This window comes from Chionomys nivalis, chromosome 14 (assembly GCF_950005125.1).
Source record: "Chionomys nivalis chromosome 14, mChiNiv1.1, whole genome shotgun sequence".
In the NCBI taxonomy this organism is placed as follows: domain Eukaryota; kingdom Metazoa; phylum Chordata; class Mammalia; order Rodentia; family Cricetidae; genus Chionomys; species Chionomys nivalis.
Window position 1 is genome coordinate 55,475,677 of NC_080099.1, and position 487,587 is coordinate 55,963,263.

The 487,587-nt window shown below is 46.5% G+C and overlaps 1 protein-coding gene across 43 annotated transcripts; it reads left to right on the forward strand.

Annotated features, from left to right (window-relative positions):
* Positions 1-199,150: 199,150 nt before the first annotated feature.
* Positions 199,151-487,150, forward strand: Celf4 (CUGBP Elav-like family member 4). Of its 43 annotated transcripts, none has more exons than XM_057788378.1 (15): positions 199,151-199,900; positions 272,129-272,211; positions 418,630-418,708; positions 460,500-460,628; positions 460,922-461,001; positions 461,392-461,535; positions 462,582-462,729; positions 464,330-464,479; positions 468,831-468,896; positions 470,581-470,664; positions 473,596-473,739; positions 477,480-477,558; positions 477,833-478,004; positions 482,949-483,033; positions 485,036-487,150. In XM_057788378.1, exons 1-14 carry the CDS (start codon positions 199,615-199,617, stop codon positions 483,000-483,002), a joined length of 1,698 nt encoding a protein of 565 aa, XP_057644361.1. In that variant the 5' UTR covers positions 199,151-199,614; the 3' UTR covers positions 483,003-483,033; positions 485,036-487,150. The 43 variants fall into 43 exon arrangements, with proteins under 43 accessions (XP_057644361.1, XP_057644384.1, XP_057644351.1 ...); XM_057788368.1 differs by having other exon boundaries at positions 199,450-199,900; positions 473,596-473,679; XM_057788357.1 differs by having other exon boundaries at positions 199,450-199,900; positions 470,584-470,664.
* The last annotated feature ends 437 nt before the right edge of the window (positions 487,151-487,587 follow it).

A 487,587-nucleotide genomic window follows, 5' to 3' on the forward strand; every position in this document is an offset into this window, starting at 1 on the left:
CTACCCCTGGACCCAGCAATACCACTCTTGGGAATATACCCAAGAGATGCCCTATCATATGACAAAAGCATTTGTCCAACTATGTTCATAGCAGCATTATTTGTAATAGCCAGAACCTGGAAGCAACCTAGATGCCCTTCAATGGAAGAATGGATGAAGAAAGTGTGGAATATATACACATTAGAGTACTACTCTGCGGTAAAAAACAATGACTTCTCGAATTTTGCATGCAAATGGATGGAAATAGAAAATACGATCCTTAGTGAGGTAACCCAGACCCAAAAAGAAGAACATGGGATGTACTCAGACTATTCTTCATTGGAGATTTTATGCCCATTCTTGTCATTGATCAACCAAACTCAACGAGAATGAGCTTTTCTGCCTCCTGTACCAAATCCCCTCCCAGAGTATCTGTCTCATGCAACTAGGCCAGTGTGATTCCAGGAGCTGTTCCCTCAATAAGCCACAGCTTCACTAAGATAATGAAAATGGAACAGTATGGAAGGCAAAGCATCTCAGCCAGAAAGCAAACACTGAGCACTTACTGGGTGTCAGGGTATACTATAAGCAGTTTACACTTTCATCAAAGAGATGAAAGTCTAATAAGTGTATAGAATATCTATGAAATTACACTGAAAATTAATCAGGATATTTTTTGTCCTCCAATATATAATCACTGTGTACAGTTAGATCCTATACCATCTCTAGAAGTTTATGTCTCTTGTTTCTAGGATTAGATTCTCTTGGCCTGTTGAGACAGGATGTACTGACTAGTTGTATGCCAACTTAACACACACTAGAATTCTCTGGCGAGATATCTCAATTAAGAATATGTCTCCAGAAGATCTGACTGTAAGTAGACAGGCCTGTAGGACATTTTATTTTTAGTGATTGATGGGGGAGGGTCCAGACCATGGTGTGTGTAGCACTCCTCCATGGCCTCTACCTCAGCTCCTGCTTCCAGGTTCCTACCCAGTTTGAGCTCCTGCCTTGATTCCCCTCAGTGGACTGTGACTTAGGATATGTGAGACAAACAAACTTTTTCCTCTCCAGGTTGCTTCTGGTCATGATGTTTTTATCGCAGTGATAAGAACCCTAACTAACACATGGGGTAATTAGATTGCCTTTCCATAATCTTCCTAGTCAGCATTGTCAGGGTTGAGGGGCAAAGGAGTGTCCAGGGAAGTGTCCTGAGGGTGAGGCTCTTTGGTAGTAAATGGTATCTGGGATGCTGAATCTGTTACAAATGTAGAAACTATCCCATGTAGTGATCCCTAGTGGCTGGGGAGATGTCTCACTTGGTAAGAGCATTTCTATGCAAATATGAGGACCCGAGTTCAAATCTCCAGTTGTCACGTAATTTAAAAAGCCTCTAAATTCCAGTCTGTCTGTGCATGATTCTGTAACCTCAGCGGTATCAGGGACAAAGACAAGAGAATTACCGGTGTCTTCTGGCTTCCCACCAAGTTCCAGTTTTATTGAGAGATCTTCTCACAAAGGAGTAAGGTAGGGAATGACAGAGCAGGGCACTCAACACCTTCTTCTGGCATCTCCTTATGCATGAGCGTGCATACCACACACTCAATATTCAACACACATGCGCACACATACACACACACAGGCGCGAGCGTGCACACACACACATAGAAAGAGAGAGAGAGAGAGAGAGAGAGAGAGTAATACCTGTCTCTTTTCCAGTTTATCCTATGATGCCTCAGTTCTTCTAATCTTCACCTGTCCAGTATGTCCACATGTGTTTATGTTTGCTGCCATTCTTCCTATCAGGAATAAAAGGTATTGCCATGAGCTTGGTCACTCCGTGGAGATAGCTTAGAATAGCTTCCTGTTCTGACCGACATAAGCTGTCAACTACTTGGGGTCCTGTTGTGTGCCATCCTACATACAGTAAAGGCGGGTCGAGCATGTGTAGTTGATGCTGTGAAGGGGAGTAATAACAAGAGAGAGGAAGAGCAGAGGCTGCCCCACCTCTGCCCGTAGATCTTAGAGGTCTGCCTGTTTGATGCATTCATCATGCTTCCCATGAGGAGCCTTGACTACCCTGAGGCAGGGCAAGAAGAAGCTCTTGAGAACTTTGTGCATAAACACAAATGTATAAATTAAACTCAAAGAGGATCCCAAAGAGGGAGATGTTTAACCCAAATGATATAATGTTAAGCCAAGCAAAAAAAGAACCTCAGGCAGACTCGGAGGCAGCCAAGCTAAAATGATGGGGAGGGATGTGGAGCAGGGAGACTTTGCTGGTAGCCATAAGCCTTACCATGAAAAAGCTGCCCTCCAAAGATACTTCAGACAGCCCTGGGAACCAGTTATGTCACTAAATGAGAAATCAGAGCCCTGGATGCAGGAGCTTTATAAAACTGGATTCCCAGTCGCAGCCTCCAGTATTCCCTGTGGGTCACTGCAGAGATGCTTATGTGATCGGTAGGCCTAAGTCATCAGTGTGCTCTCTTCCTCCTGCCTCCTCGCAGCTACTCTCACCCTCAGTCCCGGAGTGGGGGTGTCACCAGGTGGATTCTCACAGGGGGCTTCTGTAGAGAAGATTGACCTTAAAAACTGAGGATTTAAAGTTGCATCTTCTCCAGGCCCCTCTTTATCTGTTAACATTGCTTTAAAATTTGCCTGTCCCAGGAAGCCTGTTTACGAAGCATAAACATCAGAAAGCCATTTTCCAGCATCCCTAATGCTTTTCCAGAGACACACAGTAACTCACAGGGATGGGAACTGAAGCTCTTCCTGAGATTTTTACATACTTACGTATGTATCAGCATCAGCACACAAGAACTCACACCCAAGTCCCCAGGCTGCCCCACCCCCACACACATACACATAGTAGGCTTTCCTGCTGGTCTCAGACCCACCCTTCCTGCCCTTTGCACCGACAGAATCTAGAATCACGTAGCATACAACTCTCTGGATGTGTTGGAGGAGTTTCTAGATTAGGTGACTGATGTTCGATGACCCCTTGTATAATTGGACAATACTGTTACCTAGGTCAAGATTCAATCCAGCTGATGAAATAGAGAAAGCAACCTAAACACCAGCATTTCCATCTCTGCTTCCTGACTGTAGGTGCAATGTGACCAGCTGCTTCACACTCCCGCTGCTACGCCTTCCCCACCAGGGTGGTCTTTTAACTATGAATCACAATAAACCTATCTTTCCATAAGCTGCTTTTGTCCAGCATTTTTGCCAGAGCAAAAATGAAAAAAAGTAACTAGTGCATCTTCCCTTCACTCCTTTTTCTTTCTGGACATCCTTATTGGACTATCATTTTCAGCACAGTATATCACAAGAATCCCTTTACATGGGAGGCTGCTCTGCTATTCCAAACCTGCAAACTATACGCAGAAGCAGGAGTATAAACGCTGGGTAAGTGTTCTTTGATTCTTTCTTCCATTCTGACTTTTAAACCAGTAGCCCATGTGCTAATCATTTGACAGTCAATCTGGGGCACTATAGGGTAGTAAAAGAATCTTCAGAAAGTAGGTCTTCATTGGAGGAAGATGGTCATTGTAATTGTGACCTTAAAAAGGGGTGTACTGGAATTCTCTCCTATCTTTCCCTTTTTTCTCTCTGTACCACTCCCTTTCTCTTTGCTTTTAGAAGGTCCTGGGGTAGCATATGTGTCCCTAAAGCCTACCTTGATGGCTTCTTCCAAGCCCACAACAAGGGGATGGAGTACATAAACAGATAGGAACCTCTGAAACTAGAAACAAAATCTTTCTTCCTTTGAGTTTCGCACATATCCTTCAGTAATGGAGAGCTAAACAAGTCGCCATGCTGTCTAACTCTGTAGAATAATATATCTCTAACACTTAGCACAGATCCAGCAGTGCACAGTAAGAATGCAGTATCTGTGGGATGAACGGGAGGATGGATGGAGGGATGGATGGATGATGGATGGATGGATGGATGGATGGATGGATGGATGGATGGATGGATGGATAAGCTTCCCATAGCAGGTCCCAAATGAGTATGGGCACCATTCACCTTGACCTTGACCTGCCTCCAGCCAGCACTCCTTCCAGAATTCTGCACATAGATATGCACTACACTTGTCAGTTGGTAGCTCTTGAAAATTTATTTGAATGCTTTTCTTTAAAGGATGTCTGAGGTTTTTTGGCCCAATTTTATCAAATTTCATCAGTGAATGTCCTTGTCCGCACCAGGTGCCATGTCTTTCTTCTCTTGCATTCTCTGTTATCCCATAGCACTGCCTGGAAGGTAAGCAGCTATTCCCTTCTACAACAATTATTAAAGCTCGGGGCTTTTGATAAAAGTTCAGGTTGTTTCCCTTTCACAGATGGAGCCCCCTGGGAAGAGGGAGTAACTCAAGTCCTCATCTGACTCCCAGGGTGTACTGGGCTCATCATGAACTCTGAGAGTTCTAGTTGGTCTCTCTTGAATCATGCCTATAACTCACTTCACAGCTACCCTATCAAGAGTGCCACTCTTGAAATTTGAAAGCTGTATCCTTGACTCTTAACCATCACAGTCCCTCTGTCAGCAAAGGACTCATCACAAAGAAAGCTAACTGAAGAAGTCAGCTGGACTCTTCTCAGTCCCAGGATTCTTCTGACCAGAAGCCATCAATAAAGAAGACTTTCTAAATGAACCATCCTGTAAGGCCTTCAGTAGTACTCTCATCCCTGCAGTCAGAGCTTCAAGTTCCTAGTCCCACCTGGGGATTTATGTGGCACTAGGGCATGATGGGTTCATTTCCCTACCTCCCATCTTTTGCTCATCCTTTGCCTTGATGCCTTCCAGGGACAAGCACACTCTGGAAGCAAATTCTGAATCAATCTTCCCAAATCCCAGAAGTCCTCCTTGATTCTATAAGCACAATTTGCCTTTCCTTTTTTAATCCAAAACTACTTTGTAGAACACATTTTCTCATTTGGTAATTGATATGGGTTCAGAGGATGAAAGAAATCTAATTGAAAGTTGACTTCTGCCTTAAGTAATCCTATGGAGAACTAATATAGAAACCACCCTCTTCCTTCTGACATAAATCACATGGCCATGGGTAGCAAAGATGGGGATTCTCACCACAGTGAACAGGGGGAAACTATCACTTAGACATCAGCACCCACTGAGGCAGTTGGCTATCAACACACTCACTGTAAATACTTTGTTCCGCCCAACTTAGCCTAAGCAAATGGTACCCTAATTCTGTCCAGACTAGAACTTAACCCAACTTGGGATAACAGAAGCGAAGGTAATTAAGCAGAGAGATTGTATATTGTGTGATCTGACTAATAGGGATGGTAAGTCCGTAGACGGAAGCCAGGAGAGTCCAGGGTTGAGGGTCACCTCTAACTCTGATACAGAGGTTAATGCAGCAAGTGTACTGAGATGAATATTCCATGGGCAAGAGATCAAAACTCCTATGTACTTCAAAGGAGTGACTTCTCCACATGAAACGTTTGTGTCCTGCAAAGGACATCCAGTGTATATCTTGTTCTGTGACTTCAAGGAACTTTCAGGTATAATAACTAACAATCCCAACAGTATTTAAGGCAATGGCACTGTCATTGAGAGTGGTAAGGTGGTGTGATATTAGAATCTTTTCTTAATTCAATAATTTCTGAAAATGGAAATATTACTTTTCTACCACTATTCTTCTAAGAAATGGCTACTTGATATTGAATCTAGGAGGACAAACTTTATTATTTCAACCCATTTGGGAAAAGAAGCTGAAGGCTTGAATAGGGCCTTCCCACCATAAATAGATGACACCAACAGAATTCATTAATAAGGCTGGTTAACTGAGGATATGATATGCTGACATCATATTGACCTCCTCCCAGCAGTATTGTTATGGGTTAGAGGTCATCTGGAAGATGTCCTTGCTGATACTGATGGAATCTGGTCTAAGAATGGAACATAGAAACAGCTGATCTGGACCACAGACCAGCTAGGGAACCATCCCTCACAACTAGAAAACTTTGAACTCAACAGGGGAGAGCTATGAAAAACACATAGGAAGGGACAACTCTCTCTCTCCCTTTCTGCCTTTCAGCAGGATGAAATGAACACATCAAGACAGCTTGATCACATGCCAATCAAACATGGAAGACTGAACATGTCAGGCAGGAAGGAGTATGAGAACAATGATCCAGAGTGGGAACTATTACCTAGGTTCTGGAGAAAAGAAAGAAATTAGCTAATTCAGAGGAAAAACTTTATCAGAAGAAAAGTATTTTTTTCTTAACCTTTCTTTTTTTTTTTTTTAATAAGACTCGGTTTAATATTTTTTAACAATCAGGGCCAAACCCTCCCACCATCACTAAGAGAATGACTAAGAGCATAGTATATATCATGACTCACACTGAAATGCACCTCCCCCGTGTGCCCAGCATGAATAAGGCCATCCCATCATGGCCAAGCAACATAACTAAACTGGCCAGTAGGTGCTATTCTCAACTTTCCAAGAAACACACCTTGACAAAGACGAGCAGATCAACTACAAAATTTAGGATGCTGGGGCCACAAGATGACTCAGCAGGTTAAGGAACCTACTGCTAAGCCTTATCAATTCCTAAAGGTCAATTCCTAAAACCCATACAGTAGATGTGTGATACTTACATATATACATGTACTCACACCTAGGCACACAAGACACATAAAAGATTGTATTTTCTAAAAGATTTAACATGCCCCTCTGTACCCTTCTAATTTCTTTTTTCCCTTTTTTATTTACTTATTTATTATTTATTATAGATTTCTGCCTCCTCCCCGCCATCGCCTCCCATTTCCCTCCCCCTCCCCCGATCAAGTCCCCTTCCCTCATCAGCCCTAAGAGCAATCAGGGTTCCCTGCCCTGTGGGAAGTCTAAGGACCACCCACCTCCATCCAAGTCTAGTAAGGTGAACATCCAAACTGCCTAGGCTCCCACAAAGCCAGCACGTGCAGTAGGATCAAAAACCCATTGCCGTTGTTCTTGAGTTCTTAACCTTTTTAAAGAAATTTTTTAAAAAAAAAAATTTACTGATCTCCCACTAAGAAGGCCAATCTTCCACCTGAGAATATTAAAAATCTACTAAAAGGTGAAAGATAACATTGCCAGTCATGGGGACAGGCTTGGGGTACAGGTTCAAAGGAGATCATAAAAACAGCATTAAGATTAGGATCATGTCAGAAGCTCTTTCTGAAGACTTGAGGACGCTGTCCCAGGAACAGATCCTCATTTGTGGCACACCAAGCCCCTATGTCCTCTGGAGAAAGCAAGGAATGCTTTCTCAGGAAAAATGTACAGGTAAGAGACTGCTTCTGTGTTGTTGTGGATAAAGAAATTCATTTTCCTATCTTGGTGATATATAACAGATGCTTGGGGGTCATAAGCATGGCTCAGCATCTCCAAGTACATGGCTTATGGTGAGAATAGGAGTAGAAGAGCCAAGATTACCACTCATACTGTAGAGTGGGTGGTGGGCCAATAAGATGCACAGGATGAGACCAAAAAGTGCTCTTCCTTCAGATTCCCTTCAGCTTCTTCCTTTGGTCACCCCACTAAAGACCCCAAAGCTCATTCTTAGCCTACCTAGTCAAAATCATAGTGCAAGTAAGTAAGAAATGAGAGGTATACACAAGTTCCCAATGGCTTACTTTGTAAAGTAAAGAGAAAAAGGTTTGGGCTTGTATCCTTATAAGTGAGGGGTGAAACCTGACTGAGTTGAATACCCATCATCCCTTCCAACCCTCAAGTAAAGCAGCTACCTAAACTGAATCCTATGACCTAGTGGGATTACTGAGATTGTAGGATTCCTTGTCTTCTTCAAAAGTTATATGCCCACTGGAATATATGTCTTCCTGGTATTTAGAGATGTCTGGTATCTTCAGCTCCTATATGGTAGTGCCTCTTCTGCACATTGTCTAATTCCTCTTCATAGTGTAATCAGTCAGTACTTAAGTCCTGGGCTCAAGATTCATAAGATACAGTGCATGAAGACAAGGTATGACAGCACTCATGGCATCAGGAACTGGTGACTGGGACTCCTCACATCCGGGCACACCAGGAAGCAGAGAATGACCTTCCTCTATTTCCCATTTTATTCAGTCTGTGACTCTAGCCTAGGAGATGGTTCTACCCAGTCAAAATCAATCCTCTTTCCTTCATTAAACCTCTCTAGATATACCTCAGATCCATACAGATATGTGTCTTCAAGGTGGTCCGAAGCCCAGCCAAGTTGACCATTGAGACCATGGTCTCCCAGTTCATTTCCCCACAGGAAGATGAGTGTTAGACTGCCCCAAATTCCAAATGAATTAAGTGACCAGCATCTTGTATGTAAATTTCTTTGCTCAATAACTAACAAAAATATTAGATCTTATTTTGAATCATTTACCAAAATAAAGCTGAGATAAATGACAGGCTTTATGCGTTTAAAAATAGAAAAAGAAAAAACTCCTGCAAAATGTATTTATGCTGCAAGTAAGCAGAGTCTATTTATGGGTAGAATGCAAAAACAAAAGTTATCAAAAAACAAGGTGATGTAATTCAAATGAACCAAATAAATGAAGCACATGTATATGACAAAAAGCAAGTGATGAATAGGGAAAGAGCCCTGACACCAAACATAATGCATAAAGGGACATTATCCAAATAACATTATTTGAAACTCCAAAAAATAATTAGGAAAAAGAAACATGACTCAACAAAAGCAATAGGCAATGAATACAGCTAATTCACCGAAGATGAAAGACTGATGAACATAGCTGCAGACAAAGACTTGGATTTACTATGAGTGAGGAAAATTCAAATTAAAAAGCAACCAAATTTTACATTTTTATACTACTTTAGATAGTCAAAACTAGAGTTTTGTAATCTGAAAGAATGGCGTACTTGTGATGAGCATGATCTGCACACAGTTGAGAAAAGTACAAGATTGCACAATCATTTCATGACTAGATAACCCTCATGAGACTTTTAAGACATATCCATACATGGAGACAGCCACAGGGGCATTCAGAAGCATACTTTGGGTCGGGGGAAATATTAACAATAAGGTTAAAAATGATAATTTATGACTCCAAAGAATAATAGTATGGTGTCATAAAAATTATGATACCAAGCATGAGTGATAACATCCCACATGCTAGGCTCCAGGATTGAATAAAAAAAAAAAAAAACTGTTGGAAAGAGAAAGCTACACTTGTTTTTGAGTAGAAGGACAAACGTTTAAAATGGAGTTAGAGATTATACTGATTTAGTAAGTTGTCAGTGTGGTTCTCCTCCAAGATCCACAGTTTCACTAACCCTGGGTTTTGGCTAAGTTTCTAATTGGATGACTGTCCCCTGGTTGATCGGGTCTTAAGTCTAGATAGAAAGCTATTGGTTACTGAAAAGTATCCATGCCACTACTACACCCTTCTAGAAAACCATAACCAACAAAAATGAGGAATGTGATACCCAATTCCAAAAGATACATCAATAATACAACCCCTACACCTAAGATAGAGAGAAAAAATGCACAAGAATAAGTGGAACTATTGTAAGAACCAGCGGATTGGGGAGTTTGCTGTATCTCCTAGGAACATCAGGATTTACACTCATAAAGTTTCACCAACCTCACTGTCTAAACATGAGCTGAACAAGGACAACAGTAAGCATGTTAACATGGATAGGGGAAAACTCAAAGAGCCTCAACCCTACACAAAGAATTGTAGGTAACTAATGAAAGCTGAGAGTGGGAGAAATAGTCCCGGCCAAGAAAGAGCACACCAATTAACTAATAATCCAATACCTAATGATGAGTCCTAAAAACAAACATATAAAACACATAGTCTGAGAAGGTTCTTCTTGTGTGTGTGTGTGTATCCTATTATTCACATATATTCCATATATGTGTAATTTTAAAGAGAGCAAGAAGGAATATATGGGAAGATTTAGAGAAAAGAAAGGAAAGGGGGACTGATGAAATTACGTTGTCTCAAAATATAAAAGAAATAATTTTAAAGGTAGAAACCGGAGCAAATGGAGCGCCAGCATTCATTTGTCTCTGCTTCCTAGCTGAGGATGCAGTACGAACCTTTTGCTTCTGCTGTCACAGCTAAAGATCCTTTCGACTTGATGTCTTCCCTATGAGGTGAACTATGTCCTTAAACTCAGAACCAGAACAAAGCCTTCCTTCACTAAGTTGCTCCTGTATTTTGTTTCAGCAAAGGGGAAAGTAACTAATACAGATAACGCAAATACTTCATAGTTAGATGTATAAGCAGAGATGTATTTTCCTATACTCTTATCTTCAACATGCACATATATGAACATACATCTACTGCTTAAAAATCTTTAGAAAAATGTGTGTAGCAAACTAAAAAAAACAAAACAACTGGTAAGTGCTCCAGAAAGTTTAGAAAGGTGAGTAGCCAAGACAGAATTTACTTTCCATTGTCACATTTTGATTTTTATAAGAATTCATGCATCAATTCCTTTTATAATTAAAATCAATTCTAATTGAACAAACAAAATGCAATAAAAACCTATGTCTCACCATAAACCTCAAATTCTGATCTAAGGGATTCATAATTGTTCATGTTAGTGGAGATGCTATCAAATGCCAGACAGGTCCTGCTCTATGTGGTTTCCATTTTTTTATATTAATGTGTTTCTGTATTTTTATCTTTATTTTCAGAATAGCACTATGAGGAAAAGCTGTTCTCATGCATCCCCTAAGTTGAAGATGCTAAAACAAAAGTAAGATGAGGTTGGGGTCTAAGCTCACCACCCCCAAGCGGCTAGAGAAGTAGAGATTGATCACAGGTGTTCATGGTCTTCACATCCTTCCAACCTCTGAGCCAAGGTGTGGGAGGCCATTTCAGCTTTAATCCCACCTCTCTTTGAAAAACCATCACCTTCTCTCACCTTGGTACCCCACGCTGGGAGATTGGCATGGAGAGGGAACCACATAGGACAGTGGCAAGAAGAACCTCCATCCCCTGGACTCAAGAACTGGAGAAGCAGGCAAAGTAGGTTCTTCCAACCAGACTGCCTATGGAGATCAACTACAGATATGGAAATGAAGGCAACCCAAAATACCTGAGTCAAGCCTCTACAACAACACAGAAAGGTTAGGAATGGGAAGCCTCCCAATAGCCTCTGCTTTCTCCAAATAGCCAAACATTATACCATGTTTAGAGCTTCTAAATAGGACACAATTTATTCAAAGAAATTAAAACAGGTGATAAAAAGCCTTTTGTACTGAAAACATAGCTCTTAGGGTCTCTAATACCCAGTGACTAAGGAAGGCCAAAATGAGGCACTTAGCACAGGATAAGGGCAGTAAGTAAAACACAAATCCAGTCCTGCCTGGGGACCCAGGCCTGACTGTTGTCTATCTGCCAGCCTGAGATGATCCCAAATGAAGTTTACGATGAATGTCTCTTCCTGGAGATAAACCCTTATAGCAATGAGCAGAAGTTGGAAACACATTTGTGACTGATGGGTCAGCACAACGCACAAGGCAACCCCAAATAGGTCCACTACACTCAACACTTCTGCCGTTAGGAACCCCCAGGTTGACTGCACAAGGTTGAGGCCATTTGTTTAAGAAAAACTGGAAGCCAGACAGTGGTGGCACATGCCTTTAATCCCAGCACTCAAGAGGCAGAGACAGGCGAATCTCTGTGAGTTCGAGGCCAGCCTGGTCTACAAGAGCTACTTCCAGGATAGACTCCAAAGCTATAGAGAAACCCTGTCTCGAAAAAAAAAAAAAAAAAAAGAGGAAGGAGAAGCACTATAAAAGAGTGCCCACTGCAGTATCAGAGAAATTGGCTATGCAGAGCCAGAGCAACCCTTAGAGATGTCTGTGTCTCTGGAGTCAGGGTTCAAAGAACTCCTCTGTCAGAGTGCTGATGAGTAGCACTTCCTGAATGCCTGAATGTCTCAACTCGTTTAATCCTCATCACATTATAGAAAACATCTCTGTCTATTAGCCCCAACTCTCAGATGAAGACACTAAGGCTCAGAGGTGTTAGGAAACAGGTCTAAGCTTGTGCCATTACTTTATAGAACCCAGAAGAGGGGAAACTTGCTGGAATCTGCTATGCCTGGCTGCCTCTAAGCTGTCCAGGGTACTATTAAAGCAGAAATTGTTTGGGGAATATGCATTGTGCTAAGTTCCTTGGGTGAATCTCATAGGCTCAGAGTAGGGGCTTTGGAATATAGTGTACATTAGAGAAGCAGGAGATTTCTTTAACAACAATGCTGCTACCTAGCTCATCTCATTAAGTAGACTCTGCATCTCTTGAACAAGCAGTAGTTTCCTGCTTGAACCCTTCCCCCAACCCCTATGCCCAGGACTATTCCAAGCATGAAAATTAGTCACTATGAGCCCAGTGGGAAGGCTATGGTTCCAAGGTACGGAAGCCATTGTGCCTGGTTATCATCAAAGTAGCATAGGTGGGTGGGTCTCTGCAGCAAATTTGGTCACCCTTGGCCCTCTTATCTGTTTGATGGAGATAATGTCAAAAAAGGAATTTTAAAATAATAATGTCATTTAAATAAACTCTATTTCCTGAAGTTATTCTGTGATGAGTATTCTGCTGTGCCTGGACTGCTGGTATACAGTGACTTGGGTCCTCAAGGCATCTTCTAGGTAGATATTGTCACTGCCTTGTCACAGATGAACAGATTGCCAGGGAGATAAGCTGCTTGGGTGAGCAACGATAAGGAAAAGTTTTATAGCCTAGGCACCTTAGAGTCCTTGTCACTTGCTCTCTACCAGACACCTGCCCAATGTGATCACCCTTTGCTTTATTCTACGGATATAATGAGTCAAATGAAATCACAGATCTACTCTACTAGTAGGTACAGGCTGGGTTAGATTGTGATTAAACACAGCTCTAAAGATCAGTGTCTATAAACAGCAATCCTTTTTCCCTTGCTCTCTCTGCATATCCCTTAGGAGTCAGCTGCATGGTCCTATGTAGAATGATCACCTAGGGGCCTGAACGGAGCATCCAGTACCCTGAGTGACACAAGAGAATCAGAGCCAAACCGTGCAGGTCCAGTGATAGCTTCTGCTTGGTTAAAAGTGATGTTTGTCACATTGACTAATGTTCCAGGGACCAAGGCAAGCCTGGGCCAAGCTTAGAGGCCATGCATAGGAAAGCATTCCAGAGCAGAGAGAAAGCACTAGTTGTGAACAAATAATTAATCTGCATAGGATTCATGGATTCAGAGAATGCTTTGGACAGTGCTCAACGGAAACAGCATGAAGAATGCTTCTCCCTGTGGAGACATGGTGGCAGCTCGTGCTCCAAGCTGAGCCTCCACATGCCGCAAATCCACCAGCATCTCCTCTGCTATCAGGAATCTAATTATTACTCTGCTCTCTGCTCAATTATTAAAGACAAGGCAGTGAAGAGCCACGGAAGAGGGGAAGTCTGTTTTGTAGCAGCGACAAACCGTATTTCATATGCATAAAAGACCGTTGCTTTTACTCTTATAATTGCAATTTCCTGCTCGTTTCCTTTTCAAATTAGTGGATGTAATTGTTTGGTAATAAAATATCAGCATAATATATTAGAGGCAGAGAACAGACGGGCTTAAGGGACAGTTGCCAAGAACAGGAGGGAGAGAAAAGACGGACTAGAATGAGAGAGCACAGACCTTACAGGCTTTTTTCAGAGTTTGGTTAGATTATTTCCTAGAACCCTCCCTGCTGTCCCTTCTAGACTCTTCTGGAACCAATGGGTGATACACACAAATCATTATTCTCATGCTATCTTAAAATTCACATCTATGCAAGTCAAACCAGAGAGAGAGAGAGAGAGTATATGAGCTTACAGGATGTCTGTAGGGCAGAACAGCTTTGCAATCACTATGAATTTAATACCATATTCACACTAAATGGTCACGTCATCCTAGGAAGATCATGAACTCTGAGTCTTCAGTCATTCACTACAAAATAAGAATAAAAATTACTCTTGATGTCGTCAGTTTTCTTCAGGGATGTGACTCCTGGTAGGCTGTGCTTGTTCTAACAAATGACCCTATACCCAGGCACATACCAGCAAAAGTAACTGGACTCAATGAGTTAATAAAAGAATATATAAGGTGAGGAAAGGATGTGGTAGGGATCTAAAAGAAGTTGAAGTTATGTAAAATATGATAAATATGATCAAAATGCGTTATATACATTCATGAATTTGTCAAAGAATAAATAAAATAAGTTTTTTTAATTATTCCTGTGTCAAGAGGCTCTACTTCATAAATAATAGCTGTCCTTGTTATTAGGATGATGATTTATACCCCACAGAGGGCAACAGTGATGAGCCACTGGGATCACTCTTGGCAAAATGTCCAAAGTAGGAATGATTTTCTTTATTGACTTCATATCTAACTTCATTTTCCCTTGGTCATCTGCTGGAGTTCTATTCTAAATGTCCCATTTATTCAAGCCTACCCCATATAGGCTCTCAAGCCCATGTGACATATTGTTTTGCACAGCAATAACAAGGAAGGTGCTTCTTGGCAAAGTCCTGGAGGAGGACTATGGGGAAGGGAAGGCTGCTGGGAACATACTGCTGCCTCCCCCAATACACGGAAAAAGAAACCATGATCTTTAATGCCTGCACTAATTGACTGGATGGACCCCATAGGTGAGCCCCAAATTGGGAACCATGGGAGGTTAGAAATTAAACAGCAGCTTCAGTCTGCAAACTCAGGAACCTTGCAGACTGGTGGGAGGACGAGAAGCCAAAACTGGTTCTGTGTTCTGATGCTCTCTGGTGTGGACACACTGGAATAGTCACCTGGCAGTGAATTTTCAGAGGCATGGGTTCCTCCACCTTAAGAGAGAGCCACTCAGGTACTCCCAATACTTCATATACTAAACCATCTACTTACACGGACAGTCATGATGCTGATGTACTGGGGAAGGCATCTTCCATTTACACTGAAATTATGCCTACTTATTCCAAGGTATAGAAGGACCACCAGGCCCCGTGAAGTGGGTCAGAATGAGGAGAAGCCTAGCAAAGTTCTGAAAAGGAGCCTGGTTTGACTCTGAAAGTGTTCCTTGGGGAGCGAAGCCTCGCCAGAAATTATCCATGTGAAACCGACCCAGGAACAGAGAAAATGACTTCCAGTGCCAGAAAGAGAAACCACGTAGGCACTTAAACCAGAATCTTCTGGCAATAAAAAATAGGAAATATGAAAAGCTAAAAGTTTTCTCTTACTCTTTTCCCACCCAAGTATATGTCGCTCCTGATAACAGCTTCGCGGGAGTTTTTAAGCAAAGATTGTCATTTGCTTTGAGAAAGAGACAGAGAGTATAGCATAATCCCCATACCAAAGGAGAAAATTAAACCAATAACTTAAAAGGTAGGAAAAAATACCCATAAGGCCAAGATCTTTGAGGGACATTTATGTCTTGTCAGGACCCACCCTTCTGGTTTGGTATTGTCCTCCCTAACATGGCCTATTTGGCTCTATCCTAGTCAATTTTAAAGTTATAGGAACATTGCTTGAAAATGACCCTCAAAACTGTCTTTCAATTCCTCATTCAACAAACCCACCAATCATTGAGAAAGAGCTGCTCTGTACCAGGAGAAATCCTAAGCAGAACATGAAAATTCTGAACGCGCTAAACTGCCGGAGTACTGGGAGTGGTCAGCCAGAGGCCACATCAACATGTTGGGAAGCACAGCATAAGCGCAGTAGTTATGCATTCAGAGAGCCCCAGGACCTGGTTAGCACAACCAGGAAGTCATTACTTGGTGAGACAATGAATTTCAGAAGGAGACTCAGCTCCATTTTCTCCTTCCAATAAAGCATCCTTGTACTAAAGCAGCAGAAAGGTATCTTTATTATGCTTACCTGGAAAGTATTCTCATTCCCCACATTCAAATATAGTGATTCACTGTCTCATGCAGTAAGTCCACATCCTGGCTGTGTATTTCTCATCTCTAGAGCTACCTGAGAAATGTTACCATCTCTCACATCTCCTGGAACACAGTCTTGGATAATACGAGGCATGGTATGTGTATTTACATATTGAATACGTGTATATATTAAAGGAAGAGATGATCAATTGGATGCCTGAATGTGCCTGCAAAGTGAATAGATCCAAGCTTACCTCTTCTCCCATTAGTGAGTATCTCAGGAGTCTTCTAGAATTGGCCCAAAACACATGTTAGGCTAATGGGACAAGGTTCACATGCATATGGTGCTTAGTGTAAGTGCTGTATTTTATCATCTCAGCTCCCCCATGGAGGAGCTGCCTGGACCCTGGATGCATTTTCTCAGCCAGTCATTTCCAGCCAGAAGAATCCTTGAAGCTTGGCTCATCACCTCAATATTTGAATCTTGAATTTCAAGTAGAAAAGCAATAGGCTGAAGCTGAGAGCTGTGAACCTACGGGTTTAAGACTCCACCCCACTATCTAAAACCATCATCCCAAACCAACCTGAAGCATCGCGATAATTGTCTATGCTATTGAAACTTGCTGACACTTGACTGCTAATATATCTTTTATTACTTTTTAACCTCTTCTTTATTAGATCTAATCACCCCCTGTAAACTATGAGGTCCTTTTAAGAAAGAAGCATGAGCCACAAGGCACAGGGGGACACATTAGACTTGAGTTATCAGACCCGTCCTTTCGATAAGCTTTACAAAGGAAAGGAAATAGAGTAGTTTTTACAATTTTTAGATCTCTCCACTCAAGTAAATACTGGGGGAGAGTGTAAAAGAGCCATCTATTCATACCCCTAAAAAGGAATTCCCCCAATGGAACCACTTGTGGAAATCTGAAATGTATTTCTGTACTTCAAAGACACAGAATATTGCCATGTGACTCACTCCTGGGAAGATGAAGGGCATTAGGACCCAGCATCTGAACCCCTCTTAGAACTCCACAGAGACTCAAGGGAAGAGCACTGAGTGCTGCTCTACCAAGCCTAGGCTTTCCTCCTGAAATAGAACAGGAGTGTGTAAGCATTTCTCAGGGACTAGATGTGGATCAAGAGGAAAGAAGCAGCCAGTGCTACCCTGAGTCCCAAGTGAAGGAACTATCTGCAGAAAGAGGCTAGACCACAGCAGTCTCCCTGAAAGTGCAGATGTGGCTATGAACACAGCTGTCCACTCAGTAGACTGATGAACAGAGCACCTTCCTAGTCCACAAGAGTCACTGTGCTCAGACCCCAGATCATCCTGAGTTGTCCTATCTGCACCTCAGTTTTGCATCCCTAGGGTCTTAGCTTGCTTGAAGATGAAAGGCTTAAGGAAGGAAGATACTTTCAGATAAACACTCCTACACTGCCTAAACTAGGGGGAGAAAATCTTCAAAGACAAGACCAAACAGCCAACTTAAACAGGAACATGTCACACCTGTCTATCAACTGGTCTTCTGTGACAGGGATACTACCAACACCAACAAAGCAAATTGGTTTTAATTATTCTTGAGGGTTTTTAAAATCATTTCAACATTGAAGAGGACCCAAACTGAATTCATAATTAATAGAGTATACTCTTCCTGCTCTTAGAATCAGCTGGACTCTTAGAACCAGGAGTCTGGAGATAAAGGTTCAGTGGGTAAGGAAACTTGATGCTCTTCTAAAGGACTCACATTTGGCTCCCACCAGCACCCACGTCAGGAAGTGTGTAATCCATAACTTCAGCTCCATGAGAACTGATGCCCTTTTTGGGACTCTACAGTTCCTTCTACGCATGTACACACACACACACACACACACACACACACACACGCTGGAGCAGATAGTAAATAATTAACTCAAAGGGACAGCCCCTTGTAATCCTTCCTCAGACACAAAATCTTTCTCACCACCCACTCAAGTTTAACAATACACACAGGAAGCCATGATTGACAAGTACAGGGGATTTGTGGAATAAGTCACTGCAGTTCAATGTCTTTCATACTTACATGAGAGAAAAAAAGAAAATGGAAATGATGCAAAGAAGAAAACAAAAGACTACTGAAGCCAGTCACCCACAAGAGAAGTGAAGTAACTGGCTCAGAGGTTGAGGGAACCTGCGACTCTGTAACTGAATGCAGATAAACCCTCAGTAGAAAAACTTGTAGGAAACAGCGAAGGGGTGGGGAGAGGAAGAAAAGCCGCGGTTTCTGTGGCACTTACCTGTATGGCATTGACTTCAAGTAGTCTCTAAGTAGAACTGACGGCATTGCAAACACAATAAGCAGCTCTAGACAAACTGGAATAGCAATCAGTTCGGGAGCCGAGAAGCATTCGCACTTTTGCTGTTGTCAACGCTTTCAGGGGCTTTAATTTCCAATGGTAAGCACAACTTCTATATAGTGTTGTCAAACTGCAATGAAGTTATGTCATTGAATATTAAAGGCCCAACCCGTGGAGTGCCAACACACAGATTTGAATTTCATGCTCGCTCCTAAACATCAAGACAAATATGTCTAATTTCATAAAAACCTGGCCAGCTCTGGGGAGGCTGACGATTATACCTATTGTTACCCAAGTATGCTGGAATAAAACCTGGCTCTGATCAATGTATAAGACCAAAAAGAAGGAGGGAGGGGAAAGGGGGGAAATACAAGAGTCATCAGAGGCAGTTCAAATTGGCTGACTGCATTTGTGAGGTGCTTGTCAAATATGCATATTAATGGGGCATTTGATTCCAGCAGGATGGGGCCTTTATTTAATGAGCTATTTGGCTAGGTTATAAGATAGATGTTGGGAAACTTGGAGGAGGTAGGACTACCTGGAAGGGATAAAGAAACAGACCTACAAGGGCCTCCTATTACACGCCAGGGCATTTGGGCTCCTTCCTGAAGGCAGTAGCAGCCCCAGCAGGATTCTAAGCACGAGTGAGGTCATACTTGTTTCTTAGAAAAATTACTTTGGCTTCAGAGTAAAAATTGGATCAAGGCAGTAAAGCTGGAAATACATAGAACAGTAAAGGATCAAATGTCTCATGAGTCCCTGAACTGGGGCAACTATTAAGAAAACAAAACATGCCCAGCTCTGAGAGGCAAGAGATCAGTAGGCCTGGCACTGGATTGAATGATGGGGTGAAGAAAACGGAGCAGTAAGGACAAACTATGAGATTTCTCGGCGTGACAGTGGGATAGTCAGTAGTGATTCTGAAGCATTAATGTATGCCATATTAATGCCAGGCTCCATTCCCATGTACGGACACAATAAGGCCTGCTAAGTCACCTAAGTGTGACATGGTGAATCCAAGATTCAGAAGCTCAGCCAGAGTCAACTGAGCAGAGAGTCCACTCATCTAATCAGTATCATTGTGGGAATCAGAAGCCCTGAGTGTATGTGTACGGAGCAAATGAAGTCCTGATTTAATGTGTATTTTTGACACAATGTCAAGGATCCCAATGCACCAGACCCAGGGAGACAGCAAAACCTCCCCCAAGTGAGGCTCTGGGAAAACAGCAAAGCATTCTCCTGGTCCAATGATGAATACTGAGAGTGTGTGCAGAAAACACCGACCACTAATAAATGTGCTGAGTTTCTGGTTGTGTAGTCAGTGCCCTTCATTAGTGCAAGCACAGTCCCCATGAGCCTATCTTCTCTATATGTGTATCTGTCATTTCTTCAGTGTGTCATGTCCTCATTCCTAGGTCGCCCAAGTCAAGTTTCCAGAGCCACACTGTGCAGGACACAGCACATCATGCGATGGAAGAGGTTGATAGAGAAAGATAATGTGTTCAAATTTAGGAAAAAAAATTTAGGAGAGGGGCAGAGAGAAAACAGAAAGATGAGGAGGGTAGTTTGAGAGAAAGAAGAAGACAGTCGAGGAAATGTAACCCTGGGGATCACAAGGACAAAGATATCAAGCAGATCCTGAAGGAAAAAGGAAGTCAAGGTCACATGCTACAGGGAAAGACCTGAAAAAGTCCTGTTGATTCAGCCATCTGGGGGAAGTAAAGACTGTGGCACCTGTATCCATAAACTGGTAGGAAGACTGCAATGGGTTCGGTGAATGGAACGTGGTGAGAGGAATGACAACCCTTGGCATACACAACAATGTGGAGGGGGGGGCACACGAAGGTACAGGGGCAACAGAGTGCTTAAGCAATCAGTTGGGGATGAATGGAGAAGGTTATAAAGATAGCTGGGAAGTGTGAGGGAGATGAGTGAGTCAAAAGTAGAAAGTCTGTGGGCAGTAGATATCTAAAGAAAGGTGACCAGAGTCTAGTAGGACTACCTGTAGGGACAAGAGCATCATAAACATAGAGAGAAGTGGGTAGGGATTTGTGAAAAGATGGTGGCTTCTCATCAACATGGGAGGATTACCCACCATCATAAAAATATGTTACTTATTGAGCACCTCATATGTGTCAGGCATAGGAGCACACAGTAATTGACTATAGGTATATCCAACTATGATTGTCCCCTAACAGTGTTGGTATAGTGACCTTCATCTTATGCACAAGTAGCTTGAGTACAGGACTGTGATGTGCCTGAGTCCACAGCCCAGGATTTGAAGAAAGATTTGAGTGCAGACATATGCTTAGAATGAACAAGCGAACACGGATGAGTGCAAGATCTAAGTAAGTAAATGAATGGAGACGTGGGTGATGAGGTAGATAGAAGAGTTCTCAAGTGTGGCCCCAAAGCAAGGAACAAGGCAAAGCAGAAGTTGGAGCCCCTATTCTGACAGGGAGTCGAATGGGAGGTATCTCAGGTTTTAAAAACTCTTTAGGAAAGCTAAAATGTAGAGCCACACCCAAAACCCTAACCCAGGGCAATCCTGTGGTTCCGGGAAGATAGACATGGTGTGAGCAGCCTCTTCCTGAGGCTGGAGTAATTAGCTCTGGATTGAGCACTAGTATTTATGACCTCATCCCTCCTTTCCCCTTTCTCCACATTTCCTCATTTTCTCTTTCAAGATGCAAGCTAAATATTGCCTCCTTGATGAAACATGTATTATCCTACGTTGTTTTTCCTAAATCTAACCTTCTACCACACAGAATTGAGTCATATCCCATCTAAGTCCTGAATCACATGCATTACTTGTCTGTTTTTTGTTGTTGTTCATGAGTCCATGTGACATAGATCAAAGAACTGATCTGGTTTGGAGCCAAACAGGACCTGATTAGCACCATCTGACATATCTTATTGCCAAGCTACTTGTGTATAAGATGAAGGCCATTATATCAACATTGTCAGGGACAATTGGAATTGGAGGTACCCATATACAGTGCTCTAACATCTAACATATATGATATTCTCAATAAATAAGGATATACTTTTATGATCATCAGTAATTATTTTGTTCTCTTTAATTTTATTGCATTTATTTATTTACTTATTTCTGTGTCTCTATGTCTGTTTCTATCTCCTCTCTCTCTCTTTCTCTGCCTCTGTGTGTGTGTGTGTGTACACATATGTGCCATGGACCACATATAGAAATCAGAGGACAGCTTGAAAAAGTCAGTTCTCTCCTTCTATCTGGTGGATCCTTCCATCAGATTCAGGTCTCCATTCCTGATGAAAAGCATCTTTACCTGATGTGCCATCTCACTAGCCCCATAAGCAGTATTTTGATGATATGATACCATATATCTACAGAGAGTCTGTGGACTACCTGAAGTAGTAAAAGGGCCTTTACATTTCAACTCAGTACCTTCTCCCTTTGTTTCAAACCCACCCACATTGGTGTATCCTGATTGGCAGATAGTTTATGCCTATCCCTGAGTGTGACTATAAAGTTCCTTAACCAGATTATACGACTAGAAAAGGTGAGCATGGAAATAGAAGCTACCAAAAGTGAGTTTTGAAAATAATTTAGGGACAAAACTACTGCAGGTTTAAGTAAGCCAACAGGAGACATCAAAGTACCCAGAGGCTAGTTTAACACTGGGGCATTGACACCCTAGAATACCAGAAGCAAGCAGAGGTGGGAAATGATGTTGCCAGAACCAAGAGCTAGAACCCTGATAGGGGACCATGCTGTCAAACAGGACTATTTGTCCAAAGAATGAGAGAGCAGGGAAGAAATACTGTGACTCCCCCTCCCCCAACTCAGTATATTGCCTCTCATTGGCTGACCCCCAGTATATAGAGGGCTGCAAAGAAACTTGGTGGATGTAGAAGATTCAACATACTGGGGCAGAAATATAGATCTCTGAGGGTAGAATAGGACAGGTATAAGCATAGCTGATGGAACAGTATGGTAGAATTAGCAAACACAGCAACTGGGAGAATGTTCGCTACATGTTCATCCATCAAAGAGTTAACACTCTCCAGGTTGCACATCTAATTTTATTGCTGATTGTTTGCACAGTAGTTCTTTTTTTTGGGGGGGGGTGGAAACCAAGAAGAGCCCATTTTGGCAGAGTGAGAACAATACCAGCAAGGTGTGATGGTCTCTTGACTCTTCCTTCAATAATACATTAAGGGACCATTGTGCATCCTTCTGCATAGCTGTACTTGGTCTGATGGCTATGACTATCACAGGGCAATACCATGAATATCTAAGCTGAGGTACAGCCCGGTGAAGGGATGTGACCCACACTTTGACCGCCTGGGACAGGAAAAAAGTGGGTGCTAGCCAGCTAAAACGAGCTTTTCCAGAAGTATGTATGGAAAGTGCTCATCTACTCACACGCATGCTGGTGGCATTAGAAAGAGACTCCATTTAACTCACACACCAGTGGTTATTTTCTTCCTGGAAGGGAAAGCAGCCTAGGAAGTAAGCAATGGTGCTCAGGGGATTAACAGTGCAGCCCCTGCCGGGAGCAGGTGGTGGCTCAGCGGGCTGAAGAGACTGGAGCCCTATATCCCTTCCCTAAAACAACTGTGAGTTTTATTAAGAGGCGCTTAGACTCAATGAGAGTGGGGATTACACAGAACGCCATCTCACTACCATTTGACTCTCTTGACTAAGTTGTTTTTTCCCCAAGACCTTATGATGTGAGTGCTGTAGGGAGGCTGGTAAGAGAGAACTAATTCCTATAAGCCGTGATTCTCAACCTCCCTAATACTGCAACCATTTAATACAGTTCTTCATGTTATGATGACCCCAATCATAAAATTATTTATATCGCTACTTCATAACTGTCATTTTGCTACTGTTATGGATCATAATGTAAATATCTGATATATAGGCTATCTGATATGTGACCCCTATGAAAAGGTAATTTGACCCCTAAGGGTTTGCAAACTGCTTATAGTATAATCCCTATTCTCAAGCACCAGGATCATAAGGATCCAGGAACTTTGCATGTAGGCTTGTGTCATTGATGGTCTCCATAAAGACAGCATGTAGGAAGGGGATGTTAATAATACCAACCCCTCTATCTTTATCATTTTGGTTTTTCAATATAATACATGAAAAAATTCTCTGAAAAGACAAATGTTAAGTATCATAAAATGGACCCAAAATGTATCTTCAAATACTAGCAAACCATAAAGTTACATTTTTCTCTTTGGATTAAAATTTAAATACTTATAGCACATGAAGGTACGGCATATGTGTACAACATATAATACATCAATTAGCATACATATATTTAAAAGTACAGGTATTTTGGATTTATATGCATATAAAATGTATATGTTTGTTTATTCAAAAATATCTTTTTTATTGGTGTCCTCCTATTCTGAACACCATCATCTCTTTCTTGGATTCTTGTTTTTATTTCTGAGCTGATTTCCCAGATTATATTCTTGTTCCCTTCAGTTGGTATTCAACGTGATCATGATGCCTGTCTATGCATGAACCTTCAATGGTTTTCCATTTTATCTACAGAAAATATAGTCTTCTATTATCCTCAGTCTCTCATCATTCTAAACATCTCAATCCTGTCTCACTCCAGCCATACTATAGCGACTTCAGCATTTGAACACACCTCACCTTAAGATCAATTAAACAATAAAGCAGAAGGAATACATGTCACATCTTGGAAGAGGCAGGAAAAGGCATAATCAAACTCTTGTGCATGGGTCTATGATGTTCTGTGCTCCAGGCTGTAGATTCCAGAAAGAAGAAGCCCCCTTTAGTCTATATCCCTAAGTCCCTACATGAAGTCTAGTTACTTGGGAAATTACCTGGATCTGCAATTGATACTAAGCACACAAAAACTAAAGTTAAATAATGTTGAAGCACTGACATTTGGAAATAATTTGTTCCTACATCACCTACTCATTTCTGATGAACATAGAGGCCAGAGGACTAGAAGACTAAAGAACAATGGAAATATAGAAATGGTTTTTATGAAGTTGAGTAGAAAAAGTAGCCAGTAAGAGAATCAGACCATCGTAAAGTATTCTTTAAGGAGTGGAAGTTTGACTGAAGAGATAGATGGCTTAGCTCGTAAAGGTTAGGCTCACAACCAAAACAATAAGAAATGGAAGTGTAGGAGTGTAAAAGGAGACTGCTTTTCTGTTTCCTAGCTGCCCTGACCCACATAATCACACAGAAATTATATTAATTACAACACTGTTTGGCCAATGACACAGGTGTACTCCTAGTTAGATCTTGCATCTTAAATTAACACATTTCTATTCATCTGCACATCACCATGAGGCTATGACCTACAGGTGAAGTTCCAGCTTCCTTTTCCTTTGGCAGGTGCACGGCAACTCCTTAACTCTGCCTACTGTCTCTCTATCTCTGTTCAGATTTCCTGCCTGGCTTTACTCTGCTAAGCCATTAGCTGAAACAGCTTGATTCATTATCCAATAAAAGCAACACATGCACAGAAGGACATCCCACATCACTGGAGGATTATTTTGGTAGACTAAATGAAAGAACAAAGGGTATGATAGGGATGAGGAGGATTTAGACAATCGGAGGGGGGGGAGAATCTCTTAGTTAGACCCATGGCTATAAAAAAAAAGCATTATAATGATCATGATGATGGTTACAGTTGTGCAGGTGGTGATGGTGATGATGATGACAACATCAACATCAACGATGATGATGATTGTAATGGTCACAGAGGTGATAATAGTGATGATGATCTTAATGGTAGTGATGGGGCTAATGATAGTGATGGAAGTGTTGATAATTCTACTGACAAAGACAATCATGGGGACACATCATGAAGGGCAGGGCTCAGTCAGAACTGAAACCAGCTAAGATTATAGGAAAAGCCTGATTGAGTCACCAATCAGAAAAGCCAGCTTACAGAAATATCAGTATTACATGAGTCCTAAGTACATTAAGTACAATTCACAAGAGCAAGTATTACTTAAAATTCTATTTGCCCTCTTTTTATTGATTTAGGGTGGCTGTTTAATTGGTTTTTAGCATTGTGTATGGTTTATGGCCATCATTTCAACAGAAGTTAAAAGTAAAAAAGTTTACTACTCTTGATTTGTAGACAAAATATCTAACTACTCCAGCTCTCTCTGCTTCCCCCTTGCCATACTCTGATTTAGCAGTGTCTCTGACCTGGTGGATTGCTTCTAAATCATATCACTGGCTTCCTTGAACTTGTGCTGTGCAGAACTTCTCCCAGAAGACAACCTCACTAAAGCTGAGAAAACACATCTTCTCTCAGAGTTTCAAGTGATAGATTGCCTGATAACAAATGAAAGAGAAAAAAGAACAATTTGTTTCCTGGAAATGACTTCATCCTCAATATTCAAAACCACACAAAAATGGAAGCTAAGAAGCTCAGTTTTTTCTCCACCATGGTGTCCATGGCCAAGACTGCAAGCTGAGTGTGAGCCAAACTACACTTAGGAAGGACAGCACTTCTTAAGCATTGGGTCTCTACTTCATAAACAATGTTGATCAACAAGACTCTGTGCTGTCGGCACTTCCTCACAACTCTCTTTAAACAGTTAATTCTCATGAAGAAGAAGCTGACGGTAGTCCAGCTGCACGTCATCCTTTCCTTCTCTCACTAGTATCATACACTTGGCATCAGCTACATTGAAAAGGACAAATTCGGAGATTGTTTTCTGAGAGACTTCATAATGTAGACAACTAATGGAAAGCAAATATTACCTAAAGTTCTAAAAATGTGATGGGACTGAAGTGGTTACAAACATGGCATATGAAGAAATGCTCTATTTTAAGGATGTTTCTATTTGTGGGAATTGCAATAGATTTGCAGAGGGTGTGTCCTTTCTCAAAACCCATCAATGCTTCATTTCTGTCTTCTCCTCCTGTTCAAATGTGAAGTGTATACCATGCCAAGTCTGTGTCACACACACACACACACACACACACACACACACATGTACACATACCAGAGGGGGAAAACAGGTAAAGACATGCAGGCAGGCAGGTACACAGACACGCAAGCAGATAGAAAGGGAAGAGATAAATACAGACAAAGGGAAGAGAAAGGAGAAACAAAAATAAGAGAGACAGAAAGGAGAGAGAAGAAGGTAGATAGAGACTAAGAAAGAGAGAAAGAGACAGAGAAAGAGACAAAGAGGAAAGAGGAGAGGAGAGAGAGAGATAAGAACTTGAGGCTGGAGAAAGAGCTCAGTGGTTAAGAGCACTGGGTTAAGAGCACTAGGTACTCCTCTGGAAGACTCGGGTTCATTTCCTAGCATCTGCATGGCAGCTCACAACTGTCCTGTGACTCCAGTTCCAGGGTATCTATGGCACCAGACATGCACGTGCGACACATATATGTGCATGCAGACAAAATACTTATACTCATAAATTAAAATAAATAATTCTTTTAAATACAAGTTGAGAGCTTATTTGGGTGTACAGATACTGCAGACTCAGCTTTATTATTTTGTAGATATGTGACTTGAACCACAAAATTACTCAACTTTCCTAGGATTCTGTAAGTATCCACTGGAGTGCTATGTGTCATATAGAGCAGGATGTGATGCATTATTGATCTACAGTGTTCATTTTACTTCAGTAAGTAAATAGAGGAGTTGTTGGTATTCTAGGCCTATAAACTCTAAGATAGCATTTTTTTCCATTTGTAAGATACTAAGTCTTTGAGAATATTCTTCTTGGAAAATGTAGACATATACTTGGAACACATGGGGCTATGAGATAGGTCCTCAGTAGTTGGATGCTGGGTCTATGCACAGCTCTCAACATCTATACTAAGGTCTTGCTTCTTCCTCTTCTGAATGTATTGGTCAAACACAGAAGTGAATATATACCAAAACCACACAATGCCCTTGGAAGCATGATCTCAGCAAGTTTTACACTCTGACCACTTGGTCCTGCACACTGAGGCTTCCTATAGTCACTGTGATCTCAGTACAATAAACAGTGTTTTCCAAGAGGTTTTCTTGCTCTCTGAGCTATTTCAGAATGGTTTGAACTGTATGAGCCTCAGGTTTCCAAACTATAGGTGATTGTCTTTAACGGAATAACAGAAACCTACATAGTGGGTGATTTTCCTCGCCCCTACACAGGGCAGAAGTGGAAAACATTGACAGTCATTTTGTCTAATGCCACTTATTAGAATAATAAAGAACTGTGGAAATATAGTCACTCCTAATCACTTCAAGAACACAGTTCCATCTGTGCTTGTGTTTAAAATAATCCACATTCAGGGCGGGATGGGAATGGGGAGGAGGGAGCCATTCTCTTTCTTTAAAGAAAGGAGCCCAGTGTGTCTGAGAAATCCTGAACTGTCTCCTGATGGCCAGCTGAGTTTGGCAGAGGCTGGAGAAATGGTTCAGATTAATACACAGGATGTTCAGAAATTGAAAAGTTGATCAGATACAGATGCCAGCAAAGACAAAGATGCCAGGGCAGTGGATGATGGACCTGTGGAAGACATTCCAGCTACAAAATATATGTCACTATCTCATTGGATAGATTGGGCATATGATTCTTCATGCCCATAGGAAAGGGAGAAAAACAACTTGCTTAATTTTTTAAATTATTAAATATAGAAGTCGGATCCAAATGTGAATCTACTCTAGGTTCCAGGCATTTTCCCAGATTCCTTCTGTCTGTCCACTTTCCCCCATCTCCATTTCTTCTGCTTTCCCTCCCCTCAACCTCTTAATTCTTTTTATTTTTCTGTCCTCTATCTTCTCCTGAGTGTTGGAGAAAAACAGATAGGTCTAGAATGGGAGTCTAGAGGTTCAGCTAGGCTTAATCCTGCCTTTGCTCTCTCTGAGGAGGAGGAGCCTTTGCACACATGCCATCTGCTTCCTGCCCTGGGACTGGAGTGTTTCTTAGGAAATCCATCTGCTGGGTCATTGCCGCACCAAGAACATGAAATCTGAATGCAAAAACAGAAAAAGGAGAGAAAGGAGCCCGGGGAAACGGCAGAACTGAGATTAAGAAGACCCCAATATGGGTGGGTTGCTTGAATTCGGGGATCTAAGTGCACACAGAGTGCTATGACATTAAATAAAAACAAATAAAAAAGAATGGAATCGCTGAGGAGGAAAATGTCAGACTGTGTATGTAAATATCACCATCAGATAGTCATTCCTGGCTGCTCCATCCTGGCTGGCCCAGCAGTGCTCATAACACCAAGATTTGCAGATACACAGAAAGTCAGAATCTGGCTGTCCTCTCTTCCAGGTATCTCTAGAACCTTATCAGTTCAAGTATAGGAATCCTGCAGGAATCCTAGATGCCACTGTAAGAACATGTCTGTGACCTCTTAGACATGCATATGTAGACATCATGAATCCACACAAATCTTCACTTTCCAAGAGGATTCTTGGCCAATAACCTCTCTTTTATTGTTTATTTGTTACAATAAATTTTACTTCTTTATTATTTAGAGGTTTTATTGATTTTTAAATTAGCATGACAAGGTAATGGTTTTTATTGTGTCATTTGTGTGTGCGCATATACATGAGGCTATACTTTGTTCTTATACATGCCCTCCCTTCCCTACTGTTCTCCACAGCCCTCCCCCTCCTTCTTACTGTCCCATTTTCTCCAAATCACATTTTGCCTTCATGTTATTTTGTGTAATCCTGTATTGTTTTCTCTCTGCATGCCCTTTAGAACTCTTCATTCTATTCCTCTCCCTCCCTGTCCCCTTTTTACCTTCATGTTCTATAAATCTGTGTATATGTATATGATGTGTATCATGTATACATCTATGTGAATTTAAGCTACACTCTTCATGAGAGAAAACATTCAGTGTTTGTCTGACTTTTGCCTATTTGTTTAACATAATGATCTTCAGTTCTATCCATTTACCTGGAAATGTCATGATGTCATTCTTTACAGGATGTAGAACTCTGTTGTAAATTTTCACTCCTCCAAATGCAAAGACTCTGAAAATCTTATGACAAGGTAAACTGTGTTCGTTAGTTTTGTAATCAACTTCACACAAGTTAGGGTCATCTAAGAAGAGGGAACCTCCATCAGGTTAGACTGTAGGCAAGTCTGTGGGGACATTTTCTGAATTAATGATTCACATGGGAGAGACAATGTTACACCTGGGCAAGTAGTCTTGGGTTGCATGAAAAGGCAGGATGAGCAAGCTATGGGAAACATGATCTCTGCTTCAGTTTCCACCGCCAGGTTCCTGCCCTATCTAGGTTCCTGCCTTGGTTTCCCTCAAAGATGGACTGTGAAAAGGATGTATAAGCCTTCCTCCCTGAGTTGTTTTGGTTCGTGTTAATCACAGCAACAGAAAAGCAAACTAAGACATAGTGGCAGTTCCAGAGAAAGAGGCATTCAAGTCTCTATCCAGACCTTAGAATTGCAGATGCAGACTCACTGAGCTCAGCAGAATGCCAACATCACACATGCATCCGTTCCTTCTAACACCCAACAAAGAGTTCCTGAAAGTTAATGAGAAGTTCTTTCCACAGGTCAACCCTTCATTGGGAGTGCTGGAGACACAGATGGGGATCGTGGCTCCCTAGATCTTACCACATGACATAGAGGTGAGGGTCTAGAGTCATCACAAGAAGACCACCTCCAGGCCAAATAGAACAACAGCAGACCAGGTGCATCCCTCCCCCTATCTGCTTCTTCTGCACTTCAGATGCTGGTTTCCAGCATCCATGTCCTGGGGCAGATGCCCTTGAGCTTTCTGACTTGCCTGCTCCCTAACACTCTCAGCAGTCTCTAACTCCAGCATCCTTTGGAGTCCTTTAAGGAACCATCAGAGGCTTTGAGATGGTCTCTGTTTCATCCTTACAGAAACCAGTCACTCCTCTGTACTTCTAACTGATGTGGTTTCTTACCTTTCAACTGTCTAGAAACACCCGCATCTAGCTTTGAGAAATAATTCATATTTCTTCCTAATTCCTGCCCTAATCTCAAGTCAAGACTTCCTGGGCTTTCATTTGGTTTGGTCTAATTTTTGTTTTGTTTCCTACCCTCCAACCTAAACTGGAAGATTTTCAGGGATTTACTCCTCTGTTTGGGGAGGATTTTAGCACATTGAGGCAGAGAGCTTTCTCAGGACAGTAAAACTGGAATCTCTCTGGAATAAGGAGTGAGGTTTATCAAATTAAAAAGGAATCAGGACTAAAACAAGCAAAGGCACAGGTGGCAGAAATGGCTGTATTATGAGAAGGGACTAGGGGCCCTGGCCTTCCTCAAGCCAAAGGGTTTGGGAGGTCAGAAGGAGCGAGGTCAGTGAACAAATATTCTTGAACCCACCAATTGAGTAACAACTATATAGACATAAACTCACCCTACAAATTCTACCTTAGGGCCCCTGCTCCATCAAGGCATATTTCATGGGATGAACTCAATGGTTAAAGACTGGTAGTTGGAACCCCAACACCTGAACCTCATTAAACACTGTTTTGAGCCCTAACCAGTGTGACTGTAGCTTCTACACCTTCGTTCACAGGAAGCCATCTTTCTTCTTCTTTCCATGAGCCTAACTTCTCTGGGTCCAGAACTTTGAATCTCTCTTAGTTCTTCCCATTTGCCAACATCCTCTCCTCTAACACAGGGCTGAGTGACAGAAAGGAGATCATTGCCAGGAGGAAAAGCCACATCTGGATGCAGAAGACCAAGCCTTCAACTTCAGGCCTGTCTAATTATCTAATGACTTCAGAAATTTCATCTAGAATCTTTACACTATGACTTTCACATATATAAATCAGAGCTAATAGTGCATTTGGGCTATTTTGCTTTTTGAACAGAAAAAAATCATATTAAAAGTGTCCTAAACTCATTCGTTTTTAATATTTCATGCTAGAGATCCTATCATTCACAGATTCTGTGGTTTTAGTCTTTGTTTGCAAGTGACTCCCAAATCCTATGATATGACAGTGAGTCACCATTTTGCTGGAATCTGATTTTCAATTCCGTGTTGAAAAGTGAAGTCCGATGAGTGAGCTTAGCTGGCATCCCAGCACCCATCAACCCTCAGGGGTGAGATCCCATATAAAGGCACTATGCATTCTCCCAAGGGACCTGAAGATGTGATGTCCACTCCTACTTCTATCTCAAAGGCATCATGACACAGCTTGAGGCCACCCATTATCCGTGACTGTCCTCTCTACTCTCTCATCTTCCTCGGGCTGTTGCAGCATCCCATAACTAGTTAGGATACTTCAGTTGCATGCCCCATGAACGGTCTTTAGGACCATACTCATAAGATCTCTGAAAAATCACAGGCGTAACCCATCATTGTCTCATCTAGATTCTCCTGTCTCTCCAGCAACCCTAGAAGACCCAGGACTCCCTGAAGACACAGTCCTATGTCCAGCCCATGAAGAGTATTGTGTAAACATTTGTAGACTGAGTGAGTGATCACTAGCCTGTGTTTATGGAGAGAGGGAATTACACATGACTGTGGCTTTTTCCCCATGGGTTGAGATTCGCAAAGGCCTTAGGATATAATCTCACAGATGTCAAAACTCTCCCACACTACAATAGTAAATAATCCACACATATTTAATTGTACATGGAAGAGAACTGAACAACACCTAAATCCACATTTCCAGACAATGCCCAGAATGTATGTGCAGATATATTCATGACTGTGTACTGAAGCAAGAGGGTAGCACACATAAGCCCCAAGAGGGTCAGTGAGGAGGGAGGGTGAGACAGACAGAGAGATTGCATGGGCTGGTCAGGGAAGGGCACTTATTTCCACCCACGTGGGAGGGGAGCTGCACCCCACAACTGCCTGAGAGAGTATGTTAATTTCTGTGGGACTTCAGAGGCCCCATAACTCTTGGAGATTAATAAGAATCTGGGAAGTATCTGTCTTTGCCGGCTGCTTTCATTTGCGCAGTAATAAAGCTCGCCTTTCTTGTTTAATAAAAACAATGTGGAAACAAATGGTTCTGTGCACAGAGGAACTTTAGAGAAATGAATTCAGCAGCACGGAAGGAAGTGCTCCATCACACTGCCAGCTCCCAAACCTTCAAGGGAAGCCATGCTGCCTCTTCCTCCTGCCCCACGTTCACTAATGCCACCCCACATTTTAGTGGGGCATCTATTCTAGACTCTATCCTGGTGCGTGGAATAGAAAAGGGAAGAACTAGTCCCCTGCCTCCTCTGACTGGTACTTGTAATATAAAGCAGAAAGCCGAAGCTAGGCTCCTGGGGCTCCTGTAGTCAGGAAGTTGGTGGAGGTCCAGCCTCTGGCTAACCACAAATACACTATGGAGTAACTAGTTTTTCTAGAAAGTATAACCTGCTGAGAGGAAAAACAGGCTTTGAAGAGGGTTCCCAGGTACCACCAAGACATGGATCCCTATATGCTCCAAAGAAAAACTGAAGCCCCAGCACTCATTCACTTATTCATTCATCCTCTTAAGACAGAGTCCAGAGGATCAGGCATCCCCACCCTACTGCCTCAGTCCTTGAGCCCAAGCACCCACTAAACAAGCTTCCATGAACTCAAACAGGTCTTCAAAGTCCCAACTCTTCATTTCTCAATTGAGGATACTGAGGTCCTACACACATCTACGACAGAAACAAGAGGCTTGTAAGAAAGTTTTATTTCCTCTTTGAGGTCCTATGTGACCACCTGAGGAATGGCATGGCACCAAGGCTAATGAAGACCTGCATGGCACTTAGAATGGGGAGAAAGAGTACTTGAACAACCCCTCCGACTGTGGGCAAGCCCAGGAAATACAGGATTTATTAACTGCCTACTGTGTGCCCTGCCCTGTTGGCCACCATCCCCAGGGGGACACATGAATCACAGTAATGAATTAGAACCTCATTAAATTAGACAAGTCGGGGGTCTGGCCTATCTGCATTAATGAAGATCTGATTTATTAACTATCTTTAAAGAAATGCAGTTTTATTACTTTCAAGTATAAGCATTGATTCATATCAACTGCCAACAAGCATTGCCAAGTGGAGGTCCTGATGGCCCTGCCTTAACGAAAAGATAAGATTAATTTGTAATTAACAGCATCCATTTGCATGGAAACAATTAATGGGCTAAAGCCCTCATAAAAACAGTGCAATCTATTAACTAGATTAATAATGCCCCCCTTAGAATCTAGGATAACTTATTAGTTTTTTCCAAAGAAGGCAAAGGTCAGCTTTCCAGTGCCTTGAACGCAGTGCTGAGCCCAAAGAAAATTATAAAGATGTCCGAGCTTGTTCCCAGGGTCCTTAGTTCCTCTATCTCTCCTTCCCTCTCAATTCTTCAGCTTGTGCTTATCAGGGGAATGACACATCTAAAAAGAGACATATAGGGTGCCCCTTGACCTCCAGGAGCTTCCAGGGAGGTTGGGAAAACAAGACACTCACACATTAAAGTATCAGGGAAAAATAACTGGAGGAAGGGCCACCTAGTTATGCTGGACACTGTGCAGAATCTTCTCTCACTTATGTTAAAATGTAAGCAGCCCCACAAAATATAAATTTCAAGTGTCCCACCCACAAACTAAAAGACTGAGACATTAAATCCTTCTTGCTTTGTCTTCATGTACACAGCTGATAAGTGAGCTTCAAAAATGGCCCTACAGTGAACCTGCTGCAGGGCCATCCCCAAGGCTCATTCTACAGCTCACACTTGATCATCAAGGGGGGCTATGTGACTTTAGACGATCGTAAGAAACATCTGCTGAGATTTCTTAATGTGCATGCTCTTCATGAAGTAATTTGCTGTGAGAAGTGCAAGTGCACGGAGACTACAGGTCTGCCCCACAGAAGTATGTGAAGAAAGAAAGACGCCTGGACTGGGATCAGCAATTTTAGTGACCTTTTGAACACAGTGGGTATTTTCAAAGACTATGTGTGGGCGTGAGCCCCATTGAGTCCAGTTTCAGTAGACACTGGTCATTACATAACCATAAATGTAAGACAATTCCCCCAAACAAGGCTCTCAACCATCATCTGCTCCTAAACAAACCGAACAACATGAGTTTCCTGTGGTTCTCTCCATAGACAGCTAGAACCATCTCATTCTCTAATGCTGAACTCAAAAGCTGAGCCATCACATCCTGCCAACAGCTGCTGCTAACAACCACTGTGGTGAGTTCAAGCAACATCACATGTTTTCCTTCACTAAGCTGGACAGCCCCTAGCAGGCCTGTCTCTTCATCCTGATTTCTAGCCTCTAACAGGGGAATTTAGTCTGTAAGGAGCTTCTAATTCCTATGATCCTGTCCAGCATCAGTGAATCAGAATCCACGAGGCAGGTGCTAAGCCACTGGTGAAAGAGAACAAAGAGAAAACTCAATGTCCCGAAGACCCGAATCCATGTTCTGCTTGTGGCTGTTGTGATGCTGAGTCCTGGGTGCCTTATTCAGACTTCTGTCTTTATGATGTGAGTCCTAGACAGCACTGCCTACTCTCCAAGCTCACCTGGTGTCCTTTCTCTGGTCTCCTGCTGAACTTTGGATGCATGAAATTTGAACTGCTGAGCTATGCTGGTGCTAAGTTTTACTTGGTACTTAGGCAGGTGTCATGAACTCAGAGTCTGAAAGATCCCTGGGCCTTTGGTTGACACTGGTCAGCCTCCCAACAGTGAGTTCCGGATTCAGAAAACCACTGTTTGGAGACCTAGTCAAGATTTAGAGTCATCTGGTTCAGCCAGATTAGCAGCCAAAAAAAGCTGATGACATAAAGGTGGACCAAAAGTGACAAGTCTTCACAATGTCGTACCTCTACAGCTGCCGCCAAGGGATTTGATTTTTGTCAAAATCTATCACTAATGAAATGAAGCATTTATTTAAAAATACTTGACTTCCTTGCACTGCAAAATAAATAAATTTATTTAGTGAGCTTCCTTTCAAAATCCCTGACCTCTCGATGAATTGCATGATCACTTTTCCCTCACACATATATACACACACAAACACACACACACACACATACACAATGGGAATGCTGACATCCTTGAGAGTTTTTTTCCCTAGCTTGGTAGCTCAGTTGGGGAAGAAGCTATAAGAAAAAGAACCTTCCTTGCTCTTACTCTCAGCTGTCTATACTGAGGGCTCTAAAGAAGCTACAGATAAGAAAATTACCTATTTTAGACAGCAAGGTACAAACCAGTCCATATCCCACATAGAAGACATTTGTCTGGGCACAACCCTGAGTGTGATGAAATAAACCACAGGACCAGTGGTCAGGATCCCAAGCCTGAATGTATACCCTGTGTGTAAGTTTGGATTTTCTTGTGTTACTTAGTGAGATGAAAAATGTTCTTTAACCCCTAAGGCTAAATTAGGAGCTAATAAGAACATTGTGTATACATACATACATATATATATATATATATATATATATATATATACATTGTGTATATATATGGTGTGTGTGTGTGCCTGTGTCTATGTGTCTCTGTGTTAATGTCTGCATATGGGGGCATGTACACACCCACAAGTGCAGGTGCCCACAGAGGCAAGAACAAGGTGTTGTATGTCTAGATCTGGGATTGCTCATGATTGTGAACTGTCTGATGTAGGTGCAGAATTCAGGTCATGTACAAGAGCAGCTAGCACTCTTAACTTCAGAGCCATCTCTACAGCCCCAATGACTTGTGTTTTCATCCCAGATTGGCAAGTTTAGACTCTTAGGTTCAGAAATAGCAATACTTTGACCAAGGTGCCAGAGGCCTTGAAAAATGTCGGGTTTAAATTCTTTAATTGAACTTCAAATTGGAATCTAAGCCAATATCCCTCATCCATAAGACTGTTAATGTAAAAATTTATCTGTCTATACTCTGACACTTGTTTGGAGACCTTTCAAGGAAGAGACGTGAGATACGAAGGGAACAAGAGTACCCAACCTTCATCTGAAGAAGAAGCTGTGACCAAGCAGGAGACATGAAGAAACAAGAGCATTTACATCTTTAAAGAATAATAGCACCATGAGATTGTGTGCCATTTAAAGATGTAAACAATGTACCATTTAAAAGAAGCAAAACAAAAAGAAAAATAACAACACTTGCAAGATAGACACGCGGGACACATTTCAGGATCCCCCCAAAAGAGCTTGGAACATTGGCTTTTGAAGAAATGTACCTGCCTAGCCATTAAATGAATGGTTATGTGGATCTAGGCTACTAGGAAAAAAAGTCCTCTCTGGATCCTACACACAGATATGAGCTGTTGTAGAGGAACTGGAAGGATGTGTTTGGCATCTTCCGCGCATTGGTGTCTGCCTGGTCTTTATTTTGGGAATCATTATCCCACTCTGCAGATGTATCCTACAGAAGCCAGAGGAACCTTCCACAGTTCCCTCAGGAGACTTGGATCACAGGCATCGCTCCCTGTTTTTATCTTCAGCACTAACCCAAGACTTTATATTGGGATTCCTTGAAGCCTCTGGGTGGTGGAAGTGCAGATGGGTAGGAAAGAGACAGGAAGGAGATAAGAAAAGAAGCACAGGATCTCCCCCAGAACTGAGGCTAAGGGAAATGCAGCCCTGCTCAATACCTCAGATCTCAAGGCTTCTCTTTGCAAAGCCCACATAAACATTTACCTAGAATGGAGGGCATCGTCCACCAACGGTAAAATGCCTCAGAGCAATCCTATCATGTTCATGTTTGAGACACACTGGGGCTTGGTCTAGTGTGTCTATTAAATACTCATAGAAGAAAATGGGGTTAGTATGGAGAGTAGCTAGAAGAATTCTCAAATGATTAACCTCATCAAACTCTACAGGGATGTCCTTATGGACCAACAGTGTCTCTCTAGTATAATGTGGGCTTGTTAAAAAAACAGAAAGAAGATAACACCCAGCTGTGGACAAGACTGGATCAAAAGCAGCCACCAAGTAAACCATTAAAGATCAGAAATGATACAAAGTTCATCCAAAATGTGATGTAACGCACAGGGGCCACTCTACTCCCGGGAAGATATGCATTGATGGTCTCTGTTCACTCACATCCCAGGTTCAGACTACCACTCACTTCCAGAATCTTGGCTTCTCCACTTTGGCCATAAAGGAAAACATCTGAAACTCCAATATAGCCCCACATCACTGGGGTATTGAAAGCCAAATTAAGTGCAAAAAGGGCTCCTACCCACAACTGCTCCCTTTCCCTCCCTGTTGACACAATGCTTTGAAAGCTGTGGGAAGTAGGAAATTACTCACATCCTTTTAATCAAGGATACTCTTTAAGATGCTTAAACACAATGCTATTTAAAAATGGGCACTTTTATATAAAGGGAAGAAGAAAAAGTACAGCGAGAATGTACTGTATATCAGATTGAATTAGTTTTTCATGCCGCAACATGTAAACAAATCTGTTTAATTAGAACACCTTGTTTTTATTGCATTCGGAGCAATTTTTCAATGATAAGAAGAAAACAAGACAGTGGGGAAAGGATTCAAGCATTTTTCAGGCACCTCCTGAGATCATTTCTACCTCCTCTGATGACCCCAGCTCACGGGGTGTTCCCTTATTTTTTCTGCAAGTGCCCCTGGAGGGCTCTGGTGATCCTTCTCTGATTTATCTTACCCCCTGGCTGCCTTCAAAGCAGTCTCTATTTGCAACCATTTCAGAATATATTAAACACAGAAAGAAAATGAGATGTTCCTTAGCACAGCGAAAACCTAGGACTCCAAAACTGAATGAAAAGAACCCTGCAAAGCCCACAAGGCCTCCAGTAGAACCCCTGGATGGGGCGAGCCAGGACTCAGTCCCACATCTGGCACTGAAAGTGGGTTGTCAACTCCATGCCCTGCTCAGGCCTCTGAGTCCTCATAAAACATATCCTTCATTTAAAAGTGATTATCTCCACAACAGGTGACGACAAACCCACAACAGATGTCCTGGCCTGTATTCTAAGCCACCACTATACCATACAGACTCAACTGCACACAAAAACCTACATCAAGAAGGATTTATAGAAAGTTTCAGATTTCCCAGAACCCTATTCAGAACACAAGGGATGCACTGGTCTCCCACACACTCCTACTGTGGCTCTCACCTCCCTGGAGTAAACATTCTAGGGTCCTTCTATCCACCCCCAGCATGGCACACACACCTACAGGAGTGTATGTGTTTGTATTTTTGGTTTCTGGTTGGTTTCCTAACAAGCAGAAGATTTAGCTTTTAATCCATCTGCTGGGTGCAAAGCATAATATATTCTGGGAGTGGATTAGGGGACTAAATTTGGGAAACGTGTTGTCAAAATGTGGGCTTGCAATGCAAGCTTGTTGATGAGAGTGTCATTTGGTGTCTGAAGGCCTTTTTGGAGTTGCTGTGTGAGGAGGTCTGAAGACTAGGAGCGCAACAGGTGTGGGGAACTCCCGCTCTTCAGGATAGTGACGACAAAAACATTTCTTTGGGAGATGCCTCTCTCTCTCTCTCTCTCTCTCTCTCTCTCTCTCTCTCTCTCTCTCTCCCTGTCCCCTACAGTAGGATCTTCAACAGATATCACCCTCATGACATGACTTGTCTTTTTAGTCACATACAGAAGTGGCATCTGCTACTAAAATATTCCTTGATATCTTTCTGCTGTGTGCGTTTTTTTTTTTTTTTCTTTTAGAGATGAACAACGTTTAAGGTCTCACGAGACAGAACTATGGGTGTCAACCAACAGATGGGGAAGACAAAAGCTCTATCTTTCAGAAGTAAGCACTCACTGAATCTCTCACTCATGCTTCCTGAAGACAAACATAATGACCAGGAATCAGGAAGGCTCACCAGTGTCTGAGCCCGGTTCCGGTTCTTTCTGACATAGTCAGGTGCATCCCTCTCTGGAATCCTGAGCCAAAATGAGACCAGGGAAATGTGTCATCCTGGAGCTAGCTGCAGACTTGGGAGAGTAAAGCATCAGTAGAGAGATTACATAGTAAGAGGTAGGGGTGTCAGGAGATAGGGGACTGACAATGTAATAGGCACTATGGACCATCACCCATTCCTTGATATGGGCTGTCACAGCATGTAAAATTAACAGAGACCTAAAAGAACATCGATGGTCATAACTAGGTCTAATCACAGCAGCTCTTGACCAGTCACTGCAGCCTCACCACCTTCCAGAGAGCCCGACAGCTATGAACTGAGTGAGCACAGAGGACAGATGTCAGCAGATGAGGAAGGCCAGGCTGCCTCCTCCGCAGGATGCACTTGATGTAGAAGGTTGGCATGAATCACTCCATATGACGTCTCTGCTCTTCTCCTAATTGTCTTGAAGATGAGGCTGAAAACTTAAACCTCTTCCAATTGGTTGGTTTTGCTCCTCGATGACCCACATCAGGAAACTGTCAAGTACTAACCTACCTGCTATTTTGCTATAGATCAGTGTCAATACACTGAAACATATGAGACTCACCATCCTTGGCTTCAGAAAGTTCAAAGCCATGCATAACAGGATCAAAAAATGATCTCAGACAGAGTGCAGATCCTGATAGTGGGGAACAGTTGGAAGGCTGTAGATGGGACTCAGTACCAGTTTAAAAAGAAGAAGAAGAAGAGCCTATAGCAGGAAGCTGAAGACAGTAGTGGCACTAATCCCTCCCAACACACTCTCCAGGTACACCTTGCTTCTGAGATGACGCCCCTCCTCTGACCCACTTCTCACTCAAACCTGCATCATGATTCACTGTACTTAACCCCTTCTTCCACAGTCAATCCCAATGTAACTCAGTAGGACCACCTCATAGACTAGCATCAGGGAGCCTAATTTTGCTTGTTGTGGTCTTCTCTGGGTAGCAAAGGAAAGCACAGAAAATGACTAAAGGTTTCGTGTTTATGAAATAAAAAAAAAAAAATCTCCTGGTGCTATCAGTCCTGAGTAGAGGGATGATAGATGACAACAGAGAAAACGCTAATGCTAATGGTGGGGCTGAAATGACTGTGGGATGCAATGCAATCACTACACAGGAGAGAGCACGATAATGGAGCGAAAATCCCTATTAGGGAAAGGAATCTCAGGACTAAGAGCCGGAAAAAGATCATTCCTGCTTCCTTTGCTGGCTGCCATATTACTTCCATATCATTCTCTTCTCCTCCTCTGCATCATCAGTTTTCACTCATGGGTTCTTCCATCAGTACATAACCATGATTTATGTCTCACAGCAAATGAAACTTTCTTGACATTGCTTCTGTTTCTTTTAATCTTTTTTCTGTATTCACTTTTGTACAGACTGCCTCAGAGTTACCTACACATTATAGATTTGCCTCAGTTTGCTTTAACCACTCTGACTTTACAACCAGAACTACTCTCGAGTCCTGGAGAGCTGCCTATTATTGTACCCATCTGTCAATTCCTATTCTTCTTCTTGACCTCGCAGCAGTATTTAACACTGGTCACCTTCCATCTTCCCTCATGCCCATCAAACAGCCTCTGTGGTTCTCTTCCTACCAAAGCTTATCTCCTTGATGATATGACCAGAAAACACACTTTAAATACTGATGTGGGTCAATGGATCCCAAATTCATCTGTCTAGCATGGATTGGATTTAACCTGTGAACTTGAAATATGTATCTACAGCTACCCGTGTGACAATCTTCATTTGAATATCTAAGAGCCCTCTCAAGCACATGTCCAAAACTCAACAGCTGTTTGCTTCCCTCTCCAATATGATTTCACCAAAAACATCTTGGTCACTTGGACTAGAAAACTTGAAGTCATTCATGACATATTTCATTCCATCAGACACCTATATATAATCTTCCAGTAGATTCTACTGGCTCTACCATAAAAGTATACCCAAATTTTCTATGCTCCAGACATCTGCAATCAGCTCCCAAGTCCAACTGATACATGCTCCTTTCTGAATTTCATTCACAGCCTTCTTTGCCTCCTTAGAGGTATTCTTAACATGGGCAGCAGAGATGCTTTGAAACATCCTTCTTTTTCTTCAGTATAAAATCACATCATGTACATGTTTGAAACTTTCCAGCAGCTTTCCCTTTCACTAAAATTAAACACAAACCCTTTGTTTTACTGTTCTATTTCTTTGATGAAACACCATGGCCAAAGCAACTTATAAAAGGAAGCATTTAATTGCTTACAGTTTCAGAGGGTTGTTCTATTATCATCATGGCAAAGAGCATGACAACAGGCAGGCAGGTGTGGGGTTAGAGAGGTAGCTGAGAGCTTACATCTGATCCACAAGCTGCAGGCAGAGAAAGAGACTGGGCCTGCCATGAACTTCTTAAACCTCAAAACCTAAATCCAATGACAAGATCATACCTATTTTAACAAGACCATGTCACCTAATTCTTCCTAAACAGTTTCACCAGCTGGGGACAAAGCACTCAACTATAAAGTTCTAATGAGGTCATTGTCATCCAAATCATCACTATACTCTTCCAGTGCCCTACATGGAAAGCTATCCATTGCATACCCTCTTTCATCTCAACTCATTGATAATCCCCTGCTCCTAAACTACACTCCATGAGACTTTATGAGGGTCTTCGTTCTGAGTTCTCCCTGGACTAGGATGTTTCCTCTTACCCAGTGTCTGCTTGGTACATTCTGTTACTCCTTTCAAAATTACTCTTACTTCATGAAGGAGGCCACTGGCCACCTATTTAACCCTGCTACTCAACTGCCCCACAATGTATCAATGCCCTCTACAAACTTAACAAGGAATACATCTTTGCCTGTTTCAGATACTTTAGTAAGGGATGTGTTAGGATGCATAACTACAGCTAATTTTCTCCTCCATCTCTTCTGCAGCAGCTACATCTTTGAGGTGTCCCAAAGTGAGTAGGGGTGGCCTTATGGTAAATGGGGGTACTGCATGGTGAGTGATACAGGACAGTGAGTGGGAGTCCCCCCCAGTGAGTGCAGGTACCTTATGGTGAGCAATGAGTATGAGCAGCCCATAGTGAGTGAGGCTTCCCTATGGTGAGTTAGACTGCATCTTTGTTGAATGGAGGTAGTTTGTAAGGATGCCCCACAGTGAGTGCTATGTCATGGTGAGTGAAAGCATCTTATAGTGAGAGAGGGTGCCCTTTGGTAAATGACAGCACCCCATGGTGAATGAGAGTATCCTATGGTGAGCGAGGGTGTTCCCAGTCAGAGTGTCCCCCATCAAGAGTGAGGGTGCTCTGTGGCGAGTGAAAGTGTTCCGTGGTCAGTGGAAATGCCCCGTGGTGAGTGAAAGTACTGCTTCTCACCTCTTTCTTTTGAGTGCGGTCAATGTTATATCAGTGGCATGCTAAGTACCAAGTTTGCACCTGTGTACTAGGAGGACCTGTGTATTTCTCCTTTTGGCTTAACCTTTGTCATCCTCATGAGAAGAATGTGTCAAGGCTGACTCACTGGTCCTGGAGAAAAAAACCACATGAGATATCAGCATTCATCCTAGATCAGATACATTCATGGGCAGCCTCAAGAGCAGTCAAAATAGCAGGTGTTTTCTATGAATGAGTTTGTGACATAGCCATAGCTAGATGACAAAAGTGTGGTATCACCATGGCAACCACATCAAAGACTCAAGAACAGTCACTATGGTGGCCATTTTCTGCCACTGGGTATTGAGATGGTTTGTTATATAGTCATGGGCAAGTGATGGAAATAGTATCATCATGGCTATCATTTAAGACAAAGAAAGATAAGGCTGAGCAAAGGTCACCCAGCATCTCACAGCTGGTGAGCAGTGAGACCAAGTGGTCTAGCTCAGGTTCCCAAGCTCAGACACATGTGCTAACGATCAGGCAATACCCCCAGCTGCCTTCTTTCCTTCCTTGGTCCCTTGTACATACTTGAGTGAATTTTAAATATCCCTCCAAAGTCACATGTTTTCTCATTCATTAATTTATTCATTTATATTTTAAGAATGACTTTATTTTATATGTATGTGTGAATGCTTGCAAGCATGTATGTGCACCATTTACATATATCCATTTGTATTTTTTCAAAAAGTAAAAGACTGAGTATCATATTGTAATAATAACTTGTGAATTTCTGGAAAGGTTGAGATAGAATCTGAGCTGTTTCAGAGGGGGACTACTTCGGTACAAATGGTACCCGGGGTGGGGATGAGAGTATGGGAGAAAGGGGGAAGCATTAACAAAAACAAGTTATCTTTGAAAATGTCTTATGCAACCTAATATTATATATGCTAATTACTTTTTTAGAAAACAATAGAAATGCAGCAGGAAGAAGAAAACATGGAGTTTACCTGGAGAAGGAGCTACACTCAAAAGAAATTGGGAACAATTATAAAATAGACAGAGCTGAGGGCAATTGCTGACAAGGCTCCTAGCAGACAACGCTGTTGTGACTTAAACATCCAACTTTGGAGCAAGGAACATGAGGTGACTGGCCAGTGTCTATCCTGGTTCTGCCAGGGCACCACCTTCCCACTACAGATACTCCTCAACCCATGTGACCTGCAGAACATTTCTCTCTTCTGAGCAGAAAAGAACACCTGATATTATTAGTTACCATCGTTCGGTGATAAAAATAGATAAGCCATTTTCAGCCTTCATCAAAACAATACCACCATGAGTCACTTACTTTTGTAGGATTGTGAATATTCAGAAAATATTAATACATTCTAAAGGCAACCCAGCATTCTCTCACTGCAAGTGGAGCATGATTCTTTTAAAGTATCTGGTTTGTCCTGTGTCCTATCGACAATAAATGGTATAGTCAAAACAAGATCCAGGCTATTGAAGAGCAAATGCAGGTGGGAGTGGAGAAGAGAAATGGCTACTTCTTTGACTTTGGTGAGGTGGTTAACCTTTCTAAATCTCTGTTTAAAAACCTGAAGTAAGAGATTCCAATTTAGGATATTTTGAGTAAGTTAAAAAAAAAAAAAAAGAGTTCCATCCAATACATTTGCCATCAATCTCTGGGTAGGAATAAACTATAATACTGTCCATTCAATAAGATGTTTACCCTTATTATAATTACCTTAGTTTTTGAGGCAAAGTCTCACATCAGTGCAGGCTGACAACTCTGCCACTCAGTTTGGCCTCTCCTTGCAGGATATCTTGCTAACTCAGCCTCCAGAATGCTGGGATAACAGGCATAAGCCACCATGCCAGGTTTCCATTTGATAAACATTCTACAAATGTTTACCATGCACCAGGTTCTATGTCCAATTCCTATGGAAATGTAGAAGTCCGTGCACTAGGCAGGACCGTGCCCATCTCATGAAGCTCACAGTCTGAGAATGGAAACAGGCAAGTCAAGCTAGCATGTGGTCCACGGGTTGCGTGTAGGTGGATGAGAAAAAAAAATTGCCACTTTGCAGCATTTCAGATTTACAGTCTTCAAGCCTGAGACGCTTGTCAAACTCAGAGAGGGGGATTCAGATGCTAGTGTAGAAGGCATATTCATCAGAATCCAGTCATCCTGTAACAAGATGGGAAAGACCCTTTCCAGGCACTCCCCTGGAATAGTAATGGAGCAAATGAAGAGAATGAATGACTTCCAACCTGAAGGGAAATAGTCCTGCACTATTAAAACTCAGTGAGATAAGCTGAACTTCACCCAGCCAAGACTTATAGCTGCCCTCATTCTGCATAAATCCCACTCATACACAGCCTCGTGGAAGCTTTCATATCTTCACTGGTAACTACTATTACCCATCCCCCTTTCACAGGCTAATGAACAAGTACTTAGACAAATTCAGGAACTTCTCCAAGTTCACACAGCCTGGAGTTGACAAGTAGGCATCAAGGGGGCTTGGATTAAAACCCAGGAGTTCTCAAGCAATTAGGGTCTCTTCCTCTCTATGTGTCTGTCTGATAAAGCAGAGAAATTCTTCACAGACATTTTTCTGGGTGTTCTTGATGGAACTCAGCCCACTTTTGATTGTCCAGTGACCAAGTATCATGAGTCCAGATCAGGGTTATAAACGTAAGGGCTAGAGATGGGATGTGAGGCATGGGGTATTGGAGAGGACCATGAAATAGAGGTAGAATTTCAGATCATCCTGGGTGGAGAATGAAAGCCTTATCCTCTCTCTAATTCTTTTGATAAAAATGCATGTTCTGTGTGGCGAGCTGGAGTTTCTTTCTTGTATGCTTTTGTTCTCTTTCTTAGAACATCTTAGATGCATGAAGAAGGAAAACAACAGAGCTTGCTCTATGACTGTAATCACAGCTAGATAGGGTTTTAGGGGGAAACTGCCTCAGGGGATGAGGAAAGGAGGGCCAAATGGCAAAGAATTCAGACAGGCCTAGGATAGGGCAGGCTGTGAACTGCAACCAAGAGGTAAAGTTCTCCTGCTGGGATTCTTATCTATTACTGCTAGAAAATCCAGTGTTGCCCTTACAAGCTGCTTATAAAGACTTCATGACTGTATGTCCTACCCCGCCCTACCAGGGATCACCCTCCCTACCCTAAACTCCCCATAACTCACGCCTGGGCCTCTTTTCCATTCTGTGTATGTAGGTACATGTTGTTGCTTCATTCACCCTCAGTTTCTGTGAGGGAAGGGCTCTCTTTTGATGTGTCTTCAGGCCCCTCAGAGTTGGGACTTAATTCATATATACCCATGAATCCACACATTTTCATCCCTCACAGAAAGGTCTTAATCATGCTGGCTTCCTTCAAGGATCTAGAATATTGATCCTATTCTCAATTTCTTTCTTAGAATGTCTGGCCCTTGGGAAATTGGATTTTTCCAGGATCAGCTGACACTGTTCTGATGAAGACCAAAAGTGAGATCTGAGAGAATCAGCTGCTCTTTAGAGCTAGACAGAAGACAAAGGCACATGAGACTCAAGTGACTTCCCCTCTGCCACATGTGTCCCAAGTCTCTCCCGCCAGCATCTCGTGGCCTGTTTCCCAACCATCACTTCAGTCCAAGCCCTCATCTCTTACCTCCCAGTTCTTGAGAAATGTCAGGCCCCAATCTCTTCCTTTCCTTCACACCTATTCAATGTTTTTAGATTAACTTACTAAAATTATTACTGTAATCATAGTAAGAGATGAATATGAATCATGGTTGAAAACAGAGCCCTGGAAATAGCCAGATTTGGACTCAATCCCAGCCCTACCACTTACTCAGCCTCGGCCACCTCATCTATAAAATAAAAATGACTTTAGTATATCCCTCATAGACAGTGATGAAAATTAAATGATCTATCAGGTCCTTCTCCAGGACTGCTTGACTCCTAACGAGCCATCAAGAGATACTAAAGAATAGAAAAGACAATTTTCCCACTGCCAGACCTGAAAGTGTGCCTCCCTTCTCTTGGCCTTCAGGGTTTCCAGGCAACCAGAATGCCAGGGATTCATCTTGGAGTTTTGCCACCTCCAACCAGCACAAGGAGATCTCAGTCTTCACCAAATTACTCTCATGTTAGACATATGTACAGGTAACATTCAGCAGGCCAAACCTGCCATCCACCAAACTAAATCCTCACTTACTATCAAGGCAAATACCTGGAAAACAATCTTTATGAGATTTGAATTCAAGGTATACCTTAAGACCCAGTACAGTTTTTTTTTAATATTTATTTATTTATTATGTATACAGTATTCTTCCTATGTGTATGCCTGAAGACCAGAAGAGGCCACCAGACCTCACTACAGATGGTTGTGAGCCACCATGTGGTTGCTGGGAATTGAACTCAGGACCTTTGGAAGAGCAGGCAATGCTCTTAACCGCTGAGCCATCTCTCCAGCCCCCCCAGTACAGGTTTAATGCAAGAATCAAATGTTTTATATTTATATACATATGTGTGAGCATTATGTGTGTAGAAACACAAAAAAAAATCACAACGTAAAATTATGCATTACCATTATGTCTGAGGCCTCTCAGGCACAAAAGAAAAACAAAATGCATAATTTAAAAATATTAATGCATTTGACTAATAAATGCAAAAAAATCCCTGCATCTATAAATATAACATAAAGTAAAACACACCAAACAAACACCCCCCCCCCAAAAAAAAAAAAACAAATGGGTGGGACTTTGGAACCATATACTCTAAACAAAAGGTCAATAATTTGCTAAAAACTCTTACTAATTGATAAGAGAAAGATATCGATAGAAGAAAATAAACAATGGGTTTAAAGTAATAAACCACGGGGGATGAGGAGATTCACAAATCTGAGAGAAATATTTAGGGAAAAACCACCTTTCAAATTATTGTGTCAAACCAGAGCAAAGCCCTCCTTTGTTCTATCAAAGAGGAACCCTTCTTTTGTGCAAACAATCAATACTGTCAATCATGCAAATAAACAAGAGTCCCTCACCCCAGCAGGAACCAATTAGCATACGAACTCTGGAAGCCTCAATGCGAAGGTGCATAAAGAGCTCTGAAAACGTAGGCACCAGCTAACTGATGGTCTAACTTCACAAATTCATATTAGGAGAAGAATAGCCATCCATGAGAGTCGTGATCTTTTCATCGTGGTGTTTTCCCAACAGAAGAACCGTGAACCACCATAAGCTCCCAACGATACAGTTGAAAACAAATGATAGTGTATTTACACAACATGGTGCTATGTGCAGTAATTCAACTATATTGAAAGGAATAGTTCATCATTAAGGAAAATATTTCCATGATATTATAAATAAAATAGAGAGATTCTGAATTTATAATTTCTGAGAGGAAGAAACCAGGGAGAGAATATATACTCTACACTGGAATGTTAAGTATAAGTTTTATTATTTTTTCTAGGGGTAGAGATTAATATAAGTTAAACATAACTGAATGGACCCTAGCCAGACTTCATAAATCAATTCAAGGTCCTAGTTCTCCCACAAAGTGTTCTTTGACTAGTCCAGACCTCATTAAACAGCTCATTCTTCACACCCGTCTCCATTTATATCCTTGTTGTAGTCACCCATTTGCTCAGTGGCTTCCTTGTATTGCTACATAATTACCTCGGGTCTAGAAGCATTCATTCCTCAGGAAAATTTCATTCAAGGCTCGGTAATGGCTAGATTTGATTTACCTCACTTGTAGCGTATTATATTTCTCCAATGATTGCAACAAGTTACTGCATCCCACACCCTATTCCTAACATTAGCATTTCTGCTATAAAAGGGCAGGACATATATTCTCTGGGCTTGAAACAGAAGAAATGATTCTATTATTAATATGGGACTTTGGCGGCTGGTACCTGAAAGCAGGTGGAACATTCCTCCAGCTCCCCTAGGATACTCTTTCTTGGACCCTAGCTGCCTTCGTGTAAGAAAGCCAAGCTATGTGAGCTGCCCATAGGTGGATGTTCTATCTAGGATTCTGTACTGAAATTCTTGTCAAGAGCAAGAAACTAACAGGCAGTATGTAAATAGCAAAGCCATTGAGAGTCAGGCATAGTGGGTCACAGGTACAAACCCAGTAGTCAGGAAGCCATAGTCAGGAGGCTGAAGTGGGGGAAATAACATGAGTTTGAGACAAACTGTGCTGCTTAGTGAGTTCTGGGCTAAGTCATCCCTGGCTTTGCGCAAAATGAGATATAGGAGAGAAATAATGGGAAGGAGAGAAAAAAGAAAGCGGGGAAGGGAGAGGAGTAGAGAAAAGGAAAGGAGAACAGGAGGGGAGAAAAGAGAAGCAGAGGGGAGGGGAAGGGAAGAAAAAAAGGAAAGGGGGGAGAGGGGAGAAAAAGGGAAGGGAGGGGAAAGGAGGGGAGATACTTTTGTGAGATATTGTGAGACACCTGAACAAGAACTATCTCATTGAACCTAGTCTTTCAAATATTATAATAAATAATTGCTTAATTTTAAGACTTTAAGTTCTAAAGTGACTTAATACACAGCCATTGACAAATGAGAATTATCCTTTCATTTTTGTTTATCTCTCTTATAGCTTTCTTATTTGGAATACTTTCAGTCCTCAATCTCTTCTACAAAACTAATCCATGTACACTTGTTGTATAGATGACTAGACCAGTGGGGGGCATTAATCTTCCTTCATTTCTTAGTTCAAACTTATGCACACTGCTGAGTCTTTGTCAATAACTTCTTGATGAAGAGAATCAGCAAAGCAAATCCTTTTTATGCTTCTTCTGAATTTTGTGTTTCCTTCCACACAATTCTTTTCCAATGCACCTCTTGTTTGAGAGCATGAAATTTTTATTCACTATAAAAAGAAGGCTGATAAATCAAGAGGACCTAGGCTGGCTGTATTTTTTTGTAAGAAGTAGCCACCACTGCTGTCTTCAGGCCCTCAATAAATGAGGATCGGCAGAACTTTGACCTGCAAAAGCAAACAGCCTAGTTCAGATACAATTCTTGTGGCCCTAGCATAGGTGACACCTACGTGGTGACTTGAAGAGAGAAGATCCTGCTATATGCTAACCATCATTTCAGATGTCTTTGTGTACTGAACGGAGTCCTCTTGAGGCTCTTTCTTTAAAAAGAAAATCCCCTGGAGAGGATGCATGGGCTTACTGTGTGGCAGAATCAATACCAACATGGCACTATTTGCAGGGTGGGAGGTTCAGGGTCATGATCAAGAATCCTCTAGATTGCAAGATCTCTTTAGCTTAGTCCTTTGACCTTCAGCTAGACCCAGTGACCAGAGGAGGCAAGACTGGCTCTGGGAAAGAAGTAGGGTAGAAGGCAGACCTATGCTAGGCATTGATTTTCTTGAATGTTCTTCTGGGCAGTAAGGTTGTCTCTGATCCTGAAGAAGACTTTGACGATTGCCTTTCCCATCCATCTTCTAAACACTGCTCCAGTCAAAGATGATGATCAGCTCCTTTGCTTGTCTATCCATCATTACAGACCATTCACCTGTGGATCACATGAGAATATATGTTGGGATATCCTCACGCACTGGTTTGAGCTCCCATTATAACCCATCAAAAGTCAGAGACACCATGATTGGTATGCTTCATACCAAGCATTTTGCTTGGCAAGCACTAACCACAGGCAAAAGTTTTGGGGTTTTTTTCCCTTTTTCTCATAGGTAAATTTGTTTCAATTTTTATTTTTGGTGATGTTTGCTATATAAGACAATGGATCAGGGTTACTTAACTCCCTAGATCTCTAAAATCAAGCTGTCTGCCGCTGTCTTTACGATGAGCCTATATACCCCACCTTTCAGCACCTAATCAGATTGGTCTATTTCCTTTCACTGTCTCCATCACTGGTTATAATTAATCATCACCATTAACATCATCAGGATAATGACCTTGGCAAGCCCCAACTGGGAGAGACTTGTTCCCATCACTGCGGGAATTTTCATATTAAGACTTTCAAGCTCCAAAGCTCTGGAATACACTAATGGGTAGGAACCATGCTGGAAAAGGCCCCTGGGAGAAGCAGAGAGGGGAAATATGCCCTAGTCGCCTCTCAAAATATCCAGCAAGCAGCCATCAGGGAACACGTGCCCGTAGTTTGAACTCCCTCAAAGTACCTTTCTTCTGTTCTAAATCCAGAATCATCTTTGTACAGGGCTTGCTGTCTCTGGATAAATCTTTGGCCTTTGTTCAAGGTCTGGATTGTGTCAGGAGGTTCACAGACCCCAATAGGTAAGCATTGCTAAATGAGGCTTTTCAAGGGGACCTTTGTCTGTGACACTTATCCTGAGTCCCTGCCCAGAGCCTCTGGATTCATTTATGCTATGACTTGTGATGTCCCACGCCCTTCAGTTCCCGTCATCCTGGAGTAGGTCCGCACACTGCCACAACATAGTCTGGTAGGTTCTTCTCTGAACCACTCTATTTTCAGCTTCATATCATCTCACGGACTCTCCTCCCCTATGGAGCAAGCTGGCAAAACATTTTTTTCCTTGCCTAAGCATTTGCTTCATCTCTGACTCAAATCTCGAAGCTGGCAACCAGGGCTAGAACAAGCCAAGAAGGCTCAGGAAGCAAGTCTCTTGCTCAGCCAGCAGACTGAACGTCTGTCCCCTAACTTGCCATGTGGGGCTAAGTGGATAGTTCCTCTTTCTGAGCCCCCACTTCCTTCCTGTCGTTGGGGCAAGTACTTTGCAGCATCTGTTCCCCTGGGTGTGGCAGCAGACTAACACTCTCTTGCTGAGTGCATTTGCAAAATTAAACACTTTTCTCCTGGTAGATTTTTTTTTTTCTGGTTGTCAAATGAACCTTGATGAAGATACTTTTGTTAGTCACTCTAATCCACTGGGCATGCCTTCATATCAGTTTGTATCAGCTATGATGCAGTGGATGCGGGGGTCACTAACATTGCATCCAAAGAGAGCATTCTACATGAAAATTGCAGCTCCGTCTGTTAGATGTTGTTGACTCAGAAAATGCAATGCTTCCTCTGTGCCTGATGTTTAGCCTAGGTCTTTTTATCTCTGGCTAGCTTCTTAACAAGATGTAGTGATTGCGCAGAGAGAAAAGGTTACAAGGTGATGTCAACACCAACCTGTATTGGTGCAGACCTAGGGAGCCTAAGGCATTTGTGCCACCGTCTTTCCTGTGGTGCACCCCAGATATGAAACTGAATCTTATTGGGTTCAAATTGAGGTGGCATTGTAAATGTCACTGGTGTCAAATGATCATGAATTATGGGAAATCCAAAGAAAGCTACAGTATGACCTCCATCAAGCCGAAGCAGAAAATACCTCTGACATTTTCCTAGCATGCACTGTGAAAAGCATCACATTCCCCCAGTTCACTGTCACCCCCACAGCAGGGAAGACCTGAGATCACTCAGAATCAGACACTCACTCACAGTGCTGTGGGGGAGGGGGAGAGAAGGAGGGGGCAGGCACTAGCAGATCAGCTCAGGAGGCATCTCTATTTTGCAAATGAGAAGAGAGAAGTTCTAGAAGGTGCCTCTGGAGTCAAGGACATGGCAGGATGCAGTGGTCCATCTGATGCTCTCCTATCAGAACCTTTCCCTACCTTCTGTGGGAAGGATATGACCTCTTTCCAGTGGTAGAGGCCCAGAGCTTCACTATGAGCCAAGAGAGCTGGCCCTTGGCCATGGACACAGACAGAGTGACTGAACACACAGCCAAGAAATCTTGGTGACTAGAAGGAGAGTCTTGACGTCATTCATCTCTTCAACAACCAGCTGCAGTGCCTAAGTTTCCTCCACTGGGTTCCTGGGAAGATGGACGGTAGTGAAGGTCTGAAGTCCAAATGTGCAGGTATCACACAGCATTGTTGATGTCCAGGGCAATTTTTAGCCATCAGTGCCCTGATGTAACTTAACCAAATGGCTGCTGGCAGAGGGCAGAGCCCAGAAAAGACAAACTGAGAGGCAAATCTGTTTTGACAAGAAGAAAGGGAAGAGGGTGACTCCCTGCCTGCAACATGGAGATCTGACTAACAAGAGCTTAGTCAAAGCACTGAGTCCTCCATCTGGAGGTCAGCCATGAGCACTAGGAATCTGGAGGAGGAGAAAGTGACAGAGACATTCTAGCCTAAGTAGAAAAAGCCCATGTAAAATGGCTGTCTCATAGCATTCTTGCTGCTATAACAGGACACCTGAGACCAGGTCATTATTTTTAAAAAAAATAGACATGAAAAGTCGATGGTGAGGGCCTCTCTTGCTGCATCATCCCATGAAGAAGGGAAAGAGCCAAATTCCCTCACTTGTTTGTATGTGATAGGGGGAAAAAGAGCTGAAGTCATCCCCTTACCAGGATCCCCTACCACCCGCTTCTGGGATAAAGGATCCACTCCCCCAAAAGCAGCTTTAAGCACTGCTTAAAGGTCCTACATAAGAACTTTGTCACAGGAGGAATTACATTTCCTGCATGATAATTTCAGGAAACATACACAGACCATGTAGAACTGGCTTAAGTATTCAAAGTACATAAATATCAATAAATGAATAAAAATATATAAAGCAAGGATATATTGACTTACGAAATCTAAACGTGGAAAGGCATTCTGGCCCAGGCCCAGCAGGATTCTTTCTCTGCCTGGCTCTGACTTCTTCAGGCTCCCTGCACACTTCTCAAGGACAGCACAGAATGCCCAGGCAGTACCGGGCACCCAGGCCAGCAGCTAGGCTCATGCAGCATCATAAAGATGCCCCCGGCACAAAGTTAATGTCTGATTGGCCATGCTGAGGTTCTGGGTTTCTCCTTAGCTCATCATTGAGATCTGATTGGTCAGCTTTAAGTCCCTGTGCTCCCCAGAATGCCTGTCAGGTTTATTCAGGACAGTTCCAGTAGCCACACCTTCCAATTGTTTAGGGTGATGCATAATGGGGTCCTTGGAGTCTTCAAAAGCTTAAAGTCTCATACCATAGAAATTCCTAAAGGAGAATACAGGATCTTCCATCTCTGAGCAGAACTGCTCCTCGGTTTGAATCTGAAATGCTCCCGTACAGTTGCGTATTCTGACTGTTCAGTCATCAGCATGTGACACTATTTTAAGGTCACGGAACCTATAAGTCAATGGAGCCCAGCTGGTGGAAGTAGGTCACTAGAAGCAGACCTTTGAAGATGATAGTTGCTTCTGGTCCCCACTTGTTCTTCTTACTTCCTGCCCACCAAGATGTGAACAAGCGGCTCTCTTACACTGCTGCAGCCACAGATCTGCCTTTCCTTCCCTGCTGTCGTCTATTGTTTCTAAACTCTGAATCACAAGCAGAAATAAACCTCTCCTCTCAGTTGCTACTATCAGCTGTTTTGTCCACAGTGATGAGAAAAGAAACCTATACAGAAAAGTCATCAAAGCCAGATGTGGTAGCTCACACCTCTAATCTTAACTCCTAGAAGTCTGAGGCAGGGGGGATTGCCATGGGATCAAGGCCAGATCATGCTATGTAGTAAATATGAACCCAGTCTGGGCCACAGAGTAAGGCCCTGTCTCAATGATGATGATGATGATGACAATGATGATAATGGTGATGATGATGACATGACAATGATGATAATAGTGATGATGATGACAATGATGATGGTGACAGAACAACTTCTGTGGTGAAGTGAAGTTGTATCGTCTGTTCATTATCACCTAACTCTTCTCTAGTGAGGCCATAAGCTCTGGGAAGCTGGAGACTCTGAGTAACTTCCTTGTCTACTGCTCTCCAGCTCCACACATAGGCTGTAGCTGGTACAGAAGAAGTTCATGTATTTGAAGCCCAAGGTGTCCCTCAGGTTATCTTCTGTGGGTCCCCTCTGGACAATTCTTGTATGGCCCCTATCCTTCCAGCTGTAAGTCCTATATCACTTCTTCCTAGAGGGTCTACGAACACTTTGCTCAAGTTAAGTCATAGATACATGTCCAAATTAGCTGTCCCTAACAAGATGGCGGCTGGAGCAACGGCAAGGGAGGTAATAAGGAACTGGATGATCCATGTCAGAGGGCACTCAATGAGGCAGCAGGAGCCGTCACACCAGGAAGATGTGATTTCTAGATTCAAGGAAGTTGTAATGGTAGGGGGAGGGACTGAAAGAAATAATGGGGAAACAGCAAACCACCCAAGCATGGCTCTGCCTCCCTTGTCCAGAACTCCAGCTTCCTCTCCCCCAGGAGGTGGGGAGGAGTGAAAGGAGGTAGCTGCTGTTGTCTTCCTTTCTGCACAGACACCTGTAATCACAGGCTCCATCAGACTCCCTTTCCCCGCATGGAAGCTGCTCACCACAGTGAGAACTTCAGCTCCAAACTGGAGTTGCCTAGCAACTCAGAGTCCTGAAAAGAAAGCAAGAAAGCCGAAGAGCCAGACAGAAAACAGCAGAGGGAGTAGGCCTGGCAGAGAAATAATCAGGGACAAAGAGTTTCAAGGAGAAGCTCAAAACACTGGGCAGTGTTTCCGGTCCTCAGGACTCCTCCACCCTGGGATCTTGTCCTGTTAGGTAACCTGATATCCCAACACTGGAGATTCTTCCCCCTTCAACTCATTAACTTCAAATTCCAAATCCTTAGGCAGGACCTAACCTACTGGGCCATCCCACCACAGAGCCTTTGAGGTCAGAGGAAAGAGGTAATGGGAGTGACTTCTAATCACGTGTTGTGTTATCCTGTGAGTTCCACTCCTGTCTGTATCAGTTCAGCTCATCCCATGCTTCCCCAACCAAATCTGCCCACTGACAGGACAGAGGTGTCAATTTTGGAAGTTTCATAACCGTTATGTATAGCAGCTAAAGACTGTTCATTTCCAGAATCCTTAATCTTGTCTAGAATAATTGTCTAGTTATGAAAGTTAAGTAAAATAGTATAGTAAAGAAACATGAAATGATATGGGCCATGTCAAGATCACACAGTATATCTGACTTCCCTTCCTAAAGGTAGAAGTTATATGCCACAGTCACCAGGATGGTGAGGCCTGCCTGATCCTTCCACTTTGATGCAAACTGAACAGATTCTGATGTGGGAGGTGAGACTCAGTTCCAAATCACAAAACACCTTGAAGCTAAGACTGTCTTCCCTGTTCTCAGAGAATTCATTGTCCAGTTCATAACACAGCATTCCAACTGCCGGAGGGGGAATACATGGAACTGACACGGTACGATGTTTCTGTATTCATCAAGTGCCTGTTCCATTGTCTCTTTCCCATCACCATTGTGGTTTTTCTCTCTTTTTCTCTCTCTCCCCCCCCATGCATGTGTATGTATGAGTCTGTGTGTATGTGTGAGTCTGTGTGTATGTGTGAATCTCTGTGTGTGTGTATGTGTGTGTAGTGAGAGAGACTGTGTGTGTGTGTGTGTGTGTGTGAGAGAGAGAGAGAGAGAGAGAGAGAGAGAGAGAGAGAGAGAGAGAGAGAGAGGAGGAGGGGAATATGTGTCCTTGTGTGAGTACACCTATAGAGAGGCTGAAGAACTGTTTCTAATGTTCCTCAAGTGTTAACCACCATGTTTTTGTGACCATGTCTTTCCCTGGCCTGGAACTTGCCAAATAGGCTAGGCTGGCTAACCAAAGCACTCCAGAGATCCGCCTGCCTCTGTCTCTCCAGCAATAAGATTGTAAGCACACTAATATACCAGCTTTTATAACATAGCATCTAGGGACTGAACTCATGTCCTCATTCTCACAAGGTAAGCATAGCTCACCAGCTCAGCTATGTCCAAAGCCTCAGCCTGACTGCTTTTAAAGAGTCTTTGAGCCAGTCTGGAGTGTGCTGGCAAAGAAGTCTATCATCATGACAGTGGGAACCTAAGAGCTCATTCTATGACCAGTGTCGGAACTCTTGACAAATACCTCACAGTATTCCAAATTTAGATGCAAAATGTCTCATGTGGGCTCATGTTTGTCAATATTTGGTTCCTAGGTAATGACACTGTTTTTCCCCTAGGGGATGTTATGAAATCTTTAGCTGGAAGAAGTGGTATCTTTGGTGGATGAAACAGGAAGATTACAGGTTGGCCTTGCTCCTAATGCAGTTCGCCTTGCTTCTGATTCAGCTTGCATGGGAGGAGATGAAGAGTCCCAGTCTCTGATTATCAGTGCTATGGAGCTACCTCCTGCTGTGTATTCCCCTCTGTGACAGGGTGTGAGCCCTCCAGATGTCAGCCCTCCAGATATCAGCCCTCCTGATGTCAGCCCTCTAGACGTGAGCCCTCCAGATGTTAGCCCTCAAGACATGAGCCTTCCAGATGTCAGCCCTCCAGATGTCAGTCCTCCAGATATGAGTCCTCCATGATGTCAACCCTCCAGACATGAGCCCTCCAGATGTCAGCCCTCCAGATGTCAGCCCTCCAGATGTGAACCCGCCAGATGTCAGCCCTCCAGATGCCAATCCTCCAGATGTGACCCTTCCAAATGTCAGCCCTTCAGATGGGAGCCCTCCAAATGTCAGCCCTCCAGATGGGAGCTAAAACCAATTCCTCCTCCCTCAGGATACTTTTGCAACAATAAGACAGTAGCTAACATACACAGAGATCAAAAACTGACTGGCAAATAGAATGAATTTGTAAATTAACAATCCATTTACCTATCTGCCCTATACTTACTGAGTGGGGCCATTAAGAATTTGTAGAAAGAGAGGAAAGTAGCTTCTGCCTGCATTTTCTCAGAAGAAGAAGGTAGTTCAAAGAAGATCTTGGAGGTATGTGAGGGAAGAAGGCTCCTAGGGAAGAGGTGTATTTCAAATCCCCACCCAAATTAGTGAAAAACACTTAACTAACAACATTTTGCCTTTACCAAATTTCACATTCTTAGACTCATCTGAACCCTGAAAAAAAATGTACATCCAAGGATAGAGAGAAAATGACAGGCAGGTAAGAACCCCAAAGTTTGACATATATTAGAGCTGACAGAAAATTGACAGGAGAGGAAGGAAGAGGGGACAAATAGACCCTGGGGTCATTTTTTCAACTACCTGTTTAGGCATCTGGTTAGCAATTTCATCCATCACCTTGGCCTTGAATCTCCATTCATCCATTGCTTTCAAATGTTTTTTTTTTCCTGTGTTGTGAAGGCATATGTGGTTTTGAATTGTCAAGTGTGTGTGTGTGTGTCTGTGTGTGGTGTGTTTGAGAGAGAGAGTGTGTGTGTGCTGGTAGGATTTCTATGTGTGCTACTAGGAAGATCAGGGAACACCCACACTCATGCAGGTGGAGTCCTATGTGCTCATGTGTGTGTGTGTGTAGAGTGCCCACCCCACTTGCAGGAGGAGCCCAATGGGTACATATGTAAGATTTATAGGTTCATATAGCAATCATGTTGAGTTTAAAACAAAACAAGTTTGAAAGTCTGAAACTGCTTTGAAAATAATTTGGTAATTTTATTCCTCTCAGGTTCTCAATCCTTCTTTATTCCTAGGACAAAGCTCCACAATCGACAGATGACCTAAAGTTCTCTATTGTCCTGAGTTTCCCAGAGTTGTCATGTGATTGTCAAGCATCCCCAGTCTGTCTGTGGTCCTTTTTCATACCCTTTACTTCTTTTGAGTGAGCTGGTCTCTCTGTGGAGCGTGACTCCATTTTGGGGGTATTGGGAGTTTGGTCTGTGTCTGATAGGAAGGTACTGTCATGGAAAGGACCCAGAGGCCATTTCACCATGCTCTTCTCTTCTGTCTGACCTTAGAGGATCCCTAATACCACAGTGTGTGGCCTTCATTCCCTAGGACCACACACTCTGCTCTACATCCTCCTGAATTTCTGATATTTAATGTAAACCATAAGCACATCAACTCTCTGCTCTGAAGTTCTGTAACTAGTCCCAGCCATAATTTGCTTTAAGTACAAATACACATAGAGTTTCTAGAAAGTGGTATAAAACATCTTGCCAATAATGTTATAAGGGTGGAATGTTAAGGTAGAATGTTTTAGATACATGGCATCACACTTAGAAGTCTAATAACATTAGCTTTACCTGGTTCTTTTCACATTTTTAATGTTTTCACTAGGAAGCGTCAGATTTCACTAAGGTCTTCCTTGTACTCTGTATTATATATTTCTACCGATCATTGCTCATATGAACAGTGAGCCTTTCCTAGTACTGCAGGTATCTGCATATAAGAAGTTGTAGGCTCAAGTGTTGCTTGGCATCCTGTTGTCTGCAGAAATAGAACTCAGAACTTAGTCACATTGGAAGAGTGCTGCTGTCTCCTCACAGTAATGTCCCAAGATGTCACCTTCCAAACTATACAGTGTTGATGTCACTAGCAGAAACAGCTAGTGACCCAGCTAAGCCCAAAATGAACTTTCCCGGTCATATTTAGACAAGGGTTTTAGTCTCTTGAATAACTCTATCTTCCAGCACACTTTAGTATGGCTCCCAAAGAAGGACCCTGATTAGCCATCATACCCTTAAACTGCCCAAGTTGCCGTAGGTCCCAAGATATTGTCCTCTCTGGATTCTCCATTGTCTTCTGAGAGGTCACTGGCTCCAATTAACTGAAGGTATCAGAATTACAGACTGTTTAAATCAAGGTTAACGTCATTTGTTTAAAGTAGGACCTACAGCACTGATTGGTCCCTTTCACTGAACTGAAATGCCGTCTCCCTTAAACAGTATAATACAAACTTTTCAAGTTGTCACAAGAAAAAGAGAGTCTATAAAAGGCTACTTCTACCTAGAGTCTCAAGCATGGCTCCCAAATTTATCTTTGCCAAGGTCTGGAGAGGTGAGTCACTTGGTACAGTGTAAGCATGATGGCTTAAAGCCTGGTGTGATGGCATGGCCTTCAAATCACAGTGCTGGCGAGGTGGAGACGGCTGATTCCAGTGTAGGGTTGTCCTACCCTGATAGTGAGATCTGGCCCAGGGAGGGATTCTTTCTTAAAGTAGATAGCATCTGCAGAACAACACTGGGGGAGATTGACTGCTGACCTACACATGTCGACACACATGGGCATGCATATGCAAGCATATGTACACACACACACAGAAACACACATGAGCACACAGGAGTGGACACTCATTGTCACACATACATACATATATATATATATACACACACACACACACACACACAGAGACATATGTTTCATCTCTTCCTTAAAGGTCTAAACATCACTAGTTGTTGACTGCAATAAGCCATTACTTTCTCTTCAGTGCTTGGAGAGTATTCTGGAAAACTCAGAGTGACTTTGGGGATGCAGAGGAAAGCCAATATCAGTGGTCTAGAATGGACAAAAGTAACCCAGCCACCTCCCTGTTCAGGCTCCATCATTCATGGGATGGCTCGTGTTGGTTTCTGTTCTTATGTCTTTTTGTCTCTCAAATGGTGAGACAGTCCCCTGAATTACAGCCTCCAAATTTTCCACATAAGCCAAAGGAAGCTACCCCCAGAGACCACTATTGGCTGAGTCCTAAGATATCTCTAGCTATTCTCTGGTAGAGCATACCTCCAGCCTCCTACGGCATGAACCTACCAGACTAATACAGTCTGGGGACCCCAGGCTGTCTTTCAGTCCAAACAGGAGGTAAGAAGCCCATAACAATTACATTTCATGTGATTAAAAACATATTGCATAAATGGGGCCAAGAAAATAGAATAAAATATAAACTAAAAATAAATGGTTAAGTCAACTCATCTTTAATGCTTTTCTGTGTAACATTTATTTCGTGTAATGGAATACGACTTCCATACTCTGTCTGCAAATTTAACCTTGGCCACAAGTTATGATGTACATTACAATACACTTTTATTATGTTGCACAGTATTGTGGTGTTTTTTAATCTATTGCTAAGCCCCTAACAGTATGTCTGCGTCAGTGAAACCCATCTGTCACAACCACAGTGGAAGCATTATTATGTAAATAGTTCTGGGGCCTCCTTTTGGGGGAATTTAATATACTGTCCTAATATTCCAGCCAAGAAAAAAAATGTTTATGGGGGGGAAGAAACTTTTTTTGTTTAGTTTGTTTCATTTATAGAAAAGAACAGGTCTAGTTGCTAAGGGTTTTGCTTTGTGTTTTTTTTTTTAATAGTCCAAATCTCTTTTCTTCATTCTCGCACAATGTCTTTAAAAGCTAATGTTATGGCTTCTAATAAAATAAAATAAAATACATGAGAGACTTCTTTTAAACACACCAGCTGAAGAATAGGGCATTAATATCTTGCAGCCCGGTACATTAGCCATCTTTTTCTATATTACAGTCATATTTCAATAAACTAAGTTTTCTTAGCAGGTGCCATCTTAGATTATTTCTTTATTAGATAGAGTTATAAAATATGCAGAACGGTACGCTGAATTTTTTTGTTATTTATTGCCAGCTTTAAAGCTTTGCCAAAATCCACACATCTTCCATAAGGGTTCAGAGAAACACCCGGAAGGAAGGCCATGCCTGTGTTTGCAGAGCTGGGGAGCTGTGGTAAAGGCCAGGATAGGACGTGTTTGGGAACAGAAGCCAGTTCCTTAGACTTCCTGCAGAAAGTTAATGAACCAAGGTGGAATTTAGGCTCACAACAGAAAGGGGTTGATCCCTGATGGGGGCTAGATAACTGCACCCCCAAAGCCACCCAGAGATCAAAAGTTTACTGGGCATAGGCCACGCAGTGAGTATTTTGGGAGAAAGAAGAGATACTCATACAGTGAAGGGCATCCTGAGAGCAGGCAGAGTTTTCCTGGGAGATGACATGGTTCTATGATTCTCTGGGTGGTTTGCACCAGAGATCCTAGGCATTAATCTGTGCAGACTAAATTATCAAGGAACACTTCCTGAAACAGTGAAGGATCCAATGGACCCTCAAAAGTGGAATAGGGTTTTTTGGTGGTTGCAGCAGTAAGAAAGTACACACTTTTCCCCCGCCCCAGGCAGAAAAAAAGGACTCGATTCAAGCCTGGAGACAAGGAGAACAGAAGGACTGAGAGGCGAGAGGGCCAGTGTGGGGGCTTCTACACTTTAGCCACCTGGACTTAAGACAATTCTGGAAACCAAGTGGAATGAAAGTGGGATGGTCCAGTTGGACATCTGTCTCATGAGGATGGAGCAGATTCCCAAATAACCATCTGAAAATAGAGCCAGTCATCCAGACTGGTCCAGAGGGAAGCAGGAGAAGTCCATTTAAGATGGCCACTCTGAGGCCAACAGGATAGTTGCCAGTACTATGGCTCCCAGTTCAGCCGTGAATCAAGTCTAACTTCTTGTCATCACATAGAAGCCAACATTTGCAGGAAATCTTCGTTATTTGGCTTAGTCCGTATGAAGACAAAAAAAGAAGTCTATCCCACCTCAACACTTGCCCTTCAGAGAAGTTCTTGGTAGATCAGGTAGAAGCAGGGAGCCTATGAGAGTGTGTTTTAGGATTTCTACCACTGTATTGAAACACCATGTCCAAAAGCAACTTGGGAAAGAAAGGGTTTATTACATTTGCATTTCTCTATCACAGTTCATCATCAAAGGTAGTCAGGGTAAGGACTCAAACAGGGCAGGAATCTGGAGATAGGAACTGATGCACAGGCCATGGATGAGTACTGCTTACTGGATTGTTCCTTATGCCTTGCTCAGCCTGCTTTCTTAAAGCACTCAGGATCACCAGCCCAGGGGTGGTACCACCCACACAGGCCTGGGTGCTCCCATATTAATCAGTGGTTTAGAAAATGCCCTCATGCTTGCCTATAGCCAAATCTTTTGTTGTTATTATTTTTGTAGGTTTTTTTGAGACGGGGTTTCTCTGTGTCTGGGTGACCTTGCCTATCCTGGAACTCTCTCTGTAGATGAGGCAGACCTAGATAGAACTCAGAGATATCTGCCTGCCTCTGTCTCCCAAGTGCTGGGATTAAAGGCATGCACCTGGCTCCTATAGCCTAACCTTATGGAGACATTTTCTCAATCGAGGATCTCTCCTCTTAAATGACTCTAGCTTGTGTCACGTTGACATATAACTAGCCAGAACCTTGCAGGACAGTACCTTCTGAAAAGGCTAGGTGGATCTACATGGTGTACCTGTGTTGTGTAGAACTCCAAAACATTCCATTCTTGAGGGTGGAAAGAAACTTATAAGACCCTGAAGTACATAAAATTTACAAGGCTCAATATGCTTCTGGGGGCCCTTCCCAAGGTTATATAAGTGATGACAATTGCTGTGGGAAAAAGGCTCTTCCTGTATCTGAGCTGGTTGTGCAGCGAGCTGCAGTGGTGCAGCTTATCCTGAGTCATCACCCATGCTGGGGAGGGTCTTTCGGTTGGTACAGCTGCCCACAAGTCACTCATGCTTCTGTAGATGACCCCTGTAAAACATCTTTATTACTAAGTCAGACATGCATGGACTCATTTCTTTCACCCGCCGTCGATACCCTACCTGGAATGAACAAATATTGGCTCTTTCTCCACAGAAAAACACGCACCATCTAGCAGTCTGGATCTGGCAATCCGTAGAAAGTAAATTGCAGGAGCTCCTCTATAGCTGGGCCCGACAACAGGCAATGAGGTCTCTTCTGACAAACTGAGTCTTCATTTCTGGCATATGCTCTCTGCCTCAGTCTCGAGTGCCTCCCTGAGTGCTTCTGTGTATTCATCTCCCATCTCGTCGGGCGGGGGGGGGGGATGTGAGGTGGTCGACCTTGACCCCTCTGCCAAGGACCTTCATCTCAACATCCTCCAGCATATTGGACAAATCGAAAGAGCAAGAGGGGTGATAAAAAGAACAGGTCATCAGCCATCTGCAGAAGGGACAGGGAGGCCTTTCCAGGCTAATGACTCAGAGAAGAGCCGAACAAGAACCTTTCTCCATCTGACTGGCAGTTAGATTAGCAGAGGTTAATTGCACTCTACACTTGTTGAAAAGCCGTGGGGTGTTGGCTGAGGGTGATACCCAAAGGCAGTAAATCCTAGGAGGGGCAAGAGGACATTACGGAAGCTAGGCTGATTGGGACAGCAAGTGCTTCCTCCTTCTCCTGTTGGAAGTCACACCTAGAATCTCCACTCCCATTCCAAAATAGACTAAAGGGTGAGAATATCTCCATAACACAACTCAAGCCTAAAATGCTGAGAGATGATATTCATCTGAATTCTCTCTCCCTAAATCCAGAAGTCAGAAGAAATAAGAAAAATAAAATCATTTTCTGCCCAAATCGCCAGTGAGAGACTCCTAGTCCCTATCACACAGATGATAGGATTGGGTGCAATTCAGTGACTGTCCCCAAAACTCTGACTCCTTCTTCCGTGCTCTGTCCATTAATCCACAATCACTCAAGTGAAGGTCACAGGAGCAAGGTGAAGGTGGTCATTTGCTCCTGAGCCTGAGCTGGAACGCCCAGCATGAATGCATTTTCTCCTGGTGGCTCCTGAGGTTGGCCGCATCCAGAGCTGATTCAGTTATCTGTGCACCAGCGGCTGGTGAGTAAGAGCAGGAGTAAGTGCAGTGGGAGGGTGTAGGTGGGCAGGCACGCTGTGGGTGGAGAGGTTCAAGGAAGAGGCATCCTCATTTGGAGACACCCCGCCAGGATGCAGATGTTGCAGCAGTCGGCCAGACAGCAGGTCTGGGAAGTTGCTCTGGCTTGGACCCCAAATTTTAGTTTCCCCAGCTCTCTTACTGCCCTTTCACTCTGTTCTTCTCCCTCCCTTCAATGCCTGCTGCCTTCTCCTCCTGCCTCCCGAACCCTGTTTTCCTTCTTTGATGCATTTCCCAACCCTCTACCATCAAACTTTTGTTCTTTGCTCTTCCTGGCACCCTACATGCCCCCCCGCGCCTCCTCTCTCCTCTTAGTCGTTGTTTTTTTTTTTTTTTTTTTTTTTTTTTTTTTTTTTTTTTTTTTCTCCTTCTCTTCTCTCCTCTCTTGATCTCTCTCCACTGTAGTACTGAGTAGCTCATCTGGAAAGAATAGCCAATCTGGCAGCCGGTGCCTTCATCTCTCTTGGCCAAAGCCAGGGAATGCAAACACAAGCAAAATGTGCTCAAGAGGAGAGGAGAAAGAGAAGCTTGTCTAAGTACATGTTCCATTTTCATATTCCCCTCTGATAATAGGAGAATGGAAAGCAGAGGAAGATAACTAACCCAATAAACAGATGGAATTCAAGTGACTCCCTTTTACGCCGACCCATTTCCAAAAAGACCCAGTCAAATTGCCTCTCTTCTGCTGAAGAACAACCCGAGTATACCTCATTGCTACTTCACCACTTCTGACTATTGAAAAGTACAAATGAGTTGCACTTTGTTTCCAGCATAGGGGCTCCCAAGTTCCTTTTTGGCATCTGGTTCTGTGGAGAGTGTGCACATTTCCCAATGGAGCATTAGCTATGTCTGTGTGGGTTTGGGCACAGATCTCCTTCAGTGCCTACTCAAAAGCATGTATCAGATGAAAGGCCTGGGAGGATCTGCTATCATATCAGAAACCTAGTCCATTTGTGGATCAGCCATGATCACTCAGAACTTGAGCTACAAACTCGAGCTGTACTGAGACTCTTTGCTGAGTCTGGAAAAGAATGAGAATAGACAATTTGGGACTTGTCCATGTTCAGTGCTGGAGTTAGTGTATCCAGTGTGTACACCAAAAAAAAAAAAATCAAGACTACCATTTGGATATCTAGAAAACAATAATATCTTACTATTGTGCATGTGTGTGCATCCATGCCTGTGAGTGTACATGTGTGTGCATGCACACACGTGTGCATGTGTGTGTGCACGTGCATGTGCGTGTTTGTGTGTGTGTGTGTGTGTGTGAAGGTACACATGCATGCAGAAGCTGTAAAAATCAGGTGTCTTCCTCAGTTAGTCTCCAACATATTTTTGGGACATGCTCTCTCACTGAACCGAGGGCTTGCCATTTTCACTGAGCAGGATGGACCATGAGTCCCAGGCATCCTCCTGTCATCATTTCCCCATCACTGAGATTACAGGTGCATATTGCCACACCCACGTTGTTTCCCATGGGTTCTGGGGGCTCGAACCCAGACTCTCAGGCTTGTATAACAATGACTTTACCCACTGGGCCATCTCCTCAGCTTTCTTTGCTGTGGTGATTTTGTTTCCTAAAGTCACAAACCACATTTCAACCACATGAGCCATTTCCAGGAGATGAATCAAACCCTGCGATGTCACTCTCCTACCACATGTTGGGGGAATTGGAGAGCAGAAAAGGAATTGCTTTTGCTCAAGGTCACACGAAGTCTGGAATCAAAACTTTCTTTGTCCCATAATTAGTCTACTGACCAAATTGCCTCGGAAGCACTTTCTCCCTCTCCTGGGCCATCTCTCAAGCTCTGCCAGACACAAGGACAAGGGATCTGAGACCTTGGGGAAGCCTTTACTCTGTTCTCTTTCCAAAATGGTCAGACTCTGTGAGCCACCAAGAATCCTCAAGAGATGGGTGGAGGGAGCGTAGTGGCAGGGGCCCTGAGCAGTGCCCACTCTTCTTGGGTTCTCCATAAAAACAAAAGTCGAGAACCCCAGGATACTAAAAAAAAAAAAAAATTCAACAGTATATTAATATTTCCTGTAAAATCATGGAAAATATAGTCATGCAAAGGCCACTTTGACGGATTCAATGTAAATGAGTGAGAAACAGATGGATCGAATTTCCCTTCAACTCACACGTGCTAGCAAGTTGCAGCTGAGAAAATGCTTAGATCCATGCATTTCCAGGCCCTGGCCAACTCCAAGCAGAGTGGGGTGTTTTGCTGAGTCCCAAACACTGGCTTCTCCTGTCCCTAAAAATAACTGAGCTGTCCAGCTGTTGGGTGGAGATTTTTCTCTTTCATTTTTGTTTCATTTGATTTTTCTCACAAAGCACCAAGGTGATAAATGACTTCAAAACCTGCTAGATGTTCTAGGGGGATCGGCAGGCAGAAAAGTAAAAAGTTGGAAAAGGAACTGTCACAATATCCTATCATTGCCCTCACCAGCCGTTCTGTCCCTTGAACAATTCTTGTCATTACTTACTCATCCGTCAATGTCAACCCCAGGATCTATTTCCTCTGAGAACACTTTGGGATTATTTTGGTCCTCGTAGATATATAAATCAATCACAGAAACAATTTTTTTGTGTACCTGTTATGAACCTGCAATGTTCTGAGCATCCAGTGAGTTCCTCAGACAAGGCCCAGGTCCACAGTGAGTTTATGTTCAAATTAAGAAGCGTCTACAAACGTGTGAAGCAATTAAGAAACAATGGCAGAAGGTGCAGTAGGTCAAAATGAAGGATACACGAATTAGCCGGCTTTCAGGATTCCGAGAATTTGGAAGGCACTGCGTACATCAAAGAGGTCAGAATTCATAATAACCACCATTGCTGAATTTTAAAGACTTCCTTTGGATCAACATGGACAGGACTGATTTTGCAGATGAGAGACAGGGATTGGGGAAGATGAAGTGTCTTTGCTGTTCAGTATCCCATCCCTAACAAGTGGAGCAGCCATCCCAGACTAAGGCCTTCGATTCCAAGCTTATCTGCCTTAGGGTACGCTGCTTCTAGGAAAGGTATGTTAAAGTCAAGTAGGTGAGGAACTATGCCTCCCAGTGCAGACAGCTAAACCCCTAGGGCATCTCTAACCATATCAGAGGTTGTCTTTCACACTGTCTTGGCAGCATCTTGTCAGTGAAGTACACTTGTTTGGGATTTTCTCTTTTCCCCTGTTTTTAAAGATCTTGGCAAAAGTTTAGGTTTCCCAGCCTAACATGGTTTCTCCTTCTTTGAAAGACATGGAACTTACAATGTCTGTCACTGATCATGTACAACACATCTCTTTCAACATTCTGCCTAAATAGTGTCAGGTCATTGTTTAACGCCTCAGTACCTCAATATTTCATTCTCTGGAGAGATTAGCTATTCTCTGAAGAGAGCTCTTATGCCCAATACATGATCCCAACAGTTCTGAGAGTGGCCCAGTGCTATGGTTAATAACTATGTGTTGCATTCTGGGATAATGGGCCAGTGCTATGGTTAATAACTGTGTGTTGCATCCTGGGATAATGGGCCAGTGCTGTGGTTAATAACTGTGTGTTGCATCCTGGGATAATGGGCCAGTGCTGTGGTTAATAACTGCGTGTTGCATCCTGGGATGATGATTCCCACATCTGCAGGACCAGATCTTGTGCTGTTCAAGAATACCCCACCTGAATCCTTGAGGTCCTTGGACTGAAAATGCTTCATCTTCTCCTGAAATCAGATTCTCCTCTAAGGGTCTCTTCTGCTGCCAGGTGCAATATAGTTCTCCCAGTCTGGCTAAAGTTGACCACCAGTTTTGACATTGAATCCCTGGAGCTTTGATGGTTTGTTTAGAGGTTATTATGCTCTGTGTTCTGGGAAATCTGGAAGGAAAGAGAGAGAGAGAGAATATTTCTCGAAGAGTCCCTTGTGGAATAAAGGACAAGACCCACTGGGAGAGAGTTCAACAATGCAGTCTTCACCCTCACCCTGCACTTGTTTTGTCAGTTCACACTACCAACACCGCACTTCGATGTGTGATGTCTCATCAAGGCAGGACACTGGCCATGGTGCATGCTGTGGTGTGTCTACCCTGGGCACTGCGAGGAATTAACAGTACACTTCATGGTCCCCAGACTGCCATGAAGGTCTCCGCATTCCCCCAGAGCCTGGCTCCAGGGGTGACTTAGGGTGTCCTCATAAGCAGGAACCTTGGGACAGACAGCCTTAAGGACACAGAAAGGTCTGAGCAGCCGGGGTTCTATCCTTTGGGTTTAGGAACTAGGTTATCTTCATATCTCAAGGTGACTTTCAAAGACATAGGAAAAAGCCAAGCAGCAATTAAGTTCCTCACCCAAGGGAGGCATTGGGAACTGTGCTCAGAATCCCACCGCTCCTCTCTTCCCTCACTATGGCAACCATGAAACTACTGCCATTGCCATAGCAGGAGAGAGACTCGCAGGGAGCATAGATGGCTGCAGGCCCAACTCTTAAGGTTTTGCATCCATCCTGGTTCTCACACTGAGTCGACAGCTCCCACGCACTGCTCCTCGCCAGGGAGTGAGCATGGCAGGGACACAAGGCAGACATGCTCCTGGGAAATAAACAACTCCTGTGCCAATAGAGTTTGAGTCAGTGACTTTCTGGGTGTTGTCAACCCTTCTTTGGGCTCATTTAGGACACTCTCACCCCACCATCCCACGGTCTTCTCAGTCAGTCTGATGTGTGTCACTGCCAGATGATTTGTCAGCCCTTCTAGGTCTCTCATTTGCTGTCACAGAGGTGATTCCCTCCTTCAGCTTCTCTAGGCAGAAGGCAGGAGGAGAATGCCAATGAACTCAGATCTTAGAACTGCCAGGCACTGAGCATGTTCCCAACAGGCTCCTCCCATAAGAGTCTTGCTTTTAAAAAAAATTAAAAAAGAAGGGGGAGGGACAAAAGCCATTAGTCTTTATGGGTTTGCTGGCATGGGTGGAGAACTCCGGTCCTCTGAGAGTTTTATCTCCATGACTAGAGATGCCTTCTTGGAATGAAGAATCACAAGATGCAGGTAGATAATAGTGCCCACTCCAGGAAATCTGTGAGGCATGGGGCATGGTTATCATCATTAGCAAGCACATTCTTTAAACCACAGCCCAAGTTTATTCATGGACTTTGGAGCTTCTTACCCAGTGTTCTACCCCCACAGCTGCCAAAACAAACAGAATATGTAATCTACTACAGAAAAGCCCTGGGGTAACTAACGATTCCAGTCAGTTCTTCTTCCTAACACCTGTCTTGCAGAATATTTTTCTGTGGAGATAAAAGGAGACTTTTAGAAAAGAAAAAGAAAGAAAGAAATCTTAGGGAAAGGTGTTTCTTTTGCTTTTACATAAACTAATTCTAGGAAATATTGATTTAGATGATACTTAGATTGAAAATAGAAGGGAAAAGAGTAGGAGCCAGGAAAGGAGAATGCGGTAGAGGTGAGCTTCCTTGTCCCTGAACTTGGCTTCGCCTCTTTTGTGCTGCAAAATTGGGTCACATGGACCGAAAAGGGCTGGAAGTACAGTGTACACTTCAATACATATTACAACATGAGTCAGGCATGGTGGCACATTCCTGTAATCCCAGCTATTACAGAGCTAAGGCGGGAGGATTGAAAGCTAGAGGCCAGACTAGGCTACACCGTGAGACCCTGTGTCAAAAATCAAAAGTAGAAAATTGAGATGCAGGTCAGTGGCACAGCACTTGGTTAGCAGCTCAAGCACTGGCTTTAATCCCAAGCAGCCCAGAAAATAGCAATGATAATACTCATGAAATGAGCCCTTGTGTAACTAAACCCAGGTCAAGGCAAGCATTCCCCAGAACCCACAGCCTCCAACAGTTCTTCCCTCCCAGCCTGCAGAGGAAACCACGGGCACAGTTTTAAGCAATGGTAATTGGGCTGGCTAGCTTTATGCCACCTTGACACAAGGTAGAGTCGTTTGGGAAAAGGGAACCTCAACTGAGAAAATGTCCCCACCAGATTGATCTGTAGGACATTTTCTTGATGATTGATGTGGGAGGGCCCAGCTCAGTGTGGGCAACCCTTCCCGTAAGCAGATAGATAGGAGGTCTAGGGTGGTTTAAGAAAGCAGGCTGAGCCAGCCATGAGGAGAAAGCCAGTAAGCAGCATAGCTCCATGGCCTCTGCTCCAGTTTCTGCTTCCAAATTCCTGCCCTGTGTTTCCTCAGTGGTGGACTTGTAAGTTATAAGAAGAAACTCCCCAAGAGACTTTTGGCCATGTTGCTTGACGATAGCAGTTCTTTGTAGATATGTCACCTAGTCTGAATTTCTAAGCACTATAGCTTAACTCTGCCTGCTTTGGAACCTTCCATTAAGTGAATCACACATGGAGTCTTGTGCTTGCATCCATTTGCTTAACGTCAGGCTTTGAAGAGTCTTCTACACGCTGCGTAGAGCAGTCATGTGTTCATTCTCATTCCCATATCATATAGCTCCATGTGAACATAACAAATTTCATCTCAAACATTATGAAAATTCATTATTAACAGATTTGAACATTACTGAATCTATCATTTTATAGTGTTATCTCATTATGGTTTTGATTTGCATTTTTCTCATAATTGTTCATTGCCAATAAAGATGGATGTGTCATCTTTGGGTAAAATTCCTATTCATCTTTTCTCCACTTTTCCCTTGGACTATCTTTTTTATTGATCTGAAGAAGTTCATTATTCTGGAAGCTGGAATTTGTTACATATATTGCAAACACCTCTCACCATTTGGATTATATCTTTGCTCCCTTGATGGTTTGTGATAAAACCAGATGTTCTATCAAATTGAGGACAGATAAAGTGCCAATCTTCTTCTTTGTGATTAGTGTTGTTTCTTGTCTAAAACTTTTTCCCTCTTCTGAGATTGGAACAGTACTATCTAGCTTATTTTCCATAAGGTTTGTTATTTTGATTGTTATCATTTTATTACATCTGTGATTGATTTTTTTAATGAAGTTAGATAGGGGGTCAAGGTCGGTTTTTAAAACATATGGGAATCTATTTTGTTTTCCATGAATTTAAGAAATGCTTGCTCACCACAAGATAGCACCATGACTGTCCTAACTCAAGGCCTGTGTTTGTGTAGTTCTGCGTCTCTTAGTCTATTACTATAAGAATGCCATTCCATCATAACTGTTGTCGCTGTAGAGGGAAAATCATAATATTCAATGGAATCGATCTTTTCCTTGCTCCAAAAATGTCATAGCTATTCTTATCATAGTTTACATCATTCACATTTTTGATTTATTCATGGAATTTCATATTTTATTTTTGATGCTATAATAAGTGATACATTTTAAATTTTCATTTTCCTGTTGTATGTGGTTGTACATGTTGTTCTGAAATTTGTCTAATGTGGAGCTTTGCTCAAAACCTGCTAACCTCATTTGTAAATGCTGATAAGTTGCAGATTTGTTTAGATATTTTTACATAAAAAGCAGTATAAACTATGAATAAATACTATGATTTTATTTATTGATTTCCAACTCAAATAATAGATTCTTCCCTATTTCCCTTACTTAATTGTCTAGGGCATCTAGTACAATGCTGAGTAGAAGACAGTAGTTAGTCACTCGACATTGGTAATGGTTCCAAAGAATCTGTCCACATAAGTAACAGTAAAGGCACAATTTCCATAGATTGACTTTCCAGAAAGATGACCCTTTGAACAGGAAACTTAGATCGATGCTTAGTTTGCTGATTTTTTTGTCAGAAATTTCATTAAACACGTTTCCTGCATTTCTTAACACAAAGTTTTTCCAGTGCCTTCTACTAACATGATGAAATCCATTCACCAATTTTTAACTTTTAAAACATTCTGTGATTGCAGGGAAATCCCATGTCAGATTTCCAAACAGTATATAAGGTCCAATTTTCTCTGCAACCTCACTAACATGCTTCATTTTTTTCCTTGAAGGAAGCCATTCTTAGTTGGTCAAAAATCTGACCTCAGTGGAATTTTAATCTGCATTGCCATAATGACTAAAGGAATTGAATAATTTTTCATATGTTTATTGGACATTTGTTTTTATTCATTTGGGAACTATGCGTTTGGGTCATTTGTTGATTTACTGATGAACTGTTTGTTTATTATTGTTTAATTTTTATGTATTTTATATGTGAATATTAATATTCAAAATGCATGATTAGAAAGTATTTTCTCCAGTTTTAAAGAATTTTTTTCCTTTTTACTCTAGTAATTGTATCTTTGACTATTCAGAATTAGTTGATATAATCCATTTGTCAATCTTGCTATTTCCTGACCAATAGAATTTTATCAGAAAGTCCTTGACTATTCAAATATCTTTAAGTATTTCTCAAAACTCAGATGTAAATACTGAGTCCCCAACCAGTCAAAACAATCTTGGAGAAAATGCAATACAGGATGCATCATAATGTCTGATCTTATATTATACTATACATCAGCAGTAACAAAACCATTATACATTGGCATGTAACAATAGAGTAAACTATATGCACGAAATGAATACATACATTTATGGCTATGAATTTCAGTAAAGATCCCAAAGGGTAGTGTTTTTACTAAGTAGTGCTAGGAAAACTGAAGATTCTGTATAAGAGAATGAACAACGACCCCAAAGTTTCAGTCAATACAAAAATCAACTCAGGGGCTGGCAAGATGACTTAGTATGTAAAGGTACTTTCCATGGAAGCCTGAAGATCAGAATTCAGTCCCCAAGTGGAGAGAAAAAATCATTCCACAAAGTTGTTTCCTGCCTCCATAGGCATGTGTTCTCTCCCCTACTTGCCAAACACACACACACACACACCGAACTATTAACAACTATTAACAGTATCATTCCACACACTACTTTAAATAGTAATAACAATATCGTTTCAAATGGATCAAATACTTTAACATAAGAGTTGAAACAGAAACCATGAGAAGTACATGCTACTCAAGCACTGTACTAAATAAGAACAGTGATCCTGAACAGTCTTCTGAAGTTTTTTTTTTTTTTTTTTTTTAATTTTAGAGACAATTCTTAGAATTTTCCCACATACAGGATAATGTTGGCTATAGGAATGTGTCATATATAACTCTTGCTATGTTGTGATAAAATCTTTCTGTTCAGTTCCTGTGTAGGTGCCGAGAAGTTTCATCGGGACGGGTGAGTGTGTGCTATCCTGGGGCGGACTGTCCCGGTAGAGAGCACAAACGCCCCTCCCCCAGCACCTGCTGTAGGGCTTTCTCTCCTACACACCCGCCCCCCACCCCCACCCCCAAGCCTGCCTTGTCTGCAAGGTCCTTAGCTGTGGAACAGTTTCCTGCCATTTCACTAAGGCTACCAACCCAGAGCAGTGAGTCCCTGACTAGAGGGCAGGCCTCAAGGTCCCCGCCAGGGAAAGCGGGCCCCCGCTGCTGGGGCTGCAGTCTCTGCTGTGATCTGCTGGACCTAATCTGCCTGCGCCCTACTTCCCTTAGTCCCTGGCTCATTGGGGCATCCAGGAGTTCCTGTGTAGGTGCCGAGAAGTTTCATCGGGACGGGTGAGTGTGTGCTATCCTGGGGCGGACTGTCCCGGTAGAGAGCACAAACGCCCCTACACTAAGGCTACCCAACCAGAGCAGTGAGTGCCTGCCTAGCGGGCAGGCCTCAGCAACCCCCGAAAGGGAGCACAGGCACCTCCAGCTTGTACTGCAGTGTCGCCTGTGTTCTACTGGACCCCGCCCGACCCCTTGCATCCGGCCTTCTTTACGCGGGTCATTGGAATACCACGCATCCATGTTTTGGTGTTGAGGAGTTCATCTGGAAGGGAACGGTTCCTGCCCCTACACTGAGGAGATACACCTAGAGAGTTAGTCACAGCAAAGACTGGTCCAAGACATCAGGCCTCTCCTGCCTCCATTTGAAGGAAAAGATGGGCAGGCGCCAATGCAAGAATTCCCCCAACAGGTGCACCCACATACTGAGGCAATGGGGATGTTCTATCGGGAACTCACCAAGGCCAGCTGGCCGGGGACTGAAAAAGCATGGGACAAAACCGGTCTCGCTGAACATAATGGACAATGAGGACTACTGAGAACTGAAGAACAATGGCAATGGGTTCTTGATCCTATTGCATGTAATGGCTTTGTGGGAGCCCAGGTAGTTTGGATGCTCACCTTAATAGACCTGGATGGAGGTGGGTGGTCCTTGGACCTCCCACAGGGCAGAGAAACCTGCTTGCTCTTTGGGCTGAGGAGGAAGGAAGACTTGATTGGGGGAGGGGGAGGGAATGGGAGGTGGTGGCGGGGAAGAGGCAGAAATCTTTAATAATTAAATTAATTAATTAATAAAAAAATCAGCAAGAAAAAAAAATAAAGTTTTCACCTAAAAAAAAAAAAAAAAAAAAAAAAAAAAAAGAATTCCCCCAACAACTTGAAAGGCAACGTGACATCACCAGGATCCAGGAATCCCGAAATGAGAAGTCTACACCCTAATTCAGAAGAATTAGAAGAATTCGACTCAAAAGTGAATTTTATGAAAATAATAGAGGACCTTAAACAGGAGGTGAAAAACTGCCACAACCAATTAGAGATTACAAACAAAAAGGTAGAGGAAAGGAATAAATATCTCAAAGATACCCAAGAAAACCAAGAGAAACAAGAAAAAGTAATCAAACAGGTAAGGGAAACGGTTCAAGACTTGAAGAATGAAGTGGAAGTAATAAAGAAAACACAAACCGAGGGAAGGATGGAGATGGAAAATTTGAATAAACGAACAGGAACTACAGAGACAAGTACCACCAACAGATTACAAGAGATAGAAGAAAGAATCTCAGACACTGAAGATACCATAGAGAAAATAAACACTCTCATCAAAGAAAACAGCATAACCAACAAATTCTCATCACAAAACATTCAGGAAATCTGGGACACAATAAAAAGACCAAACCTAAGAATAATAGGGATAGAAGAAGGAGAAGAAGTACAACTCAATGGTCCAGAAAATATATTTAATAAAATTATAGAAGAAAACTTTCCCAACCTTAAGAAAGATATTCCTTTGAAGGTCCAAGAAGCATACAGAACACCAAATCGACTGGATCAAAAAAAAAACATCTCCTCGTCATATAATAATCAAAACACAAAACATACAGAATAAAGAAAGAATATTAAGAGCCGCAAAGGAAAAAGGTCAAGTTACCTATAAAGGTAAACCTATCAGACTTACACCTGATTTCTCTATGGAAACCATGAAAGCCAGAAGGTCCTGGATAGATATACTGCAGAAACTACGAGACCATGGATGCAAGCCCAGACTACTATACCCAGCCAAGCTTTCGTTCACTATAAATGGAGAAAACAAAGTTTTCCAGGATAAAAACAAATTTAAACAATACGTAGCTACAAATCCAGCCCTTCAGAAAGTAATTGAAGGAAAATCACAAACCAAGGAATCCAACAATGCCCACAATAACTCAGACATCTAATGACCCTTCACCAGCACAACTTGAAGAAGGGAAACACACAAACTCTACTACCGAAGGAAAGAAAGAAAGAAAGGAAAAATGACCGGAGTTAACAACCACTGGTCATTAATATCACTTAACATCAATGGACTCAACTCACCTATAAAGAGGCACAGGCTAAGAGATTGGATACGAAAACAGGATCCAACATTCTGCTGCTTACAAGAAACACACCTCAACCACAAAGACAGACATCTACTCAGAGTAAAGGGCTGGGAAAAGGTTTATCAAGCAAACGGACCTAAGAAACAAGCAGGTGTGGCCATACTAATTTCTAAGAAAGTTGACTTCAAACTAAAATCAATCAAAAGAGATGGAGATGGACATTTTTTACTCATAACAGGAACAATTCACCAGGATGAAATCTCAATCCTGAATATATATGCCCCTAATATAAAAGCACCCACTTATGTAAAAGAAACGTTACTAAAACTCAAGGCAGTCATCAAACCACACACACTAATAGTAGGAGATTTCAACACTCCTCTCTCACCAATGGACAGGTCAATCAGACAGAAACCTAACAGAGAAATAAGAGGATTAAGGGAGGTAATGAATCAAATGGACTTAACAGACATCTATAGAACATTCCACCCAAATAGGAAAGAATATACCTTCTTCTCTGCAGCTCATGGAACCTTCTCGAAAATAGACCACATACTCGGTAACAAAGCAAACTTACACAGTTACAAAAAAATATCGGTAACCACCTGTGTCTTATCAGATCACCATGGATTAAAGTTAGAATTCAACAACAATGCTATCCCCAGAAAGCCTATGAACTCATGGAAACTGGACAGTCAACTACTGAACCACACCTGGATCAAGGAAGAAATAAAGAAAGAAATTAAAGTCTTTCTTGAATTCAATGAAAACGAAGACTCAACATACTCAAACCTATGGGACACTATGAAAGCAGTGCTAAGAGGAAAGTTCATAGCATTAAGTGCCCACTTAAAGAAAACGGAGAAAGCACACATTGGAGACTTAATAGCCCACCTGAAAGCTTTAGAAAAAAAAAGAAGCAGACTCACCTAGGAGAAGTAGAAGACTGGAAATAATCAAATTGAGGGCTGAAATCAACAAAATAGAAACACAGAAACCAATCCAAAGAATCAATGAAACAAAAAGCTGGTTCATGGAGAAAATCAATAAGATTGATAAACCCCTATCCAAACTAATCAAACGGCGGAGAGAGAATACGCAAATTAACAAAATTAGAAATGAAAAGGGAGACATAACCACAGACTCAGAGGAAATTCAGAGAATCATTAGATCTTACTACAAAAACCTGTATGCCACAAAATTGGAAAATGTTATAGAAATGGACACTTTTTTAGATAAGTACCATATACCAAAGTTAAACCAGGACCAGGTGAACAATCTAAATAGACCTGTTAGTCGTGAAGAATTAGAAGTTGTTATAAAAAACCTCCCCACCAAAAAAAGCCCAGGTCCAGACGGCTTCAATGCAGAATTCTACCAGAACTTCCAAGAAGACCTAATACCTATACTCCTTAATGTATTTCACAATATTGAAACAGAGAAGTCATTGCCAAATTCCTTTTATGAAGCTGAAGTTACTCTGATACCAAAACCACACAAAGACACAACCAAGAAAGAGAACTACAGGCCAATCTCACTCATGAACATCGACGCAAAAATACTCAATAAAATACTGGCAAACCGAATCCAAGAACACATTAGAAAAATTATCCATTATGATCAAGTAGGCTTCATCCCAGAGATGCAGGGCTGGTTCAACATACGAAAATCTATCAATGTAATCCATCATATAAATAAACTGAAAGTAAAAAACCATATGATCATTTCATTAGATGCTGAAAAAGCATTTGACAAAATTCAACATCCCTTTATGATAAAGGTCTTAGAGAGATTAGGAATACAAGGGTCGTTCCTAACTATAATAAAAGCTATTTATAGCAAGCCGTCAGCTAACATCAAATTAAATGGAGAGAAACTCAAAGCTATTCCACTAAAATCAGGAACACGACAAGGTTGTCCACTCTCTCCATACCTCTTTAATATAGTGCTTGAAATTCTAGCAATAGCAATAAGACAACATAAGGGGATCAAAGGGATTCAAATCGGAAAGGAAGAAGTTAAACTTTCATTATTTGCAGACGATATGATAGTGTACATAAGCGACCCCAAAAACTCCAGCAAAGAACTCCTTCAGCTGATAAACACCTTTAGTAGCGTTGCAGGATACAAGATCAATTCCAAAAAATCAGTTGCCCTCCTATACACAAAGGATAAGGAAGCAGAGATGGAAATCAGAGAAGCATCACCATTCACGATAGCCACAAATAGCATAAAATATCTTGGGGTAACCCTAACCAAGGAAGTAAAGGATCTATTTGACAAGAACTTTAAGTCAATGAAGAAAGAAATTGAGGAGGATACCAGAAAATGGAAGGATCTCCCTTGCTCTTGGATAGGGAGGATCAACATAGTAAAAATGGCAATTCTACCAAGGGCAATTTATAGATTCAATGCAATCCCCATTAAAATCCCATCAAAATTCTTCACAGATCTTGAGAGAACAATAATCAACTTTATATGGAGAAACAAAAAACCCAGGATAGCCAAAACAATCTTATATAATAAAGGATCGTCTGGAGGCATTACCATCCCTGACCTCAAACTCTATTACAGAGCCTCAGTATTGAAAACAGCTTGGTATTGGCATAAAAACAGAGAAGTCGATCAATGGAACCTAGTAGAAGACCCTGATTTTAACCCACAAACTTATGAACACCTAATTTTTGATAAAGGAGCTAAAAGTATTCAATGGAAAAAAGAGAGCATCTTCAACAAATGGTGCTGGCAGAACTGGTTGTCAACGTGTAGAAGAATGAAAATAGATCCATATCTATCACCATGCACAAAACTCAAGTCCAAATGGATTAAAGACCTCAATATTAGTCTGAACACACTGAACCTGATAGAAGAAAAAGTTGGAAGTACTCTACAACATATGGGTACAGGAGATCACTTCCTACGTTTATCCCCAGCAGCACAGACATTAAGGACAACATTGAATAAATGGGACCTCCTGAAACTGAGTAGTTTCTGTAAAGCAAAGGACACTGTCACTAAGACAAAAAGGCAACCCACTGACTGGGAGAAGATCTTCACCAACCCTGCAACAGACAAAGGTCTGATCACCAAAATATATAAAGAACTCAAGAAACTAAACTTTAAAATGCTAATGAACCCAATAAAAAAATGGGGCACTGATCTGAACAGAGAATTCTCAACAGAAGAAATTCAAATGGCCAAAAGACACTTAAGGTCATGATCAACCTCCTTAGCGATAAGGGCAATGCAAATTAAAACAACTTTGAGATACCATCTTACACCTGTCAGAATGGCTAAAATCAAAAACACCAATGATAGCCTTTGCTGGCGAGGTTGTGGAGAAAGAGGCACACTCATTCATTGCTGGTGGGAATGCAAACTTGTGCAACCACTCTGGAAATCAGTGTGGCGATTTCTCAGGAAATTTGGGATCAACCTACCCCAAGATCCAGTAATACCACTATTGGGAATATACCCAAGAGATGCCCCATCAAATGATAAAAGTATCTGTTCAACTATGTTCATAGCAGCATTGTTTGTAATAGCCAAAACCTGGAAACAACCTAGATGCCCTTCAATGGAGGAATGGATGAAGAAAGTGTGGAATATATACATATTAGAGTACTACTCAGCAGTAAAAAACAATGACTTCTCGAATTTTGCGTGCAAATGGATGGAAATAGAAAACACTATCCTGAGTGAGGTATCCCAGACCCAAAAAGAGGAACATGGGATGTACTCACTCATAATCGGTTTCTAGCCATAAATAAAAGACATTAAGCATATAATTTGTGATCCTATAGAAGTTAAATAAGAAAGTGAACCCAAAGAAAATCATATAGTCATCCGCATGGAGAGGGGGAAGTAGACAAGATTGCAGGGCAAAAACTGGGAACTTGCGGGTGAGGTGGCATGGGGCAAAGGGGAAATGGGATGAGAAACATGAGAAGGGGAGGATGGGAGGAGCTCGGGGGATTGGGATGGTTGGGATATAGGAAGGATTGATACGGGAGCAGCGAAGTATATACCCTATCTAAGGGAGCCACCTTAGGGTTGGCAAGTGACTTGACTCTTGAGGGGTTCGCAGGTGTCCAGGAATATGTCCCCAGCTGGTACCTTGGGCAACTAAGGAGAGGGAACCTGAAATGACCCTATCCTATACTGATGAATATCTTGCATATCTCCTTAGAACCTTCATCTGGCGATGGATCGAGGTAGAGACAGAGTCTCAATTTGGAGCAACGGTCTGAGCTCTTAAGGTCCAAATGAGGAGCAGAAGGAGGGAGAACATGAGCAAAAAATCAGGACCACGAGGGATGCACCCACCCACTGTGACAGTGGAACTGATTTATTGGGAGCCCACCAAGGCCAGCTGGTCTGGGACTGAATAAGCATGGGTTGATTCCGGACTCTCTGAGCATGGCGGACAATGAAGGCAGATGAGAAGCCAAGGACAATGGCACTAGGTTTCGATCCTAATACATGAACCGGCTTTGTGGGAGCTTAGCCTGTTTAGATGCTCACCTTCCTGGAAGTAGACAGAAGACCTTCGTCTTCCCGCAGGGCAGAGAATTTGGACTGCTCTTCAGTATCAAGAGGGAGGGGGAATGGTGTGGGGGGAGGAGAAGAGGAGTGGGGATAGGGGGAGGGAAGTGGGGGGAGGGGGCAATATTTGGGAGGAGGGGAGGGAAATGGGAAACGGGGAGCAGGTGGAAATTTTAATTAAAAAAAAAAAAATCTTTCTGTTCCTGGTTAGTCCAGAGCTTTTATCATGAATGGACTTAATTTAAAAGTTTTTTTAGATGTATTGATATGGGTTTGTCATTCTGTTTATGTACTGTACTGGGTGTGTTGGCCTGTATATGTTGAACCATCCATGCATTCCTGGTATGAATCCAACTTTATCATGGTGTATGATTTTTTTTCTCAAAGTGTGCCTTCTCTGTGTAATAGTCCTGGCTGTCCTGGAACTAGCTCTATAGATAAGGCTGGCCTTGAACTCACAGAGTTCAACCTGTCTCTGCCTCCTGAGTGCTGGGAGTAAAGGTGTGTGCCAACACTGCCGTTCCATGGTGTATGATCTCAATGCTTTGTTAAATTTCATAGACAAGCATTTTATTCAAGAATTCTTCACCTGTGCACACCAATAAAATGGATTAATCCATACTGGCTTGGAATTCATTGTAGCCCAAGATGGCCTCAAATTTCTAACAGTCCTTTTGCCTCAGCCTGCTGAATGTTGGTATTTCAGCATGAACTAACATCGCTGGTTTGGGATTCTCTCCTTCTAAAATTAGTTTGATTGCCAGGCAGTAATGGCACACACCTCTAATTCCAACACTGGGGAGGCAGAGGCAAGAGGATTTCTGTGAGTTCAAGGCCAGCCTGGTCTACAAGAGCTAGTTTCAGGACAGGCACCAAAGCTACAGAGAAACCTTATCTCAAAAAATAAAAAAGTTTGACTAAGTGTTTCTCTGTTCTTTTATCTTTTCAGAAGGTTATATTTTCTGTTTGTTTCATTGATCTTTTGTGTTGTTCTTTAGTTTCTACTTCATTAATTTTGGCTCTAACCTTTTTAATTTCTTTCTACTAATTTTAACATTGACTTGTTTTCATTTTTCTAAGAATTTAAGGTCCGTGATTAGGTTATTTATTTGAGATCTCTCCAACTTTTTTTAAACACATCTTTTATTGTTTCTTTGGGAATTTCACATCATGCACCCCAATCACACTTATTTCCCAGTCCCTCCATATTCACCCTTCAGACCTTTGTAGAGTCCCCTACCAAGAAAAACTCAAAAAGAAATAATAAAAATAAAATAAAAATATTAATTAAAAAGCAAACAAAATAAAAAAAGCAAGCCAAGAACACACAGAGAGAAAACCACTTCACTCCCCCTCTCCATCCTCTTTTTATTCCTCTTCAAGGCATGGGGAGCTGAGCTTTATCATGCCATATACTCTTTCCAAGCAACTTTCCTCTTCTTTGTGTGTTGTGTTACTGGTCAGGTTCAAGGGCTGTTGCACCACCAATGCTGCATCCATACTGAATCTCCTCTTGGATATCCTGCTGCTGCCCCAATTCATGGAAATCCTGTGACTATAGTTCCCCAGGCCAGCCCTTTTACTCTCCATGCACTCCAGCAGGTCAAAGATGGGATAGATGTGGGGGATTGACAACCCAAAGCCAAGTATATGTGCCTGAGTAATAGCTGAGTTGATTAGTTCAGGCTGATGGAACCATGCCCTTTGGGTGAGAGGTAGATGAGGGGCTATCCTATGAGGGGCAAGACCAGCATGGTGGGTTTGGGGACTAGACAGGCTCAGCTCTCCAGTGAGGAAGGAGCAGCTCTCCTGGGGTCAGTAATGGGCAGGTGGTGTGGGACAATTGTCTATATTTTGACAATTGTGTTTTAAATAAACGCTGATTGGCCAGTAGCCAGGCAGGAAGTATAGGCGGGACAACTAGACAGGAAGTAGAGATGGGTCAATGAGAACAGGAGAATTCTGGGAAGGAGGAAGCCCATTCCTCTCCAGTCCTGCCCAGACACCAAAGAAGGAAGATGTGACCTACCCTGCTGAAAAAAGGTACCAAGTCATGTGGTAAGAACAATGGGTTAATATAAGTTATAAAAGTTAATAAGAAGCCTGAGCTAATGGACCTATCAGTTCATAACTAATGTAAACTCTCTGTGTGATTTCTTTGGGTCTAGATGGCTGTGGGACCTGGTGGGAGGACAAAAACTAGGCAGGACAGAAAACTTCAACAAGCAGGCCCTCATGTTACAGACAGGGCTAGTTCAGATTGGCCCTCATACTTCAGCACATGGTTCAACACATGGTTCAATAGATGGTTCCCATGGGCCCTGTGGTAGCATGGACAATGGACATAACACAAATCCCAGCTGCATCAGGACTACAGACGCAGTCATGGCCAAGAGCAGCAGTTTGGGCCCAGTTGTCACCATGACTCCAGGTGTCAGGGCAAGCCTCTCAGATCATTCTGTGCCCAGCAATAACACGGTTCCTGAACTCCAAAATGGCCCCAGGTGGCCACCCAGATCCTGGGCAGCTATACAGCCTTCAACAGTGACAGGAGCCACAGACATCAACACATACCCTGGCTCCTATAGGACCACAGACCCAGATACAGCCCTCAGCATCAGCTTGGGCCCTGATGGCACCTTTGGCCCTGGGTGGCAGATAGGCACCCAACACTGACACATCCCTTAGACTCCAATATGACCATAGATGGTGGTCCAGAACCCGGACTTTCTTGTGGCCTTTGATGACAACACAACCATAAACGTCAACACAGACCCATCCTCGGTAAGACCAGGGACCCAGAAATGGTCCTAAGCTGTGGCTCAGACCCAGAGGACACTGTGACCCTGGTTAGCAGGGTCACTTAGATCTGTATGGCCCTAGCAGCAGCATGACCCTCAGATAACCAACATGGCTCCAGGTGTTGTCCCAGACCTCTGTCAGTTGTTTGCCCTTTGGTGGTAACAGGAGAGATCTCTCCAATTTTTAATGTAAGTTTTTATAGCTGTGTTTCCTTCTCAGAACTCATTTTATGATTGTATCTTACCTTTCTGTATTTACTGTTTTTTATTTTTATTTGATCATAGGAATTTTACCCCTGAAGCACAATTAATAAAAACTCAGCATCAGAAAGTGGGGTTCAACCTGAAGATCCAAAGAGCAAAACAACCAGCCACTGGCTCTTACCTTGACCTCAGTCTGAAATGGCGATCCTACTTCCTGGACTCTCAGAAGGAGACGGTATATCGGACATCTGTTTCCTCCCATTTTATAATCCTTTCTAGGGCTGGGATAAAAGGTGTGCACTACCATCATTAAAGGCATGCAACGCCCAGGTTCTATGTAACTAGTGTGGCTACTGGGATAAAGGTGTGTGTTACTATCACCTGGTCTGCAAGGCTGACAAGTGGGATTGTTTTACTCTCAGATCTTCAGTCTTTATTTATTAAAATACAATTGAAATGCCACTACATCCCCCTTAATTTCTTCAATAATCTACTAGCAATTTAAGTGTGTGTTATTCAATTCCTATGTTTGTTTATTCTCTGCAGTTTCTCTTGCTTAGTTTATTCCATTATGATATAATAAAACAACTTATTTCACTTTTCTTGTATTTTAAGACTTACTTTATGTGCTAAAATGGGATATGCTTTAGACAAATCCCCATGAATCTTTGAGAGGAATGTAAGTTTACAGATGGTGGATAAACTATTGTGTAAATGTCTTTCAATAATGCATTACATTTGGTCTTACTGTAAATTGGTTCTTATGTTTATTTGTTGATCCAACCCCCCTTCACTCCAATTGTTTATTAGTGACAAAGAAGAACTAAAGTCACAATTATTTTGTTGAAGTTGAGCAGATCCTCTGTATCTGGTTTACAAAGTTTGGTGCACTGAAATGCCATGCTATGTGTTTACAATTGCACAACCTTATGAGGGAGTTTTTCCTTTATCAGTATGATGTGACCTTCTTCATCCCTTCTGTCTGATTTTGTTGTGAAGTGTATTTAGTCGCACATGAATACAGAAGAAGAATCCTACTTCCTCTGCAGTTCTGTTTGCCTGCATTAAGTATTTCTATCTTTTCACTTTCTGGCCATGTGTAACTTTGCTATTGGGTTGCATTTCTTCCATTCAACAAAAAACTAGGTCTTTTTTTTAAAAAATGCAGTCTGTCAGTCTGTCTTCTTTTTAATATTCATTTATTTTATATCCTAACCAGTTTCCCCTCCCTCCTTTCCTCCAAGTCATCCCCAATCTCCTCTCTGCCCCTCCATGTACTCCTCCTCAATTTCTCATCAGAAAAGGGTAGACCTCCTATGAATATCAACAAAATATGGTTTATCAAGTTGAAGTAAGACTAAGCACCTTCCCTTGTATTAAGCCTGGTGAAGACAACCAGTATGAGGCATAGGATCCCAAAAGCCAGAAAAGGAATCAAAGGCAATCTCTGCTCTCACTGTTAGTAGTCCCACAAGAGGACCAAGCTATACAGCTGTAACATATATGCAGAGAGCCTAGGTCAGTCCAATGCAGGATCCATGGTTGTTGGTTCAGTCTCTGTGAGCACGTGTGAGCCCAGGTTAGTCGATTCTGTGTAGTTTCTTGTGATGTCCTTGATACCTCTGGCTCCTACAATTTCCAGTAGGATTCCCCAAGCTAATATTAGGCTGTGGGTCTGTGCATCTGTTTCCATCAGTTGCTAGATGAGGCCTCTCTGGTGACTATAGGGCTAGACACTGATCTATAAGTATAGTAGAATATCATTAGGCATCATTACATTGGCTGTTTTTCCTCCAGTCATGTTTGGTTCTATCCTAGGTCTCGGGTTCATCCTGCCTCTGAGTCCTGGTGCTCCAAGTAATGTCAGGGATCAGTGCATACTCTTAGAGCACGTGTTTCATGCTAGACCAGGAATTGGTTGGCCATTTCCCCAATCTCTATGCCACCCTTACCCCAGAACTTACCATAGAAAGGACAGACTGTAGGTCTAAGTTTATGTGGTTGGACTGGTGTTCCAACTCCTACACTGACAGTCTTACCACAGAAGATGGCCAGTTTAGGTTACATATCCTCTACTGTGAGGAATCTTAGCTGGGATTATCTTTGTAGATTCCTGGGAGTTTCCTTTGCTGCAGGTTTCTACCTGACCCTGGAATGGCCACCTTTTAGTACTTTCTTCCTCCACACCTGATTCCTCATTCTTCCAACCATACTCTGCCTATGAAATCTTTTTTATTTCCCCTTTCCTGGGGATCTGAGCATACCCTCCTTGAGCCCTCCTTGTTACCTAGCCTCTCCATGGTTATCTCTTACTTTACAGCTAATACATACCCGTTACAGTACCATGTATGAGTACATACCATGTTTGTCTTTCTGGGTCTATGTTACCTCACTCAGGATGATTTTTTTTTTTAGTTCCATTTATTTGCATGTGATTTTCATGATGCTATTGTTTTTAACAGCTGAGTAATGTTCCATTGTATAAATGTACCACATTTTCTTTATCCATTTTTTTGGTTGGGGGACATCTGGGATGTTTCCAGGTTCTGACTATTATGAATAAAACTGCTATTAATATTGTTAAGCAAGTGTCCTTATGATATGGTTGAGCACACTCTAGATATATACTGGGTCTTAAGTTAAATTGATTCCCAATTTCCAGAGGAACCATCATATTGATTTCCAAAACAGTTGTACAATTTTGCAACCCCACCCAAAATGGAAGAGTGTTGCCCTTGCTGGACATCCTCTTCAGCATGAGCTTGTGGGTTTGATCTTAACCATTCTGACAGTTGTAAGATTGAATCTCAAAGTCATTTTGATTTGCATTTCCTTGATGGCCAAGGAGGTTGAACATTTCTTTAAGTGTTTCTCTGTCATTGGAGATCCTTGAGAATTCTGTTTAGATCAGTACCCTACTTATTAATTGGATGATTTAGTTTGCTGGTGTCTAATTTCTTGAGTTCTTTATTTGTTTTGAATATTAACCATCTGTCAACATGGGGTTGGTGAAAATCTTTTCCCATTGTATAGACTTGCCTGTTTGTCCTATTGTCAGTGTCTTTTGCCCTACAGAAGCTTTTCAGTTTTATGAGGTCCCATTTATTAATACTTGATCTTAGTGCCTGCACCTTTGGTATTCTGTTCAAGAAGCTTGTCTCCGGTGCCAATGCATTCAAGACTAGTCCCCACTTTCTATTTTATCAAGTTCAGGGTATCTTGGTATATGATGAGGTCTTTGATCCACTTGGATTTGAGTTTAGTGTGGGGTGATAGATATGGATCTATTTTCATTCTTCCTCATACTGACATCCAGTTAGACCACCACCATTTGCTGAATATACCTTCTTTTTTTCATTCTATAATCTTGGCTATTTTTTGTCAAAAATCAAGTGTCGATATGTGTGTGAATTTACTTCTGGGTCTTTGGTTCAATTTCATTGGTCCACCTGTCTGTTTTTATGCCAATATCATATGGTTTTTATTACTGGAGCTCTGTAGTAGAGCTTGGAATCAGGGATGGTAATGCCACTGGTAGTTTTTTTATTGTACAGGGTTGTTTTGGCTATCCTTGGTTTTTCATTTTCCCATTTAAAGCTGAGTGCTGTTATTTCAAGTCTGTAAAGAATTGTGTTTAAATACTGATGTGAACTGCATTGAATCTGTATGTTGCTTTTGGTAGGATGGATTTTTTACTTTGTAATTTTTAGAAAGTATTTGTAATATTTAATCCTACTGATCCATGAGCATGAGAGATCTTTCCATATTCTGATATCTTTGATTTCTTTCTACAGGTACCTGAAGTTCTTATCATATGGGTTGTTCACTTGCCTGGTTAGAGTTACACCAAGATATTTTGTATTATTTATGAATATTGTAAAGGATATTGTTTCCCTTATTTCTTTCTCGGCCTGTTTATCATTTGTATATAAGAGGACTACTGATTTTGGAGGTTTTTTGAGTTAATCTTGTGTCCAGCAACTTCACTAAAGGTGTTTATCAGTGTAGGAGTTCCCTGGTAGAATTTTGGGGGTCACTTATGTATACTATTATATCATCTGCAAATAATACTTCAACTCTCTCCTTTCTAACCTGTATCCCCTTGATCACTTGAGTTGTCTTTTTGCTCTAGCTAGAACTTCAAGTACTTTATTGAATAGGTATGGAGAGAATGGAAAGTCTTGTCTTGTTATTGATTTTAATGGAATTGATATGAGGTTTTCTCTACATTTACCTTGATGTTGTGTTGTGCATCCTACTTTGAGGGGTGTCTGTCAGGGCCCCATATTCAGGCACCATATGTCATAAACCACATATTAGGGTAACATCTCTTAGGGTGCATCCTTAATAGGTTCATACATTCCAGGGTAGGGACATGTGGATTGAATTATTAAGAAAAAGGAACAGAGATATGAGAGAAATAAAAGACGGAAACACAGAACAGCACTGGGAAAAAAAATCAGTGAATACTGAGATTGCCCACATTTATTTTCCACATGCTTATATACTTCACTCCAAAAGGGAAGGGGGTGGGTTAGAGTTTTCATTAGCATTATATAAGGAACAGACCAAGCACCCTGCAGACAACCATTCTCCTGGAACCTCCTGCCAATCTCCTTGAAGGATCAGGACTAGACTTAAATTCTCTGACCTTTGGTCAAGATGGAATGGATCCACGTCTATACTCAAAACACTAATTAACCACACCCTAAGTCAGAATCTCTTGTTTGTAGCTAGACCTGTAGTCAACAACTTTGAGAGAGCAAGAATAAGCTCAAACTCTCTGACCTTTAGTCAAGGTGGAACAGGACTCACATCTGTGGGCCCTGGCAATGTTGGCTATCAACTTGCCGAATATTGCTCTCTAAGACTTTTTACCAAGTCTTAGAGGGGTGTTAGATTTTGTCTTTGTGTTGTTCTCTTTGTTTCTATTTTATTGATTTCAGCACTTAGTTTTTGTAATTTCCTGACACCTACTCCTCTTGGGTGCATTTGTTTCTTTTTGTTCTAGAGCTTTTAGGTGTGCTGTTAAGCTGCTAGTAAGGATCTCTCCAAATTCTTCATGAAGGCACTTAGTGTTCTGAACTTTCTTCTTAGCACTGTTCTCGTTGTGTCCCATAAGTTTGGTTATGTTCTGCATTCATTTTCATTGAATTCTGGGAAATCTTTAACTACTTTCTTTCTTTCTGGACTTGGTGGTAATTAAGTAGAGAGCTGTTCAATTTCCATGAGTTTGTAGGCTTTCTGTTGTTTCTATTGTTGTTGAAATATATCTTTAATCCATGATGGTCTGATAGGATGTAGGGGTTATTTTAATTTTTCTGTATCTATCAAGACTTGCTTTGTGACCAAGTATGTGGAGAATTTTGGAAAATGTTCCATGAGGTACTAAGAAGAAAGTGTATTCTTTTGTGTTTGGGTGAAATGTTATATATATTAGATCCATTTGGTTCATAATGTCTATTAGCTCCAGTATCTCTGTTTAGTTTTTGTCTGGATGACCTGTCTATTGGTGAGAGTAGGTTATTGAAATCTCCCACTATCAATGTGTGAGGGTCAATGTGTGACTTAAGCTTATTAGTGCTTCTTTACAAATGTGGGTGCCTTTGTGTTTGAGACATAGATGTTGAAAATTGAGACATTAGCTTGGTGGATTTTTCCTTTGATGAATATGAAGTGTCCTTCTTCACAAGAGAAGTGTCCTTCTTTTGATTCATTTTAGTTTAAAGTCTATTTTGTTAGGTATTAGAATAACTACACCAGCTTTCTTCTTACAGCCATTTGCTTAGAAAACCTTTTTCCAACCCTTTACTCTGAGGTGACGTTTAGCCCTGATGTTGAGATATGTTTCTTGTATGCAGCAGAAGGATGGATCTTGTTTTTGTTCGCATCCATTCTGATAGTCTGTGTCTTTTTTCCCCATTTGTATTGATTCTTTGGAAGTTTTACTTCATTCTCCCCAATCCCACTCATCTCCCTCTCCCTCCATATCTGCCCTTCCCTCTTGTAGTGCCCCTTAAGTTAAAAAAGAATAGAAAGATAAAAATAATAACAATAATAATAATAATTTTTTAAAAAAGAAAAGAGAACACTTCACTTCTCTGCTTTTCCCACTTCTCCATTGCCTTTTCATTCATCTTAGTGGCATTGGAAGTTACTGTGAATTATGCATGGCTACAGTGGTCATATGATCATTGAACACCAACATAGTCTCAGATTTCTGTCAAGACCCTGGGTTTCTGCACTGCCTTTGATGGTAGCAGGAACCATGGACATCAATATAGTCCCCCACTGCAGTAGGGACTTGAGCCCTGACACAGCCCTCAGCGGCAGCCTGAGCCCAGACATCTTCATTACTCTGAGTGGCAGCATACATAGTCCACCTTGATGTGTATGGCTGGCTGAACCTCGGGAACTAACATGGTCTCAGGTGACAGCCCATATCATAGGCATCTACACAGCCTTCAATGGTAATAGGAGACCCTGACATTGACAAAGACCCTGACTACAGTAGGGTCACAAACCCAGACATGCCCCCTAGCAGCAGCTCAAGCCTGGTTGACATCATGGTCACTGGTGGCAGTATGGGCCACCTATATCGTCTTGTCCCCAGAACCCAAGCATCTATCTGTGTTGCCTTCAGTGGTAATACGGGCAATGTACATCATCGTGGATTCTGGCTGATGTAGTACCAAGGCCCATAAATGGTCCTTGAAAGCAGCCAGATGCCAGCATGGCCCTAAATGGCAGTGCAAGCCACTCAGGTCTGTATCACCTCAGCTGCAGGGTAGTCTTGGGCCACAACATGACCCTTAATTTCAGGCATCCACACGGCCCCCGGTAGTAACAGGTGCCATGAACATCAACACAGACTCTGGCTGCAGTAGGGTCACAGACCCAGCCATGGCCCTTGGCAGCTGTCCAGAACTGATAACACCATGTCCCCAGGTGGCAAGCATGCCTCCCACACCAGCCTGTTCTTCATTGCCTCCATCTCTTCAAATATCTCTCTATAAAACATGAACCCCTCTGCCTCTCTCTCCCTCCCATATCCACATATATTTGCTTCCATAACCAGCACCACAAGGCAACAGGAGGGCTAGTAGCTTCTTCCTAGCGACTCAGAATAGCTCTGGGTAGTCATGTGACAGTTTCTTTTTATTGGGGACATGAATCTGATGATATTGAGAGATGTCAATGACCAATGATTGTTAATTCCTGTTATATGTTGTAGTTGTTGTTGGCTGTGTGTGTGTGTGTGTCTGTGTGTGTCTGTGTGTGTCTGTGTGTGTGTTTCTATTTCTTCTTTAGATTATGCTGGTATGAGATTACTTATTGTCTGCAGTTTTGTGTGTATAATTAACCTCCTTGTGTGGGAGTTTTCCTTCTAGTACCTTCTGTAGGCCTGGATTTGTGGACAAATATTGTTTAATTTTGACTTTATCATGGAATGTCTTCTTTAATCCATCTGCGGTTATTGAAAGTTTTGAGGGGTCTAGTAGGCTGGGCTGGTCTCTTGGAGTCTACAGAATGTTCAGGCCCTTCTGGATTTTAGAGTCTCCATTGAGAGGGCAGGTATAATTCTAATAGGTCTGACATCAAATGTTATTTGGTCTGACCTTTTCTCTTGCAGCTTTTAATATTCTTTCTTTGTTCTGTATATCTATTGTTTTGAATATCATATGGCAAGGAGTATTTCTTTTCTGGTTCAATCTATTTGGTGTTTTGTATGCTTCTAGTGCTTTTATATACATGTTCTTCTTTAAGTTAAGGAAATTTTCTTCTAAGATTTTGTTAAAAGTATTTTTGGGGGCCTTTGACCTGGGAATCTTCTCCTTCTATTCCCAGTATTCTTGGATTTGCTCTAAGTTGTTGGAAGAGGCCATTAGGTTGTTTCCCAACTGCTCATCCCTGAAATAAACACACAGAAACTGTATTAATTAAATCACTGCTTTGCCTATTAGCTCTAGCTTCTTATTGGCTAGCTCTTACATATTAATTTAACCCATCTCTGTTAATCTGTGTATCATCACATGGCTGTGGATTACCAGATAAAGTTCCATCCAGTGTCTGTCTCTGATGGGGCTACATGGCTTCTGCCTGGTTCTGCTTCCTTTCTCCCAGCACTCAGTTTTGTTTTCTCCATCTACCTAAGTTCTGCCCTATCAACAGGCCACAGCAGTTTCTTTATTAACCAGTAGTATTCACAGCATACAGAGGGGAATCTCACATCACATAGTGTCCCAGATTTCCTAGGTGTTTTGTGTCAGGAAATTTTTAGATTTAACATTTTGTTTGATTGATGTGTGTATTTCTTCTATTTTGTCTTTGATGCCTGAAATTCTCTCTTCTATCTCCTATTTTTTGCTGCTGATGCTTGCTTACCTAGATTTTTTTGTATTCAGAATTCCCTCAATTTGTGTTTTCTTTGTTGCTTCTAGTTCCATTTTCAGGTCATGTTCCACTTTATTTGTTTCCATCAACTGTTTGTTTTTTTCTTGGTTTTCTTGACATTCTTTAAGAGATGTATTGATTTTCCAATTTTTGGTCGTCTTTTCCTTGATTTCTTTAAGGGATTTATTCATTTATTCTTTAAGGGCCTCTATTATCACTATAAACATGGTTTTAAGGCCATTTTCTTGTGCTTTTGTTGTCTTGGAATATTTGGGCCTTGCTATAGTGGAATGGCTGGACTCTGGTGGTGACATATTAACTTGAATGTTGATTGTGTTCTTACACTGACATTTAGGCATCTCGATTTGGGGTGATTATGGGTCTATTTGCCAATTTCTGAATTTGTCTTTGTTAGATGGTGTAACATGAAAGGCCTGCTTGTTGGGGTTTCCATCCCACCCAGTACTCCACAGCCAACAAGCCCCAAAGAAAATCACACAGAGATCTCCATAAGTTATAAAGCTGATTGGCCCATTAGCTCAGTCTTCTTATTAGCTCTTGTAGCTTATATAAACCCATTATTCTTATCTATGTTAGCCATGTGGCTCAGTACCTTCACAGTGGGGGCAGATCACATGTTACTTCTTCAAAGTCTGGGCAGGAGTGGGAGAAATGGGCTTCCTCCTTCCTAGCATTCTCCTCTACTTACTGTCTGGTTGACCCACCTATACTTCCTGCCTGGCCAATCAGAATTTTATTGAAATACATGATTGACAGAATACAGGCAATTCTCCCGCACCAAGATGAATATTGTCTTCCTTGGTTTCTGTTTCCTGCCTGATCTTCTGTGATTGAGTAGAGGGTCTCTGTCCACATTGGAATCTGGACTTCTGATAACCTGGAAGGTCTCTGGTCTAGCAGGGGGGTTGCTGGCCAAGATTGGGACTGAAGTTCTGGTTGTGTACATGACTTATGATCTTACTGGGGTCCCTCTGGGTTTAAAGATGCTGCCTTGGCTTCTAGTAGGGTAAGAGGTTTCTGCCTGGTTTTCAAGGAGTTGGCCTGGTCTCTCGGGTCCAGGATGCTGGTTTGGCCTCTGAGGTTCAGGATGCTGGCCTGGCCTCTGATGATATGGAAGGCTTCTGCCAAAGGTGTGGACTGGGATATGGTGATGAGAACAGGAGGAGAAGTTAGAGTTATGCTCCACAAGCATAGGTGGGATGGGGGTAGTAGTATCTAGTTTTCAGGATGTTGGCCTGACCTCTGGAGAAAAAGGAGATTTCCATTAGATGTATGCATTTAAATGTGGTAACAAGCAGAAGAGGGGCAATTGGGGTTATGTTGGGCAGGCATAAGAGGGGTGAAGAAGTGATCTTACTTGGGTTTCAGGATGCTGACCAGGTCTCTAGTGGAGTGGAAGGCTTCTGCCAGAGATGTCAGCAGTCAGTCTCTTGACTGGAGAATAAAGACCCTTGATATTTAGGGTTGTCACTAATGGTATGTTTAATTCCTGTCATTTTGTTATTTTGTGTTAATTTAGTCTCTCATAATCTTTATCTGCTTTTGTACTATTCTAGTGAGATTTATTCTTGCTCATATTTTCATGGAGGTCTTTATCTCCTATTGCATATGTAGGATTCTGGTAAGTATCTTTTGCAATGATTTTAGCTATCATGAATTCCTTTAGTATACGTTTAGTGAAGAAGGTCTTTGTTTCTCCCTCAATTTTTAAGGATATTTTTATTCAATAAAAGATTTGTAATGATTTTATTTCAGGACTTGAAGTACATCATTCTATTCTATTCTGGATTTTAGTTTTTGAAGAAAAATCTGCTGTTATTCCAATGACTTTGTTTTTGTAGATGACTTTAATTCTTTCTGGTGATTTCATTGTCAAGTGAAGTTGGGAAGGATAGTGCTTTCTGAGCATATCTCTTTGGGTTTCAATATGCCTTTTTCATCTAGATACTCAATACTCAACTTCTTGCCATGATTTGGGAAATCTGCTGTTATTTTATGAAATACAGTCTCTGTGATTTTTAGCTTGTTTCTTTTTCCTTTCTTCTATGTCCAATGACTTATTAGTTTAGTCCTTTGATGGTGTTCCAAAGATACTATGTATTCTTTTCTATTTTCTGCCTATGCAACAGACCAGAGATCCCCAACCTCTGGGTCTTTTACTTTCTGCAATTTAGCTCCTGCCTATAACTACTAGCTAGTAAGTAGTAATTAGCTAGTGTGACTTCTACCACATCCCCAACTTAAACAGGAAGTACCTGTCACTCCTTCTCAGGACTTTGACTAGTTTACCACATGCACAGTTCCACCTGTCTCTTACCCAAAGCCTTTTCCCAGTAGTGATAATACTACTCTAAACCATTGTATGATAGATGAACAGCTGACCCTTTCTGGGAGTTCCCAGAGACAGAACAATGAAGAAACCTTTGGCTTTTAAAGCTACAGACTCTCCAAATGGCTTCCGGCCACTGCACCAGACCAGATGCCAGGAAGAGAGTATTTCACCAGTGCCAATTTGCTTTGCAGACTCCAGGACTCCTGTCAAATTAAACTCTAATTCTGATGATCAGCACTGAGGCACTGTTGTACTTTCTAAATATCTATCTATCTCTATCTTTATCTCTATCTCTATCTATCTCCCCTCAGTCCTTGGCATCTCATGTTATACACTCTGTTGAAGTGGATTTTTTTCTTCTTCTTTATATTCTAGCGTGTAGAAGAAAGTTGAAGTAATAGTATTGGTATTATAAAGGACTTACTAATATGTTTGCTTAAAAGACATTAAATAATATAATGATAAATTCATGGATAAAATTTAGCTAAAGTAGCACAGGCTTCACAATACCCCAATGATAAGTAGGATTTTGACCCAGTCTGTTAGAGATAAGGGAAATTTAGGATACAATGATGTAACTATTCATTCACCAGGATTGACAAACCAATTAGACTCTATCCCCATAACAACAACAACAAAAAAAAGGCTTACCACCAACTATTAGGTCCAGGTCCTGTAACTAAAACATACCTCTAATGGGCAATACAAGATGGACAGCTTAGGGGTCATAACTGTCATTGAGTCCAAGTCTGTCATTAAATCCCCTGTGCTCTTATCAGAAAGTATATAAAATTCTTCTAGGTGAATAAGATGACCCTAGGTAAGAGCTATTCAAGAAAGAACAACACTGGTGTACTTAAAATAATTCTGGTAATACTTAAAATCTCTGCTGTGTAAATCTCCTATCTTCTTAAGTGACCAGACTTTGTAGTCTTCTGTCTTTTTAAATTGTTCAAAGTGTAACCTTGGGCCGGTCCTGAAAGAGACTTAGTGATGGTAATGCCTATGAAAGGCATAAGCCTAAGCTGAATGTAAGTTAGTGGAATCTTCTGATCATGTGCAGCTCTTATTTGAGCATTAGTCAAGATATGCCATGTGCTACTAAAGACATTCCTGAGTTCATGAAGTCATTTCTCACTGTGAGGTAGGGAGGAGAATATTCTTGCAACAGGAGAAGGGAGAACAGAGGCAGCAAAGAAAGGGCCAGGTTATTTCTTTTTGTCTTTAAAATTTGATAATTTTTATCTCATCTATTTTAGTACAGTATTTTTGGTGGATCCAACTTTAAGATGCTATTTTTTTCCAAAACAAGTTGTCTTTAATGACCAAGAAATTCTGACTCTAATACAATGAATGTACCCAAGTCACTATGTTTTATTATATTTATGTAGTATATCCTTTTCTACTGTTTTATACTCCCTGTTTTTCAGTAGCATCTTTCAAAAATGTAATTGTTTGAATCCAGTCTAACAATCTCAGTCTTTTTAATAGAATGTTTAATCCATTTACATTAGCTACTTGTATAGCTCTTGAATCTTTTTTATATAAATCTGCCACATGACACTTCATGCTTTGTATTTTAGTCCTATTTTTCTTTGTTTAAAGGGAAGTGTTACCTTTGTAAAATCATTTTGAGTTACATATTTACTCATATTACTCTTCATTTTTTTTGTATCTTTCTTTTTTCCTAGCTGAGCCTTGGTGTGAAATGCCCTTTTATACAATGCAACTATGTGTTGCTTTTATTGGCTGATGATTAAAGCTGCTTTGACCTATGGCAGGGCAGAATATAGCTAGGCAGGAAAGCCAAACTGAATACTGAGAAAGAAGGCAGAGTCAAGGGAGATGGCAGCAGTTGTTGGGTGTTGTAGTGAGAGCTGCAGTGGGCTGTGTTCCCGCCCAGTTTTGCACAGCTAGCTTTATACCCAAAATAATTACATGGAAACTGTATTTTTTTATCACTGCCTGACCCATTAGTTCCAGCCTCTTATTGGCTAGCTCTTACATATTGATCTAATCCATTTCTAATATTTTGTGTAGCACCACAAGCTGGCTTACCAGGAAAGATCTTAACTTGCGTCTGTCTGGAGTGGGAGAATTATGGCGACTCACTGACTCAGCTTTTTTCTCCCAGCATTCTGTTCTGTCTACTCCGCCTACCTAATTTTCTATCCTATCAGGGCCAAGCAGTTTTTTTATTAATTAACCAATGAAAGCAACAGATAAATACAAGACCCACCTCCATCAGTTGGGGAATCAAGATGTGAGGTAAGAAGCTAGGAGCCTCATGGTAAAATATAGACTAACAGAACTGTGTTAATTTAAGTTGTAAGAGCTAGTTAATAATAAGCCTGAGCTAATAAGCCAAATAGTTTCTAATTCATATTAAACCTCAGGGTGGTTATTTAGGAACTAGTACACAGGAGAGAAACTTTCACTTACAAGAGTATCTTTTCTTTCTGCTCAAAGAATGCTGGCAGATTTTTATCTTGTGTAAGATTACCAAAAATTTTCATTCTGATTTTGTTAAATTTCTTTATTTTACTTTAACCCTAGAATGATAATTTTTAATATATAAAATTTTACACAGCCAATCATCTTCTTTCAGCATGTTATAATTATCATTGTATTGTTGTCTGACTTTTTTTCTCTTTTCTTCTGTTAATATTTAATCCAATAACCTTTTTCCATATAACATTTTTATTGATTCTCTGGGAGTTTCACATTATGTTCCTCAAACACAATTCCTTCCTGGTCCTTCCATGTCTGCCCCCACCACCTTTGTGACCTCCCCTCCTCAAAAGAAGGTGAAAAAAATAAAATTAAAATAAAAGAATGTCTACTTTGTGTTATCTACATACTTGCTGGAGCATGGTTAAATTCTTAATGATCCACCCCTTAAATATAATGGAGTATTTCCCATCTCACACCTCCACCAGAAGCCATCAGCTGTAGAGAGCTATTCTTCAGTATCTCCAGTACACTTTTTTTTAAGAGTCCTCTTCAGTGGCTTTCTATGGAGGCTGTTACCTTTGTGTGTGGTCGGGGGGAAGAGGTTCACAGAAGCCTTCCATGTATCTTCTCAATTGTGTATCTGCAGTCACCAATATCATGGCAACAGAATCCTCCTTGCTCTTTACAGTGAGTAAGTGCACAGATCATGGGCCTCCACTTGGTTTCTGGCCACAGCACAGAGTAGGAACATGGTCCCCTGCTGCAGTAGATCACAGCCCAAGACAAGGTCCTCAGAGACTGCCCAGACCATACACATCAATATGGCCTCAGAAGGAAGCACAGGCCATCCACATCAATATGGTCCCCGGTACCAGCAGCATGGCTTACAAACTTCAATGTGGTTTCAGGCTGTAGGACAAACTATAGACATCCGCACAGCCATCTGCAGTAACACATGCCACAGATATCATCCTGGCCCCAGCACAGCAAGGCCAAGTGGGACATGGTGAGCACCCTGGCTAGCTCACCTGAGATGCTGCCTCTTCAATGCACATTGCCCTGGAAGCTTAATCCATTAATCTTAATTGTTATACTTTCAAGATAGCCTATTTTTCCCTCAAATAGCTTGCCTTTGATCTTCTATGACTTGGCAATGATGGGATTTATGAGATCTTTCTTTTGCTTTATGATATTTTTCAGTATTTGGTCAATTTCTTTTAGAATTGTTAAAAATAATCACAAATTATTTCTTTAAATAATTCTATTTCTTTCCATACACCTATCCTTCCTCTCTCTCTTTCTTCTTCCTCCTCTTCCTCTTCTATTAAAAATATGGTAGACTATGCCAGTGATTCCTCTATTGATGTTTACCTCTTTTTGCTTTTTGTTTTTTGTTTTCCATCTTTCAATATGGAATATTTTTAACATATATTCCAGTTAACTGATTCTTTGTTCAACTGTGTCTAATCTTAAGGAAAATCATTCAATAAAGATCTTTAGTTAGAATATTATACTTTTAGTTATATAATTTCTATATATTTGCTTTTTCAGGTAGTATTATATCAATTCTATAGTTTTTTATTTGTCTGTTTGTAATGCTCATCTTGAATAAATTCAATATTATGCATATATATAAATCTTTGCCTGGTATTTTTAATGTATATGGAGTCTATGATTCTTTTTCTTTAGCCAAGTTCTTGCCCATGCTAGTTTTGTCTTGTTATACATCTATTTTGATTATATACTAGATACTATATTTGAAAAATTACTTATTTGTAGAACTAATTGAAGACCTAGAATGGTATTATCTTTCCAAACAAATGATTTTTCAATTGCTATTATGAACAATCTGAGAGTAATAATCTAGAATTATTTTTACCAGCTCGCGGTACAAAGACATGGTGATGTACTCAGTGGCACAAATAGACTGAAGTCTTGGGTTTTGTTGTTGTTGCTGTTGTTGGGGCTTTACTTCTAATTTACTCATTTTCCTCCAATACAGACTTATATAGCTCCAATCCAAGTTGGCAGTAATTTACCGGTGCTTATAAGTATAGCTGTTTTGTTGTGGTTTGTTTTTTCATTTCAATTTTCTCTTGAGCACTGAGCCCTAGATTCTCTTTCTGATGCCTTTGGTGGTGGCTTCCTGTTGTTGTTTAACTTTTCTGGTCCTCAGAAGTGTTGGCTTCAAATTAATAGTTATCCCACCAATTCCAATATTAACCCACCCCTAACACATGAATTTTCTTTCAACTTCTAAGCACAGATAGACTGTCCACACCTTTTCCCTAGAACAAATGGCTAGTAGAGGAAATTGAATGAGTTATAAAGTACTTAATATTCTTATATACTCAGTATAAGTATTAATCCTGCATAAGCACTTAGGAGACTCAGCTTCATGCCGTACCTGGCTTTGGTTGCATGCCACAGCCTAACTGGCTACTGCATTGTTTATGCAACTAATTCATGCAGTCTCAGGTGTTGCAAATATATTCTGTCTTTTTCTTTTCACCTACAGACATTCCCTGTTCTTTATGCCTTTTAAGAACGGGGTGACATGACTCCTTTTCATATAATCCCTGTATATAGAGCAAGACTTTTGCATTTACTTGTATTCCTTGGTTCCTACTGGCCAGATTCAATTGACAACAACTGCACTGTATCCTCTTTTTCAAATATTTGCCAGTCCTTCTAATACATGTCTGAAGCTAACCATCTACCAAATATCTAAATATAAATTACGAATATTGTCAGTACACCTTCAAGGAAGCCTCCCACTCACCTTGAGACTCTCTCCTACAAAACTGTGTTTGGTCCTAGCTGCACCTAGATTTGCCCCTGAAAAGCTGTTCCAGCAGAACTCAATTCTAGCCGTGATTATCTTCACCAATTCCTCTCACAGTCTTCATCTCTACACCTAGTCCTGTGAGAAGGAGACCTGACCATGGTACAAAGTGAAAGGCCTGACCACAGCGAGGAGGGACGTTGGAGCATTCACTTACTATTCTTTCACTGAGTCATTTCATGACATGAGACTCCAAAGTGAGAAAAGAAAGCAAGACATAACATTCTAGTACCTAATTATCAGTGAATTAACACTCAAGAAAAACTGGGTTTACTCCTATTCAGTTGGCTTTCCAACATTTACTCTTTAGTAGTAATACAAGATCTAGGAGGATAATTTGTACAGCATTGGGGTACATACATGACACCTTATTCCTAGAATAATCTCTGCAATGAACGCGGTGCTCATTTTTATGTAAGACTGTTTCTGTGGAAGCGCTCCTCTATTTATCCACTGAACAAACATTTATTTAGGCAGGCTATGAGCTGGAGATACAGAGAAAAGGGCCCAGTGGTTTCCCCCTCAAGGGGTTCCCGTCTACTGAAAATTGTTTACTGTCTGCTAAGGGTTATGAGAGAAAGGAGCAGGCATAGAACAGACGCTGACTTTGGACAAGGGTGAGAAGCAGTGACAGAAGCCTTTTCGGGATCAGTACTGGTCAAGATGTGACAGTCAGCCGTCAGCCATGTCCTGCGAACACTGTTCACTGGCTTCATAGAAACATTTTTAAAGAACAAAAGCAAACTTCAGCTCCACAGGTCTGAGTGATTGCTACCTGAATTAGTGGAGCTTGCATTAATGAGATTTAAGATGACCATATTTTTCATTATATTCAAGTGAACTCATGCCTGCTTATGAGGCCTCTAGTATAACAATTTTGTGTTTTATTTATTAGCCCACCTGCCCAGTTTCACATTAAATGTAAATATATAGAGCTAGATATGATATGGACAATAATCATTATTAATATATATCATATGTAATGATATATAATGTTATTAATACTGCAAAATTTGTTCAAAGACTTGCAAAAGTCCCATTAGGAGACTTGTCTAGACATATCCTCTATTTTCTATGACATTTCTCTGTTTACTTACCAGGCAGTAAATCAATGGACATTTAATCATATAAAACCATGTGCCTGATCCTTGGGCATTTTATATTTTTATAGAACATTCCCATTTTAAATATACTTGTAATGTACAAGAGTGGAAAGGGGATGTTTTTATTATAATCTAGGCAGCATGCATTGATTTATTCTACAAAACATCAGTGGATCTTGAGGATGTGCCAAGATTGCAATACATACAAAAACTCCTGAGCCAGCAGGACAGATGGACAAGCCACAGAAAGCTACAGTGTTATATGTGAAGGGGGGGAGCTAAGATTTCCTTGGCAGCAGCAAGTAGATGGCCACAGATTACTACTGTGCTTGGAGCTGCTGCCACTCTGGTCAGGTTGGTGTTTGCTTGCCATGACAGTCACCAATCCAAGGGGTCTTGCTACCTTCTGTCAGCTAACTGGATCAAATCTATGGTTAAGAACTTAGTTCAGAGTAAAAAACAATCTCTGTGTTGAACACCAAACCTTCATAAGGGATGAACGCCCAAACTATGACCAAATTAGGATGATGGTAATTAGCTGGATATATTATATTCTTTAAATTTCATGGGACAAATGAACTATTCAAAAATAAAGTTGAAGAAGGGGGAACTGTGGTTGGCATGGAAAATCAAATATATATATATATATATATATAATTGTGGATATATATATACATATATACATATACATAAATATATATATTTGATTTTCTACAGAAATTATTCCAATGCATCAACTCTGTCTTGGAATGGCTTGAATAAGCGGAAGCTTCAAGTTTTTCGAAGTTCTTAAACCAGACAAAGAAGAAGGAGAGTTTCTCATCAATAGAAGGAACCAGGAGTTCCCAGCAGTCAAGGCCAGACACTAGATTTGTCCTGGATTATGAAAGAACTCCCAAGACTTCTTTCCATCATAGCACATCTACCCCGATCTATTTCTTGTATGCCTGCTCTTGGGAGTCAAAGATGAGGCTGGTCAACTCCCCCAGAATGTTGCTCTAAAAACCCAGAGTGAAGTGGTGGGAAAGGCTGACTTCCAAGGGTTCCAGACTTGGGATTCAGGAATTCAGGGGGCCATTTTCATCAGTAAGTTCCCATCACAGAGCATGCCAATGTGGGCCCCTGAAAGACATGAAGGATTTTGCTGTGGGCAAATTAGTCGTGTTAAAAAGGAAGGTGTGACTAAGAAGCTGTATGGCTGCAGATAAGGATTGTGGTGGCCAAGAAGGCCAAGAAACCTTTCCAGAGGGCAGCAGCATTAGACCTACCTTGGGCCCAGAAAATGAGATTGTCCACAATCCTCCCATGCTCTGGTTCCCTGGATCTGGGTCAAGAAAAGGGGGCAGGTGAGAAGCAAGAGAGGTGCAATGTGAAAAACCTGAGAGGACAAACAGAAAGGGCTACAAGACAGATTGCTCCTCCAGGTGACACTGCAAACTGTGCCCACACGTTCTTCAAAAGGAGTCCACATTGACGCAAACACCCATAAGAGCTTTCTTCCTTGCCAGAGGCAGAAAGGCCAAGTAGACAGTTGAAAGAAGAGGACTGTTCTCTTCCCTCCTCACCTCCGTTTAGATGCTAATTCTTTCTGACATCGCCCCCTCCTCCTTAAGTAAAGGGGTTGGGATCCAAGACTCCAGATGTTGAGACTGTAGAGGGGCCCAAATAAGTTACAAAAAACCCTGACTTTCTTCAAAAGGGCCAGAGCTTCTTGGGGGATAGCCAACCTAACGGCATTTACATACTAAACCCATATACCTTCTGAGTTCTCTGAGCCTTGCTGGATGTCATGTGCATACCTTTCTCTCCCCCTGATCTCTGTCTCCATTTCAGGGCCCAGGGAGTTGAGTAGTATTTACATGATGCATAGTTCATGCTAAGATAACCAAAAGTCATGTACATGTGACCAGACACCATCAATACCTTAATCTAGAGAATTCAATCAAAAGTTTTATTTGAAAGAAAGAAGAAAAGGTATGTTTTGAAAGAGAGGAAGCAGAGGTCCCCCCCCCCACTTCCAGGCTTCCAAAATCAAATGTACAAACTATCCTTCTCTTCTTCTCTCTTGACAGTGACAATTAGGACCTGACCCCATTCTGGGGCCACCGCCCCATGCTGACTCTGCATGTCCTGGGAATCCTTATTTCCACAAGTTACTGTCTCCTTCCCAAATGGCCATGCCCTTTAAGGCAACTCTTTTGAAGGAAAGAAAAAAAAAGGCAGAATTTTTAGGAAGCATTCTCCCTGGAGGCATGACCAGGGTTGGCTCCTGGAATTCGTTTTCCAGCTAAGCACTTTAGTACTCTGTTTCTTGTGGTTATTAGCACAAGTGACAACAGCCTTTTCCTCCCTGAGCCACGCAGATTAAGGAAACCTAAGACTACATTTCTAAAATTGTTTCCATTTCAACCCACAGAGAATCAATACCAGAGAAGAGCATTGCCTTAAACGCTAATGTTATCCAAACTCAAATTCATTTTTGATGGATCGGTGGCTGTGTCTTCTTAAGGCCAGACCAGGATAAATATACACATTTTTTTTAAATTCTCTCCTTACACCCCTCCCCTACAGAGAGTGCAATAGTGAATGATACTCTCATGCCCAGTTGTCCCTGAAGGACACAGTCTGTATGGGGAAACAGGAGACTGTTTCCAGTAAAGAGGCACTAAGACTCTGCCAAGGCTGGAAGTTCACATTGACCATATGACTCGAGTCCCTAGTCTGATGGCAGTCAGAACACATGCTGTGGAAAGCCTCAGACAGAATTCACGTGCAGACTAAATCTACTCGTCCTCCTCCATACAACGTCCTCCTCCCTTAATCCCAACCATAACAGTATGTACAAGTGCAGACTAGACCCCAGTGCTCAAAATCAACCATGGCTTGAAGCAAGAGAGTTGCTCAGAACCCCAGGTTCACCCTTTCAGCTTTGACATCCAATCATTTTTGGCCTTCAGTGACTTTCTACCTCTCCTCTTGTTCACAGAAACCCCCATTCTCATCATGTTCTTCAGGACTCAGCTAAGGCAGCCTTCCTCCAGGAAACCTTCTTTCTGAATTGGTACTTTCTTCCATCTCTGTGTTATGCTCTGGGCATGCCTCCATGCTAATGTTGGTCTCCAGAGCAGATAGTGGCTGACTATTTACTGATACAGCTCAATAACTCAACTGAACCACCAGAGCAAACTCCACATCTGGCACAGCAGCAGTTAAGACTCTGCTGGCCAGGGTTTTCTAGTGGAATGTAATTGGTGGAAAGAGCACATATTAGGAAAGAGACTAATTACATGGGCTTATGATAGGTCCTCAGTAGTCCAACAATGGCCATCTGCAGCTGGAGAAGCTAAGAACCCAACAGCTGTTCAGTCCACAAAAGCTTGAGGCCTCAGTAGTTGTAATGAGGTACTGTAGGTCTAGATGTTGCCTGCAGAGTCACTAGTCTTCAAGCCACCTGGAGGGGCCAAGGAAGGGGGCTGTAATAGCTGTAGAGGGCAGAGGCACTCACAAGCAAGAAGCTACTGCAGACCTGCACCACGGCTTCCCAGTCATAACTCTTCAAGTTTGAGCAGCTGCCAAAGGCTCCACCCACTCTAGAAGAAAATGCTTTCACAACTCCACCAAGGAGTTCACCTCCCAGTTGATACAATGGAGTGGACCATCAAAAGAACCATCACAGACACAGTGCCTACGTCATTTACAGAAGAAGGATAAATGAGGGAACTATAAAGAAATTAATACCTGGTGAAAGCCCCAGCTTGTCCATGGTACCCAATTAGCAAACAGTGCTCAGCTCTCATTTCTGAAATATTAAGAAATGAGATGTTGATTATTTTTTTCTGACCTATTCTTCAGGACTTGGCCACATGATTAGCTTTGTCAGCAGATTTTAGCAACTATAACGTAAACAGATGTCTGGCCACTTCTTTCTCTTCTTAATGATCTTCCTGATGGGGCCCTCTGATCACCGTAGACAAGCTAAAACATCCTTCAGAAGTCTGAGAACAATCTTGGTCACCTTTGCCATCTTACCTTTGATGTGGACTGACATCATTACCTGTCGAGACAGTAGACTTCTTGCCACATGCCTGCCTTTCCTTCTAGCACTCTTTGTGCCTAGACAGTCCTTCCAGGTCTCTGTTGTAAACAGGTCAGGGTTTGGTAATCACATCAGCTAAGTGTTCAGATAGATTAACAGTATAAAACTGATGCAATGAAAATTACAAACATGATACACAGATAAAAACATTTATTTGCTTAGAAGAGTAAAGGCATTATTGGTATCTTGTCACATTGGAGTCTGCACTGGACAACCAGAGACAGCTGAGAAAATCAAGACCCCAGCCATGTTACCATGTAAAACAAGCAAATTTAGACCTAACCCCACCACAAGAGTCCATAGAAATTGGGAGATGGATAAGTAAGGTGGCAAAGGGAAGAGATACAAAATCATCACTCAACAGAGATGGCAGGGTACATCTATTGGATCACCATTAAGATCTCCATCTGAAAAATATAAAAAGTGAGACAAATATCAAAAATCAGAATGAATGATCTATGAAATAATCAGCAGTTAATCTAAGCTCCCTGTGACAGTCTTTGACTGATGAGTGCAAAGAGAATCAGCCAGAGCTTATGTAGATAGAGATACAGTTAAATTTGCATGAAAGGATGCAAGTGCGGTAGCCACTGGGTGATGAACACCCATGTATGCCGGAGCTTGGCCCAGGACAGGAGGCTGGCAAGTTATCATGTGGATAAAAAGAGAGAGCTGTGCTTGAGCAGAGGTGAGGAGCTAGTCCTGGCCCTATGCCCTGTGTCCTAAGTAAACCTGGCTCAACTGTAAATCTCACTCCTTGGGAAAAGATAAAGCAGGGTTCTAACCTAATATGGGGGTATATTACCCAACAGAAAAGATGGGGCCAAATCTATGTTTCTCCTGCACTTTCTCACCTGACACGAGACATAAATACACATACCTTCTTCCCTCCAGCTCTCTTATTGGAATGACACACAATCTTGCCTTGGAAGCTGTCCTATTCACCCTTGGAATCTTCTAGTTCACACTGGTGCTATCTCCTCATCTCCCTGATGGACTCTGACCTGCCATTACTTCTGCAATAGAAGTCCTGCTGCCTCCAGTTCTGGCCTGCTGGTTATTTCTTAGACTGTAAAGTCATACCAAAGTTCAGTGCATTCTGTATTGTCTTCCTTCTAATTGCCAAGCTAGAGCAAATTAATAAATTGTCACAGCAGTCATCATCGTGGAGATCAAGAAGCTCTCATCTAGCCTTTCCATGCACAGTAGCAGGGGTCATTCTAGGCCATTGGCATGACGATATAGTGAGAGAAGACCACAGAAGTAACAGTGCCAATTAGAAGGCCAGCTTCTTTGGAGTTTAGCAGAAGTTTAAATATGAAACCTTTCTAGTTGGAGAGAAACAGGGCTGTAAGTGGAGAGAAGAATGGGATATGAAAGCACCTTGACACTGATGTAAGATCAAGAGTCCTCTTTCGTGCCTACTTGGAGCTGAGCTGAGAAGCGGGACTTTTGATCCTGGACATAGCTGGTCTCCAGAATTCCCCAGTGTCCTCAGAAGGTTCTGGTTCTCCTTTTGGATAAAAATGTAACAGCACATCCAGTCGTACCTTAGAGCTTTAGATGATGGTGGTAAGTTAGGGCCCACAAAATCCTCCTTTGTCACCATGCTCTTGTAAGTGTTCCTGATGCCAGAGTGGTACTGGACAGTCCACCTCCTACCTGAACCCTAGCCATAGTACAGTCGGGAATGTTAGATCTCTTTCACAATTGGTTCATCCATTGGAGGATACAAGTTAGCAAGAGGCTACATCATGGACATTTATTAAAGACAGAATTTTATGCTTTGGGATGACTAATTTTATTATAAGCTAGATCTAACATTTCTTTGTTTTTCCCTGAAGCAGTTCATCACTGCTCATAATAAAAAGTAGCTACTAATTCTATATTATTAAGGGAAAAAAGTGACACCATTTTTTTATTGTTTATTTATTTATTAAAGATTTCTGCCTTCTCCCCGCCACCACCTCCCATTTCCCTCCCCCTCCCCCATCAAGTCCCCCTCCCTCATCATCCCTAAGAGTAATCTGGGTTCCCTGCCCTGTGGGAAGTCCAAGGACCACCCACATCCATCCAGGTCTAGTAAGACGAGCATCCAAACTGCCTAGGCTCCCACAAAGCCAGTATGTGCAGTAGGATCAAAAACCCATTGCCATTGTTCTTGAGTTCTCAGTAGTCCTCATTGTCCATTATATTCAGCAAGTCCGGTTTTATCCCATGCTTTTTCAGACCCAGGCCAGCTGGCCTTGGTGAGTTCCTGATAGAACATCCCCATTGTCTCAGTGTGTGGGTGCACCCCTCGCGGTCCTGAGTTCCTTGCTCGTGCTCTGTCTCCTGCTCATGATTTGGACCTTGAGATTTCAGTCCGGTGCTCCAATGTGGGTCTTTGTCTCTGTCTCCTTTCATCGCCTAAATGTTTTTCTTTGGGTTCACCCTCTTAATTAGCTTCTCTAGGACCACGCATAATAGGCTCAACATCCCCTATTCATGGCTAGAAACCAAATATGAGTGAGTACATCCCATGTTCCTCTTTTTGGGTCTGGCTCACCTCACTCAGGATAGTGTTTTCTATTTCCGTCCATTTGCCTGCAAAATTCAGGAAGTCATTGTTTTTTACTGCTGAGTAGTACTCTAATATGTATATATTCCATACTTTCTTCATCCATTCTTCCATTGAAGGGCATCTAGGTTGTTTCCAGGTTCTGGCTATTACAAACAATGCTGATATGAACATAGTTGAGCATATACTTTTGTTGTATGATAGGGCATTTCTTGGGTATATTCCCAAGAGTGGTATTGCTGGGTCCAGGGGTAGGTGGATCCCGAAATTCCTGAGAAACCGCCACACTGTTTTCGAAAGTGGTTGCACAAGTTTGCATTCCCACCAGCAATGTACCCCTTTCTCCACAACCTCTCCAGCAAAGGCTATCATTGGGTTTTTTATTTTAGCCATTCTGACAGGTGTAAGATGGTATCTTAAAGTTGTCTTGATTTGCATTTCCCTGATCGCTAGGGAAGTTGAGCATGACCTTAAATGTCTTTTGGCCATTCGAACTTCTTCTGTTGAGAATTCTCTGTTCAGCTCAGTGCCCCATTTTTTAATTGGGTTGATTAGCCCTTTACGGTCTAGTTTCTTGAGTTCTCTATATATTTTGGAGATCAGACCTTTGTCTGTTGCGGGGTTGGTGAAGATCTTCTCCCAGTCAGTGGGTTGCCTTTTTGTCTTAGTGACAGAAGTGACACCATTTTTAGATGGACTATTTTAAAGCACCTGACCAAGTAAATGGAAGATGTGAGTGAGGTTATATAAAAGCTTGCAACAAACAAGAACTGTCAAATGGTCAGGTGACTAAAAACCCACACTCACTAAAATACCCTTGGAATAAAACAACTTTAGCCCCCAGAAAAGTTAACACCAAGCTCTTGGAGCATCTCAGCTTAACAGATATACTCAAGAATGGACTATGTGCTCTTGTATTCAATACATTGGTTAAACAGGTGTTATATGTGACAGAGTTCTGTACCTGGCCATAGAGTCAGTGGACAAATTTGAAAAGAGCTAGACAATTTAAGCCATGGGTGGACATCACTAAAGAGAAGGATGCAATCAAACAGTAGAGAGAAAGGACTTTCTTTGCACATCACTGACACAGAGCATGGAGTAAAGTGAGATAACCATCCCCCACACTCACAGTACCACAGCTGTTCAAGATACTAGTAAGTCCCAGCTCCGCTTCACCTCATCACCACCATCCTGTATTGGTTTAATAGTGACATCACAAATAGACAGCCATTTAGTTAGTGATGTGTGAAAAGGCCCAGTACACTCACACAATCTTTGGTTTCACCAGTGGAAATGTCCAATGAGAAAGCAAGTACCACTACTTACACCACCATCTATACATATGCACACACACACACATACATACACAAGTACATAAAAGATGCACACACAGACACATGCACATACACACATGTATACACACAGGCATACAAGCACACACTCATGTGCAGGATCATACATATACATACATGTTCATATCTGCCCATATATACAAAACACACAAGTGCACACATACATGTATACATGCATGTATGAACACACAATACACACATACACACAAGGCTCAGCCACATATACGTATATGAACACATAGTCATTCCTGGAAGCATCACAGTTCTGCAATAGAGCTGCTTCTTTCAGGAGAGAGTGGGTTTGTAAGATAAACTCCTTCAAAGGTTGTGTGCCCGCCAGCCACTAATGCACAGAGCATAATTAAGATGGAAAACAACCAAATCCTGTGAGGAGCAGAAGCAGAACAAGATTGGGCCAACTTGGTGAAAAGGCCTCTCTCCCCTGTGGCTTTGTACTCAAGAGCTCTCCACAAGCAGAGAAATAAGAGAGGGTGGAAAGGAACACATGAATAAAACAAAAGCTGTATTTATAGTGCTTTTTTGCACAGGCCCTATACCACTCCCTGCTGGCTTGACCCCTGGGTCACCTTTCACTCTGGGATGAGATCACCATCTTCCACTATATTCTTTCCCACAGGTTCCAAGTAAGCTTAGGGAACTTGGGTGGGAATCATGTGGAGCACTCGAATGCAGGGCAGATAGAAAAGGGAGCAAGCCCAAAACTATAAATCATGGACTAAAGAGCCCTAGAAAAACTATGCTAACATTAGCCTTGACTCCAATAGATGCTGAGAACCTTAGAACCATAGCTCAGAGGACATGGATGGCGTTGTGATGGCTATACAACAACAGACATGTATCAGGTGTTTCAGATGTGGGTGTCAACAGCACCATAGAGTGTTTGATTCATTCAGAGCTGGGAAGACAGCATCAGCTTGGGAGAAAAGGAGTAGATCCATACTGACGAAGTCCTGATGAAGGATTCAAGACAAGCCCAGTGGTCTTGAATTCAGCATATCATTCTGTCCATTGCAAAGAAACGGATGGTGACACCAGAAAAGATTTAAAAACCCAGATCCAGAGCTGAATCAGTGGACTTGAGGGAAAGAGTTTGAGGGTTAGGCAAGGTATGGCTTATACATCCAGACAGGTTATTTATTTTAAAAGGAGAGCATGCACATTCTTATAAAATTGTAAGAAAGAAGGAACAAGATCATAATAAGTGGTTAGTAGAGAGACTAGCATGTATTTACTTCCTCGTGTATGCTAATGGCTGAGATGGGTGCTGAAGTTGAAGAAAAATACAGTAGTCGCATCTGAGGTTACAACTACACTGTCTGTTTTAGACTCCACAGGCTTATGGAGCTGAGGTGCAGAAAGGTCAACCTTCTGGGCCAAGATCAATGATGAAACTGAGGTGCTTTATGGTCCAACAAGCAACTGAAGCTGCCAGTAACTCCTTTCTACTCCCATGCCAGGCACTGCTGGATAAGTGGCAGGATGACAATTATCTAGCTCATACAAGCTGATCAAATCACTCATGTGTTTTGAGGGTTTATTTTCTTTACTTAAAACTAATTTATTTTTATTTGACATGCATTGGTGTTTTACCTACATGTACGTCTGTATGAGAGTGTCAGATCCCTAAAACTGAAGTTACAGACACCTGTGAACTGCCATATGGGTGCTGAGAATTAAACCTGGGTCCTCTGGAAGAGCTGCCAGTGCTCTTAACTGCTGAGCCATCTCTCAGTCCCTACTCACCTGCTTTGTAACAAAGGGCTATTACCATGCCACCAGAACAATTTGAATGCATGATCATCTCCAAAAAGTATTCAAACCTGACCCTTTCCAGCCTCATGCCCTCACTGGCAGCAGACTTGTCTCTCTGGTAAACAGTCTCATGAGAACTGACGTGTGCCCATGCCGAGCAAACTACACACCAGAAACTGGAGAGATAGTACAGTTAGTTAGTAAAGCATTCACCATATAATCATGAGGATTAATTCCTGGAAGACATATAAAAATCCAGATATGGTGGCAGACATACTTGTAAACTCATAGTTGGTGAGCAGAGACAGGCAGAACCCTGGGGCTTGATGGCCAATCAGACTAGACCAATCAATGAGTCCCAGCTGCTAGTGAAAGACAATCTAAAGAAACAAGTTAAAGGTTCCTAAGGAACAAAACATGGGTTTATCCTCTGTCATCTGCATGTACAACAAATGTACATGTGGGAGGAGGAAGGAATGAAGGAAGGAAAGAAGGGAGGGAGGGAAAGGGGGAAGGAGAGAGAGAGGGTGGGAGAGAAAGAAAAGAAAGAAAGAAAGGAAGGAAGAAGAGAAAGAGAGAGAGAGAAAGAAGGAAGGAAGGAAGGAAGGAAGGAAGGAAGGAAGGAAGGAAAGAAAGAAAGAAAGAAAGAAGAAAGAAAGAAAGAAAGAAAGAAAGAAAGAAAGAAAGAAAGAAAGAAAGAGAAAGAAAGAAAGGGGGATGTGCAATAGTCCGAGCAAGAAATAGTGAAGCACACACTGAGAGCAGATTGCCACACTACAATTAAATCAAACCCATTAGCATCGATAGGAGGAGATGGGCAGGCGCCAAGGCAAGAATTCACCCAACAATCTGAAAAACAACATGAAAACACCAGAACCCAATGATCTTACAACAGAAGGACTTGAACACCCTAACACAGAAAAAGTGGAAAAAATTGACTTTATGAAAGCAATAGAGTCCTTTAAACAACATGTAAAAAACGCCCTTATAGAAATGGATGAGAAGTATAACAAAAGTTTGAAGAAATGAGTAAATATGTAAATGATACCCTGGGAAACCAAGAAAAAACAATCAAACAGGTAATGGAAACAGTTCAAGAATTGAAAACTGAAATGGAAGCAAGGAAGAAAACACAAACTGAGGACCAGCTGGATATGGAAATCTAGGTCAACGAGCAGAGACTACAGAAACAAGCATAATCAATAGAATACAAGAGATAGAAGAAAGAATCTCAGATTCTGAGGACACCATAGAGAAAATAAACACACTGATCAAAGAAAACAGCAAAACCAACAAATTCTCATCAAAAAACATTCAGGAAATCTGGGACACAATAAAAAGACCAAACCTAAGAATAATAGGGATAGAGGAAGGAGAAGAATCACAGCTCAAAGGCCCAGAAAATATTTTTAACAAAATTATGGAAGAAAACTTTCCCAACATAAAGAAAGATATTCCTTTGAATATTCAAGAAGCATACAGAACACCAAACAGACTGGATCAAAAAAAAATCCCCTCGCCATATAATAATCAAACCACAAAATATACAGATTAAAGAAAGAATATTAAGAGCTGCAAAGGAAAAAGGGCAAGTAACTTATAAAGGTAAACCGATCATACTTACACCTGACTTCTCTATGGAAACCATGAAAGCCAGAAGGTCTTGAATAGAGGTACTACAGAAACTAAGAGACCATGGATGCAAGCCCAAGCTACGGTACCCAGCCAAGCTATCGTTCACTATCAATGGAGAAAACAAGACATTCCAGGATAAGAACAAATTTAAACAATACGTAGCCACAAAACCAGCCCTACAGAAAGTAATAGAAGGAAAATCACAACCCAAGGAATCCAACATTGCCAACACTGCCTACAATAACTCAGGCATCTAGCGACCCTTCAACAGCACAACTCAAAGAAGGGAGACACACAAACTCTACTACCAAAAACAATAAGAATAACCAGAGTAAACAACCACTGGTCATTAATATCACTTAATATTAATGGTCTCAATTCACCTATAAAAAGGCACAGGCTAAGAGATTGGATACGAAAACAGGATCCAACATTCTGCTGTTTGCAAGAAACACATCTCAAACACAAAGACAGGCATCTACTCAGAGTAAAGGGTTGGGAAGAGGTTTTTAAAGCAAATGGTCCTAAGAAAAAAAGCAGGTGTGGCCATACTAATTTCTATCAAAACTGACTTCAAACTAAAATCAATCAGAAGAGATCGAGATGGACACTTTATACTCATAACAGGAACAATTCATCAGGATAAAGTCTCAATCCTGAATATCTATACCCCTAATATAAAAGCACCCACTTATGTAAAAGAAATATTACTAGAACTCAAGGCAGACATCAAACCACACACACTAGTAGTAGGAGACTTCAACACACCTCTCTCACCAATGGACAGGTCAATCAGACAGAAACCTAATAGAGAATTAAGAGAATTGTTGGAGGTAATGAAGCAAATGGACTTAACAGACATCTATAGAACATTCCACCCAAATAGAAAAGAATATACCTTCTTCTCTGCAGCTCATGGAACCTTCTCAAAAATTGACCACATAGTCGGTAACAAAGGAAACCTCCACAGATACAAAAACAAATCAGTGTCCACCTGTGTCTTATCAGATCACCACAGATTAAAGTTAGAAGGCAACAACAATGCTAACCCCCAGAAAGCCAACAAACTCATGGAAACTGAACAGTCAACTACTGAACCACAACTGAGTCAAGGAAGAAATTAAGAAAGAAATTAAAGTCTTCCTTGAATTTAATGAAAATAAAGAGACAACATACTCAAACCTATGGGACACGATGAAAGCAGTGCTAAGAGGAAAGTTCATAGCACTAAGTGCCCACTTAAAGAAAACGGAGAAAGCATACATTGGGGACTTAACAGCACAACTGAAAGCTCTAGAAAACAAAGAAGCAGACTCACCTAGGAGGAGTAGAAGACTGGAAATAATCACAGTGAGGGCTGAAATCAACAAAATAGAAACACAGAAAATAGTCCAAAGAATCAATGAAACAAAAAGTTGGTTCTTGGAGAAAATCAACAAGATCGACAAACCCCTATCCAAACTAATTAAATGACAGAGAGAACACACAAATAAATAAGATCAGAAATGAAAAGGGGGACATAACCACAGACACAGAGAAAATTCAGAGAATCATTAGATCTTACTACAAAAGCCTGTATGCCAAAAAACTGGAAAATGCAAAAGAAATGGACATTTTTTTAGATAAGTACCATATACCAAAGCTAAAACAAGACCAGGTGAACGATCTAAATAGACCTGTTAGTCGTGAAGAATTAGAAACTGTTATCAAAAATCTCCCTTCCAAAAAAAGCCCAGGACCAGATGGTTTCAATACAGAATTCTACCAGAACTTCCAAGAAGAGCTAATAACTATACTCCTTAATGTATTTCACAATATAGAAACAGAAGAGTCATTGACAAATTCCTTTTATGAAGCTACAGTTACCCTGATACCAAAACCACACAAAGACCCAACCAAGAAAGAGTATTACAGGCCTATCTCACTCATGAACATGGACACAAAAATACTCAATAAAATACTGGCAAACCAAATCCAAGAACACATTAGAAAAATTATCCATTATGATCAAGTAGGCTTCATCCCAGAGATGCAGGGCTGGTTCAACATACGCAAATCTATCAATGTAATCCACCATATAAATAAACTGAAAGAAAAAAACATATGATCATTTCATTAGATGCTGAAAAAGCATTCGACAAAATTCAACACCCCTTTATGATAAAGGTCTTGGAGAGATTAGGGATACAAGGGTCATACCTAAATATAATAAAAGCTATTCACAGCAAGCCGACAGCTAACATTAAATTAAACGGAGAAAAACTCAAAGCCATCCCACTAAAATCAGGAACACGACAAGGCTTTCCACTCTCTCCATACCTCTTCAATAGAGTGCTTGAAGTTCTAGCAATAGCAATAAGACAACATAAGGGGATCAAGGGGATTCGTATTGGAAAGGAAGAAGTTAAGCTTTCGTTATTTACAGATGATATGATAGTATACATAAGCGACCCCACAAACTTTACCAAAGAACTCCTACAGCTGATAAACACCTTTAGTAATGTGGCAAAATACAAGATCAACTCCAAAAAATCAGTTGCCTTCCTATACACTAAGGATAAGGAAGCAGAGAGGGAAATCAGAGAAGCATCACCTTTCACGATAGCCACAAATAGCATAAAATATCTTGGGGTAACTCTGACCAAGGAAGTGAAGGATCTATTTGACAAGAACTTTAAGTCTTTGAAGAAAGAAATTGAAGAGAATACCAGAAAATGGAAGGATCTCCCTTGCTCTTGGATTGGGAGGATCAACATAGTAAAAATGGCAATTCTACCAAAAGCAATCTATAGATTCAATGCAATCCCCATCAAAATCCCATCAAAATTCTTCACAGATCTGGAGAAGACAATAATCAACTTTATATGGAAAAACAAAAAACCCAGGATAGCCAAAACAATCTTATACAATAAAGGATCGTCTGGAGGCATTACCATCCCTGACTTCAAACTCTATTACAGAGCTACAGTACTGAAAACAGCTTGGTATTGGCATAAAAACAGAGAAGTCAACTAATGGAATCGAATAGCAGACCTGGACTTTAACCCACAAACCTATGAACACCTGATTTTCGATAAAGGAGCTAAAAGTATACAATGGAAAAAAGAGAGCATCTTCAACAAATTGTGCTGGCAAAACTGAATGTCAACCTGTAGAAGAATGAAAATAGATCCATATCTATCACCATGCACAAAACTCAAGTCCAAATGGATTAAAGACATCAATATCAGTGCGAACACACTGAACCTGATAGAAGAGAAAGTGGGAAGTACTTTACAACACATGGGCACAGGAGACCACTTCTTACGTATAACCCCAGCAGCACAGACATTAAGGGCATCATTGAATAAATGGGACCTCCTGAGACTGAGAAGCTTATGTAAAGAAAAGGACACTGTCACTAAGACAAAAAGGCAACCCACTGACTGGGAGAAGATCTTCACCAACCCCGCAACTGACAAAGGTCTGATCTCCAAAATATATGAAGAACTCAAGAAACTAGACCGTAAAAGGCTAATCAACCCAATTATAAAATGGGGCACTGAGCTGAACAGAGAATTCTCAATAGAAGAAGTTCAAATGGTCAAAAGACACTTAAGGTCATGCTCAACTTCTTTAGCGGTCAGGAAAATGCAAATCAAGACAACTTTAAGATACCATCTTACACCTGTCAGAATGACTAAAATCAAAAACACCAATGATAGCCTTTGCTGGTGAGGATCTGGAGAAAGGGGTACACTCATCCATTGCTGGTGGGAATGCAAACTTGTGCAACCACTTTGGAAAACAGTGTGGCGGTTTCTCAGGAAATTCGGGATCCACCTACCCCTGGACCCAGCAATACCACTCTTGGGAATATACCCAAAAGATGCCCTATCATACAACAAAAGTATATGCTCAACTATGTTCATATCAGCATTGTTTGTAATAGCCAGAACCTGGAAACAACCTAGATGCCCTTCAATGGAAGCATGGATGAAGAAAGTATAGAACACATACATATTAGAGTACTACTCAGCAGTAAAAAACAGTGACTTCTTGAATTTTGCATGCAAATGGATGGAAATAGAAAACACTATCCTGAGTGAGGTAAGCTAGACCCAAAAAGAGAAACATGGGATGTACTCACTCATATTTGTTTTCTAACCATAAATAAAGGACATTGAGCCTATAATTTGTGATCCTAGAGAAGCTAAATAAGAAGGTGAACCCAAAGAAAAACATAGGCATCCTTCTGAATATTAACCTTCATCAGGCGAAGAAAGGAGACAGAGACAGAGACCCACATTGGAGTGCAAGACTGAAATCTCAAGGTTCAAATCAGGAGCAGAAGGAGAGAGAGCACGAGCAAGGAACTCAGGACCACGAAGGGTGCACCCACACACTGAGACAATGGGGATGTTCTATCGGGAACTCACCAAGGCCAGCTGGACTGGGTCTGAAAAAGCATGGGATAAAACCGGATTCGCTGAACATAGTGGACAATGAACAATGCTGAGAAGTCAAGAACAATGGCACTGGGTTTTGATCCTACTGCACGTACTGGCTTTGTGGGAGCCTAGGCAGTTTGGATGATGACCTTACTAGACCTGGATTGAGATGGGTGGTCCTTGGACTTCCCACAGGGCAGGGAACCCTGATTGCTCTTAGGGCTGACGAGGGAGGGGGACTTTGATGGGGCAGGGGGAGGGAATTGGTAGGCGGTGGCAGGGAGGAGGCAAAAATCTTTAATAAATAAATAAATTTAAAAAGAAAGAAAGGAAGGAAGGAAGGAAGGAAGGAAGGAAGGAAGGAAGAAAGAAAGAAAGAAAGAAAGAAAGAAAGAAAGAAAGAAAGAAAGAAAGAAAGAAAGAAAGAAGAAAGAAGCTACATGGTGCATGAGCTTTTTGTCCCTCCTAACTGTGGATGGCCTTTTTTTTCTAAGACCTGAGAAGCAGGCATGGATGCCATGTATGGTAGTTTGAAAGAAAATGGTCCCCAAAGGAAGTGCACTAGTAGGAGGTGTGGCCTTGTTGGAGGAAGCATGTCACTGTAGAGGTGGGTTTTGAGGTCTCATATGTTCATTCTACATCCAGTGAGACAGATCACTTCCTGTTACCTGCAAGATGTAGGACTCTCAACTACTTCTCTGGCACCATGCCTGCCTGTGTGCTGCCCATGTCCCACCATGATGATAATGGACTGAACCTCTGAACTATAAAGCCACCCCAATTAAATATTTTCCTTTATAAGAGTTGCTGTGGTCATGGTGTCTCTGCACAGCAGTAGAAACCCTAACTAAGACACCATGAGCACACCCCAGGAGAAGGGGCTGACTTTCTTCAAGAATTCAAGTCCTTCACTCTTTGCCTTCATGTCTTTCTTGTTGTCATGGGATACCAACAAGACTATTCCAAATACAAGACTGAATCTGAACTAAAACTCTTTTAAATTCACAACTGAAAAACAACAGCATTTACATTTGTTATTTTTGTCTAGAATACAAGGGTTGTCTATGAATAAAATACACACAGTTGGAGAGGGGAAGAAAATTCAACTCATAGCTCTCTGCCAGCTCAAAGGCCGGTAGAACAATATTCACAACTTCCCATCGCTAAGCACAAAGTACCAGCCAAAATGAGCTGCTCAGCCCATGCTTGGGATGTTGTATTTAGGTCCCACCTGAGCAGTGTTGGGCTAAAGTCATTAAATTGAAATTAATTAATTTAACCCCACAAATTTCCAGATTGAAATGAGTTGTTTGGAGTAGAATGACATGAAGTGAATCTAGATTGGTTCATGCTTAGATTCAGTAACAGTGAATTTAACACTGTTAAATTTGACTGGTGGTCAGTGGATATGAAATGGACCTTGCAGAACTGAGAACTCAGGGAAGGTGGGACCTGGACACGGTCCTATGCAAAGTCATTTCTGACTCCTGAAGGGTGGGTCCATTTGGAGCACAGGTGTCCCATATGAAGTCAGGATCTGGGGACCCTGCACCTAACATCAGTTGAGATACTATTGGATTTTAAATAAGTTTGTTTTTCATGCTAGATCTCTAGCTGAGGGAAGATGAAGTGACTCCTAGATAGATCACTGGTGAGGTTGCCTAGCCCTGCTCCATACCTCTCTTCTTTCTGCTTCCTGACTGAAGACACATGACTTCAGCTCCTGCCTCTATGTCTCCCATCCCTGATGTATTTATTGTATCCCATCTTAAACTATGTGCCAAAATGAACCTTCTTCCATTAAGTTGTGTTGGTCAGATATTTAGTCATAGCAGTGACAAATTCAGCACCTATGTGTTCATGCTGCAAAGACAGCTGAGATTCCAGGTTCTTAAGCACAAGGTCTTCCCTGTTGCTCCCAACTACAGATTTTAAATTCCAAGCACTTTTTGTTGTTGTTGCTGTTGCTGTCAAGTGTGTTGGTTTGGGTTCTAATAGAGACTTACACATTTTTTATGTTGCTGTTCATTTTCATATCATTCTTGTCTTAGCTATGGTTTCTATTGCTGTGAGAAAGCATGTGACCAAAGGCAACATGGGGAGGTGAGGGTTTATTCAGTTTGCATTTCCAAGCACAGTCTACCACTGAAAGAAGAGCAGGAGCACAAGCAGTGCAGGAACCTGGAGGCAAGAATTAATGCAGAGTCCATGGGGTGTGCTGCCTACTGCCTTGCTCATCTTAGTTTTCCCAGTTTGTTTTCTTAGACATCCCAGACCACCTTCCCAGAGGAGACACATTCCACAATGGGCTGGGCCTTCCCACATCCATCATCAGTCAAGAAAATGCCATATAGACTTGCCTACAAGCCAATACTAGGAAGGCATTTTCTTGATTAAGATTCTTTTTTCCCATGAAGACCATACCTTGCCTCAGTTGGACATGAATACTGGGCATCACAATCCTGAAGTCCACAGACTGAGAGGAAATAGAGGACTTCAAGGCTTGGGCAAATCCTACAATTTAATGCAATCTTCCCTGTCACTATAGAATTCAACTTTTTGTCTCAAAATTAAAAACCATATCCATTTGGAGATACTTAAAAGAAAACCAACATCTCACGGCCTTCATAAACCTAGAGAATATTTTAGGCATTCCTTCTGTGTCTTCCGCCTTCCTTCCATTGAACTGAACATGTTCTATATGGGGAATCTTCGTGTCTTGTCTCCTTCCCAACTGAGCCCATGACTCTACTTCTATCAATTCTTCCTTCCAATTCTCATTGTTATATAAGCTAGATGTCTTAGAAATAGACACACATCTTAAAAATAAACTCCTGTATATAATTCAGCTGTGAATGTGGTATTCAAGCATTCTCCAACTTAGAGCAGGCTTTCTTCCAAACATTTGAGTTTATGTCAGTCTTCTAGTATTCAGAATGCATCTTCCCACAGACACCAGGCTGTCTGTGGTGACTAGGTCCCCAGGAATCCCATTAAAGCCTGCTGAAGCCTGAGCAAATGAGGTGCAATGCTACCATAGACTTTATGGAGAACAAGTACAGAGGTCTAACCTCAGACTGGCAGACCATACACATAGGGGTAACAACCACTCTGCCTGCCTTCCTCAGGAGGCATTTTCCCATAATCCTACCTGAAGATAGAACAAGTTGAGTAAAAATCTTTCTGGTTTCTATTTTGTCCTGATGTATTGTGAGGAAAATATTGCTTGAGTATTAACAAGTCAGATGTAGCAGAAAAGGGAAGATGGATGAGTTTCGATGGAATTGTTTGGAACTTAAGATGCAAGTCCATTCCTCTGAAAGCCTATTGAGAAATTCTGGCCATGTCCACAACCAACAGTAGAAGAGAAATCTTACCAAGCCCTCAGCAACTGTTGGAAAAGAAGAAATAAACTCAACAAGAGTAGATAGATGGAGTGTAAGACTTGTTCACTGTCTTAAAAGCACCATGGATAGCTATAGAGGAGAGAAACACATCTGAAAAGAAACAAACAGGTCAAGGACAAAAGACAAAAAAAATAATGTATATCTTTAAGATGGTAATCACCACCAAGCACTTTGTCAGGAGAAAATAAAGCAAAGGAAGAAAAGCAAGACAGGATAAGAGAAGTCAAATCAAGAGCTGCTATTGTCTAGTTAGTATCAACTGTCTTATGGCTCTAAATCTATAGCTTCTCTGGGTCACCCGCACATCAGAAAACTTAGTGAGACTCTCTCCTAATTGTTCCTAATTAGTCTTTTCTAATTTCAGACTGTAGAGGTGGAGGAGTTAGGTTAACTTAACCTGAAGTTACCTAGTCAATCTTTAAGAAGCTAAATAATGTTTGGAGACACAGAGTCCTTTTGTTCATTATTTATGAACGATGTGGTAGATAATGTAACACTCTTACTAAATTATTTCTACTTCTACCTTCTTTCATAGTTCTGGAAAATAAAAAGTGATTTTATATCTAAAGATTTTGGGCATTCTCAATTACCACAGTTCTAAGAGAAAGTCCAGGGATGCCTGACCATCAAGAAAGGTACAAATGGGTGGCCTGACTTGCCTGTCATTCTACATTATAAAACTTTGGGCCCCATTACATAAAGAAATCTTACACACATCTATAGACAAAATTCAGAATATTTATATGTATGATATTATAAAGCCTTAATGAGGGAAATGCCATAATATGAATAAGCTTTGAAAATACAATAGTAAGATAAGGCAGATATACAGCAGACAAATAGTGACTTAGTATGTTCTATTTATGTGAGTTATCTGGGGTAATCACATTCATAGAGGTAGAGTAGCTGCAGGGGATTGAACAGGGTTTAGAGAACTTATTGTTTAGTTTAAAGAATGATGGAGGAAAGTCATTGGTTAAAAAATAAAGAAACTGCTTGGCCCTCATAGGTTAGAACATAGGTAGGTGGAGTAAACAGAACAGAATGCGGGGAAGAAGAGGAAATAAGCTCAGATGCCATTTCCTCTCCTCTCTGGGGCAGACGCCATGCCGGTGTGCTCCAGAGCAGACGCAATGAAGCTCCAACCCAGGGTGGACATAGGCTAGAATCTTCCTGGTAAGCACACCTCAAGGTGCTAAACACATGAATAGAAATGGGCCAGGCAGTGTTTAAAAGAATACAGCTTGTGTGTTGTTATTTCGGGGCATAAGCTAGCTAGGCTACCAGGAGCTGGGGTGGCAGGAACACAGCCTGCAGCTCCCACTACAGAGTGGGCCCCAACGTGTGGATAACTGAATCCACAGGAAGCCTGAGAAAGCTTGGGAAGTAATTCCAGAACAAAATGAAAGCATTGCACCTGGTTTCTTGGTAGCAGCAATTTCTCGGGTCTGCTCTGCTTGCTAAAGGCAAGCAAGCGCTCTTATCTAAGAGAGGCTTCCTGACTCAGCTTTAGCTGCAAAACTCTGCAGTTCTTAAGAGGTTCTGTCAAGAAACACTTAAATAGTGTTGATAAAAAAGTTGACCGAATGCTTGTTTGTTTTCAGCCATAGCAGGAAAAAAGTTGTGCTGTTTTAAAATGCCGGCTTTCTGGGCCGTCCTGCCAGGGCAAACTCTGATTCTTTGAGGCAGGAGGGCCAGCTACAGAGAGAGGACTTGAGTGTTGTTGCGGCTTATTTGCTGGCAAGGACCTTGAAACGCCACAGAGTTGTGGCCATAAACATGGCTACAGCCACCGGTACCTCCGTCATGAGGCTAGAAAGCTAAGGAATGGGCTAGATCTAGCTGTCAAAGCCACAGCTTTAATCCTACCCATATTGCTCAGTAATTTAAAGGCTCGTGTGGTCAGAAAAAGAGAGATATACAGTAAAGAGAGACTCAAAGACAAAGAAAACTTCTAAATGATTTACAGTGTGTTAAAAATATATGCAGGCTAAAAGTTAAAGTTCTTAAAAGTGAAATAAGGAAGAAAGAAAGTAGTTGGGTGTGGTAATACACACCTTTAATCCCAACACTTTGGAGGCAGAGGGAGATTGACCTCTGTGACTTCAAGGTGTGTAAGCACACGCCTTTAATCCCAATGCCTGGGAGACAGAGACAGACGGATCTCTGGGAGTTCAAGGGCAGCCTGGTCTAAAGAGTTATTCCAGGACGAAGATATACAGAAAATATAAAATAAAAGTAAAAGTAAACGAAATAGAGGTTAAAATAAAGCCACACAAAGATGGAAAATACAATGAGAATCTTGATACTATATGCTATTATGCTCTGTTTGAATTGTTTGAATGCTGAGGAAGGAGCAACAGCTGCTAAAAGATAATTGTTTATAAATGTTGCTGAACTAATCCAAGATAGATATTTTCAAAATACCTTGACTTCAGAATTTGGATCTAAGGATATGATACTTTGGAAAAGAGATTCTTCTTTTGTTTTCACAGAGAATGAGACACTGTAGATTGCTTCTTCGATCCCAATATGGTATGATAGACCACACCCTCCTGAAGGGTTGCTGTGAACACCCTTAAAAAATTGCTTCATGCTAAATAAGAAAGTGAACCCAAAGAAAATCGTATAGTCATCCGCCTGGATAGGGGAAGTAGACAAGATTGCAGGGCAAAAACTGGGAACTAGCAGGTGAGGTGGCTTGGGGCTAAGGGGAAATGGGATGAGAAACGTGAGAAGGGGAGGATGGGAGGAGCTTGAGGGATTGGGATGGTTAGGATATAGGAAGGATGGATACGGGAGCAGCGAAGTATATATCCTAACTAAGGGAGCCATCTTAGGGTTGGCAAGAGACTTGACTCTAGAGGGGCTTGCAGGTGTCCAGGGAGATGTCCCCAGCTGGTATCTTGGGCAACTGAGGAGAGGGAACCTGAAATGATCCTATCCTATACTGATGAATATCTTACATATCACCTTAGAACCTGCATCTGGCGATGGATCGAGATAGAGACAGAGACTCAATTTGGAGCAACGGTCTGAGCTCTTAAGGTCCAAATGAGGAGCAGAAGGAGGGAGAACATGAGCAAGGACGTCAGGACCACGAGGGGTGCTCCCACCCACTGTGACATTGAAACTGATTTATTGGGACCCCACCAAGGCCAGCTGGACTGGGACTGAATAAGCATGGGTTGAAACTGGACTCTCTGAACATGGCGGACAATGAAGGCTGATGAGAAGCCAAGGACAATGGCACTAGGTTTCGATCCTAATACATGAACTGGCTTTGTGGGAGCTTAGCCTGTTTGGATGCTCACCTTCCTGGACCTAGATAGAAGTGGGAGGACCTTGGTCTTCCCGCGGGGCAGGGAATTTGTACTGCTCTTCAGTATCGAGAGGGAGGGGGAATGGAGTGTGGGGAGGAGAAGAGGAGTGGGGATAGGGAAAGGGGAGTGGGGGGAGGGGCAATACTTGGGAGGAGGGGGAGGGAAATGGGGAACGGGGACAGGTGGAAATTTTAATTAAAAAAGAATAAAAATAATTTTAAAAAAAATTGCTTCGCTCAACTGCCAACTGAGATGAACCTAGCAGACAGGTTATCCCATAAAAGACCCAAATAACAGCGCCCCCATTCAGCAGGAAGCAGTTTGGAGAGAAAAAACTGCGCCCATGTTCCCATATATTGTTTATAAATGTTCTTTTACATTTAAAGGGGGAGATGATGTAGATGTGAATAATTTGCATTGATATGAATCTTGGTTTACTGATATTAATTTAAGGTCAATTTTATTATATGTATATGTATTTCTGATATTGATTAAGGTTTTGTGATTGTATAGTTCACTTAAAAATGTAATGTATATAGGTTGTTAATGGATAATTATCAATAATAGTCAAGCTTGTAGTCATGTTAGTTAGATTTTCTAGATGTACATAGATATATTTTAGATAGGCATTCTTCATATCTTTCAAAGATTATAGAATATGGCATTTTAAGTGTTTTAATAACTTAGGACTTTTCATGACAATGAGACACTCTGCTCCTGGCAGCACCAATCTACTTCAAGAGGAAGATGGGCATCGAAGAGGAACCTTATGGAGTTTGATAGCCATTTGGGCAAGAAACTGCTCTTGCCTGGACTATTGCATAAACTGGACACAGAGAACCCACAGAGAGAGGACTACTGAACTTGCCTAAAGGTGAGATGATCTTTCGGGGTTCCTAATTCATGAAAGAGTCTGCGAGACATTCTGCAGGACACAACAGATAGTGACTAAACTGCCTTTAAAATTTCCTGCTTCATGGAAATGTCTGCTGGAAACTATGGGCCTGTAGGCCAAAAATGGATGCCCCAATGGTACAGAGAAACTTTGAGTGACTGTCAAGGCAGCGAGATGTCTCTGTCATTTCTAGAGTTTAAAAGTTGCTTATTTTTTGTTTACTTGGGTAATATTGTATCCTTCTCGAGTCTTTGATGGAGTTAAAGAATAGATAGTTATAGTTATAGTTTTCCTTAGTTATGATAAAGATAAAATAGATGTAAATATTGTAATTTTTACTTGATAACTGTTTTGTTATATGTAATTTTGCTATGTTAAAGTTAAAGCCTTCCTTTTTTTTTTTTTTTTGTTTAAACAGAAAAAGGGGAAGTGATGGAGGAAGGTCATTGGTTAAAAAATAAAGAAACTGCTTGGCCCTCATAGGTTAGAACATAGGTGGGTGGAGTAAACAGAACAGAATGCGGGGAGGAAGTGGAAGTGAGCTCAGATGCCATTTCCTCTCCTCTCTGGGGCAGACGCCATGCCGGTGTGCTCCAGAGCAGACGCGATGAAGCTCCGACCCAGGATGGACGTAGGTTAGAATCTTCCTGGTTAAGCGCACCTCAAGGTGCTACACACATGAATAGAAATGGGCCAGGCAGTGTTTAAAAGAACACAGCTTGTGTGTTGTTATTTCGGGGCATAAGCTAGCTAGGCGACCAGGAGCTGGGGTGGCAGGAACACAGCCCGCAGCTCCCATTACAAAAGAACGTATTGGTTCAGGGTTTAGTTTAGTGATAGTATATTTTTCTAAAAATTGATAGGATGATGATCATATACTTAATGCCACGATGGAATCAGTGGACAGTATTAGACATGTGTTTGACTACAACTAAGAATATGTTCAACACTCAGACACATCTCAAAAGCATGTCCTATGAGATAACTGTGAACCAAGCATTTCTGAGTGTTTGTTTGAGAGAGGTATGCAGTTTTGGATGGCATGATTAAAGGAGAGCATGGAGTCTGAACAAAGAGTGAAAGTGAAAAAGTGAGCCAGACCAATATGTGGAAAAACCACTCTTGGCAGAAGGATAAACAGAACAGAGGCCCTGGAGCACCTGACACTTGGTTACCTGGAAACCAAAAGGATGCTAGTGGAACTTTCATGGGTCTGTAATGTTACAACTTTTGAAATATTAGATATTTCAGGTGGAGGCATTCTTTGAGGAGCTAATTCTTGCCAGGGGGAGATAAACAATTCAGATCTTACTCACTTAATAGCAACAAAGTCATGATATAAACCATGAATCTTTTGCATTGTGTAGGTTCTCTGGCATTGTGAATTGTAGGCTGGTTTTTCTTTGCTTTATGTTTAAAAGCCACTTATGAGTGAGTACATATTATATTTGTCTTTCTGGGTCTGGGTTACCTCACTCAACATGATGTTTTCTAGATCCATCCATTTGCGCACAAATTTCAAGATATCATTATTTTTTGTGCTGTGTAGTACTCCATTGTATAAATGTACTATATTTTCTTTATCCAGTCTTTGGTTGAAGGTCATTTAGATTGTTTCCAGGTTCTGGCTATGACAAATAATGCTGCTATGAACACAGTTGAGCACATGTCCTTGTGATATGATTGACCATCCTTTGGATATATACCCAAAGTGGTATTGCTGGATATTAAGGTAAATTATTTCCAAATTTTCTGTGAAATTGCCATACTGATTTCCATAGTGGTTGTACCAGTCTGCACTCCCAACAGCAATGGAGAAGTGTTCCCTTTACCCCATAAGCTATCATCAGTATTTTTTATCTTGGCCATTATTACAGGTATAAGATTTAATCTCAGAGTTGATTTGATTTACATTTCTCTGATGTAAGGATGTTGATTGAACCTTTCCTTAAGTGTCTTTCAGACATTTTAGATTCCTCTGTTGAGAATTCTCTGTTTAGGTCTTTTTTTTTTTTTTTTTTTTTTTTGGTTTTTCGAGACAGGGTTTCTCTGTGGTTTTGGATCCTGTCCTGGAACTAGCTCTTGTAGACCAAGCTGGTCTCGAACTCACAGAGATCCGCCTGCCTCTGCCTCCCGAGTGCTGGGATTAAAGGCATGCGCCACCACCGCCCGGCTAGGTCCATTTTTTATTGGATTGTTTGTACTTTTGATGACCAATTTCTTGAGTTCTTTTTTTATTTTGAAGATCAGCCCTCTGTCCAATGCGGGGTTAGTAAAAATCTTTTCCCATTCTGTAAGCTGCCATTTTGTCTTGTGACCATATCCTTTGCTTAAAGAAGCTTCTCAGTTTTAGGAGGTCTCATTTATTAATTGTTTCTCTCAGTGTCTATGCTACTGGGGCTATATTTAGAAAGTGGTCTCTTGTGCTAGTGTGTTCAAAATACTTCCTACTTTCTCTGTTGGTTTTATGTTGAGGTCTTTAATCTATTTGGGCTTGAGTTTTCTGCATTTTCATTCTTCTACATGTTGATACCAAAAGTAATCTACAGATTTAATGCAATGCCTATCAAAATTCTTCACAGACCTCTAAAAACCATACTCAAGTTCATATGGAAAGGCAGAGAAACATAGGATAGGCAAAACAATCCTGTACAAAAAAAAAGGAACTTCCAAAGACAACACAATCCCTGACTTTAAACTCTACTACAGAGCTACAGTACTGAAAACTGGTATTGGCATAAAAACAGACAGGAGGAACAATGGAATCGAATTGAAGACCCAGGTATTGATTTACACACTTACAAATACCTCGTTTTTGACAAAGAAGCAAAAAATGTAAAATAGAAAACAGAAAGCATATTCAACAAATGGTACTGGCATAACTGGTTATCAACATGTAGTTTTTACTCTTAATGGTACAATATAGAGTCAATCTCTTAGGAAAGTGGTCTTAGATGAGGGATTGTCTAGACTAGGTTAGCCTGTGGGTATATCTATGAGGAAGAATGTTGATTATGCTCTCTGAGTTATAAAAACTTGCTCACTGTAGATGACATTATTCCCTGGGAAGGAAATTATGAACTACTGAAAGGTAGAGAAACCATGCTGGGTATGCGTGCATCAAATTGCTGCTCTACATGTTGACTCTAGATTCGATGTGGTTCATTCTCAAGTTCTTGACACTGTGAACACCCTGAAATGATATACTGTAACCTGGAACTCTGAGCTAAAAGAAACCCTTTCTTCCATATGTTACTTTAACAAAGTATTTTATCTCAACAGCAGAAATGAAACAAAGGCATGCATCACTGAGTACAGCAAGCGGGAAGATTATAACCTTCCCTCCTTCTTTCCTTGCCCTGCATCCCAGTCCTCCAAGATATAAACAAGCAGCCTCAGTTTTCTACCACCACAACCATGTACCATTTCCTCTGCCATTCCTTCACTGTGAAAGATTTTACCTTCAGAATCTGAACCAGAATAAATCTTTCTTCCCTGACACTGCTTCTTATTAAGTATTTGCTCATAGACAAATAAAATGTTGAATGAGATTTCCTATTGGAATAATGTTCTAAAGATTAATGTTAAGAGTCAATGTCTCTAGTTTAGGATTGTACCCAAATATCTCAAGTTTTTACCCTCTGTCCTTAAACTCATTTTTTTTCTTACTAGAACTGTCACTAGAATAGAGTAAGGAACCCCCAAAAATTCTACAAATGCTCTCTGTTGTGGTGAGAAATTTTGCTACATGCATCTGGGTTCCCAAAATGTTTTGTGAATATTTCAAAACACATAACATAATGTGTTTCATTCTGTTTTCAGACTGTCTCTAAGTGTCCTCTTGAAGACCATGACTTCATCAAGGGAAAGAAATATGTTATATCTGTGTTCACAGATCACATTCCCAACACAGCAGCTAGCCATAACTGATACTCAGTACATACTTGTGGATTTTCTATGTTCATTATTAATACAATCAAAATAAGGTTTCAATATTGAAATACATAATGATATCACCCATCCTTTTCATGCATACTTACGAAAACTGCTGGATATGGTTCCATTTTACTGAACAGAGCCACAGGTGTGTGAGATTTTGCTGTAGGAAAGAATACCACAAAAGTTAACACCTTTTATACCATGTTATTATTTGTTATTATTTTCCACTTTCTATGGGTCAGAATATCAGTCATGATATCACAATAAGCTGGATCCTCTAACTTAGTATCTCTCATAGGCTCCCAACCACATGTACCCTGACACCATTGTCTTTCCAAAGTCCAAATGAGATAAGATCTGCTTCCAAGCTACACAGTGACTGTCATCACAACTTGGTTCTTCATGAGCTGCTGAGTTATTCCTGAGGGTCTCAGTTCATCTCAAGCTAATGACTGGAGGGTACCCTCAGGGTCTTGCTGTGTGATCTCTCCATTATGACTGCTTGCTTCATCAAAGCCAGGGATCCAGGGAAGATGGAGAAAGAATTAGCAAGATAAAAGCCATTCTTTCTTAAATGTTTGAATATGGACCTCTCTGAATGCATATTAGAGTGAAGCTTAAAATTCAGTTTGAGGTACTGAAAAGATAGAAACTTTAGCATACTGTTTAGAAGTAGAAGTAAGGCTTTGGAGTGGTAACTGGAATTAGAGAAAGTCACTGGGGTAAAGTTTCTATGATTCAATCCTGGGGACATTATAAAAACAGAAATCAAAAGATTTATAGGTGCACGGTCCTCCTGTCTCTTTTGTGATGTCCTGAGCTGCCGCAGAACTCTATTGTTCAGACAGAACAAGAAAGCCATCTCCAAATGTAGCCTCTTAAACTTCATCTACAACCATGAGCCCAAGCAAACCTCTTTGCTTTATAGCTCACCTAGGTTGTAGCATTCAGTGACTTGCAATACATACATAAAAACATTATCTCAGAAGTGACAGCTAATGACTCCTGCCATGACATTCATAGATCTAGCCCATGCTGGGCCTGTACTCCAGGAAGCATGGATCACTGGGACTATTTTTGAAGCATCCAACCACAAGGGCACCAGAGATGCCTAACCCCTTCCCGTACAGAGCTGTGTAATCTCACTAATCACCACTACTCTCTTCTCCACGTGCAACATCAGCATGGTGTAGACAAGTGAGTTGGGAGACTCATACCATTTACTCAAATTTATTCTAGAAGAGAATTAAATATTTCAAGTTACTAACAAATGTGAAGTGACTCAGGTAGAGACTACTTCTAATACCAACACTGTTCTAACGCCATAACAGGTTTCTGTGCGACACATCTGTTTGGTTCTTGTTAGTATTCAGACATCTGTATTAGCCTGCCCTTGGGGTCCTAACAGGATACATCCTCAGTTACAGCCACTAAGAGAACCTCCTGTGCACATTCACCACGTTCCCTTTTTAAAAGGTGGGCCTTGCCCACCTCTTCTCTCTCTCTCTCTCTCTCTTTCTCTCTCTCTCTCTCTCTCTCTCTCTCTCTCTCTCTCTCTCTCTCTCTCCCCATCCCTTTCTCTTCTCTTCTCTTCTGTTAGTCCTGCCACCAGAAGCCAGTCTCCCTCATCCCTCCCCCTTTCTCCCATTCCCTTCTCTCAATTTAAAAAAAAAACAAAAAAAAAACACCTGTTGCATGGTGTCTTTCTCTCATAACATTTTTTTAAAATTATAATAGTTCTAGTTTAAAATTGGGGTCTAGAAAGCAAGCAGGACCTTGCCAACAGTTAGTCACCAGGAATTGCATGCCATCTGTGTTTAGGGTTTTCCGGAGCAGAGATGGTTCTGATCCAGAAATCACTGTTGTCAGTATAAGCCCCTGACAAATCCCACAGTGGCCCTCATTCTTGGATGCTGCTCAGTCTCTCTGCACCCTATTTGTGGTGATATGAATGAAAATGGCCCCCATAGGCCCATAAGAAGTAGTACTAATAGGAGGTATGGCCTTGTTGGAGGAAGTGTGTTAGTGGCAGTGGGCTTTGAGGTTTCAGATGCTCAAGTCATGCCCAGTGTCTCTCTCTTCTCCTGCTGCATGCTGATCCACATATAGAACTCAGCTACCTCTCTAGTACCAGGTCCACCTGAATGCTTGCTGCCGTGATGGTAATGAACTAAGCCTCTGAAACTATAAGCCTTCCCCAATTAAATGTTTTCATTTATAAGAGCTTCCATGGTTGTGATATCTCTTCACAGCAATAGAAGCCCTAAGACACTATGGGAGAACAGAAGGAACCTTGGAAACAGCATTCCTGGTTCAGGAATGGGGAGAAAGACAGAGACCTAGGCAGCTAATTCAGATAGTCTTGGACCCAAAGACTTTCTCCCATGATCTACCCCATAATCCCTCTATCTGAGCCATCCCTGTTGTGACTCCTTAAGAAGTTAATTCTTCCCTACTCATAAAACAAGCCTTACCCAAGAAGTCAAAGGATTTTGGTACCATCTCTACATCCTTATCCTTAGCATATGTGTACAACGATGCATGCATGTGAGTATGTGTATTCATGCATCTATGTGAGTGTGTACATATGTGTGCACATGTGTTGGGAGTATCCATGATAGAAAAGGTACTGAAAATGCCAATGTGGGAAGCCCTTTAGTAATGAATGAGACACAGTAAGAACAAAAGCTGTGTGTGGATAGATGATCTAAATGAACCAGGACAGGTATCAGGTAGGAAGGGAAAAGAAAATTATATAGATCATGAACTTTTCTCTTTATATTTTCCCATTTGGGGTAATAAGAAAACCAAGGCTTGAAGAAATAAATAGTTTGTTTCAGGTAATGTTACTAGATTCAAGAACACAACCCAAGAGGTGACCAACCACATATGTGGCATGGGACTGGTCAAATACCCAGTATAGTGGCAGATCATCCAGATGATGGACAAAATAACCCTCCTCATTAACTCCTGCCATTTACACATATACATAAAGTTATGTCCCAGCAGTGCCCTCATAGGCTTGCATGTGTATGTGGTTTACTCTCCAGCCTATAGAATAATTGGGACCATTAGAAGTGGGGTTTATTGGAAGAAAGTTAGGTCATTGGGGTATGTGCTTAAAGAGTTTGCTTCCTGACCACCATGAGGCAAACAAGGTTTTTCTGCCATTATTTATGGAACTGCCACATACCCAAAGCACCAGAATGAAGCAGTCGTGAAGAAACCCTTGGAAACATGGACTAAGATATACCTTACAATTTTAAAAGTTCATGTCTCGGGTATTCTGTCATGATGTTGTAGAGTTTACTAACACATGTGTATGAATATACTTTTGTATCTATTATCTACCCATCTACCTATCTATTTGTTCCTTTTTCAATTTTTCAACTTATTTTCATAGCTAGCTGTCATTCCATGAATACATTCCAGGGAGAATCCTGGCCTGTGACCTCAGATGCACGTCAGCTGAGTGCATCCAGTGAGAGGACTGATTCATCATGGCGCTGGGCCAACCAGCTTTCCAGCACATTGCTCCGTGCTTTGAACAGAGGCTCCTCCAATCAGAATATGGACTGGAAATAGGGCTGGGAAGGAACAGGTCTCTAAAAGATCTATAAAGCCTAGACGAGGTTTCTGGTTCAGAGGGATCATCTGAGAAAATGCCAGAGTTCAGTCACAAAGGGAAGCCTGGTGAGGAAGTCAGCTCTACCTGAAGGGGCTAAGCAATCTTTCTAGATACTTGTTTTGGGACATAAATAACTTTAAGGGTCAGAATTTAATACAAACCTTCATGACTGAAAGAAAAAATGTCCCCAGGCAAAGATTTCTGTTCTAAATCTCAAAAAAATATATATATATAAATAAGTTCCTTGCATGGTAAGGGAAGATTGAAGTTGCTGATACTGCAAATCAGCTGACCAGAAAGTGAGAAAGTCATCCTGAATGTTTCAGGTGAGGCTGACCTAGTCACGGGTATTAGGAAGATTAAAGAAGGATGCCATACTGTGGGCATCAGAGCTGTAGTCTAAGGCATACTCATCCAGGCTGGGATGGCTTTACAAAGGAGAGGAACTATGAGCCAAGAGATAGGGGCTGCCTCCAGATGCTTGAAAAGGCCACCATAGAGAAAGTTCTACCCAAGAACACTTAGAAAAGCATAACCCTTCTATTGTGATTGCAGCCTGCTGGAGCCTGTACTCAGTTTCTCACCATCTACATTGTAAGACAATGAATCCGGGTTGTTAGAAAACACAATGCTTGTGGCAATTTGTGACATCATCTAACAGAAACTATTCAAAAGCAAAGTATGGTTGCCTAAGTGCAGGTGGCAGGGGGGATTCTGTGGGGTACAAAGGAGTGACCTGACTTTTAATCTTGTATATGGGCCAGAGGAGCTGAGGCCATCCATCCCAAGTCCTACAGCACTCTGTAGTCAGGATCCTGGGTGAGAAGCTGAGCATGCTCATTTCATTGCTCAGTAGTCAGGGGCTTTCAGTAAGGCTCAGGCAAGTCGCATACATACAGTCAGAGGCTTCAAGACCTTTTTTGGAGACCACTGGAGTCACAAATTAAGAAAAATGCTATAGCTGCTACCCAGTGACAGACATCCAGAGACATTGTCACTCTGACCAACTCACTCACTGTGCAATGGTGTGTATTTCCCTTGTAGTGAATGGCAGTGGAATCTTTTAAGGATATAGGGCCTTTGATTTGCTTCATGGACAGTAGTGATAAGAGAAAAAAAAGTAAAGAAAGAAAAAAGATAAAAGGAACATTTCCTATTTCCCACTCAGTCAGGGCTGCCAGAAACAGAAGAGAAACAGGTGTTGGCGGCCACAGGAGAAAAGCTAAATCTTGACAGGTTGCTGTGGCAGTCAAGGAGAGAGAAGGGATCTTGGAGGTCATGGGAAGGCTACTTACACAAACATGGGTGAGGATAAACAAGGATGAGGTACTGGGTGTGTTTCCAGGTAGGTCCTTCTGCTGAAGGTGAGGCTGGTCTCATCTTGGAGACAGTACTGTGCACACACACATGTGTGTTTCTTCACATTACTGTACAGTCTTAAGAATGTATCCATGAGGCACATTACCAAACTAACCCTGCATTAACAAGAAAGCTTCTTGGTGCATCCTTTCATTTAGATTATCGTTTCTGATTCTTCTATAACTGTATTGACAAGGTAGGATTTCCCATACCATTTCACAAACCTTCAAACCTCAAAGAAAAGCTTCTTTTCACAGTGATCAGTGGTTACTAAAGAGACTGATACCTGGTCAGAGTGCGTAAAATAAGTGAATGTTGAGTGTTCAACTCTAAGTGGGACATCTCTGTCAACCTCTTGAAGGCATAGCAAACATGGAGGGAGAATGGATGGGAAGAACATAAGAACTAAAGGAAAGAATGAAGTGTTGCATGACACTCTCCTGGGTGTGACATGGCTATTGTTCTCTTGAGCTCTCAGCAGCTGTGATTATCTACACAGAATTGGGACCACCAACCCTCCATCATGGAGGTGAGAAGGATACATAAGGTCCCCATGCCTTGCTGAGAATTTATAAGAAGCTAATGTTTACTGGAGAAGAGAGAAACATTTTCTTCAGTGGTATAACCACTGGTAAGTTGCCCGTGTGTGTGTGTGTGTGTGTGTGTGTGTGTGTGTGTGTGTGTGTGTGTGTGTAAATTACCCCTTGCTCATGCTCCTAAAATGCAACCCTAGTGAAACTCTTTACTATAAATACACACACACACACACACCAACGTGAATCACACTCATAGATGAACTATGAGGAACTCAGTAGGCAGCAAGAGACTCCAGGCTAGAGAAGACTGCACGGCAGGAGGTCATTGATCTTGCTCATCTGGGAGACCCCCCTCTGTGACCTAAGTTGTGGAGACAGAGATCCCCTAAAGGCCAGCACACAGTCTCCAGCCCTCATTACTGGCCAGAGCATATCCCTGCTCCAAGCTATTTGCATAAGCCTGCCACCACCCTGCTCTGAGCTTCCCCAGCTGCCTTGTGCTCAACTGAGTGGGAAGAGACCATAGAGGAAGCCAGCCATTTGGCAGGGCTCCCACACACCAAAGGCTCAGAGCTGCACCCTGGCCAAGCTCTCAGCCATTTCTGTCTTCTTCTACTTCCCCAAGCAAAAAAGATCCTGATTGTAAACATCACTTTAAAAGCATGCCATCCACCAGCCGGCTCAGCTGCAATACATCAGCCTGAATTGTACTCATTTATGGTGAAGCATTGTATATTAATGTTTTCATTGCTTATCACAGACACTGGCTTTAAAGTGCTTAAGCCAGCTGTACTGAGTTATTTATTAGGCTTTCTTTTTTTTCCAAGTTGCCTTTTCCTTAAATAAAGTGTTTGTTTTACTTTCATACATTCATTTAAAAATCTCTTTTGTCTCCTGCCCATCACTTCCCACTATTGCAGTGTAGGCACCCTGTATTATTCCAGAATATATTCGGTATTATTGAAAGCCAGGTGAACTGAGGCCAGGGACACCCAGGGAAGAGCAAGGTTCTGGTGTAGTAAACTGTCTCTCCACAATCAGTTCTCTTCTTTTTCCCCCCATTAGTCCCCAAAACTGGTTCTGTCTCCACTGTAATATTAAAGCCCCTCAATGGTAATCTACAGTCTGTGCTCTGACTTCTCAAGTCAAGCTGTGCTCATCTTCCTCCACGTACCATTTTGACCATTTCTCTAGTCTCATTAATTCCTCTACCACAAATGCGACATTCCTGGCTGTCCTCCTCAGAAGCAGCACCTACTTAAGCATCTGAATGGTGTGATACTTCCCTTCCTTCTCCCTATGACCCCGAGAAGGCCATCAGCAAGACAGAAAGCTGAAATGGTTGTCTATACACATTTGACATTTCCAGACTTGTGACTCTGATGTGGGAAGTCTGCGTTGTGAGTTGACTAACAAAATTTCCAGGATCCAGTAATTCTACAGTGAAGAGCAACAAATAACAAAGTTCAACAATAAACAGAGAACTTTAGTGACAAATGTGGTTCCTCACTCTAAAATATGAACAGGAGTGACAATTTACAAATAGGAACTCCTACAAAAAAATTTAAAAATGGACACAAGAGACTTAGAGAAAGCAAAATAATAAGTTAAAAAATTTTGAAATAAAAATGATAGTCTTCAGGAAAAAAATAGAATATCCATGCAACAAGAACAGAGGGCTATTGCAAAAGAGCAACCAGAAAATTTTAAGAAGATTGTGAGGGTATTAAATACGTAACAACCATATTGAAAATTTGCACAGACTTCCAGAGGAGAAATACAAGTAACATCTAGGAAGTATATAATGGGTAACATGATACAATGTAGGAAATAAATGATAAGAAAATTCAGGCATCAAGGAGACCTAAAAATCCTATAAAGGAAATTTTAATGAGAGTTCAAAGTAAACAAGGAAATTGCAAAGATACAACTCCAAAAGTATTTGCATAACTGAAAGGTGTTTTCACAATAGCCAGGAAGTGGACTCAGCATTGACGTCCATCAACTGATAAATGGACAATAAAAATATGGCACATAGAAACAATGGAACAGTATTCAATAAATTGTTGAATGGAGGAGCTGAAAATAATCTCACTGAGTAAGTGAACTGTAGTAGTCTGAATGTAACTAGGCCCCAGAGTTTTGAATATTTGGCCCCTAGTTTTGGTAGAACTGTTTGGGAGGATTAGGACCTGTCGTCTTGTTGGAGAAGGTGAGTCACAGGGAGTGGACTTTGAGATTTCAAAGGACCATGACAGTGGCCCCCCTCTCAGAACCATGATGAGAAATGGATCTCAGCTCAGCTAATGCCTTCCTTCCTGCCTGTCACCATAATCCCTGCCATGATGACACTAGACTAACCCTCTGAAACTGTAAGCAAGCCCTGAATTAAATTCATAAGCTTTTTGGGCATGGTGCCTCTTTATAACAATAGAACAGTAGCTAAGACAGGAGCCATGTGTTCTTTCTTAAATATGGGTGAAAACTTTGAATCTTTGGGTGTATGTTTATATTGTAATTCTCATAGAGGCCATGAAAATAATAAAGAACACAGATCATATGAAGGGGAGAGTATATAATGGTATATCTGGCTCCTCATTTTGGCCTTAGGGAAACAATGGTCCCCAACACTTGATGATTCCCTATGTGGGGCTGTCCAAAACATCCAATACCAAGAACCAGGAAGGAACTTTTGAGGAGTGTCATAGATAGTATCATTTACACCAAAAACTGGGGTGTTCCCAAATACTTCAAATCCCTCCATCACAACTTCCTTGCCTCACTAAAAATTATATTCTCCACTCAGTGCCCAGATCACAGCTGTATGAAGTGAAGGAGGAGACTGGTTCATCTCCAGCTCCTGGGTAGGTCCAATCTAGTTCAATAGCCAATTAAGAATGTCCAAACTTTTATATTGTTTTCTACAAAGTTGACACACAAGAACCCTACAATCAAATTGACAAAAGAAAAATCCCAGCAACTAGATAACACATTCTAACAAATAAAAGTCCCAGTATCAGAATTGGTGACTAGATAGATAGATAGATAGATAGATGATAGATAGATAGATAGATAGATAGATAGATAGATAGATAGATAGATAGATAGATAGATGATAGAGAATTTCTGATCAATGTGGTTCAATAAACCCACCTCAAACACTATAAGCTATCGCCAGCAGTACTCTTAGTTACAAAAGACTCTATTAGTGAAGACATGACGTATTTGAGTCATATAGCATGGAAAGTTCAATCTGGTACTCACCAATGGAAGTTTTATCCATAATAGCAAACCTTCATGGTGCTGAAAGATTCTATCCATGCTACCCAGGAAGGAAAATAACAGTGATACTCATCTATGAATGCTTTGTGCTACAATAATGATTGAGAAACCCACTGGTGCATTAATGGCATGAACGTTATGGAAGTAACCAACCACTTTCTGCTTGGATTTAGAGCCTACTCCACAAGGTGGAAGCCCTATTTGGTACTGTTAACTAGGGCATGGGGGAATCCACATACATGACTAGATCATAGGCCTTAATGAAGAATCTAATACTATCATTCTGCTAAATGAATTTAGAAATAAACTAACCCCTAAGTTCTTATTTTATCTTATCTAGATCAGTGAATTGTTCAACCCTTTTATGGAAGATGGTTATAAATACAAGAGACACACAACTGGTCAATGTGCAGAGAATAAAAGATTGTGGCAAGCTCAGTTGTAAACAGGTCATCTATATAACACTCCTTCCCATTGCTCAGAGATGACTAAGGGTAGCAAGAAAGATTTTAAGAGCCAGGGGTAGTGTATGTCTACATAACTGGGCATCACAGGGTTGTCCATACATATGTCCATTTATACACATAAACTAATTGTAACTGGGACTGCAAGTGTAAGACTTACACAAGATTAACCAAAATCCAAGCATGGGGTAGGAGCAGAACATCGTGTTCCACCCCTGACTGAGGCTCTATTGCAAGTTGATGGTTGCTAAGAATGAAAGAAAAAGTTTTCTTTTGGGCAGTGACCCCTAACAGGCTATCCATACTTCAGTAGATGATCCTATCCATACACGTATAAGCAGCACTAAATGAATGCAGTGGTTTGGGGGTGGGGGAGAGCATGTAATGTTGGGAGGGGAAAGAGAGGAGGGGATAGAGGATGAAAAAAGGGGTGTGCCTGATTGAAATAAATATATTATATGCATGCATGAAATTATCAAACAATAAGAACATTTTAAATAGAGAATACTTAGTGGAAAAGAGATTATAAAATTTCAAACCACCTGAGATAGTAGAAATAAACACTTTCAAAAAATTAAGGAAATCAGAAAAACAAGAATGAAAACCAGGACAGTACCAGAGTTGCCAGTAGAAAAGCCAGAGTCTGGAGTATGATGTCTAGAGAGCTATGGATGGAAAGCTGTACCGTCAGAACCCTGAAGTGATGCAGGGTTATGGGTGGCATATTCCGTTCTACAGTACCCTATTGTTCTGCTACTCTTCTAGTTGTGACCAAATAGCTAACCAAAAACAACTCAGGAGAAAAAAATAGTGGTTTTTGTCTTACAGATCGAGAGATAAGTCAGTCATGGAGGGGAAGGCATGGCTGGAGGCAGCACCATGGTGACAGAATGTGCAGCTGGGATTCCTCAAATATTGGTGACACAGAAGGCACAGAACAGGGTCAACGAATGAATGGTCAAGTTATCAGACCTGGAGGCCTTCCCTCGGTGAACCGCTTTCTCCTTTGAAGCTCTACCTCCTAAATGTTCTGCTGTATTCCCAATAGTGCCCACAAGTTGGGAATCAAGTGCTCAAATACATTTCACATTCAAACCACAGTACATATCCAGGCAAATGGAAAGTTAAATGTGAAGAATGAGCAAAGACATTTAGGTAAACAAGGGCTCTAAAATGCCATCTTCACACAGTTCCATGAAAAGCCACAGAGAAGGGTCTTCACCAAAGTAGGTGGGTAAAGCAAAAAAGATTTAATTTCTAGGAAGAGGATGGCCATCAAAGGAGTGAGTGAAACTTTGAAGATGAGATGAAGGGAGAAGGCCCAGAGACAGCCAGACCAAATGAAACAGAAAAGTGCTTTAACCTGTGAAGAGAAAGCGACATTGCTCTATCAGCCAATGGTCTTGGTTCAGTGTAGAGGACCTCCATCCCGCTGCCAAAGACTCTGAGGAAGTTTAAGTAGTGAGTACACAGGAAGGTAGGCAAAACTTCAAACTGAACAATTGCTAGCTCTTAGAAAAATATTAAATAAAGTATTCATATTTGTGAATACTTTTATAGTCAGACAGAAGTATGAAAATACCACCTATATATTTAATAAATAATCACACTACATCATGGCAAGAGGATAAATAGAACAGATAATTGATTCATGATAAGGAAACTGGTATCTTAGAAACCAGGTTTTTGGGGGGAATACCTGCAATAAAGCACCAAGCATGCTGAGGTAGAATGGGGACAGATAGTTTGAGACCAGCTTGGGTTGTATATGGTGATGCAGGAATTCTTTGAAACCCCTTCTGGATCCTGTACCATTCAACATAGCCATTTTCTTAATTTACCCCCCATATGTCATTCATAGTCTGAATCTCAAGACTCAGAAGACCTTCTGAAAGACTCGGAAGATCTGAAAGACTCCAAAAACACCACCAACTCCACTACCTTCCCACCAAAAGCATCTTGAGCAATTCAAAGTTAAAATGAGTTTGCCACACATTTCTCCAACCGGGATGGTTGCTGGTCATCTTTATGGAATGAGAAAAGTGTGGGCATAAACAATCATACTGTCCTGAAATATCTCCCACTGGCCTGAAATTTATTCCACTTCATAAACATTCCTAAATTTCCACCAATTAGAAATTCATTTACAAGCCCCTCTTGTAAAATGTGCAAGAGTGATTAGCTTTATTTGCTGCCACTCTAGAATCTAAAATTAGGACCAATGGCTGGGCCTAATAAAGAAAAATTGATGGGATTTCATTTGACTGAAAATGCCTCTTATCGGTTTTTTTTTTTTTTTTTTTTTTTGATTTTCGAGACAGGGTTTCTCTGTGGCTTTAGAGCCTGTCCTGGAACTAGCTCTGTAGACCAGGCTGGTCTCGAACTCACAGAGATCCGCCTGCCTCTGCCTCCCGAGTGCTGGGATTAAAGGCGTGCGCCACCATTGCCCGGCCTCTTGTCGGTTCTTGCTCTTTGTTGTAGTACTGGTAGCTCCCATGAATTGACAAAGTTTCTTCAGGTAGAATCTTCTCATCTGGATAGCCCTAAGGATAGGGAATTCCTCTTCCTAGTGGATCACCAGTCCTCTGGATAGCTCTAAAGACAGGAAGTTCCTCTTCCTGGTAGATCTCCAGTTGTCTGAATATCCCTAAGGACTGGAAGTTCCTCCTGGTGGATCACCAGTCGCTTCCCAGCATTCTCAATGGCATGCCTTCATTCTGGCCTTGACAATACAACATTTAATTTTTGGCACCATGTTAAACATTCTAATTCAGACTTCCTCTTTCCTGAGAGCCCCTGCTGCCTTTCCCCATGTCTCTCAGCTGAGCAGTTTATGCATCTTGAGATGGTTAAAAATACGGCAGTCTTTTCCAATCCCCCAGAAAATGGTCTTTTTTTCTCTCATTTCTTTTTTTATTTAAATTTTTTCATTTTACACACCAACCTCAGTTCCCCCTCCCTCTGCTTCTCCCACCCCCATTCCTCCCCTATTCCACTCCCCATACACCCCTCTGAGGGTATAAGACCTCCCACGGGGAGTCAACAATGTCTGGCATACAAGGTGGAGGTAAAACCAAGCCCCTCCCCACTGTAACAAGGCTGACCAAGGTATTCCATCATAGGAATGGGCTCATTCATGCACCCAGGATCTGCCACTCCCCCCAACAAATCAAGCCACATAACTGTCACCCCATTCAAATGGCCTAGTCAGCTCCCAGGAAGGTTCTCCAGCTATCAGTCCAGAGTCTGTTGACTCCCACTCTGTAGTCTCTGTAGTTTTCCCAATCATGGTCGTTACCCCTCACCACTTGCTCATATGATCCCTCCTCCCTCTCTTCAACTGAACTTCAGGAGCTCAGCCCAGTGCTTGGCTGGGGATCACTGCATCCATTTCCATCAGTTATTGGATGTAGGTTCTATGACAACAATTAGGGTAGTCACTAATCTGGTTATAAGGGAAGGCAAAGGTTATCTTTGACCCAAAATATCCCCTTGTTCTCTGTCTCTCAATGACTATACACCATAGTGTATGTAAAGATTTACATTGCTGGAGGGAACTAACTAACTAACTAACTGGCCATGAAGGGGAAGACATATCAGAGAGTAAGGCTCAAGAAAGTGTACTTGGATTGGTCAGCTCTATTAGACAAGGATCAAGGTATAGGGTACAAGAGGGCTGGATGGAATACTTCACTGACAAGCTAGAGGTTGTTACTCTGCATTTCTCAGTGAAGTTCTTCTCTGGAAGTGTTAAAATCCAGTTCTATTTGTTCCCTAGTTCCTCACTAGTTGTAGAGTCCAGTCTAAGCATACTTTCCAGCACCTGTGGGTTCTCATTCCCAAATGCAAATATGTCTTTCTATCTACCTGATAGTTTTATGAGAAATGCATCCAAGGTGAGTTTGAGAATGCTTGAAAATCAAGGCCTTACAACACTAATGGAGACCATGCAACACTCCACCATGGGGTGGGGACCAAGGTTGACTTCAGGTCTGTGGGAATACCCAGATCCACGTCTGGGAATTGTAGCCATCAGGCACCCCAGTATGCTAAAGGAATCACATTTCTAATTGAGACAGAGCCCAAGGGCCAAGGATTCCAGAATCATGGTCATTGATCTGTTTTCTCGTACCTTTCAGCAACAGAATTTTATCTGGACAGAGATAAGAAAGCAGCATCAGGTGAAACTCCATAAAGTTCCATTTTTCCCCCATATTTACTGAAATCTTACAAATGAAAATTGTAGATACTTTAAGTATGCTATGTAGTGATTTAATATATGCATTAAATAAGTATATAAATGTATATACTCATATGTATATGCATACAAACATCTGTACATCATCCATAGACACACATTATGAACTGATTATCACAACTAATCCAATTAACACATCCACTGTCTCACATATGCATTGTTATATATATATATATATTGTGTATATATATAAATATGTATATATATATTGAGAATAATATCTATTCTCCTAGGACATTCCAGGTGTACAATGCAGTATTATAAAGCACAGTCACCACATAGTTTAGATCCCTAGCTCTTGTTCATACCAATTCCTGTCATCAACATTTCCCCATGTCCCCCATCCAAGCTCCTGTAAACACCACAGTACTCTCTGCCTCCTGTCTGACATTTTAGAGCCCACATGGAAATAAATTTTGGAGCATTTGTTTTTCTATGACTGTCTTACTTCACTCAGTGGTCTTCAAACAGTAACTTTTGACATGACATGCTGCACAAAACACAAATGAAAAGCTTGGTTCCACAAAACAGCCAGTTGCACGAAAGAACATTACCTGCCACATAGGTTGTATTAGTTATCTGAAAAGGGAAACTTAAGGAAGGAAGGGTACAATTGGAGTCACAGTTTGTGAGCTATCCATTATGGTGTGGAAATAATAGAAGCAGGAACATGAAGCAGCTGGTCATGTGGCATCTGCTCTCAGGAAGCAAAGAACAACCATCGCAGGAGCTTACCTTGTTTTTTCCTTTATATTCAATCCAAGATGCCAGCCTCTGAATTCACATTTGAAATAAGTCTCACCAGTTCAATTAGTGCTATGGAGAAATCCCCACACACGTGGGGCCAGAGGTTTTAGATCCCGTCACACTGACAAACAAAGATAAGCCTCACTCAGGAATGTAGAAAATACATAGGGCCACAGTGGAAATATGCTTTGGCTGTTCATCGGTTGATCCCGAAGAAGGCTTATTACATTCATAGACATTGGAGTCAGAGGAGGAGGTGGGAGAAGAGCATCTTGGAAGGAAGGTAGAACCAGAGACAAAAAGAGGGAGCATGCTTACGACTTTAGACATTCCAAGGTGATCTCCCTGAGACTGATCTAGATGATGATCTAGTTTCCCATGGAAATCAAAACAAAGCAGTCAGGATTGTTTCTCATCCTTTACCTAAATGTGAGTGTAATTTGGAAAATCTTGGAGGTCTTACTGTAGCTCAGGAACATTCTGGGTGTTCTTTGGCTTTAACATCCATTTTTACACTATTCTCCCTACCCCCTAAACTAGAGAACTTTCTTCTTTGATTCAGTCTTGGGCTGGGGTTACAGTTCAGTGGAGAGTCCTTACCTAGTACACACAAGACCCTTAGTTCAATTCCCAGTACTACAAGAGAAATCAATCAACAAATAAAATCACTTAACCTGAACTTTAATTACTCTAGGGGACCTTTATATTTTTTCAAAACAAGCCTAAAGTCCCTGCTATAAACTATACAAGTATTTTTACCCCATTTTGAAAGCCCCCCTTGAGTACTGTGTGACTCTTTTTTTATGGACTAATGTGCTTGGTGTAGAGTAGGTATATGCTAAACTAAGAGTTAAAGGAGTGTGAGAGAGAAAAGTGAGGAAGAGAAATCTCTCAAATGTCAATGAAAAAACTAAGACCAAGACTGGTAACAGCAAAGCATCTCCAACCAAATGAGTTAATAGAAACTGGAAGCTCTATGGATACACCCAAGCAGGCCTTGTAACCTCATAGTCAGCATGTCTGAAATTGAGACAGCATTAGGGGTAATCCCAAGCTAGTCTGCAGGAAGTTGGGTCTCCTGAAGAAACACTAAGGTACTCTAGCCAATGACCATTTGCACGTGTTTTCCTCAGGTCAGCAGGCTATCAAAAACTCACGAGTTGATCAAACACCTGAGAGAGCCTGGCAGTGAGCAGCTGAACCAGTCCAAAAGAGAACAACCAGTGAAATAAAATAACCACATACTAAAATAAGTATAGTCATTTTAAGCCACAATATATTTTTATAGCAATTTGTTTTGTAACAAAACCTAACAGATAGAACTTCCCCCTTTGCATCTTTTTAATGTTTCTTTTCTTTTGTATTTTTAAGATTTTTTTCTTGTTTTGTTCAAGACAGGGTTTTTCTGTGAAACAGTTCTAACTGTTCTGGAACTGGCTCTGTAGACCGGGCTGGCCTCAAATTCACAGAGATCTGCCTGTCTCTGCCTCTTGAGTGCTAGGATTAAAGGTGTGCGCCACCATCACCCAGCAAGACTTTAATATAATTATATTTTCCCCTTCCCTTTCCTCCTGCAAAATTCTCCCTTGCATACCTCCTCATTCTCTTTCAAATCCATGATCTCTATTTTTTTAAATTTTTTTATTAATTTATTTATTTATTAAAGATTTCTGTCTCTTCCCCACCACCGCCTCCCATATCCCTCCCCGTCCCCCAATCAACTACCCCTCTCTCATCAGTCCTAAGAGCAGTCAGGGTTCCCTGCCCTGTGGGGAGTCCAAGGACCTCCCACCTCCTTCCAGGTCTATTAAGGTGAACATCCAAACAGCCTAAGCTCCCACAAAGCCAGTATGTGCAGTAGGATCAAAACCCAGCGCCATTGTTCTTTACTTCTCAGCAGTCCTCAATGTCCACTATGTTCAGTGAGTCTGATATTATCCCATGCTTTTTCAGACCCAGTACAGCTGGCCTTGGTGAGTTCCCGAAAGAACATCCCCATTGTCTCAGTATGTGGGTGCACCGCTCGCGGTCCTGAGTTCCTTGCTCGTGCTCTCTCTCCTTCTGCTCCTGGTTTGGACCTTGGGGTTGTAGTCTGGTGCTCCAATGTGGGACTCTGTCTCTGTCTCCTTTCATCGCCTGATGAAGGTTAATATCCAGGAGGATGTCTATATGTTTTTCTTTGTGTTCACCTTCTTATTTAGCTTCTCTAGGATCACAAATTATAGGCTCAATGTCTTTTATTTGTGGCTAGAAACCAAATATGAGTGAGTACATCCCATGTTCCTCTTTTTGGGTCTGGCTTATCTCACTCAGGATAGTGTTATACCATCTTACACCTGTCAGAATGGCTAAAATAAAAATCACCAATGATAGCCTTTGCTGGAGAGGATCTGGAGAAAGGGGTTCACTCATCCATTGCTGGTGGGAATGCAAACTTGTGCAACCACTTTGGAAAGCAGTGTGGCGGTTTCTCAGGAAATTCGGGATCAACCTACCCCTGGACCCAGCAATACCACTCTTGGGAATATACCCAAGAGATGCCCTATCATACAACAAAAGTATATGCTCAACTATGTTGATAGCAGCATTGTTTGTAATAGCCAGAACCTGGAAACAACCTAGATGCCCTTCAATGGAAGAATGGATGAAGAAAGTATGGAATATATACATATTAGAGTACTACTCAGCAGTAAAAAACAATGACTTCTTGGATTTTGCATGCAAATGGACAGAAATAGAAAACATGATCTCTATTCTTTCACTGATATTGTATGCATCTGTGTGTGTGTATGTGTACATTGTGTGTAGGTAGATAGATACACAGATACAGTCTATATAATGTTACTGATACTTATTTTTAGGACTGACAATTTGGTATTAGATAACCAATGAGCGTGCTCTTCCCTTGTTTAATTTGGAAGGCCCAACTTTCTCTCATTGAAAGTCACTGGAGGCAAAAGACACAGCTAAATTATATTTGTTATATTAGGAGCCCAGGGACATTTTTAGGGAGAAACAACCTGAATCCTAATCCCTGAAGTGAAAATCTCAGATTTGAGAACCACATAGATCACAGTAACCATTATCTGCCACCCTTCAATCAAAGTAGGTGACAGCTAGTAACACCTCTGGGGATCAGTCCATGCCACACTCTTCTAAGGAAAGCCTTGCATCTAGTATCTAATCCAAATTTAGCAACAACACTGAGGCTACTTTTCATTTCCACTTAATAATAAAAGAGCATCCAAAGGCACAGAAATGATGTTATTATTCCCAGGACACCCCTAAACCCGCAGGAAAGGACTACTGTCGATCAAAGAGAGATTTCTCCAAGGTGGGGTAGGAACTAGTGACATGGAGTCAGTCATAGAACTTAAGAAATCCCAAGAGGGCATTTTGGAGAAGCAAGAGTCTTGGGAAAGGGTGGCCCAGAGTGTGAGCATGGGTGCAAGAGGACCCAAGCCTAGGAAACCCAGCAACAGTATGGAGGGATATAGACCTATGCATGCAATTTGCATAAGGTCTGGAAGCAAAGGCTCCTGTAAAGCACAGGCTTTGTAAACCAGTTGTAGCAAACATGTGCCCCGAGTGGAGGTTAGTCCCTTGTTTGGAGGAAATGTGTATGGGACAGGAAATGCAGAACTTGACTTTCTGCTAATATAAGCAGTTGAGGTCTTAAGTGGCTGATCAGGAAAGTAAAACAAAGGGGACCATCTGTACATAAATCAATAGGGGTCGCATGACTATTTCTTGACTATGATTGCTCAGTTTATAAACTGTTTAGTTTGCAGGTCACCAGAGTGCAAGGTGTTCGAAATGGGCTCCCTCATCTCTCTTCTTCAGTAGATGGAATTGTATTTCAAGGAAAGGGCCGAAGAACCTTCAGAAAGCAGGGCCAAGATGTTAATACAGAACTTCTCTTTCTGGACTTCCAGTTCCCTTCCTTTCAGTCATGGCTCTTCACCATACTTGTGAAAAATGCTGTAGTAATCAGAGAGAAGTGTACTTCAGACCAGAAAACCAAGCAATAAACACAAGTGACTCACCAAAAGAAGGGCCCCAACTCTTGAGAGGTCAGAGAAGGTCATCTTGTCCCCAGTTTCTCAGTGATGGCTTCAGGGAAGAGGTAGGAACTGCAGCTTGCCTGATTCATTCAAGCAACTCTTGATTTCACAGACAAATGAGTCTGAAAGTTGCTGATGAATTCTATCCTGTCGTTTTTTGACAAGTTGGTTGGGGCTGATCTACAAAACATTCTGTTCCTTGATGCAATCCCTTTTTACCCAAAGTATTTCATGTCCTAAACAAGTCTTGGAGACGCTTTCAGGTTTGCTTGTTTACTAACTTAAAATAGAGACTGCCCTAAGGTAGCAACCTCAGCTCCACCTTCCCTTGTGCCTCACCAATCCCACACACATCCCTGCCCATCTTCTGCCCAGCTCCCACCTGCTGCTGCTACTACTGCTTTGATAAAAACTTGACTTTCTATGAGTGACCAGAAGGATAACCAACCGAAACAAGAACAAGACAACTCCTGGCTTCAGAAGTCAGCTCTGTGGAAATAGTTTTTATCGGAGAGGAGAAGAGAGAAATCATTGAAATGGAAGGAGTTCTCATTTCTGGAGTTGTGTTTGGATAACAAATTGCGGAAGCCTAAATATCCACAGATTATTCTATCTGAGTTTATCTTGTTGCGACAGATCCACACACTGTAATCAATCACACCGTGTATCCATAAAACAGCTTGATAGTACACATGTATTCTCCTCAAAATAAAGTTGTAGCATTTACACATAATAACTTACTGGGCTGCAGGCTCTGCCTGATGTATGCTCAATAGCATCTGACGTTTTATTGGATCCCACACAAACTTTTGCCTAATACAGTCATTCTATAGAGAAAAGTTAATTGAAGCCCCTGACTCCAGGAAGGAAATTTTAAAAGAAAGGGAAGGAACTGTAGCAGCCTGCTCTGGGGTCAGCAGAGAAGGGAGGGTGGGCAGGACATTGAGGGAGATTGGGAGCCTCCATCTGCTGGCCAAGTAGAAGAGAGCAGTTCTCCCTTCCAGACTCAGTTGAGTCATCCACAAACTGTGTGCCATAACCACATGCTAAAGTGGAGAATATACAGAGAGAGAGAGAGGAGTTGGGCAGAGTTGGAAGATCATAGAGGGTAGTTGCTGAGTGATAGGAGGTGTGACTAGCCAGTGTGCCACAGAGAATGGAATGGAGGCCACTTCCAATTCAGGATGGCAGCTGGTGGTGGCAGAGTAGCTCACAGCTTTTCTTGTGACTGTCATTCTCAGCCGAGCCGTGGTCCATTCATGTCTCAACACGTACTAAAATCTGTACAAATATTAGCTATTTGTTGACTTTTGCATTATCTCTCTCTCTCCACCTCACTTATCCCAGTTTCATGAGGCAGAAGACATGACTGTCTCATGCACTGTGTTCCTGCAGAGCCGTGCTCCTACTAGGTGCTATCCAAAAACATAAAAACAAAAAAGACTAATGTATAAACAAATAAATGATTGAAAGAACAAATTAGGTTAGAAAACACCCTTTCTGACCTGCTGCAGGGGTCCTGCACTAGGCAGCCTTCTGACTACAGGACCAGTCTTCTGCCTCTCTCCTTATCTCCTTCTGAAGTCACTGTCTTGGTGCCTAGGCTCTTGATAACATAAATAAACTAAAAATAAGAATCTGTAATCATGGTCCTCTTTGTGAGTGATGTAGGTGTCTTTCTGTTCACTGCTCTTTCAGGGGAAAGTGCATGATACGGAGAATGATCTGGAGTCACCTTAAGAAAACATCAAGACTGGGAAATGTCATGTCAATAACACTTCCTATGCTACAGAAGCATCTGTGCACTAACTGTAATCAGAACACCGATGTCATCCCTAGAGCTTGGTCACCTCTCTACCCTGGGCAGTCTTTTCAACCTTGGAAGTCTTTATTTGGTCTGAGATTTAGAAGAAAAAAGAAAAGTGAACATCCATCACTCCAGAATTTTCACAGATGATTTTGACAGGCCCTAAAGTTTGAACCATTTGACCATGGGTTGTGTCTGTCTCTTTCTGTTTCTAAGTATAGTTTTAAAATGACCTTTGAAAGAGGTCAAAGGCAGGTAGGGAATGAATAAATGAATGAATGAGCAAAGGCTTTCTGAAATGAAATAAATCTTGGACAAAACAGGTAACTCAGACAATGAGAGTTTAACAACTGGCCCTTCCAGTTTAATGAAAATGAATTTAAGCTTTTCCTGCCCCTTTTTGTTCTAGAGAATTTTCTAACCACTAATATTCTGACAGTTACACTCTCCAAATCAAACTTGTCTGTATAGGAAAATAAGAGAGTTGAGCTAACCATGTGGCGCTGACTGACTAACAAAAAGAATCTGTTTGGGTTTTACCTTCCTAAGAGCTTTAAAATTTGCATAGGATAGTTCCCTCATATTCACTCAATGACTGGCCTTATCCATGCAACAAGAACTGTGTTCACTGCTCTATATGGACCAGTGATGAAAGATCATGGCCCTTGCTTCGTGCTAAGTATTATCGCTTAAGAATAATAACAAGTGAATAATTTGGAGTGACTTTAATACAGATAATTTGTCAGAAAATTTATATACCATGTTCTGATGTTTGGTCATGCAGTGGTCCGAGGTTTCAACCTCATACCTTAGTGGAAATTTTAGAGGCTAAAATTTCACCTAAGTCTCGTGGGTGAGTCTCCTTTGCCCCAGAAAAAAATATACACACAATCAGGTTGAATTTAGCTGCAAATTAAGGGACATTTGTCTGGAAATCGGCCTGGTGCCTTGACCTCTCTGCCATGCCAGCTGCCTCGTGCTCAAGCTGGGCTTCACATCTTCAAATACCTATTTGTTAGACTTGTTGCCATGGCTGTGAGGTGGGGAAGGAGATCCAGGGGCGTGCCAGGCACAGGCAGAAGTCAATCAATCTAATGAATCATGCTATGGGGATAATCACTGGTGTTAGGGGTCAGGAATCTTCTCTTCTCATAGCTGCTCTTTATCCATTGTGTAAGGCAACTGGAAATGGCTTGCACTGCCCTGGACCTACACAGATCCTGAGTTAAAAGCACAGACTCAAGAATTCAGTGCAGTTGTTAAGATATTCAACTCATCACCAGCCACATTTTCTCTTTGTCCTCTAAAGAAACCATCCTGTCTCTTAAGAATATTTTGTGCAGTGATAAGGTGACCCCTGAAGCTGGGAAACATCTCATTTAAGAGAAATTTCATATCCGCATGGCAATCAGATGCATTTTCATACCCCAAGTCTTACTGCCAAAAGTCCCTCTCTCCCAGCCAGGATCTTTGCTTGGCTCTGGAATGGAGGCCTCCCAACTTACCCACTGCACACAGACAGCATTTCCCCCTAGCTAATGGAAAGCCTAGCTAGGACTTTCCAAAGCAGCTCTTATTAAAAATCCCTGGGAACACAAGGAAGAGAAATAGATGAGTACAATCATGCTTCTCATTTGAACAGCACGCTGCAGTTTTCCAGGCACTCACACATTCATCACCTTATTTACCCAGCGTGGCTTCCATCCCCCAAGTTAAGCCAGACACTGGCTCTACTAACATTTTCCTCTCTCCCTGCCTCACTACCCTTTCCCAGATCCAACCCAACACCCTACCATACTGGCAGCCTGAGTGGGGCCCTGAGGGGATCCCCACAATCTGACCCACTGTCTTAAGGCTCAGACACCCATGTTCTGGAGATGTGTCCTGGAAGCACGGAATCAGGTCATTGCAATAGTGCTTCTCCATATTGAAGAGAACCATTTCTTACTCATAGGACAGCATCGGGCTTGGTCACTCTCCGCCCCTCGTGGAGAGTAATAACAGCTAAGATCACTGGGCCCTCACTGGGTGCCAGATCCTGCTTTTTCTCTGCATTAATTCATTTTCTCCTTGAAAATCCCATCAGGCAGACAATGAGAGCTCCCCTTACAGGTGGCAGAGGCTTAGGAAACACAAGCCATATTTTGTTTGCTAGAGGTAATCACCGGCTTGGGTGGGAGGCAGAACAGTGAAACTGACCCCATTTCCTCCACAGAGTCATTTTACTGTAAAGAGGCGCACATTCAACATGCATTTCCTAAGTTCCTCCTGAGTGGCTGGACACACAGTCATGGTGCAAGAGTACACTGGTTGAGGCTCTGTCCTGAGGAACCCAGAGGCTGGCTGTCAGTACCAGGCTCAGCCCCTAGTTATAACAACATAATAGGTGCTATCACGGTTGGAGCCTTGTCTAGCCCAGAGAAAATTGCCTAAAGGACCTGACTTCAATAAGGGGGGAAAAAGGTCTTCAAAGCCATTGGGTTTAGAATGAGGGAGCATACACATACGGAAATACCAAAAGCTCGGTGGCACTGGTCCAATAGGGAGCAGTAAGCTGTGTGCTGAGTTAAGGGAATTGGGTTTTACCTGAAATCACTGCAACACTGTGAATGGCTTTTAAGCAGAAGAATGATACGAAAGGGACTTTCCCTCGAGTTATTTTTTCAAATTAGGTCTCTGCTTCTCATCATCTTCTTTTCCTGTGTTTGCCTCTTTCCAATCAAACAGTGTGTTCAAATGTGGACCTTGTTAAGTATGACTCTATGCTTGGGAATTAGCGGCGATTTTGTTGCCCTGGGTGGTGGGAGACAAGATGCTGTCTCTGTCCCTGCTCTCTCTCCCCCTATCATTAAGCAGAGACTCGAGTTGCTGAAATTGGTTGGGCCCAGCTGGCAGAAACCATATGTGTATCTCTACTGTAGCTTCTATTTCCTCTTAAGCTAAGCATTCTAATACCCACCCGCATCCCCACCACAGTGGCAGGTGCCCACTACTTACCAAGTGTGCTGAGTGTAGCTGAAGTTGCTGTTTCAGAGCCTGGGAAACACCCCACAGAAGGTCCAAGGCTGGGCTTGGAGGAACCCAGACACTGGCATTACAGAGAAGCCCTGTGCAGTTTCTATGGGTACTGTGTAGGAAAAGCAGAAGAAGAGAGGTTGTGGCCTGCCAGTCAGACCTACAGAGGCAATTCTGGTAAGTGATATGGCTATGTGTGTCTTGACCAGCTCCCTCTTTTGACTGGGACTGTATGTTATATTGGCACAAAGTGTCCAAAGCCCCCAGTGCAGAGCTTACAAGTGAACTTGTCTTTGGCTGTTCTCCTCTTCAGAATCAAGTCCTGTTTTGTTTGCACAGATCATGTAAGGCTTCAGAAACCGAGCTCCAACCTGACTGTACTATGATCTAACCACAAGATATCAAACTGTGGTCATTGCCTTCCTTAGGGTTGGGACTTAGCCCCTGAACCAAGACAGGCTCTGCTGAGAACTGCACACAATTCAGTTGTACATGGTGTGTCTGCTACACCGCTGCCGTTGGACCTCAAGAGATCCACAGTCCTTCAAAGATTAATAATCAAGTTTGGAAGGTGCTTGCCAATCTACACATATTGACCCTGCCACAAACCTCCAAGCTCAAGGCAAACCCTCCCCCACAGGCAGCCTGCCCAATCACATCCAGTTGACCCAACTAATGCAAACATGGCAATAATTTATTTCAGTTCAAAGAAATGCAAATTGGGTTAATATCCCTTTCTCTGAACCATCGCATATTCAGCGCAAACCAATTCATTTCCACAGCAGCGAATTTTTCTGGAAACAAATGATACTCTGCTCTGCACAATTGAAACTCGCACATTTTTAATGTAACAAACATTTATAAACCACCATCGCTCCCCCATCCCTCCTTCCTAAAAATACCCATTGCAGCACCGACTTGGAGCATAAGCCTGGCATCCCAAAGTGCCGTATTGTATTTATATAATGGGATGTTTCAATCCCAGTCATCAAATTACCCTGTTTATTATTATCCCCATTTTACAGATAAAAGAACTAGGACACAAGGAGGTCAGCTGACCTGACTTCCCCAAGTCCCACATCACGGCTGAAATGGAGAAGTGTTTCCAGGCTTCCAAATCCAGGAAAGAGCAGAGGCAGGACTAAGCTGCTTTTAGAAGAACCAAGCATTTAGGGGTGCCATTGCCTGCTGTCACTTACAGGGTCAATGCACACATGACTATGTTCCAAAATATGGTAAGGGACTTCTTGGCCACCTCATGTAGCACCCCAGTCACACTGAACAGGTTTGTGTGACCACATGTAAAAGTTCTGAGAAGGGAGATCTTGCAGAAGTGTGAACTCTTAGAAGTGGCCTTATGGTCTGGGAACATTGGCCTTAACAGAAACTGACCACTCCCACACACAGGGCTCAACTTCCCCTGCCAGCACCTTCCTGTATCCCTTCCTTCCTCTCACATTCTGGACCAGTTGCTTATAGACCATCAAGCCTCCCTCCCATGGGTTGTGGGTTCTACCAGCCCTAACTGCCAACAATCATGCCAGTGTTGTCCCTCCATGCAGATCATCCCCAGCTTATAACAGTTCAACTTAATAGTGGTTCTACTTTATGTTGGTACAGAAGCAATCTGCATTCATAAGAATTAATTTGGATCTCTTTCCCAGCAGAGAACTTCTTTCTAGCAATGCTGAGCATGAAGACAGGCCACGGGTTCTAGCCAGCCCTATGAACCCAACAAAAAACAACCCATCTCTTGACCTCTGGGACTCCTCTTTCCTTTACCTGTAAAACAGGGATGATAGCCAACAGGAAAACTTGATACCTGAACATCAAACTTTCCCATTGCATAAATACAATGTTGCATCTCAGGATGAGTGGCTGCAGGCTCTATTGCTAAGGCATTTCATGGGTTAAATGTATTAAAGACATTTTCAGCTTATAATGTTTTCAATTTGGATAGTTTGGGGATAAGGAGCCCCAACCTAAGTTACCCACATGCATAGGCAATTTAACCTGAGAATATAGGTTTTAATTTAAAGAACTAAGCCATGAAAGTAAGAACATCATTGGTCATCTTCCAGCCCTAAAGGGAGGAATCTAGAAATTTCTTGGGATCAGCCAAGGTGTCATGTCCAGGCAAGTACCTCCTAAACAAGAGCTGCCCATGATCTGTTAGCTTCAGGTTCATGTTGTCTTTGACGCGCACACGTGCGTGCACATATACACACACCTCTGCACAGAGCATGCCCCTACTGTAGTGCAGCCTGAAGTCTCTGATGCCCTGGGCCTGACTGGGGTCAGCCAGCGGTTGTACGGGATCCACAGCATCAGCACTCTCCCACAGCAGGGAGAGTTATTAATAAACACGCTGCTTCGAGCATTTGCTCACGATTGTTTGATATTTCAGTTTTCAGTAATTTTCTCAGTTAATAATTTATTAAATGGATTATTTGTCATTTCAATTTATTAAAAATTGATAAAGGGCTCATTTCTTTTTTCCCAAGCTAGGACACAGGAGATATATGCAGGCCAGAGCACAAATTAAAGGCACCATAATCTCTTTTCTTCCCCCTTTTCTACATAGACACTGCCCAGTAAGGACCCAAGGGTCCCTTTGATGTATTGATGCTCAGAGTTCCGCTCCTAGTTGAGGGGTAGGACTGAAGAGGCATGCCCCACCACTCCAACCATCTCCACACGCAGGGATTCTTAGCTCAGCGAATTTGTTCCAGTCACAGAGAAAGCAAGACCTCAGCCCCTAGTTTTTGAGCCCAGTAGGAAAAGGCCTAACATATCACTCAGCATGAGAACTTAAGCCATGCTCAACGCGACCATCTGCTGTCCGTTATCCTGGGGAAAAGCCAACTCTGGTAGTGGTCTCTCTGACCATGGGTGCTAGGGGTGAATTTGTACCTTCAGGGTTCTGACTTCCTTGCCTGAGTTAAGGAAATGTGCAGACAAAGACACTTAATGGAGGAAAGCTAGCAAGACAGGTTTCTGGGCATTGCCTCTCCTTCATTCTCCCTGTCCTGCCTCCTTGGCCTCCACTCAACACCTGCTCTCAATCACTCCTCCCCACTCTCTCACCGCCTCCCTTCTGCCTTTCTTTCTCCTGTTCTTGGTTCTTCATTTCTCTTTCCTGACAATCTCATTGTGTTCTTTCTCCCTTCAACTCCTTTCTTTTACTCTCTTAACTCTGTGGCCTCTACGGTTTCACCCATGAAACAGTCCCCTATGCTTCTGTCTGTGGACTTGGTTTCATTGCAATGGCTATGGAGATTTGTCACTGGTGCCCTAGGGTCACCACAGCTTTGAAGTTCTTTCTAGGCTGAGGGTGGAGTCCTGGGGCCAGGACATATGCATAAGTCCTACCCTCTGAGAGCAGAGGGTCCACCCTACCACAGCTAGAAGGAGCAGCAGTGTTCCTGGACCAAAGAAGGAACTATTAAAGGTCCGCTCAGGCCCTAGTAGACACACCACAGGCAGAAAGAAAGGAGAAAACCTTGGGTTGGGCTGCAGCTCTCAAAGTCACTTTAACCAACAGCGTGCGGTCATTTTGTCATCTCTATCTGCCTTTGCCAGCTCCTTAAGATCCCGTGTGTCATTGCTTTCCAGAGCACTCTTCTCCAGGATGAGTTTAATGGCCTTATAAAAGTCACATTGTGCACAAATTGGGAAGTTTCTGAAGCACCAAGCCAGCTCTCATGCATATACACTCGCAAAGTTCCCGCAGCCGAGCGGAGAAGGCAATTCTAGACACAAACACATCCTTGGGTAAATTACTTCCTATTAGTATGTCACATATTTCTTAGATATGACTGTAGTTCCAGGAGGTGACAGCAGCAGTTGACAATAAAACTTTGCACTCTTTTTTATTTATATTTTCCCAGCCTTTCTATTTTGTTTCTTCATTTTTGTTGTGTGGGTTTTTTTTTTCTTTCCTTTCTATAGTACATAAGGGCACATCTGACTTCTCATCTTAGCTTTGGGGAAACAATGACCACACAGCTTGCTGTGTTCCCTCTGTGGGGCTGCCCAAAATATCCAATTCCAAGAACCAAGAAGGAACTTCTGAGGAGTGTCATAGCATCATTTAGACAGAATATTGGGGTGCTCCCACAGTCTCTCAAATTCTTCCCTTAACCACAGCTTTCTTACCTCAGCATCCAGACCACAGCTATAAGGTGGAGGAGGCAAAAGAGGAGATGGGTTGTTATCTAGTTCCTGGGTATACCCCATCAAGTGCAGTAGACTATCAGGCCTGTCCAAATATTAACATTGTCATTTACATTGTTCACACCCAAGAACCCTACAATCAAATTACCAAAAGAAATCTCCTCTTCTAGTCACCACATACTGACAAATAAAATACCATCATCAGGAATTAATTCCCTTTTTTGAGTTGTAGTCAGTAGTGTCCCATTTAGACCCATCTCAGACACTACAGGCTACTGCTAGTTCTCCTGGTTAGCCTCCAGATATTGATGGAAAGGCCCTATTGCTGAAGACACCACATAAATGAAGAAATTAAGCTGGTAATGACTTCATCCTCGCTGGCTCTCTTTCATGGTACTGTAAGGTGCTATGAACACTACTGGAGAAGAAAAGCAGTCATCCTTCTTACCCATCTGTGAGCTGCAGTAATGACTGGCTTAGAAAGACATGCTCACCACTGTGATAGTGGCATAAATGTCATGGAATTAATCAACCAGTTCCCTATTGGATCTAAAATGCACTCATAAGATGGAACTCAGACCAGGTTCCATTATTGAAACCAATACCCGATGGCTACATAGACCCTAGGGTACAGCATATACTACTATGATTTTGATAAAATATCATAGTACTAAAATGTTCCTAAAGACTTTTTGTTATACCTATAGATCAGTGCATTTCTCAACCCTCATAAGAGAGGTGTTTTTTTCATGTATTGGATGACAACACAAAGACACACAACTGGTCAGTAGACAGAGAATAAGAGACTATGGAGTGATCAGCCATAAATAGACCATCTTCTATTTCATGCTCCTCCCATAAAGGTTCAGGGATAACCACAAAAGAGGGTAAGAAAGAGTATAAGTACTAGAGGTGGTGAATGATCACAAGAAAACAGCATTTTCTAGATATAGCAAATATATACTATACTTGCAACTGTGAGAACATGCACAAGATCAGTGGAAGCTTAAGCCAGACTAAATTCAAGGATGGAGAAGGAAAAATGAATATGTATTTTTACCCTTGACTGGGGGAAAATTGGTAACTGATAATTACCAGAGAAGGAGAATCAACTTTCCTTAAGAGTGTGACCCCTTGTTGCATGGAAGCCGCTGGTTTTGTTCCTGGCTGCTCAGCCCCAAAATAGTCACACAGATTCTGCATTAATTAAATGACTGCTTGTCCCATTCACTCTAACTTCTTATTGGCTAACTCTTACATATTAATTTAACCCATTTCTAGTAATTTGTGTATTGACACATGGCCGTGGCTTACTGGTAAAGTTCCTGCCAGCTCCAGTGGGGTTACATGGCCTCTCTCTGACTCCTCCTCCTTTTTCACAGCATTCAGTTTAGTTTTCCCCACCTAGCTCTGTTCCGCTATAGCTCTGCTATAGGCCCAAAGCAGTTCCTTTATTAACCAATGATATTCACAGCATACAGAGGGGAATCCCACATCAACACCTGGTAGGTCAGCAATGCTCCAAGTCAATCCCCACTCCCAAGGATATTTTACAATACAAATTGAGTTTGTGGTTTGAGGGAGAGAGAGAAAGAGAAAGAGAGGACATGAAGTGGGTAGGTAGGGATGAATCTAAGAGGAGTTAGGAGAGGGAATGGATATGATCAAAATATATCATATGAAATTGCCAAATTAACTAAATTATTATTTTAACATCTCATAATTTTTAAAGTAATTTTATGATTTTCTGTTGGGACACATTCATAGCTATCCTCTTGCTGTGAGACAATGGTCTGGACCCTGTCACTTGTATTTTAAATAAACACTGATTGGCCAATAGCCAGGCAAGATGTATAGGTGGGGTGACCAGGCAGGAAGTAGAGGCAGAATAATGAGAATTCTGGGAAGAGGGAAGTTTCAGACTACAGTCATCACCCAGACAGAGAGGAAAACAGACACAGAACAAGCAAGATGTGACTACCGCACCAAAAAAGGTACCAAGCAACGTGGCTAACACAGACAAGTCCACCTAGGCTCTTGATCTCTGACAACATGGGCTTCAACCCTCTGATTCCAGCTCTCTTACATCCAAAAGCATGATCACCAGCATCAACTGTTGAGTTAGTAGTAGCCCTTCTCCTGCTTCTTCCCAACAGAACTCAGCTAATTCTGATTTGCAGGCACACAAGCCTCAACTGTCACCTTGTTTACATTCACAGCAGATAAAGGTCTAGATGTCCTGAAAACATTGATCCACCCCGGAGAAAGAAAAGATAGTAGTTAAGAGCACTGGCTGCTCTTCCAGAGGTCCTGGGTTCAATTCCCAGCAGCCACATGATGGCTCACAGCCATCTATAATGAGATATGGTGCCCTCTTCTGGCATGCAGGCATACATGGAAGCAGAATGCTATATAATACTAGTAAATAAATAAATAAATCTTAAAAGGAAATGGGTCGTGAAAGTGCTTGTTTTGACAGAATGAATACCTGAGTCTGCTATTCAGAACCCACATTAAAAAAAAAAATAATAAAAAAAAAATAAAAGCAGGCATTCTAGTGCACACACTTGTAATCCCAGCACTGGGAGGTAGGAACAAGTGGTTCCCTGGGGCTTGCTCTTCAGCCAATCTAATCAAATTGGTGACTTCCAAGTAAAAGTGAGAGACTGTCCCCAAAATCAAAAAGTGAATAGTGACTAAGGGAACAGCATCCAAGGTTGGCTTCTGGCTTCTGTTCACATACACACACACACGCACGCACGCACACACGCACGCATGCATGCATGCAGGCACCCTAACACGTACACAATACAATTAATTAATTAATTAATTAAGCATCAGAACCATGATTCAGACAGTTTGGTTCACTTTTATGGAAACAGTAAAAATGTGATAGCTTATGGAAAAGAAGCTTGGGGTTTATGAAAAAATGAGATCATATTTTGCAGAAATGAGCAAATAAATGGGTACAGATTATAGAATAAAGGTTAAAAGAGGAAAGAAGTGACATTGCTACCTACAAAGGCTAAACCATGGGGACTGTTATTACTTTTTAATCTCCAAGCTAATCATCCTGTGGTGCTAGGAATTAAACCTAGGACCTTGCACACAATAGGTCAGTCATCCTCAGCTCCCCCACTGAAAGCTTTGAGACAGCCTGCAGAGCCATGAAAACAATCATATGAGAAACCATTTGACTACCAAAAAAGTTTAGAACACTGCCATATGAGCCCCTTGATTGTGAACTGTCCTACCCTGTGTCTCTTTTTTTTTCCTTTTTGGTCAATGTAGATCATCGTGAATATTTTAGGACCCTGTAGACCTCAATTCTCTACCACTTATAATTCAAAATTGTATCTCCCCCTGCCTTCTCCCAGGACTCTTAATTTCTCTTCTCTCTTCACCATTATTTATTTAAGCCTCCTAACTGTATTATTTATTTTCACACCATATCTGTATTATTTATTTTACTGTAGCTCCATAACGATATTATTTAAGTCTATAAAATAAAGCTTTCTCCCGTGAACTCTGTGCAAAATAAAATTGTATTGCACTGAAACACTCTTTGAAATGCCCTTCTTTGCCACTGGGTAATAATAATAACACTTTGCATTTATACAGTACCTTTCATCCTGGGATTATTTAAGTCTGCAAAAGCGGTTTGTCTGAATTCTCTATGCAAAAATCAAGTTGTATGCTAATATTCTTTGAGATGCTCCTTATTTCTCACCACTTGCTCCTTAAAAAAAAAAAATCAAAAAAAAAAGTTTAAAAAAAAACAAATCTGTCATTGTGTTCTATCTTTCTCCATGTACGAAATCCAAAGCAGTTCCCTCACTGATGTTTACCTGTGGAGGCGTGGCAGAGTAGATATGGCCCTCACTCCCTCAGTGGGGGGCAAAAAGACTCTAACAGACAGGAAATGTGGGGAAATCAGAAGACATTGGAGGAAGCGTGTCCATCTGTTTCTTCTCTGCCACCAAACAGCTTCTCACAGCCCACTTCCCCAGCTATTAGCGTGTATCAAGTGGACACTGATGCAGTCCTGGAGCTGGGCCTCCTGATGTAAACTGTCTCACTCCAAGCGCTACATTCAGGACCAGTCCATTACACTCTAGAAGCTTCTTTTGGTTCAGTTACTCCTCATCTTTCCACACTACTACCATTTGCTCAGGCTCTACTCATACCTCAAGCCATCCTTCCCACTCAAAGCCCCTTGTTCTCTTGACTCAAGGTTCATCTTCATAAAAGAATATTTTAGCTTGTTAAAGTTGATACCACAAATAGCATAGATTAATTGTCTAATGAACAACAAGTTTAAAGTTCTGGTGGTTGGAAAGTCTAATTTGCAAATGATGCCATCTCATTATATCTTCACATGGTGAATGGCCTCCCCTGTTTCTTTATTTTGCGTGTATGTGTGCTCAGGACCCATGGAATGGGGCCACTGGAGGTTATCATCTACCCATGTCCAGTAACTCGATCTAGATAAACCCTCCAAAGCATGGCCCGAAGTTGTCTCCTAGTGAGTCCTGGCCTTTTCAAGTTAACAAGCATATTAGCCAACAAAAGGCTCTATTATATAAAATGGCCCCCAAAGGGAGCGGCACTATGAGAGGTGTAGCTTTGTTGGAGTGAGGACAGCCATGTTGGAGGAAGTGTGTCACTGTGGGGGTGGGCTCTGAGATCCCATATATGCTCAAGTCATGCCCAGTGTCGCAGTTCATGTCCTGTTGCCTATGGATCAAAGACATAGAACTCTCAGCTCCTTCTCCATCACCGTGTCTGCCTGCATGCCACCATGTCCCACCATGATGATCATGGACTGAACCTCTGAGCTGCAACCAAGCCACAATTAAAAGTTTCCTTTGTAAGAGTTGCCAAGTTCATGATGTCTCTTCACAGTAATAGAAATCTTAACTAAGACAACACCCATTTTGGTCCTAAGAGCACAGCCATAACCACATGCTCTAGCAATCTCATAGCTAAAATACTTGTGAGGAAATATGTTCACCATCAGTCCATAACACTAAGCTATAGCATGGCTCATATATTCATTTCCCCAAAGCTCTGAACACAACCTGGTATACAAAGCAGGGAAGCAGAAGATGCTTTCTGCCTGATTTAAAACTGTCAATGATAAGGACTAGTAATGCAGCTGAGCTGGCAGACTGTGTTCCTAGCATGCACAAAGCCCTGAGTTCCACCCTCAGCACCACGTAAGCTGTGAATGGTGGAGTATCCCTTATAATCCTAGCACTTGGGAGGCAAAGGCAGGAAGATCATAAATTCAAAAACATCCTTGGCTACATAGCAATTTCTAGGACAGCCTGGGCTACCTGAGGTCCTGTCTTTAAAAGTGTTTGTGTGTGTGTGTGTGTGTGTGTGTGTGAGAGAGAGAGAGAGAGAGAGAGAGAGAGAGAGAGAGAGAGAGAGAGAAAGAGAGAGAAAGAGAGAGAGAAAGAGAGAGAGATGAAAGACTTCAAAAACAATTTTAACATTTTTTTAGTTCACTAAAAGCATTTTTAGAAAGTTGCCTTAATGGGGCTGAAGAGATGGCTCAGTGGTTAAAAGTAAATACTGCCCTTGAAGAGGAATGGAGTCCTATTTCCAAAACCAACGTTGATGGCTCATAATCACCTGTAACTCCAGGTCCAGGAGATCTAAGCTTCTGGCCTCTTCAGGCATTGACACTCTCATACTTACACATACACACATATACGAAACTAAAAGTAAAATAAATATTTTCTAAGATATCTGCCTTTAACGTCTAACTAGTTATCGAGTTCCTAACTGTCCTTAAGTGTTTCATGTAATGGATGTAACTCTTCACAGAAGTACAGCACCAAGAAGGGTGGACGCACTCCGACCCTTCTGGTATCCACTATCGGATGATAGCTATCCACGATCTCACGAGCATCCCAGGTAAGAGCAATGGGACAGTCATTCCAAGTGCCAGCACCATGTCCAGTCAGCAGGAGCAGCTCATTAATCCACGGTGCAGCAGGCTCTCCCATCCTGAAGCTCTGATCTCCACTAAGAGTGATGTCTCTGTAGAGGGCATGTCTGACCACGCCAGGAGCTTCCTTCCTTGAAAAGATTCGGGAGCAGAGGAAAGAGTGCCTTTCTACGGTCGGTGAACCAGTCCCAGACACAGGGCACCTTTCAGCACAGACGCTGAAAACCACTTTCATCTTACTTTCCCCTCACTACCTCTTGCCTGCACCTACTGTGTCCTCTCTGTTGTGCTCTGTATGTCGTGGGTTGCATCCTTTTAGGCCTTCGCTCTTCCCCAGACTGCCCCATTTTAATCAATGTGGAGGCAAACAATGCTTCTTACCTTATCTCAACTCCATCATAGGTGCCAAGAGGAAGGACACAGTTGATTTTCAATAAACATTATTCTGTAGTAACGGAGCTTAGTTGAGTGGAATATATGAAGCTGTTATGATTGTCCTCATTTTAGGAGATGGTAAGGAAGATATGCTCCTCTCTAACTCCTTGATTTCTACCTTCTTTTGTTCCCTTTCCTACAGAAATGCAGTACTTCTCCAACTCTTCATGCCATGTGCCCTTCCTCAGTACCTTCTCAGGGTCCATAATTACATTAAAATTAATAATATATTAAGGGGCAACCCACATTCCCCTTCGTGCAAGAACACAGCCTATTTAGGGAGATGTATAAAAAAAGAAAACTAAAATACTATATGAAATGGCATGGGATAAGTACAGGGTCTTCAAGGACCATAATACTGCAGTCTCCTAAACTAGCCATGCCAAGGTTTTCTGGCAATGTGAGCCCGTGATAGAAGGGGGAGACAGAACACACCAGGCAGGGGAGCAGTCCAAAGTTCCTAAGATGTGCAAATAATGCTCAAAAGCTACAGTAGTTCAGAGTTTCGAGAACTGGGTCAAATCTTGAAGAACTTTCTAAGTTCCGCTAAAGAGTGAGGACATTGCCCTGAGGTTATGAGAAAATATCAGAGCCATTGACAGGAGAGAATGGTGTGAGCGGGCACAAAGAAAGCGCAATGAGCCTGCCACTGAGGGCTGGAAGGAAGCCCAGGGGAACGGAGAGAGGGATAAGAGATAAGAAGACCTGTGAACAAAACGAGGGAGGATTTGTTTACGGAATACTGCTAAAATGTTTCTAAAAATAATTGTGTGTGTAGGAACCACTAGAGATGTCCACAGAAATAACTGCTAGTGCCAATAAACTCAGCAAGTTGGATACAAAATCAACCTATTCTATATACTAAAAAGAAGCAATGTGTTACATTTCTATACTCTAACAATGGCCAACCCAGAATGCAAAAAAAAAAAAAATGAAACCATTTATTGTAAATAAAAAAGAGCCAGGTGGTGGTAGCCCAGGCCTTTATTCCCAGCACTCTGAAGGCAGAGGCAGGCAGATCTCTGTGACCTTGAGGCCAGCCTGGTCTACATAGCAAGTTCTAGGACAGCCAGAACTACATAGTAAGACCCTGCCTTGAAAAAAAGAGAAAGAAGGAGAGAGAGAGAGAGAGAGAGAGAGAGAGAGAGAGAGAGAGAGAGAGAGAGAGAATTGAAAATAAATTTAATCAAGGAAGCACAGAAGACTTACATGCTAAAAAAAAAAAAGCTACCCCAAAAAAAAAAATAAGACAGGTAAAATGAAATGTGTTCCATGTTCATAAAGTAAAAGCCTCAATGTTTATTAACATGTAAACTATTACTCTAAGTGCCTATAGATTTAATGTGGTCACTATCAACATCAGAATCTCAATGGAAAGTTGTATGAAAGCAGAAATTTTCATTTTATATAGAGCGAGAAGAAAATCCAAGCAATCAAAACAATTTTGAGGAAAACTGGGGGCCTTATACTTCCTGATTTCAAAATTCACCGCAGAACTGCAGGAGTCAAACAGTGTGGGACCTGGGCAAAAAATACCAATGGCGTGCATACGGAGCTCATAAGCCCTCCCCCGTGTGGAGTTGCATAGGGAGTTCATAATCCCTACCTCGTGTATGGTTGCATAGGGAGCTCATAAGCCCTCTCGTGTGGGGTTGAAGAGTTTTTGACCCGGATTCCAAGGCTATTCAATGGAGATGTAGAAGACTTCAAAATCCTCCTAAGAATAAGAGACTGTGGGGTGCTGAGCCCTAAACGGGGCGTAACTATCACACTCTTCCTCTTCCCCCTCCCCTACTCCAAGCTCAGAAATCTTCCAGGAAGAGAGGCAGAACTATTACAAGATCCAGAGATGGCTCAAGCACACAATATTTTCCAGACACTGTAGGGCAGTCACACACATAAGCTAACAGTAAATATGACAGTATGCACAGGATCTGCCAAAGCTCAAACCAGAAAGAAAGAAAGAAAGAAAGAAAGAAAGAAAGAAAGAAAGAAAGAAAGAAAGAAAGGAAGGAAGGAAGGAAGGAAGGAAGGAAGGAAGGAAGGAAGGAAGGAAGGAAGGAAGAAAAGAGTCCCAGCATGGAGAGGAGATGTACAGAACACTGCCCCTCGCTGAGGAACTGCTATCAACTGACATCTGTTGGGAAAGGGTGTTTCCTTGAAGTATGCGGCCCCAGGTAGGTTGAGCACACTTGGGGACAGGCCTCCCTCCCTTAAGTAGTTAGGCAACATAAACTGGAGTCTGTGGACTAAAAAAAAAAAAAAAAAAAAAAAAAAAAAAAAAACATGAAAACTAGAAGTTGGGTAGATATTGAGGTGAGTGTGGAGAGTGTGGGTGTGGAAGGACTTGGAGCAGTGGGGGCGGAGAATGTGATCAAAACATACTGCATAAAATTGTCAAAGAATTAATACAAATATATTTTCAAAATTTAATAGTGCTGGGGAAATATCCTCAGAGGGTGAAGTTAGACCTTTACTTTATACTACATATATGAAGATTCTGCCTCAAGTCATACAATCTAGAACTATTCTATTAAAACAGAAGACAACTAGGAAAAGCTTTTTAACATTCGCTCTATCAGTGCTTTCTTGGAGATGATGCCGAGAGTGAAAGCGAGTGTGACAATCTTGTAACATGGTCTCTTAGTAAGGCTTCTCACCGTGAGAACAGGGCCTGTCCCCGGCGCTCAGCTGACTCTTGGGAGCCTGTGCCATGCTTTGTGCAAGCCCATGGGAGGCCTGTCCTTTTCTGAATGGAGATGGGGGAGGATGGATGGGAAGGAGGTTAGACGGAAAAGGGAAGGGGAGGAGAGGAGGGAGAGTAAACTGGTATATAAAATAAATGAAAAAAAATGTTACTTAAATCAAGAAATAAACAAACAAAACAAAGTGAAAACGAAGTCGGGCACTAGTGGTGCACGCCTTTAATTTCAGCACTTGGGAGGCAGAGGTAGGCGGATCTCTGTGAATTTTAGGTCAATCTGGTCTATGAAGTGAGTTCCAGGACAGTTAGAGTTGTTACACAGAGAAATCATGTCTTGAAAAATAAAAAAAAAAAAAACAAGACTTTCCATAACTAAATGTCCCCATGAGTCAGAGAACATAATCAATAAAGTACACTGGCAGTTCATACAATGTGATGAAATATTTGAAAGGAACATATCTGATAAGAGGTTAATATCTGGAATACAAAAAGTATATCTACCACTCAAAACATACTTAACTAAAATAGACAAAGGACCAAAATATTTCTCAAAATCAGGTCTACATACAGCCAAGAAGCTGATGAAGAAAATAGACTACCTCTAATAGTTAGAAAAATGTAAATCTAAACCAGGCGACACATCCTCATTCACTGAACTACAGACTGAGTTCAAGACCAGCCTAAGCAACTTAGTGAGATCCTGTTTCACACAAAGAGGGCAGAAGCTGTAATTCAGTGTTGACTGTTTGTCTAATGTGTGGGGTCCTGGGTTCAGACACTACTGGAAGAAATAAACCTTTGTAAAAAAAAAATGGAGAAATTGGAATTTCTGTGTGTTGGTGGAAGCCCCTGATGGTACAGCCGCTGTGGCAAACCATCTTTCATGTTCTCAGAAATAAGATCACTCTACGGACACTGGGCTTTGAGAGACACACCTGTGCTACCCGGTGCTCTTCTGCTGTGATGCAAAACTGAGCAAAGTCCTGTTCTCGGCTCATAATTTCAGAGTTTTCACTCCATGGCTGCTTGGTCCCATGGACCTGAGGAGAGGCCGTATGCTAAGGTGTGTTAAGGTGGGCAGCATGTGATGAAGAAAACTGGCTCACCTCCAGCCATCCAGGAAACAGACAGAAGAGAAGGTGTCAAGGACAACATATATCCTTCCCGGCTACCCAGTAGCCCCTTCTTCCAACTATAACCCACCTCCTAGCTTCCACTGCCCAAGAACAATGCTATCAAAGCATAAGCCTATCAATGGCTAAACCATTGATTAGGTCAGAGCCCTCATGATGCGACCACTTAGCAAAGCATTGCACTGGGGGTAAAACCTCCAAGAAACACATGGGACTTCTGAGGACATATAGCATCCAAACCACAACCCTCCAATAGAGTTGAAAGCAGGGTCACACACACACACACACAAAAAAAATACCTGCATGGTCATGTTCACTGTCTCGGGGTTCGTGATAACCAAAAGGTGGAGACAAGCCAGCTATCTACAGACAGATGAGTAAATAAACAAATGGGGAAAATATGGAGTATTAAAAATGACAGAAATTCTAACACATCCTGAGGACATTCTGCTCGGTGAAATAGGATAGTCACAAAGATAAACGCTTCCTGGTCCCACATCTGTGGCGTACTAAATATATGAAACAGAAAGCAGAATGGTTGCTAGGCACTGGCATGGAGAGGAAATGTAGCTTAATGGGTACAGTTTCAGTTTCCCAAGATGAAGAGTTCTCGAGATTGGCTGCTGCAAAGCAACGCGAATGTGCTTAGCACTGCCCAACTGTGCACTTAAACATGATTAAGAGGGCAAATTTCATATTGTACGTATTTTACCACAATTTTTAAAAACTGTAATGCCTTTGAGGAAGATTTTATTTCTGGAAAAAAAAAAATGCTGCCGGCGCTCAGTTTTGTGTTCAGATCTCAACACCCGGTCACTTTCTGCTCTTGTGCAATATTGGGCATATTGCTAACACCGTCCACAGACACACACAGAGTACAAAGAGCAATGGGCAAGACTGTCTAATAAAAGAGTAATCTAAGATCTCCATAGCTACAACTAAAGGCCAATCATACAGGGTGGCTTCAGTCTTGCCAACGAGTAAGTCAACATGTCTCCCACTCCAATCTGTGGTCAGACTCAAGCAGGACCCTGGAGGCAGAAACTGAGGTAGAGACCGTGGAGCAAAGCTGCAGTTGTGTATTGACTTGTATGCTTTCACTGACTTGTTCAGACATCTTTCTTAAACAGTCCAGACCCCCCAGCCTAGGGAAAGCACCATCTACAGTAGGCTGGGTCCTCCAACATCACATAGCAATTGAGCAAATGTCTCATTAAAATGATTTCAGGTCCAATCTGACCGGGCAGTTGAGGGGCTCACTATGGGGGTGACTCAAGCTTGTGTGCAAAAACTACCCAGCTCAGTTGCTGTAGGCTAAAGAAGAGGTTTCTTCACTTCCACTTCCACAGAAGGGTAGTCCAAGCTGAACAGTCTCAAGAAGCCACCATGTGCACTCAGAAACTGAGACTAGCAAAGCCTACTGATTCCCCTAGCCAGGGCTCCAGGAAAAGGCTGAGCATTTTATAGTGAGCATAATTTAACACTGCTGATTGAGAACAGTAGAGATTTTTCTCACAACTCTCCAGATGCTACAGAAAAAAAAAAAATATATATATATATATATACATATATATATATATATATATATATATATATATATATATATATATGTCATCTTCTTCCAGGGATTGGCATTCCCACACCCTGCAGCCTAGGCTAAGAATACACGGGCCCCTGTTCTAGCCCTGAAATCTACAGCATAGTCTGAAGATCACACAGGCCGGATTCCACTCATGTTGCAGCCTCCAGCCACCCCAGGCCATGGAGGCTGCTTGAGGACCTTTTAGGAAAGACAGATCTCTTCAATAGGTCAGAATCATTTAACATACTTGCAGAATTGCAATTGGACTCACTTATAGTGAGCATAGTATCCCCCTCTGGAGCCAGGAGGAGAATTGAGAAACATGTCAGGCAAGAGTGTAAAGATACCTGGCTCCTTGGTGTGTCTGTGGGACTTCGGAATGAGGAAGAACTGTAGCCTATGCAGTCAGATTCTAAAGCAAGGACTGCCTGCTAGCATGGGTCACAGGGCCACCGACAAGAGGCTTTCTAGAGAGCTGAGTTAAGAATCGATCAAGCAACAGGGCTATTTATTGACCATTTTAGATTGCATAGAAAGGGAGGAAAAAAATTCACTATGAAAATAAAATTCTGTCAGTAACCCCAATAGGCTTGCCCACCAACTAACGAGAACAAGGTAAATTTGAGCTCAATTTACTCAGATGGATAATAAAACTTTCAATTATGGCTGCATTATTTGTTGCTATATGGTTGAAAGATTAGGTGACAATATGCAAAAAATAGTTTCTTCATATTATAATATTTAGTAATGTCATTTTATTTTTTATATGTTTCATTAAATTGTTTTGTGGCTTTATTATCTACCCAGATGCACAGCCCAGAAATACAATTATTCAGATTTAGAAGCAATAAAATTTGGCATGCATTTTCTCGTATTCAGAATTCCTGCATGTTAAAAAGAAATTATAGCATTCTTCCCACATTGCACCGCTCTGAGGCCCTCACAGACCCATTCATTAACCAGAGGCATTACAGAAAGCACACCATTTAGGTTAAAGGGCCCTTCGGATAACAGATATGCAGGCACAGAGCAAATATTTCACTATAGCCCCGCCTTTTGATTATGACAATAATAGAGGCAAACGGATTCGTGCTCGCTGTAATGTGCAGCTCCGTGATGGATCCATGAAGTGCAAAACAGCACACAGAGAAAGCACGGTGACAACAAACCCAGCTACAACTTCGGGGAAGCAGGAGTCTCACTTCTTGGAGGAAAAGTGATGACTTCCTGGGGACTTGTATGTCACAGTCTTGAGCATACGTCCATGGTACATAGAGCGTTAGGCATGACAGTGGGAGTTCAAGGAGAGTGGCCCCACTGCTCAGACATATTATTCTGCTGGAAAGCCACATGTTTTTAAATGTCTAGTGAAGCATAAAGCAATACCTTAGGGCTCCTCATCTGCTGTTAGTACTCTAATATATGTTGAACATATAATTATTTGATATCATAGAAATCAACTTGCAAACACATTAGGTATTGACACCAGACTATGCTAACTTTCCTATTTTGTTTTGCTTTTATATTGTTTTGAAATAGCAATTGTTACTGCATGGAAAGAGATGTCTAAAAAGAGCGTAAGAAGACATCAAATTATAACCTTACTATAGAAAAATAGAAATTGTAAACCAGAAACACATATTGCATTATATAGAGGTTAAGTATCTTTCATCACAAAATCTAAACTCTAAAATTATCTAAAAGTTGAAATTTTTTGAGCACTGGTATAATACTCAAATTGAAACTCTACATAGAATTTTGAAAATATGGTATTCTTAGACTATGTGTATAAGGTATTATGAAGCTCAATTTTTCTTTAAACTTGGATTCTGCTTCCAATATATCTCAGATTATATATACGCAATTATGCCCCCCAAAAATTTCCAACCCTGAACTCTTCATGTTCTATACTTTTTTAACAATATACCCAAATAGAAAAGGACTAATATAAAAAGTATGAAAAGAATTGCTATACATTCATTAAAAATGAGCAAAAACAATAATACATAGAAAAGACATGGGCAATAATTTTGTAGAAGATTAATAAGAACAGAAAACATTTCAGAGCATATCGAGGAAATGCAAAATGAGCTACCTCTGATAGCCATTTGACTAGCAGAATTAAGAAAGGCAGCATCATGAAATATTAGGGACCACATACACACACTGGAGCATCCAATGATTAAGAAATGTATAAGCTCCATTGGAAAATAATTTAATATTATCTTACAAAGCTAAATAATTGTAAATTCTACAGTTTTGTATTCCACTTACGGATGTGTACTCAAGAAAAAAATCCCAAATGTATAGTCCAAAATGGAAGCACAAAAGTATTTGCAGTACCATTCTCAAGAATAAGAACCTGGAAATACTCCAAAGGAGGAATATAAATTCTAGTGTGCTCCACAGTTCGGTATTGTGAGACACTCAAAACCAATGAAGCCTGGCTACTGCACCAGCGTGGCTGACTCTTACCAGTATAATGACCGAGATTAGAAGCTGCATGGTTTTCTTTATAACTATTCAATATAATGTTATGAATGTGCATATACTGTGAGGCTGTTTTAAGTCTGACGATGGGTACAAGGTGTGAAAAAAACCTGACCAGATCTCCTGGGGGAAGAAAGCAATGAGCCATGGAAGCTGCAGAACAGAAGAGCAGGCAAGCTACTGGCTGGTTCCTGCAGCTTGTGACATCATGAAAACCCATACAGAAGAAAGTGCAGCCCACCTACTGACTGTGATGAGAGGGTATTGTGGAAAGAAGCTTAACGCTAGTGTAAGCCCTGAATATGCTATGGAATAGGAGCACTCAGGTCCCTTTGGGGTGTATGTGTGTGTTTCATCTAAATACATGATATGAGTGCTCTCAGATGGGCAATTGAAAGCCATATTATTGTTAAATGGTAACTAAGACATTTAATGCATCCTATTCTAAAAATCATAATTATCGAAAAGACTGGGTAGTCTAGGGAGATAAGCTGAGAAAGCACTTACCGCACAAAAATGAGGGCCTGAGTGTGCATCTCCAGCATTACATAAAAGTCATCCCTAGAGGTATGAGTCTGCAAATCCCTACTCTGGGAAGGCAGAGACAGGAGCATCCCAAGGACTTGCTAACCTGCTAGTCTAGCCAATCAGAGAGCCCCAAGTTCCAAGATCCAATCTCAATAAGTAAGGTACGCAATGTTGACTTTTAGCCTCCACATACACATACATACATATACACCACACACAAACTGTGATAAATATGTATGTATATATACACATGCATACACACAGAGAGAGAGAAAGAGAGAGAGAGTCACCAAGGCACTATGGACTCAGCTCATGGATCTCACTTGCAGAGTGAGATTTCCTCATAAACGGTGAGCAGAAGCTTGAACAAGAGAGAAAATATGTGCATGGTCTTCTTCAGTCCCCACTACATTTCAGATATACCTGGTGAACACAAAATATTCCTCGTGTGTAAGTAATGAATTACCAAAGCCAAGAACAACTGATCCATTTGGAAATGATAGTATATGAAAGCAGAATGCCTTGCCTCATGTTTTCCATCAGCTAGAATAATGTTAGATCGATCAGCAATTGCATACTGATGGACCTCCCTTTTCTCATCTCTAAAATAGGCTATGTGAGGAGGAAGAAGGAAAGACTGAGAGCCTGACAGACAAACTGCTAGGCTTCTCCTCCTCCTTAGATTCTAGGCAGAACAGGGGTAATCTTACAACGGGACTTCATTTGTGTCATCCAAGGACCAGAACACTGAACAGGACAGCAGTTCCTAGACGGTTGACTATTTGTGGCCTACAGGTTCATGTAGTTCAGTACTTCAAAAGCAGGATGATGAGAAACTTCCAGGTAAAATAGTTTCATGGATTGTCACTTTATTAACCTTCTCTGCTGCTACCAAGAGTTAAAAATATTTAAGTGAGGGAATGGGTTCTCTCTCTCTCTCTCTCTCTCTCTCTCTCTCTCTCTCTCTCTGTGTGTGTGTGTGTGTGTGTGTTTCACTTGCATCACTTGCAAGCAAAAAGATCTGGGTTTGATCCTACAGAGATCACATTTTATAACCAGCCATGTTGGTACCTACTTATAATCCCAGCACTAGGGAGGTGAACAGTGGGATTGGTGGTTCCCTGCAGTCTCTAGCCAGCCTGGCTTACTTGTCAAGATCTAAGATATTAAAAGATCCAATCTAATAAGTCAAGGTGGGTGGTGCCTGAGGATGAGGTGGTGTGTGCCTATAATTCCAGTGAGAAAGGGAGGTACCTAGTACTGGCTGACCAGTTTTGACAAATCAAATCAGTTATTTCTAGATTCAGAGACAAACACCTTTCTTAATGGAGACAGATGAAGGAAGACTCCTGACACCTACCTGTGGCCTCCACATGAACACATATATACATACCTGCACACACATGCACTCATCTATAGCACATACATATACATGCAACATATGCAAATTGAAAAACACTTTGAAAGAAACTTAAACCAACTACCATGCTTAAGGGTGAGGCTTCCAAGGAATGATTAAGATTAAAATCATTACATGAGTAAGAGAGAGTGAAAAGTGAATAGAGGGTGTGTATGCATGTGTGTGTGTGCATGCATGCCTGTAAGTTTACTGTCTCTTGCCATGTGATGCTCTGAGCCATCTTGACACTTTATCAGTCAAGAAGTTCACCATCAATTGGGACAATTATATTTTAAATGAACGCTGCTTGGTCAGTAGCCAGGCAGGGAGTATATGTAGACAACCAGACAGGAAGTAGAAGCAGATCAATGAGAACAGGAGAATTCTGGGGAGAAGGAAGCCCATTTCTCTGCAGTTCTGGCCCAGCCACAGAAGAAGCAAGATGTAACTGCCTCTCTAAATAAGATACCGAGCCACATGGCTAACATAGACAAGAAATGGGTTAATATAAGTTATAAGAGTTAATAAGAAGTCTGAGCTACTAGGCCAATCAGTTTATAACCACTGTAGACTTATGTGTGATTTCTTGGGACTTAATGACTGTGGGAATTGGGCAGGACAGAAAACTTAGACAACAATCAGATGTGGCCCTCGACCTTGGACCAGCATTGTGAGCCTAAGTCAACCTCTTTCACTACAAGTCACTCAGCATTTCATGTGTTATAAACAACAGAAAGTGGATTAAAGCAGCTCCTTCTCAATTCCTTAACCATGTAACTATGGAACACACAGGAATGTGGATCTGTGTGTGTACTTGTCTCATTAATGTACATACATGTCTCTACATGAGAATTAATGATAGAACCCCAAATAGAGCCATCTTCTATTGCTTAACTCATAATATGCAACCAGAATTATAAATAATTATCTTCCTATAATTCATGTGCACAAATTCTCATCAACACCCTTTCATCCAAAAGATCACTTCCCTCATGCTACCAACTCTATGGGTCAGTTAGATTTGTCTGCATGCAAACCACAGTAGCAAGTGATTTGAAACACCAATCACTTATTACAAATCCCTGAACATACAAGTAGACAATCTGGGCAAGACTCAGCAAGGATATGCTTTTGTTGGACTTTCCAAAGTCTCACATATGTATGCCACATAGTACTTAGAGGGGTGGAAATTTAGGGCTATGATAACCTCATTCATATGGATGGGAGTCAGTGGCCTTCAGCTCTACTGACAAAGGTAGCTGGGCCAAGCTAAGACATACCTAATTCAGGTACAATGATGTTGTGGTTGGTCTGAGTCCCTAAAACCCACAGAAAAGGGCCTGGGGTCTGCTATTAAAACCACTTGCTATCTTCCAGAGGACCAAAGTTTGGTTCCTAGCACCCATGTCAGACAGCTCACAACACGTTGTAACTCCAGCTCCAGGGAATCTGATGTCCTCGTTTGGATTCTGCTACTACCTGAGCTCACCCATGCACATACCCACAAATAGAAACATTTATATATATATATATATATATATATATATATATATATATATATATATATTTTTTAAATAAAATATTTTTATAGAATTGAAGACAACCTCAATCTACAATTTCTTATTAGGTCTCTGAGTCTCACTTGGTATAATACACCATTGACCAAAGAAAGGCCCATGACCAACCAAGCACATGATTTGTGTAGTGCTGGTACCCAGGTATAAATGTGGGGAAAAATCATTTCAGCCATTATTTTAGACATTTTTGTGACAGCCTTGAATAGCATTGTTCTTATTTTATGACATAAGAATATTTCCCTATAGGCATAATGATGTGGGATTCCCCTCTGTATGCTATGAATATGTTTTATTACCATTGGTTAATAAAGAACCTGCTTTGGCCTATGGCAGGGCAAAATATAGGTAGGAGGAAAAACTAAACTGAATGCAGGGAGAAAGAAGGCAGAGTCAAGCAAACGCCATGTAGCTGCCAAAGGAGAAAGATGCTGAAACCTACCTGAAGCCACAGCCTTGTGACAATACAAAGATTAACAGAAATGGGTTGATTTAAGATATAAGAGCTAGCTATCTAGGAATATGCCTAAATCATTGGCCAAACAACGTTGCAATTAGTATAGTTTCTGTGTGGTTATTCAGGTCTGGGCAGCTTGGAAATGAAAAGCAGTCTCCATTTACAATTGGTGCACATCATCTGGGGCATGGATCCACATAAGACCTAAAAGTTCTTAAGGAAAAAAAAAGGGGGCTTCTAGACCCATAGAAACGGGAGCCAAGCACAGCTTCTTAGTAGTAGCAATTCTTTTTCAGATAGACTGTTTGCTGGCTACAAGCAGAGACACAGTTCCTTTAAGAAATGGCTTCCTGGTTCATGCTGGCAGTATGGACAACTCAGGATCTTTCAGGAGGTGCTGCTATAGAGAGGTACTGAACCATGTGGCTAACATATACTAGAATAATGAACTAATGTAAGTTATAAGTGCTAATAGGAAGCCTGAGTTAATGGGCCAATCAGTTTATAACTAATGCAGACTCTCTATGTGATTTCTTTGGGACCTAAACAACTGAGAGCATTTAGGGTTTGTGAGCAGAGTACTACAAGTTGCTTGATAGTGACATAGACCCGCTGTGTCCCTGAAGCTTGGGCAGTGAGCATGGCTCACAGAGACAGTGAACATACCTCTGCCATGTTGGATGGGTGAAGCCAACAGGCAAAGCTACAGCATTAGTCCTAGCCATGCCCACTGAGCATTTAAAAAAAAACTCATGGTCAGAAAATGGAAAATAATTACAGATACACAATAAAGACATATTCAGACAAAAAATAAACCTCTAAAGGGTCTCAGAGTATTTTAAAAATTTACATAGGCTTAAGAAAAAAAGAAAAATGGATATAAGCAGTTATAGATATAAATTGTTTTAAAAATAAAACAAAGTCTTTAAAGAGTCAGTAAAAAATAATATAATACAAATAAGCCACGTAAAAATGGAAAATACACAAAGAGTCTGGGTTATGCATACTATTGTGTTTTCTTTTAATTTTTTTGACTGCAGAGAAACATTTGATTCTGGGGACTGCTAAGCTAAACCAACATATATGTTTTAAAGCTATCTTGACTTCAAAATTTGAGTCTAAGGACAAGTTACTTTGGAAAAGAGGTTCTGTTTTTGTTTTCACAGAAGATGAGAACCTGAGGATTCCTTCTAGGCTAATGTGGTTTGATAGAACAAGATCCCCTGAAAGGTCTCCATGAACCCTAAAAATAATTTGCCCAACAAACAGCAAGAAGCAGTTTGGAGAAAACTATGCCCAGATTTCCAAAATGATTGCTTATAATATTTTTTTGTTTTAAAAGGGTTTGTTATAAATGATTAATGGAAATAAGGGGATATATATAGAAATAAATACTTTACATTGGTATGGACCTGGTTTATTGATACAAATTTAAGGTCACTTTTGTTATATGTATATTTCTACTCTAATTTAAGGTATTATGTTTATGCAGTTCATTTAAAATGTAATGTATAGTTAAGAAATACAGATTAATAGATAGTCATCCATAATAATCAAATTTTAATTACATTGTTTAGATTTTCTAGATATATAAAGATATATTTAAGTTAGATAGATAATATTCAACACTTCAAAGACTTACAGAATATGGCATTTAAAGGGTTTTAAGAACTTAGACTTTTCTCGACAGTGAGATAGACATGTCTGCTTCTGGCAGTATCCTTTACTTCAGAGAGATTGATGGGTATTAAACAAACTTGTTATGGAATTTGACTTCAATGTGATAAGGCTAGCATTTTGGGCAAGAAACTGCTCCTACCTGGACTGCTTGATGGTATGCTGTATGAATTGGACATGCAGGACCCTCAGAAAAATGACTGCTGAGCTTTCCAAAGGTGAGATAGTTCTTCAGGGTTTCTGCTACATAAGAGTCTGCTAGACTTTCTGCAGAACACAGAAGAAAGTGACTGACAAATTGCCAATATAGACAAAAAGTCTTTCAAATTTCCTAATTAATAGAAAAGTCTGCTGGATACTATAAACCTATAGGCTGAAGATGGATATCCCAGTGTTACAGAAGAACTTTGGATGACTGTTCAGGCAGCAAGATGTCTATGTCAATTGTAGAGTTCTGGAAGTTGCTTACAATGCACTTCCTGCTTATTTAAGTAATATTACATCCTTCTGGGATCTTTGATAGAGTTGAAGACAGATAGTTATAGCTTTCCTTAGTTTTTTTTTTTTCACATATCAGTTGTTTATCAGTACTGATATCACTTGAAGAAAAGGTAAAACAACATGTTTTACATTGGAATCACATTTGGAAGTCCAGAACGGGATTTCCTGTTTCCCTATTGTGACTAAGGGCATCTGCTGATTGGAGATGGATATTCTCTCTGAATTGTAGAATTATCTGCCAATCCTATTCTGATGGCATCATTTTTCTTTGTAATAATATAGAAACCAATAATATGACTGGCAGTCCCAGTCTTAAATTATTATAGATTCTCATTCAAAGGCAAGTGTGAATTAGGATCTCCCTCCCCAACCTCAATACAGCAAGCAGGAAAAGAAGGGACAGGCCTCGATTGTGTCATGTGCCCATTCTGATAGCTACAGAAGTCAGGCCTTATGAGTAATCACACCAAGACCCCCGAAAGGCAAGTGGGGCAAAGAATATGACTTATGATTAAAGCTAAATTAAATATGAAACTTTAGACTTGGAAAGAAATATTGTAATTATAATCTTGCATAATACCTGTTTTGTTATAGGTAATTTTACTATATTAAAGTTAAAACCTTCCTTTTTATTTAGACAAAAAAGGGGAGACAAAGGGGAGTCCCCTCTTTAAGCTGTGAATACATTTTATTATTATTGGTTAATAAAGAATCTGCTTTGGTCTATGGCAGGGCAGAATATAAGTAGATGGGAAAACTAAACTGAATGCAGGAAGAAAGAAGGCAGAGTCAAGCAGACTCTATGTAACTGCCTAAGGAGAAAGATAGTAGAACCTTACCAGTAAGCTACAGCCTCATGGTGATACACAGATTAATTGAAATGGGTTAATTTAAGATATAGGAGCTAACTACGAATATGCCTAAGCCACTGACCAAACAGTGTTGTAATTAATATAGATTCTGTGTGATTATTTGGTTCTGTGTGGTCAGGAAACAAAAACAGTTTCCATTTTCAACACAATGGGCACACACATCAGTGCATGCACAGAAAGAAGCATTGAATAGTCTCACACAAAAACACATGTACATACATGCCACAGTCACGTATTCACTCAAACATTAGCAGAAAGCCACAGGGAAAGAATTATATGGAGATATGCATAGAATCAGCCATGTATATAGGCACCAAGTCCACTCATGAGGCAAGGATTTGCTGCGCACACTCCGTTTCATTTTAACTCTCCAAAGTTCCTTGATAAAATGTACCATAGAATATTTTAGAATAGGAATCCTCTGCTCCCAGCCATCTTTTGATATGAAGAGTTAAGTGATTAGAGATGACCCAGGCTGCCAGCTGCAGGCTGGTCTCTGTGGTCTGATTTCTCAAGATGATACAGCTCACTTCCCAGCAGTGATTGCAAGATTTAAATCTAAGTCGGGAGAGAGGAAAAATGCAATTCTTAGTATGGTGTTAGTTAGAGCACAGCTAGAAACAGCATAAGCAACGAAGGGATGGATCCCACGGAACTGTTTAACCATTTGGCTAGATTGGAAACATGAAGAAGCATTTCTATGGAGCTTCAGATATCAGCCTTTCATAAGTCTCCTGGTCTGCTTCCCTAGGAATTTAAAATAGATGTCAATTCTGGAAAGGGTGGGCTTCTGTAAAGGAAGCTCTTTCACTTCCTACAAAGGCTCTTGCATCTCTGTGCATATATTATCAACAATTTATGATTAATAAGTATTTATATTCGTCAGTGTTTTAAGTAACAATATTGTTAAAAAACAATGCTAAAAATAAGACTGCGAATTTACATTTCTCGTGCATTCCTGCTGGCTTTGGGGAGAGAAAAAGACCACCACATTTTTTCCTCCTACGAGGTCAAAATTTCTAGAGAATTTATAGATGAATAGACAACACAAATTTTAAGTAAGGATTATTCTTCTAAGCTTACCCTATCTCCCCATAAAGTCTCAGCCAGACAGGTCAGCATTAATCTAGCACCACTGTGTAAGTCACCTGTTAGAGTTGACGCCTTTCCTTGCTTTAGTACTTAATGCTTCCCTGCTACCACCCAAGAATTAGCTCACATATTCTGCTGCCCAAGTTCATTAGCTGCTGATTCACAGGAAATCACTTGGAAATACAGTGGGAAACTGTGAAAGCTCAGAACAGTTGGGACATGACTTCTTTTGTTTCCACAAGTTGGCTGGGACTAGCTGAGACAGTAGGTTGAGGTGCATATAACACCACCAGGAACACACTGAAAGAGCCCAAAAGAGATCTAGGGAGCAGCTTACCAGATTAAGACTGCAAAGTCAAAGACACAAAGGTGCATGTAAGCAGTTACGTAAGACTGTAGACTGTGTGGTGTCCTCTGTTCAACACATAACGCCTGCTCCGACCTTTCAAACCTTCCAATGTAGCTCATATTTTAAATCTTTGCAGCTAATTCAATGAAATATCTGCAGACCAGAGCACTCATCAATCAATTAAACCAGGGGGAAAAAAGTAAAGTTTCCAAAGCATGTCTTCTCATTTGAAGAATGCCATTTAAGAGATGGAAAGACAACTCAGTGGGGAAAGTGTTTACTGTACAAGCATAAGGTCCTAAGTTCAGATCCCCAGCACCTAAATAAATGTCAGTTAAGTGTGGTATCTCCCTATAATCCCAGTCCTCCCGGTGTAGAGACAAGGGATCCCCGAGACCAACCAAGTCAACTAACATTGGTTTTAAGTGAGAAACACTGTCCCAATACATAAGGATATAAGAAGGAAAGAAGTTAAAGAATATGCCCACATCAATTTCTGTTTTCTGCAAGCATGTACACACATATGATTATCACATACAAGCACATGCACACACAGAGAGGGGGGAAGGTACACACACACACAACCCAGTGCATGAAATAACATAAGTGGGAGTCAGCTTCCCCCTTCTTTAGACATTTGATCTGACACCAAAGGAGCTTGATTCTAAAAGTGGTTTCCTGAGCAGGGTCCCTGTCTACCCCTTCCAGTGTTAGGCTCTAAGGCCTATGGGTACTTTCTGTTTCTCAGCTGGAGAAAGCATCCCCATTGGAACACAGTAAAGTATTTAAAAACGCAATGACTTGCCAAATTAAACTTTGTCCTGGTTTAAACTTCTAAGTCTCTCGAGATAGCCAGGTCTAAGTTCTGCCTTATTTATGGCAGATTTCTACAGTGACAGGCTCTAGAGCGGCAAATCTGACTGATGTGTCCCAACACTTCCAGCTTCCTCTTCAGCGGGGACGAATGCCCATGGTGTGACTCTGTACCATTCACACATTCAGTTACTTGCATTCAATATTTGTTTATTTATTTTGCTTTGAAGAGAAGTGTTCAATGTCAGGGATTTCCTGACTCCATGGGCTCATGGTGTTGCCTGTAGTCACCTCTTCCCTGGGCTGAGGATGACGGGAAGTTGTCTGGTAGCTGCACAGAGACAGTCCAGGAAGTCCATTCCCACCACTGTACTTCCCTGGCAGGACTGCTGCTCCCAATGGGCACACACCTGGCCTGGGTACCCCATAGCTTTGTCTCATTGTCCTAGCTCTCCTAATAATGCACTCTACCACCCCTTCCCCAGGGGAATTCCCTGAGGGCAAAGGTTAAGTCTTGGGTTGTCTTTTAGGTCTTTATATGAATTTTCCTCAACTGTGAATGTAGGTACTTGTATCACATACCGATACTCACTAAATCAGCTTGTAAGATGGTCAGGATTTGAGGGGAAGAATACTAGTAACCAGACTAGAAGACACGCCTTGCAAAAATACAGGTGCTCACACACTGGCTGGGCTGACAAGGGCTTAGGAAAGGTAGGAGTCCCACCCTGACCATTAATGCTTGAAAAGCACTGATAACAGTAGTGGTATTGACTGACTGCTTCTGGTGCTCAGGGTACTATACTAAGCACTCAGCAGGTGTGATCTTATTGAACTAGGCAATAAAATCAGGAGAAGGCTATGTTCCTCCCAGCTCCAAAGGTGTGAATTCTGAGGCTCAAGGCAAACAGGAAACTAGCCGTTGGCAGATATCCTACAGGTGAAGGAGTCAGGCTCAAATCAAGGTCATCGATTCTAGAGTCTTTCTTCTTAACACCTGTGAGACTGCAGGTTCGTGGGGTGGGAAAACACACATTTGCGTATAATCACACTGCATAACTCAAATCATTTTGGACCTGTAGGAAGACATCAAATAACAACTTATGAATAAGTAAGGATCTTAACGAATGCATCCACACACTCCAATCTCAAGTCAATCTTGCATCTGAATGAGTGTCCTCTGGGAGGAGGTGTAGGCGGCAGACCCCTTAAGAGGCTGATATGGAACACAGTGCGACAGAAGAGGACAAAGAGAAGCAGAGGCTCCTAGGCAAAAGAAAAAAAATAGCATCATGAAGGGAACCCCCAGAACTGCATGTTCTGTCTTCACAAAGCCCCTCTGCCACTCAGGGCTTCTCTTGAGGTTCATGACTCTGCTATTCACAAGTCAATCATCGGCATTAGCCTCGCGAGGCTTGCTCTGCTCCCAGCCCCTACCACCCCACACAGCCTCTCACCAACATTAGATCGTGCCTTGTCTCCGCTCCAACACATTCAGGGATTTCCATCGCCTTCTGATTAAAGTCTAAAATCCTCAGCTCAATTCAAGGACTTTCGCACTCAGCCACCATCCAGCCAACCAGATTCATCCTCAGATACTGGCTCAGTCACTCCAGGCTTGTGCCGAACTCCCGGAATATGACTCACCACGTCCCAAACGAGCTTGGCCCTCGCGCTTCCCGTGTCTCACTCTTTCCGTCTGTCTGGAACACACGTCTCTTCTTAAGTTGCCAGCAGCATTTGCTGAACACTTTTTAGGTATCAGGCACAATCTTGGCTTGTAAGATCAGCATTCTCCAACACTCAGTCTAAATGCCGCCTTCTGCAGGAGGTGAGCAGGGATCTCTGGGGAGAAGCAATTCATCTGAGAGCAGAGTTCATTCAGGTGTTTGCATTTGGTCTTACACTCACCTCCCTTGTCACTGTGCAGAGTACTGCGCTCATGGAAGACAGCACATCATTGGTTAAGGTAGGCTTCAACCCAGGCAGTTAGGTACCAGTGGGCAGCTTCACAGTTCTGGTTTTTCACTTCCCATTGGCACTTAAGTTGTGGCAAAGAAGTACACCATCTCCTCAGGCATCAAATACCAAAGAATGAATTCTCTCTCTAAAGTAACTAATTGTTACAAAGACATAATAAAAATTGCCCAGTCTCCTTGGTAATTGTGATTTATGTAACATTTTTCTGCTGTGCAATTAAATAAGCTGTATAAATCCATAATATTCTGTGTTGTCAGAAAAGGGCTATAAAAACTTTGATTTTTAAAAAAAGTGTTGGAAATATATTGTTTATTCCTTCTTGGACTTAGATTCTAACCTCTAATATTAAAAATAAAAGCAGTGTCCCACCAAATGGCAGGGCTCATGGGGGCTCACAGATACTGAAGCAGCAATCATGGAGCCTGCATGGGTGTGCATTAGGTCCTCTGCATTCATGTTATGGGTTTTTGTTTGTTTGTTTGGTTGGTTGGTTTTTGGTTTTTTGTTTGTTTTTTATAGCTTGGGTTTCTTGTGGGACTCCTAACAGTGACAGTGGTGGTGTCTCTGACTCTTTCCCTCGCTCTTGGGACCCTTTTCCTATTACTGTGTTGCCTCGTACAGCCTTGATTTGAGGGTTTGTGCCTAGTCTTATTGAATCTTGTTACATTGTTCAGTTGACATCCCTGAGTGGCCTGCTCTTTTCTGAAGGGAAACAGAGTGGATTGGGGGTGGGCGTGCTGGGAGGTGTTGAAGGAGTAGAAGCTGCAGTTGGAGAGAAGACAAAAAATAAAGAGAGAGATAATGCCTGCTGAATGGAGTCTGCACAGTCTGACTGCTAATTAAATGGACACATTTTCTTCCTCCACCTATTTCTATTCTTGTCTGGAATACAAGACTTACTTGGATTAGAGAGCTCATGCTAAAGCAAACAATTCACAAGCGAGGGAGAGGTAATGTGAAGTTATTTTTTTTTGAAGCCTGAGAAGCCAAAGTGAGAGACAGATCCAACAAGTTGGAGATCATCAGAAAAAGATGAATTCGCCTCATTTTACCTTCTCAATAGGGTGTTATTCTGAAGCCCCAGAAAAGCTCCGTCTTGAGCCACCTTCTAGTAGCAAGTCCAGAGAGTTCTTGGGGATGGAAGAGCCCTAACATGCATGCAGTGCATCAAATCCTTTAAGCCTTCTGTTTCACTTATGCACTCAACTCAACTGTAGTTGTCTGTCATGTGCCGTTTGCATCCCCTTGCTAATGGCAATATAGTGGGGAACATTGTCTTTGTGAGCAAATGTGTTTTGGCATGTGCCATGTGATAAGGCCTCTTTTCCACTGAACCTTGTATGTGCAAATGGAGGTTGATAGTCAAGCAAGTTTGTGGGGGGGGGTCGAGGAGGCAGAAAGATGGTAGGAACAAGCCTCACTGAAAATGAACACCAGTTATCATTGCAGATAGGAAGTGACGAGCACAATAGACAGAGGGGAAAGAGAAAGGCCACACAGAGTTCAGTCTCAGAACCAGCCCTGCCTCCACACCCTCAGGCTGAGACTTGGCATTGTTGCTACCAACAGCAGAGCCAAAAGTGAAGAAAAAAAAAAAAAAAAAACAATGAAATGGGCCTGCCATCAATGAGGGAAGCATCGTGCAATGCCAGCTTCTGATTTGGAAAGTGTTCATGAGGCTTTCTTGGCTGGGATATTTAAGACAAAAATAGAAATATTCTCATCAATGATTTATAAGATTTCTTTAGAGAGATGGGGCAGAACCCAGCATAACAAAGAGCAAAACAGCATACCCCTGCTTATCACTGTGCAGGAGAGCATGGGTCAGGCGAGACAGAGCCATGCGAGGGTGCTCTTTGTTCCTAGCCCAGAAATTAGAGTTGAGATAAGCTACCAATTTAGCCAGCATGAACTTTTAAAAACCCAGTCAGGTTTTTCTGGACTCTTCCAGTTGTAATTTTATTCTTCCCAGGGGTCAGAAACCCCAGACAAGTTATCAGAAAGCTGTCCATGTATTTCAGAGAGCAACGGTCATAATAAGGCAGCTTCCAATCAAACAGGAGCATCGTCTCAAACAGAGATCATCCTCTTTTGTTCTCAGTCTTTGTAGGAGGGAGGATGGGAACCAAGAAAAGCAATCAGATTTGGAGAATGGAGTGGACAAGCACCTCCGCGGAGTAGGATGAGATTGTTTCAGTTTCACGACAATTATGCGTGAGTTGCCTCCATCTCCTGGACTCCATGGGAAGCATATGGGATGGGAAAGGAAAAGGCATTTCAACCCTGTACCGCTGCCTGCCTCCCAAGTTCCTGATCAGCCCATGCCTACTCCATTCTGCATGCAGCCCCCTTGTCAACCATCAATCGGGTCACTACTGGGGACAACCTTCAACACTCCATTACTGTCTTGCATAATCAAAATCCCACTCCCCCTGGCATCTGAGCACTCTTCAGTCACTCAGTTAGGCAGTGGGTATTGGCTGAGCCACCAGTGCCGGGTACTAGGTGTTCAGAATTGAATAAGAAAGGAAGCAGAAACCTACCCTTCAAGGACCTTGGGGTCTACTGGGATAGGGAAAGGAATTAGCACCAAGTAACAGCAGGTACAATTAGGTGAATGACTGGTAAGGGCATATTTCCTCGGGGCACCCAAAGGCTGCACATCTCTTGCCAGTAGAGGTCAGGCAAAAGACACTTCCCTGCAGCCTTGACATCAGAAGAAATGTGAGCACTGAGCACACCAATTAACTAGCAAAGAAGTATGAGTGGGTTCCTGGAAGATACATGGGATGGAAGAGGTGGTGAGATCTGTAAGCCAATGGAATCAGAGGAAATTATTGTATAAATGTCTCAAACTTTATCCAGAACACAGAAAAGGAACGGGGAGATGGTGAAGGGTCCAAAAGAAAAGGCAAATGGGGCTCAACTGGTCATAAGGATCATGAAATACAAGTGGGTGAAAGTGAGCTCTATCTCGGAGGCAACAAGGGGCCTCTGAAAGCTGTTGAAGATGGATCTGGAATGCCAGGCTGTTTTAGAAACTCCATTCTGTGCCCAGAACCAAGGGTATGTGGGTCAGAGACAGTAAGGCCAAGGTCAAAGAGACCGTTTAGCAGACTGCCAATCCAGTGAGGCAGAATGCGGGTCAGCAGGAAGAAGGTGAAGGAGGAATGGGGCTCACAGACCTCAGTGAGTATGACCTTCTTTAAGATGAGACAGACGGTGTGGCCAGGGAAGTTCTTATTCTGGCTTAGTTGACAGACCACTCCTCAAAATAGGGAGTTTGGTTATTGGGGACCTGAGTCAGTGGATAAAGTACTTCCAAGCAAGTGTGAGGAGCTAAGTTGGGAGACCCAGAAACCACGTAAATGCCATGTGGATGTGGCGGCCATCTATAATTCCAGCACTCGGGAAGCACGGTCTCTGTCTCTAGGGCAGACTAGCTGGAACTGCTGAGCACCAGATTCATCAAGAGGCCCTGCCACTTTCGACCTCCACACATATACACATATGTGTACAAGTGTACTCACACACATGCACACATGCGTGTGTTCACACACATATGAACACCCATAAACATATGCATGCACCCCTTCCCCTCCTCTCTCTCTCTCTCTCTCTCTCTCTCTCATCTCTCACACACACACACACAATCAGAGAACAGTGGAAGAGATCCTTTCTTTCTTTCACGCAATGAGCCTGAGTTTCTTCTCACGGAGAATTCTAGAAGTTGTGAGACAGGAGAGACTAGACATGCTCATTCAGATCATCAGTGTATAGAGGATTACCATCCTATGTAAGCAGGTAAACCCAAAGAGAAGAAAAGTTCAGGGTCAGAACCAGGGTAGCCACAACATATAAGACCTGTAAAAAAAAAAAAAGAAAAAAAATTGTTTCCAATGAAAAGAGGATGGGAAGCAGAGACCCCTTCAAGGAAGATGTTGTTAATAGCTTCCTTATGAGGACTGAAGGTGGCTACTAGAATTATAAGAAGAAGCCACTATTGACTTTAGTAATAATAACTCTGGTGAAGTGGGTGTGTGAGGGAAAACACACACACACACACACACACCAAATCTAATATAATATAATAGTATTACAAACCAAAGGACCAAAATACAGGAAGCAAGCAGAGGCAGCTGCCTCTTTCCAACCTACAGCAAAACAAAGGAAAGGGGCAAGGGGTTGTCTCTAGGGGTGGAAATTTGGATCTCTTAAAGCAGTTGGCTGTCATGTGGAGAAATGAGCTCCGCTCTGCAGAAGGTAACTAAGTATACCGAAGAAACTTCTGGACAACGGACAACAGTGAATGCAGGAAAAAGAGGAAGATTGCTGAGATCATTTCAAACCCACAGTTCCAGGCCTCCATGGAAAAGAGATCAGTCAGACAGTCGCTTCTGCCCTGTCGCTGAGAACTGAGTGCCAAATTCTAACACTGGCAGAGCAGGATTAGAGCGAGGATTTCTGCTGTGCCTTTGGGGTATGTGACAAATAACATGTATTCCTTCCCTAAAAGGATGTCTGACTCAGAGGCTAAACAACCAGAGCTGGAGAAAAGGATACTGGAAGGAAGATGCACCTCCCTCCTTCTCCCTGAGTTAACCAAGTCAGCTTCTGGCGGGAAGGACCAGGGAAGAAGACCCAGACTGAAAGCAGGTTTCCTAACAATGGAGCCAGTCCCTCCCCTTCCTTCCTCTGGCTCCTCCCAGAGAATGAAGCCTTGCTCCCTTGGTCTCCAGACTTACAGTAAAGACAGACACATGTTAAGCCTCCACCTCAGTGGCCATGAGCAACTTCTAAACAATGTTCCTGAAAACAACATCCCCACTGCCTCTGTCAGCCTCGGCTCTGGCTGAAGACGGAACACAGAGAAGGATGAAAAGGAAAAGACACAGACAGACTGATGAGCAAAAGAGTGCACAGAGGAAGGGGATTGATGATTGATTGATTGATTGATTGATTGATTGATTGACTGACTGACTGACTGATTGATTGACTAATTGATATAACTGACCCTGAGTAAATCACTTCTCCTCTGTGGCCGTTAATTGCCAAAAGTATAGAATGAGAAAAGACTAGAAGATGCCTGGTGTTCCTTTCAGCTTGGCAATCCTGATTCTCGGATTTCCTATCTGTATATATAGAGCACTCCCAGAGGCCAAAGGCATTAACAACACAAAGAAAGAACAATAAGCTCCAGTGGGGATGTGCGAAGACAGATGTACACGCATCCCTGACAAGCAACCGTCAGCACACAGGAGGTCATGAGCGTGGCTTTGCAGCACGTCTCTAGATGCTAGAAGTGCCAGAGCACGCACACAGAGCCCTGCCAGCGAGAACCGTGTTCGGCCTCTTCCTGTGCTGCTAAGAGATGACCATTGAACTGAACACTTAGATGAATCACTTAGGTTGTCAAGCTTTCTTCAAAAGGATGGTCAATCAAGATGATCAAAGTTTGTTAGGAAAGCCACCTTGAAAATTTGTTGTTATAAGTTATTTTTAAAGCAGACTGACACCTCTGATATACTACACAGCTCTGCAAGACACTGGTTTTCAAGTCTTCCAAAACTCTTCTCCACGTCCCCAGCTGAAGCTGCACCACACAGCACAATGGGACCATTCTCCAGTGTCCTCTACCTGGAGGAAAGCTGTTCAGAAGCTGCCCTGACCTAAAGAGAAGGCAGGGAAGGTTAGGTGAGGAGCAACACACCAGGCTACTTCATCCTGCTACTTCAGAATAAACTAGGAAGAGCTATGGGCAGCATGGGAAAAGAAAGGGGCAGGTTCCACAGAACTTTCAAACTGCAGACTGAGCTCTCCCTCCTGTGGGGTGGCAGTGAGCACCCTAGGCTTCATGGAGGTGCCAAAGAACAGTGGGCTTCGGCAGAAAGCTACACATAGGCACCATCCCCGTGTTCTATCCACCCATCCTCTCTGCCTAGGCATGAGGGAATTTCAGAAACTATTGGTTTCCTTTTTGAGTAGGAAAACCAGAAGGCCCAGTCTGCTCCTGGAGAAGGGGAGATGGCCTCTCTGCAGAAATTGTAGGTAGATATCTGTACTGGCTGGTTTTACATGTTAGCTTGACACAAGCTAGAGACATCAACGAGGAAGGAGCCTCAGTAGAGGAAATGTCTTCATGAGATCCAGGCGTAAGACATTATCTCAATCAGCGATCAGTGTGGAAGAGCCCAACCCATCGTGCATGGTGCCATCACCTCCTGGGCTGGTGTTCTTGGGTTCTATAAGAAAGCAGGCTGAGCAAACCAAGAGAAGCAAGCCAGTAAGCAAGACACATCCATGGCTTCTGCATCAGCTCCTGCCTCCAGATTCCTGCCCTGCTTAAATTCCTGTCCTGACTACCTTTGGTGATGATGTGAAAGTTTCAGCCAAATAAACTCTTTCCTCCCCAACTTGTTTTTTGGTCATGGTGTTTTATCACAGCAATAGCAATCCTATCCAATAGCCACTTAGACCCAGAGGCCACCTATGAGCATGGTGGTCACCTGGTACACCAGGACTTTAGGCTGGAATGGAGACCATGGAGAAAATAATTGTTACCTCTCATAAAGCACATCAAGGCTGCAGGATACCCCATGGTCCCTCCCACATGACAAGGAAGCTTCCCACTACCTTAGAGGCCACCTAGGCTATAATGGGGGTGACTACAGATGGCGTTTGTTCACAGCAAGTTGGATAACAGTATAAGAGGAAAGGGTAAGTGTAAGACACTTTCCTCAATGCTATGACAAAATCCCTGGTAGGAAGCAACTTAAGGGAGTAATACTTTTGTTGTTTTGATTGTTGTTCTGTTTTGCACTTTGGGCCTTTCCATCACAGGAAGGAAGGTGGCAGGCAGGGGTGGTGGGCAGCTGTGGGTGCAGTGGCAGAAGCATAGGGCGCATAGGGTTGCTTGCTCCTGTTTGGGCAGAACAGGAAGCAAACAGGACAGAAAGCAGGATTTAAGGCTCCACCAGCTCACTTCCTTCAAGGAGGTTACCTTCTGAAGGTTCCACAGCCTCTCCGAACAGCGCCACCAGCTGGAGATCAAGTGTTCAAACACGTAAGCCTGTAAGCATTTTACACTCAAACCTTTCTAGTTGCCCTAAAGCAAGGTGTGTAGTCTTCTGCCTCGGCATAGGTGGGACGTTGTAAAGAGACAGGAGAATAAAGTTGGAGAAAAGGAAGACCGATGTCTGCCTTCTCTTCTCCCAAGCATTCATTCTGGTCCCTGTCCCTACCAGGGAATCTTTTTCCAGCCCCTTCCTGAAGAGTGTTAGTTCAGTTGTAAAGGTTGAGAGTCACCCAACAGGATGTTTATATAGAGTCTGAAAGCAGAGAAGAGCAGGCAGGGAGCAATGGGGCCGGCACTGTCTCTGGCACCTTAGGACATCAGGCCCCTCTACCTGCCTTATGCTACTCCAGTGATGCAGAAGACAAAAACCTGGGTCCCACCAACTCCTTGACAATTTGCCTTCAAGTCAGCCTTGAACTTAACCTGTAAGATATGATAGGCCAGAAAGGCCTCAAGCTACCCCCAAACTACTTCCTGGGACAGTTTCTTGCTTAGAAGCATTTGCAAAGCAAAGAATTGAAGAGGGGCTGCGATTGGTGATGAGTACCCTAAAAAAAAAAAAAGGGTGAGTGAGCCAGGAGAGTTCCCGGGTCATTGCTGGGGGACTGGCCTGAAGCTGGACATAAGGCGGACTCACTGAAAATGGTCCTTAGGTCCTGTCCTCCCCACTTGGGGACTTCCAGTGAGTTAGGAGCCTAGAGGACCCTCCCCACATACTGTTCTTCAGAGTCCCGCCCTGCTGGCAGCCCCTGGCTTTCCAAGTCCCACAACCATCATCACCCCTGCACTCTGGACTATGCAAGTGTGTGAACATGCACACACATGCACACACCAAAATCAGCACTCCCATCAGGGAGCCCCAGCATCCACTCCATTTTGTTTTTTGTCAGTTTGTTACTAGACATGGAGTTGTATAAAAGAAAACATGGTGCCCTCAGATTCTGCGGTCCCCCAATGGTGGCACAAGACTCATACGTTTTCCTGCATCACAGAAATCTATTTCATTATCACCATCTTTACGCAGACATCATCCACTGGTTGATGACTGACATTCCAGGCAGAGGCAGTGAATGTTGGAGCCCAGTGATGCTCACAATAACACATGCAGGAAAAGTTAGGAAGGAGGAGCCATGAGTTGTGATGGTGGTAGATCGGCGTACACAGATGCTTCAGGAATCAAAGGACAAGACAGCTATCACTGCAGTGGTGGAGACAGACTTCCTGGAGGGAGAAAGCTGGAGCAGAACCACTGATGTGGAGAAGTTGTTGCCACAGGGAAGATTACACAGCAAAGGCTTAAATAGGTGAGTTCTAGTGTACTCTCACTTTCTGTCTGTGTACCCCTGAAAAGACAACTAACCTCTCTACTCTTCCACAGTCCTGCTTATAAATTGCCTTCATTGCAAAGATACAGGGAGGAAGACTATAGCCTAGAAATGTCTGGCATGCGGTGGGTAAGCAAAGGCACAGAGGCTGACATTGAGGCACTGCACATAAAAAATCAGGGACTAGAAGATAAGAAACACTGTGGGTATCCCAGAAGCATGTTGCTCCCAGGCTGGATAAGACTGTGACTGGAAGGAGTCGCTTCTGTGGCCCTGTCTCTAAGGAAGCTTCAGGCACAGTGGTGGTGCCCTGCCAAGCAGGCTGTCAGTTTGGCCCTGTCAGGGACTTTCTTCTCATTGGCTTTGACTCTGACAGGAAAATCAGCAGGCCAGCGGTACGAGCCAGGCAGCACAACAGACAAGGCCCTGGGGACAGTTTAAGTGGACAATAATTGCAGGTTATTATATACCGTGCTGCGGCCAAAAGCCAGGCAGCTGTTAAGTGTGATTGGAAGAACTAATGGGGAGGAAGAGGAAGAATAAACTGGCTGGGTTGGTCTCTGTGTTCTCAGGGCTGCTTTGGGGCCAGGAGCAGGGAAAGACAAGGGACAGATTGGTAACTGAGGAGTGCATTTACTGCACCTAGGGACGAGTGCATTTACTGCACCTAGGGACGAGTTCCTTCTCTACAAACTATAGGTGAAGGATGAAGCATACAAAGTAAACAACTGAGATCCAAGGAGGGGAAGTGCTAACCTAACCCAAGCATCCATTTTGCTCTTGGCTGGTGAGACAAAGAGGCTCCTGAGAGGGAATGAGCAGCTGTGAAGTAGGGCAGGGACCGTCTCAGAACTGGGAGCAGCCATATAGTCTCAGAGGGTAGGACCTCAGCACCCCCGCCAGGTCAGCGCAGTTAGTAAGGGTAGGGATTATAATGGATTATCTCTTGGAACCTTATATTTTCCTTAGACACCTCTCTAGAACAGAGGATTATGTGCCCGTTCAGAGATAAATGTCCATGTATTTGTCACTTTTCTCATCACTGACAGAAGAGCTGGAAGCAGAAGCTCAGGGAAGAAAGGTTGACATAGTCAGAGATCAAAATCCAGAATGGCTACAAGAGTATGATGGGGGAGACTGGAAGACAGCCTTTATCATCCAAGGAGCAGAGATCCCAGGAAGAGCTATGGGCTGGTACCTCCCTCCAAGTCCTGCCCCTGGTGCCCTCCTACCAGCAGCCAACACTGATTTCCTAAAGGCTTCATAGCCTTCAAAATGGTCCCACACGCTGGGGACCAAGTGTTCAGACATGAGTCAGCCAGTATAGGACAGCACGGACTCTATGACAGTACAGAAACAAAAGTAACTTCCTGTTTGGATGCTTGGCAGTGATAATCACATGATCCTTGCTGCTCCGGGGACCTACAGGACCTACTCTTCCCAGATCTGCTGCTGGGAAACCTTCAGAGAAGTGAGCCTTACTGTGCTCTTTACCACCAGACTGAGAGAACTTAGGGCTTAACTTCCAATACCTGGAATTTCCTTAGTACCCATGGGAAAGATGAGAGAGGACCAAATAAACCAAACATCAGGAACTTTCCTTGGAGGATGTGTGGATGACCCTTTACTAGCTCCTCCAAGTCTCATCCCAGAAGCACAAAGACTGAGAACTTCTTTATGGAAATTCCCAGACAAAATGATGCTTTTTTTTAAAGTCACAGAGATATTGATAGGGGCCAATAAGTAAATCTAATATGGACAGTGGGGACGAGACCCACTTTGTTCAAAGAGACTTTCAGGAACATTTCAGGAGCACCTTTTAAAAGGCTCAGAGTCACCCTCCAGTACGACAGTCCCACAGTCTGATCCTCCTTCTAGGATGGAACTCAGCACTACCCTCCAGTATGACAGTCCGACCCTGATTCCAGGATGGACTCGGTCTAGCCAGGTCTCCCCAATCCCAATTTGGATTCGACATGACTCAGTTGTCCTGCTTTGGGACACAGGAGAGCAGCCACCTGACTCAAAGGAATCAATTACACTGTGACTCGGCATGAGTCACATAATTTGCTCACCCTACAGAGTGAGGGAGGGGAGTTGGCCTGGGCAAAAGTCTTACCTCGTATGCAGGTGTCAGATAAGGGACCTCTAAAAGACGGAGGTGCTAAGTGTACGTCCTGGAGTGAACTCTTCTCTGGTCTGATTGCAGGCATGAATCTCTAAGCTATGGTAATACAAATCCCAGGGATGAGGACTTGCCCTGGTTCCCTTCTTTGCATCCCCTTAACAAACTAGAGGCTCCCTCCTCTTACTCCAGGGTGGGAGCAGGGACACCCAAGACCACTGAGAAGACTACTCCAAAGAAATTCTAACTATCCCTTCTTAGGAAATCTCCCATGTGCCCTGCATGATTCTCAGTGGATGCTCTGCACCAGCTCAAGCCTAGAATAGAGACACTTGATTTGGCTGTAAGTATGGGTAATATGTATTAGGCATCTGCTTTGTAGCAGGAACTGAACAATTGTTCCTATAATGTTTCCACAATCATATAATGTTTCCACAATCATAGAAAGCACCCCTATGCTTTAGATGAGGAAACTGGTACTCTGAGAATATATTTGCAAAGCTGTCTGCTCTCTTTCTCTCTTGTTCTCATGTGTGTATGTGTGCACGCATGTGTGTGTGTGTGTGTATGTATACCTGTGTGTGTATGTATGTATGTTTGCCAAGGCCCAAAGAGAGTACTGGATCCCGTGGAACTAGGGTTAGGGAGATTGTAAATCCCCCAACTGGGAGCTCGGAACTGAACTCCCATTCTCTGAACGAGCAGCAAGCAGAACATTTTTGAGGCAGTGTTCTCTCATTAAACATGGAGACCACCAATTCATCAAGACTGACCAACAAATCCAAGGATCCACTGCCTCCACCCGCCAGGGCTGGAATCAGAGGCAAGCACTCCTGCACCAGACTATTAACCTGAGGGTTGGGGACCAGATCGCAGGTCCTCATGTTTGTACTGCAGACATTACCTCCTGAGCCATGTCTCCAACACAAGCCCTCACTCTTCCTAAGCACAAGACATTCACCTATCCAGGTGTGTATTCAGCATACTTCATATATATACCTCATATACAGGTTTTTAAGCAGTAAATGTCCAACTGTATTTATAGAGTGTACTTCTTTTAAATGTGCTCTCTAAGACAAATTTCTGTAACTGTGTTCATTGAACAAGGGACCAGAATTTGTGCACACAACTCTGAGTGAACACTTTAAAGGAAGTGAAGATTATTAAAAGAAGGCTGTAATCAGGTGAGTGTTGGGGGGAATGTGGTTTCCTTGAAACTGGGGTTTCTTCTTTGATACATTCCCAATAGCAGCAGACCTGTATCCTCTGGAAGTGGAAATGATCCGGGAGGACCCTGTAAGTGTGACCCACCCTTCTGCACATTATAAACTACTGACACCTTCTTTGGTCTGGTACCATTGATTATACTTTTCTGCATTTTCCTTAGACAATAAGATCATGGCCGTGGTGTCCGAACACTACTCTTTCCTAAGGGACAGCCTTGCTGTAAATCTTGCATGTTCAACCCCACACACATCATATACACACAACTTGAACCACAAAACACAAGCCTGCCTCTGTCTCTAGCCCCAGACTCTGACTGCCCTTGTATGCATTATCCTCATCTTCAACTCCTGCCACTTCTCCCCAGACCCCATGGCTATAGGCCCTTTGTCTAGGTGTTCAGCCTGTAACCTGCAGACCATATGCAGCTGAGGAGATCTAAAATGTAACCTGACACAAAATCATAAGCTTACTTTTAAAGGAATCGTGCAATCATTTGCAATTTTTAACTCCATTGCATGACTGTTGAGTGTGAACTTTGTAGATGACAATACTGTGTTGTGCTGTTACATCACTGGACGTGTCTGCAGCAGTACCCGTTCCATCAGGAGAATTCTACCAAAGTGGGCAAGTCTGAGGGCCCTTGTAACCACCCTTAGAGGCCTTCCCTGATAACATCTCACTTTTCTGAGCCCCACCCAGTATCCCTCTGGCCTCAGCCACCTACCTCAGTCTTTACTTGCATAGCCTAACAGGGTTGAATTTCTTAACCCCTGTACTAGGTAAAGGACTATACACAACAGAGGCCTTGTGGCTGTGTAAAAAGTTAGGGTGAGAAATCCCAGGTAGGACTTGCTGATTCAAGAGTATCATTGAAGAAACCATGGCCATGCTACAGTAGCATGTATCCACAGCATTTTGTGTGATAAACGCAACCTCCTATTCCAGTTTCCAAGTGAGCTAGTGTCTGCAAACCTCAGGGCTCATGTACTATAAATTAACATAATTAAAAACTAATTAGTAAAACATCACAATTAAAAAGACTTACTTCTGTAACACCTCTCAGGTAAGAAGGGGCCAGAGTGCTAACAGCAAATACATAGGGCAGGACCCCAGAAGACTGAAGCATGGACAAAGTTTTATGTTACCTAAATATTTCCATCCCCAAAGGGGTATCTAGGTAAATCAGAATGCAATGTGTAAGTTTATCGACCTCAAGACTGGGCACCCAATTCTAGGGCCCAACCCAAGGCCTGCAGGACTTGGGCAGAGCTCAAACATTCCCTCAGCCCCCAGTGGCCTGTTAGTGATGCTCCAATAATATCGGCTGTCCAGACATTGATCTGAACACTTTACCTGTGCTTACTCATTTAATCTTCACAACGACTCCACGAGCTCGGCTCTATTTCTCTGCTGATTTCACAACTGTGGAAACTGAGTCACAGAGAAATTAAATAACGTGCCCAAGGTCACACAGTTAATAAGCAGGGGAGGCAGGACTAGCAGGTGAACACATCTGCTTCTGTAGATCTAAGTACAGTCCTCTTTGAAAAGATGCCCTTACCCTAGAGAAAATAGTCAGCTAGTTCCTAGCTCATTTGAGGTGCAAAAGTGGAGAGATCAAGTCTACATTCCTCATCCAAAGGCCTCAGCCCCTACTCTCTCATCTTAATAATAAATTTTTACATAAAATCATTGAGTCAACCTCATAGACACATCACTGTCTCAACCCTTGGAAAGGAAAAGAGGAAGGAAATGAGGTTCGGAGGGGGAAAAAAGGTTCTCGATTCCACTTGCCAAGTAGGAAAGCTGAAGTCCAAGAAAGCAGTGGCCTGGCCCAGACTCCTGCTGCTCAACTCTCTCTGTGGACACACTGCTTAGGATGTCCTCAGCCAAGACAAGAAATACCTTGGTTCACATGCTGGTCTTCCATGCTGACGCCTGTCCTCAACAAAACTGAGGGCTTGGGATAGAAACCTATAACAGTTGTTGACCAAGGAAGGACACAAGGACTCCTAGAGGCATCACTTGTCAGTGGGTGCAGCTAGGGAGCCCCCAATGGACCAGGGAAGTGTGTCCTTGGGGCTCCAATAGCAAGGAAAACAGTATAGAGGAACCTTGTCTACCAGCCATGGTACTACTAGGTAGTGCCCCTGTTGACAGTTCTAGCCTTCTAAGGAGAGTCTGAGTTTCTCAAACACACAATTTCCATCCTCCTATCCATTCCTTCCCTCCAATAGATTTGCTTCCCTAGCTCGATTCACTGGGGCTCAGAACAGGACAAGGAGGTCTTTTACTGATGACAAGATGCTGGTGACAAGATGCTGCTAAAATTAACAGAGGTGGTGAGAGCTGTTTTTTCTTTCTCTTCTTTACTGGGCTTTACATTACAAAGCCTTCCCAAATTATTCAAGGGCACAGAAGCTCTGAGCTTATGGCACAGTTCACAAAAAGCTGAGCCCTCCAAGTCCCATCCTGCTTCCTTGTGCCCTATCAACAGGAGAGCTTCTGGGAGGTTCTCCTTAGCAGGAAATCCACAGCTGACAGTCCGGACCGGACCACGACCGCGGGTGACTCCAAGCACTGCCTCCAGGCCAGGCTGAATTGTTCCTCTCTGGGGTCAGCACCACAGTGCTCTTCTCAGGAGCTCTTCCCCGGATTCCATTGAGAATCCACTGCTTCTTTCCTTCTAACTCTAGGCTACTGGCCAGCTCCCCGCAGTAGAACGCCCTGGCATCCTGCTGTGCAAGCACAGCACCCCTCTCTCCTCCAAGCCACTACCCACCTCACAGTTAGTTCATCCCCACTTCCCACCCTCCACTTGCATTGCTTTCTGTTTTCTATTTCCTCCTTGTGGAAATCCTCAAGCCTGGAAGACATTTAACCATCTGTTGCAGTTTGGAGTTCTGGGGCTTTTCACTTGCTATAACTTTGCTCTCTAACTAGACCGTGAGTTCGTTGCAGGTCTGTCCTTTCTCCAACATTTCCAGTGAGAGAGATGGACCGGGCTGAATGAATGCAAGGATGGCTGAGTGGTGATGCCTCCAAGCTTAGCCAGGCAAATTCAGGAGTCTGGGCTCCTGTGTGTGTTCTTGTATTTGACACTGAATCCTTCTCACAGTGTTGACGTAGGGCTACAGCCCCCTATTCCAAGGGAGCAGAAGGATGAACACAGTTAAGTTCATTACTAAGCACTATCCTGAGAATCTATATGTGAGCATCACAGTGTAAGGGGTGACCGTGATGGAGACGGACCAGATTCCAGCTCTCCGACCAAGAAGAAAGGGAAAACACAGGCAGAACAGTTTCCAAAGCAGGCCTGACAGTGGTTCAGTGGGTTCCAGAGGGAGGGGGTTGGAGGGTGGCTGGGGTGGGGAGTGGTACCTGGAGAGAGTCTCCTCTTCCCTTAAAGACAGAGAAGAGAGCAGAGGGAAGTGACCTCACCTGCCCTCAAATGCCTTCACCACCACAGGGCGACCTGATGCCCCCAGAGGTGAATCAGCAACAAAGCATTCAGGCCAGAACCAGAGAGAAAACAAAAAGCAGATGATCCCAGCCCCGCCTTCCATTTGCTGGTCTCCTCTCTCTTGATGGATGAAAGAGTTGTGGGCATGAAGTGGCACTTGGAGAAAAAGTTTTTTTTAAATCTACTTAATGACACTGGGAATAACACTTTGTCCCTATCTTTCCCTAATTACATTTCTCTTTGATGATCTGAGGAAGAAAGAAAAAAACTTACCTCAAGTTGTCCTAGAATATCAAGGACAAGAGTGCCAAAGAGCCAGCCTAACCACGTGCCGTATGTTTTCCCAGGGGTCTACCTTTGCTCCTCTGTTCATTCTTTTGAGACACCTGTCTGCATTTTTCTACTCTCAACATTCTGCTGAGGCTAAGATGTGGAAGTCCAACAGCAACAGCTTGGCCCCTTTATGACAGGAGGGCCTTGCAGAAGCTGCTTCAACTGCCATCTACACGTGAGGAGCCCTGGTGTCCAGGATGTTTCTGAGGGGACCTCGGGTAGCTCCTCATACATCTGTCAGAGAGATGAAGGATAATAGAGGCCCTCCCCACCAAAGAGCTAAACCTAAACCCAAGGTGAACATCTCTGCGGTGGGCTGCAGAGGAGAGAAGACGTCCACCTAAGAAGGATGGCATTCTCCTCAGCCTTGGGTAAGGGACACAACACAGAGGGGCAGTCCCAAAAGAAATATGAGGAAGCGTGGGAATCGGAAATACCCAGGTGACCCTTTAATTAACACCCCCCCCCCCAATTCTTTCATTTACTCCTGCCAAGACACTACTGCTTTGGTTTGTATAGTAGCTATTACTAAGAATAATAGCACAAATAATTAAACATCTGTGAGTGATTTACTTGGACTTGGGGACAAATGGGATGGTGTCAGGAGAAAGAAGGTGGCGGTTCTGGGGTCTTCATCTGAGCAGCCCCTTCCTTTTCCTGAGCTGGTTCCTTTTACTTCTCAGCTTCATAGCCTCGTGGCTTTGTTTTGAGAGGATGGATGGGAGGCAGGGAGAGAAAAAGGATCCTCAAGTAAAAATTATTTCCATTAACTCTCCTGTTATAGCATATATATGTATATACACACATACATATTCCACTTCACAATGAGATCCTGAGAGCTAACAGCACTATAAGATGCTGTTGGATAGTGAATTTGAATATTTGAATAGTCATTATTTTCTGCTTATGTGTCCTGGGGTGTATAAAGAGAGAACGAGAGAGAGAGAAAGAGAGAGAGAGAGAGAGAGAGAGAGAGAGAGAGAGAGAGAGAGAGCAGTGTGGATATGAACAGCACCCACCACAAAAGTACACAGTACTAACAAGGCATTTGCACACACCTGTCACACACTAACAAACACTCCAGCTTGCTTACCAAGGACATGCCCACCTTATTATAGCTTATCAGAGGTTCACAAAACACACAGCCACAGAGATCTCCTCTTCAGATGAGGCTCTGCTCCATTCCACCAACTTCAGAGATTGTAAGATCAGCATGCATCTAAGATGGGATAATAGAAGCCTAGGAAAACACACACACACGCACACACACACACCTCCAAAAAGAAAAGACAGGAAAATTTAAAATGAACAATGCTCCCCTGATCTCAGATTCGTTCTTGCTCTTTGGTTCGGGATCATGGGCCTAGGGCGGTCAACCTCAGGGCTGAGAGACTCCCTGGGCCCTCTGGCCACATCTGGTTTTGTAACGTAGAACCTTGTGGTTGTGTGGAATGTTTGGCCGGGATTTTCAGCTGTTAGAGTCTCGCTTTTTTAAATTAAAATTTATGTACAAAGTCTAGTAATGTAATTCAGGGTTAAGAACAGAGACCCGTGAAAACCTGAAAGTGGCCAGCAGGGGCCTAGCGGGCTGCCGGGGAGGGGGTGGGGGGAGAAGAGGCCGTGCCCTGAAGCCTGAGGGAGAATGGGCGCGTTGTTTTAATTGACCAGGTTTCTGAAGTCGAGAAAAGCAAACATGGGGTGAGGATGGGGGCGCAGGTAAACACGCTGAGAAAGAAAATCCGCTGCCCCAGCCAAGTTCGCCACCACTATTCGCCCCCAGAGGCGGGACAACTCTTGCGCCGGCCACTCCCTCGCACGCAGCTTAGACTCTAGCCCCACCGGCCCTGCGGGAGTCCCGCTCTGTGCGATCCGGCAGCCAGACCCCGCACTGAAGACTCCCGCTTCCCGCTTCGCACCTCGGAATCTGGGGGTGCAGCGCAGCACAACCTCGCCAGTCTACCTCCCGCTGCAACTAGGATGGTGCGAGCACGGGCGGGCTTCATTTCTTTGACAGTAGACTAAGAAAATAATATTCCAATTTGCTTCAGTAAAACAAGAAAGAGAGCAAAAACCAAGCCTCTCCCCCGAGCTGGCCCTCTGGCTCTGGCCACCGCGCCCAGCGCCTTCCTCGTCCGCGGCGGGCGAGCCTGCCTGGGCCCCCCAGCTCCTACCTCCCTCCCTCCAGCCACCGGCCGTACTGGCTACCGCTGTCCGGACGGGAGAAATCGTCCTGAATTGAAACATTCCCTCCCGCCTTCTAAGAGGGCTGGGGCGGAGAACCGAACGAATTCTACTCCCTGAGCCTCTTGCACGGCACCGGCTGATCGCCTAGCCCCATCCTTCCAGGTGGATCCGGTGTCGGTGGATACAGATAGGAAGGAGAAATTTGGGGGCTATTCAGGCAGCTTGGGAATGAGAGAAGGATAAAAGCAGAGAAAGAAACAGAGAGCGCGCGAGCTACAGCTCCTGTCTACAGATTTATCCACATAATATATATTATTTATGTAGCGCTTTTTCTTTCTTTTTTCTTTCTTTCTTTCTTTCTTTTTTTCTTTTTTCTTTTTTGTCTCTCGACACTGATTAGAGCGCACTCAGGTCTCTGGGCGGACTCCCTCCAAGCCGACTGGCTTTTTCTAGTCTAAATAAATAAATAAGTGGAGCCAGATGGGAGAGAAAAGCGCCCATTCCACCTCCGCCGCCGCCTGCACCGCCGCCCCGCCCGCCGTCCCTGCCTTTGCTTAGCCCGCCTGTCGCCCTAACAGAGCGCAGCTAAGTGGATAACGCCCCCCTACCTACCCACACGAAAATGAAAATCAATGCTTTGAAAATACAAAAGGTTGCACCTGCTGCTATTACAAAAAAAAATAACCTCCAAAAGGCAAAGAGAAGAGACCAGGAGCCCCGGTGGCTAACAGGCACCCGCTGCCCGAGGCTGCGGGACCCGGAATCTCAGCGCCTCCCAAAGAGCCATGCGCCTGGCGCTATTTATAGCCGGGGGACGTCTCGGACTGTACCACCGCCGCTCCGCGGGGCTGCCGACGGGGGAGGCGCGCGAGGCCGGCGCCGCCCCGGCCGCCCTGCCCCCGACCGCCGCCTGCCTCCGTGCGCCCCCCAGCGCGCCCACTCTCGGCCCCCGCTCTCCCCTCCTCCTACCGCGCGCCCTCGCCACCCCCACCCCTGGTCTGGCAGGGAACTTGAACCGGTCCAGCCTGTTTAAACCGAAAGGACAGAGATCCTGTCTGTTCAATGTAAAAAAAAAGAAAAAGAAAAAAAGAAGAAGAAAAAAAAAATCACATCAGACCGAGAGAGAGGAAGAGGGAGAGGGGAAGAGAGAGAGAGAGAGACAGAGAGAGAGAGAGCAAGAGAAGAGAGGAGAGGAGAGAGAGCATAGAACGAGAGCCGAGAGCAGAGCGAGGTGTAGGAAACCGAGGGGGAGAGAACCCGAGTGTGCGTGTGTGTGTGTGTGTGTGTGTGTGTGCGTGTGTGTGTGTGTGCGTGTGTGTGTATGGTGTGTATGTGTGTGTGCGCGCGTGTGTGTGTGTGAGTGTGTGTGCGTGTGTGCGTGTGTGTGTGTGTGCGTGTGCGTGTGTGAGCGCGAGCGAGCTAGTGAGAGAGGAGCGAGAGAGTGCGAGCGAGAAAGAATAAAAGGAAAGATTTTTCTCTATGTATATAAAGATGGCCACGTTAGCAAACGGACAGGCTGACAACGCGAGCCTCAGTACCAACGGGCTCGGCAGCAGCCCGGGCAGCGCCGGGCATATGAACGGATTAAGCCACAGCCCGGGGAACCCGTCGACCATTCCCATGAAGGACCACGATGCCATCAAGCTGTTCATTGGGCAGATCCCCCGAAACCTGGATGAGAAGGACCTCAAGCCCCTCTTCGAGGAGTTCGGCAAGATCTACGAGCTTACGGTTCTGAAGGACAGGTTCACAGGCATGCACAAAGGTGAGAGCACCTTTCCCTCCCAACTTTGCCGGGGAGCAGGAGCGGGCAGGCAGCAAACTGGCCGGCCAGCGACTGGCAAGCGGGAGACTGGGCGAAAGCGAGCCGCGGGCGGGCGCCGAGGAGGGAGGCGCTCCGGCAGCGGAGACCGAGCTGGGGTGTGTGGGGAAATGTTCGCCGGGACAAGGCTGGGTTTGGGGCGAGCAGCCGATGGAAGCGGTGCTTAAGAGAGGGCAGTGGGGACTGGAGATGGGAATAAGAAGGGATGGGGGCAAGTGGGGCTGGGGCTTTTGGATCGAGAGACTTGAAAGATTGGGATAGGGACAGCTGCTCAGGGCAAACCCAGAAAACTGAGCTGACTAGCGGGCGCTCAGCTGGCCCAGGATCTGGGGTGCTGTCCATCGCCGTGGTGCTGAAAACACTACAGGAATTGCCCTCCTCCTCTGTTTGGGCCAGAACAAGAGTGTGGCCGTCTAAAAGGGAGAGAGCTAACAAATTCGCAGAGATATTTTTATTTTGCTATCAATTTAACAGTAAACTCTCCCTAGCGAGATGTGTGCCTCAGTAGTCTGGTTGTAGTGTGACTGGCAAGAAGGAGCTGTTTTGGATATTTGGAAGGAGTAATAAAAAAAAAAAAACCAAGACAAGAATGAGCAAGGAGAGAGCTGTCCCTTGGGTGGAGTGAGGGGTCTAGAAAGCCTGGACAATCCCCTTCCCCAGTGAGGCTGGGATTTGGAGAAGAATATATGCATACAAGAGATGCATATTGAAAGGTAAACCATAATTTATCCCAAACTCACCATACAGGGAGCTTCATAGTGTATTATTTCCCCCTAGAAGCAAACACTGCTAATGAGTGCCTGGGGAAGGTAGGGACAAAATAATCAAAGAATTAAAACCTAACAACTTTTTAGGAAAGTGGTCATGGGATTGTCTGCAGCCTGCCTATTTTCTCCTTGTTTTATTATCTTAAAGGCAGAGCCCCAAACGAGTTCAGTTGTAGAATGTGTGTGGGTGGCTGGTGGGTGACGAAATTAGCCCAGTGCTCCGCTCCCTAACAGTAATGTATAGGATGTGCACCAGGGATTAATCGGTGCTGGAGCTGTGTGGGCAAGTTAAATGCTTTCTGAGAGAGATTGATGGCCAGGCAGGGAAGGAGTACGGGGCTAAGGAAGTTGTAGGGATGTATGGACGTTCGGTTTTAATAAACAGCAGTGTGGAGAGCCACGGAAGATGCTGTGTTAGAGCTGGTGGTTTTGAAGATGAAAACACACACGTACACCCACCCCCACACAGAGAGCAGCCTTGTCTTTGGCCAGAAATGGGCTATGAACAGAGCTGATCCTCCGGCACATTAGGTGCAGAGCGCAGAGCTGAGCGATTCTCTGAGCAGCAGAGGGTTTTCACTACCACGGCCACTCTCATTCCCCAGCCCTCCCTTCATGCGAATACTAAACAGAGCTCCAAAGTCTTCCTAGTTGGAGTCCCAGAGAGCAGTTTTTATTGGCTTTAGCATCTTCCAGCTTGCCTGCTGAGGAGTAAATCTTAAAGTTAATGGCATGTTGAATAGCAGGGGGAAAAAGGCACAGCAGAATGGAAATATACTAGATTTGTTGGGGTGGGGTGAGGGTGGGGGCTGTCATGGAGAGAGAAAACAACCTTTATCCAATATGGAGAAAATGTCTGTTCATAGAAGAGATTGAGGGGAAGAAGGGGGAGGCAGGCTTCAAAATAATATTTTGGAAAATACTTTCTTTTGCCCTCCCTCTGGAAGCAACCACGTCTTTGTACTTTTTTCTCCTTTCCAATCAAGCTCCCTAGAAGCTAATCAAGGTTTGTATAAACCTTTGTCATTCTAATAGGTCCTCAGCTTTAAAAATAGTAATAATAGAATTTTAACAGCATGGAGGAGGGAAGCTGCCCATCTTAACAATCGGTTCCTGTAGTAATTTAAGATTTCAAAGTTTTAAAAGATTAGAACCCACTAGAGGCAAAAGACAGTTGTGGGGAGCTGAATGTTCTGTGGGCTCTGTATTGGATCACCTTATCACTTCTCTATTTCCAGTGCAGATAAACTCTAAGTAATCCCTTGCTGATACCACCACTTTGTTCCTAGTGTAATTTGAACTCTCTCATATTGAAGTAAAGAATTTCTATTATTTTCATCAGGATGCTACAGAAGGTTTGGTACACATGTACACGTGTGAATACACACACACACATACACCACATTCTTCTCTCTCTCTCTCTCTCTCTCTCACACACACACACACACACACACGCTAATGTATAATGTGCATGTTTATCAAGGATTCCTAAGAAAGGCAAAACTTCATTTCCCAAATAATTCTTCTTGTAAACTGGCTCAGTCTGTGACAGGCAGGACTGCTGGCTCTGGCATACTGGGTGCCTCATTGTTGCCCCCTTGTCATTCATAATTTGAGCATATATTTTCCCTTAAGAAAGTTCCTGCTTCTCCATCCTTCTGAATTTTAAGAGTCAGGGCTGGTCCACCACATCCTGGACAGTATTGAGATGCTCTCATAGAGCTGAATAAATTCAAGCATTTCTAAGAGCTGGTTTATTCAGTCCTAGTAGAGTTTGAACTCCTACTTCACTGATGCTGTCTGATTTATTAGCTAACTCTGATAAAAATAAGCCTCTAGCCACCTAAAAAAAAAATTGCTTGCTTGCCATTGGTGATTAATTGCTCCTAACTAAAAAAGCATGATGAGACTTTAAGAATGAAAGCTGCACCTGGCTTCTATATCTTCCTAGTCTCTAAACTGACAGTGTGAGGCTAGGGATGGAACCATGTCTTTGTTAAGCCTGGTTTCAGGGCATCTGAGTGTTTAACTTCTAATCAATTACACTGGGATCTAATTGAGAGACCTAACAAGACACTGGCCCCAGTGTGGGTGGCATGTGTACAATATCGGTTCCTAAAAATTAGTAAAAATCTAAATGATATGCATGAGGTTTCAGGTGGGTATCTATTCCTTGGCCACCTGCCATTTCAGGTGACTATAAAAGGGAGGAGTTCCAAGGGTTAATGGAATACCTGCCATGCGTAGAGTGCACCTTAAAAGGCAATTACTCCAGTCGAATTGGGAGTCTGTGGAGGAGGGAGTGGGTGGGTGGTGTGGATCATTCCAACCCCCCCCCCACATCCAGAAAAGGCTGTTGGACTGGGAAGCAGCAAATAGCAGCTGCGGAGTGGGATAATTACTGTAAAGGTAAATTTACCCCCTAGAGACCAGCAAGCAATTGGTGGGAAGGGGTCTGTGTGCTAGGCAGAGAGAGAAAGAAAACAAAAAGGCCAAATCAAAATCAAAGAAACAATACACACAGAAGAAAACCCACTGTAATGCAAACTCCCACTAACTAAAACCTTCTCTTCTCCCCAATTCGAAGCACTTTTGGAAAGATTGTTTTTTCAGACTCCAAAGAGAAAGACATTGTAGTATTGATCAAACAAGAGAGAAGCCAATTCCCGGGATAGCAGTAGAAATGAGCTGAGGGCCAATTTCACCCTGTTTTGTAGAATTTTTCTTCCCTGGAAAAGGGAATAGGTCACCCACTAGTCTACTTCTTTCCTTTCTCGTTTTTCTTTTACTTCTTTTTGTTTCCTGGAGAACAGAAATGATGATTGAAAGTACATAAATATACATGTATATCCATACCTGTACACACTCGCAAGCACACACACACACAAACACACCACTATTTCACACATGAATACACCAGAAATCCATTCATAACTTTGGTCCTGTCTAGCAAATAGGAGGCAGCCAAGACTGAGTTACTTGGATACATAAAAACTAGTGCTCTCTGGATAGCCATATTGTAATGCATTATCTCTGAAGTTATTTAAGTCCAATTTAAGTGGTATTTAGTATAATATTTATGAATTAATGTCATCTAAACATAGGATTGTCCCCAAAGATTTAAACTGCCTTTACCACTGATGTACGCTTGTTCTGAGAGCCTACAATGCATTTTAGTCTAAACAGCTATGTCTTCATCAGTGTCCTCTTATTATTTGGTCAGAACAGCTCTGTACCTGGGAAACTACTCTGCATGAAGATTTTTAGCTACTGAATGGTCAAAAATCTACTCTAGTAATATCCTGATATTCACTAGAGTAGGGGGCTTCACACTCAGGAGCTATTGCTGCAGGGGCAGCAGCCTCTGGACTATCACATTCCATGCAGAAGAAGGGTGGGGACTGAGTAACAAATCCTCTGTGTATTCGGCTTTGGGGGGAAGCAACATTTTAATATATCCTCACTATCAATTGCACAACCTCTTCTTTCAGCTGCATCCAGGTAGGAAACATCTGAAGCCCCTTGATTTGGTACGGAGGTGGGAGGGAGAAGAGAGATGGAGGTTATGGTTATGTTTTGGCAATCTATGACTACCTTCATAAAATCACATCTCATGTTCTAGTTTGAAGACATAAATGCTTTTCGGAACGTCAAATGTCCACCTCTTGATTTTAACCAAAATGGATTTTTTTTTCCTATTGCTGTGCTTATAAGTGAATTAAATCTGTGAGGCACTATCTGGCTTCCATTTTCAAATGAATCTAAGAGAGCAAAACTGAGTATCAGCATGTGTGTCAACTCAATGAAGATGAACTTTTTAAAAATTACTTTGAAAAATAAAATGTCAGTTTTGTCCAGGAAAAAAAAATAGACTGGCTGAATGACTGGTTACATATTTATAACTGCTAAAAGAAAGGTTTACCTTGTCAGCAATAGGAAAAATTGGATAGCTAGAATAAGAAAACAAGGAAAAAAAACTCTAAAGTCTCACACACACACACACACACACGATCAGTAGAAATTATTTGGAGACTAAAGTATGTCAAAGCAACATTAACAATTTAAAGATCTCCAAATTCCAGATATCAGTTTGTCCTATTTGAAAGCAATAAAATAAATAATGGGATGGATGGTTTGTTTATTTAAGAGATTATTTATTCTTTTGAGCATAATTTTGTTTATCTTTAAAACGGATGTTCTGTGAATCGGCACACATAGACAAATTAGCATGCACATGTGTCCAAATGTTCATCCATGTATAAGAATCGTTAACTACATTTGACATATATGAAAAGCAGGACTGGCCTAGATTTAATTGCAGTTCAGCAGAGAGACACACGTGCCCCCAGCCCAGTCTGGAATGGTAATTCCCGGCTGTATTGAAAGAATCTCTTGAAGTTCCCTCCACTCCCTCCTCCAGGTTCCCTGGGTCTGTGACCTCTCAATCACAAAACAAAGTAAAACCAAAGATTATTTTTAATGAAGTCTTAGCTTGAAAACAATTTTAAAAAATGCATTCTAAGGCTACAACTCCGTGGACAGTCATTGAGAAGTTCTCAGAGTTTATTTTTATAAGAGCTGATTCCAGGGATATTTCTGATATCACATCACCATTACTATTCTTAGTATCGTCACTCTCATCGTTCTAGAAGATAAACCAGGATGGGAGGGAAAACCTAAGAAGACAGTTAAGACCCCACCTCATCAGTTAAGAAAATAACTGGTTCCAACTTTGTCTGAGACAGATTTAGAGGAAACACTTCAAAGCTCACAACTTCCGTGTCCCTAGAAGAGGGTCATTTTCCAGTCTGACCAAGAATGATCTCAGCTGAGAAGGGTTTTGGTAGGATGGCTTTAAAGTAAAGGAGATATAACAGTGACCCAAGATCCAACACTGCAAGCAGAAATTTTCAAAAAGCAGCACTGTAGGGTCAAAATGCAAGGTGGAAGCTGGGTGTACTGTTTGACAGTGGTTGAGATCGAAGTGACTTGTGAGCTTGAAAGGGAATCCCATGTGACATGCAAGAGCCAGGGCATGTGAAAGCCAGTGTGCGTCTGAGTACCAGAGGGTGGGATGCAGGAAGACGTTGTGGCCTATGTGGCTGATTGTGTGTGCACACGTGCTGTACACAGAGAAACATGTATGCTTAGGAAAGAGGGGCAGAGACAAGTTTCATAGAGATGATGTGAAGGGAAATTTCACCACGCAGGGCTATATACAACATCAGGATATGGGCAATGGGGAAAAAGAAGAGAGCTGGAGAGGAGGGCTGCCCTCCTTGTTATACCCATCTTCCCCCTCAGAGTTCACGGCTTGAATTTGTCAGCACTCGGGTTGCAGTGTGGAGGTGTGCTTCTTTTCATCTGATGGTTTTTCCACTCAGAAGTCCAGGTTTGGGAGAGAATCCCATCCTTGTCCCCCACCCATCACTCTTTGAAGTCTGGCCTGCTTCTGATCACTCATTGACTCATTTTAGAAACGACCTTCCATCTGGGATCTGAAAAGCCAGCCACAGAACCCAGCTCTCTGAAGGACTGAGCTCCCACCCACGGCTTCCCTACCCCACACACTACCCCTGACATCCCAGCCTACTTTTTTCATGAGTTACACACACACACACACACACACACACACACCTTGACAAGTTCAGTTGGTCCCAACAGGCCCTCTGAGCTCTGGGATGCATTCTCTCTAAATGCAAGCAGGGCATGGCAGACTCCCAATTGCCCTTCTGAGCTCTTTATAACAAGAAAGCACATCCCCTCTCCCCATTACTTCTTTTTATTTTCAAGTCTTTTAAATGCATGGTCTCTCCAAGAATGGCAGAAAACATTCTGTCCTGTCCAATCACTCCTAAGACTGGACCAGCAACCTCCCTTCCCTCCTGACTCAATGGTAGCATATTCATTGTCCATCACCTTTTTTCTCCCTCATTTTTTCATCCTTGCTGCTAAGGAAGCCTACCCAACCCAAAATGGGACCTGAAGAAGGAACAAATACTCCTATTAACCACACAAAGATGGAGCTAAAAGTTCTAGAACAGAAAGACAATCACAGAGGCAGCCAAAGTTCTCATCTGTTCTTGATTGACTCAGAAACCAGGGTTGTTGCCCATGGAATTCCCACCTGGTGTTCTTGAAGGCAACTATAGCAGGACTGTGGCTATGGCACTGTACCCATCCGGGGCCACTAGGAGCTTGCTGAGTGCAAATAGAGGAGGCTCTTACAGCAAGTCTATCAACTTGGAAATCCCTCTGGTTTCTGAGTCCTTCACGAGTAGATGCTTTCAGGATTATGCATTCACAGGGTTTCTCCCCTCCCACTTGATCTGAATTTGCCTTCTCTTATCCCTGTTGTATCTCCTCTCCAACATGAGCTGATTGAGGCTCTAAAACAGCGATTCCCAGCAGCTCAGGCTCAAGAGAAGATCCTATGTGGCGTCTGCAAGAATAAATAAATGGGTGCTCTCATGAAGAAAGACATAGTCCTAGTTCTGTGAATACCAAAAATAGTGATCAAACTCAGGATGAAAAAAAACTGATAATGAGCTGGCTTGCAACAAGAGTTTAATTGAGAGCGACTTTGGAAGGCTGGTTCTGGACAACCCTGCACAAACCAACTGCGATGTTACTTTATTGCAGTACACCCTGCTTTAATTAATTATCACCTTTGTTAAGAAAGGCCACAGAATCAAAGGTTTCTGCACACTTAACAGATCTCACAACCACCACCCCCATGCATTAGACTGCGCTACCACCTGCTAATGAGGCCAGCAAGCTGCTGCTTCTCCTCCTCTTCCTCCTCCTCCTCCTCCTCCTTCTTCTTCTTCTTCTTCTCTCCCTCCTCTCTCTCTCTCTCTCTCTCTCTCTCTCTCTCTCTCTCTCTCTCTCGCTCTCTCTCTCTCTCTGGTTTCCTCCTTTTTATTAGAAAAAGAAAAAACAAACAGTTCTTCAACACAGTTGTGTGTCCTAGGATAGGAAATACGATTGGTGATGTTGGTTGAGGACTTAGGGTTGTATTTTCACAGTTGTTTCTAAAATTACACAACTAAAATTCATTTCACCTATAAATCTATGTGGAGAGTATGTGGGAGAAAAATAGAAGTGGTGGAAACAGCTATTGGAGGAGGGTGTGTGTGTAAGTACATGTACAGCCATGGTACACCGGCATATAAATATTATGAGATCAATACCTTTCCCATCTTCTGCCCACACCTCTTAACTTCTCCCTCCCATCTCTTGAGCACCTGAGCCTCTGCCATATTTCACATGGAGAAATGTGCACAGCCGAAGCATGCATAGATGATGCTGTATCGAACCGTGTTGTTTGGATCCAGTTGTGGAGGCTGGGTTCCCAGTGAAGGACAGCCCTAACACAGGGTGGAGGGTTCCTGGAGGAACCCCTGCTCAGAACATAACAGAAACTTCACTCTCCAGTATCCCTCAGACCTACTAACTGACAGGTGACTTAGCTGAAATCAGCCCTTGGAGTCGTTCTAGGCAGATTTGAACGCCATACGTGCCTGTTTGTTCATTATTCTAATTTAATGATGCAGTCACACCTAATTAATCCACGTCTGGTTTATTCATATGCTGGATCTGAAGATCCTGAGGATCTCTCGAACTAACCAGCTTCTTTGCACAGGGACAAGTGAGGGGACACCCCTACAAGGGAGCATTTTGGGATGGAAAACTGTAGAGCTAGCTGGCAAAGACATGACCTCTGACATCTCCCTATCAATGCAGGTAGGTGAGAGATACATAAGTGTCAGGTCTGGGCACCTGGGCATACAGGCATGCACACATACCCAAAGCATGCCTGCAACTCCAGCACCCATTCCCTTCCATAAGGCAGAAGGCTGGACCACAGAACATAATCAGCAAGGTCTGCTGGTCTGCCAAGCATTCTTCTGACCGAAGAATCAGTGCAGAGGATTGAGAGCCCGAGCTGAGTCAGCCTCCCTGCTTCTGGCCTTAAGAAAGTAGAGCCAGATGAATTATTGTTGTCTGTTCACAGATAAAGGAACCAAGTCAGGGGCTGGAGAGATGGCTTTACCGTTAAAGGCTAGGCTCACAAACAAAACTACAAGAAACGAAGTCAGGGAGCAAGCATGCTGCTCAAGTCCAGCCTGTAGAATGACCTTTGATGTAACTTTCAGTGGTTGATTCTGGTCATGCAGTCGCAGTGAATACTAGCTCTCACCTGGCAGGTAAATTAAGAGAATGAAGCATCAACCTAGTAATATCCTTATAAAGTCAAACCTTCTCTCGCAAGTCCTAGGAGACAAGAGGCATGCAAGATCAAACACGACATCACAGTGTATTTGTAGGGACTCTCTGATTCTGCTACCTCCCTATAATGTTCTAATTGACTATTTGATCAGCTCTAAAAGGGCTGGTGTTCAACACACACGCACGCATCTCAAGCATATGTACACAGATGTCTTCCTGCAAATTGCATCCATCCTTTCCTCCCCACCTAACCACTGTAGGTGGATTCTCACAGGTGCTTGAAATAGAACGCACACACTGAAGAGTGTATATGCCCTTCCTGTAATGGGCTTATCAATACCTTTTAAAGAAATGTGACAGCCAGCCCAGAGTGATTCAGTTGTGTGGACAAATAATATCAATATCTTGGTTGACCAATATAACCAGAAACAGTATCATGCTGCTGCTGATGGGGGAGGCCAGGAGGGCTCCACAACAATAGCAGGAAATTACTCCCATGTAAAATTAATCATATTGACTGATTCTAAGAATATCCAGGGAGGTGATGATGTTGGGAGTGCTTATGTGGTGGGAGAGGAGACCTTGCTCCCAGGGGCTTCATAAACTCCTGGGATGAGCCCAGAGGGGATGGAGGCATTCCTGTGTAACTGATAAAAACACTCCCTCTTCTGCCCTCTGCTTTCCAGCAGGGCGAGGTGGAGAAGAAGTGTCCTTTGCACAGGAAAAGAAAGAAATTAGATCTCCTAACCTTTATCCATCCAACATATCCATATCTTTATATCAAGTCAATACTTGGCTTGGCTTGGTCTCACCAGATGAGGCAGGAAGAGCACCCTTGATCCTTCTGCATATGTGTGAGAAGAGGTCTATCTCCAAGGAAGAAGAGAGAGTTGGAGCAGTTCCCCTCACTGACAGAGTAGAGAACTGGGTACTGGAGTTGCAAGGGTGCACATCACAGCTTTCCTGGAGGAAAAGCGTTTGTTTAGATCAGTCTCCTAGGTGCATTCTTGGATGCAGAGGCTCAGAGTTTCCTGTATGCATTGATCATGGTGAGATAAGAATGTTGGAATCTGGAAAGCTAGCTCCCACCGAGGCTCACCTCTACTTTCATCAAGAGACGAAAGAAAAGGTCAGGCTTCTTTAACCTTAGTGTTCCTTTGGGGGTGGCCCAAAGTTTTTCTTCTTCTACCCAAAGATGTCCTGGCTCATCCTGGTGGTCCTTGGACGGCCTGGAAGTGTTCACAGGAAAGAGAAGAAAGAACCCCCAGTGTTAGTCCACCAGCCCAAACCCAAAAGACTACGAGAACGCTCAAAGGGAGCCTGCCTTCACACCCAGTCCTGAGGAAGAATAAAGATAACCAAGAGAGGTCCTGGGGGAGGGACAGGGGCCTGCCTTAGGCTGCATAGGAGGGTAAGATATAGCTTTCTCTGGTTGGATGGAGAGAGAGGTGTGTCTGGAGGAAGGCATTTCTGCTAGGGCTCCAGCAGACGGGTCCCATAAGATCCCCAGCGTATTTGCTCCCCACACATAGGAAGCCACCACGTGGCATGTTGTTCTACGTTCCATTCAGCAGTGGGGCTCTGTGCCCTTACTAACCGCTACAGTTCCCTCCACAGCACTGCCAGCCAGCCTTCCAGCTAGGTCACCCTCAGGTTTTACGCTTGAGTCTGCCTCCCAAAGTGGTCTCAAAAGGTGAGAGGGGAAGTTGAGTACTGGTGCCCGAGTTTAGTCCTCCCCAGACATGCCTCTGTCCCCTCCTCAGCCACAAGTCAAAGGTGCGAGCAACTTCAGAGAGAAAAGCAGCGAACATCAAAGCCTGACCTGGGCTTTAGCCCCTTTTCGGGAGAGTGGGGAGGAGTGCCCCAACTGTGAAGGAGGTTATCTCCTCTGACTGTCGTCTGCCCTCTGACGGTGAGAAAAAGAACTCACACACCTCTGATGGCCCCTTACAATTGAGCGACCTTCCACGGTGCCAGCAGTCACCCAGGGCCCACCTAACTCTGTGGGAGTGGATGGATCCAGGGGCATTTTCCTCTCTTGGCAAGTCAGGTCTGGGCCTGAGACACCAACTAAACAAGGACACACAAAATAAACAGAAAGTTCAGAAAGCATTATCATTTCTCAACTTATATGAGCTTTGCTTTGTTTCAAAACTAAACAGTTATAGTCTGATTTGGTACTGCATTGATTCTTTTTTTTTTCTTTATTTTATTCTTTTTTAATTAAAATTTCCGCCTCCTCCCCGCTTCCCATTTCCCTCCCCTTCCTCCCACAGTCTTAATCCCATATGATGAGAAGTTTTTTTTTGTTAGAGGAAGAACCAAAATCTTGTCTGTATTTAGGGCCTGACATGGTATGACTTCAAACTTACGTCACCATCCTGGACTTCTGCAAAGGAAAATCCAAACATCGTAGTAGAGGCTCACATCAGCCCAGCACATCTCGCGGTCAAGTCTGAATCCAGGCAGGATGGGATAGGGACTGATTTACATACCCACCAGCCACCAGATTCCAAGCAGCACCGGAAGTCTGGCTCACTGGAGCTGCAGAGACACAGGGCTAGAGACCTGCCTCTGGCTTGTGGTCAAGGCTTTAGTTTCTTTTCTGATTTAAAAAAAACTAATAACCCTTCTAGTGAAAAAGCAAGAATCGCTCAGTACTGTTGCCCTTGCTGCTGCAAGAAGCTAGCCATTTAATTTACTTTAGAGCCGATTCCACAGAAATCCTATTGGGCAAGCTTGAAAATACGCTGGAATAAGGAATGGGGGGAGGGGTGAACTAGACCAGGGCAACTGAGCTGGCCCCTCAGGGAGGGGAAAGGAGCAGCAGGTGAAGGATTGTGTCTCCATTAGGGAAAGGTGTGTGCTTAGGCTGAGCAGGTAAATACTGGATGGATGGGTAATACTGTACTCTGGGCAGGGACTGTCTTCCAAAGGGCGAACCGGCCCTATACCCTGCCACTCCAGGGACCCTCCTTGGACCAAGCATACAGACTAGACCCACAGGAATGGAGCCTGACTACCTCTCCTCCGGGAGTGACACCCGTCCTCATGCTTCCTCTCTGGCCTTGACTTCTTTCTGTCGTAGTTTCTCAAGTTTCTCTGCCAAAAATTAACTTCTATTGTTCTGACCTTGTCTCAGCTGAGCCAGTGATTTAGGAGGTCTGGTCACCGCAAAGGCCAGATAACCAGGAAGAGAGCGGTCCCTAGGTCAGCAGAGAGCAGGAGTGTCGCAGATGCAACTACAGTGTCCCTCAGGTGTCCTGACCCTCCCCACACACTCACCTCCACAACACCACCACATACACACACAAATGGCTTCTGCAAAAAAGGGGCAGGAGGATGCCTGTGGAGATGCCTGGCACACCACTGGGAAGTCCCTGGGTCTGATGGGATGACAGAACCCATTCTGGGGGAGGCACAGGTCCACATGAAGACAGTTCTCTGAATGTGGTGACCTGATCTCAGAAAGTGGGGACCCATGCTCACCACCATAGTAATAACTATGGTTATAAAAATGGTAACGCCACAAACATAAAGCCTCCCGAAGAAAATGCCTTGGATAAGAAACCCCTCAATATGAAGCCTCGGATAGTGGTATCGGGGTGGTACCAAATCCCCACGTCTAGAGGAAACAGCAAAATTCCCAAAGTAGCTAACGGCAAGAAGGCAGAGCTGGAAGCTGCAAAGCCGACAGCTCAGAGTGTTCTGTCGTGTTCCATTCTGTGTTGTTTTTTTGTCCCACTGCGATGAAGTCTTGTTCTCAGAGTGATGGACAAAGGAATTTCTCGTTGTGGATAAATCTGGACCCGTCATCAGCCTGGCTCAGGAAGAGGGGGCCAAGGACAGGTGGGTGGGGTCCAGGGGCTTCAGGGAAGTCAGGGACACACACAGAGAGCCTGCCGGGATTGTCCGCAGTCTTCACCTGCTCTGGGGCTGCAGCGTCCTTCAGCCGTCCCCACTGCACCCTGCTTGGGCTCAGAAATTACTCATGGAATATTTAAACTGTGTTCATGCTCCCCATAACCGACTCAGGCACCTAGATTGCCCACAAAGGACGACTTTTTCCAGTCACAAACGGAGGGGTTCTGGGATCCTTCTAGAATCTTCCTGCACTCTCCACCCTTCCTCTCTGAGCATTCCCTGATGCTGGAAGAGCTGGACAGCAGCCAGGCAGTGAGAATTAAGCCAGGGGACAGTTTCCCTGGGTGACACTGGTCTTGCAGTTAAAAAGAATCCTCACAGGTGCCAGGGCATGCTGCTCTCAAGGCGAGCAGAATGTTTGTGCAGGGATGCCAGGGCCCCCAGGCAGGGGTGAGGGGCCTTTCCCATATCAGCAAGAGAAAACAGCTCAGAACAGGGAGAGGTGAGATGAGAACCTTCAGATTCGTCTTTTTAGAGGAGAGAAACCCCTTCCTGCAGACCTTGATCCTTGTGTTTAACTCCCAGGACTTTTCAGCAGAGATCAGAGCTGGGCTTCTCCTAAAACTTCTGGCTTAGTCTTAACTCCAAGATCGCAAGTGTACTGGGGGCTTTCAGCTCCTTACAGAGATACAGAAATTACCAATCATGTTTACCCAGCACCTTCCCAGTTCCTGCTCCCTCTGCCCTCTCCACATGGGCCCCACCCATTTTCCAAACCCCAAGCCTTAGGCTCCCACACCAGAAGCTAGGGCCCGCAAGCAATGGGCACCAACCCAAACTGACCTTCTTTTCCTGTCCTTTCCAAGTCCAGCCTCTTGTTGATCTGACAGATCAGTCTGGGCAGAAGTGCCCCTGGCGACTAATGGACATTAATGTGTGACCATCATCATGACATGTACCTCCTAACAGGCCTCTCAGAGCCCGAGCCCTAAGAGAAGAAGGATCTGCATCAATGCAGACCACACCAGAGGGAATCGAGACATTGTCAGGTAGAGAGGGCCCTAAGTAGCGTGGCATACCTGGTTCGGAGCAGGGAGGAACACAAGAGGTCTTACCCGCCATGCTACAGCAACAGAGAGACCCGGGCCCATCATTCTGGTCTCGCAACAGGGCCAGCAGCCATGCCGAAGGTTTACAGAATTATATGCAGATGGCAAATTGAAAGCAGTGTCGTACTTGTAACATGAAATCCCTTCAGAGAAAAAGCTCTGCTGGGGAGGTTTCTGGAACAGATAGCTATCCTGAGTGCCAGGGATGGGCTTTCTTTGTTCATGCCCTCCCCTTCAAGACAGCAAAGAGAGAAAAAAAAAAAAAGGAGACCATGGTGAATAAGACTCGTGACTTTCTCCTCTGTTCTGTTATTCATTTCCTCTGATTTTTATCTAATCTCTCTCTGATTGTCCTGGTGAAACTTAATAGACAAAGTGAATTTTTATTACATCATCAATATAATCGCCAGCTAATCAACAGACACAGGGCCCACCGCAAGCCCTATAGCTCCTCATCTGGCTTCATAAATAGAAGGAGCAATCACTGACAAACCCAGCTTCTCTACCTCCTCCCGAGATGGCCCTCTTTCTGCTGCACCACTTGGTCAGATTATGTCAGGGTATTCTGTCTTTCCCTGGACCTCCCGCCCGCCCGCCCAGTGGGCTACATTGCTGACCAGTGGTGAAATCTTCTCAAGACTTGTGCTTAGAATGCCAAAAATGCCTACTGTAAGAGTGATTTCAATTATACTTTTCCAGTGAATTGGGGAATAGGACATGTCATAAAATATTAGATAATCCTCTGAGTTACAGAACATAGCACAAGCTGCATCAGATGCCACATTGAGTCCTGTGTTCATTGTACACATACAGTCTCTACACAGAAGTCTCCTTGTCACTTAAAGTCACACCATCTTACACACTGTGTCATACATGTCCTTATGTATTTCTCATGCTACCATATGCCTTCTGCTTATATAGCATTTCACCACAACGAACGCCCTCCTGCATCTCGCTTCGTCCTAGCTCTGTTACAGCCAGGTCCAATTGTACCTATTTCATAAAGAAAAATGAAAACTGAATGATGAAGGAAAATTACAGCCTGGTGAAATGTTGCCAGAATGAACAGAGCAGATTGGGCTTGGGATGCTTGCTAGTGAGGCAGGATTGGGGGTCCAGGAAAACCAGGGGAAGAGGCTGGACCAGCGGGCAAACTTCTGGGGTTTAGCCTGCACGGCAGCTCCGGGCGGTAGAGCACCCACCATACTCTAAGGTCTCCCTGACAAAGCTGCTCTGTGTTAAATGTGAAAGCATGTGCACCCTTTTCCAAGGATCTCTGGTTGAAAAAGCTCCTTGTGGAACATAACTGTGATCCCCCTGCCTTCCAGCACACTCCACACTACTGTGCTGTGGTGTGTGTTTGGGGAACTAGCGCACACCATACAGGGTCAGATCCTGTAAATAAGTTAAGAGATGAGGCTCGTGAGCATGTTTTGGTGGCCGCCACCCCAGCTGACTGGGCGAACAGAAGTGTCTTCATGCAGGTGGTTGGAACCATCTCCGAGTTACCCTCTTTTATAAGAGTTGCCCCTCTGATTCCATTCAGAGGGTCAGTGCGCAGTCGGTTGTGTCGGGGATTTGTGTGATCACCCTTCTGGTCAGGCTGTACAACTATAGGCGTCTTTGGCCTCAGGGAGCCTCTGGGAATATAAGATCCCAGTCCCCTCTCCATCCACTCCAGAATTCAGTTTCTCCTCCCTCACATCACTACAGTGAACCTGCTCAGCTCACCTTTTAAGGTCATTGTCGGGATTAGATAAGACAGGCACACATCTTGAGAACATTTAACTGTGTCGGCTCATCCATCCAAATTACAGGTCAGAGTCCCCCCCAGAACACCAAATGGTTCTGGCTGTCCTTCTCAGAGCACAAAATAACAGAGGGATCACTGAGAGTCACAGGTAGACAGGAAATATGATTGATAATGAACCTACTGTGTGACACACACACCCTCTTGCCTATATTATCTCAGCAAATTCTCCTGACAAAGAGGCAAAAATGTCACTGCGTCCCTTTGACTGTGAAGAAAATGAGATCTCTGACAACAGCGGCTCCACCTAGCTTCACACACCCAGTTCTTCTGTGTCCTCAAGCTACCACATCTCCTCTTACAGACTCAGAGTTCAGCGCCATCACCCACATTTGCAGTGTATCAGCTAGTATTTTCTCGTGTCCGTCCCTGCCATCTCGTGCGGAGGATCTGAAGATGCAGGCACAGAGAAAGATTCGTGCACATATCTGGGTGCATGGACATAACACGCAGAGACACAGTTGCCTGTGGATACACCATGCGCAGTGGCACACAATCATACAGGTTAATTCATACACACACATACACATATACACACACATGCACACACAGACACACATGCACACACAGACACACACACATACACACACATGCCACCCATATAGAAACCTTCATTCAAATATCCAAAGATAGGCTCATGTGCATGGTCACACACGCCTAGAGACACTCTGACAGACACACTGACACTTGAAAGAAACACATATAGAGATACACACAGACCTGAATACACACACACACTAAACTGTCTCTAATGACAAAGCTTAATTAATCAAAAGCACAAATGTGTGTGTGTGCGCACACACACACACAATTGAATGACCTAACTTGTTAGGTGTAACAAAATCAGCTCTTTTGTAGGCATGTTGAAAATGGCATAGTATAGAATCAAAACAGGAAAGGGAGGGAAACTTCAGTTTCCTTCTAGATGAGGCTGCAGGCCAAAGGCTCTCCCTGTGTAGCCCAGGAGCACCCCTAAGCCTGAGACCACAACCTCATTAGAAATCAGCACATGCCTTCTGCATCCTTCTGACTGCATCTGTCTTTGGATCTAGGGCAGATTTCTACCTATCTGCCCAACCCCAAAGGAAGGTCCTGCAGGGACTGAGGGTAGACCTCCCAAGGGCCACACAGTCCTATGGGCGGACACTGGCTCTCAGCTCTGTAAAGGACGGCACTCTAGCAGAAGTGGTGGCAGTTGAGAAGACAGGACAAGTGGGTCCCCAGGCATCGGAGACTGTCACCTGCTGTGGCTCAGAGAGTGGACCCTTTGCTCAACCAGGCTGCTGTGACCACCCAAGGGTGCTCTCAGTCTGTGGGACTCCTGCTATTCTATAGGGACATACTTGGTAGATGAAGTGACTCCATTCAGCTTTAATAAGAGAATGCTCACTGGGTTGGTTACACAATGGTGAAGGTGCTTACCTGGAAACACAACTGGTTTAGTTTTCTTTAAATGAATCAATGCCTGAGGATCTTGGAGTGAGTCCACCCGGGTCTCGCCACCGGTTGGCTTCCCAGGCAGTGCACAGCCCACTTGAACGGCACATCCTTGAGCTCTTTGTTGGACCGGATACGCAATGCGTTGTTGCTGGGACAGTGCACATGTGCCATTCTTCTGCGCAGACATACTCTGCAGGGGCTGCAAGAGTAAAGGGTGGTGGACAGCACCTCTGCACTAGGCTGCAGTACACTGTGACATGTCTTCTGGGACATCCTGTGTAGATTCATGTTGTAACCTCAGGTTTTTCACAAACCCTAGAGTACACGCCACATACCCTGGACCAGTGTGAAGAGATGCATTTTCTGTGCTGACTCTGAGAAGAGAAAACAACACATAGAACTCTCACTGTTCCTCCAAGAAAGCAAAACTCCTCCCTCCTGGGAAAGCCCCATCCTCTCTCTCCTAGATCTAGAATTATTCACACCTTATGCCAAGACCACCCCAGTACCCAGCCTGAGAATCTTGGGCAGAGATCCAAGATCTGGAACCCTTCACTGTGCCTGCAGTAAGAAATGAGATTTTGTGTGTGTGTGTGTGTGTGTGTGTACGTGCACACACACAAATGCCTACATGGAGTGTGTAGTGTGAGTGTGTAACAGTGCATGCCTCCTCCATATGTGTACATGCCAGTCTCAGCCTGTGAGACCAGGCAAGGAGATGTGTGGACATGTGCACTCCTACGTGCTGAGTTTATGCAGGCGTGTGTGGGCTGTGACGGCTCAGCTGAGCCAAATTTTAGTGACAGATTGTGTGTACGTCTATGACTACAGTTTCTACCAAGTGCATGGAAAAAACAGAAAAGATGAGTCCAACACCCTGGGTGGGCACTCCTGCAGCTCTGAAAATGTGTGTGAGAATGGGTGTCCCTGGACGAGCATGGGAAGGCGGGGCTACTGAGAAGAAGGGCAGTGGAAAGAGTTAGAAAGTGTCCTCCAGACAGAGAGACCTTACCACTATCCTGAATGCCCAGGTAGCGCGCGCGCGCGTGTGTGTGTGTGTGTGTGTGTGTGTGTGTGTGTGTGAGAGAGAGAGAGAGAGAGAGAGAGAGAGAGAGAGAGAGAGAGAGAGAGAGAGAGAGAGATTGAGAGACAGAGGGCAGTTACAACGAGGAGAGAGTCCCCCACTCCCTCCCCTCTATCTGGGTTGGAACAGATGGAACTCAGACCAGATTAGGGATGCCAGAGGCTGTGCTTGGAAACAGCATATCCCGAAGGACAATGCCGAGAAGGCCAGGGTAGAGCCAAGAGAATACCCTCACACCAAATACATGTCCACTTTGTTAGCTGGGCAACTCTTAAACAAATGCAGCACCCAAGTCAAGCTACAGGTGCCCCTCTGCTTCTCTCCTAAGTCCCTGGAGGCTGACTCCAGCTGCTGGAAACCAACAAATATCTAGCTGCAGACCGCCTCTGGGGCAAGCATGAACTCACTGCTCCCCGGGGTGCTACCTGCCCATAACTCTTGGAATCTCAAACACAGATTGGTGGCTACAACACGCACTCATTTAGAGACCTGACCATTCTAGCCTTAACCCTCTCCTCACATCTAAGCTTCCCAGAAGGCTCCGCAGGTAAGTGGAGCCTATGAACTCCTACGGCTGGAAGGACCCATCCTCTCCAACATCCCTAGGAGCCTGCAACACATTTTCCTAGGAATTTGACAGAAATGAAGGCCCTGACCTCCACACCCGCCTTCTCAATTCCCTGCAGATGGGGATAGAGATCTGCAGTTGGCTAACAACCCCAAGGGATATGCTGTCACTCGATCCATGGAGCTGTGGCTCATCTCCTAGGCTAAGTTGTCAGAATGCTGTGGCTTTCCCCTGCTTGGAACACTCCCAACATCACCCAATTCCTCTTTCTTTCCCAGGGATACAGCCTGCCACATCTCTACTTTCCTGCATACCAGCACTCATTCCTTAGGTCACTGCCACAGCCGTACACCATAGGGACATTGTCAGCTCTCTGTAGAATAGAGTTATGCTCTTATACACAAATACACACACATGCTTACACATGCACAGCTGTACTCTGAGATAAAGAATTCAGTTTAATTTCTTGATTTCAGGGTCAAGCCATGTGCACCAGTCCGGTGGAGTCCCCTCTCTGCTCTGCACCCAGCAGGGCTTTCCAGAGCTTCCTAGACCCAGATGGCAGGGGGAAGAGGGTGGAGGAGTAGCAAGTCAGGCAACATTTACAGTGTCCAAGCCTAGCTGCTGCTGTAGGGACAACTTGTACGACTGCTTGAGCCAGCCTCAGTTTCCCTCTCTAGCCAGTGGGAAATCCATACTGCCTAAAGAAACGTATTATGGGCAGGAAGTGCTGTAATCCAGGTAGCACACCTGGCATAGTGCCTAGGACAAAGCGAGCCTGCATCAGTGTACCGGCAGGACAAATAAAAAAGAGAGGACAATCAAGAGAGCTTCCAGCCAGGCACCCCTGGCCTCCCTGCTTGTTCTCCCCTCACCGGTTCCTTCCTGGGACATTAACTGTTCCCTAGCCAGATTCACTCTCTTCCTTTCCTTTCCCCTCAAACCAAAATCAACTGCTTTGAATAAGGCGCCAAGTCTCCTCTCAGAAATCTCTCACTACTGCAGCCTCCACAACCTCTTTGAGACCCCAGAGTCTGAATCTTACAGCCTGGAGGCCTCAGACCCCTTGCACAGCCCAGCCCAGGCAGGTTCCACTGTGCTTGCAGACTGAGTCTGCCTGAGCCTGGGAACTTTCCACAGCAAGCCAGCGCTTTGGCACCAGGAACCCAACAGAGCTCCCCTGGGCCCTAGCTGGGCCTGTCTCACATGGCAGCTCCTTTGATGATCTGGAAAGCATTAAGTTGATCTGCACGCCATCCTCTGTTGTGAACAGTGCGTGTCACAGAAAGAGTAAAAGACATGGGGCGGTTGGAGGAAGGATATGAGACCAGTGTTCATAATCCCCCCAAAAGATGACCACCGTGAATGTCTGCCGACTTTCTTAGCCTGTCGAGGGCAAAAGCCTCCTCCAGCTTGGGGCGGCATCTTGCTTACCCGCAGCATCTTCAACCTGGGATACACACTTTTGGGGAAGTAGATAGACTAGTAGCAACTCCTGTCTGGAAGGTTCAGGACTCCTGGTGAGTGACAGTCAGAAAATGAGACCTCCCCCAAGCCTGCCCCTCTGCGCTGGGATACACTGGGGACTCTCCCAAGTCTTCTTTGTGGAAGACAAAAGTGAAGATGGTAGCAAGGAGGGAGGTGAGTCAGGTTCCTGGGCTGGGGAATTTGGGGACACTTTGAGTCCATCAGCAGCTTCTCTGGGTCCTGACAGTTTCACCTGGAAATAGAATGCGGGATCCCAGAGGACCCCCTCACCCTCTAACCATGCCAGGTAAGGTTTGTTGCTGGCTTGAAGTCCAGGATGCAGCCATTCAGAACCCTGAAAGATGCAGGTGGAGGTTGACCATGGGCGGGTCTAAGGACTGGCTTGGGACCACAGTCAAACTTGGAACAGGTGGAAAGGCTGAGTCAAAACAGGGACTGTGATCAGAGACTGACTGGAAAGGAAATAAGCCTGATGCTGAGCCCATGGGAGAACCAGGATCCAGCACTCTAGAGGCAGCCATGGCGCACTGCATGAAGACCAAAGTAACTCACAGTTGAGAGCCACAGGGTGGCCGTACGTAATGCTAGTTATTCTACGAGTGCTGAGCTCCTCCTAACCTGTAAGTCAGGAATAACGCCGACTCTGTGAGTTATTTGGCAATTAAATGAGAATATGTAAAAACATCTAGAACACTCTTGCGTAATGGTAATAATCATAGCAATAATAATAAGAGAAAAACTGTTAGCATGTATTTATCAGTTGACAATGCAGGCACAACGCAGGCATTCCAAAACATCCTCTCATTTAATACTTCCTGTTTCTCCTAGGGGAAGTTTCCATTTCTGTTTTATAGGCAGGGAGACAGAGACATGGAGAGTTTGAGCAACTTCTCAGGGTACAGCCAAGATGCGAAGCTGGGCTTCTGAGAGTCATGGGCTTGGCAAAGAGTGCTGGCGCCCGGTGTGGTTAAGTCCCTTCTTCTGTGAATGGAGGGAGGAGTCTTCCAAGCTGGGCTTCGGTCTCCATGCTTCTGACGCTGTGATGGAAGAGCAGAGCAGCGGGCTCCTGAAGTTCAGTGGAGGCACAGTAAGCACTCAATAATGAGTGTTTATTTATTGCTTCTGTTTACAGCTCTATTCCCAAAGTGAATTGTTTGTTTAAGCAAGGAGCATTTACCTTTATTACAGTCATTGGTAAATAAAATTATATTTGCATTTCCACAAATATGAATGAGTTTAATTAGTGCAGTTCGTACACAGGAGCCAGTCCAGGAATCACATTCAGAAGCTCGCACTTCTACCCTAGGCAGGAAGCCTTCTCAGAAGAGCACCATCAGAATTAGCCCATTGGCTCATCCCTTCACAACTATTGATCGCCCGCCTCACACCAGGCATGGCGCTAGCTACTGGAGAAGCAGCAATGACCAAGGAAGATGGATCCCTGGCTCCCACACACCTACACTAGCACGAGGGAAGGCAGATAATAAATTAAGAATAAAAATAAAACACCTGTTCATAAGTGCAGAGCTGAGAACTAAAACCTACAGATGAGGTGCAGCATGGCTGAGGCTGCTATGTTCTGGGTGAAGTCGAGATCAAGACCAGCCTAAAAAGAAAAGCACTGCATGCAGGTGAACAGAAGACGCAAAGGCCCTGAAGTAGTAGCAGTCTTCAGGGACAGTTCCAGGGACAGAGAAGGACCAGGGCGACAGGGGTGTCATGAGGTGGTGAGGAGCCGGAGGTAGGGGATGACGGACAAAGACAGGCTGTGATAGGCCTGGTGGGTTGAGGAAGCTCTAGCCATGAATTGTAGTCTACCAATAAAAGCATGTTCTAAACATGCCCCAGATATCTCCCCAGCTGCTGTATGGAGCCAGAAGACAGCGTTGTCCTGAGCAGCCATAGAGCAATGCTGGAGCTGAGATGAGCATGTGCAAAGAGTGTTGAAGGCATACCTTGGTCAGGATGTGTTGTGAAAGTGGCAGTTCTGATGAAATGGAGGGGCCAAGGACAATCTGATCTGCCGCTCGGTGGCAAATGCTGTTTAAAGAATGAATGTATGGGGGGGTGTCAAAAATCCTGCTTTGGTGGTGTTGAGATGGGGAAGCCTAGGCAAACATAGGTGCAGGCTGGTGAAGGCAGTGGATTCAAAATCCTGAGCACAGCATAAAGACAGCCAAGACACCATGGTTTTAAAGTCATTTAAAACTGAACAAGTTAGATGAGACTCCCTCGCTGCCATTGTTATTCTTACTTGCTACGCACTGAATGTTTGTTAGGTCACAGGCTGTGCAGTGTGCACTAGGAAGTCACACACATGAACGCTGCTGGGGCCTGATTGGCCCACCTCCTGGCAAAGCCCTCCTTGCAGGTGAATTTATGCCCACATTTTGATCCTCGGTCATTAGCAAAGTCTGCACACACCATTGCGTTCTTGCAATGCTCCCCCTAAATCTCTCATTCTGTAACTTCATTCACACCAACTTTTGCTGGGCCTCTGCTATGCTACTGCCCTCTCTTGGGGTGCCAGCTTCCCATAATGCCAGGGCTGAGTTCCACCCAGGAGGTACAGCTACTGTCCAGGGGTGAGTCAGCTGATTCCCAGTGGAGATGTAGGTCGCTCAGCTCCTGCCTCCCTCCCTGCTGCTTTGGCTAGAGCCTTCCACCCTTCCTGTCCAGAGACCCATGTCATCGTCACCCACATCCCCTTGCCCCACCTTTGATGGCCCCTTGGAGTCTGGTCTTAACATAATGTTTGCCTTGGGAGCTTCTGTTTGACCCCAAAGCCACAGCCAAATGTCTAAGGAGAACTGCTGGCTCTTTCTCTTTTAGCATAAAAGGAAAACAATACTAATAAAATCAGTGTGACCAGCGAGGATCTGACGGGTTATATACATGTTAAAAATGCATCTGCCAGAGGCAATGTGTGGCGCAGGCTTTCAGCACTCTGTCAGCCATTTAGGTCCTGCTGACTGCAGGCAAGTGAGAGTCCCCACCATGGACCATACCCCAAACTGCTCTTCCCAGACACAGAATCCAAAGCATCCCTCGGACCACCCTCAGGGATACCTGGATAAGAACCTGGTGTCAAAGGGTGGTCTTCAGAAAGCCAGGTCCTGGGAAGGAAGAACAAAAGACGGCATGGCAAGGGTCGCTCCCATTGATTCAGATAAACTCTCACTTATTGTTTGCATGTAAACATCCCACCCTGTGATTCCCACAAGACCACTCATACTCTGTTCGGGTTTGAGATAGCCCCCAGGACCTGAACAGCGCTATAGCCAGCACTTGTGACTGTTTATATTTGTTTAAATCAAACTTACTTGAACAAAATTAAAAATCCAGTCCCCTCTGCATCTCTCTGGCCATCTTTGCAGTGTCGGAGGGCCCAAAGTATCTAAGAAGGTTTTGTACTTCCTAAGAAGCTGAGTCTCTATAGATCCACTGGTGAGCTGAAGGCCTGAGAGGAAGGTGCACTCAATGTGACCTCTCCTAGCCAGCAACAAGACTCTGGAGAGTGTGGTGACGTTGGCTCAGGACAGTGGACTGACTGGGAGTGCAACTTACAGCTGCCACCTCATCCCAACAGTACTGCGCCTGAGAAAAGGACAACAATGTGTGTTGTCTTTATTGTGTACATTTGTGTGTCGTGTGCACTTGTTCGTGTACAGGCACACCACACATGAGTACACAGAGCCAGAGGTCAATGTTGAGTGTTATTCCTCCACCACTGTTCACTGAGCCTGGAGTTCACCAGTTTAGCTATACTAATAGTCAGCAAGCCCCCCCCAGGGGGGTTCCTCCTGTTTCTGTGTTCCAGGCACACTCTTGTGTGTTCCTGGCTTTTGTGAAGGTTCTGGGATCTAATTCACATCCCCATGCTTGTATAACTGACTGAGTCATCTCCCCAGCCACCTCGAAGGACAATTTCCACTGACCGTGTTTGGCCTTTGCACTACTATATAGTAGAGATACGCTAAGTGGAACGTGTAATGCCTGAAATGCACAGCATTGCCTTTGTGAAGCGGAATAGTTCTAAGACGCGGGAGAAGGGAGAAGTGCTGTGCCTGCACAGACTGATGAGTGCACATGGAAACCAGCATGCAGGGACCTCCCAGGAGGTATTCTGTGCACGCATGTGTTTAGGCTGCTCTGCACGCACGTTTAAGAAGCAGACTCTGCCCTCTATCTCAAACCTCCTATCTCGTTTTATGAACCCAGAATCCAGAATCTAACCAACTGGGTTCAAATGTTCACCCTCCTACTCTCTAGCTGTGTGACTTGAGGCAAGGGCTCAACATCTCTGTGCCTTGGGTTCCTCTTTATAAAGTAAAGATAACGATGGAGCCGCCGGCCAGGTTATTAAGAACAGTACATGAGACGATACGTGCGAAGCTCCCAGCCACGCTGAGCTATTAATAAACGTGAGCTGTTAGCATAGTCTCCAGGAGTGTTTGCTGCACCAGGGCAGCCTTGACGAGCAGGAGGGAGAGGCAGGCATGGAGAGCAGATATAAGACACGGAGGTGGCTTCAGTGAGGACCTTATCAGGCAGGAGCCCGAGACACATGTAACCCTGGAGCTTGGGGCAGAGACCATCACCAGGACATGAGATCAAGGTAGTGCCAGGAAGGAACTCAACCACAGCATCCAAATGACCCTGCCCAAGCAAGGAGAAAAGACTGTGTGTGTAACTCTTCCACGTGTCAAAATTGCTTTCCGTGTTAAACAAAACACTGAACTCCCGCTACCCTACACTGTGCCCTTGAGGATCTAACCCTCTGCCCCCGGGAAATGAGAGTAACCCCAAAGCAACAATTAGAATGCAAAGATCCGGGTCAGCGATATAACTCAGCAGGTGAAACACTTGACCCACAAGCCTGATAGCCTGAGCCATATGAAAATGGAGGAGAGAAGCAGCTCCACTGAGGAGCTGTGGAACACATGCACCCCACACATATCATACACAATAACGACAATAATAATAATTATTATTTGAAAGAAAGAAAAGACCAAGAAAGAAAAAAGGAAGGAAGGAAGGAAGGAAGGAAGGAAGGAAGGAAGGAAGGAAGGAAGGAAAAAAGGAAGGGCAGCGTTCCTGGGGAAACAAAACTCTTATCTGAGGTGTTTGAGTCCTACCAATCTAGTTGAGGATTTAGCTTAATTAAAGCAATTGATTTGCACTCCAGAATATGAAGAAGCATTTGTATTCTGGATATTTTCTGACCTCCCTACTCACAGCCTGTGCTGAGCGTGGCATCCTGAATGTAGAGATCATATGGAATAACATTTGAAATGGGTCTGAAGGATGCATGGATCTGTTTGGCTTTATGGTAGTCTTTTGTTCCATCTTATTTTTATTTTCTGGTTTTTCTGAGACAGGTCTTCATTCTGTAGCCCAAAGTGGCATGGAACACAATATGTCATCCAGAATGATCTTAAATGTGTGGCAATCCCCCTGCCTCATCCCCTAAAGTGCAAGGATCATAGGCATGTACCACATCACTCGATTCTAGGACTAATGATATTTTACAAATAACAAAATGAAGTCCAGTGTGGTTGGACTGCTTGTCCAGGACTATACAACTAGTAACACCCACAGCCATCCCATGCATGAAAAGAAAAAAAACCTAAGAAGACATGCATTCGTATGCAAATGCTCAGTGGCTAGCCTCTGAGGGGGACCTCAGCAACCTGACAAACCCATCCACCTAAGGAGGTCTAGTTGACCTCAGAATGTCCCACTCAACCTGCTACAGGCTGCCTGTGTTTCCAGATGTGACCAGCAGAGGGCACCAGGACTACTGTGCAGCTGGGTCAGAGACTTGGCCACCTAAATTTCCACATGCCCACTGCAAACCTCTGACTCTTGCCTAGTGTGCATGAGGCCTTGAACTCTATACCCAGTTCTGGCAAAGAAAAAAAAATTCTCCGAGAAAAATCTTATGTCTGGCGTGACATAAAATAGCTCTGCTTCCTGTGGACGTCACTCAGAGAAGGAAGAGGGCAGTGCCTGCCTGTGTGGCACCTCTAGGGGGTGTGTTGCGAACCCCTAGGACCCCAGTGGAATAGTGTATGACCTTCCTGCAGTCTGTCCGCTGCAAGCTGGGTGGACAAAACAATCACGAACAATCCTCCAGAAGCCATAGTCCCCAAGCCCCCTCTCAGAGGTGTGACAGATGGGTGTGTCTTTTGATAGAGTTCCCTCTGGGGCCCCATCCCTTGAATAAAAGGCACCATTCCATTGAAGAAGATTAGGCCTTCAGTAACCCAAGGTGAAACTATCCAGACTCCAAAAGATTTGGTCTAAATTTGTTTTTTTTTTTTCCTCCTATGATTCTGAGAACCTGCATTTTTTTTTTCAAGTTGGGTGGAGACAGTTTGGAGGTTAAAATGACAGTAATAATATGATGATGATAATTGAGAAAGAGACTGGGGAGTTGGAAGGTAGATGAGAGGGGTTCCAGAAGGGTGTCCAGGAGTCAAGGCTTAAAGTCGGAGGGTAAGGAACATTATCAAGACCTGTGGAGGGACAGGCCAATGATGGTTCAGCATTGTGTGTGGCCCACCAGGTTCCATCCGTGTTCCTCATACTGTGTGGCCCACCAGGTTCCGTCTGTGCCCAGCGTCCTGTGTGGCCCCACCAGGTTCTGTCCATGTTCCGCATTCTGTGTGGCCCCACAGTTCCATCCATCCTCAGCTTTCTGCATGGGGATCTTGTGAAAGCAGCTGTCATGCACCCAGTCAGGGTGCATTGCCTCCTCTCTTTCTCTGGCACCTGTTGGTGGTGATGGTCACCTGCATCCCTCCCAGGCTGTGTACAAGAATATGTTATGAAGTCACAGTCAGCCCACTGCCTTTGTGACTTTATGGAGAAGAGGTGACTGCCATTGCCATGGATAAGAAGGACCAGCAACAGACAGTGCCAAGACTTGCCTAGGTGGGGTCAGGGCCAGGCTGTCTTTCTGTCTCTACGCTCACTCACAATGCCGTATCTAGTGAGCACCAGCCTCCCAACACCGCCCCTGTGTCTGTGTGCAGTGCAAACCCACAGGCTCTGCCTGGCCCACTTCACATGGGTGTTGTGTTGCTTACATTAGACAAAAACGTGTAGAAAAGGCACAAACAGCACAGGTGCCCCTGGCAGACCTGTAGCTGGAGACACGTACTTAGCCGGGAACTGGGAAAATGGCTGCGGCTCAGCCAGCTGCCTTCGGGAGGGGTGGCAAAAACAGGAAAGCACAAAGCCAGGCTTTAGGGAAGAAAGAGTTCCCGTTTGTCCAGATTCAACCCATCCTCATGTCTGTCCTCAAGAGATCCCCAGAGACTACGGGCCTCCCCACACCACACCAGCCTATACACTACCCAGTTTTCCCCGGGGAAGCCTGTTTGCCGCTCTACCCCTCCCAACACCCCTCCAGGGAACATTCTCCCACCTCCCCCATTGCCACAAACAGCTGCGATTCAGAGAGTTATTTCCAAGGAAACCAAAAAAAAAAAAAAAAAAAAAAAATCCCAGCATCAGGGTAAATTTCAACGGCAAAGCAGTGGCTCCAGAGGCACATGCTCCAGGATGCAGCTCTGGGCTCCATCCTCAAGGGACAGATGCAAGCAGGACCTAAGCTCAGGGGTAAGGATAGGGAGGGGCTCGGGATGATTCCCCTGATTCCCCAAAGTGGAAATTAAAGTTCTTGATCATGTATATTGTTCAGCCACAGGGCCCTTGCAACTACAGGAACAGAAAGGGGGGGCAAAGACAGCAGGAACATTTTTACCACGGGGTGATCCTGTGCATGGCCAGTCTGGATACTGCATGGCAGCATGACTTCAGCAATTACCCTCCTCCTGGGAGCTGCCCCGCCCACCAGAAGTACAAAGGGCTGGTTCCGATTGCACACTCTGGACCTGGTTGCTGTTTCCCTGGAGTTTACGGTGCATAATTCTGCTCTCAGATAACACCCGTGTATATATTATCTCTGGGTGGCCTCACCTGCACACACGGTAGTGTACACCATACCCGGGGATGGGGCCTGCTCCTCACATCCGAACCCTCTCTGTGCATGATTATGACAAGTTGGTTGCAAACCAGACCCAGGACCTCACTTTGTAGGTGTGTCAGCTGAGCTAGAAGTCTGTCCTTGCAGCCCCTGGGGCAGACAGGAAAGACAGACTTCCAAATCTATCCCAGGTGGTTGTGTCAGGCTTATTTTAATTCTGAATTGACTGACAAGGAAAACAGCAAAGAGATGCACGAAAGCCCAACAGGCATGTCCTCTCTCCTTCCTTTATTAATATCAGGAGGCTGCTTCTGCCTGCTCTGCACTCCTCGGGGAGGTTACTTGAATTCCAGAACCATCCCTTTAGAGGCTTCCACTTTGTTCTACCTCATGGGAGGGTCTGACTACCCTCTCCCAGGTCACACGTGAACGCAGCATCCCCAAGATGAGCAGGGCTACCGTGTAGACAGCTCAAGCACCTTGAGTCCCTTGAAACCAGATAGTGCTGCACAGTCCCGCGCCTGCCAGGCTGAAGCCTTGGCATTGTAAAGACCCAGCTTCTTGGCCTCGTGAGGTGCATCACCGTTCTCAAAAGCTGTAAACCGTCTGCCGCATAGGGCAGACTGGGTAGCGGCTCACATGCAGTCCTCTGCCTACCCTTCCATCTCTTCTCCTCTGGCCCTGGAGATATATTTCGCATCCTCTAAATGATCTGTTTATTCTATGTGTTGGAATATAGTTATCTGAATATTAATTACGGCGGCTTTAGCGAAGTTCAATGGTTGAATGCAGAAATGGAGAATTCCTCCTTCGCTTTCAACCACCTGCTTTGATTTCTCTGTTTATCTGCTTGACTGAGCTGAAATCAGTTTCTGTAAGTGAAAGTCGGCTGCTCGAGGCAGATGTTAATACTCAGAAATAGTTTACAGGATGCTATTAGCATAAGTAGTAAGAGGCTAACAAACAGAGGTGTGCAGGGCTTGTGTTGGGATGGTGACCGGGACCAAGCAGCGGCAGCTATCACTTGAGCCCTTCCCAGAGGAAGAAAGGACACCGTGGCCTGAGCGCTGGGCACCTTCTGTAGGAGCCATCCCCGTGCTTCCCATCCCAGCACCCTTGGTATACAGCCGGCTGGGGCTGATGATTAATGACGGCAAGGACTGTAACCAAATTGTAGTGCCATTAGCACCAAGTCACGACTGACAACTAGATACATCATCTCTGAGGTTTCTATCCAGCTAACTAATTTAACTATGTGGATACGGGAAATGTCGCGCTGATGCCATAAGGCAAATATTGCCAATATCCTGGAACTGCTCAGGAGCACAGGAGAGGTGAGGATTCCACTTGGGTCCCGTGGTCAGGGTCGGACACGTCTTCTCCGGAATAATTCTACACATACCCTCAACAAGCCAGGACCCAACAAAAGTCAGTTCCTGGTTCTGGGCCCTCTCGTGTAGATGACAGGTTTCCTTTAGGGCCAAGAAGGACAATGGGGATCAATGCCTTATCCCCACCCTTGCAGCTCCCCACTCTCTCCAGGAGAGGGACTTGCCGGCAGCGAAAGGATGAGATACAGGTGTGCGTGGCTCCTCACAAAGCTGTACCAAAAATAGTGGATGCAAATTGTTATTATCTTCTTTTTGTCATCTCTTTTCTTACAATGGATTCTGTCTGAAATGTGCTGTGTTTGCTCATCAGAGGAGCCTTGCAAAGGGATCCTTTTAGAACTGGCATATCCTTCTGCTGTGTGAATAGTTGCCCTTTAATTCATCCGGTTTATGAGCTGGGGGGGGGTCCCCACAGGGCTATGTTTTTTTTTAAAACCCATACTGTATTATCTGGTGATTTATTCTCCAAGTATGCCAGTCCTCCACTCAGCTCCTCTATTATCTGACTCCTGGGGAGACCCCAACTTGAGGTGGCTAAGGGATGAAGATGCTGACTCCATGGCTGAAGCCCTCAATTCCCAAACTTCTCAGATGCCTTGCTGGGTAGCCTCTGTATGCATCAGCAAATCTGGTCCTTTATCTGGAGTAACCAACTCCCATCCTGGGCACTGAGGACAAGTTCCTGTGATAACTTCTGGAAGCAGACATTTACGAAAACTCAAGGCAAGCCAGTGGTGGAAAAGAGATGATCCTACATTGGTTCCTGCATAAGCAAGCACGTAGATCACTTTGAATGCAGCCCTGCACCTGGCAGAAACGGCAGGGCGTGGCTTCTGGACCCACACAGCCAGCTTGCTGAAAAGTTTTCATTCTAGAAGTATCCACCCACACCAGTAAACTCAGAAGACAGGAATGGCAACAACCCAGATCATTCTGGGAAATTTAACTTCCATGAGTAATGTCCAGATAACAAAGAGGGGAAGAAAGACCTTGGCTCTGAGCAGTTCTGGGCCCTCTTGCCATACTGGCATACAGCATACAGTATGCTGGCACTAAACCATACTGAGTTTGGGAGTAGCCTGGGCTATAATAGATTCTATCTTGAAACAAAAGAGTCTGATTTACAATCAAAATTCAGGCATAAATAGTGGGTACAGTCTCCCCAAAAGATAACACAGATCCCTCTGTACGTTATTCCACGAATCCTGGGCAGGGGTCACAGAGATGGTTATGAGGCTGTCCCTGGCTTCAACATACCAAACACAAAGGTACAGTTTCCAACAGGACCCACATCTAAAGGTGGGCACCCTTGGATATTAGCCTTGACAAATGGATACGATTATGAAATTTAGAGATCAACAGAAGCACGCTACACAAGAAGAGAGGTCAGGTGATGGTAAAAAGGTGCTGAGAAACAATGTAGAAATTCAGTGGGCTAGCATGAAGGGCTAGCACGGCAAGGGAAACACCAGAACAGGCTTTCAAGCTGATGTCACACAACTCCAGGCTGTTTAGCGAGCTGTAGACAAGGAACGCGAGGGGAGGGGAGGGAGGTAAGGAGTGTTGCCTGCAAAGGACCCCGCCTGAGATTTCCCAGGAGCAACCTACCCTACAAAGGAGCTAGGGAGGGGCCTGTCCTGACTGGAGGCTTGGCTCCCTTCACACACAGCTACACCCTACCCCTAAACCCACATGAAATGGCTTATTCACCCTTGGCTCAGGGGATCCCTGTCTCCACGAATGAAGCACTCTACCGGCAAACATCTCACCTCCAAAGATTTCCGGTTCCCACCCAGCCCATTCTGAGTCCTCTCCTTTCTTAAGGGTTTTGCTTAAGACAAACTGCTCTTATTAAATAAATAATTGATTCCCTTCCCCATTTTTTATTAATCAAAGGCTAATCAGAGCTGCAGATCGGCATGCGGCACCCAGTGTTAGCCATACCGACTGGATATAATTTTTGCTAAAAGCAGCGAGGTGCTATTTTTGCTTTTCCCGTGCAGCCTCATCAAGGGGACATGTGCAATTTTCCCTGGGAAATATTGAGAGCGGGCTGGAGTCTGGGGACTCCAAGATGGCAAACTCAGCTGCACAGCCCGTGCTAACCAGGGACCCTGAGATTCTGGTAAAGGGGAGTTTGAGGTCCCAGCTCCTGTATTGGAGATCATCCTAATTGGAATGGACCTGGGAAAGAAAGCTCCCAAACAGAGACCAGGATGTAGCAGAGAGGACTCTGACCTCCCAGAGCATTGCTGGAGCTCTCCCAACTCACCCTGTTCTGCTGCCTCACAAACAACCCCATCCAGGCTCCTCTGCTAGAGACAGGACATCATCCAAGATCTGACCCTGCCCTTACCTATTTCCCTGCATTAAAGACACAGATTACAGCATCAGCAACCTGTTCCTCAACAGATAGCACTGAAGAGGCACTGGCTCTGGCTTGGGCACTCTCACAATCAGAGGTGGCACCTAGGAATGGTCCAGCCCCATGGGAAGCATATTTGTGACTGCTAGCATAACATTCAGCAGGGTTCATTCAATTGTGGTTGTGGTATGCCCCATCAGAGACCGTAGGCAAGTTCCTTCACTCCTCTCTGCCCCAGTTTGCTCCCTGATGACATGGTATAATCATGGTAAAAACCATAGACGGCTGTGTTAACAGTTACACAAGGTCTTCTGTTAAGAAAACCTGAGGATGTGCTAGTCCTGCTATGAACCAACATTAGAATTATACTTTCGCTGGAAGCCACTGCTGAGCCAGGAGACTGCCATGTTGCAGTTTTTGAAATAACACACGCACAAGGTAAAAGTGCCAAAAAGTGTGATTTCCCCTCTCACTGTAGACCCCTTCCCACTCTTCAGAAGGCACAAATGCCTGTGTGTTTTCTCAGGAACCTGTCAAGCACAGATAGGTACAAGGTGAACATGCCCACCTAGCCTTTCCACTGCAGAAGTTGGGATACACAGCTGTGTGCCTTGATGTGAGGCTTTCCAGTGGGTCTTGAATCCTTCCACATTTGTCTACACAGAGAACTATTTCATTACCCTTAGCTGCCTGGCATTGTAGTGGTCACACCTACCACAATTCCCACAGCTAACTCCCACTCCACTGATAGATTTGGGGTTCTAATTTTGTCTTTTGTTTTATTCCAAGCTGCACACAGACAATGCCTCATGCACTTCATTCATACACATGCCCTGTTCCATCTTTTCTTAGGAGTGCAAGCAGTCTGAATTCTTATTGACAGTTGCTCCCTCAAATGACCTACCAACTTAAGCGCCCATTAGGTCCTCTTTTTTCTCCCTTCCCCCAACCCTATCTTTCCCAGGATCCTTAACAACCTTGAGCATGAACAGAGAATACTAGCTATGTAGCTAAGACTTAGGTTCCCTACCTCCAAATTATGAGCTTGATTTGCTTGCTGGGCCTGCGAACTGAGAGCTGGTCAGGTTAACGTATGATTCCTTTCAGTCCCCTGAGTCTGTGACTTCTGAGTTAATCTGGCCTTTGTCTGCTGTCTGTTGGAAGTAGGCTGGGACCCATCAAGTTCCCCATCCTGAGGGAACTGGAATCTGGCTGAGAAGCTGAGATATAGCCAGAGATTTTAAGGATCACCTCAGAGCAGTCTGGAGTCAAGGACAAAGTTGTGTTGTTTAGTCTGTGAAGCTGCGAAAGGTCACAGGACCAGGGCACCTGGAGGAAGTGCCCCCTATGTGAAAGGAAGGTATAGGAACAGGTACGGAAAGGGTGGTGGGAAATACGGCAGGACCCACTCACCCACCTAACTTGCAGCCTAGTGGGAGCCTGGGCATCCAAAGGCCTCCTCTCTCCAGCAGCAGCACCCCACAGAATGCTTGTTTCTCACGGCAGCCTAAACAGAGTGAGACATCGGGTTTGTTTCAGAGCACGGGTTGATGTTCCCGATGTTCCGGTTCAGTGAGGATTCCTTCCCGCCCCAACGGCTTCACTAAGTACTGAGTTCTTTGTGGAAACATCTCTTGGCTTTACTGTTCTGGAGGGAAAACTACTACATATAAACCTTGATTAACCCAAGTTTTCAGAAAACGGCAGGTTCTAATTAACTTAGTTTCCCGGCTAATAGAAGATAAAAGGAGGTGGGAGAATCACTTTGTCCTGAGAATGACTTCAGGAAACGCCAGTTCCTGCCCATGTGAGTTGATTCGGGCTGGTGACCTCTCGTGCTTCCTTTAAACTTGAGATCAGGGCTGCTCAGATCCAGCTGACGGTCAAGTTGGCATCAAGAAGTACAGGCACCATTCTTGGTTCTTAGTGACTCTCAAATCAGGGGTCTTGTTTTATTTTCTTGTTAATGGTACTTACTTGTGGGTGCTTGAGCTCATCTTCCTATGAAAGGGGGTGTGAGCAATGAGAAAATCCCTGCAGGGGCTTAGAAACTCTGATAGCTTGTGGCTATGTTGTTCCAGGTTTACAAGAATTGGTGTTATTAGCTCTGCTTTGTTATGAAGAGTCGCTTCATCAACAAGAAAATTGAGGCCCAGTCACAGAGGGACTTTCCCAAAGACCTCCCACAACTCCTGTGGTTCCATATTCTACAAACCCAGACTAACTATGTGGCTTGTCCAAGACCTCACAACTCTGGGGATAACGCTGAGATTTAAACTAATGCCATACAGTGCCTGAACTTCTGCTAAGGTTTGAGGACCCTGGGTCCCTTTCTCCTGAGCGCTGGAATGTCTCCTTAGGAAGACTCTCAAGATAGGCTTTGAGATTATCCAAGGACTTCCCGGGGAGAGTGTTGGTGTAATAGTTGGCGTCCTCCAATGACCACACACTCTTGCCACATGATTATCTTTTACCCAGATGCCTACACCCCAAATCAGCTACCTCCCTAAGACTGAGTACTTGCTAAGAGAACAGCAAATTTCAAAACCTACCCAGCCCCTAGATGTCACAGGCAAACTCACAGCCTAGCCAGTGCGGTTGTTTTGACAAACACACGTCTCCCTTGAGGTTGATCACCTCAAGGTTGGTGTAAATCACACCCTTCCAGTGCTCTGAAAGGACACCAGGCACTGAGACTAGAAAACAGTCCTCTCCACATCCGGCAACCATCTGGCCATGCAGCGTTTCTTTGCCACCAACTCTCCAATAACGGAAAGAAATGTCCATCTTTTCCACTCTCTCAACTGCAGGGGTCATCTGAGGTTGGTGCTGTTGAAACTTTAGTGGGCCAGAGAATCCCCTGGAGTTCTTGTTAAACTGTACAGATGATTTAGACTTACTTGGAGTTCTGATGCCAAAAGAGGCTAAGGAAGGCCCATGCCTCCATTTGTTAGAGGTTTCCAGGCAGTACCTACAGACTCATCCCGCCTGGAAAGGCCTTACATGGGAAAGAGATGCTCTATGAGATGGTAGGGGTGTGCGTGTGTTCATACAAGTTCAAAGGTGTGTATGCATATGTGTGTGCACATGTGTGAATGTGGAGGCCCGAGGACAGCCCTGGGTATCTTTTCTCAGATGCCGCCCACCTTGTGTTGTAAGACAGGGTCTCTCAGCAGCATGGAACTTACCGATTTGCCTAGGCTTAGTGGCCAGCTCTCATTAGGTGTCCTTCAGTCTTGGCCTTCTCAGCACTGGGATTACAGGGCTTTTTACAGGGGTCTAGGGACGACACTCAGGTCCTCATGTTTGAACAGCAAGGATTTCATTGACCAAGTCATCCCCCTAGCACTAGGCTATTGTATTCTTTTTAAGATTTGTACAGGCCAAGGGGGAGGGCAGAGGGAGAGAGGAAGAGGGAGAGGAAGAAGGTGTCAGATTCCCCTGGACTAGAGAGATTGGAGTTTTTGGTGGCTGTGAGCTGCCTGTCCTGGGGTCTAGGGACAAAACTCACGTGGTCCTCTGGAAGAGCAGCAAGCATGTTTAATCACTAATTCATCTCTCCAGCCCCTGGTTTTTCACCCAAGGGACTTTGGGTATTATTTAACTGTTTGTAAAATGCAAGATCCTTCTTTAAATAGAAAACACACCATTTCCTATAGATCTGATCTGTTTAAATGTTCACAGATCCTATTGGCTTGTCCAAGACCCTATGGAAATGTCAGGATATACAGCTAGTCCATCACCTAATGAGCCTTCCTTCACCTCTCCCAACTCCCCGACCCCCAGGAATGATCGGCTTAGGAAATCAGTCAAGTACCCCCCCAAAAATCAAATGATAAAGTTCTAAGTCAAATCCGCAATCCATTTGCCCTAGGCCCTCACTCCTATTTGCCGAAAATAGTCTGACCCAGACCCACATTCTTGCCTAAAGGCTCCTTCTAGGACACAAACCCCACCCCACCCCGACCCTGGTCCAGGGTCTCAGGCATTTTTAATCTGAGGTAGGGCTCCCCCTCCATCAAAACTATTGTCTGGCCTTAGAAAAAAACAGATTTAAAACGGAAAGGACCACACAAGTCCTTAGCCCCAAGTAAGAAGGGCCTAATGTCAGTTCCAATTGGTGAGGATAGATGTGAACTGGCATGACATCCGAAGTCAGTCGCGCACCACTTAGCAGAGCCTGCTAAGGGTGGGGAGGGCCCAGTAGGGAGCCACCCTGTGGCTAGCTCAGGAGGAAGGGGGCGTTCTGGAAAAGTAAAAGCAGAAGGTGGCCATATAGCCAGAGGCACTTTGGAAAGGGAGCGGTGGTCAATTAAAGAGGAAAACCGAGGCCCGTAGAGGCAGAGAAGGAGAAAAACCGTGCGGGAGGCCGAATTCAAGGAGAGGGACAGGGCAAAGAGCAAGGAAGCTGAGGAATGCGCCCCAAAGACCCCCCAGCTCCTGGTCCAGGCAAGGCACCACGGCTCCAGCCCCCTCCGGACCCCAGGGTCAGAGCTACTCAGATGAGGTCAGGGCAACGCTATGACAGCGAGGTGGTGGCTCTTGACCACAGGGAGCAAAAGCAGAGGAGCTTGGGGAGTAGGGCGTGCAGAGAGAAGTGCGGGACCCAGCGCGGCCTGGAGGTTGGTGACAGGCCAGGCTCCGGGTGACGCCCCACAAGGGAGTTGGGTCTTTTTCCCTTTCTGTCCCCGCTCCCCGCCCTTAATAACTCGTTACTCCTGACTTTGGCCTTCGAAGTCATCTGCAACCATCCATTTCCTCCCCACCCACCTTGCCAGCCGCCTACCCACCCCACCCCCAACACCACTACCAAGGGCACCCCTGCAGAGACCTCTCTCCTCCATTATGTGAACCTGTCTTAAGTGGGCTTTTTCCTCCAACCGGATGTGACTCATTCAAGGCAGAGAGAAAAACTAACATTTATGGGGGTCTGGCTATATGCCAGGCAATGAGCCAGGCAATAATCAAATATTGTCTCGTGTAACCTCTTCAGTCCAGAAGATAAGGTCTGTGCACCGGGTACCCACACCGTTTCTCAAACTCAAGTGCCAGGGCAGAGGCAGAATAGAATGCCCACACGTATGGCAGACTCCAGTGAGCCTGCAAAAGCGGCTGCAGCCTCGTTCTTTCCAACTGTCTCCTCCCTCCTCAGCTCTGATGACTCACTACAGATGAATGGTAGATGGATTGGTCAGCCATTCTTTATTAAAGTGTAGGATTTTACCCCGCAGAATGAAGGAGCAGTACGGGCCGTAGCGTGAAATGTAGGAGACAATAAGACAGTACTCTCTGGCAGCGGATCTCCTGTTGGCAGCCCGTGGGGGTGCAGCCCCTCCCCACAAAGAAACCTCTCCCAGACATCTCACAGCGTGGTCAGAAGGTAGTCTCATGAATCAGCGTTTCTCAGAACTGCAGAACTAAACGCCTTAAGGGCTGCTTGCCCAACAATGGTGCTCCTTTAGCAAGCCTGTGCTCCCGGCCTGGACCACTAGACTTTTCCGGTGAGAACTGCAGGTGTGTATGATTCAAGATCCTGAAATGGAAAACAGTTCATGGCAAAGGACATATGACAGGCCCTTAGCAGTAAACGGATTTTTTTTTTCTCCAGGACTCTAGTCACCCATCCATATAGGGAGGGAGGAGGTGTAGGCAGGTTCTTGATGTCTCAAAAGAACATCTGAGACCTCGCCAAGCCCTGATTCTGGTCACAAAAGACATGGAAAAACATAAGAACAGATCTACACCAACTCTCACCTTGGGACAGATGAAAGATGAACGGACCTCTTAACACTTTCCCAGATCCACGGGGTCCTCTGTCTTTTGGTACACACTAGGATACAGTCGGGATGGATCCACCCAGGCAGCAAGCTTACAGGAAAGTAGGGTCCGTGGCAACGTTTTCTTCCTGGGCTGGTTGTAAGAAAGAAATCCTATTCTCTGGCAAACAGTCGACAAGACTAGGAGGTGTGATAACGTTGTGCTGTATGTGATTCTTCACATGACTTTGTGGAGCCCAGAAACAGGAAGCGCTCATGTGGATGGACCAACATAATATGATCTCATGAAAGAAGATGGGCAGAGGGCAGAAAGGAGCACGAGAAACTGGAGATAGAGCTAACAGAGGGGTCCACCAGGAAGGCTGGATATTGTCCCAAAGAATGGGCTCACAAATTAGGGGAAGTCAGTGATGAAGAGACATTGTCTCTTGTCTCAGAGCCTTGGGTAGGCCTTGCGGACCTGTTATCAGGCTTGAGAGAAGATGGGACCCTCCAAGATGGGCTGGAGCCCATCTGGATAAACAACCTGGCAACCATTAAAAATTACTCTGCACATCCCCTGAAACCCACATCTTCCCTGTTAAGTTCAGGAAGAGGGACTTCACGGGCTCAGAACAACACACACACACACACACCTCACTTGGAAAATGAAAATGATCAAACTTTCTCCTTATGATAAATTCCTTACTCCCAATCTTAGTTTGACCATCTCAGCTTCAACTGAGTCTTCAGCTAAGGCTGGGGACAGAGGGCGTTGAGTTGTTTGGTTCCTGCCATCTAGGTCAGGAGAGGACCTGTATCAGCCACGAGGGTAAGTTATAGGTTCTGTTTGGTGTGGGATGTTGGGGCAAGGAGAAATACAAAAGGGAGAATTGCCTGTGGCTTGGGACAGGAAGTATTAGGGCTCATTTAGAAAATAATTTTCACACTGCCCCTTTGCTGAGGCACTGCCTTGGATGGAGCACCTTATTCAGCCCCTTCTGTGCTAATTGAGGAAGACATAGCCTCTCTTCTTTCACAAGTACAAAACAAGCCAGGGAAGATATGAGGAAAGCCGGGGGAAGTTCCAAACTCTTGCACTCACTGGATATGGAACAGTTACAACCCACTGTGACTAGGCAGGACACAACAGAAGTTCCTTTGATACTCAAGAGAAATAAAGAGGGAAACTGGATTTCCCTGTGTCTGCCCCGAGCGTGTGCCCTGTTCTCTGTGGCTGTCACTTCTCCAGCCCTCCCGCCTGCTCGACAGAATGAAGGACAGGCTTTCTCAAGCAGACAGAAGAGGTCAGGGTCATTTCCAGCAAAGGTTCGCCCCCACACTGCTCCCACCGCCCAGCTCTGATCCTCTGCTGAAAATGTCACATGGGAGACAGGCATGCTGTGATCTTCAGAGAGCCGCCGTGCCTCTGTGATGACATGTGGGCATCAAGATTTGCATATTTATTATAGATAAGCTGTCAAAATGTATGTTGTCAATTTCACCTTATCCTCCAGATTTAATGGTGCACGTAAAGGACAGAAAATCTTTAATATTAATATTAATATGATTTTAGATTATAAGACTGCATTATAGATATCAATCAGCCAACCCTTAAGGACATGTCACTCAAGTTGATATAGTTTATAGAAAATTAATGTAATCTATCCTGTATGATCTATTACAGGGGGGTAGAAGGAGAGAAAAGAGCATGGGGGTGTGTGAGGAGGGGCTAAGGGCCATTATTGCTTGCCGTGTTTCTCCATTTGTACTAATTAGTCTTCGTGCCTGAAACATCAGAAAAGGAAACTGTGTGTTTTATACTTCGCATCAGCCTTAAAAATCAACTGCACTATCAAGTCCTTCTCTTTGCTGTGAAGGCACCAAGGCCCAGGAGAGAGGCATGGCCCCGCCACAGACACTTGATTAGTAGCAGCCCTGTCCCTTCCCGGCACAGATTGCTGCTGCTTCTGTCTTAGAGGATCCCAGGAGACTCCCCTCTGGGACAAGGGGTTCAGAGGGCTCTTGCTGCTTACAGAAGAATCAGGGAAACACAAAGGTCCCACGTAACATTCCCCCTCCACACACAAGAGGCTTCTGACACTCGAAGATACCACACTGACAATAAACATGCAGAAGTCAGATGGCACGTCCACCGTGGACACTGCAGTGTGATGCAGGTTGGGTGACAGTGACCTCGTAGGGTGTTGCCCTCTGGAACACTCATCAGAATGCCTCTGGGCCTGGGTAGAAGCTTTCCTCTGACCCATGGAAGGCAGCAGGCACTTTTAAGGGCACAGCTGGCCTGACAGATAGAAACATCCATGCTCTCCACGGCCCAGCTTGGGCCTGTTATCCCCACCTCTCCTACCCACCTCCAATTTGTTACTCCACCTCCCTAAAGCTACCCCAAATCTGACCCCTCTTCCTGCTAGGTCAACAGATAACCCAGGGGCCTCTCAGCTCTAAAACCTGCTGTCTTAAGCACTTGGCTAGAATACAGTCTAACCAGATAATCTGTCTCTGGCCCTGCCCTTCTATACCTGTAAACAGAATGAAAACATAAACCTATTAACTCACACCTTTCTGCAACTGTGCCCTGGAAGGTACACAAACATGCCTTATACTAGCGTAGCGGCTCTGGACTTGACCATTTGCAATGCCAGCCATGGAACCTGAATTGTAAGCAAGGAGGGAAACTGCCCCAGGGAGCTTGGGCCGGGGGAAGAAACTGCCTAGTCTCTTGAGACTGTCTTGGTCAATTCGGGTGCCAGGCGTAAAAATGTCAACATATAGTTCTGGCAATGTGAGGGATGAGGACCCTGGTTAGAAAATGACTTCCCTTCCAGGAACCTGAAGTTCTCCGGAAGCCCTAGCATTCGTCTGTAATGAAGTATGACATGCTAATGTCTGTGAGACCAAAGGGACCTTCCTCTCTCCCTCCTTCAGGTCTCTCCCTTTATGCTCATGTCCTGTGTCCCCTCCAAAGGACAGGAATCCGAGCAATGGCTGGGACTCTTGACCACTAGAGTTTATGTGTGCCTAACGTGCCTAGCAAGATGGCCTAGCTCCAGCACACTCCACAGATTATAGAGGTGCAGGGGCCAGCAAAGTCCTGAGGCTGTTCTAATTCCCTATGGGCCCAGTCAGTCAGATTTCCTGAGACTCCCATGAACCCCTGCGTCTTATTTGCATATTGTTGCAGGCTAAGAACACTTGAAGCATTTTTTCATCCTGTTCAAATTGCGGATGCCCCTTCCGATACTTTTCTGTTAGCGCTCTCAGACAATGGAACGATGCTGATAGACAAAGGCAGACAAAGAAGAAAGACACAGCATCCTTGACCATGCTGCCTCAGGAACATTCTGTTTGGGGAGGAGGGAAGGCTTTCACCGACTTTATCAATTCAAAAGATGCATAGCCCACCACACCTCTGTGGGAGGCAGTTTCTCCTCCACCAGTGCCCTGGCTCCTGGCTCCTAAAAGGTTAAAGCTGGTAACAAAAGCCAGTGCATCCAGGGAAAATAAAAATAATAATAAAAAAAAAAAAACCAGTAATGGAGCTGGGGAGGCATTGTCAGTGGTTGCCAGACTCCATCCTTGGAGACTGTACTTCTGTCTGTGAGATCATGGGACTCTTCCAGGCAGAAGCAACAGGAGTGCAGGTCTCAGTTCGTTCTGAATTCAAGGATTCTTACCTGACACTTTTAGTCCGTTAAAGGACTAAAGGACCCATGACCCATTGTCAGGGATCTGGTGACCCCAAAACTGGGAAGAAGAATTGAATGCTTACTTGAGAGCATGAGTGGGTACATTTTTCAAGGACTAAAAGCAAGGTCCTCTAGGGACAGTGAGTTGCTCAGTGGGATACATGTATAAACGGGACTCTACACGTAGGAAATCCGACTCCAATCCAAATGAGCTTGCCAAGAACTGGGCAGTGGCCCGAGCAGCCATCATGAGACTCTGGGGATTTTAACCATAGGTGTCCAAGCTCCCTGTGAGCTGCCAACACAGAGGCTCTTGAATCGTTGATCTGTTTGTTCTCTGGTACCTGCCAGGAGCTTGTTTTCTCTCCCGACCCTGTCTATCTCAGGGTCACCGACATTATCTGTTTTTATGTATTCTCGAATCCTCTTTCCTTCATTTCCTCCATTAATACTTCTCGTTCAGGGGAGGATAAACAGGGTCATAATCACGCTATAAAGTGAGCCACGAGCTGCGTGTCGCTTATTGCCCAGGGGTCTGCTAATTGGAATTTATAAAGTTCAATAAAAACTATAATCCAATAAGGGCTAAAGCGCCTCTTCATTTATCTTAGGGGTAATACTGCCTGCTCTCCTGACTGCCAGCCAGCAGTGTGAAGCCACAGAAAGGCCACCAAAAAAAAAAAAAAGTCTTACCCTGAGGACCATATGAATCCCTGAAGGCAGCTAGCACTAACCTGAGGACCCAGCAGCCAGATGAGAGCTGTGAAGGGTCTTGGCAGGATATGGTTGGTTGGGCAGTCAAAATCCCCAATGCTCTACCTCTACCAAACAACCAGGGTGGCCATGCCTTTGGGGTCTTAGGAGGTAGAGAGCTGATAGTCCAAGCATCACCCCCTTGCACACTAACAGACTGGTCCTAAGTTACAGTCCCTATCCCAGTCCTGTGCAAAGGCCTCACATACACCCTTCCCAACACCAGCCCTTAGAACATAAGAGATCTGCTACAGCAATGGACTTCCAAACCCGGAGTAGAATGTTTCCTCCCAGGAATCAGTGAATCCCACAAGGCAAGGGGGAGTCACCTCAGTCATGGATGGAGCCATCTCAGTTAACCAACTATGTTGTGCAGTCATTTATTATATGTGTTTGTTGCTATGACAAAATAAATGGGGGAAAACAAAGGAAGATTTATTTTAGCTCATGGTGTTAAAGGTTTCCTCCGTGGCTGGAGGATGCTTCCAGTACCTTTAGACCCAGAACATCATGGTGGAGCCAAGTAGCTCATCTTACGGTGGCCAGGAACAATCAGAAAGGCAAGATATCTTTCCAAAGCATACCCCAGTAGCCTGTGTCTTTCAGCTAGGCTCCTCCACCATCACCATCTCTATAATGTCATCCAATTGTGTATCCATCAACAGATCAATGCTCTCAATGACTGACTCCATCAGTTGGAGATCAAAATGTCCACACATGAGTCTTTTAGGGAACACTTCATGTCCAAACCCAGATACCACCATGAGTGTACCCCAGATTCTACTATGGGGGAGACTAGGGAAGGAGAGGAAGAGGTGCCCACAATCATACTGTGTCTACGTTGGGTATGTTCTTAAGGTGTTGGATGTGTGGTACCAACATAGCCTAGACATATGATTCTCAGTACTGAAACTTAAGCAGTACAAGAGGGACCTGCCCATGTGATCTGGTGGCACACACCTCAGCAAAGATGCAAGAACATTTCTGAAGGATAGAACACTGGCTCTGCCTGACCGGCACAACTCACACCTGGTAAACAAGCCCCGTTTGACAGCCACATCCCCCAACCTGATGCTACAGCCCCACCATGAAGCCATGTCCTCACCTGACAGCCACTTTGGGACCATGGCAGATAGCTACTTGGAAAAATAAAAATAAGAAAATGTCCATCACTGTCAAGCAGATACCTTCCATTAGTGCTATGAAGCTCAACTGGCAGAAGTTCATTTTCCCATGCTGACTGTAAGTCACCCTGTTTGAGCCCCATGCACAGAGAAGCCAGGACTCTGACATTCTCTTTCTCTGGGAAGTTTGAAGCTCTACTGGCCAAACTTCAGGCTTCAAGGAGAGTCAATGGCAGACCCTGTGGCATCTTTGGGTCACTAGGCTTAAGGGTAAGGCAGTGACCTGCAGAGGAAGCTCCCTCACCAACCTGCCAGCTGGAATCAGGGTATGGATATGTGTGTGCCTGTGTGATGTGAGGTGTCGGAAGCACTTCCTCAACCTCCCAGGACTGTCTAATCCACACAGAATCCAAGTAGGAGTTATGTGTCCCACTGAAGCTTCTGGAGAGGGGGTGTTTAGACAATGTGTGACGTGAGAGGAGACCCCTTGGAGGAAGAAATCCCGGCAGTGAAGTTCTATCACAGCTATGGAAAACTGCTGGCCGAAACCCATTGTCCACCCAACCCCCTTCAAGCCTGGGGCCTCCTGGCCAGTCAATGTCATGGCAATAGGTTTAGGCTGTGGAGCCAGAGCTGCTGGGATTCTAAATCGGCTTCCTGCCACGTCTACGGCATTAGCCTTGGGTAAGCCATCTATCCAAGCCAAGTCTCAGCTTGAGGAATAATGCCGTAACTTATATAAAGTGCTGACCATGCTGCTTGGTCTGAGGGAGTTCATTCTAGCCACCGTTAAGCCGACTCTACATTTTGTGTGAGGTGCCCAAGTGGAGAGAGGGGTTAATCTATTGGCCCAAGCGGAAAGACTCCATCTTCCTCAAGCTCTTTTTGCTGACCAGGAGTCAGGCTGTTAACTCATGGAGATGGAAGAGTGGGTGAGGGCTGAAACCAGAACACCTGACATCCTGGACTTGGGCCTCAGGCAGGAATTTTGAAGGAAACCATCACCTTGAGGTAGTATGCAGGCTGGTTTAAGTGGACGGGGAACCAAGAAAAGACACCTCCAAGTGCTGAGATGGGGTCTGCTCCACCAGTAGTGATGAAGAGACTCCTGGGTTCTATTCCTGGGGTTATTACAAGCCTTAGCAGAAAAGGCACTTTGCCTTTGGATCAAATGCCCTATGTTCTCCAAGTCTGCCTGCAGCTTCTCTGCCCATTTCCCTTCACACCCTGATCATTCTCTCCCTCACTCGCTCCGCAGTGATGTAAGGGCCCTCAGCCTAAGGCTCAGCTTTCGTGACCTTTGCTCTTTACACAGTCTAGTCCGTCAGAGTCTTGTCAAGGACCCTGCAAGTCTCTGACTGCCTTTTCCAGGCACCACTTTCTTGTTCATCTTGGTGGAGAAACCCAAGAAACAGAAACCTAGACTCCTCCTCAGCACTCCCAGTGCCCTAACTGGGGAGCAGCAACTCCCATATTCTTGACATATTGAGGGGCATTGGCTTCATCGTCATCTTTCCTCAGAAGTTATGTAGGTCTCCTGCCAGTCCAAAAGTTCTGTCATCAGCCTCAAGGCCTGTTTCTTCCAACACTGTGTGACCGCCTTCATCAGACAGAATGTACAGTCCTTGCGTTAGGCCTCTACTAAAGGGTAGACCAAGTAACACCTCATCCTGCCAATGCCAGACAGACCTGCCATTCTGTCTGGAAAGCCTTTTCCTGCAAATGATGGGACAAAGGACACAGATCTTGGTAGTGGAGATCCTCCAGTAGTCCACCATCAGAGGCGACCCAAGGTAGAAAGGAATTGGGAGGGTTTAGGGAGCAGCCGGGGGAACAAAACTTGCTGCATGGAGGATCGATGGAAGTGGGGGTACAAATAAGGCAAACCGTGGGGAAAGGCAGGATTCAGTGTGATCCAAGCCACAAATTCCCCTTCTCCTAGCTTTGCCAGGCTTTTACTGTACTATAAAAACCACTGCCTAACAGCAAGCCTGCCTGATGACAAAGAGAGATAATTGGCTCTCGTGCAAATCTAAGCCCAAAGTTATCAAATAATAATAGCACACAGAAAGAGACACAGGCAAATGGGCCTGGAGAACTCATGTCATGCAAAGGATGAGGCTGTGTTCAAAGTAGCTAAATTATGCTCCTGCGATGGAACAGGAAAATGGGACATTTCTTTTTTAAAAAAAAAAAAAAAGATTCTCTGTTAATGCTTGGATACATTTTTTAAAGTTGCTTTATAATTAGGGCTGTAATTTATATAATTTATTTTTTAAATGTCCTCCTTTTAATTTCCACCCGGTCCAGTTAAAGTTGAACTGAAAAGCCCAAAGTAAATGAATTTTTTAATAAAACCGTTTTAAGAAGCCCCAACCTGAAGCCAAACAGATATGTGGATTTTCATGGAAGAGGTAGGGGGAGATTGTATATTGAAAAAATAAATTTCCTAACCCATTTTATATCCCAGGTTTAATTGGCGCTGGAAGAGTTTTAAAATTCCAATTCCCTTTGCTTCCCTCAAGTTGTTTGTTTACCTCTGGGGGCTCCTAGGGTTTGGGTCTAGGAGGTCAATGGGTCATCACTACAGGGAAGGCTAAGATGGTGAGCCTTCTGTCTGACTGCTAGCCTGATCTGTTCAGTGAGCATCTGTCTCTCTCTTCAGGGGGCTGGCAGCTCCCAGGGGTCAGATACTACATTAGTTATTTTTCTTGTTGCTATAACTAAATGCCTGACGAGAAGCAACTTTAGGAAGCAAGGGTTTATTTGTGCTTATGATTTGAGGGTGAACTCCATCACCTTGGGAGGAGGCATAGAGATAGAAGCGTGAGACAGTGGGAGTATAAGGTGGCTGATCCTATTCCATATACAGTCAGTAAGCAGAGAGACAGGAGACCTGCCGTTCAACCCTTTCTCTTTCCTAATTAGTCCAAATCTCAGCCCATAAAATGGTGTCACTGACATGTACGGTGGATCTTCCCTCTTCCATTAAACTTTTCTGGAAGCTGCCTCAAAGGCACTCCCAGAGGTGTGCTTCCATGGCGATTCTAGATCCTGTCAAGTTCTCAAAGAAGACTAACCATTCTAGAACCCATGTCCAAGGAGGAGGACTCTCTCTGCTCTCATGGGCCTTACTGCATTGTGCATGCAAGAGGTGCTCAATAAGTGTTTGCCAGTGGTGGGCCATGCTGTGCCTGAAAGTATTGCTACCCTTCCAGAAAATTTTGACCCTTGCTGAAACACCTTCATCTTAGAGACAGTGGGAAAGAGTCCCCATCTCTGCCTATTAGTCAAGGACCCCTCGGTTGAAAGGATGGGGGAGGAAAAAGCAGATTAACTGTAGCATCTGGATCAGGTAGCTTGAAGGTGGTGTTTAGGGAAACAATCAAGGACTCACTAGACGGTGCTGGAGGCCACGATACCTATGAGTTCACCTGAACTTCTCCAGGGGAACCATTGCACACACACACACACACACACACACTAGAAGGAGGCACAAGCCAGAATCAAGAGCAGGAGGGCAGAGCAGGAAAAAGCATTAGGTTGCCGAAACTGTAACAAGACCAGGAATGGCCAAGTTCATTAACACTTCTCAGAGGCTCCTGCGGGAGAACATCTGAATCTGGCCTGCAGGTCCAAGGTGGAGAAGCAGAAAAGGCCTAGGGAGGGTGTTTGGATAGCTGGAATCAGCAGGGAATGGATGTGTGGTGGGAATTGAGGCTCAGCAGATAGTGAGGAGGTAAGATTGAAGAGAGAAGCTTGACTTGGCTTAAGAAGGGCATGCAGGGGGCTAAGAGTGCAGAAAATCAAGTCTGATCAACAGGACTGCTTTGTGACCCACCCAGTGGCTCTCCCAGTGTCTCTCCTGGAAAGAGGCTCAAACTCCAGGAAGTTCATCAAGAGACAAGATTTGCTCACCATTTTCCACCATTTGTTCACACCCATTCACTTTGACCACCCCACCTCTCATATAACAGACCACTTTGAAGGAGGGGGCCTGACAGGTGGCAGAGAAAGGATGGATCCTTCAATATGGCACAGCCAGAAAAGGTTTTCTGAGGGAGATAGCAGAGTTTGTCCTCGAAGGGTAAAGGGGTCTACACTGAAACAGAAAAGAGATGGACATCATTCAAGCCTTCCCCCCTGGACTACATGTAACTTACTCATCCTTTGGTGAATGCTGGGGAAAGTGTAGGCTTCTCTTACACCTCTTGAGAGCTGCTTGTCTCATTTTAACTGAATCTTCTGTGCCTGGGTGGTCCCACCTTCCCTCTCCCAGCCTCTGGGAGTCCCATATTTCTGAAGTAGTACCAATGCATACCATAGGCACCAAGGACACCTTATTCAGGGATCTTGGGGAGAAGGGAGCTCAGTGTGAAGAGGGAGGAAGAAGAAGAAAGGAGAAGGTGTCATTGCTGTTATCAAATACCTCAAACATGCAACTTAAGGGAAAGAGTGGTATATTTGAGCTCACAGTTCCAGCCGTGGCAGGAAGGCAGAGCTCATGGCTATGGGAATATGGCAGAATTCCTTATACACTCTTGGTGATCCGTTTCTGTCCTGTAGACCAGGTGCCAAAGGTTTCATAACCAAAGCAGTCAGGGAAGAAAGAAAGAGAAAATACGAAGAGGAAAAAAGGGAGACAAAGGCAATAAGAAAGAAAAAACAATAGTGATAGCTTCACAGCCTTCACTAGTGGAAAGAGTTTGGAGGGGCTGTGGTAGGAGGGAGGTCATCTTGGAAGGCTTCCTTGGTACCGCACCACATGTTTTCCAGAGAGATACTGACTCTCCCCGCCTAAGGCATTGCTCAAGACATTGTGACTGCAACCCAGAAACCAAGAGAAAACAAGAAAAGAGACAAGCGGTTGGGGGGAAGGGTAAAATGAAAGGCTTGGACCTCCTCCTACCTCCACCCCACTCCCCCATCGTCCCTGGCCTTCAGAGCCCAGGAGGATCTAGACTGCTGCTCTGTTGCCAAGGAGACAGCAATTACTCTGTGAGTTGTATAGAGGTGTGTGTGTGTGCGCGCGCGCGCTCGCGCTCACACACGCGTGTACGCATGCTTTCTTTTTTCTTTTTTTAAATACTGGGTCTGATGAACTGCAGCCAGCTATGTTGCCCCCTCCAGCACCCCCACCCTCAGCCGTTGACACTGCATGAAAGGTCGGGAGAGCTGCAAACAGTGCCTTCCAAAGTGACAGATGCCCTGCTTAGGGTAAGCAAGGCAGGAGAGAATCCATTTGTCAAAGTACTTATAAAGTGGATGGGAATGCTGAAGCTGTTTTCTCTTCAAGAAAAATGAAGAAAGGGAGGAGGGAGGGAGAGAGGGAGGGAGGGAGGGAGGGAGGGAGGGAGGGAGGGAGGGAGGGAGGGAGGGAAGAAGGGAGGAAGGAAGGAAGGGCAAGGGGAGAGAGCTAATGGAAAGAGCACCCAACACCTCTCCCAGAAGCCAGTTCCTTTCTTATCCTAGGACATTTTCAGAGTGCTGGCTGCTAAGTGGACACAGCACAGAATACACAGTATCTCTGATCTCCTGCCTACCAGGTGCGCACAGTCTGTTAGGGACGCACACCTGAGTGGCAAGTAGCCAGAGGGAGAATGTGTCAGGTGGGTGTGCTGACCAAAAACAGTCATCTTGGGCTTAGAAAAGGGGGAGAGGGCAAGTCAGAGACTCTTTCCCAGTGTCCAGTCTGGAGAGCAGAGCCTGTGTCACACAGTAGTCTTTAAGGTTGACAGTGGCGGGCACACTGAAATGGGGGTACCCAGACCTCACCCCAAGGCACTATTGTGACCAGGGACCCGCAGCTCACACACTCTCCTGAGCAACACACAGTGTGGACCCAGGCTAGTGCTAGGCCTGCTTAAAGGCCACTAACCCTTGCCTTCTGAGAAGAGGCGTGAGTGAGTGACAAGCTGCCTGTTACATAAACATAAAGCATTCTCGGAGAAGGAAGAGCCTGGAGAACTGTTCCAACTGAGGCCCTCTGCTCCTTTTCCTTTGTAAAATTAAACACATATTTACAGAGTGCCCTAAAGTTGGGAGGACAGTACCAGGAATGGGGTGATGACAGATTAAATGGTACCTTGGGCAAAGACCCAGGGGCTCTGCCAGTTTCTCCAAGAGAGATGAAAGGAACCAAAAAACTGAGATTGGCCAAGTCCCACATCATCTCCTGCATGCCACCGCATCTTATTCCTGGGCCCAGTCTCCCCACTGATATGTGCTCTTGAGCATCTTTTTACCAGATTCCACAGGTGGGGGGAAGCATGTGGGTTGTCAAGTAGAAATGTCTGGATGAAGAGAAGGTAATGTTTACACCAGTGGAGCCTAGGAGACAACAGATAGGGAAGAAACCCAGGGAGAAAAACAGTAGTGTGCTAGGCACAGTGGATGGACTTTGGCAATATAATGTGTATCCTTCTGACCACATAGGAAGACCTACCAGGGCCAACAGCAAGTCAAGCCTCATTCTGCAAGCTGGGGCTGGATGTCAGCACCCAGTTCATGAGGGGGTCTCCAGAAGGTTCTGGAGGAGCAGAGATCGGGTGGTTATTCAACAAGACAGATAGCTGTGGTTGTGTAAGACCTGCTGGAGTCACTTAGGGGGCCTGGAGGAACCAGAGAGCTCAGAGCTAAGGTGCTGCAGTGCAATGAGCCCTTTCGGGACAGGGGACCCAAACTATATTCTGAGTAAGAGGGCACTGTCCCTGCAGCAGTCTGATCAACTGGACCCAAGTTATGTCTCTCAGGCTGAGCAAAAGAGGACACCTCCAGCCTGCGAATGAGGCTGGAACATTCCAGGTCACAAGAGGGGTGGGAAATGATGCTTCTGAATTTTAATTGTTCATTTCTCCCCTTCCTTTCTTGTCTTTACCTCGTAACCCATTTTAAAGTATGCAGTACAATGATATGCAGTACTGACTGTCTGGTTTGGACAGCCATCACCTCCATCAAGTTCCAAGACCTTTCCCTTCCTCCATGCAACAACAATTTCCTTTGCATGTTTTTTTCTTAGGGAGAGGTGATCGAATGCCTATTCATCCTGTTAGGGCACCGACTAATGGCAGATCAAAGAAAAGATTCCACCCAAGTCCAGGTTGGTGAGGTTACTTACATTAGCGTGGGTGACTCAAAAGCAGCTGCATCACCGTCATGGGTTGTGACTCATGCAAGCCACATCCCTGGAGCTCCCTGTACCTCCTGCAGGCAGCTCCACTAAAGACTCTCCTCTCCCCCAGCAAATTGTCCATTGTTCATACAACCTCACCACCAACCTTGTAAGCCTAGTAACTTTCTGAGCTCCCCAGTCTTGTGAGTTTCCTTAGCTTTCTTATTAGGTACTGCCTTCAGATGGCAGTGCTTCAGTTCAGAGGAATTAACCACCCAACAGTTTAATCCCCTCTTCGTTCCTAGGAACCATGAGATTCATTTTTGTCTCTAAGGAATTACCTATTCTTGTTGTTTCCTAAAGGTGGGTTCATACTTTGTGAGAACTTTTGCGACTGGCTTCTTTACTGAATGTAGTGTTTCTGAGTTGATCTCTATTAACATAACATACACTAGAATTATCACTCTATTGTGGATGATATTCCTTGTATGGGTACCACATCTGTTTATCCATTCATCAACTGAGAAAAAAAAAAGTAGGTTGTTTCCACTTGTGGGGTCACTACTCACAGCATATTCATGAATATTCATATACAAATATTTGTCTAGAAACATACCTTTAGTTCTTCAGGACATACCTCGAGTGGGATTGTTTGATGGTACCGTATATATCTTCTTACTGTGTGTAAGGTACTAGGCTAACATTTCTATCTCAAGGTCTCCAACTTGAGTCAGGCTGTAACCCCACGCTTACAAAGTGACTGTTGTGCATCAGATGCACTCCCATGAGCCCTAGGAGCCGTGGGCTCTGTAGACTTTATTTCCTTCATACAAGAGGCAAAGATTAGGCCAAAACAGAACTTGTCTTGAGTCAATCAACAGACAGATGCCAAAAACTCAGAGGTCAATTCTTGGGTTTTTCTCCAACACGCATGGTTCCTCCATACATCCAGACAACTACTGCCCAGAGGTCTCCACTTCATGGTGCCTTTTGCAGAATTCAAAACTCTCAATACTCTAACTATATGCACCCATGTGAAAATGGTAGATTTACTTTTGACTGGTATAGATTAGCAGGTGCTAATCAGAACTTATTTAGAGGCAGTGAATATAAAACTGGTAACATTCTGTCATTAATTTTGGCAAGAATGAATTAGGGAAAGGCAAACCGAAAGTTCATTTTGATGGCTGAACCTGCTGTGGGAAGGAGGCTGCTGTCATGCACAGAAGTCAGGGTGGGGTTTCCAGTCTGAAAGACAGAACAGAGCAGGAACCGTGTAAGCAGAAATCCCAGGAGGCAGAGAGATGAGCTGGCCAGAGGGAGGGGACCTCAGGACAGACAAGCTGCAGACAGCAGAGGTAATTTGGTTGTTGCTCTTGTTCACCAGCACAGATGTAAGAGTCTCAGAATTGTGGGCACATGCAGTTAAGCTGGCCTGGCTCAGAGGAATAAGACCCTGCCTAGCTTCCAGCCCATTTCCCCAGCCAGAAAGAGGCAGATAGCTAAGGACACCAACTGATGGCAGCAGAGGGGCTCTCAATCCTCCATCCTCTAGACTGCTGGAACTCACAGCACGGCCTTGAGCTGCATACTCAGAGATCTGATCCGAGCAGCTGGCTCTGTCCCCTGTAGCTGCACCTATGGCATTTGCCCACTGGCTGAGCAGACGAGCACTATCAGGGCCTACCTGGAGTCATCCGTCAGCTCACGGGAGGTGGGAGTGTGCTCCACACTCATCTCCCAAGGATGCCGCTCCACAGAGGACCTCAGATGCCCAGTGTGGGATGAGATCACACCCCAAGAACTGGACACCTGCCCTGGAATGCTGCCAGGCAATTAGCACAACAAATGGCCCATAGGAGCCAATCTCCAGGGAGTCGCCCTCCCTCCAGGCCCTGTTCCCTCATCCCACCTGCCCCCTGCCTTTGTTCACCCAATGTGTTGGTTCCAGACTGATGGTGCAGATGTAACTCTTCCGCCCCTGGTGTTTGCCAGACAGAATCTTCTCTGGTTCTCATGACTTCCCATGTCTAAGGCTGGTCTCAGGATCACAGACCCAGACTTTAGTCAGCTATGGGAGGGAGTAAAGGATGGGTCATCTTCTAAAACTGGAAAGGAAGAGACAGGTTCCCAGAGCTGCAGGAAAGACAGACTCTGGGAGGGAAGGCGAATGCCAAACAAGGACGGGGCAGGAACATGGACGGGGTGGAGCTGAAGAATCCACATTTGTGACAGATGTTCTAGTACAATGGGTAGAAGGAATGTAAAGTGCCCAGGTTTCTGGTCCCCTCGGGGTGGCTGGGCCCAACAGCTTGGATATGTGTGGGCAACACCAAGTGTACTAAACCCCATATGTCACCAGCAACATGCTTGAGAACAAGCTAAGCCATAGTGACTTCAGAGCCTCTTAGGAGCCATGTTGATTCCCAAATCAATCAGCCCACAAGAGGTGGATCATCAGTTCTAACCCCAGAAAGACTCTGGAATAGTTGTCTTGTCCCCAAGGGGGGCACGATTTAAAGTAATCCCTTAACACTGAGATTTGAGTATCGAGGGTGGGGGAGATTCATGTGACACAAGAAACCAGCCCCCCCCCCCGAGAGGTATATGCTGATTTTAGAGAAAATGTAAAGTCACAGAAGGTTTGAAAACAAGGACATGACAGCTCAGAACTTGGCCTCAGCACACTTACAGTAATGGCTTGATATACCGAGGTGCTAGAAACTGGGGGACAAATTCAGAGGTAATTGTAATGGGTCAGACAGGATAATCAAGTAAAGAGCAGACAAATATTTGTCCCCAAAAATCAACTTTATAAACCTGTTATACAAATGTAAATGTCCCATGCATAAAGGAAGGGCACAGAGAGGGAAAAGTGTGGCCAAAGCAGGCAGGCCCCAGATACCATCTCACTACCCTACACCCAGGACTCATTCATATGAGAGTCAGGATCGCAGCCAGGCCAGAGTGGACTATGGTGGTTACTAGGATCAGCGGCAGATGCCTGAAGAAGTCTCCCAGTTGTATAGCAGAGTAAGGAAAGCAAGAAGGGTCAGAGGATAGGGAGCCAACCACCTTCATTGTAACCACAACCCTTGGCCGCTACTCATTTTATCTTTCCAGTCTCACACCTCCACACTGGAAACAGGGGCCTCTGCACCTTCTCACGAGCTGGGAAGAGAAGTGCAAATGTGGTGGAGGATGAGAGGGAAGGAGAAAGAAATCCCAAAGTTAGATGATGCATAAGGTGTGTGAACCTGAGGATGACTCCCCTTTCCCAGGAAGAACTGCGGCTCTGTCTAATGGTACCCAAGCCACGGGACTGATGCTCAGTGGGCGTCTGTTGGGTCTGGCAGTCTGGGTAGTGAAGGCAGGCAGGCAAGAAAGGGAAGAGGAACCTTCCGGGCCCGAGAGGGTGGGAGGCCCGCCAGCTGCCTCCAGCTCAAGTTCAGGGATGAAGCCGGTTCCGAAAAGACCACGTAAGTCTGCTCCAGGTGACCAGACAGACTTCCCTCTCCATCTGCCTTCCTGGATGGTGCAATATGGAGTGTGGAATGCCAAATGTGTTTTTAAGGATGTCACCTCAGGACCCATGAAGTGCATCTGTCCTGACTGTAGCATGAGCAACCTCTCACGGAGAGGCAGAGATGAAGGAGTCCTGGAGGACCTTCTAGCTGGCCACCCCATTTCTGGCCTTGGCCTGCAGGGAGCTGATGAGCCTGTCCTCCTCTCCCCACACAGTGAGATTTTTCTGTTGTTCAGCTATGTTCTCCCCAAATAAGCCTACACAATTAGTTTCTTCTTGTTTGCTGAATTATTTTTGCCACCGTTAATTATTTCACACTCCATATACAAAAGTTATTGGGGTGGGAAATGGGAAGCAAGGGATCACTTCGAGGGAGCATCACGGCCTTCAAGACATGAAGGCAACTTTGATTGGTTTCTCTGTTCTGCCGCCTGCTTGAGAGAAGGATCGAGAATGCCCAGAGAGCAGGGGTATGGTGCTGGGGTGGGGATGGGAGGGTGAGAAATAAATATGGGCTAAAGCCCCGTATAGCCTGCTCACTGATCTGCTGCTCTCCCATCCCCCAGAAAACACTTACCTTGTTGTAGCTCACGGGGTCGAGGGGGGATAAAATCCAGGGGATACCCTTGCTATGCGGTACAGCAAATGGGACACACTTATGCCTTGCCATTGTGCTGGGAGTTTCATATACATCACCGCAGACCTGTGGTAGTAATACCACAAATATTTTTGTCCAATTTGGAAAGCAGAGCTAACTTAACCTGTGGTACTGTCTCCTGCCAGCCAGTGGAGCACAGATGTCCCTTGAGAAAGATGCTTCAAGGATAAGGACTCTTGCCTTAGGAAGGAAAAGCTTGGTCTCTACAGTCTCTGCCCTCAGATCCCTCTGTATACGAACTCCGGTCCAGATAGACATACCCACTGCCAGGCTTCCCTCTAAGAAGCCACTATGTTTGGTGTGATCCTTTCAGAATACCTCTACTGAAGGAAACTGAGAGCCCTTCTTTAAAAAAAAAAAAAAATTCTCAGGAATTTAAGTAGAGAAGAAGAAGCAGACACCATCAAGATTTACTTCAGGAAGTATGTGTGGAGCTCAGACAATGCCCAGGTACTGAGGGTAGACCCAGGTCACCAGGCCTACAGAGCTCAGCCAAGCAAAGTCATGAAGACTTAAGTTAGTTTGCTGGTTAAGTTAGTCTTGCTGCTGCTGTGGCAAAATTTCCAGCAAAAGCAACTCAAGGAAAGAAGGGTTTGTTTTGGCTCATTATTTGAGGGGGCTGCCCATCATGGGGTAACCTATGTTAGCCCTAGCTGTGGTGGCAGAGAGTGAGGCCACCCTGCATCTGCAATAAGGACGCAGAGAAGTGAGCTGGTGCTCTCTTGGATTTCTTGTTTTCCTCTAGTCCAGAGCCCCAACCCCTAGGGTAGTAGTTTTCACTTTCCTCCTCAGTTAAAATTCTGGAAACACCCTCATGGACTCTCCTGGAGGAGTGTTCCTTAAGTCATTCTAAATCAAGCAAAGCCAACACTGAAGACCAACCATCGAAGCTAGTGATGGATCTGACAGAAGCCGTAAGGGGACTTCATTTCATGGGGACAGTTTGCTTCTCGACCATGTCACATCTCCTAGCCCCAAAAGTGTCCCCTCCTGAGTGAGAAGAAGTCCAGCACTCGGCCAGATTATGGGGGTCAGCTCTGTAAATGCGAACTGGTACCCATGACTCCGCCCCAGCAGCACCCTGCTTCCCACCCTCCGTATGATTGTCATGGGTATACAAAGTGAGCACAGAGCTTCTGAACTAGATGAGAAAGTTGTATGCATTGCTCAGCCGTGTCCCAAGCACAAGGCACGTGTTTCTGCATGTGATGGTGACTAGGGCTATCCATACTACCAAAAGCAAACTCTGGTCTAGTGTGTGTATCCAAGGTGGATGTTATCCGGTATCTGCACATGTTCTCAGCCTGCTCTCAGCACCCAAAAAGGAAAACGCTCTCAGGCCCCGTAAACCAAAGTGAGTGTGGCCCTGATCACGTAGCTAAAGGCGACAGAGCCAAGCACTATGTGCCCTATCTTTAACTAATGGCCAAACCAGACCCACAAAAGGGCCCCTTTAGTCAGCTGATCCAACTGCACTCCCCATCATGTAAACACGACCACAGGTGCCTGGGGAAGGAATGGAACATGTCCTTGGACATATGTTTCCAGGATCTCTAACCCAGGCTTCTTCTAATAGAAAGCTTTCCCAGGACTCCTGGTCTCCCCTTGTCCCAGAAAAGATTCTCTGGAGGCTTTCTGCTGGCCCTCTTGGGAGTTTCTCAGCCTGCTTCTTGCTAGGGAGGAAATCTAAGTTCAACTCTTAACCCATGCACCCTGGATGAGAAGAGTTCGTGTTCACAGGAATCAGGGAACCTGCAGGACATCTCCCAACAAGCAGGGAGATTGCAGTGCTTCCAACTACCTTCAACATCCATCCCCGACAGTGAGGCAAAGACAGGAGCTAGTCTGCCCGTTTGCTCTCTGGGGAAACAGATCTAGAGGGAGGAGCTTCAGACTGTCAGGTGGGGTTGGTATGTCACCATTTCCTTGTAAGTAGCTACCTTTTCTAGTTTTCAGAGGAAGAGCCAATGCTCAGATTCTATTTGGAAGCAAAGAGGGCAGAGTTGGCTCTGAGGTTAGGTGTACAGTGCAGACCTCCTGAGGTCAGAATGGATAGTTCAGGGATTGCTGTCCTGCAGAGGGAGGCTGATACCCCCTTTCTAGTTGATGAGAGTGACATCTCCAGACATAGAGAGAGGGAGACAGGAATGGACCACACCTGCAGGGCTATGACAAAGGCTATAAAAGGAAAGAAGAGAAGAAAGCCCAGAGTGAACAAGGGACTGCCTCAGTTTCCAGCAGAACAGAGAAGGGTCTGGCCAAACTCAAGGAATCAGGAGCAGGAAATGGTCTTGTGGGTGCCTGAGCCCCCATCCTCAGCCACCACACTGTCTTATAATCCACTCTGTACCACCTTCCTGGGGAGAGATGATTGCATCCTTTCTGAAAAATAAAGAACAGGAAGGAGAAGGCAAGCCCTCCCTTCGCTCCCTCCCCCACTCCTTCCCTCCCACTCTCCCAGCACCTCCTCCCTCCCCACCTCCCGCCAGCTCTTGCTCTCCGTTGCTAAGTAGATGGTAGGTTTATTTGCGGCTGTCGGTTCCCAGTAGAAAAATTTCGTCTTGGAGAGCCGCCTGGATGGAAATGGCTTCAGCACCGATTTCATGGAGAAGGTCTGTGCGGTAATTAGTGTTCACGAGGGAGGAATTGGACTGGCAGGCTCCCAAGAAAACTACTCCCCAAAAGTTAGCTGGAGTCCAGAGGGCTACATCAAATGCAGTTTCAGAGTGTGCCTCTCCGTCTATATATAGACCTGCAGACAAAAAATGGGCGGCTTGGTGGCGGAAGGTTCATGGGGGGACTGGCCGTGGGAGGCGGAAGCAGCCTGAGCTGCAGAGACCACTGCACAAACATAAGCTGCCCTCCTCTGTGGCTTCTTGCTCAGTCCCTGGTGCCTCTTCCCTTCTTACTGGGGCTCCTTGCCCCAGAACAGAACCTTAATAGGAAAGAACAAGAAGAGAGAGGGGGTTAGAAAAAGGGGAGTAGAGAGGAAGGGTGAGCTAGTCCCATAATGGTCAGCACGGGACTGAATTCCTAAAGTCATTCCTTATACTTACCAGCTGATCTTGTCCTCCTAGGTGTCTAACTGTTCCTCCTCCCTCTCTTTTTTAAGCATTCAGGTAGCACTTCTAACCTCCAGAAGATTCCCTCTGCCCTTTCTTCCCCTGGGCACCTGTAGCTGAGGCTTGCTCTCCCACCATGGGCCATGGCCTCCTTCTATCCACAGCCACTCCCTACAATGCTTGTCTCCAAACTTCTCCTTCTCTTTCCCTTCCCAGGCCAGAGCTGGGCAAACAGTAGCCCCTAAGTCCTTATTGAAGGAACTGACAATAGCAAGACTCAGGGACTGAACGCTCTACCTGGTCTCATGTAGCCTCCAGAAGAAGTAGAATTAAAATCCCAGAATTAAATTCTACCTTTGGTTGCTGGAAAGTCCACAAAAGAATCTGCTTCTTAGGTAGAAATTTGCACACTAACAGGTCAGGGTCCCAGATATCAGGGCCTTGATAGAGACTCAGCCTGGCTCTCACCCCAGTTTCTGTCTTCAACCTTGAATCTGTTCACAACTAGGTGCTACACAGACCATCTTTACCGCCAATTCTCACATACGGCAGCCCTGAACCTTCTGCTCTCCGCTGGCTTCACCTGTCTATCAGACACCACTGAGATCAGTCCCAAACCTCAAGAGTGTGTGAAACTGGAGGTCGAATCCGTGTGGTCAGACCTTGGCCACAGCACAGAGCTGCCCATTAGCAGAAAGTTCAGGGACGAGCAGTCAGCAGACAGGAATCTTCTCCACCCCACCTTTCCTGGCCTCAGCTGTCCAGCTGACTTTTCTGGCCAAGGGGTATGATCGCTCAGCCAAGACAAAGTAAGGTGTGTTAGAGAGCCAAGAGAAAAGATAGATTCAAGGAGAAAAAGACAGGGCAGCTGAGAGAATCAGACCCATTGGGTGGATGGCAAAAACGCAAGGCCCAGGGGTGGTTTTGACTGGCACAACTCACTGGTTCAGGGTACCACAAAAATCTCTTCTCAGCTCTAACCCCTCCCATCCTCTCAATCATCTCAAGAACAGAGCCCTACACACCTCTATGAACACACGAGCATCACTGTCCCTCCAGCCACTGACCGTTATCCACCCAGAAAGGGCAGAAGGCCTGGCTGGATGCAGCCCTATGTCCACATATGCTTTTATTCCCCTGTTGCCTTCCATTTGGTGGCAAACCATGAAAATATTCTCCCATCTGTTGATGCACAGTCTTCTGCCTACACAGTCGGAGACCTCTCGTGCTCATGGTGTGAACCTGCTGCTTCTGCTCAGGGTCCAGGTTGACCTGGGCTGGCCAGTCTCTTGGTACTCTCCATCATCTTGAAGAACAGCATTGGATCTGATCCCTGGTTATCTCATTGTCTTGGAGTGGTTGCTTAACCTTGGCCTACACACATGTCCTTTCCCTCATCTGTAAGATGGTGCATCTGTAAGAGAGGAACATACTTTCTGTTCCTTCCTCATCCCCACTCATTAATTCATTGACTCTGGAGACCTGGACTCCTAAACAGGAATTTATCAAATTCATTTCACTGGAAAGGAAACTAAGGTCTCAAACAATTCCCTGACCTGTTGAGGGCTGCAATTCACCCATCGAGAGCTTTCTTGAGAACTCCATGTATCTTCTTTTGTAGACCATTATCTACCCCTCACCCTGTGCTTCTGTCTCATGCCAAGCCCTATAGCAGAGGCAGGACAGATAAGTGTCCATGGGGCTGGTTTCCTCCATGGAGTTCACAGAGGCCTTTTAAGAACCCAACAGGTGTGTGGATGCAGTGTCCAAACTTCACTGGATTCCTCCCCAGTGGGCATTTGTTCCTCCTGCTCTCCCATAGACACCTCTGGAGCTCCTGACCCTACTCAAGTGTCCTTTACCAACCTGTACCACTCCTGAATTGGAATCCAACTCCTCTAAGCATTGTCTAAAACACCCCCACTTTCCTCTTTCCTCCCCTCCCAGCCCATCTTCCCAGGTCTTGAAAATTCCTCTCACAAAAGAAACAGTCGACACCACAGAGTCTCTCTGGGGAAGCATGAAGCTCTAGCTCTTTGTCACCCTGGTCCCTGCCAGCTCGTTACAGCCTCCTGTCATTAGCATATTAGATACATGAGGTAAACAAAACACGCATGCATCTGAGATTCTCCATTTAAAACAAGATTGCTCTGAGCTGCACACAGGCTGGTTGTGTAGAGAGACGGGCAGGGCCCCTGCTCTGGGGAGCACAGATAGGAGCAGAGTTCAGTCAAGCTACATGTGCAGGTCTGATGCAGGGGAGCGAAAGGTCTAAAGGCCAAAGTTATCGTGCGTACCATGGGGAATGTGTCATATCACAGCCATCGCTACTGACAATAAAAGTAATATCAATACCCTCCTCAATCCATTATGTCCTAGGGACTCCGCTCAGCCAGAACCCCAGTAGGTAAGTATCATCGTTGCCTTCCATACACAGATTACGTAAACTACTCAGAGGCTCCTAAAACAAGCCACTGTCAGAATCTGACCTGTTATGCAAAGCATGCAGCCCTTTCCATGACTCCAGACATCCTAAAGATAGAAACATCTAGGCATTGGGGGTTGGGTGATTTTTCCCAGAATCCTCACATGTCTGTTCACAGGAACCTCAGGGCCTATGCTAAGTCTGGGGTTAGGAGGAAAAAATGCCTGAAGTAGTCAGGAGAACAATAAAGAGTGTATGATAGAGAATATGGGGTTCAAGTTGCAAGACAAAGGGGAAGGGAAAGATGAGGGAGAAGAATAGAAAAGAAATAAACAAGAATGAGCAACAGAGTGAAAAAGAGGAGATAGGGGAAGGGAGGGAAAGGGGGAAGAGAAGAGGAAGAGGTGGAGAACGCAAAGCAAGAAAGCCAAAGGTGTCCTGAGGAAGCATCGCGGAATTCATGTTCCTTCCGGCTCTAGCCCTCCTACACCACCACAGGGGATCCAGATTCAATCACCTGCCCTGCACTGTGCTAATGCACGCTTCCCTCAAGGCCACTGTAACCAGAAATGAAAACCCTACAATGAGATCTGGCCTAGGCAGAGTTGAACAACTGTCTCAGGAAGGCTGCGAGGGCCAGGCAGCATTCAGAATGCACTGACTGCCATGCGCCTGGCCACAAGACCTTTAATCTTCTGCTGCCTCAGTTTTCCTGCCCTGTGAAATCAGATGATAACCCTAATAACTTATGGAGTAATATTGAATGTGTCAGTCCAACACATTCGAAATAACTCCACGAAAACACAAAAACCAACACATACTAAAATGCCAGGGAATGCTCACTGTTGTCCTCACTGTAAAGTCCCTGCGCGAGCCTTGACTCACAGGATGTGCTTGTCATACACCCATCAGCTGACTTGCTCGTGTTTAACTAGGGACTCCAATAAAGGAGTGCGTATGTTTCCACCCTCTGAAAAATTGTGTATGACCAATAAATGGCTGTGAGATGAATGGAGCATTGTGTCACTCCATACAGAAATGTCAGCCCTCCTCCTAGTCACATGCCTTATTAGGTCTTTGATACAGTCAACTGATTTATCGGCTCAGTTTTCTTTCTCCCTCTGTTGGCTATGTGGGCACTGGATGAAGAGAAGAACCAGAGCTGAGTGCTGGACTCTGTTTATCTTCCCCGTTTGTTAGCACACACCCCCTGCACCCTTGTGGGTCAGCAATTTGAGGGTGAACTAGAGATGCTCTACCAAGCCTAAAGCTCACATTCCTCTGAAAATATGACTCGTCCCTCAAGTAGGCTCCGAGGCCATAGGGAGTGACTCTGGGGTCCAGCACTCTTGCCATGTTTACAGACCCCTCTCTTGTCACCCTTGGGTTAAATGTTATCAAATGCTTGAAGTTGAACTTGTCTGACACTGGGTGAAATTCAAACTCAAGTCAAGAGAGCAGCTTAAATAACCGAGAGTAAGGGAGAAAGAGCTCTACGAAGAGCTGGGCTGTTGTCTGCCATCAAGTGTGATGTTTTGTTGTTGCTGTGCAGATGCATCACACACACGGGGGGGGGGGGGTTGCACAGATACACAGACATACAGACAGAGAGGCACACAGGCACACACACACACAAACGGGGCACACAAACACACAGACAGGCATAGACTCACAGACAAACATACAAGAACATACACACTGAGAGAGAGAAAGGCACACAGACACATAGACAGGCATAAGCACACAGATGCACACACACACACACGATATACACACCTTGTTTTGCTCTTGTGACTTATACCCTGTTTTGAAGAAGCCAAAGAAGAGAGTTGAGATTAGTTTCCCTCACCGGGCACTTCCAAAAGTCTTTTAGTCCCAGCTCTACTGCAACTATAGGGTAATAGACACAGCCTCCCCTTCTGATTCTGATCAGTTCAATCCAATTGTCCATCGTAGACTCCAGTACTGGGGCCTGCATGAAGATCCCAGCCCATTAGCTATGGTCTTATCAAAGGGTTGTGATTTCCACAGATGACAACAGAAAAACAAAGACATTCAAACACACAGGTTTTGAGTATTTGAACCTGGAAGGAGAGGCTCATTCAAGGGTGAAGCAGCAGGAGCTAGGAAACAGAGGCGGATTACATGCAGGTACTAAAAGCTTAGCTGGGCTCTTTAGATGGGAAAATCTGGTTAAGAATCCAGGAACAAGAGCTGGGGAGATTGCTCAGAGATAGGTACACTGGCTGTTCTTCAAAAGGGCCTAGGTTCAAGTACTAGCATCCACATGGCAATTCACAACCATTTGTAACTCTAGTCCTAGGGAATCTAGTGTCCTTTTCTGACCTCCACGGGCATCAGGCATATCTGCAGGCAATGCACTCATAGACAAAAGAATAAAATATTTTTTAAATGATTCAGGAACAGAAAAGGCATCCTGGAAGAAGAGTGAGTCAGCCAAGTGCCAAGAGTGACATGAACACATTGTTAGAGGTCTTAGCAGTGTAACCGAGGAAGGGTCTCTGTCCCTCCAGGGACTCAGAACTCCACTGCCTTGCTGCTGTGGCCTGTTCTCCTTTAGTAGTAGAAGTAATACGAACAAACCTGTCCATCTTCTCCTTAACACACACGGCACCTCGAGAGCCAAGATCAGTCTCTGTGGTGCATTCAGAGAGTTTCAGGCTTGCCAACATGGTGACAGCTTCTGGAACAGCTAAAGTGCAAATATCTCCAAGCTTCCTCTGTGTGGGGAAGGGTATTCTGGGGAAATTACCTCACCTCTACTTCTATTAGCCTCCATAGAAGGCTCCAGCAAGAAGATCTCTATGCAAAATAGCAGAGATCTACTGAGTTGCCTCTGCTACCCAAAATGCCCCAGGCCACTACAGGCTCAGATGAGAAACCACATGTTTCCTGTTCACTAAGTTCAGCATGTCAGGCAGGACCTAGACTATGTGTGAAGTTACCATGTTCCACACAGACAGAAGAAGGAGAAGATACCCAAGATGGGTAGGGATATCAAAGGTAGTGTTTTTCTCCAAGTCAGCTAAGATGCACCTTGATTTGGTCAGAGATCTCCTAAAGTCTGGTGATGGTTAAGAGGCCTCTATGAGGCAGTGGTTCATCCCTAAAGGAAGGAGTCTGGCTCCTTACACTGTTCATAGACAATACAAAATGGGATCTAAACTACCCTCCACATTAATTAGAAAAGAACAGGTTTGGTTTTTAGTTTCTAGCAGAGAACTTTTTCAGGCATTGATGTGAACAGATATTCTGAAGGCATTTAGAGTTCAATCTTGGTGTTCTGTGGAAGAGCCCTGGAATTCTGGCCACTGGTGTTTAAGAGGACCCAGGGGTAAGTGAGGCCAGGCACCACCGTAGCTGATGTCAATCTATGTCCCTTCAGGAAGGGATGAGGTCACCCCTGAGCCCCTTACCTCAAGTGAAGGGCATGAGTGGAAAGAAGGAAGAGAGAATATTTTTATGTAGTAACCCGAGTGTCTCTCTATTTACCACACTCATGTTGTTCTTTAGATACTGTCCAAGACCCCTGGGATGGATAATAGAAAGTGAACCTCAAATCAGTCAGTGAGAGATGTTGGGTGTCTGTCCTGCCATAGTCACACTGGATGCCTCTCCCAGACTACTTCTGAAATGTCAAATGCTGATGACAGCCCACATCTTCTCTAAGGTCCAAGAATCATACACATGCACTTTGGCATGTAATAGCCAAAGAAACAGTGCATGATGGCTCATGATAAAGACACCCTTGTGCTCTCCTGGGTACTCTGAGGAGCTGCCAGACTAGAGGAAGGTCACAGAAACAGCCTTGTGGTTACAGGAACAGGGGCCACACTCTGGTCAGATGACCAGACACATTTTGTCACAGGCTAGGATATTCTGCCTTGCTCCCTCCATCTCCTGGGTCATCCACCCTGGCCAGGAACTGGAGAGCTCTTTACCAGGAGGGAGGTGAGGCCATCAATATGTCATGTACACTTTTTGTTCCTTTTCGCAGTGCTGTAGAACACCAGACATGTAATTCTCTGGTGTTTAGGGTGTAAACAAGGGCAACAGGCAGGGACAGGCACTTGGCAAAGACCCATAGACTGGTCCTTTAACCCTCATAGGTTTATAGCTCCTCAGTCAGAGCCGCTGTGGTCTCAGTGCCTTCTGCCCAGCAAAAAGAGTAATGAGAGGTGGGTCCTGCTCCCCTGAGAGTCTCGGTGCAGGTCAAAAAATCTGAGCCAACCAGCACCAGGCTATCTCTGTCTTGAGGACACTCACGGCAGGAAGGGCTAAGAGAAGGGGAAAATAAATTTAGAGTTCTGAGGAAGCTTGTTCTCCTTCTATAATGTGCAATTGAGTTGAATTTTGCAGAAACTCAGCCATAATCTTGCATGACCTTGCTCTCTGGAATTGCTGATATAGAAAGGAGACCCCAGGAGGGCAAGGCTGAGCCTAGGTGAAGTGGCGGCGTATTGCCTGGTCCTCACCCCAAGGCTGCCTCCTCTAAGGAAAATGGGTGGCTCCACCATGGCTGCTCACTCTCTCAGGCTTTATGCTCCACCCCTCAAACCCCTTCTATCCTTCATCCAGTCATTGGCCAAATTCACTGCTCTCTGGTAAAAACCGGAGTTTAAGGATATCCTCAGCATTGTAATCTGACTTGCTGTGAAAGGAGACAGACCCTCCCCCTGTAAGTATCACCTATAACAGAGTCTCTCCATCGTCAGCAGATTGATAAATATGAGGTAGACAAAGATTCACAGTCTAACTGCCAAATGAGGTGGGTGATCCCCGGGGACCAGAAGAGATGTGAGGTTGGTAGAGTCAGGAAAGGTTTTTGGAGGAAGGAGGCTGGTTCATCTCTGGAAAGGTGCAAGACTCCAGAGGAGGGAGTCATGGGGCAGGTAGCAGAGGGAAGAACAGTATTCCAAATCTACCAAGGCAGTGGAGAAACCAGGGGAAACCAGATACCATCTGTGGGGAATGTCTGTCTTTTTACTTGGAGAGGGAATAGTTCCAGGAAATAGGAATGGAACACGGAAACAGAAAGGGGCATGGGAAGATGGTCTACTGCGACCTATCAGAAGGGATCCTGAGAAGGTGGCATGGGGGGCAGGGGGTTGGATGGAAGGACAGGCAGAGAGAGGCTCGGGGCTCAGTTCTGCTCACTACCCCACCTACAGGGCATTCTTGGCTCACTCTTAGTGCAGACCAAAGCTGTGTTCAAAGGTGAGTCCACATAGAAGGCTCCAGCATGTGATAGTCAGGTGGCTCTTGGAGGAGGGACAGTCTTGGGATATGTCCACAGGTGGAGGAAACATGTTTAAGTCCCAGAACAAGGGGAGAGACTAGAAAATGTGGCCTCAGAGAACTAGTAACGTTCTCTCTGGGGACACTTTCTGACTTGTCCTTCTTTCCTCTGTCCACCTAAGATATGGATATCACTTTTTTTTGCAGAAGGCTACATCTCTATGTTACACCCCTTAAGGAGTCTTCAGGGGCATTCTGGAGCCAGGATGCTGGCCTGAGAAGAAATACACTGAGGATAGAGTTTCAGGCCCTATAGCACACCCAGGAGATCCAGATTTGAGACAGGTCCTCTGTCAGCTCACCAGCCCAGGACGATTTAACATGGCCTGATTTACATGGAGACCTTTTATCAATGTGCTCGCAAAGCCAGGTGATGGGTATGCAGACTCAAACCCTTTGCCTCTTCCTGATCGTTCTCCCCGTTCTTCCCCACCTAGCCTCCCTCCCCAGGGTCTGATGGGTGTGTTTTGATCTATCCCACCCCCCAGCTCTCTCCTACTTCCTCCAAGACAGCTGATTCCAGGCCTGAAAGGCCTGATGTTTTATTAAAGTCCAGATCTTCCTATTCTAAGGCCACCTTCCTCTGACTAATTCTGTAATTCAATTAGTAGGAAGCCAAGGCCTGGCTGCGGGGGGAGGAAGGGGAGCCCATCACATCGGGAGCCTTTCCTTCTGTGATGATTACACCCCAGGCTTCAGCCCTGTTCGAGCTGGGGCCGGAAATTGTTCTTTCCTCACTTCACAATGACAAGGGCCTTTTATCCCAGCTCATGGGGGGCTTTGTAAATTGCTGCCCTCATCTCTCGGTACAATTAATTCTGCAACACTGTGTTTTTCCCCCACGTGGGAGAGGGCTCTGCCCACTTCCCTAGGCATCTCCAATGCCCCTTGCCCCGTGGTGGGCAGTAGGTTGCTGTGATAGAGAAAGGTAGACACCCTTGCCCACACCTCTCCTGTCCATGCCTCCACACCACCTATTCTGCTTGTCTCTTCCCAGCTGGATTCTTGTGACCAGGCCATGTTGTTCCATCCCTTCCTGCCTTCCATCCTTTCTCCCTGAGATTATATCCTGAGGTTCCCAGGCCTCAATCACAGGTCTCTTGCTCCTCTTCTGTGTATGTTCTTAGTCTCTCAGCCCTCCACCCAATCCAAGAGATAAAAGGATGGTGTCTCCACTCTCACAGGGTAGCAATCTATTCAAAGACACAAGGCATGAAACTGGTGAATAGAAAAGATGAGTAAATAAAATGGCAAACAGAAAAGGTTAGGTGGCTATATAAAGAAAAGGAAACCAGATCCAGGGCCTTTACCACACTGCAGAGTAGGGAACGCCTGGGGAGGGGCAGATCGGAGTGGGCCAGCCGAGGTGACAAGTAGGTATATGGTCCCCCTCCAACTGTGAGGAAGAGGAGGTGCCCAGTCCATTAGCTGCAGACACAGCACTGTGTGCAATTTCTCTCTAATAATGCTTTCTTCGTCTCCACTCCCATCAAGGTGGTTTCCGAAGTTCCTCCTCTGACAGACCAGGGTTCTGTTCTGCTCAGTTCAGTGCTTTAAGTGGAGATGAGAGAGTGTGTGGACTCTTGAAGGGCAGGAGGTCAGCAATGAGCTCCGGGAAGGGGGCCGGGAGCGCGAGCTTAAGGAGATGTCATGGCTCACCCAGAGGTTCTCTGGGTCACTTGGGTAGTTTCTCACCTCAGGCCACGCACCTGGGAGGATCTCAAGAGACCAAAGTTTGGCAATGCTACCCTGTCATGTATTCCATTCCCCAAACGCCAGCTCCTCTCACTTAGTCTGTGAACCAAACTCACTTACATTTACAGCTTACCGGGCAGAAGCCTGCTTCAAAGATCAGCGCTGTACGGCCCGGTTCCAGCACAGAGGAGAAGCTGAGGCAGCAGGGTATCTGCCGCACCCACAGATGACTGTCTTCAGGGTGGATCTGCGAGACAGCTGATGCCCAGCTCTGTCCTCAGCGCAGGCCATGGGTCCTGCATTCGTCTACTTCCTTTTTACTCCACTCTCCTATTTTTGTACAGATCGGTTTTTTTTTTTCTTGAAAGTTAATTATGCAAGTGATCTGTGAATACAGTCTGAGTCTAACTGTGTCAAACCAAACAAAGAGGGCAAGATCACCTCGGGGATACATCCTGCACCGGGGCCTCATGCTCCGTGTGCAGCTCCTTGTAACTTTGCCTGTAAACGTAGAGAGGAGTTCATACAAAAGAAGTGGGATAGCCCTCCACCGCGTATCCATGGCACCAATTATCATACAGTTTGGTTTTCCTGCCGGACAATGCTGCTTCCTTTGTTGGTACATTAAGGATTATTTCACCCTTTTTATTTATTTTTGTTTTATTTGTTTGTTCTTGTTTTTCATGACAGGGTTTCTCTGTATAACAGTCCTAGATGTCTTGGAACTCACTCTGTAGACCAGGCTGGCCTCAAATTCACAGATTCACAGGCTAGCCTCAAATTCACCTGCCTCTGCCTTTGCCTCCAGAGTGCTGGGATTGAAGCGCCCCCACTTCCCGGCTCATTTCACTTTTTTAACTACTATGGAACACTCACAGGTTTTAAGTAGAAACACTCCTGCCTTGGGTACATTTCTTAGGTTTTAGGCTTTTTTATTTCACTCCTAACAGCTGCAGCTGATTGCTGTTCTATCCCCTGCGAGCATAAAGACCAGATCATACACTTACAGGATGGGAACTTGGAAAGGACGGCTGCACTTAAAAACCAGGAGAAACCTCCGTGTCATTGGCCCCACCCCCGGAAGGACACTCCCCTCTCAGAACTTTCCTGGCCCCCAAGTAGAAGCCCTGTGGCAGGACCTCCCACGGTATCCTGTGCATAGCTACTCCATGACAGAATCCTCAGGCCACCCACACTGTGCATTCTCAGAGGGCCCCTGCAGGGATGGCTTCGAGGACTACGCTATATACCTTAAGACAGTGAGCTTGGCTGCCTTAGGAGCTGCCAGGTTTAGGCTGCATGAACCCCATCCCTTCAAGATACCCCAGCCTCACTGCTCAGAGCCTGTGGAGCCACAATGAACAACGGGAGATAACGGCTGACTGTCCTGGTACGAGCTGTGTCTCCACTCTGTTGCTAGACAGGAGAGTCTTGCTACCATCTGATAAGGGACCCCCACCTTGGCCTCTATCCCAAACCCATGGTTGTGCAGAGTACCCTGTGAGAGCAAGTTCTCCTCCTGTTACCCCCTCCCCGCCAAAGCTGCCATCCCCTGGGGCTCTGCTCTTATCTTGGCCAGGGTGCAAGCTAGTGGTTTCTTGCACTCTGGATTTGGCATAATGAGCAGCTTATCCACACCTGCCTCCCTCCAAAAGCCTTGAGTGAGCAAACTAATCTCTCCCACTGCAAAGTGAAGTGCAAAACCAACTGCAGAGCAACGGTTGGGGAAGTACCAGGTGTCTCTATAAAGGTGGACCTTCCCAACCACAGGGGTAGAAGGACAGAAGGATGGAGGATAAAGAAAGGAGCTCTGCCCTTCCCCACTTCCTACTTCACAAGAGGGAACAAAAACCCACAGCTGATTTCACAAGGCTCGGATTCAGCTGTGGTTAACAGGTCTCTCTACAAGCTTCTAAGAGGGATTACTGTCCCCAGGTTAGATATAGAGGGCAGATAAGGAACCCATAAATCAGAAAAAGGAAGCCCCGAGTGACTGTGGCTGGTACAGGGCTCTTCTGAGCAGAACTGTGTGTCTTGTGAGGAATTCCAAAAGAGGGCTTTGAGTGCACTGTCAGGCATAACCTGGGAGCCTACAGGAAGGAAAAAGGCAAGCTACAGTGACTCGCCTACTGACCCTCAAAAGCAATCTCAGACCCCTACCACAAAGGCAGCCAGTCCAGCAGGCAGCATCATCCAAGGCACTCGGGGCAGCTCTCGGCAGCCTCTGAACACGATTTCTGTAATCCTTCCATCACCTGTGGCCCTCCTACAATGTTAGTCAGTGTGTCAGAGCAGTCAGTGCTCTCAAGGAGTAAGGCATCCTGCCCTTGTTCTGAGCACAGAGAATCAGTCGGCATAAGCAGATGGAGTTCCTGGTCTCAGCTGAGCGTTAGGAGAGTGACAATCAATGAGCAAATAGATATTAATGTCAGGGAGTAGTGGGCGACAAATAGGGAAGGAAGCAGGGCAGAGGGTCAAGGGAGATGTGTGTGCTCAAGGTTGGGATGGTGGTAAGTGGGGGGGTTGAGAGATGCGACGGAGGGGGTCTCGTCTGATGGATACCAGAAGACAGTGAAGGAGGAAGGCAGGCCAGGCTTGGTAGAAGCGGAATGGTAAGGAAGTGGTCACTGCAGAAAAGGGCTCTAAGATAGAATATGCCTCAAAAGGATGAGAAAAAGTAAGAGAACCAGGGAGTGACCGAGGGGAATACAAACTGGCAGGATATTCAGAGGTGAAAGGCAGGGGGGAGGTCACTTGGGTCTGGGACAGGGTTCCTAAAAGGCACGGGTAAAAGGTGGAGCCCTGAGATTTCTAAAAAAAAAAAAAAGAAAGAAATCCCTGGAAGCTGGACAAAAACAACAGATTTCCCTTTCTGGGGTCCCTAGTTTATTTTTCTGAGCTGTGTAAACAATATGGTCACTTCCTTCTTCTCTTACTTCCTCCTCTCCAAACCTGCCCCTGACCTTGTCCCAAGCTGGCTTGCCTGCATGTGGCTGAGACACTGGCTGTCTCTCTGTAGCAAGCAGAAGACAAGGCCAACAAGGGGACGAGGGAACAGGAGGAAAGACACCCCTGGGAAAGGCAGGCGGCAGCATGAGGGACGACGTCACGGGGCCTGTGACCGCTATTCATTTCAGTCGCCTGTGTCTCCATCAATAACCGTCTGCCAGTGACCAGGAGGGAAGAGGAGGGAGAGGAGGGAGGAGGGGCGACGTGGGCCTGGTCCAGGGGAGGGAGGACGGCATGGAGACTTCTTGGCAGGAGGGTAGAGCTACACTGGAACTGGAGCCTCTGTTTCCTTTCCCCATTTCTCTTTCGCTTCCAGACGCGTGTTCCCTTTCGGCCATCTCTCCAGGCAGCAAAGACTAGGGAGCAGGGTCTATTTCTATATCAGAAGGGGAAAAACAGAGGTTGCTAGGTACAAATCTGATGGGAGTAAGGTACTGGAGAGGACATTGTGGGGACTCTGTGCATCAAGTGGCCACAATGACTAGATGTTCTAATGACTAGGACTGAGATGTGTAGCATTCAGTCACCGCCAACTGGAAGGCCGCAGGAGAAAAGAGCCTGAGTCTAGCACAGCGCAGACATTGAAGAAGTAAATGGCCTTCGAAGGGCCAGAAGGTATCTAGGGAGGAAAGGATGTAGCCCATGGAGGGACTGGAGCAGGCAGGAGCTGTGTCACCAGACTCAGGCAAAGGACTGGATTGGGAGCAGAGAAAGTGGAGAGAGACATAGCCTGAACTGACGGTCAGAGAAGATGGGGTGAGAAGTAGAGGGAGCAGGGGAGGCTAGAAAGGACCTTGCAGGCAAGGGTCTACGTGGCTGGGCTTTTCTTTAGGGCAGGGTCATGGATGACTTGACAAACAAGAGTGTTTTAGCCTTAGTAGGCCTTTGCAGTTTTTCCTTGGCTCCCAGCTGGTTTTGCAGGAGAGCCAAGCCACATTCAGTCACACCTGCAGACAGCGGAAGGGGTCCCTGAAGCTGCCCAGTAGAGTTAATGCTCAAAACCAGTATGTCGCCAAATATTCTATTCCTGTGTCTTGGTGCCTGCAGACAGGTGTTAAGACCTCCAGTCTGCACGGAACTCTCCAGAGTCCCCGACACACAGTACAGTGGAGTTGTTACAATGGCTTGGGGGTGGGGGTGGGGGTGGACAGGACGTTGGAGAGCATGCTCAGCTCTCTTAACAGGAGAAGATGCAGGCAGAGTGGTGTGAGGCAGAGCTGTCCTCAAGCAGTAAGAGGCAGAACAAGGGTAGGCCTCAGTGGGTTTGATAGCCCAAAAAACCTTTAGACGGGGGAGGTGTGTCAAGACCCTCACCACAAATTTGACAGCAGGAATCGGGGCAGAGAACACAAAGAACATATGACAGCCGTGTTCGTATGATTACAACTGATCTGAGGGTGGGCTCTCCCTTACAGATTCGGCCTTTATTTGGAAGGTCCTTGACTCTTGGACTGCTGAGGGGCTCAGAGCAAGAAAGGAGGCACCAGCAGTAACAGCTAAAGAAACAGGGAGCTAAAGGGGGAAACTGCCCCTCCTGGGAGGTGTAGGGGGCTAGAGTTGAAATTGATTAAAAACAACACTGACAAGGAGTGAGGAAAAGGCAGAGACGCCTGAAGCATTAGGGCGCAAGGACAGAGAGAGACCCGCGGGCAGAGAGGAGGGGCGTGGGGAGTGGGGAGGACTCCGCGGAGGGAGCAAAACAGAAAAAGCTACGAGAGGAAGCAGAGGCAGACAGACGGAAAACCGAGGGACAGGGAAGCTCCAAAGAGAGCGCCCAGGAGAGCGAGGTAGGGAGAGCAATGACGAACAGGAGGGCGGGAGAGTGGGGCGGGCGGCAGGGCGCGGCGGCGGGCCGGGCCTGGCTGGGGGCGCCCCCACTGACCCTTGTCGCCGCTTGCTTCCCTCGCAGGCTGCGCTTTCCTCACCTACTGCGAGCGTGAGTCAGCGCTGAAGGCCCAGAGCGCGCTGCACGAGCAGAAGACCCTCCCCGGGGTAAGTGGCCCCGGCCGCGAAGCAGCCGGTCGCGCGCCAACAGGGGGCGACTTCGGGAGGTCGGGCCACGACGCGCGGGGCGGGGACAGCAGGGACCCCAACGGGCCGGGCTGTCTCCCGCTGAGCCCCTGAGCTCGAGGTGCGGGAGAGGAGTAGTGGGGGGGAGGTGCTGTGCAAGGGCCGCGGGCACAGAGCTGGGACGCGTCCGCCACCCCGGCTCCCGGCCGTCCAGGCCCGACGGGGGACGAACTTGACTGTGGCCAGGAGCCCAGACGGGGTTAACGTGCGCACGGCCCGGGGCGGGGCGCCCCATGTCCTGGGCCTGAAGCCGCGCACACCGGGCGATGCTCCGCTCGCTCCCGAGCGCATCCGGCTGGGCCCCGCTGGGGTCCAGCACCCGCAGCTCCCGAGTCCCGAGCCGCTGTGGGAGGGGCGCATCCCCGGCGCCGCGAGTGAGATCACCGCGGTTTATTTAAGGAGCCAGCCTTCGTCTTTGATAAAGTATAGCGCTTGGCCCTGGTTTATAGCTTCTGTGAGGGGGAGAAGGGAATTATTTATGGTCCCCCTAACTGGGTGTGATATCAGCCGTGGCTATTATCGAGGCTAGTTCATCACCATAAAATAAGAAGTGTCCCTCGGGTCAAGGGTCTGTGCGGTCTCTCCTGTGGGTTCAGAGAGATTGGGTTGGGGGGTTAGGAAATATACAGCCGCTGGGCATCTAAAGATAAATGGAAAGAGGTGTGTTTGTGGGCATAGTTTAAAGAATAAGCAAATATACAGGTTTTTTTTTTTCGCGTATACAGTGGGCGCTGCTGGGAAGCACGTGTGTTTTCGATGTATGCACGCCTATGCTTAGACACGCGTGTTTACATTCTTACCAAGCAAACCGTATGTAAACACACGTTTCCATTTCTGCCCCCACAGCAGGAAAGGTTAACCAGGTAGACGAGAGCAAATGGCACACCCCAGGGTGAAGCAGCTCCCCACCTCTACCTCCTTAACCCCCTTGCTTCAGAGGTCTTTCATTAAGGCTATGGGTCGAGAATGAGGAATTACACAGGCCCTTCCTTCCATTATGACAGCCTTTGTATTGTATTTTGGTATTTGTGATTGCAAAGCGCGGGGCTGAGTCATCTTAATAGCACAGCCGCGAATGCAAATGTATGGAAATGGAGGCGCGCACAGATTTTGTGTGGAGCGGGGCTTTGGCAGGGTGGCCGTTCCCAGTTGGTTTTTTAGTGGCGCGACTACATGCACATATATTATAGTAATACTTTCTGGGTGCCCTCTGTAGGATGGCAGAAATGTGCTCCACGTTGTGCGTGACGCATAAAGCCATATTGTAAGACAGTCAAAGGTTTCTCGGGAAGGTTTGCTCTGATTAATAAAGTGTTTATGGCACTTTGTTTAGGGGAAGATTGTGATAGATATTTGAGAACCACCCAAATGGAATAGAAAATACCACGTTGTTATTGGAGGCCCTCCATCAGCTTGAGAGAAATTGCTGGAGAGTCTCATAATGGCTAAAAGTCAGAATCAAATGGGGAAACAGAAAGAGAGAAGGTGGGAGGGTTTGGATTTTCGAAAAAGGAAAAGCGACTGTGGATTGTTCCAGACCTAACCTTAACTCGTGGTTGTTTATTTTACATATAATAGAATAGCTAAATGATGGAGTGTATTAGTTCTTTAATAATTTATAGAAATACTTTGATGTTGCAGTAATTACATTAAAGGTCACATATCAAAGGTAATTTGGTTGAGCAGCTGTGATGGTTTCTCAGAAGCAATCAATATCACTGTCCGTGGTGCTGATTTCACCAAGGGGCCTGCCAGATTAAAGAAGGCTTATTACCAGGCAGAAAGGCCCAGGGGAAATCAGGAGCACGGTGGAGCGAGGCGCCAGTCCCCCTTCCACAGATAATTAACACCATTCTCCATAATCTGCGCTAATCCCTCATACTGGGAGATCCAGTGGCATTTTTCTGAAATCACAAACACAAGTTGGGCAAGAGGCGAGAAGAACCATGAATGTATGTTGGCAGAGATGGGGTGGAAATAAATGTCTCTGGTGGGGCTCAGATACAGCTCAGAGTTCCCTGTGCCACCCGGAACACCGACCTTTCTTCAAAGGCTTCCTGAGAAGACTCGCCCTCTCAAGCCTGCTTGCACAATTCTCTGGGCTGGCAGAACTCGCAGGGGGAGACACGGAGAGAAAGATAGGAGTTGCAGCTACAGGTTCTGAGGGCACGTTGTCCCCACGCAAACTCGCATGCAGACAAATGGAAAACAAAATGACCGAGTAAAATTATGCTTTAAAGTGGAGCCATTTTGATCCCAAAAGCAGAACTGCCATTATTATTGTGAGCTGGTTCTCTCCTTGGAGATCAGAGGAAGTGTGCCGCCAGCAAATGCAGGGAGAGGTCCAAGCAAAATGCTCTTCAACCAAATCATACATCTTCCTGCCAGCTGAGGCTGTGCTTACAGATGCCTGTTTGGTTGGAAGTGGGGCACAGGAGAAACCTCTTCTTGTCTGGGGCAGCCATAGTAGGGGTCCCAGTGAGCACCCTCCGCCTCTGACTGAGGAGAATGAAATTGAAATGGGAATCTGGAAAACTGGCAACCTCAGCAATTTAGGCACTTTTCCAGGCTTCAAAATTCATTAAATCAACCCATTGAAATCACCTGTCTACTTTCTTACTGAGGAGGGAAAGGAGGGAAAGCTGGTCCAGACAACACACTCTGCTTCCCAGCGACTTACAGAGCTGGTATCACCTTGCAGCAAGAAAAAACAATCCATTGTTGTGCACAAAGACACATGAGCACACGTGCACACACCACTGAGGCTAACAACACCAGCACAGCAACTGCAGCTAGAACCAGAGGCACTCCTCACCACCTGCATCCAGGAGGACAGGGGAGTAAATATTCCTCATGGAATAAGTAGGATTTTAGGGAGCAGGTCCCCCAAGGACTGTTCTTCTGAATCAGAGGCAGATTTCCTTGGAAATCAGCCTAATTGAAGCTGCTTGGAGGGCTGATGGAGTCACTGCCTGGACCAGTGTCACAGATGGATTATTATTCTTGAATGTGGTGTGGTTTCAGTAGAGTGAGATTACTAGACCATGAAGCCTCATCAGGGTCCTTGGGAATATGGCCTTTTGCCAGAAAGTCAGCATGATGTACTTTTTAAAGACCTCTCTCTCTCTCTCTCTCTCTCTCTCTCTCTCTCTCTCTCTCTCCCTCTCTCTGTCTCTGTCTGTCTCTCTTCATTCTTTCCTAATAGACCAGTCCCTTCCATCATTCATCTTTACAGGGTGCAATCATGTAATGTGACTTCTGAACCCATCAGCAAGCATTTTCCAATATATCTTCTTCCCTCTTGGAGTTGCCCATCAAACTGGGGACAGAAGCCACACACACAAATATAACCAACCATGGAAGACAATAGACATTGCAATAAAATGGCCAGCGTAGTCAACGGCTTAGCATTCACAATGAATACTTGATAAGCACTGTACTAAATGATAGGCTTGGTGCTACTTGTCACATCCCTTGCCTCGGTCTCTTTTTAAGACCACCCTGTGAGGAAGACACCATGATTTTGATCACACAATAGATAAATAGCTCTTGTTCAGTCACTGCCACTCAAATTCCTCACTTGTGTTTTGTGCTGTCAGTTGCTTTAGAACTCTCAAGGGGACAAAGATGGCACTGGGGGTTGGATTTCCTTCAGGACATGAGCCAGTAAGAAGAGAGTTGGGAGTCAGATGACTATGCTAGAATAGCAAGAAACAGCCTTGCACTATGTGTGTACATCAAGGCAGGAGCCTGACCAAAAGGCCCACCTGAAAGAGAGGTGTTTGTGCCTCACACCAGGGCTGAGAGCTCTCCAGAGTCTGGGGAGTGCACAGGAGGCCCAGTGTAAGAACTGTGTGCCTTAAAACACAGTCCCACTGCTGAGTTCCAGATGCTCCAGCCTTTGGGACTTTGCAGAGGATTGTCTTCCAGGGACAGCCCATCTGCTCCCAAAGTTGGAAATATGGGACCTAGGGAACAAAGCTCTGGCTAAGGAAATACAGACAGTGTGATGAGAGGTGGCCAGAATTACTCCTTCAGTAGCAAAAAAGTTCTTGGCCAGAACTGGAAGAAGTGGGGTGCTGGTTTCAGTTAGCAGGAGGCCTGGAGGCAGTGAGGAGGAAGCTGGTGTGGAGAGGAACTGGCATGCTGGAAGGGAGCTGTTTCTTCTTGGTAAATATCGAAGCACCAATCTGCTACTTAAGATGGGCTTCTGTACCCTTAGTGGGCAACCAACACACACTGCTTCTTTTTAACTACCCCTGAAGTCACACAGGAGACATGCAATGTCTCTGCTAACTCTGGTGCTTGCAATGCAGGAACTGTCATTTCCAAGGCAAATCAGGGTGACCTTCTGAGAGCGTGTTAAGAAAGATAGTAAGATAAAAAATTTACCAAACGTAAAATTCGAGTTGAAGCCCTAACATTACTGTCCCTTCTAGCATCTCACTTTCACTTCCCTTTCCCTCAATTTTGTTTTCTCTCTTTGTCTCACTTCTGTTCTGGTCTGTTTTCTCCTGCTCTCCACTCTGGCTGTCTCCTTTTGCCTTTCATTTCCACCTTCCTCTTTTTTCTGCCCTCTCACTGTCTTTTCTCCCTCCTCTCCTTACCCCTTTCTCCTGTTGCTTACCTCACTTTGGCACCTAGAGGATCCTTCGTCAGCATTGAAGGGGCTTCCCCAAAGAGGCCCATCCCCCTTTCAAACTGCTCTGCCACTGAAGGATCCGTCTAATTTTATGTACAACTGTAAAGATGAAGGATAAGTAGAAAGGATAGTAGCAAGAAAGATGAATAAATTATAAAGGGCAAATGATGACAAGCCAGGGGTCCCCAGAGACAGTGATATGATAACAGAAACTAGAGACAAATTTATGAAGGGTGTAGTTAGCATGTTCAGAGGCTGTGAATTCTCCGGGGTAGTTTTACAACTCCTGGTGATAGGCATAATCAAAGCATTTCAGTTTAGAAATGTGATATATTTCTACTTGTCGGTCTTGCAGGAAGTGTCGGATTTGTCTCTGTGTAGTGAATCTGGGTCTTGTCACGACCTGTGTCTTCTCTCCCAATCTCTGCCACCTTCTGTGTCTTTATTTGAGATAGTAGTGTCGCAGGCAGACCCACACACTCCTCCTGCTGTCCTTCTGGCTGAGTGCGTTAGTTTAGGAACGATAATGACAAAATACCACCAACTGGAGGCTTCAGACACAAAAACATCTTGGTTCTCGACTCACAAAACAAGGTTTGTAAGGTTTGTCTCCACTGAGGGCTTAAGAACAGTGTCTCACACTCCACTCTTCTAGCTTCTAGACGTCTAGGGACCCTCTTGTCTACAGGTGCTCTTGCTGGTGCCTTGTGTTATAGTCCCCAGTCCTCTATCTCTGCACCCATGTGCTTCTCTTCGAAAATCATTAGTCACACTGGGTCATGGTCCATCCCAAGGACCTCAGCTTGGTCCTCTGTAAATATCCTATCTCTAACGCATCCTCACTCACAACAGATAAGACTTCATTCTTTTGGGCGCAAAGTACAGTTTAATCTGTAACTTTGAACAACATACTACCTTTGACTATTCTATGGCAGAAGAAAAAGATCTTCAATGGTGCCTGAACCATGGGGATCCCATAAGGCCTTTCTTTGTGATTCCCACCTAACCTCATACTTTTGTTCTTCTGTGGGGAAAACAGGTGGTATCTCTTTTTCTTTCCCATAGTCCCCGAAGAGGAATTGCCTATATGTCCTTTAGGTAGTGGTCCTCAACTGTATAATTTAGTACCCAAAGAACTTGGGCAAGTCTGTAGATGTTCTTAGCATCTGTGAGGAGTAGCCAGAAATAAATATAAAATCCTGAAATACACATAGCTGTCTCCCCAATAATGATCTGTTTTCCCAAATGTCATTTGTGTTTAGGAAGAGAAACTGTCTCAAGGCCAACAGTGGTGTAGAAGGCAGGAAACACAGCAGATTCAGAGACTGAGAATTTCCTCTTAGTGGCTGGTTCTCATTCATTTTGAGGACAAGTCCAAGGGTCCTTGTGGTAGAAGGAGTTGGAGGTTATGTTAAAGAGCATTCATTAAAAGGATATGAACATCCAGAGCATCCAAGTGTGCCTCCCTCCTCTGGGCACAAAACTGGCCATGCCCACTTTATGCTATAGCCTGCAGGGCAGACTCGGCCCAAGACCTGCCAGTTTGGGTACCATTTCCAGTTCTGCTCTCTCTCCTGACTCACATGGAACCAATCATCTGAGTGACCTGAGATGAAGGTTTGCTCATGCCAGAGATGGAATGAGAACCCAGGCCTTCTAAGCTTATCCACTTGTGAGGGCCCCACCTCCCTCCTTCAGAAGACTCTCTCCCGCCCCAGCAGGAAGCCTGTATGCAAGGCTTACGTGCAGCCCAGTATCCCTTTGCTTATGTGGCACCACCCCGAACCCACTATGCAGAAGGCAATACCAAGGTGAAGAGAGTGCTGAGGCCTCAAGAGAAGAGTCAAAGGGATTTTTCCCAGAGACAGAAACAAGGGTTACACCTACAGCCCACACAACTTGCCTGTCTTTCACTCAGCCCACATTGCCAGCCCCAGGTTCCACTGCTCCCATTGCAGAAACAGCCTAAGTCCTCTCTGCCTCATGGTTTTCTCATGCACCTCTTTCCTAGACAGGACACTTTCTTCTTTTTTGCCCTGTCCTCACTGGCCTTAAAAGTCCATACACTTATCATTTAAATGACTGTAGACTATGGGACACCCAGAACCAGAAAGTAACAGTTCCTGTTACCCTGGGTCTGACTTCAAGAAGGCCTGTGAGTAAATGGTTGCCGTCTAGGGACCTAGGTGTAGGTAGAGCTGCCAAAACAATCCATGTGACTCCAGCTTAGCCCAGACCCTCCCCAGAGTCACTTTCTAGGTTGTTTGCCTCCAGAACACCTCCTAATTCTGACATTCTTCATAGTTCTAAGAATAATAGAGCCAGCATTCCCCACATTGCTTAATAAGACAGAATAAAGGGCAACTGGGAAACTCCGCTCTCCCCTTTGACTCACGTGGAATCAGTGATCCGCGTGACACACACTGAGAATTTTCTCCAGACAGAGATGGAACAAGAACCCAAACCTCCAAGGCTCAGCCATGTGGGAGGTCTCCAACCTCTCCCTTTGGGAGACTTTCACGCCTGAAAAGGAAACTAGTATATCGAGTTTATGTGCAGCCCAGACTCCCCCTTGCTAGTGTGATCACATCTTCTGCCACCATTGATGACAACCATAATAAAGCAAGGGTCAGATATGTCCCCCTCTGATGTACTCACCCTGAGCCAAAACATCAAACCCACCCCTTCACTCTGCTCAGTCTGAGGGTTCAGAGAGGCATTTTTCAATTTGCCACAGCACTGACTGACTGTGGTACGGTACAACTTGTCCTGTGTTCAGAACAGAAGAAAATTAACACAGTAGATTGCTGAAGATGTTTATAATGTGGTATTAATGACAGGTGTCTGGGCATTCCAGAAAGATAAATCAAGCTGTCCCAAGGAATTCTAGTCCTAGTGGTGACCACTCAATTCCAGGCCTTTGCCCTGCTGGTACCTTCTTCATTGGATAACCAGTGTTATCCTTGTGAGCTAAAACTCTTATCACCTTTACCCAGAAGATCTAGATCTTCTGTCACCCAGAAGATCCAGCCAATGACCCAATCCTCCTCTGGATTCCTCAGACCCCCAAAGCTCTTGCTCATGTCATCTTCCTCGGAAGCCTCTGTTTTGCTTCAGTCTCCTTTTCTGGGCACTTTCCATTCCCCCTCAAGGCCCAAGTCTGCATGAGTTCCTCTCTTCAGACTCTGCCCAAGGAAGCTTTGCAATCCCCAGAGTCACCCAGCACTGCTTTTTAGTCCCAGAGTCTTCTGTTAACATTGAGAGTCAGTCACCAGTGCTTGCCTTGCTTAGTTCAGAGGAAAGCATGGGGGTAAGTTAAAGGCAACTTCTCTTTCCGCTGAGTATCTCTGCTGACCAGCACACCTCACAAGGGCACACAGACTGGTCCATCCTCACAATTCCATTGCCCATTTCACATACAGCCCCCCAGAGGGTTCCTAGCTTAGCTTTCCCTGTTGGGTAGGTTTGGAAAGAAAACAAATCTGGCTTTGTGGTGTTGGGTGCGTGAGGTGCATAAGGAAGGAGTGTTGGCCCCAGTAATCGCAGCTGGTGAGGATGTGAGTGTGGAGGTGTGTGACGTGAGGTGTGTGTGTTCTCGGGAGAAGGAGCCTGAGGTTGGGTTGCCACAAGGGCTGTGCTGTGTGAGTCATGGTGAGACTATTAAAGGGTTTCTCGACCTTTCCTCAGAAAAGAAGCCTGAAACACAAGATTTCTGTGTGAGCTGCTGCTTCTGGAGGGATGTGCCTTAGGACTGGATGGGTTCCTTTTAGAAAGCATGTGTGTGGGTGAGCTAAGGACCAGATGCCTCTGTGTTTTGGACCAGTGGGGTTCCGGAACTGTGGGCTGCCTTGAACCATCAAAGATGAGCAACCCCAGGTGGTGATGGCAAAAAGTGGTATTGCTCTTTATCAAAGTCCTCAGGAAAATAGTTGTAGCAGAAAAAAAAAATGTCTGCTGTTTAATGGGACGAGGTCTTTCTAGGTCCCCCAAGTCTATTATGGTATAAAAGCACAATAGGATCAAACACACTTGTGGTATGCCCTCAGGAAACCACCAGGGGGTGCCAGAAAGGTAGCATTCTCTTCTGGTTGCCAAGTAGGCACAAGGCAAGAGTTTGACCCAAAGCCTTGTACCTAATTCTGTGTCCAGAAGAGAAGAGGCAAAACAATGCCAAACACTTGATTCCACCCTTAAAACACCAACAGCTGTGGAGAAAGTGTCATCCTTCTGGATGACTTGGGTCTGAGCTTTTTACTTTCCATAATGAAGTCACGTGTATGAGCCCTTTATATGCCAAGAATTGCTATAAATAACTCAAGTGTATTATTAATGACAAAACACTGATGTGAGCATAGATGACCTTCGGGGGCCTTTGCTGCAGTGAAACCCTGTGATTCCTAACTCGAGTATATTTTAAATATAGAATAATAAAAATACAAAATGGTTAAAACATGCAGCTTGGGCTATTTGACCTGTTTGTTTTCAGACAAGAATAATAGTAGTGAGCCATAATGACCAGAAATTGTCCAAGGAGGAGGAAAGCAGAATTTTGCTGGGTGTGTAAGGCAGGAGAATTGGGATGGTGGAATGTTAGTTAGATTTCTACCCTTATAAAGAGAAAAGTTTGTTTGAGCTATTTGGGATGCTCTAGTCCATTGCCAACTGTCTTACAGCAAAGCAACCCATCATAAAGAAACAGAACCTCATATATCAGCACCAGAAAAGGACAAAAAGGAGGAAGTGATCTAAACAACACAATCCCTTAAAGGAGATATTTCCCAGTGCTACCTTGGGGGCCTTTAGAGACATTCAACATTGAAGCCATAGCAGTTGCCAAATTAAATAAGTAAATAAAAGGCTTTGGGGATGGAAATCTGAACTTTCCTACTACTCGGGGCTGAGAATGGAGAATGTTTGGAGAATGAAGGACCTTTCTCACACTCATATTCTTCAGAACCTCCAGCCCCTTACAGCCTGTGATCACTCATCAACTTCAGGTGAGCAAACCGCCCAAAATCCTATACACTCTGTGGCTCCAAGCTCAAAACAAGCTCAGAAGTCCCCCATTTCTCTTCCCCTGGAAAAATTCTGCCACCCCACCTGACTGACTGCCAGAATCCCCCATAGGTCAGAACCTCACTTCAAACTCCTGGTTTCCTTGGTGGCCCACTCCCAGAACATTGTCACCGTTACAGGTCTTCTGTTGTTTGACTCTCCCAGACTAATTATGGACATCAGACCATAGGACCACCGGACTGGCATTGCTAGGGCTTTATGAGAGTCAAGGAGGTAAAATCATGAGTTGCAACTTTACACCATATGACTTATGTCTCTCAAACTGTACTATTTGCATTTGAACAGGATCCCTACAGAATTACTAAACATAAAGAAGTTTGACAGTCACAAGCCTGACCTGACATTCTGGAGGTTGTTGTCAGTGTCTGAGCAACCCCAAAAGCAGATTGAAAAAAGCATTTGAAGGCAAGTGGAGCTTTCTCAAATGAGCTTCAGACAGTGACCCCAGGAAACAAGTCCAATAGTGAGAAACTGTAAAAGGGAAGAGAAGAAATCAAATGAAGGGCATGCTGGCAGGCAGGCCAGCATTCACCGCGAGAGGTACTCAGCCCACCAAAAGATTGAGAAACAATGTCAGATATATTCCCTAGAATCCTCCCACCAGGGGCTAGTGTACACATCAATGCCCACAAAGATTTGACTGAGAATGTATCCATGAATTGTTAACTCCCCAGCTCTTCTGCCTAGCCAGTGGGGTGGCAAACTGATATCCTTGTCCAGACAAGTCTCTTAAGCCAGAAGTGCAAGTGCTGGCAGCTGGGAGTTAAGCCACCATTACTGAGGTGGGGATGATAAAGTTTTAAGGACATGGTTCCATCTGCTTCTGCTGTCTGAAGCCTGGCAGAATGCTCTCAAATGGGAGAGCAGGAATGGGACCCTGCCTTTCGAGCCATGGTGAGAGTCACTATTCACAGAAAACTCCGTATGACCCATGTGCTCTGCAAATACCCTCTCCTGTAAAGAAATCTCACACTGTTCCTAAAAGCTGAGTGCTGGCAGTGCTGTTGTTAATATGAGAAAAAGGAGAAGGGGCTTGCCCAAGGTTCTGCGGCCAGGATGCCAGCACCATGGGCTGCACAAAGCCAAGGACAGTGCCATCATGCAGAGGAATGATCACGCAGGTATCCACAACACAGACTCTGGCGTTGGTTCATCTGAATAGCAATGTCAGGGTCAGTTTCTTCCATTGTAGTTAGAAAGAGGTTTTCCTGCCTCCATGCATCAAATATTCAGCTGAGAAGGGCAGGGTCTGCTGCCTCAGTCCCTTATCAGGAATGCAAAAGCTTCCATGAGGTTCCCTGCTCAGCAAACATCTATGTATGCCTCAATAACCAGAGTCATCTCACAGAGCCATGATAATAAGTGCTTTTGGTTGTGAAGAAAAGAAAGCTGTACACTATGAGGAGGGACCAGTAGACTTTGCCCCCAGACTGGTAGAGATGGGCAGAAGTTACAGAAGAGAAAGCTGGGTGAAGCAATACTGCAGCCCCAACCACAAGCTCCATGAGCAGTCAGTTCAGAGCATCACTGGATAGCTTCAGCCCAGACGGACTGAGGTGAGCCAGGAAGGTTGCCCGGCTCTGCCCTCTGCTCCTTAAGACCCCTCTCGAGACTCAGTCAAAGTCATGTACAAAACCAACCAGGGCCATGCGCTAATATCGGTCAGCACCATGGACAAGACCCACTTATTCGCCTTCTGGAATCTGTCAGCACCATGGACAAGATCCACTCTTTCTCTCTCGGGCGTCGGTCAGCACCATGGACAAGACCCTCTGGCGTCTGTCAGCACCACGGACAAAGATCCACTAGAGTCACACTATGAAGTCAATCAGCAACATGAACAGAAACTCTAAAGCCAGTCAGCACCACACAGAAGTGCCATTCAACCACCCCTTCAGGTGGCCCGACTGACCCAGAAGTGAGACAGGTCACAGCTCTGTCTGATCCGAGATTCAAGGATTCTCCTGACTTTTACTATATTCCCATTGCCAAGCCCCACTGCACCAGAACTGATACAGCCCTCCTCGGCTCCAGCTCTCCGAAGCCCCTTTATAAGAGGACACTCAGATCCTGAAGGTCAACAAAATCCCTGATACTGGATGGGTTCTGGGCCCACATTCACACAATCTGGCTTCCAATCCCAGCTCCCTTCTGAGCTGTGTGACCTGGGGCTAGTTATTTCACTTCTCAAAACCAGTGGTATGTTTGTACAAGGACTGCCTATGGAATTACGACATAGTGTATATAAATCTCTGAGCACCTGTTACAGTAGGGGAGGTTCCCACTGCTCTGTTGCTATTCTGTCTCCTCCACCACTGTCCCCATTTCCCCGAATGACGGACAACTCTAGATGCGTAGCTACAAACATCAAACGTCCAGCCACACAACCCAGCCCAGGACTGGTCACCCGGGAAACCATCCGTTCCCACCCATAGAATGGCAGTAGTGACAAAAGCACCCATGGAGGTGGCTGTACCAATCCCTGCTGAGGCCTGGATATGTTTGCAGAATGCATTTTTAGATCATTCTATTTGTGCTGCAGGAGAGTGATCCTTGTGTGAGAAAGACACTTCTGTCTCCACCTCCCATTCATTCACTGACTTTTCACCATCAGCAGGGAGAAGGGAGCCCAGGGGACTGCAAACCCTAAGCCCACGGGAACAGAAGCAGGAGCATTCCCAGTCCCCTGTGTGATCGGAATGGTCCAGCAGGCCCTTCAAGACAGGGAGACAGAGCATCTGAGATGAATATGCATTCAGCCTCTCCCGGCAGCCCTGACAGCTGGCACCCGACAGCTGGAACCGCTCAGGGCCTGCGAGAAGGTTTTTAATTCAATTCAGTAAGTGTTTCCTGAGCACCCACCAGGAGCGTGGCCCTACACTGGGTGCTGTTTGGCAGATGGAAGCAGGAGAGGGCAAGGACCCTCGCCTCCCTTTGGGGCTTCCCTTCTGCAGAAGAGGAAAGGTGTACATGCCAAGCAATTAGAGGACAATGGATTGAGACTTGGGCTGCAATTCAGAGTCCACATGAATCAGGAGTGCTGAGAGGAAGTGACTATTCATTGAGTCTCCTCAGCAAGTCACTGTGCAAGGAACAGTGGCACAGCCTTTGAGAGATGGGGGGCTTGGAGGTAGCATACCCAAGAGGTGACAGCGTGAACAAAAGCAATAAGGAAGGAGAAGTAGTTGTAGCAAGAAATTTACTCAGAAAGGAGTTGGAGGAGGGGCTTTATAATTTGGGATTGAACTCCCATCCAGTGAGGAACGTGGCCCCTTTTCTTTGGTGCTTGAATACTGCAGAGGCATCCGGAGTAGGAAAGCAACTACCTCATCATTGAGCAGCCTGTGCAGATGGAGACCAGGGAAAGCCTAGTGGAGGAGGGGCACAGAAATGGGAGCAGGGAACTGTGGGTGGCTTTCCTGAGTCTCTCTTCCCAGTGATAGACTCAGTAGGCAGAATTGGCCTTCCTGGAGCATCTAGGGCTTGTGCTGAGTATCTGCCTAGCAGAGATGCCTCCCTTGATTCTCTGAAAATCTTGCTGGTGGGAGATAGAAAGGAAATTTAGTTCTCTCTGGGCCTCTGAAGCTGCTGAATGATGCTGCCCTCCTTCGATCACGTGGAAGACAGTGCCCACCTGCAGAAGAAACTCTGTACGACAGAACTAGCCACACAGACCTGGCCAGGGTCCTGGCTATCTCACCATTATACATGGAGTTTCTTTGGTACTCTAGTTTGTATGAAAAGAGAGAAAAGAGATACTCATACACAGAGGTGCAGAGGATAGCCTGGACTCCTACACTGTGATTCTTCCGTGTGCTCACCTTGGTGCTCCAGCCTTAGAAACCCTGGATGCCCTGCTCGTTATATGATCAACTCATCAGAAAATCTTGATGCATCCTCTTAGGCTAGTAAATCTCAACGTGTGACTAAAATGCTCCCCTGCCATTATTTCTTTCCTAAGAATCATGGAAGCTCTGAGTTGGAAGGGCACCATCCACTTGCCTCCATTTTGAACCCAGCTACGGCAGTCCAGACAGTTGGGCGCAGCTCCCCTGAGTTGCCTAATCTTGGTTTCCTCTGTAGTAAAGCCTTTATTCATGACTGACAGATTAAGGGAACCCACTGTAATTCACGAGATGGGGAGGACACAGGCTCCATTAGCATCCATATTAAGGGGCGTGCTCAGCTCAGTTTTATTACTTTGGAGTAGAGACTCCAACAGTGTTTCCAAGTTAATGTCCTGCCAAGCCTGCTTTAATGAACAGATACAAAGCCTGTGTAATTAGCACAGCGATGCCATGACACAATACTGGTACAGCACTTGCAAGCACTGTTCTCAGCTGGGCATGATGAAGGCAGGCCTCTGCAATTTCAGCTACTTTGGGAAGCTGAGACAGGAGGATCACAAATTCAAAGCCTGCCTGGGATACTAGACAGCTTAGTGAGACCCTATCTCAAAATAAATAAAAATTAAAATCATACAAAAATTCTGGAGACGTGGCTTCATAATACAGTGTTTGTTTAGTGTGTGTGTGAAGCTCAGGGTTAATCTCCAATACCCAAAGAAAGCAAACAAACAAACAAAAAAAAGTCCACTAATTTCTTAGACATATTTTGACAAATGGTCATCTTGACTTTATTCACGTGGTGATCAGCGTTTTGTGTCCTGGAGCTGGGAATGTAGCTCAATTAGTAGAGTGCCTATGTAGCATGCACAGATTCTGTATTTGATCCCCAGAATAACACTGGTGTAGTGTTGCACACCTGTACTCTCGGCACTAAGGAGGTGGAAGCGGATAATCTGGGGTTCAGGGTCATCCTCAACTACATAGTGAGTTCAAAGCCAGCCTGAGCTACATGAGACCCATTCTCAAAGAGGTGTGTGTGTGGGCTGGAGAGATGGCTCAGAGGTTAAGAGCACTGACTGCTCTTCTAGAGGTCCTGAGTTCAATTCCCAGCAACCACATGGTGGCTCTGTCCAGCAAGCATACAGACAGACAGAACACTGTATACATAATAAATAAATAAATAAATAAATAAATAAATAAATAAATAAGTGTGTGTGTGTGTGCATATGGACTTAAAAAGATCAATTTCATCTATATTCCAAATTATCCTCAACCTTGTCTTAGTGAGTGCCAAATTTATAGACTTTAAACAACTCCTTAGTGTTTAGCATCTGTCAAACACAAAGAAAGAACTCAAGGTTTCCACACCCAAGAGATCACAACCTCTCCAGAAAGCTGTCCCTGGTAGGTATGAGCCCCATGTTCTAATGTACACTGCCCTGGACGTCTAAGGGCTCTGACTACATAATGGGGTGCAGTAGATTTCCCTGGATCCACTCCCTACTCTCAGACTCCATAGGTCATTGCTATTGTTATGAGCTCTAGCCTTCTTCTAACTGAGTGTCTCTGAAACTTTTAAGTCACAGGGAAAATATGTTCAATCCACGATGGGTCATTCCATGATGGCAAACCTGCCTGCCACCTATTTAAGTCCCACTTTCTCCTTCCCCCGAGTTTTGAGACAACAGTATGTGCTATCTTCCTCTCTTTATAGTAAGTGATTTATCTGGGGGAACTTCATATTTTCTTTTAGGATAAATTGAGCTAATGTGATGTGCTTGTTTTAATTTGCAAGGTTAACTGATCTAATTATCACCGGCATTTAGTTAAATCCTGTGCCTGGGCCGGCTGCAGGTGTGGGCTTTGAGTCCCGCCAACAGGAAATCTCTAAAAACAAGCCAATCTCTGCTGGTATGAGAGCTTCCCTAATAATTTATTTAATTAATAATAATGTATGAATTTATTAACAGCCAGAGATAAATAGAGGGTGTATTTATATTAAACAACCCTACAAGGAACTACTAGCTGATTCCTGGGCCTCCTTCGCAGAGGGCACATCTTTCCAGCTCCATCCCTGTGGACATGGAAGGAATACAGAAAGGTATCCCTTCAATAACAGTGCCCAGGAGGTGAGCTGGTCCAGAGTGGGTTGCAGATCAGGAGTTTCGAGTTGAGCTCAGACTCCAAAGGAACCAGCAGTGTGGCTTCACTCCTTAAAAGCTGGACTCAGTCTTTAAAAGCACAGGTTCCTAAGAAGAAAAGTGATGGTCCGCTAGTCTTTGAGCTGGGAAGATGGCCTCTGGAATTGGTGTGTGGCACTGAGTGTTACTCCTCTAGGTCCCATGTCCCAGGAATGCGGTAGCAGAAGTAAACCTGAAGGACATTGAATGACCGATGAATATGCTTGACAATTGTAATATGTGGCTAGGTTAGGGTGGCCTAAAAAGAGCCTTGGAAGGAAGGTAGGAGGAAGCAGGCAACACACCATATACACACCACAAGGAATTCCTGGCTTTATGAACCTACCTCTTCCCTAGCACACAAAGAACAGCTTCCAGGCCACCTGGAGCTATAAAACCCCTGCCAGGGCAGCTCAGGGTGCCAACACTGTTCAAGGGAGTGCAATGGAATGACACATGGCCAAAATCCTGTTAGGTTGTATTGTTTTAAGTGTGGATCAGGTCCAACAAGCAGCTGCCCTGGAAGTACATTTCCTATAACCTGAGGCCCTGTCTGAGGCACTCAGTTTCCAACCAGTGTGGAACTCTCTTCTACGGCACGTGAATGGTCCTGAATGAAAGTGCACTTACAAAGTCCCATGTAAAATGTGCATGAACACACAAAGTGTGTATGTGTGTGCGTGTGCATGCATGCATGCTCACACACAGACTTGAAAGCACATACACAGATCATAGCTAATGTACTGTTGCAAACACAAATGAGTACACACACCAGGACACATGCCATGTATGTACACACAGTTACATATACATTGCTGCTGCAGGCACACACACAAAAAACATATGCATGCACATATGCTGTTCCTTGGCCTCCTTAGGAACTGAAAGAGAATGTGGCTCTATAGAGACAGGCGAAGATAAACTCTTGATTTCTGATTTCCAAAGCAGTTTGGACAAGGTCCTCTGAAATGTATTAAAATGCTAATCACCGCATCTGTCTGAACCCTGGCAGCTGTGTGACTTGGGGGGTGGGGTGGAAACAAAATGGATTGTGCAGCCTGGAGCTTCTTGGCTCTTTTGTCACGCATTCTTCGTTCTCTACCCCTTGTCTGATCCCCATGGGCTACACAGGCCTCTTCTGGCTCCAGTCTGCTCCATAATGGCCTTGGCTCTGATGAGCGATGATCCCAAGGGTGTGGGGCCCAGAGCTCTTTCTAACTAAGGTCCCAGGCTGTATCCAGGAAAGCAGAGCCAAGTTCCTCTGTATCACTGACATGACCTCCCTACTCCCAATCTGCAGACCCCAGATACCTCCTCTCAGACTTTCCACCAGCTACAGGTGATACTTGTGCATTGCTTCAGGTACTCACCTACCCATGCCATGACCTTAGCACTGACGCCAAAATCCAAAAACAGCTCCTGCACCTGATACTTCACTAATACGCAAGCTCTGCCTTGCTCCATCTGTTTCCTGGCCTGCCATTCCCCAGTAGTCAACATTCCAAACCCAGCTTAGCATCATCCTCTCTGGGAAGCCTTCCCTTATCTGCAGTAGACTGGATAAGCCACCTTGTTCGCCATGCCTGAGTATAACCATGTCCCTCCAGCTGACCCTTTGTCTGGATTGTGTGATGTAAGCCCTGACCTAGCCAGTTCTAAGAAGCTGTGGCCATGGAATATGTGGGAGGATAGATGTGTAGGTGGGAACCTAGATGCCTGAAACAAATTACGCTTTTAAGGCAGCCATGAACAGAAACCCTGGTACAGGATCTGGTCAGCCTGTGTGAGCACAGGCCTCACAGAAGGCTGCTTATGCCCACATCCTCCACCCCACCTGATGAGAGCCAGGCTCTCAGCAAAGCACAGTTACATTTTTCCTCTTAAGCATCAAACTGTCATTTCACTAAACACCATCTGGAGACTCCTGGCTTCGGCTCCTCTTTTCTCCCAAACTCTTATTAATGTGATGGGTGTTTATTCCTTCTTCCTTCTCTCCACTTCCTCCAGAGCATCTCAGCCCTGTGGCCGGCAGACATTCATCTTATCTTCTGGGAGCGCTCCTCTGCTAGGGTGGGAGGCTGTGTCTTGAGCTCCACTCAAAGCAGCTGACAGTGACAATGAGCAGCCAGAAAAAGAATAGGAACGAGTATGATGGCTCTCAGAAAACAGTCCCAGGCAGGCTGGGAAGGAGGATGGCAGAGGATGGCTGAGGCAGGAGCTTGCATAAGCAGAGCCTATGGTGGCATGTCGCTTACCTTCCTTGCTGCTGTGATAGAATCCTCAACAAAAAGAACAGGAAGAAGGGAGGGAGGGGAGGGGAGGAGAGAAAGGAGAGGGAGGGAGAGATGGAGGGAGGGAGGGAGGAAGGGAAGGAGGGAGGGAGGGAGGGAGGGAGGGAGGGAGGGAGGGAGGGAGGGAGGGAGGGTTTACTCTGATTCACAGCTTGATGGTACATTTGTTATGGTTAGGAAGTCATGGTAGCAGGGGCATGAGGCAGCTGGGTCACGCTAGACCCACAGACAGAATGCAGAGAGAGAAATTTGGATTTCCATCTCCTTTTTATTCAGTCTAGAACTCTGGTCTATGAGATAGTACTGCTCACATTTAGGGTCATTCTTCCCAGTTTATATAACCCAATCTAGAAACTTCCTTTTGTCTCATGATGCCCAGAGGTTTGTCTCCATCATGATTGCCATCGAGTGGACAGTCAAGAGTAACAGTCAGTGGCCTTCCACTCTGGTGGGTTGATCTTCCTAAAATTCCAGGACTCTCAGTGGCTCCCTAGTGCTGCCAAATGAACCTAGGCATTCTAACAACAGTACCTGAGCTCATTCTCTCTGTGGCCAGCACAGAGTGCTTTTTCCTTTGTATGTGTGCACATGCCATGGAGCCCCACTAGCCTCTAAATCATTTCTTGAAATTTATTTATTTGTATTTGTGTCTGTGTGTGTATATAAATTTATCTGTATGGTCCGCATGCAAGAGCCTATAAAAGCCAGAAAGTGATGTTGGAGCTCTTAGAATTTGAGTTACAAGTGGCTGGGAGCTATCATGTGGGTGATGAAAACCAAACCCTGGGTTCTTTGCAAGAGTAGTAAACATTCTAAACCATCTTACAGTCCCTGGTCTCCGGTTCTTGCTTGTCCTTGAAGGGGTGCTCTACATTTTTCTAAGCTGCCGTCCCTTGCCACCCCACCTGCACTTCCCTTCTTTCTCACAAGGCATGAAACCCCTTCTCTCATGATCTGGTCCATGTCACACTGCATCACAGAACTCACGGGCCTCACTTGAGGTGCATGTCTCTTCTGATGGTGATCACTACTACACTCGACCAAGAACACAGTGGGTTCACAGCCAATGCCTTGTCCTTAAACCAAGTGGATGGTAGCAGTGACCCCAAAGAGATGAACCCCAACTCCTTAGAGACTTCTACTTGTCATCAGAGTCTTCCTCCGGTGTCCCCTTGGAGGGCTGCCCATTCTGGTCCTTTCTGGGCTGTGGCCTGGGCTGGCACTCAGAGGCCAGCTCGCTTCCTCTGGTAGAACATTAAACTAATGTGTGTTGTGTCTCATTAGTAGCATTCTGCTTGTGCCAGGGCCAGGCAATTTGATGGGTACTTGATTGGGTATTCTGTTTATTTATGGCAGGAAAAGGATTCTTTATGGAGGACTGGGCAGCACATTTCTGTCCCTGTGGCACTGAGAACTTCTGGCAATGAAACAATTATGAATTAAGACTAAATAAATAATATACAGTAAGCAATACAGACTGCACGCCTCCACAGAGAGAGCTCCCCTTGGGTAGGCTATAGGAACAACCACAGCCAAGCCTAGAGACTATGCACAGCCCACTCAGGGGGCCAATGGCAGCACAAACTGGAGACTGGCTCCATGACCTGGCAAGCCTTCACTTTCTTCCCTGTGCCTCAGTCTTAACAGCTGCTCCACATTCACAGGAAACCTGTAGCTCTCTGGTCTTACTGATTGTCACAAAGCCAGAGGGCAGGTGTTCTGCTGAATAGAGAGGCCAGGTGGGGCTGTAGAGGTGAAAGATCCCCCAGGAAACAGCACAAGTACTTCTAACCCAAGACACAGCCCTGAAGTACCCAGGAGAGCTGGAGGAGACCTGCCGTCCACACTGGGATCATATGTCCAGTAGGAAATAGATCTGAGAACACCAGCACAGAAAGGTGCTACAAGTCCTCCTGAGCAGGTTTGCTGGAATCAACTGGGAGATTCAACTGGCATTCAAAATCGGCAGGTCACAGCATAGCCCCCAGCATTTTGCTACCAAACAAGAGTAAGCCAAAGCTGAAGGGACTTCTCCCTTTCTCACCTGCAAGGGCTGCTGTGTGACACACCCTTCACCCCAGTCAGTGCCAGGAGTTCTGAAACGCACAAGCCTGTGATTCTCAGTAAGCCTGTCATAGAAGCACACCTCCATGCCCCAAAGAGCAGAACAGTCAGAGCTCCAGGCTCACCTCAGGTGGAGAGTCCTGTGACATCAGATAGACGGGCACAAAGCTCAGATGTCTCTCTTTGCCAAAGTGTGGATCAAGCCTTCCTTCATGAGCACTCAGGCAGCAGATGGGAAAGGCTCACCTGAGCCCTCTGCAACCAGAGGACAGGGGTGGGGACAAGTTGGCTATGCTTGGGTGTGGTCTACAAGTGGGAGAATGGCAGGCACAGGAAGGTCTCACCCCCAAATGTGGTACATAGAGCTTTGCTGTACAAATGTGGTGTGCGTGTATTTCAGCTCATCCACTCTTCCGCTGCCCTCCCACCTTCCCCCATCCCTTTCTGCTCTTCCTCTTCATCCTCACAGAAACTCATTGTCTCTCTTGCCAGCCTGTGCACTCATGCTTTCTGCTTTCCAGAGGTTTATGCATGAAACTAATTATGCACTGCTAATTTGGAAGCTAGCAGCTCTCCTGCTAACGTTCATTTAATTCAGGTTGTTCTGCTGAGTGGCATTTCTGTAAATATGCTAGGGGACTGGGGACCTTTCAGGGAGAGTTACTGGAGAGCAGGGTCAGGAAGAGGAGTCTGGGGGTCTGGGAACCTGTCAGGGAGGGTTATTGGAGAGCAGGGTCAGAAAGAGGGGGCCTGGGAGTCTGAAGGTTGTATGCTTGCTCCTATGGGAGGGTGGAGCAGACAGGGGCGCCAGTACCTTAACTGGAGGACTCATTAGTGCTCCTGGATGGGTCTTCTGAGGGGTAGATCTATGACTATAAAATGGCTATAAGGTTGAATGGGACACACTGGGAAACTGCCCACATAGGTGAGAAAGTGCTTGCTGAGTTGGTAGTACTCATTGGGCATTGGTAGTTTTCTGTGCAGGACAGGAGTCTGGCATCTCCAAGGGCAACGGGGAAGGGTGCTGGCTAATGTCAGAGGTCGTTGTCCTGGGCATATCTCTCCAGGCAAAGATGTCTGGAACCAAAGTGACCCTAAGTGGCTGGAATCCTGGAGTCCAAGGAAAGAGCAGGGCAGATAGAGCCTGTGCATCCCTAAAGACAGCTTCATCTCTGCCTCCTTAGAGGGCTTTAAGGAAAGGATTCGGGGTCCCTGGGCCCCAGGGTCCTCTTCTAGAAACTTCAGAGATTTGTTACATTCCTTCTTCCAAGTCCATGGGATCTACCGAGGCCTGAGAAGAGAAGGACACCTGAGTACTTGGTGAGTTCTCAGACAGCCCCAACAGGGTGCTCCTAACGGACTGGTAAGGACTTTCCAGCTAGCCACTTCTTATCTGCTGTAGTCAAGTCCAAATTCACAGGCATGTGACCTGTCTACTCCCGCAAAACCCCACGTAGTCAGAAAGGCTCGTACCTAAATTAATGACCCTCTGTCACCATCTCAAAGTCCTCGTTATGTTTGAACTTGGGGCTCTGCATTTTTATTTTGCCTCTCAAAATGAGGTCACTGGTCTCACATGGACCCTATTTCATGAAAATAGTTTCTAAGGACTTCTGTGGCCTTTGATGTCTCCTGGAAAGGAACTCTCTGAGTACCTAAGGGGGTCTTCTCCTGTTGTCACCCCAGGTTACAGGCCGGGCTCCATTGTATACATTTCCATGTGTTAATAATTTGGCATTTCCATTTGTTCCTATTCAATGAATTCCTCATACCATCTAATTTAGAATCAGACTATCTGCCCTGTACACTGTCTTTTTGCTTTCCTCTTGGGGGACCTGGTGAGCATCTCCCCCACAATCTCACTCCCCTCTCCTAACAAACCTGGGGCCTTAGTGCCTCTCCATTGTAGAAGGATGGATATGAGCCCAGCTGCAGTATTAGCCTTCTGGTGAGGACTATGAACTCTAGTCTCAGGTGGCTGGGAGGCAGCTCAGCTGCCCAATCACAGATCTCAGGCATGTCCGCAGGGAAGGATTAGCAAAGGAGTAAAAGGATGCCTGCAGGGCCTGCAGACAGCAGACCAGCCAGGAAGGCCTCCGAGGGAGCAGCAGTAAGGCTGATGAGAGGAGCTGCAGCATCCACTGCCAGCCATAAGAACCCCAGCTCGCTGCCCAAAGGGAAGTCAGACAAGCTGCGCTCCAGGGGCCAGAGCAACCTCAGGGATAATTGAGCTGCCTTTCCCCTGCCTGAGACTGGCAGACAAACTAGTGAAGCCTCTCTAGAAGAGGACAGCCAAATATATAAGGGATAGACTGCCTAGGTCCTCCTTTTCCCTTCTCTAGGGGTCTTTGAGTACCCATAGTAAGAGAACACTTTTGTCCTGCCCCTTCGCCCAATTGCTCTAGACCAACCACTGACTCACCAGCGCCATTGTAACCACCCCTATAGGTAACCAGGTGCTTTGGCTTTCCCAATAGCCGTAAGCCAGGTTCTAATTCCATTCTGACCAGCGCATACCTGTGGCCTCAGAGCTCATCACTTATCACCCCTTCAAAACTCCACCCCGTTCCCTACAGAATGTACAAAGGTGGTGCTTCCTCTGCAGGCTGGCAGAGGTATAGCAAGGTAACGGAGGCCACTGAGTAAGAAGCTACTGCTGTGACTTAGCAACCATGGTCCATTCTTCCATGTAAGCCTCTCTCCTGTGCAACTGTGTTGTTCAGATTCCAGTCCTGGCTACCATGATGCAGTCCCTCCTCTCACCAAAATTCAAACATCCTTTGACGAGCAAGCTCGAAACCTGTCTGCCCCAGGGGTGCCTGATAAACCAGGTGAGTTAGCCTACATATCCATGGGTAACCAGTTACTTCCTCGCTGGCTCTTGGCTCACAAATACTGTTTTCTTCCCAAGCCCCTGGCTTCCCTGGGCCCCCTGTAATCAGCCAGGGAATTACTATTGAATGCGATGAACGCAGCATGTGCCTTGCACTCTTGACCTTCCACACGTAGAACCTGTCGTTTTACACGGCACACATTGCTGACTACTCACCCCTGTGGGATCCTGCTGTCATTTTCCAGAAGGCCCGTTCCGTTCACGCCACAAACCTTGAGAGACCCACCTCCTCCTTCAAATCAGCCCACAGCTGCGTGTGTTTCTGTTAGCATCCACATCCGGCTGAGAGACAGGCCTCATGCTGAGCCGTATTGACCAGCCGTCTGTGGTAACCAATGCTGAGTAATGGTTCAAATGGTAACCAGCATTAGCAAATAGTTCCTGTGATAATTGCAGCCTAATTTGTGTATGTGCACATGAATTAGCCTGCATCTGTATGCCATTAGCACTCTGAATTATCTCCAGAGCAGCAGAGCTCTCGCTTCAGACCCGGTGGACAAAGCCAGCAGTGAGGTATATCCAGAGCCTTTTCCTAAGAACAAAGGACGGAAAGGGGGGATTTGGAAAAGAAAGGTCTTTGCTTCCAGCTCACTCTGTGGACATGTTCTATAAGCCAAACCTTTGGCTGTTCCAGGGTACGGAGGCAAAGAATGCTGGGAAAAAAACCAGTACTGGTGGCTGTTAGGAACTACCCAGAAAAGCGTTCAGCTGGGACCTCAAGGGGGCTCCTGGGAAAGGAACAAGGGCAATCAGGAGGCCTTCATCTAGCATAGGAGCCATGTTGCCGTGTTGCTTACTAAGGCGCATGTTCCATTATCAGTGTGTCCAGGGAGTCGTTCAATGAACTCCTCGTATACAGAGGAAGAACATCGCTTGACTAGTTTTTATACCACAGCCTTCCTGAGAGCAGAAACCCTCAGACTCGGTACACCCTAGGCAGTGGTGGTGCTCAGAAGACTTCCGGAGGAAGCACCATGGCATCGGGTTGATCCTCCCAGCCCATCTCCCTGCTAAAACTTCTATGAACAGAGAAACTGCCACCTTTGTGTAAGAACTATCTAGAAACTGCATTTCAGTCTTCTTATGGTTTTCTAGAAGCTTTCAATTTGGTAAAATCCAAACCATGGCATCCAACCTTGTCTTTCAGGGATACATGTAGATGTGCTTGTGTGTGTGTGTGTGTGTAATTGCGTCTACACAACAGCCTCATCCTGGCACAGTTCTAAGTTGGTGCGATGTTGAGAACTGAATGTCTGAAGGTGTCTGGAGTGGGTTGGAGTCTACCACACACAGCTAAGGACACCCATGCGTACTGAGTACCCAGGACCCTCACCAGTTCCTTCCAGACCCAAGAAAAGTCAAGTAAGATAGAGCAACCAGAGACAGCATGTATGGTTGGTGTCTTAGTTAGGGTTTCTATTGCTGTGAAGAGTCACTATGACTGTGGCAACCTTTATAAAGGAAAACATTTAATTGAAGTGACTTACAGTTCAGAGGTGCAGCCCATGATCATCATGACAAGGAGCATGGCAGCGTGCAGGCAGATCTGGTGCTGGAGAAAGAGATGTTACATCTTGATTCCGCAGGCAGCAGCAAGTGATCTGTCTTACTAGGTGTGGCTTGAGCACATATGAGACTTCAAAGTCCACCTTCAAGGTGACACACTTCCTCCAACAAGACCACACCTAATCCAACAAGGCCACACCTTCTAATAATCCCACTTCCTATGGGAGTCATTTCTTTTAAACCAGCACAGTAGGCCCACAGTAGGCTCTGAGGTCTTAAGGTTTATAGCACAGAGTAGTGCAAATGTGTGCAAACTCCTGTATAGTCTTCATTCTCCCAGAACCTGAGTCGTAGTCACAAATCCTGTGCTGACTGTGGACATGAAATAGCCGGGTCCCTGTGCTGAGCAGGTAAACAGAGACAGAGGCAAAGAGAATCTGAACCTGACTGGAAGTCCAAGGACTCAGAGCCAGAAAGATGGGAGGTTTGATTATGGAGGCCATTAGCTCTGTAGGGAAGAAGATTCCAAAAATTTTTGGCATGATATAGAAAACAATCTAAATGTGGGCCCAGCATTGTGGAGACATATTAAGACCTGGGCGGGTGTGTGTGTGTGTGTGTGTGTGTGTGTGTGTGTGTGTGTGATATGGCCTCTACATGCAGTAGCTATGTTAGAGAGAATCCTAAACCTGTAAGTAAAAAAAAAAAAAAAAACCCACTTTGAAGCCTAATGGCTTGGCCTCATGCTCTTGAAAATTCACCACACTACAGAAAGTCAAGGCAAAGTAGGTAGAATCAGATGGCACCCCAGAAAATCAGTAATGAACGCTGCACGTAATGTGAGAATCAGAAATAGCATCGTGGTCTCTGATCCACAGTTGTATGTGAAGAAATGGTGGCTCTTGACAAACAAAATCAAGTTTGGAAGAGAACAACAAGCCTTACGGATACCGATGAGCTCAGCCTTCAAAAACGTCCTCTACAAAAGATGGTGGATTTTATGTACTGTGTTGGCTTCATAGCAAACGAAGAAGTCTGAAGGCAGAGTGCTTCTGCAAACAACCGGGTCTACACGCTTGCCATGGGGTCTGCAACCTGACAGAGCTTTGTAAGCAATATCAGCCTCTGCAACACCCCCAAAACTTTACAAGTGGCAGCAAGCTTTGCAGGCAGCGATGAGCTCTGCATTGCAATGCCCCGGTCTGCAAACAACAGACTCCACAGTGCAGGTTCTAAAGCCAGTGACGAGCCCTTCAAGAAACCGCTGGCTCTGCAAACAGCAATAGGCTCTACAAATATCAGCCAGTGGGGTGAGCTCTGAAAGTCATCACAGAGATGCTGAAAACTGTAACAGGGTCTCCTAGGTCTTGGTCCCCCCAAACAGTAGCATGAAAATCCTAATCCACACCAAAATATGAAACATCTTATCTCCTTCACTCAGTATTCCTTCATGTGCACTGCTGGGTGACAACTGGGAGCTCTCTCCAGGGACATTTGAATGAGAGAGACAGTCTTCTCCACAGAGGTGTTTCTACTTGTGTATGTCCTGGTTAGAATAACAACAACCCCCCAAAAGAACCCTGCAAAGTTGGGGGCTTCCAATGTATGTTTGAAAAGCTCAGGTGGTACCAGGAATGGAGGTGGAGATGCCAAGCTTCCTCATCTGTATGGAAAGAGTTGAGTTCTAATGGGACAAAGACAGCCTAGAGACGGAGCAGCTCCTGCCACTAGCATAGAAGGCCACTACCTCCATCCATGACCTTAGTGGTCACAGGGAGTCGGGGACCCCTTGCCAAATGTACCTGCTGTCAATCCCGCCTTTTGATGCCTGATCCCACCATCAGAGATTACACTGTTGCGATTCAAACATGACCCTTATTAAAATGAAATTACCACCCACCCGCCCCTTCTCCCCACACCCCCAGCCTGACACCTTGGTGTGAATCAGCTCATCATCCTCTCTCCCTGGTGACAGACATGGAGGTGTGTGGGAGCAAGATTGCGCCTGGATGCTCGCAGCATCGGATGTTATGCCAGTGTGGGCTGGAGAGGAGTAGGCAGAGACGGGATGCTGAAGGCAGCTTGTAGGTCGAGCTTCAAAGCACAGGTCATGGTTCACAGTCCTGTCAGGCGAGAGCCTCATGGTAGACAGAGATCTGAGGATGTGTCTGACCGCTGGGCACCTAGCAGAAGCGAGTGAAGGGGGAGAGGCCAGGGTGGGGGGATGGTCTTCTGCTGCGGGATGTGAGGTCTGCTCCCAGGCCGAGCTCCCAGACCTTGTCAATAGCAGGAAGCCTTGCTCGGTTAATTAATGAGTTATTCAGGCTGACCCTTGATCTCTGAAGCAAATCAAAAGCTTTGTGTGGTTCCTATTAACTCCCTGGATTTGTTCTGCAGCTGCCTGGGAAGTGGGTAGGTAGAAGCCTCCTCCCCACCCCCTTTCCAAGCTTAGCACAGCCCCAAAGGCCCAAGGGGACACTCAGTCCTAAATGTCAAGACCCCGGGGAGGACTGTATAAGAGCTCAGAGGGGGCTTTCTGGGAGGCTGAGTTCTCTTCAAGAGACCACTAAGAAGCAACTGAAGAAAATGGCCCAGTTGGTACTGTTCATGTCATTGCTGCAAGAGGATCCAAGTTCAATTTTTGGCACTCACATAAAGTGCCAGGCATATAACACACATTTGTGATCCTAGTGTTGGGAGAGGAGGGTCCCCGAGGCTCTCTATGCACCCCTCCTAGCTGAAGCAATGAGCTACAAGCTCAGTAAGAAACCTTGTCTCGAAAAACAAAGCAGATGGTTCCCGAGGATCCCTATGCTGAACCTCTGGCGTCCAAGCACACATATGCACACACAACATGAAGAAAAAGAGAGAGAGACAGAGACAGAGAGACAGAGAACCCAGAGGAGACTGATGCATCCAATAATACCTCTGAAGGTAACAAAGGCCACATGGAGCTCCTTACCCCAAGAGGGGAGCCGAGGATGCATACGAGCCTCCTGCTCTCCAGGAGACAGTCAGGCTGCTGGCTGACTCACTACATCTTAGAGATGAAGACAATTCTTAAAAGCACCCTCAAAAGAGACACTCCCTTGGAGAAGCTGGTGAAGAAGGTCTGGGAGTGGGAGGTCCCTGGGTCAGGCTCACATTGTCACCCTCTGAGGCTAGGACATGGACATGGTCAAGTATGGGGAAAGGACTGGGCACAGGGTTTGAAGACGAGATCTCTCCATATGCAGCTCAGGACCTGGAGCTGGTCCTCAAGGTGTTCTTTTAGGCCACAACCTCGCCAGAAGATGATTGGTGGTCTGGAAGTCCAGGGAATGGTCAGCAGGAAGAAGTCTCAGGGTAATTGTCCACGTGAGGACACATTCCTGGCTCTGCTGTCCATGACTGTGTGTTACTTGTTCAACAAAGCCTCAATTTCCCCATTTGTAACTGGGAACTGAGAACATCCTCTCCGCTTTGATGAACAGGAATCTAATGAAAGGAGACAGAAGAAACTGTTTGGGCAAAGCCCTTCAGAGGAGTTATGTTGAGTGTGCCTGAGCCTTCCAGGTCCCATTGGTGACCACGTGCTATCAGAGGTGCAGTACTGGACAGGCAGGCAAGGTCCTCTGGTATCCCGGTACCTGCACACGGTAGGTTTGCCATGGGCAGGCAGCAGTGCTGCAAACCACCCACAAGGCTTCTTCTCAATTCCTGACCAAGCACCATGAGGGGAGTGATTCCAGGGAAGAGAAATGAAAGAGACTCCTTAAGGAAAAGCCCAACTGTCTACACCTTACAATAAGTTAAAAGTGACACTCAGAAGGCTTGGAAGAAACCAGAAGCCATGGGGGTCCAGGTCCGTCAATAAGAAAGTGCTTATCTTTTCACAAGGATGTGATACAAGAGCCAACAAGAAGAGGACCCAGTCCTCCATTGGCTTCTTGTCTAGGGGCAAGATGGACCCAAAAGGAAGGTGGCCACACAGTGAGGTGACCTCTGGGGTCCATTCCTCCACCTAACCCATGTCTGGCTTTAACACCGGTCATTCTCTATGGAGCCACTGCTACCCTGACTTAGCAGGACCCTGTCTCTGAAGTGAAATTCTGAGTCTCAGGAATCTGCTCCCATTGCAGAGACCCACACAAGGCCACTTTCAAGTCAAACATGCACGCACAGCCTGAATTCCACAGAGCTGGGACCAGAGCAGAGGTGAGGTAGGCCAGGTCTCAGCTAGAAGGGACTTTTCAGTCTTTTGGGAGCTCCTGGGTGCATTGCTCTCTGTGGGTCATAGACCAGTTCTTGGGGCTACCTCCTCTCTCCTAGCTGTGCTGCTTTTCCTGATGGGATACACTGAATATGTGCTGAAAACCCAAAAGGAAGAAGACAGTGGTGAGGTAGAAAAATAAAGAAAAACAGAAAACTTACTTCAAAAATAAGCTCTGAACACATTCAATCCCGCGCCACGAGAAGAAGGGAGAATTGATGTTTGCCCGGATGTGGGATGTTTCCACACCAGGCGTGGCTGAATCATCTCTGGAAGGTACAAGAAGATAGGCCTAAGACTTCTTTTTAACTCCTATGCAATCCTTACCTTTTTGTGTTGTATCTACTCTGTTTTACAAACACAGCTGTTTTTGTTTTTGTTGTTGTTGTTGTTTAAGAAATAAAAGGCTCTCATATCCAAAAGCCCAAGGACTCTGAGTGAAGAAAAAGAAAAATGCACATAATGTGTTTGAGGCCCTCCTCCCCCAAATCCAGGTCAGTTCTGCAGAGAAAGCTGTCGCCAGTGGACTGGGGTGGACTGGCCAAGCCAGATAGGAGTCACACCGTAGCCACTGGCTTGTTATTTAAATGATGGCCTCTGTCCTCATTAGGGAGGTTAGGGCATCCAGAGACAGTTCCAGACTAAGTGGAAGACAATGTGTTTAGTTCACTTATTAATTCCCAAGGTTAATTATGTGATTTTTAAAAATATCTTTAGTGTGCTAACAAGCCCCCAATGGAGACAGTTAAACAAAGCATGGTGTCTACAGCAAATTATCCTTCATAGCCCAACTCCCTTGTTCTTGATACCCCCTCTCCTCCCCATATAGATGGAGATTAAAATCCAGCCATCGATTATATCTGCTCCAACAAGTGCCTGCCTATTGCTGGCGTGACAACGAAATGGTGGGTAAACTATTCCATGTTCCTGCCTCTGTGGAACTGGCCTTGGATAGGGTCACAAGATCTACAAATGAACCCTTTGATGACTTTCACAAGGGAATTAAGTGCTGGGTCAGGATGGAGTGGTAAAATGTTGATTCATCCTCCTCCCACCAAGAGTGGGTCACAGGAGCCCGGCTGTTCCATTCAGATCACAAGAGTGGAGTGAGCTTCCCCAGACTCTTTGGGTGCTGCTATGGAACCTGGGGATGCTGAATTGAGATACACTCTGAAGGGCCTCTCAGCAATTTTCTGTGTGTGTGTGGAGGGTGGGCACAGGCACACATGCTTCTGTGAGCTTCTGCATTTGGAAAACAGAGGGTAACCTCAGGTGTGCTTCCTTGGGAATCACCTACCTTGGTTTTTAAGACAGGATTTCTTATGAGCCTGGAACTCATTAAGTACGTAAAATTAGTTGACCAATAAAGCTGGGATCCTCTGTCCCAGCTTCCCGAGTGCTGGGATTGTAAGTGCACACCATCGCATCCAGTCTTTCCCCCCTCCCCAGAAGTTTGCATTTTCAACTGCTTATTTTTTCTTTTTTTATTAAAATACAATTATATCACTTCCATTCATTCCTTTCTTTCTTCCAACTCCTCCTATGCCCCTTCCTTTCTCTCTCTCTCTCTCTCTCTCTCTCTCTCTCTCTCTCTCTCTGTCTCAAATTCCTGGCTTCCTCTTCTTTATTATTGTTACACATATATACATAAATGCATAAATACAACCTGCTGAGTTGGTTCAATATTGTTTGCATTTCCATGGTCCAAGGCTTACCACTTGCTGTTGGATAACCCACGGTGGGGAAGTGGGGTCGTCCCTGGGGGAAGACCACTTCTGCTACCAGCATCCCTTAATCTAGTTCTTTGTCTAGAGGTGAGGTCCTGTGTGATTTCCCGTTTCCACATGAGCACGTCTGTTGGTACTGTCCTTGTTCAGGTCTTGTTTAGGCGGCCATATTGTTTAGGTATCGTAAGTGTAGCTTCCCTGTCATTTTTAGGAGACAGTCTCATACATAGCAGATTGTCTGGTCCTCTGGCTCTTAGAATCTTTCTGGCTCATCTTTTGTGATTCCCTAAGCCTCAGAAGCCAGAGCTGCTTTATAGATGTACACACTGGACCTGGGTCCCCCATGACCAGTTGTTCTTTGCATTTTGACCAGTTGTGGGTTTTTTGTAATGGTCTCTAACTGCTGTACTGAGAAGCTTCTTTGGCGAGGGATGAGAGCTACACCTACCTGTGGGTATAAGGATAAGTATTTAGGAACCCTGCTCGTTTAGTAAAGTGGCAGTTGGTATAAGGGTCCCCTCTTAAGATCCATGACCTCACCGGACCTAGATCGTCACCAGCTTTCCATTACCAGGCATGGTTTTCCCTCCTGCTCAGTGGCTCTTGAGTTCAGTTTAGACAGCTGTTGGTCACCACCAAAATCTGAGTGCCACTATTACACTTGTAGGGGTATCTCACCATACTGACGTCCTTCACAGCCGTCACCAGCCTTTTAATGAGCACTGGGGAATTTGACTCAGGTCCACGTATTTGCAAGGCACATCTCCCCAGAAATCTCAGCACCTGTCAGGGCCCGAAGTACTTCTTTCCACTGAGGAGAGCCAAAAGAGACCCTACGTACCCACGGGGCAACCTTTCTGGAGACATTTTCCATTGTTTCTTCCCTGAATCATGCCCTGCACTCTGAGTGTAATAAGTTTTAGCTAGAGAGAAAGATTTGTGGAGAGGAAGGTCTGTCAGGAGAAGAGGGACCAGACTGACTCACTGAACAAGAGGAAAGCTGACCAAGACCAGACAAGACCCCAAAAGAAGCTTTCTTAGTGAGAATTCCTTGCTTATCTTCAGGAGAACGTGAGGCACATTTCCTAAGGACACCATCTAATCCAGGCCACTCTATCTGTTGAGGTCAGTCTCTATCTGAGACACCTCTTCCCTGTCCCCTGCATCCCACTCCCACAGGCCAGCCTTCCACTGTATGCCCCACTACACCCTGCAATGCAAGTTAGTGATTTTTCTCATTACTGTGATTATGATGCAAACAACTTGGAGGAATATTTTTAGTTCACATTTCTAGAGATTTCTGTCCATGCTTTTGGTCATGTTCGTTCCGGGCTCATGGTGAGGCAGAGCATCATGGGTTCAGGGATGTGATGAGGAAAAGGAGAAAAGGCTGTTCATGGTAGACAGGAAGAGAGGGGGGGAAGGGAGAGAGAGAGAGAGAGAGAGAGAGAGAGAGAGAGAGAGAGAGAGAGAGAGAGATCTAGGACAAGGTGTAACTTCCTGCTCCAGCCAGATCCCACGGTCCCACTTCCTAGATCTTCTCCAACCTCTGCCACCAGCTGGGAGACAAGGAGTCCACATGGGAGTCTGCCAGGGCCATTTCTTATTCAGACTTTCAGGTTGCTCTCCCAGGACGTTCTCTGTATCCAGGCCTCAACCTCAAGTGCTAGTCCTTCTGTGAAATCCTACAGCTCCAGGCACATGGCCCATCTTCTGACACTACTTCATGACACAGTCCTCTGAAATCCATACCCAAGAGCTCAACCACTCTATCTGGTTACAAAAAAAAAAGAAAGAAAGAAAGAAAGAAAGAAAGAAAGAAAGAAAGAAAGAAAGAAAGAAAGAAAGAAAGAGAAGGAAAGAAACTGGAGCTTGGAGAGGTCGGGGCAGGGATCCCATAATGTTCCAAACAAGTTTACAGTTTGTGTGGGGCCACTGACACCTTTACAACAAGGTGGATTCTTCAGCCCAAGGAAGGTTTGTGGCAATGGGAGCTCCACTGGGCCATGGAGACAATGGGTTCCCAGGAGAAACATCATCTCCAACCAGAAATGCCCTCCTTCCGATTTTGAATGAACTGGACCTGGACGGGTTAGGAAACATCTGTGAGTATCAGTGACATCAGGCAAAAGGTTAAGGAGTCTCCCAGACACATAGCCTGCTCCCTATTCAGCAATGGCAGTTCTGGGGAAAGAGGACAAGGTTTTTGTAAGTGAGGACAGGGCTTCCTGGGGCAAGTGGGAAATGCAGTGGCTCTCAGAAAGAGGTATCGTTGCAAACAGGAGAAGACAGGGGAAAGGCTTGGAGCTAGAGGAAACAGCCAGACCACAAGTGTCTGGAAAATGAGACGAAGCCGAGGGAAGATTGGGGCTCGGACAGCCACCTCCCCTCCTGGATTCCTGAGATGGCCTGAAAGGTGAGCAAACGTCCTTCAGTTGGAGAGACAACAGCATCTGCAGCAGGCTGCATTCAAGGTTCCCTGGAACTTAGAGAGCTAGAAGAGAGTAGGAGATAGCAAGGACCTGGTTCAGGGCTGTCAGGGTGACAGGCTGCAGTGTGGTTGTGCAGAGGGGAAGGATCTGAACTGGAGTCATTTTGAGGTTAAAAAAAGTGGAGAAGTTAGGGGGATGGCATAAGATAAGCAGCCTTTATCTGAGGAAAGAGGAAGCTCCAGCAGTGTCCCATGCCAGGTATAGCCATGGGACAGGCCCCTGCCAGCAGTGCCCAACTGCTGTTGACTACAGAAAGCCTTCCCTGGGAATGGCAGCTTTGCTGCCAACTGACATGGAGCCCTATTCCCAAGAGTAAGTGTTGGTACTAGAAAGCTCAGCACCTCGCTGGGCAGACACAGGCCTCTGGGTTTCCCTAGAGCCCTGTGAGCATGGGTTGGGCAGGGGCTGACCATCTGCATAGAGATGACAGCAGGGGCCTAAGGGCTGTGGGAGAACTGTGCCATGACATATGGGACTTCTGCCTATAGCACCTGGCATAAACTTGGCACTTAATAAGCAGAGACGTCATTGCTCCTGCTGTGGTCATTACTGCTATTACACCGAGGTGGGAGAGGTTTGACTGCCACCATCAGCTGAGAGCAAAGTGGTCAGAGCTCTATCCTTCCAGAGATCCTGCCTCTCCACCCACAGCCCCTGCCTTCTGGTTAGAGGTGGCAGCAGCAGCAGTAGCAAAAGCAGCGTACATGGACCCAAAGAAGAGCCTGGGAAGCAGACAGGCCCCACCCAGGCCCTGGGCACAAGAGTGCTCCAATTCTGCAGGAAGCAGACAGGCTACAAATGTTCAGATGCCCATCTGGGCTCACCTCTAGGCTTACTCAGTGGGATGGAGTTCTAGAGGGCTTATCAGAGAAGGACAGCAGAAACCCATGCTATTCTAGGACCACTGGATAATGGCTTGGAGTTTAGCTGCCCGGAGGAAGGAGTGGGTGGTTCAACAGCACCAGGAGCAGGCTTCCTGGGCTTTGTGAGCTGTCACCCTCATGTCTGATGGCTCCTTGGGGTATGCTGACTGGGTGCTAAGTACAGCTACCCTCCCAGAGGCTCCTGTCAGTAGCTACTGAGCTGTGAACATGTACTCCACTATGACCCAGCTCAGTTGCCACTGGGTTCCTGACTGGGTTGAGTGTATAGAGCAGCAATAGGGCTCAAGTGACATGCACATTCATGAATGCACAGACATACCACACATGAATAAAACACATGCATGTGCAGACAGGTGGGCACTTACACATGCAAGGTTCACAAATGCATGCACATGCACACACACGTCTCCTCACATGAGGTGCATGAATGTGCAGATGCCAGATACGGTGCAGAGACAAACTGCACACAGCATGTGCACACACAAGGCTCATGCTTTCACATATGCACAGTTTACAGGCATTTTGCACGGTCACACCGAAAAACAGCAAATATAGCCACACACTGTACTCAGTTACACAGTGCATACAGTCACCTCATGCACACAGTCTCACGTAGCACACAGATACATATTATAGTCATCACACGCACACAGTTGCAAAGCATACAGTCATATATATAGCACATAGTAACACACTGCAATACGCTGCACACAAATGGAACATACACACATACTGCACAAGGCCACACACTGTGTGCCATGCACAGAGAGATCACACATAGTCACACACTACACAAGAATAGATGTACACACTAACACACTACACACAGGCACACTCAGTTTTTACACACTGTGCGCAGTCTCTACTCCCCCCACATACTCACACACACACACATGCACACAGTTCTGTATACACACACCCCGCCTCTCAACCTTCTTTATTGGATTCACATTCTGGGACTCCCCCAAGTTTACTGAAGCCCTCTAGTTACTAGAAGATGCTCCATTCGGACCCTGTTTAGTGTTCTCCTCATCTCTGATACCCTGAAGCAGGTACATGCCCTTTTCCCTCTCCCTCCTCTCTACTGACTGATCCTGCTAACAGCTCTGTTCAACACCTCAGGACTTCAGAGGCTTTCAGGAACCCTCCTCTCTCTCTCTCTCTCTCTCTCTCTCTCTCTCTCTCTCTCTCTCTCTCTCTCTCTCTCTCTCTCTCTGAGCTCCCCCTCATCATGTTCCTTCAGAGAGAAGCATGTGGGCTGCTGTGCAGTCACAAAAGAATCCCTCAGCCCCGTCCTCTGGAAATCCACAAGTGAGAGGCAACTGGGCCCAGAGCAGACCCCTCCACCCCCAGCCACTCTGCCAAGCCCTCGAGCCCACATCATGGCAAGTAACAGGAATGCTTTGTTCCTTGATAGGGTAGTGCATTATTCTCTGGACCCTGAAGGGTTCCAAAGAGTGTCTCAGAGAAGGAGGCCCCATCAGCATGGTGACCTCCCCCTCCCTCAGTGCACAGCAGTGAAGACATCAGGGAACCCTTCGGTAGCAGTGAGTTGAAGAGGTGAGGCTATGCCCTGTGGGTCACCTCCCAAGCTAGGAAGTCTGTGCTGCCTAGGGGCCCCAGCACAGAGATCTGGAGGGCAACATTCCAGCCATGGAGATCATCAGGGATCGCCATGGCAACAGGGGTGCAATTAAGACCCGTTTCAGCTGGGAGCAGCTGTGTGCACTTTATCTGCCTTGAATAAGGAGCTAGTGGGGGTAAAAAAAACCTGGGAAGGGAGGGGGTTGGGGAGGCAGAGGGAAACAGCAGTCCTTCCCAGGCCTCTTCCTGTTGGAGAGAAGAGGAGGGAGTGGAAAGAGAGGGAAATGGGAGCAAAGGTAGAGAGACTGGGGTGAGTGGGGGGGCAGGCAGACAGAGGTAGAGCATCATGGAGAGACATTCCCACAGAGGACTCAAAAACAAAGAAACAGAGCAACTCCCAAGATCAGCCATCCTGGGCAAGCTCCTCTTCCCCACGTGTGTTTAAGCTCAGGTCCGTCGGCACACTAGGTCTGGGGCACACGCTCGCTCATACACAGGCACAGGTGCCCACACTCCACGCCAGCCTCTGCTGCTCTCCTGCCTCAACTCTCCGCTGGTGAGGGAGGACTGTACTTTGGACTGTCAGGAAGTCCTTAGGTCTCCCACCCTGTCCCAAGTGACCCTGCTCACACACACCATGTGCATTGAGTTTGGTGCTCTCCTATTTTGGGACACCCCTACTCTCACTGAGCAGCACTGCTCAATTCCGGGAAAGGCAGAATCCTCACTCAAGGCCTCCTGCATCTGGTAGAAGGAACAGTGGGGCAGACAGCGGTAGACTGAATAAAGGGCTCAGACTAGGTTAGAGATACACCCTGAAGTCCCAAATAACAATCCTCTCTCTCTCTCTCTCTCTCTCTCTCTCTCTCTCTCTCTCTCTCTCTCTCTCTGTGTGTGTGTGTGTGTGTGTGTGTATGTGTGTGTGTGTGTGTGTGTGTGTGATATTTCAGCAGAGTCCCCTTCCTCTGCTCTGGGGTGTGTGTGTGTGTGTGTGTGTGATAATTTAGCAGAGTCACCTTCCTCTGCTTGTGTGTGTGTCTGTAATATTTTATCAGAGGCACCTTCTCCTGTTCTCCATATGTGAGTCCGTGAATGTGTGTGTGTGTGTGTGTGAGAGAGAGAGAGAGAGAGAGAGAGAGAGAGAGAGAGAGAGATTTTAGCAGAGCCACCTTCCTCTGCTCTTCTGTCTGGTTAGTGGAAGGAATCTTACTTTGCCCCCAGAGTTAGGTGCAGTGATGGAGCCCTGCAGAATGGGCTATGAACAGACACAGTTCCAGGTTCACCTCACCGCACAGATTACCTGCTGTTTTTCCTGTAGCTGGTCCAGGTTACCGCAGCCCTGGGGCCCTTCCACTTGCTGTTGACTATCCGGGAAGCTCTTCTAGCTGTGTATTTGGTCCACTCATTGCCTTCCAGTTTCTCCTTAAACATCCTTATCAGAGAGGCCTTCTGTGGTCATTATATATGAAAGAGCTGGCCTCGCTCCCAGAACAAGCACTTCTTTGGCCCTTACTCTATTCTCACCAACACCAGTGGTGTTGATCTTTCTCCACTAGATTCATGAGAGCAGTGACTTTGTCTGCTGCCCTGAATCCTGGAACACAGCCCATCGCCCAGACATCGCATACTCATTGCTGATTCCTGCAAGAGATGTACTAAAGAAGTGGCAGGGCCTTTCTGCCTGCCTGGAGTCACGTTGCTAGCATCATGGCAGAGTAGAGGCCGAGCTCCCCAGATACATACACCTTCAGGTCCCCTTTCCCTAACGGCCACACAGTCACTGCCCACCTCTCTCTCTGGCTTTCTGCCAGGTCATGTAGATCTCACTAGCTCAGGAGGGCCTCCTGCATCCCCATGTCTTGGAAAAGACATCTCTTAGCACTCAGGTCTCATCTGCTCCAAAAGGTCTTAGTGTTTCTCCTCTCTGCCACCCTCCCTGACCTCTGAGCTGGAAGACTTCCCTTTCCAGGGAACATGCAGGTTTTCCTATGGGATTAAGGAGCTGTGTGTTGTTAGTCTGTCTCCACTTCTAGCAAGCTATGACTAGGCGAGACACTTTACCTCCCTAGTGCTGTTTCTTGACCACCACGCAAAGGATGCAGTTTGGTCATTTCAGACCTTTCAAAGGGGCAGATCTGTTGGGAGCTGGCATAGAAGTTCAGCAATCAGCTCCTTGGTGTCTGCAGTTTGTTGATCAGAGAACTAGGTAGAGAAGCCTCTTCTGGCCTGTGCTTTGGAAAGGTCACTCAGTGCATTCTCAAGAGTCAGGATCAAGGGCCAAGCAAGCTTTTATCCCCTAGACACCAGGCATCACCACACCCACCTTGGGAAGCTGAGAATGGAGAGACAAGGCTCTCAGATGCTGCCAGACCATGTGGGCAGCGGGGTGGCTAGATCTATTCCTGGAAGTGCCCTTGAAGGCAGTCAGAGCAGTTTGTGGCAGTTTCCACCGGCCTCCCAGATGCCATCCCTGTTGGGCAACCATCGCCTGCACCAGACAGAGAGGGTGGAGATGGATGCCCCTCCCCATCTTTAGCAAGGCAACAGATGCCTCTGTGGCTGGACATCTCCTTGCTGAGGGCACTGAGGGCATGTTGGAAAAAGGAAAAGCAACATGTACCAGGTGATGCTCTGCCATCAGCAGGAGTGACAGTCTGGGAGGCTTGAGTGGAGGGGAGGTGTCTGGAGTCATATGCCGGAGGATTGATGACTTGTAGGCAAAGGGAGGACTTTCTCTGTCCTCTGCCTGTGCCCAGGACTCTACTCCCATCTACCTCAGCAGGATAGAGGAGACAGACCTGAGACTTCTGATCCAAACCTCAAGATGTAATCCACAGGCCCAAGGTCTCTGATATCAGGAGACCCACTCCGTGTGATTCAAGGTTGGAACCAGATGCATCCAAGAGTTTCCTTGGAGATTTGGCAATATTCTGTGCGGTTGGAATTGTTCTGTGTGGTTGGACTATTACTACCCAGTAGTTCTGGGTGGTTTTTGATATGAGAATCGCCAACCACGATGTAGGCTGACACCAACAGGGCCCTTTTGCAGAGGAGGCCAGGAGTGCCAGGATCACCCCTAGATGGGGAGCTGGGTGCCTATGTAGAGAGGGGTACTTGCTTAGCATGTCAGACTTTGGGATGTTTTGCTAGCATACCTAGCACAACTGAAACATGGTAGGAAGATGAACGGAAAGAGTAGACTGCATACCTCTAGGGCACACAACACCAGGCTAGGGGGTATGGCTCAGTGGGTAACAGCACCTGCTCTCTAAGCATGAGCATCTAAGTTTGAAGTTGCACTGTCCATGTGAAAAGCCAGGCATGGCTGTGCATGCCTGCAGACCCAGCATAAATGCGCAGAGACATGGATCCTGAGAGTCCCCTGGCTAGTTAGCCTAGCCTCACCAGAGGGTTTCTGGTTCTGTGGGGGACCCTATCTCAAGGCAATAAAGTAGAGATTTATACAAGAATATATCTGACGTCCTCTGACCTCCACAAATGTATACGTTAAAAACAAGCACCATACACACACTAACCTTCACACTATCCTTCATGCTGCACACACACACACACACACACACACACACACTGCCAGTACAAACTATGAAAATTTTCTGAACCTGAATAAGAGGGCAATTACACACCAGCAGAGAAGGTCAAGACCCAGAGGGCCATGTGTGGCATCTGAGTTTTTTAGCTCCCCAGAGTGTTGCAGGGGGGAATACTTCCTTTTCCCCAGCCAGGTGCTGCAGAGGGATGCTCTGATGGGGACAATGAGCTTGAGAGGGACCCCGGGCAGGCCTGGGGTTCTCAGTCCAGCTCTGATGGCCAGTCACTTTCCATCAGTGGTGATACTCAGGGACCCTCTGGGAGCCGTGGGGAGGATGCATGGGGTCTGTGCACACAGTCTACCAGCATATGATGCACTCTGCCTTGGGGCTGTGGCATCTATAGATCTATCCTGGGCTCAAGAGGCCTTGGCTTGGTTGGTCTCACAGACAGTCCCTATGCTATTTCATCAGCTTCTAAATGATGGAACCCTGTCTTTCATGATACTGGATTGTTTTCATTCTGCACTTTTGATACTATTGCAAGATCTTCCATAATCTTTTATTTGTCATCTGACCACATTGCTACACATTGCTGAATACTCAATGAGAAAAAAAAAATTTGAGACAGGTCTCCTGTAGCCTGGGTCAGCCTTGAACTCCCTATGTAGCGGAGGATGATTTAGAATTTCTTCTTCTCCGGCTTCCACCACCCAAGCCCTAAGCTGTGGTGCTGGGGATATAGCCCAGAGCATCACACAGACAAACACTCCACCAACTGAGCTACAGCTCCCACTCCATTGAGGGGTTCCTAGCAGTGAATGGAACCAAAGATGAGTCCAGTAACTCTTTAAGAGTAGGGGGGCCTCGAGGGCTTTGTGTCTATCTATCAATGAAAGTGTCCAGTAATGTAGCACTGATCCCAGGCCTCTCTCAGACTCTGTCAGCAATGACTGTGGGGGAAAGGCAGGGGCTGAGGAGCCGGAAGAGTTAGGGAAGAAAGAAGGACCAAAACCAAAGGAGAACTACTGACCATCTTAACCACTGACGGAAGGGATATCAGGTAATATTTACTGAGAGTTTGCTGCGTGCTAGGATCTATGCTAAACACGCTGTGTTGCCTCTCATCTAACCAAACACCTTAGAGGTGGAGACTGCCTGACAGGTGGTAAGACTGTCACAAAAGGGCCAGCAACCATTGTGTGCTACAACCAGGACTCCCACATGAACCTGTTGAGCCCAGCCCAAGTCTTTTTTTACATAAGGAAGCTTGCATCAGGCACACACAAAACTGCCCTTGGGAGCAACAAGAGGTCTGCCCTCAGTTCCAGCTGACTCTATGTCTGCCTCTTCCGAGGGAATACTAGAGAGGGGACATTAGTCACCCAGGCTCAGCTGGACCCTGTCTGGCTTCTCACGGCTGGCGCTGAGTTGTGATGGGGAGGCATACGAAGGGACTACCACACCTATCTAACCTGCACTCCTGGCCTAGAACACAAAGGATTTCAAATACACTCGGTTCTTGCACTGGGATGGTGAGGGGCCAAAGGTGATGCACTCTCAGGCACAAGGGTACCACTTGTCTCAGGATAATCAGCTGGAAGCCAGCGTGAATCACACACTGAGAAAGCCCTTTCTCATCTGCGAGAGTGGGGGCAGGGTTCTGGCTGTAGTGTTTGCAGAGTCCCAGCCTCTAGCCCTGTCTGCCACAGCAAACCTTCCTTCCACATGCAGAACCTTCTCTGGGATGGCAACAGCAAGCCGTGGGAAGGCAGCAGCCACAAAGCCATAAGTCAGAAGCCTGCTCCTCACTGCTCCCAATCTCCCTCTCCCTGTCTATCGAGTAGAGATATTAATACCTGCCTTGAAGGGATGCGAGGATAAAGTCCTGTCCGTGTGGTGCCTGCACATAGCAGACACTCAAAAGGTGGGTAATGGGAGGGGGAGGGGGAAGAGGATATGGGGATAGAAAGACTTAGAGACAAGTACAAGCAAACAAGTGGACATCCCTATGCCAAAGTCTGTTTCAGCCTCCTCTGGGCTATTTCCTCTTTCAGCTTCTCAGGAGAAGCACTGAGGGAGATGTGAAATGAATTCTCTAATTCACTCTCTCCCTCCCCCCCCCTTGTGTGTGTGTGTGTGTGTGTGTGTGTGTGTGCATGTGTGTGTCTGTGCTGGTATATGTATGTACACTCCTATGCATGTGTCGAGGACGGAGGTCAACTTCGTATCTCTTCCTGGGTTGCTTTCCACGTATTTGAGACAGCATCTCTCATGAGCCTGGAGCTGTTTGTTTCAGATAGACTGGTTGGCCACTGATCTACTTGGGATCCTCCTACCTCCCTCCGTTCCCCGACATTGAGGTTCCAGCCACACAAGCCAGCATGCCAGCCTTTCTTTAGCCTTTAGCTGGAGATCCAAATTCAGGTCCTCATCACCACATGGCAAGCAGTAGGAAAAGCCGCCCTCTTTCTAGGGTTGCAGCCTCATGCCTGCCCCTCCCAGTCCCGAGGCCCCTCCCTCTGCCACCTCTCCCTGTCTATCACCTGACTCTGCTTTGTCCTATGCTCAGGCCTTTTCTCCCAAATCTCCCTTTAGCTTAATCATCTTAATCACTGTCTCCTGTCACTCAGCCCCAGGCTGTCTGGAAGCAGCGCTGCCCCAAGAGGTGACAACCCCTGAGTTACACACACTAAAAAAAGGCCCCAAACTGCACCTCCTGGCAGCCTCTGAAACCCTGGGGGGAAAAAAAAACAAAAACAAACGAACAAACAAAACAAGTCATGTCTGCGTTTGTTTCCCTAGCGGGTGGGGGACAAGAACAAGTGAGTCCCCGTTACCCAATGTGCTCACTGTGGTGGGAATCCCAGCTCCCACCTCCCATCAGAATCTGTTCCTATTCTCACTGAAAGTGACAAAGAGGGAGACTGCCTGCCACCCAGTCTTCCACCTGCCTGTATCAGGCCACCTAAGACTGGCTAAAAGCAGGTTCCCAAAAAGGCAGGTTCCCAAGATCCTCCTGCATTTTAAACGTGTGCACTAAAAAAATTACAATCACAGGCTTCTACCCACTTTTGTCCTGCACCGGTCAGCCTGGCCAGTGCCTGCCTGCGCTCCAAGACTGGCTGTATTACCCTCCACAGGCTGCAAACCTGAGCCTGCGCCACACACGCCGCCGCCGCATGCTCCAACAGCACCCTCTCCTGGAAACCTCTTTCCTTTCCCAGAAGTCAAACTGGGCTGCTTTGGGGGATTTATCTAGTATCTCTGGGGACCTCACTCAGGAAAGGCAGAAGGGAGACAGATGGGAATAGACACTCTGTAGGGATAGCCTGTCCTGAGCCTGGGGCCACACACGCTGTGACAATAGGGCCAGAGATGCAGAAATGGCTGTTGTTACTGTCAGCCTGCCTTCTGCTACACGACTCCTTCGTGTGTGTGTGTGTGTGTGTGTGTGTGTGTGCAGTATGAAGTGTGTGTACACGCAGTGTGATGTGTGTGTGTGCAGTATGATGTGTGTGTGCATGCAGTGTTAAGTGTGTGTGCACACAATGTGATGTGTGAGTATGTGTGCAGTGTGAAGTGTGTGTGCACGCAGTGTGATGTATGTGTGTGTGTGTGTGTGCAGTATGATGTGTGTGTGCGCGCAGTGTGATGTGTGTGTGAGGGGGGGATATTTCTTCCGGAGAAGGGCAGCTTTGTTTATTACAGCTATAACCTCAGCTTTTGGGGAGAGCAAGGCAGTGGGAGTCATTGATGTCTGGAGCAAAGGTTTTAATATTCATAAGTGACCTCACCATAAACCAAGGCCAGTGGCCCACAGGAGTCACCGAGGATGCCCTCTGCCTCCTGCTGTAGCTGCCTCTTGAGTTCATAAAAGCTTCCCGCCGAGCTCCTAACCAGCTACTTCAGTGTCACTAGAACTGTGTCAGGCTTGTGTCTCCCAAGCTAAAGTCCAAGAAGAAACATGCCTGAGGGAACCTATCCCACCCACATCTCACACACGATAGGGTCCAGAGACACTCTGACTAGTGCTTCCTTCCTTCCTTTTTCCTTCCTTCCTTCTTTTTTCCTTTATTCCTTCCTTCCTTCCTTGTGTGTGTGTGTGTGTGTAGCTGGGTAGGTGCATATATATGTTGGGTACATGTTCACATGTATGCACCTGTGAGGCCAGACAACCTGGCACATGGTTACTCAAGTACCATCTTCCTTGGTTTTTGATATTGGCCAGGAGGTCACTTGAAGTAGGCTAGGGCTGGCTGGCCAGTGAGCCGCAGGGATCCCCTTGTCTTCGCCTCCCAAGAACTGGTACTAAAGTGCAGGTTACCGTGCCTAGATTTCTTTCACATGGGTTCTAGGATTTCAAACTCAGGTCTTCATGCTTGGATAGCAAGCACTTTACTAACTGGGCTGTCTTACTAGCCCTTGGGGAGGGAGGATGTTGACACAAGGTCTTGCTATACTCCTACCTAGGTTCTGACTCACTATGTGTAACATAGGTTGGCCTTGAAGTCGCAGCAATCCTCCTGTCTCAGCCTTCCAAGTGCTAGGGTCACAAGTCACTCTCCAACCATTCATGGGTTGCTGCCTCATAAACTAAGCCCAGGTGCCCACTCATAATTAGAATGTCCCTATCCCTGATTTGGGTCAAATATGGTTGTAAACTTTTTTGGTGACATATTTCACCATATACCCACAGAGTTTCAACAGAAAACTACAGGGGTCACTTCCACACCAACAGTGAGCTTCTGTACCAAGAAAATGTGCTAAAGTCAGCATGAGGCAGGGCCATCCTCAGTGGGCAGTCAGGGGATCCTCCCCGGTCAGCGTTAGGTCAGGACTATTTGGGCGACAGTCAGGGGACCCTCCCCAGTCAGCATGAGGTCAGTGCCAGCCTAGGGGGCAGTCAGGGGACCCTTCCCAGTCAGCATTAAATCAGGGGACCCTCTCCAGTAAGCATGAGACCCAGGCCAGCCTGGAGGAGCAGCTAGGAGACCCTTTCTAGAGCCTGGCTCTTACAACTACTGTTAGAATAATATCTTATAGCCTTTTTCTTGCTCCACTTCTATCCGTAAAAGAGAACGGAGAGAGTCAGGGAGGGCGTGCAGCAGAGGCTGGCCCAGGACTTCATCCTTTAGCGGTTCTTTAATCTAGATCTAACACACAGAAGGCCAGTCCCACACCCCCTTCCCCCAGTGGGTCCCATTGGCAGCACAGCTTTCATAGACACTGCAGGGACTCTCGTGTGGGGAATCAGGCATTGTCCACACACATCCCCAAACCCCCATTCCCTCCCGCCCCAGCAACAGATGTACGGTTCCTCCTGAATAGCCATCAAAGATCCAGAAGTGAGAGAAGTATTAGGAATCAGGTAAAAAAAAAAAAATAATTAAACTTTTAATTTTGGCAATCATGCATACAATATACTGCAAACATATCCAGGAACCCCATTACACTCTCACTCTTTCCCATTCCTGCAGGCATCATTTTCCTTAACTAGTCTCATGAATGCCTTCATGCTGCCTGTGTGTGTGTGTGCATGCGCATGCACGTTTGCACATATACAGGTGGGTCTTGTGCAGGTAGCCACAATGACTGTGTGATCATGGTTACGTTGGCTGTGTTGTTTCCAGAAGACAGTGTTTCTTAAGCACCCCTCCAATTCTAACAGCCTTTCTGTCCCCGTTTTCAGAGTACCCCGGGTCTTGAGGGGGAAAGACGAGTCTCACTGAGGGCCAAGCATTTGTTCAACCACCAGTTATTCTTGGTGATTCTTGAACACTCAGAATATTAACTGTGGCCCAGTGCAAGCAGGCTGAGAGCAGAGGGAGGTGAGAAATGGGGGCACCAGCAAGAGTGGGGCACAGGGTGTTGAGGTCAGTCAGGCCAGAAGCTGGAGAGCAAGTCGTGAGTAGGAGAAAGACAGATGGGTTTAACAGGAAGGGGATTAGGGAGCCTTGCTGGGGCTTCTTTGGAGAATTCTGTGACCCAAACTGCCCCCCTAGAATAGATTGTTCATTCCCATGTAGGAAGCTGGGAGCTTAGCTTAGCAGTCCAGGACTAACCAATCATTTTATATATCACAGGCTGACCTTGAACTCAGTTTACAGGTAAGGATAACATTAAACTTTGGGTCTTCCTGCTTCTACCTACTGAGTCCAGGGATATCAGGCCTATGCCACCATTCCTCGTGGGACTGAGCCTAGGTCTTGTGCGTGCTAGGCAGCAAGACAATCACTCTACTAACCGAGCTATGTCCCCAGCCCCTCAGTAGCCATTTCTTAAAGAAGGTCTTAAAGAGAACAGTACAGCGAGGCCTGGATTCTTGAACCTGGGAACTGTCAGGTGAAAGCTGCCTGCTTGGGGCTTACCACGCTTTCAGGGTGACACCCCTTTGTGCCGGTAACATGCTTTCTGGTGAAGATTACTCATCCTCTCTGCTTCCTGAAGTATCTATACCAGCCATGCCTTCCCCTTTCTGAGAGGATCTCAGGCCCACCCAGTCATTAATTTGCAAATGGACCATTTTCTACTTCAAAGGGCAGACGGTTCACCTAGATCTACAGTTTTAAGTAATCTCAAGTGACTCCCCAGAATCGATCTGAGATCTAAGACTTTGGTACATGTTGAATGTGGATTCTACGCTTCCTTTACGGCAAGACCCAGGCAGTAGGCATACGACTGTGGGACAGGCAGGGGCTACCAGAGCCTTGTTATGCTGCTTTGTCTTGTCTTCCCTTTCATTTTTCCCTTGCCCGACACCCGGCACGCTCCAAAGCCCCTGTGTAATTCACTCTTGTTCATACACCCAGCCGGGCCCAGTGGCCGGTCTAACTCTTTGCCAGGTACCAGTAGGGATGCTATAAATGGAGAGCGACATTGGGGTCTTTGTAGCTCCGGCTGGAGACCCAGGAGGGTTCAAAGGAATGAGAAAGCCCTGAGTAATGGCCAGCCAGCCATCAGGAAGTTCCAACCTCAGACTGGTAGAGGGACTGAACACAGGCTTGCAGGGCCTGAAGCCCAGCAGAGGTAAGGATGTGGTGTGGGTATGAACACCCAAAGCCACAGTGACTGGGTATCATCTGCCCGTTTACCTGCACCATGCCCAAAAGAGGGTGACCCTGTGAGATGGGCCACCACAATGGAGACACCCAGACTCAGTAAAATGACCCCTGGTTGAGAGGTCATCCCTAAACTAGACTGGACTGCCCTGGCTAAAACACCAAGGCTCTCTACCCCCTTCTTCCTAATGGCCCCATTTCTGTAACTAATATCTTCCCATTCGAACAATTAGACTCCGCTTTCTGAATCTCCTGGTTCGTTCTTTCTGGTTCTGAGACCTTAACATTGGAAAACACAAATACATCCGGCATCTGTCTGCGGTCTCCCTGCAACCAGCCCAGCCTTTAAAGCACTTACAGCCCTCACAGGCCAGCTCTCCAGCCTGCTCTCCCGCCCCGTTTGTTTGTTGTTGTGTTTTTCCTGAGTTATTGCGGCCTAGGAAGCACAGAGGAGCCAGCTCTGAGCATCGGGAATGCCAGGATGGACCCGACTAGATCCCTGCATCCTGCTTCCTCCAGGATCTGTCTCACCCTCCAGGCTGCCATACCTTCCATTCAGATGTAACATCCCTGTTGGGAGGCGGTCAGAAAACAACCGCACAGCAGAAAGGCTGAGCCGTCCAGAGTGGCAGGCACAGCCTGGAAGGAGCGATATTGAGATACTGACAGGACAGGCCTCTCTAGAATTGTGACTTCTTATATTGCTTTTATAAATCATCGCTGGGTTATTTTAAGCCCTAGAGATCAGGGGAGAACTCTTGTCACCACCTGGAGTCGGGAACCACTGACCCAGACAGTGCATGGGTGGTGGGAGGTCCCTGGTGGGCGAGCAGGTGGGTGGCAGGTTAGGCACGTGGGCAGGTCAGAAGATAGTACTGGACGGCTGGGCAGTTAGCTAGGTTGATGACTTCAGCTGCTTTGGCTTCTCTCCCCCCAGGCCGCTCATTGAAGTAATCACCTGCCCCATAGGATGCAGTTGGTTGTATTTTAAATTGAGCCGGTACCATTCACTAATTATTCCCTGCGGGTCTCACCTCCTCAGTGGAAGGGGAAGCAGCTTTCCCTCAGCGACTTCCATTATTCTGTGACTACATTTTTGGAGCTAAAACTGGGGACATCTGGTCTGCAAAGGAGGAAATGCTCCTCAGACAGCAGAAGTGAAATCGGAGCCACTATGGGATGGGGACGCGAGCTTGGATACTGCCCCTCTGGGTCCAGCACAAACTGGGCATGCAGCCATAGCCTGAAAGGCCTAGTGGGCTGAACAGAAGCAAGGACATGCCCGACCTTCCTCCTCCGTTCTCTGGGGGGAGAGTGCAGCCCAGCATCCCCTCCTCCCCACCTGGTTGTTATTTCCAACACGTTCCCCTTCACCAAGCCCCCGCCCCAGACAAGGCTGCCTGGAACACTCCACAGGGAGCGTGTACAGGACACCTTGGGTCTGATGTAACATTTAATGACCACCTCTCCCCAGGTCCCTGAATTAATACACAACTATTTTACTGGTTCTAACCAGACAGAGTCAGTGCTGCTAATAGCTCTCAGGCCCAGCCTAGGCAAGGGGGTAATGAAGAACACAGCACTAAAATATCTGTGCCTTGTTGTGTGTGACCTTAAGTGGTAGAAGACATGGGGACCTGTGTCACCTTTCAGGGTAGGACTCTGCAGTATTCCTCTGGATGCCCTGGGGGACAAAGGCAATGGAGTATGTCTAGTCTAGGCATCCAATCCAGGGTCGCTGATGGAGTGTACAAATGACTGGGTTACTTTAGACTCAAGATGCAAGGATCCTGGGAACAAATATTTCTCCAGAGATTAATAATGACGATCACACACTTCTCCTTTAGCCTAGGTCACAGAAGACATGCCACTGTCCAGCCCTATTGACTGAACCCAGCCTCCCATAGTAGCTTCCTAGAGAAGATGGGCTGAGCCAGGGTTGGAAGTCCCCAAGGAGTCCAGTATGGTCCTTGTCCCCAGGTTCTTAGCAGAAGCTGGAGAGAAGACTCTTTGGCAAAAGACAGTACATGGTGCCAGGAAAACACAAGGACAAGTGGGCACTAGAGAAGGGTTGTGACCAGCAGCCCCGGGCAGCACTCCCGGATTGCCAGTATTACAAGCACACGCATGAACACGGACTCACACAACCAGAGAAAAGATCCCCCAAAACTTGCCACATCTCGGTTCTGCTTTCAGTATACAGAAACCCAATGTCCACGGAGTCAGAGGGGGAGGAGAACCCGTGCCCTAGCCAGTCAGTGCATCCAGATCCTATCTCAACTTCTCTGCCAAACTCAAGGTGAGGTAGAGCGCCTGCTACTACAGCTCTCCCTGTAGCCAGACCCGAGTTCCGCCGGCGTTTGCCTTCACGTGACCGGCCTTGCTTCCCTGAGTCTCGGTCTCCTCATCTGGAGAAACGAAGAAGTGGGCTGGCGGTCCCTGAGGCCCTCTGCAGCTCCAGCATCCGGGCTTTGGGACTGAGGCTCTCATGTGGAGGCAATTTCCCAGATCAGTGAGCCCCACCTGGCCAGCATTGTCAGTGAGGCTCCCCTGGGCATTAGCCGTCTGGAAACATCGCCATCCATCTTTCTGAATATCTGGTTAAAACACTCACCTAATCCTAACCTAATCCTTTCAATTTGGGGAGGGAATTGAAAGGAAAACACACACACACACACATACACACACACACAAGCAGCCTGAAGCCTGAAAGCTGACAGATGGGTAAAAAGTATGTATAAATTACACCCGCTGCTGTCAATTCAGGCTCTCCAGATGAAGTGATATGTAAGGTGTTTCATTTATAGGGGAAATTAATTGCCAGCTGTATGACTGGATGGTGTGAAGAAACCACAGCCACACGATGTGTCCCATATATTTTTCCTGGCTTGATTCAGCACCTTCCCTGCCAAGGGCTCCGGCTCCACTCTCAACCCGAGAGGCACAGGGTAAACATGGCCCTGAACCAACTATTCACAGGTTCTGACGCAGCCAAGGAAGCTGTGTGCATGGCAGGGGGAGGCAGGAAGGCATTAGGAAGCAGCCCCTCCTACCAGCAGCCCCACCCACAGACCTCAGTTTTCTTGTCCATCAGGGCGGCTGTGCTCACCCTACAAAGAAACGCCTCCTAGTTTGTTGGCATCTCAGACCCAGGAGCACTTTTTTATCTTCTCTGCCTTTGCACCTTGCCTTGCCAAGCTCCCCACCAGGAGCACTCAGTCTATGTCAGGCATAGCAGGGGCACCTGGAACCTCAGTTACATCATTAACCCCAGGGACAACTCTGTCCCCAGAGTCAGTCATTCCTCCTAGGCTTGTCCTTCCATCTGCAAACAAGGCTGCCATAGCCAGATTCTACAGACTGGCTTCACTTGCAGACTGATTTCTCATAGTTCTAGGAGTTAAAAGTTCAAGATCAAGATGCTGGCAGATTCTGTGTCTGGTGAGGGTTCTATTCCTAGCTTTCAGACAGCCTCCTTCTGGCTATGTCCTTGAGGCCAAGAGAGAACTCTCATTTGTTCATCTTCTGAGGACACTCACCACACGTGAAGGCCCCGCCCTCGTGACCTCCCAAAGGCCTTACATTTCACTAGTATCAAGCTGGACTTGGTACTTGAATGTGTTTGCTGGCGGAGTACAAACCTGCTGTCCACAGAAGAGGTGACTTACCAGTCCTTTCACTGGGGCTATGATCTGGTCAGTAAGGCTCCATGTATCTTTATACCATGTCTATAGACCAAAAGGCTGAGGAAATCCTGCGAGAGACAGGAAGCAAGGATGGACAAGTCCTTTGCCCTGCCCCCAAGTGTCCTCTCCAGGGACGGTTTCCAAGGGAGGAAGGAGGTGTCCATCTCCGAGGCAGAGCCATCTGATGCCTTACCTTGGTTCTTAGGGGCATAAGCGAGTGAAGGTTAGAAGTCAGCAAAACGGTCAGCCTCTCTGAAAAGATTCTGGATCGTTGGGTGCAGGCATCCTTCCAGGAAGAGCCCACTGAGATGCTGAGGGCCCTCCTGGCTCATACCACCCGTGCCCCACAAAAATGAGAAGGTGGGCAAGGGGCACTTGCCTTGCACCCTACTCCCTGACAGCAGGGAAGAGGGGTCTCTGCAGCCTCCAGCTGGGAAGCTAGCTGCTCTTTCCTGCTTTCTCGCCTCCCCTTTATTCCTTAGGAGGTGGGACAAGGTGGGTCAGAAGATGGGGACCTCACGCTTGCAGCCTCCTCTGCAGTCCTGGGGTCTAGAGACCAGTGTCCCTCTTTGCAAGTGCCCACCCCGCTGGCAGCTCACCCATGCATGGAGATTTTTCCTGCCAACTGGTGGGTGGGTGGGTGGGTGGAGGAAACAAGTAGGAGCGTTTCCATCCTGTACGCCCTCACACAAGCCTTTGTCAAGACTAGTAAGACAATGAACTAATATTCTATTCAGATTTAAATAATAAATTAATCTGCATTGTTCTAAGGAGGTTTGAGAGAGACTTAATTATCTGATATACCTTAGGGTGGGAATAGAGGTTGGGAATGATGGGGAATCGTGCTGGGATGACCCACCCCTTGGCTGCAAGCTTTCAGAAGAAAGGCCAATGAGTAGAGGCGGGGTGGGCTGATGCTGCCCTCAGCCCCGGAGTTCCCTCCAGCACAGGGGTAGAGAGCCTTTCTGGCCCTTCTTCCCCCAGAGCTGCCTTCTCCTCCTCTCCTTCCTCCTCCCTTTGGTGTTTGGAGACAGGGACTCTTCAGACTGAACTGGTTTAGGACTCACTGCAGTCCTGCCTATAACCACCAAGTGCTAGAATTATAGTTGTACCATTGCACCGGCCTCGGGCACATGGTTTTCTGTGTTTCCTGGCCTCTGGGTCCCAAAACAGGCATCCCCAGTGTCCTTTGGCAGTCAGACCCGTCTCCAGGAAGTACTGGGGCATGTAGACTCATCAAGCAAATGTAGCTAAGAGAAGGTGGCAAAGATGCCAGCTAAATACTACTGGGCAGAGGTGGGGATTTGTGTGTGTGTGTGTGTGTGTGTGTGTGTGTGTCTTTTAGCAGCTGAATGGATTTATCAGAACCACAGTTTACACATCTGTAAAATGAGGGTGATATCAACCGTGTCGTGGTTCATTGCAGTATTAAGTGCCTCTAACACCGCTCCATGGACTGGACGCAGTCCCAACAGAAAAGCTGTATACTTGGAGGTCTGTGGTGAAGTGTTTGAGATTGCTATGGCCAGTTCCGGTGAGTTCACGGTTGTACCTTATAGGACTACAGCAGTGAGCAGCTCTGGGGATTTGTGCTGCCTTGTCCCCCACCTACCACCCCCTATGTTCTTCTATTCCTCGGCCAGCATTGGGCTGTGGTTAATGTTTTTCCCTGGCTGATTCATGCTGCTCCCTGGAAGCCAGCTTTTCACACCCTGAGCCAGGCTGCCTCAGAAGAAACTATTTTCAGCCCAGCAGCTCCGACAACAAAGATCTGAAGTCACTGCTGCTGCCTCCAGCGCCCCTCCCGCCTGCCCCCAGCCATGAGGGGGGGAGCGAGTAGGAAGGCAAAGAGGGGGCTGTACTGGCCATTGCTCTGGATTCCCTCCTCTCTCTCCATGGGGTCTGTCCAGGTTTGCAGTATGGCTCTGTACCTGGGGGCTAAGGTTCTTCCAGCTAAGCTTTTGCCAAAGGCCAGGAATCTGCTAAAGTTGAGTCCCCAAGAACCTATGACTTGCTGAGTAAGGTGGGACAGACTGAAGGCACCTGTATCATGTTTCGTTGAGGAACCCAGGGAAGTGCTGAGATCCTGTGGTAAAGAGGGCTTGATTATTTGATAAGCTTAAAACCAGTCAGTTGTCTCAGTTAGCTCTGCAAAGAAAACCGGGGATCAGAGAGTGACCTAAACAAGAGGGGAGATTTGGTGGCCAGGGGAAGAAAGAAACTAGAATAGAGGTGGAAGAATCCAGAAGGGGCATCCTCCTTGCACACCCACTAAAACTATAGGCAGCAGGGAAATGACAATACACACGCACATGCACGTACACACACACACACACACACACACACACACACCAGTTAGCAATGGGGCCAACAGCTGGTCACCCATCACAACTTTCCTTCAACAAAATCCCAGTCTCTCAGCCAAGCCTGGATGCTGGGTCCTCAGAAAGGGGCTGTAGACAGATCAGCATGGTCCCCAGTCCCCAAAGGGCGCCCCACAAAGTACAAACATAAAGTGCATCACAAGCACATACAAACACCCCCATCCTTTCCGTTCTTCCTCCTTTGGCCTCCAGGGTTTGGGAGGAGGTGATCAAAAGACCCAAACCTCCCCTATAACAAGGATATTCATGCTCATTTTCCTGACCTGAGATTTGCTAGGGAGATAGCAGGTAATTGAGGGTGATTTTAGTGCTCTGTGATAGCCAAGCATTGGAGAATTAGGGGAGAAGGCTTAGTCTCTCCCCTCCCCTACACTAGAGGGTAGCTGATCCCTCACAGCAGCTGTGGCCTTCTGGCATCAACTGACCACCTACTGAGAAGTCAACAGGAACAGGGACAATTCTGGGTCTTGCTGAAAGGCCTTGACTCAGAGTTCTGCTCCTTGTTCAACACACAGGGTAGGAGAGTAGCAGGGTACCCACAAGTCGAACGCATCTTGGCAGCACTCACAACAGAGGAGGGCAGGACACATAGTACCACAGTGGAGCTCCTGCCTTTAGGAGTACAGAAGGCATCCTCCACAAAGGTGCCTAGCACAGGGATGCACTCCCTTCATAGGATGAGATAGGTTTCCACACCCCAGTAGGTTCTGTCCCATGATCCTTACAGTCAAGTCCCAGTGGTCACATGGCAGTTCATAGCTTGCAGACACCAGAAGGTAGTCTTAAGGATCTCCATGAAACCTGCAACCTGCAACAGTTCTTTCTCCTTCCAAGGGCAAGCCAAGGCCTGCTGTCCGTGCCCATCACTGCATAGCTAATTGTGGATGGCCTTGACTCATCGCTTCTCCTTTTATTGAGAACTCTTACTTAACACTTCCAATATTAATTTAGCCTTTATTGTTTATATTTTAATTTATGTACATCTTCTTCCAAACAAAACTGCAAGTTATAATTGCAGACCTATGAGCCTTGGTCTTATCCTGGGTACCTAGCACATTATATACAAGTATACAATTCAGGATGTGTTGGACAGTCAACTAAGATCTCTTTCTTTCAAGATTTCCCAACTCTGGCTCAGTGGGTAAAGTGCATGCTGTCTAAGCGTGAGGACTTGAGTGTGTGCGGATCCCCCACACACCACATAAGAAGCCGGTCCTTTAGCCCTGGTGAAGTGAAAACAGACAGATCCTGAAAGCTTGCTGGCCAGCCAGTCTTGCCAAAATCACAAGGTTTAGGTTTAGTGAGCAGAGCCTGTCTCAAAAAGTTAAGGTGGAGAGCGGTAGAAGACACCTGAAATTGACCTCTGGGCTCAACACATGCATGCATAGACAAGCTAACACACCAACTCACATATGTACATGTGTGTATGCACCCTACAGACACATGAAAATAAATAGTAAACAAAAAAAAGACTTAAAACTTTGCCTCTTGCAGAGGTTCAGGTCTTAAAGGAGCCAGCCTGTCTCAAAGCAAACCATCCTGTGTGGCCCAGACACACCATCCTCCAGTCTTCTCTTACATCCTCCAGAGAGAGAAATAGAATGTCTTAGAGATCCACTATCACCCTGGTGCAGGAATCATCCCCATGCATCTTACAAAAAGGTCGCACCATCTTTGCTTGCAGACACCTTCCACAAAGTCCCCCACGGGTTGGACTTCTCATTCAGTGGTGGCTAGTCACTACAAGGTGCCCAAGACAGAGATAATCACCGCAACTTGACATTTTGAGATGATTTCCAAAAGCAAATATTCTAACCAAAAAAACAATGGTTCTTCTGTTAACCGTATGGTCTTCCTGATGTGTGTGCTGTGCTGAGCCAGATGGGGTAGGAGTCCTGATGGCATGAGATGGATCCTGGTCCCTAAAAAGTATCTGGTCCAGTTGGGAGGGCTGGACAAACACCTACTGGAAGACTGAGGCAGAGACATCCGCTTTTGAACTGTATCGGCAGGAGCAGTGCAGCAGATGGCACGCTACTGTGCCTGGTTCTTGCTGTTGGGCACTGGGCAGCCCAAAGTGACTCCTCGATAGGTGGGTGCCCACTCCTTTCATCTGCAAGGGGATCAGATGCTCCATCAGCAGCCTCTCCACTGTTACCTTCCCAGAGTACTGTTGCTCCGTGGGCAGTGGGGAGAGGGGACTTGCACATTCCCTGGCCGTCCATTGGGTTCCCTCAATGATTCGTGTGTTATGTTAGAAATGTGTGTGGTGGTGGTGGTGGTAAGATGCCTGCATTGTGGGAGTCTGGCTGAGCCAGTAGATGGGTATTAGAAACAAACTTGACAGCCATCTCAAGCTCCCTTCTCACCAGACGCAAACCAAAGGAACATAAATGCAGAGCTTAGGGCTGAGGGAGTGGCATCAGTAACAAAATCACCATAGGCCAGAGAGGGGCCCATGATGGCTTCCTTGATGAGGGGAGTAGGGAAGTGCGGTAAGACAGGTGAGTTCAGGCAGGTTCCCTGTGGCAGCAAAGCCCATCTCCCTAAGGGGCTGACACTAAGTGGATTCCAGTGGCTGTCCTTAGGATGTCCTTCAGGGGTCAGAGAAGCCCCTGACCTCCGACCCTGTAAGTCTGTCCTCCTGTGTAAGATGAAGACATGAGGAAGGTCTTTGTAGGAGCACTCTCAGCGAGCTAGGTGAGTAGCAATAAGCCGTATTCACTCACGTGTTTTGTGCGGTGCATCAAACATGCTTTTTAGCTCATGGCTTCCATCCCCAGTCCCTCCGCCTGCAAAGTTTTCTCCTGCTCTTCATTCTGCTCTTTTTGCCCTTCCTTACAGAAGAATGAGAACCCTCGCCTGATGGCTCTTATCTATTCTCTTCTCTCTTCAGTTTGGTCTTTCAAATAAGTCAGAAAAGCACATTAACCCTTTCTAGCCCCATTTCAAGACCCCCTTTGGGCTCAGATGCTTGGGGATATGCTTGGGTGAATGTCTCTCCTCAAATGAGTGCCAGTTATGGCAGGTTCTAGGACCCCCTCACAGTAAGTTCCACCAGTCCTGATTGCTTCTCAACCCCTGGTTGAGGACCAAGCAGGAGTGAACCCAAAGAGAGGCAGGATGTAAGTGGATGGTAAAGGCTCTAGCCCAGGGTCAGAGATTCTATTGCAGGCATCTTTCAAAGTCCCCATTCCGTGAAGCAATGGAAGATCAAGTTTTCGAGGTAGGGAGGCCTTTGGGGCTGCCAAATCTTTCACAAAACACAAGCCTGGCACGGAGATGCTCACATGAGGTCCAGTTTTATTGTGGCAACTGTAATTTACTGAATTTGCTCCTCCTTGGGTTTTGATCAGCCAGCTAGTTTGGTTTTGTGGCACTGGGGATGAAACCCCTCACACATGCTAGCAAGCATTCCACCACGGAAAGACATCCCCAGTCCTACAGCCCCACCAGCCAGTTGTAAATAGATACCTAATGGATGCCAAGGACTTGATCATAAGGAAGGGGTCAACAAGGAAATCATGGAAGGAAGATGAGCTGGTCTCTTGCCTTCTGGCTCGCCCGTGACACCCACGGAAAATGCTGTCTAGCCTGTCTGACTCGGCAGCTTTAGGCAACCATACCTAGGGACAAATTCTCTAGAGCCAGGATGAAAGAAAGAAAATAACAATGGGGAGTGGGAGAGAAACCCCAAGAGATACCTACAGTTCGAAAAAGCTCTGGCCCCACCTTCAGACCAGATGAGAGCCATGGGAGCTCCCAGTGTGCGCCCCAGCCTCCACCATGAGACAAGCAGAAGCAGAAGATGCTGCCCTCCCGGAGTCGGGACATCCTGAAGCTGTGTGCACTTCTGCTCAACCCGGGAGACAGTAACCAAAGGGCACCACGCCCTTTTCTTCCAGGAAGGGACAGAGAGAAAAAGAAGCTAAGGGCTGCAATAAACACAGGGAACCAGTCTTTCTTACTCCCGATTACAGAAGCCATGTGCACCAACTGTTTGCACAACTCTTTGAGAACTTAGCCTCAACGAGACACTAGCCAGCCAGTTTCCAAGAGGAACTTGCTGTGCTGGCTTCAGGTTTTTCCTAAAGCTTCAGCAGGCTGAAGCTTTGCCCTGCTCCACCCCATCCTTGCAGCTCCATGCCAGGTATTGGGGGGGCACCCAGTGCAATGCTGTTACTGTATTTGCATTTATATGAGGCACAGACCCCAAGTCTCAGGTCTCTGGGTGTTTTTACAGCCCTCTGTATACATAATTTATTTTTGTTGCTATTTAATCAGTCTCTGCGATGAGACGAAAAGTTTCCAGGGGGCCCTAGGTTATTATGCAACCTCAATTCCACCTGCATCACTGAGTGTATGGATTCCCAGATCATGCTCAGCTGTAAAGGTAGATGGCAGAGACTGGACATGGGGTCCTTACACACAAGGGGGATCAAACTCAGACCAGTGACTGAGATCAGGGTACCACGGCCTACCCCGAAGGACTTGGGTAGTGACAGCTAGCTTGAATCTGGGTGGTAATGATAAAGAAGAAGGGGACTGAGACAAATAGCAGGGACGGATAACTGGAAGCTGGAAATTCAGGGAAATCCTTGACTGGAGTCAGGGACTTAGGAGACCCACATCTAAGGGACATCAGTAGAAGTCAGTTCAAAGAGGAGATGAGTTTGTGTTGAGATCCTGAGGTAAGATTTAGGAGAAAAAGAAAAAACCCTAACCTATGGCCAAGGCAGGCTTCAGGCTCCCCAAGATCTCCCTGTCCAATCATTTCTGGGACACCGTGAATTATAAACAAACAAACAAACAAACAAACAAACACAGAGGCAATAGTGCGAACTGGAGTTCTCAGATCTAAAATGTCCCTACGTGGCGTGATACTGCCACATGGCAAGTCTGAGCTCCCTGGCAGCAGGAAGGGAGGGGTAAGGAGATAGGCAGATATGCAAAAAGACATAATTATACGCAGGCATGCATCCACACTCACAGATATGCACACACAACCACATGTATATGCACATGGATGCAGACTCACTGACAAACAGAAGATACATGCAAGCCTGTAGACACACAGACAGAGCACACACCAAGGTACGTGCACACACTATCCGACACACGTGCATGCACCATCCCAGGTGTCAGAGTCTCTTCTCTGGTGGCTACACCTGGGGCAGGAAGAGTTCTTATTACCAGAAAAACGGATCAGGTAGGGAATTGGGAAGTGTAAGGAAGCTTCTAATGGAGAGACAAGAGTATAATGGCGAGACGGAACTGTTATTTAGAACACCGCCCAACCAGCTGCTGATATCAGGGCCCCTGCTGTAAGGAAAGCCCCCCTCATCATAGCATTCCTTAAAAGACAAGTGTAAGGGCTCCCTGGCATGTCGCCCATGAGACATACACAGGTACCCAGGCCAAATAAGGACACCTTCCTTAAAACCTCAGCAAGCATCTGCCAGGATCTTCCATGCCCAGTCCTGAGGGCTCAGAGGGAGAAAATGCTGTTGAGCTCCTAGAACCTGCTGGGTGTTCGACACCTTCTGGGTGTCACTTAGCTGTTTAAGAGGTCTGAAAATACTAAGTCAAACCTCAGCCCTCACAAGCCCAAGGGTTCTCGGCCTAACTGGAGGGACTGGGCCCCGAACTGCTGCCCGTGCTGCCGCTGCCCAAAACATACAAAGCACCCAGGAGTCCCTTCCTGACCTTCCTGTTCCACAAGCCCCACAGCCATCAGGCCTACCTCTGAGCACAGATTTAAAGCCAGTTCACATTTGTAACTAACGTCCGGGGTGAACTTCTGAGTCCTTACGGGACTTTGCAGGCAGGTTGATTACTTAATCCTGCTGGGGTTGAAGCTCCCTGGATGTGTGATCTATGATCCAGTTCCCATAGGATGACACCTTGGAAAGAGCCACGCCCAAGGGACACACCCACATTCAAGACCCCTTCTGGTTCCTGCCACTTTCCTTCTAGCCCCGAGAACCTTCCTGGAGACCCACCCTCATTTTACAGAGACAGGCTGCCATCCAGAGCTGAAGTGTGGTTATCTTCTTCATCTTTGACCTTCCACCTTTGGCAAGTTCAAGCTGGGATCCACACAGCCCCTTCCCCGCCCCCCTTGTCCAGAACTGCTGAAGACTCAGGCACTGGCCAGATCTTTTATTTTCCTCTCATCACCCTGATTATTCCCTGTTTAATTAAAATTTGTTTCAGCTAATAGGCCTTAAATTAGTATTTTCAAATATTGACATCTACAGGACCCTCATTCATTATTTTCAAAAGCTCTAGGGCTAATTGGTTTATCACCTACCAATTAATTGCTCATTCATTGGACAGGTAGCCACTGCCCCAAGAACATGGGTGAACATATTCTCAGGGAGGCAGGACTACAGGTAGAACTTTGCACATAAACACACAAGGCTGCATATGAATGTAGGTGCATGTGGGCGAGTGGGCGTGCATGCACACACACACACACACACACATATACATACTATACCTTTTCTTGACAGGAATCAGCACTGTGTAGAGCCTGGTAAAGAAACCAGGAGAAGTTGGGCAGTGGTGGCGCACACTTTTAATCCCAGCACTTGGGAGACAGAGGCAGGCGGATCTCTGGGAGTTCGAGGCCAGCCTGGTCTACAGAGTGAGTTCCAGGACAGGCTCCAAAGCTACACAGAGAAACCCTATCTCAAAAAAGAAAGAGAGAGAGAGAGAGAGAGAGAGAGAGAGAGAGAGAGAGAGAGAGAGAGAGCGCCCAGGAGGAAAACATCATCACTACATCACTCCCACCCCTGTCCACCTGCCACCCATATGGACAACAAGGTACGCAGACAGGCCTGGATACTCAAGATCCACTCTTCTCTGTTTTCTCTCTGAATGAGGTTACCTAAGGGTATCAGGTAGACCATTGAGCCAGAACTCTGAGAAGGGAAGGGGACCCTCTAACACAGAACTCAGGGAATTATGGTCCCAAAGAGAGAGGAGTGGCAGCCAGAAGATGACATCAGGGTAGAGGAATGGCTGTAGCAAGGTGGGCAGGACCACAAAGTACCAAGCCAGGTTGGCCTCCTTCCACAGCTTCCCAGCAGGACCCAACTATGGACATCAGCAGCACTAGGAAGGTTCTGGAGCATGCTGCTGAGCAGAGCAAATCTCCCATGCATCTCTGGGGGGACCTACACGTTTATCTGTGGGAGTCCCTCAGGAAGGAGTCATCAGTGGTTCCCAAACAGCCTCCTGTACTCATCCCTGCCTAGACTATTAATCAAACAAAGAGCTTGGTCAGAATATGGCCCAGAACTCCCAGGCCTCCTGTTCAGACCCTCAGTCACACACAACCACTTTGGGTTGGAGAAGGGGGTAAAAGTAATAGCAGACAGAAAGAGGAAGCCTCCCCAAGAAAGACCTCCCACAGGGCCCCGGCTGACTGTGCCCAGTTCCTCTATCATGCCCCTGCCACTCTGAGCACCACCGATGCTTTGCCTCTGCTCCTCAAAGTGGCTGCGTGGCCACAGACCTTTGGCCGGCAGGGCTGGGAGTCAGACCAACCCCCTTGAAAGGCTCTCCGCTCTGATTTTCCACTCCTTGTAAACAGCCTGAGTGATCGGGATTAAAGTCTCTGCGAGTCACTGGTATCGCTTTTCCGGAAAGCCGAATAATCCACAGGGATTAAAGAAGCAGCCGTGCTCATCTCCCACAAATGAATATCTGTCAGAGGCACTGACCTGTTAAAATAATGAATTTAACGTGCAGCAAACTGTACGCAGCAGCAGCAATGCAACGTGGCCCGCAAATTGTTTTCCGTGTGTTTGAATGAGGCTTTTAAGGGAACAGAGCCCTTGGACAGGTGGCCCCACCTCCAATCCTTTGTGTCTCAACCCTAGTCCCCTCCCCAGATGAGAAAGGTGTTGGTGCTGCAGTACCTAATGACTGTGGTGGCCGTGGCTGTGGTTTCACTGGATTCTCTACAGGTTACCGTTGTCTTCGTGTGCCTTGGTGGCTTCTTCCATTGCTTCTCCCACTCCCCAGCTCCCAAGTGGTTATCAGTAAGACTCCCTAAGGCCATGACATTTAACAGGGCTCTTTTACAGGATCATCTGCCCCCTTTCCTCCAGCCTCTGGGACAGAACTGAGGGCTTGAAAGACTTTTGGGATTCCTCCAGACTCTTTCATCAACAGAAACTGAGGCACAAAGTGGGTACCTGCTATACAACCAGTCATTATGGCTGATTCCCTACCCATCTGTCTCTCTACTGTTCCCTTCTGGAGACATTAAAAATGGCAATCTGGGCTTCTGACAACTGGAATTTAGGCTCACTTAATAGAGAATCTTTTCTAAGAAAGGGAGAGAGAAGTAGCTGGGAGCCAGGCAGAGCCTGCCTCCCCTCTGATGACTATGACCTTTGCTGTCATGCAGGTCCTGCTCAGGACCGAGGAGCCCAGACACATATATACTCGGTGTAAAATCCATCTTGACCCTGGTCTGGCACAGTCCTCAGTAGCCTTCGACTCCTCAAACCACTGTCCACAGTGGATACTGTACAGGAGCTACCTGACATGCCCATGCAGGGTTCCCACTCCCACCTGGAGAATGGACGCTCTGTCTCCAGGTCCTGATTGATACCACAGTGATATGGGATTCCTCTCTGTATACTGTGGTTAACATTAATGAATAAAGAAAATTTGCTTGGCCTGATAGGGTAGAACAGAGCTAGGAGGAGAAAATTAAACTGAATGCTGGGAGGAAGAAGGTAGGGTGAGAAAGAAGCCATGTAGCCCCACCAGAGACAGATGCCTCCAGAAATTTAGCCAGTAAGCCACTGCCATGTGGCAATACACAGATTAATAGAAATGGGTTAAATTAAGATGTAAGAGTTAGCAAATAAGAAGCTAGAGCTAATAGGACAAACAGTGTTTTAAATAATATAGTTTCTGTGTGATTATTTTGGGGCTGAGCAGTTGGGAACCAACAAGCTGCCTCCTTCAACACCACAGTGACCACAAGTCCCCTCAGCAAGCAGTATTTTTGGTGTTGACATCTCTGTCCTAGGTTCATCCAAGATGGCATAGACAGTGGCCAAGGAATTTTGCCAAGGGGTTTCCAGCAGTAGATAATGAAGACTGTGCATAGAGGGGCTCCTGACTTTACAGACCTCCTAGAACCCTCTGTTCTTTCTTACTCTCCATGAGGTCCCTCCTCACCCACACGAATGCCTGATGCATGCCTGTTTTAATGAGGTGACCAGCACAGTTCCATGCAAGGACATATGCAATCTTTCTTTTCTTCATCCTTTTATTTTTTAAAACAAAGCCCTTGACTATGAGCTTCTAGGTCTCTAATGTTCCAGCTTAGGATGTATTCATTCACCCACTGCTCTGGGCATGGAGAGAGAGGAGGGTGTCTCACAGTAGCGTCTCAGAGACATCACCCCACCCCTTAGTGACCCCTCTGGGGCTAAATGTCTCTCCATACCCCACTAAGCAGGGAAAGGGTAGAAGAATCTTCTAGGAGAAGGCCCTTGTCCTCATTACTACAAAGCAGAGGTGGCAAATGACACGTAGACAGTATTTCCACTGTAACCTGCAGGCTGCAATTGTGTCATCAGCCCACGCACAGGGCAGGTGGCATCACGGTCAGATAGTCCGTCACAGCCAAGTGCCTTCAGGTTGTGCAGCTCCAGATTTGGCAAGATGGGAAGCCCAGAGATTAGAGCAAGTTATTTCTGTCCTCCAAAGTCCCAGAATCCACGGTGGAGTCACACATTCACACAGGACAAGCGAGTCCCACCGTAAGACAGGATATGGCCAAGTGCCCAGAGAGGGGCACAGGGCACAGGCCTTGGGAGACTAAGATTAGTGTCAAGAGTGTGTCCCTGCCCTGTGTGCTGCTATGATGAGAAGGCACTTGGGAGGGGAGGGGAGGTGGGAGATCTCAGGGTCTGAAAATGCAGAGGAAAGAACAAGGGGTGGCAGAGAGAAGATGCCAGGGTCAGCAGTGTCAAGCTTACACCCCTAGACTTGGTAGGGATTCTGACCTCCTTTCCTACTCATGACAGTGGGGTGTGAGAAAAGGGGAAGGGCATAGTCAGACCCGGCCTGTGCCTTAGGCCAGTAGGCATCTGGCAGGGGCCCTGCAGAGGAGGTGCATGTCCTCACCCTCTGGGCTACTTGTCCTCCATCTGACACAGGCAGACCCTCAGTGCAACCACAGGCTTTACTATGCAGCAGTTGAGACAGCTCGTCCCATGCTGCATCCTCACTTAAATAAACCTTAGCAACGGCACCAGAAATTCTACCAGTTGGGGGCCCTGGGTAGTCATGCAGGGCAAGTTATGCCTGAGACTGGACCAGGCTAAGACCCTCCAGAGCAGAGTGGACAGAGTGGAAACAAGAACTCAATCCTTTCTTTAGTGTCTTGGATGGTTCGGGCAGCCTGAAGTCCCTCAGTTCCCTTCCTCCTTGGCAAGTCACTCTTCCGCCTTTGCCCCCAGCTCTGCCCTTCTCTTAGCTCCGCATTACAGTCACTGCTCCTGGGCCCCTGCTAGCATTTTGTCTTGGAGTAAACTGTATCAGCAGACGTTAGGCTAAGCAGGGCAAGGTCAAGAGTGGCTTATTGGGCTGAGGGAGACACTCTGCATTAGCAAAATGTACTAGGTCTTTGCCAGTTTGTGGAGCAGAAAGGCATGTCAACACCCCTGGAGAAAGAGTCTTTTGAGGGCTTCTCAGAAGAGGTGGAGAAGAAACTTATTCCCAAGACTTAGGAGGGAAGAAAGCAAACAGCTTGCTTTCTCTTCTTCCCTCTTCCCAAGTTATGAGAAAAGGAGGGGTCTCAAGTCTCTGACTTCCCATCCGCATTTCTCACTAGGTCAGCTTCACCTACCAAGTTCACCCATAGAGCACAGGGGAGAAGAAAAGGCCGGTGATCCAGAAACAGTGGAAGAACAGTCACCCCACTCCCTGCAGGGACCATTTCCACCCTGCGACACTCAGACTCTCCCCTGCAAGCAATGCCTCTGAACTCTGTGCGACCCACCTCCCATACCTCCTCCAGGCAGGCCTCCTACCACAGATAGGACCTTCTGCCCTCACTACCACAGAGACTGCCTTCCCTGTGAAAATCAACCCCCCATGAGGTCTATATCCCACAGGCGCTGAGACTCACTGCTGTTGCTCAGTTCACCAGGAAGACCCTAGATCCCAAGAGGATCTGGAAGAGCCAGGGCACAAGCCACACAGGCCTGCAGCCTCTGTCCACTGCCCACCTTCCTGTCCACTGCCTGCCCTCCTGTCCACTGCCAGCCCTCCTGGAGCTCTCAACCATCTCCAACTGGCAGCGGCGGTAGAGAAGATTTCCTTCCTGCCTGGAGGGACTGAAGCATGGTTAGGAAACACAGTGCTAACCAACCATCCCAGCCTCGTCAGACAGTAGACAGTGGCATGGGAAGTGAGTGGAGGGGTAGGCTCTGTGCTGGTCCTCTGACCTGATTGTGAATGACTATATTCACAGCAGAATCTGGGGGCAGGAACACTGTGGGCCATCTTTGCTGGGGAAATCAGTCACGGGATAACCTGAGCACCTTTGCGCTGAGAAAATCAGCAGAGTGGTATCTGACTCTTTTCTTTAGCAGAAGGTGTAGCTTTCCTATGCTAGGAACTGACCAGGGCAGCTGGATAAAGGTGATGTCCCATAGACCCAAACCTGGCCCATTCACTCATCTGCAACACATGCTTGCACGGGCACAAACACACATGCATGCATGCATAGCTGCCCTTTCACATGCCCTTCCACACACCACAAACACCTTTCTCTCTCTCTCTCTCTCTCTCTCCCTCTCTCTCTCCCTCTCTCTCTCCCTCTCTCTCTCTTTCTCTCCCTCTGTGTGTGTGTCTACCTGTCTGTCTGTCTGTCTGTCTGTCTGTCTCTGTCTCTGTCTCATATTCTTCCTAGGTCTGTGCCCCACTATCTAGACTCTGGTCCCGTCCCGCACTCCTACGCTTATTCCCAATCCTTGCAGAGATGGATTTACCTCATCTATGCTTCATTGGAAAGGGTAGGTGTTTAGAGTCAAAGCTACAAGGAGCAAAAGGGGGAGCTTGGAGCCAAGCAAGAAACTTTTTTCCCTTTAATCTTGTCCATTTTATCATCTTCCTGGTCTGCTGTAACAGGGATGGGTGCTGTTTCATTAACGGACCCACAAAAATAGCCACGGACTGATCATCTCAGGAGTGAAGCAGGCTTCCATCCCTCCCCTCCACTGTCAATTAGAGGAAGGAGACCCAAAGCGCCATGAGGGGTCTACAGTAATACCCCCCCCCCAGATCTTGACCCTCTCTGTGACTTTGGGGAATCACTCGTTCTTATACACGGTCACCTCACCTGTTTAGTGCAAATCCAAAGGTGGTCGCCTGCAGCGTGGACCTGAGGCAGGCATAGAGGGCTGGCCTTGGAAACTAAGCCAAGCTCCAGGAATATCTTTTCTCTGAGTTTGCTCACATTCCACCACTCTCTAAAAGGCCACCCCAGAGGTGACTAGAGGGAGGTGTGAGAATCGCCTTCCGAGGAGAATCAGGCCATGCTAGTCAGCGCCGACAGAGGAGGGCTGCAGCTCATGTCAAACATTTTTATGACACACACGGTACAGACCGCATTTGACTGTCTTGGGACTGAGTAACCCTCTGTCCCACAAACCCCTTCGCTACAGACAGGGCAAAAGTCAAGCCCAGTCTTTCTCAACTCTGAGTCTCAGAGCTGTTTTATCTCTCCACTGAGACCCACCCTGTGCACAGACACAGGGCTCCAAAGAGGGGGCTTTCGGTGCTGAGGCAGGCAGTAGGTCACTGTCTGGCTGCGAGACATGACTCACGCATGACACAATTGAGAGCAGGGATGCCATTAATCAGAAAAAGAGGCTGGCAGCCAGACTCCGGAGGCTATCCTCCATGGCCGGCTGCAGAGCCCATAGCCTCTAGAGCTCAGCCAGGGAGAGAGAGAAGGCACTTGGGCTAGGAACGCTTTGACCTGGGAGCTGGGAGATCTGTGTTGGAGTTGCCTGTCACAAGTTCTTACTTGAATTAGAACAGGACAATATAAATACCATCAGGTTGTTACTAAGGAAAGGAGGGGGCACGTGGTTCCTTGAATCTCCCAGGTAGACCAGGAGGTAGGCCCTCAAAGCTCCATGTCTCTGATCTGGAGAGACACCCTGCCCAGTCCTTGGGTGTTCCAGACTTTCTGACTGTGCTCAGAAAGCCTTCTTCATCCCAACGGAAGTCGATGTTCTGACCATTTGGTGACACCATCATGCCACTAGCTATGCCCCAACTCCTGTATTCAGGGAGCAAGCACCTATCCCTAGCTCTCCAGCAGAGGCTGAACTGTCCTGTGGGCAGGAGCACTCCTCCTGGCCATGGCCAGGTGGGCAGATCACTCTTCAGTTCCCCCCAAGCACGAGTCCCACCCACACACCCAGCACGCTTTTGCTCACACAGTTCCACACACTTCCCGCTCTCACACCCCCCCCCCCAGTTCGAGTCCCACCTCCCACACGAAGGAGCCTGAGACTCTGTTCACAGCCATTCTCAGCAAGTGTGCTCACTATTTCATTCACGCCTGCAAGGCGAGAGCTGGCATCCCCGTCCACCACATACGGAAACTAGGCCACCCAGACTGCAGTAGCTACCCTGACAAAGGAACTGGTGGGGACTGGGGCTGGGGTGCACACCCTGCGGGGTGCTGGCTCTGGCAAGCTGCCCTCTCACCAGGAGGCCACTACATAGACATGTGCTAACCCTCATGTTTGAAGGTCAGAGTCACAGCCCTTTACGGCAGGCCACTGTTGGGGCAGGGCTTGGTGGGATTACTCCGTCATCTTGACCCACAAGCTATCCAGCTAGATGCCAAAGGTGTATGACTTAGGGTGTGGCTCGACACAAGAGTGGGGGTGGTTTTCATGCTGGCTTGGTGTCACTGAGTCAGCCCCATAGTTGCCACTTTGTGGATCCTTTACAGAAGATGCCCCTCCTGCCAACACTGGGCCACCATATGGCTAGATTTGTTTCCAAGAACCCCACGACTGCAAACCAACATAGTTAAGGCCAAGGGGTTTAAGAGGAGCAGGTGGTCCAAGAATAGGGACCTTAAAATCATCCTGAAGCCGCCCTCAAAGCGTACAGCGGATCCCTATATTTTCCCGGGAAGGAAGTTTATGAACCTGAGTGTGTTCCCGTGGTTATGAGGTCTTCTCTAGGTTCTCTGGATGACCATTTTGACCAGTATAAGTGGAGCACAAGCAAACCCACCTCCCTGGTCACATACCTGATCCTCGGAGACAGAATCTTGAATTTCTGTTCTGGAAAAGTTTAAGCCACCTTTCTCTCTGACCCATACTCCTCAAAAGGGAGCTGGGAGCTCCTCCCACCTTACAGAAATACGGTAAGTCCCCTCTGACTTCACGCCTGATCACATACTTGGCCCTGTTCTAAATCCCATGGGACTTGAGCAGATCCTGCACAAGAGATTCCTCCAGGGTCGGATACTTCAACTCCCTGATTCAATAAATGCCAGTGACTTTCAGAAGGACTAACACTCATTCCCTGATACATCTGTCTTGATTTATACTCACACAAATACTTCTGAAATCATTTTAAAGAAATAGAGTTTAATACCTTAGAGAAATTTATAAATTCACATAATCAAACACAAAGTAAAACCAGTATTAGCAGTGGGTCTCTGTATTCCATAGCAGCACAAGCTCCCCCGCAGGTTGCTAGAACACTCACTATACGCTGAGCAGACAAAGAGTAGCTGAAGGGAGATGGTATCTCCACATTGTGTGCTTTGCCCCTGATCCTCATACTGCTGGGAAGTCAAAGAAAACCAGCGATGCATCCCATTTTGTTCCCTGAATTGCCTCTACTACACAGTGGTGCCGTGCAAAACTCAAGGCAGCATCAGCTGAATGCTGCAAAAGGAATCATGAAACACACCAAGCTCTGTTCACAAAGAAAGCCTGATCCTCCAGGAACTACAGCGTGAATGACCACAGACCCTGAGCTGAGAATCTGTGGGCCAGTGGCCAGTCCTCTAGTTTCTCTGGATTTCACTTCTCCCACAAACTTGATCTCTGGTCTTGCTTTCATCTGAGCCATGATGTGCAGTGTTTTTATTATCCTCAGCAATTCTGTGGTACAGTCAGAATACGTGTTCTTTTGAAAGTGAGGAAAATGTAAGAGGTCTCATAACTTGACTTAGGTCATAAACAGTAGGAGTAACAGACCCAGGCCCATTCTTCTCCGTTCTTTCTCAATGATCCTTTCAGGGTTGGGTCAGGTGGCCTCCAAGTCTCTTTCACTTTGAAAATGCTATGACTTAATAGAGCAGAGGATGGAGTACTCACAGATCCCATGTCCATCAACATCCTGGAACTACATTTGGAGGCTAAGAAGGGTTGGGCTGGTCCTAAGAGTGTAGACATGCTGGGAAAGCAAGCACCAAGGATGAGCCGTGAGGGTGTGCTGAGTGCTCATAGTTTATGATGACATGGGAGGTAGACCTGCCTGTACTTGACCAAGGCTGAAACTTCCTCGCTGCATAGCAATTATATTTGTAGACAGTATTCCCCCTTCGGTTTCTTTATCCAGCAGTAATTACTGCCTGCCAAGCTATGTACTGGGACTGTTAGCTTCCCAACCGCATGGGTTGTAAGCTTGTTGCAGAAGACAAGAGTCAAGAGACAGAGGAGGTCTCTTTTGCCTTGCAAGACCTGAGATGTCTTTGGTGCCATTTCAGGCACATTAAGAGAGTAGTCAGACTCTAGCCTGTGATCTGAGAGTCAAGAGCAAGCATTCAGAAATGAGGGGCTCTGTGGGCCGCAGAATGTCCTTCAAGCCTGTAAACTATCGACCACAAGGCATTGTGAATAGGTGGCATTCCTTAGCCCATGGGCCATGGCTCTATGCCTTCCTTGCAAGGAAGTTATAATTCCCAGATGAGTTGACAAGTGGCCAGTGGGGAGGGAGATCAGGGCTCTGCATCCCAGTGAACACAGCATCTGTAAGCCTGTCTTGCACACTCTGTTATTTGTTCTCCCTCCCTCTCCTTCCCTCTCTCCTTTCTTCCTTCTTTCTCTTCCTTCTTTCTCTCGCCCTCCTTCTTTTTCTTCCTTTGTCTTTAAGAAGTATTTACCATTCTTTCTCCTTTCTTTCTCTTTTTTCCCTTTTTATCCTTATCTTTTTACCCTCCTCCTTCCTTTCCTTCTCCCGCACCCACTCCCCACCCTTCCTCCTTGTTCCGATCCCCAGGAAGATTCTGTCACGCCCTAGTATTTTCAGCTGCCACGCTCTGAGCCTACCTGACTGCAGAATTGCATTTCTGCCCCCACAGCACAGAGAGGATACGATGGCGCCATACTAGTTGAGGAGAGAGGCCACAGTTTATGAGACAGGCTTATATGTACTGAAATGCTCCAGCCTTTTAACATCCTGAAGGCAAGCCCTGGGCTTGAGGCTTGAGAAGAAGAGAGCCCATCCAGGGTAGCTAAGCAGCATGTTCCAGAATGCCCTGAGTTCTCTTTTAAAATATTAACTCTAATGCGCTTGTCCCAGAATTCTAACTCAAGCTGCCTGGGATGGAGCCCAATTGTCTCTTTGACAGGGACCAAACCTGGTGAAGTACAGCAGGGTATCAAATTTCTCTGAGGAATCACGATCTGGGCCAATAAGACATGTAGGTAAAGACAGTATGTAGTTAAGCTAAGGGATGGAGACTTGGGGGGTGGAAGGCTGGGAGGCTGGAGAGGGTCTCCAAATAATGCATTGAAGCTTGATTCTGCCAGAGAAGGGTCTGTTGCAGGATCATCATAGAATGAAGAACTGTAGACATGAGAAACATACCTGAATGGTATTTGAGGAGGCAGGCAGTATGTTGGATAGACAGATGGATAAATGTACTGATGGCCTCAAATAACCTCAACAACCAGGAGGTTGTTGGACTATGAAACGCCCTGGTATCTTAAAATTCTGTGACTTTATTGGGGCAGGGCTGAAACACACCCTGGTTATAACTCTCTCTCTCTCTCTCTCTCTCTCTCTCTCTCTCTCTCTCTCCTGCCCTTCCACATTCTGAACAACACTAAATAGGAACATCCTCTCTCTACCCCGCCCCAGGCCCAATGTTCAGAAAAGAGTTAAGTGACAGAGCCCCGTCCTCCTGTATAAATAAATAATTGATTCGGTAACAAATCACTAATATTGCAGGAGTCTTGGTGAATAAGATAATGAATGTGTTCTGTCCAGGGAGTGTCGTGTTGTGAGGATTCAGCTGAAATTATTCATAAATGTGCTACCTTCCCCATCTCCAACTGCTGCCGGCTTGGCTCCTCCTTTTAATCTTCCCGGCCTGTCACATTCGATAGTGGAGCTCGTCAAGCTCCACGTACAGAACAATATGAAGCGAGACCCACCAAAGCATTGCGTCAAATTCCAGGATAACAGGGACAGGTACTCCCAGAGCCTCTCCCACTCCCCGGGAAGTTAATAAACACCTCCCAGTTGGGCTCCTCATCCCATCATCGGGGGGAAAAAACTCCAGACAAGAGACAGGAAAGGTGGGTGTGACCCCCCACCATGCCACAAAGTTGCTGTGTGTCTTTGGGCCAGGTGCGCAACCATCCTAGACAAAGTTTTGTCCCAATAAGGAGGGGTGACAGTGCCTCCTGCTTCTCTCTTCGAGATAATAAGAAAACTATGAAATGGTAAGAAGAAGGAATTCTATAGGTAGCTGGATTAATTTTCCATCCCAACTGAGTTATGAAATGTTAGCCTTGTTAGGGACTCATGGTTCTGAAGATCTCTTTGACATGCCCTGATATGCCCTGCCCTGCCCAGTCCTGCCCTTACACTCTCTGTCTCCTTCTTTCTCCATCTGATCCATCTGATCTCTTGGGCTGAATTCAGACACCAACAACTTCATAACAACTTTCCTGGTCCTGCCTGTCAGGCATGACCTTTCTTGCTCTGTGCCATGGATGGATGGATGGATGGATGGATGGATGGATGGATGGATGGATGGATGGATGATGGATGGATGATGGATGGATGGATGGATGATGGATGGATGATGGATGGATGGATGGATGGATAGATGGATGGATGGATGGATGGATGAGTAAATGAGCAGATGGATAAGTGGAATAATATGAAAGTCAGAGGCTGGAGAAATGACTTAACACTTGTTGCTGTTGTAAGAGACCCAGAGTTTAATTCATAGCACCTACGTCAGGCAGCTGACAACTGCTCTAACTTCAATTCCTGGGAATTTTTCACCCTCTTCTGGTCAGCTTGGGCCCCTTCATTTACTCCCCATGGTACATACACATACATGCAGAAGCACATACACACAAAGTCAAAATTTTTAAATCTTTTAAAAAGTAAAGTTAAATTGGGTGTGTAGCACATGACTTTAATCCCAGAACTCAGGAGGCCAGAGGCAGGCAGACCTCTAAGTCCAAGGCCACCATGGTCCTCAGAGTGAGTTCCAAGACAGCTAGAGCTACAGAAAGAAAGCTTGTCTCAAAATAAATAAATTAATGAAATGAAAAGGAAAATTGAAGCTGGCGTGCTAGAGTTTCCAGTCAGCGACCAAACGCTATGGAGCCCTGCCGTAATTCGATGTTCCTCTCTCCTGTACCAGAACTCAAAGCAGAAGGGTCAATGACCTGCCAGACTGTGCTGAGGGCAGAATGGTGGTGACGAGACTGGGTTGAAATCTGGAGCTCATGACGTCACACTGACAGGCTCTCCACATGAGCCTTCTGGGGCCTAACACCAAGGGTCCAGATATTGTTGACCACATAGATGGCTGGAGAAAGGACCCACTCTTGCTCCTCTGGATCATGAGACAGTTCTTCCTTCACACCAGAGGGCACCACAGCAAAGGATGAGAAAGCCCTAGGTTCTGCAAGGCAGAGAGACTTCGCTTAGGAAGACAACACTGCCCCAATGAGTTACCGCTAGTTTTGTCAGGAGATAGAATAGGGTGATCGCTTCCCTCAGAGCCCACATGCCATCAACCAACTGGGAAATTTCCCACAATTGACCCATGAGTCCTAGATTAAAAAGAAACATTGGGAACAGATGTCTCAGGATCGAGGACTACACAGGAGTAGGGATCAGAATTAGCCAATTTCCCCTGTTGTGCCCACCTCTTCCCAGACCTTCTACCCAAATACTCCCCAATCAAATCAACTCTTCCACACATGAAAGCTTAGCCAACTTTCACTACCGAACTCCAGAGAAAATACTGATGGTATTCCCTCCTGGCATACACAGATGCTCATGAGCACAGGTAAACACGTTCACAGATGCCCACATCCATACAGACACACTCCACACAAAACGCATGAGCCCTTGAAGGCAGGCAGACATGAGGCAACACACATGCTCATCCAAGCCTTCATTCTGAGTAAGTTATTAAAAATGTAGACATCGCTGGCTCCCAGGGTCAATATGTTGTTTTTAAATTTAAACATGAATTTCCATTTCATTGAGCCTCCAGGGCTAACAAGATGTGCTGTGACAGGAGCAGCTAGCTGGAAAAGGCATGATTGAAGAGTCAGCCAATAATGTGTGTGCACAACCCGAGTGGGGAGGGGAGCCCTCTTGCTCAGCCCCCCTAGCCTGGTGAGAAGCTCGGGCGGGCAGGCAATGAATGTAAAGAGGGCTAGCACTTCCACTAACCCTCCTCACAAGTGACCCAGTTGACTAGCCCACATTTCCCAACCTCAGAAAGCAAACTAAACACCAACAGTGCAATTGCCCGTCCATCCATCCAAGAATTCGCACACCCCTAGTCTATGAAAAGTAACACCTGGATGAAGGCCTGGGGGGACCACAGCGAGGAAAAAGTGCTGCCCCTGTACCAGGGTAAGTTCCACTCTGATTAGAATAAAATATGTGTCTCTGAACTTCTACTAAGGGACCCTCTGCCTCCTCAGACAGTGGCAGGCGCCTGCTTTATGACCTGCTTGAAGCAATCTCACCCCCTGAGCTGTGACACAAAATATCATATCTGTCTTGTCCAGCAGTGAGCCCTGGGCACATTGCTGCTGTGGGTATTCGGTGAACACAGGGGGACCTGAGCGGGACTGGGTTGCGGTTAGAAGGCACACACGGAGGTTTTGTTTACTGGCTGGCCGGCAGCTGTGAAGGTAGCTCATCAACACTGAGAGGAAGAAGAAACTAGCAAACACCGTGCAAAGAAGTGCTTCTGAGGCCAGACCTTGTGATATACACATGTCAGCCGGTGATCAGGGGGCAATGGCAAGAGAATCCCTGCAAACTTGAGCCTCACCTGGGCCTCAAAAAAAATTAAAAAGAATGTTGCGAAGGGTCATTTGTTCAGGACTTGGGGCTAGGGACAGCTCTTTCTGTTCTCTGTCAGTAACTGCTGGTTGGCCAAGCTTTGGTGGGCTCTGTACAGGTTCAGTTCTCTTACACGCCTAAATGCTGACCAGAAACTAAACTCCTTCCCCTCCCAACAGTGTGGTCTGATGAGGGGCAACAGCAATCCCACCACAGACTAGTGGCCTAGTCCTTTGGAGATAATGTGGCTGAAGTGGGCTGCCACGGTTCCCTGTCCTTGTACATACATGTATATACAAATACACAGGTGCCCATGGGAGCAAGAGTCACTGACTAGGTCCCAGGATCTGTCAGGCTCACCCATGCAGGCCTGCATGCATGTGCACACATGACCATCTTTCCCTCCTCGCCTACATTTACAAACTCGGGATAAATCTCAGCTCTTCCCAACAATTGGACCCTTTGGCTTCTGTCCCTGGGAAACAGTGACACCCCTTCTCACCGAGGCTCATGCGAGGGTGACATCACTCCTGCAGGCCATCGGTCCAAGGGCGGTGCTGTTCACATCAGGAACTCAGAAGATTTCCTGGACCACACTCACTTCAACTGGAGGCAGCGTGCATGCTAATCAACACATCTGATTCGCTCGCCTCTGTGTGTACACAGACACACAAATATAACATTGGACTTACACTGAGTCTGTACACCCAAAGCCCATTTCCTTCAACAAGAACACACATACCAAATCTGCTGTGTGCATACAACTCCCACCGAGGAACATGCATGCATGTATGTGTGCACACAGAGACAAGCTGGCACAGGACGGTCAGAGATGCCCACACATACCCAGAAGCACTCAGGTGCGGTACCAATCCCCATAAGTGGTTCACTAGCCTGAAGTCCTGGCAACACCAGATGTGTCTGGGCAACTGCCCACTTGCCTGCAGGCTCAAACCTTTAATAAACTCAGGAATGAAGGCCTGGGCCTCTGGCCCTTTAAACATTCATTTAAAGTCTTGCTTCTCAAATAAGTCAGCAGAGGCATCAGCCAAAAGGGCACATTCTCCTTCCCTTGTCTTTAGGAGGAGGGGAAAGAAGGAGACAGGGGAGAGACTAGATTAATTGGAGCTAGATCTTGAACCAGGATCGTGTGAGCTGGGGCTTTGAGGAAAGCAGGGCAGGGCGAGCAGGGTCCACACTGGTTTCTCTCATATCCTCTTTCTGTCCTTTATATGCCATGCTCTCCCAGGGACTTGAGACATATCTAGTTGTAACTGTCTTGTCAACACTGGGGAACGGCCTGTGGTTGGTTGCCTCTGCCTCCAGACTTTGCATTGGCCTTTCTTACGCAGTGTTAACCAAAGTTAGACAGAAAATGGTCCTCGGGCTTCATCCAGGGAACATGTGTGTCCCTGAGCGCTGCATGTGAAGGGCCACTTTGTGCGGTGGCTTCTGTGTGTCTGTCTAGTATCTGTGGAATCCAGAGGCTAGTTAGTCCTGGGCCAGGTTGGGAAAAGCCAAGCTGTAATTCCCGACTGCTCTCATCGAACAGCCCTAGGGAGAGAAGCAGAGGCCAGAAGGACAACAGGACAGTGAGCCCGGGCTCTGTGCACCCATCCTCTCTGCCTCCCCTGGGCTTCCCTAACCCTGTATTGTAGCCCTTCTTGGATGCAACCCCCTTTCCAGAAATTTCTCTTAGAGGCAAAATCTGGCCTAGGGTCTACCTGATCTCTTAGGCCAGCCTCTAAGAAAGGCGGAGCTCAGCTAAGTGTGAAGAGCTTGCTGACAACAAGGAGTGTCCCACCGTGTGGCAGTTCCCTGTGAAGGGACCATCTGTCTTCCCTGAAGCATCCTGGGGGGGACTGTGTGTCCACAAGATCCCTCCCAATTCTGGCACTCTGTGAGTCACCTCTAGGACCCAGTTGGCCTCTCTGTGGGCACTAGTGCATCCTGCTGGGAGGGAACCCTTCTCCCTGACTGCCCCGGGCTCTCGCTCTCAGGGCAGCCAACAGGGTAAGAGGCAGCAACCTTGTTTGCTGTGTTGGTCCAGTCCTCTAAGAGAGCCACTGGGAAGGTGTTTATTCATGTGGGAAATCACATCACTGGGAAAAGCCACATTTCCCAGTGATGAGCTATGTAGGTCAGGCCCTGGTTGCTTCCACATGACGGATCTCTGGACAAGTGAGAAAACTGAGCAAGCTGAGACCCTTCCCACTGCCTTGACTTCACCCACAGTGTGTGAAACCATAGGACCTGCAGCCTGGGTGCAGGGGGGCCCTCAACCTCCCTGCTGGCTCAACAGGGATTCATGAAGGACTAGAATCTGGCTACTGCGGGTTTTTAATGCCAGGGCTACAGTGGCATAGAGCACAAAGATCCCCTCACATAAACCATGGGGCAAGATGCTGTAAGGACCCCGTGCGAGGAGGAAAAAAAAACAGAGAAGGATTGGCAGGCCAGAAGCTTCAGGGAAATACAGACATGTGTCCTCAGACCCATGACTCGCAGACAGGGACTTTGGGGTGCCCACCTTGGCTTCCCTCTCCCTTCTGCGGGAATGACCATAACACCTTCTGGCAGTATCAATGGCAGGGGTTAGCACTGTATCTCTAAGACAGGGTCTGATAAACAACTGGGTCCCAAATTTGGAGAAGAACTAAGGGAAAAGAGGCAGGCCTGTGTCATTCCATTCTACCTCCCCACCCAGAAAGCGAGAAGAATCCAAAGAGGGCGTGAGGCAGCTTACTCCAAGTTCTTCCTTTTATGGAAGCCCCCCGAAAGAAAGAAAATCCATCCTGACCTTTTCATGAGAAATGTTGTTGGTGAAGAAAGCTGGGAAGCAACACACAAGGATGTGAAGGATGGAGATTCCTGCATGCCGGGAAGTGAGAGCTCGGCCTCCGTAGTTCTTTGAGAGGGGTGGCTCAGAGTCTTTATAATACAAGGCAAGGACTTTAGCTCACTTACTCTGCACTCCCTACACATGGGGTAGGATTTCTATAAACAGCCTCTCCCCTCTCCCCTCTCATTTTGCTTACTTGTTTTAAGAAAGAATTTCCACTCACTGCATAATTCAGGTCAGCCTTGAACACACAAACTCCTCCTGCCTCAGCTTCCCAAGTCTTAGTATTACAGGTGTGTGCCACCATGCTCAGCTGACAGCCGTACTTGCTAATGAGAGAAAGGAGGAATGGGTCTCTAGGAGCCAGCTACAGAAGGGCATCAGTCCCTCACATTGGGGGAAAGGAGAGGAGAGGGTAGAGAAGAGGGGAGCAGGGTGGAGCTAAGGCCCCAGAAAGCAGCATCTTTCCCCAGTTCTGCTTCCAGCCTCCAGCTGCATCCTCCCCGCGTCACGTCACTGATGTTCTGCACAGGTCACGTTTCAGTACACATGGGATATGACTTTAAAAGAATCCTTTTCCTTCCATGTAAAAATATTCTACAATACGGAGCATATCTGATTAAAAAAGGAGAAAGGTTGCCTGAAATATGTGCCCCTCCCAATTGGCTAATGGGAATCTCATTCATTATTTAATCTCCTACTTATCAGAAAAGGACCAAACTGGAATCTAATATAACATGTATGTAGTGTTGCCCTGGAGAGCAAACAGAAAGCAGGGAACGGGGCAGGGGACCTGGGGGGGAAATCAAGTCTTGGATTTTTCACTTCATATATTAAACCAAACTTCAGACTTTGAACAAGATTAATGCCAGTAGTGGACCTGAGAATTACACACACACACACACACACACACACACACACGTCCGGTATCCATACTCATAGCTTACACTGTGATTCATAAACTATCTTATAGATGGACTTTATTAAACACAGATGGAATCTGTCCCCACCACAGAAGCCCAGGAGGTTAAGGGGCCGAGTGAATACTGTGTCTTGCTCACTTACATGGCTTTTGCTGAACCTGCCTCATTCTTCAAACTCCTTGGCAGGAGCTGGAGCAAGCACCCAGTGGCACTCCCCCTAAAGTGATGTTAATGCGTGGAAATGGATGACATCTTTGGCCAGCTCCCCCTTCCCCGTGTACCCAGGGCCTTGAATTCTTACAGCAGCTCTGCAAATAGTAACACCATCCCTGAGTTACACAAGAGGAAACTGAGGTACGAAGATGTAGGGAAGCTGGCCCAGGTCTAACAGAATAGTAAGCAACAGATCTACACTGCTGTAGCCAGTGTTCCTTTACGACTGAACTCTGCTGTTGTCTTGAAGGCTGTAAAGATAAAACTCACATTCGTGTGTGTGCGAATGGTGGGATGGTGGTAAACTTATGGAGACCCTCCCCGCTTTTGTTCTACTCAAGATACTTTCCATCTTGCTCCCACGTGTTTGCGCTGAGGCCCTGGCTCAACCACTCATGCACCTCCCCCCCCCCAACCCTCCAACCCTGGCCTTCCTGTGAACGGCCCTCCTCTTTTTCCTACGCTCCATCTGCTCAGAACAGGACCTCCGAGACCAGACCCTGGCAGGGCAGTGCTGCATGCAACCTTGGTCTGTTTCCTTCATTTTTATCCCTGCCCCATATTAGAAAATATTTTTCTTGGGCCAGCAAGATACCACAAAAGGCAGAGATATTTGTCACTGGGATGGATGTCAAAAGTCACATAGTAGAAAAGGAGAACCGGCTCTCACAAGTTATCCTGTGACCTCCACATACACACTGTGCCTTACGTATGAACACACACAGAGAAGGACACACACAGAGGCACACACAAACACACACACAGAAAGAGAGCCACACACACAGAGAGAGGCACACACACAGAGAGAGAGGTACACACACAGAGAGAAAGGCACACACACAGAGAGAGAAGGGGGAGAGAGTGGGAGAGGGAGGGAGAGAGGAAGAGGGGCACACACAAACAAATAACTGTAGCCTTTGTATCCCCATGACAGTTGTTTCTCAGCAGAAGCCAGTCTTCTGAGTTCTCCATGAGCACAGGGTTGGCTGTGTAAGTGCCGGCAGTTACACTGTTTCAGTTCCCAAACAGCCCATCCCCCCTCACATTCCCCACAGGCCCAGAGCACAAGGGTCAGACTTGACCAGAGTAACAGAGGGCAGCAAAGGATTCTTTTCCAAAGAAAGACTGTTTCTGCCCTGGGACAGGTGTCCACTCCCTCCCCACAGTCCACAGTCGAAATCCAGATGAAGATGGGGTGAAAGCACTGAGGGCTCCCGAGGTTCAGATGTGACGAGCATCATCAAGCCTCTAACTTCTTCCCTTCCCTAATGACAGCCTGGGACTGCTCTTCTCTACTCCTCATCTCTATAATTCAGTTTGAGCTGTAAAGAGTTTTAAAAAAAAAAAAAATTGGAGCAGGCCACCACGCAGCCTACAAAACAACTCAGCCAAGCAGTTTCTCCTGCAGACCCACGTCTTATATCTTCGGTGACAAAAAGATTTATAGCAATTTTTTATTAAAAAAGAGAGAGTGTGTGCACTGTGGATAATCAGATCTGAGACGTAGAAATGGAAGCGTGGGGGTGTTGTACATGTAAGTTATTTTAAAATATATGGTAGATGCCTGATGGATTTTTCCACTCCCTGCTGGAGGGGCCGGCTCTCCCCTTCCTCTCATGCCTGGCCTAAAGTGATGGAATTGATGTGTAAGAGGAACAGACAGGGTACAGACTAGGAAGGAAGAACATCTATCGCAACACATTTCAGACAATATCTCTTAAGCTCCCTCCCTCCCTGGCCACTGTCCTCTTCAACAGGTAGAGAGGGGGTACCTGCTGCCTGCTAGAGGGAAGGATGCAGCCACAGGCTCCTAAGACCATCACAGTATAGGGGACCACTCCCTACCATAAGCTTTCAGCCTTGTTTTTACACACGAAGTGCATGAGGGGCTGGGGAATTCACTTAGCTAGTAGGGCGCTCACCTAGCAGATATAAAGCTTGTTTCAATCCTCAGCCATGCAAAAACTGGGTGTGGTGACATATACCTGTGGTTTTAGCACTTGGAGGGTGGAGGAAGGAGAATCAGAAGCTCAGGGTCTTCCTTGGCTACATTCAGTTTAAAGTTAGCCAGGGCTACATGAGACCTTAGTCCTTAAAAGGGGGGAGGGGCAAATGATGCTGCAGTGGCAAGGCATATACACCGCTCGTGCTAAGCCGACACCTACTTACCTCTAATCGGTCAAACCTTCTCTACCCTCTGGATCCCTGCGCACTGACCCATTCATGGGAAGGATAGAGGCAGAAGCTAGTGTGTATACCACAGGGAAAGAACTGTGATGTCCCCTGGGGCGGGTAGAGTCCATAGGCTGGGTACCTGACCCTGAGGATAGGCAGGCCCTAGGTACAGAGATGGGCACGTAGAGATGTACTAAACCCTGGCATCCTGTTCCCACACCGTTTTCTACAGATAACATGAGCACTACAGATATCACTGCCAACTGGAAAGATGTTCAACAACTAGTGAAAATGACAGGATTTGATGTGGAAGTAGTGTCCAGATGTGCTAGGACACATTCTGGCAGCAAAGGATGCTGGAGAGGTGTGAAACCAGTCAGCTCAGAGCAGGGAGAGACCTTACAAGGAGAGAAAGAAGTTTAGGGGGTGGAGCAGAATGAATGACAAGGGCAGGCTGGAGGAGACGTGGCACACTGCTCAAGGCCAAAGTGAAGCGGACACGGCCATGATTCGGCCGCCAGAATAGATTGGCAGAGAGACACAAGAAGGCCGGAGTCTTCCGGTCCCACACACAACAGAGACAGCCCCGCCTCTTTCCTGGCCTTGGCTATAAAGTCTGGACTCCTCATTCAGGCCCCCAGGGTTTTCTAGAGACTCCTGAGTTCTCTGAGGTAAGTTTACTAAGAACCAGAGGATGAGGGACAAGAAAACAGAGTCACGTCCAGGCATAGGCACTGTACGGGAGTGGCATCTCCAGTGAGCTCAAGAGACCCCTGGCCATGAGGTAGGCATGTGTCCATCTCCCTGTCTAGGCCCCATCCCACCAACTTAATAATCTGAATGCTAACCTAGGTGTCTCCAGGGCTGCCACACTCAAGGGAGCCCTGGGGGACATTTGAAAAGAGGGTCCTCCTCTCTTATGAATGTGGCATACAATGCCTCCTAAGAGAGAGACTGACTCTCAGATTCCCCATGGACTAATGAGTGCACGGCCAGGAGGAAGTGGGTTGGTTACTCTGCAGGCCATGGGCCCTTGCTGTGATGTCTATAAGTTATAATTGTCTTCTCTGTAACATGGAGTTCATATTCGTTGCTCACAGGGCAACAGTTGCAAGGAGATGCTAAGATGAGGTGGTCCTGGGTCAGGATCCATGAATGACAGGCCAAGATCCCACTTTAGGTGGAAGCAGTTGGCTCTCGGCCACCCCACCTGCCTGGTTAGGACTCTGGCTCCTGGACAGATGGCTCGCAGCAGGGGGCCAGGCCAGGGCAAGGCCAGCAGTCAGGACCCAGGATGAGGTGGGGAGATGAGGCTCCAAGAGTAGGCCAAACCTGGGCGAGTCTGCGCCGCCACAGTCATCTCAGAACGAGAACTGTTTCCTAAGAGCTGTACTGTTCCAGAAAGTCTGTGTCAGTCCCTGCTGCAGTATCCATCTGTCCTTCTGTCTCACGAACCTCAATGCTTCATATAACTCACGGATGGAAACACTGATACCCGCCACTCCTGCTTCCAGAGCCAGCCTCCCACCAAGTAAGAACACAAACCTGTGCCGTCGCACCTTCACAAGACACACACTCTCACACACAGTCACTCACACATACTCACACATACACACACTCGCAGACATAATGCACACACACACACTCACATACTCACACTCTCACACACAGTCACTCACACATACTAACACACACACACACTCACACACATAATGCACACACTCACATACACCCACACACACTCACACACATACACACACCCAGGCACAGCTAAGGCAGACTTCTTTGCACCATCACACACCTGAACACAGCACAACCCTTCCTATTATCCACTGGAGTCACCTGCCAGTGCCTCCTCCAGTCTATCAAACTGTCCCCAAGCTCTTCTGAGGGGCCTTGTTGAACTAGGGAAAAAGGATGTGAGCAGCAAGATAGGAGGGCAGCCTCGCCTTTGCCTCCTGCCTTCTCAGAGGGTGACTCCTGGCGTTATTTTTAAACATTCCACTCATTTGCTAAATGAGGCTTTCCACTCAGGCTTCTTTGAAGCGGCTGTGCCTCTCCCGGCGGGAGGCAGGGAGGCAGTGGCCTGGCAGATGCTTAAGAAACTACAGCTGAAACTTGCTGACTCAGGCCCCAATTATCTGCTGTCCCAGGACTGTATTTAGTCCTGTAAGTGCTTCAGGCTGGCTCACCCTTCCTCCGCTGCCACTCCTCCTCCTCTTTTCCCCCTGCCTTTCTTCTTGCTGCTCCTTTCCCCTCTCTCTGGCTGTTTCAGCCCCAAGCAACACCGTGACTCCTTCCCTTGATGCCTACATCCACCCCTCCTGTCCTGTGTTTGCCTAGTCAACACCTTCTCAACCCACAGCCACAAGATCTCCTGAGGGACCCCATGAGCATCAGGCCCAGATACATGTAGGATGCGTGGTTTCAGTAAAGTCACAGAAGGCTGCATGGAAGAGGAAGAGCTTGACCTAGGCCTGAAGCAGATCTTGAATTCGGCCAGAGGTAGGAGAGCACTTGGCTCACGGAAGCTCCAGGCAGTTCTAGAGGTACAATGAGCTAAACAAAGTGGACCAGGAAATTCTGTACAAGAAGAAGGAAAACTATCTTTTTTATTTACATATTTTATCTGTGGGGATATGCGTACGTGTGGAGGCCAGAGCCAGTTGTCCCCTCTCGCTATGTGGGTTCCAGGGACAGAAATCAGGTTGTCATCATTTCACTGCACTCGTCTTGACTTTTAGGTTTCGTTGGTTTGAACTTGTCTTTGTTCTTCTGCTTACTGCTTTTCTTCCTCGCTAATTTCACATCCAGAACCTGGCTCTTTGCCAAAGGAAATGACAACGAGCTTCTCCTGCTACTGTACCCCACATCCACTCCCCATCTGCCTCCTTGGAGCTGGGTGGATTGGAAAAGAAAGGAAAAGAGGGGAGTCCCACTAGGACCGCAGAAGAGGAAGACAGGGTTCATCTGGAGCCCAGTAGGGAGGGGTAAGAACAGTCAGTGCCTTAGGGGGGACCCCTCTGATCCTGAAGCCCTAGTAGGAGAGATGTCAGTTGATGGAGACCATGAAGCAGTGTAGACTCCAGACAGGAGCAGTAAAAGACGCATTTAGAAGCAGGATCCTTGGGGCCCAGACGCCTCTTCTCCCACGCGGGCCACCTTAAAGACAGATCGTAATTAAACTTGAACGCAAATTAAAATGGTTCAAACCAAACATTTAAGAGACCCACCTCAGCAGCCTCCTTCCTCACTCCCTCCAGATCATTTGTTCCACAGTCTCAGCATAAGGAGAGGCAGGTCGCTTCAGGCGGCCTGAGAAAAATACAAAAAAGAAAAAAAGCTCAGAGGTAACAGGGCCTGAAGACTCCAAAAAATACACAGATTTGTGCCAAGTTACCATCAAACAGGCTGCATATTCAGAATTGTTTTTCTTGGTTTTTTTTGTGACAGAATTTGTTTTAAGACCAGATATGACCAGGGAGATAGCCTAGTGTTAAAGACCTTATCAACTCATTTCAATCCCTGAAACCCCAGCAAAGGTAGGAGGAGAAAACTGATTCCGTAAAGTTGTCCTATGGCCTCTGCACATGTGTTGTGTCCCCCCCCCCCACATACACACACACACTGTGAATACATACACAATAATAATAATAATAGAAAGGCCAGACAGCTCCAAGGAAACAGTGGATTATGGCCAGGAGCGATGCGGCTGAACAGATGGCCTGGCCCAGGCCTCCTTATGGGCACTCCAGGCCCAGGTCATGCCAACTCAAGGTTGGAAACGCTAGATCCCTATCTCCTTTTTAGAATGAGTGGCAGCCTACGGAAGATGAGATGTCCAGGCTGCGCAGGAGTGTTGGTGGCATAACAGCTCATGTTCCCTGTCAGCGTCACTGAGTCTAGAACCGCCTAGGAGACACACCTCTCTTATACGTTGAGGATGTTTCCAGGCATACTCTGAGTGTGGATGGCACCATGCCATAGGCTGGAGCCTTGGACTAAATTAAAAGTAGGGGAGAGGGGAGTTCCAGGTATGCATTCTCGCCACCATTAACTCTGCCTTTCCCATTAGGATGGGCTGTACCCTCTAAAACCCAGTGCCAGAGTTAATCCTTATTCCTCCTTTAAGTTGCCTTTGTCGAGGGTCTTTACCACAGCGACAATGTGAGTAACTACTATAGATGAACAGGCTAGCGTGAGAGCAATTCGACTGTGACATCTGCCATCCCAGTGATCTCTAGGGTTGATTAGGCTGATCTAGCTGGCTAGTCATGTGTTCCCTGCCTCTCTATTTGTTCCACATGCATCCCTCCCAAAGCTGCATGCTCTGTCAAAGACGATGACCTTCCCTAGTCCAGGAGGATCGCTGCTTGCTAGGGGAGTAGCTGAGCTCCACGGCTGGAATCTCCAAACAAGCTGTCAAGATGTGCTGGATGCTGACTTGCTTCTTTCTTTCTCCTTACTCAAACACAAGGATATGCTTAGGGGAAGAAGGCTTTCTGGGTCCTCACTGTTACCTGGGGACTCCTGTTTCTCTGTTCCGTTGGATAATAAGCGTTGCCTAAACTGGACTCTTTCTCACTAGCCAGAAATTCCTAAACAAGCTCCTGAATATCCTCACATCCGAAGGTTCCTCAGGCTGTCCTGAAGACAAAATACAGAAATGCATGTCATCCCAAGACCCCCACACCCTCAGCAGGAGGTAATGTTAGCACATAGATATGAAACACCTTTCCAAGTTCCTCCCCTACCCAGAGAGCTCGCCCTCCCTTCCTGATGCCAGTGCTGATCAGGAGCCCGGGACAGGGCTTCACACATTAGTTACTGAGAGCTTTCACTCTCTGCCACAAGGCTCCACTGAAAAGAAAGATGTCACCTTAGAGAAGGCAGGAGCCCTAAGCGTGGCAAGAGCAAGCACCACAAGCCTACCCTTTCTCTTTCTGAAAGAAGCAGTGCCATATTCCCAGGCAGCCTGCCGCCCAGAGGGGCTTCAGAGGGGCTCATTGCTGTAGCCAGTTAAGACCTTACCGGGCCAGGCAGTACACACTGCAGAACCAGTACAGTTCCGTGAAGAAAGCCAAGGGGGCTCCGGTGCTCTTGCCAGGCCCGGTGCAGTGTCAGAAAGGCCCAGGACCCACTGAGACCAGGCTGTTCCAACTATGGAACACAAATCAGCCGCCCTCGGCCCTGCCATTTGCCAGAACCAAATTCATGAGCCTCTGATAAATAATTCAGGCTTCTCCATCTGTGGAAAAGTTGGATTTGGCCTAATTTCTCTCATAAACAAAGAACATCATCTGCTCAGAACAGTCAAGTAGACCCCAGTCAAATGTTTCAAAAATTAGATTCCAGTGAGCTGCAGCCATTCCAGGCCCGGGGTCCTGCAATCTGGGAGGTCCTTATGAAACCGGCCAACAAGGCAGACTGAGAACATGAAGTTGATTTGAACAATTGGAGCTGGGAAGAGTTTATGTTTCAAGTACGTTGGTAAATACACCTAAAATGATCCAGCTCCAATGCTTGAAGTCAGCAGACTGAATTGTTTCTTTGTAGTATTTCCTGGAAGTATGTGTAGCAGCAAATACATATCCTTGGAGATATTGTTAAGCCAAGGTATGTAAGTCAGGGTTCCCAAAGAAAAAGAAGGAGGATGGAGAATCACAGATGACAGATAGAAAGATAGGTAGATAAGTAGATAGATAGATAGATAGATAGATAGATAGATAGATAGATAGATAGATAGATGAACAGACAGATGGATGATAGATAGATAGTTAATAGATAGATGATAGACAGATAGATAGATAGATAGATAGATAGATAGATAGATAGATAGATGAACAGACAGATGGATGATAGATAGATAGTTAATAGATAGATGATAGACAGATAGATAGATAGATAGATAGATAGATAGATAGATAGATAGATAATAGACAAACATATCGATGATAATTAGATATAGGTAGATAAATGATAGGCAGATGATAGATAATAGATAGACATGATAAATATGGATAGATGAAGATAGACAGATATAGACAGATGATTGATAGATAGATAGATAGATAGATAGATAGATAGATAGATAGATGATAGATGATAAATAGATATAGATAGATGATAGATATTCTAGTTTACTTGTCTGTTTCTATGAGAAATACCATAAGCAAACACAACTTGAAGAGGAAAGGGGATAATTTCATTTTACAGTTTACAGGCCATCGTTGAGAAAAGCCCAGGAGCTAGAGGCAAGAGCCTGGAGGTAGAAACGGAAACAAACACCATGAAGGAGTGCTGCTTACTGGCTTGCTCTCTCTAGCTTGTCCAGTCACCCCTCCCACACAGCCCAGGTCCACTTGTTCAGGGATGACACTGCCCACAGTGGCTTGGGCTCTCCCACATCAACAATGCCCCACCATAGGCATGTGCACAAGCAACTCCAACAGTGGTATTCCTCAACTGATGCTCCCTCCTCCCAGAGATATCTAGGTTTGTATCAAGTTTACGGAAACTATGTCACAGAGAGAGAGAGACTAGATAGAAGATAGATAAACTTATTGGTTTCAAAGAGGACATTAATGTTGATCGACATATCTGACTTCTATGGGGCAGTCCACCAACCCAGAAAATATCAGCCACAAACTAATGCCATGGTCTAGTCTTGAGGCACAATTTCCTCTTCCTCAGGTGAAACTCACTTTTGCGTTTAAAGTCTTTCAACAGATTAGATAAGGCCCACCTGCTTAATTAAGAATGATCTCCTTTACTTAAAGTCAACTAATTGTAGCTGTCAATTATAAATGCTGCTGTGATGCGTGAAATTCCATCCGAGGACCACCTGGACCACCACTTGAGACTAACAATAAACACCTCACCAGCTTTCCTGTGGCGTGAGCTATTCTCTGGAGATGAACTCTCCCAGTCCAGCCTAATTCAGTTATCTTTAGGAGGAAGAGGCAAAGTGTTATGGAACAAAGGAAAGCCTGCAGAGGGTGTATTTGGGGAGACTGATGCCGTCAGCCAAACTGGCTTGCTCAAGTTCGCATGGCTAGCTGGATGGCAAGAGTCATCCCAAGTCAGAACCACACAATACTGTCGCCTTTAGGTAGACAGATCATCCTGCCACCAAGTACTTTACAGGGCACTGTGGGACGAGTGTGCACCTACGTTGGAAATTGATCATGGGTTACAAGAGAAGTCTCACGCATCTTGCATTTCTGTTGTCTGAGGCCAATTATGCTGACTGCTGTCCATTCTGTTAGTAAAAACCTTGTGTTGGCAGACAACGTTGTTTATTCATGTGTTCGTTTGATTGGTGGGTATGTGAGGAATTGATTCAGTGAAGAAGAGGCCAGCACATGGTTTACCCACCGAGCCATCTTACCCATCCTCAACAAGTATTTCTGATTGGGGGAAAAAAAACTGAAAATCTTCTGTGAGTTATCCCACTTCATGGTGCTTCCGTCAATTATTCCTGCCACCTCTGGATGTGGCCACCTCCACTTTACAGGTGATCATGAAGACAGGTCTGTTTCTGTGACTTTCGGAAGAAGGAATCCCACTGTATGACCTACAGCCCCACACATGGAGACATCATATCATACCTGATCCTAGTGGTAGGGGCTTCCAAGCAAGCCACAAGCTCCCCAAAAGGATGTCCTTCTGAGTCACAAAGCTGTGGTAAGCTCTGTCCATCTTACCTTCCTACCTGGCCCACAGGTAGAGAGGACCAGCAACAGGTACCCATCCTCCAGTTAGAGACTCTCACTGTCGTCTGGCCCCTTCTGCCCTTACTCTGGGCTGCCCTCAATTATAATTTCCAAACTCCAGAAGGAAGTAATTTAGCCCGGATTGCTTAAAAGGGAAGGAGACACAGGTCCCCACAGGATGTAAAAGTTCTCCGACTCTCTCTCCACAGCAGTGGGAGGTAGCTCCTATTGCCCACTTTGAATGTTTGCCCTCTGTGAAGCATCTGCTTTCCTCTAGAAGCAGAGGGCCTGGGGACGCCTACTGCCTCCACTGCTAGCCTGTCTCAGGCGTGGGGTGGATGAAGGGTGGGACGAAGAAGCGGAACCTGCCCAGTCAGCAGATCCAAGGCTCACAATGGACTTGTGTCAAAAGAGAACAAAGCACATCCCAGGAGTCCCCAGAACTAGGGACAGGATTCTTGACATATGTTGGGCTCTAAGACAGAGAGACCTAGGTCCAGACCCAGCACAGCTCTGCGACAGCTACAACTGGACTCTTCCCTGATACAAAAGCCCATATCACTATTCCACGGGGTCCTAGTATAGTCAATATTATTTACATAGTGTGGGCCCTCCCTGGGCCCTGTTCAGAGAAGCATGCTTGGGTGGCTCTAAAGGAAGCTTAGCTACACCGGTGTTCCCACCATGGACTCCCCAGGGCTCCCCAGTGTGTGGTGTGTCGTACCAATAAATCCTTTCAGTCTTCACAGAAGGAAGTCAAAGCCTATATCCTTTGGCAGATAGACTCCCAGGGTTCCCTAGATGGCCCTGCCCCTGCCAACTGCTGTTGAAAGTGGGGACTTTCAGCAGGAGCCACGGTCCTATCTACCACAAACTTAGGTTTATGTAGGGTCACGTAAATCTCCCTTCACCAATAAGATGTACTTACATACAAATACACCCAGGGCTCAGCAAGAGAGCACAAGAGAATTTGGGGGCTGCCAGCAGTGCAGAGACTTCAAAATATCAAAGACAGGGACTGGGGAGATAGCACAAGTCATTAAAATGCTTGTCGTACAACCATGAAGACTTAAGCTCCACCCCAGCACCCACCACAAAAAAATCAGACATAGTGATATGAATTTGTAATCCCAGTGCTTAGGAGGCAAAACCAGCCAGCCTTGCCTAATCAGCCAGCTTCAGGTAGCAGTGAACAGTCCTGTTTCCAAAATCCAAGGGTACTGGAAAGATAGCTCAGCAGGCAAAGTGCTTATCATACAAGCCAGGTGACCTCACTTTAATCCCTGGAACCTATGACAGAAAATAAACTCCTGAGAGCTGTCCTCTGACCTCCTCATACTCCATGGCACTTTTGTACCCCCTCCCAAAATAATAAATAAAATACAATGTAAAAATCAAGGTAGACATCTCCAGACGAGTAATACCTGAAGTTTACCTCTGGCTTATATACATGCATGCACACATGCACATGCACACACACATGCACATATATACTATGTGTGTGCAACCATATATATGTGCATACATATACACTAATGTTACAGGCAGACCCAAGAAGAAGCATGGAACAATAGGTGCGTGCCCACCTAGAAGAGAGCACAAGGCCTTGTATCTTTTGGAAAGGGAAGCTGAGAGTACTGGGGCAAAGGGGAGGTGTGCGAGCTACAATTTTTTGGAGGCTCCTAAACTCACCTGCCTAGTGTGCCCCATGAGGCCCCGAGTGCAGCTGCCAGCACAAGCAGACACACGAGTGGCGCAGCCAGAATGAAGACATCCATACCCAAGGCCGCACCTTTCGACGGAATTCTGGCTCTTGCTGCTTTCATTAAGAAAAACAAAAGACATGAGCGGAGCATGGTTGCCTGGGAGATGTGCAGGGAGGTGGAATGGATGAGTTCTTGGCTTGTTCTAGAAGACAGTCTGTGAGGAATGTACTTGGTTTAGCCATGCTGTCTATGAGCCTTAGGTGAATGAGCAGGGAAAAAAAAAAACAGATTTCCACTCCACACTGACTTCCAGCTCTGTCCATCCTCCGACTTCATCCAAGCTTTGCCTTCCCTGGGTGTGGACAAGACAGAGTAGCTGCACCCATTCAATCTGCATTTGTTGAAGACCTACTAAGTGCTAAGCTCAGAGGAGAGAGCACATGCAGGAGGCGCCTTCTCCTCGGGACAGCTACCACCAGCTTGATCTTTCCGTTGTTCCTGTTCATCTGGTTTTCACTCTCTGAACAGCCTATTCAAAGCCACCATCTTGAGGCATGTTCCCAATAGCCAAAAACGTACAGATGGGAAAAGGGCAGCAGAGTTAGGACAAGAATTTGGAGCTCCTGGCTCTCTTGTAATGACATATTCTTCACGCCTTATGGCACATGCTGTTCTGACATGGGCTGGCAGGTTGTAGCATGGGCTGCACCTGGAGATCTGGGGACAGGTATGGGGATGCTGTGTGACTGCTTGGGAGGGTTAGAGTTAGCAGAACTCCAGACCTGACCTCCCACAAGGTCAGGCAAATGTGTCTCCATTGGATCCCAAGGGATATGTCAAAAGTCAAAGACACTGCCAACTTATACTTGTGGCTGGAAAAAAGGAACTCACCCATACAAACAATCCAGGGTCCAACCATAAGATGTGTTAACATAGGCAGACCATACGAGAGTTATTCAAAGTCATAAATGTGGAAGAAGGAGGAAAAAATTAGTGGGTGTCTGGGAAGGGAGTTTTAGGGTGTGGGCTGCTGCAGGAAGTAAGACTGAGTGAGGTTAGCTGAAGGGAGTCAGGGCCCCACGCTAGGAAGATCACACCTGGCACCATATTCCTTGAGAGCTTTGAGGGTCAGCCTCCTTCCTCCTCACGTGGTGAGGCAGGGGTGGCATCAGAACCGATCTAATCCTAATCTGTGCCATTTGGAGTTCTCAAACACTGGCAAGCATGGTGGGCACTTTCGAAACAAGAGGTCAGTTGGATTGGCCTTTAGCACCCCTGCATGTTGAAGGAGTTGTTCCCTCAGGCACGGGAGTATCTCAGGGACAGATTCACACTGTGAATTGTAAAAGGAGAAAAAATACTGACCTCAAAATGACAGGTCACTAATAGTAGGCTTCGGGACTTTCATGAACGGACTCTGCCTATCTCTAGTGAGCACCGACGACGTGAGGGCGTGGGCATGGATAGGGGCACAGCCTTTACCTCCCGGTCTGGGAGTGGCCATTAAATAGGAAATGGTACAGCCAATGAGCATTCACACCGCAAACTGTTGGGGATCTCTGTCCGTGGTGCTGAATGGATTGGGGTTTAGGGGAAGGTTGTTGTTTATTATTATTTTTTGGGTTTTGGTGGTGTTTGCTTGGTTGGTTGGTTTTGTTGTTATTTCTGTCTTAAGGGTTGGCAATGGGCAGGTGGAGTTGGATCTAGAAAGCACAGGTTGAAGACTGGCCCTGGGGCAGGAAGCTGTGAATGGGGGGAGGGGGCTGCCATGACAAGCCTGCTGAAGAAGGGTGTGCCTGAGTAGCTCAGATTAGGAGGTGGCCACAGCTGTCCATCCTTGAGGGAAATGGAAAGCCAACCTTTGGGGTACAGATGGGATTCCAGCTAGCTATGGCACCCTTGAAGTCTCTCGGCTCTGTTGTTCCACCCTACATCTGTCTGCCGTGTATGGAGGGATGTTGAGGCTGACTGCGGTGGGAGGGCCTGGCACCTCCTTATTAAGACATCTGTGCCTCTAATGAAAAGTTACCCGTTGCCGGGCAGGGAAGAGACACAAATAATTATGAATCAATTTAGCTCTGGCCAGCCATCTGCCCAGACCTTATATTCGGGGAGCCAAGGGTAGAGGCACTCTCCCCTCCCAGCCAAGCCTTAGGAGCTGGACGCATGAGCAGGTGGGGCTTGGTCACTTGGCGTGGTAGTTAGGCTCAGGACAGTTCTGATCTCAGGGGAGGGAGGGAATGTCCTGCAGGGTCACCAGAAACCCAGGTTGGCCCAGCAGCAGGGCAGCGGGGCAAGTCAGCGTCTGCCTCACGTGCTCCAGCCGCAGTCACCGCTCAGTTGCTGTGGAGGCCGCCCCCTCCGCTGCCAAGACTATGGTTGCTCGTGAAGCATCTGCCGCGGGTCCCTCCCGCGGGCAGGGAGCCCAGCGCCGCCCGGAGGAATGCACCAATTGTCGCGAGTGCCCTGAGGCCCCCCGACAAGCTGGCAATTTGTTGTTGTTTGTCGAGTGCTTTTGTCATGCAAACCCGGGAGCCGGTCTCCGCCTTTGGGCTCCACATTGAGGAGGTGGGGCAATTCGTTCTCCTTTTTCCCCCTTAGGCTTTTGTAGATTGTAATAATTGATGTTGCTTAATTTACATTAAGTCACATAAAGGAATATCTCCCACTTAATTCTATTTGGTTTTAGTGTTTATGACTCTCTACTAAGCCATTGCTCTACACTTTAGAGGATAGGGAGACTGGTTGCCTGGCCTGAGAGGTGAAGTCTGCCTAGGTGGGTAGTCACACTCCTCTGAAATTTTTACCCACCACCACCACTGCTGCCTCTCAACACCCCTTAGGGAGTGGAGCCTCACATTGCTGGGAAAGCCTCTAATGTGTTTTTTTCTCCCAAGATGGCAGCCTGGCCTTCCTCACCCTGATCTGCACCTCTTGTCACCTGTGCATAGGCTCTGTGCAGTTTTCCCTGGTGGTAAATGCTTGGTCTCCAGCTACTCATTTGGTACCACCAGATTACCATGAAAGGTGGAGGGAGGATTCCTGGCAATCTTACTAAAACCCATAAAGCGAACACTGCCTCTTCCTTAGCTGGTGTCACATTTTCAGGCTTTGAGTGGCTTCTTGCAAGTGCTAAAGGTGTGTGTCAGGGAAGCCGGGGTCTGAGGTGGGGGCTCTTCCATGGTGTCTGGTGGAGTTGGGAGTGCCTTGACCAAAAGGGCGCAGGAAAGATGGTGCAAAGCCACCTTCTTAGGCCCTGTCCTGTTCTCCTGCCTAGTGCAAGTGTGTGATTAGAACTCGGGGCCAAGTTGTCCCACAAGGTACCAAGGCATCAGGAAGGATGGACAAAAAGTATGCTTCTATGGAGAGCCACTGGAGGGAGGGGGAGGGACAATCGACAGACAGGCCAACCTTCTCAAGATTTCCCAAGGAGAGCAGAGATGATGGTAGGCCAGAATGGGAGGGGCTTTGGGATGAAGAAACCGGGAAGCTCCTTTGAAAGGATTTTGACCCAGGACCTGCAGGAGCCCTGAAACATTCTCAGTAGCCCAGCAGTCCTGCCTGCCCTGCTGGTTCATCCCTACCCCAGCCTGCTCTCTGCTTCAAGTTCACCTTCTTGAAGAAGCTTTTCAGTATCCCACTCTGGCTCTCTCAGACAGCAGACCACAATGTCTCTCTGTCTCTGTCTCTGTGTCTGGCTGTGTGTGTGCACGCATGTGTGCATGTACGTGTGTGTGTGTGTGTGTGTGTGTAGAAATTGCTGTAACAAAAGTGCCCTGTGGAGTGTGAATTGCAGAATGTTTTTAGCACTGGAGTACAGAGCTTTGTGAAAGGAATGAAACCCTCACTAGATGATGGCTCTACTGTGCCTGGGGGCAACAAGGAACTTCTGAAATGTGGGAAGCAGCCTACTGTGTTAGGAAACACACACACACACACACACGTGCACACGCGCGCACATGTGCATGCACTCGCACACATCTTCTTACTGCTTTAGGTTCTGAGCTCCTTGGAGAACTTATCAGTCAAATTCCCAGAACTACCACGCAGAGCTTAAACAAGCCTGGCTCAACAGCACTTTAGGGGGTTGTCCATTATGCAAAACAGGTGGCCAGGTACTAGCACTGGAGGAGATAAAGGAATGCGGGGAGGGGGAAGCAGAGGAAGTGGCTGCTGTGGTTGACCTCTGAAGCTCTTCGGGGACTGGGTCTGCAGACCAGTTAGTAGAATGCTCACCAACATCTCCAAGGTCCTGTGTTCAGTCCTCAACCCACAGACACTGGGAATGGTGTGTTGGCCTGGAACCCTTAAGAGGTGGAAACAGAAAGATCAAGACCATCTTCTGGTACACAAAGAATTTTAGAACAGCCAGGGCTAGCGATCCTCTGTGAAACCAGTAAATAAATACATTTCCTTGTGTGTAAGTATTCTTGGAGATGGCTAGGCGGGCAGTGTAGATTTATGCCCTTTTGTAGATGTGGGACTGCAACCAGACGCCGTACTCAGCTCAGAGCTCTTCCCTCCAACCAGCCGATTCTGGAAAGAATCGGTTTCTCTCACTTTCTCCACCATAGTGGTGAGAAGATACTGGTGTGAGAAGCTAAATCATCACCACAGAAGGAATGTGTGCAATGGGATTGTAATGCCTTTTGAGCATGAATTACTCTCTGGCTCCTATGAGAGGAACACAGGCATGGCTACAACTGAAGGAAGCTGTGACATGGAACAGGAGGCATACAACAAGAGCACAGCAAAAACAAGAAACAGAGAGGGACCATCGTGAGAGACAGGGGCCCTGCCTTGGGTTCAAGTCCTGAAGTGCTACTGCCACAACAGAACTTCCGGAAACATGGAGAAACTTGAGGCAAGGGCACCAGGGCCAGTTCCTGAAGTGAGGACAAGTGTGTAGCCCCAGAAATATGGAAGAGATGCCTGGACCTGAATTCCAGGTGGGAAAGCAACAGCTTAATGATGGCCCTTGACCCTATGGCCTTCTGAAAAAGCAAGGAAACACTCAAGGTCAGGAGGCACTTGATGAGAATCCTGGCTCCATCCTTGCTGCTTATATTGGTCTCTGTCGCATCACAGTTACAGTTTAAAGTCCCCTCACAAGTGGCCTGCCTGTCCATCTCCTGCCTCCTCCCCATATCCCTTATCTGCTGGCACACAAAACCAGACAGAAGAGACCAGACATGACTGAAGAGGACAGTTTCTCACATAAGACGTTGTGGTCACTCACAAGTTCCAGGTACAGGGACATCAGAGAGGACCCAGAGCAAACTCTTGACCCTGCATTTCACTAGGATTTACAGCAGTAGTTAAGGGTCAGCCAGATAGTGCTGTAGATGTCTGTGCTAGGCTTCTAGAAGGTTCGTATTGAGTAATAGCAGTACTACCATGGCCAGCAGCATCTGCAAGCTCCCACTTATATCAGCTCCCCCTCCTTCATCTACCCGTTCAGTATTTACTAAGTATTCCCAGAGATTCCTCCTCCACTCTACTCTCTGTTCCACTCATCTTTTCTAGGGCCATTCTACCACCACCACCAGTACCACACACACACACACACACAGGGTGGGGGGGGGTCACTCACTTGCATGGGGACTGTCCCACCAATGAGACTTACCTTAAGTAGGCCCAAGAATGCCTAGGAAAGAGGTAGAGAAACTCCAGCAGCTTCCCGTTGAGAGTGCTCTGTGGCTAGGGCATTTAGGCAGGAGAGAGCACAGCCACATGCCTTGGATCTAGGGCACTGAGGTTGCCCACCATTTCCTTCCCAGGGCCTTCAGGGGTTGCTTTAAAATAGAGAGAATTAAGCAGGGATATACTGTAGGGTTCAGGAGAAGTGGACATTTCCAGGTGACTGTCCTGGCAAGGGCAGAGCTACATTCCTTAGACATCTCTCTGAAACCACACTAGGGTGGGGAGAATTTAATACTGTCCATATCCATGGATATAGGTCACCTACCTACATGGGAGTGGAGGTGAAGTTTTGTAAAGGTTGACACCCTTAGGTAGGCTAACACGATGATGCCATAGGGGACTGTTGCCAAAGAGCTGCTGTTTGCTTCTTCCTGGGTGGGACAAGGCAAGCTGATACCTCTTCTTGTTCAGGAGGGACCCTGGGTCCCCAAAGCACTCCTTGGGTCTTTCCCCAAAGGATGTGTGTCACATGAGTGCATGTCAGGTACCCAGGCTGTCTCTGACAGGCGTTATGAGGGAGCATGTCATTCTTTGACTGCACGTGGCTGTGTGAAATCAACTAGGTGTGAGAAGTCATGTCTGGCATACTGTGCTCTATCTGTGAATGTTTCTGGTATGCTCACCTGCACATGGGATATTTGGGCTGTAGCTGTGTGGCTGTTGGAAAGAACAAGACACATTTCCGGGAGGCAGCAGTCTTGGCAAGTGCGTTGTTTGCGAGTTCTGTTCTCCTATTCTCCCCTGAGCACACCCAGAGGTCCAGTCTCGGTGAGCAGATCACAGCCCAGCTCTGTCCTGCACACACTTTTAATTAATTTGGTGCTTTCTTGTCAAGAAGACAAGCTATTTGCTTCCAGAGGATCAGATGGTGATGGATGAAATATAGGGAATAATTAAATTAGCAGTGTAATGGTGGTGCAAGCCTCAATTAAAAAAATATTTCCATTGTCATAAAGTCTGGCCATAAATTTTAGGAGCCTTGCATTCTGGTAGCCTGCCGTGCTCGGCAGCTAGACAGTTACTCTGTAGACGTGGGTTCAGACCAGAATGGGACTGGGCTGACTGACAAGAAATATCAGTGCTGGTGCTTTGAAACACCCCCTCCCTCTATGCCACACCGAGATCTGTCTCGCTACATCTAGACATGAAAGAGTCCATCTAAGCCTCATCTTACATAGCCTCATGGTTAGGTGTGCTCTTGTGGTCAGCCTTATTGCTCTCTCTCCAGCTTTGTGTTTCTTCCCACTTTAAACTGAAACAGTGGGGTGACCCCCTGTCCTGGAGGTGCTGGGTGAAGAAGGATGCTGAGAACCCCAGATGTCCTCATACTGTCCATCAGGAGGCAGCCACAGTGCTTGGATCATAGAAGCACCCAGAAAAATCCTGGAAAATGATGAGCTGGCAAAATGGCCCAAGAGTACCTACAGGGTGCCAGGCAGTGTCGCCTGGACAAAAGGATCTATCCAAGGTGACAGGGGCCGGACAGCTCCAAGTGAAAGCAAAGGGTTGGGACTTCAGACAAGGAAGGTGACAGGGTAGAATGGGGGTGAACTTGTGATTGCAGATGTCCTCATTGCACCCTGAAAAAAAAAAAAAACACTGAGAAGCACTGTGTCTCCCTCCTACTAGCTCTTACTGTGATAACTGTTCCTTGCGTGGCCCGTTATGCTAATAAGTTACAGGGGCCGACCTAACCGGGCTCCTTAGGAACTGAGAGGGCCTGCAACAGGAAAGAGAAGCAGGAACAATGCTGGGGTTAAATACAGGCCAGACCATCTCTGGTACTCAGCTGGGGGTAAGGAAAGGGAAAGGGGTTAGGGAGAAGTGAAGAAGAAAGAGGAGGAAGAGGAAGGAAGAAGAGGAAAGAGGCTGAATAAAAGGCAGAAGCCTCTTGACAGTGGCCTGTTTGAGAAGGGACAATATTCCGCCCTGTCCCCTATCTCCTATGATGGGACCTCTGGTACCTTTGCCATCAAGTCTGGTTAATGTTTCATGTTAGCAATGACCCCACAACCTCATCCCCCTTTCCCCCTTCAGAGAAGCCCCTCTTGTACCTCAGAGTTGCTCCCCCCTCTTTTCTCTCCCTCAATGAAACTGGCTTTTTAAAAAGATCTTCCTAAGACACACTATAGTATTAGCCACCTGCAGGGTATTGCCTCAAAGCAAGGACAGTGACAGGGAAGACAGCTGCAGAGCATCCTCTGTTGGTAGGAATGGAGGAAGGTCTGGATTGATACCATGGAGAAAGTGGCCTTCCCCAGGGTGGGTGGTCTTCTCGGCTTCAATGAGGTAATACTTCCTTTCCTGTGGCTCCTTTACTGGGTCTCAGGTTTGAGTTTTGGAGTACCAGGGGCAGCTTCAAATTCTACTGGAATCAGAGCTAGAAGAAACAAAGATAGAGAAGAGATGGCAGAAGTGTCCACCCTGCAAGGATACCCAAGTCAGTGAAGAACCCAAGCCTTAAAAAACCCCAGACTCTTCCACCGGTCTTCCCCAATCAGCTAAGGTCCAGAGACCTTGAGCTTAGAGTCTCTGTATGCTCAAGGAGAAAGAGAAGCTGAATTTAGTCCTCTGAGGAGTGGCTGCTCCTCTGGCATGCATGGACCTGCCTCAGCCTTTAGTTCAATACCAGGGAGTCCATGGATCCTGATAAATCTTTTGAAGAAACTTGGAAGGAGGAGGAGGCAGACTTTGTCCTGCAAATGTAGAGATCAGCAAGGGCCCAGGGCCGAATCTAAAAGCCCCCTTTCCCTATAATGGTGGAAGCAAGGCCTGGACCAGAGGCATATGCTCAGTTACACTGTGAAACTGCATTGCCTCAAACCAGCAATCTGCACTAACCCTGCTGTGGCAATGGAAGTGAGGAGGAGGCCAGGGAGGAGGACAGCCTCCTGGGTTTCTGCTAACAAGATTTGGGCACAAAATAAAGCAAGGTCCAACACTATCACAATCTGCACCTTGAGTGAGGATCAAAGTACATACTCCCAGCCGAGACCAACAGGGCCAGGGAGACTAAAGCCCTGGGTTTAGCCCTGGGCTTACCTGATGCCACCGCTTGGACTAGACCCCAGAAAGCCCCAGGACTGGAGAAGAGGCATAGTGAACCTTTTTTTCCTGATAGTAGCTTCTTCTTCAGGTCGCTGAGAGTACAAATGTACTCCATAGAAGGCAATAAAGCCGTTTCAATGCAAAGAGAATTCACAGTGTAGGGTTTTGCACACACCCCGCGGTATGAGAACGAAGCAAGGAGGTGAATGGTTAGTCAAGGACGGATTCTTTCAAACCCTAGAGGGGAAACGATTTAGGAAACTAGAAGCTATTTAGGAGCATAACAGTTAAAGATTATGGAGACGGGCTGAATTGCACCTAGGTGCGTTTTCTTTATGGCCTTGTTCTCTCAGACTTTCCAATCCCGCCTTTAATGGCGCCATGTTCAAGTTAATTTAATTCAATCAAAAGTTCTATTTTGACTTTTCCTGGGGATAATTAGTAGGGAAGCATGTGTTCCCTCTGTCCTTTAATGGTGTCATCTTCTACACCGTGTTTAGGTCTCTAGCTCTGGGTGGCTCTGTCGCCATCATAAAGTGACATCCCATTCAGCCCTTATGCCATGGTTGCTTCCTGGGTGCAGACCTCTCTCCAACATGGCCTTCCTTTAGGCCTGCAAAGAAGAAACTAGACTTTTTCTACTAAGGGTCAGTGCTGTAATTTCCCTTTCCTCCTCACCTACCACAGACCACATGCATGTTCCCCAAGAGTCACTCCTCAGCCCAAAACACTGTCTCAGCCCCTCACCTACAGTCCAGAGCAAGGTGTTACAGCTTGTTGTGGTCCCCAGACCCTGCTCTTTCTGTGGGGACTCTCCCTCAGCCACATGTCTTTTCTCTCTCCCACCTTGAAGCCTCTGTTCCTTTGTATATTTGGGTCCCTGTTTTCAGCTTATGGAGGACCCATCCCTTATCATGGATACACACACTATAAACCGTAAACTCTTTTTTTCCCTATTCGCCTCCCTCTCCTCCTTTGAGTCAATTATGGCTTCCTCTTAGCTTCCAGAATACTTGGTTTCAACACGCATCACACAATATCTTTGTACATCTGTATGTCACACTTTGTGATCAGATCTACTTCGTGAGGGTTAAATTGAAGGGGCAAGATACCCATGAAACATAAAATCAGGTAAATCAAATAAATAGAAAAGTAAGAAAGGTAAATATATTAACTTATGGCCTCAGGTATAGACGCTAGGAAATTATTTTAAAAAAAAGGTTTTTGGCCGGGCGGTGGTGGCGCACGCCTTTAATCCCAGCACTTGGGAGGCAGAGGCAGGTGGATCTCTGTGAGTTCGAGACCAGCCTGGTCTACAAGAGCTAGTTCCAGGACAGGCTCCAAAACCACAGAGAAACCCTGTCTCGAAAAACCGAGAAAAAAAAAAAAAAAAAAAAAAAAAGGTTTTTGCACACTCAAGCACACATTACCACCTAGTGGCCAAATTTAGAATTGCAAGTATAGTTTATTGTGATTAAATGAACTCTTGACTCTAAATCTAACTTCTGAAGTAGCAATAAAAGACACATTTGAACACTATAAATATAGTTTCTGAAAATAATATTCTGGTCACTCCCCAGGTTTGTGTCACTGTTAATTATGTTAATGGGTATAAAAACTTGGGAAAAATATTTCTGATATGTATATATAGAAAACAGACCAAACAAACATACATTGCCTGCCAGGTATTGTGGAAAAGACTTCCTGTGTAGCTGTGAAAAAAAGATTCACAGATGAAACAATTATAGAAACAAAGCTAGATTTTGAGATATTGTCATAGAAACAGGATCGTGAGGATGCCAGAGATGGCTCCCTGCACAGGGCAGGATTTGAAGACTCATTAGACTAAAGTCAGCCAGCAGGAAGGCACTATGGCTTGGGGAGATAGAAGGTGACACACACTCCCTGCTGCTGAAAAACCAGTAAGTAGGAGGTGTGAACTAGCTCAGAGAGGGGAGGCTATCACACAACAGCACCTTCCTTCCTGAAGGTCCTTGATCCTAACACCACCACAGCCCAGGCTAGAGATCATATTGTCCTAACAATGTGGACCAGGCCCATATGTTTACAGACACAAAAGAAGGTTTGAAATGGGCCTTACATAGAAAACCTATGATGCATGGTCCCGTGGTTATCAGTGAGCTCACTGGAGACGTGTGAACCTTTGGAAACATGGGTCACCTGTGTGAAGGAAAGGAAGCCAGGAACAAACAAATCAGAAGATGCGCCTTAGCCTTGTCCCCAAAGGTGCCCATGATTGAGGTGCAGAACAGTGGGCACTGCCCAGTCCAATGTCCCAGAGTGTTGCCCATGTATTTCTCCCTATTCTGCACTTGATCTTCTTCCTAGCAGCCCTCCCTGCCATCACAGGGCACCGACAGGCACAGGATTCTGTGCCCATGGGACCCAGAGGCCAGTGTCCTATTCCTGGCTTGACATGAAGTGTCCCTGCAAAAAGATGACTCCAGCGTCTCCAGCACAGGCTGGCCAGGTCCCTGTCCCCTCCCCCCTCGTCTGGAGATGCCTATAACCCCTCCCCATTAGACCCCACCTGCAGCCTCCCTTCCCAGTCCCGTTCCCAAGCCCTAAAGCTTCCCTCTCCAGGGCTGAGGCCAGCCAGAAGACAGATATTAATGTGCAAATTAGCACAACCCGACTGGGTCCAGATTGCCACTTAGAATTTGCATATTAATAAATGTTTTTGTGACAGCGTTTAGCAGCTCAGGAAGTATGGAGCCTCCCCTCCCCCATCTCCATAAATGAGATAACTAGACTGGGGGAAGCCAAAATGGGCCCCCCTCCCACCGACCGACCTGCGTGCTTCCTCCCATCAGTCAGTCCATCTATCTCTCTGTCACCCCTCCTCCCCCTCCCTCGTTGAGCATCTCTGCCCCATCCCACAGTGAGCATCGAAGGAGGGAAGGCAAAGGAGCAAGCTCAGCACCACAGGGCTCCAAGAGCAGCCGTGCCCTGTGTGTAAGTGGAAGGCAAGGCAGAGCCTGCTGGGCCTCTGGGCAGGCCAGACTCAAGGGGGTTAAAGACAATTCGAGGTTTCAGTGACACTTGGAGCCTGTCACACTCCTGCCAGCCAGGTGGGGCTCAGAGAACTGATGTGTCAGGAGTCCTTCCTTGGTGAGTTTTGATGGTGACTGGAACACTACACTACATCACACTTCTTTGGGCCTATTTCCTCTTCTGTAAAACATGACAAATCAGAATCCAACAGGAAGCTGAACTGGACTGTGCTTGGCAAAGTAAAGGAGAGGTTTACAGATACGACGTGGCGTCTGGTGCAGAGGGGCTGCGTGCTGCAGGCATCTGTATTAGACTGGAGCCATCTGCAGATGGAGGAGAATGTAGGATCGAGTTTTCAGCTGGCTGTAGATGGCCCCCTTCAAGCATCAAAACGTATAAGCATTCGTTTTAACTGCCATTAGGGAACAGCTTCCTGAAACTCGGTCCAATCTCACTGCCATTTTTTAGCACCGAAACCTGACACCCAGGGGTGTCCTCAAGCAAGCAGTACTGTCCAAAATGCCAGAAAACAAGATCACCACTGTCTGTCCCTGCCATGTCCCCAGCCTGCCCACTGGAGGTCTTGCTTTGCCTTGGGGCAGCTGCCCTCTCGGCCCTCCTGGTGAAACCTGTAGTCAGGCACCTCTGATGACAGACAGCAGCATAACTCAGCGTTGCCAGGTCACTCCGGAGTGTGTGGGTACCATGCTTCACCTAGGCATGGGATCCTGGGTTCAGCCTTCTGTGGAGGGGACATGATGCCAGCCCTGTTTGTAAAGCAGCAGCTAACAGCCCTAGAGTGGGTTTTCCATGAGGAAAGGACACAAGAGTTTCAGCGCACAGACCGTAAACATTTTACATTTGTTGAGTCAATGAAGGGATTAATAAGCCTTGCGGGCCTTTCTGACCTACTTCCTGGTTCTGTGTTGCACTGTGTTCTAGAAAGAAACTTCTTGCTTCCTAGTTCTCTCATAGGTAGCGAAGGCATTTCCCACACATGGCTGTGCACACGTGTGAATTCACCCACCTCTACCTGCTCACAGTGAAGAAGCAGGACCTCAGGAAGCAGTGAGTCCGCTACTGAGGCCATCTCTCACCGCCCTCAGAGTGAGCGCTAGGTACAGGGTCAGGAGCCTGTGTTTGCTTATGTGGAACTCACTCAGTCACAGACCAGTATGAGACTAGGGTGGTCCAAGTCTGACTTTCCCAGACCCTCCAAGGACCTCTTGCCAAGAAAGGCAAGACAAAAGAGTGGTCAGGTCCAGCATGCATGGGCTCCGTGGCTGTCGCCAGATGTTGACCTCTGGGCCTCAAATTTTTCGTGTACCAAATGGGGAGGAGCCTGTGCCCTTCTTGCCATTATGAAAATGGTTTGAGTGTCAGATGCCTGGACTTTAAAACACTGTGTGTCACTTAGCAAGTTCTAAGTCAGCACTTGTAGGGCTTTTTCTTAATTCAATTTTTTTTTATTATACTAGGCTAGACACTTTAATTAGTATATCCCTAGTCTTACTCCTTCGGGGTTTTGATGGTAAGTGTTGAACACAGAGTCATGTATGTTAAGTGCCTATGCTGCTGCTGAACCCCCCCCCCACCTCCTGTCTCTCTATACTATTCTTAGAATACATTTTATTCTGACTATTTATGGTAGACAAGTGCTAGAAGGTACATGTGTGTGTAGCATATGAAAAAACGCACATATCCTTCGTCTCCCACTGTCATCCGCTCTCCTTCCTGTGGCAGGGTCAGTTAGAATTACTCATTCAGCAGGAACTCCTGACTGCAGCCCACTGATGGGAACTCTGGTCTGTTCATGTTTTCTCCTTTTTCTCTCTGGCTCCCTTATAGGGTTGACTTAGGGACCACAGGAAGTAGCCTAAGGAGTGGGCTGGAGGCTCCTTGCGGGCCTCCTTACAGCTGCCCTGGGTAGTTGCTTCTCCATTCCAGTTCCCAATGGCCCTTTAGTGAGTATTGGTCAGAGTTCTTAGTAAGAAAGAACCAGGACGAGCAGAAGGGTGTGCTGGAGAGGGGCAGTCACCTGTGTCTCCACCCAGCAGGGTCTCTGCAATCAGAGACACGCTTTAAGTTCATCCCAAGCCCTCTGTCATTCACATCATCTGTGGTAGTGGGGAGAGTGGGAAGGGACAGAGGGCACCACCCTGACACCCAAAACCCCACTCTATCCCAGAACTAGGCCCTTTCTACCTCCCCCTGTAAAGTAGCGTTAATATGCAGTCTACTCCAGGACACTTGCAAGGCTCTCATCTAGGTGAACCCACAGGCCCTCTGAAGCAACTGGTTGGTATCCTATAGCCTCAGCATTTCAGAAGCTCAGAATTCAGAGTTAAGGGCCTGAGCTAAACCCAGTCACACTTCAGTGTTCACCTTGGAGAGTGCCCCCTGCAGGTAGCTTTAAGATTTTGTGACATAATTGTCTATATTCTTCATTTTAATGTTGCTCTCTGAGGAGGGTATGCTTGATTCCAAAATGAATGCAGGGCTTGGATCAAGGATGCCCTGGATACTGATGGATGAATAGACAGTTGATCGTGAATAAATGATAGATGGCAGATGAAGAGATAGAGGATGATGGATGATGGATAGTGGATTAAGGGTCGGGTGGTGGGTTAAGAGATGGATGTGGGTAAATGGATGAAAAAAATGGATGAATGGGTAGATGGATCATAAATGAGTTATAGATAGTAGATAGATAGATGGAAGGATCAGTAGTAGATGTATAGATAGACAGAAGGGATGAGTGGAGTGAGCAAGGATGAATGAATGATTATGGGTGAATGGATAAATAAAGAGATGCATGGTGAATGGGTGGATGAACTGCATAAGAATGGAGGGATGGGTGGTTGGTGGGGAGAAATTATAGTTGGAGGAAGGGAGGAATGGTGGATAGAGAGATGGATGGTAGGTGGGTGGAAGGTAGGTGGATAGATGAAGAAAAAGATAGTAGATACATAGATTGATGAATGGGGGTAAATGTATAGGTGGATGGATGGATGGATGGATGGATGGATGGATGGATGGATGGATGGATGGGAGGGAGGGAAGGAGGGAGGTAAAGAGACAAATGGAGATATATGGTTGATAAGTCATTTTAGCTGAGTGGCAGAAGCAGCAGAGGCCAGGGTATAGAGGAAGACAGGAATGTGGCCTGACCAGAGACACAGTGAGGACAGGACTGGAAGAAGAACGAGGAGAGAACTTGCACACAGACTTTCATCCCGGGAAAGAAGACCATGTTATGTGGACTCTGGGAATGTCAGACACTTAGGGGGTGTGACGTATGAAATGGGACGTTGAATGAGAAAAACATTTCATGAGGCCTTGGGAGGGTGGCAGATGTTTCCCAGGTTGGGGGGTGCAGCTGAAGGGATGAGTTGAGTGCTGTTTGTGGGGTGAAAATAAACAACAGCCAGTCCAAGAAGAAGGCAAGGGCAGAGAGCATCTCTCAGGTTCTTCACAATCTTCAGAACTCCGGGGGTGGGGGGGGGTCAGCCCTTCACTCTAACCCTTGGATAAGTTCAAAGGGGAACTCAGCAGGAGAACTGAGGCCACAAGCTGAGAAGAGCCTCAAATTCCAGTTGTAGTTCAATGTGAAACGTGACCTAAGCGTCGCAAAGACGCATATCCCCAGAACTTGGTGACTGAGAGAAGGTGAAGAGCAGTCTAAGACTAAGGGGCTCCTGAGAGTTAGGCATGGGCTACACACCTCTGTTCCTATAGGTACAATGTACAGGGCTCCTGAGAGCTAGGTGTGGACTACACACCTCTGTTCCTATAGGCACAATGTACAGGACTCCTGAGAGCTAGGCATGGACTACACACCTCTGTTTCTCTCCAGCACAGTGTACAGCGTGCCTACATAAGAGATGCAGGGAAGGACCAGCAGTGGTCATCAGATTTTTCAGGACCTCAAGTAGGCTCGCGGAAGAAACCTTCTCATCCCTACCCAAGCAAGAGGTCTTTTCCCAAGTCTGGCCTTTCTTTTTCTTGATACACTTTTGAGTGGAGAAGCAGAGAGAACCCTGTTTGAGGTATAGAAAGCAGGTCTTAGAATCTCTTAGATGTTTTCTGGGGTAAGGAGACATTGAAGGACTTTTCTAGCTTCCCTGGGATCCCAGATCTTGCTGGCTCATTCAAGAGCAAAGGGCTGTGCTTTTTTTTTTCCCCATGGCCTCTTATTTGCAGTGCCAGAGCTGGCCATTATGGAGGTGATTAAATTTAAAGACTGCAGTAAACTCCAGGCTACAAAAGGCAGCCAGCGTCATTAACACGTAATTGGAAGCTAAGCTTAATGAGGTAAGAAAGAAAAAAAAATAAGACCACGACCCAACTGGGGTACAACCCCACCTCAGCTTACACACTTTCTCAATAACCCAGCCATTGGCTTGGGGTGAGAGAGGGAATCGTGAAAGCCATCGGGGCAAAGGAGAGCAGAGCGTGAAGACAGCCATGCCCTGTAACACTCTACCCACTCTGCCCGTGCATCATGCCTCCTCCGACCTTCCCTCCCAACTTCATCCCCCACCCCACCCCACCCCCACTCATCCCTCATCCTCTCCAGTGAGGCCCTGGGAAGACAAGTGGTCAGGAGGATGGGGCCAGCCTGCAGAAGGCAGAATGGAGCCAAGGAGCTCAGGCAGGATTTGAGAAGCAAGTGGGCTGCTGGGGAGAAGCCCAGACAGGTAGAAAAGGAACTGCAGAAGAGGGAGACCTGTCAGCCCCCCCGCCTAAAGGGCCACTTTTTGCTGTGAGGGTAGGGGGTATAAGTGGGCTGACTGGGCCAGTTTTGGCTTCTCCTCTTCCACAGTGCTTCGGGAGAAGGTGCACCCCTCAGCGGCTCCCCACCATAGGATCCCAGACCCACCCAACTGTGGCTGGCATGAACCTCTTCACCCCAACCTCCTTTCCCAGCATTTATGGGGTTTTACTTTAAAAAAAAAAAACTAAACTAAAAAATAAAGTCCTGGCTCACCCCTAAGCACCGTTTCCCTTTAATTTGGGGTTTATAATATATATGTGTTTACTTCCCTGCAATGAACGCTTCCGAGGGACTTGCTTGGTGCTGCGCGAGAGAAGTGTCTGATTTATTTCCTCTCCAAGCTCCAAGAAGAATACGGCTGTTAACAACAACAATCCCGCCCATCTTACAGCACTCTCTGCTTTTCGAGGCATTTTAAAATCCATTATCCTATTTAATAGAATTGTAGACTCACGGGGAATTTGTAAAGTAAAGGCTGGGGAATTTGTCCTTGGCCACCCCTGTGGCCCTCTCTGACTCTGCTTCTTCCCTGGGCTCCACTAGGGGCCAATCCCCACCTCCATCCACCATGGCAACCAGCAAGGAATGGGAAGAGGAGGGAATAGCAGCCTTCTACCCTGGCCTGGCACCACTGGGGGGTGGGAGTGGGAAATGGTGTCTAATTTAAGGTAGTCTGGGACAGATCAAGGATACCTCTCTACTTAAGGGCTCCCTTCTGCCTTTTTCCTCTTTATTCCTCCATACTTCCTGTTTACTCCCCCTCCCCTAGGTCACCCTCATCCCTCCCAGTAGTATACCCAGCTGAAGGAAAATAGTATTAAACTCCAGGGACTGACTGGCTATGCTTCTAAATGGAGATGACCTTCCATAGAGTCCCACTAGAACTTGCTTACCAGCATGAATTGATCTCTATGCCAGGGGGAAATGAAACCATTCCTACCCCTGAATCTCTGGTGAACCTGACAAGCCTCCAGCAGCTTTTCAACCAAGGTGAGGCCAGACTCCAGGGCGCCTGTTCTCTGCCCAGAGCCCTAAGCTCTGGAAAATCGTAAGTCTTGGAAAAACTGAAATGGTGTCGGGGTGTGTGTAGCAGTCAGGATTCTTTATCCCCCACCACTGAAACCAGGAAGCATTGAAGGTCAGAGGAAGACTCAACTATGGCCAGAATTGGAGAAGTGAGGGACATACTTGGGAAAGGCAAATGGGGGAAAGAAAGTGATGGAAATCAGGTGACATTTCCAAGTATAGCGAGGTTGGGACTGAGCTACAGAGGGGTCTGCACTAGGGAAAGGACAGCCAGGCTGGAGGGGGCCTTGAGATGATGGCAGTGGCCTCAGCACTAGGAAGGAGAACTGAGCATGGGGACTTAGGAGCTGCAGAAGTCCTTGAAATGTAGGTGGCCTGGAGACTTTGTAGATTGCTCTTGCTATCATGGAAAGGGTTGGGCTGACTATTACCCCTATAAGGAGGGGTGAGGATGGCAAGGAAAAAGAAGAGGTGGAGTCAGTCCAGATGGGCACCTCAGGTGCCTTCCTCATTAAGACACCCATTCTGCTCCCAAGGAACCTGCCTACCAGCTTCTGCTCAGTAAAGAAAATTGATTACTTTCCATTGCAATTAACATCTGGTCCCGGGTCACATCATTAGGATAATTTGTTACAGGAAAAGCAAAGGAAGTGGCTGTCCAGTAATAAAGTTCTCATGGACCCAATTAAAGAGGTCTGCTCCAGCACTTGGGGTGGGGCTTCACTGACGAAGTCACCCCAGGTCTAGGGAGAGATAACTGGAAACAAGTGTCTGAGGGTAAAGGAGCAGGGAACTTGGCACTAGCCCTGGCCACATCCCTAACTTTTGGGCCTCCAGTCCTGTGAAGAGCCAAGGGAAACATCCAAGAGTCCTGAAAGAAGTCCCTTTCCTCTATGTGTGTTGAGTTCCTTGCTTGTCCTGTGAATAATTAGCATCTTACAGATGTGTGGAGGGTCAAATGGGCAGTATTGGGTTCAGCTCTGTATGCGGCTGGGGGTCTGCAGAAGGCAGCCTCTGGTAGTGCCTGCATCAGTCTCACGCTTGTGAGGGCCCTACTTAGTGTGTCCCCTTATTGGGAGGACTGACTGGAAGGCTGGAACTGATCTAGCACCCAGCCCCTACTGGACCCTCCTCAATGAATCCAATACAGGAAACCCCCTCACAAACATGTCTAGAGTCTCCTAGATACCCATGGAGTCAATCATGCTAACCATCATGCTTGTTGTATCTGCTGATGGCTCTGGATGCCTCCTCACCAGGCCTAATCTGGCAATTTCCCACAAGGAACCAGATTGTTGTGTGTTCATTTGTTCCCCATCATGGAGAGTCTTGGGCAGAGTGGAGCCAGGGATACTACTGTCTATGGTCAGTCTGGGCACAAGAAAACCCTTCTTCCTGAGTATAGACACACAGACTAAGGCTACAGCCCAGGCAAAGCACCCCAGATCCAATGACAGGAAGCAACAGTCCCCTCCTGACTCACACCTGGGAACCAGGAAAGGCACGGGGCAGAGAGGGGGGCAGTGCCCACTCCATAAGACTCACTGAGTGAGGTCTACCCTGGCAATGGTGGCATCCTGCCTGTAAAACAGGGATCACCAATCCTCTGTGAATCCCTCTGACTTGTTGAGCTGCAGGAGGAGTGAGCAGATGAAGAGAAGACTTGTGAAGGGTATCAGCTGTTGAACACAGGCCCCTCAGCTAAATTCTCTCTTATTAATCAAGCCTCTTTTTCATCTCCATGAATTCGACAGCCTGGCCTTCGAGAGGCCAGCAAAACATGCTGCACTTTCTAAAGCTCCATGGTCCACATTGCCAAGACCAAGTTCTAACACAATGAAAAGATGTCACATGTATTGCGAAAGCTGTGCTTACCAACTTCTGAATGGGATCATCACTGTGGTCATATGACCTGATTAGTCTCAGAATCAGGCATATGCCTCCATCACCTCCATGGTGACCTCAGGACCTAGGCAGTACTCCCAAAGGTCTCTAGTTCTGATTTAATTTCACCCTGGGCTGGCCCTTATATCATGATTACTGGCTTTTTTTTTCTTCTCTTCTCAACCCAAGCACAAGCCAAAAAGCCCTCACTGTGAGCTTGGCATTGCTTCTCCATAAGCAAATTGAGATTCCTGTAGCTTTTTAGTCCAAGGGCCGCTATAGGAAAGAAACATATTTTCATGAGGTGTAGCCATAGCCCATGAGCCCCCAATATCTGATTACTGTTACTAGGATGTCTTTACATATTCCTAGAAGTCACATTACTGGGAATCAGGACCCAAATACCCATAGAACACCCCAGGACCAACCTTAGCTCCCTATAGAATGCTCCAGGTCCTGAATCTTTCAGCTTTATATTGCCTGCTTTCAGCAGAACTTGTAGATATAGGTTGACAAATTCTTGATTAATGGTCTTTGATGAATGGCAAATAAGAATGGGACTATGATACCCCCAAAAGACAAATCTAAGTCTGATTTTCACCTAACATGGAAGAGGAGTCTCCTGGAATACAGACAAGAGAGTCATTGCCATCATTCTAATTGTGGTTCATGTCTGTGATCCCTGTACTGGGGACTCAGGAAGGTCATGAGTGTGTAGGTAAGCAGACTACATGGGAAGACTCTCTCTTAAAAAGAGAACAAGAAGAGAATTCTATGACAGAGAGCACACAAGCTTTCAGAGAGATAATGGGAGTCCTTGGGCTTCACCAGGGCCTCCCCAAGAAGTCAGGTCAATGGGTGATTTCCTCTGCCAACAGGTTGATTTGAGTTCCATGACCCTCAGCAAGTTTTGGCAGAAGTGTCTCATGGATAACGAAGAAAGAATATTCTGGGTGACAGAAAGATCAGACAGGAATGTAATCATTGAAAACCGGCAATTAGGCAGTCAACCCAGGGAGACATATGTCACCTAGCTCAACCACCTCTGTCCTTGGTCCTGCTGAAACCCACATTGTTATCACCAGCTTGGCTTAAAGATAGTCCGTCAGTTGACCAGATTTGTGATGACTTAGAGCTAAGGGATGTGGCACATCTTATTAGATGACAGAAAAAGATCACAAAGAAGTCTCAACTGACAGACGGGATGGGTAAAACCCAACACGATGTTCAGTAGCAGAAACTGAGGGGGGCTCCCGCCTGCAGCAGAGACATAGGCAAAAGAAGACAAGGCTTAAAAGCACCTGCTGTCACCTGGGGTGAATGCTCTGGTGACAGCTTTATAGCAAGCTGCTGCAGTGCGTGGCCATCTTGGCACCTGGTGGCACCTTCGACTGCGTTAAGACACAGATGGTATTTGAAAGGAATAGGTGTTTATCTCACTCCAACCAGGTCTGGGGACTGCAGAGGTAATGGGTGAGAACTACATAAGCCCATGGTTTGAGTGATGTGTCTAGAATGATCTGCACTTGACATATATGACATAGGTCAAGAACTAGCACTGTTAAGTCAAGGGAGGACCAACTGGAAAGCAGACCCTTCCAACATAATCACAATGAAACAGCTTTTCCCCTATGCCCCTAAGGGAGAGAATTATAGCCATTCATGGAAGTTTCCAGAAGCAAGCTTAGGGATAACTATGAAAAGCACAGTCACTTTCCTTGCTGATTACAGGATTTGTGAGTAGAGTGACGGGCTAAGTTACTGAGTGGGTCAACCCCATGTTCAGAGCAAAGACCACTCAATGAGAATTAGATGTGGGATATGGAGAGGCAGGGTAGTCTCAAAGTCTTCTTGTAAAAATATCTGGGTTTCATGGTTCCTACTGGTTCTCAGGGCATCCCCATCCTGACGCATACCTTCTAGGTGGCATGATCTCAATATCTTTTAAGACCAAGGAGCCTGTGGCATCTTCACCCTTACTTCTGAGCAGCAGAATAAATCCATGTCCCTCAGGGCAGAAAGGTAGCTATTGCTTACTGCATCTCTGAAGTCTTGGGAAGGGGTTAGCCGATCCCTCAGAAGGGGTGACATGAGGATCCTGTGCACAGAGAAGCTTCCTACCACAGAGCCTGCTTGATTGGAAGGTGGGATCCTCATGAATCCTCAGCTTATGGAACCTGGATGTTAGTAGTTAGGCTTTCTGGACTGCTGGTTTTCTCTCCATATGTCCCTCTGGTTTGGAGTAGCATGTGCCTTACATTTTACAGGAACATGAGGCTGAGACAAGCCACATGAGCCAACCTGGTCATTTCTGAGGACAGGGAGCAAAGACATTTGCCACATCAGCTCTGTGGAGGTGAAGAGGGCTGCTGTTATTGCCTACATTTCACATACCCCAGGACTCCAATGCAAGGAGACAGGGAGCTCATGGAAGGATGGGGGGATGGGCATTTCCCAGGAGGCATCTCTTAGGACATGCTAAATTAGCTTGGGTACCAGAGAGTATGAGCATGGGCCTGCCTCTGTTCTCAACCAGTGGGAAATTGGCAGATGCGGGGCTTTAAGTCAGCAAATAGTGAACTGCAGCTGCGCACAGGGGTGGGGTAGGGTGCGGAAGGAGAGTTGGATGAACCTTCTCCTCTCCCCCAGCACCATGAGCTGACAGTAAATATCAGAGGTAATGATATTGACTTTAAGGTATTATGGCTCCAAATGTCACTTATGTTCTCACTCTCTCTGTTAAGGAAAAAAAATCTTCCTGATGCGATTTACATTTTTCTCCTTCCTCTGCTTCTCTGTTCCTCTATTGGGGAAAACTGCCCCCTTCGTGCAAACTTTGGGGTCCAAAGGCCACAGCTCTTATGAAAATCAGCTCTGAGTCCTAGTTACTAGCATCCCAAGTGACTCATGTAGGACAGAACTAACTTCCCACATCTTCCTTCCCCATCTGGAAAGCTACAGGTCCTGTCCTGACTCTGGCTACATCACACCCCCCCCCACACACACACACACAAACACACACACACACGCACGCACGCACACACGCGCGCGCTTGCGCACGTGCACGCACACACCTGTCAATCACCCCTCAAATTCCCACCTTTGACCTTTGGTTCCTTGCTTTCTGCCTGTAGCATCCTCTTTACATCTAGTCCTTCCTCTCCACCGGGAATCATCTCACATACACCTGAGCCCCATCTGCTTGCCAGCAGCGATACCCTAACAGGACTCTGCCAGCCTCTGCACAGGCTTTATGGGGCTAGGCTTGCAGCATCCCAGGCTTCCTCTCCTAGATCTGCCTCTAAGGCCAGTGAGCATCTCCTTAAGGGCAGCTTTTCCATTCTCTGTCCTGGATCCCACAGAACTTAGCTTGGTAAACACCTCTTAAACAAAACAAGCAGTCATCCAGAAGAGCTCTGGAGGCTACAACGAGATGGATGGGAGCAGAGCCGAGCAGAGAGCGGGTTCTGAAGCCCAGACACACCCTAGACAGAGATGCTGTAAGGATGGTAGGGAGCGTAGAAGTATGTGAGGTGCGCAGGTCCAGGATTCAAATCCAGGGACGCTGTTACCCTGAGAACAGCCTTTTCGCTGTTCAAGCTCAGTCTCCTGGTCCCTTAGTGACAGCGTCAGCGATTCCCACTGCTCTTCCCTGCGATTAGGGGCAGATATGGGATGAATGGAACTAATCCTAAGATCTCTGAACTGGGAAAGGACCAGGCAAGAATCCTGGAGAGGAGTATAGGCAAAGCTGGGTCAGAGTCAGGCCAACTATAGCCCCTGCACCCTGCCAGTTATGTGAGCCAATACCTTTCAGCTTCAGTTTGCTTTTGGTGTTTTGTTTTGTTTTTCTTGTCATAATGGGTCTCTGCTGTGGACTCTTGTGTGGTTGTGAGCTAGTGGGTGGAGATCAGAACACCTAAGGGAAGCAGAGCTGGCCTCTCAATGGGACTTGGCTGTTTTAATGTAAGTGTTAGGAAGACCTGCTTGGGCAGGAATGATGTTGTCTGTAAACAGTCTTCTGACTTCTCCAGTTCAACATGGGACATGGTGGTCCATGCCTATAATCCCAGCACTCAGAGGCAGAGGCAGGTGGATCACTGAGTTTGAGGCCAGCCTGGTCTACAGAATGAGTTCCAGGACAGTCAGGGCTATACAGAGAAGCAAACAAGCAAATGATACAGACTATTCTTAGTGTGCTCCACTAGGCAAGAAAACAAGATGAGAGATGGTAGCTAGCAAGCCCCCTCCTTTACGAGGCCCCCAGCAAAGGAAGATCACGGCCGCATCATGATGTTCTGTGCCACAGCTAGGCAGTTTTAATGGCTAAGTTCTTCAAATGGCTGTCAACAAGGGCCATTGTTATTGACTTGTCATTGAGTAGCTGAACCTAGGGGTGGGATTCTACAATTGTCTATGTGAAAATGTCACTTCCTCCTGAGTGGATCTGGTGTCAAACTGTCAACTGAGATTTAAAATAACATTAATAGACCAGGGAGCGAATAACAGCTCTTCTGTCTCATCCAGACCCCTCCTCAGTTCTTGGCCTCAATCAATCCTAGATGTCAAAGCCATGCTTCTGTCTTCCTTTTGTGACTGTAGTTGTGTGTGTATGCATGCATATGTGCATGCTCCTGCACACACGTGTTCTAGTGCACACGCAGATGTGTGTAAGGTCAACAGACATTCAGTATCTTCTTCCTTGGCCACTCTCCACCTTATGTTTTGAGACAAGATCTCTTACAGAACTGGGAGGTCACCAATGGGCTAGACTGGCTGATCAGTGGGCTTCTGTCTTTACCTCTCAAGCATTGGGATGATGGATGCGTCCTGCCCTACCTGGTTTTTATATGGATGCAATGAATAATAGCAAAAGTCATCATGCTTACGTAGTGAGCACCTTACCCACAAGCTACCCCATGCTCCTGCCTTCTATTGAGGTTCCATGTAACCCTAGAGGTATGTTCATGATAGAGAAACGTTCAATCCAATCTCGGTTTGCCGTACTAGGGGGTGTCTAGAGAACCATATTTCTCCTCCACTGGGCTGTTCCCCTGATCAAGAACCTGCAACAGTTGCTTATTCTATTGCCTGGGCGAAGAGCTGATGCCTGGGTCCTTGGTATTCTAGCCTGTGTCTTCCCTTCCCAAGCGGTTCCTCTTGCCCATCCCCAACCCTTTATTTCAGTACTCTTCTCTGCTGGCTCTTACTCTCCCACATAAACTATCCTCCTAGTGACCCTCCCCTCATCACTTTCATCCCCACCAAGCACCTCCTCCTTTAGGCCACCTTGAGAGACTTTTACTAACTGCCCAGGTCCTCCCTGACTTCCTCCTGTCCTCCCTCCTCCAATACAGCTGTCTGACCTCTTCAATGTCCCAGACACACCTGTCTTTATGCCCCACCCCCAAACTACAAGAAGCAGAAGCCCCATTTTCTCACTCCTCTGTCTTCCTGTGCCCCTCAGCTGAACTGCAGAGAAACCATTTGCACTTGGCTTCTACCTTCTGAAGACAGCATGTGAGCCCTGCTCTGCTAGGAGCACTTCTTCTAATTACGTTCATCAAGCCCAAAGAGAAAAGAGTGGGCTCTGAATTTGGGGCATGTCCTCTCATGGACTGAGCAGACACTTTTGGCTGGTGGGCAGTGTGGGTCATTTAAAAGTAAGATTCCCCCAAAGAAACGACAGTCCAAGAGACACCCCGCCTAGACCACTGTCACCTTGCCAGGCCAAGCCTGCCTGCCAGTCCTAAATTCTGAAATTCTTTGCTTAGGATTTCTGTGTTTCTGACTCTTTTCCCCAGCCATGGCCTGAATTCTGAAACTCTGGGATGTACCCTGAAGCCCAGGTCCAGAATGTGCTGATTCCCAGGTGGCTCCCAGGGAGAGGTGAGAAGAAATGCCACTTCTGGTGTTTCAGGCAAAGAGGCTGGCAAACAGCAACAGCCAGAAACACATTTGTTGAGGTGCTGGGGAGGGTCAAGGAGAGGATGCCAGCAGGCCATGAAAGACAGGAGGCTGGGCAGGGACAGAACAGGCGCTCTGGGGAGTGGGCTCCAGAACCTGGGTACTTAGGGAAGCATGGTAAATGGCGGCTCATGGAAGCTCTCTGGCAACATGCCTACTACAGGGAACCTGAGAAGGAAGTATTTCCTGGACGTGGACACCTCTACCTGGCTGAAAGGTTTGCCTCCTGCTGGTCCCTCTCCAGCAGGCCCTAGGTTTCAGAGGCAATGTGCTCCTGAAAACATAGTCTGAAGAGCACCTGATACCCAACAGCTAGGGGCTACACTTGAGGGCCGGAGAGCAGGAACGGTTCTGGGCATGAGGAAGGAGTGGAAATGGATTCAAGGAAAGCATAGTGGTGAGAGAGGGAGCCAGTGTGTGCCCAGTTGTGGGGAAGAACAACAGGTCCAGCCACTGTCAGCTGCTGAGCCGTGACTTGTGCCTCAGGTGTGAGGGGATTAACAGCTAGCATGAATAGCCAAAGGTAATTCCAGCCACTGATGGCCCACATCTCTTTATTACTTATTTTTTCATTTATTTTGTTTTGGGGGATTTTTATTTTGCTTTGTTACAAGGTCTTACCTGTAGCCCAGGCTGGCTAAGGAACTCTGCTTTTCTTCTCCTTCCTCCTCTCAAGTGCTGGGAGCATAGACAGTGAGTGACCATTCAGGCTCTTCCCTCACCTTTTATACCCAAATCTCACTATCCTTGCCATGATCCTTCCTGTCAGGGGAGAAACGCTTTAGAGTTTCTCTCTCTAGTGCCACCCACCAACACTCATAGTGTCCTAACAAAGCTCTTGCTAGAACCAGGCTGTTCCCACCGTTGGCATTTTAGACAATGTGACTTCCAGAGGAGCCCTGCAAAAGTCACATGTGAACACTGCAAAAGTCACATGTGAACACTGTTGCTGATCATTTTTGCTTGGCTGAGCTTGGATGCCTGGAGAAAATGGTCCCTCCTTCCTATTTCTTGTCTGTCTCCTAGAATGGGATAAATTCGAGTACCTGAAAATGTTGCCTGGATGAAATGTTCTGGTCCTTTGTAGGAAATTACAGACGCTACATTTTTTGTCACTGTGTTTTCAAGGCACAAAAGCCCACTTAGTGCCTCCAAAACTCACTCAGGCCCAGGCCCCTGCCCTGGACACCCAGGACCCTCTATGGAGTCCCTGGCTTGTGCACAGGAAACTTCGTAGCCAGAGGGTGAGTGGGCCCACCACGTGCAGGGCGATGCCTAAGGAGGGGGTGGAAATGAGACTTTAAGGAAGGACTGAAGAAGTCTGGGAAGAATAGAGAATTTAGTACTGAGAGAGTCTACTGGATTCAGGCTCCTTTCCAGAAGCCTTTTTTTTTTAATCGCTCCTTAAGGGTTCGGCCTGGACAGTGAAGTTTTCAAACCTCAGGGAGGCAGAAGCAAAAGTGTGGAGAAGATTGAAGATGGAGATGTATGGATTGAGAGGGGCAAGGAGGGAGTCCACTCCCCAGAAAAAGTCAGAGAAAGTGAGGGAGAGACATCGTGCATGGGGCAAAAATAGGGGAAAGAACTGAGAGAAAGCAGGGAGTGGGGGGCGGTAGGGGCTCCCTGGGCAGGCTAGCAAAGATAAGCAGTCTTTGGACTTTCCTCTGACCAACAGACCCACCCAGCTCACAATCAGTCTCCCACCGGGTAGATGGACCAGCTCACAAAGTCGCCCCATCCCGGGAGGGCAGATTTGGCCACGACCTTCGATGGCTGCCAGGCGGGGTTAGTCTGCTGCCCAGACTTGATTAACATTTAAATGCCATTCGTGGTGGGAGGAGGAAGAACTGCAAGCCAACCCTGACTGGTTGCCTGAGAGGAAACCAGGCCTGAGAGACCAGCTAATCAGAAACCTCCCCCCAACCTTGATTGACTCTGATTCCTAGGGGTCACAGATGCAGTCAGCCACAGGTGGGGCGGGTCTCTGTCTGTATGGGCTCCCCATCCAGCTTGACCCTGAGACCTTTGTCATTTCACCGAGACTGAGGGGCAGGCCCAGTCACATCCTTCCACAGGCCCTCACTGAGGATGGGCCCCTGGCTGCTTTGGTTCCATCACTGACTGCTCCCTCTGCACAGAGGACTGGACTGGCTTTAGACCCTCTGGGCAGCCTATGTGGGCCCCTCCCTCTCTTCTCTCTCCCTCTCTGGGCCAAGGGAAGGAACCCACACAGACCCCCTACCAGCAAATGCCACCTCGACAGCAGCTCTAATGGGCTGGTTGCTCTCCTAGCTGAGAATCTCTGAGGGGAGTCTTAACAGAAAACTCAAGCAGGATTTTTAAAAGCCATTAAAAGTGTCCTTGATGACGCCTAGTGACCCCTGAGGATGGAAAAAAGCCAAGATAGTATATGGAGCTCAGAACCCACGGTGTGTACACACACACCCCACACGGCGCACTTAGATGGGTCCCCGCACCATCCTGAGCCAAGTAGAGGTTTGAGACTGTAAGCTAAGCAGGCTAATTTTGTTAACAACCTTCGCTGGATTTACATATCCAGGAGGAGCGCTGTCCTCGGAAGTCATTAACACAGAAGTCTAAATAACTTCGTTAATGGGGCAGCAGCCAGACTCAATGCCAGCTTCCTGAGAGCAGCAGGAACCCTGAGCCGAGAAACTGGGGAGCCACTCCTCCAGCTGGAAACCCCACCTTGAGATTTTAATTCCCAGCCACCTTTTAACTCTCTGCTTCAGAGGTCAGTTTGGCTCCAGCTTCAGGTCTGCCCTCCAACGCAGCAAAAGTGGGCAAGGTGGAAATGCGTACCTGTCCAGATGACAGCTGCGGTCTGTCTGAGCTGCTTTCCCAAGCGGGCTGTTCCGAGCTTCCCCACTGCTGGGGGCACGTGAGGGAACGCTGCTGGTAATAAGTAGAGTTTAGTGAGCACCTAGGATGGACCGTGCCTATGCTGCGGCTCGTGTCTAAGACATGCTGTTACTCGACAATTTGGGCTCCCTTTTGGGTTCTTAGTCTCATTAATTAAAAATAAATAAATAAAAATGGACTCAAAGGAAAGTTTAAGGACAATTTGATTAGAGTTTGAGAGAAAAACACCAAGGCAGACAAGTTGCAAATCTTGATGGCCACAGGGAGGAGGGAGAGGAAGAGCAAAAACCAGGACAGTCACAGTGCTGGGGGAGGGGAAGGGGACTTCAGAGAAAGCCCAGAGGGTCCCTAGAAGCTTGTTAAGCTTTAGGTCAGTATCCCTAAAAGAGATAAATAAAAGGCACAGTTAAAACATGCTTAGTATCGGGCTGTGGATCTGACTTCAGAGGGCAGATTCCAAACTCTTACGTCCCGGGACAAAGGACTGCACCGGCTGCACACAGTTAGACATAGAAATGGGTTTTGAAAGCAGAAGTGAACCAGTGCATGGAGGGGAAAGCTCCCCAAAGCGCCTGGCCAGGGGAGGCAAGGTCCTTTACAGGACTTTGACACAGCACTTCCCTTCCCTTTGGACAGCCTGGGCCACAGCAGCCCTTAGCCTGTTGGCCAGATGAAACTGGATAAAGACCGGCTTCACGCCTTTCTCTGCCAACTGGCTTCTTTCATATGTTAATCTTGTTTCAGCCTGGTCCCCACTCAGCTGTCACCGTGCCCTCCACGATCTTCACTGATAATGAAGTCGTGTCCCTGGAGAGACTGGGGAGACAAGGTAGCTTTTCAGTCACTCAGCCCTGTGCACTGGTGGAGCAGCTCAACCCTACACTTTGTAGATGCCCCTGTGTCCTAAAAGGACACCCACTCTAAGGGTCTGTAAGGGTGCCAGCTACCTCTCCTGTAACAAAAGACATTTGAGCCAAATACCATTTTTATAATCCAAGGTTTTCATGACACAGAGCCTTCAGAAATGAAGACACAAATGACTGGAAAAACCGCTTTTAGTCTTAGTTTTGCTGAAGAAGGGACCGTCCTATAGAAATGGGATTTCAAGATGCTAATAGCTTGAGGCGAGAAACGCCAGCAAAGGGCATCTGAGTAATTCTTCTTGACCTGTGGGCAGCATTACTTCCTCCCATGGGCAGATAGGCCTCTGGGATAAGTGTCTTCAAGAGGAAGGGAGAGTGGTATGCTCTAGGGAAAATGGGATCTAGTCTCTACGACCCCCCTTGAAGAAGGGTGCTGGTTCTGAGGACTCACCTCAGAAATAGGCCTGAGGGCAAAGAGACTGTTTCCGAGGCTTCTCCAGTGTCCTGCAGTTCACATTACGCAGGACGTCACAGAAAATGGAGTCGTTTTCTGAGCACCAGTACCAGAGCCCCGAGTGACCTGATAGCTGCACAAGACTATCCCAGAGCACGGCTTCCTGTTCCCATGCTCTGAGCTGCCCAGCTGCCCAGCTTGGGGCAAAGTGGTTTCACCTGTATGGGCCTCAGTTTCCCCTCTGTCCTCACCATGAAGACAATGCCAGTGGTGTCATTCTGATTACTTTGTGATGTGCAGGGGCCGACCCTGGCTCACCGGGCTGTTGTTGATGAGCCACCTCACTGTTAGCAACCTGTTGCGGGCTTTGGCCTTCAGCTGCTTCCTATGCAGCTGTGTGAACTAGCACACAACTGGAGTCTTTGGCATGCAGAGTCTCCTGAGGCTACCTACATCCATCGCACAAATGCCAAGTGCCTCTCGTGGAGGTGGTGGCCAGAACGTGGAAAGGGTGTTTGTTAGACAGACCTTATCAGGAACAGACAAGCGTGGTTGGAAAGGAATAACTCGTGGTTTTGCTGGGGTCTCAGCGGTCCAGGGATGCTGAATTCCACATCTAGACATGACCTCTGACTGGCCCTTCCTGGTGACCACAGCCTTCCCTTGTGGCCCAGTTCTGCAGTTCCCAGACCTGTTCTGCCTTTGCTTGTTCCTTGAGGGTTGTCATCCTTAGATTTTTCTTCTCAGACAGGTCGTCATTAAGCTAACACCATGTAGTCGGAATGGCACACCCTGCACCATCCAAAACCCTGTGGTCTAGAGAAGTAAAATCAGTGCCAGCCACAACTGGAGAGGGGCCCTGCAGGCCATATGTCTGCATTGCGCATCTGCGCCCTTCGTAGCCATGTGTAAAGCCCCCTCAGGTGAGAATTAGCACAGTCTCAGGGGGCCCTACCTCCCTGCTTCTCTTCACTCAGCCCCTCCATCCCACCCACCCAGAAGCTGCCACTTCTTCCCTCCACTTGAAATACATTCAGGCCTTTGTGAATCTGTGGACTCCATGCTTGGACCTCAGCTCCTTTAGAGTCCTTCTCTGACACTCTGACCCTCTTCTAGGGATCCCCTCCGGCCCCCAAACACACCTCCATAGTACTCATAAGCACCTCAGGTTAAGCAGATCCCCCCAGTGTGGCCGTGTGAAAGAGTGGAAAGGCGTGGGGTGAGAGATGGTTCGTAGAGTGTGCTTGACAATAGTGGGTCCCTGGGGTCCTGTGGAGGGGCAGGGTGTAGAAAAGGAAAGCTTGAGGGAGGCTGACTAGACTACTTTGGGGAGCTTGGGCCAAGACTATGGAGGTCCAGAGGTGAGGTCGGAGCATTATCGCAAGCTTAAACAAGATCCTCAGTCCCTGACAGGAGGTAAGGCTGAGGTGGGGAGATCTAGTGCTGCCTTAGGAACCAGAGCCGTGAGACAACTTAGCTGGGCTTCACCCGGGTCTCTGAGCTCGCTGCACGGGCTGTTCCAGGAGTCCCTGTTAGGATTACTAAGGAGATTGTTTGAGCAGGTAGGAAAGGGAGCCCCAACAGGCCCACAGCAGGCTCTGAGAGTGGGGGGCACTGCTTCAGCTTACCCTGGAGCACCCGTAGACTCCCCATCTCCCTTCTTTCTCTGCACTTTTGTCCTGCTAGGCAGCTCTCTCCTGGTCTTTATTTGAACCACACCTGGCCTTCCCAGTACTCTATATGCTGCCTCCCCAACCCCCACCCCACTCCCCGTCACTCTCCCTTCAATTACCACAACATAGAACAAAAGAATATCTTATTATTTGGTGTCTTTATTAAATCAAGTTTTATTTTCTCTATTTTTTATTTTTAAAGTGGACGAGTGCCACGCTATGTTTTCTATTCAGAAGCAGAAAGTCAGCAGAGTGGCTTTGATAGCCCCTGTGGTGACTTCATCCATTGCTCAGTAAATCTGGGGAAGAAAAGAAAAGGTGGGGGCCTTCTCCTGGGCCCCAGAGCTGCTGTTAGAAACCAAAGAAGGGTCTTAGTGAGGCAGTGCACAATTTCCTGACAGACCCCAGGACCAGGCCTGAGTTGGGCTCCTGGGTACCTCAGTCTCTTCTAAGGAGGAGGCACCTAGGCCCTATTCTCTTCACTCAGCCCCTCAATCCCACCTACCCAGAAGCAGACACACTGTGCCCCTCCTCTGCATGGTTTCTCTGCTCTTCCCTCCACTGGAAATGTATTCAGGCCTTTTTTGCTCTGTGGATTCTAAGGCCTCAACTCAGGTTCTCTGTGCAGGATTCCCCCACACACACACACTCTGCTGACTGACAGCGTCTAGCTATGGAAACTAGGAAGACAGTAGTGGCCCAGGAAGAGGAGATGAGTAGAAGGCTCAGGTGCCACCTCCACCTGGCAATCTACATGGATCGCCCTACCCGCTTCCATCATGCCCATCTGTCCTGCCAGGTCTGTGTTTTCAGTTTGTTTGCCGCTGACTGTACCACAGGACACGTGTGCACAAGAGCACGTGCGCACATGTGATTCACACTCCCAAGCATCACCTGCATCACAGACATAGCCAGACATTTCAGAGGAAACAGCTTTCCATGCACATTCACACGTATAGAACATAGTCAGGCCTGCAGGCAAGGGGACACGCAGCACACTCTCAAAAATGTACCTGCAAAGTCAGGAGTGGTGGTGCACGCCTTTAATCTTAGTATTATGGAAGCAGAAGCATGTAGATTGCTACATTTGAGGCCATCTTTGTCGACATAGAGTCCCACAGTAGCCAGGGCTGTATGGTGAGAGTTCGTCTGAAAAAAAATGGAAGCAAACAAGCAAGCACATGTACACACCCTTCTTAGGCACACATTGTCTCTCTCAGAGAGCCGTGTACAAACCCTACCCAGACACAATTCAGGGACTTCCAAGCCCAAGCTGTGTGTGTGGACACACCCTCCACACAAGAGCACAAATGCACTTGCTCGAACATACACGAACACACATACACACAAGCACACCAGCACATACATGATCCTGTTCCTGATAGCTGGAGAAAGAACTGCCAACATCCAAAGACTCTTCCCTCTTGACACCTCTTTCTCCACATGATAAGGCACCATTAAGGCCTCTACACCGTTGTCCTGGCTCCCTGCTCACCTGGATCCAATGAGATGCCTTGAACAGCTTGGTGGTGCTGATGCAGGCAGGTGAATTAGGGAGGAGAAGGAGAAGGATGGGCAAATGCATGCTGGGGAAGAGAGCAGGCCCCCTCTCTCCTGGGCCCTGTCCTGGGTCTCTTCTCACCTCAGGGAGCATCCAGCACTTAGACAAGGGGTCAGAGAGCTTGGGTGAGACAATTCCATCCCTGGGTTTGTGAGAGAATACCCATACCTACCTCTGCTTCAAAACATCAGTCTTTTCTAGTGGATGTTTGAGTAGAACCAAGCAGGAGCCTGTGAAGAACCATCCTGGCCCATGCTCACTGAGCTCTCTCAGGTGCACGGTTAAGGTAGTGATGCCCAGTGTCCTGCGTTATCAAATGATGCACATGCCATGCATGCCCTTTGTTCTATGGGGCCTCATTTCTCCTTGATGTTCAATAGCAGCAGGACAAGACTAAGCTTGTTCTCATTCTACATGACCTTTGCCAGCCACTCAATAAGACTTAGTTTGATGGTCTGTAATGCGGACAGTAGTACCTCCTTGCACAGCTGGCAGAAAGGGAGCCTGGTTCTGGCACCCAGCCTGGAATAAAGCAAATGCTCACCTGGGGCGTGTTCCAACCCTGGAGTCTATATCTTAAAAAAATAAAATAAAAAACTCATTCTGCTGGCTCTGACCTTCCTCCTGAGAGTCGGCGTCTAACCTCCACTCTGAGAGCCATGTCTACCTGAAGGCTGAGCTGAGTGGGAGGCGTGCTAACCCTCTCCCCATGCTCTTATCACTGCCGAGAGCAGCTGCATCCACTATCAAGTCCACCCTGGGCAGCTCCTGGTCCCTCGTGCACACAGATCTGAGATGCTGTGGCTCATCACCACTGCCAGCTGCCTTCCTGACCTTACTGGTCCTCCCAAAGTCACACCCCAAGACAGTCCTCAGCCCAAGCCCCATTGCTGTCACACCTTATCCAGTGGCCTCGCATCCTTCCTTAAGGACTAGTCAGATTTTCCACGGTCCTTAGGGACTGTTCTGTTTAGACTGAATCCAGAGGTTTTGACTCCATTGCTTAATCAAGCTTTACACTGGTCCCTAAACCCTTCAGGTAAGAGTCCTGTCTTAACCATCCTTGTCAACTTCAACCTCTGCTGCATATGGTTCTGCACCAGAGACTGGCCATGTCTTAGACCAATAGCCTGCCCCAATGTTCTACAGCCATGGCTGGTGTCTTTCAGCACCCGTGCACGGAGTCTACACCAATGACCTGGTGTTAATCTGCCCGGTCCCATTTCCACATTTTCACGGCGTCTTTCCTGGTATTCCTTGGAAGCCAACTAGTCTAGAAGCCAGAATTTCTGAGCCTCCCCACCCACCTCAGAGCGGAAGCTTCTGCCTTACCCTCCTCTGCTGCTGCTGTCCACTTCCAGATTCTGACCTGAGTTTGGATATTTTCATAGTGTCTGAAAAAAGAGCCCCTGCTCGAGGGCCAGTCTCCTGGTTTCCAGACTAGCGGACTTCCTTGCTGCAAAAATGGAGAAAGGAGGGCCAACAAGATAGCTCAGCCGGGCAAGGGACTTTCTGCCAAGACAGACAACTCGAGTTTGATCCTCAGAACCCACATGGTAAAAGGACAGAACCGGCTCCTGCAAAGTGACCTCTGACCTCCACATATACACCAGAGCGGGCACACAGGCCCTAACACACAAACATAAATAATAGTTTTAAATTTGTAAGTGGAGAAAGGAGGAAATACAGAGGAATATAGTTGTAACTTCAGGACAGTCCTGGTGTGAGAGAAGTGGAAGTTACAGCCAACTTCAGAACCACCCTACTTGTCGGCTTCCTTTCCTGTTCTTGTCCTTGCCTTGTCCAGGTGAAGAGGCTCTTCAAAAGGCACAGCCTGGACTCCTGTTTTCACAATAACCAGAGTAACAACAGTTCACTGCTTCCAGAATAAGATGTCTAAGACAGAAGGAGGGGGATGCTGTTAGCATCCATGGAAGGAAGGGGACGTTGTTAGCATCCATGGAAGGAGGGGGACGCTGTTAGCATCTATGGAAGAAGGAGGACATTGTTAGCATCCATGGAAGGAGGGGGACGTTGTTAGCATCCATGGAAGGAGGGGGATGCTGTTAGCATCCATGGAAGGAGGAGGACACTGTTAGCATCCATGGAAGGAAGGGACGCTGTTAGCATCCCATCATACATTCTGCCTTGTTTAAATCGTAGCTGGGGACCATGGGTGTAGAACAATGGAGACCCCATCTTCATTCTTCAGATTTCTCTATTGGCCACTTCTGGAGCTGCCTGTGTTGAGCAGGTTGCATTATCTTTGCTAGCTGTTGTTGTTGTTGTTATTATTATTATGATGATGATGATGACGATGATGATTAGCTCAGTATCAGGGTAAATTCAGTCCATGCGCCTACATATCAAGGACAACTTATGGAAGCAAGAAATTGGAACTGAGGCCACAAAGGACATCTTTAAGCTGGGCTTGGGGTTGGGGCCTAGTAGAATCATTCCTGGGTATTCTGTACCCTGGGCCTGAGGGCACAGGGCAGGAAGTAAAGATGAGGAGCCCTTTCTGGGAGAGGAAGCTACATGCACATAATGTGTATAAATGTATAGAATAATCAGCAGCAGACTCAGCTGTCTGCCACTGGTTTGCAAGATAAATTGCATTAATCAACATGATGCCTTCAGAACTCTTGGTGAGCTGTTTCTTATGCTAATTGGGCCACTTAAAGGAGACTGTCAGTGTACCAGGATTCCTCTCTGGCTGTCAGGACAATTACTGGCATGTGCAAGCCCCTCCCTCCCTGCCCCTTCTCCCTTGACTAGCACCCATTCTTTTAAAAATATATAATATTAATGAGAAGAGCTATGTTAATTGCCTGGCCAAAAATAAGACTCTGAAAGACGAAGAGAAGTGGGTGAGAGTGTGACCCACAGAAAGGCTTGTGTCACCTTCAAGTCAGTACAGAAGTCTCTGGGTGGGGGCTCCCCAGAGATGGTAAGTGGGGTCAGGTCAGAGGTCCAGACACACTGCTACTATCAGGACTTCACATGGCATGTACCATGAACCCAAGGAGCTGGGGATCTCAGAATCACGGGTCTTGGTTGAAAGAAGCCTACACTCAGACCTAACATTCAGAGCTGCCTTTTAGACTCTGAACATCATCAGAACCCTTGAGAGGCCATCTGGCCGGCTTGGTCTAGACTGTGGTGATGATGGCAGCACAGCCAGTGACTCCGCACCTCCGCAGAGCTAAGTCCACTTGGACTGGATGCACAAGCTGCCTCAGCCTGCTCTGTTTGCTTCCCTACACCCATATCTCCTGTCTGCAAACCGTCCAGGGCCTCCTTGCAGTGCCTCTATCCCCCAGCTCCTCTTACCACAAAGTTTGCTCTCCCAGAGTCTGGCCTTGATGGACCCAAGTCCTTCTCAGAGTCACACTGCTTGCAGAAGGATGCACCCCTGTGTGTCCTTCGGGAACCCATCATGCCTGTCACCCCAGAGCAAGTCCTTCTCACTCGCTGCTGTTTTGTGGTTCTGATGGGCCTGGTCCAGGCTGCTGCTCAGCCTGCCTGCATGCATGCTCATGTTTGTTAGAGGCGAGCCTGTGCCTCTCGCAGGCAGGCACTTAGTACACAGCGCAGTGGATGCTCTATCATTTAGGCTGCCTTTGTGTTTGGAGAGTGAAGGGTTGCTACTTCCCAATTTTGTCTTTTGGGGTTGAATGAAAGAGAAATTCTTCTTTAAGGCCATTGCAATTCCTGCTATCACTGAAGGCCACTTATGGATCATTTTAAATTGTCTCCTGTCTCCTTCTCCCCTCTATAATCCCACCAGAAAGGACCAACTATGGCCAGCATCCGCAACTCAGCACTGATGACTCCCTAGCTTCCTGGTTTCCCCAACCACTTCCACGTGCTTCTTTCAGAGTCTATAGATGGCCTGAGTAGAGAAGGGTGACCTCCCTTACTGGACCTGGGTTCAGGTCTGGAAACCTTTCTTTCCCCCAGCCTGAAGGAAACAGAATGATCAGAAACTACCCTTGTCTGGGAGCTTTCCAACTGTGCTTCTGTGAAGTGAGCTGTGCTCTGTCCAGCATTTCCCTCCTGTTCCTTGCCATCCATCAGTAGCTGTCTTCCTTCAATGTTCCCTCATGTCTGTGAGCACACTGTCCCATCCTGTTCCCTTGCTATTCCCACCCAAAGACCCAAGACAGCAAGGCATGTGCTGCCCAGACCCAGTTCCATCAAAATGACTGAATCCTAATGACTGGGCCTCTTGAAGTCCCCCAGCCAGGAGCAGGAATGTCCCCACTCCACTCCTCCTCACTTTGGGGACAGTGAATCACCAAGCACTCCCAGGGAGCCCTGCATGACAATGCTCATCACCCCCCCCACACACACACACACACACACACTCACACCCCAGAGTCACAGGGAAGGGCTGTGCCTCACTTTAGAGGCTATGTGTTCCTGAAGCTTCCTTGAAGAAGGTCTGGGAGATGGTGCCGCAGGTGACGCACTTGTTATACACAGTAAGATGAGCTGCTGCATTCAATCCTCAGCTTTCTCGTGAAAAAATATAAAGTGTGGCTGTGCATGTAATTCCAGTGCTGGGACTGTGGGAGGCAGGTGGATCCCTGGGACTGGCAGGTGCAGGCAGGCTGGCCTCCCCGGTGTGAAGGAGAAAAGGCAGCGCCCCCTCCCCCCCCAAGCAGGGCTTGGAAGAATCCTCCAACCTGTGGCCTTCATGGAGTCTGGGACAACTATGAAGTCTGCCCAACACAAAGATCATAAAGTTACAACGAACATTAGAGAGAGAGAGAGAAATGAGAGGTTTATTTATTTACTTATTTTGTAATTTGATTTCACTGTTTCCAAGTGTGAATTGTGAAATGCCAAAAGGTTGGGCGAGCCCGGTGGACTGACCTCCAGCAAAGACGGACAGCCTGCCTCCTGGCCATTATGTGGGAAGGACCAAGGACTGCAAGTCCAGTGCTCCCTAGGAGATTTTCCAGATGAAAGCAGACACTCAAAGAGCCCAGCACAGAGGTGGGGGATGGGCCTGCAGAGCCCTTATTAATAAATGAATAATTGGCCTAGCGTTCCCCTGATTGATGAGCATAGCGACATGTCAGCATCTTGCACAGAAGGGCCATGGATAAATCTTGGCTGCGTGGCGGCTGTCACCACTTAGCCAGGGAGGGTGGGTGACTGGGAGACCTTGGAGATTGCAGTGTACCCAGATTATAAGCTAGACTCTGATTTGGCTTTCCAGCCATGTCCGCTGTAAGACCCCAGGGCATCCTCTGAGGTCCCCGACCTAAGACTTCATCCACCTTTACAAGTCCAGGGCTTCCTCTCCACCCATCTCCTTCAAAGGTGCTGAAAAGCACATTGCCAGCAAACTCCCAGACTCTTACCCACCTTCTCTACCCCAGCAAGCAAGCACAGCCTGCAGACCTCACTATCCTCCACCACCCCCACACTTCCGGCAGGTCTGGTGTGACCCAAAGAACAAAGAACACTGCACTAAACTCCAACTCTTTTTCTCCATTTCTCCCTGCTCAGCCCCTCCCCCACTCCACACACTTTGCTCCCTCAGGCTCTGAACAACAAAACCTAAGCAAGTGGAATGGATTGAGGTTAGGACACTGTGGGGGGGCAGGAAGAACACGCCCCTCTGCTTCTTCAACACCTTCTCTGGAGGAAAGACAGTTTAGAACCTGGAGGACCCCACCCCCCACCCCGCCCAGGGTCAGCCTGTCCCCAGGGCATTTAAATTCTCCCACTTAGAGCTCTGGTTCAAGAGTGCCTGCACCTGTGCGTGGCTTCTTTGAGAGCCAGCGAGCTTTCTGGCTTACCAGGGAGTCTTCCCTCAGTTTGACAGCCATTGGTGCTAGGGCTGGGCATGGTGGAGTTCACTTGTAATCCCAGCAATTGGGAGGCGGAGGATTAAGTTCAAGGCCATAGGGCGGGGAGATAATTCATTCAGTTATGTGCTTTCTGCAGTAGCATGAGGAACCCATGTAAAAAGCAAGGCGGGGGCAAATGCTTGTAATCTGAGCCCCAGGAAGGAGGCAGAAACGGGAGCTCCTGGCGCTCTTTAGCAGACAGCTGTGATGGTTTGAGTAGGAATGACCCCCACAGGCTCTTATGTTTAAATGCATGGTGATATATTTAAATTAGGGAGCGCACTACTTCTCAGTGGCCTTTTTGGAGGAAGTGTGTCACTGGGTGTGGGCTTTGGGGTTGCAAATGCTCAAGCCTGGCCCAGTGTCTCTATCTGCCCATTGTCTGTGGAACCAGGTGTAGAACTCTCAGCTACCATGTCTGCCTGTGTGCTGCCATGCTCTCCTCCACGAATATAATGAACTAAACCTCTTAAATACAAGCAAACCCCAATTAAATGTTGTCTTTTATAATAGTTGTTGTTGTCATGGCGTCTCTTCACAGCAATAACATTTTGACTAAGGTCAGCTTAGCTGGCTTGGCTAGCCTTAGACTCCAGTAAGAAACCCTGGCTCACAAACAAGGAGGAGAGCTCCTTCAGCAGCAAAGGGTGATTTCCGGCTCCCATGAACATGTACACTTATATATGCACACACATAGGCATACATAGACATACACAAAGTGTTCAAGGCTATCCTCAACTACAAAGGTAGTTTGAGGTTAGCCTGGACTACTTGATACCTTGTTTCACAAAACAGAACAAAAACCCTCAGGTAGGCCCTGGCAGCTGCATGGCCTCCCTCACCTCCCATCTCCACCCATCCCTAGTCCCGTTTGTGAACCGTACAGCCAGCCCCCAGCTCTCTGCACACCCCAGTGCTCTGCTACAACCTGCTGCATCTCCAGGATGCCACTTGTCCTGCCCAAGGGCTGTGTGCCAAGGTGGGCCAACCAATCTCCCCTAGGCACTGGGACCCTGTGTGGACAGGCAAGTGGGAAAGGTGTCCCCTGACACTGGCTTTTCTGGCACTCTCTCTAGTGTCCAGCCCCCTATGGTTGCCTCTATCAGGACACGTCTTGATTTCTAGAAGATTCCTGAGTGAGCCATGCTGAACAGAACTGCAAACCAGTGTGAATGTGACAGTCCCAGGCAAGGGCTGGCTGAAGAAGGAGACAAGTAGGGGCGGTGGATTGATGCTCAGAGGCACCAAGAGGGCTCCCATGGAGTGCTTGAGAGTGGGCGAGCCTGTTTGGGGCAGATCCGCCACAGTGTGGTGTGGGGTGGGGAGAAGGAAAGAAGGAAGCAATTGTGAAGATGGGGGCAGGCAGGGAGGTGGGCTTCAGGGAGTCTGGAGATAAGACACAGTCAGCCTCGGCACACCATACACACTCCCAGAGAAGCAGTTTGTAGGGCGTAGGGCGCAGAGTCTGGGCAGAGCCCCGTAAGTGTGGCCAGTAGGTCAGGTGCATTCACAAGCTACCCCCCAAATATGAAGGAATGCCCAGCTCTCATCAGGTAGTGTCTTCCTACACCTCCCCACCCATTTAGACACACTCCTCACGTCCAATCACACAGGCAGAGAACTGAACACAAAGCCCACCCAGCCCGCAAGCCCGCAGGTCTCAACCCTTAGGCTGCACATTGGTGCCATCTGGCGGTCACTTGAAGAACGTCCTGGCGCTTTGGGGATGTTACATTCCTTCTTTCTTCCCTCACAACACACACACACATACACATGCACGCACGCACGCGCGTGTACACACACACAGAGGGAATAGCTAGTGACTGTCCATGACAGTACTCCACACGCAGAATGCACACTGGGCCTCCCAGCGGAGCTCCAGCAGGCACACCCAGACACACACACAGTCATTACCACTCACACATTCTGCCTCTTCTCGCGAAAGCATATGCAAAGCACAGACATATAAAGCTCTGCTCTCAGCCCAGCACACGCACGACCACAGCCAACACCTGCGTGTTCTCAGCAGCCCAATCTGCTTCCCGCACGAGCGAATCCCCTGAGAACAGCACCTCAAGCTCCCACCTCGAGTCGACACCCACATACTTTAGGACTCTCCCTCTGTGCACAAATGGGGTGCTAGGCAGACATCCCGCTGCTCTGCCTGCTCTCGTAAACCTGGCATTCATGGAAACCATCAGGGACAGGGCAAGGATGACCTGTTTCCCTGGACCCCTCCACGTTAGAACCCAGGGGCTTTTTGTGTTAATAAAACAGGTAAAATTAGATCCTCTCACAGTTTGGGCTGCACCATGTGGCTCAGAATCACACACACACATGCACACACACACACAGTTGCAGCATTAGTTATTATTTAACCTCCTCCCCAGCAGCCCATGATTTCCCAGAAGGTACAAGGTTGGGAGAGGATGGTCATATAGTCCGGAGCCAGCAGGGATCTGACCTCTTGTTTGGCCTGTGCTCTCTACAATATGGGGTGGAGGATGTAGTGCAGAGAGTCAGGGTAGGATAGATGCACCACTTCACCCTGCTCTTCCTGTCTCCCGAAGCCTGTCCAGTCTGCTGAAGCAGGGACCCTTCCCATTGGCACAGCAGCCACTGGACAGAGAACATGGAATCGTTCGTTCTGACCCTGCACTCTCTGGGTATTGTGCTCTGCAGACTGAACCTGAATGCTGTCTTTGTTGGCTCTCAGGAGTGCTGGCAGGGAGCAGAAAGCCTTAGGAGGATGAAGAGCTCTCTCTCTCTCTCTCTCTCTCTCTCTCTCTCTCTCTCTCTCTCTCTCTCTCTCTCTCTCTCTGCATGTGTGTGTGTGAGTGCGTGTGTCGTTATTTCCCCCCAGTTTAAACTCCTATACAGGTGTAAAACGGCCATAACCCCCACAGGGCAGACTGTAGGAATTTATCTGAGCAGCCAGGCACACAAGACCGCATGAACTGGCAGGCAGGCACCTCTGCTTTCAGCCCTTTTAGTGATGCCTCAAATCCCTATTATGCACCATGAAATCCAAGCCTGGAATCTCAAAGGTGTTGCTCTTCCCAGCCTACCAAGGGATTCTCGTCATCACGGCTGCTGTAAGCCATTGTCTACAGGAGAGCAAGGCAAATCTTGTACAGCATGGGGGTGGAACACAGAGCTGTGGATGGTGTGGGTGGCTCATCCCTCAGCCTGACGTGAGCTCCCGTCACGCGAGGCATTTACCCTGGAGGGTGCTGTGAGAAGGCTTTTTGGATTGTGGGTGGTAGGTTAGACCATTTCGTCTTTGGGTGTGACTCGCTGTCTCTGTCTTTCTTATCAATAGGAACATACTATTCTAGATGACAATCTGATAAAGTCCAACAGACTGTACACATGCTTCAAGCAAGCCCTAGTCTGGAAAGGATCCTAACCAGTGGCATCTGCCCTCAGTTCTATGGGACAGGAAGGGGGAGGACAAGGCTAAGGAACGTGTGTTAAATAGATGAGTGAATAAGAGGCTAGTCACTAGTTCATGTCCCCAGTGAGCCTTTGTCCTGTTCCAAGACCAGTCCTTGTGTCAGAGAACCTGCAGTTCCAAAGGGTCCTCCACACAGCCCAGAGCCCCATGGGATCGCTGGTGCTGTGCCTGGGATCCCAATGTCTTTCTTATACCTTCAAGTGACCCCAGGTCAGTCAGAGCAGAACCCACGTCTTCTGGAAAAGCATAAACCCAAGAGCTCAGAGCACCGTCCATGAGCTTCATCTTCTGGCTGAAGCCGAATGTGGGAAATCAAACTGGTGCCCCCACCTGGGTGGCAGCTGTATTACAGAAAGATTTCCTGAAGCCAAGGTTCAGGGGGAAATGTGTCAACACCCACCAAGATATCCCAGGCTCGGCACCATAGTGAGAGTCAGGAGGGTGAGAAGGCCCTGTCTCAGCTGTCGCAGGGATCCGCTGCAAGTTCTTGAGAGAGAATAAGGCACAGCAGAGCTTAGAATGACAGAGGACAGCCTGTGAAGTACTTTCCATGGAGGAACACGGGACACACGGAGTCCTAAGTCTCCGGGACCACCAGGCTGGTGGTAGCTGCTCATTGAAGGCTCGGTGCGGACTTTGACCCTTAGCCCTGTTTCCTCCTGTCATGTGTTCACACACAAGTGATTCTAGCAAAAACCCTAGGAAGCTTTTGCATAGGTATGGAAATAAGCATGGACACACTTGCATGCACATACATGTGTGCCCATGTACCTGTGTGATAAAACTCTCCCTCCCCTAGGTCCTCAGAAAAGCCACCTTCTAGCCAAAGCTTCCAACAGAGGGACACACAGCCCCCCTCCCCACACAGAGGGAGTGGCCTAGCCTCAGGGCAAAATTTATCATCATTATCCTAATATCATCTCTAGTCTTGGCAGAGGCAGCAGCTAAAGAAAATACCAAGGCTTAATTCGGGGCGCAGGAGAGAAAGTCAGAAGATAGGAAATATGATTTATGACGGAAATCAATGCAATCATAATACTTCATGCTTATGAAATTGGGCTGTGCCTCCTGGGCCCACACAGGCCCACTTCACTGCAGCCCTGGCTGTCACCAGAGCTGGGGAGTCTGGTAGCATGGTGGAGACCCCTAAATGACGTACACTACCTACCTCCTTTCCAGCCTTCCTGGGAAATAGTAGGGGTGCAGGGTATGGTCCAGAGGGGCAGCGAAGAGAAACGACTGACGAATGTACCAAGCTGGGTCCCCAGCACTTTGCTGGTGCCTTGACCTGCTTGGCCTGCCCTGCTCTGGGAGTCATTCATCCAGGAAAGGCCCTTGAGAGAACACTCATGCTCAGCAAGGAGGGGTGTGGCCCCTCAGTGGCTGGGATGAGCTATCCTATGTTTTCTTGCTATTATAGGGGGACAAGGTTAGCATGTTAGCATGTTACAAGAAAGCCCCGCCCAGAACATGAACTATCCAGCATCCTACCAATAGTGTTACCCCTCGAGGTAAGCCATACTCTATGCAGGTCATAACGTGTGGTGCTGGTGGTGACTGTGGTGACGGAGAATGTAGTGATAAAGGTGCCAATAGTGGAGACTGGAAGTTACACGGCAGTGGTGACCATGGACAGTGACAGCAATGGGGACAGTGTGGCAACAGCAGCAGTCATGTGTGTTCTCAGATACATGTGTCACTCCTAGAGCTGAGGCCAGGTAAGATATGCAGACTCTGTGGACAGGCTTGAGGCCAGTCTCATTCCAACTTGCCAACTGAGCCAAGAACCTCACACCCTAGACCAGCATCTTGGGAAACCCTGGGGTCGTGTGATCGTTTTGTACATCTGGGTGTGAATTTACTTATCTCCCTGCTTCAGAAATCTCTGAACTCCATGGCAACTGGGAACATGACTTTCAGATGGATATTGATCACCTGTGGAGAAACCCCACAAGGTGGGGGGCTCCTTCCAGGGCATCTCCTTTAAGGTCTCTTAGCACAAGGCAAGGCTTCCAGTAGTGGGCAGCTGAATGAATACCACCAGGAGCAGATAGCTTGTGGCTGCACCTGCTGAATTCAACAGCAGAGAAAAAAACAGATCCAGGAAAGAGGTACAGAGAAGGTTGCGGGGACTCTGGTGGATGAGGCATCACTGAAAGGGAAGCAGTATTCCACCAGGGGAATCACTGGGGCCAGACGTCTTAAGGTACTTTCAATAGGGCTGAAGGAAAGACAAGTCCAAGAGGGAGGTGTGGAGCTTGGGGAATGGATTCTCCCAGCACATCCTTTGCTATTGGACACTGGAGCTCTGACCAATTCTGCAACCACTATTAGCCTGTCCCATCCACAGGATCCCATGCTACTGCAAGCCTTGGGTACAAGGATTGTCGGGAGGTATTCTTTGGGCAGGCCCCAGGTAGACGACTCAGCCTGCCAGCAAGCATCATGAGGGCGCGTAGGCTAGGGAAAAACTAGGCAAGAGAGAGACAGTGAGATGGGGGCATGGGGGCTACAGGGCAGCCCAGCAGCTGGGCTTGGGGTCAAGGTGATTGTGCTGGTATTTCAAAGGGCATTTCGGGGCCAGCACCTGCCTTGACAAGACCTCAGGAGCTCAATAGACTTTCCAAACCTAATTAGTGTTTAATGGTCTGGAGAGACACAGCATCCGCCGTCACTGGCCGCACCATGGCCGTGCTGTCCAGCCGAAGGTTCTTAATTAACCTTTAAGAAGCCAATCTGCTAGGCTGCCACGAGAGGTCACACATCTGTCCCCACTCGGATGCTCATGTGTAAGGACCACACTGTCCCGCGTGTGATGCTAATCACCCCCTTAAAGCAGATTTTGGAAAGGGTAAGGGGGGTGTGAGCAGCTGCAGGCTGGGCATGGTGAGAGGACAGCACCTTCAGGAAGTGTACTCAGGCTGGGTCCTCAAGAGGGACAGTAAGGGTTGGGGCTCTGGCCCACAGTGGACAGCGCGAAGCAACAGGACCTGCCTGTGGGCACAGGGGTCACTGAGCCTTCCAGTTGCTCCCGGATCAAAAGTTTTCTGCCAGGGGCAAATATGGGACAAAGCAGGAGTAGAGTAACAGAGCCAGAGGGTTGGGTCCTAATTTCAGAGAGCTGAAGGTTTTTTTTGGGGGGGGGGGGTGCTGGTACTTGAAGAGTGGGCCTCGAAGACTGAGAAGGAACTGTGGGAGCACGTCTGGCTTTGGGCTAGAAATCATTCCAGATCTCTGACATATCAGATCAAAGCTGAGTGACATCCAGAATGTACCAGAAGCAGGGTCTGAATGGCAAGGTAGAGTTTAGAATTACCTCACAGAACTGCAAGCCAAGTGGAATTTCTAAGGAAGAAGAGGAGGGGGATGAGACAAGGGACCAGTGGCACCTACAAGTGCTCAGGCAGAAGGAGGCCATGGGTCTGCCCGACCAGAGGTGGAGCAGGGAGGATTCATGGGGCAACTGGAAGAAAGACATGATGTTAGAGGAGGAGAGAGCATAGCTCCTTACCCTTGAATACACACTGCACCCATGTGCCACATGTATAGCACACACATTCTATGCCACACCTACACACATGCACCTACACACATGCACGCACACACTTACATGCACATTAATCACAAATCAAACTGCCACACTCACTTAAGTCAACTCACCCAACGTGTGCCCACCCGCACCCGTCCCTCACCCCACACTCCAGCTTTCTCACGCACACGCTAACACTCGCACCCATGCCTGACACGCTTACAGGCGGTGCCCGTGACCCAGAGACCCTGGCATGTTCCAGAAGGAGGATCGTGATCGATGCTTATTAATGAAGCTGCCCCAGAGATGGCTAATTGATGGTGGTGTGCGGCTGTTGTCTGGAATTTAACCTGATTCATCATTTAGCCTGTTGGAGGCTGGAGAGCTGTGTTAATGAATGCCAGGAAAACAGGCTTGGACGAGCTGGGTGCAGGCTCACATTAGAACGTTGGAGCGCTGGGGGCAGAGGGAGGGAGAGATCAGGGAGAGGAGGAGGGGGGGGGGTGATTAAATCTAAAGCCCAGAGACAAAACAAATTCCAAAAAGCAAATGTCGTTGCCTGCTGTTGAGACGATGACTCAGGTTTGTGCTTGCTTGGCCGGCATCACCAGATTGTGGCGTGGGGATTAAGAGCAATTTCCTTTGCATTTGTCATTTACTTGGGGTGGGTTTTCTCCCCAGGCCTATGCTGAGGCTGAGAATTAAGAGGGTTCAGATTTGGGGAGGAAGTGGAGAAACCTGGCTGGGGACAAACCTAGAAGGGTGAGGGGACAGACAGCATGTGGCACAGGTAAGAAGAGAGGACGAGGAGGGAGGGAAAGAAGAGGGTCTTTGTTCAAGTCCCTGGGCCTGACTCTACCCCCTTTTCATGCCTGCTCTGCTAGCTTGTCCATGAGGCTCTGGATCTAAATCTTCAGAGGCACTGTGGGCTGGGAACTGTCAGCTGCAGATGCAGAGGGCCCCTGGGAAGGCAGGACAGGCCATCAGTCCTAGGCACCTGATAGCTGGTTGAAGGAGAATCATGGATATGTTTCCAAGAAAACACAAAGACCTTAGGTGCGCAGAATGGCTCAGCACTGACTTGGAAGGCAGGATCGGCAGCAGCGGGTGAGGGGAGATGAGACAGATCCACATCTGGGAGAGGAGACTCAGCCACACTGATCACTAAAGTTAGCCTACATGGCCCTAAGACGTCCACATGTTCACACACTCAGTGGGGATCTCCACTCCCCGGGGCAGCTCTCCACCGGGCAGAAGTGAGAGGACTTTTGCAGGCTGGTAGTTAGTAGGGCTATATATCTAGCAGTTGAGGAATCAGTTACGGTGTTGTGTGATGGGCAGAAGTATACAGGCCAAGTCATAATTGCTTTAAAAAAAAAAAAACAGGAAAAAGAAAACAAGCATGGAGATTCATACCCCAAATCTGGGGATCTGAAGCAGGAGGATTGTCATGATTTTGAGAGAAGCCTGCTATACGTAGTGAGTTCAAGGACAACCTAAGCTGCATTTTCAGACTGAATCTCAACAACAGCAGTAAGCATTAATCTCAAATTATACTATAGAGTCATAGTAGCAAAACTGTGTGGCATAAAAATAAAAATAGACACTGAGTGGACTGGGGAGATGGTTCAGTCAATAAAGTGCTTGTCCCATATGCATGCAGACCTGAGTTCAGTCCTCAGCAATTACTGGGGGAAAAATGCTATAATGGCGTGTACTTGTAAACTCAGCATTCAGAAGGAAGAAGCAGGTTGGTCCCTGAAACTCACTGCTCAGCCAACCTAGCCAAATCAGCAGGCCGGGCGTAGAGTGAGATCCAAGAAGAATCGAGCAGAGTGGTGTGGTGGGGGGGGGGGGGGTCGTAGAGTGGGCCCTGCTCACCAAGGTCCTCAGGTGGATGAACGAATGAGTGAGTGACTGAACGGGTCAATGTTGTGGTCCATTGAATAAAGGGCACAGGTGCGATAGACCAAGTAGAGAGGACAAAGCTGGGGCACGAGTAAAGGGTAGGCCCTTGGGAGGGGGAGGGTAATGGTACCACAAGCCTCCGGCATTTGGAAGGCCCTGCTTCTTGATCATACATGGCATGGCCTTCCCACCATAATTCCAGCCTTTCCTCAGAGGGGCAGGGAGAGCCACAGGAGGGTGGACGGCTGTGGGACCCTGTGAGTCTTCATTAAGCCCCATCTTCCCTGCATCCTAGGAGGGTTTGCCTTGAAGGGGTTAAGCAACTGCTATCTATCTCCATGAGCAAGTACACGGGCTGAAATCTGGGCCTGGCAACTAAATCAGAGCTGCTTTCATCCAGAATTATCCATCCACTGTTTTTTTTTTTTCAACCATCACGCACCCCCACCCTGAAGAGGGTTAGTGACCCAGCCTGGCTGAGCAGCTAATTAGTTTGGTTTCCAAGGCAGCGGTGCTTAACTAAGATTGTGAGGCTCCTCCTACCTCTGCCAGCATAGCCCTGCCCGATGGATGGGTGGGAACAGTAAGCCTGAGACAGACAAGGAGCCCTTGGCACTAGGGAACTCAGAGTCTTGGCAGGGATGCAGGGCCACTAAATCCCATCTTCTTTAGGTCCATGGGTTCTAAAGGAAACATTCTACCTCCCTGCCCTGGCCCAGAGAAGCATGAATTCCAAAGACTATTTCCCTTCTCATTGTATCATGGAAGTTCGGGGGACAAGGGGCACAGAATGCCAGCTTGGAGGTCTTCTCTGTACTGAAAGCAGCAGTGGGCTTGGGCTGGGCTTATCATAGGACCTACCATAGGGCTGGGCAGTCCAGGGCATAGGGACAATGGGAGAAACCTTCCTTCTAGCCCTTTAGGTGAAAGGGCAGTGGACTTTAAATATAAATTCCAGGGAAAGGGGGAGGAGAAGGCTCCGAGGAGAAGGGAGGTGAACAGACGGAAGGAGTGTGGGTAGCACAAGCCGCCCACCTACAGAACCACCTCCCAGTGCTGCCTGCTGCTACTGACTGGACACTGAGAGCAGAGAAGCCTGTTGCATAGCAACTGCCGGGCAGCCTGCTGGACCAAAGAGGATGTGTAGGCTGCAAAGAGGGCTGCCTGGACTAAGGGCTCTGCGTTCTGCACACAATTTTCGTCCTGTTGCCAGGTTTGCCCTGGGGCATGGAGTCACTTGGGAACCAAAATATACAGCTATATCATGGGATAATTGATGAGTTTATCCAGTACCTCCCTGGCATCAGCTCTGAACTCCCAACTTCCCACAGGACCAGAGGGAGCAGGATACCAGAAAACAGTGGCCAATCTTGCTTTAATCATCTGTCTGGCATCTCTCAGGCCTCTTGGAGCTCATCCCACGTCATGCTCTTGCTAGAAGAGACTCTGGTGGAATTCTCTCATCTCAAACAAGCAGGGAATGCCCAACCCACAACAGTGCTCAGGTCCTGCCAGTCTTAGCAAGAACAGTCTACCTCTCCCCTTATCCTCAGTGACTCTCCTCACTCTCGTTCTCTGCGATAGACCCTCCTGCTCTTTGTTATCCCTATTAAGCCCCCACCCCTGCCCTCCAACCCTAATCCTACCCAACCTGAGAGTTTGGGTTTCAGGAAGGAACAAAGGATATAATGTCCATTATGTGGTCATGGAAAATCCTGGAGCATAAGAGAGACTTACTGGCCACAGTCCACCCTTGTCCCGCCCAGGAGCCCAGCTCCTCCCACATGCCTGACTTCACAGGTCCTTTCTCACAGCCAGAAGGCCCACTCCTATGATAGGATCCAGCCATGGCCCTAGAACTAGAAGCTCTGTTGCTTCTGAGCAGCTGTCCTTGAAACCCAACACTGTTGACAGTGGAGAGCAAAGCATCCTGAATCAGTGATGCACAGTGCAACAGGTGGGAGGGTGGAAGAGATGGATCAGTCAGCAAAGTGTTTGCCACGCCAGTCGGCAGACCTGAGTTTGATCCCAGTACTCACATGAAATCCCAGACCCTATGAAATACACCTGTAATCCCAGCACTGGGAAGGCAGGGCCAGGAGGATTCCCAGGGCTTACAGGTCAACCAGTCTAGTTTACTCACTGAACTCCAGCTTCAGCATGAAATCTTGTCCCAAAAGAAAAAGCGGAGAGCAACGGAAGAGGGCTTCCTCTATTGGCCTCTGGCCATCACACAGCATGTACACCTGCCCACATATGTGCATTACACACCACACACAAAGTCGCGGGTGTACTCAAGTGGGCTCAATCATGGAAGGCTTGCAAGAGGTGGAGGCAAAGCCTTAGGATTTCCTGTGTGACAGAGTAAGAGGGGGTGCAGGATGGAGGAGGGGTCTGGGAGGGACCTGGAGGCCACCTCAAGCACTTTGCCCAAGGAATGTGTTGAAGGCCTTAGTTGGCAGGTCAATTGGAGCGGGCACTAAAAGGGGTGAAAAGCTTGACAAGGCTGATGCATCTTGACCCAACAAGCATCAGATGGCCTCCTTGGATCAGGGAGTGAGGACAGAAGCAAGATTTTATTAAAATAAAAAAAAAAATCTTGTCTGGAGGGCTTGCATTTCAATGGGCTCTAGATTTGCATATTTTAACAATAACCCTGTTCTTCTGTCTGGTCAGGACTGCTGGCTGTCTCTCTAAAGGGCGATCACTGCTTCAATAAACCCTTGCTAATCCAAAGGTACAACACTGCTGTGCGCTTGGCTCGAGGGCAGAGGATTAAAAGGTCTTTTCCCTTTGGTCTAGAAACAAGTCTGAAAGCGGATGACCCACTTCCAGCCTCCGGGCACTTCTGCCAGACCCAGGGACTAGGGCAATGATGCCACTTGAGAAAGGCTTTGGTCATCCATTTGATGAGCATGTTAAATCGCACATGCGTGTGTGCATGTGTGTTCCCTTGTGAGTACACATACCCACATGTGTGTGGAGCAAGGTCAACTTCAGGTGTCATTCCACATTGTCTAGTTTGCTTTTGTCTGTCAGTTTAAAATAGCTATATGACGGACTTTGTCTCTCTTCACAACCCCTTCCCTCTCCCATTGGAACCTTTCTTCTCAACAAGTTCCCCTTGTACTTCCAAGAAATGGACTGCTTCAGGGATCCATTTGTCAGGGGCCATGGTAATATTCTGTGCCCTTCCCCAGGCTTAGTGTATGTGATGCTGAAGTGAACACAGGTTAGGTTTTTTTGTTTTTGTTTTTTAATATATTTATTTATTGTGTATACAATATTCTGTCTGTGTGTATGCCTGCAGGCCAGAAGAGGGCACCAGACCCCATTACAGATGGTTGTGAGCCACCATTTGGTTGCTGGGAATTGAACTCAGGACCTTTGGAAGAGCAGGCAATGCTCTTAACCTCTGAGCCATCTCTCCAGCCCCACAGCTTAGGTTTTTGAGGCAGAGTCTCTCACTGACCTGGAACTCATCATTTTGGTTAGGCTGACCGACCAAGGAGCCCCAGAAATCTGCCTGGATCTACTTCCCCATCACTGAGATTGATTATAAGCACATGCTGCCAGGCCCAGTTTTTCACATAGGTCCTGGGGATCATTCTCGGGCCCTCATGCTTGTACCACAAGTACTTTAGTGACTGAGCTATCTCCAAGTCCTCAGTATGACTAAATACCCATTTTCTGTGGCCGTGACTGGACCCTGGATGTGCATCAGAAACAATATGTCGGTGGGCCTTCCCTTATAGTGTAGAGACAGGCAGTAAAGAAACCATCAAGTAGTCTGGGACCAGAACATTCCATCAATGCCACTAAGCAATGAAAGAAAGAACAGGGTGGGAGCAGACTTGAAAAGACAGCATATATATTGCAGGACCAAGAGGGGAAGCCAAGAGACCACAGGAGGGATAGGAGGCCAACACACAGAAAAGAAACCAACAGCAGCTCAGCCCTGGAAGTCTGCACCCTGACAGGCAGCCAGCTGCCCTGGACAAGTCATGGTGGGTTGCTATGGGTGCCACTGGGGTGTCCACAGTCAGGCCTCGCTGACAGTGATAGGCATGTTTCCTTGAACCTCTAGCCCTTCTCTTACGGAGTGATCCATATGCAATTTATTAAGGAGGCAATTAAAGCAGTAATATTTTATAACAAACTACAAATGAGGCACACAGCCTTCATATTTCCCCTGAGAACCTTCCTCACCAGGGCAATGGAAACCCCCAGGCGAGGGCTCAGTGTTTCCTCCAACTGTGCCAGAGCCCATGAGACACAGCCTGGAGTTGAACCCAGCACCACATGAGATCTTGACCTCTTGGCAGTTTGAGACAGATACTTTGGTCATTAATGTGTTAATTACATTATTTGTGTGGAGGTAAAGTTCAGGGAAGGCAGCATGGGGAGCCACACACTTTTGTTGCCAGAGAATTTATGGGGGAGTTCCATTTCTCTGACCATAAAGGGATCCTCAGCTCCAGATTTGCATGTCAGCGGCTGCCCATCCTTAGTCTCTCTTCTCAACAAGTTGCTGGAGTCAGTTGACAAGCATGGTGGCACTGGAGAGATGGAAGCAGGAGTATTGTAAGTTGTAGGCTGGACTACATGGTGTAATCCTATCTCCCAAAGAATGTGAGGGGACGCAGGAGACAGGGGTTGAAGAGCATCTCTTAAAGAAACACCTTTGTGTGACATTTCTACTCTCAGAAAGCACACAAGCTTAGAATTTAGAACGTCCCTACCTTGGAATCCTCGAGGTTTTGCTCTGAACTTGTGTTTTTAAGTGATGTTCTGGGGTATGGTATAGTTTAGGATCTCTGCTCATGCAAAGGCTGTCTCCTGCCATTCGCTGATCCCCACACATCTGTATCCTGGATGTTATCTGCACCAGCCAGCAGTGGGCAAACTCTAGGGGTCAGGATGGAACACACTCATCTTTTGACAACCCAGGCTGACTGTGCTGTGACCTGGCTGGTCTGTGCCCTTTACACCAGCACTGGTCATGTCCCGGAGACAGCATACCACACACTGAGATCCCTTGTCCCTGCCCTGGTAGTCTTCGCCTGAAAACCAGGGAGCACCTGGGGGCTCCAGACTGCCAGTGGGAAGGGGAACCCGGAATGAAACACAGAGGGCTAGCCCTTTGAAATCAGGCCAACTATGCTTTTTCCTACACCACAGGGCTATTTCTGCCCACAGACACAGGAAGCAGGAGACGCTAATCGTGCCTGTCCTATAATGGGCGCTACCTTCCTGTATTCTTCTACCTTCTTTCATCCCGACCCCCAAGCCAAAATAAGTTACTACTCATCACACATGCGCACACGTGATCCAGGAAGGCTCAGTCGAGAGGTTAGGTCTGGCGGTACCAGCTTCTCAGAAGGGCCCATGACCTAATGAGAAATTATTTCCCTGTCATCAGGAAAATAGAAGCTGGATGGGGACACAAGAGGACAATCCTAGGTCACCTCCAGAATTGGATTTTGAGAGCTGTGGGGCAATGAGGGATGCAGGAAGGCTCAGCCTCATCCCAGATATCCATATAAGCCTTCAGGGAGCACACGGCTGCAGAAGGTGCACATCTCTCCCTCTGATGATGGGGCACAGTTGATTGTTTAGGGACCCTGGGATGCCCAGGCTGGCCCCGCTCTAGAGATTGTGTTCATTGCAGTCCAAAGAACCCTTTAAAGCTTGGGGAGAGGAAGTTTGTACAAATAAAACCAGGCTCTCACATGAATCCCGTGAACAGCCGGGCAGGCACCAGGAGGAACCGAATTGGAGTGTTAATCAGAGCCATCTTCCTGAAGATGGATAGTGGCCCTGCGCCCTGGCTCTCAGGGATCAAGCAGCAGAGACCTGTGAGGAGCTGATGTGGCAGCACGGAGCAGAGACAAGGCCACAGGGATGCAGGAGGGGAGATGGAGTCAGAGAGAGGAGCCTGGCCCGTCTGTCAGTCTGCTGTCAGTCTGTCTGCCCATCAGCCACAGGTCTCTACCTATCCAGAGAGCCACGCCAGACAGGTGAAGCCTTTTGACCAGCTCAATCATCGTATTTATTCTAATTGTATCGTAATCGTCCCCAAGGAGCCGGGTTCAAATGAGCTTGACATTATTAAAATTTTAATGCCCAGTTTTCATAGCTGAATGAATATTTAAAGGGTATGTCCCAGCGTACATTATGATGATGAAGAAATTAATGGAATGTCTTGTTTAATGCATGGTTATGTGTTGATGCAAAGAGTGGCAGAGGGAGGGGCAGGGGACAGGGAGACACAGTCAGAGGGAAGGGGCTGGGAAGGAGCCACCTGCCTGCCCACCCTCTGCCATGCCAAGGAGCAAAGCTGGCCCTAAATCCTGACCTGGTGAGACTGGCTCACTCTGGACACATCTCTCTCCAAAACAGAAGCAGACGTTGACAAGACTGGACCTGGGTGTGGCAAGGACAGAAAGGGGTCAGCTCCCTTCTGACCGCAGCCACCTGTGCAGAGCTCAGGAAACTACCACACTCAAGTCAAATCAGCTTGCTCTTTCTGAGAGGACTCTAGCGGCAAGACCACAGTTCCCAAGTAGTCTCCACAGAGGCTGGCACAGGAACCTCTGGCTCCTTAGGGAGCTGTTCCTGGTCCAGGGAAGGTCACCCCTGTCTGGGCTGTCAGCCCACCCCAACCCGGAGAACAGGATCCAGAATGAAGAACACACCTTATGAAAATGACACACGGGGACTTTCTCGGGGAGCTCACACTGGTGGAAGGTGTTGACAGATGACAGGCAACTGTGAGAAAGGAAAAAGTGAGGACCAGTGAGGGCCTGAGGAACAATGTTAGCTGCAGGGAGAGAGCAAGGTAGCCATTGCCTCTTCAGGTCTCTCTTTGATTATCCCGCACGCCACAATCCCCCCCTACACACACACACACAGTCTCTCTCCCCTTCCTTTGGTGTCCTCCTGGCTCCTCGCTCCCTGTCGTACTCGGCCTTGTCATCTCTTACCATCTCTGCAGCCTGACTTGGTACCCTCTACCCAGGCCAGCTTGCTCTGCCCACACTTCCTTCCTTAAGGTGGATCTTCCTGCCCCAGCCTCCTGTGGGGCAGCCTCCACCCCACAGTCAGCGTTTGACTTCTGATGTAAACTAAGAAAGTCTGAGCCTGCACGCTACCTGGGCCACCCTGGCCAGCATTTGAGGCGAGCCCTGCAAAGGATGCTGGAACACTCACCACCCTCAGTTGCAATGGGAAAGACAAAGTGGCTCCGGGAATCTCAGCTCAGCGGGAGGCAAGTCAGTTCTGCTCCGATACTCTGTGTGGAGAAGCCATGGGTGCCCAGCCTGTGGCTGAGGTTTAAGTTACAGGACAGTGAGAACCTAGATTCCCGCCAGGAAGCCCTCAGTGAAGCTGGGGAGAGGCGTAGTCGGCAATGAGGAGTGAATGAGCCCCCAGTAAACTTACGGGGAGGTCTATGTGTATCGTCCAGGCCTGGCGTGGGATGAAGGAGTCTCTGAAGGGGATATGCCAGGCCTAACTCAGGAGTATAAGCTGGACATTCTGAGTGGTCAGGTGCCGCCGAGGACAGGGCCAGGGAGCGGCTGCAGAGGGCAGGGTGTCTAGAGTGGATGGCTCCATGCACATGAAGAAACTTTCAACACCTTTCTGTTTGTCACGGAAATTAGGACATATCATGTCAGAAGGATTTCTGTCCCAGACCCTGGCAGCCTGTAGGGCTCTTCTGAAGATGCTGGCCTAGAACTCAGAACCTCCTCCCAGAGGCAGAGCCATCTTCCCTCCACACTGTTACTAAGGATAAGGACGCTGCTCACACACAAGGTCTTGTCCACACCTCTGCCTGCCTTGCTCAGACAGACTGACACCCCTCCCCGCCCACCAGTGCTCTTCCCCTCAGCTCTTCATCCTGGTTAGGGTCTCCTTAGGCCACCCCTGAGCCCACCTCACCTGGTTCCCAGCACCTTCCAACCCCAGTAGCAGCTTTCCAGAACACTGGGCTCGTGCTAGGGCTTCCATTTACTGTCTATGAAACGCTGGGCTGATGTCGTCATCTCCCTGAAGCTCTGCTTCCTTGACTGCAGTGACTCTATTCCCATGTATTCTAGTGGGTATCATAATCCAGCAATCTGATGCATGCAGCCTAAGCCCCCCGCCTCTCGTAAGTGGCTCTCCACCCTCAAGTGTGCATTTTATCTGGAAAAGGGCGGATTCCCTGTAAGATCCTTCCCTCAGTCAGACCTCATGGACCAGATTTGCTGGGGCTGCTGGGTACAAGCTACTTGTGTGGTTTAAATTACCAGAATGCATTTCTCACTGCCCTGAGGGATGGAAGTTCTAGAACAAGGTGTGAGCGGGTTTGGTTTCGAGTGAAGTCTTTCTTCCTTGAAGAGGGTCACCTTGATGCGTCCTCAAACGGCCTTTTTCCGTGTGCATAGGTCTCTGTGTTTCCTCTTTGTCTCATAAGGACAGCAGCCATGTGGGACCTGCAGTTATTACTTAATGTAACTGTAGTCACCTCCTTGATGCTCTTTGTTTTGCCCGATACAGTCACACTGCGGGCTCCAGCTTCATCGTTTGAATCAGTCCACAGTGGGGACCCTGTTAGCCTTAGAGAAAAGAATGTGGAGCAGGACACTGCAGGCCCAAGGAATGGACTTGAGGGAGGACAACATGGAAATGTGGGAGAGAATGCAGGAGACAGTGGGAGAAGCGTCTACACCAAAAAGTTTATATACAACATGGCGGCCCAAAGAATGAATCTGTACCAAATTACCCTCGCTACCTGGACGTTCTGTATGCTCCACTTACTGTCTGGCCCTTCCTGCCCATGTGGGCAGGGTCCCTAACAGAAAGCTAGTCATTGTGTCCCTGGTAGTGTTGCCCTTGCGTCTCCTGGTAGCCTTCTCATCTGGTTCCTTCCAGCAAGACAGAGATAATATTCCTGACCTCAGAGAACTGTCTACTTTGAAAGCACAAAGTCTGGAGAGAGACAGGTGTGAGAGAAAACATGGTCATAACTGGGTGCCTGGGTCCAACTCTGCTAAGCCCTCAGATGGGGAGGGGGAGTGTCCCAGGTAGGTCGTGAAAAGAGACAGCTGGGGCTGGAGCTCTGTGTTAGAGCTCTGGTTAGCAAGCCAACAGCCTGAGGTTCAGTCCTCAGTGAGATGCTACACTTGAAACAACAAGCTAGGAGTGACCAAACTCTCCCCTGGGTCCTCTCTCCCGTAGTGAGATTCCTGACTGGCCTTCTAGATATTTCCTTCCCTTCAGACTTTGGAACGGACTGTCTGGCTGGGGATCCAAAAGCACCCTGACATGCTTCCACACTCTGGCGGTTTGCTGTGCTACGACACTCCTCCTGTGGCTGGAGGGCTGGAGTTTTTTCATTCACCCCCTTCCAGGGCTGTCCATCACGACCTGGCGGCAAAGCAGAGCTGCCTGGCCCCCAGAGGCCCATTTTGCTGGCCTTGGCTCCTGCGTCTTCTCCTTTCCTGTCTGTCCTCACTCTGAATCTTGGATGCTGCCTCTGTCCTTCTTTGTGTGGCTCTGCCCTTCCCTTGGCCTCAGCTTCACCTTGCTGAGTCACAAACATCCTTCCTGCAACCCCCAGTTGTCTCGATGCAGCCAAAACTCACTTCAGATCCTAGACTGGGAGGCAGGAGGCAGCTTGTGACTGCTGGTCTAGGCCCTGGAAGGGAGGGGAACTGGCAGCAAGGTCTTAAGGCACTGTGAAAGCAAGGGCAAAAATAATCTTTGCAGACCCTGCCACAAGGCGGCCTGGAGAAGCACGTGACTGCCTCTTGGCCTCTGCTTCTCTGTCTTTAAAATGGGGGTGCTTTCGCCGCTCTCCTTGTCTCTTGGGGCTTGTTCTTGTGACAGAAACCCAACTACAAAAAAAGGGGTCATGGTGGGGCATACAGGAGAAACATGGTGAAGACACAAAGAACTCATTGTGTGCTTTTCATAATTTTTATTGTCTGGAATATGGCGGGAACCCACGGCTGGAGAGACCTCTCTAGTACCTTGAAGCTGGGGTTTAAACTGCGGTTTGAGCCAAGATGCTTGGAGTTTAGAGACCTCTAGTGGCCAAGTGTAGTATTGCGCCAGTTTCAGGCAGTCCCGTGCCCCAGTACCCTGAAACCACAGAATAAGAAAACCACAAGAATAAGAAAACTAGTAGTGTCTGCTCCACCATCGGCGGACCTCTTTGACTTCCTTCAGGAACCCCAGACACAGATGTGGGAACCAACCCCCCTGCCACCTCTGTCTCACAGGCCAGGCTTAGAGATGGCAGGGCCTGAAGTCAGACACCAGCAGGAACCAGCTCAGCAATGCCAGTTGTACTGAGGGACCTAAGGCTGGACCACAGGTGTGCCTCGGGTACAGGAGGGCCTTCTGGGTAAAGAGAGGAGAAACGGGCATGCGATCACCCTTAGATTCTGGTATCAGGCTATTGAGAGCTATTCAAAGAAGGAGGAGCCGTATAGCTTCTCGAACCCAGTGAGCTTTGGAGGACGAGGTGGTGGACGAAGACAGGCACTTTGGGAGACTGTACCTGCTTGTCTCTAGGTGTTTGGGTTCTCAACGTAGGCGTGTCTTGCACACTGCATCTGTGCACTTGAGCACTTTGGCCCCAGGCTCCCTGTAATGTTGTCCCTCTACTCTGTTGCAGATGAACCGGCCGATCCAGGTGAAACCTGCGGACAGCGAGAGCCGAGGAGGTAGTAGCTGCCTGCGCCAGCCCCCTTCACGTGAGGGCCCACTTGTCTCTGACCCCTCCCCTTCTCCTCCCTTCTTCCCACCCTGTCCGGCTGCAGCGACTCCCTACCTCTTCCTCTTCCTGCTGCTTCCCCTCAGGTCTGAAGGCTAAGGGCAGGCCTTTGTTGTTCTGGGTGACTGACATGGAAAGATAACAGGGAGGGGCTAGGCGACCCAGCCTGCTGGTGGGAGGGAAGGGTGTAAATACTGGTCTAGAGAAACAAGGAGCCAAGTAAGAGCTATCCTTTCCCATCTTCTTAGTTAGGCAAAAAAGAGTGCCTGCCTGAGTGCTGTCAAGGAAAACTCTCTGTGATGGGATTTGAACACTGCCCTCTGAGAGACACAATGCTTGCAATCTTGATCTAGGAGGAGTCAAGGCTGTGAAGGAACACACCTGAGAGGGGCTGTGGTGGGGTGCAGGCCACACAAGGCAAACATGGTGGATCTGAGCAGGCAGACCGATGTCTGGAAGGGGACAGGGAAAAGGACATAGCTTTACCCACAAATGTTCACCCCATGCACACATATGTGTGCACACACATGAAAGAGATAGATAGATGATAGATAGATAGATAGATAGATAGATAGATAGATAGATAGATAGATGATAGGTGATAGATAGATAGATAGATAGATAGATAGATAGATAGATAGATAGATGATAGATAGGAGATAGATAGATAGATAGATGATAAATAGATAGATAGATAGATAGATAGATAGATAGATAGATAGATAGATAGATAGATAGATGATAGATAGATAATAGATAGATAGATAGATAGATAGATGATAGATAGATAGATAGATAGATAGATAGATAGATGATAGATAGATAGATAGATAGATAGATAGATAGATAGATAGATAGATAGATAGATAGATAGATAGACTACCCCAGAAGCTCTGCCCTGTGAAGACAAGACATGTGCCTGTCATGGTCAGCTCTGTTACCAGGCAACAATTCTCCTGGAAATTCAGTGCCTTTGCAGTAATCATGTTTCCCACCTCCGCTGCAGGGTGACCTGTGCCCACGCTGGGCACAGTCTAATCTCTAGGTGCCCTCTAGGTAGGATCCCCCCATGCTGGAGTGCGAAAAGAAAGTAAGAGCAAAGGATAAAGAGCCTCGAGCATCAAAGGTCAGTCCTCTGCCACCCAGGCTTGGCCTCTGTCCATAGCCACCTGCCTTTCCCATGGTACTGAGAAATAGGAGACACCTCAGCCCAAGAGAGAGAAGGGAGCCGCAGCCTCTGCTAAGCTCCAGACTGGCAGCCTTGAAAAGGAGGGTGCCGTTCTTTCTGCCTCTCGTGGAGTTGGTCTTCATTCAGCCTCCAGCTCCACACTTACTTTCACTTGCCTGACCTCAGCACCTAACAGTGCCCTCAGGAATGTGGACACATTCAGTCCCCAGTCAGACCCAGGACCCCCCCCAAGGGGACACTGTCCTACCCACCAATGGCAGGTCCCCACCTAAACATGCACAGGCTCAGCAGGTGGTGAACTGAGCAGCCACTCATGAGCAGGAAACCCTAGGGAATAGGGAAAGGGGAAAGGGCACTTGCTTCCCGCCTTGGCCAGCAGTGAGAGATCTTGGCCGCTCTTCTACCAAGGCAGGGTATCTCCCAGAGCAAGAGCTGCCAGGGGGAGTGTCCTAGCTCCGGTTACTACTGTGATGAAACACCAAGCTCAAAAGCAAGTTGGGGAGGAAAGGGCTTACACTTGCACAGTCCATTATTGAAGGAAGTCGGGGCAGGAACTCCAACAGGGCAGGAACCTGGAGGCAGGAGCTGATGCAGATGCCATGGAGGGCTGCAAACTGGCTTGCTCTCCAAGGTTTGCTCAGCCTGCTTTCTTAAAGCACCCAGGACCACCCGCGCAGGGGTGGCCCTCCTCACAGAGGGTTGAGCCCTTCCTATCATCGCTAATCACAAAAATGCTCCATGGTCTTGCCTGCAGCCTGATTTTATGGAGGCGTTTCCTCAAACAAGGTTTCTGTCTCTCAAATGACTCTAGCCTATGTCAAGTTGACATAAAACTAGCGAGCACATAGGGCTTAGAGAAGTCTTCCTACAGCGTCCATTAGGCAAGAGGGAGGGTGTGGGGATGAAACGGGGCATCGGTTTATTCCCAGCTACCTTCCGCCTCCTGCCAAGTCTCCTGGCGTCTTCTGTCAAGCCTCCCACTGAGGTAGAATGTGACCCGAGTGCTCACTGCTCCCTCTCCAGACTCAGGAACTTCTGCCCCTGGCTTTCGCCACTTACTAGCTTGGCCAGCCACTAAGGGGATTCGCTTTTCTACATCCTCCTTCTCCCCTAAAAGCTTATAAGAAAATAAAATAGACCAAAGACACTTGAAGCTCAGATTCAGCTGTCCTGAAGGGAATCTGCTGTGACTAAAGGTGGCACTGATCCCAGAAGACTCCCATGAGCCCTCTGTTTCAAGCTGCTTACCTGGCTCAGGCCCCTCTTGACCTGAGCTTCAGGTCCTCCAGCAGAGCTCAAGCAGATGCCTGGGGCCTACCAAAGGCACCTCATGTCTTAGGGCATGAACACATCTCCCCCATGGCTCACTGAGCAACCCAAGGACCCTGATAACTGAAGTATAATATACTCGGGTGTAAAGGGCCGAAGGGAGCAAACCCACGTGGCTCCTGTTTCCCACTCTGGATCCCTCCTTGATGGAGGCAGGATCACGTCCTGGCTCAGCCTCACCCAGGGCTGAAGAGACCCATGGCAGGGATCAGGGTCTCTCTTAGAAATGGTCTCTAGAAGGCAGACCCGGTGAGAGCAGGGTGCAAGTTACCCAGACGTGCAGCGCCTCACTGAACCGTATCCGGGGAGCCACACTACCGAGGGTAGCTCTCAGGCCCAGGCAGGCTGCTTGGACTCTCCGTGCCTGCAGTGAACGCAGAGGGGGACAGCAAAAGAACTCGGAGGAGACAGCACGAGGAACTGTGACTTCTAGACTTGAAGGGAAGGGATCCCCAGAGCTAGGGAAGAAACCGGGTGGCCCAAACAAGGAAGGCTGCACCTAGAGAAGCCTCAGAGGGGTCAGGCAGGCCTGGCCCCAGCAGGTTCTCCAGAGCCAGCATGGGCGTGGGACATCCCCTCAGTCCCAGCCCAGCTGAGTGCCTGTTCTAATGCTCTTCACCCATCCCTTGCCTGGGAGGCAATTGCTCTCCAACTCGAAGCTGCTAACCTCATCCCTTTCTCCCATATATCTCCTGCTCTGACACTTGCCCCAAGCCAGATTAATCAGCTCTTTTATTCTTGCTGCGGTGGAAGGGGGTGGGGGGAGAAGAGCCAAACCTAAACATCTATCTATTAATTGCATATTCAATATTAAACAGGGAGATGGTCCTGAGTCAGCACTATCACCAAGCTATTTTTTTTAAAAAAGAAAGTTGGTTTAAAATAATTTAATATCCATTAAATATTTCTTGTAAGGAAGGGAGGGAAAGGAAGGAGGGAAAGGTGGGAATTATTAAAGGAATGAAGAGGAGGAGAGGTGTGGAAGGAAGGGAGGGTGGGGTGGCAGGGAGGAGCGAAGTAAGTAAGAAGGAAGGATGAGAAGAAATGGGTGGGGCAGAGGAGAGGGCTCCTTCGGGAAAGGGTTTGAGTCATGAGGACCTGAGATGGAGCATCCTAGGCAGACAGCTGAGCATGTGAGGGGCCTGTGATCCCGTCGCTGGGTCATAAAGGCAAGACGTGCAGAGAGAGGAGGCTCCCGGGCTTCTCCACCAGCCAGTCCAGTCAATAGGTGAGCTCAGGTTCGGTGAGAGGCCCAGGGTCTTATCACAATAAGGTAGAGTTATGGAGGAAAGTATCCACTACCAGCCCCCATGTGTGTGCACGTGCGTGTGCGCACACACACACACACACAGAGGCATGAACACACGCAACTTTTTTTTAAGAAAAAACTGTGAGAGAAGGAAACAGGAGCTGGGAGAAGGACCTTGAGGGATGTATGTGTGTTAGAGCTGGGAGGGCAGGAAAGGAAGCACCCCAGGAGCAGGTGGTGCTGCTGGGTCCCACCCAGTCCTACCCAGGCTGCAGCTACATCACAGTCCAAGCAGCTCTGCTCCCAGGTCACTCAGTATTCCATAGACTTAGAAACCGGGACACGTGTGAGCCTCTGTGATCTCCACCCAGCTGCCTTCTGGGTCAGTAAAGAGACTTTGGCTGGAGGAGAGCTTCTCCCCACACCCCAGCACAGAGAAGCGACTGCTAGCTCAGGTACCCCAAGGTTCCATTTCTCATTCCACTTCTTGTGCTTCTAGATGCATCCCATGGTCACATGCGGTTCTGGGAACGGGCATGGGGAGGTGTCGAGGGAACTGTAAGTGTAAGGGCGCCTTCTTCCCTGCGGAGCTCCAGTGCAGATGAGGTGCAGATGAATTGCTTAGTCAGGCTGACAGGAACAGGAGCAGGGTTCTTCCCCTCTTCTCTTCTAGCCATGAGAACCAACGAGAAGCCTGGGTCCATCAGAGCCTTGGGCTAACAGGTCACTGTTCCCAGATGCCCGGACTAAAGCTGACAGGTCTGGCCTTGGAAGGCCTCCAGCCGAACCAGGAGTAAGGTTCCCGTCTTCCAGGGTGTGCCCCACTGTCCTCTGTGCTTAGCTCTAGAGAAAGCTCACAGGCAAATAGACACAAAAAGTAGAAGCCGCTGTGGCAGAATCAGGCCTAATTGCTTAAAGACATGACCAGATTAAATCAGCAGTCGCCTGACCTTTGGCTGGAATAGGTTAAACCCACATTAAAAGGACAGGCCAAGTCTCTTCTGCTAAGCAGGCTGTATTTTCCCCAGGCCAGGGAAGGGAGACTGAGATGGTAGCCTGAGAGCATCCAGAGGAACACCCAAGGAGTTCAGGTGAGCAAGGCAGGAGGGGGGAGCTTTTTGACCCCCACCCCCAATCCCTCCCCAGCTGCAGGGCCTGAGGCAGACTAAGGAGGGAAGGAGCCCTGAGCTATGGTGGAAAGGAACAGGGAGAGCTAGCTCTGTAAGAGTTGTTGACACACCCCCAAGGAAGCTTCCAGAAAGTGGAAACCTCTCCCTCCCCAGGCCTCACAAATATTCCAGTCCTATCTGCTCCCCAGTCTTCTTTTGTAGACTCTACCTCTCCACTTCTCTCTCTCCCTTTCCCCCTCCCTCTCTCATTTTTGTATCCCTGACTGTCTATCTCTGCTAGAACTATACAGGGTAGGGAAGGAAGGGGAGGATTGTGGCGGGTGTGAGCCCCACCCTCACCAGTCATTAGGTTTCCCTTGCCTCATGCCACCCCAGGCAGGGGCCGGCCGAGTCAGCGAGCTATGCTCTGATAGCCTCTTGTTGCCCCCAGTCCACAATGGCATCTTCAGAGCATCCTTTTCCTCATGGCAGACACACCAGTGTGGCGGTGGAGTCCCGCTGGGCCAGCTAATGAGGTTGGACATGATGCCTGTGATGCAGATCCCAGGCCCTCCCTGAGGCCACGTTCCCCACCATAAACCCAGGCCCCATTCCCTCCTCCCAGCCCCTCCACCATCTGTAGCCCCATCGGGTCCTGTGGCTTTTGAAATCCTATTACTTTTCCTCATTTCTCCTCCAAGCATTATTCTGTTTCTAAGCAGGCAGACCACGTGTGGTCTGTAAGGGTTCCCAGAGGCTTTGGGGAACCAGCTGAGGGGTATGAGTCCAGGCAGGGCAGCTGTCTGCTCCTGCAGTGGTTCTGGCCCAGGCACACGGCTGAGAGAGACCTACGGCCATAACTATCGACCTCCAGATGCTGCATTTCCCACTTCCGGGCTCTTCTAACAATCCAATCCTCTTACGCTCCAAAGGCCATTTACAGTGTGTTCTGATGGAATGGACTTGCAGGCTGACCCTGCTTTGTGGAAATGCACCATAAAAAGTGCCCATTTTTCTGTCTCTAGAAGCAATGAATGACTCACTGGCCAAGGGCTCCTGACAGAACAGAAGCCCCTCCGGGTTCTGCGGAGGAAGCCCTGAGGCCAGGCGGGTGGGAGGGTGGCAGAGCAGAAGAAGGCTGAAGGGCAGTGCCACCAGCCTGAAGCTATCCTGGGTCTGTAGATCACAGGGCTTTGTCCTGATTCCGCACACACTGGCCTCTAGTTTGGAGCTGCAGAGGATCAAGGCTTGAACAGAGTTGACTCTCACCAGCAGAACGTGACAGGTGGCTGAGGCCTCACAGCAGCCACCTAAAGGAGCTGTTTACCAACACTTTGGAGCACAAAATGTTCACACTTTAACATCCCCTGCACCTTCTGAGTCTCCACAACAGTCTTGGGAGCTGGACTGGACAGTACACTCTGCCATCTGTGTGCATTTGTGTGTGAGTACGGATGTGCTTTGCTCGTCCACCAAAACTTGCTTCAGAACTGGGACTCCCTGGATCCTGGGGACTGTAGAGTACCATTGTCTTCCTTTTAGCTAGTCCCATGAAGGAGATACCATGGCAAACCAGGGCAGATAACTTCACTTTTGTCCAGGACACCAAACCATGTAGGCCTGGAGAGGCCCAGGAACCAGTCTACCCCAACCCGTGGGTCTGCCCCTCACCTAGTCCCTCCCAATTTTATGAAGAAGCAACTGGAAAAGAGCAATAGCTCAGTCTGTGAAGAGTTTGCCACACAAGTGTGACAACCTAAATCCAATCTGCAGAATCCACATGAAAAAGCTGAGCAAGGTGGCTCACATGTGGTCACAATGGTGGACAGGTAGACAGGTCCTTGAGGCTCACTGCTTTCCATGAGTTCAAAGCCAGTAAGAGATGCTCAAAAACAGAAAAGGGGGGGAGCTGGTCAGCAAGATAGCTCAGTGAAAAAGGGTACCAGCACCTGCTGCCAAGCTGGCCACGCTATGACCCACATGGTAGAAAGAGAGAAGAGATCCTTTCTAGCTCGTCTCAGACCGCCACACATTTGCGCTCTGCCCTTTCCCCAATGAAGCACACAGAATTAAAAAAAAAAATTAAAAGAAGGCCAATTGAGATTTAAACTAAAACCAAATTGTTTAAAAAACAAAGCAAACCAATGTGGGTAGCATCTGAGGAACAAAATGTTAGGTTAACCCAAGCATGCATGCATACCACCACCGCAACTCTCTCTCTCTCTCTCTCTCTCTCTCTCTCTCTCTCTCTCTCTCTCTCTCTCTCTCACCCCCCCACACACACACAGAGTGGGGGGGGAGAGCAGAACAATTCCACAGCCCCCTCCCCCACCAAGTCTCCTGTGTCAGGCCTATTTTGACCTCCTGTTACCATGGGAATTTCTCAGTTTGTATCATGTTTTCCCATGAACCAACCAACCTCAAAGCCCATGTCCCATTTTCATTTTGGACTATGTTGAAGGCAAAAACCCCACAGCAATGTTTATCTCGAAGGTAGGATCACAGACCCAAGCCTAGGCCCATCATGCCCTATGCATGCAGCCTGAAAGATCTGAAGTGATCAAGAGAGGGCAAACCTATGACTAAGCCATACCGTCCAACCAAAGCGTGGCCTCCCTACCGGTAGATCAAGTTCAATGACTCATCTACAAACCCATTTGTGCAAGGCTCATTCTACCTTGTGACTTTTATTCTCAAACCCCCAATTTTCTGACTTAAAGGAATCTTTGTCTCCTTTCTTTCCCCACTGGAAAAGGAGTTTTGAAAGCTGAGGCCCCTCTCTGGTAATTTATACAGCTATGGCAGACAGATCCGTGAAGTCAGGTCTTTGTGGCTGGGGAGGTGACTCTATGGGGAAGGGTCCCCAGGGAGGCCCCAAGGCACTCCAGTGGGGCAGACACACATTATAAATACATCTGTAACTCCCACCACAGGTGTGAAAATATAATTAACTGCGAATCTGCTGAATGCAAATGGACTCTCAGTTTTCAGCTGGGGGAAGGCATGCGGCTTGATCTGCATTTTGGTTCTAAAGTGGGTTTTTCTGTTTTTGTCTTGTTTTGTTTTGTTTTAAGCATCAAAGTTGAGACTCAAGCTCCTCAACAAATTCCCTCTGGTCCCAGCTAATTTAGCAAACAACGGTTTCAGGGGAAATGGGGTATTAATCATAGCAAATGGCCTTCTGGATGATATTTAAAAGTGCCTCCTGCCTGTGCGCCTGGGAATAGGAATGACAGAGAGAGGGGACTGGGCCCCCTCTGGTGAACCATCCCTTTGCATCCTGTCCCCTGCACTGTGTGAGCACACAGGAGGGTGTTCTCACTTCTAGGGAAGATGGGGACAATGAGAAAGAGGAAGTGGCAGTCCTCAGCATAGGAGCGAAATACCCAGTGGTTCTCGGGCTTCTGATACAACTCACCAAGGCCGTTTGATAAGAATATGGGCACGGGTGGGGGTCACAGGGGCAGAAAAGAAAGAGGGAACAGACTGTGTAAACCAGAGATAGGAGTATGAGGTGAACCCAAGCAGGTGAGGGTCTCCCGATGAGCAAGCGTGAAGGGTTTAGGTAAGGTGTGGAAACCCTGATTTTCACAAGGGGCTTTGCACAGAGGTGTTTAGGTAATGGGGAGCACTCTTAGACCCGAGGGTTAGGGAGTAACATGGTACAAGTGGTGTTCCTGGGTTGTTCAGCCATGTGGAGCAAGGAGCCCGAGTAAAGAGCTGGACAGACAGAGATAGGCCCAAGCTTGGCATCTTCGTTCTGACTCTAGGCCCCTGCCTTCTTCACAAAGCTATCCACTCTGCGAGCTGCATGCTCTGATTGCAAAGGGGAAGATAACCGTCCCCTAAACTTCTTTTTGCAGATGGAACATAGTAGGAAAACGTGGGATGTCCCCTCATGGTAGCTGTAGCTGTTGTCGTGTTATTTTTAGAGACTGGTATGTGAGAAAAAAAAAGAGATGCTAGCAGGATGAGGACCTCTGATGAGGTGCGGTGAGTCAAGCGCAAACTGAGATTGTATACCACCCGCAGCTCCACTGGGTTAGGTATGTGAATTACCGGAAAGGAGCAGGACAGGGGAGGCTCCCCAGAGGTGGTGATAATGAGATAATAAGGAACACACGGGCTGTCACTGCAAAGGCATGCAATTGGAGACGAGGGTGGCAGGTATGTGGGTGGCTTTCCAGATATTTTTAAATCTGGAGAAGAATGGGTTTGGTTAGAAAGGTGTGTCTACTTAATGGACTAGAGGAACTGGACGTGTGTGTGTGTGTGTTGGTGCATGCGTGTGTTACGGTGCATGTGTAAAACCCGGAGGTGGACTAGTAGGAGTTGGTCCTCTCCTTCTACCCTATGGATCCTGGGAGCTGATCTGAGGTCATCAGACTTGGCAGCAGGTACCTTTCCCAAGTGGGCCATTTTGCCAGCCCTACCTTGTTTTGTTGAGACAGGTTCTCTCACTGGTCTGGGCAATGTCAGAGTAGAGAAATATGGCTCTAAAATAGGACTGCAAGCTTGGGCCAAGGATACTTGTGAAGAGATGGGAGGCCCCAAGTCACTCTTATATATACACAAACACAAGTAAGTATAGGTGTGCATGCTCATTCTTCTGGATCCAAAAGGCCTTGGAGCTTGTCAATGTATTCTAGAGTCTGCCCCTCCTGGCCTAGGGTTAAAGATCCAGGGCTTTGTCAATGCATGCAGCAGGAACTGCTGGAACTCTAGAAGACAGACAGAGACAGTGGTCCTCCAATACTGCCACTGAGTCACTCGGCACTTCTAGCATGAGAACCTTACACCTGGCAGCAGCCCCATGGCCTTGATTGGGCAGCTCTCAGTTTATGGAGCGAGAAACAAGGGCTGGGAGAGCGTTCACTTCCTGAGACAGACAGCAATCATTAACCTTTCTTGTCTCGATCCTTCTGGTCACCTCCACATCTTGCTCACTTCTCATGGAGCTTTGGGACTTCTCACAACCACTCACCCAAATGCATATCCTCTGAGCCTCCAAACTCACCATCTTATCCACAGTGAGGAGGCTGGAACACAGTCTACAATGGCTTCTCTTATTCCTTGTCCAAGCTTTTGGGGAACAGGGGTGCAGAGGACTTCATAGAGTTTCTAAGGCTGGATATACTTAGGTGCCACTCAGCTGATAGAAGAAAGAGCCTGTCTGTGGCCATGTAAGTGTGGAGACCAGCTGGAAGAAGCAGGCAGTAAAAGCCCATGGAAACTCCACTGAGAAAAAGCAGCCTGAATCACCAGGGCCTTGCCCATCTGGAATGCAGGATTGGAGACATCAAGAGGGATCCATGTTAAGGACAGCCTATGTTCTCAATACCCTGAACGCCACAACCCATCCCTGGGTAACTGGTTTGGGTGTCTCAGGATGCTTGAAGTTTATGTATAAATGGCCAGTTGCAGTAACTTTCCACACCAGAGGGTACCCCTTAGCCCGCAGAGCTTATGAACCATAAGACAGATGCGTGGCTCTAGGAAGCTAATTTCCAACCTCTGCTGGGTGCTAGGCTCTGGAGAAACTCACAGGCTAGACTGGGGAGATCTGTTGAAGTATATGCGCAGTGGAGACAGTGTGTGCCAGAGACAACCAGAGCAGTCTGAGTAGCCTTCTGGAGGCTTCTCCACGTCGGAGAGGATTCTAAAATGAAATTCCATCGAGATAAGAGATGCAAGCCCCACAGCCTCTAGCTTGTCCAGGGACAAACAAGAAACCGGGTGGTTCAGGAGAAGAGCCCTGGGAATACCAGAGTATGTGTTGGAGTCTGGCTCCTGGAGGAAAAAGAGAAGGCCTGGGTTCTATGGAAAAGTTTGGGTCCACAGGAACTGGACGTGGGAAGAGGGCCAACAACAGGGAGGATGGCCATTTATCAGGAGAACAAGAAATCCATGCAGGCTCTGGCCACGAGGATAAGCAAGAACCATGAGAATAAAGATTCAGGAGCCCTTCCTCAGTAGGAAGTAAAAGTCCAGGTCCAAGCAACCTCTCCCCTAGGATCTGCTACCTCAGTACACATCCATCCTTACAGCACGCTTGACTCTTCCCAGTTACCCAGCTCCGTGCCACCAGTCCAAGCCCTCCTCACTCTGCCCTGCTGATCTGTTTTCTCCAGCGGTTCCCTCACTGCGTCCACAGCTCAGACACCCTCTTCTGCCCTCTGCACGCACGATAAAGTCAGGCATGATGTTAATTTCTCATCTCCATGGAGACTGTTCTCTTCTTAAAGAGAGACATATCCACCATCCTCAGAGCTCGTTTGGGGATGGGTACCAGTCTGTGCTTGCTCCACAATGCCAATCTTGTGCCCATGGCTGAAAATGCTCTCCCCTCCCTAGCTGGGCCAGGTGGCGAAGCAGCCTACACTTCGGGCTTCCTACCCGCTCTGGCCCCACAAGCTGAGGCAGGGGTGGGCAGGGGGCTGGAGCCACTGACATTGGCATTCTCCTTGCCGTACATCTTAATAATTTAATGGCTATTAGCAGGGCCACTGTTGTGGGGGAGGGGCACCAAAGGAAGATTTATAGAGAGAATTCACTCCAGGTTGGGGTTTTGTCTTCCTCTGTTTTCCTGGCATTTATCATGCATGTTTTAATTTGGATCGGAGAGTTGCTACCATCTGGCCATTATCGCAAAGAAATATTCATTTTCGCTGAGTGACACAGGCTCCATTCATCACGGAGCATGCTGATTGCTCTGCGAGTGTGGGCTGCACTTTCTCCTTCACTAGAAATGAACCTTGAGCTGTGGATGAGGTCCAATGTGCCTGGAGCAGTACAGGGTGACAGCCACCACTGACCCTCCCAGCCATGCTGACGCTGAAAGGAAACAGTGGGGGTTGGCCTACTGGGGTCTTGGGGGCTCCTTCTGCCTCACCCTGGGCTCTTGACAATCAGTCCTTCCAGCAGCTCCTCTATCTAGGGTAGTCGGGTTTCAGAAGTGGCAAAGAGCAGCTCTCTGCTCTCTCCTTGGACATTGGCTTCTGATGCTGTCCTGCCTAGGGTCGAGTCTGCCTATGCAATTTTTCCTTACCAGCGCTCTACCTGAGAAATGCCAGTACACGTCAGGACCAGGCTCAAGGAAGCAGGAACTCTTCCTTTGCCTTTCGTCCTATGATAGTGGCACGGGATCAGACCTGGGGAAGAGATGAGTGTGCCTCCCTCTATGGCATTTCCTTTATTCCAGCCGCCACTCAGCAGGGCACAGTAGCAATGCAGGCTGAGAGCCTCTGGAACGTGAGCTCACAGACCTAAGGCCTGGACTTTGAAGGGAGTGGTAAGGCATTCCACCGCTGGGCAGGGTCTCTCTCTCCAAATTCCTTTGGTCCTTCAGGGCCGCAGAACAGACACAGGAGGAAGACCCTCTCTTCAGCTACTGCAAGGCACAATCCAGAGCACTCACAGCTGCTCAGGTCCCTCCTGGGTTTCCTGCCATGATGGGGGTAAAAGTGCAATAAATAAAAATTAGCATGTCTCCTGTGAGGCCACTCATATGGACTCAGTGACGACTGGGATTCCTAGGCATGAAAACATGGACAGAGCTGTGACCCCTTCCTCAAACTTCCGCTAGACATTTAGGAAAGGAAGGAGTAAGGGATGGAAATGACACCATGGAGTGAGAGCTGCCTTGCCAGAGAGGTGAAATTTGGCAGGAGAGCTTCCACCTGAGGAAGTTAACCTCTCTTGGGTCTAGACAGATACTCAGTGGCTGATACGTATTTCCTGGAATTCTGTCCAGGAATTGTGACCAGACCCAGGCTGAGGTCCTGATACACCTGCCTCCACCCGGTCACAGGACTGAGGTTTGACCCTGAGGGCTGATCTGAGTACAAGGGCAGCCTTGGGACAGCCCCCCCACCCTGCCCCCTGTCTTTCCCAGCAGGAGGCACATCATACGTGTAGGACTGCCCAGTTGTACAGAGGAGGCAAATAAGATGCAGGATTCACTTCTGCTCACACAGGAAAAAAGGCCAAGCCCTCTGACTCCCAGGCTACCTGACTCTAAGCAGCACCCCTTTGAGACCCTAAGGAGTCAAGACAGCCTTGATCACTGGCCACCCTAAGCCAATTGGGAGTCTCCTTGCATTCTAGATGTGGCGACTTGCCCACCTGTCTCTCTCTAGACGGTTCTTTAGTCCAGCATTTGTTGAACTACGTTGGCTGTCCCTTAAGGACTTTGTCCTGCCTTCCCCAGCGTAAGGGCTTGGTGGCCTGAGCTGTGGAAGATGGAGCTATTCCTTAGAGGGACAGAGGGGGTAGGGCTGAGCTCTCGCTACCAGCATGCAGCACTCCCTTCCTCCCCTGGAACTCTTTCAGTGACACCAACAGCTCTGAAACATCTGCTCCTCCATCCCGGGACCCAATTTGAATAAATTATCCCGACGTGGAGGCAGCCTGTTATTAATGGCTCGAGATTTATAAGATGCTTTAGTTTAATAACGCTGTGGCCCGGCGCTGCGCCACTCTTGGATATTTTTATATTTTGCCCTTCCCCTGCTCCGGAGTCGCGCCACCCGCAGCCACCTCCTGGGCTGAGTCCCGGAACACTTCCCTACATACTGGTCACCCACCACAGCGCCCAGTGTACAGTGGTGGCGCCCAATGCCACCAGCTCCTGCCTGCTCCCAGTCCTCTCTCCGGTGATAAACGCGTGCGCAGGTCTCCTTTACGGACCTCCTCGCACAGATGTGAGTTTGGGTGCTCCTGGCCCTGCTCTTGCTCAGTGAAAGACCAGGCGACTAGATGGGAAGGGTGAGGCCCTGAACAAACAGTCCTGTGCCCTGCGCACACGGTGCTCCTCTCCTCGCTGTTTGTATACTCTCCCTTTGAGAACATGGCTGAAACCTGGGGTTTCCCCAGTTTGGGAAGGCTGCTGCCTATTTCTTCACTCAAAGCATTTGGTTATTCCTTCTTTAGTTTGTCCTTCCGGTAACGACCCTCATCTCTCAGTCCTGAATCCCTCCCAAATTAAATGCAATGTTTATGTTTCTACAAACCCAGCTGCATGCTTCTGCAGTTCACTGCCTCCCTTGTTAAGGGTCTCCCATGGTGCTCACCTATGGCTAGCCCTTCTGGAACCTCTCAAGTCTGGAGAACTGTAGGTGTTCCCCATGAATTTTTAGCATTAGCCTCCCCACAAGTGTGTGTGCCTATCTAAGCGGGTGAGGTCTTCTGCAAGAGCAGGGAGGGCATGCTCCAAGGAGAAAGCAGGCTGAGGGCCTGCTAGCTGTTGATGAGGGGGTGGAAAAAGCTGACTTTCGGATAAATAGCCAATGTCCCCAGCATGTCCCAAAGTAATGTAGACCAGAGGCTGTGATATGCACAGACATGGGCCTCGAAGGCTGGGCGCGAGCTCAGGGGCTCCTCCCCACTCCAGACACACATGTTCCACAGCAATTTAAAAGCCTGCTGCTGGAAACACTCGTGAAAGACCGTGTTTGAGAGTGGGAGAGAAAGGCATGGGACCAGCCTACACGCTCCACTCCCTGTGAGTCTCAAAGTCACTGACATGGCAGACCCCAGCGGGGTCTTGAAAGAGCTTTCTCTGCCAGGGTCAAGCTGAAGCATGTGGCTTATGGTTCCCAGGGGGCATGGTGTGGGATGTGGAAGGGAGTTCAGACTGTACCCATCTTATCTTCCCACTACCCTCTCCCCATGTCCCTCCACTGGGTTCTGAAGGCTACTGGAAACCTAGCTCTTGCTGCTTCCCATTTGGGCTAATGTAACCAAGGGACTCTTGCCTTTTGCTAAGAGCCTCACCATTAGAACATAATTACTGCTTAAAATGACCTTTAAAATATGTTTTAAATTCAAAATGTCTTTAAACCCTCCACCGAACACCATTTTTCAATTTCAACAACTGTTTTCCTTTTGGGGAGAACTGAGGGGTGGGTGGTGGATGAAAGAGCCTTCCTTCTGTGGATTTCAACTATTAATCTCTCCCCACTGCAGGGGAAGCCTTGCAGGAAGGAGGCCAGCGAGGGTCTGAGTAAACTGGTTGACATCAGAACGAGATCTGTCCTTGCTCCCTGCTGGTTCAGCCTCCTCAGACAGCAGGCTCCACTCACACCCCCACTCCCCAGTATCTCTGTCTCCAGCCTCCAGCCTGACTTGTCCTCACCTGAATGCACTTCTACCCATTCTCTATCCCACATAGTGCCTGGGAAGTCCTCTGCTTTGCTGAAGGCCCCAGAGAGTCTTGAAGGCCTTTCCTGCCGTGGCCATCCTTAATCCTGTGGCTTCTTGTTCCTGGGAACATGTTCTGCTTAACAACCTGCCAGGGCCCCAACTCCTGCAGAATAGTACCTTCTTCAGGCTCTGTAGCTTTTGTATTTGGCTGCGACACCTTGCTCCATGAAGTGCAAGAACAAGAGAATTCATCAATTCCCATACCGTGCCATCGGCATTGTATTTATAACATCGATTGAAGGCAGTGGCTTAGACAGTCTATAACAGCGATACAGCCACTGGAGGAACCCTTAGCTGCCAGCGCCTTCTGGCTTCGAGTAGGGTCTGAAGGAGAAGGGCCTTCAAGCAACCCCCAGGGCTTGTGGGATAGGAGAAGGGCAGCATAGGTAAATTCCCAGGGGAGGGTGGAGCTGAGCTGGGAGAAGACTTCTGGTCCAACCTCCTGCTTTGCACCATGCAGCCCATCAGCATGGGCAGAGAGAAAGAGAACAGGGCTTGACGAGAGTTGCATGGCTACCCCTGGGAGTGCTAGCTGGGAGCTGGATGCAGTGAGTTTGCCCAGAAAGATGTTGGTTTACTAGAGGGAGTCCTGTCTCTTCCTTCTTGGGCAGCATCTGCTGGAGGATTGGACAAGAACAAGTAAGATCATGCATGGTCATAAGAGGCATTTGGGGAAATGTCTAGTGATTGACCCTCCCTACAGCTTGAGTCACAGGAGGTTAACACTGGAGTCTTCCTGTTCTCTTCCTGGACTCTCCATTACATTATGACCCTAGCAAGGGCTTGGCAGTGGCATTTAGACGTGACATTATTTGGCCTGCGCCTGCTGCCTCTCTGATGCTTGATAACCTGCTTCCTTGCCTCCTGGGTGTCCCTTCGACATCCTTGTTCCATCCCTTGTTCTAGCTTTTCCTCTGATAAACATTGCTCCCACAGATGTCACTTCCACTTACCTGTCTCAGCAACCGCATCCCTCTTGCCAAGGCCCACCCATCTGTCATGTGTTTATTGTATTCACACCTCCATCTTTTCTTAATCTTTGTTCATCTCTCTTCCACTGTGAGATAAGCTCTAGGTCGTGAGGGACTCACTGTTCCCCTTCTGTCTCTGCACCTTGAACAAGGCTTAACCCAAAGCCAGGGCACAGGAGGAATGGTTAAATTCACAGAACAGGAACTTACATGCACTGGCAAGAGAGAGAGGGCTGGCGTGGGGTCCAGGGAAGTGCAAGCAGAGAGTATCAATAACAGCAAGTTTACGGAGCCGAGGTCCAGAGGCTTAGCTCTGTCTGGTGGAGTTAAGGATTTAAGGATGCTCTGAGCAGTTTTTTTTTTTAGAGAAGGAATGCTGGCAATGGATCCAGAAAGTGAGAGGATTTGAGTGGTGAAGGCTGGTGGGTTTTGAGTATTAGGCCCAAGAACGAATTGCCAGACAGCCCTGTGATCTAGGGGAGAGTGTGGGTCAGGCTGTTGGCCTCTAAAATGGGAGGCAGAGGTGGTAGCTACATCCCAGGACTGTGAATATGACTCAGAACCTGGCCAGTTTCCAGGAAACTCTATGCTAGCAGGCAGAGAAATGCATTTGAGAAAACAGAATTGTGAGAGTAACTCTGAGGCCTCAGTTGCCATGGCAACGTATCTGTAAATACTTAACTGCAAACATTAAGTGACACTGGAGGAGTGAAGCCCACCGCTGCAAAAGTCCCCAGCCACTGCCTTCCATCACCTCCCTTCCCATTAACCCCTGTGTTCCTCATTCCTCGCCCTTGTTAGCCCCACACAGTGGGAGAGCATCCAAAGGTTGGCTCTGTTCCTGTCTTGGTTTCTTGTCTGGTCCTTGGGACCTTGTCTCCTATGAGGTCCCCAGCTGCAGGTGCCAGGCTTCGGAGTCACAGGGAATGAAACCATGAAACAATGTAGAAATCAAGCAAAGCTTTGCACTCATGAGGTTGAGAATCCCCAGAAAATGTAAAGCTCCTCCAAGGCAGGACCAGATTGAACAGGTCCGGTTCGTGAGGGATGGAGTGGGGGTGGGGTTCAATGAAGTATGGGCAGGCTTGCCCTGTCTCTCCCTCCCCTCCCCTCACCCCTCTCTCAAGCTGGCCTTGAACTCTCTACACAGCTGAAGATGACCTCGAACTTATCATTCTCCTCCTGTCCCCACTTTCCAAATGCCAGGCTTCTGGTCATCTGCCACCACACCTGGTTTATCTGGTGCTGACTGTTAAACCCAGGACTTCCTAAATGCTAGGCAAGCACTCTACCAATCGGGCTGTATCTCCAGAGCTCCACTCCCAGGAAGCTTTTCAATCATCCAACTGATTGTTCCAAACACGTTAGGCAACACAGCCGCCTGCCAGGCCCTGTGGTAAGTGCCAAGGGCTTGACCCTCTTCCTCTCCAGGCTTCAGAGACAGCCGGAAGAGCGAGCTCAAGGGGAGAGTACCCAGAGAAAGGAAGAGAGGTCATGACCGTCCTCCCTGGAAGAAGGGGCATTGGCAGATCTTTGGGCTGTTTTATGAACATTCTGGATGCTCCTCCATGGCAGGTTTCAGCTGTGGGCCCCCAAGATCCCATGGCCAGGTGTTCCTACCTGTTATCCACCAATTATACCTGCTAGAAGACTGAACTATGATTGATGGCTAGAAAAAAAAAACAGAGGGGCTGACTTATGAGCTGTATCTTTACCAGCTTAGAGACTCGTCCTCAGGATGGAGGTAAATGTTGCTTTTAAAATAATAATTATATAAGCCGGGCGGTGGTGGCACACGCCTTTAATCCCAGCACTCGGGAGGCAGAGGCAGGCGGATCTCTGTGAGTTCGAGACCAGCCTGGTCTACAAGAGCTAGTTCCAGGACAGGCTCCAAAACCACAGAGAAACCCTGTCTCGAAAAACCAAAAAAAAAAAAAAAAAAAAAAATTAAGATCCAGACAAGGAAAAAAGATCAGATGTAGAATTTCTCCGGGACAATACAAACTCTGAGCCATGTCCCTAGGAGGAGAAATCAATGAGGCGAAGAGTCACTTTAAGGTATCATGAGGCCCAGAAATGGACTAAGATCCAAGATTTCACAAGTAAAGAGGCTGAAGTCTCAAAATTGGAAGCCCGGAAATCCTGAAGAATAAATTAAAATTGTCAAGCTGGTGTTTTGAGAGCAACTGGGGACACGTGATGGGGACTTAGGAAACACCGTGGTTCACCCACAGTGATTTACAGGCCGGAACTGGGTGTCTGTTTGGTGAGTGTCCCTTGGATACATGGAAGAACAGGGCTAACCTGTCACCTAGTAGGGTGGCAGAGATGCCTCAGTAACTCAGGGTAGAAAAAGAGGTCCCTGCTGTCATGTGTGGTCATGATTTGTTTCTGGTACCCTACCAGAACACTTTTATCAAGAACTTTGTGGAGAGGACAGGGTAAATTCCTGAGACCCCACACTGTCTCAATGGTGGGATGCTGATAATATATTTGAGGTCCAAAGACATCTCCCCATGAAGTTCTCATTCCTGATGACGAAGCAAGGGAACTGCTGGCTTGTCCCCTACGATCTCCCTGCCCGTCAGATTCTACAGCTCTCTTCTTAATGCCCAGGACTTCAGGGATGGAGAGAGTAGAAAGATTTGGGGACGTTTTGAACGACTGCAAATCCAGAAGGCATCTGTCAGTTAGTAAGTCTGTGTACTCTTCCCTTCTTGACGTCCACATTTCACACAGTAACCAGACAGCGCACTTTTGGGTCCTAGTCCCATCCAAAGCTGATGGAAGCAATGATTCTTTCTCTAGGAAGAATATACAGAAGAATGGATGGTGGTGACCCTTTGAGGGAGGCCCACAGAATCTCTCCAGCCAGTCCTATAACTTCTCGGGAAACACGTGCTTTCCGTAGCCAGCCCCTGCTAGGCAGGCCATCCCCTTCAGTTACTGGTAGCTCAGACTACTTCTTTGTTTGTAGTTGAGTGAGGGCAGTGTTCACCCAGGCTTTAGTGTATATAGTGTCCCCCAAATTCATGCCCACTCACAAACCATGAAAATGGCCTTACTTAGAATCTTTGCAGATGCAGTCAAGGTAAGATGAAGCTGTAGGGGATTAGGGGATTTCTGCTAAGACTGGTGTCCTTGGGAGGAAAAGTGGCATCAACACAGGGGGTGAGGGAGGGAGCCAGAGAAGATCATAAAAATAGATAGGTATGGGGTGGCTACATTCTGAAAGAAGCCAAGAACTACCAGCAAACACCAAAAGCAAGGCAAAGGCAGGGAAAGGGAAAAGGCATAGCCCTAATGACCCCTTCTGTGAAGGAGCAGTGGCTGCGGTGGTGGCTCAGGAACAATCATGGAACCCAAAAGACCCTGAGGCAGAGGGTGCAGGTACACCAGGGAATCCCACAAACCACACAAATGTAGATGGATCTCAACTTTTCAGAATTCCTGTTGGTGTACACAGAAGCTACGCCACCAGGCAGCCCCTAGAGCTTTGCCAATGAGAAAGTTCCAGGCCAAGTGAAGAAAAGTTAGAAATCCCAGCACATCCATCTTCATAAATTTTATTACAGCCTGCCAGTTTAGACTAATGACTAATTTACTGTATAAAATGCCAGAAGCAGTTTTTTTTATTTTGTTAATTAATTATCTCAAACAAAGGTGGAATTTATAAAAGTGTCCAGAAACAGTGAGTATTGTGAAATTGCCTTCAGCGGGAGATGAAATTAGAGCTAACGCAGGATCAGGTTATTACTGTATTGACTTAGTTGCTTTATGACTTTGTAATGGATTTCTTCATTATTTTCTTGGGATTGTGGCATTCATGATTGCATTAAGTCTGTTAGTCTATGCAAATATCATTAGGCACCACTAATAACCTCAGCCCTTCCTCCTCCCCTAGGGAATGTGCTAACTACTTGCCTGGGTGGGTCACTTCCGGCATCAGGGAAGACCTAAGGCAAGAGATGCTCTTGAAACGTCTTCTCCACTCACAGACTAGCCAATGGGCGGGAACTTTAATGAGGCATTTTGAGGGATTCAGGGTGGTCTCCCCATCTGGAGCCATTTTACATTTTTCCCCATCACAGAGTCTGATAATGTCACCATAAATCTGCATCCCTTTCGAGTAAGGCTTTGGAAGCACATACTAAATTTTTCTAGAAAGAAATTTGTATTGACATGATATCTGTCATGGAAATGACAAGATGTTCAATGGGAGAATCTCAGTCTGTTCCAGCTGCTCTAACAAAATACCAGAACCTGGGCAGCTCATCTACCTCAGGCATTTCTCTCGCAGTTCTGGAGGTGGGAAATACAAGACCAGGGTTCCAGAAGATTCGGTGTCTGATGGCCCAGCTGCACAGGAACCCACAAGCTCTCTCTACCTGCCCTGCCCCCTCAGGGTCTTCTGACCTTGCACAAACTTTGGGAGTAGTACTACGTAGCCAGGAAAGACCTTGAACTTACGATTCTCCAGCCTTCAACTCCTGAATGCTGGGATTACAGGCGTGTGCCAACCTTGTTTTCTGAGAGATCAAACTCAGGGCCCTGTGCATCTTGGACACGCTAGACAAGGGCTCGACTCATTGAGCTGCACCTGCAGTCTTTGGGCTTTTATTCTAAAGGAATCAGTTCCATTCTCAAGGGCTCTTCCTTCATGACCTAGTCACCCAAGAAAGGTCCCTAAAAACATCACCTTTCATGTTAGGACTTCTCTGAATTTTGGGAAGACACAAACTGTTAAATCTTAGCAGGGAGCATTAGGCCTTACTATACTGGACAAGGACAAGAGGTAAGAACTAGACCTGTTTACGGGCACTGTCTGGGTGTAGCTGACCAGAATAGGATCTCTACTAGATACCAATAGACTCTGGAGACTCTGAGGGATGTCCAGAGTGTAGCAGGGTAGAAGAGCATGGTGAGGGGAGGTGACCATGCTGTGAACAGCCACCAGGCAGACAAATAGATCCGAAGTAGTTGTGGTATCAGGCCAGCCCATTGCTGCAGTCCAACCCTTTATTCCAGCCCAAGTCTCCTGCCCCTGATACAGAGCTCATGACAGCTGATGACAAGTCCCTATCCCCTAACCACTGAGTCCAAGATGATGTCCAGTTCTCCTTCTTAGAAGGTGATCAGCCAAGTTGTGAGTTAGGACAGCACTGTGTGGGGGGGGGGTGTGTCTGTCCTGGGAACCTTGTGCGGGACTCAGTCCCTCCCTCTCCTAGTTGAATCATTTTGGCCCCGTCACAGGATGAGCTTGGGGTTCATGAACAGAGAAAGACAGATTCTTTGCCAAATAATAGTGTGAGGTGGGCAGGACAAAAAGCAGTTTGCTAGCGCCAGGTCTAGGGTAGCCCTGCCCTGGTGTCCCTGCTGTTTGGATAAGGAGCTGTAGTCTTTCAGGTGAGCTAAAACCTCCTAAGATTTGTGTGGTTGCTGTGTTTGCTCCCCTTGGCGCCTTCCATCACCCTTCTTGATCAGCATTCCCAGACTTTTCAAGGTGAAGAAGCCAGTTTTTTTTTTTTTTTTTTATTATTATTATTATTTTTTTATTCTTTTTTAATTAAAATTTCCAACTGCTCCCCGTTTCCCATTTCCCACCCCTCCTCCCACACATTGCCCCCTCCCCCCACTCCCCTCCCCCATCCCCACTCCTCTTCTCCTCCCCCCAGTCCATTCCCCCTCCCTCTCGATACTGAAGAGCAGTCCAAATTCCCTGCCCTACAGGAAGACCAAGGTCCTCCCACTTCCATCCAGGCCCAGGAAGGTGAGCAACAAAACAGGCTAAGCTCCCACAAAGCCAGTTCATGTATTAGGATCGAAACCTAGTGCCATTGTCCTTGGCTTCTCATCAGCCTTCATTGTCCGCCATGTTCAGAGAGTCCAGTTTCAACCCATGCTTATTCAGTCCCAGTCCAGCTGGCCTTGAAGAGCTCCCAATAGATCAGTTCCACTGTCACCGTGGGTGGGTGCACGCCTCGTGGTCCTGATTTCCTTGGTCATGTTCTCCCTCCTTCTGCTCCTCATTTGGACCTTAAGAGCTCAGACCATTGCTCCAATTTGGGTCTCTGTCTCTCTCTCGATCTATCGCCAGTTGAAAGTTCCTGTGCCATTCTTCTTGGCCTCTCGTCAGCTCTCATTGTCCGCCACATTCCGAGAGTCCGGTTTTATCCCATGTTTTTTCAGTAGCAGTCCAGCTGACCTTGGTGAGCTCCCAATAGATCGGCCCCACTGTCTCAGTGGTTGGGTGCACCCCTCATGGTCCTGACTTCCTTGTTCATGTTCTCTCTCCTTCTGCTCCTCATTATAACCTTGGGAGCTCAGTCCGGTGCTCCAGTGTGAGTCTCTGGCTCTATCTCCATCCATCGCTAGATGAAGGTTCTATGGCGATATGCAAGATATTCATCAGTATGATTATAGGATAGGTTCATTTCGGGTTCCCTATCCTCAGGTGCCCCAATGAACTAACTGGGGACATTGCCCTGGGCATCTGGTAGCCATTCCAAGTTCAAGTCTCTTGCCACCCCTTAGGTGGCTCCCTTACCTAAGGTATGAGTTTCCCTGCTCCCCTATCCAACCTTCCTTTATCCCCAATCACCCCGATTCCCCCATTTCCCCTCATCCTCTCCTTCACACTTTTCTCTCCCCATCACCCCTCATCCCCATCCCACCCCACCCCCAAGATTCCAATTTTTTGCCCATCAGTCATGTCTATTTCCCATAGCTGGGAGGATATCTATATGTTTTTCCTTGGGTTTACCCTCTTGTTTAGCTTCTTTAGGATCACAAATTATAGACTCAGTGGCCCCTATCCATGGCTAGAAACCAATTATGAGTGAGTACATCCCATGTTCTTCTTTTTGGGTCTGGGTTACCTCACTAAGGATCGTATTTTCTATTTCCATCCATTTACATGCAAAATTCGAGAAGTCATTGTTTTTTACCGCAGAGTAGTACTCTAATGTGTATATATTCCACAATTTCTTCATCCATTCTTCCATTGAAGGGCATCTAGGTTGCTTCCAGGTTCTGGCTATGACAAATAATGCTGCTATGAACATAGTTGGACAAATGCTTTTGTCATATGATAGGGCATCTCTTGGGTATATTCCCAAGAGTGGTATTGCTGGGTCCAGGGGTAGGTTGATCCCAATTTTTCTGAGAAACCGCCACACTGATTTCCAAAGTGGTTGCACAAGTTTGCAGTCCCACCAGCAATGGATGAGGGTACCCCTTTCTCCACAACCTCTCCAGCAAAGGCTATCCTTGGTGTTTTTGATTTTAGCCATTCTGACAGGTGTAAGATGATATCTCAAAGTTGTTTTGATTTGCATTTCTCTGATCGCTAAGGAGGTTGAGCATGACCTTAAGTATCTTTTGGCCATTTTAACTTCTTCTGTTGAGAATTCTCTGTTCAGTTCAGTGCCCCATTTTTTAATTGGGTTAATTATCCTTTTGAAGTCTAGTTTCTTGAGTTCTTTATATATTTTGGAGATCAGACCTTTGTCTGTTGCAGGGTTGGTGAAGATCTTCTCCCAGTCAGTAGGCTGCCTTTTTGTCTTAATGACAGTGTCCTTTGCTTTACAGAAGCTTCTCAGTTTCAGGAGGTCCCATTTATTCAATGTTGCCCTTAATGTCTGTGCTGCTGGGGATATACATAGGAAGCGATCTCCAGTGCCCATATGTTGTAGGGTACTTCCCATTTTCTCTTCTATCAGGTTCAGTGTGTTCAGATTGATATTGAGGTCTTTGATCCATTTGGACTTGAGTTTTGTGCATGGTGATAGATATGGGTCTATTTTCATTCTTCTACAGGTTGACATCCAATTGTGCCAGCACCATTTGTTGAAGATGCTTTCTTTCTTCCATTGTATACTTTTAGCTCCTTTATCAAAAATCAGTTGTTCATAGGTTTGTGGGTTAAAATCCGGGTCTTCTATACGATTCCATTGGTCGACTTCTCTGTTTTTATGCCAGTACCACGCTGTTTTCATTACTGTAGCTCTGTAATAGAGTTTGAAGTCAGGGATGGTAATGCCTCCAGAAGTTCCTTTATTGTATAAGATTGTTTTGGCTATCCTGGGTTTTTTGTTTCTCCATATAAAGTTGATTATTGTCCTTTCAAGATCTGTGGAGAATTTTGATGGGATTTTAATGGGGATTGCATTGAATCTATAAATTGCCCTTGGTAGAATTGCCATTTTTACTATGTTGATTCTCCCAATCCAAGAGCAAGGGAGATCCTTCCATTTTCTGGTATCCTCTTCAATTTCTTTCTTCAAAGCTTTAAAGTTTTTGTCAAATAGATCTTTCACTTCCTTGGTTAGAGTTACCCCAAGATATTTTATGCTGTTTGTGGCTATCGTGAAAGGTGATGATTCTCTTATTTCTCTCTCTGCTTCCAGATCCTTTGTGTATAAGAGGGCGACTGATTTTTTGGAGTTGATCTTGTATCCTGCCACATTACTAAAGGCGTTTATCAGCTGTAGGAGTTCTTTGGTGGAGTTTTTGGGGTCGCTCATGTACACTATCATATCATCTGCAAATAATGCAAGTTTAACTTCTTCCTTTCCAATTTGAATCCCCTTTATCCCCTTATGTTGTCTTATTGCTATTGCTAAAACTTCGAGAACTATATTGAAGAGGTATGGAGAGAGTGGACAGCCTTGGCGTGTTCCTGATTTTAGTGGAATGGCTTTAAGTTTCTCTCCATTTAATTTGATATTAGCTGTCGGCTTGCTGTATATAACTTTAATTATATTTAGGTATGACCCTTGTATCCCTAATCTCTCTAAGACTTTTATCATAAAGGGATGTTGAATTTTGTCAAATGCTTTTTCAGCATCTAATGAAACGATCATATGGTTTTTTTCTTTCAGTTTATTTATATGATGGATTACATTGATAGATTTGCGTATGTTAAACCAGCCCTGCATCTCTGGTATGAAGCCTACTTGATCATAATGGATAATTTTTCTAATGTGTTCTTGGATTCGGTTTGCCAGAATTTTGTTGAGGATTTTTGCGTCGATGTTCATGAGTGAGATTGGCCTGTAATTCTCTTTCTTGGTTGGGTCTTTGTGTGGTTTTGGTATCAGAGTTACTGTAGCTTCATAAAAGGAATTTGGCAATGACTCTTCTGTTTCTATATTGTGAAATACATTAAGGAGAATAGGTATTAGGTCTTCTTGGAAGTTCTGGTAGAATTCCGCATTGAAACCATCTGGTCCTGGACTTTTTTTGGAAGGGAGGTTTTTGATAACAGCTTCTAATTCTTCACGACTAACAGGTCTATTTAGGTTGTTCACCTGGTCCTGGTTTAACTTTGGTAAATGGTATTTATCTAAAAAAGCGTCCATTTCTTTTACATTTTCCAGTTTTGTGGCATACAGGCTTTTGTAGTAAGATCTAATGATTCTCTGAATTTCCTCTGTGTCTGTGGTTATGTCTCCCTTTTCATTTCTGATCTTATTAATTTGCAAATTCTCTCTCTGCCGTTTGATTAGTTTGGATAGGGGTTTATCAATCTTGTTGATTTTCTCCAGGAACCAGCTTTTTGATTCATTGATTCTTTCAATTGTTTTCTGTGTTTCTATTTTGTTGATTTCAGCCCTCAGTTTGATTATTTCCAGTCTTCTACCCCTTCTAGGTGAGTCTGCTTCTTTTTTTTCTAGAGCTTTCAGGTGGGCTGTTAAGTCTCCAATGTGTGCTTTCTCTGTTTTCTTTAAGTGGGCAGTTAGTGCTATGAACTTTCCTCTCAGAACTGCTTTCATAGTGTCCCATAGGTTTGAGTATGTTGTTTCTTTATTTTCATTGTCTTCAAGGAAGAGTTTAATTTCTTTCTTTATTTCTTCCTTAATCCAGGTATGGTTCAGTAGTTGACTATTCAGTTTCCATGAGTTTGTAGGCTTTCTGGGGGTAGCATTGTTGCTGAATTCTAGCTTTAATCCATGGTGATCTGATAAGATACAGGTGGTTATTAATATTTTTTTGTAACTGTGGATGTTTGCTTTGTTACCGAGTATGTGGTCGATTTTTGAGAAGGTTCCATGAGCTGCAGAGAAGAAGGTATATTCTTTCCTATTTGGGTGGAATATTCTATAGATGTCTGTTAAGTCCATTTGATTCATTACCCCCATTAATTCTCTTATTTCTCTGTTAGGTTTCTGTCTACTTGACCTGTCCATTGGTGAGAGAGGAGTATTAAAGTCTCCTACTATTAATGTGTGCGGTTTGATGGCTGCCTTGAGTTTTAACAATGTTTCTTTTACGTACGTGGGTGCTTTTATATTAGGGGCATAGATATTCAGGATTGAGACTTCATCCTGATGAATTGTTCCTGTTATGAGTAGAAAATGTCCCTCTCCATCTCTCCTGATTGATTTAAGTTTGAAGTCAACTTTGTTAGAAATTAGTATGGCCACCCCTGCTTGTTTCTTAGGTCCATTTACTTGATAAGCCTTATCCCAACCCTTTACTCTGAGTAAGTGCCTGTCTTTGTGGTTGAGGTGTGTTTCTTGTAAACAGCAGAATGTTGGATCCTGTTTTCGTATCCAATCTCTTAGTCTGTGCCTTTTTATAGGAGAGTTGAGTCCATTGACATTAAGTGATATTAATGACCAGTGGTTGTTAACTCCGGTCATTTTTTAAGTTGTAAATTTTGTGTGTTCCCCTTCTTTGTGTTGCACTGGTGAAGGGTCTCTAGTTGTCTGAGATATTGTGGTCATTGTTGGACTCCTTGGTTAGTGATTTTCCTTCTATTACTTTCTGTAAGGCTGGATTTGTGGCTACGTATTGTTTAAATTTGTTTTTATCCTGGAAAATTTTGTTTTCTCCATTTATAGTGAACGAAAGCTTGGCTGGGTATAGTAGTCTGGGCTTGCATCCATGGTCTCTTAGTTTCTGCAGTACATCTATCCAGGACCTTCTGGCTTTCATGGTTTCCATAGAGAAGTCAGGTGTAAGTCTGATAGGTTTACCTTTATAAGTAACTTGGCCTTTTTCCTTTGCTGCTCTTAGTATTCTTTCTTTATTCTGTATGCTTTGTGTTTTGATTATTATATGGCGAGAGGATGTTTTTTTTTGATCCAGCCTATTCGGTGTTCTGTATGCTTCTTGAACCTTCATAGGTATATCTTTCTTTAGGTTGGGAAAGTTTTCTTCTATAATTTTATTAAATATATTTTCTGGACCGTTGAGCTGCGCTTCTTCCCCTTCTTCTATTCCTATTATTCTTAGGTTTGGTCTTTTTATTGTGTCCCATATTTCCTGAATGTTTTGTGATGAGAATTTGTTGGCCTTGCTGTTTTCTTTGATCAGCGTGTTTATTTTCTCTATGGTATCTTCAGAATCTGAGATTCTTTCTTCTATCTCTTGTATTCTGTTGGTTATGCTTGCTTCTGTAGTCTCTATTCGTTTACCTAGATTTTCCCTGTCCAGCTGGCCTTCTGTTTGTGTTTTCTTCTTTGCCTCCATTTCAGTTTTTAAGTCTTGTACTGTTTCCATTATCTGTTTGATTGTTTTTCCTTGGTTTCCTAGGGTATCATTCACTGATTTACTCAATTCTTCAAACTTTCTGTTATACTTCTCATCCATTTCTATAAGGGCATTTTTTACATGTTGTTTAAGGGCGTCAATCACTTTCATAAAGTCAATTTTATCTACCTCTTCATGATTAAGGTGTTCATGTCCACCTGTTGGGAGGTCGCTGGGTTCTGGTGGTTTCATATAGTTTTTCAGATTGTTAGGTGAATTCTTGCATTGGCGCCTGCCCATCTCTTTCTCCGAATGCTCCCCTCTGGATGTTCTTTTACCGGATCAGGTCTCCTTGCCTACTGATGTACCTTCCCAGTGATGGCTCTCTGCAGTGCTAGCTCTCCTGGTGTTCTAGTGATGTCTCTCCTTGCTTGTTGCAGGCAGGCCAGTGAAACAAAGGAAGTCTTGCCTGCCTACTTGCCCTGAGGATTTGCCCCCAGCGCCAGACAGACTGAGCTGGATGGTGTTATGTGCCCAAAGAGGAAAGGGGACAGAAGGAAGAAGGGTTCTGGATGCAAGCTGGGTGGGACAAGAAGAGAGAGGCAGTATGGGGGGGTAGAGCCCCTGCAGGGAGCCCGGGGAGTATAGGGAGGGGGATGAGGAACTTCAGAGTTCCCTGTCCAGGGCTGCTTCCGCCTCCGCTGGTCACAAACTCACCGCACTGCTGTCTCTCCTGGTGCCGAGATCAGATCTCCATGCAGGTTGGGTAGTTCGTAAACAAAGCGCCTACCTTGGTTGGTGCAGGCGGGCCAGTGAGACAAAGGAGGTCTCACCTGCCTGCTTGCCCTGAGGATTTGCCCCCAGCGCCAGACAGACTGAGCTGGATGGTGTTATGTGCCCAAAGAGGAAAGGGGACAGAAGGAAGAAGGGTTCTGGATGCAAGCTGGGTGGGACAAGAAGAGAGAGGCAGTATGGGGGGGTAGAGCCCCTGCAGGGAGCCCGGGGAGTATAGGGAGGGGGATGAGGAACTTCAGAGTTCCCTGTCCAGGGCTGCTTCCGCCTCCGCTGGTCACAAACTCACCGCACTGCTTTCTCTCCTGGTGCCGAGATCAGATCTCCTTGCAGGTTGGGTAGTTTGTAAACAAAGCGCCTACCTTGGTTGGTGCAGGCGGGCCAGTGAAGCAAAGGAGGTCTCGCCTGCCTGCTTACCCTGAGGATTTGCCCCCAGCGCCAGACAGACTGAGCTGGATGGTGTTATGTGCCCAAAGAGGAAAGGGGACAGAAGGAAGAAGGGTTCTGGGTGCAAGCTGGGTGGGACAAGAAGAGAGAGGCAGTATGGGGGGTAGAGCCCCTGCAGGGAGCCCGGGGAGTATAGGGAGGGGGATGAGGAACTTCAGAGTTCCCTGTCCAGGGCTGCTTCTGCCTCCCCTGGTCACAAACTCACCGCACTGCTTTCTCTCCTGGTGCCGAGATCAGATCTCCTTGCAGGTTGGGTAGTTCGTAAACAAAGCGCCTACCTTGGTTGGTGCAGGCGGGCCAGTGAAGCAAAGGAGGTCTCGCCTGCCTGCTTACCCTGAGGATTTGCCCCCAGCGCCAGACAGACTGAGCTGGATGGTGTTATGTGCCCAAAGAGGAAAGGGGGCAGAAGGAAGAAGGGTTCTGGATGCAAGCTGGGTGGGACAAGAAGAGAGAGACAGTATGCGGGGTATAGAGCTCCTGCAGGGAGCCCAGGGAGTATAGGGAGGGGGATGAGGAACTTCAGAGTTCCCTTTCCAGGGCTGCTTCAGCTGCTGCTGGTCACAAACTCACCGCACTGCTGTCTCTCCTGGTGCCGAGATCAGATCTCCATGCAGGTTGGGTAGTTCGTAAACAAAGCGCCTACCTTGGTTGGTGCAGGCGGGCCAGTGAGACAAAGGAGGTCTCGCCTGCCTATTTGCCCTGAGGATTTGCCCCCAGCGCCAGACAGACTGAGCTGGATGGTGTTATGTGCCCAAAGAGGAAAGGGGACAGAAGGAAGAAGGGTTCTGGATGCAAGCTGGGTGGGACAAGAAGAGAGAGGCAGTATGGGGGTGTAGAGCCCCTGCAGGGAGCCCGGGGAGTATAGGGAGGGGGATGAGGAACTTCAGAGTTCCCTGTCCAGGGCTGCTTCCGCCTCCGCTGGTCACAAACTCACCGCACTGCTGTCTCTCCTGGTGCCGAGATCAGATCTCCATGCAGGTTGGGTAGTTCGTAAACAAAGCGCCTACCTTGGTTGGTGCAGGCGGGCCAGTGAGACAAAGGAGGTCTCGCCTGCCTGCTTGCCCTGAGGATTTGCCCCCAGCGCCAGACAGACTGGGCTGGATGGTGTTATGTGCCCAAAGAGGAAAGGGGACAGAAGGAAGAAGGGTTCTGGATGCAAGCTGGGTGGGACAAGAAGAGAGAGGCAGTATGGGGGGGGTAGAGCCCCTGCAGGGAGCCCGGGGAGTATAGGGAGGGGGATGAGGAACTTCAGAGTTCCCTGTCCAGGGCTGCTTCCGCCTCCGCTGATCACAAACTCACCGCACTGCTGTCTCTCCTGGTGCCGAGATCAGATCTCCTTGCAGGTTCAAGAAGCCAGTTTTAACATAAAAAATTCATCAGCTCCCCCCCTTGACAGATGTTACACTTTGAGTATCCATTGTTCAAGAGAATACAAAATGACAAACAGCTACCTAGGATTCAATGGTGCTTTTAAATGGATTTGTATGTTTTTAATCACGGCAGCATCTACATGCATCTGAAGAATAGTCACATACACCTATAAAGGGAACATTTCGGAAGCGGTTGGTAGACAAAACTTGAGATGCCTCAGACCTCAGGTTCAAGTGACAGAGCCACCCTAGTCTATCCAGGTGCTGTGCTTAGGGAACTGAGGAGGGTGAGAAGAGGCAGGGAGCACCGTGTCTTGCCAAGAGTGGATCCAGAGAGCCTCAGCTTTGTTCTCTTGAGCTCCTGTCTCTCCATCAGCCTCTTCAGCTTCCTCTTCCTCACACTAGCGTGGGCTTGGATAAAATAGCTCCAATCCTGCCAGCACTTACCACCGCTGTGAGCTCCAGCCTGCTGTTTCTTCTCTCTGAGCCTCAGTTAACTGCTCAATCAAATTGGACTGCGGCCATGCTGCACTGAAAACAGGGCGCAAAATGGTCTGGAAGATGCTTGGCTGCGTCAGAAGAGGGAGCTAGTGAGCCAGAGGTCTCACCTGCTTTCTTCACTCCTGGAGAACCTGCCTCGGAAGAAGTGGCCTTTACAATAATTAGCATGTTGGTCCACTTCCTTTGAGAACGTCAGTGGGAAGGGCATACCTTGTTCTTCAAAATTCACTTTCCTAGTTTTTTGTAACTGAGAGGAGACTCTGCATTTTCTTTTCTCATCCCCAGATTTCCTTCCCTCCTTTCTCCAGTGTTTCCTCCAGCTTCCCCCAGAAAGGAGAAGTAGGCCAGTTCTCAGGGTTATGGCCTACAGACCTGAAGAGGCTGCGTCCTGACAAACTCTCCCTGCTCTGTCATATCTCAGTTCCCTCTGTTGGCCCTTCTTCATCTTACCTTAGCACTCCATCATGGCCTGACCTCCTAGAGTTGGCCAATCGTGCCCTAATGTGGGAAGACATTTACTCAAGGGCCAAGGTCTTGTATCTCTCAATAGTGTCTTGTACAAAATTCATTGACTTAATGACTGTGTGACTGACTGCCAAATAATAATGGGATCTGGGGCAATTCAGGGCTGGCATGCAGGTTTTGAAACATGTAAGATTTCCTCTCTGTCTCTCTATCCTCTGAACTTCATAGCAACCAAATACTGCCAACCAGAAGTCTTCAGAAAAAACCCTGAATGGCAAGAGCCGGCTCGGTGAATACTTCATTTTCTGGAGCCAGCTGACATTGCCCTTCTGATTCTACTGGCCATAGACACAATGTTTGCTATGCAGTTCCCAGCCATGTGCTTTCCTAAGCCCATCAAAGCTGCCTATGTCCACACTATCAGGCAGGGTACAAGTGTGTGTGTGTGTGTGTGTGTGTGTGTGTGTGTGTGTGTGTGTGTGTGTTTGTGCTGTTTTCTATACTATGAATGAGTGTGCAGGAGCCAGACTGCCTGAATTCAAATCCCAATTTTGCTGCTTCTTAGCCCTGGGACCTCTGAAGACCTGCCAAACTCTTCTATACCTCACTTTACTTCTTAAAGCCAGAGTATTAAGTATGGAGCTTGGTCCATGGTGAGTGCCGAAGATGAATTAGTTCTCACAGTTCCTTCTGAGGCCATGGTCTCTGCCCATGACAATGAATGGCTGCATTTCTGCACACACCATATGGGCCACCACCTGCCATGTAATTACAGGACCGAATCAGGCCCATCACACTCAAAAGTCAACCTGCTCCATAGGGTTGGGGTCATGGCCTTGGCCTTTGAGGACCAAACACCTAGACTGAAGCTGTCCCTCTTCTCCAGGAAGGGAGGTCCTCACCAGTAGACTCAGGGAAACCATGTGACTTTTCGGGGTCTCTCAATAACCTCAAGAGCCAACTCAATTGAAATCTGTGCTAAACACAGCCCATTGGGAAATAAAGAGGTTTGGGGCCTGCAGTAAAGAGGCAGGTCTGGAGCCAACAAAGGCTCCTTCTTTTAAGAGTTCACATGGCAATACTTTAGAGGCTGTGACAAGCTTTCTGCCCTTTGTGCTCAGGCCCTTTATCTGAACTTCTAAGAAGCCTCCCAACCATCCATCTACCCACCCACATTTACCTATTGCTCTTCATGCGCCATCCATCATAAATCTATCTACTTTCAGCAATCATTCTTCTCTCATCTGTGTATCTATCTATCATCTAACATTTAATCTGGAAATCTAGCCTTTATTAATCATGTCTACCATCCATCCATCTCCGTGTCTCTCTAGACTCCATTATCAGTTAGGAGTTAACACAATGTATACTTAAGCACAGGCCCTCTAAGTTCCCCGAGGGAGGGTACCAGTGACTTGCAGTAGATCAAAGTTGGAGGGCAAAACAGGGCTGGATAGTGACAGAGGAGCTGAGACTTCTCTTCAGAGCAGGGCTGGGCTGGTGGATGGAGGGAAACAGACAAAGAGAGAAAAAGGAAGACGAGAGAGGACTTGAAAAGCCACTGGAAAGTTGCGGACATACAGCCTTCTCCTTTCTCTACTTCCACAAACCCAATAGCACCATTTGAGATGATCCTGTGAGTGATAGGAAGGGGCAGGGAGAATGCCTGGGCTCAGGTGTCAGGGCATAGGGAGTGTGGTCCTGCCATCTTTCACAGCATTGGCAGGGCCCAGAATGCTGCCTCCACCAACCAGCAGGCAGGTGAAAACCAGAGATATAGGACCCGGACGGAGACCCCTGCCAGGAAAGGCTTATTATAGCTCTGCCCAGCAATGGCTGCATCCTGACATTGTCTGAGTATCTTTCAAAAACCAAAACCAAAAATACTTATGCCTGGACCCCAGATCAACCAATCCAACCCAGGCACTTATATTTTGAAAGTTTCCAAGTGATCTTCATAACAGCCACAGCTGAGAACCATCACCCTATAAAGCCTCTGATTCCTGCTACTTATCTCTGAAGGACAGTCATTCCCAGAAAGAGAGAGAAGGATGCAGGCTCTGAAAAGACCCAGAGAGGTGCCTAGGTCCTCTGGGCTGAATCCTGGTCTTGCATGGAGGCCAGATTAGGTCACTGCTGGGAGAGCTCAGGAGGCATTCCAGACACTAGGTCATTCTGAGAGATGTAGTGCCAGGTGGGCTCTGAAGACCCCATCCCGGTTGGGAAACCCCAGAGATCTTTGTGGTGTCCAGAAGCCGGGAGTGGACTTGGGAGCCACAGCCTCATGGCCTCCCCTCTGATACTGTGTAAAGGAGTGCCCAGGACTCAGGTGTTTATATCACCATACTTACTCCAGTGAGCCAGGATGCAAGCTGCTACCTTCTCCCTCACCCTCAGCAGTAAAAATAGGTGGAAAGTCAGCGGGCAAACATTTACTCTGCTCCCTGGCAAGGCTCACTTTGTGCTTCGGGCGATGATGCCTCCCGGAGACCCAGACGTTATCTATGAATGCCTGTTTTCTGAGTCTGTGGGAAGCCAGACCACAGCTGGGAGGATCTGAGGCTCACATGAAGGTCAGCTTACAGCCAGGCCAGGTTATCTGCAGGCAGTGACAGCTGCCCTGGGCTTTATTCCTGCCCAGCAGCGAGACTCAATGCCAGGCCCTGCTTGGCCGTTAGTACAGACAAACAGTTCTGAGATTTCTTCCCCGGCTCTGCGGCTGGGTATGGCCCTGTTAGCAAGGTGTTTTACATTCTAGCCCTTGTTCTCTTATCCTCGGTACCCCTCCTCTCCCGTGGACTACCCAACCACTGGCCATGCCCTGCAGAAACCCCTTTCCTGGCTGGAACACAGTTCTGCTTTGTCTGTCTCCTTGAGAGCCGAGGACAAACTGGCCATAATTTATGCTCCAGCATGATATAAAGGGGGGAAAAAGGCCCCATTATGCTATAAATTATCCCGTGAAGGGTGAAATGCTGGCAACTGTGCCAGACGCCAGTGGAAACCCCATTAGACAACAGGGTTCGGCTGCTGAGAAGTCCCCACAGAACACCAGGCCGTCTGTTGTACGCTGAGCCTGGGAAGGATAATGTAGCTGATCAAATGTATAATCAGTTACCTGGAGAGATGACTGCACACAGCCGCCTCAGCAAAAGGTGACTTCTAGACAGAGCCACCACATGTCCCATGCTCCTGCTGGGAGCAGCGATGCCTGAGTCACAGATGGAAGGTCAGGAAGAGGGGCAGCAAGGGAAATGGGTGTGGTCTCAGTCACTCTCTGGACCTTACCTGAACCTGCACAGAACTCAAGGGTTCAGATCTGGCCCAACTCAGAACCCTAAAGCAATGTCTCATCTCTGAGACCATGAGAATGAATGAAACATTTCTGTCCTGCTCCCCACCTCTAAAGGGTGATAAGAGACCCCAAGTTTTAGGTCTGTCTCCCTAAATATGCCTCAAGTTCTGTTCCTCTGACCTGAACAGATGCCAACATGGGAGATACTAGAGGAAAGGGAGGGAAATTGCGGTCAGAGGATGGCTCTAGTGTCTGCAGCCTACACTTCCGGTGTGATTGGGAAAGAAGAGCCTTCTGTCTCAGATCAGGTGGCCTGTAGACTCCAAAACAGAGATTTACCTCTCGGTCATCAGTAGATTTTATAACAAGGCTTTTGGCAGAGAGGCAGACAAGACTCGTGATGGGAATTTGAGTCGTCAGGCGACCTCCAGACAACCAAAATTATCATGAGGCCAGTCCCTGGCAACTGAGCAGCAGGCTACGAATGTCCTGTCCACTCACCCACCCGCTGGGCTCTGAGCTGGAGTCCTGGTCCTCACTAAACAGTATTTATTAGGCATTTGTGAGTTGTGGGGTGGGAAGGCAGAGTGAGAACTCCGGGCAGCCCCGTCTTCCACCAGGAGCAGTGGCAGAAGCCAAAGAGCGACAGCTCCATTCAGGCCACGCGACCTGAGTCCTGCCTTCCCAAAGCCTGAGTCAGAGCGCTTGGGAAAGATCCTTTGTAGCAGGCTTTCTTGAATGGCCAGCCCCCAAATATGACACAAAGACATTACTAATTACGAATGCTTAGCCTTAGTTTAGGCTTGTTTCTAGTTAGACTTTTAAATTTAAACGAATCCATTTCTATTCATCTCTGTGCTGCCCCAAGGCACTTTTTCTCATCTATGTGCTGTCTGCCCTGCTTTCCTGAATCCTCCATGTCTGTATGGCTGGCCCATGGCCAGCTGTCCCCCTTTTCTAAGCCCATCAGCCCCGCCTGTCCCTCCTTTGCCTAGCTATTGATCATTCGGTTTTTATTAGACCAATAAGGTACCTTAGGCAGGCAAGGTAAAACAGCAGCACATCTTTTTACATAGTTAAACAAATGCAGCATAAACAAAAGCAACACACAACACAGATAAACAGTTTATTCTGCAACACAAACAAACGCAACACATCTTTACATAGTTAAACAAATGCTCTATTCCGCAACAATCCTTACCTTCTATGTGGCTCAATTTCCTCATTTGTACACTGCAAATAATGTCTGCCAGGCCTGTAGAGTGCTTACTTCAGCATCTGGGTCCTGCCTGATTACTGTTGGATAAATGGAAAGGTGCCTGACCTAAATGATGCAGCAGGGTTGGAGTCGGCATGCCCAGGGCATCGGGAGAGGGCGGGCCTGCAGGCTTTCTTTAGGTACAAACACTGGGACTGGGTAGGCTGGAGTAGAGTGAATCACTAACTGTTGGTTCTGTGCATTCGGAAGCCATACAGAGTTTACTCAGGACACGGTGAGCGCAGGAAAGGGAAAGAAATGGGGTCTGAGGCCTAGCTCAGGCTTCCTAGTGCCAAAGGCGAGGTTCAGGACTCAGTCCTTTGGAGAGGTGCTTGGATGCCAGTTGTTGAAATGATAAGAAGGAGGAAGGGGTGTGTATGGTATGTGGTGGGGAGGGAGCGGAGAGAATGCGCGCACATGCACGCGCGTGCACACAAACCCCGCCCCCATGAGTCCTTCAGCATCCAGCTCTCACTGGCTGCTGCCCACTCATCTCCAGGGGACACTCATTTCTTACTTTCTGAGGCTTTCCTAAGGTCAGCCCTACATCCCCCGCACCTATCACATTCCATCTCTACCCCCAGTACTCATCGAGCAGGGAACTCCTTCACTGACATCAACAAATGTTCACTGAATATCTACTACACGCCAGGCCTGTTAGATGCTGGCTAGTGCACAGCCGTGGTCATTCATTCATGGAAGAACTGAGTGGAGCTGGTGTCAGAACAGTTCCTGGAGACAGAAGCTATTGTGGGATACAGGAAGGACAAGATGTATCCTAGGTAACAACCCACACTCTAGCCTCCATGTAATGAGTGGAGAGCAGGGTCTGGAGGTCATACCAGAGAGAATAAGAAAGCAGTGGGTAGTGGTGGCTCCATCTAAAGACAGAAGAGGAGGAAGGAGAAATCTGGCTAAGGGAATGCAAGAGAAGGGGGAATGGATGCTTTCTCCAGCTTCTGCTTCCTCCCACACCAACATCAAACAGCCCAGTCCTGGAGGAAACCAGTCAGATCAAGGCCTGGCACTGCCTTGCCAGTGGGGGACAGAGGGGTAAAGTCCCCATCCCAGCAGCCTTTGATCTGGTTTGATGTCTCCTTCAACCTCTTCCCAGGCAGGAAGCCTTTCATCCTCAGGAGGCAGTTCCCAGCCCAGCTGCCTGTCACTGGCTCTGGTTCTGTCACAGAGCGGGGAAGCCAAGCAGGGAGGAAAAGAGGCATTATCCGCCCCTCACTTGGGTCAGTCACCTTGAGCAAGAGCTCTTCTGAGGCCTGGCAGCTGATCCCTGAGACCTAAGTGAAGAGGACAGCCGATCTGGCTGTCAGCTTCAGAAGGACCCAAAGTTGGGCTTGCTTTCCTGGTGGGTCCAGTGAGACGGAACTGGCTGCATCACCTAAGCAGCAGGCAGCTCTGACATCTATCCCTGTGCACGGCCTTCCTAAGCAGAGGACAGGGCTGAGGCTGGATGCTGGATGCTGTCTCTGTAGGTAGTGAGGGGGTCACCACGGGAAACAGGGAAGAGACCACAGGGGCTTCTGGGCCCAGATTATACCATAGGGTATAGTCCGGGACCCTTGAAATCTGAACACACAGATCCAGGTTCAGATGAGTTGGTGTGGGTAGTCCCTACTTGTCGCTTTGGAGCCATAGAAGCTTGACTGATATGATCTTGGGGAACTAATGGAAACGTTGTGTGGAGATGCCCAGTGTAGTTGGGGCAGAACAGGCAGAGGTTTCCCTTGTTTTGGCTCCATCCAGTTAGGCATCCTAAAGGATGCTGGGGGCCTCTCAGTCCCAGAAACACTGCCAAGTGACCAGGAAGATTTAAGGAAAATCTGGCTTTTCAGGTTGTCCGGACTGGCAAGACTGTCCAGTGCTCCACACCTTACCTACCACCCAGCACCCCTGTGGGCAAGCGGCAGCCATGGTTGCTAGCAGTCACAGAATCAGACATTTGTTGAACATTTATTCTGGGCTCAGCCTTGACCTAAGAGCGTCATAAAGTCCAATTTACTTCATCCTCCCTTGGCTCTGCCCAGGTAGAATACATACCTTGTCCATAGTTACATAGCCAGAAAGTGCTAGAAGCAGGACTTGACTTCCTATGCGCTTCCTATGCGGGGTGCCTAGCTCTGTCCTATCTGCTGTGACTCCCTGCACCCCACTTCAGGGAGGTTTCAATTGATTCATAAGTGTATTTGCCCCTAAATTCATGCTTGTAGGGCATTAGGGGTTTACCAGTACTCCAAATTCTGCCCAGAAGAGGTACCTTCAACACGGAGGAATTCCACAGTAGACAAGTACCCAAGAGACTCTGAAGGGTCCAGTATGGGATGCCTCAGTGCTCCAGGCTCTGCCCAGGAGAGTGGTTGGTCAGCTCGTGCTTTGTCCTGTCCACACCTGGGCCAAGGCTCTGTGGGTAAGAGAGAAGCTTCCAGCTCCATTCCTGGAGATGTGTGACCTGTTATCTTTATTCCCAACCTGCCCATCTCCTCATTGGCCACATATGGCTCCCACAAAGAATTTATTTCCACCTCCCCCCATTGACCCCAAGGGTCTCCCTAGTTCGAGCTTCCCCAACATGCACCTGGAGGGACGAGAATGAAAAAATTCTGTGCAAACAAAACAAAAACAAAAACAAAAAAAACCCCAACCAAACAAAAACAAACAAACAAAAAACCAAAACACTGTTCAGGGCTGATGGTAGTGAACAATTCAAATTTTGAAAATTTAACTGGAATTTGAACATTAGCATCAAAATGTTTGCATTTGGCAAGTCAGGAGGCGCTGTTGCTACCACCCCTTGCCCTTCTGGGGTCAAGCACCCTGTGTGGCCAACAAGATGCTCCCTAGGAGAGGTTGGGTGGGGGTAGACCAGCTAAGTCAAAGCAGAGCCTGAAATTCCCATTTAAGGGTTATCCTTCCCAAGGCTTTTGCCTAGTGGTGCGGCAATGCTTGAGGATTGCAAACTCCCCTTCCTGCTCCACCCTGATCTGAAGACAAGGCAAGATAAAAGAGTGAGCACAGGAGTCTCCATCTCTCCACAGGGCCAGAGATTCCTGCAAGCAGACTCTGGCGCTTTCCACACACTCCACCAGGGTCCCAGGAGGCGTGGCCTAGTGCATTTCGTAGATGGAGAAAGTGTAGTAGAGTCTGATTGTGGCTCTGAGAGAATAAAGATCTCCCAGGCTGGATGAATTGGAGGTGTTATGTGCTGGTTGGGAGGGAGAGCAGACAGGAGTCAAATGAGAAACAGGATCCCAGAGTCTCTTACTGTAAGCACCCTGCCACAGGAAGGAACCTCCACTGAGGTAAAGCTAGATCCTTGACAACACTATAGAAAAGAATTTCAGGGTAGTCGGACCGAGACAAAGTTATTATAAAGGATAGCAGCACATTCTTCAAATATAAGCCCTGGCAGGGAGTGGGGACAGAGAGGGAGGGAGGGAGGGAGGAAGGGAGGGAGGGAGGGAGGGAGGGAGGGAGGGAGGGAGGGAGGGAGGGAGGGAGGGAGGGAGGGGGAAGGTATGGGATCACGTGGGAGCAGGTGGCAAAGGCAGCTGAAGAGGCTTCGGAGTCCTTGCTTGGACTGCCGGTCATATCTCTAGCCCACCTCCTCCTGGGGTCCTTCTAGACATAGCCATGCCCTTTCTCCCAACCAGCCCTTACTAATCTGTGGTTCAGAGCTGCTGGATGTAACCATCCACTGGGAATCTAGGTGTGACTTAACTCTGCTCTATGGCATAGAGACCCATAATGCAAAAGCTTTGGGTTGCAGAACTATGTACAACCTTACAACCTACTAAAAGAGAAAAACCCAGAAGGACACCCCCACACCCAGGGTTCCCTTGAGAGTCATTTCCCCAGCACACAGTAAGTTCTCCATAAACCCTGCTGGAGGGGATGGTTGAGTAGGGGAGCTAAAAGCAAGGGCTCTGGGATCTAGAAGCTGAGGTAGTTGAGGCCTTGGCTGTAGTTCACTGCCTTCCAGAACATAGGTGACTTTCTTGGCGAAATCAGGGCTGAACAATCCAAGGAGAAACGGCAACCCATTCCCTCTTCCTATGGCAGGAAGAATCAATCACAAATAATCTTGTATTACTGCTCACCAGGCACTGTCCTCACAGCAACTCCCAGAACCATAGGCAAAAGGGCTGCATTGTCCCCATTTTATAGACTAGAAAACTGAGGCTTGAAGTAGTCAGTTATATAGCTAGGAGGAAAGGAGCATGACACGCTAGGCCCGCCCAGGAGGTCCACTCCAGACTCGCAATTCTTCCAGTCATTGATCTGAAACACAAGCCTTAGGACTAACTCTATGGTAACAAAATCCAAATGGAAAGGATAGGACCATGTGCATTGTATAGGTTCACCAGAAAGGAAGAAGTCTGGAGCCAGATCTGTTTTGCTGTCTTGTAGCTTTGGGGATACGTGAGCTAGCTGCACTTTCCCCGGCATCATCAAGATGGTCAGCAACGGGGCAGTCTGGTAAGCTACATGTTAAGAATGGTCTCCAGAGAGCTACATAGTAAAGGGATCTCAGGGGAGGGGAGTACAAACAACGCTGACGATAGGGAGGGGCGGAATAGAAGGGCACTGTGGATGGATTTCAATGCGATCAGAAAGCGGTCGCGAGGATAAGAAAGGGATACATCAGGAGAGTGAGGCAGGGGACTGAGTGCCAGCGTTTAAATCAACATCACGGAGGAAGCACCATGCTATTCCTTCTGAAGGGAAGGAAGGGATTTTTAAAGCAGGAGGGAGGGCCAGATATTAAGAAGCTTCAGGCTTTTAGTCTTAGTCTTTTGGAAGTCATGTCCACAAACTTGGAGCCTTTAATAGGTGCCTGGTTGGGGCAGAGGCCAGTTTCAGTTGCTGCACTGAAGTATTCAAAGTTCCCCTTCCACTTCAGCTTTGTGGTGGCTGCTTCGCAAGGCAATCCTAAGGACTGCCATCTTCCTCTCTCTAAGGGCTCTATTCTTCCTTTTTCTCTCTTCTTTCTACTCATCTGGATTCTCCCTGGTTTTTGATTCCAATCCTTTTCCCTGCCATTTCCCCTCTCTTCTCCACTGCACCCTTTACACTCTCTCTCTCATTTGTCTCGGTCTCTTGGTCTCTGATGTTCACCCCCACCCCAGAGCTTGCTGTTGGTGAGCCAGGGGCACTGTGACCCTAAAGATGAAGTGAGACTGGAACTTACATCCCTGCCATGACCCAAACTAAGGCAGGCATAGAACTTTGACTGCCCAAATATGGTAGAGGGTCAGGCTACTGGTTCCTGACCCAGGAGTTGACCACACATCACCAGCGGGTTAGGTGAGCAGCCAAAATTCATCCCCAGGTTGGTGGGGAAGGACCTGGGATGGCTTGGGAAGAGTGTTCTGCTCTGCAAGGGGCATGCTGCCACAGGTCCTGACCCTGTGCTGCAGAATATCTACTGTTTTTCTCTGGAGAGCAACTTGAGATAGCATGGTGGGGAGGAAAGCAGACAGATAACAATCTCACAGGCAAAGTAGTAAGTGAGAGGAGGTACAAGGCGCATTGGCAAGAGACTGTCTTAGGAGAGGACTCTGCCTGGGACCCTCCATGCAGAGCAAACGGCACCAGCCAAGGTTTCAGGACTACTACTCATTGCAATTCATTCTTGCGCTAGAGAAGATGGGGTTTAGAAGAAGGAAGGGACTACAAGGTGGCCCGTGTGCCAGAAGTCAGACCGGGGACTAGGCTTCTCAGAGAGCTGTCTTCTAGCAGAAGGAGGCAGAGGAAGTCGCTGCCATCCAGCTCCCACTCCTTGCTGACGCTCTGCTCTGGACGCTCTGCTTCCCCGCCCCTGGCCCGCGCTCCCCTCTCCCCCCCACCACAAAACCTCGCTGCTTCCGGCCAAGCTCCTATCTCCACCCCACCCACCTCTGACCGCTGTGAGCTTCGTACCTTCCCGCCAAGATCCTCCCTCACCCTCCCTATTGCTTTTGCTCTGCTGTGAGCTCCGCCCCCTCCCGCCAAGCTCCTCCCCTACCCTGTTGCCCTACTTCTCTGGCCGCACCCTTTTGCCGGCGGCCCGCCCCCGCAGTGCTCCGCCCCTGGCCCGGGTAAGCATCTCCTAATTTTGTTCTAGAAGATAGAAAACTCTTCGTGGGCATGCTCAACAAGCAGCAATCCGAAGACGACGTGCGCCGCCTCTTCGAGGCCTTCGGAAACATTGAGGAGTGCACTATCCTGCGCGGGCCGGACGGCAACAGCAAGGGTGTGTGCGCGTGTGCGCATGTGGGCACAAGCCTGGGAAGGATGCTAGCGCCCCCAGGTGGTCCTTGTAGAGACCAAGAGGGGAGGAGGCCGTGGGTCCTATGCTCTGTGCCCTTTTCCATCATTGTCTTTGTCCCTTCACATTTTATGCTCCTCGTGGGGAACATCTCTGCTCACCCTGTTTCTGTGCCACATCTCTCTCTGACTTTCTCTGTATGTCTCTGTCTGTTTGTCTCTCTGTCTCTCTCTTTCTGGGTCCTCAAGGCCAAGGCTCAATCTGTCCTATTCCCGCAGGGTGCGCCTTTGTGAAGTACTCCTCCCACGCTGAGGCACAAGCCGCCATCAATGCTCTACACGGCAGCCAGACCATGCCTGTGAGTGTAGTCCTCGGGGGTGTGCACAGGGTGACCAGGCCTATGAGTGTAGCCCTGTGGGGGGGGGCGCAGGGTGACCATGCCTGTGAGTGTAGCCCTCGGGGGTGCGCACAGGGTGACCAGGCCTGTGAGTGTAGCCCTGGGGGGGAGGGGTGCAGGGTGACCATGCCTGTGAGTGTAGCCCTCCGGGGTATGTGCAGGGTCTCACCACCCTTACCACTGTTTCTCAGATCAGGGTAGATTGAGGTAACCCAGAAAAAAGGGAATTGAAACTTGGTACTCCTGGATGACCCCCACAAAGAGTGCAGGGGAGGGGGTGGGGCGAGGCAGGGCAGGGACACTGGGGTGGAGGTTGGGGCATGCAGATCTCATGTGCCACCCTGGCTGCAGGGAGCCTCCTCCAGCCTGGTGGTCAAGTTTGCAGACACTGACAAGGAGCGTACGATGCGACGGATGCAGCAGATGGCTGGCCAGATGGGCATGTTCAACCCCATGGCCATCCCCTTCGGGGCCTACGGGGCCTACGCTCAGGCAGTAAGTGGGGGCAAGGGTGGGCGGGGATTTGTTCTGGAGCTCAAACACCCCTCCCTGTAGCCCCAGACGCCTACCCAAACATATTGCTCTGTCCCCAGAGTGAAGTGTCAGGCGTAAACCCAGAGAGGGTAGCTTCAGGGCTTAGGAGAATCCAGGTGGGGATCGTTGCCAGGAGGAGGTGGACTGCTGTCCTGATGTTCAAGGAGGGGCTCCTAGAGAAGGCCAGATGGGTCACCCGCACCCCCTCCCCAAATCAGTGTGAAGACTGGGAAGCACCAGTGGGGTAATGGTCAGGCGTTTGGTTCTCATTATACAAACTCCACTCCCAGGGGTTTTCCTCAGGACTCTGTCACCCCTGGGCTTGTGTGAAGTGACTGGCCCGGAGCCTCGAGTACCCACGCTCCGTCTGCTCTGGCCCTCCAGCTTATTTCTTCCACAGTTGCATCCTCTCCAATAGTAGCACCCTCTCCTGCCTCTAGACTTGTAGCCACCGTCCCTGCATGCTGGCCCCAAGGTCCTCCAGGGTTGCAGGGTTGCAGGGTTGCAGGCTCTAACCATGCAAACACCACTGATGTCCTGAGCAGTTTAGCTCTGACTGCTTATGCAACCTCCTCAGCCCCCACTCACCTTTGCAATAACAATGGAAGTTCTAGTCATGTTTCTCCTCACTTTTCTATGTGAGCAAGAATTTCCCCTGTTAATTGTATACGGCTCATTCAATAGGCGTGTAGGAGTCTGGCTGCTATTCTCCACAATAGCATGCCTTACACAGACCGGCCAGCTAGCATTCACAGTCCCTTTCCCTACCCTGCACAGCTTAGGTTACCAAAGGTCTTACTGCTCCTTGTTTTAAGTAGTCAGTTCCCAGGGAAGTGGAGACTAAAGCAAGCAGGCCCTGGGGAGGCCTCAGGGCTTTCAAGCGGTAGTGACCAAGAGACTGTACCAGCTCCCTGAGGCTCAGAAGTTGGTCTCCAGGAGCTAAGCCCCTGGTGGGAGGGTTGCCCCCCTGGAAGCGCGTGATATTTTTTCCACTCCCTCTGCCCCAGCTGATGCAGCAGCAAGCGGCCCTCATGGCATCGGTTGCACAAGGAGGCTACCTGAATCCCATGGCTGCCTTCGCTGCCGCCCAGATGCAGCAGATGGCGGCCCTCAACATGAACGGCCTGGCAGCCGCACCTATGACCCCAACCTCAGGTGAGCCAGCAGGTCCCTGGCCTGGAGAGAGAGTATCAGGGCCCAGGCTGGGACATCATTACAATGACTAGTGGCTCATTCTACAGTAAGAACACACAGGCTCTAGGCCCAAGTAGTTTGTCTCAAAAATGTTCTAACCTGTAGGGGCCCAAGGGAAGATGAGATGTGGGCCCCATGGAATCCACAATGGGATTCCAGTGTGAGATAATTTCTCTCAAGTTGTCAGTCCTTGCCTCACGTCAACCTATCTTTACCTGTATTAACAACCAACGTCTGGGAAGAAAGTGACCTGAAAACACCTCCATTCAAAGTCCAGCATAACCTTCCTGTTCAGTTGCCTTGTCCTCCCTCTTTACGCCATCCTTGACTAAAGGGCATTTTCCAAGAAACTACACAACCAGCTAGAGAACCTGGCATCATCCATGGAAGGGCACTGCAACCAACCATCTCACAAAACAATGTTTTTGTTGGCTCATGACTCTTGTCCAGTACAATTCTGCCTCCCACCCCTAGACTATCTGGCAATGCCGACACACATTTTTAGTTTGTCACAGCTCAGAAGAAAGAGCACGACTAAGTGTTCTTTCTTAAAGTGTTTAGAGGCTGGAAAGGTGTCGCTGCGCATCTCACAGTACACGGATCAGCTCCCTAGAGGAACTATCTGGCTCTAGGTGACGACAGTGTCAACGTTGAGAAGCCCTAGGCTCTAAATCCAAGGCTGGGTTGATATGATGGGCTCTCTTCTACCAAGCATTCTGGCTGTCTGTGCCAGACCACAGCAGCGATCGTCCCAAGGTCCAGCTGTTCCTTTCCCAGCTTCAGAGCCTCATAGACTGAGATATCTCTGGACTCAACTAGAGCATCACCCTGCAATTTAGTCCTGTTCCCCAACATCAGGGACACTCTCGGGTCTGGGAAGTGGGTCAGCCTCCACTATAATTGGAAGGCTCTTTCCATCCTTTGGGGCCTCGGGACAGTAACAGTCCGACATCTTGATATCCACCACCTAGAATATGGAAAGTGCATGCAATTGTCATCTGGCCCTAACTTAATCATCACTACCACAACCACCGCTATTGCTTCTGCTGGACGAAGCCAAATAGGGCTGAGATTGGACTCTAAATTGTCCTTTCTCCCCCTGTGTAAGAATCTAGAATGTTCCTCCAGTTGAATAGCAAGACTTCTCGGAGAAGCAGATAGGCCTCCCATGTACCCAAAAAGGATCAGTCAGTCCTGACTTAACTGGAGTGGGCAAGAGCCACTGAAAAAGAACCAAGGGCCAAGTGTGGATAGCGTGAGTCAAGGACATGGGGAATAGTCTGTGTGCTGTAGATTCAAGGATACCCATCAGTGGTTAGAGAAGTCTTCATGGCATGGGGGCTCTGCCTTGGACAATGAATAATCTGGGATAAATGAAGGTGTTATATTCAAGAAATTAAGCCTAGCATAGTTTACCAACAGAACAGGGTGGTTGTGTAAGGTCCAAATCTGTCCCCAGGCCCTGAGAGCTAGCAAGGTAGAACTCCATGACTCAGCCTTTCTCACCTTTACTGTTCCTTTTCTTACCTCTTCCCCAATCCCTCTATATCCCCCAAACTAGGTGGCAGCACCCCTCCAGGCATCACTGCACCAGCTGTGCCTAGCATCCCATCCCCCATTGGGGTGAATGGCTTCACCGGCCTCCCCCCACAGGCCAATGGGCAGCCTGCTGCGGAAGCTGTGTTTGCCAATGGCATCCACCCATACCCAGGTAAGCATGTCTAGTGCCCCCCCTCCCCCCTCCTCACTCACTGTCAGAAGAAGAAATGCGCAACTCCAGCCCTCTGTGCTGCGGGAGCTCCCTTGGCCATCCCCTGGTGGGGCCACCAATGTGATCAGAGCATCTGCTTCAGGGAACCTGCAATGAGAGAGAAAGCACCAAAATCCTAACATGGGGAGTGCCTTCTCATCCATAAGAGAGAATTCCATCCCAGGGGCTGTGTGCAGGAAGAAAAAACACTGTGAGCCATTGTACAACCCAGGTGGAGAAAAGGAGCCAGCAACTGCGAACTGATTGGGAACTTGGGCTGCAATAACTAGAAAGGAAGAAGCTAAAAGAATAACCTCATTTAGTGACAAGTAACGAAGGAGTCATTGCAGAAGGAACTGCAGTTACTTTGACTGACAGTCTAGCCATGACATTCCAGTCTAGTCTTCTGACGCTCGCGCGCAAACACACACACGCACACACACACACACACACACACTCACTCACACCCACAGGTCAGCACTCTGGACAGCTCCTTAGGCCAGCTCCTGGGAACATGGAGTCCTGAAGGACATGGAACTAAAGATAAACAAGAAGGCCTATTGCTGGTTGCCAACTGACTTTGTTCCTGTCAAATCCAGTGATCCTCACATAACAAGAGCATGCAGTTATCCTGAAGCACTTCTTCCTTCTCATAGGAAAGATGACAAATATCATGGCAGGGAAGCAGGGTCCAGAATCCTAGACTATCAAGTGGCAGTAGAGATGCACAAGGCACGGTCCTTTGTAGACGGAGGCTTCTCGGTCACTTTCTGCTCACCCAGACCCGAAATAATTGCATAAAAACTATATTAATTAAAACACTGCTTGGCCAATAGCTTATGCATATTTTTAGCTAACTCTTACATCTTAAATTAATCCATTTCTATTAATCCGTGAATTACCACAAGGCTGTGGCCTACTGATGAGGTTCTGACTGGCAGCTGGCATCTTTCTCTTTTGGTAGCTACATGGCATCTCTCTGACTCCACCTCCTTTTCTCCTCTATCTATTTCAAATTCCCACCTTGCTCTATTCTGCACTGCCATAGGTCCAAAGCAGCTTCTTTATTAATCAATGGTAACAAAACATATTCACAGCATATAGAGGGGAATCCCATATCAGTCCTCCTTTCTGGCTATCAGAGGAAGGGGTCATACCAGTCTTTGTTAGATGATAGGATTCCAGGACATTGGATTGTCCCTGGGAGGTCAAAGTTCAGTTGAGGGCACCATATCTCCTGTCCTACTCCATCTTTAAGCAGCACACCTAAACCAATCAAGATGGAAATGTCCTCTGGTTCAAGATGGCCAAAGACTCAAGGGAAGATTCCTACAGGCTAGAGAACCCCAGGAGCATTCCTGGTGAGCAAGCCCATGCCAAACTTTAACAGTTAAAGTAAACAGAGAGCACAGCTCTAGGGTGGGCTGTTCCAGACACCCAGATGCGGGAAAGGCCTACTTGGAAGGAGCAGAATTGTTAAGAGGCAGGCCCAATAAGGACAAGAGCCCAATCTGCAGCAGACCCACCTAGGTGGGGCAAATTCACGCTCATCAGAAACCACTATGGGTCCTAACAAAACCTAGCAGCTTGGAGGTTCTGATTTCACAGTCTAGAAGGACACTGCAGTATACACAGGTTGTAGCAAGAGTAGAGTTTGATCTCCATGGTGGAGGAACATGGGAGAGAAGAACTGCCTAGTTCTGGACACAGAATTGTCCTTGATTCCAGTTCATGGCCTAGAATGCAGCCTTCAGTCCACAGGGGTCTGGAGAGAGATTTGTTAGAGCCCACCGGGTCTAGTGTGCTGTAAGCATGGGGATCCTGCCTGACAGGTGGGCAGGGGCATGCTGGAGGCAGAAGTGACTGTGCTAATCTCAGGCATGGGGGCTGGGAGATGCCACTCCTGGCACATCTGGGCATCCCCCACTCTCCTCTGCCACTAAGCCCATCTGGATCCCTAATTTTTTCCCCACCCTCAGCAGCATCTGTGAGCCATTTCTCTGATGGAGCTTGGAGACATTTTACCCCCCTATTTGTAACAATCTGCCATATCCCATAAACAATTCCCTGACAGAACCAGAGGAGGGATGCAGGGAATGGAAGAAGAAAAGTAGTACATTAAAAAAATTAATTTACCATCTTTAAATGCAGAGTTTGGAGCCGCCGTAATGAGCGAGATCCTTCAAAATGTTCGCTCTTTGGCAGTTACTAATGAGGTCGTTAGGCAGAAAAGCAGAGAGGGGTCTCTGCATGCTGCTCTCCAATCTTAGCCCCAGTAACTCCTCTCTTCTCCCATCTTGCTCACGACCATGTTGGAAGTTCTTAATGTGTGTGATCATTTTTTGGCGTTTGGTTTTTCAAGTCAGGGTTTCTCTGTGCTGGACCTCACTTTGTAGATCAGGTTGGCCTTGAACTCACAGAGATCCACCTGCCTCTGTCTCCATGAGCACTGGGGTTAAAGGCCTGCACCAACACCACCCAACAATGTGTGTGGTCCTAAGAGCCACGTATCACCTTCCAAGGACTGGCTCTGACAAGCACTGAGAACTATTTATACCTTCTTCCCAGTGCAGTGTTTGCTGAGCCCCTCTCCCCTGCACTATGCTGGGCACTGCCTCTAAACTGTACAGGTTGTTTTGCATATTGGCTTCAAACTTTGCTCTGTTAGAAAGGGCACCATTTCTTACATGCATAAAGGTGCTGTATGGATGAGAATCCAGAAAGACCAAGATAACAAACCAGATATGGCTGTCATCTAGAGAGCTCAGAAGAAAGCAAAGGAGACAGTCCAGAGGAAGCAGGAATTAGCTCTGTCAAGCAGGACAGTTTGGAGTTCTTAGTTCTAGTCTCCACCATGGAGAAAAGTAGGGACTGGGTAGTGGGCTGGGACAGCCCCAGGCAGGAAATACCTTTCATGCCCCCTCTTTAGTTCCCTCCTGCTAGGCAGAGCCCCACCTGTGGAGGATTGTGCATGCTCCCAATTCCTAGTGCGTATTATATCTGTCACCTGCTTATCTCTAGGGACTTTTGTCTCAGGCTTTTCTAGAGGTTCTTCTGAGCCCTAGGTGCTGTTTCCCATGTGGAATTTTACCCGAGAACAAGAGCTCAAAAGGAAGTGGGCATTGTCCCCGTTAAAGGCATTGAAGCCTGACAGGCAGTTAACTTAGCTGGTCTGGGTTAAAGGACATGTGAGCCCAGGGGCTTTTCCCCTGCCATCCAGGGTTAATCAGTTTATTCCCAACACAGTGGGGTTGGATCCTCCCTGTGTGTGGACATCTATCTCCATGCATCTCCCTGGGCCAGCCCACTCCTCATGTCAATCATCAGGGGCCTCAGCAGTCAAGGGCTGCACCCACCACTAGTCCATACTTAATTCTTCTACTGAGATCGCCTCAGCACCAACAAAGGCCAGAGGCAAAGCAAGTCTTTCCCCAGTCCAGTTTCCCCGAGGGTCTTGGTAAAGTTTCCATTCAAGGTGCTTCTCTTGTTCTAGCTCCTTGACTTCTCTGGGAGGTATTTTTCTCCAAGCTCTGTTGGTGATAATGAACATGGGATGGAAAGGGTTTATTTGCCTATGTATCATGGGCCACAGTCTACTGAGGAAAGCCAAAGTAAGAACCTAGGGCAGGAACTGAAGCAGAAGCCATGGAGTAGTGCTGCTGCTTATTGGCTTCTTCCCCATGATTGGCTCAACCTGTGATACAACTCAGGACCACTTTCCCAAGGGTGACACTGCCCACTACGAGCTGGGCTCTCCTACATTGACCATTAGTCAAGAAAATTCCCTGCAAACTTGCCTAAAGGCCAGTCTGATGGAGGCATCTTCTCAGTTGAGATTCTTCTTCCCAGATGACTCTAGCTTGTGTCACATGACAAAACCCACCCAGCACAGGGCCAGAGTCAGGGCGAGTCCTCCCAGAGCTTTCATTCACTGCTCCTACCTTCTTCTGGGGATCTGTAAACAAAGGCCCCAACCTAAGTGAGCACCCTTGGCTGCTCAGTCCCTCTCCAGGGCTAGGGCCCCCATGGTCTGGCATCTCTCCCCAGACTTCACAAGCTTCTGCATGAACTGGTCTCAGCCCCGGCCCAGGCCAACTTCACTATGCACTTCCCAGCTAGAACAGACAGTTCAGTACCTACTTAGGTTTTGGGTAAAGATCAGAGAACTCCGACAGGTGCCTGTCTCAGCTGTCCTGCCTTGGAACCGGTCTGTGGTGACCAGGGTTGGGCAGCAAAGCCACGCTTGGCATGGTGGGGGCAGGGACTAGCTCGGGTGGACGTCACTGACCTCTGGTGTCTTGGCTTCCTGCAGCACAGAGCCCCACCGCAGCGGACCCCCTGCAGCAGGCCTACGCTGGAGTGCAGCCGTACGCAGGACGTTAGTATCCATGCAGTCTCTTGGCTCTTTCACCAGCTCTACCGTCTTTCCACACACCGCACCTTCCCTCTCCAGCCCTGCTCCCAGGCCGGCATGAGGCGGGGAGGGAGTAGTGGGGGCTCTAGATGGAAGGAGGGAGGGCGGAGCTGGCACAGCTCTCATCACCACCCGGGCTGTCTTCCACCTCGGTGCCCTCACATGGGGTGGAAAGAGGGCCAGAACTCCTTGAGTTGGTGAACCAGAGTAAAGTTTTGCCCTTGATGTGCTTTACTGTCCCTATGGTACTACCTGCCAGGGCCAATGTGCCTGGTAGTCCCATGTTGCATAGCTACGTTGGTTGCTGCTCTGTGCAGTCCATGGTCCCTGACCCAGCAAGCAAAGGCCTGGATATGAGAGGAGGAGCAATTCTGGAGGGGAAGCAGCTTCTCCTATCCAGGCAAGTAAGATGGAGCCCAGAAGAGAGGCAGCAAAAATAGACAGGCAGGCAGGAAGAGGTGGCCTGAGGCCAGCAGGCCAGGTGTAATAGACTCCAGACACGCTGTCAGTCAAGCCTCTCCCTTTGTCCCACTACTTGGCCACATACTCTTGTCATCCCTACCCAGCCTGTGTCCACTGCCTGGGCTGGCTAGGGCGCTTCTTCACTGACTTTGGAGATCTAGTGATGCCCCCCTGTGGGTGATGGGGCTACCTCAAAAGATGGGATCTCAGGGAAAGTTGTCCTTGCTTAGTTGGAGCCAAGAAGAGACCCTGCTATTGGACCCTTCCCAGCTCCAACCTCAGGCTCTGCAGCCCTGGGAGCCAGGCTGGGCTGCTAGGAGAGAGAGAGCCCTTCTGCCCTCCCTCTGACCAAAGCTTTTCCAACCAATCACAGGGAGCATCAGGCACACTCCTGGGGAACGCACAGCCACATTTCATCGGGCAGCTCCTTATACCCCACCAGGTATCATCTGAGCAGATGTAGGTCAGCTATGATCATCCACTGTTTCAGATTAAATCTGCCTGTCCCTGGACACACACACACACACACATACACACATAAACACATACACACACATACACACGTAGATACATACACACACACCATCACATAAACACACACATACACACACACAGAGTCACATGCACAGACACATACACACACAGACACATATACACAGACACATACACACACACAGACACAGACACATACACACATATACACACACAGACACACACACAGTCACATGCACAGACACATACACACAGTCACATACACACAGTCACATACACACAGACATATATACACAGACACATACACATAGACACATATACACAGACACACACACAGACACATACACACACAGACAAATATACATAGTCACATCCACAGACACATCCACATAGTCACATACACAAACACACACACAGAGACACATACACACACAATCATATAAACAGACACATACACACAGACACATGTACACACACACACACACACACACACACACAGGAATCTCTGATCTTCATACTGACATTTCCCCTCCATAGGTAACCCAAACAGAGCTGCTTTCTCTGAGCTGCTGTACAGCCTGTGGCTGGTGGCTCTTGCTGACACTGAAATCTCTCTCTTTATTCTGGCCTCCCACCCTGTCTATGTCTCTCTGCGCCCTGTTGCCATCTCTTGACTTTCTCTTCGGCTCTCCAGCAGCTGCCTACCCTGCTGCCTATGGTCAGATAAGCCAGGCCTTTCCCCAGCCACCGCCAATGATTCCCCAGCAACAGAGAGAAGGTGAGTCTCGGCCCCTGTTCCTCCCCACTCCCTGAAGAGGCTGCTTCCCTGGGCCTCTGGCCTCCCCAGGCCTCTGACAGGCCTTTGGTTAGCTGTGAACACGGAGGTGGGTGGGAGAGCTTTTGGGCTAGAAGAAGAGGTACTCTCTTATTCATACTGGAGGTGTGCATCTTGTAAGAAGCCCTCAAGTCAAAGTAGCCTGGTCCCGGGGCAGGTGACAGGATACCACGCCCCTGGAGCCAGCAAGCCATGCCCAAGGCACCTTCTCTACTCCCTACTGTAATTTGTGGTTTGACACAGCTCACATGCATGTACATTGGTCTTTAAAAACCAACCCTTGAGAGTGGGGAGGTTGTTTTGCTGCTGCCGCAAGCCCTGCCAATCATTCTTCAAAACAAGACCTGGTAGAAGAAGTTAACAATGTATTTGCTGGTGGAGGCCTTGTCCCTGCTCCAGAGAACACATAGGTCCATCCCCTAGTGATCTTCTGAGGTCCATTGGCTGTGATCCCAAAGAGAGAAAACAGAGCTGGGAAGTGGGGCTCCAGCAACGGGGCAGCCTTTGCAACACTGGGCACTGAGGAGATGGTGGCTAGACTCAGGTGGTCAGGGAAGTGAGGTGCTGCCGGAGGCACAGCCCACCTGCCTTCCCTGAGGGGTAGGACTTGGTCAGTGTGGAGGGCGGGCAGAGATAAATGCTCAAGACTGGAAAGAGCAGGCACAGAAGGCTAGTTTATCCTGTGCAGGATGCATGTCTCCTCCGGGTGATCGGGAAAGCAAGGTGGCATTCCCGGACAGGCTCCACGGGTAGGATGAGGCGTGTGACGGTAACAGTGCAGCTCAGTGAAGAGGGATGCCCTAGATGGTCATGTGTGGGCAGAAGTCAGAGTGTGGGTAGAGGACAAGCAAGACCAGAGCCTTGGCAGAGAGTCATGACGGCACTCATCAGTTTTCCTCCCAGTACCCAAAAGCCACAGAAGCAGCAAGATAGGAGACTATATAAACAATTGTCCCAGGGGCCCTGTCAAAGAAAGCTGAGCTTGAGAATGAGGAACACAACCAAACCTCATCTCCTTCACCTCCTGGTAAGGGTGTCCTGTAACGAGGTCATCAAGTCTGTCCCAGCAGTCCACATGGCAGGTTCCAGTGGTTTCTGAATGTCAGGCAGGCTGCTCCTGAAGCAGACAGTGTCCGTGATCTGGGGTTTAGGTTACTCCCACGTGACTTTGAGTACACACTGATCCAAATCCCTTTGGTGAGAGAGCCCCCAGCAGTGTGGACTTCGAACTACACCCCTCTGTGTCTGACTCCCAGAGTGACCATGTCCTGTTTAGGAAACTCCACGCAGAGTCCCTTGGCTCCATTGCTCACACGGTAAGAACAGAGGGCAGTTCCTTGGAGAGATGTGCGTATCACACTCACTTGGGTCTGCTCTCCCAGGCAGCAAATGTCCGCATACAGCCCTTCTCCGCCCAGTCACCACCTCCCCCTAAACCTCAAAAGGAATATTCCCGTACATCAGACAGCTCCTGAGGACCACATCATCACATTTTCCCATACCCAGCACCCCAGAGGTCTGTGGGCCTACCTTCCTGCAGCCCAGACCTTCCTCGATTGTGTCAGAGCCACAGGGGTGGACCAGGAGCCCCAGTATTGCTGATCTAGGCCTAGAGCCCAAAGGCCCCACACTGTCTGCTTCTTGCTTACCTCTCTCTTTCTGTCAGATTCCTTCATCTCTCTGTCTTAAAGGTCTATGAATCCCTAAACTCTGTTACATGCGTGTGAATCTGGAGGAGTGTAACTTAGATTGGTCCTCAGTGGTGGCTTCTGCCCTCAAGAGTCCACCTCAAAGTCTAGGATACATGGCAGCTGCTTCTTAGGATGACAGGATACAGACTTGGGGAGATTTTCATTTAAGTAGTTAAAATCAATCCGTCTGACCACTGCAAAAGAAGCACAGCTTTATCTGGTAATTAGCCGGGCAGGCAGAAACAGATAGGCAGAAAGCCGAGCTTACATTATGAAAGCTACAGGCTTGGTTCATAGCTTGGCTTCACCTCCTCCACCCCCAGCTATGTCTTTTGAGAGATGATTTGACCTCTTTGGAACACAGTTTCCTCAGCAGCAAAGTGGTGACAGTGTAGCTAGGTGAGGGGGTGCTGCAAAGGTGAAGTGAGTCCCACACAGCCCAAGGATGTCCCAGGGGGCGGAAGCTTTCCAGCTGCTGTTCAGATGAGGTGGGCAGCTCAGGGGCCGACAACCCTGGAGCCTCCCTCAAGCTGTTCCTGTGCCATGTACTGGATCAGGAAGGGGAAATCTTGCTTTCTGCCATCAAGACTAGGAAGGTGGAAGGTATGGAGCAGGGCAGCGGGGCCTTAGAAAGAGATCTGTGTGAAGCCTGCGGGGTCTGTGTGCCTGTCTCTTGGGTTGGCTGGTCAGTCTGTGAGCTAAGGCTAAAAGGGAGAGAAAGGAAGTGTCAGCACAGGGAGGGCCATTTCCTCAGCCCCCCCAGAACAGGGACTGGGCAGGAGAGTACCCCCAAGCTCTGTGCTCCTTCTTCAGCACCTTATTTCCAGGGGCATAGCTGATCAGACCTTGGCATATTAAATCCCGTTTTCTCATTGACTCTGCCTGCCCTCCCAGCCCCAGAGCTGCTAGGGTACCCATGATTGATCTTTTTGCTAAACGACCACTGAGGCACAGAAGGGTTCAGTGACGTGCCCAAGGCCCAGAAGAGAGTGGAGCTCTTATTAGGGGCTCAGTAAACTCTCTCCGTTTTGGGGAGTCGCTCCTGGACTTGGAAAGAGCCTTCACCTCCTAGCCCCGCCCTCCCTCCCTGCTGCACGGCCTAACTCACCTTTCCTCTGTCTCTCTCTTTTCCCCACCCTGCCACCCCTCCTCCCTGCCCCGCCCCGCCCCTCCCCTACTGCAGGGCCCGAGGGCTGTAACCTGCTCATCTACCATCTGCCCCAGGAGTTTGGGGACGCTGAGCTGATGCAGATGTTCCTCCCTTTCGGTAATGTCATCTCCTCGAAAGTGTTTGTGGATCGGGCGACTAACCAAAGTAAATGCTTTGGTGGGTAAAGATAACAAACCATTCAGCTTCACCTAGGATGGGGGCTGCTCCCACCGACTCCTCCTGCTCCTTCACACTGCCCCAGGTGCTCCTGGGCCCAGCTTCCATCTCTCAGTTCTTTTCTTCTGTTCTGCTCTTCCTCTGGCTTCTCGGCTTTCCCTACTCACACTCACGTGGCTCCCGCCCCCCACCCCCGGCCAAGAAATCCCTTGCTAGCCCCAAAGCCCAGCTGCAGCCAGCAAGACAGGGAAGGGGGCACTGTGGGTGGGGGTGGGAGTGTGGCATGCAGAGCCAGAGCTCCTTCCTCTTCCCAGCAGCCTCCCGTGCTCAGAGAGTCCGGCTTGAGCCCTCGGGTGAAGGATCCAGGGGTCAGTCAGCCCGAGGAGGCTCTCCCTACCTGCCCCCTTAGCCCTCTCTCCATCTCTCTGTCCTGCCACCTTTCCTGTGCCTGCCCGTTCCTTGCTCCTCTCATGCCATGCAGTGACCCTACCCTTACACCCACTTCAAGCCACCAGAGCGGGCATTGTTGAGGAGCCAGGAGGAGACTGCCCTCAGGAAGTCTAAGTTCTGAGCACAGTAGCTATGTAGCAGCAGTGAGCTAGGCCAAGTACCAAGCAATGAGCAATAAGGAAAGCAGGAGGCTAGAATGGGTATTCGGCTGGAATGAGAAGAGGCAGGAGGCAGGAGATGAGGGTTCGGGAGATGAGAGGGTTCACAGTACAGGAGAGGGAGGACTGTGCTAGACTTCTGCCATTCTGTGGGGAGTCTTTGACTCCTGTTTTATAAATTCAGCACTCTTATCCAGATAGGTTCAGATCTCATGGGATCCTCTCTCATGCTCACACCTATTCTTTCAGCTCCTTCTTGATCCATCCCTCTCCTTTTCATTTTCCATCAGAACATCCTTCTAGGGCAGTATCTACTTGTGAGTCCCCAAGGGATAAGAGTATAGAGCCCATGGAGCGCCATACATGGAGCCAGAGCTGAGTCTGCCAAAACTTCACGTGACTCTCAGATTCTGTGTGTAGGAGGAGAGAGTGGGAGCCTGTGGTGGCCAAGGAACATAGGGATGTACACTGTAGGTAGCACAGACTGTGATGGCCAGGGAACGTAGGGATGCACACTGTAGGTAGCACAGACTGTGATGGCCAGGGAACGTAGGGATGCACACTGTAGGTAGCACAGACTGTGATGGCCAGGGAACGTAGGGATGTACACTGTAGGTAGCACAGACTTTGATGGCCAGGGAACATAGGGATGTACACTGTAGGGAAGGTAGCACAGTCTGGCCAAGCACCAGGAAGCATGAAGTATTGAGGACTTTCCAGTACTCAATCACAAAAAGCTTGGGGACTCAGGGTGTGTCTCCCAGGAGAGACAACATCTTGGCACCATCGTGCCCTCCCTTCTGGCAGCTATGACAGGAAACTCATTTTTCTCCAATCACACAGGGCTGTCCCAGCATCTCATGTCTCCTTGGCTATGAAAAGCAAAGAGAAGAACACATAGCTGTGCCTCTCCCTACCGACTGGCACGTCTCTTTATGAATTAAGATGATGTATATAAAACCAAACTGGAAGCCAGTTCCATTCGTGCTCTACTCTCCAAATGTCATTTACGCCACAAACATCACGTAAAGGCCACTGCTAGGAGCCTCTAGCCACATCACATCTGACTTATTGTCCGTCCCTATGGAAACAACCCAATTTTCAAAGTCATTTCTGCAGTGTCTACCTCCAAAATGACTACTTCGTCCCTTAGACCACTTACGCTCTCCAGGACCAAGGTTTCCTTTTCTTTTCTTTTGCGACCCTGACCACCTCTGCTTGATTCCTTCTTCTCTCCTTAGGTTTCTGTCTTGCCCCTGCCCCCCTTAAGCCACTTGGGTTTCCTGGCTCACTCCTTCCCTTTATCAGAGACCTTTACTGCCAGACCTTCAGTGATCACTCATGGGCAAGCCATTGAGCGCTCCGAGCCTCAGAGCCCTGGTTTATGAAGTAAGGATGCGACAGTTGTCCCTGAGGGGTCCTGTAAGGGTCTATGAGGTGCAAATATAGAGGCTTGGCTGAACAGACCTTCTGAAAGGGCCACAGTCTCTTTTATAAAAACCACGTGGCTGTAATCACGGTCCCGTGCTAACGTGTACCCCTCAGAGGCGGCATAAGCCTCCCAGAGCTTCATGAGGGAATGCATAGCACAAAGCCCCTACTTTGGAAGGAAAACATCCTACCTCTGAGGCTTTTCAGTGTTTGGGAGGCAGGAACTTCCTGGAGGTGGGGTAGGAGGCTGTCTGGCAAAGGAAAGCAGTAAACAAGGGATGTAGTGTCCAGAGCCCCAGTCTTCTCACAGATGCCCTTGCCCTGCTGGCTAGTTGCCTGGTGAAACTAGATGAGGGGGGCCTGTTCCCTGAGCTCAGAAACACTCCCAGATCCTTAGCTCCCAGAAAGTACATGCCTTTCCAGGAAGCTGGGCTGCTGTTTTCTGCAAACTTCTACCCAATGGCCATCCCTCCTTTTGGCTTCACCCCCCCCCCCCGCCTCCCCGACAGCTCTGAGGTCCTTCCTCTCCTCTCAGTTTTGCCCTTCCTTCCTCCAGAAACACCCACAGAATCTGAGTGTCCCCCTAGAGTTGGTGCCAGAGGTGCACTGTGAGAGCGGAGAGTGGATGCAGTCGGGCGGGGCCGGGGCTCAGCTTTGCTCTCCTTCCTTAGTTAGTTTTGGGGACAGCAGTAGAAACAGACCCCCACTCTGGAGTCATAAGACACACAGGTCAGTGGAGGGAGATGGCTGGAGGGGATGCGGGACTGGAGGCTAGTGGCCACCTGCTTTGGTACATGTTGATGCTGGTTTTGTCACTCTGAGCCTGACTCTAATCACTTATGCATGCACACGTGCACAAGTGAGACACAGAACACCCTTTCCCTCATCTCTCATGATACACGACTGCATGAATAAACTGAGCAAAGCAGGACGGGGACAAGAGAAAGAGGGGAGAGCCAGATGCAGACAGTGTCTGGGAGAGAGAGAAAAGGTCAGGAGAGAGCAAGGGTGTAGTTAACTCAGGATGCAGTCAGGGCAGGCCCAAGATACACAGCAAATATGCAGGAAAGCAGCTACTTTGCATGGCTTCTGGCCCCCATACTTTTTTTCTTTCTTTCTTCTTTTTTTAACCTATCTCACAGCCATCTGTGGACAACCATGTTCTGTGTATAGCCTGGCCATCTCAGCCAAGCTGGGCTTCATGTGTTTTATAGGACCTAAGTCCATTTTTACAGAAAATACGCCTCTGAAACAGAATGAATTAAACAAAATTCTGAAGGTTTATTTATTTCCTGCGGTGTTTGTGGCAAGAGGGCATGCTTTTACTTGACGCCCCTAATTCTGGTCCCTAGTAGCCTGGCCCAGTAGATCACAGAAACCCCTTTCTCAGGTGCCAATTAGGGAACTGAGGAAATGCATTCAGAGGCTACTCCCCAACCTAAGCCACAATCTGGGCTATCAGCGGGTGTTGGTCGCAAGTGAAGCACAGAACATAACAGTAGTGGAAGGTGCTCCTCATCCCTAGGAAAGGCTGGTGGTGCAGGACAAGTCACATTTGTGTGTTTAGCCAGGGAGCTTCCCACAACGGCGAGGGCTGCGCACAGCCCCAGGGGTGAGGCGGGGTTGGGGGGGTGACCGGGCGGTGGAATGGCTTCCCCGACGTTCCTCCCTCCCGGCCCTCGCACTCCTCTCTCTCCCCAGGCCGGCACCCCGTGCCCTCCCGCTGCCAGGCCCCCTCCTGTCAGGGAGGACAGTGTGCAATAAGCTCCTCCGCCCGCAGGTGTGTCCGCCCTCTCCCGCGGGAGGAGAGGGCCGAGGTGGCGGGCCGGCCGGGGTGGGGGGTGGGTGGGCGCCGGCGTCACCGGGAGCCGAGGAGCAGCCGAGCCCGGGCCCGGGCGCCAGGCCGGGAGGGGCCTGCGGGCGTCGGGGCGGGGCTGAGGCCGGGCCGGGCCGGGGGCGGAGCCTCGAGCCCCGCCCCTCCCCTCCCCTCCCGCCCGCAGCGGCCCCGGGCGGCCCCGTGGAAACCCAGGCCCTGGTCCCTCGTGTCTCGCCAGGCTTCGTGAGCTTCGACAACCCGGCCAGCGCGCAGACCGCCATCCAGGCCATGAACGGCTTTCAGATAGGCATGAAGAGGCTCAAGGTGCAGCTGAAGCGGCCCAAAGACGCCAATCGCCCATACTGAGCGCCGGCGGGAGCGTCCCCCGGGGGAGACCAGGACTCGCACAGGTAACCAGGGGCGGCGGGGCGTAGGGCCGGGAGGTTTGGATGGACCCGTCGCCTACTCGGGCCTTCCTGCGCCCCGCCCTCACCTGTGCCTTGGACCCGATGCGCCCTGATCAACCTGCTCCTGGCTCAAGGCCTACATTATAGGCATAGGACTAAGGTCATCCTGGCAGAACCAGGCTTGGCCATCCCCTCTGTTTCCCGAGCACGAAGTGTAGAAGCTAGGAACCTCTGTGAAGGTGAGCAGAGCCTTGGGCCTGCGCCTTCAGGCTTCCATTGTGGTCCTGTTAGACAGGGACCCTGGTTGGGCAGCTGGCAAGCTCAGGTCCTGCAGTGAGAGAGACCCTCAGGTTGAGCCTTCTCCCAGACTCCCTGGCTTTTGTACGCCCAGGTTTGCTGGCAGCTTGTTCCTGTAGCTGCCCTAGCTCAGCCAGGACAGGAGGGTCAGGGATTTTTCAAAGGAATTTTAGCAAGAGACACATCAGGAGGACACTCAGCTAAGGAAGGGAGGGAACAGTGTTGGGAGTGGGAACCCTGCCTGGTGACCAGAGGTAGTTAGCCACTCTTTTTTGGGTTAAGTGTTCTCCTGGGCACAGCAGATTACTGGGAAAAGAATGGAGGGAATGCTAGTCTATCAAGTCCACCTCTACCAATTCCTTTGATGCCACCCTCCCCAGTAATCCTCAGTTTAATCACTGAAACCAGAGATGAAGGTCACGTGAGACCTCTTCTAGCTCAGGTTGCTCCACCCCACCCCTTCCTCCTTTTATTCAGCAGTACTGTGCCTCAGGCACTGTGTTGTGTGTGTGAGGAAGTTGAAGATAGACTACCTAGTATTGGCGGGTGTGTGAATGGAAGCCGGACTGAAGAAACACAGTCAGAATTGTCAGGCCTGCCCGAGCTGATATTGGAGTGGACTACAGAAGGTGTTGGAGGGAGCATCTGGGTACAAGTGTCCTTCCTCTGGGGCAAGGTCAGGGGCAGCATGTCTAAAGAGCAAGCAGGGGGCTGAAGGTGTTGCAGGGAGGGCTGAGAAGTGGGAGAGACCCTGAAGGCCATGGTGTAGATTTGGGCGTCCCCTGAAGTGGGAAGGGATGTTGGAGAGGTGTTCAGAGGACCTGGGTAGCCTGCTGCTAGGCTGCAGGGACTGCAGCAGCTGAGACCTGCCGTGTTGACCTCAGTCCAGGGAAGGGCAGGCAGTGTGGATGCTGACATAATTTGAAGGTAAAGCCAAAGATGCTATTCCTGACACATTAGAAGGTGTGGAATGGAGAGGACCCTGGGGAGACACCCACAGTTCATCCCTAGTGATAGAGAACAGTCTGTAAGAAAGATGAGGCATGTAAGAGTTAAGCCATTAGGTGGAGGTTCAGGATCAGGAGTGTGGGAGGGAGCCCTCAGATTCCCAGTCTCTCCTGTCATTTCACGCTTCCCTGCGGGGGTACAGGCACCAGCAGAAGAGCCTTCTGCACCAGCTAAAACAGGGGATCTTTTCTCTCTCCATGAACTTTAGCCCACACTCTGTAAGCCTGAAAGAGCAAAGCTTGACTCTGACCTCCTCGCTTCCCAGCTCTGCCAGTTTCTGCTGTATAAGTACATGCAGGCATGTTGGTTCACAGAATCTGAGCACTATTTTGTGCTGGGTGTTGGGACTGAGGATACAGAGATGAGCGGGTTACATCCCAGAGTCCTGCACGCACAGGCACCAAGGTGCAGCCATCAGATGGGTTTGCTCCCACAGAGGAAGTCACAAAGCTCTTCCTGGACACTGAACACACTTCCTGGAATAGAGAGCATACTCCCAAGGTGCCTACCTAGGCTTCCGCTTCCTTGCTAATGAAACCACGATTTTGGAGCTGATCAGAGGGAGGATTTGGAGGTGCCTGAGGGCACTTTTGCTAGCAACTCTGGTCATACCCTTATTGCCTAAGCAAGGGTAGAACCTCTAAGTCAGAAATTCCTAGATGGAAAAAGGCAAGTGTGTTGTGTGGGACATGAAGTAAGAAGTGGACCAGAGGGTGGACAGATCCAGCTGGCACTCAGACTTGGGAGGAGTCCTTCCACCAGTAAATACAAAGGTTGTGAAGATGACCACCACAGAATTTCATAGATCAGGCATTGCTCTGACATGCAACAGTTGGTAATGTGTAGCTACCAGCCATGATTCCCTATCTAGTGGGAAATACCAGAATTCTTCCCTCACAGGTGAGCACAGAGGGATTAAGTGACTTGCCCATCAGCCAGTGAGCAATGGAGCCAAAATTTAAGGCCAGAAGCCTAGTTCCCTCCAAGTAGGGAGAATGGAAAACTATTGCCCTCATCACAGCCATCTGCCTGCCTCCTCCCTAGGACACGCAGTCTTAAGCCGCTATCAAGATGCCCTTGTAGTTTTCATGCAAAGAGTATTTAGTGCCACTGCCTTTGCAGCCCAAGAGGATGGAGGCTGTAGTAGAAGGGTTCTAAGAGAAGTCAGGGCTATTCAAAGCAACTGAAGGGCAGCCAATAGGAGGAAAGAGCACACACACAGAGGCGACTCAGAGGATGTACTGTCACAGGTCAGGGAGGTCTTTATAAATGATGAGGGGAAGGCTTGAGGGATCAGGTAAAGCTGGGAGCAGCAAGGTGGTCACCCTATAGTAGTAAGATGGGATTGTGCAAGGCCAAGTCAGAGCCACTGTGATGCATGTTTGGAGAAGAGAGATTCAAGCAAGGTAGCTAGGTAGCTAGGCAACATGGCTAGGTTTGGTTCCACAGACTGAGGCCCCAATAGGGTGGGGTCAAGGCTGGAGACAGCAAGGCTCTCCTCCCTTGCTGGTTTCCTATTTCCACTGGCTGTTTGGGCCTGGTGTATCCCCAGCCTGTGCAAGTCTGGACTATAGCTTAATGTCCGGGTCATTTATGGCTAGAGCCATTTTAGATGGTGTATCTGAACTGGTCTTGCCTGGTTCAGGCTAGTGGACCAGAATGTTCCAGACTTGATCTCAGCTTACCCGTGCTGGTCAGGACCGTATCATCACCTCTAGGGCTGTGCTCTGTGAGGTCGCCCTCCTTCGGGGATGGACATGAATGGGACTGTACTGTGTGTCTGGCCCAGTGTAGTAGAGATGAAGGCTGTATGAGAGGCTTCCCTGGTGGGACTTGGAGAAGAGGAGCTGTATACATTCAGGTCGGAGTCCACATGCCAAGGGCAGTGTCTGGCACCCCGGGACAGCTGGACTGAAGCTTAAGGGGAAAGGAAGAGCGGACTCCGGTAGGGAGTTCTGATCTAGACCCAGTGTGTCTCCTCACTGCAGTTTTCAGAGCTGACACCCGATGGCAATGTGCTCCTTAGTTCTTCGGCTTCTCTAACCAGGCAGCCTAGCAAGGAGGGCTTCTCTGAGGGGCTGGGAATGCAGAGGAGGGTGGCAGTCAGGATGCAGTGGGCACGTGAAAGCGAGGCCTGATGCTGGAAAAGCAAAGAATCTAGCGTGACCTGACAGGCAGGGTTGCTGGGGAGTGCCTCTGGGAAAGTTGAGCTGGAGGCCATGTGTGCGCCCAGTTGCTTGGCAAATGCAGTTTATTAGTTACAGCACCATTGTGAGAGTCCAGGCTTCCCTTCCACTCTTAAGGAAACCAAGACAGAGATTGGAAGTGTACTTCACAGGGGCTGGTGGGTTGAAGACTCTGGAGACAGATGGACAATGTGAAGGTCTTGGCACAGGCTTGAGTGTTATACAGAAATAGGGAGCAGGGAGCCAGCTCTCAGATAACCTCAGGAGGGGAGTTGGGTCAGGGACCCTAGACACAGGGTATCCCAGAAGAGAGCAACATGGCGATACCTACAGAGCAAAGCAGTTCTTCTTAGCCCGAGGGGTCCAGTCAGGGAGGTGGGATGGCCTGGAAAGCTGCTGGTGGTAGATGGGGGAGGCGCCGGGTAGAGGAAGAATGGAGGAGGTCCAGAGCCAAGGGAAGAGCAACAGGGGCAAGGCCAGCACCCTGCCTTCTGCAGCCCCACCCTGCAGCCCTCTGCAGGCCAGAGGCCCTCACAGCACAGAAGCAACCTGGCTTGGCCAGCTGGTGAGCCAGTCAGTATGAGGTGACCACAAAAGGAACGGGCAGCGCTCAGGCTGTTACAGGATGCCAGGGGTTTTGATATAATTTACTCTAAACGAAAGGCGTTGGTTTGCCAGAGTGAGGAAGTGTGAGCGTAGCGGTGGACCAGAACACCTTTTCCAAGGGTGGGGATCCACGGGTGGGGATCCAAGGGTGCGGCCCAGGTGGACTACACCGTGGTGGTGGCAGAGTGCCTCAGGAGACTCAGCTGTCCCACGTGCACAGCCCATCAGGGCACATTGGCTCCCCTGCAGGTCCTCAGGTGAGGAGACTCTACTTGTGGGGGAGAAGGAACCAGAGGTGTTAACAGAGCTTGCTCCCCGACACCTGCTTGCTGGCTATGGTGGTGTGAGGGGCTGATTTTTTTTCTGGCCCCCTCACCAAACTGCCTGTACCCCTTCCTCTTCCCTAACGCATGATGGGTGCCCTTAGGGGCCCCGTGTGAGGTTCTGCTCCTGTTCGCGGTGTGCCATGTGTCTGCATAAATAGCTGTGTGTGTATATGTGTGTGTTGATGTGCTCACCTTGTCTGTCTGCTGGCTTCCTCCATCCTTTGAGTTCCCTTTGGCTCCCCTATGATTTGACTGCTGTTTTCTCATCCAAGCTTTTAGACTGATGCTGTGGTCCGGTGCTGTATAAATATTTTTCCTTTTAATTTTGTTTTAACGTCTTCCTTCCCCTTCTTTACCCTCAACCCTCTCCCTGTCTCTCCTCCCTCTCTAATCCCACTTGCCCTACCCCTTCCCTCTCCCCACACTCTCTTGTGCCCCTTTCTCTCTCTCTCTACATATATAAATATATATATATAAATCTTTTCTTCTTTTGTCATTCAACCAAATTCCAACAACCCAACCAGGGCCAGTCAAATCCACCACAGTCTCGCGCTGAGCTAGGAATAAAGTTCACGTAATCACATGAGAGTGGAGAAAAGTCCCCCATCCGTAAGTTCAAATCAACTCAAAGTTCACAGTGTGACATGATGGCGTCATGTAACAAGGCTAAGAATCGGTTGCATGACACTTGCCGTCAAGTTTCGTGGAGGTGCTGTGATTGGAGCGTTTTTTCTTGGATGTCGTACCCGTGGATGATTGGCCAGTCATGATCACACGTGCATTTTCTTAACCCTTGTGCTGCCACGGTCTCTTTTGCTGTGCTCATTTTTGTTTGTTCTTGGTGCTTGCAGTGGTTTTACTTTCTGTTGTTTGGTTTTTCTTGTTCAGCGTTTTTTTTTTAAATGCTTCTCTAGATGTCACATAGAGAAAGAAAAAAAAAAAACCAAAACAAAAGAACAAAAAAAAAATTAGTAAAACTAAAAGACAAATTCCTCAATTATCAAACATGGGATCATTTAACTGTATAAACCATTCTTTTTTTTTCTTAAAAATAAGGAAAACATTTTTAAATATTTCTGCGTGGTTGATTTACTTGCACTTGAAAATATTGTGATTTTATTTTTTTCTAGAAATTTGGGGGCCTTTTTCAATTGACACTTTCCTAGGTTTGGTCTTTTTCGAGCTAGTCTATTTTAAATCTCACCTTATGAAAACCAAAACCAAAATATCTGTAGAAACAAAATGATAAAGAAAAAAATTCTAAGCCAAAAAGCTAGAGTTCAAAGCCAGAGGTCTCTGAGAGAGAGCCTGGTAAAAATTGTAAGGTTTGTATTGTAGCCACTTGTGCTAAATTGAATGTGGGGCGGCAAGGGTGGCTGGGGTCACGGGAGGGGATTTTTGGTTGGTCCGGAAGAAAGCAGTAGCAACAAAAGCAAAATGCATCTTTTTATTTACAACTGAAAAAGGGTCCTTGACAAGTGTTTTTTAATTTGATTATTATTTTCTTTGGTGTTGTAATTGTTTAGACTGCTGTGTACGGTTTGCTGTTTGTTGAACCAACAGTGTGAAAACCTGCCAGCATGGATTGATATACGCATGACGTTGTCCCCTCCAGTGGGGGCTTTGCAGTTATAGTTTTCTTGATGTAACCAGTCACCCCATGTATAAGTGGAAGCTGCTTGCTAGAATGGAGATGAGTCTCATTTGTTAATTCACAATGGTTAAGCATTCGCCTTCTGATTCTAGTCAGATCATGATTTTTTTTCCTTAAAAACAAAGCAAAACAAAAACCACCATTGGAAACAAAATCCAAGAACTGTTTCAATTAATTTATTTACGTTTGATAATTAAATCTATTTTGACCTTTTTTAGGTTCTCCCATCCAGTCCCTGGAAGTTCTGAATTTCCTCTAAATTCCCTGGCATGTATGAGAAAAGTATTGTGTATGTGCATATGTGTGTGCATAGATGCATTCACATACACACATATCCATGTATATACACATATGTGCAGGTGAATATGTTCTACACATATATCCAGATATACATATATATACACACAGCCTCGCAAATAGTTACTGACCTTGGGAAGAAGTGGTTGGTTAGAAACTGGGCAAGGATTTGACAAAATCTGAGAAGCAGCTAGCTCTGTCTTTCTAGTTTTCCTCAGGCTGGGGAGGATTGGTCTGGTCTGCCACATTTTTGCTGTCTTGTTTGCTAGGCTTCTGTATACATATGGTATCTGGGCTAGGTCCCTCCGGACAAGTTGAATTACAAATTGATATCCCACAGTCCCAAATTCTCCTAAATCTAGCAGTCCCTTAATCCAGAACCCTTCTTAAGGAAGCCAAATCAAGAATTGTCTTCCAACATCTAAGCCCCAGCTATAACCGTCACCACTATACTGCCCAATGGTTTCTCAGTCTGAATAGAAGAACAAATTTCTTCTGGCCGTATCATGATCATGACTAATCCTCATACTGGTCTCTCTTCCTTCCCACCCACCATCCCCCAGAAACCCCATCTTCCCCAGAGGCAGGATCCTATTGGTGTTTGGATGTGTTCTGTGTTTTCACACTTGGCTTAATCAGCCCCGATTTTCTTCATTTTAGGGCAGGATGCTGAACGGGCTACATTAAAAACAAACCTCTCTCTCTCTCTATTTATAAATGAGAACTGTTGGATGACACCTTTGACATATCAGCCAATACCAGTCAAGCTGAAGACTCCAGACACTCTGTGTGACTGTAACATTTCTTCAAGGGAAGTATAGCGTCTATGGAGTACAGAGGGCACGTGTTTGGGGAAAAATACACATGACATAAAGATGACGACGACAAAGAAAAATGAGATAAAACAAACAAACAAAATCCCGCAACTTTGAAACAAAATAACGCGAGCCCAGATGAGGAAGCTGAAGGGCTGGGCACTGGAAGAGCCACTGCTGCTGCCAACCGATCCTGGGGCTTTTCCAGCCCGTGGGCGCCTGAGGCAGGCAGAGGCAAGCGTGCAGCGGGGCCTGGTCCCCAGCTGGCGGCTGGGAGGCCGCCACTGAGCATCTCTGTCATTCCTTTAGCTATTTAGGGACCAAAGGACCAAACTTTTTATTGCAGATGTGTAGCTCTGTCGGTTAGAGGTGGAATGGAGGCCAAACTCCTTCCTGCCTCCTGGCTGTTCTTGAAACAGCTTTAGAGCGATTCTATGAAAAATGTAATAAAAAAATAAAAAATAATAAAAAAATTTAAAAATGAACAAAAAAAAAACAGGAAAAAATAATGCTTCAACGCTTTTAAAACAGCAAGATACTAGTTCTTTGATACTTTGAGAGGCGCTTTGATTACCCCCATGAAGTCTCTGAAACTTTCCTATGGTTTTCTGTATTATATGTCTGGATGGAGCTGTTAAGATAAACATACTGGTGGATATTTGGGGAAAGCAACAAAGGTATTAAATCATTATCCGTGAAGAGTGAGAACACGTGGGGAACCAAGGGACTTCGAAGGCAAGGTAATTGTTGTGAAAAGTCTGTAAATGCTTCTAACTCTTCCCCCCTCTTAAAACCATAATAGTTGTACAGAATTTTAAAAGGAAAAGTTTAAAATACCTATATCATAGAAGAAAAAAATTAGAGGAAAGCAAAAAAATAAAAAAGAAAAAAAGAAAAAAAAACCTTATAGAAGTTAGCGTTATGCTAAAATCCCAGATGTTGTAGGACTGTACTTCTGTAGAGTTTAGACTGAGCATCGATCCCGTCTCCCCGCGAGTGCTGTCGGACTCGGTCCCCAGGGGCCAGGCCGGACTGTCCAGACCTGCGGGCTCCAGCCGGAAGCGCCCCTCCGCTAGGAAGCGCCTCTCCGGAAGCGTCCTGCCGCCTCTCGCTTCGCCCGCCCGCCAGCCCGCCCGGGAGCCGCGCGCGTGCGCGCTCTCCGCCCTCCTCACCTCTGCTTCACTCGCCTTCTGTGCTTGTTCCGGAGACTTTCCAGGTCAGGGAGAACTGGGAACTTTTCATCTTCAAACAACTAGACAACACACACACACACAAAACCTTAAACAAGAGAGAGAAAAACAAACAATCTTTGAAGAATTTCTGAAACTGTTTACAAGGAATTTTGAAAAACAGGGATGTTTAAATGATGCCGGCTCTGTTTTTCTGTAAATAAATTTGCATATTTTGTAGGACTTTTAATTGTAATGATAGAGAAAAAACAAGGAAACTATTTAATGAAAGCACGATATTTATCTTTGGTAAATGACTTTAGAGCAGTTAAAGACATTGCTTAAAAAACTCAGAATCAGAAAAAAACACTGAATTATTTAAGAACACATATATTTTAAAGTATAACATATTTATTATAATTTATTTGCACCCTTGGGAAGACTTGCTTTGCATTCTGCCTCAAGAGCTTCTCATTGATGTTCATCTGGAGGCCCAGGGGCTCTCGGAACTACCATTTTTTTTTTCTTTAGAACGACAAAATTCTGGTTGCTCTCAGGCCTCCTCCCTTTTCTTTCTGTCTTTTCTGTTGTTTTACTTCATTTAGTTTTCTTTTTCTTTCTCTTGACTCCTCCTTTTAGGATGTCCAGATGTTGTAAAAAAAAAAAAATCAGCTGCAGTTCAGTCAACTGCTCTTTTCACACTGACTCCCGAAACTCCTTGTAACCTTCTGTAACTATTGGATGACGCTTTCTCCAGCTTAGCCCTAAATAAAGCACAGTTTAAAAAAAAACACCCCAGTGTCTGATTGCTCTGTGCCTCTCAGGTTCTTTCCAGTTGTGCTTCAAAGTGTCAGGGTCTGTCCAGGACCTTTCTTTTCCTGGGATCTGTCATACATACAGGTTCTCACTGTGACCCCAGCATCCAGCTGTGTGTGGGAACAATAAAAGGCAAGCCTGTTCACCCTAAGAAAGCTTCAACTGTTACATTGAGCTAGTCTCCATTTTGGTTTGGGCTTCCTGGGGGAGAATGGTCACAGCCTAGGCATAAAGATCAGGGTCCGCTTTCCTCTCTGACAAGTGGAAAATAAGGCTGTAGGACCTGAAGAGGAACCTCGAGTAGGGCTAGGTCTTCAGGGAGGAGTCAGTGGAGGGAGGGACGCAATCCCAACTTTGCCATCCTGGAGCTTTTTGCTTATGACCCTGCACCTGCAAGGAGAGTTTGCCTGGG

Bases quoted from the DNA above. Each gene is read 5' to 3' on its own strand.
- Celf4 (XM_057788378.1), top strand. From the start codon at position 199,615: ATGTATATAAAGATGGCCACGTTAGCAAACGGACAGGCTGACAACGCG. The intron at 460,629-460,921 runs GTGTGTGCGCGT...CTATTCCCGCAG, and splicing joins GCCGGACGGCAACAGCAAGG to GGTGCGCCTTTGTGAAGTAC. The intron at 478,005-482,948 runs GTAACCAGGGGC...CAACCCAACCAG, and splicing joins GGAGACCAGGACTCGCACAG to GGCCAGTCAAATCCACCACA.